We start from the raw sequence: 576,716 nt of genomic DNA, 5'->3' as shown, positions 1-576,716 counted from the left end.
TATGAACATTTCAGGTAGTTTCTCTAAGTTTGGGCTTCTTGCATTTCTTCTGAGCGAATTCAATTCTGCTTTGTTCAGGGCTGGGTGGTCCTGTGCCAGTGTCTCCCAAGTCATACAATCAGTTCTAAAGTTCTTAAGAGAAATCTTGAGAGCGTCCTTGTTTTGCTTTTTCTGATCACCTGGCAAGCACTTGCCATCTATGAGTTCTCCATTTTTTTTTTTTTTTTTTGCAAACATCCATTTAGCATTTGAACAATGTGGTCAGTCCAACAGAGTTGTGCTCTCTGCAGTAGAGTTGGAATGCCGGGCAGTTTCATTAGAGAAAGAACCCCAGTGTCTGGTATCTTATCCTATTGGGTGATCTTCTTCTTTTTTTTTTTTTTTTTGAGGCTGGGGTTAAGTGACTTGCCCAGGGTCACACAGCTAGGAAGTGTTAAGTGTCGGAGACCACATTTGAACTCGGGTCCTCCTGAATTCAGGGCTGGTGCTCTCCTAGCTGCCCCTGCCTACTGGGTGATCTAAAGATGAAATCCCCTTAGGTTTTTGTGAATTCTCAAAGTTTATAATTTCTTATGGAACAAGATTATTCCTTTAATTAACCAATGAATCAACAAATATTTATTACATGCCTATTATATGTTAGGTATGTGGGGATACAAAGACAAAACAAAACAGTCTTTATCCTCAAGATGCTTACTGTCTATCAAGGAAGAGAAAATGTGTAGATATAAATGCAAATTAATTGGGATAGAGAATAGGGCCTGTGCCTGTGATTTCATTAGTATAGGGACTTCCAGGTTTGGAAACTCCTTCCACCAATGCAGATCAGCATCTTCTCTGAAACTAATAGCTGGAGAGTTTCCTAGAACACCAAGAGGGTTAGTGGCTTACCCAGGGAGACCCAGACAGTAACCATGGAGGGAAGGGAAGAAAGAGGAAAGAGGAGGAAGAAAGGAGGGAAAAGAGGAAAGGGAGAGGGGGAGAGGAAGAGAGAAGAGAGAAGAGAAGAGAAAAGGGAAGGGAAAGGAAGGGAAGGGAAAGAAATGAGAGAGAGAGAGAGAAGAGAGATGGAAGGGGGGAGAGAGGGAGGGAGGGAAAGAGGGAAGGAAGAAAAGAAGAAAGGAGGGAGGAGGGAGAGAAAGTATTGGAAAGGTTATATAATCCATGCCTAAGAGTGGGGGAGGGAGAAAGAGTATTGGAAAGGTTATCTAATCCATGCCCGACTAAGAGGTTTAGTTTGGTAGGTAGGCAAACAGGAAATCTCTGCACCTTGTGTGATTAAAAATAGTTTTAAGTCAATGATTTTGGCAACATCTATATGAAAACCTGGAATGGAGAGTGTCTGGTATCAAGCAGATGAGCCAGAAGTCTGGTGTGATATTTTAGGGACATGAGATAGTGATGGACTGCGGTCAGGATCAGAAAAGGTTGTAGAAACGGATAGAAATGGAGTACGTGTACTTAGTCTTAAAGCAATTTTGTAATGAAGAACAGATTATAGGAATAGGAACTACAGATTCTTAGGATTAGAAGAAAGTATGTTGCTATCAGTCATTTTTCAATCACATCTGATTCTTCCTAACCCCAGTTAGAGTTTTCTTGGCAAAGATACTGGAATGGTTTGCCCTTTATTCCTTCAGATCATTTTATAGATGAGGAAACTGAAGTGACTTGCCTTGTGTCATCCAGCTATTATCTGTGGCTGTATTTGAACTCAGTTCTTCCTGACTTCAGAACTGGTGCTCTATCCACTCTGCAGCCTTGCTGCCCTTGGATGGAATTTCTACTCCAAAGCTATTATTCTTATGCCTGAAGAAACTGAGGACCAGAGAAGGAAGAACTATGCCTAAGGCACTCAGCTGGAACTTGAACTCAGGTGCCAGGCTCCTTCTCCCATCCCAGAGTGCCCTAATGATCCATACAAGCTCATTCTCCATGATGCTCCAGGCCAGTCACCATCCTGCCTTTACCTGAAGAATCCAGTGAGAAGAAGCCTCCCTATGTCCCAAGACAATCCATTCCAATCTGAAAAAGAATTCCATTGTTAGCAAGTTTGTTTCCCTTTGCAGACAGTCAGCTTAATTCTACTTTTCTTTGTCTTCCATCCATTATTTCTATATCTTCCCTTTGAAATCAAACCATGCAAGTCAAGTCCCCCTTCCATGTCACGACCCTTCAAATACTTCCCAGATTCGTGTTCTCTTCGCTAGGTTAAACAGTTACAATCCGTGCTCACAGAGCTAAAAGGATCCTTTGAGATCCTCTAATCCAATCCCCTCATTTCACAGATGCAGAACTGGATGTCCAGATCAAGTCTGGGTCCTACCAAAGTAGCCATCAGAGAAGGAGCTTGAACCTTCCCTGATCCTTGAGAGGTCATTCCTTTGCATGCATGCTCCATGGAAGGTTTTATAATTTGTCATTGTCCTTCCTTCATGCTTGGACTGACCCCAGCACTCCAGATGTGGCCAGGGCAGAAACGGCAGGATCCTCACCTGTACCAGCATCTCCCAGGCAACGAAGGCTGTAAAGACAAAATCCACCAGTCAGGAGGGATAATCTATGGGGGCTTATCATGTTTGGCCATAGTTCCCTGGGTTGGGCTATTCCTTAGAAGATGGTGGATTTATCAGGTTTGTTCAGTGGGCTGGGCTACTTCTCAGGAATCTGGGCTGGGCTGATCCTCACAATATATCCAGCTTAAGGAAAGCTGGGTTTGCTTCATACTTGGCTGGCTGATTCCCAATCTAGTCTCTTCTGGGAGCAAATCAAGACAGTTAGTAAAAGTTATTAACTGCCTCAGTTCCACAGTTCTGAAGACTTGAGTTACCATATCCTACCAACTTACTGACCAAATGTATTTCCAAATGGAGATAAGGAGGACCAAGTCCCCAAAAGTTAACCACCACTTGTATTCTTATACCAGTCATTGTTTTAGAGCAGTGGTCCTAAAAATTTTTAAACAGGGGGCCAGTTCCCTGTCCCTCAGACTGTGGGAGGGCCGGACTATAGTAAAAACAAAAGCTCGCACTCTGTCTCTGCCCCTCAGCCCATTTGCCATAACCTGGTGGGCCGCATAAACGTCCTCATCGGCGGCATCTATCCCTCGGGCTGTAGTTTGAACAAAGTAAACCTCTCGTTAAATGTCCATAAATGTAAATTGTAGTGCCTTGTTTTGTCCCCATATTGAATTTCAGCTAAGGAGCTGGCATTAGAGTCAGGTCTCCAACATAGCACTTACTGGTGTTGAGGCAAGTTTTGAACTGAAATCACTCTTTCAAAGTCCAGTGTTTCCATGATCCTAAACAACCTCTCTCTGTATCATTAAAAAAACATGCACTGAAGATAAATGATTCAGGGAATAAACTTGGGTTTTATGTATGATCCTCCAGCTGCAAATGCTCTTTTTCCTTGTTAGAAATGTGTTGGTTCATGATTTTAGTTAACTCTAGTGTTTTAAGTCTATGGCCTGAGTAATGAGCCACCTTAGCAGATCACTGTTGCTAAGGAGAGCTGGAGGCACTGCCAGGGACTCGCCATCTATCTGGATTATTTTGTAGAAGCCATAGTGCCCCACCTAGCCTCTCCTCCCCACAGATTTATAAGGAAAGAAAAACCTCAGGAAAGACATAGAGTTTCTAAGCCAGCAGGAAATGGGGCTTTTATAGCCTCTGAGGGTTGGCCCTAAGATGGGAATGGAAAGAGCAGTTTTTACTACACCTGCTTAATGCTTTAGAATTTACTGGGTTTTATGGACCTAACAAAGGGTGTGTTTTGAATTAGAATAATAGCTGACACTTTACCTAGCAGTTTAACATTATCAAGATGCTTCCTGTTTTATATATTATGTCACTTGAGCCTCACCACAAGCCTATGGGGGTAAGGTGGAGGTGTTATTAAACCCAATTTTAAAGATGGAGATATAAGCTGAAGTGATTTGCCCAGTCACACAGCTCATATACAGCAGAAGCAGAATTTGAATTTGGTTATTGACTCTAAGCTAGAGTTTCTTAATTTTGGGTCTATGGATTTTTGAAAATGTATTTTGAGGGGCAGCTAGTTGATGTAGTGGTTAGAACACCAGCCCTGAAGTCAGGAGGATCTGAGTTCAAATCTGGTCTCACTTCCTGGCTGTATGACCCTGGGCAAGTCACTTAACCCCAATTGTCTTAGCAAATATATATAATTGTATTTCAACATAACTGATTTCCTTTGCAATCCTTTAATTTGTGCATTTAAAAATATTCTCAGGAGTGCACAGGACAATCAAGGGGTCTATGACACAAAAATGGTTAAGAACCCATCCTCACTCCGGATCTCCGGCAGAACCTTACTAGCTGTGTGACTCTGGACAAATTCCTTAATTCTGTTTGCCTCAGTTTCCTCATCTATAAAGTAAATTGGAAAAAGAAATGGTAAACCACTCCAGTACTTTGTCAAGAAAACTCCAAATGCGGTCATCAAGAGTCACACACAACTGAACAATGACAACCTCTCTGAACCTTCAGAGAAAGGGAGCCCTGGGTTCTAGTTCCTCTGCTGACACAGTCAGGAAGATCTGATTTCTAATCTTGCCTCAGACAGTAGCTGTGTGTAATCCTGGGCAAATCAATTAAATTCTCCCACTCTCAGTTTCCTCATCTGTAAAATGGAGATAATAATAGCACCTACTGCACAGGATTGTTATAAGAATCAAATGAGATAATATATGTAAAGTGCTTTGCAGACCTTAAGATGCCATATAAATTTTAGCTGTTCTCTTCCCAGGCACCCCTTAATGCTTGCCAAAGGGACCTGGAGCTCCCTCTATACATAGTGTTATTCCTAGATTACCAAGACTGGCAATTATTGAGGTGCTAGCATAATGTCAGTCACATAGGATCATAGATAGAGAGTAAGAAGAAAAGATGGTATTTCTCTTGTTGGTTGAAAATAAACCCCAAACTTAAAAAAAAAAAAGATTTTTAGAAAGAATTTTATTGTCATTTAATGGTAGCAGAAAGAACCTCTCAAATCTCCATGACTTACATTATATAGAGTTCAAACAAGGGTACAAGCTGAGTAGTTTGCTTGAGATATCTATCAGCAGTTAAATATAAACATTCAATAAACCTTGGATGAAGTCAAAACAAAAGTGTTCTGGGTAGACCCGAAATCTGGGTAAGGTTCAAACTTCTTTGCAAAGACCTCCCTTGTAGGATCTTTGAGGTCAGCATGACCCACCCCTCACATTCTGGGTTAAATAATCCAGCCAAGTAAATTAGGTTCAAACAAAAGTAACAAATAAACAATAAAATATTCTCCCCACCACCAGTTCTCACAGTAATAACTAGAATGACCTGTCCTTACATGGGTAGATTGAGAGATGAGGAAGAGTATGTAAAATGTCATATTGTTGAGAGAAAAGGGAGAAACAGTAATACAATTTTGTTCCCTACTACCCTTTCCCTCATATCCTCTTGAAACTTAGACCTCCCTTTCTGTTCCATTCTATGTCACAACCACCATCCCTGCTGTGGAACAATTAAATGTAAATTGTAGACACAAATCCTTGACTGCCTTCCAGTTTAATGAAAGATAAAATGTCCCTGCAAACACACAATCTCTGCTAGAAAAACTGTTTTGTTTGGAACAGTAGATTTATGTGAGCATGACGCATTTTGTATAAGGAACTGCTCCCCTTTTAAGAAATCAATCTATTTGGTAAAAGAGGAGTTAAAGGAAAGAACAGATACAAATTCAAGCTGTGGAAAAAGTTAGCCTAATATCATAATCAATAATCTAAAAATGTAATAATAGGTCAAATGAATCCTCAGAAATAAAGACAAGGGTCATAGAAATGTGACTGAGTACCCAGAGACTACCTGGTGTGGTAGAAATAGCCATAATAGTATTCAGGGAATATGAATTTTCCCCTTCAATCTCTTACTCACATACAATTATAATTTGATTTTTTTTAAAGCATAAAATCTTTACTCAAACTCTTATAAAAAAACACCTTAAAAACTAAACAGTAGTATAATTAGAATGAAAATTAGGCAGAAAAATGAGCAGATATGTACAAAGTTTGATTTTTCATATTGCCTTCTATAATATTAAATATAATCCATTACACCAAAGTTAAGAGATGAATACGATGACCTTATCAGGGCCTTCCATTTAAATCTCCAATTATCCCTATTTTTACACCTTCTTTAGCTCCAGTTTCTTTTAAAATATAGCAGCTGCTTATAGAGATCATCCCAAATGGGATCAGGAATTTCTCCCCTCATTCTCCTTACTTTCTCATTTCGTGATAATGATACCTGGTCTGGACACTGCATATTTCTCCTAGAAAGTTCAGAATTGATTTACAGATTTCTTTTTCTTTATAACAACCACATGGAAGTAAAATAAGATGGGGTTTAATCTCTGCTTTACAGATGGAAAAATGGAACCCCCAAAATGAAGCAATTGGATTCTAAGATCACATGTACTTATACAAATGAATCCTCAGAAATAAAGACAAGGGTCATAGAAATGTGACTGAGTACCCAGAGACTACCTGGTGTGGTAGAAATAGCCATAATAGTATTCAGGAAATCTGGTTTCCAGTCCCAGTTCTGCTACTCATTCGGACAAATTGCTACTAATTGGGACAAATCCCTTCTTATCACTGGGCCCGTTCTTTTCTCAGTAAAATAAGGTGGGCTAGGCTAGCCAAAACCTACGAATTTAATTCTAACATTCTGTGTTTTAAATAACCAGGGCCAATGTTGGAAGGGAGAAGACTGTGGAGAAAGGAATATACTGATTTCAACTGGACAGATACCCTAGTGAGATCACAGCCCTGCTCACCTCATAGCCCAGTGCATCTTTGTCAAATACTAGAATGAAAGCCCAGTTCTGGTCACATCAGGGAAGTAGGGGTCATATAATTAATTAATTAATAGAATAAACTTTAGAAACCACCTAGTTCCACCCACTTATTTTACAGAAGAGGGAGTAAGGTCCAAGAAAGTCAGGTGATTTGTTCACTGTTGTTGCAGGTAGTAATTTCCGAGGCACAACGGAATCAAGGCTTTCCATGCTACCATATTGGATGAGACCAAGAGCTCATGGGGAACGCATGGGCTGGCCAAGAGAAGGAATTAGGTCTGATGCACAGTAACTGGCCAGAGAAATCAGCAGGCAGATCTGGCTGCTAGTAACTCCCAGGCTTGAAAAGTTGTGGGGAAACTCTGCTAGAAGGCTCATCCCACTACACCTGATGGAAGATGACTCACTGTGTTTCTCTGATAAGTGCTCTGATAAGTAGAACTATCACTAGATATTCAGGGCTTCCCCCTACAAAATCCTTACATTCTCAATAGGGCAGGTAACGGTCATAGCAATTGCCCCTTATTCCTTATATGAGCTGTTTAGCCTCCCTAAGCCGTAGTTTCCTGATATAAAGAATAAAAGAATTGGATTAATTGGCTTCTGTAGTGCTTTCTCAGTCCAGATCTAGGACCCCATGATCTTCAGGGGTTTCTGGTTTTTTCTGTTCCAAGTTATCATTCCCAGGTGATCTCCCTAAACTTCCCATTCATATCAGTAAATCAACAAGTATTTATTAAGTATCTACTATATATCAGGTGGGACAGCTAAGTGGCCCAGTAGATAGATATGGACTCAGGAAGATCTGAATTCAAATCCAGCTTCATATACTTGCTAGCTGTGTGACCCAGGGCAAGTCATTTACCTTTGCCTCAGTTTTCTCATCTGCAAAATGATCTGGAGAAGTAAATGGCAAACCACTCTGATAGATCTTCCAGGAAAACCCCAGATAGGGTCACAAAGAGTTAGACATGACTGACATGATTGAACACGTGTCAGGTACTGTGCTAGGCAACAGGAATACAAGTACAAAAAAATGCAGTAATTTTTTACTCCCAGTAAGCTGACATTCTGATGAGGGAAACTGCAAGCATGTATTAAAATGGCATAAATAGAGTTTGTTAAATATAAGATACTTTGGGAGGGAATGCACTAGGTGGGGGGGAAGGCTCCCAGAAAGGCTTCAAATACATACATATACATATATGTGTGCACATACATATAATGTGTGCATTTATGTATATGCTTATGTATGCATAAGTAGATAATAATTAAATTAAAGTAATTTGGGAAGGAATGCACTAGTTATGAGAGTGATGAGGAGTAAACTGAGGTCTAAACCGAGATGGGTCAGTTCCTATCTCTCTCCTTCCTTCCCCAAAGTAACCAAGGGCAGGTTCGGCAGCAAAGGAATTTGCTACTTACTGCTGTATGGAAACATAGTCTTTATTGATTAGAATGGAAACACCGGAGCCGGTGGGCAAAATGGCTGCATGGTACAAGGCCAATTTTGCAAAGAATAGATTTTTGAGGATTCTGTTTTATACAAGAGCACAATCATTCAGATGCAGTGATGTAAGGAGGTTCCTGATAGTGATGTACATAAGATAAGGATTCTCTTGTTATCTTTTGGGGACAGACAGAAGTCTCTTCCCAAAAAGGAATTTCCTGATGCCATTTGGTCTATCTGAGCAGATTAGAATGGGGGGCTGTAAAACCCCGGCCAGCTCAGATAGCCCAGACTAGTTTGACCAGATCTTGTATCAAAGGTCCAAGTCCCAAAGGAAGTTGGAGATCAAACAAGGAATACCAAGGGGCTACCACCCTCAACAAGAGGAATCTTTAAGAAAGGCTTTATAGAACTGACATATATATATGTATATGTATGTATATATATGTATATATATATATATATATATGTATATATACACATATATAATATTTGTGTGTATTATATATGTATATATGATATATAATATCGATGAATATGTGTATATAGATAGTAATTAAATTAAAAGAGTTTAGAAGGGAATGCACTAGTTGGGAGGTGGGGCTTCCAGAAAAGCTTTACTTTACTCCAGAACGTATGTATGTATGTGTGTTTAGATAGAGAAATAGTTAAATTAAGATATTTTGAGAGGGACTATACTAATGGGGGTAGGGATTTTGCAGAAAGGCTATATATATGTGTGTGTGTGTGTGTGTGTGTGTGTTTATAAATAGATAGTTAAATTAAGATAGTTTGGGAGGAAATGCACTAGTGGGAAGGATGGAAGGGACTTCCAGAAAGGCTTTACATACATACATACATGTATATTTACATATGTGTGTATGTATAAATAGTAATTAAATTAAGGTAGTTTGAGAGGGAATGTGGTAGTGGCGGGGGAGAGGGGCCCTCCAGAAAGGCTTTACTTTACTCCAGAGCCTGGACCAGAGGCTCCATCAGGGTCCCAGAACACAGCAGAAAGAGCAGAGCCAACAAAGAACATTTTGCAATATAACTTTCTGGAGCATTGAACCAAGCCAGTGGTAGAAGACCCTGATCCTCCTGGCTTTAGGGGCTGTTGCCTTTGTGAACAGCCAGGTCACACGTGTTTTAATGAAGGGGCAGAGCCTCTTTTCCAAATGTTTTCAGGGGCCCATTTGTTGTCAGGACTTTTTCCATTTATCAAATTTAGTCTACCTCTCCCCATATCTCCAAATCTAGTCTCCCTTCCATTCCACTCCCCTCCAGATATTTAAGACAGTACTTACACTCCCTTTCTTCTCTAGGTTAATTATCTACAGTATTTTATTCAGTTTTTTGGGGGGGACAATTGGGGTTCAGTAACTTGTCACACAGATGAGTGTTCGAGTCCTATTTGAAACCAGTCCTACTGACTCTAGGGCGCCAACTAGCAGCCCCTCCATCAACTTTTAAATAAAACCTCACCCACCTGTTCTTCCTTCCTTAGAGGGAACAAACAGACCCCGAGGGATACGAGTGATTAGCCTAAAGACCAGAACACAGAATCACAAAATTGGAGAGTTGGAAGGTCCCCAAGAGCTCACTCTGGATGAACTTAGTTAAAGGGGGAGTAGAGTCAGGGTCCTACAATCAATGGGAAGGAGGTGAGCTAAGGCTGTCAGCAGATCTCTCTAATCTTTCTTGTTGCTGTTTATTTATCTGATCTATGGCACCATGGGTGATGTGAGGCAGGGCAACATAGTCATTCTAGCTCATGGCACAGTGGAACGTTCTGCTGCCTCCCTGTGGCCGGCAGGAGCTCTAAAAAGCTGCTCTCCTAGAGTGGACAAGGCTTTTTTTTTTTTTTTTTTTTTTTTTTTAACTTGCTGAGTTGCTTTTTCTTTCTTCCTTCCTTCCTTTTTTTTTTTTTTTAAATTTTATAATTATAACATTTTCTTTGACTACATATGCATAGGTAATTTTTTTTTTTTACAACATTATCCCTTGTACTCCCTTTTGTTCCGAGTTTTTCCCCTCCTTCCCTCCACCCCTCCCCTAGATGGCAGGCATTCCCATACATATTAAATATCTTATAGTATATCCTAGGTGCAATATATATGTGCAGAACCGAATTTTGTTGTTGTTGTTGTTGCAAAGGCCTTCCTTCCTTTTTTCCTCTTTTTTTCCTTCTTCCTTCCTTTCTTCCTCTCACCCTCCTTTCCTCCCTCTCTTCCTCTTCCTTCCTTCTTTCCTTCCTTCCTTCCTCCCTCCCTTCTTTTCTTTCTTTCTTTCTTCCTTCTTTCCTTCCTCCCTTTCTTCTTTCTTCCTTCTTTCCTTTCTTCTTTCTTTTTCTTTTTTCTTCCTTCCTTCCTTCCTTCCTCTTCCTTCCTTCTTCCTTCCCTCCCTTCTTTTCTCTTTCTTTCCTTCTTCCTTCCACCCACCCTTCTTTCCTCCCTCCCTTCTTTCTTTCTTTTTCTTTCTTTCTTTCTTAATTTCTTTCTTCCTTCCTTCCTTCCTCTTTTCCTCCCTTCCTCTTCCTTCCTTCCTCCTGTTGGGGATGTGCAGGCTTTTGATGAGACAAGGTGCGGGTGAAGTAAAAGAATTTACTAAATTATAAGTAAAAGTAGAAGTAAAAGTTTATTATAAATCATCAAGAGATCTCAAATGGAGCAGAACTCTTTGATGGAATTAGAGTTCTGTCCATTCCGCCCACCCACCCACGTATATATGATTAGAGACAATCCCGAGCTATTGGGTTTGAATAGGCTTCAGTAAGACTATAGAAAGTTTGATTAGTGATAGTTCAAATTGTATAGAGCTTAAGTGGAGGTACTTAACGTGAATTCAGTTCTATTGAAAGTTAAGTAGGGGTACTTAGCTTTAGTGCAGCTCTATGGAAAACTTGGGTGATGTCAGCTGAACTCTATAGAAAGGTAAATTAGTGGTACTTAACAGGGGTGGGGTTGGGCTGGCTTCTAGGTCACGATAAGGTGGAAAGTGACTCTTTTTAGGGTCTCCAGCCTCAGTTTTCCTTGTCAGATTCCCTGTCACTCCCTCTTTTCTTTTCTCTTTCTTTCCTTCTTCCTTCCTTCCTCCCTTCCTTTCTCTTTCTTTTTCTTTCTTTCTTTTCTCTCCTTTCTCTCTCTTCTTTCTTTCTCCTTTCTCCAGACCCATAATTTCCTTGATTTAGGGAATTATCAATGAGAAACCCTCCATGCCAACACAGGTAGACCAACCCACACTCTGAATTTTGCAGCTTTAAAGAATACCCAGGACACTGAGAATTTAAGCAATTTAACTGGAACCCCTCAGCCAGGAGACATTGGAAACAAGGCTTTAATGCATTGTGCCAGCTGCCTCTCTGTTCTCACAGGATAATTAGTAAAGGATTGCGTGTAGCCTTAAATTCTGTTGAAAAAACACTAAGATAAGATCACTTGGTAAGGTTTTCCAGGAGCAGTTCAGCCTGGTAGGACAAGTGGCCAGATCTTACTGCAGGGCAGATCATTCCCAAACCTACTCTCCATGACACCTCACTCTTCTCTTCTCTGAAATGGGGAGAAAACTCTCTAACTCACCCAGGCTGCTTTGGCTCAGGGTGTGGCTCCTCAGGGCAGGAGACTATCAGGGGCAGTGCCTTAGCAGTGAGGTTGCCAAGCAATGAGGTCCTGAGGGCTGTAGTTTTCCCAGTGAAATTCTGTAACTTTCCATGCAACTTTATGGGGAGAACTTTGCTGTAACTTTCCATGAAACTGAACCAAGGCTGGGAGAGTTGACTGTGACTCAGCATGGGTGGTCCCCACAAACAAGGCTGTGGGGAGACAGAAACCCAAATGCTCTCCAGTGTCTTTGAGATGACCGGCCTGGAGCTGCCCAGCATGAAAGTAGGGCCCTGTCTATGGAGAGCAGAGGAAGGGCAGAAAGTGCGGCCACGTGCTGAACATGGTGGCTCCTATGCCGTGCCCAAGCCAAAGCTCCTGTGGTTAGAAACATTCACCCTCTGGATCAGGCAGGCTAGAGTGGGAAATGGCAGCTTCTCACCAAACAGGGCTCATCCAGCTCCTATCAGGGCTCTCCGAGGCTGTTCTGGTTTTAGGAGAAAGAAAGAAAGATAGAGGAGGGGAGGAAGGAAGGAAGGAAGGAAGGGAGGAAGATAGAGAGGAAAGAAAGAAAGAAAGAAAGAAAGAAAGAAAGAAAGAAAGAAAGAAAGAAAGAAAGAAAGAAAGAAAGAAAGAAAGAAAGAAAGAAAGAAAGAAAGAAAGAAAGAAAGAAAGAAAGGGAGGAAGGGAGGGAGGAGAGAGGAAGGGAGGGAGGAAAGAAGGAAGAAAGAAAGGAAGGGAGGGAGGAGAGAGGAAGGGAGGGAGGAAAGAAGGAAGAAAGAAAGGAAGAGAAAAGAAGGGATGGAGGAAAGAAAAGGGAGGGAGGAAGAAAGAAAGAAAGAAATTAAGAAAGAAAGAAAGAAAGAGAAAAGAAGGGAGGGAGGAAGGAAGGAAGAAGAAGGGAGGAAAGGAGGAGGGAAGGAAGGAAGGAAGGAAGGAAGGAAAGAAGGAAGAAGAAGGAGGAAGGGATAGAAGGAGGAAAGGAAGGAAGATAGAGAGAAAGAAAAAGAAAGGAAAGGAAGGAAGGAGAAGAGAGGGAAGGAAGAGAGGGAGTGAGGGAGGAAAGGAGGAAGGGAGAGAGAAAGGAAGGAAGGGAAGAAAGGAGGGAAGAAGGGAGGAAAGGAGAGAGTGAAGGGAAGAAAGGAGGGAGTGAAGGAAGGGAGGAAAAAAGGGAGGGAGGAAGGGAGGGAAGGAAGGGAGGGAAGGAAGGGAGAGAAGGATGGAAGGACAGAGGGAGGGAGGGAGGAAAGGAGAGAGGAAGGAAAAAATAGAAAGGAGGCAGAAAGAAAGACAAATAAACAAGAAAGCTCTGTGCTTTACAGCTTAGATTCCTTTCTTATACACTGATTGATTTGATTTCCACAATGACTGTGAGCTGAATAAAGAAGCTATTATTATTATTTTCATTTTTCAGATGAAGAAAGGAGGCTCAGACTTGCCCAGGATGACTTGCTCACTGTTACTCAGTCTGTCTGTGGCAGATCTAAATTTGACCCCAAGTCTACAGGCTCTAGGTCCAGTGATCTTTCCAATTGATTTCACTGAAATCAAATGAAATATCTCCCTGGGGGCCACATGGTTGTAGACCAGCTTTGGCAGGGACTCATTAGAGGACCTGGGTTTTGGTCCCTGTTTTTCCATGACTTGATAAGCTCATTAAGGGGTGGGACTAGATGTTCTTTGGAATTCTTCCAGTATTCTATGATTTTTAAATATGAGTCTCACAATCCTATCCCATCTGTTTCCATGGTGGAATCCATGGATTCATGGCGATCCATGGGAGCTCCAGTCTGCTTTCCATCTCCGAGTTGGAGATGAAAGATAATAATTATCTCAACCTTGGTGTGCGAATCTAAACTTGGCATCTTTAGCCATTGCTTATCCCTGACCACAGGTCCTCTGGCTCAGTCTCAGAGGAAAGGGGGCCTGCAATAGCCAATGGGAGCCAAGGCTGTAATTTCCTTGGAAATTTATGGGCCAAAAGTTTCCAAAGAGCCTCTAAATTATGGGGTGAGATCCCTCATACCTAGTTTGTTTGTTTTTTTAATTAAAAAAATTTTAATGAACAAAAATCAAATTTCTTCTTTCTTACATCTTCCTTTATTCCCATTGGGAAAAGAAAAAGAAAAATTGTAACAAAGATGTTGAATGAAATAAAATTCTTCCATTGACCATATGTCTCGTTTTACATCCTGCGACCATCTTCTCTGTCAGAGATAGGTAGCATGTTTTATTATTCTGGAATCATGATTGGTCACTGCATTGATCAGAGTTCTTATGTCTTCTAAAATTGTTTGCAGTGTTTGAATTGTTCTGGTTCTGCTCACTTTACCCTGCGTTAGTTCAGATAAGCCTCCTCAGGTTTCTCTGAAATCATCCATTTTGCCATTTATTTCTTAATGGATAGTCGCTTCTAAATAGATGGGTACCCTCTTAATTTTTCAAGTTTTTGCTACTGTAAAATAGTTTCTATAAATATTTTATACATACAAGTTATTTTCCTCTTTCTCTGATTTCTGGCATATAGGCCAGATCATTGCATTCCCAGGTAAGTAACTTGAGGGCATATTTCTCACCCCTATTCCAGACAGCCTTCTGAACAAGCTCCAGAAGCAGAGAAAAGCCAGAAGCTAGAAGTATTCCAGCCTTCCCCTTGGGTACAAATGTGTCCTTGCTCATTGGACTCCAAACCCTTCTGTAATGTTGCTACACATCCTTTTCCACAGGTATTCCTTAACTTAAGATTCTTTGATCCCTTTATTTTTTTTTTTTTTTTATTATTTAGCTGTTGTTTCACTCTGACTCTTTGTGACCCCATTTGGAATTTTCTTCGTAAAGATACTAGAGTAGTATGCCATTTCCTTCTCCAGCTTATTTTATAGATAAGGAAACAGAGGCAGATGGGGTTAAGTGACCTGTTTTAGGTCACATAGCTTGTAAGTGTCTGAGGCTGGATTTGAACTCAGGAAGATGTCTCTCTGATTCCAGGCCTGAGACTGGGCCCCCTAGTTGCCTATTTCCTTTATTTCAATTTTTGAAGATCTTAAGGAGACCTCGGGCTTTTTAGCTGTGAATTGTACCAACTACACTTATCCCTGAGGAGTAAATGTTCCAGCCTCATGACTTTCAAAGTGTTAACATGGAATAGCATTTTTAAAATGTATTGCTGTGAGGGAGCCTCATTAACTGCACATCTCCTCCTTTCTCCTTGGAGGAAGGTCTCTAGGTCTAATGGAGTTTCCCTTTATTCATTGGGTGTCCACTTGCTTGCACCTCCCTAGTATTGTTAAGACAATTGAGAGGTCCAGGGTGCCAAGGAAGGGCCCAAGACAAAGTTGAATGAAGTTTCAATGAAGCAACTTATTCTTGGGGCAGCTCAGATCCCATTTAAATGGGAAGTGTGGCTAGAAAGTCTTCAACTCTCAACAATGGAGGATTGACAGCAAATGGGGAGAGGAGGGAAGAACCTGGATAAGCAATTACTGGGGGTTATTTTCTACCTTTTGATTTTAAAAAATAGAGCAGAAACTTTTTAAACATTTAAAAATCACTAAATATTTCATGTGGCCCCAAACAATATCCTTCTGAAGAATGGATCCTGCACTAGTTCAGAAGTTTCCATGTTGGAAAGGCAATGGGGGTAGTAGAAGGAATATCACAGTGAAGTCAGGAAACCTGTTTTTCATCTCCTAGCTCTGGCTTATTAATCACTTAATCTGGTTGATACCTCGATCTGTAAAATGGGACTCCTAATACTTTCATTACCCATCCCACAGGGCTTTTGGAAAGAGAGCACCTCTTACCAAGAGAGAGTAAAACCTGTAATTCCTGCTAAGCTGAAAATATGGACTGAATCTGCTGTCCAAAGACCAGCCCAGTTAAGACTTCCAGAAAGTTAATGATAGTAGTAATAGTACTAATAGTAGTAGTCATAGTAATGGTAATAGTAGTAGTAGAAAGAAGAGGAAAAGGAGAAAGAGGAGAAGGAGGAAAAAAAGAAAAGAAGAAGAGAGGAAGAGAAGAAGAGAAAGAGGAGGAAAAGGAGGAGGAAAAGAAGAAAAGAAGAGAGGAAGAGAAGAAGAGAAAGAGGAGGAAAAGGAGGAGGAGGAGGAAAAGAAGAAAAGAAGAGAGGAAGAGAAGAAGAGAAAGAGGAGGAAAAGGAGGAGGAGGAGGAAAAGAAGAAAAGAAGAGAGGAAGAGAAGAAGAGAAAGAGGAGGAAAAGGAGGAGGAGGAGGAAAAGAAGAAAAGAAGAGAGGAAGAGAAGAAGAGAAAGAGGAGGAAAAGAAGAAAAGAAGAGAGGAAGAGAAGGAGGAAGAGGAGGAGGAGGAAGAGCTGGAATTTATTTAAATTTATTATTTAAAGTTTGCAAAGCTCTTTACAAATATTATCTCATTTTATCCTTGTGACATTTCAGGGAGGTAGGTGCTATTATTTACAGAGGAGAGCATATACAGAAGTTAAGTGGATTGCCCTGAATCACAGCTGGTAAGAGTATAGAGCCAAAGTTGAACTCTGATTTCCTGACTCCTGGTCCAGAGCTGTATCTGTTGCACCACCTAGCTACCTGAAGTTAGCCGCAAGGTGATCAACATCTGGGTCTCAATGAGTCATGAAACAAATTGCAGTGTTACTACTTAGCAGGCATTGCTAAAATCTTTTTTTTTTTTTTTTTCTAGAGCGCTTTTCAATTGAAAAATTTATATTTGGGTATAAAGTATTTTTATAAACCGTAAAGCAATGTATAAATCTTACTATCAACAAATCCCTTCATTTTCTCAGTCTCAGTTTTCTCACCTACAAAATGGGGATATTAATAGCACCCATTTCACAGAATAGGCAGTTAGGTAGTTCAGTGTATAGAGCACTGGCCTGGAGTCAGGAGGACTGAGTTCAAATCTGATCCCAGACACTTGCCAGCTGTGTGATCCTGGGTAATTCACTTAATCCTGTTTACCTCAGTTCCTCATCTGTCAAATGAGCTGGAGAAAGAAATGGCAAAAGACTCTGGCATCTTTGCCAAGAAAACCCCAAATGAGGTCGTGAAGAATTGGACTTGACTGAAAGCGATATTTATAAAGGATATTATAAGCCTTAAAGTGCTATATAAATGTGAGTTATTATTGGGCTTTTTCAGTTCTGACCTCCCATGAACCTTCCAGGCTTTTGGCGGCCATCCAGATTGGCAGGCTGCATGAGTGAGTGATGCAGCCTGAAGACTGTAGAGATCTGGTCTTGTCTGATGCCTCAGGAGTCGGGATGATGGTCAAAATCAGCTGGTGTGCCTGGAAGTCAGGTCCGCTGCTCCTTTGAGCCACTAAACCCAGGGAGAGACGAGGCAAGCTTTCCCTCCCCCAAAAGAGACGAGCTTTCAGCCCTGCCTTTCCCACAGCAATTATCATGCTCTAGCCCCCTGTGGTGGAAAGCTGGGAGCGGACAGAGTCCCTCTCTGGGGAGTTCCAGACATCCAGGGATGTTTGGTCTCTAAAGTTCCCTAACTAGGTCCCTGGGGTTATGAAAGAAAGTCATAGGAAAGAGCGGGTGGCAATTTTCTCCCTGAGAAAAGCTGAGTTGTCTCTTCCTCAGAGCCTGGGAGGAAATGAGCCATCCCCTTCTGCCCGATACCCCATCCTAAGGTTGCTCTGACTCTTCTGGAACAAGAGCTGTTATTGTTGGAGACCACTGGTTTTTGGGAGGTTGTAGTAGAGAATGGAGTGAGGGATAACTGGACCTGTGACATTACTGGACATTTATAAACGTGAGGCATTGTACTAAGCACTTCACAAATATGATCCATTTGATCCTTACAACAATACTATGAGATAGGGGCTATGATTACCCCCATTTCACAATTGAGGAAACTGAGGCAGACAAAAGTTAAATAATTTCTCCAAGATCACACAGCTAGTATCTGAGACTGTATTTGAACTCAGAGCTTCCTGACTTATTCTCCAAATATATTGTTCCCTTGCCCCTACCCATTGAGCCACTTCCTACCTACAATTGATTTTTTAAAAAAGAAAGAAAAAAGAGGAAAAAAAGAGGAAAGAAAGCAATTTAGCAAAACCAATAAATGTATCAAGTGTGTCTGACAATTCCACACCCATAATTCCCCCTCTTTCCTGTTCCCTTGAAGAAAAGATTTATTTCTTCAATTTTTCTGGGGTAATCTTTAACTCCATCATCCTGTGAGAGAATTCTAGATGGACAGAGTGCTGGATTTGTATCAGGAAGAGTCAAATTCAACTCTGACCTCCAACATTTATGAGTTATATGACCTTAGGCAAGTCATTTATCCTGCCAATCTCAGTTTCTTCACCTGTAAACTAGGGATAATAATAGTACTTACCTCCCAGAGTAGTTGTGAGGAGAAGATGACATAATATATGAGTAGTATTACATTAACATTGGCTAGGATCATTATTGTCTTGATCATCATTAGCTGTCGGTGAAGAAACCAAGGCTCATTGCATTTAAGTGTTTTCTCATCCCTAAAGCCCCAGTTTGTAGGCTCAAAGGACTATAAAAATTATACATATCCTTTGATCCAAGAATACTATTAGTAGGTCTGTGTCCCAAGAAAATAAAAAAAAAGGGAAAATCACTCATGTACAAAACCATTTATAGCAGCTCTTTTTGTGGTGGCAAAGAATTGGAAATTCTTTGGAGATGCCCATGAATTGAGGAATGACTGAATAAATTGTGACATATGATTGTGACGGAATATTATTGTGCTATAACAAATGACAAGGGAGATGGTTTCAGCAAAAACCTGGGAAAACTTAAATGAACTGATGCAGAGTAAAATCAGCAGAACCAGGAGAACACTATAAAGTAATAGCAACATCGTAGGATGATTAAAGGTCGCAACTTAGCTTCTCTGATCAAAACAAAAATCCCAAATAATTCCAAAGAACCCACAATGAAAATGCTGTCCACTTCCAGAAAGGACTGTTGAATTGAGTGCAGATTGAAGCAAACTTTTTTACTTTATTTTTCTTGCTTTTTTTTTTTTTTTTTTTTTTTTGCAACTTGGCTAATATGGACATGTATTTTGCATGACTTCATATGTATAACTAGCATCATATTGCTTACTTTTTTTTTTTGCTGATGCAATTGGGGTTAAGTGACTTGCTAGGGTCACACAGCTAGGAAGTGTTACGTGTCTAAGGCCAAATTTGAACTTAAGTCCTCCTGACTTTAGGGCTGGCACTATCCTTTGCACCACTTAGCTGCCCCTTACCTTCTTAATAAGGTAAGGGAGAAACTGGAGGGAGGGAGAGATTTTGAACCTCAGAATTTTTTTTAAATGGTAAAAGAAAATTTAAAAAAATAAAAGAAAATAATTTAAAATCTCCATTCATGTGATAATTTCAGAGGTCTTCTAGTCCACCCTACCTATGGGCCCAAATCCTGCTTTTTACCCACATTTGGAGCAGGTATCTGACCATTTAGTCTCTCTGATCAAGTCGTTGCCTACTAATTATCAGTTACTAGCTGTTACATTGACTTTTCCCTCTGATGGCCAGAGAGTTATGTGACTTGCCCAATCTCACTCAGAGAATGAGCATCACAGATAGAATTTGAACCTAGGTCTTCTGAGCCTAAGCCAGTGCTTATTCCAATGTACCATGCTGTCCCATAATGCAGTTAGAGGATTCTGCTTTGTCTAGAGCCTTTGGTGTCCAAGACTATCAAACAGGGAAGTCTTCATGGATTTCATTAGTCACAATACTCCACTTGGATAACAACTCCCTTGAAATGCATCATGTTTACATAGCCAGAGAGGCAGTTATGAATACCCAGAGACCCACAGCTCTGCAGAATTCAGGGAGGTCCAGAGAGCATCTAGGACACTCTGGGGTGGCCATGCCTGCAAAAGTCAGTGCTCTTCAGTTCAGAGACAACTACCTCCCACAGGGGAATCAGGAGTTTGCAGGCTGAAAGAACCCAGAGGGGGTTTGTGAGAGAGGCGCAGCAGGAGGAGAAGAAAGGGAGAAAGGGGAGGGATAAGCTGAGAGGGATGAGTGAGAATGACAAGCAAGGGATGTTTTTTGGATCTTCTTGTCCTCTGATCTCATATTGCACTGTGGACCCCTGTTTTGTCCTGTCTTAGCTTATTTGATGCTATCTGTGCTAGCCTAGCCCCTGGCCTAATGCATTCTACTTTATCCTACAGTATCCTACTCTATCCTATGCTACCCTACCCTACCCTATATTATCCTCCTCAATTCTATGTTATCCTATACTATCCTACTCTACCCTATATTATCCTACCCTACCCTACATTATCCTACTCTATTCTATGCTATCCTATGCTACTCTACCCTATCCTATATTATCTTACCCTATCCTATATTATCCTCCCCAATCCTATATTATCCTCCCCAATTCTATACTATCCTACCCTAGCCTATATTATCTTACCCTACCCTATATTATCCTCCTCAATTCTATGTTATCCCATACTATTCTACTCTACCCTATATTATCCTATCCTATTCTATGCTATCCTACTCTATCCTACGCTACCCTATGCTGTTCTATGTTATCCTATTATCCCATTCTCTCCTATCCTATTCTAAATCATGGTTGTGATATTGTACTGTATACTGGTTTCTGTTTCAAAAGCATCAAATGTATAACTATGTGTCAAACTCTAGGTACAGAATAAGATGTACATTTGTAGATATTGCCAATAAAAGACAAATTTATTTTGTTTGACTAAAATCACTTGTTATAAGGGACAGCTTTTATTGGAGGATGATAATGAATAGAAAAGAAAAAGAAAAATGAACACAATAAACAGATGAGAGTAAGACATTCAGAATGAAACACAGACAAGAGGGGTGTACAGTTTAGTTTAGCTTTAGATTAAGATTGATGTATACCTCTTTTAAAATAAAACTTAGGTTCCTGGTTTCACGTACAATCTTTTGTATGTTCATTTTCATCAATGACAGTGAAGTCATAATAATAACTTTAAAAAATTTTTTAGAAAGCAAGGTTTAAATCTCATTTCAAATATTTACTTACTATCTATGTGACTGTGGGCCAATGACTTAATCTTTCTGATTCTCAGTTTCCATATCTGTAAAATGAACAATCAGTTCCTCTCTCACAGAGTTTTGCCTGAGATGTTTGTCTTTACAAACCTTAAAGCACATTCTAAATTTTAACTATGATTGTTACTTTTTTTCACATCTATAACTTACCTTACAGGTTTGTCATGTGGCTCAGAAAAGATAATGTACATAACATCACAAATCTGGAAATACCATATAAAAGTTCATAATTCCATAATTACATCCTTTCTGCTAGACCATGAGATCTGTGAAAGCAGATGAACCCCTCTACTTTACCTCTGTCTATTCCCCAGAACCACCACCTCCAGCAAAGTATTCTGCACATAAAAGTTATTGTTGAATTAATAATGATAATAATGAAAGATCACATGGTATATAAGGGAGAGAGCTGCCCTAAGAGCCAGAGAGATGTGACTTCAAATATTACCTTTAACACATGATGGCTATAGTCTTCAACAAATCACTCAATAACTTTTTAGTGCTCTAGGTAACTTTCTCAGACTAAAAGTAGAAAAAAAGTTATGGATTTGCATTGGCAGAGAAGTTCCTACCATCCTTCCTTCATGAGTCCCTATTCCTAATAATAAACTATTTGTGTAATATGTTATGACTTATAAAATATTTTTCATAATAATCTTGAAAAGTAGGTAGTATAAGCAGCACTGTTTCTGGTAAAGAAACAGAGATATTAAGTGTTTTGCCCAAAATTATGAAGCTAAGGCTCCAAACTTGATTCTCCAGACTTCAGATCATGGATGGATGGATGGATGGACAAATGGATGAATGCATGTTTCTGTAAAAAATTTATCAAAAGAAGGTGATATTTATAGCAAAAGGAAAAAAGTATGTATTATATCTAGGAATCCTGTGAGATAAAACCCGGAGCTTATAGAACCTGAGATCACAGAATCAAAGTCTAATGGTTTCACTTTAAGATGAGGACATGAGACCAAGACAACTGGCAAATGACTTGCCTAGGAATGCACAGCTAAAATGAAATGTTATCGATGGGGTGGTTGGAGACAGTCTCCTGTGAATAAAGGAAAAATAAAAAATACCTTTCACAGAGATCTGGAAGATTAGAGGGAATAAGTGTGGTCTGAGTTCCTAATACCTTTTCAGTGTGTTTAGGTGAGGTTTTTTTTAGATTAAATTTGCATTTTTTTCAATTAACAAAAAACCCCTCCCTTTCAATGAAAAAGAAATTAATATAAACCCTTTGTAATAACTATGAATATTGTTCAGTAGTTTCAGTCATATCCAACTTCCCATGACCATTTTGACAATGATATTGGAATGCTTTACTGTTTTCTTCTCAGCTCATTTTACAACTGAGGCAAACAGGGTGAAATGATTTGACCAAGGTCATACTCAATAAATATCTGAAGTCAGATTTCAATTCAGGAAGATGAGTCTTCCTGACTTCAAGCCCAGTGCTCTATCCTCTGTACCACCTAGCTGCCTATAAATTATGCATAATCAAGCAAAATTAATTCCCCCATTGGCCATGTCCCAAAACTATATGGCTCAATGTGCATTCTAAATTTATCACCTCTCTTTTAGGTAGCATTTTCATCATGAGTCTTCTGGAATTGCGGTTGGTAATTGTATTGGCTAGACTGCTTTCAAAATTGTTTATCTTTTTGATGTCGTTATTAAATAAGTTGTCCTTGTTCTCATTTCATTCTGTATAAGTCCATACAAATCTTTCCAGTCTCTGAAACTTTTACTTTTGTTATTTCTGATATCACCATAGTATTTCATTACATCAACATATACCCATATACTCAACCATTCCCCAGGTGATGAGCACATTCATAGAATCTAATTCTTAGTCGCCACAAAAAAGAGCCACTCTAAATATTTTTGTACATATAGGCCTTTTTTGCTCTTTTATCTTTTTGTGGTATAGACATATTAGTATTATTACTGGGTTAAAGTAGATCACAGCTTAATAAATTTGGGTACATAATTTTCCAATTGCCTTTCAGAATGGCTAAACCAGTTTACAGCCCCATTCACAATTTAATGTTTATTTTTGTACTGCTTCTCTAGCATTTTCCATTTGTTGTCCATTATGCCAGTTTGATGGGTATGAGATAAAACCTCAGAGTTGTTTTAATATGCATTGCTCTATTGATATTTGAACAAATTTTTAATATGACTGTTTATAAGCATGACTTTTTTCTCTGAAAACTGACTATATCCTTTAACCACATCAATTGGGGAATGGCTTATATTCTTATAAATTAGAATCAGTCCCCGATATATTTTGGAAATGAGATCTTTATCAGAGAAACTCGATACAAAATGTTTTTTCAATTACCTTCTTCTCTTTTAATTTTAGCTGTTTTGATTTTGTTTGTGCAGGGAAAAAAACTTAAAATTTTATATAATCAAAATTGTTCATTTTATCTTCTATAATCTTCTCTATCCTTTATGAACTTTCCCCCTATCAACAGATTCAAAATTGAGAGAAATCATTCTTTCTCTCATGTTAATTAACAGTTATTGAATTGGGACTAAAGTTTTCCCCTTCCTATTTCCTCATTCAGAAATCATCACCTGTAGGTTATTTAGAGGGTCTTTGAAGTAATGAGATGAGATCTGGGGCAAAACCAGGAAAACTTAGATTATCAAAAGGCAAAGAAATTCTAGTTTAGGTGAATTGGTAGATTCCAGATCATTATGTTTTAGTCAGAAAGAGAAAATTTCCTCCTTTTTTCAGATTATCCCAGACTGGATGATATGGATAGAGATATATCTCTTTAACCTAGACTGAGTGATCAAAATCATGTCTCTCAGATTCTCATTAGAATAAGCCTATCTCTCATTATAATATTTATTCTCTTTCATTACTTGTTAACAATCAGAGCTGATTTCCACCCTCAGATGCATGCCCTTTTCCAAAGGCTTTATAAGTATCGAAGTCCTACAGGTTGTCTTTGCTACTGAGAGGAACAAATGAGCTCATTTTATTATTTGCTAGTTAACTGATTATTTGCTAATTAATCAATTATTTCTTAGTTAATAAAAATCAATTAAATTTACTCAGAAACTTTGTCTTTTGGAAATTTTCATTCATCACAAAAGGTATTTTCTCCTTTCTCCTCTATTTATAACATCCTTCATTTTAAAGTCCTGTACCCATTTTGAACTTGTATGAAATGCTAGACTGTATCTGATTTCTGTCAGATAGCTTTCCTGTTTTCTCAGTAGTTTTTAAAAAATAGTATCTTTTTACCTCCAAATAGTTTGAGTTTATCAAATATTAAGTTACTGTTCTCAGTTCTTCCTCCTCTAAATAATGTATAATTAATTAGTTCTACTAATCAACCTCTCTATTTCTTTGCCAGTACCAAATCGTATTGATGATTACTACCTTTTAATATGGGGCAACTAGATAGTGCAATAGATAGAATTCCCTGCTTAGGATTAGGAAGACTCATCTTTCTTATTTCAAATCTGGCCTCAGACATTTGCTAGCAAGTCATTTAATCCAGTTTGCCTCAGTTTCCTCATCTGTAAAATGAGCTGGAGAAGGAAATGGCAAACCCCAAGTGGGATCAAAAAGAGTTGAACACAACTATAAGACAACTGAATGAATAACAATAACAACATTTTATGGTATAGTTTGAGATCTCCCCCTTTCCAACTTTTTCACTATTTCCCTTGAAATTCTTGGCCCTTTGTTTCTCTTCACCCTGGAAGCTGCCTTTGCACTAAGCCCCCAGCAGTTTTCTTAACTCAGAAGATCCCTCTACTTCTGAGATCCCTTTCTTTGATCATTTCTTCTTAGAATCTCCTTGAAGGAAGGACCCCCCAGGTCACTCATGTTTGCTACTTCATTTTTCTCTATGTCCCACTCCTTATTCTTTAGGCTCTTCTCCCATATTTCCCACTCCTATCCCCTAACTTTTTAGCTTCCTTTTGTGTACTATCTTCTCTCATTAGACTATAAGTTCCTTGAGAGCAGGGACTCTTTTGCTTTTTGCTTCTATTTGTACCCCAAAAATCTTAATGCAGTAACTGGCATTTGGTAAATACTTAATAAATATTTGTTGGCTTGAATCTGGAAATACTTTGTATTTTTTTTTTTTCATTTTGGTCTAAAAAGTAATCCTTTGAGAGGTTAGTAAAATATTTGCTTTACTCCTGATTTTACTGGAAAGTCTTCCAATTTGTCTTCATTACACATAATGCTGGCTGCTGCTTTTAAATAAATAATAATTATGTTAAAGAAATACTCAGTTATTTCTGTTTTCTAATGGTTTTTCCCTTTAAAACAAAAGTGGGCATTGTATATTATCAAAAACTTTTTCTGCATCTGCTGCTATAACCTTATTATTTTAATTGTTGTTATTAATATGATAAATTATGTGTCTGCTTTTCCTAATATTGAACTAGCTCTCCATTCCTAATATAAATCCTGCTTGGTCATAGCATATAAACTTAGTGATATTTTGGTGTGGTCTTCTTGCTAACTTTATTAAATTTGTACATTCCTTAGGGATATTGATTTATAGTTTTTTTTCTCTGTTTTGACTCCCCCCGCTTTAGATATCAAAGAACAAGTTTATATCATAGAAGGAATTTAGTAGGATCTTTTCTTTTCCTATTTTTTTTTCAAAAAGCTTGTATAATATTGGAATTAATTTCTTTGAATTATTTGATATAATTTATTTGTCAAACCATCTGGTTCCAGGGGTTTTTCTTTAGTAGTTTATTTATGAATTGTTCAATGTCTTTTTCTGAGATTGGGTTATTTAACTTTTATTTCTTATTTTGGTAATCTGGTCATTTTACATTTTTCATAAATATTTATTCATTTCATTTAGACTTTTATTAATATATAAATGAGCAAAATATTATCAAATAATTTCTTTTCTTTCTTTGTTATAATGTTCCCCTTTTTCATTTTTAATATTGACATTTTGATTTACCTTTCTTTTTTAAAAAGTCAAATGAACTAATAGTTTATTTCTTTAAAAGATCAGTTTCTTGTTTTATTTATTAATTTAATAGGGTTGAATTTTGTTAGCAACTTCATTGAGTTTCAGTATTTCTAATTTGGGGGAATTTTAATTGAAGACAGTATAATTTATTGCTTTTCTAGATGTTTTGTTTGCCTGCTCTTTTGTTGTTCTGTTCTCTCTTTTACTGATGAAAATATTTAGAGAGATAAATTTCTCCTAAGAACTGCTTTGGCTGTATCTCAAAATTTTTGGGATTTTATCTTATTGCTATTATTATTTTTAATGAAATTATATATTCTTCCTATGATTTGTTTTTTGACCCACCCTTTCTTTAGGATTAAGTTACTTAATGTCCAGTTCATTTTTAATCCTTTCTTTGATTGAATATACTTGTATTTTACTGTGGCCCATAAAAGATGTGTTTAATATTTGTGTAACCTTTTCAGAGTGACCTTGCATTATTGGTCAAAAACAATAACAACAGGTCCTTGGGACATTCCAGTGTTTCTGTGAGACAGAAAAATTTCCTGATAATAACTTTATAGCTAGAAAAGTCCTTAGGGATCATCCAGCCCAACCTCACTTTGGAGATGAGGAAACTCAGACCACACAGATAGTTAATAAGGGGCAGAAGCAGGGCTCCCATTCAGACTCCCTCATTCCAAAGGCAGAACTCATTCCACTGTACTAGGTGTCCTTGGAACAACAGCTCACATTCATCAGGTGCCTTCCTTGCACCAACCCCATAAGTTGTTCAGTACAAGTATTATTATTGTTATTTTACATTTTAGGAAACTGAGGCCCAGATAGGTCAAATGATTTGCCCAAAGTCACACAGTCAATAAGTTTCAGAAGTAGGTTATGAAGCCAAGGAATCCTGTCAGTCAAGCAGATAGATGACTCCGCTCCCAGAATGGGAAGCTGATCCAGTCTCCTCCTCACTTGGACCAGGAACAAGGATCCCAGTCTCTGGACACTATACTCATAACACTGGAACTAATCATCAGTGAGGACTGAAACTTAGGAAAGAGGGACATGCTGCTCAGCTTTCCGGGGAAGGACATGGTGATCTCCAGGTTCCCTTCCATCGCCAAGATTCTGGAGTTCTGTGAAAGCTCAAAAACAGCAGCTAGATCTGAAATGAGAGGGACACAAGTGAGAGTTTTTGGCTTCTCTGGTGACAATCATGAGGGTCTTTTTGCTGTAGAAGTGAGAGGCTAAGACAAAGTTCTTACTGTTTCTGAGATCTCAAAGGACCATATCTTCCTCTGCAAATGCTTTTCCCACCAAGATTCTTGCTTTTTTAGAATCTATCCATTCTATCAAGGCCCATCTTCCAGGATGATCTCCCTAAGAAGATGACTCTTTGTCTCTCTCTTCCCTTCTTTCTCTCTCTACATCTCTCTGTCTCTCTCTTTCTCATTCTTTCTCTCCCTTTCTTTGTATGTGTGTCTTCCCCAACACCAATACCTATAGAATCCAAGGATCCAAACATTCCATTCTGAGTCCAGGCCTCGTGGATTCTATCATCTCTTCTCTGCCTAGTTCCTAGCTTCCACGCCTGACCCAAGCTGGCCATTTCTCTGGTTTTAAGAGAAGAAATAATTTCCCCAAGCCCTTCTCTCTTCTTAGTCTGACACCCCTCTCTCGGCTCTCTTGCCTCCTTGGGTAGCAAGGACCATTTGGTGACTGTCCTCTTATGCACCTCTTCTTCTCACCTACCTTTCCTTGTTTCCCCTCTGTCTCCTAGTCAGGGGGCGGGGTACTGATTTTCCTCACTATCTTAGCAGATATCACAACATTTAGTTCTCTGAACAAGTTCTTGTCTGTTAATTATCAGTGACTAATTGCTTTTCTGGCTTCCCTCTTTGAAGCCATCTCATCTGAACAGAAATAGCTTAACACAGCCAGGTGGTATCGTAGGTGAAAAGCCAACATTGAATGAGTGTGCGTGGGGCCCAGATGTCCCTGTATATACTGGGGGAAAGAGGGTGTGTGTGTGTGTGTGTGTTCATGTGTGTTCATGTGTGTGTGTGTGTGTGTGTGTGTGTGTGTGTGTGTGTGTGTGTGTGTGTTGAACAGCAGGGGGGACTCAGGATCCTAAGTAGGAATCAATAAAAAGCCAGGAACAAGGGCAATAAATACCTGGAATCTTTACCATTAGGGGAAGCTGAGGCAGTGAATTGCTCGTTTGGGAGAATTCTGAGGTGTAACAGGGCTAAAGCTGATCAGACCTGAATTATCTGGCACTATTATGGTGAATAACCAAGAAAGCTGCCAGATGCCTGAGGAATTGGTCCAGGTTGGAAAAACCAAGCATGTTAAAGTTCTGCGACGATTGATCTGTATTAGGATCAGGGCCAGGAATGACTGATGTATTTCCAGCTTAGGTAAAGAAAGAAGACCCAATCTCAAAAACAAACAGACCAAACCAATAAAAATAAATAGAGAAGGGGATGGTGAGGGGTAGATAGTGTTCTGGGATAAATGAAAAAACAGATGGAAAGGCTACTGTGGTTTGTTTTTTTCCTTCCTGTCTCTCCTACTCTGAATCATTTACTTAGAAGTCCTTGGTACTACTTCAGAGCTTGAACTAAAATATGTAATGACCAGTTTGTACTGGCTAAAAGCTATAACTCACTCTCTGATTTTTTAAAAATAATTTTTAAGGGGCAGCTAGGTGGCGCAGTGGATGGAGTACCAGCCCTGAAGTCAGGAGGACCTGAGTTCAAATCTGTTCTCAGACACTTAACACTTCCTAGCTGTGTGACCCTGGGCAAGTTACTTAACCCCAACTGCCTCAGCAAATAAATAAGTAAACAAGCAAATAAATAAATTTTATTTATACTTTTAAAAAATATCACCTTCATTTCTGAAAATAACCTTCCCCCCCGTGCCATACCTGGCAAGTCATCCCTTGGAACAAAGAATAAAAAAGAAAGGAAAAATTGAGCAAAAATCAATCAACACACCAACAGGGTCTGAGAGTATATGCAACATTCCATACCTGTTGTCCCCCACTCACGAAAAGAAGGATCTCTTCTTTTTTTCTTTTTAAATAGTATTTTATTTTTTTCCAATTACACATAAAGACAATTTTAACATTAATTTTTAAAACATGAGTTCCAAATTTTCTTCCCCCTTCCCTTATATCACCCTCCCTAAGATGACAAGAAATTTGATATAGTTTACACAGTGCAATCTTGTAAAAATTTATTTTTACATTAATCATGTTGTGAATTGATCAATGATGGACAGAATCAGCTATACCCAGAAAAGGAACACTGGGAAATGAGTGTAAACTGTTAGCATTTTTTTGTTTTTCTCCCCAAGTTATTTTTTACCTTCCAAATCCAATTCTTCCTTTGCAACAACAACAACAACAACAAAATTCGGTTCTGCACATATATATTGTACCTAGGATATACTATAAGATATTTAATATGTATGGGAATGCCTGCCATCTAGGGAAGGGGGTGGAGGAAAGGAAGGGAAAATTCAGAACAGAAGGGAGTACAAGGGATAATGTTGTAAAAAATGTCATAATTATAAAATTAATTTTAAAAAATCATGTTTTGAAAGAAGACCAAAAAAAAAAGACAAGAAAAAAAGTGAAAATAGTATGTTCAATCTGCATTCAGATTGCAGCAATTCTTTCTCTGGATAAGGACAGCAGTTTCCATTCATAGGGTCCTTTGAAATTGTATCAGAATTGGATCATTGTGTTGTTGAAAAGAGCCAAGTCAATCAGAGTTGATCATTGCACAGTGTTGTTACTGTACACAATGTCCTTCTGGTTCTGCTCACTTCACTTTCCATCAGTTCATGTAAGTTTTTTGAGGTTTTTTCTGAAATGCACCTGCTTGACATTTCTTAGACCACAATTTGTTTAGCCATTCCCCAGATGATGAGCATTTCTTTAATTTCTAATTCTTTGCCATAATAAAAAAGAGTTGGTATAAATATTTTTGCATATGTAAGTCCTTTTCCCTCTTATGTTCTCTTTACAGACCTACTAGTAATGTTTTGCTAGGTCAAGAAGTATGTGGTTTTATAGCCCTTTGCATATAGTTCCAAATTGTTCTCCAGTATGTTTGGATCAATTCACCTTCACCAACAGTGCATTAGTATCCCAGTTTTCTCAGATCCTCTCAAATATTTTTATGAGTTCCTTCTTAATTCATCAACATATAGCCCATACTTATTTACTTGTAATTTTTTTTGTTGTTGTTGCTCACAAAAAGGAAAATCAGGAAAGATTTGTCTTTGGGACAGAAACTCTAGAAACATGTTGAGTACATTCAACAAGAATTTATAATCAGGCACTATTAGGTATTGGAGTTACAAAACAAGAATAATACTATTCCTTCTCTCTTAGAGCTTCTATTCTTTGGATAGAGGAAGAAAGAGGGAAATGACAAAATGTACATAGATAATTTAATAAAGCTGTACAGAAAATAAGTACCAGGTAATTTGAAGAGATAGAGAGAACAGTGATGATTAAGGTAATCAGGGAGGGCTTCTTTTTTTGATATTTTATTTTTTATTAATTTTATAATTATAACTTTTTTTTGACAGTACATATGCATGGGTAATTTTTTTACAACATTATCCCTTGCACTCACTTCTGTTCCGAATTTTCCCCTTTTTCCCTCCACCCTCTCCCCTAGATGTCAAGTAGTCCCATAATGTTAAATATGTTACACTATATCCTAGATACAATGTATGTGTGCAGAACCGAATTTCTTGTTGCACGAGGAAGAATTGGATTCAGAAGGTAAAAGTAACCTGGGAAGAAAAACAAAAATGCAGTTTATATTCATTAAGGAGGACTTCTTATAGAGGAGACATTTAGATGAATCTTGATGGGATCAAGATTGCTGTTTCCCTGCTTGAAGTGCTCTCCCTCCTCATTCCAAAGAGTTAAGATATGTACAGGATTAAATGAAGATCATATAGAAAGGGAGGCATGAAGGTTAATTAGGAAGGACTAGAATGGCTTCTTTTAGATGGGGGGATTTTAGTTAGTGTTTGTAGGAATTCAAGGAAGCCAAGAGACTGAGGTGAGATAGGAGAGAGTTCTTGATAAAGGACTAAATTAGGGAAGCTTCACAAAATCAGTAGATGGATTGTTTTGTGTGAGAAAGCGACCAGTATCATATAACAAAGTATGTTGGTATGGGGGAGTGCAGAGGTAAAGTTGAAGAAGAATAGAAAGTTAAAAAGAGGCCAGTTATAAAGAGCTTTAAAAGCCAAGGGGAGCGTTTTTATTTGGACCTTGAGGTAATAGGGAGCCACTGGAGTGTGTGTGTGGAGTGACAAGGTCAGACAAATTCTCTCTCCCTTTGTCCATAAGATATCCAATAAGCTAGAAATTTGGGAAATACGCATCAAGTGAAGAATTGATGAATGATTTGTTTTATATGAATGTAATAGAGCATAAAGTATGTTTAGGGAAGACTGATACCTCTGCGATGAGAGCTGCTGAGCCCTTTTCAGGGCTGCTTTCCACTTTTGGTGTCCATCTAATCCACCTCTCACCTGTAGCTCCAAGAAACTGTAGCCTGCACAATGACCATACCCCAGGAAATCATTTCAGCAGATGGGCTAACTAGGTTGAGGGGAACCAAGGGATCTCAAACCCTATGGTGAGTTAGGGGGTGTCCACCTCAAGCATATGAAGACTTCCCGGTAGAATGGACAGATGAGAACAATTTGTCCCAATGACTATGAAGGCAGGTGAAACAGGTGCTGTGGAGTGTTTAGAATTTGGTTATTCATCAAAGATCACAAGGTCATCCATTGATCTTGAGTCATCCCCAGTCATCTTGATTCAGTCCTGCCATTGGACAGTGATGACTCTGGAAGAGACTTCACGCAACTCTGCCTCACTTAAATCCAATTTGCACATGAATCAAAAGACATCACCAATGTGCTATAAGAAATGATGAGCAGGCAGATTTCAGAAAAACCTGGAAAGACTTATATTAACTGATGCAAAGTGAAATGAGCAGAACCAGGAGAACACCATACACAGTAACAGCAATATTATGTGATCAACTATGACTTGTAGTTCTTCTCAGCAATACAATGATTCAAAGCAATTCCAAAAGACTTATAATGGAAAATTCTATCCATATCCAGAAAAAGAACTGATGGAGTCTGAATGCAGATCAAAGCATACTATTTTTACTTTCCTTGTTTTTTTTTTTTTCATGTTTTCCCCTTTTGTTCCGTTTCTTTTTTCAACAACATGACTAATATGGAAACATGTTTTACAAGATTTCATGCTCTCTTAGGGAAAATTTTAACCTCAAAATCTTACAGAAAAATCAATGTTGAAAATTGCCTTCACATGTAATTGGAAAAAATAAAATCATTTAAAAAGATATCCAAGAAGGAGATGAAATACAAGACTGGAGGTCAGGAAAGGTGAAATGTGAAAATAATTTGCATAAAGATGATTATTGAATCTATTGGAATTGATGAGATCACTAAATGAAATAATATATAGAGAGAAGTTCCAAAACAGTTTTGGGAGTATTTAGGGGTTTTTTAAAAAATATTTTTATCTTTATCTCACCTTTTCTGAATCTACTTCTTTTTTATGTATACATATTTATACAATTATCTTGCTGCACAAGAAAAATCAGATCAAAAAAGGAAAAAATGAGAAAGAAAACAAAGTACTAGCAAACAACAACAAGAAGAGTAAAAATACTGTGTTGTGATTCCAACTCAGTTCCCACAGGCCTCTCTCTGGTGTAGATGGCTCTCTTCATCACAAGATCATTTTACTGGTCTGAATCATCTCATTGTTGGAAAGAGTCACGTCCATCAGCATTGATCATCATATAATCTTACTGTTGTCATGTACAATGATCTCCTGGTTCTGCTCATTTCACTTAGCATCAGTTCATGTAAGTTTCTCCAAGACTCTCTAAAATCATCCAGCTGATATTCCTTATAGAACAATAATTGAATATATCTATTTCACAATGTCCTATTATCAGTCAGAGATGTGAGTCTGAAAACCAGGATAGAAGTTAAGCTTGGAAAGTTAGATATACAAATCATTATTTCTCTCTGTTTCTCTGAATTTCAATAGCAGTTTATCAGTACCATCTCCCAGCCATTTCAGTCTAATCCCAAACTCTCAGTTGCCCTGATAAATCGTATCATCCTTGATATTGAGTTCCCCACTCACCTGAACACTTTGAAAGAACTTCAGCTGTGGACAGCTCCTGTCAATAGTTATTCATGTTTCTCACATACAAAGCTGTTTTTGGGCAGCCACGTAGGCTCTGTCTCTAGTTTGGTGGCCTAGACATCTGGCCCCAATGTCATATAATCACAGTGGAGACCCAAGTCCCTGGGTCCCATTCACAGTGAGCCACTCAGTCCTTCCATTTTCTTCCCGCCCAGTTTCAGTAAGTTTTCCCACGAGTATCAAACAATTTTTTTTTTTTTTGGCTTTTCCCTCATCCCTGCTCTAAGCCCCATAAGTATTTAAATCACCACTAAAATGATGTGGAACAACTGATTTGTTTAAGAGCCATGAAGTCAAATGAAACTTCTAGTGGAAGGTGACTCATCAAAGCCACACACATTGTTCCTAGCACTTTGTGGGATATCTTCATGGGAATTCCATCTGGGAAATCTTTGCCATATCCAGCCCCAGAATGGTGCATCAGTGATTTATCATTTCCTGAAGAAAAAGGTACTTTTATAAAACACAACCATTTCTGGTGCAAAGTTACTTACTTCTTCTGTAAAATGGGGATAATAACACCTACTTCATGCAATTGTTGTGAAGATCAAATGAGATGAAACTTATGAAAAGCACTTAGCTTTTCTGGCACATAGTAGGTGATTTATAAATGCTTATCCCACATTCCTTCCCATATTTAAATATAATCTCTGAGTTCATTGCTCTTTCTACTACACCACAGAATAAAGGAGTATGAGCCAAAAATCCTAGGAAGTCTTTTGACTGATCCTCACTGACCTTGCCCCCTTAGGAAAGTAATTTTATCTTTCTGTGCCTCAGTTTCTTCTTCTGTAAAATGGAGACAATAATTGATCCACTATTTACTGGACAGAGTTCTGAGGATCAAATGGAGATGACAGCATCTTATAAACATTTCTTTTGATGGAGACATTATTTCATTGATTCAGGGAATTTCTAGTAGAGAAATTCTCTCTTCCAATGCACATTGACAATTATTTTTGCAATAGTCTAAAAATTCCCTGAGGGTGCTAAGAAGTCAAATGGTTTATCCAGAGTCACTTTGCCAGTATGTGTCAAGCAGAAATTGAACCAGGGTCATTGACTTCAAGGTCAGCACCTTAATCCACTAGTCGATGTAGTGCTGTCTCCATTTTTGTAAACATAAAGTACTCAACAAATGCATACTGCTATTAATATCATTGACTGAGATGATCACACTAGGGATAGCTAATTAGAGAAAGTCATACAATGAATTAACTCATCTTAGGACAAGAGAAAAGATCTTGTCAGGTTTTTACCTCATCTAACAAAAGAGTTTTAGAGTTCCCTTTTTCAGAATCTTAGAACAAGATTTTTAAAAATTAAGATTAAAGATATCACATTGCTTTAAGTATGATTTAACAAGACAACTGGAGGATCCTATGACCTCTCCAGGGTTGTTCTGCTTCCAAGAGTTCATGACCCACTGTGAGCCATGGCTTGTGATGTAAAATGACCAAGACTTTGCAAACTTTATTTCCATCAACCCAACTGGAAACCTGGATGATGCTCAGGTTTTTGCCGAAAACCAGATGCTGTAACCCGTGTCGGGTTTCCTAGATAAACAAATTGCAAAAATGTCCACCTACCCATGAAATGTTCTCCACAGAAGTGTAAAAATCAACTTTCCAGAAGAAACACAATGTAATAGTTGTTTCCTATGTGGCTGCCCACATGCTTCCTACCCCAGAAACCCTCTCCTAGGATTACAACACTGCTCAAGATATTAGCTTTACTCTCTATCTCTCTATATTTGCTCTCCAACCTGTAGCTTCCTCATTTGTAAAAAAAAAAAAAAAAAAATTATTATTGTATTTGCAATTATATTTTGAAAGCATTCTCCAAGATTACCCCCAGTGCATAGAATATAAATTCCAGCATATTTTACCAAATTATAAAGATCTTAAGTGTAGACTTCCATGATAGACTCAATCTTTGATGCCCAAGGAAATTTTTAAACTATAATAATTTTCAACACTTAGTCTAGAATAACTGTATACTAAATTACAAAGATATGATTTAATTATCTTTCTGCTACCTCTGGGTTACCACAGGCCATTTTCACAACTTACATTTGTCTTTACCTACGTTTAATTAATAGTCAGGTTATAAGTGGTCATTCTTTTAAAACACTAGAGCTCTCCCTAGCTAGGAAGTACCTCAGAGAAGATGTTATTCAGCAGTTCTCAAAGTGTGGTCCAAGGACCTCATTGAATCACTAAAGATTATTTCAGGGGGTCTATCAGGTCAAAATTATTTTCATAATAATACTAAGATGTTATTTGCTCTTAAATACTCCTCCCTTTTCCAATTACATATCTGTTTGAGGCCAAATTTTCTTCATATATTTTAACCAAAACAACATATTATGATGAATTGAATGCAGAAGCAGATAGGAGAATCCAGCTGTCTGCTATTAAGCCAGACATTAAAGAAATTAGAAAATATGTAAAACAATGGCACTTTTTTCAATTTGCTTTGGAAAATATCACTTTTATAAAAATGTTATTTAATTTAACATGTAATGGGTTTATTATTATTATTATTATCATATTAAATGAATTGTCTTTTAAACTGTCTTGATTTCTAATGTAGTAAATATTAATAAAACCCAAATAAACAAACATTCTTGGGGGCCCTCAACAATTTTTAAGAGTTAGAGGAATTCTGACAGAAAATTTTAGAATCACTAATCTAACTCTTTTTAAAAATATTTTATTTTTCTCTAATTACATGTAAAAACAATTTTTAACATTAAAATTTTTAAAATTTTGGGTCTCAGAATTTCTCCTTCCCTTCTTTACTTCCTCCCTCCTTAAGATGATAATCAATTTGACATCGATAATATATGTGCAATCATGTAAAACATATTTCCATATTAGCCATGTTGTAAAAAAAGAAACACACCAAAAATCAATTATGAAAAAATAAAGTTATAAATAATTACTATAATATATAATATAATCGATAATAACAATAAATAAATTAAAATAAATAATAAAAGATTAAGTAAAAATAGTATACTTAAATCTACATTCAGACTCTATCAGTTCTTTCTCTGGATATAGATAGCATTTTTTCACCATTAATTCTATAGGATTGTCTGGGACATAGATCTAGTGCAATGTCCCCACATATGGATCCTCTTGGCATAAAAGTCTCAGACAACTCAAATATATAGAATCACAAAATCTCAGAGTTGGAAGGGGTTTCCACAGTCAACTTCAAGCTCTATCTGAACTATTTTACCTAACAAATGCTGAAAGGCCATTTGTTGGGGATGTTGTCGAATTTGGGTTTAGATATACATCAGATGCTCTACAACCTCTTAAAGATTCTGTGATTGTTTAATGTTCCTTAAAATCTCCTCTTGCTCTGACTTTCTGTGATCTTCTTTTCCTTTCTCATTTTTTCCCCATAGATTTCTTAAGATCTACAACTGGAAGGGACATCAGAGATCATCCAGTCTAAGCTCCTCATTTTCTCTCCACTAAGTTTATTCTCCATCAAGGACACAGTTATGGCATGTTGCCCATAGCCTTGGTTAGAACTCAATCAGGAAAAAAAATCTGCTATAGAGAATAACATTACAAGATGGACTGCAGAGCAAACACTAATCTTGCCAGGAATCATTTATATTTCTATTGGAAAGGGAAGAAGGGTGTGTGTGTGTGTGTGTGTGTGTGTGTGTGTGTGTGTGTGTGTGTTTGTGTTTGTGTATAGAGTTCACATGGCCATGGACATTTCAGAAACTTCAATTCTCTGGCAACATTCCCTGTAAAATATTTCTACTTGGGGTTAAAAGAAAGGTCACTGTGTTGGAATGGGAGAAGGGACTTTTCAAGGTATTGAACTTGAAACATAAACATACAAGAGATAAATGAGCTTCCTCTTGCTTCTCTACACCACCTACTACTCTCTTGTTTGACCCTGAAGATTTCTGACCTGGGATGGCAATTCTTTCCCAAGAACAGTCACAGCTGCTCTAGACCTTATAGAGAACACAGAAAAGCTGCCCCTTGAGCTGACATACAGAAATTAATAATAAAATTAATGCAAAAGGACGGTCATCCTTCAGAATTCAAGGGAAAGAAGGGAAGTAAATGGCCTCTTAGCAAGAACACAGCACTCATACTTTAGAATTCAAGTCTTTAATCTGTGTTCTCACAAGCTCACAGTGTCCTTAGGAAAACTACATTCTTTCTCAAGGTTTTAATTCCTCATCTTTAAAATAGTCTCAATGATTTCTAAAAAACATTCCTCCTCAGACAATCCATGCTTCTCTAGCACACTGGGCATCTGTCTTTACCTAATGACAAGGGCATGGCCATAGGGAATTATGCATATGAAATTCTGTGTGTGTGTGTGTGTGTGTGTGTGTGTGTGTGTGTATGCGTGTGTGTGAGAGAGAGAGACAGAGACAGAGACAGAGACAGAGACAAAGACTAAATGAGCAAGACCTAGATACAGAAGAAATTAGTGATCAAGTTTTTTATAAACCGGGAGAACAAAACTAGTTAGCAACTATTATTTTTCTTATTTTTTAATTTTTATTTTTTATAAAACTGGAAAACAATTTGGTAGAAATTAGGTTTTTAAAAAATTTTCTACCACACCTCATTTCACTCCAAATGGATATGATCTAATTATTTTTAAAATGTCTTATTTTTTAAAAAATTAGATAAAAATAAAAAGATGTAGATGCAGTTATGATTAGGGGGAGAATTCATAATCAGACAAGGTAATTCCAAAAGACAAAACAGACAATATAAGTTACTTAAAGACTTTTGCACAAACAAAACCAATGGAACTACCTTAATTGATACTATAATATAGAAAAAAATCTTTGCTACCAATATCTTTGACATCTAAGTTTTACAGGGAAATTGGCACAAGATCAAAAATCATTCTCCAATAAATAAGTAGTGAAAGGATATGAATAAACAATTTTAAACATATGTGAAAAGCAATTTTATGAAAAAAAAATCTTAACTGGATATTGAGTGGGTTCCCATCAGTTGGGAAATGGCTGAATAAATGATGGTATATGAATGTAATGATGAGCAGGCTGATTTCAGAAAAGCCTGGAAAGACTGATGCTGAATGAAGTGAGCAGAATCAAGAGAAGAACATTGTACACAACAACAACAAGATTATGTAATGATCAACTGTGATGGACTTGGCTCTTTTCAACAATGAGATGATTCAAGACAATTCCGATAGACTTATGATGGCAACTTGTCATCTGTACCAGAGAGAGAACTATAGAGACTGAACGTGGATCAAAGCATAGTATTTTCACCTTTTTACTCTTGTTGTTTATTTCCTTATTTTTTTTCTTCTTCATGTTTTTCCCCCTTTTGATCTGATTATTCTTGCACAGCAAGAAGAACATGGAAATAAGTTTGGAAAAATTGCACATGTTTAACCTATATCGGATTGTTTCCTGTCTAGGGAAGGAAGGAAGGGAAGGAAAAAAATTTGGAACACAAGGTTTTGCAAAGATAAAATTTAAAACCTATCTTTGCATGTATTTGGAAAAATAAAAAGCTGTTAAAAGTTAAAAAGAAAAAAAGTAAAACAATTTATTTATAAGAATAAAAAAAATAGAAAACTATCCTAAATCACTAATAATTAGTGGAATTTAAATGAAAAGAATGATGAGATATCCCTTTACACTCATCAAATTAGCAAAGATGACAGAAATAGTTGGTGTTGTAAGATGTGTGGGATGATAACCATATTAATTCCCTGTTAGTGGAAGAATAAAATGGTCCAAACATTCTGGAAGCCAGTTTGGAATTGGACCAGAAACATTACTAAACTATTAAATGAATATTTCCATTAATGAGTATATATACCCCAAGGAGGTCAATGATTGAAAGAACCATCCCATGTGTATTCAAAATATTCATAGCATCCAATAAAACTGGAAACAAAGCATGGGCTCATCCATTGAGAACCAACTGAACAAACATTGAATCTTAAGAAATTATGAATGGAAACACTTGTATTAACTGGTTCAGAAGAAAATAAATAGGATCAACTGAAACATATACTCAGGGACTAAAATTAGGTAATTGAAAACAATGCTAGGAGACAATAGAAATCAGACCAAATATGATCTTTTTTCTTTGAGATTATGTTCCATGGGATTGCCAAGGTAAAGAAAGGGAAACATGCTCTGTAGAATCTGCATAGATTCTACCTCTTGGCTGCAAGCACAGCTCTTTCTCCCAGCAGAAAATTACAAAATTGAGACCTGCAGATTCCTTCCCAGATATAGTAGGATTCTTTTTCTCTCCTTTTCCACTATAAGGTGTAGAGAAATAAATCAATTGATCACTAACCATTTATAAGGCACTTATATTAGGTACTGAGTAGCCTAACCTTATGAACTGGGATTACTGAATTTATCTCATCCATCTAGCTGGCTGATTGAGTATTTGGGAAGTAACCTAAAATGGCAGAAGCCAAAGAAGTAAGTAGAAGTGGTGCTGAGATTCTGATATAGATATAATTATGAGATAAGAAAGTCAAGGGACCCCATCCCCTGGATTCTAACCCAAGGAGCTTCTGATGAACCTTTCATTAGCCCTTTTAAGCTAAATCTGCCTCCATCATGTATATATATTCAAAAGCACTGGCCTCCCAGTAGGGCTGTCCTTCTAATGTCTGCATTAGACATGTGTTACATTAGTCTAAGCTGTTTCTGTAATTCATAAGCAGTCATTTAGTCAACAAATGTATTCACTCATTCAGCAACTATTTATTAAGTCCCTTCTTGGTACCAGATGTTGTACTATCATTGTACAACCAAAACAATTCCCCACTTCAAAGAGTCTTCATTCTATTCAAGTCTTTCCTTTCCCAGACTTCCAGACTTCTCTCTGGACAAATTCAATGTCAGTTCTGCAAATGTCCTTTCTGAGCAGGCTCACCATACCCTACTAAGTGAGTGTTTAGTATATAAGTAACACCTCCATCCTTTCCTCCCTCCTAACTCCTCATCCATACTCGATGTATGTCCTCAGAGAGAGAAGCACTCCATGTACCTGGTGGGGTGTGGACAGAGTCACCTTCAAAGGCTTTCCCTCAGAAGTCTCACTCCCTATAAAAGAACTGGCCATCTCCCCACTTCCCTACATCTCCCTACATTTTCCCTACGGGCACTAGAGTAAGGGTTATTGAGCCAGAGCCAGGAAAAGGGAACCCAGCCCTTCCCTTTAGAAGCAAGACGTTCCCCAGAACTAAATCCATTCAGCATGGCTCCCGGGCAAGAGGAAGAAGGTGTATTGCCAGCCTTGGGCCAGCAAGAGTTTCTTAATGTTAGCATATCCATAAACACCTGCTGTTTCTCCCTTTGGAATGGCAATCCCTTAAGGGCTGGGACAGCTTTCACTTTTTCTTTGTATCATCATATAGAGTCTGAAACACAGTATTTAATAAATGCTACAAATTTACAAGGTTTCTTTTCACTCGAAAATCCTCTGAATACATGTTTCTTCTTCACTTCTCCAGAAGCTGGCAGACCTTCTGCCCCTTGGATGGAAAAGAGTGTAATGAAAGCTTTTAATGACCCTCATCTTTCCTTCTGGGCAAAGCTGAACCCTCAGGAGCTATGGGAATAGTCCTGCTCCAGGAACCTGCCTGCGATCCTCCCAACGAACACAGAGGGGAGCCAAAGCACACGACTTCTGAATCCAACAACCAGGCTGAAATCCTAGGCAAAACATTCTATTTCATGAGCTCCATCACTGCTCAAGGTCACCTTTGAACCCACCACCACTCTTTGTGGGAAGGGAAGGTTTTGGCCATTCTCAAGGAGGCCAGAATTAAAAGATTGTCTGCATCTTCTCCCGGGGATAAAGCTGGGCTTTCCTCAGAGCATTCTCAGCCCACAGGATTATAGATTTAGAAGCAGAAATCACTTAGTCTAATCCTTTCATTTTATAAGGAAGGTAATATGTGAGGCATAGAAAACTGAAGGTGTCCAAGCTCACCAATCTACCAGCTCAGAGCTGAAATTTGAACACAAAAAGGAATTTTTTTTTTGCTATATTGAATTTTTGCTCAATGATTATGTAATAAAGCAGTTTTGTGGGACTGGGCCAAGATGCCAATAACTGATCACTCATTTATTTGTTTGTCCATTTATTCATCTTTTAATAAATCGTTTCAGTTTGGGCAGGACCCCATACTATACACCGAGGGGATGCAGAAAAGAATACAACATCGTTCTACATTAATTATAAGTCCTAACTTGCATCTGATTGAGAGGGCAATGTACAAATAACTTATGAGAGAAAGCAAAATATGATCAGGGGTGAAAAGAATCCATTTTCAAAGAAAGGAAATAACATTTCTGGTTGAAAAGCTAGAAAGGCTTCATTAACGAGGGAGCGTTGGAATTGGGCCTTGAAGGATGAGAAATAATTTGGTAGGCAGAGATAGTGGAAGGGGAAACACTCCAGGAAGAGCTTAAACAACTGCACAGAAGTGGGAAATCACTGAGCATGCTCAGAGAAAAGAGAGCTGTCTGATTTGACTGGTGTACCAGTGTATGCAAGGCAGGGATCAGACAGGAAAGGCAGATTAGGGCCCCCTCTTAAAGGTCCTTGAACATCAGGCAAAGGGGTTGCTTTGATCCTGAAAAGAGATTAAAGAGAAGAGCTTGAATCCTTGGGTGATGGCAGCAGAAAGGACAGTGAAGATATATAGCCTAAATCCAACAATTACACACATAATTCATTCAACCCAGGTATTTCAGGTCAGTCAAAGCAGGACCCTAGGACTCGTCATGGAAACTTTTCCTGGGAGTTGAGGCCTGGAAACTGGCAGGTCCAACCTGCAGATGTGAGCTATTAGGCCTCCATGATGGACTTTATTTGAATTGGATGTCATTCTGTTGCTGTCCAGATCATGACTTGGCCAACAAGCCCAGAGCAGGTTTGTCCAGACTGAATGTTTGACCTGGGCTTCTGGGCCCCCTCTGCCCAGCAGGCCGGGCCAGCAGTGATCAGCTGCTGGGGAATGGCCAGTTTACCACTGACAGAGGGGAGGGCCCTCCTGGACAAAGACACAAGCTCTCCCAGGCCCTGACCTGCAGAATTGAGCTACATTCCCCAGAAATGAACTGGTATGTGCTTCCATTAAATTCTGCAGAGGGGCCAGAACTTAAATCACTTCCATTCCCTGGTCAAAGGCAAGTTAGTTTGCTACAGTCCCAAGTACTTTCTCTCCTGGAATGATGCTCGGGTCATTTTGGCCGGCCTGAGTAGTGTTTCCAGGAAGTAGGAGGATAGCAAGCAAAATCAAGAAGAATCCTTGGGCTGGAAGAAATTGTAACAATTGTCTGATCCAGACTCCTTATTTACAGAAAAAGAATTCAAACCTCAGAAAAGTGAACTAAGAATTAGAAGCAGAGTTGGGAGAGGAATCCAGACCCCTTGACTTCCAGGCTTGGCTCGTTCCACTAGAAGCAAATGTTGAGGTTGAGCTAACAATGAATGAAACATCTTTGTGGAAATGCTTCCCAGGTATTTGGAGTTTCAGAATTTCCACTTAATTGAAAGGATGGGAAAAGAAGAAACAGGGTAGCAAAAGGAAGGAAAGATGGATCTGCAGTTTGAGGACCTAGATTTGAAACTTCTGCACAGAAGGAAAGAGACAGAGAGACAGTGAGAGACACAGACACAGAAAGACAGACACACAGAGAGAAACAGAGACAGAGAGAGAGACAGAGATAGAGACAAATAGATATACACAGAGAGAGAGTGACAGAAAGATAGAGAAGGGCAGAGAGACAGAGGCAGAGACAGACAGAGAAGCAGAAAGAAACAGACAGGCAGACAGAAAAGAGACAAGAGAGATGGAGACATTTATGTCTCATCCAAAGGTTCCAATGTCTCAAGATGGGAATAGGGACATGATGGAGAATACCAGCTCCTCTCACATGTGCCTTTTCCTTTAGTAACCTGAAGTCGTGTTGGAACACTCATCTCTCTCAAAAGTGGAAGCCAAAAACACTCGAAGCAGCTGTTGAACAGGAAGAGACCTGAATCCAAAGAAGGTCCAAAGAAAACTGAAGAGCGCTATCCTTTCTCTTTTTTTCTTTCCTTTCTTTCTCTCATTCCCTTCATCTCTGTTCCTCTGCCTCTCTTTCTCTATGTGCCTTTCCCCTCCCCTCCTCTTTTCTTAAATTTAATTTAAAAAAAAACCATTACCCTACCTAGTCTACATTACCAACTTGTACCTTTATCCTACTCCCTTAGGATACTTTCACACTGTGCTCTAGGTCCTCAGAGGCAGAATGACATAATAGGAAAAGGGGCAGACTCAAGTCTGGAAGACCAGGATTCAGGTCCTGTCTCCACACATTAATTGTGGCTCTGGGTCAGTCCTGTAACCCCTCAGTGCTCCCACCCCCAACCTCCCAATTCTCTAAAGACTGAACGTAATGGAGGAATTGCTTCTAGTGGGTAGAAGAAACTTCCACACTGATGAAATCACTGTTCTGAACCTCTTCGCTACCCCCACCCCCGTATGGGTGTACACACATCCACAGTTGTACAAAAAGTACTTGTCCTGATATAATTGACCTGGAAGGGACTTTGAAGACTTTCCAAGTCTCATTTAATAGAGAAAGAAATCATGGTTCAGAAAATGGAAGGGACTGGTCCAAGGTCACTCAGAAAGTTAGCAGTAAATCTAGGACTAAAGCCCAGGCTTTCTGACTCTGGCCCTCACCCTTTTTATTACACAGCATTTTCTGTCTCTGTCTCTGTCTCTCTCTGTCTCTACTCTCACCCCAAGGAGACCTGTCCCTCTCAGATAAATAGCCTCATGAATAATTGCCCTATTCAAGAAACTGGTTATGAAATCCCAAATACATGTGATCCTCCAACATGCCCTTGGGAGAAATGCCTGCTGCTCTCCCTCCTGTCTTGCCAGTGTCAGAGCTGACCATGTGGCTGGGAAGCCATACCCAAACTGGCCTGCTTGTCCATCCCCACAATATGCCTGGAGCGAATGGTGTTCTCCAAGTGGCCCTTTGACCCCAGTGCTCCTCTCACCAAATAGAGTAGGGATGGGATGGAGGCCCTGGTGATGAAGCTGAGTTGCCCAGAAGATTTCACACCAGGGGGCTGACAGCCAGCTGAATTCCATCCCCATAAAAATGTACTTTTATAGCCAGAGCAGATTCAGCCCTCTGGACAAAGCCCATGGAAAAACAGGCCCAGGCAGCCAACTTTCCCTCCTGCCCTGGGGCTCACACTGGGAGAGCGCACCCCAGAAACAACTCGGCACTTTCATGTAGCTCTATGGCACTCCCTCCCTTGCCCTCCTGGAAGCAATCATTACCCCAGCATGGGGCAGCTAGTTCTGGGGCACTGGTGGACACTGGGGTGATTCCTCTGGCCTGAATCCTCCCCCTCTAGAGCCTCATTCTGGATACTCAGCTCTCCTCCCCCTTGTCACATTCTGTTTGTAGTCAAGCTTCTGGGACTCGACTGAGAGCCCATGGTAGGGCAAATGGTAAATCTACCCTCCTCCATCCCCACCCCCAAACCCAAACCCATCATCTTTGGCCAAGTTCAGCTACACAAATTCAAGGCTAGCAAATTCCTGAAGATGCCTTTTGTAGCATTTGGGGAAAACAAATGACATCAGAACAAACTCTTGGGCCTCCCAAGCAGGCCAAAGGGTGGCTTTCTGATAATGAATTTGTGTACAGTGAGCGAAGCTCCTATTGGATTTGGAATGAAGAAATTCTGCTTAGAGTGAAGTGGAACAAAAGTCTCAAGCTTTTTTTAACTCCAGGAAAACTGGGCAGCCACGGAGCACTTGCCCCACACCAAATGTAGTATTAAGGCAGGACTGTGCCTGGCAGAGATAGAGGGATCAGGAAAGAAAGGAAAGGCAAGAGGGGGAATCAAAAGACCAATGGGAACGATGGAAGAGACTTTATCGGTGTGGAGAACTCCCCTGGTCGGTGTCTTGTAGGTATATAACACATGTATGTTACTGTGCACTGTTGGAGGTGCTGACTGGAGATGGCTCCAGACCCTAATAGGATGATAGATTTTGAGTTAGAAGGAGCCCAAAAGGCTCTCTCATCCAAACTTTGGGGATTTTGGAGGCAACAAATGAAGATGGAGTCTAGAGAGATTTTGTGGCAGAATTACATGGGTAGTAGGCAAAAAGACAGGATTCAAACCCCATCCTCTGATTCTGGCAGTCTCTTTGGCTCCCAGATTCAGTTTATCTCTTGATATTCTCTGGTTGGGCTTGTGTAATTTTTTTTTTTTTTTTTTTAATTTTTTTTATTATATATATATATATATATTTTATAATATTATCCCTTGTATTCATTTTTCCAAATTACCCCCCCTCCCTTATTCCCTCCCCCCGACGACAGGCAATACCATACATTTTACATGTGTTACAATATAGTCTAAGTACAATACATGTGTGTGAATATCATTTTCTTGTTGCACAATAAACATTAGAATCCGAAGGTACATGCAACCTGGGCAGACAGATATTAGTGCTAACAATTTACATTCCCCTCCCAGTGTTTCTTCTCTGGGTGTATCTACCTCTGTCCATCATTGATCAACTGGAAGTGAGTTGGATCTTCTTTATGTTGAAGATTTCCACTTCCATCAGAATACATCCTCATACAGTATCGTTGTTGAAGTATACAGTGATCTTCTGGTTCTGCTCATTTCACTCAGCATCAGTTGATTTTTTTTTAAAGTAAATTCAGTGAAAAAAAAATAACCAATTCAATGGAAAAAATAATCATTGCTTAAAAATTAATCGTGGAAAAATATGGATTTTTTTGTTTGGGTTTTTTTGTTTTTGTTTTTGTTTTAGTGAACTTCAAGCCAACTTTGTACTTGGCATCCAGGAAAGTTGTGCAGTCATGGTAACCAGACCAAAGGTACAAGCCTGCTGTATCCTGTCCAGGTCAGACCATATCTGGAGCACTTTTCAGTTCTGGGTGCCATATTTTAGGAAAGAGACTGAAAAACAGAAGTTCATCCAGAGTCAGGCAACCAGGCAGATAAGAGAGCTGGCTGGTGCCAGATGGGCATCAGCTGAAGGAGCTGCTAAGTTTAACCCGGAGAAAAAAATGCTCGGAGTAAGGGAACACAATAACTCTCTTCAAGCTCTTGAAGTGTGTTATGTAGTAGAGGGATTAGCGTTATTCTATTTGGCCCCGGAGGATAGAGCAACGAATGGCAGATGCAGAAAGATAGATTTTTGTCTTACTATAAAGAAAACTTCTTAATAAGTACAGCTGCCCACAAGTGTAATGGACCAACTTGAGAGGTGATGGACTTTCCCTCATTTGGAGTTTTCAAGCATAAATTAGATAAACATTCATTTTAAAGGGTTTTTCTATATAGTTCCAGATAGCACTAGGTAGATTTTGAGTTCCTTTCCAACTCTAAGATTTTGCAACATATCTGTGACACTACATCCTATAATAATAATACAATGTACTGCAACTTACATTTCCATAGCACTTTGGATGAACAAAACACTTGCCTCATAGCCATTTGAGTCATGTGGATGACTCAATTCTTTCCTTTATTCTTTACTCCATTTTACAGATGAGGAAACTGAGGTCCTTTAATATAAAGTTACTTGTCTAAGTAAAGGCAGCTAGGATTTAGAAACTACTCTTCATTTGCCAAGTCTTCCTGCACTCCTCCCTCTCCACTGCTCAGTATTTTATACTTTTTAAAGTGCTTTTTTATACTTGTAAAGTGCTATTATCTCATTGGATCCTTGGACTTCTGGGTGGAGATGGGGCAAGACAATTTGCACTAGTGATTTTGTGACTCAAAATCAAACAGATTGTAGATAATGAGGTCAGGACAGAAAGCAAGCAGAAACCACAGGCAGAGGGACAAAGTCAAGATTCAGAAGTCCAGACCATGGAGCAATGTTGAAATCCACAGGACAAAGCCAGCAAGAGTGATCCAGAGTCAGGAAAAATCCAGGAAACCAGGTATCCAAACAGACTCAAGGTCACAGAAGAGGGTTATTTTCTGCTCTAATTCTCTTATTGTGGTGAACCTGCAGCTTTTTATCCCTAGTGTTTGGGATTAAACCCAATTATTTGATTTTCTAAAGAGTTTCAGTTGTGAACAATTCCAGCTTTCTCCCCCACATTCATTAGTCTTTCCCACACTGGAAAACCATTGTATCCTCATGGTGGGTGACCACCATTTTTCTCCTCAGGGATTAATTACCTCAGACCCTAGTGGTTTGGCCTAATTGCCCCCCCAAAAAAATCCCCACTATAACAAAATGGAAAAGAAGCTTTCCACGCTTACTTTAAAAGTTCCAATGACAAGAAATCCATTAATGGAAGAAGTCTGTTTCACTCTGACATAGCATTAAGCATTGGGAAGTTTTTCTTATGTTAGCCTTAAACTGGCCCCTTTGTAGCTTCCATCTATTGTTTCTGGTGTTGCCCTCTGGAACCAAACAGAAAATGCATTATCCCTCTTCCATGGATAACCCTTCAAATACTTGGAAACAGATACCCTATCCTTCCATTCCTGTTTCACATCTGCCAAATCTTCCCTACTTTAACCATTTCCAATTCCTTTAGTTTTTTGTTTGTTTGTTTGTTTTGTTTTTTTTTGTTTTGTTTTTGTGGTTCCTCAAACAAGACACTCCATTTTCCAACTGTGCATTTTCAATGGCTGTCTCCCTGGCTAGGAATTCTCAGCTTCCTATTTTCTGCCTCCGACCTTTTCTGGCTTCCTTCAAGTCTCAGCCACAACTTCACCTTTTGCTTTCCTTTCTTGGTTCTATTTACTCTTACTACTTTCCCTCTGAAATTATCTCCAATTTATCCTACTTATATGATATTTTCACATAAATGTTTACATATTGCATCCCTCATTAGATAGTGGATTTCTTGAGATCAGGAGCTGAGTTTGGGGGGAAGTGAGGTTGGTTTATTTGCTTTGTTTTTCCATGATTTAACAACTTCAAGTAGAGAATGAAAAAAAAAATTTCTAAAAGGACCATATGAATACCCAAAAGAAAGGAAGAAAAGGGTTTAAAATGAAATAAAATATCTTGAAGATGAATTGGAAGGAGAATAAAGAGTTTTGAAGAGAAATGGTAACTCTTCCTCAAGTACTAGGATCCTTTAAAAGTAGAATAGTCCAAACAAAAAAATTTTATTAAAGCTTTTTATTTATAAAACATATGCATGGGTAATTTTTCCAACATTGACCCTTGCAAAACCTTTTGTTCCAAATATTCCCCTCCTTCCTCCCACCACCTCCCCTAATTGGCAGTTAGTCCAATACATGTTAAATATGTCAAAATACATGTTAAATCCAATATATATATATATATATATATATATATATATATATATATATATACATATATATATATATATATATTTATACAGTTATCTTGCTGCACAAGAAAAATCAGATCAAGGAGGAAGAAAAAGAAAAACTGAGAAAGAAAACAAAATTCAAACAAATAGCAACAGAGAGAGTGAGAATGCTACATTGCGGTCCACACTCTGTTCCCACAGTCCTCTTTCTGGATGTAGATGGCTCTCTCTTCATCACTGAACAAGTAGAACTGGTTTGAATCATCTCAATATTACTGAGAGCCACGTCCATCAGAACTGATCATCGTATAGTCTTGTCCAAACAAAAATTAATAACCTTATGAGAGAGAAAGAAATATTAGTATAAAATTAAAAGATTTTTTAAAATAGAAGAAAATACATGAAAACATATCATGAACAACTTACTTGCAAGATAGTTCAAATAATTTAGGAGTCATTGTACTCTCTGAAAACTATAAGTAAAAAGACAAACCTTGGATACCATATATAGGGTCTGGAACTTCCCAATCAAGGGAACTTCAAGCTTCCTCTCCCTGACCTTCAACCAAAGGGTAAGCTAATTGAACCGAAGAAAGAGGCAGGGAACTCCATTATGATTATATGAGTAATTTAATAATCATGATGAGTTACTTACATAGGGCTGTCTGGGGGCAGCTGCCAAATAATTCAATGGATTTCAGCAGCAGACCCTCAAAAAGTCCCATAGTAATTATAGAAATTAAACAAAGCAAGGAGGAGGTACAAAGTGTCCTTACATATATCATTAGGGGTTTGTATTATGCTTAGTTCTAATTAATTCTAATTCATAATTCAATTAAGTAGTTCTAATTTGGGGTCTGAGTCTCAGGGCTCAGGCATCATACCAGCACTTTTGGGTGAGTGCCTAGACACCCAAGGTTATGTGGTGGACACAGTGAAGGTTATGTTCTTTTTGCGATGTCCTTGTTATTTCTTGCTATAGCTTGTAGCTGGTTACCATATCCTTGTTATGATTTTCAACCCAATAGGGACCCCACAAGGCCATATGCTGGTCAGTTTGAATCAATTCCCAGACATACACAAGGTTATTTGCTAGGCATCGTGTCTAAAAATAGCTTTCATCCTGCTTAGAATGGCTTTCACCCCAAGAGTGTGACTTTCATCTCAATATCACCTCAAATCCCCCCAAAATGGGATCCCACATCATATTTAAAGAAATCATTACTGAAAATTTCATAGTTATTAGAACCAGAAGGATTAGAAAGACTATATCAATCACCTCCTGGAAGGAATTCCAAAAAGTTTCTAGGAATGTTATAATAAAAATCCAAAGTTCTTTTGTCAAAGGATGTACAAACATCCAGAAATAAATTCAGATACCAGTCAGGATCACACAAGACCTGACACCTTCAACTATAAATGAGAGGAGATCTTAGAATACAATATTCCAAAAGGCAAAAGACATAGGTGAGCAATGAAGACTAACTCTGCAAAACCAAGTATAATACTAAATAGGGGGACATGAACCTTTAAAAGTAAAATAGAGAGTTCTCAAGCATTTTTAGCAATTTTTAAATACAAACAAGAAGAAGGGGTCAAAGGCATTCAGAAAGGAAAATAAATTTAAGCTATTGGAAAGAGCTGTATGATGATATAGTGTTATTAGATTTGGTGGGGTACCTTTAGAATTCTAACATCTTCAAAAAGTATTGGGAGAAGACCTGGGAGTAGATTGGTTCTATTTTAATGGTTTAAAAAGGGGGGAAAGAAGGAAAATAACAGAAAAAGAAAAGGGAGAAAAAATGGAATCTAAGGAACTCTAGATGCCTCTTAGACAGTTATGGAATGACTAAACAAATTGCAATAGATGAATATAATGGAATGTCATCGTACTATGAAAAAATACAAAGATAATTTGGGGGGGGATGCAATCAGGGTTAAATGAGTTGCCAAGTGGGAAGAAAGAAGAAGGAAGAAGGAAAAGAAGAAGAAGAAGAAGAAGAAGAAGAAGAAGAAGAAGAAGAAGAAGAAGAAGAAGAAGAAGAAGAAGAAGAAGAAGAAGAAGAAGAAGAAGAAGAAGAAGAAGAAGAAGAAGAAGAAGAAGAAGAAGAAGAAGAAGAAGAAGAAGAAGAGAAGAAAGAGAGAGCGAGGGAGGGAAAGAGGGAAGGAAGGAAAAAGAGAGGGAGGGAAGAAAGGAGGGAGAGAGAGAAATTTGAGGGTATGGTCACTGTGTGGATTCATTTTGCTTGGCTATCCATACTTGCTATATGGTTGGTTTCCCCTGTTTTCTCTTGGTATTTAATGGAGGGACATATGTAGAAAAAGTCAAGGAAGTAAGCAATTGCAATGCCAAAAAAAGAGGGCTTCTGAAACCCTTTTAAATGCATAGAAGGGAAAAGAAGAAAATTCAAAACACACAAGAAGCACAAACACACAAGACAATTTTGAAAGTAACATTTTTTTATCATGATCTTTTTTTAAAAAGCAAACAATCTGAAGTGTTAGTGGTTTATAGTTATTCTTTGTTGTGTTCTGCTATCATTTTTTGGTGTTTTAAGTTCAAACTAAAAAAAAAAAAAAAACTAAAAGCAAAACAAAGTAAAAAACCAACAATTGATTAGTATGATTGTCTTTACACAACCCTTCCAATGTTGACTATTCATATTTTATTATTTTTGCCAGTTTTCTGGGTGTGAGATAAAACTTTAGGATTGTATTGATTAGTACTTTTTATGATTAGTTATTTAGAGGATTCTTTCATATTTTTAAAATTCTTTGCAATTCTTTTGAGAGCTCTTTATTTACATTCTTTGACCGTGTATCTCTTAGAACAAAACTTTTCATCCCAATAAATAAAACATTAAAAAAATACAAGGAAAATTGGACCATGAGGTTTTGCAAGGGTCATTGTTGAGAAATCTGACTTAGAAATAATTCAGATAAAAAAATCAGATTGATCTAGTGGACCAAGTCTTTTTTGTATGTTTCGATTTGTTTTGTGTTATTTTGTTTGTCTGGACTTGAGATTCACCAGTGTGGGGATCTCCAGGCGTGGAAGCAAATCATCAACTCAACTCCAACTTAGCACTTTAGAGAGTTGTCTTAGCAAGGCCAGTCCTCTCTTCACTACTATATACTGACTCACCAGTGTTGAGATATGAATATTTATTCCAAGGGGGGACACAGTGCCCTGCATATTTGGAAGTTGGCAAATGTGCTGTTTTTCGTCATGCTGGATTGATTTCAAATAATTTATTGAAACTACATTTGCTTCTGTTTCCCTGCAGCCTTCCTGGGAAGTTCAAAGAAGGAAGGGAGGAGAAGTTGAAGAGAGAGGATGAGTTTGGATAAACGAATCCTTGCTTAAAGTCCTTTTTGTTTCTTGTAGGATGATTAGTACAAAATGCTCAAGTTTGCTTTTTCAACAGCTGATGTTTTTCCTTCATGTTAAGGTCTTAATACTGAGCACCAAAAGATCCAAGTGCCATGATGAAAAAAAGCCAGGCTCTCCTGGAGGATTTCTGGGATGTACATTTAAGTAATTTAATTGTTCATGGTCTTGGCAAATGTGATCATTTTCTGACAATATTTAGACTCTGATGTAAGTGTGAACCAGCAAATGACCTTTAAAGTAACAGCAAGAGCAAGATGTTGTGTTTAAAAGCTTCCAATTCTTCCTTGGAGCATTTGCAGACTTTTACCCTTTTCATCACTGGCTAAATGAGATTCCCCAAGAGTATTGCCCACTCATGGAACTTAACCCCAACTCTCCCAGTGGAGAGAGACCTCAAAAGCCATTGTGTCCGATTTATGTCTACATAAGAATATCCTTCACATCAGTGCCCATCAGTGGGAGAATGGCTGGATACGTTATGGTATATGAGTATTATGGAATATTATTGTGCTATAAGAAACCATCAGCAGGATGATTTCAGAGAAGCTTGGAGAGACTTACGTGAACAGATGCTAAGTGAAATGAGCAGAACCAGGAGATCATAATACATGGCAACAAGAAGATTATACGATGATCAATTCTGATGGATGTGGCTCTTTTCAACAATGAAATTATTGAGGCCAGTTCAATGGTCTTGTGAGAAAGAAAGTCATTTACACCCAGAGAGGACTATGGGAACTGAGGATGGATCACAACAGCATTTTCACTCTTTTTGTTATTCTTTGGTTGCATTTTGTTTTCTTTCTTTTTTTTTTTCCTTTTTGATCTGATTTTTCTTGTGCAGCAAGATAATTGTGGAGATATGTGGAGAAGAATTGAACATATTTAACGTATGTTGGATTACTTGCCATCTAGGAGAGGGAGTAGGGGAGAAGGGGAAAATTTGGAACTCAAAATTTTGCAAGGGTCAGTGTTGAAAAATTATCCATGTATATGTTTTGAAAATTTAAAAAAAGCTTTAATTTAAAAAAAGTCAAAAAAGTTTCCTTTACTCTCAAGAAGTGATCATCTCACCTTTGTTTCAAGATATCCAGTGAGGCAGAGCCCACTACTCCTGACCATGACAATCTCCCAGCTCAATGAGCATTTGTGATTCCTTATTCTTGTAGAACCAAATAAAAACTCTTCAGCTTGATATTTAAAGACTTTTATAAACTGATCCCTTCCAACACATTCTCTACATATTTTGCTGTTTCTCCAAAATCATGCTTTCCTTCTTCTATCCTGAAATGCTCTGCCCTCTCACCTTCTTTGGGCTTCCTTCAAAAGTCAACTCAAATGAAACCATTTTTAGGTCTTTTTCCAGTTTTCTCAGATGCTTGTGACTTTCCCTTATGGATTATCTTTCATCTATTTCACATATCTATTTAAGTGTGTATAATATTCATATTTATCTAGCTATTTATATGTTATTTCTCTCCACCCCCCTCATTAGAATGTAAGCTCTTTGTGAGCAGGAAGAATTTTTTGCCATTCCTTTGTATCTCCAGCCCTTAGCACAATGCCTGAGGGCACATAGCAACCATTTAATAAATGCTTATCAACTATGAATAAATGAATGAATGGATTACCTGGGTAGCTCATGCCACATGTGAATGACTTTAATTATTAGAAAGTTTTCTTATATAAAACCAAACCAAATCCAACTCACTGTAACTTCTCATTGCTTCTAGTCCTCCGAACAAGGAGTAAAAAGAAAAAAATCTAATCCATCTCCCATATTGATAATGGACTTTCAAATATTTGAAAACTGATGAGTATTTGCCCTAAATCTTCTCTTCACCTTGCTTTTAAATATCACCCAAACTACTTCCTTCAACCTGTGTACATATAGGATGATCTGGAGGTCCTTCCATACTCATTGCTTGCCCTTATGGATGTTCTATAGATTCACAAAGCAATAGACATGGGAAAGACCTCAGATATCCCCCAGTCCATGCTTCTTTTTGCAAAAATCAAAACTGAAGCTCAAGTAGGGAAAAAGGCTTTAAATGTCAAGCCAAGACTTGAATCCAGGTCATACATATAAAGATGAATAGGACCAAATTATTTATTACTCTCTTATGGAAATTCCCCCATCCCATATTACATCTAAATGACCCTGATTTTATGGGATTTAGAACTGAAAGGGACCTTAGAGGCCATTTAGTCTCACCTCCACAGAGAAGAAATAGAAGCTCAGAGAGATGAAGTGATTTCCAAAGTCACACAGCTACTAAGTAGCAGAAAATGGAATTTGAACTCCAATCCTCTAACTCCAGATTCAGCATGCTTTACAGTACAGTAATCTGTCTCCTCTAATCTTCAGCAATCATGCTTTCCAATACCAAATACTGCCTAGAAATAGCTCCTCAGAGTTTTTTAAAACAGACCCTAGAGTAATATATTTACTTCAATAAAACTGGAGTAAAGCCCCAACCAGATTAAAATATAATTGGGAAATATTTAACAAAATAAGTAAAAATACATTAGAACATAAATAATGTTAATATGTGGTTTTCTAAGTCAATATGCTGTCCACAGGGATCTTTATGTAAGACTTAGTACCCTTCCCTTTCTATCTGAGTTTTGACAGTTCTCTCAGAATACTTGTGGTGAGGATTTAGGCCAGTGGAATTCTTTTTCTTGGAGGCACAAATGGTGAGAATCAGGGAAAACATTTTAGAGCCAACATAAACAAGTCGACAGCCACTTGCCGTAGGACAATAAATAGAAAGCCACTCAGCTTATGTGCCCAAACCAACTATAACAGAATTCTTCCAATAGGTAGTTATTAAATGGTCGTCAGCTTTTGCTAACATTTCAGGTCCCTTATGCTACCAACTGCGCTGTTGACTGCAGTCTAGACACTTCATTCTTTGTGACTTTAAGTAAGGTATTTAGCTTTTCTCAGCCTTAATTTCTTCATCTGTATATGCAGAGATGGAACTGGGTGATTGCTAGGGTCCCTTATAGTCTTGTATCTTATGAATCATTCCTGCCCCTCTGCCCCATAGTAAACTTAAACATGGAATATTTATGAAATAAATATGAAATATCATTTGAGGTGTTCACTGATTTATAGAGGTATTTTCTATAACCCATAATTGTCCTCAGAGACTAAGAAGATGACAATATTCATTTTTCTTTGGGAGAAGCTTCAGCTTATTTCAAAAGAACTGGGTATAGTTATGTCTGTGACTCCTGCTCCAAAGAAGGCTAGGCTGACAGATTGCTTGAGTTGGGGCAAAAGTGGGCAAAAGCTAAAAAGTGGCTGTGGATATAGTGAGCCCCAGAGTAGAGGGTCTTAAGGAGGGAAGGACTGGCCCAGGCTGGGGAAATTCAGCAAGTTAAAATTTCTTTGCTGCTAATTATTGGGATCAGGTAAAAATGTGGGTCCATTGTGCTTCCAGCTGGGGACAAGATGGGGAGACCCAGTCTCAAAAAGCAAAGCAGCCAATCTTCAAAAGGATCATGATTTCGTCAGTTCTCTCTCTACTAATATGGACAAACCTCCTCCAAACCTTAGGAAAATGGTACATCAAGAGTTACTGAGGCTAAAAGATTTTGCCCTTTCTGTTAATGAGTTTCTCTGAAATTAGATCCGGCCCAGGCCAGACATATTATCCATTGCTGAGCCTGTAAATATATGTACATTTGGGATCTAGGGGCCCTAAGTTATAGGTGCCCTTTATGATATTGCAGAACATCTATAACTATAATTTGACAGATGGAATTTGAAGATGGGAGAGAGAAAAGAGAAATCTTCATAAAAAAGGATAGTACTTCCATATCTATGATTAGACATTCCCCTCCACTGTAGTGATAATGAAATGAGCATGGGGGGAAAAAAAACCACATAAAATAATGATTATGTGGTTATTAGATCCAAAGCATCATGCTACATACTTGAGACAGAAGTACAAAAGCATTCCAACGGAAGGACACAACATAGAGAAGTTTCAACGACAAGTCAGTTGGAATGACTTTATTGGTCCCTAAGGGGCAGTAGACCACTGTCTACTAATGTCTCTTCTTTACCATCATTTCCACTGAGGAAAAACATGTCCATTTTTGGTGCTGAACTATTAGACAATGCCTACCATCAATCAGTTTATTGTCACTACTTCCCTAGAGCTAGTTCAAGTATTTTCATTCCCATTTTGCAGAAAAGGGAAATGAGACTGAGGTAAATTCATGACCACAACAGTTAGTGAGTCTTAGAGCTTGGGGCTGAACCCAGGTCCTCTAACTTTTTCCATGAGAAAATATTTCCTAAACTAATCATCTTGTAATAAATAAGGACAAATCAAATAGTATAAGGACAAACTACCAAGAGAGTTTCCTAGAGTAGTGGTGACCATCCCTGATGGCCATTTATGGACTTGAAAAACCACAAATTTACATGACATATATAGTGTAGTGTTTTGGAAGGGCAGGTAAATGGCACAGTGGATAGAGTTCCAGGCAGGCCTAGAGATAGGGAAGATTCCTTTTCTTGAGTTCAAATCAAACTTCAGACACTAGCTGTGTGACCGTGAGCAAGTCACTTAACCCTATTTGCTCAGTTTCTTCATCTGTAAAATGTGCCAGAGAAGGAAATGATAAACCATATCAGGGTCTTTGCAAAGAGAACTCCAAATGGAGTGAGGAAGAGTTGGACACAACTGAACAACAGCAAAAATGTTGTACTGTATTTTTATTTGTTTTGCTAAGCATTTCTCAATTACATTTTAATCTGTTTCAACTGCAGTGAAGAGTTTTACAGATTCTGCAGCAATTTAACACCTCTAGAAAACCCTGAGAAGCAAAGTTTAACTTGGCCAGGGTCAAATCATCAATGTTAGCAATCATTTCCTAAACACTTATTGTGTGCCATGAACTGAACTAAGTTTAGGAGAATTTTAGAGAAATTTAAAAACACGTTCCCTGACCTCAAAGAGTTCACCTTCTTTGGTGGAGGAGACAAAAAAATTGTACATATAAAATATATACTCTGAAAAGGAAGAGAGGGAATGGGAAGACTGGGGAAGATTTCTTAAGGAAAAGGCAATTACTCCAGTATCTCTGCCAAGAAAATCCCAAATAGAGTTAGGAAGAATCCGACAAGACTGAAATGACTAAACAACTTATAGCATATGATCAGACTTTTATTTTAGAAAAATCAAAGATAGGACTTGATCCCAGATCTTTCTGGATTCAGGGTCTTAAACTCAAGGAAAGTAATGACAGTAATGAGTGTGACAAAAAATAAGTTATCAAGTCAATAAATAATAGAAAAATAGATTAATTTTCCAAAAAGGGAAGAAATTTTGAAGGATCAAAGGAGAGATCAACAAAAATCAGAAAAGGATCATTAAACTGACAAAATAAAACTGTTACTTAAATAGTGACAAAAATCAGCAAACAATAAGCTAAATTCATTTTTTACAGATAGAATAATCAAGTTACTCAGATAAAAATTACAGAAAAATACATATTAGAGAAAAACTTAGAAAATTAATAGAAGCTTATATGCCTGATTATATGAAAAAGGATGAATGCCTACAAAAATATTACAGAAAATAGAGAATATTAACAAGTGGATTTCATAAAGAAAAAATGGATGATAAATTAACTCCCAAAGGAAAAAAATTCCTAATCCAGACAGATTTATAAGTCAATTCTGTGAAATATTTATGTAACACTTAAGCCTAAAACTACACAAACTATTCTCAAATATGGAAAAAGAAGGTACTCTGTCATACTCTTTTATTGAATAAATATAACTTTTTATGAAATGAATCCTAGGATTATAGATTTAGAACTGGTTCATTTCCTTGAGCCAACTCATTTTAAGTAAATTAAATCCCACAAAGTTAGATCACTTGTCCAGAGTCTTTGAGACTATAAGTGACAAAAACCACATTCAAATACAGTTCTTCTGACTGTATAATCTAATGTTCTTTTTACTATACTAAGGCTATTCAATTATAACCTGAAACATTCTATAATTGTTGTTTGCTATTGTTGTTTATCCTTTATTCTCAGAGGAGACTTGTGACCTTAGAGAAAGGTAGGGTAAAGAGTCCTGTGCTTAGAATTAGCAGAGGGCTTCACTAGGATTTGAGTGTGTGGTCGAAGCAGGATGCTCTGGGAGAGTAACCAACAAATTGCCCCAAGGTCAAAGCCAGAAATCTATGAACAGATCCAAGGGGCTCCAGTAAAGAACAGAAATGTGGTATGGGTCCAGGAGCAACAAGTCCAAAGCCAGGACAGTGAAAGTCCAGGACAGGGTGTGTTTCAGGAAGGGAATTCACATTGAACGAGGTCAAAAAAACACCAATGGATAGGAGAGGTCATAGGGTAGATTTAGAACTGAAAGGGATCTTAGAGGTCATTGAATCTATCACATTCATTTAATAGTAGAGAAAATGAAAGAAAACAAAAGCTAAGGAATCTTCTGAGAGTCATACAATTAGCAAGTATCTCACGTGGGAATGGAACTCAGTTCTTTCTGATTTATGTCATTCAAAGAATCAGTGCAAGGGCTTTTTCTATAGCACATCCCCATTTTACAGAAAAGGGAACTGAGGCTCAGAAATTTTTCCGCATTTGTATCATCAACATGCATTACGAGGGAAATTAAACACAGATCTTCCTGTCCATTATGCCACACAGCCTTTTCAAAGTCAAAGCAGACAGTATATAACATTTCCAAGCAGTTGACACTTTCCTCTTCTTCCCAAGAACTTCCTAGGATCATAGATTTAGAGCTGGAAGGGATCTTAGATGCCATCTAGTCCCTTATCTTACAGGTGAGACACTTGAATCTCAGGGAGGTTAAAATGATGTGCCTAGGGGCACACAGTCAGTAATGGCTGAAGCAAGATTCTAACTCAGGCCTTTCTGATTTTAAGTCCATCCACAAAGCATGCTGCTTCTCTGACACCTCCATCAGTTAATGGTCCCTGGATGATGAGATACATTACATATTCCCCCTTCCTATCTCTCTTCCCTTCCTTTCTGTCTCTCTCTGTCTCTATGTCTCTATTTCTGTCTCTGTCTCTGTCTCTTTCTCTCTCTCCCTCCTTTCCTCCCTTCCTCCCCTTTCTGTATTAGAAGGGCACATTGTCTCCCTTAGAATCAGCACTTCATAAATCAGGGATTTGTGGTTTCATTGGTATGATCAGTACCTCTGTCATAGTAGAATGCAACCCTTCCCTCCTCACCTCAAAGGACAAATTTCATGAACTTCCATGTTAATGATAATAAGAATAGGAATCTATTACCTGCGTTGTGTTTGAAAATTAAGGCAAAATGCCCTTTGATCCAGCAATGTTTCTACTGTTATCTCTCAAAGAGATCTTAAAAGGGGGAAAGAGGCCTATATGAGCCAGAATGTTTGTGGCAGCCCTCTTTGTAGTGGCCAGAAACTGGAAACTGAATGGATGCCCATCAATTGGAGAATGGCTGAATAAACTGTGGTATATGAATGTTATGGAATATTATTGTTCTGTAAGAAATGACCAGCGGGATGATTTCAGAAAGGCCTGGAGAGACTTACAGGAACTGATGCTGAGTGAAATGAGCAGGATCAGGAGATCACTGTACACAGCAACAAGACTATACAATGATCAATTCTGATGGATGTGGCTCTCTTCAACAATGAGAGGATTCAAACCAGTTCCACTTGTTCAGTGATGGAGAGAGCCATCTACACCCAGAGAGAAAACTGTGGGAACAGAATGTGGGCCACAACATAGCATTCTTACCCTCTCTGTTGTTATTTGCTTGCATTTTGGTTTCTTTCTCAGTTTTTCTTTTTCTTCCTTCTTGATCTGATTTTTCTTGTGCAAGAAGATATCTGTATAAATATGTGTATATATATTTACATATTGTATATATATATGTGTATATATTTATATGTGTATATATATTGGATCTAATATGTATTTCAACATATGTAACATATATTGGACTACTGTCAGCTAGGGGAGGGGAGGGAGTGGGGGAAGGTGGTGTTAGGTTCTTACTAAGTGCTAATGAGATAATGAGATGATAAGTTCTTACTAAGTGCTAATCAGTATTTAACAACAGAATTTTACAGAGAGGAAAAGTTGGAACAGAAGGTTTTGCAAGGGTCAATGTTGGAAAAATTACCCATGCATATGCTTTGTAAATAAAAAAGCTTTAATAAAAAAAATTTTTTTAAATTAAGGAAAAATACTGCTAGGTCTATATCCCCAAGAGGTTTATTTTTTTTTTAATAGAAAGGGACCACTTGTACAAAAATATTTATAGCTGCTCTTTTTGTAGTAGGAAAGAATTAAACATTGAGGGGATGGCCATCAATTGGGGAAAGGCTGAACAAGTTGTGATATATGATTGTGATGGAATATTTGTTGTGCTTTAAGAAATGACAAGTAGACAGATTTCAGAAAAACACAAACTGATATAAAAGTGAAGTGAGCAGAACTAGGATGTTGTGCACAGGAATAGAAATATTGTATGATGAAATGTCTGTAAACTGTAAATGACTCAATTATTTTCAGCAACAAGATCCAAGACAATCTGATAGGACTCATGATGAAACATACTGTCTGCCTCGGGAGAAAGAACTAATATTATCTGAATATACTGAAATACATGAAACATTCTTCCTTCCTTCCTTCCTTTTTTCTTTCTTTCTTTCTTTCCTTTTTTTTTTCTTTCTTTTGTCTTCTTGTACAAAACAACTAATATGGAAATATTATACATGACTGCATATATATTATCTGTATCATATTGTTGACCTTTTCAAGGAAAAAGGAAGAGAGGGAAGGATAGAATTTGAAACTCAAAACTTTATTATCTTAATTTAATTTAATAATTGTTTTAATAAGTAATTGAGGAAAATTATATATATATATACATATATATATATATATATGTATATATATATATATATATATATATATAAAATGATACAAGATGACAGAGGAACTTCTCAAGCAACATAGGTTTCATCTTCTGACTGGAAGTCAAAATTGAATTTATATTATTTGGACCTCATCTTCTGAAACTCCCTTAACCACAATAAAGACATGTGATTAGAATCACAAGACAAAGGTTCTCTTTCAGGTGATAGGAACTGCTACCATGAGATTTTATTTTTAGGTAATCAACTTTCTCTGAAAAGTGGGTGATGGGTTCCAAAGGTGAAGGTAATTACAAGACAAACACGACCTTTACAGGATATGATGGTGGATGAAGTTTACTCAGAGAAGGAACGGAATATTAAATCCAGCTTGCGTAAGTCTTAGCAAAGTAGAATTAAAATCAATTTACAATTATATACCTGTAGATCAACCTTTTGACAGAGAGCTTCTTCAAACCTGGCTAAGCTTATCCTCAAATACTTCCTCATTGGACTCTACCGCAAAACCTTTTCATCTTGATAGAACCTAGAGAGCTTGAGCTTCCCTGCCATGGTCTTGGAAAACCCAGGAATTATATCTGCACCAGGATGAGATATGAGGAGACCAAAACATTGTACTTATCTAAGAACCTCATGATTATAAAACACTTTACATCCACCTTCTTTTGTGATCTTCACAACAATCTTGTGAGGGAGGAGATGCTAGTATTACTATGACCATTTGCAGAAAAGGAAGAGAATAATTGGCCCAAATAATAATGTGTTGGAGTTGGCACATGAATTCTGATGACTTTCACACTCTTATTATTCTCTCTATGTCTCTCTGTCTCTGAATCTCTCTCTCTCTCTCTCTCTCTCTCTCTCTCTCTCTCTCTCTCTCTCTCTCTCTCTCTCTCTCTCTCTCTCTCACTGTTTTCCCACTCAGGACTCAGTTGCTCCCAAAGTAGAGAGCAGAAAATAGGAGTGGAGACAAGCTATATAATGGGCAGCTAGGTGGTAAGGTAGAATCAGCAATTGTCATCTCCTTGAGTTCAGATCCAGCCTTGAACATGTGGTAGCTATGTGATGTTGAGCAAGTCACTTTACTCTGCCTGAGTTTCCTCATCCGTAAAATGAACTGGAGAAGGAAATAATAATCACTCCAATAATAATCACTTTGCCAAGAAAACCCCAAATGGGGTCAAAAAGAGTTGGACATAATGGAAAAACAATGGGGGGGGGTAGCTCTAGTCTCTACTTTAAATATTTTCTACTTGGAAGGAATTCATAAAATCTGAACTTGAAGGAACCTCATAGATCATCTGATCCAACCCAGATCCTTCCGATTCCAGGGCTGGTGCATTATCCATTGTGCCACCTAACTGTCCCTAATCCAATCCATACCTGAGCAGAAATCTCTTCAACAACATCCCTAACAAGTGGCTAACCAATCAGTGGAGTGAAGAAGAAAAAAAATGTTGGATTTGGTGCCAGAAGACATGAGTTCAAATCTTAGATTTACTACTTACTACCTATTTGAAATTATATAAGTCAGTTAACCTCCCTAAGCTCAGTTTCCTCATCTATAAAATGGCCTAATTTCTTGTTGTAATCAGTTCTTGGGCACAAAAATCATTCTTCCTCATTTTTTCAAAGAATTCAGTACTTGGCTCATAGGCTCGTTCTCCTTCCTCAAACTACACACGCACACACACACACACATATAATATATCAGTTTTAGATATTGAACTATATTATATGTACTATATTAAACTATATTTCTAACTTTAGATATTAACTTGTAATCTTTACATATTAAGTTTAGATATTAAACTATGTATGTAGATATTCCAGCTTCCCAGTTCTGACCCTATGACTTCTTGAAGGCCATCAGTCTCAAATGAAAAAGCATAGAAAGCATTTTGCAAATCTTAAAGCACTGTGTCATCATTAACGTATTATTTTGTCTGTCATGCTACCTTGTTGGTTTATGTTAAGATTTAAATCTACTAAAACTCATGGATATTTTCCTTTTTTCTTTTCTTTTAAATTTAATATTTTATTTTCCCAATTATATGTAAAAATAATTTTAACTTTTTTTTTCAAATTTTGGGTTCTAAATTTTCTCCCTCCATCTCCTCTCTCATTGAGAAGGCAAGCGATTTAGCCATGCAAAATGCATTTCCATGTAAGTCCCCATAGGTATTTTGATATGAACTATTGTCTAACCAAGTCTCCCCCATCCTATTGACCATTCTTAGCGCAAACCTTTCTTTATATCCCTTTATCTGTAATGCTTCTACTCCTCACACTTACATTAAATGACCTAGACTATTATTTCACTTGAAAAGACTGAAGCGAACTGATAGGAACTCTATCAGCATCTGTCTCCTCTTGCTCTAACCTTCTTAGCAGCAGCATCTGCTTTCTATTCTTTTCTATTCCATCAGAGAAGGACTATTCTGCTTCCCCTTCAAGTCATCCCTCCTCCTCATTTGTGTTTCAAGACCTTTTTCGATGAGATAAAAATTCTTCTCCCCCACCATCATTCCTTGTTTTCTTACCCCCATCCAATTCAGTTCTATGCTATTATAATCTATATCCTCTGTCTCCCTCATTTTAAAATTCAGACCTCTTGATTCAGACCATGTTGTTAATGACCTTTCCTTCGTCTTAAACCTCATTCTTTCGTGCTCTCTCCATCTTCTTTTATTCTTGGAAACTTGGTTTTCTCCAAGAGAGACTGCATCCCTGGTCACCTTCTCTGGCACTGAGAGTTGCTCTGATACTCCCTGTTTCATAGTTCAGAAGCAAAAGTAAACAAAATCTTTGCTGTGATCATTTCCAAACCTGCCTCCCCCACCAGCACTCAGCAATCTTGGAGTTTGACCCCATTTGTCTTTGTTACCAGGTCCAGATTTTTGCTGCAGTCATTTCTTGGACACAAGATCATCCTTCCTCATTTTTCAAAGAGTTCAGTACTTGGCTCATAGACTCATTCTCCTTCCCCAACTCACACTTCAATATCTGTATTATTCTGTATCTGTATCTGTAATATTCAATCTATTTGAATTTATTTTTATTTTTCATATTCATTATGATTTTTCATCCCTGAATTATTCCCTTTACTTCTGGTCCATCATCCTCGTTGTAGCTATATACTCTTGATTCTATTTTTGATCAATTACAGCATACCCTCAAGGCTCACCCTTCAGAGACCTGTTCACACTGACAGATGGGGTTCTCTCTCAGGGTCCTAGGTACCCTCAAAGCTCAAGGAGTAGCTTTGAGTGGTTATGTAGCTTCTGATTCCATCCTTCATGAACCCTCAATAGGTGTGCTCTCTAATACTGATCAATGCATTAATATCAAATAGCTTTTTTTGGTTGGTTGGTTGGTTTGTTTGTTTTGCTTAAGAGATATAGTGAAAAGAAGAGCTTCACAAACATCCATCAAACCAGGAGGCACATTGTCTCCTTACACACACACTTATACTCATATAAAATGTGCCTCAGGAGAGTGAGCTCAAACTTAAAAGTGGGATATGTGTAGGGACTAAGACGTTCTCAACTCCTGACTCTGGGCATCTCCAGCAAGTTCACTTTGGAGCATTGTGTTGGTAATAGATGAATTGTTCCCTTACTGATCCAGGCTAGTTCCTTGTAGGATACAAGAGTGGCTCAGCTGGCAAATCGATCCACCGCTGGGCTGGCTGCTAAACTGAATGCTGTGACTTTCATTATCATGCGATACTAACTCTGACTAATCAGGACTGAGATTGGCTTCCAAAAGTCCACCTGTTGGATTTGTAGCAGCCAGAGAAGCTTGTGTAAGTTCTTCTTAAGAGGAAAGACTTAGCTCTCATTGTTCAGTCCCCTTATTACAAACATACACACAATACTTGTTATACACAGTAGAAACCTTTGAATCTCTTGTCCCTTTGTCCTATTAGCCTCCATACCTTGAGAAACCCAACCGTTTGTTTTCTTTGACCCTTCTTTCATAATCCTAGACAAATCTGGAGGAAATCATTCAAAAATATTGATTGCATCAGCTACAAATTCTCATATCAAATCACATCTGGACCTACATTGCAACATGGAAATACTATTATGTTTCCCTGATTGACTCCCTTAATTTTTACCTGGACTTGCTTTTACTCTTTCCTCCCTACCCTTCCCCTCCCCTGCCCTCCCTTCTTCTTTCCTCTCCTCCCCTTTTTACTCCCTCTTCCCACCCCCCCACCCCACCCCACCCCCTCTTTCTCCTCCTATCTCAATAATTCCTTAAACTCAAAATTTCTATGCAGATGTTCTCCAGACTGAAATTGCTAAATATTTCCACTTGGGGGCGTCATCAACATCTCAAAGTCAACATTCAAAATGAGCTCATTCTCTTTTTTAAAAAATTGCTTTTTATTCTTCCAAATACATACAGATTGTGTCCAACATTTGCCTTCGCAACACCTTGTGTTTCAAATTTTTCTTCCCTTCTTTCTCCCTCCCCTCCCCTAGACAGGAATCCAATATAGGTTAAATATATGCAATGCTTTTAAACATATTTCCATATTTGTCATGCTGCACAAGAAAGATCAAAAGAAAAAAAAAATGAGAAAGAAAAAAAACAAACAAATAATAACAAAAAGTTGAAAATGTTATGTTTTGATCTTCATTCAGTCTCCATGGTTCTCTCCGGAATGTGGATGGCATTTTCCATCACAAGTCTATTGGAATTGTCTTGAATCAACTCATAATTGCAGTGTATAATGTTCTCTTGGTTCTACTTGCTTCATTTAGCATCAGTTCATGTAAGTCTTGCCAGGCTTTTTGAAATCAGCCTGCTCGTCATTTCATACAGAGCAATAATATTTCATTACATTCATACACAATAATCTATTCTACTATTCCCCAGTTGATGGGCATCCACTCAGTTTCCAGTTTCTGGCCACTACAAAGAGAGCTGCCATAAACATTCTTGCACATTTGGGTCCCCTTCCCTCCTTTATGATGCCTTTGGGATACAGATCCAGTAGAGACTCTGCTAGATCAAAGTTTGACAATTTAACAGCCCTTTGGACATAGTTTCAAATTGTTGAGCACATTCTCTTACCCACTCAAATTTTCCTATTTTTGTAAAAAAAATAAAAAAAAAATACTACCCTTCTCCCCGATTCATAACTTCAGACATGGCCTTGACTCTTCCTTCTCCCTGAACCTTCATATTAATTCAGTTCCCTAAAGAACTCTTCCATATATTCCATTTTCCTCACTCCCAAGATCACCATCCTATTTTAAACCATATCTTTCATCTTTTACCTGAGTTATTATTATTTAGTCATTTCCAACTCTTCATACTGTGTAGACCACACTGTCCATGGTTTTCTTGGCAAAGATACTGGAATGATTTGTCTTTTCCTTTTCCAGTAGGATTAAGGTAAACAGAGATTAAATGACTCGCACAGGGTCACATAGCTAATGAATGTCTGAGGCCATATTTGAACTCCAGGTTCAGTATTCTATCCACTAAGCCATCTAATCGCCTCCTCGGAGCCATTGTTACAGTCTCCTGATTCACATAGCTGCAAAAATAATTTACCTAAACACTACCAGCCATCTAGGGGAGGGGGTGGGGAGAAGGAGGGGAAAAGTTGGAACAGAAGGTTTTGCAAGGGTCAGTGCTAAAAAATTACCCATGCATATGTTTTGTAAATAAAAAGTTTTAATAAAATAATAATAATAATAATAATAATTTACCTAAATAAGAGATTATATGGAAACACTACAATAAGGATCAGGGATAGAATTTACTAGGAAAAAATAGAGCTAGTCATCATTAATTTTAGCAAAGTCAAACAAAGATTCATTCAAGAGAGAAATTTACATTAAATGTCAGCCTTATTGTTAGTTTTAGATGCATATTTATATGGGAATGCATATGTACATATATCTGAATATATGTGGATATGTATGCATGTAGGTCTATGTGTATATAGATATATGTATAAGTATATAGGTCTGTGGGTGAGTGTGAATATATATATGTGTGTGTATGTATATATAAATATATATGTGCTTAACTGTAGCATGCTTAGGGGATATGAGGTCATGAAAAAGTGAAAAAAAAAAGAATAAAATAAAAAATGTTCAGCAGAGAACAAAAGAATAACCTACAAGAAAGCAAAGATGGACTCTTATTGAACATAATTTCTTCTATTGTTATATATGCTTTCTTGAAATGGAATTTATTGTTATATATTTTGAATTCTCCCTGATATTATACTAGGCACATGACAATGTTTTGTTTTGGTTTTTGTTTTGTTTTTCTTTTCTGCCTTTATTTTTTCTATTCTGTTTTTTCTTAGTTTATATTCAGTTCAACAAATAATTTTTTTTAAGTAATAATCTTCTTAGGGCCTAGACCTGATTATGTGGCTCCTCTTATTCAAACTTCTGGCAAATAAATTCTTCTACCACTTCTTTCTGGCCTTTCTTCTCACTATTCCTCTTCATGTAATTTTTCTTCTAGCCAAACAGTTATACCCTGGACTTTGCTTTCCACTCCCCTCACCTCTGATTCCTTCCTCAAATTACCTTGCATTTACTCATCCACAGGTTGTATTCCCATGATAAAATGTTAGCTCCTTAAAGCCAGGGACTGTCTCTTTTTTGTATTTCTAATACCAGAGCCTACATCAGGATCCTACAGAAGTGGGCACTTAACTAAAATGTGACCAATTGGTTTGAAACCAATTCTTTCACTTAACCTAACCAAGAAAACAGTAGGTGGCAGCAATGTTTTAAAAACAAAACCATTTGGATTCCAATGAAAACAATCATATTATGGAATAATCTCATCTCAGAAGCTGGATGCAAGACCTTGGATGGTGGGCCAAGTTCATTAGTTGGGAGAGTTCATCATTGGAAGAGTCCCCAATGACCTAAAAATGAGTGAAGAGGGAAGGAATTTCATCCCTGCCCTTCCTAGCACCTTCATCGCATTCCATAAGATTGGATCACAAAATTTTAGAATCAGAAGTCCATAGGTCTGGAATAGAAAGGAACCTCAAAGGTCGTCAGGTTCAATCCCCTCATTTTACAGATAAGGAAACTGAGAAACTGAGTCCCTGATGTTTGCTAAGAATCATACAACTAAAGACTCAAAATTCTTACTTGGGGTTTCCTAATTCCAAATCCAAAGCCTTACTCGTTAAATGACAGGGTCCCTCCTGGCAAGGGACTTCTAGAGAAACTAGGCGATGTTTTCAGTGTGGAAAAATTGGACATCTAAGAGCTCAGTGTAGGTATGGAGATACAGTGAGAAGACAGGGTGAGAGAAGATCTAAAACCCATGTCCAAAATGCAACAAAGGACTCCATTGGGCATCAGAGTGTAGAATAATTCAGGTTAACGGGATGAGGGGCCCAGGTCCAGGGCCCCAGGCAAAAAAGACTTGGGGCATGATGGCAGCTGATGTTACACCCAAAGAACCTTTAGAAGGTCAGGACTCTGATTTAATCAACCAGCAGAAAAGCAATCACATGGCAGAAAGGGATTACCTGATAAGTGAGTCAAAAGGCAATCAGATTGCAAAAATGGATTACACTTGGAGAGAATACAGGCCTTTTAAACCAACAGGGCTGTGTCCAGTGCAAACAACTCCAATGTAATTTCCAGATGATGAGAAGAGATTTAGAAAGTGGTAAATAGAAGAAAATTAGATAGGTTAACTGCCTGGGAGAGAGGATTTGCTTGTATTTTAACAGACAGAAGAAAACAGATGAAGAAGGAAGTAGATGGATGGCAACAAGCACCTGGAGAGAGACAGAAAAAGAGAAAAACCTCAAAACAAAGAAGATCTAAGAAACATCTCACACCGAAAGAGCATGGTTAATAAAAAGACTGTTAAAGAACTTTAAAACCAGCAGGAATCATTGGACTTCCTAACACAAGATGAGACTAATGGACAATGAACTTATGGACATTTATAAATTTTCAATTTATGATTATTTGATCATGTTATTTGTTATATACTTCTAGCATGTATTATGTTACTATGTGCTTATGTAATTTATGTAATTATGTGTAATACCTCCCATATTGATGGATTTATGTTTCAAGGTCATGACTATCCTATATTCTAAATCAAAAGAAAGGGGGAGATGTTAGGATTACCAGGTGAGAACTCAGGTTGTCTGGATAGTGACAAGGTGAGAATTCAGGTTGTCTGGACAATTACAAGGTGAGAACTCAAGTTGACTTGACAGTTTTCTGGTTCAGACCTTTGGTTTGGGCCTTTAAAGGGAGTTTACACCTTAGGAATTCTAAGAGGAGCAAGTTCATTGGTTGGAGTGCTTCTTCCCAGAAGCCCTTGCATTATCCCACACCCATTCTCTGGGAGGATAAAAAGAGGCAACATTGAGCCTGGAGAGCAGTCTGGACTGGGGAAGGACAAGATCTGGAGGAGATTCAGAGCCAGGATTCAGGAAGAAGAAGAGGCTGGCTGGAGGCTCCAGAAGCCTCCCAAGAAACCTGCTCATAGAGGAAAAGATTATACAGAAAAGAAACCTCCTCCCAAAGAAGGATTACAACTGAGAGATGATCAGAACTTTACAGCTATCCAAAATGGTTGGATCAATTCACAACTTCACCAACAATTTATATTTCTGAGGGTAATTGTTTTAGGACACACACACACACACACACAAATACATGGTCTCAGATAAATCAGTTGGCATCTCCTTCCATTCTCTTTTTTTCCCTTCCCTTCTTTACAAAGATAGTGAAATTTGGACGTAGGACATTGTCAGATTTAAATGATACTTTGGTCCCTCTTCTTGAATGTTTGTCCCTGTCTATTTTATTCTTTGTTACATGGAATGACTGGGTGGTCAGGAGAGGGGAAGAAATATATTCAGATATAAAGGTAATATAAACATACTAATAAATAATTTTAACTTTTAAAAATCAGCTGCAGCCTTAATATTTATGTTGAAGTTTTTTGAGGAATAGGAGAAGGTAACAGGTTTTTTCCCCTTACTGAAGACATTAAAACCTTGAGAGGTAGACTCTGTTTCTTTGTTAATAAAATTCGGTTTAAGGACCATATGAAAAACCAACAACAACAACAAAGAGGCAACCAGAGGGCCAAGTGGACAGAGCACTGGTTGAACTCAGGGGGATCTGCATTCAAATTCGAACTCAGACCCTTAATACTTAGTAGCAAGTGCTACTAAGTCACTAAACCCCAACTGCCTCACCAAAATAAACAAACAAACAAAACCAACAACAAATAAGCAACAAAAAAGCTAAGCCTAAAAAATAATCTCTCCTAAAAAGTTACTGTCATAAGTGACCCATTATGCTTAATATCCGTGGCCCAACAAGAAAAGAATCATAAAATATTAGAAGGAAGATTCCATAGAAATCATCTGGAATCTAATCCTTTCATTTCTTCATTTTAATGGATGAGGAAACTAATATACAGAAAGGATATGTTTCTCGATCACAGTCAGTCTTACAATGGTTGAACTAGAATTGGAACCCAAGTGTCATTTGCAGAGCATCATTATATCCTGAGAAGTAGTTTGTGGTTGGGCTGGTCCCAGTTACCTTCTTTTTGTGGGCCAGCTGTCTCCACAGTGGGCCCAAAGTCATATGCCTATTTAAACAGTCAATCATTCAACAAGTATTTGATGTACCTACTAGTGTGGGACATTGGGGGATAAATTCAAAGAACAAAATAATCCCTATTCTCAAAGAAATTATATTCTGGTTTGGGGGTTTATTTTTATTTATTTATTTATTTATTATTATTATTATTGCTGAGGCAATTGGGGTTAAGTGACTTGCCCAGGATCACACAGCACACAGCTAGGAAGTGTTAAGTGTCTGAGACAAGAAATTATATTCTAATAGAGGAAACAACAATTATTCATGAAGTTTGTACACATGGGACATGCCAATTTTCCTCCTTTAAAAAAAAAGTATATAAACTGGATCCCAAAACCAGTTAACAAAACATGCTTAATTTTTCAAATCAAATAAAAGATTCTCTTTTGGTTCCTATTTTGTCAAACAATAGCTCTGCAATGATGTTAAGAAGACATAGAAATTCAAAGAAGTTACTTGATCTTCCACTTGGAGGAAAAGCCCATCTTTGTTAAAAAGGATTGGTTAGAAAAGAACTATGCATTGATTGGTTCAGGGGTAATTTTCTCCATTTTTCTCCAAGTTGCTTTGGAGAATGAAAGGGTGTAATACAATTGAATTTGCTCCAGGACCCAAAAATAACCCTCCTTTGAGGTAAACAAAGGCTAGTTCTGTAATTGGAGATTCCCGTCTCAGACCCAGAGACGTGCTCTTTCTCCTTCCTAGAGCAAGTGCCAAGGACCAAGGTCTTACATGATGAGAACTCTTCAAGCTAAAAGGGCCCTTTAAAAATATCTCGTGAGGAAAACATTCTAGAATTCCTCTGCATGCAATAAACAACATCTATTTGTGCAATTAGGGGCTGATGTTCCAGAGCTCTTATCAACATGTTATGTCCCCCACAACTCAAAAATGATGTGAAATCAGTCAGAGCAGAAAATTGACAGCACCAGGAAACTATTTGGATAAGTAACTGTCTGGAGTTACCATTATTGGCTCTAATTATGACCTAGCGGCTCTTGGGTCCTGAAGCAGCCAGAAAAGGAGCTGTTCCATGCCAAAGTATTCATTAGTATCCCCTTTTTGGTCATCTGTTTCTAAAGAAAAAAGTTTCTCTCTGGTCCCTCCTGGCAATTTTTCTAGGGAGTCTTATCAATGTCCCCAGATTTTTTTAGACATCTATCAGAAAATATGACTGTACAATTTCTATTTTCAATTAAGGAACATGTGGGAAGGAAGAAATCAGATTGCCCTTGTCTCTCATTCCCCATCTATGGGAGAAAGAAAAGTGTATTTTTCTTTTTTGGTTTCTTAATTAAGCATTTATTAAGGACTTTCTATGTGTGAGGGACTGTGCCTAAAAAACAAACAAACAAACAAACAAACAAACAAACAAACAAACCAGTTTAAAAGTTACTGGTATGGAGCAGCTAGGTGGCGCAGTGGAGAGAGTACTAGTTCTGAAGTCAGGGAGAACTGAGTTCAAATCTTACCTCAGACACTTAACACTTCCTAGCTGTGTGACCCTGGGCAAGTCACTTAATCCCAATTGCCCCAAAAAAGCTGCCAGTATTCATTACCATATGAAACAGGATCAAGTACAGCTGAGCTTTTCACCAATCACCTATCTTTAACCTAGTAAACCAGAAATCTTGATAAGGAATCTTGATATTCTGAGAGTACAAATAGGGAAAGAGGTATAGAATTTTATTCTTTCCAAATCTTTTTTTGTCTCTAAACATAACAGAGCAACAGACAGATCAGTACTCTCTTCTGGAAAGAAATATGAATTTAAAATGACTACAGACTTTTTGGAAGTTGCTCAGTGTATTCATAATTGTGTCTTTCCCCCAGCACATTGGGTGGACCCTTTGTGGTGAACTGATGAGACATGCATCATTGGAGAGAATGTCAGAACCCCTGAGATGACAGATCCACTGGATTCTTTTTCTATTGGTTATTCACTTATATGTGTACATGTTGCTTTCTACTAATAGAACACACAGTCTTTGTATTGCCACTTCCTGGTACAATGACTGGCTCATAGGAAGTACTTAATAAATGCCTAATGAATGAAAAACAAAACAACAACAAAAAAAGATGAATTGTTCCTTTATTGTTATTAGACTATAAGATATGATTTAAAAAGGAATTCAGAGAAATATGGGAAGATATAATATGAATTTCTTATAGAGGTATAGATTGGACTAAATGGTACCAATATACTCATCTTAGGCTAAAGAGCTGTTCCGATGATTCAGCAGGGGTTGAGGGTTATAGAATTAATAAAGAACAAATAGGAATAGAAAAGAGCATACAAGATGAATACAACAACATATGTAATAGAAAAAAAAAACCCAAAACAATGAAATCCTGGTTATGTAATTAATAATGAGCAAGCAAAGCCCCAGAGGATGTAAAAAAAAAAAAAAAAAAAAGGAACCTCTTTCTCTTATTTAGACAAAAAGGAAGGGGGAGGTATATAAAAGACATATGGTAAGTTGCTTGGTTTTTCTTTTCTTTTCTTTTCTTTTTTTTTTTTTTTTTTTGACTTTTCTTATTCATTGTCACAAAGCATGTAGCTAGGCAGTGGGAGAATGGGAATATATTTGGAAATAAAGATGATACTAAAAAATATCAAAAATTTTCATTACTTTTGTCCTTTCCTTGTGGCTGAGTCTGTCTGGATTATAGATATATGGAGCAATAGTAAGGAATGAAGCTGAATCCATTCAAGGTTAAATTAAACATTTTCAAAATAGTTTTTTTTTCTTTTTTCCTTCCTTCCCTATCTTTCTCTTTTCCTCCCTTCTTTTCTTCCTTCCTTTCCTTCTTCCCTCCTTTCCCTGACAGCTGCCTACAGTGGCTCAGATCATGGGCTGTTCCAAAGGAATCCCAAGGACGACAATCAAATCTCTTTCCGTTTTCAGGCAATATAATGCAGTTAGATAAAATGAGAAAATTAATCTTGTACAGCATCATATATTAAATATAAAAATGAAACCTATGTGGGTTTGTGTATATGAAATGTGGAAACTATGTTTATTAATCTGGACACTAGAAAAACAATGTGTCAATTGTTTATTTGAGTAAGATATTGCTCATTTACAAAGGGACTGGGCAGGCTCAAATGGCTCATATCCTACCTTTGTGTGGTTTTAACTCTTTGGATCTCAGTTTCTAGATCTGTAAAATAAGGGAGTTTGGATTAGATGGCTCCTATGGTGTCTTCTAAAAAGTTCTGAATATAATCTCATGAACATTTCCCCAATAATAATGGCTCTCACACAGAGCCCTAACTTGGAATTTTTGTACCCATCCCGACCTGGATAAATGGCATGACTCATGCCCTTATTTGGAAAGGGGAAGGAGTAAAACCATAGCTTATAGTGGGGGAGACAGATCTCGGGATAGCAGTGCAAGGGCACTGTTTGGGAGGCTGCTGAAGGAGCAGGTGGAGAGCAAAGCACAGTGAACCTGTAACTCAACCCAGTTTGCCAACAGGTATTTTCCTAATGAAAGAATTATTCTCACTAGGTATTAAGCTCTGTTATTTATACCTGCTGAAGAACTGTATGTGCTACTGGTGTCTTCCAAATTCAGTGCCCTGAGGCAAAGCTCTGGTTGCCTAACCATATTAAGGCTCTACCTATATATTCTTTGCCTCTGGAAAACCAACAAGATGCTTCTACAAGACCAGCAGGTGGAGACCAATTCCAGCTTAATCCATAGAAGAATTTTCTAACAACCAAAGTTGTCCCCAAATGGAATAGACTTACTTTGTAAAGTAATGAGCACCCTGTCTTTGCATGTGTACAGTAGAGGTTAGGTGAACACCTAATGGGGTGAACCTTAAGTTCAAGATAGGACCTGATCATTTCTGAGATATTTTCTAGTTCTGAGAATCTATGAATCTACCTCTATATGAGACACAAGGCTCTTCTTCCTCATCCCCTATCCCCAGATGATTTTCCCTCAGGTGTAGTTCAGGACTTAGAGACCTTGGACAAGTAGGTGTATGGTGTCCACCCTAGCCAACACTAGGAGCAGGGGGCAACTATGTCTTAGACAAGGATAACACTGAGAGAGAGGTCTCTCCCTCCCACATCAAGCCTGGAAGTTTTTGGTGTGTGTGCTAATTATATTTAGCCATCCAAAGCAAAGCAGGAGTTCAGTCAGGGTACTCAAATGAGGAAAATAAAATGACTCTTGATTTATGATGTCTGTTTCAAACGGGGACCATTGGTTTAAATGGTCTATATATAGGATAAACAGTTCGATACTTTGAGCTCATAGGCAATCCATACTCATTAGTAAATAAAGAGATGAAACAATAATTTCAAGTAGGCTTTCTCTAAGTCTCATAGAAAATCATAAAACATTTTCCAGAATCTTATGCAGGTAGCCTTGACATCACCAGGACCCTTTGGATATTTTTAATAGCTTTAGCTCCTGCCAATGAATTGGATGACAACAATGATATTGCCTCCCTTTGCCATTTGGGAGTTTTGAGTTGAGCCAGGTTGCTCATTTCTCAAAGATCATTTGATCACCTGCTTTAAGATTAAAGCCTAATAGGAGAGTACAAAATGAGCTAATCGCATATGTAATCCTTGTTTGGATCAATTTTAGAAAGAAAAAGACTTCAGAAATCACCTAGTCTAAACATTATTTTAAAGATGAGAAAAAGAAGACCCAAATATCGGTAGTAAAGTCACACAGGTGATAAGTGGCAGGACTAGAATACAACCAAGATGTGATTATAAACTCAGTATTAAACTTCAGCATACTATTATAGCCTACACAAAATTAATCATATTATATAATATAATAATTATATTATTATAATATTTAATATAATATTTAATTATATTTATTATATTATGTAATAATAAATATATAATATGATCAATATTATAAGCAATCAGTAATATGTTTTAATCTGTAAGTCCATCTGGTAGCCCCATTCATGTTAGTGATCCATTATTAGGACTTAAATGAGAACTGAATTAGTTAATTCTGCAAGCAATAAGTGATTTATTTGGGCTATTCTACTCCATTGAAGGAAAGATGCTTAACACACCAGGCAACAAGAGAAGGACAGCATTAAGGAAGGAATACAACCAGAGATCCTACCAGGCCAAGAACTTTAGGTCAAAGCAGGAAAGTGGCATTCTTTGAGAGGATGCTTTCAGGTCTTGTTTTTTTTTAGACACACCAGTGACCCCCTTTGGGGGGTTTTCTTGGCAAAGATACTGGAGTGGTTTGCATTTCCTTCTCTAGCTCATTTTATAGATGAGGAAACTGAGGCAAATGGGATTAGATGACAGCTAATAAGTGGTCTGAGGCTGGATTTAATTCCTGACTCCAAAGCAAACCACTAGAGCTCTACTAAATAAAAACAGCCTGGGCTCCTCTGATTCCAAAGCCAGCATTCGATACTCCCGACCTCTAGTTCTTTGATTAGATCTAGACTTTTAAGGACCCAATACACCATAGAAGTAGCATCTTCAACTCATGGGATCCATAAATAGCTAATAAATTAATTCAAGCAAGAGGAGCTGAAGCAAAACAAACAAACAAACAACAACAACAACAAAAAACCCCTACGTCTATTTCACCCCAGTGGAACAAGATCATATCTTCAGAACCGAAAGGGGTTCTTAAAAATAATTTTACAGATGAGGACTCAAAAGTCTCATGAAGATAATTGACTTGCCCAGGGTCACAAAGGTCACATGTGTCAAGAGTTGGGATCTTCCCATTTCAAATACAGAGCTGGTTCCCCTGTATCACATGCTCTAGACTCTTATTTCCTATCTCTTGTACCTACCCAACCAGGAATCTAATTAATTGTTCTTCATTTCCCCAGTTATCAATCTGAGCCAGAGGGTGAAAAAGACACTGGAAGAGAGACAGAGAAAATGGGGGAGGGAGGGATTGGGATCTTGGCCGGGGCGAAGGAAGTAACCCGACAGCAAGATCCAGGGGATGGAGCAGCGGCCAGAGAAACGTTTCTATTTTCGGAGCTCACCTTCCTTTATCCCTTATTGCTTACAGGTTATTTTTCTTTTCTTTTCCGACCTAGAAAAGTTTCTGAGGATTTTTTAAGACGAATTCGGCTTGGAGGGAAAGCTGTCAAGGTCGGTGGAGTAGATCTGGGCAGGGTCGCGGGGATGAGGAGGCTTTCCTTCTAGGGGACCAAGAAGAGAAGCTGGATACGAGCAGGAGACCCGGAGTCCCCCAGATCTGGGCTCCCCACCCACTTGCTCCACCACGAGCAGGGGCTGGAACTCGGTGACTTTCCCCTCCAAGCCTTCTTAAGTTTTCCCTCGGTCACACAATAGAGAACGGAAGCCCTGCTTCCATCCTGGAGACTCAGGCGGCACTTTGAAGTTAAATCCCGAAGGAAAATGAGAAGACGAAAAAGGGAACAGGGCGAGAGAGGGGAAGAGTAAGAGGAAAGAAAAAAGGAGAAAGAGGAGACGGAGCGGGGAGGAAGAGCAGGAGGAAGAGGAAGGAGCGGAGTAGACAGACAAAGAGAGAAGGCAGGGGATGAGGAAGCGCGGGGAGGCCAGGTGTTTGGGGAGGGGGGGGACGAGGGCCGCGCGCTGCTGCCAGGCACGTCCCATCCTGCCCCGTACCCTCCCTCCCCTGGCCGGCCGAAGCAGCTGCTCCGCACAGCGTGAGCGCGCTGAGTCACTGTCCCAGCGTCGGCAGCTTTGGGGCTTGGGGAAGCGGGCCTCGGTTGGCATCCGAGAACTTTTTTTGCCTCTTTTCTTTTCCTGGTTAAAATTGTGTGCAGACTCCCACGTACGAGGCTGGATCAAACCGCACGTACCGCATGACGGCTCGGGCTGAGGTGTCCCCCCAGCGGCCACCCGCAGGGGGAGCTGCGGACCCGTCCAAGCCAAGCCTGCGCCGGTCTTGGCTCCGGCGTGCTGGTGGGGGACGTTCCATCTTCTCCAGCTGCGTCTTTCCGGAGGTGCGCGAGCGGAACGCACAGATCCTGTGCTTTCGAACTTTTCCCGTGATCCCCGGGCCGGGAAAACCCCGAGCTTAGAGACCTTTGAAAACCTCCGCCCCCTTCCTCATTTCTCCCTGGCCTGGGAGGGCTAGGTCCCCCAATTCAGGGCTCCGTTGCGCAACGCTGAATAGGCTTCGCGTCTGACCTCTCCCTAGAGAGTTAGCGCGCGGCAGCCACCCCACCGGAGCAGTCCAAATTGTGACAGGGGGCCGTGACCTTGGGCGCCTCCAAGGCGCCCCGACCCAAATCATGAAACGAACACGTGCCGGAGAGTGGGGAGGGACAGGAGAGGACGCCCCGGATTGATCCTTGACCCTATGACCCTTTAAATCATTATCATTTCTGGGTTGAGAAAAATGAGGCCTATGGGGCAGTGTCGCTTGACCCTCGCAACAAATCAGGCCTCAAACCCGAGAAAGTGTACCCAAGGAGTGTACGAGGAAAAAGCTTTCTAATTGGTCAAGGGAAGTGGGATGTCGGGAAGGGGTTCTACACTTTTACCCCATCCACTACCACCCATTAGATTCCGATTCCCTCCAAAGACAACTGAGTCAAGAACCACGTACGTCAGTATTGCAGTTATTTATTAGTTTTGCTATTCACCACATCACCATCCCTTTTAAGAAAATATAATATACAGAGACATGGATTTTTCTTTCTCCACCTGGACGGAATGTCATACATTCACACTTTCTCAACACATTCACTCATTTCACACACACCCCCGACATGAGAGGGTTATATCAGGCTGTGACCAATCTGTGACATTCTCATATTAAAATTAACACGAGGGGAGGAAGATATATACTAATTTAAAATGCCCTTATACAATAATATATAACTTACAAAAATATCTCTGAATTTACAAAAAACCCAAAAACCTGACAGCAAGATAAATATCAGATAGTTACCTCTCCATGAAAACGCATTTTTAAAAGCCACCATTGCACTTTTCCTCTGATTATGAAAAGATCAAGTAGTTCCCAAATTCTCTCCCGGAGGGGAGAGGGGAGAAGAAGCCGGCCGACTCAGTGTGGGCCCCTTCGGTCAGTCCTTGTTCCCTAGATGTTCCGTTCTTCCCACGGCGCAAGTCCCGGGAATGTTTCTCCCAGTCCCGGGCTCTCTGAGTGATTCCTCAAGGTCCCCTGGACCCCGCCAGCTTGGATGCGGGTTAGGGTCCCGGTGAAGCAAAGGACGTCGGGACAAAAAGCGACCGCGGTCGGCTACCGCTTGGAGAAGGCACATCGCTCTCCAAGGAGAGGGATGCGGAAGATTGCGGGAGCTTCTCCAGTGGACTTTACGGCTCCTGCGCCCCCGTTCTCCATCCCGCAGCGCAGGCCTCCTCCGCGCACGCACCGAGGCCGGCCGGCCGGCGCCCATTGGGTGCAGTGCTGTGGTTTTGCCACCGCTACCGCCCCCTGCGTCCAGAGGAAGGCGGCCCCTGGAAGTGGCGCCGGGCGCAATCGGCTCGCAACCCAGGCTGGCTCACCGAGCGGCCCGAAGCGCGGCTTCTGCTATTGCTGCTGTAGCTGTCCTGAGGAAGAGGAAGAGGAGGAAGAGGAGGAGGAGAGTGTCCGCCGAAAGTCCTTAGCAATTGAGCGCCGACGCCGGCGCCCGTAGCCCTGGGGGCTGATTTTGTTGGGGGGCGCCGCATCGTCCTTATCTTTGTCCGTGAACTGGTAGATCTGATGCGCCAGGTTCTGCAGGGTGCACGTCCCAAAGCGGCAGCCGAGGCGCATACTCTGGAATTGCGGGAAGCCGTTCATGCTCTGCCGATAGCGCTTGACGCGGATGCGGGCTGCGTCCGGATTGCTGCGGGAAGCCAGAGAAGAGTGAGATCACCCGAAGGGCCCCTAGAAGCTGGCTACCAGCCTGCGCCGAGTTAGACTGAAACTAGAAAAGCCTGGGAGGAGGACGGGGACTCAAGATTGCTCCTTCGAAGCACCTTTCTTAGCCCAAGACCCTCCTCAACCCTGGACCTAAGTTGGGGAAGGGGAGCAGCTGCTTGAGAGAGGAAAGGGATTCCCCGGAGGGATTCACAAAGTTACCTGGGCTGTGGACTGCGGGAAGCACCCTTCACGTCCTGGTTCCGAATAAACGTCTGTACAGGACCAGTCTTCACTTCGGCTAGGCCGGCCAGGGCATTGCTCGGCACCCGCAGTTCTCTCTTTCCCCGGCTCAGAGCCCATTTATTCCATCTGGAAAGTAACCCACAGCGACGCCATTAGCACCCTGTGAGACGAATCTCCTCACCCTCACCCCTGACGAGTGGTAGCATCAACACCGTGCCCTTTTCTCTCGTACCCTGAGCTAACGGAGGCTCGCTCCCTCCCCCGGAGAAGGTCTTTTAGCTCCCGAACCCAACTACTGGGCAAGAGAACATTGTCGGGACTTACTTCTTTCGGAACTCGGAAGCCAAATCGAGCCGCGCAGTGTCCGCCCCAAGGAAGGCGAAGGAGCCCAGGTAAATTAGGGCGACTGACACCAGATGCATTCTGGCGGCGATCCCGTCACCCTGGATGGAAGAGACAACCGCGAAAATCACGTCTGGCTCTATTTCTGGCTCCGGCCCTAGCCCCTTCCCTGACCCCGCAGCAGCTCTAGTTCAGCGGCAGCTGGCCGAGCGCCGCAGACCAGTGGCCCCAGAAGTATCCTAACCAAGTCCCGTCCGAGTTTGCTCTATTTCTTATCGCACCGGGGCAGATAAAGGCGCCTACAGGCTTTGCATCAGTCAGTCTACTGAACTGACAGGCTGAGCAGGGAGGGGGGATGTCTCCTCACCCCGCCAGGCAGCACTCTCTGAGTCCAGAGCAGGGGACTCATTTGGAAACTTTTCTAGGCGCTTACTCTGAAGGGATGGAAGAGGACAACTTTCGCCTGGGGGGGATTTCGAACTCAGGGTAGCCCCGGAGTTCATTCTCCTGGCATGGCTCACTTGGACTAGGCGAAGATTCAATCTCTTCTTTCTCGCTCCCATCCTAACTTTATATTCTCTTCTCATTCTCTCTCTCTCTCTCTCTCTCTCTCTCTCTCTCTCTCTCTCTCTCTCTCTCTCTCTCTCTCTCTCTCTCTCTCTCTCTCTCTCTCTCTCTCTCTCTCTCTCTCTCTCTCTCTCTCTCTCTCTCTCCCTCCCTCCCTCTCTCTCTCTCTCTCACACACACACACACACACACACACACACACACACGAAAAATCAGTGCAGGAACCTGACTTTTCAGATCTTTGACTTCCGAGATAACTAAGCCCATTGTCCCCTACCCCACCCTCGGAGTTCGGAGGTCCACCTTTACCTGCAGCCGAAGGTAATCCAATGAAAGAGTCAAAGAGTCACACCCCCGGCGACAAAAATGCTATTGAGAGCGGGAGGTAGGAGGCGAAGAGAAGGCGCTGGAGCAGCAGGAAGTCTTTAGGTCCCCAGTTAAACCTCTGAAGTGTCCTGCGCTTGCCTCCTACTTTTATAGGATCTCAGCGGGGGCGGGGCTTGCTGGGGGTTCCACTGCGGCCGCCGCGGGCGCTGCTGCTGCTGCTGCTGCCGTAAGTGCTATCTTTTCCCTCTCTTCCTCTAGTGCCCTGCTTCGAGGGCGCCCACAACTCTTAGGTTTCCTGCCTCCGGGACCCCAGTGCAAGGCGAATGAGCTATCCTCTGGCCTAGGGGCCTAGGGTACAGCAGGGGGACGTCCACTAGATGGAATCACCATTGATGGCTGGGAGGACTGTGCGTGCCCACACTCTCCCCACCAAATCACCTCCTTTTGGAGCCCTTGTCTATGTTGCTATCCCGGCAAGATCCTATTCCCCATCCAAAGAGACTGACTAGCCCACAGGAGACGTGGGTTCAAGGTCACTGGGACTCTCTTTAGGTTTGCCTTTCCTCCCATCTGCAAGGCTCCTGCTCTAGGAAGTAGCAGTCTTAATGAAGCACCTGAACTCGGCCTAAAGCATGGTAATGAGTGGAGGGGGTGGAAGTGAGGGAGTTTTGCCAGACCCCATCTAACAAATGTCTGAGACCCCCGGAATTCTGGAAAAGACTAGATGGGTTTAGCAAAGGGCGCGAGATCTGGAAAGTTTGGGCAGGGTGGTTTTTTTTTGTTGTTGTTTTTTTTTAATTCTTTCTTTCTCCCTTCCTTCCTTCCTTCCCTTCTTTTTCTTCTTTTTTTCCTTTCTTTTTTCTTTCCTTCCTTCTTTCTTTCTTCTTTCCTTCTTCCCTCCTTCCTTTCTTTCTTCTCTCCTTCTTCCTTCCTTCTTTCTTTCCTTTCTTTCTTCCTTCTTTCCCTCCCTCGCTCCCTCCTTTCTTCTTTCCTTCCCTCCCTCCCTCCCTCCTTTCTTCTTCCTTCCTTCCTTCCCTCCCTCCCTCCCTCCCTCCCTCCTTCCTTCCTCCCTTTCTTTCTTTCTTTCTTTCTTTCTTTCTTTCTTTCTTTCTTTCTTTCTTTCTTTCTTTCTTTCTTTCTTTCTTTCTTTCTTTCTTTCTTTCTTTCTTTCTTTCTTTCTTTCTTTCTTTCTCTCTCTCTCTCTCTCTCTCTCTCTCTCTCTCTTTCTTTCTTTCTTTCTTCTTTCCTTCCTTCCTTCCTTCTTTCTTTCTTTCTTTCCTTCCTTCTTTCTTTCCTTCCTATCAACGGGGAGAGCTTGTTGAAATTTCATGTTTTATTCCAGTTATGTAAATCCAAGACTGAGAGAACACATTGCCTTTGTAGGTGTTAAATTTGTGGTGTTAGATTTCTCTGATTTTTGGATCTTTAGGAAGGAACTAGTTGGCCTCTGGCCAAGAAGCTCCGGACTACTGTTGGGACCCTAAAGGCTTCCCTGTAGGTAAAAGCTAGAAAGGCTGAGAAGCGAATACCCCCTTCCCGGGGCAAGGACTCTCCCTGGAGTCAGGAGGTGGGGCTGGATCTTTTTGGGGACACGAAGATAGTAGTGAGGGATTTGAGAAGTTTTGCAGACCACTGTAAGTCCTTATAAAACCTTTAAAGGTTGCCTCGTGATAATGAAAAACGGGCTTCCCTGTGACCTTAAACAAGTCATTCGCCTCTCTGAGCCCCCACTTTCAAGCTAGTCTAGAAAATGGTGGCGACATTAACACTGACATCCTCCTCTGGTCCGTGAACTCCAAAGAACCATTTCTATACCCGTCTATTCCCGCTTCAGCCCTTGGTTTAACTTCTATCTCCTCCTCCTCTGCAGGTGTTTTAGCATGAACAGGTGCCTCTGTGGTCCAGAGCTCGGGGAGCCCGGGCCACTCCCGACCCCTCGGGGAGACCGACCAGCCGGCTCGTGGCAGCCGCTTTTCAGACCTGCTTTCCGGTCCCTTGTTTCTAAGGACTGAATGGAAAGGCCGGCCGAGCCAGGTGGCGTCAGAGGAATCACCTAGGAATGAGTCACTTGTGCCCGGAGGAAGATTTGCGGTGACTGGGAAAACTGGGGCTGTCCCCCTCCCCCTCCCCCTCCCCCCCCACTCCTGCCCCCGATCGAGGCGCTGGGGCAGCCTCAGGATTCCCGCCGCTGCTACGGGAGGGAGGCTTCCCCGGCACCTGAGGCGAGAGCTCTCTGGGTTGTCGACTTGCTAACTCGTCCCGGGCTCAGAAACGCCTAGCTGCGCAAACTGACAACACTCACTGTTCAAATATTTATTGACCGCCTACTAAGTGTTAGGAGGCTTCGTCCCTTCAGCTTTTGTCCCTCTGCTCACATTCCTCCCTTTGAAAAATCTTTTCACTTTCTTTATCTAATATCTCTGTCTCTCTGTGTCTATCTGTCTCTCTCTCGATCTTTGTCTCTGTCTCTCTCCGTCTCGGTCTCGGCTTCTCTCACTGTCTCTGTCTCTGTCTCAGTCTCTCTTTCTCCGTCTCGGTCTCGGTTTCTCTCACTCTCTTTGTCTCTCTGTGTCTGTCTCTGTCTCTCTTGATCTTCGCCTCTGTCTCTCTTTCTCCGTCTCGGTCTCGGCTTCTCTCACTGTCTCTGTCTCTCTTGTCTGTCTCTCCCTTTCTCCCTCTTCTCTTTCTAATGACAAAACCCAGCGCTTAGCACAACTGGAACACAGAGTTTAAAATAAATGTTTATTGAATATAGAATTATATTATATTATATTAGAATTAGAGAATGCTGGAGCAGGAAACGATCTTAGAAATCAGCTAGTCTACCCCTCCCCCACCTATTTTCCGGAGGAGGAAACCGAAGCTCGGGGAGGTAAAGGTGCTGTGCGAGATTTCGGACCTAAGAATAGCGATTGACTCCAAATCTCTTTCATCCCCTGTTTGTTTTTTCTGCTTCCATCTCTGTTTGCCTCCCTGCTGCAGACCAGGTTACTTTCGTTTGACCCCTTCCGTCGTTCTTGTTTTGTCGTCACGTTTGGGAAAGGAAACTTTGCCTTACACAGTTAAGTCAAAGGACAACCTGGCTGCCCCATGGCAGCCCCATGTTCCGAGGAGGCTGCGCCTTTGCCTCGCTCGTGAGGAATCGGGAACGCGCACCTAGCAAAAGCCTGTCTCCCAATGCTCACTGCTCCCAGCAGCGGTCCATTGGCGGCTAAGGCCGTCCCACAGGGGAGGGGGCGAGAGCTCGCTGCTTTCCTGGAGTACCGTGGAGAAGGTTTGTGGTCCAAGGTAAGGTGAGCGCTCTCGAGATCACCAAAACCAGCTGGGCATCCTGGCTATCTCCTCACGTGTCAGTTTCCTCATCAATAAAATGGGGCTAACCGTGCTTGACCGGGTTGAGAGAAAGAGCTTTCTAATTAGACGAGTATAATGTTGTAAAGTGTTTTTTTCCGTCCCCAGCCGCAGACAGGGGAAGGGGTAGGGAGTGAGGAGGGGAAGAGAGACCTTTTAGGACAAGTTATGCTTTTAAGTGAGAGTTTCCTCTCCCTTTCCCGCCAGGAGAGAATCAGACGCCGGTTGAGGTTCAGGACAGGCACTCTCTTCCCGCCCCTCTCTCCAGCAGGGGGTCGCTAGTCCGGGAATGCTAAACAGCAAAACTGAAACTTGGCACCCCTCTTATCAGTCCAGGTGCACTTGGCTGCTCCTGGGTCGTTAGATCTGAAGCTAGGAAAACACTTCCCCCGCCCCGCCTGGCCCCAGTCCTTCCCCCGTGCTCTAATTCAGATGCTTTCCTGCTCCAAAGCGCGAAGCCACTCAGCCAGGTTTGTTTGCGGGAGCTCCCGCTGCCTTCTGGAGTGAGCGCGTGTTTGCCAAAACGCCCTGGAATTTACCTTGGCAATACAGGCGCACTATGTGGGAGCTATCCCTCCCTGGACAGTCAACAAGTTTAACCTCCGCATATCCCTCAGTTCTAGGAAATCTATGGTATACTTCTATGGTATACTTCCCCCCCCCCCCCATCCCATCTGAAATCATACTCGCTAATATTCAGATCCTTTCTTTCCCCCGTTCAGATCTCTGGATGTGAATTCACATTGAGCAGAAATGTTCTCTTGGTCACATCCCATCTGAAATAATACTTGGTATAATTCAGATTCCCTCTTTCCTCCATTCAGATCTCTCTGAGAGTGAATTCAGATTGAGCAGAACTTTTCTCTGACAAGTTTTCCAGGGCTTGGGCAGTGCAAAGAAGGAAGAAAGAGGTAAGAAGGAAAGAAAAGTTGAAATCCAAAGGCTGTTTTTCAGAGTCCTTTAAAGAGCAAGTCACTAGTTACATATCAGAGCATCAAGAAAATGTAAGAAGAAAGCCCAAGTAGGCCTTCCCCTCCCTCCATCTGCGGGGTGGGGATAGAAAAATATTGCTATTTAGATTATAAATCCCATGACAGCAGACCCCTGAATTTTATGTAAATGTTATTGTTGTCTCCTTTAATGCTCAGCAAAGGACTTCTTATTGGTAAGAATAATGCTTGTTGAATTGACTTATTCTAAGCAGCCAAGAAAAGAGTTATGGCAAGTAAGACCCCCAAATACTCAAGAGTTCAAATAACAAATCAGTGAAGATAAGTTGCAACAAGTATGTGTATTTAACCTCCCTACCCCACCCCCTTATTAAAAGGTGCTAAAATAAGTATTTTGCCTAGACCTGCTATTTCAAGTATTTCAGAAACACTAGGAATGGAAAGGCCCTACCGTAAGGGCAGATCAGAAACTCCTCAGATCTGTAACCTTAGAATTAGGGGCTAGTGTATGTGGCCAACATTATTTGAATCCAGGTATATATGAGAGCAGGCTGTCTACCACCATCCTAGGTTGCCATATCTATGCTTAAATCTAACCATAAATATATTGACATATATATATGTATATATATATATACATATATATGTAACATTATCTATATCTATTTATACCTCTTTCTATATGTATGTAGACATATATTTATACACACACACACACACGCATACTTGTGTAACTTTTACAAGTGCTATGAGTATTTAAACTATCCCTTTTTCCTCTGTCCTCAGATACACACACACACACAAAATCTGGCCTGCCCTTTTCCCTCTGGGAAAGTATGGAGAGTAGGTGAAGGGCAGAATAGCTATTTGCTTACACTTTTCCTAGTCTTCTCTGGATTTAAAATATATTCTTGGTCATGTCCTTTAGCTGTTTCCAACTAAATGTTGAGAACACACCCTGCAAAGAAAATTAAGCTAAAAAATCCAATGTTTGAACTATGTGTATGAGAAGCAGAGAATAGAACATTTGGTGCTTTTAAAAAGAAGCATTTGATATCTTGGCTTCCCTTTTTAATTTGCCATATGACTTGGGCAGGGTTTATACTAACTTTTAGGAGGCTATTTAAATGGTAGTATATTTAAAGTGTTATATTTAAAACTCTGACTGGCAGAATATGGTCAAGAATTGGATAGTGGATAGAGAGGATAGAGACCCCGGAACCAAAACAAATGAACACCTCTCTGCAATTTAAAGTTTTAGAGTAGTCCCGAGTACTGAGTTTACATAGTTCCCCTAAGGGCATGCTATAGAACTGTCTGTAGGTTGAGCGGAGTAGTTTTTCCTAGCTTGAATCTTCAAGACACAATAATGCACTTGCCAGAACCTTAAGGTAAAGAAAAACATTCCACTTTATAGTCCCCTAGTTATACCTCCTTCCTCAAAACCCATTGAGAAGTTTGTTTCCAAAGTCTGATTCATCCCATCAGTTTATCAGCATAGGGTGGTTCTCTAAAAGTCCTACGTAACACAAACAGAATCTCAGTTCTCTTAATCCAGGCACAATTTGTTTTATTTGCTTCTGACATATAGGATTACGGAGACTTGTTCATAATTAAACTAGATAAAAAGCCACCCTGAAAACTTAAAGGAGACATTGTAGTTTTTTAGGACAAGTACAAGCTTGGTTATTCTTGACATAACAGGCAGTCAACACGAACACATGAAACTCCTCAGTCAAACAGGGTAAACAAAGTGCAGCTGGGGTTATAATAAATGATGGAGGTCGATATAACCAAAATAGTTTATTGAAAGGAGGGAAAGCATAGGGTGTGTATCTCCTTTTAGGGAAAGCAACCTTCCTCCTTACATAGTGATATCATACTGGGCAGAATGATTTGATTGGGCTCAGTGCAGCTTTTCATGTTGATGTCCTGAATGTTTATATATATATATATATATATATATATATATATATATATATATATATATATATATATATATATATATATGTATGTATGTATATCTATCTATCTATCTATCTATCTATCTATCTATCTAGTATATATTTATGGAAATGTATAAGTATAGAGCAGCTAGGTAGCACAGTAGATAGAATTTCAGGCCTAGAATTAGGAAGACCTGAATTCTTATCTAGGCTTGACACCTACTGTGTCATCCTGCTCAAGTTACCTATTTCTTTCAGTTTCCTCATCTGTCAAATGGGGATAATAACAGCACTTACCTCCTAGATTTATTATGAGGATTAAATGAATATTTGTAAAGCGTTTAGCATCTACTTCCTAAGGTTGTTGTAAAGAGCAAATAAGATAATAATTGTAAAGTATTTAGCACAGTGCCTGACACAGAGTAAGCCCTAGATAAGTGTTATTATTATTATATTATTAATTATTATTATTATTATTACATAAATCTGATGCAGGACTGCAGTGACTTTTGCAAAGAGCAGATCTCAGCCAGTATCCTCTAACCAGTAAACCTCAGCTTACCAATTTGTTAAGCAGAAACAAACCACAGGAAGTACTTTGAATGATTTTTAGAGAACTAGACACTTTACCCACAAAAGGCTGCAGCTCTGCAGCAGTCAGAAGTTGGCCAGCCTCCCTCTTTTCTTTATCTCTTTGCCATTTCCGTCCTGAGACAAGGAAGGAGATGCTTTGGGTCCCAGAGACTGTGGCCTCTTTTATCCCCGGAGTTTCTTCCAGAGACTCTGGGGAAAACAAATCTGCATTTGTTCAGGCAGCTAGTGAAAGGTGGTGGTGTTTTTGTTGATCTCCGGGGATTTTCTGGCCTCTGGCCAACCGGACTAATCTGGCAGTGTAGTCAGGCTCTTATCAGCCCCAGCCTCCAGGCAGCTGTTGGCTGGGGAGCAAAGGGCGAAGCTACTTTATTTGTATATGAAATATTTGTATGTACTCAGAATGTGCCTTCATATTAAGTACATATATGTATGTTATGCATATATACTACATGTTAAAACCAGATTCTGCAAGTTGCCATATAGGTCTTGTCAGAGGACCTTGACTGGGGGAAAGGGGCCTTAAAAGCCATTATTTTATTTTTATTTTCTTTTTTTTATATTAGTTTTTATTTACCAGATATATGCATGGGTAATTTTACAGCACTGACAATTGCCAAACCTTTTGTTCTAATTTTTCCCCTACTCCCCTCCCCCCAGATGGCAGGTTGACCAATACATGTTAAATATGTTAAAGTATAAATTAAATATAATATATGTATACATGTCCAAACAGTTGTTTTGCTGTACAAAAAGAATTGGACTTTGAAATAGTGTACCATTAGCCTGCGAAGGAAATCCAAAATGCAGGCGGACAAAAATAGGGGTATTGGGAATTCTATGTAGTGATTCACAGTCATCTCCCAGAGTTCTTTTGCTGGATGTAGCTGGTTCAGTTCATTAAAAGCCAGTTATTTTAAAATGTTACTTTTGAATTCATAAAGCACCGGAATTAGAAATATTCAGGTTAAATGAAATGTTCTTTAGCATCCTTTACAAAGCTATTAAATACTAGATTTAGGGGCAGCTAGGTGGCGCAGTGGATAGAGCACCAGCCCTGAATTCAGGAGGACCCAAGTTCAAATCTGGTCTCAGACACTTCCTAGCAGTGTGACCCTGGGCAAGTCACTTAACCCCACCCTCAAAAACAAAACAAACAAACAAAAATACTAGATTTAGTAAGAGACATCACAGAGATCATGTAGAGTAACCTACCCAGTTAAAAACCACTCAGGAAGTTAAGTGGCTATGGAGTTTGTTTTATTTTTGTATTTTGCTTGGAGATCTCTATTCCAAGAGAACCTAAAGCTTTCATCCCATTTTGGGATAGCTTTAATTGCCGGGAAATTTTACACAAGTCTAAATCTGCATTTTCTACCTTTTACTCTTAGTTCAGAGAATATCACTTTCTTCAAATATTTATGTGGAAAACGACGCAGACATGTTCTGTAAGCATCAAAAGACTGAAGCTGAAGCTGAGAGTGGAAGTTACAAGGACGGGGTAGTGATGACGGTGGCAGAGTTCAATTCAGTTTATGGAATGAGGAAGAGAACGGTTGTGAGACACAGGAGGCACAGTTCGCCCACCGAGTCTGGAGAAGCAATCTCCTTCTGGTTGTAGAGAAGGACTCCGGCACTGAAGTGGATCTGGAGCAGATGAGCTATCTTTTAAGTCCCTTTCAAGTCTGCGGCAAAGGCTTTTAAAAAAGGCTTTCACTGATTGGGAATAAATTAAAACAAGTTGTCCCCCCGCACTCGACCAGCCCCAGTCTGACAATTGCAAACTCTAAGATGGCATGGTTTGGTGTAAATGTCCGAATAGTGGACCACACTGATCCAACTCGAGTTGCTGGTTGGCGATAAAGAGGAAAGGCAAAGTCTAGACTTCAGATTGTCCACGGGTTTTAAATCTGCAATCTGACGAAACCGTACCCCAGAGATTCTGATGACCCCTCCCCCCTTTTCCCAGGGATCCTGGATCCGCTGGAAGTGCCTGGAACAGTAAAACGGCCCGACAGCAGAGGCCACAGCCTGCGGACCGACGGTTCAATGAAGGGCAAACTGGGTGGGGGAAGGACTGAGCCGCCCGTCAGAGGTGGCCCGCGCTCGCCCCCCGGGGAGCAGGCTGGCACACAAATGCTGTGGGGCCCTGACACAGCGGGGGTGCGGCAGCCTGCGGGGCCTTTCCTGGCTCCCCAGGCCCGGGCAGGGCAAGCCCCTTCTCTGCTCGGAGGTTTCTGAAAGCCTGACCGCGCTACATCAACAGGAAACGAGCACTAAAAGCCGTGGCTGGGCAGCTTCCAAAACCCTGACCGCGGAGTCTTCGGGAGGCGCCCCCCAGCTCGCTCGGGTCCTGCTCTACAAGTGGGCGGCGGAGAGGAAAGGCCTGAGCAAGCCATAGCTGTGCTTCCAGGCCAGGCGCGGGCAGGGGAGGGGAGAGGAGAGCAGCGACGGGGGAGGAGCGCCCCCGGCGGGGGAGGGGTGGGGCCACCGGGGTATAGGCTGCGTAGCTCCAGGGAAGCTCTGGGAAGCGGGGAGGGGGGAGGAGCCGGGAGGAGGAGCGAGTCTCGCGCGGCGCGGCGGCCGGCGCAGGCGCAGAGTGCACCTCGGTTGTCAAACATGGCTGAAGTGCCGCCGCTGCCGCCGCTGCTACTACCGCCGGTAGAGGGAAAATGCTGAGCGTTCCCGGGCCGGGCGGGCGGCGGCGGCGGCGAGGGCGGCGACGGGGACTGGGTCCCGCTTCCCGGACGCGGGGGCGGCGGCGGCGATGGCGCGACTGGCGGACTACTTCATCGTGGTGGGCTATGACCACGAGAAGACAGGTAAGGGCGTGGGGCCGGCACGGGGCGGGCGGGCACCGCCCCCGGCCCCTCCCCGCCTCCTCCCCTCGGCCGCCGCCCCCGCCCCCGCCCCCGCCCCGGGCAGATCCCCGGTACACCGCGCCGGGCCCAACGGCCCTGCAGGGGCGCCTACCCGCGTCCCGCCGGGCCGGGCCGGGCGGGCGGGAGACCCGACCTCTCCGGCCCCGCATTTGAGCCTTACGCGAACGGGCCGGGTCCGGGCCGGGGCGCACTGCTGGCCGACCGGGCCGGGGGCTGCGCTGAGCATCTGGGGAGGGGCGGGAAAAGAGTACACAGCCTGCCCCGCCCTGGCGGGAGGGATGGAAAGAAGGATGGAAAACGGGGGTTAGGCCCGACCGGGTGCCAGCCCTTCGGGGGGACGGGGATGGGGCTGGGAATGGGGGGCTTCCCCGGCTCCTGAATGAGGCCTGGGAGCTTGTGGTGGGATGGGGGCGGGCCTCGAGGGAGCTTGTCCTCTCCTGGAAAAACCCCGTGGCCGAGGCCCGGGTGAGTGATGATGAATGATGTTGGAGAGCTGCCCTTTGCTCCCTGCAAGTTGTGCTGAGCCTCATCCTTCGCTCTTGGGGGCCGTGTGAAACCACTTGTGGGAGTCCCAGCATGGCCATTGGTTTAAAGGCTGGGCCCTGGAGATGGCCTTACCTAGAATGAGCTTCCCTGAGAAATGGCCCTGTCCAGTTTTCAGGAGGGGGGTGAGAGATTTCCAAAGTAAAACAATTGAATGTCACTTAAAAAAGACAGTTAAGTTGGACACTTGAACTTTTAAATGTATGCCTCCTTTGTCCTCACACTTTTTTCTTTGTAAAGAATACCTTCCTACACTTTTAGCTGAGTGATTTTTAAAATTACTTTTTTCATGATTTCACAATTTAGGAATTTTATAATAATTTTCTCATTGTTGTGCTTTTATGTCCATAAGAACACAGCAGTAACAAGTAGAACATGGAAAGCTCTTCTATTTTAGTATAATAAATATTAGAAAGAAAACTTAAAGATTTTATTTCCTCTAGCCTCATTTTACAGATGAGGAAACCAAATTGAAAAGAGTTTGTTACTTGACTTTTGGTCACCACCTCACAGGTTAGAACAGATGTCTATTTTAGGCTATTACTTTCCCTATTGAGATGTTTGTCTCTAGGTATAATTTCCTTGTTGGAGCTTTCCCATTTCTTCTTAGATGGTTGGATTTGGAGATTGAAAGAGTCCAAAGCCTCCCTTAGGTACTTTACCAGCTGTGTGACCCATTTCTCTCTCAGTCTAATCATTTGTAAAATGAGGATAATGGCACCTATCTCACAGGGCTGTTGGGAGGACCCACAGTATGTTAAGTACTTTGCAAACTTTAAACTTAGCATAGAGATGTTAGCTACTGTTAGCAACAGTAATAACTTTTCATCACTCCTGGTTATCCTGATCTTTATAAGAAGCAAAGAGAAAGACTTTCCTAATTTACAAATGGGAGAGGAGGAAGGGAATTTGCATTTATTAAGCAACTACTTACTATGTTGCTGGCTACTGTCAGCTTGATAGAGTGTGAGTGAGTATGGAAGTTCTGCAGTGATAGGATAACTCAAAAGTTTCATCAATTTTGTTTCCTTCTGTGTTTAGTTTTTAGCCACATTGTATCATCTTTCAGCAACTTATTACTTGGGTGATAATGAATCTCCATAGTGAGCAAAATACTTTTCCCCCCCTAGATTGGTCAACTAGATGTCTATATTTGACATTGTTTTTTCAGTAATACTTTTAACTTTTAGTAATATGTTATTTCAGAGGTTTTAAAAATGCACATTCTTGCAATGGAAATTGTGTCATTTGTTAAATCATTATGAAATTATGAATCTTTCAATAAATAAAAAGACCTCCCCTTCTCTTTTCTCAGACTTTGTTACTTAAATATTTAGAATTGCTAAACACAATTTAAAGACATGTTAATGATTATATATCAAGAGACCCTGATGCAGAAAGATTCTCATGTGTAATTGATTAGATTTTTCTAGAATTGTAATCTAAATTGTAAATCACAAATCCATTGTATCTTTTTTCTTCCATCTTAATTGTTTTTATATTGAAACTTGATACAACTTGAGTAAGATATGTATCCCTCTCTCTTTAAATGAAACTCAAGTTCTCCATTTCAAGGTTCAAAAGTTTTAACATTTTCTTCTGAACCTTAGAGAATCATAGATATAGATTATGCAGGTTGACTATCTGTTTTGTTTTGTTTTGTTTTTTGTGGCAGATAAGCGCCCTCCTGAAAAATCAGGATCTCTCCCAGATGGCAGATGTTGTTTTCTTGTTGAATAGTTTTATGAATTAGAATACACTTTTAGAATGACTTTATGTAATTTAAGGGCTACATATATTATTTCTTTTGTTTTTCATGATTTCCTCAAATATTAAAGCAACTGTAATTTTTATTAAAATTTTGTATTGTATTTTTGACATTTTCAGTTTTGATTGCTTTAAAATATTTGTCATTCTCTACCAAAGGATTCCCTCAATATAAAGAAGTTGGTATCATATATGGAAAAAGCATCAAAATTGATATGTTTAAATGTAATGCTTCATTCTTGGTTTTTTGTTCTCAAAAATATTTTTCAAATATTTGAATGAAGGTTAAGATGTGAATTTATGGTATTTGCAATAATGAGCTACCTTTTGTGGAGGATTTGCTTTCTGAATGATCATTTATACAAATACGTTTCATATATATATATTTTTGGTCATCCATTCATTTTTATTGTAAGAGTAATTTTCTCATAGTTACCTTGAATTTTATCCTAAGCAAATGGTGCCTGGCTTAGTTATTATTGGGTTATTACCTGTGAAAGAACATTCATAGGATTTTAGGTTTTAGAATTTAGTTTGAGTAAAGGTTATTCCTTCCACTAAAGTCCTATTCTGGCTCATAGACATCTTGGATTCAAAGACTGTATGGAAAGTCCTCTCCAAATAGCTTCAGGATCAGGTTAGGTTCAGGATGGTTATCACATGAAACTACTAAATCATGAGGGAGTTTTCGGTCTTCATTGGTAGGGTATGTTGTGAAAATCACAGAAATATCAAGGTTTAAGAAGGTGAAATAATACATGAAGAAGGATGAGTAACTATCACATAAGTTTATAGTATGGCAACAGTATTCAGATTTTTAAAAAGATCTAGTTTGACATTGACAGTTATGAAATAATTTTAAATATAATGCTTATAATTGCTGTATATCTCAATTTTCTATATATTTTTCAAATCTCCAATCAGTTGCTATTACCTTATGAAATCAGCATAATAATACCTCTCAGGGTTATTGTGAGACTCAAATGAGATAATAGAATGAAATCTTTTGTAAATTATATAGTGTTATTGTAAATTGTTGTTATTCTCAATAAAGTCTATACAGTGAAATTTGAGGTTCCAATCTGTTTTTATCTCAAAGTACTTGGGACTTCTTTCATTATTGTTCAATTATCAAATACTGAAAAGTAATATATGGTTCATTTGGGATATTATCACTTGTTATAGAACATAGGATAATTACATCTTTTTAAATATGAAAGCCAACTTGACAATGATGAGTAATTATCCACAAGGCCTGACAGATGTGACTCAGTCTAGTGGTATCTAATTTAAAAATAGAAACAGGTTCCTGTGGGCAATTTACTGACTTATAATACCACAAATATACGTTATCTATGTTGTGTTGTATTATTTATTTATTAGATATTTCCCAATTATATTTTAATCAAGTTCCCAGAATACCAACCACTTACTTGGCTACTTGTAACCTGCTTGACCAGAGTTTGACATCTCTGACGTAGACAATTGGAGGTGTCACTCATTGAAGTTGGGAATGGGTGTTGGTGATGTTTGGTGGGCAGGGCCTGGGGGTGCTAGTAGAGTTCAATTCTATACCTGGTAATTTTGAGGTAAGTGGAATAATTTGTTTGGAAATTTACTTTAGGATGTTTAGCAAGAACAGGTTAAGATTGGTGTTAAGAGAGTTTTGTAACATGTCAACAATTAAAACATTAAGTACAAAGTACTGCTAGGCTCAGTGGGAGGTAAACTGTTTAGACATTCTTGCCATCAGAGTTTAGACTAGAGTATTTTAAAATTACGGTTAGCTGGGATGTATAGCTTTAGAAGGATTGAGTTCTTAGATGAAAGAATCCTAACAAGATGTGGAAACAAAGATCTTGAGAAGTTAACTGCTTGCATGAGCTCACACAAGTAGTAAGTAGAAGAACCATAATTCACATCCTGGTCCTTTGATTCTGTTCTTTTTCAGTAATCCATATATAATCAAATGAAATGGACATTTATTAAGCTCCTCCTACACAACTATGTCAGGTAAAGATGGGGAGAAGAATGCTAATGATAAGAGATCAGAGACTTCATGGAAGAAGTGACATTTGAGTTTAATTTTAGTCTAAGTGGAAATTCAACAGGCAAAGAGGGGAAGAGAGATCAGAGACAATTTGAATAATGGTACCAAGAAAGGATAAAAAATACAGTTGTCTAATTTGACTAAAATAGAGAAAAAGCTTGGAGCAAAGAGATGTAAAATAAAGGTAGAAGTGTTAGGATTCTTACAAAGTACTTATGTACTTAGTTCACACCTTTAAAGGAGTTTACTCATTAGTCCACACATTAGACTCACACCTTCAGAGAGCATATAAAAGCCCACTCTCTGGGAGGAGGAGTGAAGATTCCATTCCAACTTCGACTTTCTTGCTGGCTGGAGACACTGGGACAAGAGCTCTTGGGAACCAAAGAGAGAGAGAGGTCTCTAAGAAAGCTAGCTGAGCCCCAAGTGAAGGAGACCAGGCTTGAAGGAGAAAATAAATGATCTGAAGATAAGATTTGGAAAGAGACAGTAAAGGACTTTAACTCCTGGCTGCATTTTGGGATTATTGAACTGAACTGAAAGGAAGGCTGCCTCCAGAATCTCCCCAAAGGATCTGCTCCCAGAGAAGGATTACAATCTAGAGAAAAAAAAAAATTACATTTTGGTGGGACAGATAAGATCCTGATTTCAGTGGAAAAGCCTCTCTGACCCAGAAATTAGGGTGAATAATAAGGAAACTTTGTTAAAGAGCTAAAGTAGAATTTCAGCGAAATGGGGCAAATTTTTAGAAAACAGCCTTCTGTTTCTGTTCAAGGAAAATGTATAGAGAGCATTGTCAAGGTTATGAAAAGCCAAGGATTGATTATAATTTTGGAGGAGATCACTGAACTTTTAAAAACTGTGCAGTTCATATGACCTTGTTTTTCTATGGAAAAAAGAATTGGATCTAGAAGAATGGAAATTAGTAGGAGAAAAATTTTGTCAATACTACAACAAAAATGAACCTGACTCAATTTCCAAAAATACAATTAATACATACAATGTAATTCAACTGGCTTTAGGAAATTATATGAGTTATAGAATAAGGAAAAAGAGGAAAGAGCAAGAGGGGGAGGTATCATCTAACTTAGGTGAAAAGGACAAAGAATCAGATAAGAATTCACAGCAGGAGAAATTAGATAATTTCCAATTCCCTGATGTACCTCCCTCAATTAACCCTTCATGTATGGAGGGAGAAGGAGGAGAAGAAGAAGCAGAATCCCCTGTTAAGCAGCCTATGACAAGGTTAGAAAAAGCATTGGTTAAGGCAAAAAATGAAGGACAGGATGTAAGTGATTTTATAGAAGCATACCCTGTGATTGAAGAGCTTGACTCTTCAGGTCAAAAAAGGAGAAGATATACTCCTTTTGAATTGGATAAAATTAAGGATTTGAAAAAAGGTTGCACTCTTTATGGGGCTACATCATCTTATGTTAAAATGTTACTAGCTAATTTGGCTTATGAAATCCTAACCCCGAGTTATTGGAATCCATAGCAAGGACATGTTTAGAACCTGGACAAAACTTGTGGCTTTCAGACTATCATGAAATATGTAGGATTCAAGTCAGATGCAACAAATAACTTTTGACCAACTAGCAGGTGAAGTTTAGTATGGAGAGAATTCAGAACAGATTTAGTATCCCATAACAGTGTATGTACAAATTTCTAAGGCTACAATAAAAGCTTGGGGTTCCCTCCCCGGGCAAAAAGATTGAGGGACAGTTTTCACAAAAATAGAGCAAGATCCCAATGAACCCTTTGCAGATTTTGTGGGATGTCTGCAAACTGCTGTCATGAGAACTATTGGAGAGAATGCAGCTACAGAAATAATGACCAGACATTTGGCTATGGAAAATACCAATGAGGTTTGCAGAAGAATTATATGGGGACTAAACAAAGATGCTCCTTTAGAGGAGATCATAAGATGCTGTGCTACAGTGGGCATAAATGCTTATTATACTCAGACTATGATGAACATGGAAAGACAGGGTCCCTCTTGGAAGAGGATTTCAAGAAAAACTCGTCAATGTTTTCAGTGTGGAAAAGTTGGACATCTAAGAGCCCAATGTAGATATGGAGATACAGTGAGAAGACCGAGTGAGAGAAGACCTAAAACCCCATGTCCAAAATGCCACAAGTGTTTCCACTGGGCCTCAGAATGTAGATTGACCCAGGGAAATGAGAGGTGGGGCCCAGCTCCAAGACCTCATTCAAAACATAGCTGGGGCATGATGGCAGTTGAGGTTACACACAGGGAGCCTTTAGAAGGTCAAGACTCTGATATTATCAATCAGCAGAAAAAGTAATCACATGGCAGAAAGATATTACCTGATCAGTCAGCCAAAAAGCAATCAGATAGTAGAAAGGGATTGCAATTGGGGAGAATACAGGTTTTTTTAAACCAATAGGGGAGTGTCCAGTGCAAACAGCTCCAATGTAATTGCCAGATGATGAGAAGAGATTTAGAAAGTGGTAAATATAAAAAAATTAGATAGGTGAACAGCCTGAGAGGGTTTGCTTGTATTTCTTCAGATGGAGAAGGAATCAGATGAGTGCCACCGAGGCGTATTTGCCTTGTCCATCAGAGAGAGACAGAAAAAGAGAAAAATCTGGGAACAAAGGAGAAGACCTAAGAACAAAATCTGCAGGAATCATTGGATTCCCTAACACAAGATGAGACTAATGTAAGAGTTTAAAACTTGCAGGAATTATTGGATTCCTGGCACATGAACTAATGGACAATGGATTCCTTTTGTACTATTTCTAGGACTTAGGGATATGTTCCTCATGTGTTATGTTACTATGTGCTTATGTAATTTATGTAATTATGTGTGATGCCTCCCATATTGATGGATTTATGTATAAGTATTTCAAGGTCATGACCATCTGTGTTCTAAATCAAAAGAAAAGAGGAGATGTTAGGATTCTTATAAGATACTTATGTACTTAGTTCACATCTTTAAAGGAGTTCGCTCATTGGTCCACACATTAGACTCACACCTTCAGAGAGCATATAAAAGCCCACTCTCTGGGAGGAGGAGTGAAGATTCCATTCCAACTTCGACTTTCTTGCTGGCTGGAGACACTGGGACAAGAGCTCTTGGGAACCAAAGAGAGAGAGAGGTCTCTAAGAAAGCTAGCTGAGCCCCAAGTGAAGGAGACCAGGCTTGAAGGAGAAAATAAATGATCTGAAGATAAGATTTGGAAAGAGACAGTAAAGGACTTTAACTCCTGGCTGCATTTTGGGATTATTGAACTGAACTGAAAGGAAGGCTGCCTCCAGAATCTCCCCAAAGGATCTGTTCCCAGAGAAGGATTACAATCTAGAGAAAAAGAACATAACAAGAAAGGTACAGTGTCCCTAGATTATGGGATGACCTCGAATGCCAGACAAAGCTTTCCACATGTTTAGCTGGCCTCTTCTTTTACTCCACTCCCTGAGAAAACTTTCCTTGCTCTCTACTTGTGTTCTTATTCCCATATCCTCCTGTCTCCCCCCCCCCCTCCCCCGGGAGTTTACTCTCTGAAAATTTTTTCCCTTTCTCAGCTTCCTCCTTATTGCTTAACAATATACCCAATAGCTCCCTCATCCTTAAAAATATTCATTGACTCTGCCATTCTCTTAAAATGTTGCACTCTCTTTTTTATTATTATTTTTGCTTTTTATTTAAAAGATATATGCATGGGTAATTTTTCAGCATTGACAATTGCAAAACCTTTTGCTCCAATTTTCCCCCTCCTTCCCCCTATCCCTTCCCCCAGATGGCAGGTTGACCAATACATGTTAAATATGTCAAAGTATAAGTTAAATACAATATATGTATACATGTCCAAACAGTGATTTTGCTGTACAAAAAGAATTGGACTTAGCCACAAACATTCATGTCCCTTTCCTTTCTTTAAGATCTCTTTGGGATATAAGCCCAGCAGTAGCACTGCCGGATCAAAGGGTATGCACAGTTGATAACTCTTTGAGCATAGTTCCAAATTGTTCTCCAGAATGGCTAGATGTATTCACAATTCTACCAACAATGTATCAGTGTTCCAGTTTTCCCACATCCCAATGTTGTACTCTCTTCACCCAAAAACTTCTAGAAAGCATGATGTGAGGCAGATAGGTCAAACATGCTACTGGGTGGCACAGGCTGCCTTAGCCACTTTATGGGACTTTGTGGGCTAAGTACAAAGCACAGAACAGATCTTAGTTCTTATGGTTACTGTTCAGGAGAGTGGTGTGTATGGTTGGAATCAGATTAAACTGAAATTGAGAAATATTTAATACAAAAAAACTAAAAAAAAAACAAAAAAAACAGTAAAGCATAAATAACCTTATACTTCAAACCCACGTCAATATGCAGCCACAGGGATCCTTTTATACAGATCAGTGGTTCTCATTTCTACTTGAATTTGACACCATTCGTTGATGGACTTTCACTGGCTCACTTCCTCTGCTTCCTCTCTCTGAACTCATTCTTATGGGGCTCCTGACTCTACCACTATAGAAACTGTTTTTTCTAAGGATCAGTAATTTCATAACTTACAAACCATAGGACCATAGGTTTAGGTCAGAAAAACTTTAAATAATTTGGTGTTCTTGTCTCTCCCCTCCTCCTATTTCTTCCCTACTTCTGCCCTATTTTTTTTTTAAGATATGAGGAAACTGAGGCAAAAAGAGGTTAGAAGTTAGGTGACTTGTTTAGGGTCAGAAATAGTGTGCTAAGGGAAGATTTGAATTGAGGTCCTTTTACCCTAAACCCAACATTCTACGACAGCATGGCAATTCAGTGACCTTTTCAGTTTTCTTCCTCTACATTTTTGATGGTTGAGGGAGGTAAACTGTTTAGACATTCCTGCCATCATAGAGTTTAGACTAGAGTATTATTAAAAAAAAAAAAAAAAAAAAAAAAAAAAAAGGATAGCTGGGATGGATAGCATTAGAATGATTGAGTTCTTAGACGAAAGAATCCTTACAAAGATTCTGAGAAGTTAACTGCTTTCATGAGCTCTAAAAAGAGCCATCATTCAGATCCTAATCCTTTGATTATGTTTCTTTTCTGTTCTTTATATATATAATCCATATATAATCTAATGAAATGTACATTTATTTCATAACTTGATCACCCCAATATGTGCTCCTTTTTTGGCTTCTGTGATATTGCTTTCTTGGGTCCCTACCTGATTATTAGTTTCCTTTGATGAATTTTCTGTTTCTACTTCCAAGTTTGGAATCAGCTTCAAAGCATGTCTCTCTTCTAGTTATTGCCTCGTAATCTATCCAAAAGCCTTTTCTCAGAGTTCTCTTCATTGTCTCACATCCAGTCCAAAGATATTCTGCCCTAGTCCTGAGTCAATTGCATGCTGTAATCTCTTAACTAGATGATCTGTCAGCACTTTGAACTAAACATACATTCATTTCCAAAATCTTCCCTTCCTACCAACATCCCTATTTTTGTTGAGGGTACCAGTTTTCTAGTTATCCATATTTTAAAAGTCCTAGTTAGCTGTGACTTATCTCTCTTCCATCCAGTAATTTGTCACATCCTGTTGATTCTATTAATCTCTTGCATTCCTCTCCTTTTCTGTGCTTAAATGGACATTAGCCTAGTTTAGGCCTTGTTATATCTCCTTTTGACTGTTATGGTAGCTTCCTAATTGTTCTCCCAGCTTCCCATCTCTCTCTGCTAACATCCTAGAAAGGTTTTCCCAATTTCTTTAAATTCTAGTCCCTTACCTATGTTGGTTATTTTCAGTTTTTCCTGTATGTATGTCACTTTTTTTGTACATAATTGTTTGCATGTTGTCTCCCCTTTAGATTCTAAGTTCCTTTCTGGCAGGGACTGTTTTTGCCATTCTTTATATTTTTGATGCTTTGTATTGTTCCTTTCCCAAAAATAAGCACTTAATTTTTAACTGCTTAATTTGTTCCTCACATTATCCCACTTTATTTTTCTGTTGCACAGATTGGGATCTCCTATTACCTCAAGGATAAATTTCAGATTAATTAAGGCCCTTCAATGTGGTTCCAGTGCACCCCGATTTTTTTTTATCATTACCTCTTCAGGCACAAAACTTAACATCCTATCCTCTGTTGACTGTAAAATGACAACAGGCTGTCCTCTATGCCTTTAATGTGCACCATTCCTTCCTCATTTCCACTTTTAGAATCTTTCTCTTTCTTCAAGACATACTGCAAGCCTTACTTTTTATATGAAATGTTTTTTAATTCACCTTAACTATCTGTCTGAGTGTCTAATCTCCTTGAGGTCTCCATATTAGAATGTAATTTCCTTGTAAAGAAATTCACTAGATTTGTATCTCCAGCCCCTAGCACTAGACCTACTCAGTAGATGCTTAATAAATATTTTTTGATTGATTCCCTGATTGATCTTCATGGAACATTTCAATCGTTTCCTCTTCCTTGAAGCCTTTCCTGACTGACTCCTCGAGTTTTTATTGTTTTTTGTCTCTTTACATAGTCTTTGGTGATCTTTCCTTTGGCCTCTACTCTTTGCCTTTTATTATGTTAGTTTGTGCATGGGTTGTAAATCTCAACAACATGACATTTTTTGAGTTAGGCACTGTTTCCCTAGTGCTTAGCACAGTGCTTTGTAAATAATAGGAGCTTAATAAATGTTTATTGATTTGAATTGGCAAACAAGAATCACTTTATTAGGCAAACAAGAATCACTGAAGATTTGTGAGCAGGGAAGAGATTTGACATATTTCTGTATAAGGCCACCTTCTCTTTGAAGAACCATATTGATCTTTTTGTTTTTTCATCAGTTATTTCTAGATATGAATCCTTGTCCTCATAAGTGCCCAGTGAGCACCCGTAAAAGAAAAACTGTGAGGTAAAACCAACCACCACAATGACTGACAGGCTGACATACAACTTTCTCTACTCAGTAGCTCCCATTGCTTCACTGAAAGCATATTGGTGCATTTCACCATCTGTTCTCTGTGGCCAAGAATGGTCAGTATAATCACAAAGAGCTTGGTTTTAGTGTTTCTTTCACATCCAGTTTTGTGGTCGCTATGTATATTGTTATCTTGCTTCTGCTCACTTCACTTGCTCTTAGTTCATTACAAATCTGAGGGAAAATATTCCAACAGGATGAATAATGGAGCTGGGGGGAGAAAGTGGAGATGGGTCAATGGAAGAGAAACAGATTTGGAGACAGAAACCCAGGTTTGGAACATCAGTTCTGTGGCTCACTGCAGTGTACTGATGAGCAAGGATCTTTATTCTTCTTAATTTTCTTTTCTACTTCTGCAAAATTCAGAGTTGAATGACATGATTTTTTTTAGGCCCCATTCCAATATCATTTCTTCTGAAGTCCAGTGTCCAGTACATGGTCATGGAAGACCTATATTAAGAGAATGGCAATGGCAATAAAAGATAGTTTCAGGTGAGAGACGTTGGGATAAAAAAAAAAATTGGTAACTTAATGGATATGAGAAGAGAAGGAGAAAGAAAAGTAAAAAATGGGAAATAAGGTGATGCTGGTACTATGGACAGAGACAAATATTGAAGTTGGAAGAGGAAAAGGTTTAGAAGGAAGGATATATTCATGTTAGATATGTTAAATTTGAGATACTTGTGAGCATCTAGATAGAACTATATTGTAGACAGTTGAAGAAATGCAGGTCTGAAGCTCAGAAGGAACATGAGAATATGTGTGCTTATGCATACATGTGCATGTTTATAGGTTGTTTACATACACATGCAAGAGCATTTAATGCCTACTTGAATTAATTATATACAAATGGTAGTTGAAGTGTTAAGTATGCATTACAATTTTTCTTAGCAAATATAGTACAAGAATAGGAGAATCAAGGACTTAACCTTAGGGAATATCCCTTAAGAGAAGAAGGGGTCAGAGAAAAAAACCAGAGAACATAGTAACACAGGAACTAAAGGAGAAAATAGTTGCAAGGAGGAGGAAGTGATTTTCAATGGCAAATGAAAGTTTTACTATTTCCAAAGAGAAACCATTTCAGAGATGAGGAACCTAATACTCAGAGAAATGAAGTGATTTTCTCGGTTATTCCCAATGGCTAGTTACAATGTAAAATTAGCCAAGAACCAAATTCCCTTGCTCTTTAGTCTATGTTTTTTAGAAGGACTTGCTCTTGCCTTCTGAGAATTCAGGAGCAGTTTTATTGAAATGATACCTGGACCAGCGGTCTTCTAACTTAAAAATTTCATACCTGCAGCAGCAAAGTTTTTGAGCCTTCATCCCCACTGCATCTTATTTACCTATTTACAAGTGACATACATATGCTATTGTACTAATAAGTTGTTTTTCATTTTCTAAGAGAACAGTGACATTATAGATGATATTTTGACTTGCATGTGAATTGGGTTTAAATGAGGCAGAGTTTCACAAAGTTGACACCCTCTTTCTCTTCCTGAGTCATTGAAGTCCAATGTCAGGACAACAGTCAAGACTGTGGGTTGGATTGCAATGCATGACTGTGGCAACTTTGATGCCTGACCAAGGTCTAAGCACTCTACAATATCAGTGTCATCACTTTCCTGTCTTTTGGGACAAATTGTTCTCATTGGCCCATTTTTCTGGGAAAGTCTTCACGTGCTTGGAGTAGATATCATGGATAGATCTGAGGTCTGTCAGATACCCTCAACATGGCTCAGCCTATCTGCTGAGATGGTTTACCGTGGACTCTGTGCATGCTACAATTTCTTGGAGCCACAGGTGAGGCTGTCAGAGAGACACCAAAAATAAATGAGCAGCCCTGAAAAGAGCTTGGCAAGCCCTCACACCAAAGATTTTCCTCCTGAATACCGCATACACATTATAATAATTTATGCATATTATGATAGGGTGGAGGGAGAGTATTGTCTTTGGAGGTTAGGATGAACCTCATATAGTTCTTCTCAGTGTATTATCAGGAAGGCCTATCCAACATGTTAGGTCTCTTAGAAAGTTGACTGGCTTATTTTTGGCATATACATTTCTTTGATAGTATCTTTTATCCTGCTTCTTACATGCACCTGCTTATGCTTATTCTACTTTTCTCTTTTGCCCTTTGAGTGTCTTGAAATTTTTATTCTTTTTATATGGTAGTATACTGTTATTACAATCATATAACATAAGCAGAAGAAAAAAAGATAAGGTTTTTGTTTTGGTGAGAGAAAGTTGATATTGTTGAAAGTATGGTTCAGTTTTTTTAAAATGTTATCCAATCTTTTATTCTTTCTAAAGGGGTCAATTTTTGTCCATTTATAGTGTCTGTTCAAAATATCAAATGACAATGTAGTTTAAAAAAACCCCCAACAATAACAATTCCTGCCCTTAAGGAGTTTGCATTCTAATGAAACATATATAAATCAGACATACAAAATAAACATGGAGTGAATGGAAGGTAATGTTAACTGGGATAATACAGAACAGAAAGGAGTCTTAAAAGGACTTATGGAGATTTCTTTTGATCTGAATCTTAAAAGAAGCCAGGGATTCTCACAGTTAAGAGAGAGAACATTCCAGGCATAAAGAGCAGACTTGCAAAAAAAAATCCAGAGGGATGTATAATAAACAGACAAGTAAGCCGAATGGTTAGGTGAGTGCATATATGGGAGAGAGTAATGTTTGGGTTTTTTGTGCTTGTACTCGTATAGATTTCCCAGGCTTTAAACTGGTTTTCTGAGCCAGTCATCTTGTCTGGATTCTGCTGCTTATCTGCCTTATTGTTTGTTCTTGTCCTACTATTTCCATACTTGAACAAGAATTAAAGTTGTATGTTCCCCTGCCACACTCCTGAATAACCACCCTTCCCTGTTCTGCTTTGTTCTGACCCCAACTTGTCCCAATCTTCATGTCTATATAAGACCCTTTTTTGGACTGATTTCTCAGTTTGCCTCTTCTGTCTGAACACTCTTACTTTCCAATTTTGGGGGGCCTACTTTTGCCTCTTGTACTTATATTTGATTGCAGATTAGAATCCTGAAGATATTGTCCAACACTATGATATTATATAGAAATATAAAAACCAATACTATATGTTTATAGTAGGGCCAGTTGAAATATATCACATTTTTCCTTCTATGATATTGAAAAGAATAGAAATTCTCTGGAACCCTTAATTCAGTTATAGTAAAAATTAAGACTTTATATGAGACAGCTTTGTTCTTCATAATAGTTGGAATATGTAATAATACTATTTCTGTTAATGAACATATAAATTAATTAAAATAAATGTTTTAAAAATTATTGGTTAAGGACTCTTGATATATTAGTTTTGATTCAACTTAATTCATATGAAAGTATGTTTTGAATTATTTAAAAAGTATATTTTGTTTTGATCATTTAACACACTGATATCCTTATTAAGTTACCTTCCTTTTAAAAAATCTTTTCATATAAAAACAATATTTTCACTTTTTAACAGAAAATAAGGATGTAACCTTTAGTATTAAATAATTTTTTTGATAGAATGCTGGTCCTAGAGTCAGGAAGACCTAAATTACTAGCTTTGTAAATCTGGATAAGTGTCTTAACCTCTGTCTGCCTCAGTTTCCTCCGTTGTAAATTGGGAGGTCATGATAGTACCTCCCTCAGTTGTTGTGAGGACTAAATGAGATAGTATTTGTAAAGTACATAGTAAATATTTGTATCTTCCCTTTCTCTCTTACCTTTAAAAATAATACTAGAAGTTTGTTTTATTTGTAAGTATTCCCTCTGCAGTCATGTTATCTGCCCTCTTAACTCATTGTTGTCCAGCCATATCTTGCTTGTTTTCATTTTTGAATTTGAGGTATTTCTATGTCAAATGTTTGTATGTTCAATCCCCTTTATCTGTTATGAATGAGATTAATATGGTCCCCACTCTTTCCACCCCTTCAGTTTCATGTTTGTACTCTTCTCAAATTCAAATTATAAGAAATAAGTCCCAAAGTTCCTTCCTCTTTTTTAATATTATTATATTCCTCTTCTTCCTTTCCCTTCTGTTTTTCTCTCTTAATACTTTCAAAACAGTACTAGTAAACTTCCAGAATCAGTTTTTTGTTATTTAATTCCTTTAGTTTACTTTTAACACATTAAGGATCTGAGGAGACACTTGTTTTTTCTCCACTTTTTAGAATGTTAGCACATTCTTCCAATTAATTTATCTTACTAAGTTTTTAGATTGATTTCTGTTTGTATTTCAATATCCCCTGGCTTTTCAAGATTACATATTTGAAGTCCATTTGAAATCCACAGCTTCCAAATGTTGATTTCATGCAGTAAGTTATCTCTTATGTTTTTTATATTGATTGATGGATTCATTTTTAGTAGAGCATATCTCAATGCTGTAACTAGATAGATGTTGGAAGATGCTATCTGATAGTGTGTTATCACTAACAGAAAGAGTCGCAAAACCTTACTTTTGAAAAGAAAGTCAGAGAGTATCCAGTCCAATCTTTTTCTTATTGGTAATCCCCTTGTAATCTCTCTAAAATGTTGGTCGTGCAGAATTTCTTTGAAGACTTTATGAGGGAACCCACTATTTCCCAAGGCATCTCATTCTACTTTTAGATAACTGTAATTGATAGGAAATTTTCCTTTTCTAAAGCCTTAAACTGTCCATCTGCAGTTTCTGTCCATTCTTCCTTCTGGGTTCTGGATTCAAAACAAAACCAGTTGAATGATTCTACCATATGATAATCCTTCATTTACTTGAAGACAGCTTTTACAACACCACTGAGCATTTTTTTTTTTTTTTTTTTTTTTTTTGGTTAAACATCTGTAGTTCCTTCAACCTTGTCTTTCACATTAGCAATAAGTTGCCACTGGATCAGATGGCACTGGAGAGAGAGTAGAGCTGATGACTTTGCACATCATCCCTTTCTTAAATCCAATTCACTTGTATGTCATGGCATCACCTCATTGATGTCACGATCCTTTTTGAGAGTGAAGGACAAATAATAACAGCAATGAACAGTAAATAGCATGATCACAAAGGCCGTCCTCTCTGGTATAATAATGGTAGCTTAAATTTTTGTGGTGCTTTAAGGTTTGCAGAGTGCTTTACATATGTTATCATATTTGTGCTAATTTTTATCAACCACATTTCTGCATCTGATTAATAAATCTGTTTGTGACCTCATCATTGATGTGTAGTTAATATAATTATGCTTGTCCATCCTATGTAACACTTGTCTTTGATCACATAGTATTCTTTATTAAAATTCTTTAAAAATTGAAATATTTATTATTAATAGCCACATATCTGTCTTGTATCTCATTTCACCTGAGAACATAGAATCTGCTATAATTTTAAACTTGAAGCTTAAGAATGCTCTAAGACCAGGGTGCATGCAGCTTCTTTTCTGGATATCATTCCTTGGAAAATAGACAAAGTGAGCCATACTGTTAAATAAGAATCCAATTCCTTTGTGTTAACAGGCACAAATAAGGACACATTTTCCTTGTGTTAATTAGTAGTGACTGAACCTATTGGAAGATGTACAACTGACACAAACTAGTCAAATTTCTGGGGTGATAGATTCTAATGAGAACTATAAATATGCCAGAATAATTAAGCTTGCAGGTTGAAACTTAGGGCTGCCCTATATTTCTTTGGTGCCACTATTAGTAACAGCATATTCAGATGAATGGATCAGATCTCACTCAGCATAGCAAAACTGTATTCCCAAAGTAATTGGGGAGCTCCAAACACTAACAGGGAGTTCTTTGGTTTGCACAACTCTGTATCTTATCTATGAAACTGCACAGAATTCTAGCTCTTCCATGGCCTATTTCATTGAAACTGAGTTGGGCAGATAATTCAGATCTCCAGCCTTGGTAGCATACTGCTGCTAATTATGAGTAACTACAGTTAATGGAGTCCTTTGGGCATAAGATAAGAATGCTTCCCTTTTGTCTGCCTAAATGCTTATTCTTCTGATATACTAGTTTGTTCCTTGTCTGTTCTCAGCCTTTCTACTTGCTAACTAACTTTATAGGTCATGATTGTATGGTTCAAAAAATTTTTTTTAAATCCCTTCATTTTTTCTTTTCAGTACTACGATTCAATTAAACAGATGTTTCTTAAGCAGTCTACCACTGCATTCAGGGTAGTCTCTAGTAGTCCTAATCTAAATCTTGCCACTGAACTCAGTGGCAAGCTCTAAAGGAGAAAGTAAGGGTGGTATCTTACTCCCTTCCTCCCTCAAATCCAATTTACTTGCATGTCATAGCTTCACCTTCCTGATGTCATGGTTCTCTTTGAGAAGAAAAGACAAACAACAAACTCTTTCTTAAGTACTTTCTTTGTATAGTGTGCTAGTTTTAGGCCTGCAAAAACAAAATAATTCTTGTTCCTCAGGAGCTTGTGCTCTAGTAGGAGATGATACCATGAACATATACAGACAAGGAAATGCTTAATACATCAAGGAGAAGAGAATTTATAACTGTTAATGATAATTTCATTATCAATGCAAACAGTGGAGTAACTGGAGATGAGGTGATGGTGGAAATTCTATTATGAATTTGCTTCTCCTCAAACAGGAAGACTAAGGAAATCTTGGCTAAAGGTGAACAATCCATCTTGGAATTTGTGAGAAAGGATAGGAAATATGGGCATGCATCCTAGAACTTGGGAGAAGAAGATATATCAGAGGATTCAGACTCTAAATTGTAAGATCCCATGGACTAAAATTCTCTAGGAAAAGTAGACTTCTACAGAATTAGGGATGGGGAGGAGTAAACATGTGCTTAAGAATGAACTTCTAAAGACATATCATTCTTATGAGAGGGAAGAAAAAGGAAATTGTTGAAGAGATTAATGTAGATGTATTGACCAGCCTATAGTTTATATATACTTGTATGATAAAATGGAAGGCATAGTGGGGGATTTCAAAAGTATGGATGGTATAATATGGATGCAAGGCAGTGTCAAGAATATTTAAGTTTAAAATAAGCTGAAGCTAGAAAATTTAGTCTATGTAATGATGATGATGAAAATAATAGCATTTATACAATGCCTGCCATGTGCCAGGCACAGTAAGAAAAAGTAAGGATAACAAAATATTTTTACAAAACCATTGTTAGGTTCTAACTAAGTGCTAATGAGATGAGATATTAGGTTTTTACTAAATGCTAATTCGGTATTTAACAATTTTCTAGTTCCGGCCTTTACTGGAAGTTTGACTTGTGAATTCCTGGGGAAGAGCTTGCATGCTTAGGAGGAGCAAGTTCATTGGTTGAAGTAATTTTCCCCAGAAGCCCTTGCATTATCCCACGCCCATTCTCTAGGAGGATAAAAGAGGGAAGCTCTGGAGGAAAAGAGAGCTTTTTCTAGACGAGACTTGAGGTGGCTCTCTACAGGAAGAAGAATCTGTCTGAGAGATTTGAGTTGACACAGCAGATCTCCTCCTAGAGAGTGATCAGCAGCTTCTGGAGACAACAGCGCGTTACAAACCATATTAAAGAAAACGGTAAATTCAGAATCTATCTGATTTCTGCTTGAGGTGAATGATGCTTGAGGTACAACAAAGGAAAAACATTTCTGCTCAAGCAAAATGAGCTTTGGACTAGAAAATGGGGTAAAAATGGCAAGTAGGAATTTGATGCCTAAAATAAATTAAGAAGTCTCTAGGTGCCTGTCACTAGATCCAGACAAACTACATCTCAGAGTATGGAGAGAACTGGGAAGGTTTCTGGGGCTATTCAAAGTGGGTCTGGATTTCAAGGTAGAAGACTTGGGTTCATGTCATAGTCTGCCACATACTATCTGTATGACATCGGGCAAATCACTTGATTTCTCTGAGCCTCAATTTTCTCAATTGTATAATAAAGGTTTTGGTGACCTCAAATATCCCTTTAAATTCTAAATTTATGATCCTCTAATCTGTGATCCTATGTCTACTACTAGTGACCTTTCAAAGACGAAGTAGAAGAAGTAGTACAGAACTGGAAAGAGGTGATTGTCCATCTTTTCAAGGAGGGAGAATGAAGTTGACAAATTTCAAAGGTCTGTGCTCTGGACTTTTGATTCCTGGAAAATTTTAGAAGCTGCTATGAAATAATTAGTGGACATCTAGAAAATAAAGCAGCCACTTCAAGAATCAAAAGAACTGGTCAACTTCATTCTCTCATGCAGTATATTCTTGGACAAGATAGAAAGATGTAAACTGGATGGCAGTACCATTGGGTGGATTTTGAACTTGATGAAGTCCCCTTAGTGGCAATTGGTCCATGGTTGACATTAGTGGTAGGACATGGTGAACCTATTTACTACAAGGATTGCTTCCCTCAATGATGCCCACAGGAACCATTCTTGAAGCCAGGAAAGTGGTTTGATGAATGCTGCTTTTCCCAGAGTTTTTGAGTGCTAGGCTATTTCCACGGGGGGTGAGGGGAAGTGGACTTGTCTCCTCCTGAGGAGGAGGACTTGCCTGCCACATGCTATCTTCTGGAGAGCCCACACAGTAGATGACAATTGGTTTGCAGCTGCTAGAGATGACTGGTTTCCTCTCCACATGCTTTAGGATGATGACTAGGAGCTAAGCTGGAAGCAGACTGAAGGGTGTTACCATTCTTAGGATTTTCAAACTTACCTGCCCAGCCTGTCAATTGGTCAGAGATTGGTGTGGGTAAATATGGTTATCAGAAAAGTCCTTTAAGAAACTCTAGGTCTGGGACTTTGTGCTGATAATTCTATTACCATAATCTAATTTCATCAGACTACGTTTGTGGTATTGTGTTCAATTCTGAGCTCCACATTTTAGTAAGAGTATCCATTTTAGAGAGTATCCAGAGGAGCTTGACAGGGATGGTGATTATGGGTCTTGTGATTGTCATTTGAGAATCACTTGAAGGAATTGAGGTTGTTTTGTCTGGAGACAATATGACTTTTGGTATTTGAAAGGCTCTCTGAAGGAAGATCATTGGATTTAATTTCTTTGGCCAAGCCAGGAGCAATAAATAGAAGGCGCAAAGAGTGATATTTTGGCTCAATGTCAGGATGAACCTGTTAATGAGGAATGCTGTCCAAAAGTGGGATAGATTGTTCTAAAGGTTGTGATCTTCCCACTTTGGAGGCCTTGACCTAGACAAGATGCCCACTATGGGTTAAATTAAATGACAACTGAAGTCCTTATGACTCAAATTCTTCTGTAATCCTTCTGTGGTGACAAATAGAACTAGGAATCATGAGTAGATGTTGCAAAGAAACTTGTTTAGGTTTGATGTAAGAATAGCTTAACAAATGGCAGGAATAGCTTCTAGAGGTAGTAGGTTCTTTTACTTTGAAGAGACTTCTTCAGGGAGAGACTGGGTTTCCATTTGTCAGATATGTTGTAGAGGGGATTCTTGAGGTATATACTAGCTAGACAACTTCTCGGCTCTCTTATAATTCTGATTGTTTGATTGTGTAATTCAGAATAAAAGGCCTTTCACAGAAAGGGACATTTAGCAAATGTCAGCATTGTTCCTTGGCTTAGCATACTTTTTTTTTTATGTTTTAAAAACAAAATATCTAAGGTAAAATGAGGGTTTGATTTTGGTTATATTGGTAAAATAAAGAAAAATAATTGGATGCTGTTCTGGAACTTCCAAGTTTCAAGTTAATTCCTCTTTTATGAAATATGCTCCAAATAAAACTCATTAAAAATATTAGATGGAAAACCTTTGGAGATTCAGATCTTGTATTTAATAAAACATTGAATTTTTTCAGTGGCGAACTTGATATTTTCTTTTAGGAGTTAGTAGCACCTGTTTAATTATACAAATAGGTCTTGCATTTTTCTTAGTTTAATAAAAATCTAGCATCATTTAAGAAAAAGAATCAAGTATCTGAACAAATGTAGAAAAAGGGGATAGGATGAAAATTAATTTGCAATGGAAAATTTGGAAATGCATTTGGGAACAGGGTGAGTTGTACTAATACTTGACATAATTGTCCCACACAAGCCTGGGGAATTTGAAAAGAATGCTGGATGTTTTCCTTTGAGACAGATGCTGTGCCAAATAATTATGTTCTTGCTTTCATACATCTTAGAAACCAAAACATATATAGTATTAATTATAGTAAATAAAGATGATAAAATACAAGAGGACAGAAACAAAGAAGAAATAAATATACATTTAGAGCTCTGAAAGTTGTGTTGTTGTTTTTTTTTTCTCAAAAAACCAGGATTCCAGAAAAACAAAAACAACATTTTTAATGATGTTGACAAAATTTTATGAAGGTTCAGTCTGGTCAGATATAAATCTAGAGATTTTTGGAGCTAAAAGTAACTTTAGAAGTGTTAACATAAATTGGTAGAGGAGTCATTTAAAGCCTAAAGAGGTGAAATGAGTTATTTAAGTTTATACAGTAAATTGTGACACCTTTTTTTTTTTTTTTTTTTTTTTTTTTTTTGGTGCACATGTGATTTCATTGATTTAGGAATTTTGAGTATGGAAACTACTCCCATTAATGCAGTTCAAGCATCTCATTTGTAACTCATTTTTTTTTTTTTTATTAGAAAGTTGTCTGGGACACTGGGAATTTATTTTCATCAAAGTTGCTTTTCTTTCTTTTTGAATTTTAATACAGAACATTTAACATTCATTAAAGTTGCTTTACTTTTGGATTTTCATACAGAATATTCAACATTCTTTAATTTAAATGATTAAGTATAAAGTAAGATGAGTTAAAACTTCTTATAGAACTTAAAAGCTCAAGATATTATATACATGCTATTCTACTTAAGTTAAAAATTGTTCAGTGAAAGGAGGTAGCGAATTCTTTTATAAATGATATACATAGAAAAGGTAGATGATGGCTTAGGAATCAGAGTCCTCATTATTAGGAGATAGAGTCCTCATTATTCATTTCATTTTACTTTCATATGTTGGTTAATTAGTTAATTTTTTACATAAATAAGAAACCTAAGTTCTTGAGACAAGAAAAACAGACTAGTGATAACCACTATTATTTCCATGTACATGACCTCTCAGCCCAAACTGTCAGAGAACTGATAAATATCTACTTGTAAAAAATGTTCAAAATCATTATTATAGAAAAGTACATAAAAACCATTGGGACAAACTGTAGATAGCAAACTGACAAAGACAGCTACAGATTCAGTGTTGGCATAGATATAGGAAATTGGCAAATAAGTTCACTGCTATTATATCTGTAAATTGGTTTGAACACCAAAAGTTTAAATGACTTGCCTTGGGCCACATATCTGGTGTGTATGTCACAGGTAAATTTAGAGTGTGGTGCATCTGACACCAGCACTGACTCCCCAACCCACTTCAGACGTTAAAACAATAGTAATAATAATGATACAATTTGGCTTGTCATACTTGTAGTTGGCATTTTCACTCACAGTATCTGGATGGTAGAGATTTTTTTGTTTTGTCTTTACTTTTAGCCTGAAGACTGTAGAGGCAATTAAGTTTGTCTTTTGCACTCTTGGAGAACATTCAAAGCTGAGTGAGGGTTTCCTGTCTTCTCTCAGAGGTTAAAGTAAAAAGATTGCAATGAAATGGGTCATTTTAATATCATATACATTTATAGTATATCCAGTCAATTTGGTAAAATGATGTGTGTGACAGCCACACTTTCAACAGTGTTAGTTGGCGATGGATAATGGTGGTGGTGGTGGGTTAGGTTGGCCTTTGCAAAAGGATTAGGAGTAATAGGAAAATGAGATTGTAACAGATTGGTCGACTGAGAGAGATAGAGTATCATGAGGAAGATGAAGAATAAATTTAATAGGAATGAAGCAGATGGAAAGATATCTGAGAAAGGAATTTCATAGTGATAAGTCATGTGAGATCATGACTATGACCATTCCTGTGTTTGATTTGAGATAGAGTGAAGGTGAAACTCAGGAGAATTGAGGAGTTTGAGCAGCTGAGCAGCCAAGATTTGAGGGGATGGGAGCATGCCCTCAAGTATGAAAGCAGCATGGTATAGTGAGTGGATCAGCAAGATCTCCTTGTCTTTCCAATTCACTTTTATGGCGCCGTCCAGGTAATATGTCTAAAGCACAGAGATGACCATTCCACTCTCTGACTTGACGTTTAAAGCCCCAAGCCTTTCCCATGGTCTGTAGCCAACCTACCATTTCACCTTTACTACATAGATTACTCTCCTTCAGGTTCTTTGTAGTATAGCCAATCTGGCCTTCTTGGCCCATCTATATGCCTTTGTATAGATTGCCATTCTGTGATTCCCACTTCATCTCTGCTTAGCATCCATAATTTCCTTCAAAATTCAGCTTAATTGCTACCTCTTATGTGAAGCCTTTTTTGTGATTTCCCTACTCTCCCAGTTGCTAATTTTTTTCTTTTTTTTTTTTTATTTAGAATTTTTTTCCCAGTATATATGCATGAGTAATTTTTTTTATAATATTATCCCTTGTATTCATTTTTCCAAATTATCCCCTCCCTCCCTCCACTCCCTCCCCCCCCCCACCCGATGACAGGCAATCCCATACATTTTACATGTGTTACAATATAACCTAGATACAATATATGTGTGTAAATACCATTTTCTTGTTGCACATTAAGTATTAGCTTCCGAAGGTATAAGTAACCTGGGTAGATAGACTGTAGTGCTAACGATTTACATTCACTTCCCAGTGTTCCATCTCTGGGTGTAGTTATTTCTGTCCATCATTGATCAACTGGAAGTGAGTTGGATCTTCTTTATGTTGAAGATATCCACTTCCATCAGAATATATCTTCATACAGCATTGAAGTGTACAGCGATCTTCTGGTTCTATTCATTTCACTCAGCATCAGTTGATGTAAGTCTCTCCAAGCCTCTCTGTATTCCTCCTGCTGGTCATTTCTTACAGAGCAATAATATTCCATAACCTTCATATACCATAATTTACCCAACCATTCTCCAATTGATGGACATCCATTCATCTTCCAGTTTCTAGCTACACCAGTTGCTAATTTTTCATCCATCCCTTTCAATATTTTCTATTTATTTTATATATAAATAAATACATATAGAATGTCTTCAAAGACTTAGGATAGTTTTAGGTTTTAGTAACTCTAAATTGTGTATAAGTATATATGTGTGTGTATATATACGCATTCAATTATACATACACATACACACAGTGTGTATATAAGCCTGAGAATTTGTGGACATACCCACAGACCTACACATAACATGAGAACAGGAATTGAGTTGAGAAGTTGAAGAGATTATGAGCTAGATACTTAACTCCTGGAGAAAGGAGAGATAGTGTCCTAGTGGATAGAAAACTTAGATACATGATAGCAGTCAGGATCTGGAAAGGTGATATTTATGGATGGAGGGAATCTATAGGAAAGTGAACTTTTTGAGATATGGTAGCACAGAGGAAGAGTGCTTACGCTTTCTCCTTGTTTAGTGTGTTGGGAGATAGTTCCTCTTGAGAGAAGGTGAGTGGTTTTAAGATTATGACCAGGGATATCACCCTGGATGAAAACAGGTTAAATGTAAGAAGTTGGAATTGAGCTACAAGTCTACTACAAAGGGCAGTTTGTTAACTATAGATGGAAGTTATGGAGAACAGACTAGAAGCAGGGAGGCAAGAAAGCTGAAAGCTGAGGTAGACTGCAGTGAAGGAGGTACAGAATGTATCTAATGCTCTAAATCTGTAATCCCATAATCCCAATTTTTTTTTTTTTTTTTTTTTTTTTGCTATTAGGAATTAATTTGATAAAACTCACATAATATTAAACAATTCCAGAAAACCTCAATACAGTGGGATTACTTTTATTTGCGCAAAGGTTTCATTTTAAGAGGTAATAATTAGAAAAAAAAATATTGGTGTTCATTAGTCTGCATGTTAGATCTAGATATCTTTTATTTTAGAAAAAATATATAACATTGTTCACGTCCAGATATCTAATGAAATTTAATTTTTTTGATATTTTAGAATCTTACAAAACTTGATATTTTAATTGACATGGCTCATTTTGATTTAGCAGTTTTACAAGTGTTGTATAACATAATTTTATTAAATTTAAAAATATTATTAAGATATGATTCATTCTTCAGGAAGTACAGAAGATGAGGAATTTTGTAGTGACTGTAAGGTCATCATCTATGATGTACTTCTGCATGTTTTTAGAAATTTTACCAGCTGTTTTCATCCAGAAATAACAAAGGGAAATTTTGTTCTTTGTTGAAGCAAATATATTATGAAGGGAAATCAGGGAATATTATTTAATCTTCAGTAAAGTGGTCTATGATAATTTGTATTCAGTCAGATACAATTATTTAGGTGAAATCCAATGAAAGGAATATATAGGTAATTGAATTAGTTTCTCTAGTATCTTATAGACTCCTTGAAAGCAGGGATTGTTGAATTTTTGTTTTTGTTTTCTTGAACACATAGCACAGTGCTTGGAACAGAATACCCCCCTAATAAGTGCTTGTTGAATGAAAGGGATCAGATTGTGGTATAGAATTTCTGTTGGAAAATTAATATCTCAACAAAGTATTTGGTAAGTGAATCTATTTTCTAATCATTGTCATCTTTATCTAATTTAGCACCAAATCAATAAAGGAGTAAGTAATTGGAAAATAATGTGATCTTATCTTGAATAATATCAGCTAACTAAGTCCTTGGACCTTTTTTCAAGTCTATTTTGACCTTGAAGTGTTGTGATTAAAAAAAAAATCATTGAGTGTGTGACATGAAGGAAGAAGTTATTTACATTTTACTTTACATTGAGCTGGTAGGTGGTGCAGTGAGTGATAGAACTGGAGTCAAAAAGACTTGAGTCACTTAACCTTTGTCTCTAGTTTCCTCATTTGTAAAATAGGGATAAGAAAAGCATCTATCTTTATAAGGTTATTTTGAGAACCAAATGAGATAATATTTAAAGGACTCTGCTAATCTTAAAGTGATACACACACACACACACACACACACACACACACACACACACACAGAGAGAGACTCTTGTTATTTATTTACTATTTTTTAAAAAAATCTACAAATTTGTAAATTCCAGGTATAAACTTTTGTTTAATAATTTTGCTTTAAATTTTTTTTTTTGCTATGAAAAATGGTATTTTTTTTAACTCAATTACCTTTTGAAATAATTTGGTAATAATAACATTAAAATATGTTCTCTTATACTCCCATGGCATCACACATATTTTCAAAGTTCTTTTAATGGAAAATTTTATAAATTTGATTGTGTTTTACTTTTTGGCTAGGACCTGCCTGTGTTCTTTCATAACTGTGAAATAGTTATTAGGTTAAATTCAATCAGAGGAAAATAAAGGTCATTGAGTTATATATTCACTAGTCTCCCTAATACATTGTAAGCTCCTTGAGGGCAAGGATTATTTTATTTTTTGTTTTTGTTTCCCTTTGATTTAGTTATCACCAGTTGTTTTAATCCAGAAATTATCCTGCGTGAAGGGAAATCAGAGAATATTATTTAATCTTTAATGAAATGGTCTGTGATCTAGGAATTTTTCATGAGGAAATGACCTTTGTTACTGAAGAGTAATCCTTGCTTTAAAACTTAATCTTAGATGTCTGCTTGGGGCACTAAGATGTTGAGAGTCATACTCATAGTCCCATAGCTGGTGTCAGTCAATCAGTAAACATTTATTAAGTGTCTGCTGTGTTCCAGGCACTGTGGTAAGCACTTGGGATATAAAAAGGGGCAAAAGGCAGTCCCTGACCTCAAGGAGCTGCACCTGACCAGTGTCTGACCTCTAAGCAGGCTCCCTATTGATTAAATCTCCTAAACTTCCTTTCTTTGCTAACAACTTGAAAGAATGTAGCTCCTCACTCAGATTTCTTAATACAGTTTATTATGAGATATGCATCATGTCCAAATATAACAGGTGCTACATTTTTTATGAGTATAGACCTATGTTTTTCCCTGACATTGCTTAAACTCTACTCAAACTTCTATATTATATTATTTCATTAAAAGAATTATCATGCATTAAAATGCACTAATACAATGTTTGGGGAGCTATGATTTGGTTCAAACATTCTAAAAATGATTTGGAATTATTCTATAAAAAGTGATTAAAGTAGTTAGTAAAATAAAGTAGTAGTAAAGTGCTTCTAAGCACTGGCCACAAGGAGGTCAAACACTGAAAGAGAGATACCCCATCTTCCAGGATATTTCCAGGAGTACTCTGGAATTGCATAGAACTGGAAACAGAGGACATGCCCTCAATTAGGCAATGTCTGTCCAACCATTTATTCCATAAGATAGGAATATTTTATAAGAAATAACAGATATGAAGACTTCAGAGGTACATGAAGACATTTACATGAACAGATATAGAGCCAAATAAGTAGAACTGGGAAAAGAATATACACAATAACTATATTAATGTCAGCAGAAGGAATAAAAAACCAAAGATGAACACTATGTAATGGCCCTGGAAAAGAGATGAAAAAATGGACCTTTTTTCCTTCCTTTGCAGAAGCAGGAGGATTTTGAGTAGGGAACATTGCATATTCATTTGAAGTAGTAGGAAAAAGAAGGGGAAGGGAATTTTATTTTTTGTTATTTATATAGTACCTGCTATGTCATTTGAGAAACTTTTGTTGAAGTCACTCCTTCATTTCATTTTAATTTTTTTTTAAAGTATAGCATCTCTTCTGCGCTATTTCCTCAATTCTGTTCAATGTCTGGATCCTGAGGTTGGGGATGGAAAGACAATTCCCCCTTCCCCCCAGTTTTCAGAGTGGGTCTGCAGAGTTAAAACTGTAACTCTTGATGGCTTTGTAAGGGCAGTAGGTACAAAATGCTTTTTTGATCCTTTTACTGCTCCTTCTCCCTAGCAAATCTGGGCACACTCTCCACCTCTATATACAGTGTCAAGGGTAAGAGTAGGCATGTCTTATGCTAATAGAGGGGCACACACTTAGACAACACATATAGACCAGGAAAACTCCTACCTCTGGCACCGAAGGTCTTTGATGTCTTTTCTTCTCTTGTGGAAGCATTATGTTGTTCCCCCTAGGTACAGTACAATTAGGATTCTACAGGCTGGTTCTTCTCCCTAGCTTGACTCCTGTTGGCCAGGGTCGACTCTTTTTCCAGAATACAGAGCTTATGTTCTCTAAAGCTATTTCTTGCATTGACTGCCTAGATAATATCTCTTGCTTTATAATTAAAAAAAATTAATGTTATATATTTTTTTCAATTATAAGTAAAGACAATTTTCAACATTTATTTTTGTAAAATTTTGAGTTTCAATTTTTTCTTTCTTCTTCCCTTACCTCCCTCTTCCCCAAGATACTCCAAACTGATAGAGGTTATACATATACAATCAAATTTTAACATTTCCATAAGTATCATGTTGGGAAAGAAAAATCAGAACAGAAAGGGAGAGCCACATATCTAAAACTTTTTAAGGGTTAATTCCTGCCCCAATCCTTTGCCCAATCAGTGGCTAAATTCCCTCCAATTCAATTAAACTTGACTGAAGACTTCTTTTTATACCTTATAAAGGTATATAGTATAAATAATTCTTTGTATTTTACAAAGATCTCAGACCTTATCTTTATTACCTGTACCTTACATTCCATATGCATTATTAACTAAACTGTGAGGAAATGAATTAATCAAGTATTTCTTGATCTACTTGGACCCTCCCTTTCTGTTTGTTAGAAGGGAGAGGTTGGAATGGTTGGGAAAGGGGGGAATGGAGTTAGAAATGAATTTGATTTAAAAGTAATAGATAACGTTATTTTTTAAAAGTTAAAACCATTAATTGTACTAAAATTTTCTCTTGATGTGGTATTGATCTCCATATCAGCTTCTAAAGCATATTATATAATCAAAGAAACATTTTTAACTATACCTAGTATTTCATCCACTTACAATGCAAAATACTAAGATTTTAATTTTTCAGTAACTTAAGTCTTCTGACATGAGTTGTTCTTTATTTTAACATTTTATTTATTTTAATTTTCCCCCAATTGCATATAAAAACAATTTTTGCCTTTTTAAAAAATTTTGTGTTGTTAGATACTTTATCATATTATATTGATTCATTTTCTTTAGAAAGTGGAAAATTCTGAATGTTGTTTGTGTCAGTTATACTAATGAAATTTATAATATTAATGTTTTCAGATTAAATTTTCTTCTTGGTGCCATAAATTTAAATTGAATTTTGGAGGTTTAATGTCACAGTTATGGCTGATGACAAACTGACTTACATTTCATTCTTTTCCTAAGTGTTTTCTCTGGGGTCATAAGGGCAAAATTTACTGATATTACACTCATCAGATATTAGAAATGAGAGAGATTATTTGATTCAATCCCTTTTTTTTAGAGATGTAGAAACTGAGGCTCAGAGAGGGGAATTTTATGGAAGTTCCCAAGTTCATAGAACTTTGATTTTGACCTAAGTTCTCTGAGTTCAATTCCAGGGTTCTTTTTTACTATTTTATGTTGCCACTATTGTGTAATCCCTTCACTTTATAGAGAAAGGATCTGAGGGCAGAGGGAAATTTACTTGCTGAATTAATCTTTTCCACTCCCATTCTCATCCTCCAAAAGCATTTCTTAGCTGCCTTTATGACATTTAGTATAAGAACAAAAATAAGATTATTTATTTCCCAAATGTATATATGATTGCAGATGAAGCAAGCAGCAGCTATGGCATTGTATGTCATGTATGGTGTGGTTGTAGTTATGGAAAAAAACTCTGAATTAGAAGTGTGGAAGTTTGGAATCTAAATCCAGCTCCACCATTTATGATATAATTTTGCATAGCTAACTACTATCTAATTTGATGAACTTTAGTCTGAAAGCTTTATCAGCTAAAGGCTTCAAGTTATATAAAATTAACTTTTTTTTTTTTTATTCTGCCTTAATTTTTTACATTGGAAAAAAATGGATGGATGGAGAATTTCAGTTTTTTAGACTATGATATTTAATTGGATGGGCAATTCCAGAGAGTTGATTTATAAGTACATGTATTTTAGACTGACACTGTGTGTAGTCAGTGAACTGACCCTGGAATTATAAGGAAAGAGAGTGGACAGGATTCTCTTTGAGAAATTGCTTAGAGTTTTTAATGACCTCAGACTTTTAATTGAAGCAGGCCCCCCTTTTTAGCATCAACATTTTTCTTGGTGAGGCACTCTGGCTTCGAATCATGGAATGATTATAGTCTCCAAGACACGGATGAGTTGTGATCTTCATGGTTGAAGAGACTTAATACAATTTGAAATTCTGACTAGCAAGTATAAAATAAGGGATAGCTGAACATTGTTCTGACATTTTGAGATATTTCCTACCTTTTATAAATTAGTATTTTCTTTAAGAACTGTGGAAAACTTTGCTTCCTCCCATAAAGATAAATTTAAGAGAGATGCTCCAGACTGGGGCTGGAGTTATTTGTGTTAAAATATCTTTGCAGTTAAAATACATCAGTATTTAGAAAATGTAAGAAAAGTCTATAGGAATTGCTTTTAAAATGCAAATATTGCAAATCTATTAAGGAGATATTGTAAAGGCATATGTTCTGTGCATTTTAGGGGAGGAATAGTGAACTAACCCAGAGCCTAGTGTAGACCAGTGATGCCCAAGTTTTGTTGTTTTGCGGAGCCTCCTTTCCTTCTTCTCCTACCAAAAAAGAGAACTTGAGAAAAGAAGAGAGAGAGGAATAAAAAAGGTTGGCTGAGGGCTAAGGGAAGGGGTCTTGAGTAGATCATATAGGACATAAATTTAGTGTTGGATAGGATGTGAACAAACTCATTTAATTGATGATGAAACTGAGGCTCAGAGTGGTAAAGGCTTTTCAGGTGATTGCTGTGTTTTAGGTACTGTAACTTGTGGGAGTTAACACAGGTAGTACAGAGTGGAGATTGGATATTGAGTCTTTATTTCAGTTCCAAATCTATTGTTCTGTCCATTAGTTCTAGTTCTTTTTAATGTTATATAAAGAATGCTTTTCCCTCTTCCATATGTGCTTGTTCTTTTGTTCAACAAGCATGTATTGAATTCTTCCTGTGTAAATGGTACAATTCTGATCACTGTGACAGGACAGCAAAGCAAAATCAAAGAATTTAGAACTGGAAAGGACCTTTATAGCTCATTTAGTTCAATCCCTCACTTTACAGATAAAAGAAATTTGCATCTAGAGAGTTTACAAAGTCCCTTAATTTCTTGTCAAGTACTTTTTCCTTTATGCTAATTTTTTTTGAGGATGAGGATTCCTTTTTTATCATAAACAAATTTCGTGGGCTTTCATGGAATATACTGTAGATTTGTATAGTTAATATCTCTTGACAAAATACGTGATGGCAAAAGTTGTTATGACTTTGGTAATATTTTGAAATTAATTTGCACTCTTAAATAGTGTTTATTTTCAAATTAGAGCATTTGTATAGATCTTACTCATTTCCCATGACCTCACTTTAGAGATGGTGATGCTTTTAATGTCTCCATAACCCACTTCCATGTTTATGCATTCTTAAATTCCCTCTTCTGATCACACACTGTTGCCATTCCACTTTTCTCTTTGCCTTGCCATCCCAAGCCATCACTGTAACATCCTCAGCCACTGTTTTTTGTCCTCATTCTAACTTTCAGTTTCTCAGAAGGTAGGACTTTAGCTGAGACAAGAAGGAAACTAAGGAGGCCAGGAAGTAGAGATGGAGAGGAAAAGAGTTCCAAGCACGAAGTCAGCTGCAGATGTGGTGGTGTGTTTGAGGAATGGTAAGCCTGGCGTCACTGGATATGGCTGAGTGGAATGCGTATTAAGATTGCGTATAAAAATTGTTATAAAGGGCTTTTAAGGTCAAGAGGTTTTTATATTCATTCCTGCAAGCAATAGGAAGCATTGAAATTGATACTGAATAAGGGTATTGGGGAGACATCATCAAATTTGGGCTTTGGGAAGTTGTTGGCTCAAATTAGGCAACTAGCCAATGATGTAATAGATTAGAATCAACATGACTATTTTAAACTTCAGATATTTTCTACCTTTGTAACCTTGTGCAATTCACTTAACTTTTATTTGCTTCAGTCCCCTTATCTGTAAAATAGAGGTAATAATAGCACTCTCTCCCTATAAGGATCAACTGAGACAATAATTGTAAAGCCTTTAGCATAGTGCCAAACACATAGGAGACAACTAATATACAAATATTAGCTATTATTGTTGTTGTGGTTGTCATCTCAATGGAGGATGGACTGAAATGGGGAGAGACTTAAATTAGGAAAACCAACCAGTGGGTTATTTCAGAAGACCAATAGTGAGGTAATGAAGGCTTGTACCAATGTGGTGGCAGTGTCAGAGGGGAGAAGGGAGCCATATATATGTTACAGTAGTGCACTAACATGACTTCACGCCTGATTGAATATGAGAGGTTAGAGAGAATGAGGGATTGAATGAGGGTTTCCACAAATATTCTTGCACATGCAGGTCCCTTTCCTATCTTTAAGATATAAGTCCAGTAGTAACACTGCTAGATCAAAGGGTATGAACAGTTTGATAACTTTTTGAACATAGTTCCAAATCATAAAACTAACATTTTTTTAGTATAATATTGAATAATAGTAGTGATAATGGGCAACCTCATTTTACCCCTGATCTTATTGGAAATGCTTCCAGTTTATTCCCATTATATATAATGCTTGTTGATGGTTTTAGATATATTTCATTATTTCTTTTTTATGCCATCACAATAAAGTCAAATTACATCTACACCCTTTAAATATACCCTAACAAAGATATAATTCTCAAAAGTTAGACATCTCCCATATAAGAATATAAACATTTTAACCTTTTTAAAAAACATAGGGTTTGTTCCTTCCATTTTTACCTTTTTATGCTTCTATTTAGTTCTATATTTGAAAATCAAATTTTCTGTTCAGTTCTGTTTTTTTAATCAAAAAGAAAAAATGAAAATCCCCAATTTCATTGAATGTCCATCTTTTTCCTTGAAAGATAATGTTTAATTTTGTTGAATAGTTGATTCTTGGCTGCAGTCCAAGTTCCTTTGCCTTCAGAAAATCATATTCCAGGCCCTTCGATCCTCTTTGAAGGGAGTGAAAGCTACTAGATCTTGGGTAATTCTGATTGTGACTCCTTGATGTTTGATTTTTTTTCTGGCTGCTTTTAGTGTTTTCTCCTTGATTTGATAATTCTGAAATTTAATTATGATATTCTTTGGAGTTTTCATTTTGGGATCTCTTTCAGGAGGTGCTCAGTACATTCTTTCATTAGTTATTTTATCCTCTGGTTCTAGAACATCAGGACAGTTTTCCTTGATGATTTTTGAAAGATGTTGTCTAGACTCTCCTTTTGATTGTGGTTTTCAGATAGTCAAGTTAAATTTTAGATAGTCTCTCCAATCTCATCATTTCTTACAGTACAATAATGTTCCTTTACATTCATATACCATAGCTTATTCAGCCATTCTCCAGCTGATGGTCAGTAGTGACACTACTGGATCAAAAAGCATGCTCTTTGGGCATAGTCCTAAATTGCTCTCCAGAATGGTTGGATCACTTCACAGTTGCATCAGTAATGCTTTAGTGTCTCAGTTTTTCCACATCCCTTTCAACATTTATCATTATTTTTTCCTGTCATTTTACATGCTTTCCTTTTTTCAGAATAATCTAATAATAGCCAAGAAACCTGGTGAATGATACGGATTATTGATTTGCCTCTGGAAGAGACCATTAGTTCAAGGAAGACTGTAATGTTCGGGCTAGCTTTCTGGAAGTCTTCTGCACGGGCCTTGGTCCTAGTAGAGAAGTGATGAAGGTAGGACAGCCACCACGAGACTGGTCAAAGATGAAATGTCTCATTTCCAGTCCTTCTCAGCCCTTATATACTTTAGTACAATTACATCATTACAGCATAATGAATATGTGTGAACTAGAAAACCATTACATCACCATACTAAGTATATATGTGAACTAGAGATCATCTCATCGATTCCACTGAGTTAATACCTTGTTTCAAGTATACTTCTCCAGAGTTCCAGCCCTCTACAGAAGACTATTTATTTAGTTCAGTCCCCTCATTTTGCAGATGAAGAACTGAGTCCTAGAGAGATTGTGTGACTTGCCTAAAGTCACACAACTTTATTACCATGTAAATGACATGGGATTAAAACTCAGATGCTTGGATTACAATCCTATGAGTGATTTGCCCCATAATCAGACGAATAAAAACATTCAATCTAGGCCTTCAAGTCCAAATTTTTTACTCTTATTTACCAGTGTTCTTACTGTATATCCTCATGGGTCAAGGGAACTAGTGTCAATGATTCCCTAAGATACTCAAGTAGAAAGTCAATTGCTATCATCCTTGGGCTAAAATGTTCATATATAATTTAGTAGCTTTTGGAGCAATTCCAAATTGCTTTCCAGAACATCTGTATCAGTTTACAACTTTATCATCATCATATCAATGTACCTCTTTTCCCACAGCCCTTTAGCATTTGCCATTTTCTTTTTCTGTCAACTTTGCCAATTTTATGGATGAGAGGTATTGTTTTTGTCCAGTTGTTTCAGTTGTGTGTGATTCTTTGTGATTCCATTTGAGGTTTTCTTGCCATTCCTTGACTTGCCATTTCCTTTTCTAGCTCCTTTTACAAATGAAGAAACTGAGACAAACAAGGTAAAAATGACTTGCCCAGGGTTACACAGCTAGTAAGCATCCAAAGTAAGATTTGAATTCAGGAAAAGGAGTCTTCTTGATTCTGACACAATCTGACACATAGCTGCTTCATTGAAACATCAGAGTGTACTATTTGTACTATATACAATTATGTGATTTAGAGCATTTTTTCCATAGTACTATTAGATAGCTTGGATTTATTCTCTTGAGAATTGCCTGTTGGTATCTTTTAACCAATTATCATTTGAGGAATAGTTTTTATTTTTATTGAATTGAATCAGTTTCTTACATAGATTGATAAGATTTTTATAGGAGTAACTTGTTTCAAAGATTATTCATCAGGTCACTTTCCCTTCTAATTTTAGCTGCATTGATTTTTATTTGTACCAAAGCTTTTTAATATTATATAATAAAATTGTCCATTTTATTTTTTTGTGATCTTATCTTTCCCTTATTTGATCATGACCTTTTACCTTATCTGTAGTTTGTAAAGGTAATTCCTTCCATGTTCTTCTATTTTTTTTGGGGGGGGGTATTTCTTTTTTTTTTTTTTTTTTAATAGCTTTTTATTTACCAGATATAAGCATGGGTAATTTTACAGCATTGACAATTGCCAAACCTTTTGTTCCAGTTTTTCCCCTCTTTCCCCCCACACCCTCCTCCAGATAGCAGATTGACCAATACATGTTAAATATATTAAAGTATAAGTTAAATACAATATATGTATACATGTCCAAACAGTTATTTTGCTGTACAAAAAGAATCGGACTTTGAGATAGTGTACAATTAGCCTGTGAAGGAAATAAAAAATGCAGGTGGACAAAAATAGAGGGATTGGGAATTCTATGTAGTGGTTCATAGGCATCTCCCAGAGTTCTTTCGCTGGGTGTAGCTGGTTCAATTCATTACTGCTCTATTGGAACTGATTTGGTTCATCTCATTGTTGAAGAGGGCCACGTCCATTGATCATCATATAGTATTGTTGTTGGTTCTTCTAATTTTTTATAGATTAAAGTTATGTATCTGTTTGGAATTTATCTTGTTATATAGTGTGAGATGTTATTCAAAATCTTATTTCTTTTAGATCGCTATTTAATTTTTTTGCCAGATGATGAGTCCTTCAGTAGCTGAAGTCTTTAGGTTTACTTAATATTAAGATGTTATTTCTGTTTTCTTCTATATGTTGGATAATCTAATCCGAACCACTGATTGATTTTATTCCTTTTTAATCAATCCCAACTAGAAATGTTTGCTCTTTATCCAGAGGGTTGAGGAGCTACTGAGGCTTCATCATAGAAGTAAAATGATTAGACCTGCATTTTGGGAATATTATTTTGCTAGTTTTGTGGAAACTGGATTGAAAAGGTAAAATGAATTAAAAGTCAATTGCAGTAGTCCAGAGAAAAGGTGATGAGATTCTGGATTCAAGTGATTAAAGAGTAGGTAAAGTGAAGGAGATGTGTGCAAAATATATTGAGGAGATGGAACTAACAAGATGAAGTTGAGAGACAGACAAACAGATTGTCTCTCTCTGTTTGTCAAAGATTATTACTACATTGAAACAGATACCTGGAAAGAATGGTGATACCTTCAATAGAAATTTAAGAGGAGAGAGCCTATAAAATATCTTGCATCTCTAAATCTAAAATCTTAACTTCTTAAAATGGAGATTATATCTGTGCTACCTCTTGTTACAGGATCAATGTGAAGAGTAGGTTAGAAAATGTACATAGAAGCAGTATAAGAACTATTATTGTTTGTCCTTCATTATCGAAAAGCACCAGTGATATCATGGGGTGTCTTGACTTTCACATGAATTGGATTTAAATGAGGTAGAGTTGCACAAAGTTGTCAACTTACTCTCCTAGAGTCATCAGAGTACAAGGACAAGACAAAAGTCAAGAAGACTGGCTATGACCCAGGAGCCAGTGGATAATCTTGGAAGTTTTCCATTCCTGAGGAGCTCTAAGGCTTCCACAGTGCCTGCTTCAGCTACTTTCATGGCTGTTGGAACAAATTGTTCTCATCCACCCATTCTTCCATGGAATTTGAGAACAGTAATCTTATGCAATGTGATGGAGATAGGTGCTATATTGTGTATGTGCCAAGTGGCATGCTTGGAATCGGCAATACTTTATATACTCTCTGCAGATCCTTATTAATTATGTGATCATGGCAAATTCACTTACCATCTCTCAGCCTCAGTTTTCTTATCTGAAAAAGAGGAATATACAATAGCATTTATCTCATAGCATTATGATGTAAATCAACTGGGGTAATACATGTAAAGGTTTTTTCAAATAGTAAAGTGCTTCAAACACTTAAATGTTTGCCATTATTAACTAGCAGTATTAAGGTAGCATCATTTATTTTTATTTTTGCATTCTAGTCAATTTGGAATTCTTATATGCAATTTATTTAGGAGAATAGCCATGGATTTTTCCTCTCTAGTGGCAAAATCGGGGCATTTCAATTTTTGGCTGATTAATGGCACATAAAAACCATTGACTTGGGGAAGGTTTTGGGTGTTCTGTGTTAGATTGGTGAATTTACTGGTTTTGTTTGTTACTTATCTTCCCACTTACTGTTATCATTTCTTGCAGTGAGAAAACTTGAGAAAAATCATGTAGTTTCATGTAAACCAATAGGAAAAGAAGAAAAGAGGAATGTTGGTTTCTTTTTAGTAAATCATCTTAGCTAAAAATCATAGAATCAGCTATTACTGGAAGAATTTTAGTTTTTGTTATTATACTTTAATTCCCTGCCTCTAATTCACACTCAGACATTCTGTTTATTTATTTTTTTCTTGATGCTTTTCTTTTATTCACTGAAGTTATCAGTAATATGTGCCATGTTTTTCATGTTGCTAGTTATATAAAAATATACAAAAAAGTTATTTACAACATCAAGTTAGAGTTTGCTGATTGGCTTTCATTTTGTATTACTTTGCATAGATGTTATAAAGAATTTAGGGTCTAACCTATCAAATATATAACTAATTTCATAGATGTCTAATTACAGGCAACTGTGTATCCCATATAAGGTTATTCAAACCAATGTAGGTTTTACAAAAATCATTTTAATATATAATTTAAACTTTCCATAAAGTGTAAATACCACTTTAACTTAATTTGACTAAGTGACCATTTTGTTGTTCATTTTGTTCGGTCATGTCCAACTCTTTGTGATCCTTATGACCTTCTCTCCTTTACTATCTCCCAAAATCTGTCCAAGCTCATGTTTATGGCTTCCATGACAGTATCCATCTCATTCTCCACCATCCCCTTCTTTTTTTTGCTGCCAGTCTTTCCTAACATCAGTACTGTCTTCTCATTATGTAGTCATAACATTTAAGTTTCAGTTTCAATAATTGCCTTTCCAATGAGTAGTTTGAGTTAATTTTTAAAAGTATTGTCTGATTTAAAAAAAAAAAAGTGTTATCTGATTGATCTCTTTGAGTTTAAGAGACTGTCAAAAGTCTTCTGCAGTACCACATTTCAAAAGCATTGATTGGCAGTGCTCAGCTTTCTTTTTATTTCAACTCTTACAGCTATACGATATTAATGGAGAAAACATAGCTGTGACTTTGGAACTTTGTTGGCCAGGTGATGTCTCTGCTTTTAGTATGCTGTCCAGATTTGCCATAGCTTTCCTTCCAAGGAGCAAGCATCTTTTAATTTCATGGCTGTATGTAGTCTATAGTGATTTTTGAGTCCAAGAATATAAAATCTGACACTGCTTCTATTTCTTCGCCAGGATGTAATGAGATCAGTTGCCATGATCTTAGTTTTTCTTTTTTCTTTTTTTTTTTTTTTTAATAAGCTTCAAATCAGCTTTTACACTTTTTCACCTTTAACAAGACACTTCTTAATTCTTCACTTTCTGTCATCAGAGTGGTATCGTCTGCATATCTAAGATTGTTGATATTTGTTCTGACTTAATTCTAGTTTTTGTTTTGTTTTGTTTTGTTTTGTTTTGTTTTGTTTTGTTTTGTTTTTTTACCCAGCCTGGTATTTTTCATGATGTGCTCTACATGCAAGTTAAATAAATACATAAATATGGTTTTGTTGTACTCTTTCCCCAATCTTAAATCAATCAGTTGTTCCATGTTTGATTCTAACTTTTGCTTCTTGATCTGCATACATGAGTCTCAGAAGACATATCATCTCTGAAGATTTGCCACATTTTGTTGTAATCCACACAAAAGCCTTAGTGTAGTTATTGAAGCAGAAATAGATGTTTCTTCCTTGCTTTATCCATAATCCCTTGAATGGTGGCAATTTGGTTTCTGGTTCCAAAGCCTCTTCTAAAACCAGGCTTCACTTCTAGTAATTCTTGGCTCACATATTGCTGAATCCTTGCTTGTAGTATCTTAATCCTTGCTGGTCTTGGAAATGAGTGCAATTTTTTGGTAATTTGAACATTTGTTGGCATTGCTTTTCTTTAGATTTGGGGTGTAAATTGATTTTTTTCTCCATACAGTAGCCACTATTGGGTTTTTTTGTTTTCTTTTTTCAAAATGTTCTGGCATATGGAGTGCAGTACTTTTAACAGCATCATCTTTAGGAGTTTAAATAGCTCAGATGGAATTCCATCCTGTCCCTTAGCTTTACTGTTAGTAATCCTTCCTAAGGCCCAATTGACTTCATTCTCCAGATATATAGCTTTAGATCAGTAACTCCACCATTGTGGTTATCGGGTATATGAAGATCTTTCCTGTATAGTGCATTCCTTCTATTTCTTAATCTGTTCTACTTATGTTAAGTAAGCCCCTCTCTTTTTTTTTCCTTTTATCACACGTACCCTTTTAAATTTTTATTTGTGTACTTTTCTTTTACTAGTATTTCATTTCCCCCCCCCCCAGTTACATGTGAAGAAAATTTTTAGCATTAATTTTTACAAGATTTTTAGTTTCATATTTTTCTCCATCCCTTCCCTCTTTCAAAGATGTTAGGCAATTTGATATAGTTTATACATGTTGTTATCATGTAAAATATTTCCATCTTAGTCACAGTTATGAGAGAAGAAACCGATCAAAAAGGAAGAAAAACCAATAGAAAGAATAAAGTGAAAATAATATGCTTTAAACTGCAGTCAGAATGCATCAATTTATCTGAGTATGGATAGCATTTTCCTTCATGAGTCATGTGTACTTATCTTGGATCACTGTGTTGCTGAGGAGCCAAGTCATTCATAGTTGATCATCACACAATGTTGTGTGCTATTGGAGAAATAAAATATATGTAGTTTTCCCCAAATTCTGAAAATACTACTTTGAAATGTCAGATTCAGTTAATCAACTTCTCTGTAGTAAGAGTTTCAACAAAATTTAAAAAGGCAAATTAAAGCTTAAATTTTGCTGTATGTTTCTAAGAGATTCTACTCTTAGATGTTAGCTGTTAGAACAGAAGGCCATTTAATCATGCTAGTAAAGAGTTAAATATTTCTTATGTAAAATTTAATATTCTACATTAATAATTTTTTGAAAAATGCAGTTTAGAAATTCCCATTACTGTTCTACAGCTGTTAGCTCTAATTTTCTTTCCTCTTTCATTGTTTTTTTTTTTTTTTTTTTTTTTTTGCATTATTTAACAAAACTTTCTTATCTCTCTTGCTATTCTTTGGAATTCTACATTCAGTTGAGTGTATCTTTCCTTCTAAAAGCAATGCCTCATGAGTCAGTCATTTTGCTTTCTTGCTCTTCTTTTTCTTTGGGATTTTTGGGACCCGATCCAGTTTACTTTAATTCATAAAGCTTACATTCCCTGTTTCTATGCAATATTGATCTTGCCAGCATTGGACTTCCCTTTTGTCACCAGATACATCTGTAGCTGATCATTCTTTTGGCTTTGATTTAGCTACTTTAATCTTTCTGGAATTTGTAGTTGTCCTTCCCCAGTAATGTAACCTCTAGTGTCCTATCTTTTATTATTTTAATAATAATTCTATTCATTGATTTTTCTTGGCAAACATATTGGAGTGTTTGCCATTTTCTTCTCCAGTGGGTTTCTCTTTTATCAGAACTCTTCATTATGGCCTGTCTGACCTGGGTAACCTTTATAATTTTATTGAGCTCCACTAGGATGAGACATTGATCCATGAGGGTGACTATTTATAGTAGTTATAGTATTGTTTCTTCTCTTACCAAACATCCTCTTTTTATGGCGTCAATAAATATATCAGGGCCATTCTATAATTATCTTATCTATTTAAGGTCTCTTTCTCACTTTAATCTTGCTTCCTTGATTATTCAGCTCACTGATCTATCTATACCTGCCCTAATTCTCCCCAGTCCTCCATATTTGTTTCAAAATCTACTTGGGTCCATGATCTACCACTTTCTCAGGTGCCAATTTGTTCAGGAGTACCAAGTTCTCCCTTCCAATGTAGGATCTGTAGACTTTTCAGGCACAGAGTCTCCCAGGGCACAACCACTGTAAAGTCTTCATCTGCCTTCACATGCCATTTCTCCACACATTGGAGCATTCAGCTTAAGTCCCTCCCATCACCAAAGTAAGTCCTTCTTGCTTTCATTCCCTTTTCAGTCCTCCTCTCCCATCTTTCTCACCCACTTCTCCTTAGGTTTTTCTTTCTTTCTTTCTTTCTTTCTTTCTTTCTTTCTTTCTTTCTTTCTTTCTTTCTTTCTTTCTTTCTTTCTTTCTTTCTTTCTTTCTTTCTTTCTTTCTTTCTTTCTTTCTTTCTTTCTTTCTTTCTTTCTTTCTTTCTTTCTTTCTTTCTTTCTTTCTTTCTTTCTTTCTTTCTTTCTTTCTTTCTTTCTTTCTTTCTTTCTTTCTTTCTTTCTTTCTTTCCTTTTCTTTCTTTCTTTCTTTCTTTCTTTCTTTCTTTCCTTCTTTCCTTCTTTCCTTCTTTCCTTCTCTTTCCTTCTTTCCTTCTTTCCTTCTTTCTTTCTTTCTTTCTTTCTTTCTTTCTTTCTTTCTTTCTTTCTTTCTTTCTTTCTTTCTTTCTTTCTTTCTTTCTTTCTTTCTTTCTTTCTTTCTTTCTTTCTTTCTTTCTTTCTTTCTTTCTTTCTTTCTTTCTTTCTTTCTTTCCTTCTTTCCTTCTTTCTTTCTTGCTTGCTTGCTTGCTTGCTTGCTTGCTTGCAGCAGAGGTCAGCTTCCTCTCATTGCCTGCCCTTGATTTGATTTTAGCCCATCACACACTCTCCTCCCACCCACTTTCATGTTTCCTAATATATTGTGATGTATTCTAATTAAAAAAAAAACCAAAAACCCTCTACCATTGATTCACCTGGAGAGGCAGGCAGGGTCCCTAAGTTCTGTTCATAATGCCCCTGTCCACTTCTTCACTGTTACCATTAGCAGACTTTTGCCTTTACCTCTATCTCTTCGTATACTTTTTTTCCCCCCCTGAGGCTGGGTTTAAGTGACCCCAGAGTCACACAGCTAGGAAGTATTAAGTGTCTGAGATTAGATTTGAACTCAGGTCCTCCTGAATTCAGGGCTGGTGCTCTATCCACTGCACCACCTAGCTGCCCCCTTTGTATACTTTTTGAAGTCTCATACTGGTCTCTCTTGTTACTCTGTTTACTGTCTCTGTCTTATGCAATCATTCATTCCTCCTATATTTCCATTGTTTATAGTGTTCAAAAGGGAAATCATTTCTTCAGTTCTGGTTTTCTTTATAAAAAATGTTTCAAATGTTTCTTTCTTATTGAACATTTGTTTTTTCATGAATCATTTGTACCAAAGAATAAAATAGGACAAATATTTAAGTGACCCATCTATCAAATCTGACAGTACATACAATGCCCCATGCCCATACTCCACCATCTCTATAAAGAAGGGAAAGACATGCCAATTGATTTATCTAAGACCCTGGATTTTTTTTCTCTAATGAACAGACAAGTCAACTTAGAAGATTATTATTCTTTTCATCAAAATAAAAGAATTTTTTTTCTTTATGAAATAATAGAAAATCATAGTGCCTTCTGAATGCTTCCTAAATCTACTTTGGATAACAGATTGATTGGTTTTTTGTGTTGTTGTTTTTTTAAACCTGTAAACATATAAACCATAAATTTTTACTAGATTAAGAAAATCTTAACATTCCTTATTTGATGTAAAGATGTATTTAATCAACTAATAAACATTTATTAAGCATATGTTATGTGCCAGGTATTGTGATAAGTTGGATACAAAAAGAGACAAAAGACTGCAGTGTGACTTTATATATCTGGAAGAAATCAGTAACAATGCTATGGATCAGCTGTATATTCGCTTTTTAAATTCTTATTTTCTGTCGATTTTCTCTTAATTTTGTCATTAATTTTGCCTTCTGCATTAATGAACATAAGAGTTTTTGCAGAGTTCTACATATTATAGCTATTTTTTAAATTTTAATGAACAAATCACAATTTCCTTAGTCTCTGAAATTTTAAAGTAAATTACTTTGCAGTTCTCTTTACTAAATATAAGCATGAAAAAAATTTCACATTCTGCAAACCTTTTGAAAAAAATAGAGATTATGCTGGAAAATGAGAGAGCCCTTATACTCCTACAGCAATTTTAAAAAAATAATTAATTTCCATAGAAATGAACAGTCTTCTTTCATTATTTTGCTAAATGGATGAAATATGAAAGTCTTTTATAAAACAATTTCCTACATTTTGTTTTAGTGAATGAATAGTTTTTATTTTTCTTATCCTCTAAACTGGGCTCCTAGTCTATATTCATTACAGTTGCTTATTTTACAAAGTTCTCAATTGATCAATAAAGTATCTGAATCTTGTATTACCTATCTTCCAAAAAAAAAAAAAAAAAGGAAAGAAAAAACGGAAGCAAAATGTTTGAAATTCCTTTTTGCTAAACATGTTTTATACATATTAAATCTTGTATAGGAATCTTATATTCTTATATATTTGTTGGAAACTTTTATAGACGACTAAGCAGTGCATTGGGTAAAATGCCAGGCCTGGAGTCAGAAAGGCTCATTTTCCTAAGTTCAAAACTGGCCTCAGACATTTAGTAGCTGTGTCATCCTTGGCAAACCACTTCTCCCTGTTTGCCTCATTTTCTTCAATTAAAAAATGAGTTGGAGAAGGAAATGGCAAACCACTGTAGTATCTTTGCTAAGAAAATCCCAAATGGAGTCATAAATAGTCAGAAATGAATGAACAACAACCATAGGTGACACAAAGCTGGTTTCTATAAACACAAAGCTGGGTGCTATAGCTATGCTAATAGATTGGATGAAAAAAAAGGGGGGAGGATTCAAAATGATACTGAGAGTTCTAATTATGATGGTCTGAATTTAAAAAAAATTTTGGGGGGGGAGCTAGGCAATTGGGGTTAAGTGACTTGTCCAGGGTCACACAGCTATTAAGTATCAAGTGTCTGAGGTCAGATTTGAACTCGGGGATTCCTGTCTCTAGGGCTTGTGCTGTGTCCTCTGCCTAGTTCTTCTGAACTAAATTTAATAGGGATAAATGTAAAGTCCTTCTCATGGATTAAGCACATATACATCATGCAGTAGGGAAGACAAAACCTAGTTTAATTTATTTCAACAAATGTTTATTAACAGCAGTTCACATGAAAAAAACTTGGAAGTTTTAGTTGATTGCAAGTTTATTGTAAGTCAAAAATGTGATATAATTGCCAAAAATACTACTGTGGTATTAGATTGCATTGATAGAAATTGTGTCCAGAACATATTCCTATTTATATTCCTCTGTCTTGTGCTCAGTTGTGGTACTTAAATTTAAAAGATCTTTGAACAATCTAGAATGTGGGCATGGGAAGACATCCCAGATAACGAAGGGGCAGATAATCATGACTTGAACATATATGACATTTAAAAAAATATTTGAAATACATATAAAATTAGGATTAATGGGTGAAAAGTGTAGAAAAGGCAAACCTGAAGTAAGGAAGAATTTTCTACTTTTTCTTTTTTCATTAAAAGCTTTTTACTTACAAAACATATGCATGGGTAATTTGTCAACATTGTCTCTTGCAAAACCTTCTGTTCCAAATTTTCTCCTCCTTCTTCCACTTCCTCCCCTAGATGGCCTGTAGTCCAATACATGTTAAATATGCTAGAATACATGTTAAATCCAATATATTATACATAGTTATACAGTTATCTTGCTGCACAAGAAGAATCGGATTAAGAAGAGGAAGAATTTTCTAACAATTACAACAGGCTTCTTTTTTTTTTTTTTTCCTCTTATGTTATTTTAAAATTTTAATTTAATTGTATTCTCAGTACTATATTCTCTCCTTTCTTCTTCCCCTTCCCCAACCCATTGAAAAGATAAGAAAAATAAAATCCATTTAAAATCTGTATAGTCAGACAAAACAAATTCCTGGAAATAGATTTCAATTTGCACTCTGAATCCACCAGTTCTCTGTCTGGAGGTGGTTAGGATATTTCATCATGAGTCCTTTGGGATTTTCATCATGAGTCTTTTGGAATCAGGTTTACTTTTAAGGTAGTGAGTTGCCTATTAGTAAAGTATTTAAGCAGAGAATGTGTGGCCCCTATTAGTTATATAGAGGATTTGTGGTTTGGGTGAGAGTTTAAACTAGTTGGCTTTCCAAGGATCTTACTAATCTGAGATTTTATGAGTATAATATTACTTGAAAGGTGTTGCTACTGATTAGTACCACCCTTTGATATGAGTGCCCATTGAGACTTCTATGTATTTATATAACTAATTATTTTTCTGACCTCTAAATTATATTACAAGCCAAATGGGTTGTTTTTAGGTTTTAATGTCAGTCTGCTATTTTGGGTATAGTCTCAAAAATGTGGCAGGTGGCCAGCAAATGCATAATTAAATTCCTTGTATTATTCAGTAATTTCTTGGCAGTATTAAATGTGAGCATTAAGTTTGCCAGATGTGTAAAACATTTTTTAAAAAGAAAGCTACTCTGGAAAGAGTTTATCATACATTCTTGGTTAACTTCTGTGATTGGGTCTAATGCCAAGAAAGATTTTCTGAATTTTCTGATTTTTTAAAATGCTGAATTATTCATATAATGTAGTTCTAGTAAACTTGGACATCCCATAACAACCTAACTAATACTTCTGTAGCTGCTTATCTCCCTAAATATTCAACATTCAATTCCTATTTATTAGAACCTACTATTTGTGAAGAACTGTGCTTGGCAAGAATTATATATATTTATATATATATATATATATAGTGACATTGTCATCAATCTGTTTATTGCACACAGATAGTGGTGATGTAAGTTATATTAAGAGTATAGATTGGTATATTCATTGGGGAGAAGATCATTTTTAGCTGAAGATATCAGGAAAGTTTTATGGATAACTTAAAAGAAAAAAAAAAAGAATTATCACGGAGACCATTTGTAAAGGCTTGGGGACAGAATAGAGCAAGATTAGATCAGGGAGTGATGGGTTGCCTAGGTTAGTTGGACCATTGAGACTTTGGAGAGAAATATTGTGAGACATGGCTGAAAGGCTAAAATAGAGTTGAATTGGAGGTCTTGAATGTCAAGCTGAAGAAAAATCTGTTCTTCATTCAGCAGATAGCAAGAAGCTGCTATGAATTTTTGAGCAGAGAAAAGTGGTCATCAATATGATTATTCTGGAAGTGGCATGAAATAATTCTATTTTCTAATTTTCTCGTATATGTCAGTGACTTTATTTCTTCTGTCTTATAATTTGGAGGGAGACTATAACAGAAAAGTGTTAGTATTTGGGCTCTGAAGACTTAGGCTTGAGTCTAGATGTTTTTATCCCCAAGATTCAGCTTCTTTCTGCTGAAATGAAACTCTTTTTTTCCTGTATTCTCATTCCTATTCACTTAAGCTCCTGCTTCATAATCCATAATTACCTTGGCTCTCCTATCACATCATACCATATGGAATTCCCATTCAACTGTTAACAAACTCTTCCTCAACTGACATTTTTTCATTGCATGTTTTTCTCATCTTCCAGTGATCTCAGAAATCTGATTCTTGCTGGAAGACACTGTATTTTAAAATATTTCCTTCCTAACTGTCCTTTTCAGTGCCTCTATATATATTGTACCAAAAGAAGAAGTAGGCATATTTGTTGCACCTCACTAATTCTAAATTATCCCTTTGCTAAAATAACTCAGCAGATTTTTCTCCTTGGAGTTTTACCACATGCTTCTATATTTGCCAGGCCAGACCCTTACTTCAGTTACTTTTTGGCCTCCAATTCTTCTCTCCTTTTCTTTCTTTCTTTCTTCTTTTTCTTTTTTTAATAGTATTTTATTTTTTCAAATATATGCACAAATTAGTTGCAAAACTTTATGTTGCAAATTTTTCTCCCTTCCTCCCTTCTCTCCCCTTCCCCAAGATAGGAAGCAATCTGATATGGCTTAAACATGTGTAGTTCTTCTAAACATATTACCATATTCTCATGCTATGCAAGAAAAATCTGATCAAAAAGGAAAAGACCCATAAGAAAGAAAAAAAACCAAAACAAGCAAACAACAATAACAAAAACAAAAAGGTGCAAATACTATGCTTTGATGTACATTCAGTTCCCATAGTTCTCTCTCTGGATGTGGATGGCATTTTCCATCCCACATCTATTGAATCACTGCCTAGTTGAAAAGAGCCAAATCCATCACAGTTGGTCATGATTAAATCTTGCTGTTGTTTTGTACATTGTTTTCCTGGTTCTGCTTACTTTACTGAACATCAGTTCATGTTAAGTCTCTTCACAGTTTTCTGAAATCAGCCTGTAATATTCTATTACATTCATAAACCATAATTTACTTAGTCATTCCTCAACTGATGGGCATCCAGTCAGTTTTCAGTTTCTTGCCTCTACAAAAAGGGCTTCTGCAAACATTTTTGCACATGTTGGCCTTTTCCCCTTTTTTTAATGATCTGTGGGATACAGATACAGTCCTCCTTTTTAAAAGAATATCTTATCTCTCCTAGTCTTCTCCACATGAATATTTACATCACTTCATTAGAATTTCAACCTACCGCCTGATATTCTTTCAAACCTTCCAGTTCATCAGTTCCATTAACTTCTATGACCTACATTTTTATTCTGCTTTAGCTACTCACAGGCATGGTTAGAATCTTATAACTTCATCATTATCCATCACTATACTTTCTCCATGATTTTCAAATATGAAATTATTTTCTCTGATCATAATCACCTATACTTATATAATTCTTCAAGTAGCATAGATCTCTGTACCTGGAATCAGGAAGACCTGAGTTAAAAATCCAGCTCCAAATACATACTAGCTATGTAACCCTCGGCTAGTCATTAAATCTCTGCCTTAGTTTCCTCAACTGTAAAATCGGGGAAATAATAATACCTCAATCCCAAGTTTGTTGTTTGTGTTTATGATTTCTTTCTCATTCTATGAGCTTTTTAAGGGTAGGGACTGGACTTTTTGGGTTTTGTTTAGTTTTTGTTTTTATGCCTTTGTTTTCTCACTGTTTAGCATAGTTTCTGCATATAGTAGGCACTTAATAAATGCTTGTTGACTGAATCTATCTTTTGCTGAATCATCATACTATCTCCCTAAAACATTTAATATCTAAAGATAGATGTTTCCCAAGGTAATTTTCTCCTCTGTACTGTCTCAAATATTCTTAACTCCCATGGATATAATTTTTTTTGAGATAATTGGGGTTAATTAAGTGACTTGTCCAGGGTTACATAGCTAGGAAATATTAAATGTCTGAGGCTGGATTTGAACTCAGGTCCTCCTGACTTCAGGGCCAGCACACTATCTGCAACACCATCTAGCTGCCCTCTCATGGATAAAATTGATTCTGTTTAAGTAGATGAGTCCCAGATCTGTATATTGAGCCCTAACATCCATTCTAGTCCTGCATCATAAACTGCTTGCTGGGGACTTTTTCTCAACTCAGAAGCTTCATCTCTTCTCTAAAGTGGCTTAATTTGCTCCCCTAATTGCCTCTAGGATAGAATTTTCCAAAATATGGAATGTGTTTCCAAAAGGGGAAAGGAAAAGGGAGATCAAGAAGAGCAATAACTAAAATTACAGGGTTGTTGTTTTTTTTTTTTTTTTAAGAACTACTGCATAAATTATATTTACCTTTTTCAGTGAAAACAAAATTTACAGCAAAATCAGCATTCCAACTAGCATGATAATTGCACTTAAGCTGAGATAGATAAATTTTAGGGTATTATGCATCTTTGTATACCCTAAAGAATTTAGGATAGTGGATAACATTCGTTCAACAAATACTACTTGATTGATTGATCAGGAATATTTCATCCTTATAAAAATATTCAGGAAAAAAGATTTATGGGAAATGCTTTTCAAACAGTGAATAAATTGCTTAATTGTTAAAATTTGCAATTATTTTTTTACTTTAAATCTTTATTGTTTGAGAATTTTTATAGATTTGCACTATAGATGTTAGTTTAAGGTTTTTAAAAAAATGCTTTTTAATAAAACAAGTAGTAAAAACACAAGCTTGCATTTAACAAGCATTTAACAAGGAAAAATAGTTACCATAGCTCAGACAGTGTTATCAATGGTTTGTAAGTAGAGAAACTGTTTATCATATTTCTCATTAATTTGGAATGTAAAATGCATTAACAGTTCACTTCTGGAATTTAAAGGTCATGAAAGAGATGGCATTTTGACCCAAAATGGGACAAAGATTTACACAAGAAAGTTGATGAAGGGACCGGGATTTAGGAACTGATGTTTTTGTAAACAGTACTTAAAGGGGAAGAATGATTTCTGCAGTGCAATTGCTGAGAAAAAAGTGATGGATTTCTTATGCCCTTTTATTTAAAGGGAGTATTCTTTTGTGTTGTGAGAACTAGCAGAGTATAGTGGATAGAAAGCCAGTCTAAAAGCCAGATAGACTTGGTTTAAGGTCCTACTTCTGACACATACTTTGGGATCTTGGGCAAGTCACTTCTTTCAGTGGTTGAGGTTGCTGATTAAGGCCTTAAATTATAGAGAAGGTAGAGGAGAAGAATTTAACTTTAAAAGGCCAAGGTCTCCCATTGCATCACAGGCCTTCTCCAGTTGTAGATCTATATCTTATCACTGGATCCAGATGGCTCTGGATGGGAAACTGAGGCAAGTGACCTTGCAATTCCCTCCCTCACTGAAAACCAATTCACTTGCATGTCATGGTATCACCTCCCTGATATCACTGTCCTCTTTGAGAATGAAGGACAAACAATAGCAGTTCCCTATATTTCATGAAATCACAGATCCATCCTTGTCCTTATCTGTTGTTAAAATTCTTTGACCCGTTCACTTAACATAAATATTGTTTTACTTGTTAATTATCTGCATATCCATTTGCCATTTAAAAATTTTTAAATCTTTTTGGGATTCTTCCTAACATTTACCCACATAGGAGTTGCCTTTCCTCTTAGTCAAGTAGTATTTGTTGAAAGTATGAAAATTAATTTGAAATCTTAATATTAAGCATTGGTAAAAAGAATCACATAATCTTAGGGAGAGAACAATTATGGCATTTCTAGATTTGGAGTCAGGAAAATATGGAATTAAAATCTGACTTTTATTCTTACTGGCTGTATCACCATGTGCAAATTGTGGTGTTTCCCTGAGCTTAGAAGACTTCTCGAAGCCTTCATTGCCTAAGCTGTGGATCTCAGTCTGTGTAGACAGTTTTCACACCAGTGAAATCATATGACAAAATAATGTATGATTGTCCCAGTAGGATACATTTTATGTTCTCTTTTTGTTGTCCCACTCCAGAACAGATAAAGAGATAGTTCTTAGCCACATCTCTTGTTCCTATGCTTTCCCTACTGCCATGGTGCCTTTTCTCTGGTAGTTCCCACAGTTACCTTCAATTTTCACCCTTTTCACTGTAGTCCATCTCACCAAGTTATTTTGCACAACCAAACTTTTTTGTAGTGTAGAGAAATTTGGAATATGTCCTGTTGATGCATACAGTGGAGGTAAATTACCTGCTTTTTAGTTTTATTGGTATAGGCTTGAAACACTAAACAGTATCTTTCAATCTTCTTACCACTTCCCATTCAGTTCATTATTCCTTTCTCTTGGCTCTAATCTTTGAAGTTAAGGATCTCTTATTTAGGCTACCTTCCACTTTTAGATCAAGCTGTTTCCTATGGTGCCCCCTTCCTCCCCTCTTTTTTGTTTCTGGAATAAGTACATATGGGTATGCCCCTTCTTGGGCCTCCATTAGATTTCAGATTGGTTATTGCCTTATAAGATAGACTTCTCAGTCTCCTTCCACAGCATCTTAATAGTGTCAAGTCTTCCTGGTTTTCTGTTAAGAATTCTGTTTTTTCTCTTTTTCCTGGCCTTTTAAAGTAGACTCTTCTAAAATATATCTCTTTTCCCCCCCTCCCCTGAGGCTGGGGTTAAGTGACTTGCCCAGGGTCACACAGTTAGGAAGTGTTAAGTGTCTGAGATCACATTTGAACTCAGGTCCTCCTGAATTCAAGGCTGGTGTTCTTTCCACTACGCCATCTAGCTGCCCCCTAAAATATATCTCATAAGGACTTGCATCTAAGAATCTGACAAAAGACAAGCATGCAAGGGATATGATCTGCATTGCTGAAGGAAGTACTCACATGGATAAAGACATGAATAATTTGCAGTTTTGAGCTTTATGTGTGTCTGTGAGTACATTTGTGATATAGAATACTAGGGCAGTTTTCCTTGATAATTTCTTGAAATATATGATGTTTAGGCTCTCTTTTCAGTAATTCATAAATTATTTCTTCTTGAACTTTTTTTGAGATCAGTTGTTTTTCCAGTGAGATATTTCATATTTGTTTCTATTTTTCATTCTTTTTACTTTGTTTTATTGCTTCTTGATGTATCACAGAATCATTAGCTTTGACTTGCCCAATTTTAATTTTTAAGGAATTATTTCTAAAGTAAACTTTTGTACTTTTCCCCTTCTCATTTGACCACTTTTGCTTTTTAAAGAGTTATTTTCTTCAGTGCATTTTTATACCTCTTTTTCCACTTGTCAATTCTGCTTTTTAAAGAGTTCTTCTCTTCAGTAGATTTTTGTGCCTTTTTTCCCATTACGCTTATTCTGTTTTTTAAGGCGTTATTTTCTTCAGTATTTTTTGTGCTTTCTTTACCAAACTATTTTTTTTTTCAGGATTTTCTTGGATCACTTTCATTTTTCTCTCTTACCCCTTTTATTTGATTTCTAAAAGACTTTTTGAGTTCTCTCTGGAATGCTTTTGGAGCCTGAGACCAGTTTTTAGACTAATTCACATTTTCTCATTGAGGTTTTGGATGTAGCAGTTTTTATTTTGTTGTTTTAATGACAATGCTAGCTTCTTGTTATCCCTTCTGTTTTCCCAGCATCCAGTATTTATTTTGTGATTTTAGAATTTTGTTGAGAATTAATGTCAACGTCATTAATTTGCAATTTTTGAAAATTGAGACATTTGTACAGATCTGTTTTCTTAATTCAAGGATTACCTATAATTACAAACTAATTATAGAGTTAAATGTTTTTTTCTATATTCTGTAAATAATCAAAGGAACCTATATAAGTGAGTTGTATAAAAGCATGCTTAATATTTACTGAATTGCTTGTTAAAAGTTAGTCATAAGTGGTTTGTTGAACTGGGTTTTTAAAAGTCATTTTGCTAGTTGGTATTTTATATTATAATTGCAAATTTGTCTTGCATTTCTTTATAGGGTCTGCAGAAGGAATGGGAAAAATAATCCAGAGATTTCCACAGAAGGATTGGGATGATACACCTTTTCCACAAGGAATTGAATTGGTAAGTTGTTGCTTTATCACATTTTGTTTCCATAAACCTAACTCTCTGTCATGACATGTAGTCTTAATTAATTTGATCCTTTAATTGTAACAAACTTCATAGTATTGTAATACTTCAAAAAATATAGTTTCATTGGTATGCATGTCCTTTCAATAGATAAAGATTGCAACATCTCCATAATGTGGTATATGCTCTTCATGAGTAATTGTATTTCTACATTTCAGTATTTACTGCTTACCTTCCTGTTGGAAAGTCTTTCCACACTTCAGGAGTTTTTTTAGTAGAACAATTCCTGGTTCCTATTGTAGCTTTTCCAGTTTCATAACTTGTCAAAATTTGTACTACTCTAGAAAAGTCTTTGAGAATCCTGTGTCATTTGCATATCAGAAAAAGCAATGGAAAAGACATTTGTTGAAGGCTACTTCTAGTAATAGCACTTTAAAAAACCCATATAATTTGATTCAGAGATTCTTCTTTTGCTGCTTTGTTCTTACCATGAATTTCCCTGTAGCAAATCATAAACATTAGAAATTGTTGAAAGAGAACAAATGCTTTAGAGAGAGGCTATTGTTTGTCCTTCATTCTCATAGAGGACTATGACATCAGGGAGGTAATACCATGCTGTGCAAATGAATTAGATTTCAATGAGGCAAGGCTGTGCAGAGTCACCTAACTCTTCTCCTGAGCCATCTAGGTCTAGTGGCAAGAGCTAAGCCTTGAAAGAAGGCATAGATGGTAGAAGAAATCCCTCTGTCCTTGGGTGGCAACCTAGGCTAAGGCATGGAGGCAGGAGCTGGAATGGGTGTCAGAAACAGAATGGGGAAGGCAAAAAGTAGAATAAAATTAGAAAGCTGGCTAGGACCTCATTGTGAAGGGTGTTCAGAGAAAGAGAGGGGGGGGGGGAGACAGAGACAGAGAGAGAGACAGACAGAGAGAGGGGGGGGGAGAGACAGAGACAGAGAGAGAGAAAGAGAGAGAGAGACAGAGAGAGAGAGAGAGAGAGAGAGAGAGAGAGAGAGAGAGAGAGAGAGAGAGAGAGAGAGAGATGTAGAGACACAGATGTAGATAGTTTATATTTAGTAGTATTAAGGATATACTGGAATTTCTTGCATAGTTGAGTGACAAGGTCAGAGATGGTTTAGGAATATTACTATTAGCTGAGTAAAAATATTCATATATAAGAGGTGAGAGACATGAGGCAGGAAAAGCAATTAGGGAGTTTTTATAGGAGGCAATAAGAATCTTTAACTGAGGCAGGGCTCATATGAGCGAAAATAAAGGGCTGTATGTAAGACATGTTATGGAGGTGGAAGTGACAAGATTTGGCAACATATTAGATATAGGGAATGGAGATGTTACTGTTGTCCAGTCAATCAGTCATATCTGATTCTTGGTGACCCATGAACCAACTAACTGCATATGGGTGTTTTTTTTTTTGGCCATTTCCTTTTCCTGTTGAGGGAGAGTGATCCATTAAATAGTTATAGAGTAGATCCATTGGGAAGCAATCAGAAGTCAAATTTATGTCATGTGATTAGTGGTTGAAGGAAAAGGAATAGTTAGCCAATAGAACAATAGATTTGGTGAGGATAGTATTTGGAGAATGATGGAAAATACCTGCCAAGTATTTGAAAAGTTCTAGATTGACTAGATGGACAACTTTAAAATTCTACGATTCTGAAAAGAAGGGATTTTTAGTCTTTCATATTCTAAATTTTAACTTTTTAATTTGCCATTTTCCCCCATAGTATGTCCTTTACCAAGAAATGGTGAACTTTTAATTTGGTTGGATTTTAAAAATAAAAATATGAAAATAAGCTTAACCTTATATAATGACTGCTCTTCCAATTTGAAGTTATTTTTATTTTTTGTATATTTTAGTCATATGAGGAAACCACAGACAGTCATACAAATAAATCTAAGTTAATTTTAGGGTGAACATTCAAAGAACAGTAGAATAATAGTATTGCACAGTCATTCTATGGCTTATAGTCTATTTCTGGACTATGGGAACAAATGTTTTCTGGGGCCAGGTCTTAAAGCATAAGCAAAATATTGATGTTTTACCATTAGTTAGAGTGTAGATGTCTTGAGCTCTGAGACATTTTCTAAATTGAGCAGTGGTTCTTAGTATTATGAGGAGAGGGAGGAGAGGAGATAATGAGGACATAATGAAAGAGAGGGTAAATAGCAGGTCTTTCTTGGACTACTTTGACTAGAATATATTGAATACCCTGGCTACTCAATGTTCCATGAAACTAGAGTTCCATGGGAAACTCGAGTTCCAGAGCAGACCAAAAGGTCCTTCTGCTTTCCATCATCATCATCCCTATTACATTAGAATATATCACACATTAATTTTAAATATTTGAAATTTTGTAATCTAGTTTATCAAAGATTCACTGTCTTCTTATATTTGTAGAATACTTTGCTAGGCATTAAGAGAGCTATGAAATCTGGATAAAATAGAATTCTTGTCCTTGTGGAACTCAGAGTTTGGTAGAATATGACACCAAATCACAATAGTTGACATTTCTGTAGGGCTGTAGTGTTTGCAAAGCTTTCTTTTTCTTTTTTTTCTTTTTTTTTAATTTTTAAACATTATCATTCAAAGTTCTGAGTTCCAAACTCTGTTCCTTTCTCCTTCCTTTCCTCCCTTTCCCCTTCCCTGAAATGGGAAGCACTCAGATATAGGTTATACATGTGCAGTTTTGTAAAGCATTTCCATATTTTACTATATTTTATACAAGAAGACTTGAATAAAAGACAATCTGTTTTTAATCAGTATCAGTTCTTTCTCTAGAGGCCGATATATGCTTCACCATTAGTCCTTTGGGATTGTCTTAGCCATTCTCAGCAATGTAATGCTCTAAGTCATTCAAAGTTCTTGTTTGAACAATATTGCTATTGTATATAGTGTTCTCCTGTTTGTGTTCACTTCCCTATACATCAGTTCACGTCAGACTTTGCAGGTTTTTCTGAAATCATCTTGCTTGTCATTTCTTATAGCATAATAATATTCCATCTCTACAATGTACTGCAGTTATTTAGCCATTTCCCAATTGATGGGCATCCCTTTGATTTCCAGTTCTTAGCCACAACAAAAAGAGCTTACTATATAATATTTTTGTACAAAATATTTTTCTTTTTTTTATGTCTTTGGAATATACATCTAACATGGTATTGCTGGATCAAAGGGTTTGCACAGTTATAGCCTTTTGGGCATAATTCCAAATTATTCTCCAGAATGGTTGGATCAACTTTTACAACTCCAATTGCGCATTAGTGTCCCAGTTTTTTCACATTCCCTCCAACATCCAACATTTTCCCTTTTTTGTCATATTAATCATTTTGATAAATGTGAGGTGGTATCTCAGAGTTGTTTTAATTTGCCTTTCTTTGATCAATAGTGATTTAGAGCGGTTTTTTCAATGACTATAGAGAGCTTTGATTTGTTTGCCTGAAAACTGCTTGATGGTATTCTTTGACCATTTATCAATTGGGGAATAAATTGTATTTTTATAAATTTGACTAAGTTCTCTATATATTTGGAAAATGAGGCTTTTAGCAAAGATACTTGTTGCAAATTCCTCTTCCTCCAATTTTCTGCTTTCTTCATAATTTTGGTTGTATTGATATTGTTTTTGCAAACTTAAAAATTTTTATATAATGAAAATGATCTACTTTATATTTTGTAATGTTATCTTTATCTTCTTTGGTTTTAAATTCTTCCCTTATCCATAAATCTGATTGAGAAACTCCTCCATGCTTTCTTAATTTGCTTATGGTATCACTAGTTATGTGCAAATCATGTATCCATTTTGATAATATAGTGTGAAATGTTGATCTATACCTAGCTTCTGTCATACTGTTCCAGTTTTCCCAGCAGTCTTTGTCAAATAATGAGGGTTTTTTGTTTGCATTTGTTTTTGTTTGTTCTATAAGCTTTGATCTTTGGGTTTATCATCTACTAGATTACTGTGATCATTTGCTATATTGTAATTTGTACCTAATATATTCCACTCCACCACTGTATTTTTTAGGTAGGATCAGGTTGTTTTGATAATTTCTATTTTATAATACATTTTGAGATCTGGAATGGCTAGATCACTTTCACATTTTTTCCATCAATGCTCTTGGTATCTTTGAGCTTTTGTTCTTCCAGATTAATTTTTATTAATATTTTCATAGCTATATAAAATGATTTTTGATAATTTGATTGGTATGACTGTGGAAAAGTAGATTAATTTAGATACAGTTGTCATTTTTATTATATTGGCTTGATCCACTCATGATAATATTTTTCTAATTGCTCAGATTTTACTTGCATGAAAAGTGTTTTATAGTTGTGTTCATATAATTACTGGGTTTGTCTTGGCAGGTAGATAGATGCCCAATTATTTTATATTGTCTGGGGTTATTTAAAATGGAATTTCTCTTTCTATCTTTCGCTGCTGGATTTTATTTTATTTTATTTTAATTTTATATTATAAAATTTTTTTGACAGTATATATGTATGAGTAATTTTTTTTTAATATTATCCCTTGTATTTATTTTTCCAAATTTTCCCCTCCCTCCTTCTACTCCCTCCTCTAGATGACAGGCAATCCCATACATTTTACATGTGTTACAGTATAACCTAGATACATTTTATGTGTGTAAATCCAATTTTCTTGTTGCACGTTAAGTATTAGATTCCGAAGGTATAAGACAGTAGTGCTAACAATTTACATTCACTTCCCAGTGTTCCTTCTCTGGGTGTAGTTGCTTCTGTCCATTATTGATCAGCTGGAAGTGAGTTGGATCTTCTTTATGTTGAAGATATCCACTTCCATCAGAATATATCCTCATACAGTATTGTTGAAGTGTACTGTGATCTTCTGGTTCTGTTCATTTCACTCAGTATCAGTTGATGTAAGTCTCTCCAAGCCTCTCTGTATTCCTCCTGCTGGTCATTTCTTACAGAGCAATAATATTCCATAACCTTCATATACCATAATTTACCCAACCATTCTCCAATTGATGGACATCCATTCATCTTCCAGTTTCTAGATACAACAAAAAGAGCTGCCACAAACATTTTGGCACATACAGGTCCCTTTCCCCTCTTTAGTATTTCTTTGGGATATAAGCCTAGTAGTAGCACTGCTGGGTCAAAGGGTATGCACAGTTTGATAACTTTTTGAGCATAGTTCCAAATTGCTCTCCAGAATGGCTGGATTCTTTCACACCTCCACCAACAATGCTCAGTGTCCCCGTTTTCCCACATCCCCTCCAACATTCATCATGATTTTTTCCTGTCATCTTAGCCAATCTAACAGGTGTGTAGTGGTATCTCAGAGTTGTCTTAATTTTTATTTCTCTGATCAGTAGTGATTTGGAACACTCTTTCGTATGAGTGGAAATAGTTTCAATTTCATCATCTGAGAATTGTCTGTTCATATCCTTTGACTATTTATCAATTGGAGAATGGTTTGATTTCTTATAAATTAGGGTCAGTTCTCTATCTATCTATCTATCTATCTATATGTATATTTTGGAAATGAGACCTTTATCAGAACCTTTAATTGTAAAAATATTTTCCCAATTTGTTACTTCCCTTCTAATCTTGTTTACGTTAGTATTGTTTGTACAGAAACTTTTTAGTTTGATGTAATCAAAATCTTCTATTTTGTGATCAATAACGATCTCTAGTTCTTCTCTAGTCATAAATTCCTTCCTCCTCCACAGGTCTGAGAGGTAGACTATTCTCTGTTCCTCTAATCTATTTATGATCTCTTTAAGCCTAAATTATGGACCCATTTTGATCTTATCTTGGTATATGGTGTTAAGTGTGGATCCATATCTAATTTCTGCCATACTAATTTCCAGTTTTCCCAACAGTTTTTTCCAAATAATGAATTTTTATCCCAAATGTTGGTATCTTTGGGTTTGTCAAAGACTAGATTGCTGTAGTTGTACCCTTTTTTGTCCTTTGTACCTAATCTGTTCGACTGGTGACTGCTGCTATATAATATAGCTTTAGATCAGGTACACCTAGACCTCCATCTGATTGTTTTTTCATTAGTTCCCTTGAAATTCTCGACCTTTTATTCTTCCATATGAATTTTGTTGTTATTTTTTCTAGGTCATTAAAATAGTTTCTTGGGAGTCTGATTGTTATAGCACTAAATAAATAGATTAGTTTGGGGAGTATTGTCATCTTTATTATATTCGCTCGGCCTATCCAAGAGCACTGAATGTCTTTCCAATTATTTAAATCTGACTTTATTTTTGTGGCAAGTGTTTCATAACTTTGCTCATATAATTCCTGATTTTCCTTTGGTAGATAGATTCCCAAATATTTTATACTGTCAACAATTACTTTGAATGGAATTTCTCTTTGTATCTCTTGCTGTTGGATTTTGTTGGTGATGTTTAAAAATGCTGAGGATTTATGTGGATTTATTTTGTATCCAGCAACTTTGCTAAAGTTGTGAATTATTTCTAATAACTTTTTATTAGAATCTCTGGGGTTTTCTAAGTATGCCATCATATCATCTGCAAAGAGTGACAGTTTGATTTCCTCTTTTCCTACTCTTATTCCTTTAATCTCTTTCTCTACTCTTATTGCTGAGGCTAGCTGCTGGACTTTATTGATAATGCCTAGAAATGCTGATGATTTTTGTGGGTTTATTTTATAATCTGCAACTTTACTAAAGGTAGTTTTTTAGTTGATTCTCTAGCATTTTCTAAGCATAACATCAATATCACCTGCAAAGAGAGATAGTTTTGTTTCCTCATTGCCTATAATATTAAATAATAAAGGTGATAATGGGCTTCCTTGTTTCATTCCTGATTGTGTTAGAAAGGTTTCTAGATTAGCCCCATTTCAAATAACTTTATTTTTTAATAATGGCTTTTCATTTTCAAAATACATACAAAGATAGTCCCCTAGACAGCAACTAATCCAATATATATTAAATATGTGCAATTCTTATATATATGTACATATATATATATCCAAAATTACCATACCACACAAGAAAAATCAGATCAAAAAGGAAAAAAAAAAAAGAGAAGAAACAAAATGCAAACAGAAACAACAGCAAAATAAGTGAAAATATTATGTTGTGATCCATATTCAGTCCCCATACTCCTCTATCTGGATGTCAGTGACTCTCTCCATCACAGGTCCACTGGAATTTCCTCATTATTGAAAAGAGCCATGTCCATCAGAGTTGATCATCACATAATCTTATTGATGTTATGTACAGTGTTCTTCTCAGTTCTACTCACTTCATGTAAATCTCTCCAGACCTTTGAAATCATCCTGCTGATTGTTTCTGATAGAACTGTAATATTTCATAATGTATATACATATACCATAATTTATCAGCCATTCCCCAACTAATGGGCACATCCACTCAGTTTACAATTCCTTGTCACTACGAAAAGGATTGCTACAAACATTTTTGCATATGTGTGTTCTTTTCCCGTTTTTGTGATCCCTTTGGGAAATAGACCCAGTAAAGACTCACTGCTAGATCAAAGAGTAGTTTGATAGTCCTTTGGGCAGAATTCCAAATTGCTCTCCAGAATAGTTGGATCAGTTCACAACTCCATCAACCATGTATTAGTGTCCCAGTTTCCCTACATTCCTTCCAACATTTATCATTATCTTTTCCTGTCATCTTAATCAGAGAGGTGTGTAGTGATATCTCAGAGTTGTTTTAATTTCTATTTCTCTAATCAGTAGTGATTTAGAGCATTTTTTCATGTGATTAGAAATGGCTTTAATTTCTTCATTTGAAAAATAGTCATAACATATAACTTGCTGATGGTTTAAGATAAATATTATTTATCATTGTAAGGTAAACTCCATTATTCCTTATATCCCCTCACGGTTTTTTTTTTTTTTTTTTTTTTTTTTTTTTTTTTTTTTTTTTTTGTTTTGTTTTGTTTTGTTTTGTTTTGTTTTTTGTTTTTAATAGGAATGGCTGCTATATTTTGTCAAAGGTTTTTTCTCCATCTGTTGAGATAATCATAGAATTTCTATTGGTTCTGCTGTTAATATAGCCCCTTATGCTGATGGGTTGATTAACTAACCTTGGATTCTTAGTATGAATTCCAGCTGGTCATAGTGTATGATCTTTGTGATATATTGCTGTAATCTCTTTGCTAGTATATAATTTAAAATATTTTTAAATCAGCTTTCATTAGGGAAACTTTTCTAAAAAAAATTTTTTTTTTCTATTTTGACTCTGCTTTAGGTATCAGCACCATATTTGTGTCAAAAAGGAATTTTTAGGACTCTTGCTTATTTTTCCAAATGGTTTATATAGTATTGGGATTAATTGTTCTTTAAATATTTAGTAGAATTTGCTTGTTAATACATTTAGGCCTGGGAATTATTTCTTAGGAAGTTCATTGGGATGGCTTGTTCAATTACTTTTTCTAAATTTGAGTTATTTAAGTATTTTATTTTTTCTTCTCGTAATCTGGATAATTTCTATTTTCACTGATATTCATCCATTTCATTAGATTGTCAAGTTTATTGGCATAAAATTAGGGAAAATAGCTCCTAACATTTGTCTTAAAATCTTTTATCCTTTTCATTTTTGATATGAGTAATTGTTTTTTTTTTTTTTTCTTTTCTTTTCTTTTTAAAATCAAATTAATCATGATTTATCCATATGGTTGTAAGGTCTTTATGTTCTAGTAAGGGAGAGTTTTTGTGTAGATGCCATGTAATGCTGAGAAAAAGGCATTTCTTTTTCTATTTCTATTTAGTTTTCTTCAGAGATTTATCATATCCAACTTTTTCAGCATTTTATTCACCTCCTTAACTTCTTTCTTATTTCCTTTTTGGTTAGATTTATCTTGTTCTGAGAGGGGAAAGTTGATGTACCCCACTAGTATAGTTTTATTATCTATTTTCCCTGTAATTTATTCAGTCTTAATTTCTTCTATTCAACTTCTTCAAAAATTTATATGCTATTCCATTTAGTGCACATATGTTTAGCATTGATATGATTTCATTGTCTTTGGTATTTTTCAGTAAGATATAGTTTCCTTCTTTATCTCTTTTAATTAGTTCTATTTTTACTTTTGCTTTGTCTGAGATCATGATTACTACCCATGTTTTCTTTGCTTCAGCTAAAGCATAATAAATTCTCTTTTAATCCCTCACTTATATCCTGTAGGTAATTTTCTCCTTCATCTGAAGGATTTTGTTAACAATATGTTGCAGGATTCTGGTTTTTAATTTATTCTACTATCCACTTTATGGGTGAGTGCATCCCATTCACATTTATAGTTATGATAACTGTTTTCCTCCATGCTATTTTTTGCTTATTTATCCCCTTCTGTCTCTTTCCACCAAACCTTTCCTCCTCACAAGTGTTTTACTTCTTCTACTTGATTTTCCAGTTGTTTGGAGGGCTTTAGAGGGTTTCTTCCTCTTTGTGCCATCTTGGCACCAGAAGTCCTGCAAAGCTCTTTTTCCCTAAGACTCTTATAGAGTTTAAAATGTGATCCCCATTTTATAGCTGCAGAATTTAAGGCTCTAGTATTGGAAAGGGTGGTCACAGGCATTATCTTCAGAGGAGAACCAAGTTTATGAGACTACAAAGATATTAAAGGAACGTTAGAGAAAGAGGTCTGTTACAAAGGTTAGTGTGTTAAAACAACAACAACAGACTGAAGATCCCACAAAGGACAATATATAAGATGGATAGAGTTGGATTGGGTTGACATGAAGGGACACAAGGAATGAGGGTAGTAGTAACCAAGGATGGCAGCTTTGATCGAGGCAGTCTTAAACTTAGAATCACAGAGATTGTCATGCTTTTTTTTTTTTTTTTTTTCCCCCCAGTAACAATGGTAAGACTGATTTGATTATTATTCCTTGAGCAAGATTCAGGATGTCAGAGATAGAGGTATGTAAGAATAAGTGATATTCTCTGCCCAGTTAGATTCCAGTGTCCCTGATGGGAGGAAGCTTAAATTGCCAGCTAGGAGAGTTGAGGTGAACTTTGTCTTGCCCTTCCAATTAGAAGTTTATATAGCTGTGACCCTGGGCAAATATCAGAGTTTTAGATGTGAAAGTTGTGACGTCTGGAGATCCTGAAAATTGTTGCTCCAGGTAATGAAAGGGAGGCAGAGTTAGGATAAATGGTAAGATATCTGTACTGGTTAGGTCATGGTGAATGGAATTTGGAAACATCTGAATGATCTAGCTCAAAGTTAGTCATTAATGAAAAAGTATCAACTTGGTCAAGGTCCTCTGTGCCAAGGTTCTATTCTTTGCCCTGTGTTGCTCAGTATTTTTTTTTTTTTAATCAGTGATTTGAATGAAAGCACAAAGGCACACTTGTCAGATTTGCAGCTGAGTTACTTATGTTTTCATAACAGGGTCATTTTTGATTCCTTCTTCTCTTTCCGCTTGTCTAAATTATTGTCATATCTTGTACCATGAAAACATTTCCTATCCCCTCTCCACTTACACAGCTATCTCTCTAGTTCATGCCCTTATCCCCTCCCACTATAACAATAACTTTCAAGTTGGTCTTCTTGCCTCAAGCTTCCCACTTCTCCAATCCCTCCTTTTCCCAGATACTAAAGTCATTCTATTCTATATACTCCAGTGACTCTTCATGATCTCCAGGATCTAATATAAAGACTTCTATTTGATTTAGAGCTTTTTATAACCAGAGTCCATCATTTTTTCCCCATCTTCTTAGGTGTCACTCTTCCACACACATTCCAACTATATTGTCTTCCTTCCTATTCTTTGGACACACCATTCCATCTCTGATTGCACTGGCTGTATCTCTTGCCTGAAATGCTCTCCTTTATCGCCTCCATCTTGTAATTCTCCTGATTTTCTTTAAGTCTCAGCTTAAATCTCATTTTCTGCAAGAGGACTTTCCCATTCTCAGCTATTAGTGTTTTACCTTCTGAAATAGTGTCCTATCTATTCTGCATGTGTTGTATGTACATAGTTATTTTCACTTTGTGTCCCCATTACAATGTGATTTCTTTGAAGGGAGGGGCCATTTTTGCCATTCTTTTGTGTTTCCATGGCCTACCACAATATCTGGAACAAGTAACAGTTTAATCAATGCTTTTTGATTGATTGGTTTCTTCATCTTGATGAAGAGTTTGGCTGAGATCATCTCTTAACATCTTTTCCAGTTCTAAATCTGTGATTATATTTGGATAGGAGGTTAGGCTTCTTATTTCCTATTTCAGTGAATGGGAGTAAGATTAAAAAGTGTGAGTTGAATTTAACTGTATTAGTTAGTTAATGGATGGCAGTTAAAGAGACAGATTTCATAGGATTACAAATTTAGGAACCTTAGTGGTTATCAAGTCCAGTCCCTCCGATTTACAGTGGAAGAAATTAATCCCTAGAAAGGGTAAGTAACTTGCCTTGAGTCACAAAACTGGGAAGCCAAATCTTCCTTATTCAAGTTTCCTGCCATGGCCACTTAGCCATGCTGCCTCTTATCTGTTCAGTATAGATATTTCTAACAATTAGAATTGCCAAAAAAATGTGGAGTGCCCCCAAAGTAGTAAATTTCTTATATTCTGAAATGCTTAGATGGAAGTTGGGAAAGGACTTGCCTTTTGGGGTATCACAGATCCCAGTTATTTACAGACCTTAAACAAATCTCTTTACCTTGCTAGGTCTGAGTTTTCTCATTTGCAAAATGAACTTGAACTAGATGACCTTTGAGGTTCCTCATTCTGTGATCTGATGAAGGAATTACTGCACTGGTTGCAAGATTAAACTAGATGATCTCCCAGGGATTTTCCAGATCTTTTTTGTATAACTGTACTTGATTATTTCTTTCTTTCTTTCTTTTTTTTTTTCTTAAAGTTCCTTTATTGAGACTAGATTTCCCTCAATTTGTGGCATAATTTTTGAGCAGGTCCTTACTTTTTTATGTAAGTAGATATTGAACTGTGAATAATTTTTAGACTCTCTTAAATCATTATTTATGATTTACAACTTCTATGAACAGTGAGGTAGAGAGCAGGAAATTCCCTTTATGTTTGTTGAGTATCATGTTGCAATAAGATGTGGGATACTAAGTAACACTGAAAATCAGATTTTGATGATCCTTAAAAAAATTCTTTTAAAAGTCATGAATTGCATGACTTAGCATTTTCAAATCCCAGATGAACATGTTTGGTATTTTATTTTGTCAAGCATGAAATTTTGGGCAGGAAATTCTTTGAATTACTTCTGAGACCCCAATCTATTGTTGGTTCTTACATAAATTTACTAGTTGTTAGATGTTATCAGATTTTAATAATTGTTTTTACAAATAAAATAACATTAGATAGCTAAAATTTTTGGTATATTTCTAATTGTTACAATCTACCTTTTTGATGCTTTGTCTTAGAAACTAGTGTTCCAACTACTAGTGTAGTATATAACAGCTACATGCAAAAGAGTGAATTGTTGCATCTATTTTTGTAGAAGATTGAAACAATAATTCATACTTCTTTAATGAATAACGTTTACAAACTTTTTTGAGACATTATAATGTTAAGTTGTACCCTTCTTTTAGTTGTTACCTGAGGGGGATGAAAGTTAAGTAACTTGAACTTTTCTACAATAGTAAATAATAGTGCAGTGTCAGATCTGGGACCCAAATCTTTTGGTTTAGTTTTTGGGTTCTCTCCTGGGTCTCTCTACTCCTCAGTATACTATGTTGTCTCCCAATACTAGGTAGCCTTAGTGGAAAAACCTTTGAAAAACCAAAGGTACCAGGGGCTACCTTATATAGGGGATAGCACTGACCACAGTATCTGAGGACTTGGGTTCAAACTTCAACTCTGACATTTACTATGTGTTTGATGTTGGAAGTCATTCTTTTCCCTTGACCTCAGTGCAGTCATTTATTGTAAAAATGAAAGGCCTGAATTAGATATTTTTTGTTGTATTATTGTATGGTTTTATGGGTAGCCTACAGGTGAGAAAGACGTGTTGTAGAATTTTAAGCTGAAAGTCATTCTCAAATGTACACATACATACATATGCATATACCCACACATTAGTATTTGTTTTCTTTTTCATTATGGACTCATTTCATTTTATCAGATTCTCATGTATTAGTCTCCAGATTCCTTTGAGTCTTGGCTGTGGTTGATTATATTTATTTCACAATGGAAAGCTACAGATAAAGTACAGATGAATTTTCTTAAGCATTGCTCAAAATGTTTTCCATATTTAAAGTTGAACTATATATAATTAGACTTACAACAGTGGTTCCTCAATTGTAATGTTCTATCATTTGATCTGTGCCAAATCTCATAGATGATGGTATGAATATAATTTTTCTTTTAAACTGAATCATTCATTTATTTTTGAGACCTTTCTTTGATATCTTGTTGAATGCATTGGTTTTCTTCTCATTATTTGTTATTTTGGGTAGTGCTGTAAGGGGTAACTAGTTTTAATCCCTCAAAGTAATATTTGTATTGGAAAAAAGTTGTAGAGCTATTGACTTAAAAATTACTTTACTATAGACATTTTCCTTCAGTATTGTTGTGATGTAAAAAATAGTTTGCAGTCTTATTAATATAAAATTCTTTGAACAGGTGATTTTTTAATTTGTATGGGTTTTTTTGAAACTATGATTTCATTTATAGAGAGACCTCCAGGGAGGAACTTCTTCTAACAATGTAAACTCATCCTTGCTTTGCAGACAGTTGTTTGAGAGTATTCTGAGATATTGCCTTTGTCTTGACTTATCTTGAAAGTCATATAGTTGTTATATTTTAGTAGCAGAACTTGACCACAAATCTTCCTAACAGCTCTCAATTCACCAGGATATGCTCCCTTTTAACCATCCTTTGAGTCAAACATGATCCTTGAGAAAAAAAAAATTGCCATTGTTTGTAATAGTGATCTAGTGATAAATTACCAAATTATGATGTTTCATCATTATGATTAATAAATTTTTTTTTAAAAGAACCTATATACATATGATACTGTGCTAAGCTTTGTACAGTCCCAGTTAAAAACATATTTACAAGATAGGTATTGCCATTCTGGATCAAATCTGTGATCCATGTGATCTCAGATAGGTTTACCCTTCTGGACATTAGCCTTAAAGGTTATAGTCATTATACATCCTAATTTTCCTCCATAGTCACTGCAACTCATCAAATTCTCCTATTCTCAGTCACACTATGTATTTTTAATGCAATTTGAGGTAAAAAGAGAGATTAGCCTTATTCCATTTCAAGTCAGTAGGCATTTACAAAATACAAAGATTTGAAAAATATATGCTCTGTCTTTAAAGGAAATTTACTTTTAATTTTTTTTTTATTAAAGCTTTTATTTACAAAGCATATGCATGGGTAATTTTTCCAACACTGACCTTTGCAAAAACTTTTGTTCCAAATTTTCCCCTCCTTCCCTCCCACCCCCTCTAGCTGGCAGGTAGTCCAATACATGTTAAATATGTTGAAATACATATTAGATTCAATATATGTATACAGTTATCTTGTTGCAGAAGAAAAAAATCAGATTTATACAGTTATCTTTTTGTACAAGAAAAATCATGAAGGAAAAAAAAGAAAACAAAATGCAAGCAATTAACAACAGAAAGAGTGAGAAAGCTATGCTGTGGTCTACACTCAGTTCCCACGGTTCTCTCTCTGGGTGTAGATGGCTCTCTTCATCATTGAACAAGTGGAATTAGTTTGAATCATATCATTGTTAAAGAGAGCCATGTCCATCAGAATCAATCGTCATATAGTCTTCTTGTTGCCATGTATAATGATCTCCTAGTGTGCTCACTTCACTTAGCACCAGTTCATGTAAGTCTCTCCAGGCCTTTCTGAAATCATCCTGCTGGTCATTTCTTAAAGAACAATAATATTCCATAGCATTCATATACCATAATTTATTTAGCCATTCTCCAATTGATGGGCATCCACTCAGGAAACTTACTTTTAAATTTTGTTGGGAGTGTAAGAATATATAGTATGTATACTGATAAATGTGACAGAAAGCAGTGTCTTAGGAATGCCTTAGGAGAAAACCAGATAAATTGCTCCAGGAATCCTGGAGGAAGGAACAAAACAAAACAAAACAAAGCAAGAGGGAATCTTGCTAAGGGAATCATGAAAAACTTCATGGGGGAAATGAGTTCTAAGTTTGACCCCAAGATCAGAGGTAGAATCTATGGATGGAAATTATAAGGAAATTATAATTATAAGGATTTAGATTTGTTATAAAGAGAAATTTCATCACAGAGCTGTCCCTAAAGTAGAGAAGGCTGTTTTAGGAGATGATAAATGTCCATTTGTTGGAGGCTATTAAATAGAGATTGGATAATTGCTTATTGAGGTTTTGTTTAAGGCATGTAAATATGTTCATACTGTTACGGATTTGGAGCTGGAAGTGAGCTTAAAATCAATCAATAAAGACATATTCTTAAGTACTAAGTTCCAGGTACTATGCTAAGTGCTAGTGCTCCAAAGATAAAGAAAAAACAGTCCCTGTCCTCCTAGACCTCATTATTATGACTGCCCTATTCTACTGGGAGAGGCAACATGTACACAAACAGCATATACCAGGTACACAAAGAGACCAGACCAGAGGGATTAAGGTAATTAGTCAGGGCTCCACAAGTCTTAAGTGGCAGATTTGAGAGCAGACTCAAGTTTTCTGACACCAAATAGGGTTAAGTACCCTTTCCATTGAACCATATTCTTTCCTGTATGTATTGGATTTAGATGATCATTGAGGTCTTTTCCAATACTTAATTTCTGTGATCTCAAACTTCCGTATTCTCCCATTCTATTACCACATTATTTATCATGGTTTGCACCCACAAAGTCATCATATACTTTGGAGGAGACAACATAGCTGATTATGGAGCCTTTCTACAACATGCCAGACAAGTAGTCTGTCTTTCTTGCCTTGAAGACCTCTAGTAATCTGAACTCCCAGACCTCATGAAGCAGCAAGTTTATATTTAGATAATTCTTGTTAGTGTGCTTGTCTTTATGCCAAATTTTAATCTTCCTCTTCAATTTTCATTCATTGCTCTTGGTTTTGCTCTCATGGGCCAAGTTGAGCTAATCAAATTTTATTCTAGCTTTATCAAAAACTTTGACGATAGCTATTATGTCTCCTCTAAGTCTTCTCTATTTCTGATTCTAGTTCTTTTGAAGCATTCCTGAGATGACAAAATCCTGGGGCCTTCAGTATCCTTATAATCTGATTCTGATAATTTTCTAGCTTATCAGTATCCTTCCTTAAACATGTCACCCAGAAATTACTCTGAACAAGGCAGGGGATAGTCAGACTCTCACCCCTCTAGTCTTAAAGACTAGGTCTCTTTTAATTCAGCCTAAGAGTTCACTAACTTTTTTTTGGCTTCCACATTACATTTTTGATCTTTAATGAACTCATGCTCCACCTCCCTCCCATCCCCATCTCCTAGTCTTTTCCAGATGAACTACTCTTTAACTATATCATTTCCACCTTGTGTTTGTAAAGAGAATTTTTGGAATCCAGATGTAAGACTTTACATTTATCCTTATTAAAAACAATATAATTTATAATTCAATTTAATTAACATTTATTAAGTGCCTACTATATTCAAGGCACTCAAAATATAAGGATAAAGATTAAATAGTCCATGTGTATTCTGCTAAGGAGAGGGATAGATTATGTAAACATAATGGGACCTGTGACAATGCAGTTCAATATTTTTTCCATTTTTTTCTCAATAGTATTTTTTTTCCAAATATATGGAAAGATAGTTTTCAACATTCATTTTTGTAAGACTTCCTGTTTCAAAATTTTCTCTGTCCTTCTCTTACCTACCCTCTCCCTAAGACAGCAAGCAATCTGATGTAGGTTAAATATGTGCAGTCCTTTTAAACTTATTTCCATGTTTGTCATGTTGTACAAGAAAAATCAGACCAAAAGGGGGAAAAAAAACAGGAAAAAAATGAACAAACAACAACAAAGGTGAAAATATTATGCTTTGAACTATATTCAGCTTTTATTGTTTTTTCTCTGGATGTGGATGGCATTTTTCATCCCAAGTCTATTGGAATTGCCTTGAATCATCATATAGTTGAGAAGAAAGGAGAATGAACATTAGCACCTAGGGAAATCAGGCCAGTCTTAAGAGAAGTGGTGGTATTGATTTGAGATTTGAAGGAAGACAAGGATTCTACAAGGTGGCTTTTAAGCAGGAAGTCCATTCCAGGTAGAAGAGAATGGGTCATGCCAGTGTACCGGGGAACATTCACTGTGGAGCTTGGGTCCCAGCTAGGTTCAGTTTGGATGGAATATAGACTTTGTAAAGGGAAACAATTGAAGATTGTCAATGTCACCATCACCAAACATTAATAAGCACATACTTTGTGCTAGGCACTGTGTGAAGCACTGGGCATACAAAGAAAGGCAATAATAATCCCTGCCCTCAAGGGGCTCACATTGTAATTGGGGAGACAACATGTATATACAAAATATATACAGAGGAAAGAGATGGTAATCTTTGAAACAAGGCAGTTGTATTTTTTTATTATAGCTTTTTGTTGATAGAACATATGCATGGGTAATTTTTCAGCATTATTCCTTTCAATCACTTCTGCTCCAACTTTTCCCTTCCTTCCCTCTACCCCCTCCTCTAGATGGCAGGCAATCTCATACATGTTAAACATATTAAAGTGTAAGGGTCCTTTAAATGGGTGGCGCCACAATGCAACAGGAGATTGAGTTGCCCAGAAGTAATCTCTGTGGATATTAGCACTGCCCTCTGGGTGGAATCCTGGCCATACTGAGATACCTTCCTAATGGGTGACTCTCTCGCTGATTGGCTATGTGTGTGACCTCACAGGTCCTTTATAAGCCCACTGCAGACAGCAGTGGCTCTCTTTAACCTGGCTCCCTAGCCTGGGGTAGCCTATCCAAGCAGAGGGATAGCCTTGAGAGGTAAGGATTTTGGTAGTGAGCACGTGGGTCTTCAGACCAGGTGTTCACTAGGGAACCAATAAGTCAGGTCATCAAGTCAGGGCATTATGTGAATAGGTATAATAAAGGCTTTTAAGATTACCCGTGGCTGTTCTTGAGCGTGCTACCAGTTATTAAACTATAGATTCAAGAGGTCTGAGAGGGAGCAACCTAGAGCTAATGTGTATGTATGACAGTATAGAGTATAAAATGCGACAACTAGAAGTTGAGTTAAAAATAGAACGACAAACAATTAAAAAAGAGTTGCTGGAATTGCAGGTTAAACTACAGGTTGAGATAGAGAAAGAAGAAAAAGCTAGGTTACTACACAAACCAGTGGCTGAAGCTAAGGAGGGAAATAAACGAACCACATGGACTTCAGTTGGAGAAATTCTTCTTAGCGTTTTTTGTTGGTTTACCTTGTGCATTATTGTTTTAAGGAATTTATTGATTACTCTTCCATTGAGAAGAAGTTTAGTTCTTATGTGCAAAGCTCAGGTTGTATTCTAAATCAGCCTTTGGGGAATTTTCCAATTCCTGACCCTCTTCCCTCAGCCCCACTTTCCTGGGCCAAGGGAGAAGGGGGAGGAGGAAAAGGAAGGGCGATATCATCAGCACTGCCCATTAATCCATTCAAAACTCCTGTATCTTCATTTCAAAAGACAGGAGTGGGCTTTATGGCCCAAGGCAAAAAGGAATTGTGGGGTATTGACTATAATCAGTCAAATACAGTTCCATTAATTTCTAAGAAACCTTACCGGGATAAAACCTTGCAGTTAGAGAGAGTGGAGTTTTATACTTGTAAAACTGCTAGGATCGTCTTTGGAGAGTTGAAACTCCTCTTTTCTTACCTCGTGGATTTTCTACTTCCACAGGTGGGCTTGATTTCCCAGCCCCCTACGAGTACTTATAAAACAGTGTTTATATTTAGAATGGTTTGGAAAATCACTGTTTTAATCACCAAAATAAATAGACAGTGTGTGATCTTTGACCCAGGAGGAAAAGTAATATCAGATTTATTGATTCACACTCCAATTCAGTATCAGAAACTCAAACTTTGATTTTAGGCAAAAGAATTCAGGGATATAGCCGAGTGTTCTTTTTTCATTAACTGTATGAGTAGCAGGCCACTGAAAAGGTATCAGCCCTTTTAAGAACTTCGAGAGCGAGTGAGAAAGCACTCAGATAAATATACCCTGCATGTCCATTTTCAGAATGGACCTTCAAGTCATTTATAATCAGGCTGCTAGAATCTTATATTTGCAAATTGTAATAACTAAAGAGGAAGCAGGCTACACAGCTTATCTTTCTTTCACTCTCCTATACTCCCTTAGGACAAACCCTTATGGTTTGAAATTTAATGTTTTAAGACCAATGGACATTATGGCTTCATTGCCATCTGGAGAAGCAGCTAGACATGTGATCAACCATTTTTCCACTGTAGAAATTTCACATGCATTTAAGACAGTTATGGATTGGCTTACAAATATTTTGCCTTTAGGTGTTTTTGCATTGAATTTGACTTTGCCCATTCCATTGGCATTTCTTAATAATCCTATTAGTAAAGTCATTACTGCACAGACTATATCCCCAAGATCTTCTCTTCTAAACAAGAGAAGGGAATTTTGGGATATGTACAAGATGTGGCAATACATATATGTGATTGCTTGCAATTTTTAAATTTTGATTTTACATTTTTAAACACTTTTGATTTTACATCTTCAAAGTATTTTGATTTTACATTACTAAGTTATTTTGGTTTTATATTTTTAAGTTATTTTGGTTTTACATTTTTAATCTATTTCAGTTTTATACTTTTAAATTATTTTGGTTTTACATTTTTAAATTCTTTGCATTTTACCTTAGTAATGCACTTCAGGCATACGTAGAAAGTGCAGCTAAGTGACAGACTGACTTTTGTCTGACTTTTGTTCATCTTTTTATCAAGAACTTTCTTTCTACTGCGATGTGGAAAGGCCCAAGTTGGGCCCCGGGTACATTCCTTCCTAGGTGCAGATCCAGCAGCAGAGTTCATCCCCACCAGAGACAACCTGGGGATACAAGAGATGGACCAGACAACAACCCAGAGGGACCAACCAGATGTCAGCAGCCCTCAAGATGCTGATGGCAGCAATGTCCCTCCTGACCGTGACACCAGAGACAGCAGACACAGTTCCAGTGTTGCAGCTGAAATGGACTGTTTTGGGTGATATGCAATATAAAGACTGTAAATGGACAATGGGCCTGCTTGCTCCTCTTGTGGCTACTTGCCATATGGTGGCCTGGGGAGAGGCTTTGCCCTATGCTTTCTATTGAAGGACTATGCTTTTAAATTAGTGGGTGAAAAACCAACACACCCACTTGCCATTGTTATTGAGACAATGTTTCTGGACATGACTTTGCTTATGTGCGCCTGTGAAACTAGAATTGCTCTAGGATTGTGAAAAGTGCAGTAGAGAATTGTGAGAAACTGGAATTGGTTTAGAATTGTGATAAATGTAACTAGAATTGTGACAGCCTACCTCACTGATATTTAATTGTTAACTAGAATTGTGATGTTTTACCTTGCTGACTTCCCACCTCAGTGTTGACATCCTACTTCATTGGCATCTAACCTCTTTGGCTTATTATCTTGAGTATGACTTTAATGAATGGGTTGAACACTTGGGCCACTGTTGAGCCTATTTCTCCTTGTCACACTTCTTTTTACTGATCTGCTGCTTTGTACCTCCTTGGGCCATAACACTGTCATCTCATGGATCAAGTGAACTATAGCTATTGCCTAAAAGTTTAGCTTGATGAGATGTGCGGTTCCCACAAAACAAGAGAAGGGAATTATCAGGATGCTGTTCCTGCAAAACAAGAGAAGGGAATTGTAAGGGCCCTTTAAATGGGTGGCGCCACAGCGCATCAGGAGATTGAGTGGCTCAGAAGTAATATCTGTGGATATAGGACTGCCCTCTGGGTGGGATCTTGGCCATATTGAGATAACTTCCTAATGGGTGATGGCTCTCTGTGTGTGTGACCTCACAGGCCCTTTATAAGCCCACTGCAGACAGCAGTCGCTCTCTTTAACCTGACTCCCTAGCCTGTGGTAGTCAAGCCAAGCAGAGGGACAGCCTTGAGAGGTAAGGAGTTTGGTAGTGAACACGTAGGTCTTCAGACCAGGTGTTCACTAGGGAACTAACAAGTCAGGGCATCAGTCAGGGCATTATGTGAGTAGGTATAATAAAGGCTTTTAAGATTACCTGTGGCTGTTCTTGAGCACGCTACCGGTTATTAAACTATAGATTCACGAGATCATGGCCAGAGACCTTTGAAGGCCTCAGAGGAGGCAAGCCGGGTAGAGTTGACACCGCAAAGGTCAGTGGTCAAAGGTACTCTGGTGGGCCTAGGGCAGACTGGTAATAGTAATTGTAACTGCCAGGAGGGCATGTTACATTAAAGTATATCTTAAATACAATATATGTGTACACATCCATACAGTTCTCTTGTTGCACAAGAAAAATCAGATTTAGAAAGGTAAAAATAACCTGGGAAGAAAAACAAAAGCAAACAGTCCACATTCATTTCCCAGTATTCTTTCTCTGGGTGTAGCTGGTTCTGTTCATCACTGATCAATTGGAACTGAATTGGGTGTTCTCATTGCTGAAAATACTCACTTCCATCAGAATTGATCCTCTATAGTATTGTTGTTAAAGTGTATAATGATCTCCTGGTTCTGTTCATTTAAGTTAGCATCAGTTCCTCAGTTCACTTAGTATGAGTTTCTCCTGACCCCTCTGTATTCACCCTGCTGGTCATTTCTTACAGAACAATAAAATTCTATAATATTCATATATCACAATTTACTCAACCATTCTCCAATTGATGGGCATCCATTCACTTTCCAGTTTCTTGCCACTACGAAAAGGACTGCCACAAACAGTTTTGCATATGTGGGTCCCTTTCTCTTCTTTAAAATCTCTTTGGGAATATAAGCCCAGTAGAAACACTGCTGGATCAAAAGGTATGCACAGTTTGATAACTTTTTGAGCATAGTTCCAAATTGTTCTCCAGAATGGTTGGATCTGTTCACAATTCCACCATCAGTGTTCCAGTTTTCCCCGCATCCCCTCCAACATTCATCATTATCTTTTCTTGTCATCTTAGCCAATCTGACAGGTGTGTAGTGCTATCTCAGGGTTGTCTTAATTTGCATTTCTCTGATCAGTAGTGATTTGGAACACTCTTTCATATGAGTAGAAATAGTTTCAATTTCATCATCTGAGAATTGTCTGTTCATATCCTTTGACCATTTATCAATTGGAGAATGGCTTGATTTCTTATACATTAAAGTCAATTCTCTGTGTATTTTGGAAATGAGGCCTTTATCAGAACCTTGAACTGTAAAAATCTTTTCCCAATTTATTGCAGGAAGGCACTACTGTTAAGAGAGACTGGGAAAAGCCTCCTATAGAAAGGAGGATTTGAATTGAGGTTTGAAGGAAGAGTCAGTGGGTGTAAGTGAGAAGGGAGAGCATTCAGATATAGGGGACAGAGACATTTAAAAGGGACAGAGTTGGGAGATGGAGTGTTCTGTGCAAGAAACAATGAAGGATCAGCAGGAAGTAAAATATAAGAAAATTGGAAAGGTTAGGAAGGGTCCAGAGCTTTAAATGCTAAAAAGAATCTTATATTTGATCATTGAGAGTGATTTCCGTTTATTTAGTGGATCAGACCTACACTCTAAGAAGATCATTTTGGCAGATAAGTGGAGAATGGACAGTTTATATTTTCTCTTAAAGGCAAGGACTGACATGGTCAGACTTCTTCTGCCTTAAGATAAACATTTTGGTAACTGTGTGGGTGATGCATTGGATTGGGAAGAGACTAGAAAGCAGGGAAACCAATAAACTTGTTTAAAAAGTTCACAGGTGAGGGTTCATGAAGACTTGAACTAGGGTGATGTCAATGTGAGTGTAAACCAGAGTTCATAACGGAGAGATAGGTGAAAGAATCTTTGAGATTTGATAACAGAATAGAAGTAGAAGTTGTTAAAAAGGAAAGGGCTAAGCCTGGCACAGACATTATGAATTTAGTTAACTGAGAAGGCAGTAGAGTCTTCAACAGGACAGGGATGATGGTAGTAAAATTAGGGGGAAAGATGAATGCTGGTTTGGACATGTTGAGTTTAAGATGTTAAAACATTTAGACATATATTTAGTGGGCAGTTGGTGATTTCAAATTGAAGTGCAGGAAGGAAATTAGAGCTGGTTATGTTGACTTGGACTCATCAATGTAGAAATTAATTGACTCTGTGGTTGCTGATGTGATCCCTATTATAAAGAATATAGAAAATGAAAGAGGAAGGACAGAAACAAACATTTATTAAACACTTACTTTGTACCAGGCATCTGTACTTAGTGCTTTACAATATGCTCTCATTTGATCCTCAAAACAATTCTGAGAGGGAATCACAATTTTTAGCCTCATTTTATATTTGACAAATCTGAGGTAGACAGAACTGTGATTTGCCTAGGGTCACTCAGATAGAAAGTGTCTGAACTCAGGTCTTTCTGGTTCACACACTATCTATTTAGTCACTTTGTTGTCTTTAAAGAGAGAAGGATTGAGTCTCAAACTACTCATAACTTCTTGAAATCTTGATTTATGTCTTCCTTTGCTGAACTAGGATAAATAGGTCTAAAGAGTCATTGTGCTGATCTCATTGCTGGATGCCTGTGAAACCTAGACAGCATACCAGTGCTATGCCAGGAAACTGAGTTGCTTCCATTTGAATTGTCTTAGGGAGATTCTGAAGATCACCTGGCAGGATGAGATACCACACACTGACGTCCTTTCTCAAACTAAACTGCCAGGCATTCCAACTCTACTGTAGAGAATACAGTGATGGCCACATTGTTTGAATGCCAAATGTGTGCTTGCCAAAAAATTATTTTATGGAAAACTCACACAGGGAGAGAGCTCACAAGGTGGTCAGAAAAAGATATACAAGGACACTCTCAAGGTCTCTTTAAAGAACTTTATAATCAACTTTATAATAACATGGGAGACACTGGTACAGCACTGCCCATCATGGTATACCCTTATCAGAGAAAGTACTGTGTTCTATGAGCAAAGCAGAATTGAATTACCCCAAGAGAAACATAAGATGCCCAAAATTAGAGAAGCTATCCCAAATGTTCATAGGAATTATTTGTGTCCGACCTGTAGCAGAGCATTCCAAGCTTATATTAGTCTGATCAACCATAGTCGGACACACTAACTTGACTCTAACATGGTGATGGTATTTTTGTCTCTTTGAGAATGAGAGACAACAACCAATCAAGGATAATATTTATTTGAAAACTTACTTCTATAGTGTTTTATAGTTTAACTTTTTCTTCTATTTTGGCATCTTCCTTAGGTCAGATTTTTGTATCTTATATTTTACCTATCCTCTAGCATTTAGTAGAGTTTCAGGCCCAGAGTGAGTAATCCATAAATTTGTTAGACAAGTAAAATTTGCTCCTAGTTTTTTTTTTTTTTTTTTTTTAGCATTTCTCTGATAATGTATGTATTGTTGTTAATTGTTTAAGTCTTCCATTATTAAAATGTAACCCATTTTGGAAGGCCAGGAATATATATATCATATAGATATATTGCACTTGGATATTCATTAAATATTAAAAACAACTTCTGATAATTTAAAGTTATTTTCTGAAAAATGTCTTTAAGGTCAGAAACAGCTGTGGAAATCACACTTTTCTTGCTTCACAATATGGTCGTTGTGGGTCTTCCAATTTTCATATACTTAGAAGATTAGCCAAAATAAGCATTCCTAGCTACTGTCAGAGTGGAGTAAATTTAGATATGGAATAAGTTATTTATAATATTTATATTTTCATAATCTTATAATTTACATCCACATATTTTAAATGGTTCATTAAAAAATATTTGCAGAATAGCTAAAACATAGTGTAAAGAAAACATCTGTATTTTATCTTTTCTAAAGTCAATACCCTATTAAAATTTTATAGCTATATGTAACTGTGAATATCTTCTAGCGGTGTGCTGAATTTGCTGTCAGGAAGGCCTAAGTTTAAGTCCTGCCAAAGATCCCTGCTGGCATTGTAAAACTAGGCAGTTCTTCTCTTTCTGGACTTGCCTTTTCCTTGGCTATCTCCCTATTAGAATGCTCTTTATTCTGGTTTCCATGCTGTCTAGATTCTTTGGGTTCCTTCAACTGGGCTGAAATTTGACTGCAAGAAACCTGTCTCAGTTCTTTCAAATGCTCATGCCTCTGCTCTGAGTACCTCCAATTTATCCCATTTATATCTTTCATGTCCATTTGTTTGAATGTTGTTTACTCTGTCACAGTGTGAGCTCCTTGATAATAGGGATTTCCTTTTTTTGTATCTCCAAACTCTTATGAAACATCTATTGTGCTTTTGCTTATTCTGGGTAAGCTAACTTCTCTCAGCCTCAGTTTCCTCATCTGTAAAATAAAATTAATAAAAACACATTATTCACTAGGTTTATTGTAAGAACCAATGGAATAATCTATGTAAAGTTATTTAAAACAATAAAGTACTACATGTTAGCCATTATTATTATGAAAATCACAAGGCTATTTGTATTTAAATAAAAGGAAAATTGATAGAATTGTTGAAGAATTCAACTTGGCAATAATTTATCCAGTACCCACTGGGCAGAAAGAACTGAGCTAGATGCTAGGAGCACTCCAAAATATAAATAACAAACATCTCTTACTCTTTTTGAGCTGATTTGTCTAGAAAAAAGATAACACATATGTGGATAATGACAGTAATATATATTTTGTTCACATCAGTAGTACAGCTATATTGCTTCTATAGGCAGATATCAGAAGTTTGCTAACTTGATCACAAATTTATGCTAATAAATTGTTTTACCTACAATATGTACTTACAGTGTAGTATGTACAGCATGTTTTGCCTACAGCATATGAAATTATATTTATGAGGGGTTGACTTAGAAGATATAGTAATAGTTAGGTAATTCTGAAGCTTTGATCCCAAGGAAGTGAAACAGCACAGTTTAGAGAAGTTTAAAGAATTACCATTTTAATTCTGAGGATTTTTTTCTTATATTTTTCTTTTTGCATCTGCATATTAATGAATGCATTCATTAATATAGGGAACTTTCAGTATGGAAAGTCCTTCCATTAATTCACATCAACTCTTCTATAGATGTTAGAGACAGCAGCATGAAGTGATGACAAGCTAAGTCAATAACTCCGTTACTTTATACCTAGCATATTTTTTTTAAATTATATTTGGGATACAAAGATTGCTAACATAATGGAACTCATATTTTATTAAAGAAATAGTATGCATACATATAAATATATACAAATAAATGCCAGGTAGTTTGAGAAAGAAAGCACTAATAGTTGGGGGACTTAGGAAAGGCTTTGGACAGATGGTAGTGGTGAAGAGGAAGTGCATTGGCAAGGGGATCAGCTTGTTCAAAGTCTTGAAGATAGGTGATGAAATGGTGTACTTAAGGAACAATAAGAAGGCCATCTGTTGGATCATGAAGAGGAGTGATGTGTTGTCATTCTAAATCAGAAAAAGGTTTAGATAGGTTGGAGTTAGGTTGTGAAAGACTTAAATTGCTAAACAGGGGAATTTGTTTTTTATCCTAGAATTGAGAGTGAAAAGCCAGTAGGCTTTTGCATAGGGGAATGATGTGGTCTTGAAATAATTAGGTGGAGATGTCAACACCTTGGGCTCTCTTTGTCTGTAACATGAGATATTTGCATACAATACTAGGAAAACCAATAATAATAATAACATATATATTATAATAACATACACTTATGTAATACTCTATGATTTACAGAGTTTTTAAATACAGTGTCTCATTTGATCTTCATAATCATTGAGGTAAGTTGTAGAGACACTCATTATATGTAGAGATATACATTTATGCTTCTCATGAGCATAAAGAGAAAATACAGGCAGAACATTTGAATGACTTATCCAAGAAATTATAACAAATGACAGCAAAAATTCATGAACTTAGGTTTTCTGACATAGTCCTCCTACCACAATACATTACAGCTTGGCTCTACCAGTGGGAAATTGGGAGGATTCTAATTATATCTTGGTTTGTGATTAAACATTTTCTGTCTTTTCTGATTCTTCCTTTTCCTTCTTAAAGTAAAATTTTGAGAATTCTTATAGGTTTGAATTTGAGAATAGTTGCCCTTTTTATAAATATAAATATAAATCTATTTCCTACTCACCATAATTCTTTACAATAATAATAATAAATACTTTGAAAAATAAGAAATCCCAAACCTTTCTCCCAGAAATATTTTTTCATAATTTAAAAGATTAAAATAGTTGTGATTTCATAAATTTTTTCTAGCATGTTAACTACATTTGTTTCTAGATTAAGATAAATATGATTTAGTAGTCTACAATTCAAAGATATAACTTGTTTGTTTATACATGGAAGCTATTTTCTGAAAATGTGCTGGTTGTGGAAGATAGGTTTTTCTGTTGCTAATTAAGGGGCAATTAAGGTTTCGTAATGTTTTTAGGTTGTATAGTATACTCACAAGGGTATTCTATATTGATTCCCTGTAAAATCTTTAATTAGTGTGATATTCAATCTAATCATTGAATTAGGACATCATAGTTATTACATGAATGTAATATATTCAAATCATTGTTTGCCTTGGATAATAGCACTGTATTTTAAAGACTTTTATGAGATTTGAACCATTTAAGAATAAAGTTTTTTCCTGCTTTTACCTCCTGTAAATGAATACTTTTTTTAATATTAAAAACTTAGCAACATGTTTAATGAAGTATGGTGGCCTCTAGTGGTGCATGTGTTGATATGAGAATCACTAATATCATCACTAGGCACCTAGTTCTTGAGTGAGAAAAATGTTGAGGAAAAGTTCTTTTTTTTTTTTTTTTTTTTTTCTGTGAATTTAAATTTAATCTGGAATTGGAAATCTTTTGAAGTCTTAATAGAAGTATTATGGTGGATTCTCAATGCTGCTAAATTTTCATTACATTGAATCACAGAATGTCATAGTTTGAAGGAACCTTAAACATTATTTAATCTGATCTGTGCCTGACCTAGAATGCCTTCTACAACATTTGCAAACAGTGATTATTTATTCTTGTTGACTTAAAGACCTTTTAATTGGTATGGATTTGTAGGTAATCCATTTCACTTTTAGATAACTCTTTTAGGAAGTTTGTTTATTTGCATTGTTTCAGTTTTCAACTTCCATCTCTTTTTGCCAGTTTTTCCTTCTTAGGCAAAACAGAGAACATTTATTATGTCTTCTATTTGAGAGCCCTTTAGTTACAATAGGGAGTTTTCATGTCATAGGATCATAGATAAGGGCTGAATGTGACCTCAGAGTTCATCTGCTCCAAGTCCCTAGATTCTTAGCTAGGAAGTTAAAATTCAGAAAGGTTTACTGATATCTCTGAGATCTCATGTGCAGAAAGTAGCAGAGCTGGGATTCCAGTCCACATCCTCCAAATTCAGTTTAGAACACCACAGTCTCCCCTCTCCTCCCCCAAGTCTGCTTATCTCCAGACTAAAGTTCTTCAGGTCTTCCACCTATCTTTATAAGTTATGGTGTTGAGGCCGTTTGCCATCTTAGGCATTCTTTGCTAGGTATTCTTCACTTACCAGGGTCCTTCTAAGATTTTTACACGTATAACTAAAGCTAATATTCCAATTATAATCTGACCAAAGTAAAAGAAGATGTGATAATCTCTTCTTTATTCCGGAGGAAGCTGTACTGTTCTGAATAGTCAAGGTTACATTTATTTTTACTTGCCACATCACTTTTAACTCATACTGATCTTGTAGTCCACTAAAAATCCCACATCTTTTCCATAGGACCTGCTTCCAAATATCCGCATCTTCCCACCTTGTATTTGTGAAGCTAATTTGTTTTAAGTAAGTTTAAGAATATTCATTATCCTTGTTAAATTTCATCTCAATAAATTTGGCTCAATGTTCTAATTTGCTAAGATTAGTCAATTACTATTTAGTAACATATATCAAACTGAAATTATTATCTTTTACCTAAATGCTTCTCCCTTCCAAACTTCCTTACTACTGTTGAGGGCACCATTAACTTCCCAGTCCTGAAAGCTCACAACTTTCAGGATTGTGAGGATCTTCCTTGACTCCTTAATATCTCTCACTCCTTATATATTCAGACTCTTGCCAAAGCCTGAAGATTTTACCTTTGTAACATCTCTCAAATACATCCCCTTCTCTTCTGTAATAATGTATTACCCTCGTATATATTTTCATCTTCTCACATTTGAGTTACTGCAATAGCTTGCTAGTTAATTTGCTTGTCATGAGTCTGGTTGACCTCTTCCCCTTCCCTTCAATCCATTCTTTCTCTGTTCAGCCACCAGTGATTTTTTTTTCTTTCTTTCTTTTTTTTTTGCTGAGGCAATTGGGGTTAAGTGACTTGCCCAGGATCACAGAGCCAGGAAGTGTTAAGTGTGTGAGGTCAGATTTGAACTCGGGTCCTCCTGACTTCAGGGTTGGTGCTTTATCCACTGTACCACCCAGCTGCCCCACACCATTGATTTTTCTAAATCAAAAGTCACTCTACTCTTTTAACTTAGTGTTTCCCTATCACAATCAAGATCAAATACAGAAAAAAAGGTTTTTCACAGTCTAGCATCCCCACTTATATTCCCACCCCTAACCTCCTTTGATCTAGGGTCATTTGGCCTTCTTTCTTTTCCTAGGACCAGATACTCTTTTTTATCTCTGGACATTTTCTCAGGTTGACCTCCATGCCTTCAATGCTCACCTTCTCATCTCTTCCTTCTGGCTTTCTTCAAGTCCCAGCTAAAATCCCACCTTCTACAGGAAGCTTTTCACAACTTTTTACCTCCAGTATCTTCTCTCTGTTTATTTTCTATTTATCCTGTATATAGTTTATATATATACATATATATATGTACATATATATATATATACATATATATATATGTATATGTTTGTGTGTTGTCTTCGCCATTAGATTGCGAGCTCCTCAAGGGCAGGACTATCTTTTACTTTTTTTTATATTTCAATATCTTAGCACAGTGCCTGGCATGTAGTAGATAATTTTAATAAATTACTTTTTAATAAATATTTTTATTTAATACTTTTTAATTTACTAACTAACTTGTAAAGTTAGTAGTATCTGAATTTGAACCCAGTTTTTTTGGCTCCCAGTGCAAGGTTCTTTCTATTATACAATAATACCTCCTCAGTCCCCAAATGCTAAATTAATAAATAATAGAATTTATAATAATTCATATCTAATATGTTGGTTAAAATTGGGAAGAATTTGTATATTACAGCTAGTTTTGAGTTCTGTTATTTGACATAAATTTTCTTTCTTTTTTTTAAATAATAGTTTTTTTTTATTTTCAATGTATATACAAAGATAGTTTTCAACATTTACTCTTGCAAAACCCTTCTAAATTTTTCTCCCTCCCTTCCTCCCATCCCCTCCCCTAGACAGCAAGTAATCTAATATATGACATAAATTTTCAGTCTAAAATCAAAATAATTTTTTAGAGAGATAGTTTTATGATTCAAAGAAAAATTTTGAAAAAAGGACTTTGAAATCCCTCCTCTGATACTTGCTCTGATTCTTGGCAAGTCCCTTAACTTCTTCATACTTCTGGCCACTCTCTGAAACATCTTTACTAAGTTACCATTTCATCATCTGTTGCTTTAGTGGAGGAAACGCCTATATTGCCAGCTATTTGTCTATTTTCAGTGACAACTTTTAGCATTGATTATAGGAACTATTACATAAATTTACGTATGTATATGAAATTAGTATATTTATATAGCTTACATTTTCACTGAATTATAAGGACTATGTCAATTTTTTCCTTACATTTTTTTTTTCTTTTTTTTCCCCCCCTTTTTTCTGAGGCTGGGGTTAAGTGACTTGTCCAAGGTCACACAGCTAGGAAGTGTTAAGTGTCTGAGATTACATTTGAACTCTGGTCTTCCTGAATTCAAGGCTGGTGCTCTATCCACTGCGCCACCTAGCTGCCCCCATTTTTTTTTTTTTTTTTTTTTTCCCACTAAGAAAAAAGTTTTTTGAACTCTTTATTTCCTGGTATGTATTATACCTGGAATTACCTGGCCACACTAAGAAAGCAGCTATAATTTCTGCAGGTCTTACCTTATTATTTGTGGTTAATTGGTTTGCAAATAAGCAACATAACCTGTTAACCTGTTACTGCTTGTCAAACAGTTTTGTGTTTGTTTGTTTGTTTTTTTAATTTAAGGAAGAATGTGAGTGGAGGTTAAGTAATTTTTATCATCTTTAAATATTTTTTATTTTTCTAAAGCATGCTGTAAAAGGAGACTGTGAACCCTTCCGGATACCATGTTGTATTAGCAAAAATGTCTTTAATATGAGATAGTGACAGGTTCTCATTTCTTGACCTAAATAATTTTAAATTCCATGTAAAACACATAATTTATGATAATTTTGTGTAACCCCCACGGAATATGTGGAACCATTTGAATTTGAGGCAGTTTGTCAGATTTGCACTTGTACTATGCAAGGAAAGTAAGAAAGGGTGGAGATATGAACAAGCATCTGTAATTTACTGTTGTATCAAGTGAGTACACGTACAAAAATGCCATTCTATTTCTAAACTAATCCTCAACCTGAGTAATTATTTCACTGATACAAGGTGCTTAGCTTTGAGCTTATAAGGAAAAGCATATTCTGTGTACTTTGTGACATTAAAGGCTGTTTTGTTGGTAATGAGAAAGTATGTATGAAAAGAGATTAGGATTTATCCTTAAGTAGGATTTTTAGCCATAGGCATGGTTTTCAGATTAACAGACTAATTAGCTTTTTAAAGGCTAAAAACTGACCAACAAGTTTGATTTGTCCTTTAAGCATCTCTGCTGTTGAATAATGACCCCTTGTTTATTTATTTGTTTGCTTACATATTTATATGTTATTATATATTTGATTTACAAAAATTAGTATTCCAAGATCAATAGGCAAATTTAAGGCTTTGTTACAGGCAGGTAATGGGAATTGATCTAAAGGCCATTTATTAGACTGGATTTATAAACATATAATCTAGTTGACTGTTAGAGTATCAGTTGTAGTCTTCAATTTTGCTTAATAATGAGATCAATTATATATTCTCAGATTGCTAGCTCTGTATCTTCTATCCCTGAGGCTTTGTATTTTTCTTTAAGTTATAGCAGCTGCAAAGTAAGTTTAGAAGTTGTGTCTTTCAAAGTAGCCTTAATAAGCTGTGTAGGGCACATGAAGAAGAAATTTCAAAATGTGAGATTTTACCTCATACTGTAAATTGGCGAATATAACAAATATGTTGGATTTTTTTTTTAATATATAGTGATATTGTAATATAGATGTTTAATTGTGAGGTGCTTTTGACCCCAAGGCTCTTGAATGATTTGATTTTAGAGCAAGCAGTCTCTTCCAAGTCTTACAAAGCTGGAAAGCTTTTGTTTTTAGATTTGGCAGTAGACTGTGTCATTATCATCTGGGAATCAACCTAGCTGAGTTTGGAGGTGTTCATCACCATACTGGTTGCAGGTGATTAATTTTTTGGCCATAATTCTTAAAGATACATACTTACTTGTAGAGTAATTTACTTTGGTGAGGAGAATGATCACAAATCAAGGATCCTTGAAATAGTGAAGTTTCTTAAACACTATAAGATTCAACAACTTAGTGTGGCTTTGTAATTCATAAAAATATTATTGAAGAATATATTATGTAAGAAAGTAAAATCTAGCAACCCCACCCCTCCACCAATGAGAACAGATTGTTCTTCAAAGCTAAATCTACAAGTAAACATGAGGGTAGCTACACTTATTTCTTTAGCCCAGGACATCAAATTAAATTAAGACCATAAGTCAATTTTCCTTTGCTCTCAAAGAATGTAGGACTAAAAGTATAATTTTAAAAGACAAACTTTTCACTATTAAAAATTTTATTTAGCTTGTGGAATGTTCTATAGAGATATTTGTGGCTTTAGTAAGTATGGAGCTAGTTACCTAATTACTTTCATTGATTTGAAAGGATGGAAAATATAATCCCAACTAGTCATATTTTGGAAATTGGAACATTTGTTGGAATAAGAACTAATGCTGTTGTTTGTCTTCAAAGTTTTTTAAATCTCAAGTGTGCTTCATTGATAGAGAGTAATATTCTGTGATGTAAATTATTGTCAACTAAGAAGTACTAAGAACCTATTCAAAAATTTCAGCAATTAAAAAAAATCATATTCACATTTATGGGCTTCTTTAAGATTTCTTTATAAAGAAATTTCTTTGCAATAATTCTGTCAAATTGTCAAAAGATATGATCCTTGTTTTATTGTCCTCCAGATTTTTGAAGACATCTTTCATTTCCTTCAGAAGTCATCATGATGATCACTAGCTTTTACTTAGCACATTTAGATTAGCACTTTCCAAATAGAATTTTTGATCCTCACAACAGTTCTTTTGAGGTAGGTCGTCCTTTTATTATCTTCATTTTACATATGAAGAAAATGACACAGGGAAGTTAGGTGACTTTCCCAGGGCCTCTGGAGGATGAAAAGTGGACTTTTCCTCTGGACTGAGAAAACTAAGGTTTGGGTTTAGCAAATTCTTAAGCTGTGCCTGGCAGTTGTCCAACACACAGGGCCCAGATGCGATTCCCTGAGATGTCCCACTCTCCACAAGGGTCTATGAGCAATCAAAGAAACATGGAAACAGTAAATGATTGCTCAATATTGGATCAATTTTTTGAAAAAGACATATAGATTGCTTGACATGTACAATTGGGGGAAAACTTCTGATATAAATCTTTGAATCTAACTAGTCAGCATTACATAGACTCTTAGTTAAAGGTCTCTAAACAGCAGGTAGGGATGATCCAGCTTCCCAGACACTTAAGGCTGGGTTCAAACAATGCCACAAGGTTTTCTCCCAATTCCCACAGTTGAATAGAGTTTTCTCCCCAGACAGAAATCAGACTAGACCCATGATTGGAAAGAGAGGGAATTGAGCTAACTCCAGAAATGAGTCACAAGATGGTTGTGGTTTACTCCATTTCCACAATTAACTACTTGTCTTATTTCCATTAACTCCCTCCATTTCCTCAGATCACACTGCTAAGTATGATAGGTAAATTTTAAAAATAGTTAATTTTTGAGGCTTCATTGTATCTTTTTGTATCTTTAATGTATGATTTTTTTTTTTTTTTTTTGCTTAACTCCAGAGTTAAAAACCACTTCTTGCTGAGTTGGTGTCTTAGAGATCTACTGAACTAGTACTCATTTTTCTGCAACTGCAAGTGACCCAGAATCCAAACTCAGGCTTTCTTGATTCCCTGCCTAGCACTCTATGCACTGTGTCATTTGGCTTATCTTCTTTTCTCCATTCTAAACATCCTTAGTTTCCTTAAACTAATCTTCATATGGCATCAGCCACTATCCAAAGTGCCTTCCTAGTCTTTGGAGCTCAACAAAGCTGGGGGCACAGTGGGTAAAAGCCCAGGAGCTGAATTCTGAATTCAAATCCCATCTCAGACACTTGATATTTACTATGTGACCTTTGGCAAACCACTGAACTTCTCCCAACCTGTTTCCTCTTATTTACAATGAGAAAAACAGGAGCACCAACCTCCCAGGGCTTTTGTGAGGATCAAATAAGATAACATATGTACAGCACTTGGCAGACCTTACAGTGCTCTATAAATGCTGTTCCTGTTGTTCTTGTTAGTATTTTTATTACTGGATTAGATGTGATCTTACCAGGATAGAGCAGAGTGGGACTACCTACTAATTCCTGAAAGCCAAACATCTAGGACTAATGGGCAAATTTTATTGATATTTTTGATTTTGTATTATCTACAGTTCAACATATACATATACATATATCTACACACACACACACACACACACACACACATATATATATACACAGACATATACACACACACACACACACACACATATATATGTGTATATCTATCTATCTATCTATCTATCTATCTATCTATCTATCTATCTATCTATCTATCTATATCCTTCTTTTTCCCTCCCAGAGATCCATCTTCTCTATCAAAAAATTTTAAAAGGGAGAAAAAATATTTTAGGAAAACTAAGTAATGTGTTAAAAACAACCATACCACTTTATATTATATGTAATTTTCCTGATCTCTGCAAAGATGGGAGAAATATTCCTCTATTCTTATGGTTATGTAGCTATACTGCCTTGGAATCATCCTCTGCTCATGACTTTTTTGCTTATACACTTATTCTGCAGGTTGCCAAACTTTGTCATTTCTGTTTCTACAACAGCTTTATCATACAATTTTCTTTCTGTGATCTAGCCACACTTCTCATTTCTGTTCCTCACAAATAACACTGTCTTCTGTGTCCATATTTTTGCTGTAGCCATTCCCCATGCAAGACATTCCTCCTCACCTCTGTCTTCTAAATTACCTCTTTTCCATCATCTTCAGCTAAAGAGCCACTTGAAGCCTTCCTGATCAACTGCCAAGGCCCTTTCTTCTAAACTCTCTTGGGTTTAGACTCTTTGTATTCATGTTCTTTATAATTATTTTGGCTGTACTTATATATGTACTTCCCTATTGCAATGTTAGCTCATGCAAAGGATGGATTATTTCATTTTTCTGTTTGTATCCCCAGTCCCTAGTAATAGTGCTTGGCACCAACAAGTACTGCCTTGTGGATAATTAATTGATTGTTCACTTACATAGTCATCACCTTAATTTAGATCCTCATCACCTTTTGTCTAAATTAAGGGCATGGCTATTTGGGTATATCAGTAGGGGTATATGTGTGTGTATACAAACATACACACGTACTTATATAATATCTTTATCTTCTCATCTTTTTTATAGATCATTAATATTCCATTATGTTAATCTATCACAACTTGTATAGCCATTCTCCAGTTGATGGGCATCTACTTTATTTTCAGTCCTTTGATACTACAAAAGGGACTGCTATAAATATTTGTGATTATATTTTGATTATATGGGGCTTTCCTTTTTATCATTGACCTTCTTGGGACAATATACCTGGCAGTGGAATCTCTGGATCCAGACATTTTAGTTGCTTTCTTTGTATCATTCTAAATTTCTTTCCAAAAGGATTGGACCAATTCACAGCACTATGCTCAGGTGTCTGTTTTCCCACAACTCCTTAACCTTTACTATTGCCATCTTTTATATATGTTTATCTTAAAGCATTTTTGGTTACCATACTACACTGTTAACTTATATTGATTTTATAGTCCACTAAAGCTCCCAGATATTTGTCAGATAAACTGTTGTCTTCCCTTGTTCCTTCTTATACTTGTATATTTGAGAAGTTTAATTTTTGTTACTCAGTTGTAAACCTTTATATCTAGCCCTATTTAAAAATCATTTATTTATTTATTAGGTCATATATTTTAGATTTTTGTTCATTTTTTACATATTTCCACATGAGTTATGTTGGTAGAGAAAAATTAGAATAAAAGGGGAAAATTATGAGAGAAATTAAAAACAAGGAGGAAAAAAAAGGTGAAAATAATATGCGCTGATTCCCATTCAATCTCCATAGTTCTCTCTCTGGATATAAATGGTGTTTTTCCATCCAAAGTTTATTGGAATTGCCTGGCTTATCGAAATGCTGAGAATCAAGTTTATTGTAGTTGTATTTCTTGCTTTATTAAATCTTACCTAAATAGATTCAACCAATGATCTAGCCTGTCAGGGTAGATTCTGCCTGTCCATCTTTTGTCATAAACAGATTTGGTAAATATGCCATCTATGTAATCTTTATCTATATCCTTGATAAAAATTTTAAATATCCCAAAGTACTAAAGCCCAGATCTCTGGGGCATTCCACTGGAGTTTTTCTTTCAAGTTGATAATGAAGCATGGGTCCTGACTTTAATTATTTCTAAATGTATCTTGTGGCATGATGATCCACTCCATATCTTCTCTGCATTTTCCAAAATTAGAGCTATCTTAAAGTGGAAGGGGTTGTCTTAGTAGGATGTTCCTCCACTTGTTAATCAATTTTATGGTATTTCCTAGTGGACATTATTTTTGTAATGAGTTGGACTAGAAAACTACTGTGGGGCCCTTGAATTCTCAAATTCTGTAATTCTATGATTCTTTATTTTCCCTAAGAGAAAAATGAAAGACTTTATGAAAATCTTTACTAAATCTAAATAAACAATATTTACAACATTCCGCTTATTTTCTAGTTTAGTCACCCTGTAAAAAAAAAAAAAAAAAAAAAAAGGAAATAGTTGCTAGATTTGCAGCTGGAAGGGAGTTTGGAAGCCATTTAGTCCAGCCCTTCTCATGGAGAAAAAGAAAGCCAGAGCGTCCATTAACTTACCTTGGAGTGCACAGATAGTAAGCTGCCCTGAAAGCCAGGCCCCTCTGCCTCCAGAAGCTGAGGTGCTCTCTGCTGCACCACGTGGTCACACAGAGTGGGGAGCATCTTAACGTCCTTGTTCTCTTCCTCCCATCTTTTATAGATGAAGGAGCTGAGACCCAGTGAGAGGGAGGGCACCCAGCCAAGGAGGAGCAGACCAGGATTGTAACACGTGTTCTGACGGGAGCTCTCCTAAACAGTTTTTTGTGTTTTTTTTTTTTTTAAATCAGATAATCTAGAATTTTGTCAGCAATTTAAGTCAAAACTTGCTGACTTAAAGTTTATTTGCAGACTCTTTTCTCTTTTTTGAAAATCAAAACCTCCATTTCTTTTCCCTTTCCTTGTGGTATCTTTGCTGTTCCTTCACAGGTTTTTAGAGATTATGAACAATGTCTCAAGACCTGAGGATATAGTTCATCTGGATCAGATGATTTGAACTTATCAATGACATTAGTGTCATCAAGTCCTGTCCTGTCCATCTCTCACAAACACTTCCTTCTCTCCTCTGACATTGCCACCAGTCTGAGGCATAATGTTATCATCTCCTACCTGATCTACTGCAGTTAGTTTTCTGGTTGATCCCCCAGCTTCATGTGTCTTCTCATAGAAATCTGTTTTCTTCTTAGCTATCACAATTGATCTTCCTAAACTGTATATATTAATATATTTCTCACAAGACATGTCATCTCCTTACTGGAGCCATTTTCTCTGACTATTCATTATGCCTCAGACTCTCCCTTCTTCTTAAAGGTCTTATGGGTTCCTTGGCTTCCATCAAGTCTCATCTAAAACCCTGCTTTTTGTGAGAAGCTTTTCCTAATGCGCTGTAATTCTGTTGATTATTTTCAACTTATCCTCTTACACGGCTTGTTTGTATATAATTGTCTCCTCCAATAAATTGTAAGTTCTTTGAAGGGAATAAACTATCTTTTGTTTTGTTTAGAATAGGGCCTGGAACACAGTAAGCACTATATAAGTTTCTAACTATTGTTCTTATTTTTATTTCACTGTGACGGTTAGAATTTGAACTCAGGTCCATCTTACTCTAGATTAATCACTTCCCATTGTGCTATACAGAAAGATGTTATTTGGCACATGGAATTTATTTCATGTTTCCAACAGATCACCAGAGAGGATAAAGTATGTGCTATAAAAGTTACTACCAAAGCAAATCTGGGAGAGTCAAGTGGGACTATTCTTTGCGTGAGATATCAATTCTTCAATAAATATGTCATTAGAGTTAATAAGTGTAGTCTCTGTTTATGAATGTAGGCTAGTGTACAGTGAATATGTATCATTAGATTCTTTGAAACTATGAAAATTAAGCATCACTTTCAGGCATATGCATATCAGAATTTTTGTTGATGACAAAGTACAAGTAGGCTCTTCAAATTGGATCCTTGATGATCTTTTGCATAGAAAAGTGGGAGGAGCCATTACATTTTCTATGAGTCTTTTTAGAATTCCTAGCTATTGTCTCCAAGATGATTTCATCCCAATTCCAGAAGGTTTAGCTCATCAGTGATTGTGAATTTGAATACATAATCTTTCTAATTCTCCTTCTAACCTTATTTGGTCTCCTGCCTTCCTGTTTCTTATTTGTGCTTGTTTTCAAGCACATTGTTTGCAAATAATTGCTTTATAATATTCAAAAACTTCCATCTTTATGGATATTCATTATTAAAATATTTCTCCCTATTTAGTTAGAAGTAATTTTATTTTCCTTTTCTGATGCTGAATATAATTAAAGAACATTTCTTCTTTTTATTTGTTTTTATTGATGCCTTTTGTATTTTACATCATCATGCTTTCCCTAGCATCCCTTCCCATATCTTTCCCAGAAGGCCATTCCATGTAGCAAGTGGCATTTTTGAAAATCAGAAAAAAGAAAAAGAAAAAATCTATACAAATAATCTCTAAATTGGATAGTCAGAAAATATCTGTGGACCTCTAATCTCCATGAAGGGTATAATTTGAGGTATCTTTGTATCTTTTCATGCAAGTCATACTTGATCTTTATAATTTTGTTATATTTATTTTTTATTTTTTTGTGTGTGGAAATCATTCCATGTATATTGTTGTAGTATCACGTTTGTTTTTCAGATTCTAATCTGCATCATTTCATGTAGATCTTTCTTGATTCTCTACGTTCATCACATTCATAATATCTTACAATACAGTAATATTCCATTACATTCATTTGTCAGTGGGTATCTACTTTGTTTTTTAGTTTTTTGCTTTTATAAAAGTATTGCTATAAATACTTTTGAGTATTTATTGATTGCTTCTTTACAATATAATCCTATCAATCAATAAATCAGTAAACATTTTAAGTACCTGTTATGTTTCAGGCACCAAGCACTAAGAATACAAAAAGAGGCAAAAGATAGTTCCTGACTCCAAAGAGCTCACAGTCTAATAAAGGAGAAAACTTACAAACAAATATATATGAAGCAATTTATCTACAGTGTAAACAGGAAATAATTAAAAGAGGAAAAGCACTGAAATTAAGAAAGTTTAAGGAAGTTTCCTGTAGAATATGGAGTTTTAATTGGGATTTAAAGGAATCTAAAGAGATCAGTACCCAGTAATGGAATCTCTGGTTTAAAAGTTTTAGACATTTTACTAAATTTATTTGCATAATTCCAAATTGCTTTCCAAACTATTTATACCAACTCCCAGTTTTATCAACAATGTATTAGTATGGGGGCAGCTAGGTGGCGCAGTGGATAGAGCACCAGCCTTGAATTCAGGAGGACCTGAGACACTTAACACTTCCTAGCTGTGTGACCCTGGGCAAGTCACTTAACCCCAGCCTCGGGGGGAAGGGGGGAATGTATTAGTATGTCTGGGATCCCAAAGCTCCTTCAGTATTGATTATTGCTATTTTTAGGGTCTTTGCCAGTTTTTAGGGGGCAAGGTGAAACTTCAGGATTGTTTTGATTTGCATTTCTCTTATTATTAATTGTTTGGACCATTTATATGGTTGTGAATACTTTGCATTTCTTCTTTTGAAAACTTTTCGTTCATATTCTTGAACCACTTATTTATTGAGGAATGGTTGTTATAGGTATATATGTATTTATTAATTGTTTATATAGGTATTACATACTAAAATCTTTTAAGGTTTTATATTCTTTTAAATATTCTTTTAAAAATATTTTTTCTATGCCCTATTCATAGATACTGTAACCTCAGTAATCATCAGTTTATTTATGATGGTAATTAAGTACATTTATTTAAAATAATGATTTTGATTCAGGCTAAAACTGGATATAGATAGTTGTGAAATCATTGGGAAGTGAAACATCTCCAGTGAATATTTGAGAAATACTTTTGCCTTCCTATTAGGAGAACTATCAAGATTTACAGGTCTTATAAATGCCAAAGTGAGGAATTTGTATTTTATCCTAAAGGTTAAAATAAGGATCCACAGTTAATTTGGAAGCAGAATGACATAATAAGATCTTTACTTAAATAAGATTTTGACAACTCTGTGAAGGATATATTAGAATTAGAAAAACCTGGAAGCAGTGAAACAGGAGGTTTTTGAAATAGTTGAGAGGGATGATGATATATGCCTGAACTAAGATGATAGTTGAGTGATTGCAAAGAACAGAAGCCAGAGATGTGGGGGATAGAGTTGATGTGATTTAGCAACTGCCTAAGTAGAATTGAAGGCTAGTAAGGATTTAAAGATAAATTTAAGATTATGATTCAGGATGATTGGGTCTAATGATGGTACTTTCAAAATTAATAAGGAATTTTAAGAAGATATGAGTTTAAGATGAGGGAAAGGAAGATAATGGATTCTATTTTGAACACATTTAGACAAATATGTTACGGTTTTCTAGAGAATTGGTTACTTACCCTCTTGATTTACATCTTTAACTAAGAGGTAAACATGAGTGGAAGTTAGACATAATTTAGAAAAACTAGGATCTATTTGATTATGAAATCTAATGAAATTGATTGCAGAAAGATTTGATGAGATTTGCTTATTTCCTATTCTTCCAAGCGTTGTCAATAATTGTTATCAAATATAGCAATTATAAGCAACTGCCTGGACTGCTGTCAGTTTCTGAATCTTGGAAGACAAATAATGAACATTTAAGTGACTATTCCTGCTCTACTTTTCAGTAATTGATATGTCTTTACAATGATACATAATAACTTCTAAAAATATCCTCAAAGATCTCCAAGTACTAATACCAAATTTTTGAAAACAGAAGTTTTTAGGAATTTGCACTGTGTGTAAAAAGAAAATGGAGATATTAAAATATGTCTGTCATCTTTTATCCTCACCACTTCTAGAACAGGAAAAGACAATTCTTCCCCATTTTGTAAGAGAGATATATGCATGGCCAAACCCATCACTCCTTCATTGGCTATAGGCTCCTCCTTTCCCCATCTTGATCTCTTGCTGGGCCAGTTCAGCTCTTCACTCTTTTCTTCTTTTAGTCTTTGCCACCTTGTCATATTATCAGTCTTCCTTTCTACCCTCTGTGTTGGATCACTTTTACCATAAAGGTAACCTTTGCTTCTACATAAGTACTGTTTAATGAAGGTAGAGAAAATTGGATTCACTACAAACTTATATTTCATACTTTTCAGCTGGGCCCTCACTGCCGTTAGGCAGTCCTTCTACACTTTACGCATCAACTCACTATCCCACTCTGCACAATGGCTCTTCTAGGTATTTTTGTCCCTTCTCAAACTTCCCTAAATCTCCAGCCCTCTCACCTGAAATCCTTGACTCATTTTGTAGAAAAAAGGTTATGACATAAACTGTGGATCTTCTCTCCTATTCCTCATCTCGCATCACTCATATTCCTTCAACTACTATCTCCTCCTTCACCTCTATCTTACATGAAGAGTTGATCTTACTTTTTATCAAGTCATAAACCCTCTACCTATACAAGGAGTCTCATTTTATTCCACCCTTTTGTCATCCCCACTGTATTATTTGTTTTCAATCTCTCCCTCTCCTCTCATGAGCTATCTACAAACATGCCCATGTGCAGGCCCTTATTACCTCACATTTGGCCTATTGCAGTATCATGCTTCTGCATGTCATAAGAATCTACCCATTCCAATCCATCCTTAGCTGTCAAAGTGATCTTTCTACAGTGCAGGTCTAATTTTGTCACTTCTCTACTCCATAATCTTCATTAGCTCCCTAACATCTCCAGGATCAAATATAAAATCATCTGTTTTGCCATTCAAAAAAATCTTCATTTCCATCCCCTGACCACCTCCCTTCTAGTTTTCTTATGCCCCTCCCCCCATTTACCCTTTAGTCAAGTAACCCTTGCCTTCTTGTTTCTCTCATTAGGTACTTAGCTCCTAACTGGGGCTGTTTTCAGTCCCTCATGTCGGGAAAACTCTACTTCCTCATCTTCATAGCTTCTTTAGCTTTTTTCAGGTACCTGCAAAGTTTCATATTCTAGAGGAAGTCTTTCCCAATCCCTCTTAATTCTACTATTTCCTCCTCCTAATTATCTCCAGTTTATCCTGCATATAATTTATATGTACGTAGTCGTTTTCACATTTTCTCTCCTATTAACCTATGAACCCCTTTATAGCAAGGGGTTTTTTGTCTTTTGTCTTTCTTTTTTTATCTGCAGCATTTGGCACAGTGCCTGGAACATAGTTGGAGCTTAATGAATGTCTACTGACTCAGTGACTGGAGATAGTTAGGGAAGACTTAAGGGTTAAGTTGAAGAACTTAGAGGACAAGGGCATACATTTGTATTCCCCAAGTACATTTGCCTCACTTAACAATATTTGAAGAAGAGATTGTGGTATACATGTCTTTGTATTGTCTATAATACTCAAGTGGGAGCCTTGTTCCTAATAAATATTTGCCCAGTGAGTTCATGAATGACTGTCCTGTCCTTATTTGTGGGTCAGCCTGTTAATTTTTTTCCCTAGTGCTGAGGAGAGCAGAAGAATCTTGTGTTGGAATGTGTAGATTTTATGAATCATGTTTAGTTGAAATGTGTAACTGAAACCACCTGCTCCAGAGAGAATAGCAGGAATTGAACACGCAAGCCTCTGCTAACCCGTAGGCAAATACTTGATTGTGAAAGTCATTCATGCTTTTGTTTGCTGAGAAAACCCAGATCTCATCATTAAATTACACTTTTCTGTTGTTGATGAAGATGCTTTTTTAAACAGTTTAAATTTAACTTATTAAACCTTATTCATAATTGTCCTTTTAGGTTATAATTAGATAAATAAGTGCTAATAGACACACACTACTTTTAACTGGCTATTTTATGTTAGGTGAGATTCACTTGCATAAATTGCAGAGGATTAAATGTTAGATTCCGAGTAACAAAGAACTGGGTAGAATTCTTGCCGTAGATATTTATTACCTTTATTACCCTGAATAAATTGTTTTATGATTCTTTCTCCTCAATTTCTTCATCTGTAAAGTGGAATTAATAGTAACACCTATCACACAGGACAATTATGAGGATCAAATGAAATAACACAAAGTGCTTTGTATACTCAAAGTGGTCTATAAATATAGACTGTTTTTATTGTAAAGATAGGTAAATGGAAATCAAGATCACTTTATATGTTGTATCTATATGTTTTTAAATATTTGCAACCTATTGGAAATCTAAAGAAAAGACTAAAATATTACTACTTATATATTTCTTAGTTTTGAAATTTTCATCATCATCAAAGCTAGCAAATATTTATTAATTAAGTCAGTAATGAGACATGTAAAAAACCAAATCTATCTAAAGATTTCGTATTGTGCAGATTAAATTACAGATAAATACCAGAAATTAAGTTTTGGATCTGTTTCCAGAAGATCAGAATTTAAATCCAAGGTTTGCCTGCTTATATTACTTTGAGCAAATCACTTAACTTGTCTGGGCCTTAATTTTATCATCTGTAAAATTAGGAAGCTGGATTAGATTAATTAGAAAGTCTTTTCCATCCTTAAATCTATGATCTGTGATTCAATTGTATGAAACATCTCCCAGCTATTAGATTTGTATCCTAGTCCCTGAAGAAAAAAGAAGAGTTTATTTTTCTCAAAGCTTCCAAGTTCTATTATACATAAAAGGAAACACACTTTCAGTTTGAAAGTTTAAAAGAACTTGTAAAGTTTAAAAAAAGTTGTAACTAACCTATTTTGGTTAATTTCTTAGCTATAAATGTAAATATCTCTAGATAAGGATATATAAATCAGTTATTAAAGATAACTTGTTAAAGTTATACAGTGTGTTAAATTAAGCATTTGTGGTGGTCTAAATACTGGGGATACCCAGTGCAGTTTGTGCCAAGAAGCTTGCATTTTAAAGAGGAAGACAACATATAAAAAAAGAGCTTGAAAGAAGGGGGACTTATGCTAGTTGTATGTTGCAAGGATCCTTAGAAAGATGACAAAATGATTCATTTGAAAGAATGAATTGGTTTGTAAAAGTTAAGATTTGGGGTAAATGTGTTCATCAGTGGATATTCATCTTAATGGATCTGTGGTCTCATCAGTATTGGCATTCCTATCCTTACCATCACTTTTGTATACTTTTGCTAATTTATAAAGTGTTTCACATACATGTTTTCATACACTACAAAATCTTATCGTCAGTTTTCACATGAGAATCCCAGGCTTACCATAGAATTTGAAAATGTCAGAAGCAGGATTTCAACCTGAATCTTTCTGACTTTTGAGTTTCATTCTCTACCCTCCATACCATTCTGAGATTACCTTATCTTGGCCTCTCTCTCGAAATCTAACCTTGCATCACCATCTACCTACTGGACAATTCCATTTGAGTATCTCCCAAAGCATATCACACTCAACTTGGTCCGAGCAGAATGCATAATCTTTCCTTTCCCCTAGCCACACTCCTATTTGTCCTTCTTCCTCATTATTCTCCCAGGGACCCAATTTTACAGTCTGTTTTATTCTCAATTCTTCCGTTGCTGTTGTATATCATTCCATTCATCTGCCAAATTTTGTCAATTTCAATATCTTTATTCCACATCTACCACCTCAATATAGTAGTAATAGCTGTATCATTAAGAAACACTCGTCCCCTAAATTTGCTGAAGTCTTTATCACTTCTCACTAGAATTAGTGAAATAGTCCTAATTGGTCTCTCTGCCTCCAATTTCTCCTCTCTCTAGACCATCCTCTGAATAGCTGCCAAATCCATATTTCTGTGACATATCTAAGCACATCATTATCCTGTTCAGTAAACTCTTATGGTACTTTGTTGCCTGTAGAGTCATATTCAAAATCCTTTATTTACTATATAATGGCCCTCACAATCTGTTTCCAGCCTACTTCTGCAAGCTTATTAGACTTCATTTTTCTTCATGTAATTTTTAATCTAATCAAAAATTTTTTGCTATTTATTCCACATATATGACAGTGCATCCCCCTTTGAACAGACTGTCCCTGTTTCCTGGAATGCCCTCTTTTCTCAACTCTGCCTTTCAGAATAACTAGCTTCCTTAAAAGCTCAGTTTAAATAATATCTTCTATTTGTGACCTTTTCTGATCCTCTGTTTCTCTTACCTTGCCTTCCCAGAATTACTATATACTTTACCCCTCCATGCCATGTTTTTTTGTTTTTTGTTTTTCCTCCAGATAACATAGAAGCTTCTTGATAAGAACAAAGACTATTTAGTTTTTCATATATGGGCCTAATTACATACTCAACCTTTCCTTATCATCCAAGGACTTGTCTATGGAGGTTCTGATAGTCTCTTTTTCAGATATATTACAAGATGATGCCATTTCTTAGAAGTTGGGAAATGTTAGGGAGAATGAGAGTCCTCATACTGGTGAAATCACTGTTTCTTGAAGTGGTACTATATTTTTTTCTTGTTTCCTGTCTTAGACAACATGAAATAGCAAATTAAATAAGCTACTGATAAAAAAATTCTGATTAATTGATTTCCATAATCTTAGAACAAGATTAAGTGTCATTCAAAGAGTTAAGGTCTTTATTAGTTTATTGTTTATTACTTTTGCTTTTATTATACTTTGTAATTGGATTATAAATCATTGGTAAATGTATTATCAATAACATTTAAACAAAAGACTTTGTTATTTTTATCAAATCTTATTGTATACAGAAATTAAGAAAATATTTTTTGTTTCTAAGACTGAACTGGTTGCTTGACTTGATTTTATTTATCACTTACTCTCTTCTCTCACTCCTTGCCAGATTTGATATCTAAAGACTTTGGGGGCAGTTTTTCCTTTAATAAGAATTCTATTTCATTCTTAAAAATATTTGGTCTCTGGAAATAATTATTTTAATGGATCAGTGATGAAAAGCCAAATGCCATTATAAAGAAATGTAATTTCAGTGCCATTTTGTATTCTTTTACTCAACTTGCAAAAAGAAAAATGAAAACCCTAAACTTTTTAGTCACTTAATATCTTTAGAGGACAAAGATGGTCAGAGCCACGCTTCAAAAACATATTGTCTGATATGTAATTTACTTAAGAGTTTCAAATTTTTTCACTGCTGAGCCAAAGTTCATTCTCATTCTCTCTCTCATCCCCTCCTTTCCCCCCTTCCTTCCCTTCTTTCTTTCTTTCTCTCCCTTTTTCCTTCTACCTCTCCCCCTCTGTCCCTTTTCTTCCTTCATCCCTTCCTTCATAATATTTTTCTTTTGGTCCTGTTAGTTCTATAACAAATAGAAAACTAAATGGCTTTATTTTGTGAAGCAATTGTGGGTAGAACCTCAGAGACTTCTAGCCTAGATTAAAATTAGGATTTGAATCAGTCTTAACTGTAAGTACAGTTATACTCCTGAACGAGCATGCTATGAAAAGAGTCACTATCCACTTCTGTATCATTGGAACACTTTGCTAGACTTCAGGTACTAATTTATTATTATTTTTATTTTTCATCATCATTATCTGTGATTGGAGTGCTATAGGTGAGGAACTTCCTTCATTACATTTTATACAATTTAAGAGTCTTACATTGTTGCCCAGGGCTCTGAGTTAGACTTTTGTTCAGATGAATGTAGCCAACTAGTGTTAGAGACAAGTCTTGAACCCAAGCATTCCAGACTGAGGCCAGCTCTCCAGTATGTTGCTATCTTTCCATGTTTAGTAAGTAACGCCTTTGTAAAATACAGCATGGGTGGTGATTGTCCTTCATTCTTGAAGAGAACCAAAACGATATCACTATGTCAGTGTTGAGTTACAGTGTGTCCAACTGGCTGATCAGACCAATAGGAACTTAGAAGGCTCTGCCACAGGTCATACACTAATAGTGCATATGAACATTTGGGATGGATTCTGTAACTTTGTGCTTCTCACATTTTGTCAGTTCTGCTTTGTTCATAGAGCACAGCTTCTTCTGGGTACTTCTGTGCCAATGTCTCCCATGTCATGTACTTGATTGTAAAGTTCTTAAGAGATACTTTGAAGAGTGTGACCTTGTACTACTTTTTTTTTTTTTTTTTTTGATCACCTTGTGAGTGCTTGTGAGTTCTCCATAAAATAAATTTTTTTTGCAAGCATACATTTTGCATCAGAACAATGTGGACAGCCTAACAGAGTTGTGCTGTAGAGTTGGAATACTTGGCAGTTTAGTTCAAGAAAGTATCTCAGTGACTTATCCTATCAGATGATCTTCAAAATCTTCCTAAGACAATTTAAATGGAAGTGATTCAGTTTCCTGGCACAGCGCTGGTATACTGTCCAGGTTTCACAGGCATCCAGCAATGAAGTCAGCACAACATCTCTGTAGATTTTCAGTCTGGTAGTCAAATATCTCTCCTATCACTTTCTCTGGGAGCCTTCCAAACACCAACGGAGCTCCGGAAATGTGTGTGTCAATTTCACTATCAGTGTGGACATCCCTGGAAAGTACACTGCCAAAGGTAAGAGAGCTTATCCACAGCATTCACAACTTTACCATTTACTGTAACTGATGGTTCCACATATGGAAGACATGGTGTTGGCTGTTTTCTTGGAGAACCTATGTTTTCTTGGTGTTAATTGTTAGGCCAAAATTAGCACAAGCAGCAGAGAATTGATCCATACTTTATATATACAGCATAGTGTAGAAACAAGGCCTTAAGAATTTATTAAATTATGTTGGGTAGGGAAGGGAAGAGAAGGAAAGGAATGTCAAACATAGGGAAAGAAGCTTTAAGTTCGGTTGTATCTTGTCACCTAGTATCTGTACTATGCTTTGAATTTCCTTTTTTGTTTTTTTGTTTGTTTTTTGCAAGTCATTTGGGGTTAAGTGACTTGCCCAGAGTCACACAGCTAGGAAGTGTTGAGTATCTGAGGCCAGATTTTAATTCAAGTCCTCCTAACTCAAGAACTAAAGGCTTTATTCTCTGCACCATCTAACTTCCCTGAAGCTCCTTTTTAAATAAATCTTGAATGATCTGGTAATTCCCACATTTCCCCTCCCCTCTTTAACATTAGGAATAAGTCCAGTTTAAGCTTTGAGGTTTCCTTCAACTCTTAGATTCTGTAATTCTGCAAAGTGTTTTTATAACTGTCAAAAAAATATTAAGTACAGAAAATAAGTTGCACCTTGTCTAAATGTCTAACTGGCAGTTACTTCACATGATTTGAGAATTGGAAGAGACCTCACCTACCAGCTACTTCAATTGATACGTAACAAAGAATACCTATTATAATGTTCTCAGTTATTGATCATCTAAACTCTGCTGAACAGCATCAGGAAGGGGAGGCTTTCACTCTTAGAGGTAGGCCAGTTTACTTTTGGATGGCTTTAATTCTTAGGAAGTCTTTCCCCAATATTAATGTTAAATGGATTTGTTTTTAACTTCTACCTATTGTTCTTGGGGTCTAAGAGAACAAGTCTGATAATCCCTTTTCCACATGATAATCATCAAATGCTTGAATACAATTATCATATCTTTTCTCCTACCCCATACTCCTCTGAGTGTTCTCTTCTCCAAGCTAAATATATCCAGTTTCTTTAGCCTAATGTCATAAGATTGAAGGCCCTTCATTATACTCCTTACCCTCTTTTGAACATGTTCCAGTTTATTAATGTCTTTCTTAAATTGTAGAGACCAAAACTGAATACCATACTGTAGGTGAGCTGTGATGAAAGGAGAGAGATGTCATGTTTCTTCCCAAGCTGATAAGTGATTAAAGGATATATACAGAAAAGTTTTCAGAAGAAGAAATCAAAGCTATCAATAGTCATATAAAAAAAGGCTTTAAATCACTATTGATTAGGGAAATAAAAATTTTGAGATACCACTTTACATCTACCAAACTGATTAATATGATAAATGTTGGAGGGAATGTGAAAAAATAAGGACCCTAATGAACTACAGTTAGTAGTAGGGCAACTAGATGGCAAATGGGTAGAATACTAGGCCTGGAGTGAGAAAGACTCATCTTCCTCAGTTCAAATCAGGCATAAAATACTAGCTGTGTGACTTTAGGAAAGTTATTTAACCCTATTTACCTAAGTTTCTTCATCTGTAAAATGAGCTGGAGAAGAAAATACCCCACTATCTTTGCCAAGAAAATCCCAAATGGAGTCGCAAAGAATCAGACAGGACTGAAAATGACTGAACAACAACAAAAACAAAAACAACAACAAATATATAGTTGGTGGAGTTTTGAACTGGTTCAACCATTTTAAAGAACAAAATATAAGTATGTTCAAAGAGGTACCAAGCAATGATTTGACCCAGAAATAACCCTACTGGGTAGATTTGTATTGTAAAAAGGTCAAAGAAAAGGAAAAAGGATCTATATGTTCAAAGATATTTATAGCAGTTCCTTTGTGATAACAAAGAATTTAGAAATTGAGGGGATGCTCATTAGATGAGGAAATGATTGAAGTATATGATTGTGACAGAATACTGTTGTTCACAAGATTATACAATGATCAGTTCTGATGTACCCGACTCTTTTAAACAATGAGATGATTCAGGCCAGTTTCAATGATCTTGTGATGAAGAGAGCTATCTGCACCCAGAGAGAGGATTATGGGGACTGAGTGTGGATCTCAACATAGCATTTTAACTTTTTGTTGTTTGCTTACATTTTCTTTTCTTTCTTTTATTTCTTTTCTTTTTTCTTTTTGATATGTGCAGCAAGATAGTTGTATAGATATGTATGCATATATTGGATTTGACATATTTTTACATGTTTAATATATATATTGGATTACTTCCCTTTTGGGAAAGGGGGTGAAAGGAAGGGGGGTAATTGGACCACAGCATTTAGCAAGGGTCAATGTTGAAAAATTGTGCGTGTATATGTTTTGAAAATAAAAAAGCTTTAATTAAAAAAAAGGATAAAAAGAAAAAGAAAATAGAATACTGTTCTTCTATAAAACAATGAGTAGCATGTATTTAGAAAAACCTGGGAGGATTTATATGAACTGATGAAAGGTAAAGTGAGCAAAACTGGAAAAACATTATACATAATAACTACAACATTGTGAAAGATTTAGCTACTCTGATCAATACAATGATCCTTGACAACTCCAAATGGTGTTTCCATGAAGAAAAATACTATCCATCTCCAGAGAGAAATCTAATGAAATATGAGTGCAAATAGTAGGCTTTAAAATGTTTAAATGAATTGAATTGCTTAGCCCAGGAAAGATTCCTCCCACAAATAATGAGGGTGATGATGGACAAGAGTTATTGACTCCCCTTTAACAAATTAGGACAGTTTTCTGAAGGAACTAATAATCACTTTAATTACTTCTGTTCATGGAAGTATCTGGAAAGAAGAATTTTTCTTCTTTTTTTATTGTTTTTTCTCTTTTCTGGTTATATATGTATGTTAATTTTTAAAAATGCATATTTCTTTATGAATCATATTGGGAGAAAAGGAGAATCCTAAAAGGGAATGTTCAAAGCAGGATTAAACATTTTAAAGTCTTGAAAATATGTAATGTTTTAACTCTCCTCTGACATACTTCCTACCTTTACAAGGAGGGGATTAGATAGTTGTGAGTATTGTTTAATCAGACAAACTGTTAAATTGAATTTCTACCTTTGCCTGAATTCTGTTTCTGTGTTTTGCATACTGTGAAATCTTCTTTGTTCACAAGTATTGTAAACTATAACTTTGAAAATAATTGTTTTAAAATTCCAAATTGTTTTCCAGAATGGTTAGATCATTTCATAACTTCATCAACACAGTATTTGTGTTTTTCTAACACTGGATAATGCCATCATTTATGAACCCCTTTGCTTTGATACATATGAAGTAAAATCTCTGAAATATAGTAGTTTGAAATTCTTCTTTGATTAGTAATTATGGCCATTTTTCATATTTGTTGATAGTTTGCATTTCTCCTTTTGAAAACTATAATTTAACACTCATCTTTTTCATTCTTAGTTTTTTATATAAAATTATTTTTAAGCTTTAATAAATTTATCTAGATTTGGAGTTAGGAAGGACAGTTTGCCTTTTTTATGCAGTATTTTTAGAGAAATGCTATTAAAATTATTTTCAAATAATAATAATCGTAATGGGACCAGAATCTGCAGAGCAAGGCTACTTTCTTGGAGAATCTTATAAATGTTTTAATAAGTAGGTTAGGATCTTGTTTAACTAGCATACTCATCAGGCATGAAACTCTTACTAAAGTAGCTTTTATAAGAGCTCATAAAAAGCTTCAATGTCCCAGAGACTAAATATTCCCTGTGTTAATACTATACTGTAGTTTGCTTAGTAAGCTTTTTAAAAAAAAATCTGTATATAACACAAAAGAAAAACCTTAGCTCAATAGCTTAAAATGATCACAAATTCCAAATTAATTTGGCTAAACATTTATCAAACTAGCATAAGTGCAAGGCACTCACCTATTATGAAATTTTTAAAAGAAAAAAAATGTGATCCTATATTTAAAAAGTAATAATTTTTTAAAATAATAAAAGCTTTTTTTTCAAAATACATGCAAAGATTGTTTTTAACATTTACCTTGTATTTCAGATTTTTCTCCTCTCCCTTTGATAGCAAGTAATCCAATATAATTCTTCTAAACTTATTTCCACATTTAGTATGATGCACAAGAAAAATCAGACCACAAGAGAAAAAATGAGAAAGAAAAAAAACCAAGCAAGCAAACAACAAAAAAGGTGAAAATACTATGTTGTGATCCATATTCAGTCCCCATAGTCTCCCAATACAGATGGCTCTGTGTACCATAAATCTATTGTAATTGCTCTGTCACCTCATTGTTAAAAAGAGCCAAGTGCATCACAGTTGATTATCACATAATCTTGTTGTTGCTGTGTACAGTGATCTCTTGATTCTACTCACTTCACTCAGCATCAGTTCATATAAGTTTCTCCAGGCCTCATCATGCTGGTTGTTTCTTACAGAACAACATTCCCTAACATTTTATACCATACCTTATTCAGCCATTCCTAAACTGATAGACATTCACCCAGTTTCCAGCTCCTTGCCACTACAAAAAGGACTGCTATAACATTTTTGTACATGTGGGTCCTTTTTCTTTTTCATGATCTCTTTGGGATCCAGTAGAGACACTGCTAGATTAAAGGTTATGCACAGAAAAACAATTATTCATGAATGTATTGGAATATCACTGTGCTGTAAGAAATGGCAAATAAGAGGAATGCAGAGACGTATGGGAAGACATACAAACTATCACAGTGAATATAACAATGGAAATGGAAAGAACAGCAACCACAAAACAATTGAAAGTGAATATTAACAGAATTACAAAGAACAAGCTTGATTCCAAAGAACTATCTAATCCCCTCCTTTGTAAAGGTAGGAAGTATGTCAGAGGAGAGTTAAAACATTACATATTTTCAAATTTTTTATTTTATTAATTGGTTTTGGTGATTTTTTTTGCCCCTCAATTAAAAAAAATTATATGGGAAGAAAAAAGGATAGGGATACTGGGAGAAATTTAGGCAATGTGATAATAATTGTCAGTAAAATTTATTTTAAAAACAATATTATGTTCAATAAATGGTGGGGGGGGAACTATTTTTTAAAATACTCTTTTTAGGAGGAGTAAGAAGGATTCCATTCCAGGATTCTAGGTCAGGTTGATAACAAAAAGTTCAGGAAGGAAACTTTTGGTACCAAATTAAGGAGTTTGATTGTTATTCAGGAAGAAATGGGAGAACCACAAATCTCTTTCTTAGCAAGAAGAATGATATAATCAGTACAATTCACTAAGAAGATTCCTCTACTAGGGATGTTAAATACAATTTAGAAGAAGAGAGAGAATGGATTCAAAATCAATTAGGAGATATATGTGACAATGAGAAGAATACCAAATCTTCCTACAAGGCTTTTACCTGTCTTTCAAATAAAATTCTTTAACGTCTTTAAGTCAAAAGCTGATTTTATATTTATATGCTTTATATGAAATAGAGAATTGATTTCAATTTTTATATTATATATACAATAGCAATTATAGAATAAATGTTTTCAATCATTACTAGATGCAATTATGTAATTATAGTAATATTATGTGGTAAATTGTTGTGTGATAAACCTAAATCATAAACAATTTTGTTATGTTATGTCTTTTGTAGTATTAGGGGAGGGAATTGGCAGGGATGGGATTTCATAGGTAGGGATATACATATTTTTAAGACAACTGTTTACTTCCTCTTATGATCCTTTTACTGTTATGAACCAGGAACTTGAAACAAGGATTCTTACAAGGTGTTAAGTCAGTGAAATTGATAAATATAGTGGTTATCTAGTTTAGCATGGTGATTAATAGTTCTCTAGTTCAGTACATGTACTTAGTACTTAATACAGTTCCACAAGATTCATACCTATGATGTAATTATAAGAGAGCATATAAACTGGGACAAACTCAGCCAGAGTCAGAGCCAGAGAAGACAAGCGGACTGGAGGCGGGAGCTCAAGCTCCAGGACATAACGAGAGACAGATTCATTCCATCATCCACCTTTGTGGTGGCTGGAAGCTGAAGCACAAGCCCTGAACTTAGGGAGATTCATTCATCCCATCTCACACCACTGTGGTGGCAGGGCTCTCTTCCTTAGCTTCTCCACTGAAACCAAGACTCTGGAAGACCTCTAAAAAAGCTAGCCTGGGTCTCAAGCAAGGAAACTAGATTATGAAGGAGATAATAAAGGATTTGGACTGTAACACTTGGCTATTCTTGTGGTGATTAATGTGCTGAAAGGAAGGCTGCTCCCAGATCTCCAGAAAACCAACAAGAACATTACATTTTACCTCTTCTTTATACTTTGAAATATTTGCGCTTGTAGATGGTTAAATTCACATTAAAAATTAATTAAAATAGTTCAGTGTAAGCAAGAGATTTCCTTGTACAACTAGCTCAATTTTTTATAGTAACCTTCCCTCTCTTCCTCTTTGACCTTAAGATGTAGCTAGAAAAGAGGAACATTTTGGATTTTTGTTTGTTTTTGCTCTAGCAGGTAACTAGCAATGGAAATCTTTTTAAAAAGCCACCTACTAAGAGCTATTGTTGACTTTAAATTTGAGGGCTCATTTTCACACCTCAGTGTTTCAAGTTGTAATCACTTCAAGTATAAGAAATAAAACTGTTTCTAATACTTTCTCTTTATTGAAATTCACCTGGAACAAAATATTTTAGGAATTAAGTTCTGTTATTAATTTTTATTGTGAAATAAAAATAGTTCTCCTTTCTGTTTACTCTTTTTTAGTTTCTTTTGCTGGATCTTCATCCACTTCTCATCTATTATTCATGCTTGTTTCCCAAAGTTTTGTCTTTGGCCATCTTTTATTCTCCTTTTATACTTTTTATCTCAATCATCTTATCAACACCCATGGATTCAATTAGCATCTCTAGGTTGATATTTCTCAAATTTATCTCCTCCTCTCCTCTCCTCCTCCTACCACCAGCCCGTGTTTACCCATATCATGACTCACATTTACTTGAAGGCAGCAAGCCTTCTGGTTGGTCTCCTTGGCTCAGACATTTGACTCTGTCAAATTGATCTTTCTAACTGTGTCTAACTGTGTCGCCTGTCCTATTCAGTAAATTTCAGTGATTCTGTATTGCTTCCACAATTAAATATAAAATGCTCTGTTTGGTTTTTAAAGCCCTTCATAATCTAGCCCTATTATTACTTTCTAGTCTTCTGTCTCCTTACTCCTGGACTCTATTCTCCAGTGATATGGCCTCCTTGCATTAGCCAATTATAGTTAATTCTGTTTTGCAAAATTTGATTGTGAAAAATGTAGCAATAATTGCTTGCATTTACATAACACTTTATGGTTAATGGTGTATTTTTCTCACAAAATTCCTGTGAGGAAAGTAATGCAAGAATATTAATTTTTACAAAATAAGAACATGAATCTGTGATTTCATCAGTTTAAGGAACTTTCCCTGCCAATTTAATTCCTTCTATTTTTCTTTTATAGTCTTAGGGATTTGTCTAAATCATTGGTAAATGGTCCCTATAGGATATACATTCACTTAGAAAATCACATATTAACATTATCTGTGTTCTATTATATTTTTACTTAGTTATTTCCTAATTACATTTATTTTTATTTTATAATTATAACTTTTTTTTTGACAGTACATATGCATGGGTAATTTTTCACAACATTATCCCTTGCACTCAGTTTTGTCCTGATTTTTCCCTTCCTTCCCTTTATCCTTTCCCCTAGATGGCAGGCAGTCCCATATATCTTAGATATGTTATAATATATCCTAGATACAATATATGTGTACAGAAACGAATTTCTTGTTGCACAGGAAGAATTGGATTCAGAAGGTAAAAATAACCTGGGAAGAAAAACAAAAATGCAAACAGTTTATACTCATTTCCCAGTATTCTTTCTCTGGGTGTAGCTGATTCTATCCACCATTGATCAATTGGAACTGAATTGGATCTTCTCTTTGTCGAAGATATCCACTTCCATCAGAATACAGCCTCATACAGTATTGTTGTTGAAGTATATAATGATCTCTTGGTTCTGTTCATTTCACTCAGCATAAGTTGATGTAAGTCTCTCCAAGCCTTTCTGTATTCCTCCTGCTGGTCGTTTCTTACAGAACAATAATATTCCATAACCTTCATATACCACAATTTACCCAACCATTCTCCAATTGATGGGCATCCATTCATTTTCCAGTTTCTAGCCACTACAAAAAGGGCTGCCACAAGCATTTTGGCACATACAGGTCCCTTTCCCGTCTTTAATATTTCCTTGGGATATAAGCCTAGTAGTAGCACTGGCAGTAGTATGCACAGTTTGATAACGTTTTCCCAATTACATTTTAATCTGCTTTGGGAGTACTGACATGCAAAAGATACCTTTGGTCCAGAGCACAGGGTTACAGAGCTAGAGGTATGAAGATGAATCCTAATCTTTCTGGTTTCAAGGTCAGTTTTATATCTACTATGCAATACTGATTTCCAGATTATCTACTTTTGATTATTTTGTTCTTTCTAGAATACCACATTGCTGCGTAGCATTCAATATTATTTTCTACATGTGTGTATATATATATGTGTGCTTATATTTGAATACATATTATACATATGTACATTTATTATTATCACTTGTTTTAATTCACTAAATTTTAGGTATTAATAAACTACCACCCAGAGAAGGGAACTGATTTCTCTATGGTCAATACGGTTAATCAGTAGGATGGATTCTGTTGAATTTCATTCTATTATAGTTCCATTACAACATTTTAAAATAACTTTATATATTTTTTCAAATTTATTCTTCTTTGATTTCTTCTCTCTCTCTTTTTTATCTCTTAGTGGGAGATTTGATTTGATAGAAAAAGGCAAAGATATTTTTGGAAAGGTGGATGAGAAACAGAGTTCTTTCATAGATACCCTAGTAACCCATATTTTTTTCCTGGCCACTTATTTGCCAAGTAAGACTGTTCCCCACTCCCCTTGGACATAAATTTTCTAATCATTTTTTAAAGCAGCAAATAATAAAAGCAGAATTATTTATTTCATTTTAGTTTACATATATGTATGTATAGTTTACATAAAAACATTTATTTTATTTTATTTTACTTTTTTAAAGAAGGAAGTGGAGGTGGAGAATGAAGGATTTGACCTGTAATCTTCTATAAAGGCTTAAAACCTTTGGGATGTCTAATGGCTTGATTTTTTACATTTTTGTCTTTGTTTTACTCTAATCCCTGTTGTAATCTGGAATGCAGCATGAGCTTCCGGGAAGAACAAAAGTGTTACTTTAAAAGTGCCTAAATAGGAATAGAGTCATCAGTCAGTGACTTAAGGAAAGTTGAATTCACTGTAGCAAGTTGTTGAAAGTTTCTGATGTCCTATCCTACAGTGAGACAAGCATTTGCCAGTTAGCTTTGGGGATTGTGGGAGAGGTGAAAGGAAAGGTGAATTCTGATAATGAATCCAGGCAGGAACTGAAGGAGGCTTTGTTTGTTTCTCTTACTTGTTTTGTAATGAGATCAGTTATTTCAATGAATAAGTAAGCTGGAGTGACATGAAGAATTGCACGTTGCTATTGAAATGCTGGATTATATGAAAAAATGACACCATTCTTTTCATTTATCATACATTTCAGAATAAGAAGACTTGACCAAAAGTGTCACATTCTTTTCAATATGTTATGTTAGTTTTTCAGAGAACATAAAATCCTAACTTTTCAGAAATCCCACAACTGCTATATAGTTGTAATCAGAAAAGTGGTCTGCATAAAGAATAGTAGTTTCCTTAAACTTAATCAATTCAGTAATCAATTGAGCATTAACTCTGGAATGGAAAATGGCAAGCCAATCCATTATCTATTATCTATAATCCATTATCTATGCAAAAAAAAAAAAAACACCCAACCGTCAAATGGAGTCTCAGAGAATTGAATATGACTGAAATGATTGAACCATAACATCATGCTAGAAGAGAGTAGAGGCCAATTAAGAGGCTATTGGCAATAGCCTGAGAGAAATAATGAGGGTTTTTATTAGGGGAATGGATTATAAATATAAAGGAATGAGAGAAATGATGAAGAGGCAGATTTGATAAGGCTAAGGAGCTGACCATGTGGGGAATGAGAAAATTAAGACATTAGAATGACTTCAAAGTTTTCAAACCCAAGCCACTTGAAAGGACTGTTGTTCTCTAAACAGAATTTCAGAATTTGAAGGGGAATAAGATGAGTTCTCTTGAGTTTGTTACCATACTCCAGATTCAAGAGATTTCAGCAGCAGGTAATTGGTGGTGTATGTCTAGATTTGAGGAGAGAGATTAGAGCTTGATATATAAATTTGGGATATGTAAATAAATATATATATATAATATATAACAGTATTATAATATGTAGTATATAATATATATGTACTATAATGTCGTATATATGATATCTCAATTTATATCTATAATATACATGCATTTATGTAGTGATAATTTAACCCATTGGAGTTGATATCACATAAATGAAGACAGAAAAAGAGGCAGAGACATACAGAGAGACATAGGTAGGAAAATTAAGTGAAAGATGAAGGAAATGGAAAACCATCCAGTACCTTTGCCAAGAAAACCCCTAATGAAGTCACAAAGTCAGACATGACTGAAATAACTAAACAATAGTCCCATAAAAGCCAAGGGAGGAAAGAACATCTAAGACAAAGACCAAAAGAGATTTGAGAAAAGACCATGCAATTTGTCACTTCAAAGATAATTGATAACTTTGGAGACAATTTTAGTTGAATGATTGTGTCAGAAGTTGAATGATTGTGTTAGAAGAAATTAGGAAGTGGGAAATGAGGAGATGAAAGTGATGGCACAGAAAGGTCTTTTTGTTTTGTTTTGTTTTATTTTATTTTATTCTTTTGGAATTTGATTGTAAAAAGTAGAATAGATATAAAATACTCGTTTAAAGGAGTTACAGTATCAAGTGAAGATTTTTTTAAGAATTAAGGCAACCCTTAAGCCTGTTTATAGGCAGCAGGGAAGGAACCAGTGGATAAAGAAAGATTATAGATGATACAGATGATAAAGGCATAGAGGAAGCGGTGGGATCAAGAATGTATCTAGAGGAACTGGCCTTGGCAAAGACAAGAACCATTGCTTCTTCACCAATGAGAAGATAAATATGGAAAGAATGAGATACAATTTAGTGGGGTTTTGAGTACAGGTTAAGAAGGAGCTCATGGTGGATAACCTCCTTTTCTCAGTAAGGCAGTTTCTTGGAATAGGGCCAGGGATTTGTTAGAGCCTTATTTCAAAAAAGAGAATAATTAATTCATTCCACCATAGAGGACAAAACACTTGCAAAAGAGCTTTACCAGATTTAGAGTGACTGGCTCTTATCATGAGGATTTTTTTGTGTATTCTTTTGTTACTCTTATTAGATGTTTATGGAATTCTGCTTTTAAAAGGTTTGGTAATCTATTTTACTGAAGAATGTAATTTTAATTCTGTGGTGGTGTCTCTCAGATTCTCCACTTTATTTTCTATTTTCTTTCCTAAGTTTGAAGAGGGAAGACCCAGATGTGTTTTGGTAAGAAAAAGTTCAATTTTGTCATGCATGGAATGTGACATTTTAGTCCATGGCTTGTTTCATTTATATTCTGTTTCTTGAAATTTGATACATAATTTTGTGGTGACTCAAATAAACTTTTGTGGTATACAAATTCAAATTTGAATTGAGATGAAAAATTTAATTTGTTTATTTTTTTTTGAAGAATGGTAGGTAGGTTTTGCCTTTTGCAAAATATCTGTGCCAGTGCAAAATAATTTTTGCCTTTTGTTTATTTGTATTTAAAATCTGACCATAGTTATTTGCCCTACTGTCTGAGAAGAAACTGTGAGAGAAAGCTGAAGAGTTGTTGGCATAACATCGGACTTTAGTGTTTAAGCCCATATGTGGGTAAAAAAAACTTATGCATTTCACAGCACAAAATAAATAAATAAATAACCCAAACCTAATTATTTAATAGCCTGCATCAAATGTTCTGATTTGCCATTTATTTCACATTCTTTCAATACTCCTTAATAGAAGCAGTGAGTATAAAATACATGTTGCCAGGAAAGGCCTATCTTATACCTGATTTAAATCCCTAGAAGTAGCATTTTATTATGCTAGTGTGCTCTTTAGTAATGATTAATTAGCTGCTATCAATCAAGGGGAACATTCTTTCTCTTGTACATGCTTGGTCTTTGGAAGAATGGCCTCAGATTTAAAGGACGAAGGGACTGAGTCCTACAGCTAGGGAGCACATGTGGCCAAAGGGAGTACCTTTAAACTTTTGGCCCAAGAAGTCTTTTTCTTCTTAAAATTGCTACCAAGTTCACTTCTGGATGTGGCAATGCCAAAGTATTAATTATTTGTTTGTTTAGCTGGGCTTGCTGTACTCTATGTCCTGGCTGTCAAATCATTTTACTGCTCAACTGGGTCAAACTAGTGTCATTGCTGGCGCCTCATGTCACCATCTGACTCTTTCAGTTTTTCAAATCCCACAAAATCATAATTTCATAAGTTTCGGTACTGGAAACGTCCTGGATGGTTGGGAGATGGGGCAGGTCCAGCCTCTGACTGACTGGGATTTGAATTGGAGATCTTTGACTAGAACCTTTTGTATGAATACTCATCATTGGCTCAACCAATTAACAGATTTATATTATTACATGGTAATATTCACAGGTACTTGCTCCTTCTCTAAAGAGGGAAATGCCCTCATGATTAGTCTCCCATTATATAGAGTTTTAGAATAAAGTTTTATACTTATAAAATATATTTGTATATATGTATTATATATAAATTCATATTTTGTAATTGATATATGCAGTGTTTTTACTCAATTAAAATGAAAGCCATTTTATATTAATGTGCATAATGAATACAAAAATAAGTTTTTAGAGATCTTATTAAGGCCATATTGAATATATATAATTTGCATGTGTACATTATATATATATACACACACATGCATGCATACATATCCACACACAGCTAGGAAAACATGGGAGGATTTAGTTAGTGTACATTTTCAATTTCTATTTTATTAAGGGCCCAACTTGAATATATATGAAGACCTTTCTTATTTTCCATCTGCTAGTGCCTTTTTCCTGTAAAATTACCTCATATTTGTTTTATATAAATTTTGTAAATATATCACTCATGTGTATTGTCTTCCTAGATAGAATATGATCTTCTGAAATGGGGGACTTCAGTGATAAAGATTGCAGCCCTTCTATGTGCTTTCATCCTGGATGACCAACATCATGTCCTCTCATAAGACCTCCATAGAACGTCTGTGTAGTGGGAGTAGAGCCTTCTTTCAGATTTCCTGACTTTTCCTAGGTACTCTAGGAACATGTGAATTGACCACAAATTATCCTTTGCTCTCACCATATAGGTGACCCCTCTTTCTCTATGGTCATGCATTCTTCTTTTTTTAATATTAATTATAGTTTTTATTTACCAATTATATGCATGGATAATTTTACAGTATTGACAATAGCCAAACCTTTTGTTCTAAAATTTTCCCTCCTCCCCCCATCCCAGATGGCAGGTTGACCAATACATGTTAAACATGTTAAAATATAAATTAAATACAATATATGTATACATGTCCAGTTATTTGTCCACAAAGAGGGCTGCCACAAACAGTTTTGCACATATGGGTCCCTTTCCCTTCTTTAAGATCTCTTTGGGATATAAGCCCAGTAGTAGCACTGCTGGATCAAAGGGTATGCACAGTTTGATAACTTTTTGGGCATAATTCCAAACTGTTCTCCAGAATGGTTGGATGTGTTCACAATTCCACCAACAATGTATCAGTGTCCCTGTTTTTTCACATCCCCTCCAACATTGCACATTATCTTTCCCTGTCATTCTAGCCAATCTGAAGGTGTGTAGTGGTATCTCAGAGTTGTCTTCATTTGCATTTCTCTGTGGTCATGCATTCTTCTTATGATATATCACTTCTCTGAGCAATTTTTAGAAACATGTTGTCTACTTACCATGCAAATTATTGACTCCAGTGTGACCTGGAATTTTTATTTTTCATAAAGTGTGATTGGTAGCCACATTGCATCACCAAAAGAATGCTTTATGGAAAGAATTTCCAAAGTCTGTAAAACTTTGTATACTCTTTCATCCAGCAATACCACTACTAAGTCAATATCCCAAGGAGATCAAAGATCTATATGTACAAAAATATTTGTAACACCTCTTTTTGTGCTGGGAAAGAATGGGAAAATGAGGGAACTACCTGCCCATTAATTGGAGGATGTTTGAACAAGTTGTTATATGATTATGATGGAATACTTTTAAAAACTTTTTTGCTGAGGCAATTGGGGTTAAGTGACTTGCCCAGGGTCACACAGCTAGGAAGTGTTAAGTGTTCTGAGATCAGATCTAAACTCAGGTCCTCCTGATGTCAAGGCTGGTGCTCCATCCACTGCACCACCTAACTGCCCCTATTTTTGTGCCATAAGAAATGACAAGTAGGATGGTTTAAAAAAAACCTAGAAAGAATTGTGAATTGATGCAAAGTGAAGTGAGCAGAACCAAGAGAACACTGTATACAACAACAATATTGTACGAAGATTGACTGGGACTTCAGCTATTCTCAGCAATACAATAATTTAAGACAGTTTCAAAGGACTAATGATGAAAAATGCTATCCACCTCCAGAGGGAGAACTGATGGAGTCTGAATGCAGCTTGAAGCCTACTGTTTTTTTAACAGGTTTTTTTTTTTTTGTCTGTTTTTTTTTTTTTTTTTTAATATGGAAATTTGTTTTGCATGACTGCAAATGTATAACTTACATCAGATTGTTTTTTGTCTTGGGGTAGAGTAAGAAAAGGAGGGGGGAAATTTGGTATTCAGAATTTAAAAACAAAACTCTAAATGTTAAAAATTGTTTTTTTCAGGTAATGAGAAATAAAAAATTCTTAAAAAAAAGAAATTATAAGGATAGTTTCAGAAAAATCTGGAAAGACATATGAATTAGTGCAAACTGAAGTGAGCAAAATTAAGACAATATTGTACAGAACAATAGCAATATGTGTATTGATGATCAATTGTGAAAGACTTAGTACTCTCATCAGTACAGTGATCCAAGATAATTCCAGAGGAACCATGATGAAAAAGGTTATCTGTCTCTGAGAGAACTGATGAACTTAGAGTGCAGGTTGAAGCACTTTTATTTCATTAACTTGATGTTCCTATTGTTGTTGTTCACAACATGGCTAATATGGAGATGTTTTCCATTACTTCACATGGGTAACTGATATATTGCTTGCTTTATCAATGAGTGAGAAATGGGAGGAAGGGGGAGAATTTAGGATTCAAAAAATTTTTGAAATGTTAAAAATAAATTTAAAAAATTACAATTAGATGGGTATTCTTCAGGGAGAAGAGTGCAAGTGAGAGAAATTATGTCATTAAAGGTACTTTGTTTTTCCCCCAAAGGCAGTTCATCCTCATCTTCCTCTTTTTTCAATTTTAAGTCTAGCTCATCATCCAGTTATACTTTTTTTTTTTTTTTTTTGTCCGAAATACCTGTCCAAAGGCTCCTGTTCCATGGGTTGTCTGAGGGAAGCATAGTATAGTGAAAAATAGGTTTGGTTTGAAGTCAGAAGTTGTGAGTTCAAATTCCAGCTCTATTTAACTTGGACAGGACTTATTTTTCATTTGTAAAATTAGAAGGTTGAATTCGATGGCCTTTAAGGTCCCTTCCATTCCTTAGTTCATGAATTGCATATCATAGTCACAATAATAGACATCACAGTTACCATTCAGGATTGGCTACAATTAGTGTTCCTGGGCTTGATGGGAGGAGCCTTGTGTGAAATAGACACCTTTGTGGATTGTGTAAACTTTAAAATATTATGTAAATGTTTTAAATAATTGTGTAGTTGTTAAATATATTATTTAATCTTCCTAACATCCTTATAAATAAAATTGCACCAGTAATTTTAGATCTTTTGTACAGATAAGAAAGTTGAGCTTCAATGTTAATAAATGGCAAAGATGGGACTTATCCCAGCTGTTCTAGTCTGTTCCAAGTCCAAGGTTTTTTCTCTTTGTACAATATGCTTGCTTTATGTTACTAATTAAATTAAATTTTGTTGTGACTCATTTATATATCTATAACAGTTCTATCTGCAAGATTTGTCAAAGCTCAAAATTGCAAAATATATTAATTAAAATTGCAATAAAAAGCAGTCCATAAAAATGTCAAAATAAGCTTTTAATTGGGGAGTGCAATCAATATGATTGAACATATGGAACAGGTTAAAAAGATTGAATTCTGAATTCTTTAGCTGGCTAAATCAGGACAAATTGCCCTTCCTTTAAAGAAAAATCATAATATATTTATAATTCAATAAGTATCTGCAGTGTCATGATAGTTTTTGAATAGTTGAAGAAAAAGTTGTGAGATTTCCTCCTTGCAGTTTTAATCTTGGCATGTTTGTCAGTGACTAGGATGAATGAGAAGGGAAATGTTGTTTTATTTTTTCCTACATCTGGAAGAGTGAACTCACATCTGGTTCACGGATTTCCTTCATGGAGATAATCCAAATTCAGTGTCAAGATTAGAGCAAACATTTATGGATGTTCAGAATTTTGTGTGGAATTTGAAATATTTTGTTTAGAAGCAATGGGCAAAACAATTGACTCAGATGTTTGTGTTCATATGTTCTAATTTTAGATATATTTCTCCATATTTAAAAGTAAAAAGTTTTGTACTTTATACCATACCAAGGGAATTATAAACACTTGCTGGACAAATCCTTTAGGTGCTTCTATCCCCAAAATTTCCCATGAAAGAAGCTATAAATTTACTTTATTTCCTTTCACTCTTCAAGTCGTTATCATTGTAAAAGTTCCCAAACTGTTCTTTTAAAAATGTACCACATCAAAGTATACTTCTAATACATAGTTTTTGGCAAGATGAATTATCTCAATATAATTATTAACTCTCTTCATAAACTACATTAATCATTTTAAGTTTTTTTGTAATCTAAACCTTTGTAAAATGATATTCACAAGTTTTGCATTTTAGACTGTCATTCATTATTCTGCATCTTTCCCATCATTATAATGACTAACAAATGTATTTGTGTCGGAAAGGAGTCCCTTGAGCAACTAAAGTAAAAACATATGTGTACCCAATCCCAGGAGTTTAAAAACTAAAAATAGCATTTTAAACTTTTTCTGAATTACTGGTTTTATAAAGTTAGGTTGCCAAACTAAATTTCTGGTCATGTGAAGTAAGCATGACATGGTGAGGTAAATGGGTGTGGATTTACAAATGTCCCACATTAGAAAAAAAGGCCAAATTTTTCAGACATTGTTATATTTTGGTTTCATTCTTAGTGTTTCACCATTATTTTCCTGTTGTCACATTATATTTTATTTTATATATAAAAACACACTTTGATACTTTCAATGATCTCTAATTTTCTTAATGTGGTCACTTGATTCATACCTTTTCATCGTTTGCAACCCTTATCAATATTTTTACACAATTTCTTTATGTTAGATCCACTTATTGAATACTAAGGTGCCTATGTAGTTCTTTTAATATGTTTATATTACCGGTATAACACTTGGATTTTCCATCTTTTGTTTCATTCTTGTCTTGTGCCTAGCTCACCTTCTTTTGTCATTATACATGTTCTTGTTGATATCTTTCATTCTACTTCTTGTTTGAAAATGTAGCATTGGTAATCTTTGATAGAATACTGTAGCTTCTATATCAAATAATTGAATTTTTCATTGCTGTTTGAGTTGTTTGTAGTTTTAATTCTTATGAATTTTGCAGTCACTTAGAATAATCTTTGGTCTTGTGTAAAATAAAATAATTCATATTATTTAGAGTTGGAAAGTATATTGAAGATTATTTAATTAATCTCCTTGTGGAAAAGGCCAAGATGGAGTAAATGACTTCTCTAAGACTATTCATTGCTAAGTAGCTGAGTCAGATTCAAACCCAAGTGTTATGTGTCTAAGCCAGTGTTCTTTCTTATCTTCCGTGTGAACTTTTATTACTCCCTATTAGACCACAGGTCTTGTAGCAACTTGACATTTAAAGCATAAATTTAGCTTTAAACTTTCTGTGGAGTCCTGTAGAAATTGTAGAAAATTATAGAGAAAAACATTTTACATGTATGTCAAGTATAAGGGTTCTGTCTGCTATTATTTTTCAACATGCTTCTACCATTTAGGTAATTTGGCAGTCCTCATAAAAATGGCACCCTTTAAGATGGGTAAGTGCTTTTATAGTATCTAGTAACAATCAGACAAGAACTTAACTTATGAATACCTTATAATGAAATAATCATTCCCTTACTCGCTGTGGAAATTATCCTACTATTTTATATTATGATATTTTAAGTTGCAGATGATAGTGAAAGGCATTTCTGTGACATGCCAAATGAGTTCATTTGAATGTAGTGAAGTGACTTGGGAAAGGTGCAGATTGTTTAATTAGTCCCAAATGGTATCCAGACTTGCAAAGAAACTAAATTTGATGAGAAATAATAAAAAGACTGTTAACTTTCAAAATTGAGAAAGAGAATCAAGTAAGGAGGGAAAGTCAGAACATGTAGAGAAAGTCATATTCTAAAGAGGTATGGTGACCAACAATAAGACAACACCTATGTGCTAGTTATGTAGGTTATGATAACTCATTAGAGCCAGAAACTGCTGACCATTTCACAGCCAAATCATAGCTAGGTTCTTCTATAATGTTCTCACATAGCTCCATCCTTGTGCTAAAAGGACAGTTTCATTTTGATTCTTCTATTGTAGTTCTATTGATGATTCTTTTTGAAAACCCATCTGCTATCTTAGGCAGCTAATGTGAGAATGTTTCATAGAATATCCTTTCTTGCTAGCTTTTTTCTTTGCCTTAGGTAGATATTGTGCATACTTTCTCCTTTTCCTTTGGTCTTTCATTGCTTGTTAATTCTCCTTCTCCCTCTCCCTCTTCTTCCTCTCCCTCTTCCCTTTCCTCTCCTTTTCCTTCTTACTCTTCCTCCCCTTTCCCTTCTTCATCTTCCTCCTCCTTCCCCCTCCCCTCCATCTGACTCTGTCTCTGCCTGTCTCTCTGTCTCTCTCCCTCCCTCCCTCCCCCCCCATCCCACACACATATTCTTTATAACTCCTGTGTCCCTTCCTTTTCTCTTCCAACTCTCGATAATGGTCAAGAACACCCCTAATTCCCTCTTTTCATTTCATCTGATAGCTAAAAAACACCATAAAATACTAATCAAAGTGGATTCATTTAATACTACTACTTCTATCAAAACAACTGGGAGATATATACACATATATTTTTATGTGTTTTATATATATACATATATATACATGCATGTGTACATACCTATATAATGGTTACATTCTGATATTGGCAGATATGCAAATTTACAATAGCTTTACATATAAGCAGCCCTATTATCTTTGCCTGCAATAGAATTATCAACCTTTATAGACTTGAATAAAATTATAATATCAAAAGTTGTGAGCTTTTGTTGTCTCTGTGTTGGAAACAAGTAGAATCAATTAGCCTATCAATTCTGGATTTATCTCCTTATATTCCCCAAATGAACCTTCTATTTTAGCCAGAATGGAATAAATTCATACTGTCTTATTCATGTGTCATGTTGACCTGTCTTCTTACCTTTCATTGTTCCTGACCTTCTCCTAATTGATAGATTCTTCCCTTCCCCTCTACTTGTCTGAATCCTATCCATCCTTAACAGACAAGCTGAAATCTTAGCTTAATATAAAACCTTCCCTGACCACTCTGATGATCTCTTCTTTCTGGAATAGGGGACTTATATTAAAACTAAGAAAGCCCCTCAGAGAGGCTTATAATTCTTGTACCTTCAAAACTTCAGATGGTTGTTATGATGCACTTTGCTAGAAAAGCAAGTAAATGTGGAAGCAATTGTGCACTGCAGTCCTGTATTGATGCCTTCCTTATCATGTGTAGCAGACTGCTTTAAAGATAAATAAGTGATGACCATGACCTTTTGAATGGAGTCTACCTTACACTGAATTTTTCTTTATAGTGAATAGTTTTTAGCAATGTATTCTGCATGAAAAATTCCTAGAACTCATTGACTGTGATCCTTTGATCATTTTTAACATGAAGAAGTTAGACTAGACCAGGTCCTTTCCAAATCTGTGATCCTTAGTCCAAATGCTTATGTGATAGATGAGAAAATTGAAATCCCAGAGAGGGGAAGTGAGTTGATCAGGATCCCACAACAACCACATATCATTATTTAAGTTGTGGGGAATATGTGCTTGTGTGGTGCTTCATGTGAGTTTTTTTTTTGTTTTTTGTTTTTTTTTGTTATTGTTTGTTCTTACCCTTTTTCTTATCTATTTATTTTATTTCCTTAAAGGAAGGAAAGGGGTTTGCTAAGACATCTCATTTGGCTTCCTTTTTCACAGGAAGAAGTGTCTATCTATCCATGTACCTTCAAGTCAGTATAGCCAGAACTAAGTCAGGATGTTAGCTGCCTCTATTAATACAGGATAAAGGCATTTCTACTAGCCAGAGTCACATAGTACAAACAGTTGTTTCTGGATCATTTAAAAGACTAAACTAAGCACCAGAAGTAAGTGTTTTTAAAATTCCCAAATGTCTGAGTCATATCCTGTGATATATATTTGAAGTAGAAAGAATTGCCTCCTATGAATATGTGACAATCAAATAACTTTTATGAGATTATAAGTTTAACTGTAAGAGATAACATTAAGTGATCTACTGAATATTAAAATCAAGTGAAGCAAAAACCAGGAAGACCCGTGCTTACTTAGGGTATTCTCCACTGTCATAGAGGGTTATCTAAACAAAGTTCAAATAAAAGAGAGATTGTCATGGCATGAGGTCATTCCAATGTTCATATTCATAAATGATATCTTGTTCATTTCATTTAGCTACAGAGTATCAAAATTATCCTCAAGTGAAAGCTGCGATAATTTTAGCATTACCCATAGTAATAAACCTAAATGGATAAAAAGCATTGTCTAACTTATATACTTTAGTGGGCAGCCCATACACTGAGAAGAGCACTTGTTTTTGTTGAGAGTTCAGATTATTAGTAAAGCACTGACTCAAAAACTTGCAGCTAAGTTGAAGTAGAAATGAAAAGGGTGATATCTACATGAGTAGGAATAAAGGGAAAAAATGGAAGATTTATTTTGGAGAGCAAATTTGTTTGACAGTTTTATTCAATATGGGAATAAAGTAGAGGGAAGAAGCAAGAATGATACTGAAATTGTTAACATCAGTTACTAGAAGTTGGTGGTGCTTTTGATAGAAACAAAAGTTGGAAAGATGAATGAGTGTTGAGGAAATAGAATTACTTCTGCTTTGGTTATACTGAGTTTCAAATGACAGTGGAACCACATAGAAGCAAAGATGTTCAGCAGGCAGTAGATAATATATGATTAGAATTTGGGAAAGAGATTAGGACTGGGTGTATATGGGAGTTACTGCCTAGAAGTGATAATTAGATCCATGAGAGCTGATAAAATTACCTAGAACATGGAAAGGGGAGGAAAAGAGAAGAATCATGCATAATTAGGGTGGAATTCCATTCCAGTGACACTGAGATGGGTTAGAGCGGTGTATTGATACCGCCCCAAAAGCATAGATACATCAGGGATAGAGTTATGTGGGCCTCCTTGCTCCCACTGTCCCATCTAACAGCATGGTGTGGATAAGGGCCTATCTAGATGAGGAGTGAGATATGCCTTCTGGTGAAAAACACAGTCTTGGGTGAGGGTCTGAGTTTATATAAAATTTTAGATAAGGTTGCTACAGAAGCTGTCACATTATCAGTTATACTGGGTTGATGGGATACAACATGGACTAGTGTCAAAAGGAGATTTCTAAATATGAAGCAGAAAGGCATACTAGGATAAAGAAGGTAGACTTATTAACTGTTGTTCATTAGCAAGCTTGGTAGGGATTTTCAGCTTCCATTTCTATTTTTGGGTTTTTTTTGGGGGGGGGGAGTTTGGATTTCATATCAGAGTATTTCTTTCTCTCTTTTTTTTTTATTGTACCTTTTTATTCACAAGACATATGCATGGATAATTTTTTAGCACTAACCCTTGCAAAACCTTCTGTTCCAACTTTTCCCCTTTTTCCCTCTATCACCTCCCCATATGGCAGGTAGGCCAATACATGCTTAATATGTTAAAGTATATGTTAAATACAATGTGTGTGTGTGTGTGTGTGTGTGTATAAAATATATCCATATAGTTATTTTGCTGCACAAGAAGAATTGGACTTTGAAATAATGTAAAATTAACCTGAGAAGGAAATCAAAAATGCATCAGCTTCCAATTTTAACTGGAATTGGGTGCAGTGTAAGTCATAAGTGTTTCAGAGTTATGTAACAGGAGACAGACCTAGATATGTGCAATTATAGACTCTGGATTTTTCAATCTACCTCTTGGACTCATCGTTTTGGCCTGTCTTAGCATAAACTTAATTTCTACCAATTGTACATCAAATGGCTGAGATAGTGTCTCTTGGATACATTTTAGGACACATCAGACAAGCATTAATACTATGGCAATATGAGGATTAGGACAGCTGATTGTAGAAAGCCTTGGAACTATCTTCCTCAAAACATTCCCAAACTGGAAAGGAGTTAAGGATAATTTCCATGATGTTAACTAGAATTATGGTAGCTGAAAATGAGAGATTATGAATTCTTCTCATATATATATGAATAGAAAGGTCTTGTGGATTCCAGTGTGTCATCAATAAGCACAAGCTATGCTCCTTCACCATAATTAGATATATTATCTGTTGTCATTATGCTGATGTCTAAAAGAAGATTACAAGTATATTTAGATAGTGATCATTTTATGATGTTCTACCAAAAATTTGTTTCTCAAGTTTAGGAATTTAAATCCCTATTAAGTACTAAATGCTAGAAGGCAATGGTCATTTCTAGATATAATTCTTTTTGTCTTGGATTCTTTCCAAAATTGAAAGTAAACTGGTAAAAAACATTAAATTATCCCAGCTCTTTCAATCTTTGTTCTGTCTTAGATATCTGGGTCTTTAGCTTCAATCTTTGTTCTGTCTTAGATATCTGGGTTTTTAGCATTTCTGTGTTCTCTCACATACTAATTCTGTCATGAATTCCATCCATGTACTCTTACTTTGAGAATTCACTTTTTGTTGCTACTCTGAATTTTCAAGCATTGATTAGTATACTAATTTTGACTGGGTCAGGTACTTCCAAATCATCACAAAATTACTGTATATAATCTATGCCAATTTTATTTTCATTTTGAGCATCTTTTAACAGAAATGTTATCTCTTTGTATCTATTGTGTAGCTCTTCTAACTTCTTTTTGTCTAGTGATCCTTTAACATTAATATAACATTCAGGATTTTGGAGAAAGTTGTCTATTGCAGCATTTTCTGAGTCAGATAACACAACTGTTTTTTCACTAGATTGTGTGAAGATTATAAACTGACAAAGATTATCTTTCTGCAGTGATTTCAGTTTGTTCGAGTTGGCCTACTCCATGCCTCTCCTCTCCTTTACCTCTTCTCCACTGCCTCTGTCTCTTAAGCCATATGGCATTAAATGCAATCTTTTAAATGTGAATTTTTTTTCACATAAATTTTATTTTCATCCCTTGCATAATATTGTCTCTCTTTAAGTGTTTGGCCCTGTTAGGCCTCACACTTATTTATGATTGGTAAAATCTTTATCCTAATATGAGACTTTCTGGGAACTTTTCATGGTTAAGGATTCTCTATTCTATAGGATAACAAGGTAAACAATGTGATGAGCTTCTTGTTACATTCTCTTTACTCTTCTTTACTTAGAGGCTAATACATAGTGGATACAGCCTGACCTCAAGCTCCATTCTTGGTCCTCCATCCAGCATTCCAAGTCTAATTTTATCTATCTTCCATAATGTGTCCATGCAGTAATTATTTAATTTTAATTATCTTCCTTAATCCTTTAATAATCATTCTTGTTTTCATCTCTTCTCTGGGCTTGTTAGACCAGGTTTTTGCAAACTCACTATTACTAAGAACTCGTATTTTTGGATCATTGTATTATTTTCCTTCAAATCTCAGGCCACCACTCCTGATTACAAGAGTTGGTCTCTGCTCCCAAGGAGCTTACATTCTTTTGGAGGAAGATAACCTGCATTCTTGATTATTCCTTGATGTCCTTGTGGGTTTCAGTTCTTTAATTTAAATTTCATTTCTCCAATTTAGATTTTATAACTGTGGAAAATCAAATGCTCAACCATTTCTCATCATTTTCCCTTTTTTTCTTTTTTAATAATTTTATTTCCACATCCTTTTCTAACCTCTCAAGTTTGGTTAACATTTTTCTTACATCCCACTTCATAAAAATAGATTAACTCCTGCACAGATTTCCTTTTACAGAATGGACAATTATTTCCTGAATTCTCTGCTAATTCTTCTGATAGGGTTGTATTAGGAGTGAAACTTCCAATTGTGACATGTTCTTTCTCTTTCTGCCAAAAACCTTTCTTAGAGACATTCTACTTTCCCATGCCATTCTGCGGGTAGCTAACTACTTTACTATTCCCTTCACTGCCTCTCTGGTGTAATTTATCCAATAATAGTTACTCATCAGAGTAGGAATGACCCAAATCCAGAACTAACTAGATTTCAAGCTTTGAATTCATCAGTTATTCTCCTTGACTTAATTCTTCCTGAGTCAGTCTTACTTTCTTCATTGAATGCCAAGGCATTATATTATTTCTCAAGGCTAAAATGCGTCCCTTATCCCTTGTCCACCCATTCTCTCTTTTTCAGATTTATGACTTCTTCAAAATCTAGCTCAAGACCCATCAAACTCTCTCTGGGAATTCTCCCGTTGGAACTTTCCTGTCTCACCCTATTTAGTACTTAATTATTTTTTGATGTATGCCAAACTTTTGAGAGCAGGAAATTTTATCTGCATGGCTCCCAAATACCCACAGCATATATTACAGAACTGGATACATCTATAGTTTAAAATACACCCTAGAAATATTCTGGACCAAATCCTTTTCACTATTTCCCAGATAAGAAAAAGAAGGCCTGTAGAAAGTAGGTGACTTGGCCAAGATCACACAGGTAATAACTCACATAGTGTGTATTTTAACCTCCTTTCTCTAGTTTCAAAACCAGCACTCTTTCTTTCTTTCTCTCTCCCGGCTCTGCATTGAATGGATGGCAGCTGCAGCACAGCCTCAAAGCTGCTCTCATGGAACAGGATGCTTTGGAGAGGAGGTAGCCCCATATTATCTTTTCTTAAATTTTTTTTTTATTTTCTCCCTACCAACTTCCCCAACCATTGAAATAAAAAAGAAAAGAGAAAGCCTTATAACAAATATGTATAATTAAGTAAAAAAAAATTCCTTTATTTACCAAAGCCCCAAAATATATTTTTTATTCTGCAGGTAATTCATTTCTCTGTCAGGAGGACAACACTCTTTATCATTGGTCTTCGAGAATTACAGTTCTGCTAAAATAAACTTCCTGAAGCATACATTGCTGTCCCCTTATGTACCCAGAACCTAGCATTATACCATCCACTTAATAATATTTGTTGAATGAATTTTTGTTGTGATTTAAATATCATTTTATTTTTTGGTTCCTAGTCATTAACTGTAAAGATTATAGAACCCTAATCTTATCTATTGTGTTTGCTTTTCTACCCAATTCTGTGTTATTTGCGAATTTTATAAGCATGCCATTTATGTCCTTATCCAAATCATTGACTCAGATCCCTGTACTATTTCAATGTGTTCCTCCTTCCAAGTCAATATCAAACCATTAAGTGTAGTCACTTTAAGTCGTCCAGCAAGTCAATCAGATCTGAATCTCTGTAATTGTACTATAATTTAGAAACATCCCTGAATCTTGTCCACAATAACAACATGACTTAGTCAGATACTGTGTTTAAATTTAAACAAACTACAACGTGAGCACTGGCCTTAGACTAACTGTCCTTGTAAATAAAGAAAGTTTAGCCTGTTGTGTCCTTTTTTGATGAAACCTTATTAACTCATTTGTTATTTCGAGTTTGATTTATAAAATTAATCATCTGTTCAATACAAAACTTTCAAAATTCATAGTAACAATAATTCCAATTATTATAGTGCTTCAAATTTTACAAATTACTTTCTTTAAAACAACCATGTAAGTTCGACAGTATAAATATTGTCACCATTTTCATTCAGTTGAAGATACAGAATATAAGAATATATAAGTAATTTATACACAAACAGCTAATGAATGTCAGAGCAAGGATATATTTACTTACTAAGTTACATTCAATAACAGATGAGCAAAATATATGTTTATCTTTTAAATTTAATAATAATAGACATAAATACATTAAAATTATGGTTTTGAGGAAGGTTATTTAATATTTCACATGAATATGTCTTATCAATTATTGTAGATAAATTCCCAGAGAACAAAACCTGCGTATGTCTTATAGTTAGCTGTTCTAATTCCTTTGGCCCTCAGAATTGCACCTTTGCACATAATAACTTTTCGGTAAGTACTTATTGAATAAATGAAAATTTCAGTAGGGAGTTGAATAGAAGAAAGGAAGCCTTATTTTTTTTTTGGAAAATACTTTTTTCTTCTGGTAATGTATTTAAATATACATTTTATAGTAAAATATTTGGAAAGACACAAGGAGAAATATTAGAATGATGATGGAGTTAGAAGTTGGAGACAGAAAACTTTTATCTATATAGTGGCAATTATAAAAGAATTACCCATACTTGTCTAACTGTGTATATGTATCTATATAGAAAGATAATCTATATCTATATCTATATTATATGAAGAGACAGATAGAGTGAGTAAACTTTAAAGCTTTCTACTTCAAATAAGAGCCTTGGCAAAGGATATAGGAAGATCCTGGCCAATGCCCCTTCTGTTAAATCAGATAAACTTCATTTCATTATTGCTCTCTTTGACAGAATCCATGATTATAGATGTATAAGGTAAACATTTACCATGAAATTTAATAAAACTATGAGGATGTATTACTTATTTTTAGGAAAGTTATTAATGAAACCAGTCATTTTTGATGACAGCATATGAAATATTTTTATTTTTTCTTCATGCATTATGAGTCCTTACAATAATAGTATTTTTCTTATCAATTTCCCTTAGTTGTGGGATTAATTTTCAAAGCTGCAAAAGACAGGAGATGCCCTGAAAGTTCACAGAAATGCCATTTTGTATAAAAACTGCCTTGGAATATATTGTCTTACTGTCAACTTTCATCCATGAAAATCATAAGAATGATTTCTAAACTAATTTAACTTTGAACAAAACTTTTAAGATTCTTTGTTCTTGGCACTACTGTATGTACTGTCACTGCTTAAAAATAGTGTTTAAGTACATTTCTTGAGACCATTACTTAGGATGTGGATGGTGGGATAGGCTCCATGTATAAGAATTTATTGATTACTCAGGGTTTTACTTAATTTGGGGATTTTCTAGCCTTCCATAGTCTCTTCCTACTACCTTTCATTATTTATTAAAATTTTTTCTAGATGACTGATAGGTCAGAGAAATTCAATTTAGTAACTATTTTTAAGCATTTATCATGCATCAGTCATTGTGTTAGGGTAGTAGGGCATTCAGAGTTAAATTAGAAATAGCTCTTGCCATCAAGGAGTTCATATGCAATATAATATCAGAGAGAAGACATGTGTACAAATTACTGTAATTTAAAATAGATTACAAGTATAAAGAAAAGGTGTAATTTAAAGAAGCACTTGGGGCTCTAAGGTGGATGCTTTTGGTTTATGGATATGTAGAACAGAGAAAGCTATTTAGAGAAAGTAGCATTTAAGTTGAACTTTGAAGGTTAGATTGAAGTTGGGATATGTACAAACAAGGAAGTATGAAGGAATGAACACAGAGAAGAGTGAGCAGTAGAAGAAATGAGATAAGGCAAGGTTGAAGCTGAATTATAGAGGCTTCTAATGTAAGAAATTAGGAATTTATTTGGAGCCAGTGAGGAGCCAGTTTTTGAGCAGGGGAATGACATGAGGAAAGATCATCCTAAAAATTTATCTGTTGGATCTCTGGATAAATTTCTGATCAAACAAGAAATAGAATATCATAGGAAGCATATGACTTGATCAAATGAAATTAAAAGGGGCAACTAGGTGACACAGTGAATAGAGTGGTAGTTCTGGAGTCAGGAAGAACTAAGTTCAAATTTGACTGTAGATATTAGCTAAGTCACTTACTCCTTGTCTTATTTTTTTCTATGTAAAATGAACTAAAGAAGGAAATGGCAAACCATTCCAGTATCTTTACGAAGAGAACCCCAAGTGGGGTCATGACGAATCAGAGAGGAAGGAAATGAACAACAACAAAAATTTAAAAGTTTTTACACAAACAAAACCAATTCAGCCAAAATTAGAAGGAAAACAGAAAATTGAGGGGAAAAAAGATTTAATAGCAAGTTTCTCCTATAAAAGCCTTGTTTCTCAAATATGGGAAACTGGACTCCCTTGCTAGTAAGATAAAATATAAAATTTTTAGCCTGCTGTTTAAGGCCCTTCACTCTCTGGTTCCTACCTTATTTCATCCTGCTACCTTCCAGAAATTCTACATTCTGACCAAATTGAATAATTGGTTGTTCCTGGAATGCAATACTCCTCTCCTTTCTCCATGTTATTTACAGAATATGTCACCCTATTCACTTGAAGTGCTTCCCTACTCCTCCCTTCTTTAAAAGTTCCTTGTTTTCCTTTTTGTTTCAGCTCAGGAAACACATTTTTTTTGGGTTGAATTTTTCCCCTTTTCTACAGTTACTACTATTTTGGGGTACTGTTTTTATTGGTATATATGTGAAATCTTTTCTCTGCCCTGACCTGGTAGAATGGAAGCTGCCTGAGAGCAGAGACTGTTTAGTTCAGTCTTTCTATCTCCAACATCAAGTACATAGTGTATACTTAATAAATGTTGAATTGAACTTAAAAATGTCTCCTTTTATAAGTAATGAGTAAAGAGGTAGAGGTCTCTCTCTATCTTTCTCTTTTCCTCATTTCCTCCTTTGGAAAGTTAATTTGTTTATAATTCAGCACCCTGTTCTACATGAAGATGTAGAAGAATGAGAGAGAATGCAGATTTAGAGGTAGGAGGGACTTCAAAGGTCATCCAATCCAGCAGTTTCAGTCCCAAATGATGAAATGATGTACCTTCAGACACTAAATGGCAAGGCTGGGATCTGAAGTTGTATCTTCTGATTCTACAAGCTCACACAGCCTCTCCAAACACTAGAGATACACAAGAGTGATGGAAAAGACTGGTCTGTTTGGGATAGGAAACAAGCATTGGTAAGGAATGTTTGGTCAAGTGAGGAAGGTTTATATTTTGTTGGCAATATAAATGATAAATTTTCCATGTGAAAAGTGAATGCACAATATGAGACTTATTCTTTTGTTGCTGACCACATCCCTCCATTCAGAAAACCAAGGCATTTCAGAACAGATGCTCGATGGCTGAGTGTCCAAGACATTTCGTATTCTCAGCCACAAGTGTTGGCCAAATATTGTTCTTGGAAGGAAGAAATTTTTTTAAGGGTAACATGGCTTCCTGCTAAGTGTCTCACAGAGAGCTGACGAATAGCTACACATTTTATTCTCATCATAATTTTACTTTATTTGAATGAAACATAAGTTGTAATAAATAACTTGGTGTTTCCCTTGTTTTTTAAATGTCTGCTGTTCTTTTTGAAGATCTTCAGTGTGTTTTTATGAAACTGGTTGCTGGTTAAGTGGGTTTTCATTATTCTGTTTGTGTTGGAAGCATAATCATGCAGAAGAAGGCTATAGGCTATTTTCAGATCAAGTGAGTTTTTATTTTTAAATAGGAATTTGTACCAATAGTGTTGTCATTTATAGCCATGCTATTAGGTATGGCCCTTGTAGTAGGTAAATCAAATTGAGTCAGCAATCTTATATTAAGCATCTTCTCAGTACTAGCTAAATCCTGGAGATAAAAAGAAAGGCAGAAGCAGGAGCAACAACAAAAATAACAGAAACAATCCCTGGTCTCTGGGGGTTCACAATTTAATACTGGAAGCAACATGCAAATTCTGGGTAATTTGGACCTAATCTAAGAGGGCAGACACTACATTTAAGAATGACTAAGAAAAGTTTCTTGTAGAAAGGGGGATTTTACCCAAGTCTTACAGAAAGCCAGGGAAATCAAGAAGTAGAGGAGAGGAAGAAGACCATTTCAGAACATGAGACAGCCAGCCAGAGAAAATGTATGGAGTCAGAAAATGGAGCAGATTGTAAGAGGAACTTTAAGGAGATCTGGATATAAGGAGTGCATGGAGGGGAGTGAGGTGTGAGAAAACTGGAAAGATAGGAAGGACCCAGGTTATCAAAGGCTTTGAAAACTGGAGGGTTTTATATTTGATCTTAGAAATAACAGGAAGCCATTAGATTTAATTGAGGGGAAGTAACATGGTCACATGTGTTAGAAAGATGGATTTCAAAGCTAAGTGAAAATAGACTGAAGTAGAAAGAGACTTGAATCAGAGAGAACTTCTCAGCATGAGATGATGAGGAAGTATATGAAATATTAGCTGTTCAGACAAATTTAAGGATGATATGTAGATAAAAACTTCAAACACAACAAAAAGATCATTAGGTGTATTGTTACTATAGGGAAACTGACAAGAAGGACAGCCAACTAGTTATTCCTGGATTCGTTTCCTATAGCCATCCTATCCATTCACTGGGCCACGTAGCTGCCTCCAAAATAAAGTTGTCTTAGGGATTTAGACAACTACAAAATAAATAATCCACATATAGATCATTGAAGGTATTTGTCTGTTGATTAGTGTTCCTATAAATTGACCTATTTTAAGGAATTTTCCTGCTGGAGGAAAAATGTATCATGGGGAGAAGTCTGGTAGAATTTAATTTGAGTAATTTATTATATATCTTATGCCAATCAGTTAGCATTTATTACTAGACTCTTTTGTGATTTGCACCTGATCTGTGTAGGATCTTGGAACCATGATTTTTATTTACATAAAGCAATTGAAAGGCAATATAATGATAAAGCTTAATAATACAGTTTCAAACTATTTGATACATGTAATAAGTTCTGTGAATCACCTGAAGGAAAAAAAAAAGAGAAATGATTGTTCCCTCTGCCCCACTGAATCTTCTAACTCCTAAGGAAGATAATTTTACAGTTTGCCTTATAAAGTTCAGAGGATTTCTCCTCTAAACCTTTACCTTATTCTTTACTTCTAAGAACCTTCCTCTTAACTTGACTCATAAATGAACACAGCCTTTATTCAAACTGTGACAAATACTTTTATAATGAAGCCTGTATTTTTGTCATTGGCTATATAAAAATGTGTGTGTGTGTGTGTGTGTGTGTGTGTGTGTGTGTGTGTGTGTGTGTATCTTATTTTAGATCTCTTCCTGAAATGTATGTAAATCAATCAAACAAACTGACACAGGAGTTGTCAATATTTGCTTCAGGCATGTAAATTAAACGTATACTTATTAAGTTCCATTTGTATGCCTAACCTCTACTATGCTAAGAGGAATAGGAAGCTGTAGTCACATCTCAAACTTCACACATGTATGGAAGGGTTTTTTTATTTGTTTTTATTTGTTTGACATTGGCTGCCTCCTTGTCACTGGCCAATCAATGCCTTTTTTTTTTTTTTTCTTTTTTTCTTTTTCTTTTTCTGTTCCATTCTCTCCTTTGCTGACAGGTATGCTTTCTGATTCTGCATAGGGGATATTACTTTTGAATCAGAAGAAGCTGGCTTTCAATCCTGGCTCTGCCATTAATTTGGTGATTGACTTTAGACATGACCATTTGCTCTGTGCTTCATTTTTCATGTGGGTAAAATTGGAAACATGCTTAGGTGACTCCTGAAGTCCCTTCCAATTCTGATAATCTCAGATTCTGAATCTCTTCATATTTACTTGAGAATTACAGTGGATAACTGCACTTTTGCCATTTACTCAACGTTCATTGAGGCATAAATTTAGAGATGATAATGGCTAAATATTGAATTTTATGTCCCTCTACCTTACTGGATTGCACACTTCATAAGAATGGGAACTATTCTCCAGTCCCTCTCTTTGTGAAATAATTTAATTTGACGGACATTTAAATTAAGTTCCTACTAAATACCCCAATATACTTCTATTTTCACAGTCATGATTTTCTTCTCAAGTCTTTCTTTCTGGCTGGGAAGGTTTAAAAAAAAAAATAAACCCTCAAACTTCAATTCTAAGTTTGGTGATGAAAAAATATTGGTTTGTTTTATGAAATGTTATTTTTAAACGGAAAGAACAATAGGAAAAATAACCCAAAGTGATAAATCTATAAAATACTTAGGTTTTCTTAACAACAGAATAGTACTTATTAGAGACATTATTAAATAATTATTAAAGTTATTAAAGTACAGCTGATTTACCTGTGAAATACATCTTATAATACTAAGAATTTAGGAAGTAATGTTAAAGATGATTTAGTTAAACTCCTTTCATATCGAGAGTAATAAATTGAGGTCCAGAGAAACCTAGAGGGATTTGTCCAAGGTCACACAAGTTGTTAAAGTAAAAGGTGGAAAGAGGCTGCAGGGAAATACTACTCCCCCCCACTATCTCAATTTCATTCTTTTGTATTTACATAGTGACCTTCATCCAAGCATCATAAAACTCTTTACAAATATGGCCATAGTTTTCTTCTCAAGTGGCATGTAAGGTAAAGGGCAAGTATTTTAGATTTGAGTAACTGATTGCTTATGACATTTTCAATGTTACTGTGGTAGCATAGCCAGGAATGTAATAAGGGCCTTTCAGTTCCACTTAGTTATGTTGTCTACAAGTACTTGAATTTTAAAATAAGGCTGATTAATTTTAAGTGGTTGAAAATTAGTGTTCCTAGGAAAATTACACATTTTTATATTTCCCAGCCATAGTATAATAAAAATAATGATAATCTGCCTTAAACTTAATTTAATTAAAGAATAAAGAGTAATTTTGATTTAAAACCTTTGATTGCCAAACATATTTTAAAAATACAATACTTTTATGTGGAATATTGTAATTTGTGTTTTTGATTTTTAAAAGTTTTTATTCCCATATAGTACTTTAGGAAAATACTAAGTGTTACTATCTTTTGGTGTGTTGATCAGTTTAAATTATTTGGAATAATTGGATGTTTGGAGAAATTTTGTGATGGTTATGCAGTTTAATACAGAAATGGTTCTCTACTGCAAAATAGCCTAAAGATTGACTGGAGGCAACTTTAAATAAAGGTAAAATTAATTTGTTCAGATATCTGGTTCTGATCTTAAAAGAGATATTTTTCCTCTCCAATTTTACATGACTGTTTTGGTTGGGACATTTTGTTCAACTATGTAATACTGCTACTTAAATCCAGTATCAGATAACAGTAATTTCTTCTCTCTTCTACACTCCTTCTCCCTTCCCCCTTTTTTGTGGTCTTTGCTTTGTTCTGTGTGCCAGGAATTCGCATCCTCTTCTGACCTTATTCAACTGTTTTGTTAAATCTCAAAACAACTATATGAAGATGTGTCGGATTTTTTACTTCATCTTAAGAATTTGCCAGTATGGAACATGCTTCCTATAATATGTATTATATGTTTTACCTATTTGTTCACATATGATGGTGTAACTCTTCATGTTTATTAATCTTGAACTAATTTTTTTTAATTAAAGCTTTTTATTTACAAAACATATGCATGGGTAATTTTTTCAACATTGACTCTTGCAAAACCTTTTTTTCCCCAAATTTTCCCCTCCTTCTCTCCACTCCCTTCCCTAGTTGACAGGTAGTCCAATATATGTTGAAGCAGTTTTGAACTTAATTTTTATAATGTTCTTATTTTACTTTAACTATATTTTGAAAGGCTTTCAGAATTACTTTATTTTCAATATTTTGTAGCAGTTCTTTTTATGGTGGCAAAGAATTGGAAATTGAGGGAATGCCCATCACTTGGGGAATGGCTAAACAAGGTGCGGTGTATGAATGTAATGGAATATTATTGTGCTATAAGAAATAATGAGTAGACAGATTTGGAAAAAAAAACTGCAAAAATTTTCATGAACTGATGCAAAATAAAGTGAACAGAACCAGGAGAACATTGTCAATAGTACTAAGCAGTATTGTACAATGATCAACTCTGAATGACTTCTCAGCAATGAAATAGTCCAATACAATTCCAAAGGACTCATGATGAAAAATACTATCCACTTCCAGAGAAAGAATTTTTGGAATCTGAATGCAGATCAAAGTATAATATTTTTCACTATTTTTAAATGTTTTTTTTTTCTTTTTGGTTTGTTTCTTCATGCACCATATGATTAACATGTAAGTATATTATACATGATTGTATTTATATAAACTGTATAAAATTGCTGACCACCTTGGGGAAGAGGGAAAAAATTTAGAATTCAAATATTTTTAAATGAATGTTAAAAAATTATATTTACCTGTACAAATAATACTAATGCAAACAAGATTAGAAGGAAAGTAACAAATTGGGAAACTATTTTTAAAAACAAAGGTTCTGACAAAGGTCTCATTTCCAAAATATATAGAGAACTGACCCTAATTTATAAGAAACCAAACCATTCTCCAATTGATAAATGGTCAAAGGATATAAACAGACAATTCTCAGATGAAGAAATTGAAACTATTTCCACTCACATTAAAGAGTGTTCCAAATCACTACTGATCAGAGAAATGCAAATTAAGACCACTCTGAGATACCACTACACACCTGTCAGATTGGCTAAGATGACAGGAACAAATAATGATGAATGTTGGAGGGGATGTGGGAAAACTGGGACACTGATACATTGTTGGTGGAGTTGTGAAAGAATCCAGCCATTCTGGAGAGCAATCTGGAATTATGCCCAAAAAGTTATCAAACTGTGCATACCCTTTGACCCAGCAGCGCTACTACTGGGCTTATATCCCAAAGAAATACTAAAGAGGGGAAAGGCACCTGTATGTGCCAAAATGTTTGTGGCAGCTCTTTTTGTTGTAGCTAGAAACTGGAAGATGAATGGATGTCCATCAGTTGGAGAATGGTTGGGTAAATTATGGTATATGAAGGTTATGGAATATTATTGCTCGGTAAGAAATGACCAGCAGGAGGAATACAGAGAGGCCTGGAGAGACTTAAATCAACTGATGCTGAGTGAAATGAGCAGAACCAGAAGATCACTATACACTTCAACAACAATACTGTATGAGGATGTATTCTGATGGAAGTGGAAATCTTCAACATAAAGAAGAGCCAGCTCACTTCCAGTTGATCAATGATGGACAGAGGTAGATACACCCAGAGAAGAAACACTGGGAAGTGAATGTAAATTGTTAGCACTAATATCTGTCTGCCCAGGTTACATGTACCTTCGGAATCTAAAGTTTATTGTGCAACAAGAAAATGGTATTTACACACATGTATTGTATCTAGGTTATATTGTAACACATGTAAAATGTATGGGATTGCCTGTCATCGGGGGGAGGGAGTAGAGGGAGGGGGGGATAATTTGGAAAAATGAATACAAGGGATAATATTATAAAAAAATATATAATAAAAAAAATAAAAAAAATATTAAAAAATATATTTACATGGAATTGGAGGGACATACTAGGTATAAAAAAGAAGTACTTTATTTGCAAGACTCTATGACACAGTTTCTGATATATTATCCACCATTTTCTGGCCTCATCTTCATCTTGATTTGTTATAGTCTTTCTTTCATAAAGGCCCAACTCAGGTGTCATAACCTACAGGAAGCTTCCCTGCATTGTATCCCATGATTATTCTAGGCAAAAGTGATGCTTCCCTTTTCTCACTCCCTCCTGTCCCTCCTCTCTCTCCCTCTCTTTCTCATTCTTCTTCTTTCATTCCTTCCTCTCTTTCTCTCTCTCCTCATATTTTCCATAGCCCTTTGCCTGGACCTGCCATTTTATATTTCACTAATTGTTTTTTGTATTATAGTTATTTGCATATCATATTTGTCTTTGCATATCACATTGTCTTTGCAACCCACAGTGTGTAGAACAGTACATTTTCCAGAGCACCAGAGGTCTCCAAATTTATAATAGGCACTAAATAAATGTTTAGTGAATTAAAATAAGTTCTCTACTCTCCTCTCCCTTTGGATATTTTAATATCACTGGATTGCCAAGAGACTGGCTGCATTCCAGAACTGCTTTATCAAACATCCTGTCTTGCCATTTTGAGTTAAACGTGACATTAACGTGATGCAACTGATTAAAAAAGCTAGATATCATTGCTATGGAGGTACACTGCTCACATTCTTTAGGAAGCCTAGCTACAGACTTCTGGAAAATATTGGCAGACAGATAACCCTGGCATTGGGTAGTCTGGAATAGAGGGAGTCCTTGAGGAAAGGCTTAGGACAGTTTGAAAGGAAGAGTTGTAAATGGTCCCAGATTTCCAAAAAAAAAATAAAAAAAAAAAAGCTACAATAGTCACAAGATAAATAAAGGCTTTATGTGTATGTAATTTAGAAAGGTCTGTTGGTTTTCATAAACACATATGTAAACAACTAGTGCTGTCACTTACCGGTAACCCATATCAGTAGTGGTTCTAGTATTTGTATAAGAAATTTCAGCACTTAAATAAGTGTAAAAAAAAAAATAGTGCATGAGTACTTGAAGATTTTTTTATTTTAAGTTTAGCATACTTTCCATCTTAATACTAAGCTTTTGTTATTTCTCCTGCTGTCTTGTTCTAATCATTTTCAGTAGAATTCAGATAGAAACAATCCTGGGGCAAAGCACAATCATGCTATTACTCTTTTATAGTTGAAATTCTATGAACAATAATTCACAAGAGGATAAACTGACTGCTTTTTAAATTAAAGTATTAGAATATTGGTTTATCTTCTTTAGAAAAATTAAAAGCATCTGTGGGACAGCTTCCATTATTATTATGAATATTAATAGTATAATTTAGCTTTTGTCTGTAGGGGAATAAAGACACAAATCTTGCAAGATGAGAAAGTGTACATTGGGTATGCAGCAATGCAAGAGGAGTACTTGTGTAGATGAGATTACAGCTTCTTTGAAAGAATGTTTTTGGTTATTAGGGTTTGTGTGACCTTCTTGAGGTTTCAGTTTCCTCATCCGTAAAAGAAATAGTTGGACTAGAAAATTTAGCTGTTCATTTATAAAGTGCTTTATAGTTAGAAGCTCTTTCTGGGTTATAAGGCCCTTTTTGTTCTACCCCCTTTTTATTAATGTAGAACCTTGGGACACATCTCCCTCTGATGGTCACAGACGGAAGTAGGATGCTTCAGAGCATTCTATTAACTTCTTAGCAAAATCTTTGGCAAAAAAAGCATCTAAACCCAACACTTGTTCTTTTCAGAATCCTTCTGTGATGGTGATAGGTTATAAAAAGTACACAGATACTAGGTCTAGTCTGGAGAGAGAAGGAAAAGGTGTTGGATAGTTATTCTTCAAGAAGGGATACGAGGTCATCTAATAATATCCATTGTGAAGCAATGATCACATTGATCCAACGAGTCTATTCTAGTTCTAGAAGAAACCCAAATCTCTCCCAGGAAACTTCAGAGGTACTCTTGATATGTAAACATATTTTTAAAATCTCTTTGTCAGATTTTCATATTTGTGAACAATATAAATTTTTTTTTACACTTATTTCCAGTTATACTATAAAACATTTGCTTCACCAGGGATAGATTTTAAGATAACTAGTAGAATTAGAATTTTTAAACACTTCACAAATGCTTTAGGATTATCATAATTTTTAGTGCAAATATGTTAAGCTGAATGTGTTTATTTAATTACATAAAATTGGAAGAACCACCTCTTGGCTTTCTTCCGAGGGTTAGGAGAGAAGCAAAACTCCCTAAAACCCTGAGAGAATTGACAACTTTCTCTGGCCCAAATTCTTTCTTGCTTCAATAATTGTATCACCTTTTTACAAACCACAAAAATTACCCAGTTATCACCTATCAAATATGGAAATTCCCTGAAATGAAAATACTAAGTTATTTGTTCATTCATTAAGTATATATTAAATGCCACTTTATTGCCTTTAAGACAGGGCTAGATGAGACTTGGGAATATAGTGTTTATGATTCTGTTTTTACAATCTGGGAGTTTATAATCTAGAATAATATAGATAGAATAAGATAATCAAATGCACCGATAGAAGGTTTATTTCTTATTATAGATGAGAAAATAAGCTTAGAGCACTGAGAAAATCAGCTTAGAGCTGATTATAATATTCTTGAAACTGAATCTTCTTTTCATTGTACTATCATTGTGTAGTTATACTTAAATTACACTCGATTATGTGCATTAAAACATTGAACAACAGAGCTTATACGTGTCTAAAATCATCTGGAAATTACAGTACTTTGAGAAACAGTGATTTGTTTTTTGTTTTTTTATTTTTTAATTAATTTTATAATTATAACTTTTTTTTGACAGTACATGTGCATGGGTAATTTTTTTACAACATTATCCCTTGTACTCACTTCTGTTCCAAATTTTCCCCTCCTTCCCTCCACCCCCTCCCCTAGATGTCAGGCATTCCCATACATATTAAATATGTTATAGTATATCCTAGATGCAATATATGTGTGCAGAACCGAATTTCTTGTTACACAGGAAGAATTGGATTCAGAAGGTAAAAATAACTGGGAAGAAAAACAAAAATGCAAACAGTTTACACTCATTTCCCAGTGTTCCTTCTCTGGGTATAGCTGATTCCATCCATCATTGATCAACTGGAAGTGAATTAGATCTTCTCTATGTTGAAGATATCCACTTCCATCAGAATACATCCTCATACAGTATTGTTGTTGAAGTGTATAATGATCTCCTGGTTCTGCTCATTTCACTCAGCATCAGTTCATGTAAGTCTCTCCAAGCCTCTCTGTATTCATCCTGCTGGTCATTTCTTACAGAACAATAATATTCCATAATATTCATATACCATAATTTACCCAACCATTCTCCAATTATGGGCATCCATTCATCTTCCAGTTTCTAGCCACTACAAAAAGGGCTGCCACAAACATTTTGGCACATACAGGTCCCTTTCCCTTCTTTAGAATTTCTTGGGGATATAAGCCCAGTAGTAGCACTGCTGGGTCAAAGGGTATGCACAGTTTGATAACTTTTTGGGCATAATTCCAGATTGCTCTCCAGAATGGTTGGATTCTTTCACAACTCCACCAACAGTGCATGAGTGTCCCAGTTTTCCCACAACCCCTCCAACATTCATCATTATTTTTTCCTGTCATCTTAGCCAATCTGACAGGTGTGTAGTGGTATCTCAGAGTTGTCTTAATTTGCATTTCTCTGATCAGTAGTGATTTGGATTGATTTGAGTGGATATAATTTCAATTTCATCATCTGAAAATTGTCTGTTCATATCCTTTGACCATTTATCAATTGGAGAATGGCTTGATTTCTTATAAATTAGGGTCAGTTCTCTATATATTTTGGAGATGAGGCCTTTATCAGAACCTTTAACTGTAAAAGTATTTTCCCAATTTGTTACTTCCCTTCTAATCTTGTTTGCATTAGTATTGTTTGTACAGAAACTTTTTAGTTTGATGTAATCAAAATTTTCTATTTTGTGATCAGTAACGATCTCTAGATCTTCTTTGGTTACAAATTCCTTCCTCCTCCACAGGTCTGAGAGGTAGACTATCCTATGTTCTTCTTATTTGTTATCTTATTCTTTATGCCTAAATCATGGACCCATTTTGATCTTATCTTGGTATGTGGTGTTAAGGGTGAGTCCATGACTGATTTCTGTCATACTAATTTACAGTACTAATTTCCAGTTTTCCCAGCAGTTTTTGTCAAATAATGAATTCTTATCCTAAAAATTGGGATCTTTGGGCTTGTCAAACACTAGATTGCTATAGTTATTCACCGTTTTGTCTTGTGAACCTAACCTATTCCACTGATCAACTAGTCTATTTCTTAGCTAATACCAAATGGTTTTGGGGACTGCTGCTGTATAATATAGTTTTAGATCAGGTACACCTAGACCACCTTCATTTGATTTTTTTTTTCATTAATTCCCTTGAAATTCTCGACCTTTCATTCTTCCATATGAATTTTGTTGTTATTTTTTCTAGGTCATTAAAATAGTTTCTTGGGAGTCTGATTGGCATAGCACTAAATAAATAGATTAGTTTAGGCAGAATTGTTATCTTTATTATATTTGCTGGGCCTATCCAAGAGCACTTAATATTTTTCCAATTATTTGAATCTGACTTTATTTTTGTGGCAAGTGTTTTGTAATTTTGCTCATATAATTCCTGACTTTCCTTTGGTAGATAGACATTCATTTGCTCTATTCTCCCTTTGAGATGTGATGGATTGTTTTTTGTTATTTAGTTGCAGTTACTATGAGAGTATTTCTGAGTCATTCATCACATAAATACTGTAAATAATAGTAATTTTTATAGAGGGAACTGAAAAATGATTGGAATATATTTTAAAGGACTGCAAGATTCTCTGAAGCCAAAAGAAAGAAAATGACTGAGAATTGTCATTTTGTAAGTGAAGGGAAGACCAATTGATCATGAGCTTGGCAAAGAGACATGTTATATAGCAGCTTAAACTACTATAGAACACTAGACTACTGGACCTTCTCCAAAAATAGAGAAAGAGATAGACATAAATAGATAGATAGATAGATAGATAGATAGATAATTTATTAGGTACTTACTATCTGCTAGGCACTATTCTATATGGTGGGGATATAAAAAACAAGAAACTGTAAAGGGCTAGAACTGAGCAATGCACTTGGATAATGGAGATTTGGTGTGGAGATTGCTAGATCTAATCCCCTGAAGGCGACCTCAAGAGACCAAGAATAAAGACTTTTGGTGATCCTGACTCCAGCTGATTTCTGGGAAGACAGAGTTCCAGCATTTGGCGCCAAATGTTTACAATTTGGAATAACAAGAGAAGAAGCTAGGAGCATAGTAAAAGCCTGTACAGCTTGTCTTCCTTTCCATGCTCCTACACTCCCTCCAGGGAAGAACCCTCATGGTTTGAGACCTAATGAAATTTGGCAAATGGATGTGACCCATTATAAATCTTTTGGTTCTCTATCTTTTATCCACTTTGTGGTAGACACCTTTTCAGGATTCACTTTTGCAATGCCAGCAGCAAAAGAGACAGCCCGAGTGGTCACTGAATTCCTTATACAAGCATTTGCAATTATGGGTGTACCACAAGCAATAAAAACAGACAATGGACCTGCATATATGTCTAAACATTTTGCACACTTTTGTGCACAGTATAAGATTTTACACACCACTAGCATACCTTTTAATCCACAAGGTCAGGCAATAGTAGAGAGAAGAAACAGAGATATTAAGACACTCCTCCAAAAACAAAAGAAAGGGGGAGCCACGGGTAACCCTAGAGAACTTCTACATTTAGTTCTCTATACCATTAATTTTCTAATTTTTGACAAAGATGCATTGGCTCCGGCAGACAGGTTTTATAACCCACCGGAAGGGCAGTGTCCAGTGCAAGCAGCTCTACTGTCTTTAAATAATTGCCAGGTGATGTGGAGAGACCCAGAAAGTGGTGAATGGAAGGGACCAGATAGGTTAACTGCTTGGGGGAGAGGGTTTGCTTGTATCTCCATAGATGGAGAAGGAATCAGATGGGTGCCAACGAGTCGTATTTGCCTTGTCCATCAGAGAGAGATGGAGCAGATCCTTGAAACGAAGGAGAAGACCCAAGAAACATCAGGTGGTTCCGTTGCTGACTGTGCCCACCACTGAAAGAACCTGGCAGTTATGGCGTTTGACTCATGGACATCAAAAATTGTTGGACTTGAAAACTCTCAGGAATCATTGGATTCTCTGAGATATGATAAGACTATTGTAGGACTTCAAAACCTGTAGGGATCATTGGATTCCCTAACACGTGAAGTAATGGACAATAGATTGGTTTTGGACTATCTCTTGGTTGCTGAAGGAGGCATTATATGTGACTGATGTTTACATACTCTCCTTCTAGGACTTCTGGAAATCTTTTACAAAACCGTGTTGGTTTATATTGTTTGTTATATCACTACTTGCATGTACAATTCATGTTTGTTACACCTTATTGAGCCTGCACTGACTGTGGGGAGAGTCATCACTAATAGCCCCTGCGTTATTGCTATGTGCTTGTGTAATAACTCCCATGCTGATGGGTTTGTGCATACTTGTCTCTAATAAGACCTGCTGGAACTCTGTCTTCCCAGAAATCAGCCGGAGTCAGGATCACTAAACGTCTTTATTCTTGATCTTTTACGGTCAAGGTCAGGGGGTTAGGTCTAACAGTCTCACACACACCTTCCTCCCTCAAACGCCCAGAGAGACTGACTCAGCGTCAGCATCTCAATTCCTCTTCCTCCTCCTCCCACACACATCACTTCCCCCTCTTTGTCCCACCAATCAAGTCAGCACAGAACAGCTGGGGAGGGTCAACCTCCAAACAAGTTAATAGGGAACCGTCCAATTGGCAATTAGTCTCACATGCTTCATTATCCAAGTGCATTGCTCAGTTCTAGCCCTTTACAAAGACCCTTTAATCCAGAAACCTGCTAGCAATCCCCACTTCCCTTTGGTGCTTTTTCATCTCCCCTCCTGAGAAGTCAGGGGGGGGGTGTGATTATCTCCTTTTTAGTGCTTTCATCTCCCCTCCTGAGAAGTCAGGGGGGGTGTGATCACCTCCTTTTTGGGGTTCTCAACTCCCTGAAGTCAGAGATAGCATGACCACCTGTTCTAAAACAAAAGAAAGCAGGAAATGTAGAGGGCTAGAACTGAGCAAATACACTTGGATAATGGAGCATGTGAGACTAATTGCCAATTGGACGGTTCTCTATTAACATGATTGAAGGTTGACCCTCCCCAGCTGTTCTGTGCTGACTTGATTGGTGGGACAAAGAGGGGGAGTGATGTGTGGGGATGGAGTAAGAAGAGGAAATTGAGGCATTCTCTTGTGGTTGTTGAGAGAGGAAGGTGGTGTGGAGATTACTAGATCTAATCCCCTGACAGCGACTCAAGAAACCAAGAATAAAGACTTTTGGTGATCCTGACTCCGGCTGATTTCTGGGAAGACAGAGTTCCAGCAAACAACTGTCCCTACTCTTAAGAAGCTTGTATTTTAGTTGGGGAGTATAAAACTTAAAAGGAAGCTGAAGAATGATTGTTGGGGAATTGAAGGAGTAAAGATAAAGCAGTCAATGAAGGACGTAGGACAGATTGTAGAGGAAATTTAAAGTCAAGTGATCAACATGAGTAGGGTTCCTCACAATATAGTGGTTCCAGGTAATAGAATCAGTATGTCAGTGAGTAGATCTGAGAAAGGAAAAGGAGTACAGAGTAAGAAAGGGGCAAAGCTACTGAGATGGAAAAGAGTGGAAAATGAGCTAAAAGAGAAGAGCAGCAAATCATTTATTCAGTTATAATTTTATCCTCTAAAAAATGAAGGAACCAAAAAAGGAGAAATTCTGTTCGGGATTGATTCTCACTAATGGGGAAGAACCAGTTAAGGGGATAGAAATGATGGGACGTTGTGAGAGGGAAGGGACCATTTCATCTTAGAGTTTATGATAAAGGAGAAGAAATGTGAACATAGTCTAACTTGAACCTTACATTTTTGGAAATCAAAAAAACATAAGATAAAATGGTTTCGGGGAAGTCAGCTCCTCACAACAAATGGGAGATGATAAAAAATGAAAATCTGAAGAATTAAAAGGGAAACAATTCCAATGAAGATAAAGTGAAATTTCTCAGAAGAAACTGGAGAGATAACCAGCCAACTTAGATTTTAAAATAAATGTACATAAAAAGAAAAATACCAAATAACCAGAGGATGAATGTAAAAACATGGCATCACTCTATAAAAATGTCACGATTACTAAAGTTTAGGATTAGTTGGATCTAATGAGGGAAGCTAATGGCAGTAAAAATGTTTTGATTTTTTTTTTTTTTTAAACAATATTCAATACAGGAGGGAAGGAAGATCAACAAAGGGATTAGATTTTTGCTTTGGGTGGTAAATGACTGACTGGAGGAGTAAGTAGAACTTCTCAATTCTTATTTTGTTTCTGTTTTTTTCTGTAAAGGAGAGTGACCTTTACAGTGGAAATGACAGAACAAAAATGAAATGAACACCCAGATAAGAGGAAATCTTTTTACATTTTTCCCCCCCCTGAGGCTGGGGTTAAGTGACTTGCCTAGGGTCACACAGCTATCTTTTTACATTTGATGAAGTCAAGTTACATGGCCCAGGTAAATGACATTCTTAGGTAGTGAAAGAACTGACATGTATGAGTGCTAACACTCAGCTGGTGACATTGAAAGATATTGGAAAACAGGAGACTGATCAAAAGATTGGAAACAAGAAGAAAGATGGCCAACTAGAGGCCAGTGAGTTTTGTTTCACTTCCTGGAGAATATTTCTAGAGTGGATTGTTAAAGAGTTGGTTCTCAAGCATTTAAAAAGAGTGATTACAAAGAGCCACAGTGGCTTTGAGAGGAATGGACTATTTATTTGACAGGATTTCTAAATGAGTAGATGAAAGGAATGCTGTGGATTTAGTTTATCTAGATTTTAATAAAACTTTGGATAAAGCATTTATACTTTTAGAAAAGATAGAGAGATGTGGATGAGATGATAATGTGATCCAATAGGATGCAGAAGTCAGAAAGCTTATTGTGTTTCAGTCATTATTCTAAGCACAGAGAATATAAATACATAAGAAAGACAAATCCCAACTGGGAAAGTAGCTCATAAAAGGAAGATGAAAAGCAGGGAGAGGGAAAAGGTTTCTGCTTATGGGGCATGCTTCCCTTGTGGTTGTAGCTATGGTTGTTTGTAGTGAATTGGATTTGAGTGAAGGAGGGCTGTGCAAGGTCACCTGCCTCATTTTCCCCTCCAGAGCCATCTGGGTCCAATGGCAAGACATAGATCAGGATTACTGGAGAGGCCCTGGATGCAGTGGGAGACCTGGGAATTTGTGGTGCAGATCAGAGTGTAAAAAACAGCTGGGAGGAATGAAGGATGGTCATCCTGATCTTTTCCACAAAGAAGTTCTGGGAAGAACTGCCCAATGTGAAGAGGGGATCACAAGGGTACGAGGATCTTCTAGCATGAAAATGGAACTGAGGCATCATGGTCAAGTCCAGAGAATCAGATGTGTAGAGTGGAGAAAAGTGAAGAACTGATTGAATGATTGGTCTCAAAAAGTGAGAGTGTTAACTCAGAGTTAATAACAAAGGTTACTAACAACTCTTTGTAACAAGAGATTTCCAGCAGAATATCCTAAGTACCCCTTTTTGGCCCTGTACTATTTAACATTTTTATCAGTGACTTAGATAAAGGTATAGAGAATGTGCTTATCACATTTGCAGGTGACATCACATTATGAGGATTGGCTAACATACTGTTAGGAAAAAGGGCTTTGAGTCAAATCTAATAAGACTAATAATAGGTGTAAATATCAAGTCTTGGATATTTAAAAAAAACTTTCATGATTAAAAGTTATACAGCAAATTATACAGCAGTTCTGAGAAAATTGGGGGGGGTTATGTTTACAAAATACACATATGTGCCATATATTTATACATGTATATATTATATATGTATATGTCAGAAACGACAATCATATATGTATGCTAGTGCTTTCTTCATTAAGGTATGTGTACACACACACACACATGAGAGAAACTCAAAACAGATACAAGGTAAACTTGATCAAAGTTATTTACGTGTGTGTGTGTGTGTGTGTGTGTGTATGTGTACATGCATGAGACAGAGGGAGAGAGGGAGGGAAGAAAGGGAGAGAGAGAGAGAGCACAAGAGCACATTGAGGTAATCTTGATGGAGAAAACGCATTAGTAGTTGGGAGGACCAAGTAGGGCCTCTCACAAAAAGGATGCTTTTGCTGAATTTTGAAGGAAACTAGAGATACTGAGGTGAGGATGAAAGGACCAGAGCAGAGTTCCAGAGGTAGGAGACAGAACATCATTTGTCAGAAACAGTCAACTGCCACTATGACAGTACCAGAAAGAACATGCAGAGAAGGAAAATGTAAGAAGACTAGAAAGGTGAGAAATCTGCACACTGTGAAAAGCTTTAAATGCCAAAAAGAATACTTTATATTTTGTTCTAGAATCTTTTGAAATCCCTAGAGTAATTTAAAAAACAAAAAGTCAGGCCTGAACTTTTGGACAATCACTTTAGGAGTATGTTGAGGATGATTTGGACCAGGGAGTATGATAGAAACCAAATATTAAGATGGTTGCAGTAGACCAGGCAAGAAATGGTGATGACCCAAACTAGGATGATGAACAGCATGAGCAGAGAAAAGAGGACAAATCCAAGAAATATCATAGAAACTACAAGGTATTACATTTGAGTGGCCATGTAGAGTGATGTGTCAGAGATGAATGATACTGATGATGAGTGAACCTGGTGATTAGAATTGCTGGTTTTATTATTAGTAATGGGAATATTCAGAAAGAGAGAAGAATTCTGTTTTGGATATTAAAGTGAAGAGAATACCTTCCACAGAGAGAAGGAGGAAGCTACAAATCAAAAAATTAGACAATTTTTGAAGGTTAAAAAGGAACTTTGATCCAGATTCATAGTCTCAGAAAAGAGCCTGAGTAAAACAACTGGCTTAGCTTGTCCTGTGTACCCTTATTATCTGGTTGTAGGGGCAAAATTCAATACAGAAAAATGCTAGGACTTTGTAATAATTTATGCAATGTCCATGTGGAACCCAATATCTTGTAATAATTGTTTTCTGCCTTATGGAGGAAATTGCATCACTTCATTCACTGAGTCTTCTGATTTTGTCTGCTGGAGTTTGTGTTACCCAAGTGCTTCATTCTCCATTAAGCTAATGCACTGACCATTGTGACCCCTTTCCTTATTGTTTCAAGTATAGATTGTAAGGAATATTTTAACTGCAGGTGGTTGAAAGTTTTTCTCTTCACTCTTCTCCTCCACCCTTCAGTGTGCTTCTTGTTCAGCTTCCTGATGCTTTGAAAAGTGGATGTTAATGTTCATGCTCACAAAAGAAAAATACTTTTTAAAATTGATGATGGGGTAGGGGAAGAAATCAGTTGGGTAAATTAAACACATTTCTGCATCCTACCTAAAGTAAATGACAAAATACTACTTATTTACTAGTACTTTAACCAGGTAAGAATGTGGAAAACATTCTCCATCTAATCAAATCAGGTAAAAGTGTAATTCTGCCTAAATGTGAAAAGTTCTTGTATACATACACTGTTCTCTGAATTTCATGGAAACTCCTTGTGGGAAGGCACTGTATCAGTTTTGTCTTAGTATCCCCAGTTCCTAGAACAGTGCTTGACAAGTAGTAGGAATTGAATAAGTGATTATCAAGTGACTAATTGAATATTGTAAAGCAGATTCTACCTCTTGATCCTTTCTCCCATGTATCTCATCCCCCTGCTCCCCATATACATAGCATACTCTTTTTTTTTTTAAAGGCAACACTACTCTAGAAATGCTTGAGAAACTACAAATGATGCTATTGCAGAGATATATCCAACTGAGCATTGTTTTGCAATTAGAACATGTTGTTCTGTTTGCAATTGCTTTTTCAAGCAATAGTGAGACAAGCAGATAGCAATCTCCTGTTACTGCTCTAACAATAATATTTAGCAGCCAGTGGATATTCTGCAAGTGTATTTCTCAGAAAAGCTGTGTAAAGTAAACAAACACTAAATACTCTGAATGACTGATAAATGATAGAATGAAAAGACAGTCAGCTGCCCATATCAGAGTAGAACATTGTTTATATATCATGGTAAATAATACTCCTCTTGTTTAGACAGGTCTTATCAAAGACAGTGTTAACATTTCATACCAAACATTTTTATAAAGCTCACGAGAACTAAAACTAACAAATTTTGAACAAGGCTGCCTCTAATCATATTTCATCAGTTTGTATTCGTTGTATATTTTGACCTATTTCCAGATCAGAAGTTATTATACTATTTCAAAGGAGGAGATATCATAATTTATATAGTTTTTAAACTAACCAACATTTATACTAATAACGGTATTTGTGGAATAGAGATTAAGTTAATTTTGCCATTTAATTCTCAGTAAGAAAGAATGCCTTGATGTCACTTTATATAAATACTTTTGTCTTTTTAACTCATTTTCCCACATAGAAAAGAGTTTGAAACAATGGATATTTTTCTTTGGAGGCTTGTTAGTAGTGTGCACACCCATACTAGAAGGTGAAACCTGATTAAAAACTTTTGAACTGATGTAGACTAGGCATTGCTCTATTAAATGATCATTCGGGAAGAAGACTTTTTCACTTCACTTCTGCAGAACTCTGTACTTTGGTGTTATGAGAATTTCAAAGATGGGTAAGTCACAGTCTGTGCCCTCAGAGAGCTTACCCTGTGCCATGTACAAAGACAGACCAATATTTATCTCTACTCGTTGGAAGCTTAGTTTAGAAAATAAAACTAATATAGGTGAGACAGTGTGGTATAGTGGAAAAACACTGAAATAGAACTTGGGAGATGGGGATATGAGGTCCAACTCAACCACTGTCTCTGTGACCTTGGGTCTTAAGAGATCATCTAATCTACCTCACTCATAAAGTAGATTAGATGATCTCTTAAGATGTTCTAGCCCCATACCCTAAGAGATTTTTGATGTTGTCAGCACATTATTTCCTACAATGAGAATGAGAATATGTATTTAGTTATTCATTGTTTCATTCCTTTATCAGATATTTATTAATAACCTCTATACCAAGGGATTATATCCTGTGTTGTAAGAGCATACTGTATAGTGTATAAGGTCTTTACTTCTAAAGAACTTCCAAGAAAATAGGAGAAAGAAGACATGGATAAATAACTACAATCTATTGACAGTGAAAACCTATTTTATTTTTTCAAATAAATCAGCTTAGATAAGAGGTATATACTTTTTTTTTTAAAGTATCCCTGAGCACTGATGAATGGATTTAGACTATATGTTTTAGTTGCTTTTAATATGGTTATCTCATTTAGGTAACATTTTTTCTTATGAAAAGCATATAATTCAAGCCTATTTATAATCTATTTCTACTGAGAAGTTGTTCCTTGTCTTCTGAATAGTTAGAAATCTTTCCTTAAGGGACTATATATCTTATAAATAGTGCTCTCCTTGCAGCAGAGATACATCAGAATTCATATATAGAGAATCTTCAAATTCTTTGCTTTTGTAATGGCAACCAGCCAATTCTCAAGTCAGTAAATACAAGACTTTCTTCTTCCTTTGGGTTGTATTGGAGCAGTTTACAAAGATTCAATAGTTGAATTGTTGACCTGCCTGCTATAATTATTTATTAAAATATTCATTATGAGCTAGAGGTAAGAACAATGTAAAAATATGAGAACTTTAGCTATTTTGCATGTGTAAAAAATTCTAGTAGAGTGGGATGGGAATTAAAAGTGGAAAAGCCCCAATTTAGAGAATTCCGAATTGTCTTTGTCCAGGAAGTTAGTAAAATTCCCATGTTTAAAATTTATCAGAAGGAAAGGTCACACAAGGTCATGAAAGAAAACCCACCTTACTTCCCATGTGCAAATATTGATTTTGAACATAGTCTTCAGAAAAGGGAATTTTTATGACTAACCGGAATTTTTTATTTTTTAAGTATTTTCAGTAACTACTTCCTGAAGTTAATATTCAGGTATATTTTGTTTTCCTGAAATTTGCTAAGTTTTGAGAAGTGAGCAGGTTTGGGATACCTAGAAGAACTAAAAATGACTTTACAAGTGATCATATCTTTGGTTTCACATGAAGCATACAAAACTTCATATGTATTTCCCCCTTCACTTAGAAATTGTTTACATGTTAGAATTGTTTTCATTAAGAATGTCTGCTTTTGGGCAGCTCCGTGGTGCAGTAAATAGATCATCAGCCCTGAAGTCAGGAGGACCCAAGTTCAAATGTGGTCTCAGACACTTAATACTTCCTAGCTGTGTGACTCTGGGAAAGTCTCTTAACCCCAAGTGCCTCAGGGGAAAAAAAGAATGTTTGCTTAATAAATTTGTTATAAAATGATGCAGTGATGCAGAGAGTCTTGTAAAATTATGTTTGGCAGTTCTTACCATGCATTTATATCTACCTTAGTTGTAGGTTGATTTCAAAAGGAGCCCTGAAGAAAGTCTGTTGAACTCTCCTAAATATGTCTATGATATAATCATTATACTCTATATTGTAAATAGTTTTGCTCTTCTGACAGATAATTTCAAAAAAAGAACTAATCTGAGACTAAGGCTTTCTTGTCAAGAATAAAAATAAATCCTTGATTAAAATGCTATTATTTGCCAGAAAAATACTGGGTTTTAGTTTTTACTGAAAGGTTATTTTACTGTGAGATATACAAAATTAGAAAACCAAGATATACTGCATGTGTTTTCTTATTTTGAGAGGATAGTTAGTTTAGTTTATCATGCCACTTCCTTTAGATGATTTAGAGTGTGTGTGGGGGAACTTAGAAATCACCTGACCAGTTCTCTCATAGCTAAGGAAACTGAGAATCAGACCCAGACAAATTTTTAAGTAGCATAGCTGAGATTCGCTGAATCTAAATTCAGTGCTCTTTCAAGTACACCATGATATTTTCTTTTGAAAATTACTTTTCAATTATTTGAAAATATATTTTTACTTTTCCATTCCAGTTTCCCCTTTTCCCCCATCCAAAATCTAAACCAAAAATGTCTATATGTGAGGAATTGAACATGTTTTGACAGCATTCCAAACATAAATGACTTATATTATTATTTATTATTATTTTGTATTATCTGTACTTAGTCCCCTTTTTTGGGGAACCAGGTAATAATAGATTGACTAAATAGAATAATATAGAGTAGTACAAATACTGTCAGATTTACTGGAAATATTGATTTTTTTGCAGAACTCTTCCCCCCCCCCCCCTTTTATTCCTTGTTAAGGAATAGCCTTCGGAGGGTTTGAGAGGAGGAAGGATATATATTCACAAATGAAGATGACATAAAAACAAAAGATATCAGTGCATATTTTTAAAAACAAAGCTTTTTGGAATTTGGGCAGGATTTAAAATCAAACTCCCTGGCCTTTCTTTAGTTTGCAGACTTAAGCCCATAAATATAAGGAGGGAAGGAGTCATTAAGAGGCCATTAAGTATAGATCTCTCAGGATGGTTAGGAGGGAAGGAATCACTAAGAGGCCATTGAGAATAGATCTCTCAGGGAGGTTACATGGCTTGTTCAAGATAATCCAGGTAGCAAATATCAGCAGATGAATTTGAGTCCAGGACCTATGATTCCAGAAGCAGTGCTCTTTCTACTCCGTATTGTGTCTCATTCTCTCTACTTTTTTTTTGAGAAAGAGAAATCATTAAGACTAGATTTGCCCTATCACAGTTCTTTGGCTCTCTCTCCTATTCACCATGTTTTCTCAAAAATTACTGTTAATGCAGCAATTATATCTTCCCCTTCTTTCAGTGTTTAGTTCATTGGGCCAGGTGACTAGAATTCATCTCTGTCTTACTTATTATGGGCATCAAATTCCTACTAGCCATTTTTATTCTCTCCTTTTCAGCCCAAAGATAATTTGACTTGACAGAAGACCCAGAAGCAAACAAGAGCTGAGCAGCAATTTCTCCTCTATGCTATTCCTTAACATCCTGCTTGCCCTGAGCAGCAGCTTGTCCTTTCTTATTATCTTATAGTCTGATGATGGGAGAGAACTTCTAGAGCTCTTTCTTCCATCAGTGAGGTTTGGCTATTAGAATTTCCTTTGTATACATTGTCCTTGGATTTGACTGGCACTTTCTTTTTTATTTTTTATTTATTTTTATTAAAGCTTTTTATTTACAAAACATATGCATGGGTAATTTTTCAGTATTGACCCTTGCAAAATCTTCTGTTCCAAATTTTCCTCTCCTTACCCTCACTCCCTCCCCTAGATAGCAGGTATGTTAAAGTATATATTAAATACAATCTATATACATATTTATACAGTTGCTGCACAAGAAAAATCAGATCAAGGAGGAAAAAAGAAAAGCCTAAGAAAGAAAACAAAATACAAGCAAACAACAACAGAAAGAGTGAAAATGCTATGTTGTGGTCCATACTCAGTTCCCTCAGTCCTCACTGAACAAGTGGAACTGGTTTGAATCATCTCATTGTTGAAGAGAGCCACGTCCTTCAGGATTGATTGTTGTATAGTCGTCTTGTTGTTATACACGGTGATCTCCTGGTTCTGCTCATTTCACTGAGCATCAGTTCATGTCTCTCCAGGCCTCTCTGAAATCATCCTGCTGATTGTTTCTTACAGAACAGTAATATTCCATAACACTCATATACCACACCTTATTCAACCATTCTCCAATTGATGGGCATCCATTCAGTTTCCAGTTTTTTGCCACTACAAAAAGGGCTGCCACAAACATTTTTCCACATGTGGGTCCCTTTCCCCCCTTTAAAAATCTCTTTGGGATATAAGTCCAGTAGAAACACTGCTGGATCAAAGGGTATGCAGTTTGGTAACTTTTTGAACATAGTTCCATTCTCCAGAATGGTGGGATTCGTTCACAATTCCATCAACAATGTATCATTGTTCCAGTTTTCCAACATTTGTCTAAATGGCACTTTTTGAGATGCAGTTTGATGGAATTGAAATACTAGACTTCAAGAATTGTTTTAGCACTTTCATTTATTTCCTAGGTGATCTTGAGTTCTATGAGCATAAGTTTTCTCCTCTATAAAAACAGTAATAAATCATTGATAACAAAATGTTGAAAGGGCTTTTAAACACATCTGCAATCTACAATTCCTGCTTCATTCTGTAGTCTATTACTTTATACCATCTTGTTCATACCATTTCCCATGTCTGAAGAAGATGTTCTCATGTCCCTTCCCATGTCCCTCAATATGCATTTTGTAGATATTATTCTCCTCCTTCTATATTCAGCTCAGGTGCTTCCTGAACTTCACCCTATTTTCTCTGATCCCAGAGCAGCTAGAAGTGATTCCTCCTTCCCATGAGTATTAGCTTACTTAGGACTTAAAGTACAGTATAATATTAGGAGCTGCAGCTCCTTCTGAAAGTTCCTACGATGTCTGGTACCATCAAATGATATAACATGAGAAGCAAAGATAACTTTATTAATAGAAAGAACACTAAAGAAGACATGTTGCCATCTTCATGCTGTTGCCCCTGAAGGATCCTGGACCTTCCTATCTAAGATGGTTTCTGGTTTCACTAATAGAAAGAATGTTATTCTGCGTGTGATTTAGTTACTTTTTCAGTTGTTCTAGTCTTGTCTCATGCTTTGTGATCGTATTTGTGACCTCTTAGCAAAGACACAGGAATAGTTTGCCATCTTCTCCAGTTCATTTTATAGATAAGGAAACTGAGGCAAACAGGGTGAAATGACACAGCTAGTGAGTATCTGACTTGAACTTAGGAATAAGTTTTTCTGACCCCAGGCCCAGTCTTTTGTCTACTGCTCCACCTAGCCACCCTATTTAATTACAACAGAATATAAAGTTTTTGGTTATTGGACAAAGATTTCACATTGAGAATCAACATTTAAAGTAATCTTTTTAGTTAAAAAGTATATAGATATAGATATAGATAGTTAAAAAGTAAAAGTTTTTTGTGACATACATTGATACTGTCTTTCCTCGCTGCTCATTTTTACTAAGGAATCCCAAAGGAACAATGCAGACATTTCTGGCATATTTTATAGGCTTCTGGAGCAAAAGACTGTCAACTAGTGAGCACATTGCTAACTATGACCCTCTTTGTTCTTAGATAGACTGGTCCTTGGGTAGCAGATAACCTATTGCTGGCACCTCATCAAAGCTTTTCTAACTCAGAAAGACTGAACTTTGCTGATTTCAGTCAACTAACAAGCATTTAATAAGTCCTTACTATGTGACTGGCATGAGTGATACAAAGAAAAAAATGGAACAATACTTACCCTTCAGGATCTTACATCCCAGAGTCACTATTATCATAATGAAAGTATTTCTCCTTTTTTATTTGCAAAAATTTTATTTTTCCTTGATGTGTATAAGGTCTCAAGTATGAAGATGACTGACAAGTTTTAGTTTTCTGCTATTATATGAGAACATATTTACATACAAACAATACAAAAATCTCACAAATTAACTAGATGCACAAATTTACAATTAGGGAAATAGATTTTTTTCCAGCTCAAGATTTAGTAACTTATCCCCATTACGTTGAAGGAAAATAGCAAGTTGAAGAAAAACAAAAACAAAAACACTGGCCTCTATGGCTTTGTATTTTAAAATGTCCCTATGACAATTTGTCACATTCATTCATGAGTTCTTATTGGTCTCAGTAAAGAAAATCTGGAATAATTGGTTCTTACCATTCTGAAAATATGAACTTTTGATTCTCTGCACAGAGCTGATGCTCTATATAATAAATTGAATAGCTAGTAAGTCTTAATCATATTATATTGCCAGGTCAATTCTTTACAGAGAAATTAATCCTTAACATTATTGTCACTTGAAAGAACTTATATCAGTATTTAGATCAAAGATATGTACAAGTTATGTTAAAATGTATATCAAGGGAACATTTAATTTGAATATAGGGTTAAGTCATTATTGGTTTAAAAATCTAAGAAGGGATGATTGTTTAGTATTAAATACAAATTTCATCAAAGACAAAGGTTTGTTTTTGTTTTTGTTTTTTCCCAAAGTCTTATTCCAATTTTATGAGTTTTATGTGAAGTCTATAGTTGCCATGGCAAATTTATTATTTGCTACACATCTGCTATCAGTTCAGTTAGGATCATTTGTAGCAGACATTTTCCTAGAGAAAAACATAATACTTTATGCATGAAAGCAATCTTTTTTTGTACTATCCATGACATATTTTTTGGATAATAAGGTACCCCATCAAAATATTACTGTTCTTAATGACAATGAAGGGTGTGAGATCGTTTTGACTGTCTAGTTTTCACCATTTTATATCCTGCACCTGTAATAGCATATTTCTTCCTGTTTGCCAATAAAGTCATTAGGGAGGGAAAAAATCATGTTTTTATCCTGTTTGCTCAATCCTTATCATTCTATTAACAATATTTCAGTGACTCTTCTCTTTTACCAGCTGTTTAAACATTCCTTCGTAACCCTAGCATGATCAAGAATTGTAATGTCCATCCCTTCTTCAAATATCTTACCCTTGACACATCTTTTAGGGGAAAAAATGTATCTAATTGCTGAAATAGCTTGATTGTCTAATATTGCGATACTGTAGAATTTAAAGACTTGGTCCTATGGTAAGTTAGTTTTATGAGGGTATTTTTTGTAATGATAAATTGGATCTTCTGTAGCTAAAGAAATTGTTTTGTCACTGAATAATCCTACAAGGGCCTTCAGAGAGATAATAACATAATAACTAAAAACATGGAAAGGGCCTTGGCACAAGTCAAATCTGTGAGCATAGTAAAATGTAGGGGAAGAACCCTCATAGAGAGGTTGGCCACAGTACTGTGAGATACAGTGAGATTATAAACTAAAACTTCCATTCAGAGGAAATTGAGGAAGTTATACTATTCAATTATCTGTCCCTGTCATTTACTTTTGTAAACTGTTTTAGGTCAATAAATTTGAAGAGATATAGAGGTTAAATAAATTTAGATCTTTCTAAAAATTATTTTTGAAACAAAGCTCTGCTGCATAATGGAAAATCTTGAAATGGAAAATATGAAAAGTTTGAATTTTTCTAGGAAAAATTCTAAATTATGTCACATAATTGTTCAAGAAATTCCTCTTGATTCATTCTTGCCAAAGATTTTTTTGAACCACTTCTTTTGTATTCTGGATAAGACAAAAATATATCAAGTAAGATAAAGAGGCATGATCTCTGATGGATAATATTCTGGTATTGGAGGCAGGATTTTTAACCATTTTTTAACCATTAAAACAAGGAATTTTGACAAACTTAAAAAATTTTAACTTGCAAATTCTTTCATTTTTATTTTAAAACTTATGAAATTCAGAAGTGAGGAAATGAGTGAAGCTCTTGGGAAACTAAATGTGGATATGATATAGAAGGAAGATTGTAGAATGTTAGATATTTGTCATTAACTTGTGAGATTATTTTATTTGGCTTTCTCTTGAAATTAGAGATGTAAGACATTTCACTTTTTTTCAGTTTTATTATTATGAAGCAGTATTGATGCTTATAAATAGTGCTGAAGTACTAGCTCTGTCCTATGTGAAGTTATTTTATGATATCCATTAAATATACCTCCCATAGAATAAAATCATATTTAGTTTTCCTCTTTTTAAAAAGTCAACAATTTTTGTGTAACTTGAACAGTTTTAACATATAGCCTATATGAACTCCAGTAAAAATTTGAGAATCAATTGGGGAAAAAAATGAGTTGGCAACATGTCATTGTGATTCAGAGTGTATCATGGAGCTCCATGAATCTATTACTATCTCAGTGATCAACTTACCCAAGGGCCTATTAGCCTCCGAGACATTTTATACTATTTAAGCTCAAATAAAACTAATTAATATCAAGTAATTAATTACTTTACAGGGAAGTCACCTCTTCTTTGTAGAGTATGGTTTTGCTTGTATCAGGATTCCTGGAAAACTGAATGAGTAATTAGAAGTTTAGTGAACATAGCAAAGGGAATAAGATGGTGTAAAAAGCTACCCTGATGAATTCTCTCTCATTGATCACATTTTAGTATTCTAGAACTCTTCAAACTGGTTCAAATATATGCTGTGCTATAACATTAGAACTCTTTGGAAGAGGGAAAATATGTGCAGCATACCCATACAAATGTGGGGCCAGGGGAGAAAGACCATAGACTTCATTCATAATCTAGAGTTGTAGAGGCAGAAGGAGAGAAGAAACATATTCTTTCTGTTCTTCTTTTCTTCCTCCCTTCTCTTTACTTTCCTTTTCCCTGTTCTTTGCTTTCTGTCCCTCTTCTCCCTGGTTACCTCTATTTAGGATGGACCTTTAGGATTTCATCACCATAAATAGGTCTTGGGCAGAGAGGTGTTGCTGTGTGGATAGATTGCCAGACCTGGAAACAGGAAGATTCATTTTTCTGAGATCAAATCTAATGTCAGATAACTTCCTAGTAGTGTGTCTCTGAGAATGTCATTTAAACCCTATTTGCCTCAGTTCCTCAACTGTAAAATGAATTGGAGAAGGAAATCGCCAATTACTCCAGTATAATTGTCAAGAAAATCCCAAATGGGGTCATGGACAATCAGTGGACTGAACTAATAGGGAGTTCCTGGTAAAGGGTGTTTTCTCTACTGATGCAAATCAGCCTCTGTTCTCTCCTCCTAAGAGTCTTAGAGAGATCCTAGGGTACTGAACAGTTAGCTATTTGGCTTTCTCAGGTTCTATGTGGAATAGTTAGGATTTGAATCCAGATCTTCTTCACTTTGAACCAGGTCTCTAGGAGACTAGGTGGTGCAGCAGATTGAGTACAGACCCTGGAATTAGGAGAACCTGAATTCAAATCCAGTCTCAGATAGTATCTGTGTGATCCTGAGCAATCTGTGAAATGGGAATCTTAATAGTATCTATTTCAGAATGAAATAAGCTACTATTTGTAAAGTTCTTATCATAGTACCTGGGATATATGAGCTTCTTAATAAATATTTTTTTCCCTTCCACAATTTCCCTATCCGATGTACCATGTTGTCTCACTCTGTATTTAAACTAATCTAGTAATATGGCCCTTTGGGCTTGAAATATATTGATCAAATCTATAAACTGAAGGAAAGAGAGGAAGGGAACAGAATCACCCAAAGTTAAAAAGCTTTGGGGGCAAGAGGAACTGGTAATGAAACAAGAAAATTTTTATATTAAAAAACATAATATGAAGGAGTATAGCCTAAGCGCCTAGGTGGCCCAATGGATAAAGCACTGAGTCTGGAGTCAGGAAGACATGAATTCAAATCCAGTTTCCTTTAGGAGCTGGGTTGACCACTTCTCTTGGCCCCAGTTTCCTCATCTGTAAAATGTACATAATAATAGCAAAAGCCTCCTTGAGTTGTGAGGCTTAAATGAAGTAATATTTGTAAGATACTTAACAAAGTGACTGGCACATAGGAAGTGCTATGTAAATGCTAATTATTGCTATTATTCTTTTTGGTTGAAAAAGTATTGGATTTGAAATCAGAAGACCTGGATTCAAACTTAATTTTGCTGTTTACTCCAAATTTGTCTGTAGGCAAGTTAGCCTTTCAGAGCTTCAGTTTCGTCATCTATAAAATGAAATCATTGTATTAGATGGAATTCTAACTAACATATTTTGATCCTAATTCATATAAAAGCCAAAATAACCCTGTGACTCAAAACTCACAAGCTTCTGGTCTGGACCCATGTGCTTTCTGATCTACTAATAATGACTCAGCGCACATCATGTCAAGGCTTTGGCTAGCCCTTGGATTGGGAAACTCACTAGCTAAAAGGCAGTTTTTTCCCATTATTTCCATTCTAATTGTTAACAAGTTTTTTCCATATACCATGGTTGAATTTGGTCCTATACCTTCTAATCATCATCCCCATCTCTTCCTTCTGGACCAGGTAGAACAATGAAAGAAGCTTCATATTCAAAATCAAAGAATTTGGGTTCCAGTCCTGGCCCTGCAGCCAGGATTTTTTTTTTTTTTTTTTTTTTTAAACAAGGCTATGGGATGAATTGACCTATGAGACCCATCATCTTTAAATCAAGGATTCTATAGGCTTGACTTCACATGAGAACGTGTCTTTGGCCTCCCTTTCCCACAATTTTCTTCTCCAAGCTAAATATCCCATTTTTTAAAAAAAACTGATCTTCATTGACACGAAATTAGGTCTCTGCCAACTTGATTGTCCTTTCTTTGGGTGTTCTGAACTATTACTATTATGAAAGTTTTTCAGGATTTGGAGACAGCAGTCTCATATTTCCCTTTTATCAACTGTTTTCTATTCTGAATATTCTCTAACAGATACAAGTATTTGTTTCCATATCCCTTTCTCTTCTAGTTGTCTTTATTTTGATGACCACTTAAATAAATATAGTCTCTAGATTCTCACAGTAGATTGAGTTATTAGCATAGAGTAAGGAATGATGTCTAGGATCTGCATACTTTATTTCTATAAAATAGAAAATTCTTCTGCAGCCTAAAATCATTTTAAATGTTCTGGAAACTAGATCATTGACTCAAATGATGATTTAATGGGCTCAAGCTTGTTGTCACCTAAATCACTTTTAAAAAAATATATGAGTTATTACCAAACTATTTTCCCCATTTTCTACTTCCTTAATTGATTTTTGAACCTAAAAACAGGATTTTACATTTATTGATATTTAGATTTTCAAACTGGACGCTATTTGGAGACTTCCTTTATTCATCTTTTTGGATTGTTTGTCATATTGCCTAGCCTGTGGCAGCAGCTTTATAAACTTTATTAACTTTGACTTGCATGAAGCTGTCAGGGTGGAATTGTGCTCTGTTGTTTACAGATATTTTCTAGGGTTTTCTTTTTTTTTTCTGATGTGATTAATTCTGGGAGAATTTCTGAGACATCAGGCAGAAAGAAGCCCAACGAGTTTATCCTACCATGGGGGCCTCCAAAATAGGGCTTTTCTAGATCTGAAAGCATATAAATGCTTTCTCCCAAATAGAAAGCTTTTTAAAAATTATTTTTGGACAGAACTCTTTAAAAATATGCATCCGTATTTTAAATAGGAAATAGTTATTGTCTATTGACTTACACTTTAAAATTAAGAAAAATTAAGGTAGATGATTAGGACTGTTTTACTAATTTATTGAGTTACCTGCAAAAAGTGTTGTATTAGTTGGCTATAATTTTTCATTTCATAACTTTAGCACATTGTATAACTCTCCCCCCCAAAAAAGTGGCAGGATTTTTATTTTGTAAAGAAGTGGAATGTGCTAGTAGCAGCTTATACTGGTTTTAGAAATAGTCAGGCTTTCACCTTTGTTCTTTCTGTGTAAGTTAATACTAAATACAAGTGAAGAGAAGTGCAAATGAGAAAGAAGGTGTGATCAGGAATCCCAATAAAGAGAAATACCTAGGGCATGAGATATTGCTGAGTTGTGTGGAAAGTGTTTTGTAAACTTTATAACCCTTTATAAATGTGAACTATTATTAGTGGGAATAGAAAGTAACTCTTGTTAGTCATAAATAGATAAGAGGAACAGAGAATAGTCTACCTCTCAGACCTGTGGAGGAGGAAGGAATTTATGACCAAAGGAGAACTAGAGATCATTATTGATCACAAAATATAAGAATTTAATTACATCAAATTAAAAAGCTTTTGTACAAACAAAACTAATGCAAACAAGATTAGAAGGGAAGTAACAAATTGGGAAAATATTTTTACAATTAAAGGTTCTGATAAAGGCCTCATTTCCAAAATATATAGAGAACTGACCCTAATTTATAAGAAATCAAACCATTCTCCAATTGATAAATGGTCAAAGGATATGAACAGACAATTCTCAGATGATGAAATTGAAATTATTTCCACTCATATGAAAGAGTGTTCCAAATCACTACTGATCAGAGAAATGCAAATTAAGACAACTCTGAGATACCACTACACACCTGTCAGATTGGCTAAGATGACAGGAACAAATAATGCAGAATGTTGGAGGGGATGTGGGAAAACTAGGACACTGATGCATTGTTGGTGGAGTTGTGAAAGAATCCAGCCATTCTGGAGAGCAATCTGGAACTATGCCCCAAAAGTTATCAAACTGTGCATACCCTTTGACCCAGCAGTGCTACTACTGGGCTTATATCCCAAAGAAATACTAAAGAGCTGAAAGGGACCTGTATGTGCCAAAATGTTTGTGGCAGCTCTTTTTCTAGTGGCTAGAAACTGGAAGATGAATGGATGTCCATCAATTTAATTATGGTATATGAAGGTTATGGAATATTATTGCTCTGTAAGAAATGACCAGCAGGAGGAATACAGAGAGGCTTGGAGAGACTTACATCAACTGATGCTGAGTGAAATGAGCAGAACCAGAAGATCACTATACACTTCAACAACAATACTGTATGAAGATGTATTCTGATGGAAGTGGATATCTTCAACATAAAGAAGATCCAACTCACTTCCAGTTGATCAATGATGGACAGAAACAGCTACACCCAGAGAAGGAACACTGGGAATTGAGTGTAAACTGTTTGCACTATTGTCTTTCTATCCAGGTTACTTATACCTTTGGAATCCAATTCTTAACGTGCAACAAGAAAATTGGATTTACCCACATATATTGTATCTAGGTTATACTGCAACACATTTAATATGTATGGGATTGCCTGTCATCTGGGGGGGGGGCGGGGAAAATTTGGAGAAATGAATGCAAGGGATAATGTTGTAAAAAAAAAAAAAGATTACTCATGCATATGTACTGTCAAAAAATTATAATTATAAAATTAATGAAAAAATAAAAAAATTTTAAAAAAGAAAGTAACTCGTGTTAAGGTACAGTTGTATAAATAAGATCAGAAAATGAGACAATACTACAGAATTATTTCCAGTTCTTATTTTCTGTCACATATATTTTGAGAAACTTTGCTAGATTGTTCTTTTATTTATGTTGAGCTGAAAATTAAGTTCGTGAGCCTCTGAGTGAACAATCATTTTTTTTTTCAACTTGATAGCCTTTGCTATTTTTATTAATTACTCAAGAATAATCTTCATCCTCAAACCACCCAGTTCTATCCTTTTTTCTTCATTTTCTAAAAACAAAAATCTCTTTCTTTTTTGCCTTCCCTTATAATGGTATCCGTAGAAAATTCAGGCCATCCTTATAAAACAATATTCATGTCAATGAAAATGCCAGATTTTATGAGGTTCTAAATGAAATTTGACTTATTTTATGTTGTAAGAGATAAATATGGGTTAAATGGATAGTAAAGCCTAGGTCATTAATAAATAACTCAGTTAAAGAAAATTATATATAGACACATGCATGTGTGTGCTTGTATATGTACATGTAGACATATGTATATATATATTTTTTTATATGTAAGTTATACATTAGCATATAACTTGTATATATCATATGTAGGCATATATTTAGCAATATATGTATTAAGCTATTATGTTTAAAATTGCATTAAAATTTGGAATACCCTGTATTCCTTTTTAATAATTATATAGTGTTGATTTTTCATTATTTTTTCAAAATTAAATTATAAACTCTTCTTTTCTTTTTCCCAATTAGTTTTGTCAGCCTGGAGGATGGCAACTGTCTAGAGAGAGGAAGCAGCCAACGTTCTTCGTGGTTGTCCTGACAGATATTGACTCAGATCGGCATTATTGCTCATGTCTAACTTTCTATGAGGCAGACATTAACCTCCAGGTAAAATACCTTAATAGCAGAAATTCAATTCAATTTAATTGAATTAAAACAAACATTTATTTAATAGCTACTACATCAAAGACATTATGAACACAAAGATGAAAAACAACAGTATCTGTCCTCTAGGAATTTACAGTAAAGTATGGAAGGATGGTGAGTTATATACATAAGAAAATATGATGCAAATTAGATTATACTGAATGAAGCATTTTTGTTGTTGTTCAGCATGGACTTTGTTGACATAGTATTCTTGGCAAAGATCCCAGAGTGGTTTGGAATTGAGACAAACAGGGGGTAAGTGACTTTCTATCACAACTAGTAAGTATCTGAGGCTGGATTTGAACTCGGTTATTTCTGACTCCAGACCTGTTCCTCTCTTTACTACCTAGCTGTCTATCCTGAACAAATAGAAAAAAATTAAATAAATGTTACCACAGATTCAAGGGAATATGACCACTTGTGGTTTAGTGGATTAAAGCATCTTGAATTTTATTTGGGAAGCAACTAACTGTTTGGTGGCAGTGTAAGATTGGTCCAAGAAAATTTTCATGTATTTTTACCAGGGATAGGGAGAGGGGAGGGAAAAGAAATGCAATTAAATCTAAGATTTTTGTAGCATTTTCTTATGATTTCCCTAAGATATATTTAGTGAAATAGTGGTTTTAGTTTTTAAGAGGCTAATCTTCAAAAGTAGTGTTATTTTGTATTTAGAAGAAATAGAGACATGTAAAACAGTTACTTTCCATTGTTAAATGGTTCTCTTTGAAAATCTTAATGAAAATTGGTGATTATATTGAATAAAGTGGATATAAATAGTAAGAAAAAATATTTTTATTGCTAAAAACTTGTAATTTTATCTTGGACTCCTTTTTCTTAGGGAAATTTCAAGGAGCACAAAATTTCCTAGTGGTTTGAACAGAGAAAAGCATATATTCTCCTTTAGACCCTTTCCTCTGATAGCAATTTATCATATTAGAATATATAAAATATATATACACATATATATGTATATACGTTCTAAATTCTCTAATAAGAGAAATGAAAATCTTTAAGGTTTCACTTCATATTTGATAAAATTGGCAAAGATGACAAAAGATGGGAATAGTAAAATATTGGAGAGGTAATGGTAGATATGTATTGGTCCAACCATTCTGGAAACCATTTTTGAACTATGCAGTGAGAGTGGTCGAAATTTCCCTACCCTTTAATCCAAAGATTCTACTTATGGGACTATCCACCCAAGGTGGTTATAACATAAAGAAAAACACAGCATATACTCTGCAAAACTCTTTTTATAGTGACATAAGACTGCAGAAAATAAACACCCAGCAAGCAGAGATGGAATAAATCATAAATGCTATGTTTATCTAATATAAGAAATGATCAGTATAATAAAGAAAAACTTGGAATATATATATATTTACAGAAAGCAGAACCAAGGGAATCCATTTACATATAATGATAGTAACATTAAAAATATGTTTAAAGAACTACAATAACAAAGCAGTTGAAATTGAATGACTAAACTGAGAGGGAATTTCAGCCAACCAGAACTGCAGGTGCTGGATTAGGTGACATATAGCCCAAACAGAGCCATGGAGATGAGACATTCATGAAAGTATTTCCACGTTTTTCTGATAGTATCTTACTTATCATTTCTTAAAGCACAATAATATCTATCACAATCATATATAACTGCTTGTTTGGCCATTCCCCAATTGATGGACATCCCTTCATTTTCCAGTTCTTTGCCACAACTAAAAGAGCTGCTATAAATATTTTTGTACATATAAGTCCTTTTCCTTTTTGTTTTTTGTCTCTGCCACCTAGTAGCGGTATTGCTTGGTCAAAGAATATGCATCATTAAATAGTCTTTTGGACCTAGTTCCAAATTGCTCTCCAGAATGGTTGAATCAATATACAACTTCACCAGTAGTACATTAGTGTTTTAATTTTCTCACATTTTCTCCAACATTTGTCATTTTCTCCTTCTGTTAGTCTGACAGCTGTGAGGCAGTAATTTTTAGTTTTTTGAATTTGCATTTCTCTCATCAATAGTGATTTTCATATGACTATAAATAGCTTTGATTACTTTGTCTGAAAACTGCTTCTCTGACTATAAATTGAGGAATGGCTTTCATTTCTATAAATTTGACTGTATAGTTGAGAAATGAAGTTTTTTATCAAAGAAACTATAAATTTTTTTTTTACAGTAATGTATTTCCCTTCATCCTAATTTTACCCATTTATCCTACCTTATCCTTCCTTTTACATTGTACATTCTTAAAAGTATTTTGCTTCTGACTTTTGCCTCTCCCAATTGTCCTCCCTTTTATTAGCTTCCCTACCTCCTTCATTTATGCCCCTCCCTTCCTCCTTTCTTGTATGGTAAGATAGATTTTACACCCAACTGAGTATGTATATTATTCCATCTTTGAATCAATTCCAATAATGAGAATAAGGTTCACATACTCCTTTCCCTGCTTCTCCCGTTTCTCCCTCCATTGTAAAATATTTTAGCCTTCTTTTATATGGCAATATAGTAGCTCAAAAATTTACAACCCTAATTTCCAAAGTATCTACCTTGTCTTCACCCTCTGGCATTATGATGTTTCTAGTTTATTATGACTGAAGAGACTATTGGAAAATTGTCATTTTCTTATGTAGAGAGACAAAAATCATTTCTCACTAACACCATTCTTAGAGATATTCATTTTTATTATATGGAATAATTTATCTCATTCCATCTCTCTCTTTTCTCTTCTCCCAGGGCATTCTTTTTTTCTTATCCCTTGATTTTTTTTTTTTTTTTAAAGATAATCATAGCATTACATTCAACTCACAATTCTGCTTTCTGTCTCTATATACTCCTAACTGTCCTAATAATGAGAAAGAGTTTGGGAGTTATAAATATCATTTTCTGTTGAGACCCTGGATATCTTAGAATAAGCCGAAGTCAGGATAAGCAAAAGTCTTAATTCTTGGTCTTTTGGGGTCGCCCTCAGGGGATTAGATACAGGAATCTTCACACCTCCTTCCTCTCTCTCCACCTCCAAAGAATGATCCCATCTGTCCTACTCCACCCTCTCATCTGTCTCTTTTCCTTCTTTGTCCACACCCATCTGCTTGATAATTTCTTTTAGGCTCCTTTTTTTGATCATGACTTTAAAGTAGTCCAATAATCTCTTGAATTTACTTTCCAAATCTCTTTCAGTTCTTTCCCCAGTGAGATATTTTACATGTACTTCTATTTTTAAATCTTTTGATTTTGATTGCCTTGATGTCTCATTAGCTTCTATTTGCTTATTTCTAACTTTAAGAAATTATTTTTTTCAGTGAGCTTCTGTATCTTCTTTTCCTTTTTGTTGATTCTACTTTTTTAAGGAGTTTTTCTCTTCATTGAATTTTTATATATCTTTTTCCATTTAGCCAATTCAAATTATTCTTTTCTTCATTGAATTTTGGTGCCTCATTTTATCATTTGCCTCTTTACCATTCTCTTTTTTAAGATGTTATTTTCTTCAGTATTTTTTTGGAAGGGGAGTGTCTCCTTTACCAAGCTATTGACACTTTTTACATCATTTTCTTATCTCACTCCCATTTCTCTTCCCAGTTTTTCCTCTACCGTTCTTCCTTGATTTTTAAAAATCCTTTTTGAGTTTTTCCATGACCTGAGACCCATTCATATTTTTCTTGGGGGCTCTGTATTCAGGAATTTTGATTTTGTTGTCTTTTTCTACGTGTGTATTTTGATTTTCCTTGTCATCATAGTATCTTTATACAGTCAGAATTTGTTTCAGTTTTTTGCTCATTTTCCATCCTATTTCTTGATTTTAATTTTATGCTGAAGTGGGGAAATTTTCAAATGGAGGGGAACTGTCCCATGATTGAGGGTTTTTTGGTGCAGCTTTTTTCATAGGTAATTCTGGGACCTGTAAGTTTTTGGCTCTTTCAGGGTAGTATGATCTAGAGAGAAATGCATTTACTACTCTTGACATATGTCTGTGAGTAACCAGAAGCACTCTTTTTTGCTCTGTTCCTGTAAAGAGAGTCCCTGCTCTAGCATGTCCACAATCTAGTGATACTTTTCATTCTAGAATTGCCACCTAGAACGCAACACAGACTGAGTATGGGCAAAGCAATAGAGTCCTACCCCCAATGCCAGCAAAGAGAGCCCTGTAATCTCCTTCTGACCAGTGGTTCTGCTGACCGTCCCCCTTACCATCTGAGGGCTAAGAATTCTGAAATTCAAAGTGGCCAACTGGAAAAGAAAGAATAAAAAAGCTCACTGAAGAAAATAACTCCTTATAAGTAAGAAGTGATCAAGGTTTGTAAACTGTCACTGCTGCCACTGATTTAGTTACCCTGAGGCCTATTCCTGGTTTGCGGGGGAGTGGGGGGGGGGCAATCTGCACCAGTGTGACCTTTCCCAGATATCACACCTCTCTTACCCTGGTGCAAGAGCCCTTTTTTGTTGACCTTTGAAGTTGTCTTGGTCGGGAAAATTGTTTCACTCTGTTTTTTGGGGAGATCTGCTGATATGGAGATGGTGGGAGGTAAGCTCAGACAAGTCCCTTCTTTTACTCCACTTCCTTGGCTCTGCCTTGTCAGTGTTCCATGCTTCAGTGCATAAGTGATCTAGGGATTTGAAGAAACAGTTCTCAAAAGAATATTTGCAAACTATTAGTAATCATAAAAAAGGTTGCTTTGAAGCCCTAATAACAAGAAAAATAAAAATCAACCAACTACAAAATTTTACCTCAAACTAATAAAGATGACAAAATATGAGAATAATGAATTTTGGAAAGATTGTGGAAAGACAGGTACACATAGACTATTGGTGGAGCTGTGCTTTGGTCCAGCCATTTCTTTCCTTTTATTTATTTTTTTATTTTTTTTTATTTTATTTTTTTTATTTTGCCTTTAAAAATGTTTTTATAATAGCTTTTTATTTTTAAAATACATGCAAAGATAGCTTTCAACATTCATCCTTGCAAAACCTTGTGTTCCAAATTTTTCTCCTTTCTTTCCCCTTACCTCCACCCCTAGACAGCAAGTAATCCAAAATAGGTTAAACAGGTTAAATATTCTCAACCTATTTCCACATTTATCATGCTTCACAAGAAAAATCAGGTCAAAAAAGAAAAAAAAAATAAGAAAAAAAGTAAGCAAATAATAAAAAAGATGAAAATACTATGGTGTGATCAACACTCAGTCTCCACAACCCTCTCTCGAGGTACAAATGGGTATCTCGATCACAAGTTTATTGAAATTGGCCTGAATCCCTTCATTGTTAAAAAGAGACAAGTCCATCAGAATTGATCATCAATCACATAATCTTCTTGTTGCTATGTACAGTATTCTCTTGGTTCTACTCACTTCACTCAGAATGAGTTCATATTAATATCTCCAGCCTTTTTTGCAATCCCAGCCGTTTCTAGAAAGCAATTTGGAAGGATCCTAAGAAAGTGATTAAAAGGATCATATTCTTGGACCCAGAGATATCACTGCTACGCATATGCCCCAAGAAGATCAGGGAGAGAAAAGTCCCAAACTTTTTTGGGGACACTTTTTGCTGAGGCAATTGAGGTTAAGTGACTTGCTCAAGGTCACATAGCCAGGAAGTGTTAAGTGTCTGAGTCCAGATTTGAATTCATTACCTACACTTTTGTAGCAGAAAAGAACTAGAAACAAATTAGATGTTAGTCACTTAAAGAATATCTGAATTAATTATTGTACATGAATATAATGCTGTGCTGTGACAAAAATGAATATGAAAAAGTCAGAAAAACATGACAGTATATGAATTTTTGCAAACCAAGTCAAAAAGCATGTGGTGAGGTTTAAAAAAGTCACACTTGGCAAATCACCTGTTCAAGATATTGAGAAAAACTGCAACTGGAAAAGCCATAGGAAAACTTGAGTTCGATACAGGAGTCCTGAGGTGTATTAGAGACAGTGTGCCCCCAAGAGACTGAAGTCAGGAACTTTGGGGTTCCAGACTTTGACTAATATCTCTGTAGGAGAGGTAGAGAAGAAAAGTTAGCAGCAAGGAAAATTATATTTGTCAGCATTTAGTTCCCAGAAATACAAAGAAGTTGATATTTCTCTAAGAAATGTACATTGTTAAAGAAGCATATACAATATAGTAGACATATATAATTCTCTTTTCCCCCTTTTCCCCCCTGAGACTGGGGTTAAGTGACTTGCCCAGGGTCACACAGCTAGGAAATGTTAAATGTCTGAGACCAGATGTGAACTCGGGTCCTCCTGAATTCAGGGCTGGTGCTCTATCCACTGTGCCACCTAGCTGCCCCCGACATATATAATTCTCAGTTCAGCATCACTTTAAATCTAATTTTGTGCTTGATATACTGTTTGATGAATTTTATGAGTGCTTTCTTGCTTCATGTACATGACTGCAATTAGGTTTATGGTAAATCTCAATCTCCAGCAATAATTCCTATTGCAATATTTTATTAGATGCCTCTCAAAACACTTGGGAACTCTTCATGATTAACAGTCATAAGTTGAGGCTAAATTACCTTCCTTTTTTCATAAATACTAAACAGAGAATAAGTAGCTTCCTCTGGATATTTGTACAGAGTTTAAGAGCTCCTTGAATTCTGTAGCCTAGGTTTGGGGAATGTTTCTCTAACTATTGTCTTTGTGATACTTAATAAAATAGTTTTGAAATACTTTTGTAAAAGCTTTTAAAAAAAGAAGAAGCTATATGAGAGGGCAACTCTTTGCTTGTTGTGCAATTTTGAGACCAGAACTGTGACACACTAAAGATAACATCATACATTCTCAATGTGTGTTTTCCCCAACGGTTTCTTTTTTCTCTCTTTCTATGTTATAAGGGTTGACTCTCTGTAAGATGGAGAAAGTATATTATGAAATGTAATATAAATGTAATGTATGATGTAAAAGTAAAAGATATCAATAAACTTTTTTAAAGGCAGACCATAAAAAAATTAAAGTCTGCTTACATTTGATTGGGTTTTTGTTTTTTGTTTTTCTCACATAACAGTGGTGTTTAAGTGTAAATTTGGGAATTAAAGATCCAACTTCTCTATTAAATATTATTAGGCATCGGATAGCCAGAATTTCCAAGCAATTAGATGATTGGGAGTGGGGAAGCAAATGTCCAGGCACCTGGTCTAAAATATGGAACAAACAGTTGATAAGCTAATAATAAACATGAACCAGATGATCTCTGTGGTCCTTGCTATTCTGCAATTTCATGATTCTTCAGTTCTAATTTAGAATTCAGAGAGATTCCCTCATAGATCATTTTGGTTTTAAGATATTTTTCTGGCATGAACCATTTATCTGTGTCCTTAAAAATCTGTTTTTCTTTTATTTTTGGACAATCTAATGAGCTCAAAAATAGATACTTGAATTCCCATTAAGTTTGAATTACTTCATACCATGTATTCTATGACACACTAGTTGGAAGCCTAAAGAAGGACCACCTAGGGACAGATATAATCCAAAATAGAGTTGCGCAACTTTAAGAAGATATATTGTCTTTTTAATATACAGTTATACTTTCAGTAATCACAAAAAATACTTTGGCATTAAATGTGTCAGTAACATTTCCAGAATGATCTATCTAGGAAATCTGATCCCATGTTTTCTTTAGTAATTAATAAGAGATGCTATTTGTTATACAAAAAAGTTATAGCTTATAAAAAAGAACTTATTGGTGTTTCAGTTACTTTAAAATCTTGTCTTAAAAATTTTTTTAATACTTGTTGCAAAACCTAGACCTGATTGTGCAGTTGATATTTTAAGGTCTTAGCCTAAAATATAGTAATATTTTAAAATTTTAGATAATGTGTCAGTATGACTGTTTTCTCCTAAAAGGAAATTAAGTACTCTTCACAGATTGAGCAATTTGAGCCAAGAAATTTAACATTAGAAATGTAACATAGATTTTGGGAAAATATTACAGAGTGCTCAGATAGGACCATATGGCCTAAAATTCAATAGGTCATATCAGCATAAATGAGATGTTCTCAGCAATGGTGTTCTGAAGATACCAAAAATACTTCCAGTGAGAAGAAAAAGAAGAATTTGCCTAAAGAGCATGGATATGTAGGAAATATGTCTATCAAATTGTAGCTTTTAAATATATGTATTGAAGATGAATTGGAGCAATGACAGATAATGAAGAATGAATGCAAAAGTGTTTGCACAATCTTGAGAGCATAGTGACTGTTATATTTAAGATAAAAGAGTATAAACTGAAACTGATCTGATCAGGAAATTATGCACCACGAAAAAAAAATTGTTTTGTTCTAAGCTATTTCAAGAAGAGTAGTATTTTTTTGTTGTTAAAAAAATAAATATTTTATAGTCAATACTCATAAAATCACAGGACTTCATTGTTGGAAAGAACCTCAGAATCGACTTAGTTTGATGTTTACTGGAGCAGGAATCCCCCCAAATACCTATTTTTTCCAGTTCTAATTTTTTTATTAAAGTTTTTTCTTTTCTTTTTTTTTTAATTTTAAGGTAATAATCTTTATTAATTGATAAAAGAGTTCAAAAGACAATGAACTTTTGATTTTTCATTAATTTGCTTCTCAACATATGGATTTAAAAGTCATTTAAAAAAATTTATTAAAGCTTTTTATTTTTCAAAACATGTGTGGACAATTCTTCAACATTAGCCCTTGCAAAATCCTGTGTTCCAATTTCCCCTTTTCCCCCATGCCCTCCCCTAGATGGCAAGTAATCTAATATATGTTAAACATGGTAGAAATATATATATGAAATCCAATATATGTATACATATTTATACAAGTATCATGCCGCATAAGAAAAGAAAGGCAAACACCAACAAAAAGAGTGAAAATGCTACATTGTGGTCCACACTCAGTTCCCACAGTCCTTTCTCTGGGTGTAGAGGGCTCTCTTCATCACAAGATAATTGGAACTGGTCTGAATCATCTCACTGTTGAGAAGAATCACTTCCATCAGAATTGATTATCATATAGTCTTGTTGTTGCCATATACAATGATCTCCTAGTTCTTCTCATTTCACTTAGCATCAGTTAATGTAAGCCTCTCCATGCCTCTCTGAAATCACACTACTGATACTTTGTTACAGAACAATGATATTTCATAACATTCATTTACCATAATTTATTCAGCCATTCCACAAATGATGGGCACTCAGTTTCCAGTTTCTTGCCACTACAAAAAGGGCTATCACAAACATTTTTGCAATGTGGGTCCCTTTCCCTCCTTTAAGATCTCTTTGTTATATATGCCCAGTAGAGACACTGCTGGATCAAAGGATATACATAGTTTGATAGCCCTTTGGGCATAGTTCAAAATTGTTCTCCAGATTGGTTAGATCAATTCACAACTCTATCAACAATGCACCAGTGTCCCACTTTTCCCACATCCCCTCTAATATTCTTCATTATCTTTTCCTGCCATCTTAGCCAATTTGAGAAGTATATAGTGGTACCTCAGAGTTGTCTTAACTTGCAATTCTCTGATCAATAGTGATTTAGAACATCTTTTCATATGGCTAGACATGGTTTTAATTTCTTTATCTGAAAATTATCTCTTCATATCCTTTGACTATTTATCAATTGGAGAATGGCTTGAATTCTTTTTTTTTTTTTTTTTTTTTTTTTTTGAGGTTGGGGTTAAGTGACTTGCCCAGGGTCACACAGCTAGGAAGTGTTAAGTGTTGAGACTAGATTTGAACTCGGGTCCTCCTGAATTCAAGGCTGGTGCTCTATCCACTGCGCCACCTAGCTGCCCCCTTTGAATTCTTATAAATTTGAGTCAAATCTCTTTTAGAAATGAGGCTTTTATAAAAATCTTTAAATGTAAAAATGTTTTCCTAGTTTATTGCTTCCTTTCTAATCTTATCTGCATTAGTTTTGTTTGTATAAAAAAATTTTAACTTAATATAATCAAAATTGTCTATTTTGTGTTTAATAATGAACTTTAGTTTTTCTTTGGCCACATATTTCTTCTTTCTCCACAGATCTGAGAGATAAACTATCCTTTGTTCTTCTAATATGCTTATAATATCACTCCTTATGTCTAAATCATGAACCTATTTCGACCTTATCTTGGTATATGCTGTTAGGTGTGGGTCAGTGCCTAGTTTCTGCCATACTAGTTTCGAATTTTCTCAGCAGTTTTTGTCAGATAGTGAGGTCTTTGGATTTGTCAAATACTAGATTACTATAGTCATTGGCTATTTTGTCCTGTGAACCTAACCTATTCCACTAATCAACTACTCTATTTCTTAGCCAATGCCAAATGGTTTTGATGACCACTAATTTATAATACTTTTAGGTTTGATACAGCCAGGCCAACTTCAGTTGCATTTTTTCATTAGTTCCCTTGAAATTCTTGACCTTTTGCTCTTCTAGGTGAACTTTGTTGTTATTTTTTCTAGATCTCTAAAATAATTCCTTGGGAGTTTAATTGCTATGGCACTGAATAGATTAATTTAGGTAGTATTGTCATTTTTACTATATTCACTTAGTGAGCACTTGATATTTTTCCAATTGATTAGATCTGGCTTTATTTGTGTGGAAAGTGTTTTGTAGTTGTATTCATATAGTTCCTGACTTTGCCTTAGCAGGTAGACTCCCAAATATTTTATATTATAGACAATTATTTTAAATAGAATTTCTCTTTATATCTCTTGCTGTTGGACTTTGTTGGTAATATATAAAAATGCTGATGATTATGTAGTTTTATTTTGTATCCTGCAACTTTGCTAAAGAGAATTGTTTCTAGCAGTTTTTTAGTTGCTTCTCTAGGGTTCTCTAAGTATCATCTGCAAAGAGTGATAATTTGGTTTCCTCATTACCTACTCTAAGTCCTTTAATGTCTTTTTCTTCTCTTATTGCCAAAGCTAACATTTCTAATACAATATCGAATAGTAATGGTAATAATGGGCAACTTTGTTTCATCTCTGATTTCTGAATGGTTCTAGTTTGTCCCCATTATATGTAATGCTTTCTGATGACTTTAAATAGATGCTACTGATCATTTTAAGGAAAACTCCATTTATTCCTATACTCTCTAGTGTTTTTAATAGGAATGGGTATTGGATACTTTTTCTGTATCTGTTGAAATAATCATATGATTTTTGTTAGTTTGGTTATTGATATAGTCAATTATGCTAATATTTTTCTAAATATTTCCTAATGTTCTTGGTATAAATCCTACTTGGTAGTGTAATATCCTAGGGATCTTTTTCTGTAATCTTTTTTGCTAATATTTTATTAATGATTTTTGTACCAATATTCATTAGGGAAATCGGTGTATAATTTTCTTTTTCTGTTTTCATCTAAGTGGTTTAAGTATCAGCACCATATCTATGTTATAAAAGGAATTTGTAGGACTTCTTCTTTCTCTATTTTTTTCAAATAGTTTACATAGTGTTAGAATTAATTGTTCTTTAAATGTTTGGTAGAATTCACATGTAAATCCATCTGGCCTTGGAGATTTTTTCTTAGAGAGTTGATTAATAGTTTGCTCTATTTCTTTCTTTTTTTTTTTAATGGGACTACTTAAGTAATTTATTTCTTCTGTTAATCTGGGCAATCTATTTTTGTAAATATTCTTCCATTTCACTTAGATTATCAAATTTATTGATATACAGTTGGGCAAAATAACTAATTATTTCCTCTTCATTAATGAAAAGTTCTCTCTTTTCATTTTTGAGACTAACAGTTTGATTTTCTACTTTCCTTCTTCTAATCAAATTAACTAAAGGTTCACCTATTTTGTTGGTTTTTTCATAAAACCAACTCTTAGCTTTGTTTATTAGTTCAATAGTTTTCTTACTTTCAGTTTTATTAATCTACCCTTTTATTTTCAGAATTTCAAATTTGTATTTAATTGGGGGTTTTTAATTTGTTCTTTTTTTTTCTAGCTTTTTTAGTTACAAGTCCAATTCATTGACTTCCTCTTTCTCTGTTTTATGCAAGTAAGCATCTAGAGATATAAAATTTCCACTAATAACCTCTTTGGGTGTATCCCACAAATTTTGGTATGTTGTTTAATTGTTGTCTTTCTCTTGGATGAAATTATTGATTGTATCTATGACTCATTCTTTAGGATTAAATTATTTAGTTTCCATTTAACTTTTGGTCTGTCTTTAAGTAGAATGTAGTTTCCTCCCTTAGCACTTTTAATTAGACCTATTTTTGCCTTTGCTTGATCTGAGATCAGGATTGCTACCCCTACTTTTTTTTTTTTTTTCTCCTTAGCTGAAGCATGATAGATTCTGCTCCAGCCTTTTAAAACCTTTACTCTAAATATATCACTCTGCTTTAAATGACTTTTTTAAACAACAAATTGTAGGATTCTGGCTTTTATTGCACTCTGCTATCTGCTTCCATTTTATGGGAGAGTTCATCCCATTCACATTCACAAGTAAAATTAGTAACTCTCTATTTCCTGCCATCTTGTTTATCTTCAGTTACATTTTTCTCTTCCCTTTTCCCCTTTCCCTCCTCCCCAGTATTTTGTCACTGATCACTCCCTCCCTCAAACAGCCCCTCCCTTTTGCAGCCCCTCCTCCTTTCTTATACCTTTCACCTTCTCCTTCTATTTTCCCTTCCATTAGCCTCTCCTCTTCCTTTCCCCCCTTCCCCTCCTACTATGCTTATCCTCCTCCCCTCTTTCCCTCAATTGCAATAGGTCTTTTTTGCCTCCTCATGAGATGGGATTTACCCAATTTTAACTCCATTTTCCTTTCCTGCCAGTAGGATCCCATTTCTTCTTCTAGTTTCTTTTTTTTAAATCATCATAATAAAATCATATTATATCTATACCTTCTAAGTATACCCATAACAGAGATACATATCTCAAGAGTCAAACTTATCATCTTCCCACATAGGAATATAAACTTTTTAACTTTTAAAAGAAAGTTTTTTTTTTTTTCTTTCCTTTTTACCTTTTTATACTTGAGTTCTGCATTTGAAGATCAAATTTTCTATTCAGCTCTGGTCTTTTCATCAGAAATAGATGAAACTCACCTGTTTTATTGAATATCCATCATTTTCTGATATTCACACACATGTATTGTACCTAGACTATATTGTAACACATGTAAAATGTATGGTATTGCCTGTCGTCGGGGGGAGGGAATAGAGGGAGGGGGGGCAATTTGGAAAAATGAATACAAGGGATAATATTATAAAATATATATATAATAATAAAAAAAAAAAAAAAAAAAAAAGAATATCCATCATTTTCCTTGAAAGATGTTGCTCAATTTTGCTGGATAGTTGAGTTTTGGCTGAAATCCAAGTTCCTTTCCCTTTAGGAATATTGGATTTCATGCCCTTCGATCTTTTAAGGTGGAAGCTGGTAGATCCTGGGGAATCCTTTTTATGGCTCTTCAATATTTGAATTGTTTCCTCCTGGCTGCTTGCAGTATTTTCTCTTGATTTGATAATTCTGAAATTTCACTATGATGTTCCTTGGAGTTTTCATTTTGGGGTCTCTTTCAGGAGGTGATTGATAAATTCTTTCAATGGCTATATTACCCTCTGGTTTTAGGACATCTGGACAGTTTTCCTAGATGATGTCCTGAAAGATTATGTCTAGGCTCTTTTTTTAACAACATGGTTTTCAGAAAGTCCAATAATCCTTAGACTGCCTCTTCTAGATCTATTTTACAGGTCAGTTGTTTTTCCAATGAGGCATTTTACATTTTCTTCTATTTTTTTCATGCTTTTAGTTTTGTTTGACTGATTCTTGAAGTCTCATTGAGTCTTTTACTTCCATTTGTTCAGTTCTAATTTTTGGTGAATTATTTTTTTCAGTTAGTTTTTTTTATCTCTTTTTTGCATTTGTCCAATTGAGGTGTTTTTTTCATTGCATTTTTTTTTTCCATTTTACAAATTCTGTTTTGCAACAAATTGGTTTCTTTTTTGTATCTATTTTGTAAGGAGTTATATGCTTTTTCCATTTCATCAAATCTATTTTGCAAGGAGTTAGTTGCCTTTTCCATTTCATGAAATTTATTTTTTAAGAAGTTTTCTTCAGATAATTTCTGTTTTTTCTTTTCCATACCCTCTTGCAAATATCTCATTTCCTTTCCCCATTTTTCTTTCAACTTTCTTTTAAGATCTTTTTTTTTTAATTCTTCCAAGAGAGCTTTGTGAAATATCACCCTATGGGGCTTCATCTAGAGCTGATTTGCATTTAGGATCCTCAGGGTATGAGGTCTATTCTTCTCTTTCTTCATTGTCTATTGTCAGAGTTCTTTTTGCTTTTTTACTTATTTTTTTTAAAGGTTGAAGTTTAAAAGTTGAAGTTTAAGGAAAAGGGGTGATAGCTGCTTTATTTTGCCCTTGGGCTGGTTTTGCTAGCTGACTTCCAGTGCTGGGTGGGTGTGACTAGCTCCTGTAGTCTGAGTTTCAGGGGCTCACAATTTGTCTTTTGTATTTGTTGTGGGTGTCTTACAGTTAATCTGCTTAATCACTGGCTTGCAACTAGGACTGAGTAGCCAAAGAGCCTCGAAGGAGATTCCCACTGTGTGGATGCAGCTCCCCACCTCAACTGTCCTCCCCAGTATTTCCCAGCACCCTCTACTCTCCTCAGATTGGTGAAGTTCCTCTCCATTTTGTGGGCTCACTTCAGGTTTTGACCCTTTTGGGAATTGTGTTTCCACATTAGAACAAAAGCTCCTTGAGGGCAAAACTCTCGTTCTTTTGCTTTGGATAGACATTTTATCTATTAGTACCTTTTATTTTGAACAAAGACTGAAGGGAAACAGTGGATAAGTCCAGGGTTGAACAGATCCTATTTAATTATTGGTTTGCTTTCACACTTGGGTTTTAGAATTTGCATTCAAGAAACCAACCTTTTCTGAAGTCATCAGGAGTGAAGCACATCATGAATGGAGAGAACCATTTTGTAATTTAGATCTGATAGCTAGACTCTTTACACAAGGCTTTTTCTTATCTTTAAGATGGAGTTGGTATACTCTGGAGGTTGAAGCTAGCAGTAGAATGATTGAGGGTTACAATACTGTTTTGGAAATGCTGTCTATCACATGGTTTGAGGTATTATGGACTATCTTTATTTATAGATGTAGAATGACTGCTAAGGATTACATAAATACAACTACAGTTAACTTGGCATTGGCATGCTAGTTCTTAAAAGAGAAATGATACGTTATATACAGAAGCACTCCAGAAAATATAAATCATGACTATATGTTTGAAAAACAATTTACAAATAAAATGCCAATTTACTGATAAAATGCCATTCAGTTTTGAATAATTAATTCATTTTAAAGAAACTTTTGTCACATGATTTTATTCAGTGTGACTTGGTATATTTTTTAATTAAAATGTCATATCTAGTTAGAAAGATTTATTAAATAAAAATGCTAGAATCCTGCAAAGATAGTTTTATTACAAACTTTCTGACTCATTCATCTTATAAAAAAAAATTGCTCCATTTTCTTAATTCAGATATCTACTTAAGAACGATTAGTTCAGCTCCAAAAAAATTTTCTCAAATACCTCAATATAGAAAGGAGAGGGGGGGGTTGGGTTAACAGTGGGATTTTAAAAAACAGTGAAATTCCAAGCATGTTCTATCAAATTGACAGTGTTTTCAATGTGAAATTGTAATAGCCATCATGTTTTTTGTCCAAGGAACAGCTTTAGTTTGAAAGTACCAGAAAGCTGCCTAATAAGTAATGAATTCTTGGCTGTAGCAACTCATGGAGACTCCCTATTAAGTCATAGATGGATCACAATTGGAATTAGATATTCAGACCGATTATATTATGGATTTCCAAAAGATTGAAGACCAGTTTAAACCTATGCCTTCATGTTAAAAAATCCATCAGTTAATCATTGTTTCAACCTTATCTTACATTATAAAATATAAGGAGCAACTAAACTATTCAACCAAAATAATCTACTGAAATAAATCTTTTCTATTCTTGACTATGATTATCTACTAGATAGTCATAAATTGTTTTAGAAATTTATTCCTATAAGTATAACTTAAAAACACATAGAAATATCCTAAGAACTTGCTTTTAGAGTTAACTTTTGGTTCTGAGTGCAGCAGCTTAGCAACCTATTTCTACAATTCTTGAATAAGAGCCTTGCAAATACTGTAAAAGTGGCAGAATAATATCATAGAATGTTAGGACTGAAAGAGGATATTAAAAGTAGTTTATTCCAACCCCATCATTTTACAGAATTTAAGATGTATTTTTAGGTCTGTTGCATTCTGAACTAGGTTAAGTTCAGAGCACTGATGTCTGTCTGAATGCTAGCTAGTCCAAAATATTCATTTGTCACATATTCCACATATTTGTTTTTCTTAATAAAAATATTTTATTAAGTGAGAGTTGATGTGAATAATAAATGTCTTTGGAAAGACAAAGAAACATTGAGGGAGAGAGGGAGGAAAGAGTATGTGGATTTACAGCTGACTTTCACATCTAGTGATAATTTTATTTCCAGCACTGGAAAATTATGATTTTCAATTATTGAAGCTTTTTTTTCATGTAAGTATTGATAGCTTGGATTTCTTCCTTTGAAAATTGTTTATTCATGTCTTTTGTCCATTTATCAATTTGATAATGTCTTTTATTCTTTTTTAAACTTTAGCATTTTATTTTTTTAATTTTATATAATTTTAAACAAATTTTAATAATAGTTTTTTATTTTCAAAATACATGCAAAGATAGTTTCCAACATTCACCCTTTCTAAATCTTGTGTTGCAAATTTTTCTTCCTCCCTTCCCCCATACCTCTCCCTTGGGCAGCAAGTAATCCAATATAAGTTAAACATTAACATTCATTTTTAATTAAAATTTTGAGTTCCAAATTTTTCCCCTCTCTCCCTCCTTGTTAAGATGGTAAGCAATTTGATGTAGGTTATATGTGCAATCATGTATAACATTTCTGTATGGATAAATATAGCAAAAGAAAAAACTTGAATAAAGTGAAAATAAGTATACTTCAGTCTGCATTCAGATTCCATCAGTTTTTTCTTTTGAGTGTTGATAGTATTTTCCATCATGAGTCTGTTCTTCTGGGTCTACTAACTTTATTTTGCATCAGTTCATATAAGTCTTTCTAGGTTTTTCTGAATTCAGCCTATTCATCATTTCTTATAGCACAATTGTATTCTATTACACAAATTGATCACCCAAAGGATGTTTTTTTTCTTATAAATTCTTATTTGTTCTTTTAATAATCTTGAAAATTAGATCAATGAAACTTATTGCGAAGACTTTTTTTTGGCTTAGTTAATAGTTTTCCTTTTAATTTTAGCTGCATTGGTTTTGTTTGCATAAGACTTAATTTCATGTAATCAAATGCTCATATTATCTTCTATGATTTTTCTATTCCTTTCGGGGAATTATTATACCAGTTCACTCTTTCCCTTTCCAACTTGGAAAATTCGTGATTTTTTCCTCCAATTAGAAATAATTTTACCTGATGTTGTATAATTTCCTTTTAACTAATTTGCTTTATTTCATTAATATTTTAACATATAAAAGTCTCAGTTGGGTTTTAGGCATAAGCTAAAGCTATCTGGCTCCAGTTTGTTAGGCAGTTATCCTATCTTGCTTAATAAATCAACATGTTTGGACGATCAAATCTTTCTTTTCTCCATCATTTTAAGCGTTTATTAAGGACCTACCTTGTGCTATGCACTGGGAATCTAAAGACAAAATAAAAACTGATATCTAACTCGTTCTTTAGGCAATTCCCTCCTTTGCTTTCTTATCATGGTTGTTATTATTTTGCTTCTATCTTTGAAATTTCATTTAAGAGCTCCTCATCCTCCTTAGCCAGCTTCTTCAACAAAATACTAGTCCATAAGACTAGTCTTTTCTCTGAACACTGTTATCTATTCTCTTAATGTAGCAGTTTATGTCAGACTTTCCATAGTTTTCCTATCTTGTACCATCATGAATTCCTTGATAGAGTAATCATTTGCCTCTAAGGTTATTGTCATTTTTTAGCAAGTCTATTTTATTGTCAGAATCAGACATAGGATAGCAGTTCCCCTGATTTTAGAAGGATGAACTTATCATTAAGACAAGACACCCATTTATCATCAGGGATAGTGTACTCACATATGCCTAGTTTAAACCCTCAAATCACTTTCCAAAATGCTTCTATAATACATTTATGATGTTTCCCAAATTATTCTTCTCATTTTTTATCCTCTCTGGATGGTCTGCAGTATATCTCTACAAGTTTCACTTCTGTTTCTGCCTCCCCTAAACTTCACCCAAATACATATAAACAGGAAAACAATATGCACAAATATAAAAACACTACTACAGTTTCATCAATATTAAAATGAAGCCAGATTCTATTTAATTATCATGACCCTTGTTACTCTCAGAGATGAGAAAAATATATCCTTCTCTTTTCTTTGGACAGTTCTTGGGGATTGTGACTGCAGAATGATATATAAAATAACAGTCATAGTTCTTGTTTCAGATCATTTTGCTTCACTCTTGTTCTTTGTTAGCAGAGAAAGCTCCCTAGATGAATAGGTAGTGGTGTATGTCTAAAAATGACAAGAATAGGAAAAATAAAAGTCATCAATAAAACTTTAATTAAAAGTAAAATGAAGATATTTCTATATGTTTGTAAGTTATACTTACAGGAGTAAATTTATGGAATATATCACAAATGACGACTATATAGTAGATAATCATAGCCAAGTGTAGAATAGATTTACTTCATCAGTAGATCACTGTGGTTGACTAATTTAATTACTCCTTATATTTTATAATGTAAGATAAGGTCAAAACAATTAATGATTAACTGATGGATTTAAGCTGGTTAGTACTAGATGATCTCACAGGTTCAGAGTAGCTCTAATACTATGAGTCTGTGAAAACTAAGACTACTCTTTGAACTTAAATGGAGATAATTCAGGAAACTGTTACTAATGTGTGATCCAATGAAATTTTATATTTTCAGTGACCTACAAAAAATATAACCCATGGGAATATGAAGAAAAAGTTTTGTCACATCCTTGGCTTATTTTTCCAGTCTTTTTCTCTTGAGTTTTTCTGACATGTTTTAGCTCCCTAAAACATATGTAAAATAAGTTTTTAGGGAATGTAAGCATTAGAAAACTCAGCTCAAGATAATTCTAAAAAAAAAAGAAAAAAAGAAAAAAGAAAAAAAAGAGATAATTCTAATATTTCCAAAGCAGGAGAAGATATTATGTCAGAGGTGTGAGATGTACCAACAGGATGCCTGTGGCCCACAATACTCACAACTACTGTCTCAATTTTAAAGTTTAATTGGGAAGTATTTAACAAAATACATAAAAATACAGTAAATCATGGATAATGTTAATAATTGGTTTTTTAAATCAGTTATGTACTCATAAGGATCCTTATATATATTTTAGTGGCTCCCATTTCTATGTGAATTTGACACTATGCTTTACATGATCATTTGGGCATTTATAGAAATAATGAATTATTGCCAAAGTATCCTAATGCCTTTTCACAGACCAAACCCATGTTACATCATGAGCTGCAGTGTGTCTTTTTGTCATAAAGTACATTTTGCTTGGAAACAGAGAATGGGAATTTATCTTTAAACTTGGAACATCTTATTCTCCTGGGGTGAATATTCTGAATTAAGAATAAAAACATCCCATGATTCACAACAGACCTACAAAATGAGAATCAACATCTGTAATAAGAAGTGATAAAGATAAAAATGGAAATTTTTTTCTCTTTACTGGTTTATAGGAGTGGGTATTTTCTATTTCCTGTTGATTGTACCATTAAGTGTGTATTTCATGGAAGATTTCCCAAACATAATTTTGAATGTTTTATTTGCATTGTTATTAAAATAGGTTAATTTTCATTCATTTTAAATTATCTGTTTGGACTAATTTCTAATAGTACTCCTGGGTATTTTTCACAATGTGGCTATCTTTATCTTTTCCAGGAATTTCCATCATTCCTTTGTCATTTTGAATTCATTAATAATCATTTGAAGCATATGATTCATTTTTTTGTCGCTACTTATTGGTAATTAATGTTCTTCAGATGTTGTTATTTCCAGGGATTCTAAAAGTCAGCCTAATTTCTACATATGCTTTGTAATGAAATTAAAATCCTAGAAATAGTTTTCTATACTGTACCTCATCTTGAAAATTAAATGTGAATTAATATTTGTTTTAGAAGTCTGTTTCTTATTTATTCATCAAGAATTTCTTAGGATAATAGAATTAAGAGCTGGAAGGAAGTTCAGATGTCTTTTCCAGTCTCATCACTGAACAGAGAAGTAAACTAAGGCCCAGAAAGATTCAGTGACTGACTCAAGGTCACTGTGATAGTAAGCAGCAGAACTGGCTTTTAGAGACTAACTCCAGTGTTATTTGTACATAGTAAGTGAGCCATTGTAAAGGTCCAAGCTCTCATCACCTCTTAACTGCACTACTGTGTAAACTACATAGGCATGCACAACATAACATAACATACATAATCAAGCAAAATAAATTCCCACATTTGAACATTCCCTTTGTCCAGTAATGTCTTCCTTATTCTGAATCTTGAGTCCATCATTTCTGTTAGAAAGTAGGTAGTGTGTTTCATTGTCAATTCTTTGAAATTGTTTTTGGTCATGCCCTCATCAGAGTTCTTAAGTCCATTGAAATTGTTTGTCTTTACAGTATTTTATTGTTTTATAAATTATTCTCTTGCTTCTCATTCCTCATTGTTGTGTACAGTTATTCTAAGATTCCTCTGTAACTGCCCTTTTTATTATTCTTTCTACATCATGATGTTTCATTTCATTTATAATCATTGTTTGCTTAGCTATTCCCAGTGCCTATTAGCTTCCAGTATGTTGCTACTACAGAAAGTGTTACTGTAGTTATCTTTGTGCATGTGAGTCCTTTTCCACTTTATTTGATCTTTTTGCAGCACACCTGGGTCAGAATGTCTATATAGTTTAGTATTTTGGACATAGTTCTGAGTTACTTTCAAGAATGGTTGGAGCAATGCACACAGTTCCACCAACAGCAAATGAATGTGCTTATTTTTCCCTCAACTCTTCTAACCTTAGTCATTTTCCTATTTTGCCATCTTTAGCAATTGAGTTAATATGTGGGGAAATTTCAGTTACTTTAATTTGCATTTTCTAGTTATTAGCATTTTGTTACTTTTTTTTCATATACCTATTCACATCCTTTGATCATTTAGTATTTGAGGAATAGCTTTTATTCTTATGAATTTACATCAGTTGCTTATACCTATTAATACCATTCTGTTGTTATTTTTATATGTCTTGGAAATTAAACCTTTATCAGATAAATTTTGTTTTGTTTTGTTTATGTGGAAAAAATTAGTTTTATGTAAATAAAATTGTCTCTTTAGTTTCTGTAATTTCTCTATCCTTTTTTTGGTCATGAACTCTTCCCCTATTTATAAATTGGAAAGTTAAATTCTTCCTTAATCTTCTAATTTCTTTATGGTGTGACCTTTAATATGTAAGTTATAAATTCATTTGGAATTTATGTATAGTATAAAGCATTTATCTAAATCTGATTTCTTCTGCTTTCTAATTTCCCCCATAATTTTTGTTAAATAGGGATTCATTACCCCATTTGGTCATTTCCTCAGAAGGCAGATGGTAGTATGTTCCCCCTTTTAGGAGATGTCCATTCAGGGTTGGATGACCAGTTTTTGGATATGTCATAGTCAGGAGTTTTATCAGATATATGTTGTACTAGATGGTTTTGGAGACCCATTCAGTTCTCAAATCCTGTGATTCTGCAGCTACTTACCTTCTAGGTAAGGATAAAGAACAGGAGTCCTTTTTGTATTGGCTGGAGTGATCCAATGAGCATCTAGTGATTGTCCACCTATCCTCTAAGTTTCAATATACCCTTGCCTCAGGAACTATTTATTGCCACAGCTCAGGAATCCATGAAGGCAAGGCAGGAGTTGGGGGGGGGGGGGGAAGAAAGTAGCTTTTGTTGTTCACTTTTAATTTTCTATGGAATTACTTTTTTGGGTTTTTCATTATTTCCTTTTGATTTCAGTTCTCTTTCTTCATTTGACACGTTATTTTTTAAAGGTTTGGAGGTAGAAGTGTGGAGAACTGGTGTTGGCCACTTTCTGATCTCAAGAACCGTAATCCTTAACCAAATATAACTCCCCTCCTGTGCTTTAATTCACATCACTGTGCAAATGATCTGTATATTCTTTTAACTCTGTTCTACTTACTAATAAGTCTAGACCAACACAGGCTGGATTTCTTATTAGAGTAAGAGTAGCTAAGAGGGACAGTGGATAAATGAGCTTTGGACTCAGGAAGACCTGAATTCAAATAGAGCCTCAGATTCTTAACTAGCTGTGAGTGGCCTTGGCCAAGAGATTTAGCCTCTTCTCAATCTCAGTTTCCTTATCTGTAAAATGGGGATAATAAATTTTCTAACTAATAATAAGGTTGTTGTGAGAATCAGCTGAGATAATATATGTACAGTGACTTGCAAACCAAAGTGCTATGTAAATGCTATTTGATGATAGCATCATGATCACCAGTGTTCATTCTGCCCTTATTTAGACGAATGAAGAGAGAAATTGTCACTGCTCTGTATTCCAGGTTCTGTCCACTCTCTCCCAACAAATACTTGTAAATAGTGGGACCACAATATTCCTCCTGGAACAGAATGAAATAATAACTGAGAAAATTCTCAGAAATAATATAGACAGCGACACAACTGTTACTGGCACTGCAAGCTTTTGATGAGCAAGGGCTCTCTTTTTAATTTAACATTTGCATAGTGTCTAATACAGGTTATTAAGAACTTAACATTAAGAACTTGATAAACATTAGTTGACTTTATAAATCACATGTTCTCTGTCGGTTTTATTTTTTTTTAATTGTTTAGCAATATGTGCCAGAGTTTATTGGACAATAGAGAAGCTTAGAATGGGCCCAACCCAAAGAATATCTGTTGTCCTTTAATCACTTGTGCTCCATAGTTTGTGTTTGCCTTTGCCCGTATCAAATAAGCAGTGGCACACATGCCTTCCACACTAATCTAATAGTTCTGCTTGGAGCTTCTGAGAGAGACAGATGAAAATGCTGTGTAGTCACATCCATAAGAAAGAGGAGACCAGAAATCCAGAGAAATTAGTTTCTCATTTGTCCTGTTCTGTTTCTAAGAATAATGACTTTTCAAGTAATAGTGCTTGTTTTAATTTCCTGGCCTATTCAACTCTAATCCTCTAATCTTATAAGAGTGACTGTTTTAAATAAATACTATAAAACATATAGCAAATCTTATCTTTCAAATAGAGTTTCTATTTAGATAATGATGTCTAGTAGGTGTTGTTTTTTTTTCCCACCTTCAAACCTTAACCATGTTTGGTTAAATAGAATTTGAAGGGTTTTTTTTTTAATGAAGAACGAAATTAAGTATCTTCTATTTTGACATTTTTAATGAGCTATGATCTTAACCTGGCATGACTTTCTATTATGTCCTCTAATCAGAGTAGATGACTGATGACCTTGACAAGCTGCTTTTGCTAGAAAAATTCATCAGATCTCGCAGTTATCCCTGGATAATGAGCTTCTCTGCACTTAGCTTACGATGATCCTTGGAATAGTCTAAATTTGACAACACAGAGTCATCATCAAACTTCTGTAGGTCATAGATTTAAAGTTAGAAGGAACCTAAGAAGTGAAAAAAGCTAAGCCCTGTTTAAAAGTTGAGAAAATGGCAAAGTAGGGAGAAATGACTGTTTTGGCCAAGATACCAATACAAATATTAAGTGTCGGGGATTCTACGACTACAGTTAGTCTTTAAAAATAAAAAAATAAAAATAAAAAATAAAAATTGTATCAGGATGCCTTTCTTAAAGTAACATTCTCCCTGGCTTCCACTTTAAAATTGCCTTTATCTAGTTAGGAGGTGCAGGTTTAAATCTTCTGATGAGCTAGAACCAAGGACAGTACTTCTTCTGTTTATTAATTGTTCTGTCTCTGTTTTTTAGGGAACAAAACAAGAAGATGTTGAAGGTGAAGAGGAGGTGACTGGTTTAATTCAGCCTGCAGAAGTATTTGCTCCCAAAAGCTTGGTGTTGGTGTCCAGATTAGATTATCCAGAAATTTTTAGGGTAAAGAACTTCACAGCTGTCACACATGATCTGTGCTACTTTGCAAATCTGTTGATGTTGATGACAACTTTATTAAATTTTAAATGTCTCAATGTGCTTTAAGAATTTCCCTATAACAGGAAATTAACCCAAAATGAATAGAATCCTTGTTTGATGGATGAAAAACTTGATAAATTAATGTGAATATTCTAAACCTCTGAGAACCTAATTTCTAATCTTTGATCTGCTCTAAATATATGACATATAATTTTTATCATAAAGAAATATTTACTTTTTAATTTATTCCAAACAAACTTGACTTTTGGAAAAATGTAATGAAAGTGAAGATGAGCTCTCAAGTATAAATCAAGGAACTATGGTGACTTTGACTTCTCCCAGCAGCAAGTACAGCTTGAGGCTTAGGGTTGAAAGAGTTTTCTTTCCTTAAACACTGAGTATTTTCACAAAAGCAATTATTTTTGTTTGCAAATATTCATAATTAAATAATGATGGCATGATACATGGCTTAGGGCAATAATTCACATACCACAGAAACTAAATGACAAGAAAAACTAAGAAATACTGATTTGTCAGGATTGCAAAATTGTGTCAAATATAGGTGAAAATTTAAACAAAGGAAAACAACAAAATCTATAAACATTTATTTTTTTTAAAAGTTGGAAAAAAAATTCTCATATTTTGTCACCATTTCTGTCTGTCATTGCAATTCTATCCCAGCTTTTAGGGAAAGTTTTTTTCTTATCCTACATGAAACACTACAATGACTTGCTTCTTTTCCTTGGAAAGGGAAGATTGGGATTATGATTTCATTGATAATTGGAAATTCCTGGTAAGGAAACTCTCTTTTCAGAGAAAGGTCTGCAAATGCTCTTTAACTTACAGACTCAGAGAGTTATCCTTGTCTAAGGTCACATAGTCATTGGTCTGAAGCAGGTTTTGTGCTCAGGGCTTGCTTCTTTGTATAAATGCTAATGTATTTGGCTTAAATAATGACTATAGATTAAATAATATTGTGGAATAAATTTGTGAAATCTACAAAATGTAAAACTAAAAGAAATTTTAAAATGTTTGCTTTTAAAAACTTGGGAATTTTTGAGGTTTGTTTAACAAAACAGTAATTTTTCTCCAGGTTTAATGGAAAAATTAAAAGTAAGCAGAAAAATCTCTTTTGCAAAGGTTCTGTTGTAGAGGGAGATTTCATAAAAGATATGATATTTCCTTCTTGAAATTTATTATGTATTCATAGTAATATATCCTCATTAGACTCAAGGAAAAACTTGAATTTTTCACATATGATAGAGAAGTAGTTCTTGTGCTTTAGTGTTCATTATCTGCCCTCATTTTATTTGTAGGCTTGCCTGGGCCTGATCTACACTGTGCATGTGGATAGTCTGAATTTCTCCTTGGAAAGTCTTATTGCAAACCTCTGTGCATGCCTTGTCCCAGCAGCTGGGGGTTCACAGGTAAATGCAAGAAAAAGGGAGTTGGAGAATGGATTATTTTTACAGTTAATTTGATTTATGAAGAAAGCAAAACATAAATTCTTGTAATATTTTTCTTCTAAAAGAGGGGGGATGATGCTTCAGTTAAGTACTGTCCCCATGGCCTGCCTTACAAAAAGACCAAAAATTCCATGTGTTACTTAGGTCATAAGATTAATCTTGGTGATGGATTTCCTTTATAAAAACGGCATAATTGCTAAAAATATATTTTTTGTGATTTGAACTCTATCAAAATTTTTATTTGAAATATGCACATATACATAATTCTAGTAAAGCTATATATTTAAAAAGCTGGATTCTCCAAATTTTTCCATCCATTTTACTTTTCCTAACTTCATCTTTAGCTTATAGTTCTAATTAGACTTTTAATAATTTTTATAAAAATAAGATATTATAACCATAATGCTTTATTATGTGATTACTTAATATTTTCAAAAATTCTCTCTTTTCTATCACTATCTTATATATAACTAGGGCTATTGAATTTAAAAAGGAAAGATGCAAGAGCATAGGAAGGAAGGAAAAATATAACTAAGTCATAACTGCAAATCAAATAAACTTAGTCATAAAAGAGAAAAGGATAACCGAATTTATTAGAAAACAATCCCATGGTATGTCATTTACAGTCAAGGCATTTAAAACATAGAGATTTACAAAGATAAAATGAGGAGCTATAGCAAAATCTTATATTTCTGCTGAACTTAAAAAAAAAAAGCAAGGATAGCGATCATGATCTTAAATAATGCTACAGTAAATATGGAAAAAATTAAGAAGAGGTAACCACGGAATTCAAACCAAATTATACTAAAAGATGGTGATTGTCTGATGATTACTGAATGGGAATAGAAAAGAATTTATGTATTCCTCAGCAGAATGTATCACCTTTACAATTTAGAATATTTATTATATATTGGGGCATAAAGATTCTACCAATAAATGTAAAAAAGCAGAAATACTAAACATTATTTATAGATCATACCACAATAAGAATTACATTCAATTAAATGTCAAAAAAATAATTTTTAAAGTTATTGGAGACTAAATAGCATAATTCTAACAAAACAATGGGTCAAAAAAAACACAATTGTAGAATCAATAGAAAATTCATCTTAGCAAAAATTAGGGCATATACAAAAATCTTATGAGATGCAGCCAAAGTAGTTCTGAGAAGAAAATTTAAATCTCTAAATTCTTTCATCAACAAAAGAAAGAAGAAATCAGTAAGCTGAGCAAAAAACTTGAAAAAAATAAAAATACTTTGAACAAATCATAAATTGCCAACAAAATAACAAAGTAGAAATTCTGGAAATTGAAGAGATTTATAAAATTGAAAACAAAAAGATAATTAAGTTGATAAATTAAACTGGGAACTTATTTTTTAAAGTAATAAAATAATTAGTTGCCTTGATTTGAAAAGAGAAAGGAAAAAGTTTTATACATAATTTAAAACTGAAAAAAAATTTTCAATTGAAGAGGAAGTAAAGGAAATTGTCAGAAATTCTTTTGTATATTTACATCCTATTAGTCAGTCAAAAAACATTTACTAATTTTCTAGAGCATGCCAGGCACTGTATTACGTGCTGAGGATATAAAGAAAAACAGAAAGAGAAAAAATGAACTCCTGTTTTCAAGGAGCTCACAGCCTTAATGAGGGAGACAACATGCAAAATGACTGTGCAGATGTAGGATAAACTGGGGGTAGTTTCAGAGGAAAGGTATTCAAATTAAGGAGAACTGGGTAAGACTTCTTGCTGGAGGTGAGGCTTTATCTGAAACTTTAAGGAGCCAGGAGGCAGACAAGGGGGATAACCAGTAACATGCTTAGTGTTCAAAGAGCAGCAGGGAGGCCGGTGTTCTAGGATTACATAGTAGTACGTGGTATGGAGTTGCGTCTAAGAAGACTAGAAAAGTAGGAGGGGGGCCAGGTTTTAAAGGGCTTTAAGAAGATTTTATATTTTCTTGTGAATATAATAGGGAGCCCTTGGAGTTTGGGGTTGCTTTTTTTTTTTTTTTTTTTTTTTTTTTATAGGCAGTGTTTATTTTTTTCCTGAACTGTTGTTGAAGGATTTTAAAGAACATTCTTGGGACAGCTAGGTGGTGCATTGGATAGAGCACCAGCCCTGAAGTCAGGAGGACCTGAGTTCAAATCTAGTCTCACACATTTAATACTTTCTAGGTATGTGACCCTGGGCAAGTCACTTAACTTCAATGGCTTCAGCAAGAAAGGAAGGAAGGAAGGAAGGAAAGAAAGAAGGAAGGAAGGAAGAAAAAAGGAAGGAAACTTTTAAAATTACTTTCTTTTCTCTTAAAATACCATATGAATATACAGAAATAAGGAATTTTTTTAAATAAAGAGATGATATTATTTCAATTCTTTAAGCATTAAATATGTTAATTTTCTACTAAGTTCTTTTTGCTTTCTCCTGCTTTTATATACTGAATCTTAGTCATTCAACTGTGAATCCTGGGAGAGCAGGGATTGTTTCATCTCTGTTGTTATATCCTAAACTTGAAGCTTAGTGACTGGCACATACATTTTAAAAATGCTTGCTGATAGATTTAGGAGCATTGCCTTTGCTGATTTAGTTTAAGCAGCTTAATGAGTAGTCTAGCATAAGATAGAGCAGTTCCAGAGACCTATTCCCCATTTTTTCCTAGAAGAGTATTTCCCAAAGTTTTGACATATGTATACCCCCTTCTATAATTTTCATAACTCTGAGTACCCCTCGTCAAAAAAAAATGGATGTATTTTAATAACAATCAAAATATATTTATTTTTTTATTTTTTGGTACATACACAAAATAATAATAAATGAAAAATAAAATTATTCATAATAAAATATAAATCCATGCCAGAAGGTTTGTTGCATGTGGAAGAAGAGCAGTTGTTGGAATTGGCTTCAGATGGATTCTTGAAAAATAAACATAAGGAGTGTACTTTAATATCATTCTGGTTACAAATGCAATATGTGTATCCTGTTTTAACAGAAAAAGTTCTGAAATATATCTTGCCTTTTCCAACTTCATATTTATGTGAAATTGCCTTTTCAGTATTTGTAGACATTAAGTCGAAAAAAAGAAACAGACTATTGGACGTGGAGCCGCATCTCAGATTAAAATTAACAACCAGGGAACCAAATTATGACGATCTGTTATCTCAGCACAAACAATTTCATCCTTCTATATAAAAATAATCAAAATCAGTGGGACTTACTAAAGCACATAACAAATCTTTCCTATAAGAAAAATCGCACATAAGCTAAAAATACACAGGCGCCTGGAGAAGCCACTAACTATTAACAAAGTAAGTTGTCTCTGTAACGAAGTGTGGTATATTCACACTGTGTCACACCGGACCATCCCACGCCTCACAAGATTATCTTGACTCATGAGAACGTAGAATTAGGTGCAGCTAAGCACGTTGCAGTACATATCCCCACCAAACTCTGGTTCAACGTGTACCCCCACCAAACTTTTCCTGTACCCCTGGGGGTACCTGTACCACACTTTGGGAAACACTGGTCTAGAGAGTTATTTTAGTTTCTACAAAACAGCTTGAATTAAAATTCTAAAAGAACAATGAAACTATATTCTTAAAGTTGAAAAGTAAAACCTTAAATATGATAGACCATGTGTTTGCAGATATTTTCTTCTATTTACTCTAGATAAAAGGAGTATTTTTTTCCACAGAAGCTATTTTCCTTGGGAGCAGGAGACAGACAGCTGATACAGACTCCTTTACATGACAGTCTTCCTGTCACAGGCACCAGTGTGGCTCTCCTGTTCCAACAACTGGGTATGTCTATTTGGGGTTCTTTAATGGTCTCTTAAGGAAGATGATGAAAAGCTTTTCATTTTTAGGTCAGGTCACCTATTATAAATCCTATAAAGCTTTTACCATATAGATTTTTTTTTCAATATATTTTAGTCCTAGTTTAATCTGTTTTTCTCCTTTCAGAGTTTTATTGATGTTCAATTATATAGTATGTTAGTTCTGTCATTCATTCATAAAGCAAATAAAGTTAAAGGTATCCTAATTTATATTGTGCTATATATATTGTGCTTAAAATTTTTTTTTGTAGGAGGCAGCAAACTTTATTTTTCCTTTTTCTCAGAAACCAAGCCAGCAAGCTTCAGAAAGCTACTGCATGCCATAACCTCTTCTGTTTCCAACAACTGCAGCTACTTTAACAACCAAAGGAACTATATAGCCCACAATCTTTCCCAATTGTGAGGTTTCTTAGAAAAGCCAGAATTTGAATTTATTCTTACAGATAATATATAGTCTAGCCTACAATCCTGGTACCTCAGTTTGTACTATTGGACGTGGAGCCGCATCTCAGATTAAAATTAACAACCAGGGAACCAAATTATGACGATCTGTTATCTCAGCACAAACAATTTCATCCTTCTATATAAAAATAATCAAAATCAGTGGGACTTACTAAAGCACATAACAAATCTTTCCTATAAGAAAAATCGCACATAAGCTAAAAATACACAGGCGCCTGGAGAAGCCACTAACTATTAACAAAGTAAGTTGTCTCTGTAACGAAGTGTGGTATATTCACACTGTGTCACACCGGACCATCCCACGCCTCACAAGATTATCTTGACTCATGAGAACGTAGAATTAGGTGCAGCTAAGCACGTTGCAGTACATATCCCCACCAAACTCTGGTTCAACGTGTACCCCCACCAAACTTTTCCTGTACCCCTGGGGGTACCTGTACCACACTTTGGGAAACACTGGTCTAGAGAGTTATTTTAGTTTCTACAAAACAGCTTGAATTAAATTAAAATTCTAAAAGAACAATGACTAAGCTAACTTGAATATTGATAGGAAAGGTAAAGGGAGATCCTGATGCCTCTCAGATCAGATGTGTGTTCCTCTCCTCAGCATTAACAGTTCTTCCCAACTCCACACTGCATCCCCCTTCTCCCCCACTCTCCCATATAGCCAAACCATCCCTGGCTGTTCCTCACACACCGTATTCCTTCTTTTGTAGATGGCCTCTGTCCTCACTGCCCCCTCTTAGAATCCCTAGCTTCTGTCACAGTTCAGGTCAAGTGCCATCTCCTCCATTCCTGCTCTTCCCCTTCAATACCACTACTGGCTTCTCTGCAAAATCTCCTTGTATTTATTTTGCATGTCCATAGTGTCCCTACCAACTCAGTTTGCTCATTTGTAAAATGAGAGGATTGGACAAGATGACTTTTGAGTTTCTTCCCTGTCCCAGATCTATATATATAAACTTCTGTATGGAACCTCCTGTGAGTGTAAGCAGCAAGGACTGATCTATGTTGGACTTTGTATTTTTATTTGGCAAATAGTAGGTGCTTAATAAATAAAGGCTTATTAGTGGTCATATTGTGAGGGGCCTTGAAGGCCAGGACAGAACTGATTAGATTTTATTTCCATAGATCCTTATTAGATTAATTGTTAGATAATAGATCATCAAAGAGATAAGCGATAGTAGCTTGATTTTTATTTTCTACTTCTCAGTGGGAAGTTTTTGCAAGTTCTTGAGCAGGATGAAATCATAGAGGGTTTTATGTAATAGTCCTGGTAAAAGTTGTTGAGATCTTGGACTTTTTCTACCTGTTCGTTTCAAGCGAATTGGCTGCAGTTTGTTGATTTCAACTTGTCAGTATTAACAGTGTAGAACCAAGTGAAAAATATGTTTTTTCTGGTTATATCTTTGTAATTTTAAGTCTTCTATCAACAGCAAAGAAAAGGAGACATGTTTTGTGTCTGAAAATGGAAGTTGATGGAAATTGATGCATGTGCTAATTTTTCTGTCAGAAAGAACAGTCTATTCCTGCACCAGCCAGAAATTGTTTGTAGCAATGTTTTAAAATATGCCCCAGATGGCAAAGGCATAAATAGTAGAATTTTATGTAAAGGACAGGAGTTTTAAAAATATGTGCTGAACGTTAGTCTTGATCTTGGCTCACTGAGTTCAAAAAGAAACAAAAACAGCTTATTTTTGAGCATCTTGGAAATAGGTAGCATTAAATAGGTAGCATTTAGCATCATTTGATGTCACATTGGATCATATTTCTCCTTTAAAAGTCTTGATATGTTACTTTTGAATTGAATATTCTATACTTGAAAACAAGTGCTCAGATAAGATCTTATCTTCAACAGTTTAAAAAATGTCAAAGTCTGTTCTTTATCTTGCATTATCTTTTTTTATTAATTGGGAGAATAGGCTTGTGGCTCACCAAAATACACTAGCTTGCCAAGGAAACATGTGCCTCGCTAGGACCAATAATTTTTGATTTAATAATGAAATCCATTTCTGAAAATCTAGTTTATATTTTCAAAGACATTAGTTTTCTTTCCAATCTTGTGGAGTGGCTCATATGTATCTACAAGTTGGAAAAAAAAATTTTGATTTAAATTGCACATGAATCTGTTTTTTTATTCAGAAAACTTATCATAATTGAATTGTTTTATTTCTTTGACTAATATTGAATAAATGAAGCCACAAGAAATTGTCTTGATTCATTAAAAAAATATCATGGAAGAAAATGAAACTGTGTTGCCAAAAAATATTTTTGTCCATGATAGTAAATTTTGAAAAACATTTATTCTAAATTACAATAATTTTAAGTTGTTTTTATTTAAAAACAATAAAAATTTTATTAGTTCATTTAAAGCTAATTAAATTATCTTATTAAAAATTTTTTTGTATCTTGCACTTTAAAAATTAAAAGTTATTAATGTATTTTTGCATTGTGATTACCACAAAACAGCCGCATGCCCTGTGTTGTTCTCACCAACAAGCAAACAAAAACTGTTATGTTTAACCCATCAAATACAGCAATTAGTACTGATAGCACATATAACATTCTATATCTTTAGGGCAGCACTACCCAACAGAGAGGAAGAAAAATTTTCAGCCTTATACATCTGGAATTAGACATTCTATTTTTTCACACTTCTGTTTTCTATTGAATAGTAATATATTCATTGTGTATATGATTTTCCTCAATTTGAATAAATAAGAAAAAGTTAATTATCTAAAATTTAAAACTGCTGACAAGTTGTCAGTTATCAGCTTCCAGGCTCACTCTTTCCTCCAAGATTACTGGCATCCAATAGCAAAACAAAGGTCAAAATAACTGGTGGTGGCCCGGGAGACATTGGGTAACCTTGACCTTTCTAAATTAAGGTCTTTCCAGTTTGCCTAAAGCCATTGAGGAGACAAAAGATTTACCCTTCCCAATTATCAGTCTGTGAGTTGAAGATCACCAGAGTTTCTGGACTGTTACTATTTGAACTTATTTTAACCCATCAAAACCTAAACTGTGGGTCATAGATGTTTGGGCCAGGCAACTTGAGAGCAGAAATTGTCTTTTTTTTTTCAGATTGGTATTCCCAGCACTTCTTGCATCATAGTATCTACCACCTAGTAAGCATTTGCTAAAGAGTTATTGGCTAAGCTTTTGGACAGGTTGCAAATTATAACTTTATGTACTTATGTACTTCATTGATGATAATTTCTTTTTTTTTTAAATTTTTTTTATAATATTATCCCTTGTATTCATTTTTCCAAATTATTCCCCCTCCCCCGATGACAGGCAATCCCATACATTTTACATGTGTTACAATATAACCTAGATACAATACATGTGTGTAAATACCATTTTCTTGTTGCACAATAAGCATTAGATTCCGAAGGTACAAGTAAACTGGGCAGACAGACAGTAGTGCTAACAATTTACATTCACTTCCCAGTGTTCCTTCTCTGGGTGTAGTTATTTCTGTCCATCATTGATCAACTGGAAGTGAGTTGGATCTTCTTTATGTTGAAGATTTCCACTTCCATCAGAATACATCTTCATACAGCATTGTTGTTGAAGTGTACAGCGATCTTCTGGTTCTGCTCATTTCACTCAGCATCAGTTGATGTAAGTCTCTCCAAGCCTCTCTGTATTCTTCCTGCTGGTCATTTCTTACAGAGCAATAATATTCCATAACCTTCATATACCATAATTTACCCAACCATTCTCCAACTGATGGACATCCATTCAACTTCCAGTTTCTAGCTACAATAAAAAGAGCTGCCACAAACATTTTGGCACATACAGGTGCCTTTCCCCTCTTTAGTATTTCTTTGGGATATAAGCCCAGTAGTAGCGCTGCTGGGTCAAAGGGTATGCACAGTTTGATAACTTTTGGGCATAGTTCCAAATTGCTCTCCAGAATGGCTGGATTCTTTCGCAACTCCACCAGCAATGTATTAGTGTCCCAATTTTCCCACATCCCCTCCAACATTCATCATTATTTGTTCCTGTCATCTTAGCCAATCTGACAGGTGTGTAGTGGTATCTCAGAGTTGTCTTAATTTGCATTTCTCTGATCAGTAGTGATTTGGAACACTCTTTCATGTGAGTGGAAATAGTTTCAATTTCATCATCTGAGAATTGTCTGTTCATATCCTTTGACCATTTATCAATTGGAGAATGGTTTGGTTTCTTATAAAGTAGGGTCAGTTCTCTATATATTTTGGAAATGAGACCTTTGTCAGAACCTTTACTTTTAAAAATATTTTCCCAATTTGTTACTTTCCTTCTAATCTTGTTTGCATTAGTATTGTCTGTACAGAAACTTTTTAGTTTGATGTAATCAAAATCTTCTATTTTGTGATCAATAATGATCTCTAGTTCTTCCCTGGTCATAAATTCCTTCCTCCTCCACAGGTCTGAGAGGTAGACTATTCTCTGTTCCTCTAATCTATTTATGATCTCATTCTTTATGCCTAAATCATAGACCCATTTTGATCTTATCTTGGTATATGGTGTTAAGTGTGGATCCATATCTAATTTCTGCCATACTAATTTGCAGTTTTCCCAACAGTTTTTTCCAAATAACGAATTTTTATCCCTAATGTTGGTATCTTTGGGTTTGTCAAAGATTAGATTGTTATAGATGTACCCTTTTTTGTCCTTTGTATCTAATCTGTTCCACTGATCTACCATTCTATTTCTTAGCCAATACCAAATAGTTTTGGTGACTGCTGCTATATAATATAGCTTTAGATCAGGTACACTTAGACCACCTTCCTCTGAGTTTTTTTTTCATTAGTTCCCTTGCAATTCTCGACCTTTTATTCTTCCATATGAATTTTGTTGTTATTTTTTCTAGGTCATTAAAATAGTTTCTTGGGAGTCTGATTGGTATAGCACTAAATAAATAGATTAGTTTGGGGAGTATTGTCATCTTTATTATATTTGCTTGGCCTATCCAAGAGCACTGAATGTCTTTCCAATTATTTAAATCTGATTTTATTTTTGTGGCAAGTGTTTTGTAATTTTTCTCATATAATTCCTGACTTTTCTTTGGTAGATGGATTCCCAAATACTTTATACTCTCAACATTTGTTTGGAATGGAATTTCTCTTTGTATCTCTTGCTGTTGCATTTTGTTGGTGATATATAAAAATGCCGAGGATTTATGTGGATTTATTTTGTATCCTGCCACTTTGCTGAAATTCTGAATTATTTCTAATAGCTTTTTAGCAGAGTCTTTGGGGTTCTCTAAGTATACCATCATCTGCAAAGAGTGATAGTTTGATTTCCTCATTTCCTACTCTAATTCCTTGAATCGCTTTCTCAGCTCTTATTGCCGAGGCTAGCGTTTCTAGTACTATATTGAATAGTAATGGTGATAGTGGGCAACCTTGTTTCACTCCTGATCTTACTGGGAAAGGTTGCAGTTTATTTCTATTCATTGATGATAATTTCTAGAAATAAAAGTTAGTCTATCAGACTTAACTAAGGTTAATAGAAGTATGTAGTTTGAAAAGAGCTTAGACCACAACATAAAAGAGTTTGAGCTACTTGAAACAAGTTAGTTACTCAAAAGGATCTGATCTCATCAGTTTGAGAGTTCCATCCATTTTTGCCTTTTCCCACCCATTCATGACAGACTATCCTGTATTCCTCTTGCTTTAGTCTTTCTAAAAAGTTCTCCATTGGAGATTAACTGGTGTGAGGGAGGCTTTTCCTCAATATTGCCAAGGTACCAGTGATAAATTCTGCTTATAAAACTGTCACCCCTGATTCTTGCCACATGGTTATTTTCTATTCCTGTCATATAATTCCTTATTTCTTTGCATTCTATATGATACTCTACTTGGATGTATTAGATCAGTAAAAGAGCTTTGCAATTTTCCAAAGCAGTCTGACCCAATCTCATTCCCTGTTCAACTCCAAGCACAGCTCATTGTCCACCTGTATTTTTTGTCCCAGATATACATGCTGCTGAACAAACCATAGAATATCTATGCAAATGGAAGTTGAATTCTGAGCAATGCATTTCTTCATCCACTTGATCTTTATTATGTGGATGGATAACCCAAACTTTGGGGAGCTTTATGCAGTCAGCACAATAACATCAGCCAACAGCAGTGTCTTGGGGAACCTCAGCATCTGTAGATCTAACTGGATTTGGATAACCTCTAATACCTTCAGTGAATATATAGTTCCCTGTTTTATGCCTGCCTTGGTGTTTATTGTCAGACATCCATTGAATATGATTATTTACATTGTTAATTACTCCAAAGAATCTTGAATAATCTTGAGGTGTGGATGGAAGACATTATAAAAGAATTTACAAGTTATTACTTGGTTCTATCAAATGAATTACTTTTCTTAATTACCAATAAACAATAAGCACAATGAGTTTTTATATTCTCTACATTTCTCAATTAATTATAAGGTGTTAAAGATGTATAAAGAAATAATCATTGTTGAATGTTACTTTGTGAGACCCTATTTATTTCCAACTAATACTCTCAGCAAAGACATCTTCAACTTATGTGTAGATGAATCTGCCATAATTTGTATAGCTGAAAAGTTGGTAATTATATGCTTTTGGCCAATTTACTTAATATTAAGATCTTAAGATTTTTTCCATACCTTTGCTATTTTCCCCCTTCTTCACTGTGTTTATAATTATATTATATTAGAGGTAGAACCCAGATGAAAAAGTGACAGGAAACAGTAAAATTAGCTCTCCTCCAAAAACTCTTCTAAACAATTCTAGAAAATGAACAAAATGAACTCTTTCCCCTCTTTTTTAAATTAAAGCTGTTTATTTTCAAAACACATACATAGTTTTCAACATTCACCCTGCAAAACCTTGTGTTCCAAATTTTTTCCCTCCCTTCTTCCCATCCCCCTCCTAGATGCCAAGTAATCCAGTATATGTCAAACATGTGCAGTTCTTCTATACATATTTTCAAAATAATCATGTTGCACAATAAAAATTGGATTAAAAAGGGAAAAAATGAGAGGAAAAAAAAGTGAGCAAACAACAACAAATGTAAAAATACTATGTTGTGATCTACATTCAGTCTCCACAGTCTTCTCTCTGGGTGCAGATGTCTCTTTCCATCACAAGCTCATTGGAACTGGCTTGAATCAGCTCATTATTGGTAAGAGCCACATCCATCAGAATTGATCATTGCATAATTTTGTTGTTGCTGTATATAATGTTCTCCTCATCAGAATGAATCCTAATGGGGAAATCTGGAGAAAATCAAAGTGAGTCATTTATCTAGCTCAATTAAAGATAGGGAGATAGGTGGTGATCTATAGATACTAGGGTGGGGATTGGACCTGGACTGCAAATGTAAGCCCTCCAGCCCCTAGGGAAAGTCTGTTCATTGCATGAAATGGAGGCCTAGATCTATATATAAGCACTCTCCATCTCATACAGCAGTGCATGAGCAATAGGTATAAACTGGCAATTTTGTTGCCCAATTCCCAATTTTGGGTCACGGATCCAGAGAGCAACAAAAAGATGACTGCACAGGGATGTCATTTGAACATCAGGGATGGCATGGGGTAGGGAGGCCCTGGACAATGGGACAATGTTTTAGGAAAGGAGAAAGTTTAGAAGTCAGCAGCAGAGACAGGACTCAGGCCCCAGATACAGGGTGTCATTTTCAACATCTAGCCTAGTCTGCAAAAGAATAACCAGGTCAGAAATTCCAGACCAAAGGGGAGCCTACAATTCCTGCCACTCTAAACAAACACAGCTTTTCAACAGCTGTGAAGGGCCAAGACCAATAGTAATCTACTACTAGTCATAAAGAACTCAGAATTCAAACTAGTTGTAGGGGTGGGAGAGTAGCAATTAGCTCTGCGTTAGAACATACCATTTTAGGAGCACAGAAAGTTTAAATGACCCTAGATTGCCCTGAAATCTTGGAATGATACAACACTCGGTACCCCAAGAAACCATTCACAGAACTAGCTCAGACCTTTTATCCCTAAATGACACAGATCTCAACCCAAATAACAAGGTCCATAGTAAGGAAGTAGGCTGGAAGAAGTTAGAAATCTACCATAAAGAACTAGTATGATGACAGGGAAGCTCAAGACACAAATCCAGAAGAGAATGACTCTAAAACACATGTAAACAAAAACTCAGAGAAAAAAATGCAGTTTGCCCATAATCTCAACTAGAATTACTAGAAGAAATAAAACAATAATTTTTTGAAGTAAAAAATTATAAATGGCATAAGAATTTGAAGAAAAATGGAAAAGAAATAAGAACAAGTGAACAACAAATGAAAGCAAGATTTGGAAAGAAAATTAACAGCAATGATAAAAAGCACAAAATTTTGCCCAACCAACAAAATTCCCTGAAAATTATAGTGAATGCAAAAGGAACTAATGATTCCATGGAGCGACAAAAAATATTTTTAAAAAAGTCAAAAGTCATTAAATCATCTCCAAAGAGTGATAGTTTTATTTCCTCTTTGCCTGTTCTAATTCCTTTAATTTCTTTTTCTTTTCTTATTGCTAAAGCCACCATTTCTAGTACAATGTTGAGTAATAATGGTGATAATAGGCATCCTGTTTTACCCCTGATCTTATTGGGAATGTGTCTAGCTTCTTCCCATTACAAATGTGCTTGCTAGTGATTTTAGATAGATGCTGCTTATATTTTAAGGAAAAGTCCCTTTATTCCTGTGCTCTCTAGTGGTTTTGTTTTTTTTTTTTTTTTTAATAGGAATGGGTGATATACTTTGTCAGAAGCTTTTTCTGCATTTATATAGACTCTCATATGATTTCTGTTCGTTTTGTTATTGATAGTCAATTATGGCCAGTCTTGCATTCCTGGTATAAATCACACTTGGTCGTAGTGTATTATCTTGCTGATTAATTGTTGTAATCTCTTTGCTAATATTTTATTTAAAAATTTTATATCAATATTCATTAGAAAATTTTGGTCTGTGATTTTTTTCTCTGTTTTGGCTGTTTGGTTTAGGCATCAGTTCCATATTTGAGTCATCGGAGGAATTTGGCAGTACTCCTTTATTATTTTTTCAAACATTTTACATAATATTGGAATGAATTGTTCTTTAAAAGTTTGGTAGAATTCACTTGCAGATCCATCATACCCTGGAATTTTTTTCTTAGAATGTTCTTTGATAGCTTGTTCAATTTCTTTTTCTAAAATGGGGCTATTTAGGTAATTTATTTTCTCTTCTGTTAATCTCAATTTATATTTTTGTAGATATTCATCCATTTTGATTAGATTGTAAGATTTGTTGGCATACAGTTGGGCAAAATGGCTTCTAATTATTTTCTTAACTTCTTTGGTAGTAACTTTTTGAAGCTGGTAATTTGGTTTTTTTTTCCTTTCCTTTTTCTAATCAAATTAAGTTTATATCTATTTTGTTGTTTTTTTCATAACTCCAATTCTTAGTTTTATTCATTAGTTCAACAATTTTCTTAGTTTCAACTTACTAATCTCTCCTTTGAGTTTCAGAATTTCTAATTTAATATTTAATTGGGGTTTTAAATTTCTTTTTCTAGCTGTTTTAGTTATATGACAAATTCATTGACTTCTTTGTTTTATTCATATAACTATTTAGAGATATAAAATTTCCTCTAAGAACTGCTTTGGCTGCATCCTATAGTTTTTGGTATGTTGGTATGTTTGAGATGATCATTATTGTCATTCTCTTATATGAAATCGTTGATTATTTTCATGATTTGTTGTTTGATCCACTCTTCTTTAGAATTATATTATTAAATTTCCAATTTTTAAAAATTCTATTTTCCCCTGGTCATTTGTTGAATGTAACTTTTATTGAATTGTGGTCTGAAAAGGAAGCATTTACTTTTTCTGCTTTTCTACAACATATTGTAGGTTTCTGTTTTTAATCCATTCTATTATCCACTTCTGTGTTATAGGAGAGTTCATCCCATTCATGTTCACAGTTATGATTACCAGCAATATATTTCCTTCCAACCTATTCTGTCCACTGTATATACTTTTGTTCTCTTTCCATTTTGTCCCTTCTTAGTAGTGTTTTGTTTCTATCTTGTCCTTAATCTGCTCTCATTTCTAAAACCCTATCCCTTCTCTTATCCCTTTCTCTGGTCTTCCTTGTATCCAACCCCTCCTTTTTCTTTCCCCTTTCATCTCCTACTTCCTTTCAGGGTGAGATAAATTTCTATATCCAACTGAGTGAATATGTTATTACCTCTTTGAGCCCAAACTGATGGGATTAAGCTTCAGACAATGCTAATCCTTCTCCCTATTTTTCCTCTATTTTAAAGGGTGTGTGTGTGTGTGTGTGTGTGTGTGTGTGTGTGTGTGTGTGTGTACACACCTCTTCTCCCTTTCCCTCCCTGTTTATCTTCTCTTAAGTTCTGTGCTAAATTTTCTGTGGAGTTTTGGTATTTTCAGTAGAAATGATTGAAAATCTCTTATTTCATTGAAGGTCTATCTGCTCCTTTCAAAGACGATGTTCAGTCTAGCTAAGTAGTTGATTCTTGGTTGTAATTCCAAGTCCTTTATCTTCCAGAATGTGATATTCCAGGCCCTCCCAAACTTTACTGTAGAAGTTGCCAGATTCTGGACAATTCTGACTATTGCTTCTTGATATTTGAACTGTTTTTGTCTGGGAGTTTGTAGTATTTTTTTCCTTGAAGTTATAGTTTTGGAATTCTGCAATAATGTTCCTTGAGGTTTTCCTTTTGGGATCTCTTTCTGTAAATGATTGATGAATTCTTTCAATGACTATTTCACCCTCTGGTTACAGTATATCAGGGCAGTTTTCCTTGATGATTTCTTAAAGAATGCTATCGAGACTCTATTTTACAAAGGGGCAGGGGGAAGGGGGTCACAGCCTTCAGGTACACTAATAGCTTTAAAATTGTCACTTCTGGATCTATTTTCCAGGTTAGCATTTTTCCAATGAGGTATTTTATATTTTCTTTTATTTTTTCATTTTTTGAAAAATTTGATTCTTGTTGTCTCACAGTCATTAGCTTCCATTTGCCCAGTTCTAGCTTTTAATGTGTGATTTTCTTTAGTTAGCTTTTGTGTCTCTTTTCTCATTTGATCAATTCTACTTTTCTTTTCTTTTTTTTTTTTTTTTTTCTTCCTGAAGCTGGGGTTAAGTGACTTGCCCAGGGTCACACATCTAGGAAGTGTTAAGTGTCTGAGACCAGATTTGAACTTGGGTCCTCCTGAATTCAAGGCTGGTGCTCTATCCACTGCGCCACCTAGCTGCCCCAATTCTTTTTTTTTTTTTTTTTTTTTTAATTTTTATAATTATAACATTTTCTTTGACAGTACATATTCATATGTAATTTTTTTTTTTTACAACATTATCCGTTGTACTCCCTTCTGTTCCAAATTTTTCCCCTCCTTCCCTCCGCCCCCTCCCTTAGATGGCAGGCATTCCCATACATATTAAATATTTTATAGTATATCCTAAGTACAATATATATGTGCAGAACCGAATTTTGTTGTTATTGTTGTTGTTGTAAAGGAAGAATTGTATTCGGAAGCTAAAAATAATCTGGGAAGAAAAACAAAACAGTGCTCACAGTTTATAGTTATTTCCCAATGTTCCTTTTCTGGATGTAGCTGATTCTGTCCCATCATGGATCAATTGGAATTGGATTAGCTCTTCTCTATGTTGAAGATCTCCACTTCCATCAGAATACATCCTCATACAGTATCATTGTTGAAGTGTATAATATTCTTCTGGTTCTGTTCATTTCCCTCAGCATCAGTTCATGTAAGTCTCTCCAAGCCTCTCTGTATTCCTCCTGTTGGTCATTTCTTACAGAACAATAATATTCCATAACATTCATATGCCATAATTTACCCAACCATTCTCCAACTGATGGACATCCATTCATTTTCTAGTTTCTAGCCACTACAAAAAGGGCTGCCACAAACATTTTGGCACATACAGGTCCCTTTCCCTTCTTTAGAATTTCTTTGGGATATAAGCCCAGTAGTAGCACTGCTGGATCAAAGGGTATGCACAGTTTGATAACTTTTTGGGCATAGTTCCAAATTGCTCTCCAGAATGGCTGGATTCTTTCACAACTCCACCAACAATGTATCAGTGTCCCAGGTTTCCCACATCTCCTCCAACATTCATCATTATTTGTTCCTGTCATCTTAGCCAATCTGACAGGTGTGTAGTGGTATCTCAGAGTTGTCTTAATTTGCATTTCTCTGATCAGTAGTGATTTGGAACTCTCTTTCATATGAGTGGAAATAGTTGTTGTGTTGATGGCTTGCTCAGAGCAGGGGGTAGCCCCTCCTGCTCTTCCCAGGCCACAGCCTCTTTTCTGAGCTGGCAGTTTGCCTTCTGGGTTGGACCTGGAGGCTGCCCTCCTGCTCTACTCTGCTCTGCTGCTGGGCCAGGCCCCAGGGCCTCTGCTTCGATCTTCTGTGATTAAGATCCTCTCACTGGCTGCCCTAGACCAACCAGAGCTGGTCTGAGCACCCCTTCTCCTCAGGGAGACTGACCTTTTCTCTAAATCCTTCCGGGCTGTCTTGACCTGGAGACTGGTTTCATTTGTCAGACTCTGTTCAGAGGATTTTTGAGGGAAACTGGGAAAGCTCAAGCAGCTTCCTGGCTTCACTCCACCATCTTGATCATTTTTATTTTTATTCTATTTTTTCTTTCTTCTTTTTTCATCCTTAATGTACTTAGGATAACTTTTTTGAAAGATTATTAGCAATTTTCTAAAAATTGATTTTATTCTTCACTTCTTTTCTCCAATTTATAAAAAATAAGTATAAGATTTTACAAATGAGTTTATGTTTTACCCAGATTATTGATGAAGATATTTTGAAGACTCTCTTGGCTTCTTTATTAAGACAATTTAAATAGGTTAAACTTCTAAATGAATTATTATAGTCAGTACCAATGTCACTTTTCTTACCTGTTTCCCATTTTTTCATATTCAGTTATTTGTTTTAATAGTTCAGCATTAAGTCATTTCAATTATATACCATATCTTTTTTCACTTTCGAGTGAATTCTCTGTCTTTATTTTATTTCTTCAGGAAAAAAGCCTAATACTCTTTTAATTTTAATGTTAATTTCAATTTTTTTATTTAAATTTTTTATTAAAGCTTTTTATTTTAAAAACATATGCATTGGTAATTTTTCAGCATTGATCCTTGCAAAACCTTCTGTTCCAAATTTTCCCTTTTTTCCCTTTACTCCCTCCCCTAGATGGTAGATAGTCCAATACATATTAAATATATTAAAATAAATGTTAAATCTAATGTGTGTATATATATATACATATATATATACATACATATATATATATGCATGCATATAGTTATACAGGTATTTTGAAAAAGTCTAATATTTAATAAAAGGTGGAAAGACTTGTTATTTTCTATTCTTACATATATTTTTGCATCTTGTTATAACTTACAATGTAACTGTGAATTAGGTATTTTTCAAAATGAATGATGAGAAAGATTCATCACATTTTAAAAGAGAGATTTGTCTTCCTTCTTGCCACCTCCCCTAACTCTAATTTCTATTTTTCTTTTCTCTTTTTAGTATACTCCCCTTTTAATTGACACTGATTAATCTAGATTCCAGTTAAAGAATTTTTAGTGAAAATCTTAGTGGAAGTTCCATTTTTCTATAGTGAACCTAACTGATATGAGTGACTTCTGGCTACTGCTGAAACTATATCAAGAGTTTTAGCTAGAATTGATGCAAATAGGATTCAAAATAAATGAGCCTGAAAAAAAATGTTTACTTGCCTTTTTTATACAAACAGTTTCCTATTGCTGAAGGTGATGAAATCGCCTCTAAATAACCACCTATTGAAGAAAATCAGGCTTCCTTTAGTGTTTAGCTAGATTTAATTCATTTTAATTGTGATATACCTATTGTCACACAAGTAGTAACTTAGTGGAATTATACTTCATTTCTGAGCACAAGCAAGACAAAGACAGAAACAAAATAATCCCTATCCTTAATAAAAATAATTCTAGTAGGTAACATTTATGTAGCATTTATTACATGCCAGGCATCTTGTTAAGTTCTTTACAAATATCGCTGGTAACTGACAGCAACCATAAAAGGTAGATAGTGTTATTGTTCTTATTTTATAGCTGAGAAAGTTGAGGCAAAATATAAATGGATTTGCTCAGGTAGGAAGTATCTGATGCTGCATTGGAATTCAGGTCTTCCTGACTCCTGGCCCTGTATTCTGTTGTGCCACCTAATTCCCCAAAGAAGCTTCTCTTCTTTTTTATTAATTTTTATAATTATAACATTTACTTTGACAGTACATATGCATAGGTAAAAAAAAAATTTTTTTTTACAACATTATCCGTTGTACTCCCTTCTGTTCCAAATTTTTCCCCTCCTTCCCTCCACCCCCTCCCCTAGATGGCAGGCATTCCCATACATATTAAATATCTTATAGTATATCGTAGGTACAATATATATGTGCAGAACCGAATTTTGTTGTTGTTGTTGTTGCAAAGGAAGGATTGTATTCGCAAGGTAAAAATAATCTGGGAAGAAAAACAAAACAAAACTAACCAAACAAACAAACAAACAATAAAAAAAAAAACAATGCTCACAGTTTACACTCATTTCCCAGTGTTCCTTTTCTGGATGTAGCTGATTCTGTCCCATCATGGATCAATTGGAATTGGATTAGCTCTTCTCTATGTTGAAGATATCCACTTCCATCAGAATACATCCTCATACAGTATCATTGTTGAAGTGTATAATGATCCTCTAGTTCTGCTCGTTTCACTCAGTATCAGTTGATGTAAGTCTCTCCAAGCCTCTCTGTATTCCTCCTGTTGGTCATTTCTTACAGAGCAATAACATTCCATAACCTTCATATACCATAATTTACCCAACCATTCTCCAATTGATGGACATCCATTCATCTTCCAGCTTCTAGCCACTATGAAAAGGGCTGCCACATTTTGGCACATACAGGTCCCTTTCTCTTCTTTAGTATTTCCTTGGGATATAAGCCCAGTAGTAGCACTACTAGATCAAAGGGTATGCACAGTTTGATAACTTTTTGGGCATAGTTCCAAATTGCTCTCCAGAATGGTTGGATTCTTTCACAACTCCACCAACAATGCATTAGTGTCCCAATTTTCCCACATCCCCTCCAACATTCATCATTATTTGTTCCTGTCATCTTAGCCAATCTGACAGGTGTGTAGTGGTATCTCAGAGTTGTCTTAATTTGCATTTCTCTGATCAATAGTGATTTGGAACACTTTCATATGAGTGGAAATAGTTTTAATTTCGTCATCTGAAAATTGTCTGTTCATATCCTTTTACCATTTATCAATTGGAGAATGGCTTGATTTCTTATAAATTAAAGTCTATTCTCTGTATATTTTGGAGATGAGGCCTTTATCTGTAAAAACGTTTTCCCAATTTGTTACTTCCCTTCTAATCTTGTTTGCATTAGTTTTGTTTGTGCAGAAACTTTTTAATTTAGTGTAATCAAAATTTTCTATTTTGTGATCAATAATGGTCTCTAGTTCTCCCTTGGATACAAACTCCTTCCTCCTCCACAAGTCCGAGAGGTAAACCATCCCATGTTCCTCCAATTTATTTATGATTTCATTCTTTATGAATCTTGGACCCATTTTGATCTTATCTTAGTATGTGGTGTTAAATGTGGGTCCATGCCTAGTTTCTGTCATACTAATTTCCAGTTTTCCCAGCAGTTTTTGTCAAGTAGTGAATTCTTATCCCAAAATTTGGGATCTTTGGGTTTGTCAAACACTAGATTGCTATTTTTATTCACTATCTTGCCCTGTGAACCTAACCTATGCCACTGATCAGCTAGTCTATTTCTTAGCCAATACCAAATGGTTTTGGTGACTGTTGCATAATATAGTTCTAGATCAGGAACAGCTACACCACCTTCAATTAATTTTTTTTTTATTACTTCCCTGAAATTCTCGACCTTTTGTTGTTCCATATGAATTCTGTTGTTATTTTTTTCTAGGTCATTAAAATAGTTTCTTGGGAGTCTGATTGGCATAGCACTAAATAAATAGATTAGTTTAGGCAGTATTGTCATCTTAATTATATTCGCTAGGCCTATCCAAGAGCATTGAATGTCTTTCCAATTATTTAAATCTGACTTTATTTTTGTGGCAAGTGTTTCATAATTTTGCTCATATAATTCCTGACTTTCCTTTGGTAGATATATTCCCAAATATTTTATACTATTGACCATTATTTTGAATGGAATTTCTCTTTGTATCTCTTGCTGTTGGATTGTGTTGGTAATGTATAAAAATGCTGAGGATTTATGTGGATTTATTTTGTATCCTGCAACTTTACTAAAATTCTGAATTATTTCTAATAGCTTTTTAGCAGAGTCTTTGGGGTTCTCTAAGTATACCATCATGTCATCTGCAAAGAGTGATAATTTGATTTCCTCATTTCCTACTCTAATTCCTTGAATCTCTTTCTTGGCTCTTATTGCCGAGGCTAGAGTTTCTAGTACTATATTGAATAGTAATGGTGATAGTGGGCAACCTTGTTTCACTCCTGATCTTACTGGGAAAAGTTCTCGTTTATCACCATTACATATGATGTTTACTGAAGGTTTTAAATATATGCTCGTTATTATTTTAAGGAATAGTCCATTTATTCCTGTACACTCAAGCGTTTTTAGTAGGAATGGATGTTGGATTTTATCAAATGCTTTTTCTGCATCTATTGAGATGATCATATGGTTTTTATTAATTTGATTATTAATATGGTCAATTATACTAATAGTTTTCCTAATATTAAACCAGCCCTGCATTCCTGGTATAAATCCCACTTGGTCATAGTGTATTATCTGGGGATGATTTTCTGAAGTCTTTTTGCTAATAGCTTATTTAAGATTTTAGCATCAATATTCATTAAGGAAATTGGTCTACAGTTTTCTTTCTCAGTTTTTGATCTACCTGGTTTAGGTATCAGTACCATATCTGTGTCATAAAAGGAATTTGGTAGGACTCCTTCAATCCCTATTTTTTCAAATAGTTTATATAGCATTAGAGTTAGTTGTTCTTTAAATGTTTGGTAGAATTCACATGTAAATCCATCTGGTCCTCGGGATTTTTTCCTGGGGAGTTGGTTAATAGCTTGTTCTATTTCTTTTTCTGAGATGGGACTATTTAGACTACTTACTTCTTCCTCTGTTAATCTGGGCAAGCTATATTTTTGAAGATATTCTTCCATTTCATTTAAGTTATTGAATGTATTGGCATAAAGTTGAGCAAAGTAGCTCCTAACTATTGTTCTAATTTCCTCTTCATTAGTGGTGAGTTCTCCCTTTTCATTTTCAAGACTAACAATTTGCTTTTTCTCTTTCCTTTTTTAAATCAGGTTTACTAAGGGTTTGTCTATTTTGTTGGTTTTTTCATAGAACCAACTCTTAGTTTTATTAATTAATTCAATGGTTTTTTTACTTTCCATTTTATTAATCTCACCTTTTATTTTTTGAATTTCAAGTTTTGTGTTTGTCTGGGGGTTTTTAATTTGTTCCTTTTCTAGCAATTTTAGTTGTAAGCCCAATTCGTTGGCCCTCTCTTTCTCTATTTTATGCAAGTAGGCCTGTAGAGATATAAAACTTCCCCTTATTACCGCTTTGGCTGTATCCTACACATTTTGGTATGATGTCTCATTATTGTCATTTTCTTGGGTGAAGTTATTAATTATGTCTATGATTTGCTGTTTCACCCATTCATTCTTTAGTATAAGATTATTTAGTTTCCAATTATTTTTTGGTCTATTTTCCCCTGGCTTTTTATTAAATGTAATTTTGATTGCATTGTGGTCTGAAAAGGATGCATTTACTATTTCTGCCTTACTGCATTTGATTTTGAGGTTTATGTGCCCTAGTATATGATCAATTTTTGTATAGGTTCCATGAACTGCTTTCGCCAAAGATCCATCATATCAAACTTGTCTAGTATTCTATTTACCTCTTTGACTTTTCTTATTTATTTTGTGGTTTGATTTATCTAATTCTGAGAGTGCAAGGTTGAGATCTCCCACTATTATAGTTTTTGCTGTCTATTTCTTCTTGCAGTTGTCTTAATTTCTCTTTTAAGAATTTAGATGCTGCACCACTTGGTGCATATATGTTTAATATTGATACTGCTTCATTATTGATGCTGCCCTTTAGCAGGATATAATGCCCTTCCTTATCTCTTTTAATTAGATCAATTTTTGTTTTTGCTTGATCTGAGATGAGGATGGCTATCCCTGCTTTTTTGGCTTTGCCTGAAGCATAGTAGATTCTGCTCCACCCTTTTACTTTTAGTTTGAATGTATCACCCTGTTTCAGGTGTTTCCTGTAAACAACATATAGTAGGATTCTGACTTTTAATCCAGTCTGCTAACTGCTTCCTCTTTATGGGGGAGTTTACCCCATTCACATTTATGGTTAGAATGGCTAATTCTATATTGCTTGCCATCCTATTAACCCCTGCTTATGCTTTTCCCCGTTCCTTCCCTTTTACCCCCCTACCCAGTATTAAACTTGTGAACACCACTTGCTTTTCACAGCCCTCCCTTTTTAGTATCCTTCCCCCACCTTAAAATTCCTCCCCTTATTTTATCCCTTTTCCTCACAATTTCTGTATTCCCTTCCCCTTAGCTTATTCCTTCCCTCTCACTTTTCAATGAAGTGGAAGAAGTTTCACCATAAATCGAATATGTCTATTGATACACACTATGTTCATCTCCCTCCTTTCTTTCTCTCAGATATAATAGGTTACCTTTGCCTCTTCATGAGATGTAGTACCACCACTTTACACTTTTTTATGATATAATTTCCTTTCCACCTCTAGTTTCTAGGACAAATTATACATGTGTTCTTTACATATCTTTATGGCAGAAATATAGTTCTCAAGATTTCTTTTTACCTTTTTAGAAATCTCTTGAGTTCTGTATTTGAAGATCAAACATTTTATGTAGGTGTGGTTTTTTCATTAAGAATAGATGGAATTCATTTATTTCGTTAAATGTCCATCTTCTTCCCTGGAAAACAATGCTCATTTTTGCTGGATAAGTTATTCTTGGCTGCAAACCAAGTTCCTTAGTCTTTTGGAATATCATGTTCCAGGCCCTTCGTTCTTTTAAGGTGGACGCTGCTAGATCCAGGGTTATCCTTATTGTGGCTTCTCCATATCTGAATTGCTTTTTTCTAGCAGCTTCCAATATTTTTTCCTTTGTCTGATGGTTCTTGAACTTGGCCACTATATTTCTTGGCGTTTTGATTTTAGGGTCCCTTTCAGTAGGTGATCGATGAATTTTTTCAATGTCTATTTTACCCTCTGTTTTCAAAACGTCTGGGCAGTTCTCTTTGGTAATTTCCTCAAAAATAGTGTCCAAGCTCTTTTTTTCCTCACATTTTTTCAGGGAGTCCGATTATTCTCAAATTGTCTCTCCTGCATCTGTTTTCCAGGTCTGTTGTCTTTCTAATAAGGTACTTGACATTCTTTTCAATTGTTTCATTTCTCTGGTTTTTCTTGACTACCTCTTGATTTCTCCTTGAGTCATTCATTTCTACTTGTTCCAGTCTAATTTTCAATGATGTATTTTCTTCACTCACTTTTTTTATATCTTTTTGTAATTGTCCAATTGTGTTTTTAAGTGAGTTTTTTTCTTCTATGGAATTTTTTTCATTTTATCCATTTTATTTTTTAGAGAGCTGATTTCTTTATCCAGCTCATTAATCCTGTTTTCCTTGGAGTTGTTTACCTTTTCCAGCTCACTAATCCTGTTTTCCTTGGAGTTGTTTACCTTTTCCAGCTCACTAATACTGTTTTCCTTGGAGTTGTTTACCTTTTACAGCTCACTAATCCTGTTTTCCTTGGAGTTTGTTTACCTTTTCCAATTCACTAATATTGTTTCTCAATTTGTTTTCTTTATCCACTGTCTTTAAATGTGTAGAATGACTTCTCCAGGCTCTCTTGCCAAGCTTCCCATTTCTCGGTCTAGCTCTCTTGTGAGAGGCTTTTTGATTTCCTCTATGAGATTATTTTGTATTGAGGAGCAGCTCATATCCCCCTTAGGGGATTCCTCTGGGGACAGTCTGCTTTTAGTGACCTCAGCATTTGAAGTCTGCTCTCTCTCCATACAGAAGCTGTCAATGGTTAGAGCTCTTTTGAATTTTTTGTTCATTTTGTCAGCAAATCGAAGAAAACAAATTGACAAGAGAAACAATTGGTCTGTTTTTGGGGGGATGGGGCTGGATGGTGTTAATGGGCTTCCTCTACAGTCGGGGGTAAGGCAGCAGCGAGCCACTAACAGGACAGGGATGGTTGAGCTGAGTCTGCACTCTGAGGCTCTGAGCACGTGCTGAGTCACTCCAGGTGGGGGTTGGGGGTGGCCAGTTCGGAGAGACGAATATCCACACTGGGGTGAAAGTCTTTTTGCAGAAACGGCAGAGATTGTACCCCTCCCCCCTCCAGTCTGAGCTGTGTGAGCTGTCTGTCTTGCTCCGGCTGCCTGCCCTCAGTCTGTGCCCAGTCTGATTGACCCTCCCCCGAGCAAACACAGACCTTTTCTGGTGAATTTCAAGGATGTCTTCTCTTGGTGATTATTTGTGGGTTTCTTTTCCGGTCAAGCATTAAGTCTGAGGCTTGTCATGAAGTAAGTCCTGAGAGAAAACACAGAGCTCAAGCAGCTGTCTGCCTCCACGCCGCCATCTTGGCCGGAAGTCCCCAGAAGCTTCTCTTCTACTGAGGAAATAAACAGGTGTTTCTAAATCAGTAATGCAAAGTATAGAGAGCCACTTGAAGAGGCAACTATGTATCAAAACAAGTCTTGTTTGGGAAATATTTGAGTTGAGTCTTTGAGGAAATGAAGCATTCCATGAAGTGGAAGTGAGAAGAAAGGAGGTCCCAGAATACTAGGTAGAACAAAGAATGTGCCTAGAAGAATAATGCAGACTGGAAAGGTAGCCTCTGCTCAAGATTTTTTTTGACCAGAGGGACATGATAAGAGTATAGAACACTAGCCATAATTCTGACTAAACAGAGAAGCATAATTAGTGTGATTCATAGTCTACTATAATGAGCAAGGCTATGTTTGAATTGGTAGAAAATTTTTGAACAGTACATGAATTGAACTTTTAAAAATAGTTCTATTTTAGTTTCTATTTACATTTTAATGACAAATTATAACTAAGTAAAATATTTTGATTTGGTTTTTTATTTTACAGTCACTGATTATCACTAGAAAATCAAGTTACTACATTATGTACACCTTTAATGTCAAATTGTTCAAGTCTCAACTTAATTTTTTTCTTAAACTATGAAAGTTTATATTCTTATCAGGGAAAATAGAGCATATTTTTATGTAAAAAATTTCTTTTTGTCACTTTCCACAAGGCATATTAGACTTACCCTCAAAAAAAACTTCTGGAAGACTGGAAATAATTATGTTCTTAAGCATGAATTTGATCTAGACTTTATCAGCCATGCTTTTTCATAACTGTTTTTCCTGTGCATCTCAGTAAAACAGCTGATGGAAAGTGGGAAAAACATATCCATTCCCAGAGGGAGTGGATCCGGATGACAATTGTTTGAAGTTGAGAAGACCTTGAATCTTGGAAAGTAGTGACCAATAACAGGAAGCAAATAAACAAAATTGAGACATAAATGAGAATCCTTCTGTCTTAAAGCCAGAAAGCCTTTTATCTAATACTTATAGTTCCGCACTAAAAGAAAAAGCCAAACAAACAATAAAAAGTAGAATTCTATAGTTCTTCCTCTCTGATTTTTGAGTAAATCTATTCTGGAAGGATGAGTGTGAGTGCCATATTAAATTTAGCTTAAATTTTAAAATTTAAGCATCCTAATATCATTTTAATTGAAGAAAAGAAAGGGGAAAGTAACAAACTCACAAAAAACACCATAGTATCACTATCAATTTACATGTTTCTTAAGGTAGTGGATGGTACCTATTACTTTGTTAAAGCAGATTTAGAAAACATGTGCTACCTTTGCCTTCTTGAGATGTGGGGAGCATTTTCATTTTCAGTTTTCTAGTATAGGAATTTCTTGCATAATGTCATTCTAACAATTTTATTTGACAATAACACCACTAATTCATTATAACTAAATCTCACTGCAGCATTACAAAACCCTTTCATAATGTCTTTTAGTCATCTACCCATTTAGAATATTGTTCTAAGATAGCACATGACAGCTCTTTAAATATTTGAATATAGAAATTCTCCTATAAATTTTCTATAGCTTAACATTTCCAGTCTCTTCAATACATATTTGGTAGTTATAAAAATGTTTAAAATTATTCTGGGTTTCTCCTGAGGATAGAAGTTACAATGAGGCAGATTTTGGGTCATATACACAAGCACTCTCTAACACTAGAAACTGGCAAGCAATGGATTTATTGTTGCTTTTGTTGTTGTTGTTATATTATTATTAATTAATTGTTTTACATAATAGGTAGAGCAGTTAATATTTCCACTAGTAATGTATGTCAATCTGACTATATAGCTAGCAGTCTTCTAGTATTATCTTTTCAAAGTCTTTGTTCTCCATTTTCCAGTTTCATGTGAGTTAGACAGTGCTTCACTTATTTTAATATGCCTTTTTCTTATTATTAGAGATTTTGACTTTCCACAAGATTGTTTATCATTTGTATTTCTTCTTTGGAACACTATTTGGTAAAATTCTTTAACCATTTATCAACTGAAGAATGGCTCTTAGTCTTACATATTTGTATAAATTCTGTATAGATTTCTGCTTTCAAACTCATAGTAGAGATATTTAACCCAAATAATTTCCTATTGGTAAACTTTTTTGTTGTTGCAGCATTCACTTTGTACATGTAATAATTTTATTTGTAATAAAATTTAAAAATTTTCCCTGTCATATTCTCTTGGTAGATTATGAATTCATCTATGAAACATAATTGTGGAATATATATGTATATGTATGTACAGAACATACATATCCAGATAGTATATAAATACTTATATTTCTATACAGAAAAATATATTCCTATGCAGAGTAAAAGAGATATATGAAAGATGTTGTTCTTTAATTGTTTTGGAATTTATTGTGTCACGTTCATTTCTAAAACAAGTTTCTGCCCTATTCCTTTTCATATTTCTCAGCAATTTTTCACATGGAGAGCCTCTCTTCTAGTTGTTTGTCTTTTTGGATTCATTTAACCTGGAGTATTTAACTTTGTTACCTTTTAGATCTTGATTATCCATTCATCTACTTCTCTATTTGTTTCTAGTTTCAACAATTACTTTTGTATAACATAATCTAAAAAGTGTTAATTCTTGACCTTCTTTATTCTCACCTTTTTTGTTTTCTTCCTTGAAATCTTAGTTTATTTTCTCATAATATGAATTTTGTATTATTTTAGTACATTTTATAAAGTATTCCCTTGGTCACTGAATTGGTAAAGTGCTCTAAATGCAAATTCATTTAAATACTATTGTCTTTCTTGTCACATTATTGTTACAAGTTATGATCATGGAATATTTCTCAAACTATTTAGTAAGATTTTATTTCTATAGTGTGTTTTGTAATTTTTATTTAATAATTCTCATATATGTCCCATTAGAATAACTTTCAGATATTTTATTCATTCTTATGGTTATTTTAATGGAATTTTTCTTTCTATACAGTTTGCCTAGTTTTTTAGTAATATATAGAACTTCTGTTAATTTTGTAGTTTCATTTTATATAATCTTACTGTTCTCCTTATTGATTCCACTAGGTTAATTTAATAGATTTTGGAGTTCAAAGACACCATAAAGATTATCTATAATCCCTTTACTTTACAGAAACCTCGAACTTTAGGGATTAATTAAATTGACCAAGGTCACATAGACATGAGTGTCAGATCTGAGATTCAAACCCATAACTTCATATTTTAAGTCTTCCATTATTTTCTTAATTATATGATGCCTCTACCAGAATCTTATGCAATAAAACAAATATTTAGGATGGAAAATTCAATTTCCATAGATTTCCAGCTTCCTTCATGACTTTATCCTTTATATCATTTATAAAATATGTGAAATATTATTTGATTAGAAATATCAAGGATTTGTAGCCTTGTTTAGGTTATTTATATGTCACTAAATTGTGGGCTTCGTTTGGTCAAGGATTTATACCAAGAGTGTTTTAGCATATTACTTAATAGAACATTAGACATAGAGGCTAGAAGGCCTAAGTTCAAATTCAGCCTCAGAATTCAAATTCAGCTGTGTGAACCTAACAAGACACTTATGATCTTTTTCTTCAGTTTTCTCAACTGTAAAATGGGAATAATAATAGTACCTACTTCCCAGGGTTATTATGAGGATCAAATGAGATTATAAATATAAAATACTTCAACACAGTGTTGGACACATAAAACCTATACATAAATGTGTCATATCATTATTATTATTTATAAATATTGTAAATATTTATAGGCTAATTGATTAATCACAAATTTTGAAAATGAAAAATAAAGCAGGAGATTGATCAAAAAGCCATATTACTAAAAGTAGTAATGGTTTGTCTGATCAAGATCTGTGCTCCATTTTTCCACCGAGTTTTTGTTGTTGTTTTTCAAATGTATATAAAAAGATGTTTTAAACCTAAGGGCTGCATACTCTGTGAAGAAGAAAGAACCCAAACATACCAAATATTATCTTTCATCCATTTAGCTTTAAGAACATGATAAACCACCTTAGTAAGTTTGGACCTAATACTAATTTTTTTTAAATTGGCAAATATAATCCTAAATTGTTTTAGAAGGTACAGTTCCAAAGTTTGACTCTCAAGTGTAATATAAACACATTAAAATCTTTCTTCACATATTTTAATTTGACCCTTCTTGGAATGCAGGTTCTTAGAGCAGTGCTAGGATGATCATATGAAATAACCTGAACATCAGCAACTTGTTCTTTTGTTTTGTTTGTTTGGGATTGTTTTGTGTGTTTGTTTAAAGCCCTTATTACACTAGATCTAGAGTTCAGTACCTGGGGGAAAACTTTATGACCCATAGACAGGAAACTGATAAGGCTGTTGTGGCTTTCCTATTCTTGAACAGTTTTCTTTCCTGTGTGTGGTATCAGGATAATAGCATTATTTCAGCTCTTGGGTGTTTTCTTCTTTCTAAGGATTGCTGTGATAGTGAATTGTTTTTCCATTTTTAAACATTCTGCCCCTGTCAGTGGTCATTACAAGGACTTTTCCATTAGTCTCTTTTACCTCTCTTTCTCTCTCTCCTCTTTCTCCTCTCTCCTCTCTTTAACAAAAGTCCCTATGTGAATTTTAGTGGAATTGCTTGGGATTTGAATGTTATACAGAGCGATCATTCAGTGTTTATATTTTCTTCATTTTAGCCATTGAACTTTATGTGACTCAGTTATTATACAATATATTTCATGCCAAAGTATTAGCAAGTCTTAGAAGTGAATGGAACCTTAGAGATCATTTAAATTGCTTATTTTACCCAAGTATAGAAGGGTACTATAGCTGGCAGAGAGAGACCAGAGCCAGAACCAAACCAAACTACCTCCTTTTCTCAGATCACATTAAATTTAGAGTTGAATTTGGTATCTAGATAATTTTTTTAAAATGTCCCATTTGTTTTACCTTAACCTTTTCATGGAAAACTCTTTTTGGTTCCATATAATTAGCTGTTCAAAACAAATTTTCATTTGAACATGTAAATTTTTAGTATGTTAGAAAAAGAATCATTTCATTCACATCCATCCTTATCTGTTTCCATTGGTCCTTCTTCCTGTTCCTACCAATTAAAATTATGTAATGACTTTTGAAGTGGGATTAGCTTTTGCAGAAGAAATGAAAAGATTCTGTGTTCCTGAAAGTAAAGTTTGAAAATACACAAGAGGAAAGAACCAAGGATTCTGACAATTGTTTTCTTAAGTAGCATCTTTTAAAGAGAACATTCTGTTTCTTGAATCAGAATGCTGAGCAGCCTACAACAGTAGGTTTATGGCCATGCAAAAGTCCTGGGATTAGGACCTCTTAAATTGTCTTTCTGTTGAGGAATGAATGCTTGTAGCTGTTTTTCATCAACTCATAAAACATCAAAATCTGGTGCTTATGGGCACAAATGTGTGGTTGTTAATGTCCCTTTCTCCATTTTTCCTACAATGTTGCTGTCATTAATCTTGTTTTCCATGCAACTGTAATAAAAAAGTAAAGTAACCCTTTTCACTTTTATAATACAAACAGTAAAGATAATTGGAGAATTTGAAGAACATAATCAGGGCCTTTAAAAAATCAGAACATATTTTGTGTCTCAGAAGAAGGAAATATGAAATTTAATTTTCTAGTACAACCATATCCATGGTTATTTTCTTAATAGTTTCAAATTCCCTTCCTTTGAGGTCTGAAGCAAGCTTTAACTATGGCATCCGTTTTTGCTGGAACACTCCAATTTGGAAATTACTTAGAGGTCATGCTAAGGCAGGGGATTTTTAGGGGATCCCAGTCTAATTCAATTTCTCTAAGGACATAATGAAGAGGAATGGATGCTGCAGAAGGTATGAGCTGAATCTTGAAGAAAGACAAGATTATAGGGAGAAGTTAAGAGGGAGACTATTTCAGGAATGGGAGACAACATCTGTTCACCAGTGGTATAACTTGTGTATTTTCCAACTCTACCATCATCACCATTGCCTCTCTGGAAGACAACATTTCCATATTCCTTGCTGCAGACACTATCTCTGTTGCTGTTACAGTTTCTTTAGCTTCATTGTTTCTTTAGTCATTGCCTTTGACTCAGAACATCATCCAAAAAAAAATTCAATATTTAGGATCAAAGGATCATAAAGCTAGAACTGGAAAGGACTTCACAATCCAGCACCTTCATTTTACTGTTTCAGAGTGGCAGGGAAGGTTAAATGAGGGGAGTAGCATCTGAATTGGCCTTCAAAGAAAAGAAGTATAGATGGTGTGGAGGGAGACCATTCTAGGTAAAGTGTGTGCCAAAGACATATAATATATGATCAAAATAGGGGGCAATGCTTTCTAGTTTAAGGTAAGGATAAACCTGATTATGGAGGGACTTATAGGATAGTATCAGAAGACTGAGAAGGAATAATATTCACTTACTTACTTGACCCTAACCCTCAAATTCCATTTTAAAAATAGAACAAACTGGATATATAGGAACCTCCCTCTAAGGATTCATTAGCTAAAGTATCCTGTGCTGAGTCAAAACTTGAAATAACTTTCTAAACTGTTTTCTTGCTCCCAATATTATCTTAATTGCTTATTAATGTGTTTTGACATTTAAGAAGCATCCCAAATATGCTTTCATTTCAGCATCAGTTAAACACTTCAATGTTATAGTTGCAAACGACTAGCAAGGAGAGTTGTTTTCTTTAATAATGAACTTATTATGGAATATGACCATTACAGATCATGATATTCAAGTTGCATTTTTACAAGTGCAGGATTTTTTTAAATGAAGATATACCTTTTTTTTTTTTCAAATTTTCCTTTTTTTTGACATTTGTTTTTTAAAATATTCCTTTTCTTTTCCTACCCAACATTGCATCCTTTCTAACAAAGGTTTGTTGTTTTGTTTTGTGTTTTTTTTTTAAAAAGGGAAAAAATAGTTCTGTCAAACTAAGTAACTCTTTGTCTGACCATGTAATTCCATACCCATAGTAATAAAAGGCAGGAGTTACATTTTCTCAACTCATTTCCACTTATATAGTCTGAGGTTTTTATTATTTTTATTTATATTGTTTTAGTCTTTGTCAATATTGTTTTCTTGGTTCTATTTTATTCAAAATCACTTCCCATAATTCTTCCTATGCTTTCCTAAATTCTTCCTAATCATTTCTTATGGCACAGTAATTTTCCATTTCATTCATGTACCATATCTTGCCGATTCTTCCAATCAAAGGGAACTACTTTTGTTTATAATTCTTTACTACTACAAAAAGATACGGTTATAAATACTGAAATATATGTAGAACCTTTCTACCTTTGACCTTTTTTGCATATATGCCTAGCACTGAGATTTCTACAGATAATCATTTAGCATAATTCTGAATTGCTCTTTAGCGGGGTTAAACCAATTTACAGTTGTTTTTACATATAATTGGAAAAAAAACCAAAATATTAAATATTCCAAAAAATTAAAGTGTTGATGATATAGTGGTGAGTATAGTTGCCTTCCAAAAAATTTTGAGTAAGACTTCTTCAATAAGATGTCTGATTAAATATTTTCTCTAATCTTCTGAACCTCTCAAACCTCTCTAATATAGAAGTTATGCTACAATAAAGCAGTTCAGCCGTCTCTACTGTCTAAGATATAAAAACCCAAATATGATAAAAATTTTATGAACTAACAGCAGAAAAGGCCAAAATTTCCTAAGTCCTAATGCATTGACGTCACACAACACTCTCTCCCACATCACCCTAGATGCTCCAGGCAGCAGGGTTGCACAAGTCAACCCACAATCTTAAAAAAATAATTTATCTCCACATCTTAATCTCCTTCCCCTCCTCCTAATGCAATGGCGATCCAAAATTAAAAACAGCAGAAATTTTCTCAGGTCTCAGTAGCCATGAGGCAACATCCTATGCCATGAGAAAACTCTTTATGGCAGTAGGAAAACAGGGAATAACACAGCTCATATGTCTTAACTGATAGAACTCAACTGTACACTCTGAAACCCTCTCTCTTTCTTCTAATTTTATAAAAATCCAAACTTCAGAGAGCAAAAATCAGGTTGTGGTAACAACTTTGTAAGATTCTGTGCTAGTGGGTTAGAGACTTGAGAAACAGAAAAAATGGGACAGGACACATAAAAAGCACTATACATCACTCCTACAGGGCCCAGAGTCAAGCTGGGCCAGTTCTGTCCTCCCGGAAGTCACATGGAATAGAGACTTAAGTAAGGTTGATGAAATATAAATTACCTAGCATAGGGAGAGGTTGAAATGCTTTGATATCCAATCATAAAGGAAACTACCTTCAGAAGGGAGGGACAGAAACTGAACAATGGAGGGAGAATAAGAGGAGGAGAGACTGAGGTTACCAAATATTTCAGAATGGAAAAACTCAGAAACTTTGAGTATCATCCAGTAGGAAGGAATATTAACAACAGGGAAAAGTTTGGCTTCTAGATCTAGTGAGTGAGTTTAGACTTCTCTGAGTAACTATTATATATAACTATATATAACAAATTTAAATGATTCAAAATTTGATGAGTTTGAGGATTCTTTGGATGTTCTGGAGATAATGGAACCACAACACAATGTTCTTGAATGGTTTAAAACAGAAACAAATATTGTGATAGTATAATCTGTGGTCTTCATATAAGTAATTATCAGAATAGAAAAATTTGAATCCACAATGGAGCCTCACAAAGAGGACTAATAAAAAGAGGATAAATGATTATAAATGTAAAGAAAAAAATTAAAACATTCAAAGAAAGTATTTTCTCTGTACAAGCAAAACACAGTGATCTCAAAGACAAAATACAAGAGACAATTAAAAGATTATAGATCTCCCAGAATCCAAGTTTAAAAACCTGAACACTATAAGAGAAGAAATAGTACAAGAAAACTTCCCAGAAATTCTGAACACAGAGAAAACAAATTATCAATTGAAAAAAACATAGATCACATATGGGGAGGAAAAAACCTGGCCACAAATTCCAAGATGCATAGTGTTTAAATTTAATAATTCCATTAAGAAACAACAAATTCTGTAATTGACAAAGAGGATGACCTTGAAATATAAAGGAGAAAAAAAAATCAAATCACAAAGACTATTCTGTCCCTATCATAAAATGTAAGCAGGAATGTCATAATATGTTGCTAAGCTCAGTGGAGCTCAAGATATACTTCATATATATAGCTCACATAAATTATTAAAGGAAGGCCTCTTTTTTTAAGTAATTGATGGGAACACTGGAAAACTTTTTTTTAAATTAAAACTTTTTGTTTTTCAAAACATATGCGTGGATAATTCTTCAGCATTAACCCTTGCAAAATCTTGTTTTCCAATTTTTCCCCCTTTCCCTATGCCCTCCCCTAGATGGTAAATAGTCAGTATATGGTAAATATGGTAGAAATATACTAAATCTAATATATGCATACATATTTACATATCGTACTGCACAAGAAAAATCAAATCAAGCTAGTAAAGGAAGGAAGGAAGGAAGGAAGGAAGGAAGGAAGGAAGGAAGGAAGGAAGGAAGGAAGGAAGGAAGGAAGGAAAGAAGGAAGGAAGGAAGGAAGGAAGGAAAGAAAGAAAGAAAGAAAGAAAGAAAGAAAGAAAGAAAGAAAGAAAGAAAGAAAGAAAGAAAGAAAGAAAGAAAGAAAGAAAGAAAGAAAGAAAGAAAGAAAGAAAGAAAGAAAGAAAGAAAGAAAGAAAGGAAGAAGAAGCAACAAAATAAAATTCAAGCAAACAACTACAGAAAGTGAGAATCCTGTGTTGTGTTCCACATTCAGTTTGTACAGCCCTCTCTCTGGGTGTAGATGGCTCTCTTCATCACTGAACAATTGGAACTGATTTGAATCATATCAATGTTGAAGAGAATCACATCCATCAGAAGTGATTGGTGTATAGTCTTGTTGTTGCTGTGTATAATGATCTCCTGATTCTGCTCATTTCACTCAGCATCAATTCATGTAAGTCTTTACGAGTCTCTCTGAAATCATCCTGTTGCTCATTTCTTACAGAACAAATAATATTCCATAACATTCATATACCATAATGTGTTCAGCCCTTCTCCAATTGATGGACATCCATTCAGTTTACTGGAAAACAGTTTTGCAAAAATAAGAATAAATTCAAAATGGATATATAGCTGGATGTAAAAGCTTACATCTTAGAATTAGAAGAAAATAACATCAGGCACCTTTCACAGTTTTGGCTTAGGAAGGAAGATTGTCATTCTTAATTAAAGAAGGGAGAGAGGAGGTGATAAAAAGATTAAACTGATCATTCTGATTACATAAGACTAAAAGATTCTGTCCAAGTAAAATAATTCAAGAAAATTAACAGAGAACAAGAGGTAGTGAGATCCAGTAGAATACTGGCTCTAGAGCCAGAGTCTGGGCTCAGATTCTGCCTCTGATGTTTAAATCCCTATATGATCAAGGACAAGTTGTTCAGGACATCAGCTTCCTCGTTTATAAAAAAGGTCAAGCTAGAACGCTTCTGAGGTCCCTTCTATGAATCTCTGAATAATAGAACTGGAAAAATATTTGCACCAAATATCATTGATGTAAGTCTAATATCCAAAATAAGGAATTGACACAAAAATATAAAGCTCTTAGCTTTAGATGTATAGCTATATTTTAATAATAGCTTTAGAGTTATTATTAAGTAGATAAGTGGTCAGAGGGATAATTAATAAAAACTTTATAGGAAATTTGCAAACTAGAAAATATGCTCCTGCTTACTAATTTTGAACTCTAATTCTACGATGTTGGCAGAAATGCTTTTTGTGCATGTGTCTGTACTACAAATCTGAGCCTAACTTTAATTAGAAATGATTGCTATTCAATCATGAAAAGACATTTGAAACATTCTTAGAAGAAAACCAGGTCTAGAGACACTATATACTTTTCAAACAGCTGAAATACAAGAAATATAAAAAATATAGTAACAAAGACAACAACAAAACAGCAATAGAAGGGTCGTCCCTTTCTAAATGTACTTAGGGAAACAAGGGTGAAAGCAGAAGTCAAATAAAAATGGTAATAAAAAAAAAAACAAGCCTGAAATGTCATGTACTAAATCTCACAACCCTTCATCTAAAAGTGAATCAATGTTTATTTGTTTCTTCTTGTTTTTTGTTGAAGTAAATTATAAAATGAAAGAAGAAATAAAAAGAGTAATCAGAATGTATTATATATAACTATATGCTAACAAAACCGAGAACACACACACACACACACACACACACACACACACACACACACACAAAATACCTCCAAAAATATAAAATACCTAAACTGACAGAAAACTGAATCAAGATCTTGAATTAACTAATCTCAGAAAAGGGAATAAACCTAGCTGTGAAAAAACTATCAAAGGAAGAGAAAACTCTTTAAGTACTAATGAGTTCACAGAAGAATAGTGCCAAATTTAAAAAATAAATATTTATGCTATACTGTTGTGTCCTGTTTTCTAGAGCCCCCAAGTTGGGGTGATTAAAACATACCTTCCTACTGGAGAAGTGATGAGGCGGGACTCCCGAGGATGGTGGAAATATGGGAGTCCGTTTATTTCAAGGACTTTCCCCTTTTTATAATGTAACAAAAAACTACACTGTGCATGTGGGACCACATAAACAACTTGGTATTGTACATAGTTTGCCACCTGGTATCACTATGCTTCAATCACAACACAGGTTGTCACCACCCCCTGACTTCTCAGGAGACCCTTTGGGGAGATGGGGACCTGAACCAGACATTGTCATCAGGGTCCTCCTGGGCCGAAGGGTCTTATACCTTACCCACAGTTTCCCCACTGACTGTGGCCCTCTACACTGTACAGATATTATTTTTTCTCATTTTAAAAATATTTTCCCAGTTATATTCAAAACAATTTTTTTACATTTTTTAAAATTTTAAAACTTTGAGTTCTAAATTCTCTCCCTTATCCCTATATTCAAATCCCATTAAGAAAGTACGCGTGAAATTATGCAAAACATTCCATAAGTCATGTTGTGAAAGCATAGGTCTTCCCCTTTAAAAAAAAAAATCCTCATGAAAAATACAGTAAGAGACAGAGAGAGAATGAGAATGCTTTGATCTATATTCAAACACAATTAGTTCTTTTTCTGGATATGGATAGGATTTTTCATCATAACTCCTTCAGTGTAGTTGTGGATCATTGTATTGCTAAGAATAGCAGTCTTTCATAACTGATCATGCACAGTATAGCTGTTTCTTTGTTCACAAAACAATTCACTTTTCTTGAGTTCATGGAGAATTTTCCAGGTTTTACTGAGAGCATCCTGCTCATCATTTCTCACAGAACAATAATGTATCATAATCACATACCATAATTTATTCAGCCATTCCCCAATTAATAAATCATGTTAGGTCAAAGGATATATATGAATTTATAGCCCTTTAGGATATTTCATATCTTTTGATCATTTAACAATTAGATCATAGCACTTATGTTTTTTATAAATTTGACTCAGTTTTCTATATGTTTGAGAAATGAGGCCTTGTCAGAGAAACTTGCTTCAAAATTCTTTTTACAATTACTATTGCTAACTGTTTATTCTATTCTTTCTCTCTTTTCACCCAGATCTTCCTCAAAAATGTTTTGCTACTGGCTTTTCCCTCCTTCAGTGTGTTCTCTTCTGTCACCCTTTTCTCTTCCCATAGCCCTTTTCCCTCATACTTTCCTATAGTGTAAGATAGATTTTTATACCCATATTGAATGCGTATGTTATTTCTTCTTTGAGCCAATTCTGATAAGAGTATAGTTCACTCTCTTACCCTCTCCTCTCTTCTGACCCTTCACTATAAAAGCTTTTTCTTGCCTCTTTTTATGACAGATAATTAACACCATCTTACTTCTCCATTTCCCTCTCTCCCATCCCTCTTTCACTTCTTAATTTTATTTTTTAGATGTTATCCTTTTGTACTCAACTCACACCTATGCCCTCTGTCTATATATACTACTTCCAACTGCCATAATAATGAGAAAGTTCTAATGAGTTAAAGAATTATTCTCCCATGTAGGAAGGTAAACAAATAAAGCTTATAACTGCTTTATGACATTACTTTCCTGATTATCCTCTTGTGCTTCTTCTGAGTTCTATATTTGAAAATCACATTTTCTATTTAGCTCTGATCTTTTCATCATGAATACTTGAAAACTCTCTATTTCATTGAATTTCTACCTTTTTTCCTAAAGGATTATACTCAGTTTTGCTGGATAGGTGATTCTTGGTTGTAATCCTAGCTTAACTACTTTTAGGAATATATTCTAAATCCTCCAGTCTTTTTAATGTAAAAACTGCTAAATTTTGTGTTATCCTGACCATGGCTCCACTACAATTGAATTAATTTTTCTGGATGTTGGCGATATTTTCTCCTTGACTTGAAAGTCCTTGAATTTGACTGTATTCCTGGGAATTTTCATTTCGGAATCACTCAGGAGGTAATCAGTAAATTCTTTCAATTTTTATTTTACCCACTGGTTCCCGAATATCAGGAGCTTTCCTTGATAATTTCTTGAAACTTGATATCCAGGTTCTTTTTTTGATTATGACTTTCAGGTAGACTAATACTTTTATAATTATCTCTCCTGGATCTATTTTCCAGGTCAGTTGTTTTCCTAATGAGATATTTCACATTTTTTCTACTTTTTCATCTTTTTGGTTTTGCTTTATTATATCATGATTTCTCATACAATCATTAGCTTCCATTTGCTTGATTCTAATTTTTAAGCAATTATTTTCTTCATTAAGCTTTTGTACCTCCTGTACCTCCTTTCCCATTTAACCATTTTTACTTTTTAAAGCATTCTTCTTCCCATTACCTTTTCGTATTTCTTTATGCATCACTGGCAGTTCTCTTCCCGATTTTTCCTTTTATCTATTTACTTGATTTTCATAATCCCTTTTGTGCTCTTTCATGACCTGAGGATAATTTTTATTTTTCTTGGAGTCTTTTGATGTAGGAATTTTGACTTTATTATTTTCTTAGTATGTATTTTGCTCTTCCTTGTCACCATACTAACTTTCTATAGTCAGGATCTTTTTCTGTTGCCTGCTCATTTTCCTAGCCTGTTATTTGGCTTTTAACACTTTGTTTAAAGTAAGGCTCTTTCTAGGAAGGAGGGTGCACTGTCCCAGGAGTTTTGTGCAACTATTTTCAGAGATCCTTTTATAGACCTGACCACAAGCTCTCTTCTGTGCTCTGCAACTATTAGGAGTGCCCCCTCCCCTCTATGGAGGGAATTTAGTGTAAGATTTAGTGTGCTAAAGCAACAAAGTCCTGTTTTGCTGACACTGGGGCGGGGGCTAGGGCTGTACTGGTATGGCCTTTGTTGAAATTGTGCACTGGACTCCCACCCTATTGTCACAGACTTTTTCTGCTGACCTTCCAAGTCATCTTTTGTGTTTCTGGGCTGAGAGGTGTGGAAGCCACCAGGACTGCCATTGATTCAGAGGTTCATAGGCCCATTCCTACTTATGTTGTCATCAGCTAGAAAATTATTCTGCTCCATCTTTTTGTATGTTTTGACACTAAAATTTGTTTAGAGTCATTATTTAAAGGAGTTTGGAGTGATTAGTAGGAGCACAGTGAGAACATGGTGAGTTTCTGCCTTTATTGCATCACCTTGGCTCTACCTCCCCTAGATAATTCTTAAAAATAAGAAAGGAAGGAACTTCCTAGAATCCTTTTATAAGACAAATATAGTCTTAATACCTAAACCAAGTAAGGACAAAACACAAAAGGAAAACTATAGACTAATATCATTAATGAATATCAATTCAGAAAATTTAAATTAAATCCTATATTTTAAATAAAATCCAGTGATTTATCCAAGAAATTATTCATTATGACTAAGTTAAATTTATACCACAGATGCAAGGATGACTCAATAGTAGAAAAATAATCAACATAATTAATCATTTTTAAAACCAAAATACCCATACTCGCATGGTTATCTCCATAAATACAGAAAAAGAAACTTCTTTAATGATGTACAACATTCATTAATGCTTAAAAAAAAATATTGTCAGAAAGGAACAATTTAAATAGCTGGATTGCTGAAGCAGTATTAAGCTTATGCTGCGCTGTACCAGTGTAATGAAAATGACAATATTACCAAAGTGAATTTACAATTTTAATACCATATCGATCATATTTTCAATAAGATATTTTATAGAAGTTGACCAAATAATAATAAAATTCATTTGGAAAAATAAAGGATGTAGACTATCAAGTACATTGATGAAAAAAGGTAGAGATAAAGAGAATAGCACTTCTAGTCCTCAAGCTATGTTATAAAATAGCAATCATTTAAATAATTGGAAAGACATTCAGTGCTCTTGGATAAGCCGAGCGAATATAATAAAGATGACAATACTCCCCAAACTAATCTATCTATTTAGTGCTATACCAATCAGACTCCCAAGAAACTATTTTAATGACCTAGAAAAAATAACAACAAAATTCATATGGAAGAATAAAAGGTCGAGAATTGCAAGGGAACTAATGAAAAAAAACTCAGAGGAAGGTGGTCTAAGTGTACCTGATCTAAAGCTATATTATATAGCAGCAGTCACCAAAACCATTTGGTATTGGCTAAGAAAATAGACTGGTAGATCAGTGGAACAGATTAGATACAAAGGATAAAAAAGGGTGCATCTATAGCAATCTAATCTTTGACAAATCCAAAGATACCAACATTAGGGATAAAAATTCATTATTTGGAAAAAACTGTTGGGAAAACTGGAAATTAGTATGGCAGAAATTAGATATGGATCCACACAACACCATATACCAAGATAAGATCAAAATGGGTCCATGACTTAGGCATAAAGAATGAGATAATAAATAGATTAGAGGAACAGAGGATAATCTACCTCTCAGACTTGTGGAGGAGGAAGGAATTTATGACCAGAGGAGAACTAGAGATCATTATTGATCACAAAATAGAAGATTTTGATTACATCAAACTAAAAAGTTTCTGTACAAACAATACTAACGTAAACAAGATTAGAAGGGAAGTAACACATTGGGAAAATATTTTTAAAGTTAAAGGTTCTGACAAAGGTCTCATTTCCAAAATATATAGAGAACTGACCCTACTTTATAAGAAACCAAACCATTCTCCAATTGATAAATGGTCAAAGGATATGAACAGACAATTCTCAGATGATGAAATTGAAATTATTTCCATTCATATGAAAGAGTGTTCCAAATCACTACTGATCAGAGAAATGCAAATTAAGACAACTCTGAGATACCACTACACACCTGTCAGATTGGCTAAGATGACAGGAACAAATAATGATGAATGTTGGAGGGGATGTGGGAAAGCTGGGACACTGATACATTGTTGGTGGAGTTGTGAAAGAATCCAGCCATTCTGGAGAGCAATTTGGAACTATGCCCAAAAAGTTATCAAACTGTGCATACCCTTTGATCCAGCAGTGCTACTACTGGGCTTATATCCCAAAGAAATACTAAAGAAGGGAAAGGTACCTGTATGTGCCAAAATGTTTGTGGCAGCTCTTTTTGTTGTAGCTAGAAACTGGAAGATGAATGGATGTCCATCAGTTGGAGAATGGTTGGGTAAATTATGGTATATGAAGGTTATGGAATATTATTGCTCTGTAAGAAATGACCAGCAGGAGGAATACAGAGAGGCCTGGAGAGACTTAAATCAACTGATGCTGAGTGAAATGAGCAGAACCAGAAGATCACTGTACACTTCAACAACAATACTGTATGAGGATGTATTCTGATGGAAGTGGAAATCTTCAACATAAAGAAGAACCAACTCACTTCCAGTTGATCAATGATGGACAGAAATAACTACACCCAGAGAAGGAACACTGGGAAGTGAATGTAAATTGTTAGCACTACTGTCTGTCTGCCCAGTTTACTTGTACCTTCGGAATCTAATACTTTTTTTTTTCTTTTTTTTCTTTTTTTTTTTTAGCATTCAATAAATATTTATTGATTAATTGACTTTTTTTTTCTTAGAAAGTTTTATATATATATATATTTTTATAATATTATCCCTTGTATTCATTTTTCCAAATTACCCCCCCTCCCTCTATTCCCTCCCCCCGATGACAGGCAATCCCATACATTTTACATGTGTTACAATATAGTCTAGGTACAATACATGTGTGTGAGTATCATTTTCTTGTTGCACAATAAACATTAGAATCCGAAGGTACATGCAACCTGGGCAGACAGATATTAGTGCTAACAATTTACATTCACTTCCCAGTGTTTCTTCTCTGGGTGTAGCTACCTCTGTCCATCATTGATCAACTGGAAGTGAGTTGGATCTTCTTTATGTTGAAGATTTCCACTTCCATCAGAATACATCCTCATACAGTATTGTTGTTGAAGTGTACAGTGATCTTCTGGTTCTGCTCATTTCACTCAGCATCAGTTGATTTAAGTCTCTCCAGGCCTCTCTGTATTCCTCCTGCTGGTCATTTCTTACAGAGCAATAATATTCCATAACCTTCATATACCACAATTTACCCAACCATTCTCCAACTGATGGACATCCATTCATCTTCCAGTTTCTAGCTACAACAAAAAGAGCTGCCACAAACATTTTGGCACATACAGGTACCTTTCCCTTCTTTAGTATTTCTTTGGGATATAAGCCCAGTAGTAGCACTGCTGGATCAAAGGGTATGCACAGTTTGATAACTTTTTGGGCATAGTTCCAAATTGCTCTCCAGAATGGCTGGATTCTTTCACAACTCCACCAACAATGTATCAGTGTCCCAGCTTTCCCACATCCCCTCCAACATTTATCATTATTGGTTCCTGTCATCTTAGCCAATCTGACAGGTGTGTAGTGGTATCTCAGAGTGGTCTTAATTTGCATTTCTCTGATCAGTAGTGATTTGGAACACTCTTTCATGTGAGTGGATATAGTTTCAATTTCTTCCTCTGAGAATTGTCTGTTCATATCCTTTGACCATTTATCAATTGGAGAATGGTTCGGTTTCTTATAAATTATGGTCAGTTCTCTATATATTTTGGAAATGAGACCTTTGTCAGAACCTTTGTTTTTAAAAATATTTTCCCAATTTGTTACTTCCCTTCTAATCTTGTTTGCATTAGTATTATTTGTACAGAAACTTTTTAGTTTGATGTAATCAAAATCTTCTATTTTGTGATCAATAATGATCTCTAGTTCTCCTCTGGTCATAAATTCCTTCCTCCTCCACAAGTCTGAGAGGTAGACTATCCTCTGTTCCTCTAATCTATTTATTATCTCCCTCTTTATGCCTAAATCATGGATCCATTTTGATCTTATCTTGGTATATGGTGTTAAGTGTGGATCCATATCTAATTTCTGCCATACTAATTTCCAGTTTTCCCAACAGTTTTTTCCGAATAATGAATTTTTATCCCTAATGTTGGAATCTTTGGGTTTGTCAAAGATTAGATTGCTATAGATGTACCCTTTTTTGTCCTTTGTATCTAATCTGTTCCACTGATCTACCGGTCTATTTCTTAGCCAATATACCAAATGGTTTTGGTGACTGCTGCTATATAATATAGCTTTAGATCAGGTACACTTAGACCACCTTCCTCTGAGTTTTTTTTCATTAGTTCCCTTGCAATTCTCGACCTTTTATTCTTCCATATGAATTTTGTTGTTATTTTTTCTAGGTCATTGAAATAGTTTCTTGGGAGTCTGATTGGTATAGCACTAAATAAATAGATTAGTTTGGGGAGTATTGTCATCTTTATTATATTCGCTCGGCCTATCCAAGAGCACTGAATGTCTTTCCAATTATTTAAATCTGATTTTATTTTTATGGCAAGTGTTTTGTAATTTTTCTCATATAATTCCTGACTTTTCTTTGGTAGATGGATTCCCAAATATTTTATACTCTCAACATTTGTTTGGAATGGAATTTCTCTTTGTATCTCTTGCTGTTGCATTTTGTTAGTGATATATAAAAATGCCGAGGATTTATGTGGATTTATTTTGTATCCTGCCACTTTGCTGAAATTTTGAATTATTTCTAGTAGCTTTTTAGCAGAGTCTTTGGGGTTCTCTAAGTATACCATCATGTCATCTGCAAAAAGTGATAGTTTAATTTCCTCATTTCCTACTCTTAATTCCTTGAATCTCTTTCTCGGCTCTTATTGCCGAGGCTAGCGTTTCTAGTACTATATTGAATAGTAATGGTGATAGTGGGCAACCTTGTTTCACTCCTGATCTTACTGGGAAAGGTTGCAGTTTATTTCTATTGCATATTATGCTTACTGAAGGTCTTAAATATATGCTCCTGATTATTCTAAGGAATAGTCCATTTATTCCTATACTCTCAAGAGTTTTTAGTAGGAATGGATGTTGGATTTTGTCAAATGCTTTTTCTGCATCTATTGAGATGATCATATGGTTCTTATTAATTTGATTATTAATATGGTCAATTATATTAATAGTTTTCCTAATATTAAACCAGCCCTGCATTCCTGGAATAAATCCTACTTGATCATAGTGTATTATCTTGGAGATGATTTTCTGAAGTCTTTTTGCTAATATCTTATTTAAGATTTTAGCATCAATATTCATTAAGGAGATTGGTCTATAATTTTCTTTCTCAGTTTTCGATCTACCTGGTTTAGGTATCAGTACCATGTCTGTGTCATAAAAGGAGTTTGGTAGGACTCCTTCATCCCCTATTTTTTTCAAATAATTTATATAACATTGGGGCTAATTGTTCTTTAAATGTTTGGTAGAATTCACATGTGAATCCATCTGGCCCTGGGGATTTTTTCCTGGGGAGTTGATTAATAGCTTGTTCTATTTCTTTTTCTGAAATGGGACTATTTAAGCAATTTATCTCCTCCTCTGTTAATCTAGGGAGCCTATATTTTTGGAGGAAGTCATCCATTTCACTTAAGTTATCAAATTTATTGGCATAAAGTTGGGCAAAGTAACTCCTTATTATTTCTCTAATTTCCTCTTCATTGGTGGAAAGATCCCCCTTTTCATTTGTAAGACTATCAATTTGATTTTCCTCTTTCTTTTTTTTGATCAAATTTACCAAAGGTTTATCTATTTTATTGGCTTTTTCATAAAACCAACTCTTGGTTTTATTTATTAATTCAATAATTTTTTTACTTTCAATTTTATTGATTTCTCCTTTTAATTTTTGTATTTCAAGTTTAATTTTTGGTTGGGGGTCGGAATCTAATACTTAATGTGCAACAAGAAAATGGTATTTACACACATATATTGTATCTAGGTTTTACTGTAACACATGTAAAATGTATGGGATTGCCTGTCATCGGGGGGGAGGGAATGGAGGGAGGGGGGGATAATTTGGAAAAATGAATACAAGGGATAATATTATAAAAAAAATTACTCATGCATATATACTGTGAAAAAAAATTCCAAATTAAAAAAAAAATTAGAATTAGGTAAACAAAAGCTAATGAACTCTTACGAAATAAATAATAAAATGAAATCAAAAATATGAAGAAAAATAAATAAAATAAAATAGCAATCATCATGGCAGCTCAGCAGAACAGAGTAGACAAGGAGGCCTCAAAAACAATAGAACTCACCTTCACAGAAAACATAAATTATTTAGAGAAAGAACTCTAATTAATGAAACCTGTTGGAGAAATTGGAAAGTAGCCTGGCAGAAATTAAGCTTAAACCCAATATTTTATACAATCTTCCAGTATACTTTCTAAATGGACATATTCAAGATCAAGATTATATTATTAAATATTCAAGATTATATTATTAAAGATGAGAGGAGAATCTGATTTTATGCTACTCACTGATAGGGGATATATTTTAATCAAAGATTAAGGGCAATTACAAAAGATAAAATAGATAACTGAAGAGATAAAGGTAATGTTTCTACAATATGAAGGGAAGTGATCAAATAAGGAAAAAAAAATCTTTTTATCAGTTTTCTCAAATAAAGCTGTAGATATATGACTAATCAAAATTCCCCCATAGATAAATGTTCAAAGGAAGAAAGTGTTTTTCTCCTAGCATGAGAATAAGTATTATAGGAGTCATGGACTGAAGTCAGAGGTCCAGAATTCATGAAAGTCCTTTCTCTGAAGTATACCATCTGTGTGGGCAAGTCATTTAAACTTCCTAGGCCTTAGTTGTTTATCATTAAGAAGTTAGACAAGATACCATGTGAGTCCTTTCTAGATCTAGATTTATAATCTGAAGAGATATAAAGTATTTTGAGAATTTTTCCAAATGGGGAAAAGCTTGGTGAATAAAGGAATATTTGAGCTGGGCTTTGGGATAGGGATTAGGTATATGGAGGAAGAGATTAAAGGCAGAATGCCGTTGCTGGCGGAGGAGACAACCTAAACAAAGTCAGGAATGAAATGTTCAATTGTTCATGTTCAAATTTGGTTGGAACATTAAAGAGCATAAAAGAGAATGATAGTAGATGAGGCTGGAAATGTAGGGACCAAAATATATGAAGCTTTGAATACCACCATAACTAATCTTAATTTTGTTCTATTTTGCTCAGAGTAGGTGGTATAGGAGATAGCTAGCACCAGACCTAGTCAGGAGGACCTGAACTCAAATATAGCCTTTGATATTTATAAGCTACAAGGCTCTCATTCCTTAAGTTCCACCTGCTTCAGTTTTTAAAAATGGTATCAAATGAGTATCATGGTAGCCCTTATCCTTCAAGGTTGTTAGGATCAAAGGAGATAATTTTTAAAGCATTTAGCACAGAGCCTAGCAAATAGTAGACACTTAATAAATTAATCTTTCCTTCTTCCTTCCTTCCTTCCTTCCTTCCTTCCTTCCTTCCTTCCTTCCTTCCTTCCTTCCTTCCTTCCTTCCTTCCTTCCTTCCTTCCTTCCTTCCTTCCTTCCTTCCTTCCTTCCTTCCTTCCTTCCTTCCTTCCTTCCTTCCTTCCTTCCTTCCTTCCTTCCTTCCTTCCTTCCTTCCTTCCTTCCTTCCTTCCTTCCTTCCTTCCTTCCTTCCTCCCTCCCTCCCTCCCTCCCTCCCTCCCTTCCTTCCCTCCCTCCCTCCCTCCCTCCCTTCCTTCCCTCCCTCCTTTCTTTCCTCACTTCCTCCTTCCCTCCCTCCCTCCTTTCTTTCCTCACTTCCTCCCCTCCCTCCCTTCCTCCCTCCCTCCCTTCCTCTCAAGGCTGCTTCTTTCTGTGGTTCATTTTGGCCTACAACTACTTTGTGGGCCTGCTGTGTTTGGCTCAGAATATTCTTTTTCTTAAAATTATTTATCAGCTAGTTCATTTGTTCACTTATTTATGTTTTACACTCCCAACTGGTTACAAAAGTAAATAAGTTTTAATGAAAATGCTTCAGTTTTTCAAAGGACTAATTTATCTTTGTAGTTATTAAGACCATTTCTGAGTCTTATCTCGTTTGTGACTGCTACTACCGCATATGTTTCCAAAAAAAAACCTCACTTTATTTTGCCTCATTTAATCCACTAATAGCTCTGGCTAAAAAACATCATTATTTCCCTGTACCTTTTTTTTTTTTCTTTTTTTACCACCATTATTTCTACTCAACACATAGCTTCAATTATAGAAAGTAAGTTCAACCATAATAGACAATATCCAGACTATAATAAAACAAGGAGTATTATACTGAATTTAAAGATCTAGATAACAATTTGAAAAAACAGCTAATTCATTGGCTTTCTGCTTCCTTGAGCTGCACCACATAATTTCTTCCAGTCATTTCAAAAGTACTGATTTTTCCTTCTTGTCACTTTAATATCTTTCTTCTCTGTAGGCAGTATTTCTGAGGTATGTACATGCATATGGTAAAATTATGTTCTTGTCTTTTCAGGAATCCAAAATGTCCTCAGCCTCTTTTGTGCCGTACTCACAGAGAACAAGGTTCTCTTTCATTCAACCAGTTTCCAGAGACTTAGTGATGCTTGCAGAGCACTTGAGTCTTTAATGTTTCCTCTTAAATATAGGTGAGCTTTTTATTAACTGGCCTCAATATTTATTCTCAATTTATGTACTCTTAAAGTTTATTAAATTAAATAATATATGTGTGTTTGAGCTACTTACATATGTCTCACTGAAGGTTATACGATAAACTGACTCCTAATTTTGAAGACTGTTACTGATAAAATTCTAGGCCACATTGAGGGAATTATAAAGAAAAAATGTATACAAAATGAAAACAAGAAAATATACTTAATGTGATTTTTAAAAATTACTCCTAGTTATCCTTATATCCCTATTCTTCCGGCTCAATTATTGGAAGTTCTAAGTTCACCAACGCCTTTCATTATTGGAGTTCATTCTGTTTTTCGTACGGAAGTCCATGAACTGGTAAGCATTCATATTTATGATTGCTATCATTTAAAAACATTATACCATATCTCTTTATTTCTAGTGATACCTTTAGTGTTAAAATATGTTTGTTAATTTAATTATCAATAAAAAAAAGCAACAATAAGAAAGAGTGATAGGATCCTTTTGAACTTATAAGTGCCTGTTTTGCTTTATATATCTAGAACTAGTGCTCCTGGAAATGTCTATTCGTTTAAATAATTTTTGTTTCATAGAATATTAAGTTTCTATTATTCTTCAATGGTATAAAAATTGATATCTATTATCTATTTCACAGTCAAACAATAATCATATCCTCCGTCAAACTGATTAAACAAAATGAATTTGAAGTTTCTTCGCTAATGTCTTCGCTAATGTTATTAACACATTGTCGATTCTAAAAGTTACTTTTGCCAATGAGCATAGGAAATACTTTTCATTCTTTTATCTGCCCACCTGAGATGAGATGCCTGCCTGTGTTCATGTCAAGTCATTATTACTAGTAAATAATTATTTGATTGAAATTTGCAAGTGATATTAACAGAGATGGTATAACTAACAAATAACAGAGAGAGAGAGAGAGAGAGAGTAGTTCAACTCAGTTTCAGCTTTGGTTCATTTTTGTTTCTTCCAGTTAGACGTCATCATTGCCGATTTGGATGGAGGCACTATTAAAATCCCTGAATGTATTCACCTCTCCCCGCTCCCAGAACCACTGTTACATCAGACACAAATGGCCCTTTCTTTGGTATGTCATATTTGTAATGGTGACTTTATTTAAAATATCAGTGCAGAAATCAAATGGTTGAAAATGTAAGGGTATTAAACACCTATTTAGTTGAACACTATGGTTTCTAGGTTCTGAATCGCTATGTAACATGACATGTCCCCGTGGATGAAGCTAGAATTGCTCTCTGGGAGACTTGGGCACAAATCTAGCCGCAGACCCTTACTGTCATCCCAGGCCAGCCTTGTCACCTTCCCCCAGTCACATTATCACTGTGAGGAGCAAGTCAAATGATGTCCTCATTCCTCCCCCGGCACATCCAGTCAGCTGCCAATTCTTGTCATTTCAAGCTTCCCAACTTTTTCTGTGCCTGGAAGTTTCCTCTCTTCACATAGCCAACCCTCTTGTTCTGGGCACCTTTCCCCAGATTCATGCAGGGGCTGTCTACTTTGGCTTCCTTCCTCAGGTCTCTCTCATCTCCAGCTAATTTTCCACACAGGGGCCTAGAGCACAAGGCCCACCACGTCCTTCCTGGGCCCTGGGAACTCCATTGGCTCCAGGTCTTGAAGGCTCTTCACCACCTGGATCCCATGAGGCTTCTAACCTGATTCCACATACTACCACATACTACACTCCACTGTAGTGCAATCATACTTTATTTGCTCAAAGTTGTTCTTCAAATAATATATAAAATATAAAGTTCTCTTGGTTCTGCTCATTTTGCTCTTCATTAAGTCACGCAGCTCCTCTTTCCAAAATCACTGAATTCATCATTTCTTATAGCACAGTAGTACTCCATCACAAGGCTGCACCTCAACTTATTCAGCCACTCCCCAGTTGAGGGGTGTCCCCACAAGTCTAGGTCTTTGCCACCACAAAGAGAGCTGCTATACATTGTAGAATCTACAGGTTCTTTTCCTTTTTCCCTAGTTATCTTTGGAAATAGACCAGGTACTGGTATTTCTGGGTCTAACGATATGGGTTGTTTGATAATTCCTTGAGAATAATTCTAGATTGCTCTCCAAAACATTTGGGGACACCCTAGCTTGAGTATGCAATTACCCCACCTGGAAAATAGGTTTCCACCATTGTCATCTTTGCTGACTAGCCTGTTAGATGTCAATCTGAGTTTCTGAGACAGGGGATTATTGTGCCCAAAAGGGCAAAGATTTTGTGTGTATCAAAGTGACTCAGCTCAACTAGCACAGAAAAAATTTTTCCAGAGTATTGGGACAATTTGTTTATTAAAATATTTATTTTTTAGATTTTGCACCCAGATCTGGAAGTAGCAGATTATGCATTTCCTCCGCCACGGACAGCTTTGTCACACTCCAAAATGCTAGTAAGTTTATAAGAATTATTTTTTATTTTCTTTATAATAAGTTTTTAAAAGGCATACTGGGGTTTGAGGAAAAATATTTAAGGAAATGGTATCTCAGCTCCCTTAATTTCAACCAGATGAGCATCCAAGTCTTCTTTCAGCAGTCAGCTAAAAGAGAAAGCACTAGCCTGGAAATCAAAAGCCTGACAATAGGAACAAGGGGAGGGCTGTGTTTGGGGGCATGCTATTTTTAAGTTTAATTGTTTTATCTAGATAAATATCTAAGATCAATGTAGCTTTAACATTTCCATAATTATTGCACATGTATAATTCTATCAGATTGTTTACTGCCTCAGGAAGAGGGGGGTTAGGGAGAGAGGGATAGAATTTGAACCTTAAAATTTTAAGTACAATTGTTAAGGTTGTTTTTATATACAATTAAGGGAAAATAACATATTGTTTTAAAAAATCCCATGATCATGAAAATCAATTTACACCCCCCCCCCAAAAAAAAATCACTCTATCAATATAGGAAAAGCTAATCTTTTCACAGAGGAACTCTGATAGAATCTCTTCATTTTTTTGATCTAATGTATCTTTGGATTATACTTAATTTAGGAGTGATAATTTTTAGTGTGGTTATTGAATATAGTTGGAAGGAAGAGGGGGTTTTCCTTTAGGCCACAGGCAAACGAAAGAATTCTGGAGCATTTATTTAATGGAGATAAAATCACTGGGTGTAAGGTACAGAGAACCAGAATAGAAGGAGAGCCCAATTCTCTGGACAGAAAGTTGCCATCTTAGAAGTACTGAGCAAAGATGAAACAACTTCTCAGAGCTGTTACATGGGGTTCCTTACATGGGTGACAGGGAAGAAAAAATGATTCTCAGTTCCCTTCCTACTCACTGATTCTTTGGCTCTTGTTGTTGTTCTTGTTTCAGAAAAGCTTAATATCTTTCGCATCTTATTTTCAGGATAAAGAAGTGCGGGCAGTTTTCCTTAGATTATTTGCACAGCTTTTCCAAGGTTATAGATCTTGCCTACAGCTTATCAGAATCCATGCAGAGCCAGTCATACACTTCCATAAGGTAACCAACATTAATAAAACTTTCAGCCTGTGAAAGGAAAGGAATGTGCTCCCCCTTTTAGAAGTAACACCAGGGGATAAGTAAAATGTGAAGTCACAGAAGAAATAGGCAGTACAATGTAATGAGAAGGGTATCTGACCACAAATTAGTGGACTTTAGATCTCTTAGTTCTGCCATTGGCTGACCTCTCTCTGGACTTCAGTTTCCTCTTCTATAGAACAATAGAGTTGGATGATGGCACGTGGGAAATGATTTCATTTGACCCTTACTCCATTCCAATCAGTATTAATCAGTTCAATGCAGTTTTATAATAAATAATGATTATTAGTGATATGCTCATCTAGAAACAGACACTAAGTTAGTCATTTAATAGTCAGTATAAGAATAAACATGTACTAATACATATTCCATATACATCATATAAGGATAATTAGATAAGGTAGATTCTTATAGCAACCAATTATATTAGGCCTCAAACTTTTATCCAAAGTTCACCACTTATTTACTTCCTTCATTAAGCATTCTTGGGCAACCACAAGAAAGCTGAGAAAGTTTTTTTTTTTTTTTTTTTTTTTTTGCTCAAATTCCAGGCCTGGCATGAGTGGTGTGATGTGGAAAGCCCCCGATTTGTACCTCTTATGACCACTTAGTTACTGAGATGACTCTTGCCTGGCCTGTCTTGTAACCACCCAGATGCTAATGCATTATTTCTGGTCCTCCTGAAGGATCAAAATCAAGACTCTCAGGGAGAGTCTATATTTTGCCCCATATATTGCATGTTTGGGTATCAAGCTTTTTAAAATAAGGCCCTCAGAGCATGAGGAAGATCTGAGATCCACTTAATTAGAGGGAGCCTTGAACCCTTTAATCAAATACTAATGGTGTGGAGCTCTACCTCAGTGGTCCTTTTTGCAAATTGGACAATTTTGAATCCCATAGCTGTTAATTAATAAGAAAAATGTTCATTGACATTTACATAGCCCTTGTCATTTATAAAGCATTTATTTACTTTATCCCTTTTAAATCCCTTTTGTCCCAGGGAATGTCACAAGTATCCTCATCTACCTTAGTGGTGATTTCTGCAGCCCCAGTGAGCTCTGACATGTTGTCATTCTGAGCCTTAGGGTTCTCAAAACTTACGAGATCTCCAAAATGGATACTTACTTCCTTTTCAGGGATGTTATCAGATCTGCTTTTTTAATAAGCATGTTTCTATTTTTTATCACATCATGCACTTTTTTCATTTGTCATTTTTTTCAAATAATCATAGCTCACATTTCTGTAGCATTTTAGTATCACTAAGATGTTTTCCTCTTAAGATCACTGTGACCTTGAGCAATGCTACAAAATCCATCACACTTTTTTCCTTGTTGGATCTTTACAACAAACCTGCCAGAGAATGGCTCAGATGACTAAATGAAGCATTCATTAAACATTTGCCATGTGGGAATTACTGTGCTAAGTGCTGGGTATACAAATAGCAAATCAAAACAATCCCTTCTCTCAAGGAGCTTACATTCTACTAGAAGAGACATTTATGAAGGTTGCAGGGGCAGGTCAGATGGAAAGGTCTCAACAGAGCAAAACAGATAGTAAAGTCTCTTTCATGTCATTTCCACTGTTAAAATCATTTCTTTTTTTGATGATGAACAGTTTGACAGTGCCAAAGATTTTGGTGGCAAGAACTTTCTTTTCAAGGTCTTCAGTAACTAATGCTGCAGTCCCTTCAGGAGCAGTGGCTGTGCTGCATCTCTCATGGGCTGCCACTCAAGATGATGATTGATGGTACCAGGTTAAAACCTTGTGTTCTCCAGGCTTTGGGATGAATCCCATGGAATCTTCATGGAATGAAGGGACATGATGGTCAGGATGGTGATGGTTATTTGATTCAGTGATACCTGCCTCCTGTGTCTCCCTCCTGGCTACTCTAGCTAGTTTGGGTGTTCTGTCCTGGGATGACTGTGTCTTAGAAAAGGACTTGTCTATAATCACTTAGCTAGTAAATCACCATGTCAGATTCTTCTGAGTCCAGTGTTGTGCCACAATACCATGCTGCCTCTAAAAGAGCATTTTTAGGATCAAAACATAACATGTAGCACCTTATCATATACTCTTTAAAATAGTGGTGCTTTCTCATGAATTAGAGAAATCTGGCGGGTTTGTTCTTTTATATTTACATTTTCTCCATATGTACCTTAAGAAGTTATTAATTGGTCTCTCCTTTTCCTATTTTCTATTCTACAGACAGCTTTCTTGGGACAGCGTGGTTTGGTTGAAAATGATTTCCTCATTAAGGTGCTTAATGGAATGGCATTTGCAGGCTTTGTATCAGACAGAGGGCCTCCATACAGATCCTGTGATCTCTTTGATGAGGTATGAATTATCTAGAGAAGAACTTCTTACTTAACCTGAGATCCACTGATTTTCTGAGAGGTCTATGAATAAATTTGAGGGAGTACATAAACTTAGACAGAAAAGAAACATTATTTTCACTAATCTATTTAAAAAAACATTATTCTAATAAGAACTTCATAGGTTCAGAGGACTTTTAAAGAAGTCTATGATATAAAAAGGTTGAGTGAATTGTGTGTATGACAAAGTGAATATAAAGCTGTTTCAGTCAAGAAACCCTGGGTTAAAACTCCAACTTGACATCTACTGCTAGTTGTATGACTGTCACCTAATATCTCTTCTGACTGTAAGTTGCAAAGCAGCTGCAATATGCATTGATAGAAGTAATTTTCTACTCCAATATAATCACAGGTAGTTTTCTACTCCAATGTAATCACAGGTATAGACAGGATTAAAGTATTTTAATTTAATTTAATAATAATTTAAATTATATTCCATTTTATTATCTGGAGAGATTACATGAATATTTAGTAGTGAAGTATGTATTAGAAGCAATAAACATCTTATTGGAACTAATGGGTTTTTATGAAAATAAATTAATTTTAAAATGTATTTGATGTAACTTTGCTTTAAATCTTAGAGCAATTTCAATACAGTCATAATAAAATTATAATCTTCCAGCCTTTATAGCACAATATATTGAGCTCTTTCTTATCAAGCTCAGCCTTCTGAGAGCTACATGGATGTCCTAAATGAAGGGATAGATCCTCTCTCAGGTTCCAAGTTTACCTCTTTAAAGGATAATATGTGACATATGCAGTATATCATCATAACACTGTTTGACATCAGGATCCCCAGTATATTAGGAAATCCAGAACACAGCGTCTAAGAGGTTTTTGGGGGAATTATAAAAATGACAATCACAACTTTAGAATTGGAGGAAAGCTTAGAAGCCTCTCCATCCTTGAAAGACTCTCAGCTATTAGGCACGTGACAAACAGCCATCCCATATACCCTTGGAGAGCCAAGAAAAAAAGTCCCCCGCCTCCTGAGGCAGCTCTCTTATTTGTGTGGGAGTTCTTAGGGTTCAGTAGTGATTCTTATTTTTCTCCCATGACTTTCACTCATCCTATTCCATTTCCTCTGACCCTTACTGCCAGTGTCTGTGGGCACTTGTTTCCTCCCTGATAAAACAACAGGGTCAGACAAGGACCTTGTGAGAAACCTGATGTAATCCTAATTCTAACCTCGCTGCCACAGCTGCTATAACTCTCCCCAAGGCTTCTCCACTCTAAACAGCCCCAGTTTCTTTAATCTCTCATATGATGTAGACTCCAGACACATGATTGAAATTCTCTAGCTTATCAGTGGACTCATACAGGATGAGAAAACATAGAGGGTTTTGGTCAGTTCCATCTGATGACTTTTATTTGAGATGGGCAGAAGCTCCAAGGCAGACACTATACCAATGATTTATCTTACATATTCCTCCAGTATCTAGATCATTGCCTTGTCCCCCAGAATGATGTGTTCATTGTGCTGACTGAAAACCAGTCTTCCCAATTGACATGTGTTCACCAGGCCCAAATCAAAATGATGGAGTGCTTTACTCTTCTGTTCCCTTTTGAGATGAATGCTGCTTAGGCTGCTGGCAAGACCATCACAGCAGGGATTGGCAGCTCACAATATGTATGCCTTAGGTAGCATGTGAGACGGACTGAAATCTTTGCACACCTCTGTTTGTGTGTTTCTGACTGCAGCGTGGGGGCGGGGAGGCATGGGGAGGGACCTGCCCAGTCTCCTCAGCAAGATGATCAGCTACTCTTATAAGGGGAGGTCTATAGTTTCAGTTGTGTGTGTGTGTGTGTGTGTGTGTGTGTGTGTGTGTGTGTGTGTGTGTCCAGTCCATATCTGTTGCATATCTGTTCTCCCCTTAAAGAGCTTTCATCTGGTAGAAAGGAAATGAGACGTATAAATATGATATCAAAATTGCACAAGTGCTAAAGTTGCACGAAGGTTCCTAGGAGGGAAGAATTGTTTCTTGCTGAGGAGATAGAAAGCATGCCTCTTAACAATTTCTAAAGTAAGTACACATTTAATTGTGAATTGAATGGCTGTAGTTCAGAGGAGAAGAGGCCAGAATTACAAGATGATGTACTTTTTTTCTGGAATGAAACTTCATGTATTGGTGAAATGTTTAGACCTCCTCAATTCTAAATGTTACCAATTTTATCAGTTTGAGGATCATCAGGGCTCCTGTGGGCCCCAGAAACATTTTTAACGGGAAGTTTTATCCTACATCATTAGAGAATGGTCATGGCACTCCTATGCCATGAACCTGAAGCCTGAACAATAGCCATTATCCTAAGGGGGGGGGGGGGTTGTTGATTCTTAGCATGATAGTTTTATGTTTATATTTAAATTTGTAAATAATATGAGATTCTTGTACATTTTAATAATGTAGCAGTTAATTGATGTGGTTTGAAATTCACCAACGGGCTTTTGTTTCCTCAGTTGGTAGCCTTTGAAGTGGAGCGAATTAAAGTCGAAGAAAGTAACCCTTTGAAAATGATAAAGCACATCAGAGAACTTGCAGAGCAGCTCTTCAAAAATGTAAGTTACATTCGTGTCAATTTAGTCAAGTCAGGAATGTTAACGGTACCAAATGAGGTGATTTATTGTCTACAAAATTGAAAAGCAGCCTCCTTCTGGTGATAATCTTTTTGCTCTGGTTTAAAGCTGTGGGACTATAAATTGCATGGTTTTACAGATGGTACTCTACAACCTACGTTGAAATAGCTCACATTTTTTAGACTCATTTTCTTGTCAATCACAACATTATGAAAACCCCTGGTTAAAACCTTTAGTTTGGCCTTTGTCTTTTGGGAACTAAAGTGAATTTGCAAATGTTTTCAGTTTTCCTAAAAGAGTATTGAATATATACATCACATATATATCAAACTCATTTTGGAGCCAGAACCACATTACTGTAGACTTTTGTTGTTGTTATTGTTGCTATTTTTGTTACTTCTTCCAATCAGTCTGTCTACTAAAAAATATCTAGATCTTAGGTTTTTTGGATACTAGTTTTAGTGTTGTTCCTTGATTAGGGGGAGTACTATGTAAAATATAGGGTTTTCAGTGTAACAGATTTAGTGAAATAGTTTGATCTAAAGGTCTTATCTGAATTTCAAAGATACTTATTGTAATATTCTTCTCTAAAATGTAATATTCTCTGGGAGCAGATTTCTTGGGATACTTCTGGAGACAGCCTTAGTTTCAGTTCAATGATCACAAGTGCAGCCAGGTATTAAAGTCCAATTCCTTTATTGTCTCCTTCAAAGTCTTGTCTCCTTCCTGGGGCCTGGTTAGCTTTCTCAGAGGCCTATTTCTCTCCTTGGTTCCGAGAGCTCCTGCCGCTAATCCTTTGCCTCTGCCAGCTTCTGCCTCCAGCTCCCTCCGAATGTCTCTGAATCCAAAGGTTTGTAATTCAGTCTCTATCCAGCACAAAGGTGGAAGATGGAATGAATCTGTCTCCTCTTCTGAGAGCTTCTAGAAGGCTTCTCCCTTCTGGCCCTGAGACCTCCTCCTTATGTGCCCCACACTGAGGATATACCAATCATATCACTAGGAAACCATTATTTGTTGTAGAATTAAACTAAACTACATTTAACCACTGTCTCCTCAATTCCACTTAGTAGTTTATTTCAAGTTCTGGCCCATAACATCTCCTTGTTAGGGTCAGATCCAATCATACTGAACCATACTAAATTAGATAATTATTGTCTCTATCAATTCCACTGACTTAGCACCTTGTAAGAATCCTAAAACATATGACATTAAGAAATATATAAATGATGGAATTACATTCTCAGAAATTTAGTGTCAACATGGTGAAAATCAGTGAATTGATTGCTGTTTAAGGTTCTAGTATAAGTTTGTGCTTGGGTTTTTATAATAAAGATATAGGATAAAATATGAATAAGAGAAAAGAGAGGAGTGGGAAAGTTTCTTGATCTGTCTTAATCAGACATCCAGGCAGGGTTAGTCATAAGCCAAACTTACAACAGAAGGAATCATGGCTATCAGCAGGACTCAAATTATAGGTAATTAATGCAGGTGTAGAAGAGCCTATTTAATTTTTAAAATTTATTCTTTTAAAAAAATACATGTAAAATGTTTGTTGATATTTTATTTTTATTTCACCTACAATTCCCAATGTATATATCTCTAAATTCTCTCTTTCTCCCCTTGAGATATAAGCAGGGAAAAAAAGTTGAAACTAAACAGATGGGTAGAGCTCAGATTGTATATTAGAGACAACCAATTAGCTGAACTCTCCCAAGATAACCCTCCAAATAACTTTAAAATAGCACCTCAAATCAAATTTTTCAGTGGCAGGGCCAACAAAGGTTAGGGTGAAGCACTTATTTCTAGCCCAAGGAAACTTGATGTTGGCAGGAGCAGGGCAGAGCCAAGAGGGCATTGTAAAGACAAGGACTTCCCTGACTCTTCTCATATTCCCTTCTAAACCACATTAAAACAACACCTCAAAATAAATTCTGAAGTGAGAAAACCAATAAAAAGATAAGGTGAAATAATTTTCCAGCCCAAAGTAACCTAGAAGGTTGTCAAGAATAATCGGTGGTAGCTTCCAGAGCTCTCAGATGGTAATAGGATCAGAAAATGGATCTGAAGGAGATTATAGGAGACTCTCTAGGGTTCTAGGCTCTATTTTATTACCTATATGTGGTTCTGGATCACAGTCCCAGGGTTAGGTGGAGGACCAGAAACAGCAGAGACCACAGCCACATTTCCTGGGTAGAAAAGAATGCTTGTGGTTCCTCACAGATCACAGTATAGGTCAGGGTAGTGTTGTCCACACTTCTGAGATTATACCACCTTGAAAGAACTGAAATTTATAGACCTCAGTCCTAACTCTGAATACAGCAGCATGAAAATCTAATGCCTGAGACAGTATCCCTTCCACCCTGGGAATGCAGCCCAACTTTAAGATAAAGTTAAAATTCAAGATAAAGGCAGGAAAAATGAGCAAATATCACAAAAGAACCTGACCTTTCAAAGATACCATAGTGACTTATAAGATCAAATCACAAACTTAGAAAAAGATAATGAGACCAAAGCAGCTATACACAGAGGTTCAAAGAAAAGTTGTGAATTGATCTTAGGCCCTGGAAGACCTCAAAAAGTATCTTTAAAATCAAGTAAGGAAAGAGAAGGAAAAACAGAGACAAGAAATTTAAGTGATACAAGAGTCAGTATTTAGAGAAAATTGTGTATCTCTAAGTACTTAGATTAATAAAATAAAGATCAGGTCACTGAATTGGGCATGCAACCTAAAAAAACTAAAAAAAGAACAAATTAAAAATTCTCAGTTAAATACCAAATTGGAAATCATGAAAATCAAAGGAAAGATTTATAAAACTGAAAGTAAGAAAATCATTGAACTAATAAATAAAATTAGGAATTAATTTTATGGAGGAAAAAAATAGACTAGACAAACCATTGGTTAATTTGATTAAAAAGAGAGAAGAAAACTAAAAAAGTTTGACAAGGGTGAACTCATGACCAATGAAAAGGAAATTAAAGCAGTTTTAAGTACTATTTGCCCAATTATATGTCAATATATCTAATAGTCTCAGTGAAATATGATGAAAAATTTACAATGAACTAAGGTACTCCCAAAGGACTAATGATGAAGAATATTAAAAAATATATACTACTTTTTTTTTTACCTTCTTTCATTCTTTTTCTTTTATTCAAGTCTTGCACAAAATGACTAATATGGAAATGTTTTACATAATTGTACATATATAACCTGTATTTGCTTACTGTCTAAGGGTGGGGGAGGTGAGAGAGGGATGGAATTTGGGACTCAAAACTAAAAAAAATAGTTTAACAAGTAAATAAAACAAAATTAAAAATATGGAATATCTCATCAAAAAAAAAAAACTGACCTGGAAAATAGGTAAAAAAAAATAACTTGGGAGTCACTGGATTACCTGAAAATCATAACTAAAGATCTTAGATGTCATGTTTTGAGAAATTATCAAGGAAAACTTCCCTGATATCTTAGGTCCAGATGGTAAAATAGAAATTGAAAGAATCCACTTATCACCTCATAATTCCAAAATTTAAACCTCTTGGAGAATTATAGCCAAATTTCAGAACTCCCAAGTTTAAGAAGAAAATATTTTAAGTAGTTGGAAAGAAAGGATTCAAATTTTATGGAGCCATAGTCAGGCTAATCTATCAACAGCTTGCTTCCCTCTAATAGGATCATAGGGCTTGGAATATGACATTCCTGAAGGCAAAGGAACTAGGATTACAACCAAGGAATACCTACTCAACAAAATTTAAGAATGATCCTTCAGGAGCCCCCCCCCCAAAAAAAAAAGATATTTAATAAAATAAAGAACTATCTAGCATTCCTAATGAAAAAGCCAAAGCTGAATAGAAAATCTGACATCAAAACATAATTATCAAGAGGATCAAAAAAAGTAAAAGACTCAATCAAATTAATCTATTTACATCCCTCTTTGGGAAGATAATATATGTAACTCCTAAGAATTTTCTCATCATTAGGATAGTTAAGGGAAGTTTATATAGAGGGCATGGATATGAATTGATAATGATAAAAAAAAATTAAGTATTGAGAAAGGGATACACTTGAAGAAGGGGGAAGTTTTCTCACATAAAAGAGACATACAAGAAAAAGTTTTTTATAATGGAAGGGGAAATGAGAGAAGTGACAGATAATGCTTTAACCTCATACTCTTTGGAATTGGTTCTTAAAGTTTGGGATGAATATACATATGCACTTATTCATGTGTAGATATGTAACTTAGGCAATAGGGAAGTAAGTGGAGAAAGTGGGAAAAGAAAAGAGCAGGAGGATAAAGGGGAAAGTGAGAATTAAGGGAAGCAGTGATTAGAAACAATATAGACTTTTAAGAAGGAACAGAAAAAAAAAGAAGAAATAGAATGGAGAAAAATACACAGTAATCATAACTATGTGTGAAGATGAGCTCACTCATAAAATGGAAGCAGACAGAAGAATTCTGGAATTCTGGAAGAAACTGGAATCCAAAAGTATGTTGTTTACAAAGGACACATGAAACAGAAAGATAGAGTTGAAATGTGGGTCTAGAGCAGAATCTAATACTCTTTAGTGGACGTTAAAAATAAGGTAAGGATAGCAATCAGATAAAGCAAAAACAAAAGTGAGTCTAATTAAAAGAGATAAGGAATGAATTAATATACAAAATTTTACAGCAAGATTCTTTGATAAAAGCTTATTTCTCAAACAAATACGAAATATAGAACTGAATCAGATTTTTAAAAATAAGAACCATTCCCTGATTGATAATTGGTCAAAAAATATAAATAGTTTCAGGAAAAGAATTCAGAGCTATCTATATCTGTATATATGCCCTAAATCACTACTGATTAGAGAAATTCAAATTAAAATAACTCTGAGGTACCACCTCATATCAGAAATGACAAATGTTGGAAGGACAATAGATATACTAATGAATTGTTGGTAGAGTAGTGAATCAGTCCAACCACTCTGTTCATATCTTTTGACTACTTAGCAATACCACTACTAGGTCTACACTAACTCTAGATCAAAAAAAAAAAAAAAAAGAAAAAAGAAAAAGGAAAAGGAAAAGCACCTATAAGTACTAAAATATTTATAAACAGCTCTTTTGGTGGCAAAGAATTTGAAATCAAGGTAGTGCTCCTCAAATATTTTTCTGATGGTAGAGCATGGTGGTTGTTTAAGTTTATGTTAACACAATGTTAACACTACCCCTTTCATATATAGTACCATCTTGTGTGTGTATTTTAATATTTTTCTGATTACTTTTTCCTTTTTGTATTACTATTACAACTCATACATCCCCCACATGCATTCCCCCAGCTCAATATTTGAGCACTTAGTAATTGAAAGCTTTATTAGAGGCCTCCTCTTATTGGCTTGAAATCTTATTATAGTTGTCAAGCTAAATTGGACGAAGTCATTGATATTAAGATGTGTAAATTTCCAGATTTATTGGTCTTGAGTTTGTTATTTAAAAACAGAAAAAAAAAAAAAAAAACAAGTCTTTCAAAGAGGAAAAAGTATTAAGTGCTTTTAATTTCTTAAAAGGACAAATACAATCTTTTTTGGGGGGGGCACTGAAGCAATTGGGGTTGTGACTTGCCCAGGGTCACACAGCTAGGAAGTATCTGAGATCAGATTTGAACTCAGGTGCTTCTGACTTCAGAGCTGGTTTTCTATCCACTGCACTACCTAGCTGCCTCTGACAAATGCAGTCTGTTCAGTCATGACAGTTCATGAATTCTGATAAAATCAGTTGTCATTTCATTATACAGTTCTGTCTTTTCAGATGAGAAAAACTGATAGAAGCACATATAGAAAATTACCCTTAGCATTCTTGTGTTCTTAAAACAGAGCTTCTTAAGTTTTTCCTCTTTGTGTTGAGAAATTTTTATGCAATCTCAGATATATAAGTACATAAAATAGGTATATAAGTCAAATATTCACTGATAATAAATCATAATTTCGCAGCCCTCATATTCTGTTATGCAATCTCATATAGGGTCATGACCAACAATTTAAGAAGCTTTGTTATAAAAGATTCATTTCTTTTTTTTTTTTTTTACATTGGCTCTATTTGGCTCAGAGGGATTCTTAGTTGTCTGCTATCTGTATATTATTAGGTCTTTCAACAAAGAAGCAATATTTTCTTATCCCCAAGGATTAATTTTTTAAAATATCACTTATATTGCATTAGTAACATCTTGAATATGTTTCTCAGTAAGTTCATGAAAGGATATCTTTTTTGACCACATTCTAGCTGTATTTTTTTTTCTTAAATGATTTTCTGACTTCCAAGAATAACCAACAATAACAAGATAAACTTCTGATTTTCCCCTTTGCTGTAAAAATTTTTTAAATCCTACTAAAAGAAAATTTGTAATTGTGCTTATTGAATATAGTTGGCATTCATTATAGAATAACTATGTTCAGTGAATTGTTATACTTAACAATTTTTCATTTCCTATGTCCAAAACAAAACCATTATAGGGAGCAAGCATACCATTTTTTTTTTATTATATATATATATATATATATATATTTTATAATATTATCCCTTGTATTCATTTTTCCAATTTACCCCCCCTCCCTCTACTCCCTCCCCCCGACGACAGGCAATACCATACATTTTACATGTGTTACAATATAGTCTAGGTACAATACATGTGTGCGAATATCATTTTCTTGTTGCACAATAAACATTAGAATCCGAAGGTACATGCAACCTGGGCAGACAGATATTAGTGCTAACACTTTTCATTCCCCTCCCAGTGTTTCTTCTCTGGGTGCAGCTACCTCTGTCCATCATTGATCAACTGGAAGTGAGTTGGATCTTCTTTATGTTAAAGATTTCCACTTCCATCAGAATACATCCTCATACAGTATTGTTGTTGAAGTGTACAGTGATCTTCTGGTTCTGCTCATTTCACTCAGCATCAGTTGATTTAAGTCTCTCCAGGCCTCTCTATGTTCCTCCTGCTGGTCATTTCTTACCGAGCAATAATATTCCATAACCTTCATATACCACAATTTACCCAACCATTCTCCAACTGATGGACATCCATTCATCCTCCAGTTTCTAGCTACAACAAAAAGAGCTGCCACAAACATTTTGGCACATATATGTCTCTTTCCGCTCTTTAGTATTTCTTTGGGATATAATCCCAGTAGTAGCGCTGCTGGGTCAAAGGGTATGCACAGTTTGATAACTTTTTGGGCATAATTCCAGATAAGCATACCATTTTTAAAAAATAAGATTTCAGGAAGTTTAGGTAGAATTATTTTGTTTGTTTTTACTTTTTGGTAAATGTTTATGAATTTTGAAAGATGATAGCCTCAGATCAAAATAAAGATTAGGAATTAAAACAAGTATTTAACTAAGGGAAGGTCACCTGTAGAAATGATGATTGTCTTCCTTTAATTCTGATGAGACAAAAGACAAGGGGAAAGTTAAGGAAGAAGGCAGGTGAATCAGTGAAAGGAGTTGGGACTGAAAGTGGAATTTTCCGTAACAGTTTTTTGACTCAGAAGAAATAAATTTAAGTCTTCAGAAAAAGTGCAATGCCATTCTACCTCCTTTTATCCTACTTTGTTCCTTGACTTTGAGGAAATGTTAAAGGAAGGTTTTTATCCTAGGATCTACTTGACTTTTTATGTCTATATTAATATTCAATATAATTATTTTTCTTTATAATCCAATGGATTTTATTTCATGCATTTAAAAACTCTTCTCTTAGGTGGTATCCACAGTTTCATCAGACCACCAAGGGGTCCATGACACAAAACAAATTAGGAACCCCTGGGCTAAAGAAGATTAGAGCACATTAATTCATTGTCTTCTAGAGAAAGCCTGACCATTGTCACTCTCCATAAAGCAAACATATAGAAGAGATTAACTTAAATTTCACAGAGGGGAAAGAGAGGTTTGTTAAATGGAAGAACCTCCTGGTTTTCTAAGAAGGTTATTAATACAGGGGAGCAGAGGTTTTGGAGTCACAGCATTAGAGGTGGAAAGGATCTTACATGTCCAGTCCAATACCCCCCTCCCATCTCATCCCCAAAACACACACATGAATTTTACAGAGAACACTGCCATCCAGAAAGGAGAAGACTCTACAATAAAAGCCTGGTCATCTGGGTCTTCTGCCTCAGTTTACTCCTCTTTCCATTCAGTTCCCTGTCCATATTGTGCCCTCTCAGTACTGAGTCCCTCAGTTTTGTCCTGGTCCCTCCTCTCTCTCCACACTACTTCACTTGGGGATCTCACCGTGGGTTTAATTAACATCTCTATGCTGATGCCTTTCCTGCCCCCATCTCTTTGCTGACCTCCAGTCTCCTTTTAGGCATCTCAAACTGGATAAGCAATAGATAGCTTAAATTTATCATGTCCAAAACAGACTTTATTATCTTTTCCCTAAGCCCTTAATATTAATAAATGTTTAATAATTTGCTGTTGTTTTTCATTTTAGAAATTCTGCAGTTATAATACAGAGAAATATGTCTCTTAAAAAAAGGTGACTGAACCAGATGACTGTTTGGAGTTCATTCAGTTCAGTTCTGGGTTTAATGAGCCCTTGCTAGAGGAAAAGTCCTCATTGAAAGAATCTAGGAGCAGTGACACTCCACGAGTCTCTGAACTAAACACTGTACTTATTGGATGGAAAGTACAAAAGATAATGATAAAGTGACTTAGATTGGGTCATACAGTGAATTAGCAGCAGTGAAAGCAAATGAACCCAAATGGTTTCATTAACTTCTCAGTTATTTAATAATCTTATAAAATTTTCTTTTTGCTAAGTAAAGAACTAGCCATTTAATTTGAATGAGCATTTCCCAGTTATTGCAGTATCATTATGAACCAGTGATTCTGTTCAGATGTTTATAAATTTTTAGCTCAAAGCCTGGCAACTTCATCTTTACCACCATTCCTCTTCCCCCTTGCTTTTTAATTTCCTCAGATTTCATTTTAGTCTTTCTCATCTGTTTTTAGAGCTCCTTTTTAGGACTGGTCATATTTAGGGCTTCTTGACCACATATATTCAACACAATGGGACACTTATTGCATAGAAATAAAATATCTCGACATAATGTAAAGACTTATATAAAGGATTTGAATAAGCTATAGCTGAGAGTATGCAGGTAATCAACTTCATGTGTTCTATTTGGGAAAACCATAATGCTTTTTCTTAATTCTATTCACTTTAGAATTCCATCCTAATTTGTTTCACATCTGGAACTGAACACTTTCATTCTGTAGTTTATGTAATTTAAATCTGACTGATTCAAAATGTAAAGAAGGGGAAAATGACAGAATTTGGGCTGTCTTATATAAATAACATGTGATCTTTAGCCTTCTTTCATCCTACAACAACAACAACAACAAAATACCAAGTAGATGTTTAATACATAAGGCAGGATTGTTAATATATTAGGTGGAAAATTCTATTCTTATTACATTTTTCAAGGAAGTTAACTTAAATGCCAGACAAATTGAATTTATACCACTGACATTTATGCCTTCGGTTTCTATTATGAGGTAAATGGAAAATGCTGCTCTTGGGCTGCTTTTTTTTTCTTTTAAAATTCCATTCAGAAAAGTTTTATTAAGTGTTAGGCATAGTGGTGGCACTGGGAATACAAAGAAAAAAATTAGAGCTTTTGTTCTGTTGGGTTCTTCACTGCTTTCTTGAGGAGTTACTGTCATGATATTCTAGGATCTCAGAGAAGTCTTAGGCTGAGAACCTATAGGTTTTCAGTGCTCCAGTATTGTGATTAAGGACAAAGTCTGATCATTGTTTTCTTGATCTGAATTTTGCAAATCTCTACTTGGGTTTGAATCATTACAATACCCCTTATTGAAAGGAACAGTACAGTCTCAGTGCCTTTTCTTTTATTCAGTCACTATCAGCCAGTTGGGAAGTTCTGCTGGTCAGAGTTGAGTTTGATCTGGGATTGCTGCCCTGGTTATTTACCTACAGACTTCATCCCTTTTCTCATTCATATACTACAATAATGTTTCATTATATTCATATATCATGATTTGTTTCTCCATCCCCCAGTTGGTGAATACATCTTTTTATTTCCAGTTCTTTCCTTCTACAAAAAGAATTACTATAAATATATTTGTACATTTATGTCTTTCTCTTCTTTCTTTGTTGCCCATCTAGGCCTAATAGTGATATTACTGGGTCAAAGGATATGCACAGTTTAGTAACATTTAGGGCAGAGTTCCATATTGCTTTCCAGAATAGCTGTTTTAGTTCACAGCTCCACCAGCAGTGATTAATGTGTCAGATTTTCCCTAAGCTCCTCAAACTGTTATTTTCCTTTCTTGGGTATGGGGGGAGGTAAAAAGGGGGTTAGGTTTTTTGTTTTAGAGGGGAGGGTTGTCACTTTGATCAGTGTAAGGTGCAGCCTGAGAGTTGTTTTAATGTGCATTTTTCTAATTATTAGTGACTTGGAACATTTTTCTAGATGGATCTTGAGAGACTGGATTTCTTACTCTAAAAACTGCCTGCTGATATTCTTTGACTATCAATTGGAGAATAGCTCTTATTCTTCTAATTTTGAATTAGTTCCTCATATATCTTGGAAATGAGATCTTTATCAAAGAAACCTGCTACAAAGATTTTTTTTTTTTAATTTTTCATTTGGCTGGCTTTGTTTTGTTTATAGAATACCTTTTTAATTTGTCTTATTAAAAATTGTCCATTTTATCATGTATGCTGAAAAGTGCTGAGCACATGGCAAGTTTATAATTGAAGTATAAAGTGCCCTTTAAAGTCAGAGAGGAAAAGACAGTGGAATAAAGTCAAAAGGAAAGCTTATTTCTAGCTCTTGGGGTGGGGAATCACAAGTCCAGGGAAGAGGTGGCATTTTAGTTGGGTCAAGAAAGAAAGGTAAGATTTCAACAAGGAGAGTCAGAAGAGAGATTCTGTTGTAGACCAGGCACTTATGATATAAGCCAAAACAACAGAAAACAGCAAATGCTGCACTTTGGTTGGACCGTAAGGAATATGAAGAGGAATAAGAGACGGGACCAAGAAGATGTATGTAGTCACACATGACGTAGAATGCCTTGCTCAAATGCCAGGCTAACGAGTATCAACTACATGCAGAAGACGGTAGAAAGGGACAGCTTCTGAGTAGAGGAATCCCATAGTCAGTTCTTTGTCCAAGGAAGATTCATATCAGAATCATCTTGAGGAGGGAGATGGACTCAAGGCTATCCCAATAATTCAGATAAATAATGTAATGAGATAACAACAGAATTGGGAAAGAAGAGCTAGAGTACAGTAATGCAGTGGAGGTAGAATCTTGGCAGAGATTTGAGTATGGGAAATGAGAAAGTGAAACCAGAGAAATATAGCAATGATATTCATAACATTAGAAACTAAGTGAATGATAATCCACTGACACAATAAAAATAAATCAAAAGGAAAAGCAACTTTAGACCTAGCAAAAATGAAGAAAAGAGGGAGATAATTTTATTTTTGAAGATGTTTAATTTGCAATGCCAGCACAGGCGTCCAAATGGATATGCTGAGGAGGCCTTTGGAAATATGTTTTTAATTGTTTATTTTCATGCCTTCTAGATGACATATGACATTTGACAATTTTGTGGTATCTACTACAAAATTTTTAAAATTAAATTTCAAAGCTGATTAAGTTTTTTCTTTTATAATCATTTGCTATAACTAGAACTCAATTGCAGCTCAATCCCCAAATCACCCTAAATTTTAAAAATCACTACTATGTTATGCTGGTTGTAGGTGAATATCTAGACAATAGTATGAGAATTTTGTATGTATTATTTTTAAAGTGTGGGCCATATGATAAGATTATGGATTATCTTCAACCTGGAAAATGTTGCTTAACACAGGTCCTCCCTTTGGGAGAGAAAAATGACTATTTCCCATTAGCCTTCTCTCTTCTCTCTATTCTCTGGTAGTAAATGTCCATTCTGGTCCATTCATTCATTAAATATTTGCTGAAAACTTGCGATATGTAGTGCCATGTGAGAAATTTTAAAATGTATAAAATACAGACCCTGAAATAATTTAAATGGTTTTCAACTTGAGTTGGAGGAGAATAGGAACAGTCAGTTGGTCAGTCAAAAGGCATTTATTAAATGTTTACCGTGTGTCTGGTACTGTGCTAAGAATTGCTGGGGATATGAGCAAAGTAAAAATAAACCACCAATAGCAACAAAAGCCCCAACTTTCCTAGAGCTCATATTCTAATGAAAGAGACAGCATATAAATAACTGGGTTACTCATGACACAAGTAGATACACACACCACACATATGTGAAAGAGATAGATTTTCAGTTAGAATATCATACCATTGCTTTTGAACTGGAAGCATCCTTAAAAGTTTCCATTTTGTCTCTCCCATCAGATGGTGAGCTCAATCCTGGCACATTAGGAACACTTAATATTTATTGAATTGGCCCTTATTTTATAGCTGCCCAAACCTCACAGGCAACATGTGTCAGATGTGGAACTTTGGCCCAGGTGCCTGACTATACAAGTAGCATCTTTTCCTTTGTACCCTGCAACAGCTAAGGATTTAAAAGGTCTGCGGTCAAATTGGAAATTGAATTTAACAGTTACTTATTAAGTTCTCTTCCCACCCCACCCCCCACCCCCGTGTCCAAGGCACTGTGCTAGGTGCTAGGGGTACAAAGACAAAAACAAATCAGTCCCTCTCTTCAAGAAGATTACACTCTACTGAGGAGGCAAAGTAATGCCAAGTATCTTTCATGAGGTGGAGAGTACTAATTACTAGAGGATCTAGAAAGTCCTCATCCAGTAGGGGAGTTCCTGTGCCTTAAGGTAAGCTAAAGATTTTGTTTGGTAGAGGTGAGGAGGGCATGTCTCTTATCAGACACATAGGCAAGAGATAAGAGGTCTCCTCTGAGGAACTGCTAGAAGCAAGGGAGCTTGGATAGAACAGTGCCTGAAGCACAGTCATCAAGCAAGGCAAGAAAGACCAATGGGGCCGAGAAATGGGCCAAGGCAGGGTGTTAAAAGCCAAGCTGTACCCCGAGGTAGGGAACCAGGGACAGTTTTTTGAGTGGAGTGATGTTGTGGTCCAATCTACATTTTAGGAATATCTATTTGGCTGCTGTGCAAATAAAAGAAAGAAAGAAATGTAGAGGGAAGAGCCTGAAGACTGGGCGACCAGTTAGGAGGTTGTTTCTGCAGTCCGGAAGGGGAGATAGTGAAGTCATGCTAGGAGATAGAAGGGAAGAGAGGCAGGATACAGAGAAGCAGAATTAACAGGGTTTGGCAACTGGTTGGATATGAGAATTGAGGGAGAATTTACGAATTAAGAATGCTCCCAAGGTTGCAACATTGGTTTCTGAGAGTTTGGTGGTGACAGCAATGGAAATATGAAAGTTTAGAGTAGATAAGGTTCGAGGAAAATAAGTTCTGTTTTGAATGTGATAAATTTGACCAAAACATGCAATTTTGTCCTTTCCTATGGGATATGCCAAGGTTCTGAGATGCAGTCAGTCCCTAAGCGAGTCTTCCCTAAGTACTCCTGCCCTGGTGCTGAGAGCTAGAGCAGTGGCTCCCTGAAGGGTCCTCACACCTGGCTGCGTGTCTCGGGTCAGGGTTTATTAATACCCTAGGCCTCTCTTCCAGCAACACAAAACTGATTCAGCCAAAAAGTTGTGGTGAGAGGGCAGGAAGGGCGAGATGTCTTTAGTCCAGACAGTCCGCATCCGCGCTTGGGTATAGGCTGAAGTTTTTATCATGCGGCCTCGACTAATCGCATTACTCCAGAGGTCTTCTGTGGGGAGAGTGGGATTCACAGTCCGTCTGGAAGCCTTGCCAGTAGGCGCCCACTTCTACTAAAAATCACCATCAGCAGGTACATGCAAAGGTAGGCCCATGGAACTAGGTAGCATAGTAGATATGGAGCTTAAGGCCTCAGGCACCCACCTGCTGTAGGAGCCCAGGCAAGCCACTCAACCTCTCTCAGCCTCAGTTTCCTCCATTTAAAAAAATGGGTGTATGTGGGGGAATAAGAACACAAAGTTGTTTTGAAAATCATATAAGATAAAGCACTTTGTAAAGCTTAAATCTGTTGTCATAAAAAGGCTTTGTGGAAATGAATCTCTTCACAAAAGGTTGGAGAGTATTACTTCATATGGAGATATAGGCAGTTTGTGGTAAGGCCACAATACTAGCACATATCAAACAACAGCTTTGAGAAACATAAGGATCATAGAAACCTCTAGGACCTTCAAAGCCAGTGGCTTTTTTTCCCCAGGCTTCCATCCTCCTGATCCCTGCAGCCTTGGACACTGAGAGCCACACCTTCCTTCTAGGTCCTCCCTCTTTCTTTAGCTTTGTTAAAAAGCCTTGGACAGTTTCCTGCTAGCTTTGACTTCCTTCTTGTTCCTTTTCCTCCTTCCAGCCTCTTATGGGAATCTAGCCCCTGCTCAGCCCTTTCCTCTCCTTACCTTCTCATGGACATCTCCTTCAGTTCCTCGCTGTGCTTTAATGCTATCCTTTGCGAGGTGGCCCTCAGATCTGGGTTGCTGGCTCTGATTTTTTGCCCATACTCTAGTATCCAGCTCTCTTGTAGTCCTTTCACCTGAGTGAAACATTTCAAATGTATCCAAAAAACCATTATTTTCCTTTCTAAATCCTTTTGATTTCTACTTATGGCAATCCTGTTTTGTCTCAAAATTTTAGTATTGCCTTTATCTCCTTCCTTGCTATTCCCATTGATTGACCATTGACAAGTTTTCTCTTTGCCAGATCTACCAATACCTTCTTTTATTGCTATTTGCTTTGCCTCTCCTCTCTCCTCGCTCCACAGTGAGGAGCATTGTAATGTATTGCTCACCTTATGCCATGCAGAATGCTTTCATGGACCTACATGACCAAAATACAAAGTACAGCTCCATAGTTTGGAATATGGGGATCTCAGCAGATTTACTTTTTTAGTTTTATCGTCAACTCTTTCTCTACATCATCTTCATCATCATTGTCATGGGTAACACTAACCCCCTGCTTTAAATATGTCATCTCCTTTGCCTGGGAGGCAGGGCTTGTGATTATGGCTATTTTCCAGCTGGGGAAACACAGAAAGGTCACTACAATTAGTGAGTACATGGAGCAGCATTTGAACTCCACTATACCATCTCTAAATGAACCCTCCATTGCGCTCAAACCAAAAACTTCATATTATATTATACCCTGTTGGTTTACACCTTCACTTGCAGCTACCTACAAAGTCTTTCCCTCTCTAACCCTTCCCAGCCTTTCTCCTTCTCAGGTCCCACGGGCATGCTGTAATGTTTCTCTATTGTACAACTGCCCAAGTATTAACATGAGGAAGATTTAGGGAGAAACAAATTCCTGTTTGTAAGTCTTAGGGAAGGTTTTAATTGATTTTGAGCTCAATGTGAATCATCATTGTGAAGTGCCAGCCCCCCTCCACCCCTCAAAAAAAGTAAATGTAATCTGATTACATATTTACTTGACTAGGATTGGTGATTTCATCAAAGTGGATTTTCCCACTAGTGCAGATCTCAGTCCCTCTCTCCTTCCTTCATAGGTTTTTATAGTTGAAGAAAAAATAATTGACTTATGACAAACTTTGTGGTAAAAAACCTCTCTGAGCTTAGCTAGCTTCATCCTTGCATGGCAGACATATAATCCATGGTCAGGCCCATCACTGAAGAGTTATAGTTCTGTCCTGTCTATTAGACATTACACAGCACTGCCATGACCTTTGAGAACTCAGGTTCACATTCACACAATGATGAGGCATTTTAGTAGTAGAACTTGGAAGAAGAATGAATGAACCAGAAATAGAAGCATGGTGTCCAGAATAAAGAAAGTCTGGTATCTTAGAACTCATTCTGCATTGAGAGACTAGAGACCTGGTCCTCTAGTCCTAGGACCACAGGCAAGTCCTTTAACCAGCTGTGGGACATTAGTTTGAATTCAGAGAACCGTGTTCAAACCTTGATTGTTGCTTATTCACTGTGGTCTTGGATGAGTCATTTCATTTTCTAGACCTTGATTACTTTATGCAGTGGAAGAGTTGGAACAAATAAATTTCTAAGGTGACTACCAGTTCTAAATATTGTGGAACTGTGATACAACTTTGGCTTCCTCAAATGAGGAGTTAATAATTGGCTACCTCACAAGGCTGTTACAAGGAAACGGTAAAGCAAAATATAAAAAGGTATCATATTACTAAAGTCCTACCATATTCTGTACTAGAATTATTATACCTAGAATTTTATATTTAGTTCTTGCCACAGTTTAAGAAAGTTAACTGGGAGACAAGGATGAACATGATTTCAAAGAGACTTAAAATTGTGTCTTATGAATGTAGTGTTTTCTCTGGAAAGAAAAACCTCAGCGTTACTCTCACTGATAGGCCTTGGAGGACTCAATTGCATTACCAAAGGCTACTCTGGTAACATACTCCCAAGACTATATATGTGGCGAGTTTATCTTTGGCAGTCAGTAGACAGTCAATAATTCTTCTTTATTAATAACCAACAGGTATATGGCACGTAATATGTACCAAGCACTGTAGTAAGTACTTTACAAATAATATTTTATTTGATCCTCACAATGACCTTGTGAGGTAGGTGTTATATTTTCCCCATTTTACTTTTGAGGAAACTGAGGCAAACAACTAAGATACTTCTTCAGAGTTCACAGCTTAAATAGCTGAGGCTGGTCTTCCTGACAATAGGCCCAGCTCTCTTATCCACTGTGTGACCTAGTCTAAAGCAAAGGCATTTGTGAAGATGGTGTCGTAGGAAGAATAACTACAAAACACTTATAAACTTGGGACAAAATATTCTACAAACACACAAAATGCTCATGGAAAGAGTTGTAAAAACTTAGAGCACACTGGTTGCGAGGCACACACGTGGGAAACATATATATCTGGCCAAATGTCTGAGAGGGATAAGGTTCGTATGGCCCAGACAAGTCAGATCACCACCTGTCCTCCTCTCCCCAGTACAAGAGCCTCTGAGCCCCAAAACTCCAGGAATATCACTGCTCCCCCCATGGCCATCAACCAGGGAGACTTGAATCTTCATCGTCTCATCGAATTCCTAAAGAAGCTCCAGTCAGACAATAACATATTGATAGGTACTGTGCTCATAACTGGAGATAAAAAAAAGTAAAAACCAAAAAGATCTCTGCTGCAAGTAGCTCACAGTCTTAAATGACCTGCAAACAATTATGTACAACCAATATATACTCTCAGAGAGAAGGACTGCTTTTAAGGAAAACTGGAGAATATGGTATGTTAGCTGAGACGTACAGGAAGCCAAAGATCAGAGTCCCAGGCCGGAAGGACAGCCAGTGAAAATGCCCCAAGTCCGGAAGTGGGGATCATGTTTGAGGAGCAGTGCGGAGACCGGGGTCCCTGGGTCTGCTACATCTTTATATCTACACACGACAAGCAGCAAAGGCTCTGTAGAGGACTCAGTAAATATTTAGGAAACCACAGCCATGGCTCTGGCTGTCCCTTTGGTGCCATGTGCTCGCTATCAAACTCTCCCTGTGGACTTAGAGAGCTCTGCAGCTCTGCTCTTGTCCTGCCTGGCCCCCATGAGTCAGCCCTGAGGGACATTGGACAGCAGCTGTTCCAGTCCCTGATAGCCTTAGTGCCTCAAACAGCTTTGCTTACAAGTGGGAAGGGAGCACGCCCTTCTTGTTCTCTCCCTGGGGGGTGAGGCACAGAGCTGCTTTGGGAAGGAAGAAAGTTGTCCAAGTTGTATCCTGAGGGTTAGGTCTAGGGGAGGGGACTGTCCCCTTCACCGGTGGGCCTTGGAACGTCTATGAGGCCAGCTCCGTTATCTCTCCTAACGGCGTTACCTTTAAAAAACTCTTCTTTAAGGAGTTTGGCAGCTTCTAGCACTAATGCCCATCATATTGGGCTGCCCCTCAGTCGGGGCTTAATGCATCTGAGCTTAATGCATACATTGGTCCTTCCTGTGCCAGCTCTTTGTGTGTTTGCCTCTTGTGAATTTCTAGTTGGGTTTTTGGGTTGGAGTTTTTTGTAATTCCTTATTTCAGCCATAGGTCTGCGGACACACTCTCACCTAGTCTGCTTCCCAGAATCCACCTGTCTCCGTTCTGAAGAATAAATGCCTTTTGTGACTGCAGAGTTAAGTAGAGGGAAGCTCCTCTTCCTCCCCATCACTGCCTTGTTCTCAGAGCTACCGAACGTTCCTTCTGGAGCACCCAGAGGAGCGTGTAAGCCCTTATGACAGGCCAGGATTAGGACTGAAAGAATAAAGATATTGGAACAGCAGCTTTCTCCAGCAATTGAGTCCGGGCCTTTTGAGGAATCTGCCAAAATTTCTCCAGCTGTGTAAACTTCTTTGTCGTTTCTTTGTATTTAAATTCCTTTCTCATTCAAGGAAGAAATTAAGTTCCCTTCTCTTCAGTGAGAGGAATGTTTTTCTTAATGAAAAATAAAAATCAGCCAATGTGCAGCTGATGATAATACCACCACTACACAATGAGGCTTCCCGATTTAGGAAGGTTTAGAACAGTTTTCACATGTATTATCTCATTTAATACTCGTAATCTGTGAAGACAGCTTGTTTAGTCAGAAAACAAGCATCTATTAAGCACTTCTGTGTGTCAGCCTAAGTCCTGGGAGTACTTCTGCAAGCAAAAGGAGAGGCAGGGCCTGCCTGTGGGGGCTTCCAGGCCCTCAGCACAGGGAAAGCACTGCCGAGGGAGCGGAAGGGGAAGGAGTACGGAGGGCCCGGCGTCCCCAGAATGGAGGCCTTGGGAGGACGCAGCGGGAGAAGAAGAAGATGCGGAGGAGAGAGAGGAAGGCGTCAGGAGAGCCAGGGCCTGCCTCAGAAGTGAGAGGGCCAGGGCCCCCCAGGCTGCCCTGCCCAGGGCAGATCCCCGGGCCTGTCTCCCATCCTCGGAATGTGGCTGTGACTCCTGCTGGGGAAGCCCAAGGCCCGGCACCCTCCCGCTCCGGGGGGTGGCCCCATGTCACTTGTTTGTGAGTTGGGGGCCAGGTGAGCCGCCCTCACAAAGTTGTCGTTCGTTCTTCTTCCCAGTAGAGGGCAGCAGCACAAGGGCCAGGACATCACAAGAGCACTGGTTTGGGAGGCTTCCTGTCATTTCTTAAACCCAAAGGAATGGATTGGGACCCAGCAAGAGACCTCTCCAGACTTCGCTCTAGGACGCCCGCCTGCACGGTGCAAATTCAGCAGGAATCCCGACTGGAGTCAGAGGCCTGGGTTCGGATCCTGCCTCCCGGACGCTGACTCCCCGGCCTCACTTCCTGCTCCCTGGGATGAGGAGGTTGCCCGAAGAGCCCCTAAGCTCCTCCTGGGCTCTCCGTACCGTGGCCGGGACTCAGCCTGGCCGGAAAGCACCCTGGCGCTGGCTCTTCAGACTTGGGAGGGCACTGAGGCTTACCCGGGAGTGCGGGCGGCTGGGGGTCAAAGCTGCTCCGCCACGATGGGGAGCTCCTGCTGGGAGCGCTGAGCCCCTTCCCCAAATTACCCTATGTCCTCTCCCCCTCCTCCCCGCCTGGCCATTCCCACTCTCCTCGGAGTGTCCAGTCAGACTTGCTTTGCCGCCTCCTTCCCAGCGAGCCCCGTCTGGAGCACCCCACAGTGCAGGCTTAGGTTCTGGTCAGTGGCGGCCACAGGCCTCCTCATCTCAGCTGGGCCATGTTCTCGCCCGGCCTCCTCCCCCACTCCCATCAGAGTCACTTTGCTGAAGCCCAGCTTTGACCCATCACCCCCACTGGAAAGCATTCACTGGCTCCCTGTGGCCCACTGGATACGGGCGGCTTCTCTCCCTGCTGCTGAGGGCCCCTCCTCACTCCATCTGCGCCCCCCCTCCCGCCAGCTCACCATGTCCCTGACCTACCCCCCTTGCTTCTCCCGAGGCTGTCTGTGCCAGGCCCTGCTCTGGGACTGTGGTTCAGAGCCAGCAGTAATCCCAGCTTTTCCGGGGAGGACATGGTAGGAGCACCTCCAGTCAGTCAGTCAGTGCTCCCCCAGGCCGTGCCCAGCCCCCAGAGGCACAGAGAGTCGGAAGACATTCCTTGTCCTCCAGGAGGCACAAGTGTCTCCTCGTTTTGTCCTCACAACGCTTGGTAGCCTGGCACAGAGACCCGAGGAGGTGTGTGTGACAGGCCCAGGGCCACCTGTACCAAGGCAGGAAACGCACCGCTCTGCCCGGAATGCCGGCCCGAAGGGAGCCGGGAGCCAGACAGCAGAGCCAGGCCGCGCTGTCTGTACCTTGTCTTTTGGGTAATGGGAAAGTCATGTGTGGTCGTGAAAGGGCCAGTTCTCTTTTGGGGGGAAATAGTCGTTCAGTGGTTGTACAGCAAATGAGTTGCAAAGGGAAGAGACTGGAGGCAAAGAGACCAGTGTTGCAGTGGTTCAGGGAATAGAGCATGAGGACCTGAACTTGAGTATAAGCCATGGAAACAGTCAGGAGGGGCTAGTGTGAGAATGGGGCACTGAGGAGAGGCAGGAATGCAGAACGATTCCCAGGCTGGGAGTTATAAGTGTCTAGAATGAAGATGGAGCAGCCTTCCGCCGCAAACAGAGAACTGCAAAGGGAGAGCTGGTCTTGGGCAGAAACCCGAACTCTGTTTCACTCACTGTCAGGTTTAAGTCATTCCACAAGCATTCTTTGTCCCAGAGACTGTGCTAAGCACTGAGATACAAAAAGGAAATGCAAAGCCCCTGCCTTCAAGGAGCCCGTGTTCTAGTAAGGGAAACAACACACAATCAGCTTTGGACCCAAGAGGCATAGGTACAGGGCAAGGCCCAGCCTTGGATTTAAACTGAGAACCCGGGGTGAAGTGAGGAGGCAGAGCATCCTAGCCTTGGGGGACGGCCAGTGGGAAGACACAGCCCGAAGATGGGGCAGATGGGGATCGGATTGTATTCACTTTAACCTTGTTCTTGCAGAGTGCTATCCATGGGAGTTGCTATTATGAACTGCTAAATTGAAGTCAGCAGTCAAGTAAAGACTCTCACTCTGTGCAGAAGACAGCAGTGAGGCACCTTAAGGGTAGACAAAGAACAAAGATGTAGACCCTGCCTTGAAGGAGGCATTCACAATGAATATTCTTGTCATGAAAGATTGCCCTGAAAGAAGTTCCTGGACTTGTAATCCCTATTTTTATTTTTAGTTTCTTTCCTCCTTCTTGCTCTTCATTTTCTCCTTCAACTTGTTCCCTAAATTCCTCTTATATTCGTGTTTTTTCTTGACATATTTTTTCTTAAATTTACTCTTTTGCAGGAAAATCCAAATCCTCACATGGCATTCCAGAAAGTTCCACGCCCCACAGAAGGTTCTCACTTGCGAGTTCACATACTTCCTTTCCCGAAGATTAATGAGTCCAGGGTTCAGGAGCTGATACAGGAAGGTCTTGCGAAGAACCAGCTCGCACCTCCGACTTCTCGAGTGGAGAAGAAATGTGTCGTGCCGGCAGGTCCACCTGTCGGTATGTGTGTGGGGCTCTTTTTTGACTGTTGTTCATATGTCACGTTCATTGGCTAGAGTTCTTTAGAAGGATTCAGAGCTCTAACTCTCCACTGTTTATATTTTTGAGGGTTAAGAAAGGCCAATTTTGGAATTTTTAGTCGATTACATTTTTTACCGGATTTGTTGTGTAATTATGGTTAGTTTGATTCTTTTTTTATAACTGCCTTGGGGCAGGTAGGAGGGAAATTTTTTCCCAGTTGAATTTGGTTGGACAGTAGCCTTCATTTATTTCCTTTTTTTGTAATCTAGTTCTCTTCAGAATGCCCATTTGCTTCATCAGCATAATTTAGGCCAAATTCTTTCCTCAGATTCATGCGGAAGGTCCCACTGGACTCAGTGGGAGCTGCACGTGTGCATCCAAGAATCTAGCCCCAGCAGCCCTTCCTGTAAGGCAAAAACAAAAGTTGGCAAAGCCTGCGTCCTACTTGTTATTCCATTACACATGAAAACTTGAAAATGCTTCATTGTACACAGTTGATATTTCATAGACTTGCAGAACTGCCTACACTACCCAAAGCAGATTTTAATCTTTAAAGCTTTAGAGGCTAATTAGTTTTAATCTGTTCACTGAGAATTTCAAAGGAAGAAAAAACCCCACAGATGAAGATGAATGAAACCGAAATTCTAGTAGAGTGGAAGAACCCTGAATTAGGGATTCAGAAGGAACAGATGTGGTCCTTGACTCATCACTGTGGCACAAAGAAAAGCCTGGTCACTGGGAACACTGGCCTGACTTGTTCTTCACGAATCCATGCTGGCTTCTAATGATCAGCGCTTCCCTTTCCAAGTACTCACAAACTATCCCTTTAATCATCTCTTTTGGAATTTTTGTCAGGAATTACAAAGAAGCTCACTAGACCATGCAAACCTCATTTTAAAAACTGTAATATTTGTTCATTTCTAATCCTTTAGGTCCTTGTTCAAACTCTGTGGTTTTTCAAAGGTCAGTGACAGCAACCCAGAAATTTTGCTAGCAGCTAATTTTTGATAACTTGGATGTATTTTCAGTGGACTCATTTCATCATTTACCTGGGATTTCAATTCTTTGTTCACTGTTTCTTTTCTACATCTACTGACAGTCTGAAGATCTTTACTCTTAGAAAAAAAACAGTAGCAAAATGGGAATTGAATAATTCTACCTCCTTGTTAGGCTGTGCCCCTTTTTGTATTCAACTTCAATTGCATATCCTTGTTTCCCATCTTTTGCAGATCTTTTAAAAATCTAACTTGATCATCAAATTTCCTATTTATTCACATTTATTATTTTTTCATCTTCCCCTTTTTTTGTCACATTAGAACTGGTTGTTTATCTAAAGAATTTTGTCCTAGACAGCATCCTATCCCTTAATTTCAGGACATGGAATCCTTTTTAGCTTTTTTTCTAAACTATTAAATTCCCTCACTATTCATTTCTTTTCTTTCATGATTTCAAAGTAAGATGGTCATGGCTTTCTGAAATTTTGGCCATTTCTATTTCATTTGAATTCAATTTAAGTAGCATTTATTAGGTACTATTTATTAAGGACAAGCACAGGTACAAATACAAACCAAACTAAAATAATTTACATTTTACTAGGCAGGTACAACACATACTTAGAAAAGTAAATAAAAATTAATTTGAGGAGAGACATTTGTAATATTAGAAAAAGTTTCCCAGTACCTAAGCTGAGATTTAAAGGAAATCAGGTATTCTAAAGAATAATTCTAGTTTGGCTAGAATATACAGTCCAAAAAACAATAACAACAACAGAATTAAATAGATTAAGTCTACAAAGATAAATTGGGGCCAAATTGGTGAGGCTTTAAATGCAAGGATAAAATTCATTATACTAGTGAGCAGACAGTGATTTAATCCTACACAAATAATGATTTCCTAGTGATATAATGATTGGTTGTACTCAGTGTACAGCATATAAACATGAAGCTCTCAGGGCCAAGTATACTAGAAGCTCTCGAAGGCTGAGACAGATTCATTCCATCATCCACCTTTGTGGTAGCTGAGGCTGAAGCACAAACCCTTAACATTCGGAGGAAGTTAGAGGCAGGAGCTCTAGCTTTTGGAACTAAGGAAAGAGATAGGTCTCTAAGGAAGCTAACCGGGCCCCAGAAAAGGAGACAAGACTGAAAGAGATAATAAAGGATTTGGACTTTAACTTCTGGCTACTCGTGTGGTGATTACTGAATTGAAACGAAGGCTGTCTCCAGAGACCCCAAGAAAAACTCAATAGAGAACATTACAATTTAGAGAGAATATTAAGAAGCCTAAAGAAAAGGAATCAAATTTGTAAGAAGGATAAATTTAGAGAGGAAATAACCACCTCTCTTTTAGAAAAGGGACCATCAGGAGAGAGATATCTGTATCCAAAGAGAAGATCATGGGGACTGAATGTGGATCACAACATAGTATTTTCAAGTTTTCTTGTTTTCTTTCTCATTTTTCCCCTTTTTGATCTGATTTTTCTTGTGTAGTATCATAAATGTGGAAATATGTATAGAAGAATTGCACATGTGTGGGTTACTTACTGTCTAGAAGACAGATTGGGGGCAATAGAGGGAGAATTGTTTGAATACAAGGTTTTCCAAAATAAATGTTGAAAATTATCTTTGCATACATGAATAAAATAACTAGTATTAAAGGGGGAGGTGGACATCAAACCTTTCCTGGAGTACATCCAGAGACTGTGAACATACTACCTGGTAGTCTGTTCCATTTTGTTACAGCTTCAATCAGTTCTTCTGCCTTCTTTAATTTTTATCCATTGATTCTAGTTTTTTGTCTCTGGAACTAAATAAAACAAGTGTAATCTATCTTTCATAGTAGTTCTTCATATATTTAGGGACAGTCATATATCCCTGCAATAGAAAATAGAATGTCAAATTCAGCAAGTGCTTGGAATAAATTTAATCAACAAACATTTAAACAGTTATTATATTAAGGCACTGTACTGAGCACTGTATATACAAACCAAAATCAAAAACAGTCCCTCTCCTCAAGTAGTTTACATTCTAATATGGGATGCAACATAAATATCAATGGGTAAATACAAGTTACATACTAAAGAAATAAAAGCTATCAAGTCTATCGTGCCAATTCTCCTTCTTGATCCCTCCATGCCTTTTTAACTTCTAAAAATATCATCAAGGAAAGTTATCAATGTTCTACTTTTGTAAAAACAATAAATCTAACAGATTTTTAAATAATTATAATTCCCCATGTGACTTATATCTCTATAATATTATTATGATTTGCTTCAGGAGCTTATCAATCAAACTCCCCTATTGGGGTTAATATATTAGTATAACAATATTCCTTCTGTTCCTCACTCCATCTTTCCTTTGGCCCAATCATAGATTTCTCTACAAAGACTATATCTTCTTTACATTTAATGTTTATCCTACAGCTATTTCATCTAATCTGTTTCTTTTAAATTACTACACTTCTATTACTGTATTCATGTTATGAATCACTTCCCCACCAAATAATAAATATGAAGTTGGGCTACCTCTTTTTATTCAGCTCAATTAGTTCACCTAGTTTATTACCCATATTCTGTGTATAGACATCTGAAACTATGAGTATTATTAATTCTTCCTTGAATCATTAAATTAATAGACATTTTACTAAACTTCTTTATACAGTATGTTAGTGTCTACAAACAAAAATATTTCAGATATAAGATTATTCCTTTGTGGAGTATAGTAGTGAGGATAAGATACAAATATAGATTCCTCTAATTTACAGTTTTAAGTAATAAAGACATTAGTAGTTGAAAAATAAAGTGTGTGAAATATTATTACTACAGTGAGATCAAGGAAGGCTATATGGAAAAATGGCCTTTGAGTCGGTCTTTAAATTTTAGGTAAGAATTTTAACAATCAACAGAGATGAGGCATGACCCAGGTATATAAAATAGCCAGGACCCCATGTGAGGTTATTCTGGCAACAATATGAATGATGTATTAGAAAGAGAGGAATGGAGGTCAAACAACAGTGGGAGATGGCAGTAATCCAGGTGATTACTTTAAGTAAACTGTACTGGGGTAACAGAAATGAAATAGAAAAGAGAACAGTTGCAAGAGAGGTATTATAGAGGTGGAAAAGAAAGAGAAAGAAAAGGAAAACGAGAGAAACAGAGCCAGAAAGCAGAGAAGAAAGATGGAGACTGAGAGGGGAGACTCAGAGGAAAGAAAGGGGAGAAGGGGAGAGAGAAATCATATATAACCCTGTCTAAAAATATTTCAAACTTGGATAAATGTTGGTACCACAAATAAACTAAGTGAAATCAGAAGGAGCAAGATTTTAGGTAAAAATAATAAACTTAGTTTGGGCTATGTTGATTTTAAAGTGCCAGTGGGGCACATAACCATAGTGTGTGGCTTAGGAGAGAGCAGGACAAGAAATAGAGATTTAATAGTCATCTACAGTTCTTTGTTATTGCCCTCTGTGAATGACTTGACATATTCACTACTATTTTTCTAGAGCATTATGCCATTCTCTAATGTGTCTGGTTTAACAGGTGTACACAAATATTTCCCTTACCCTCCATTGTTAGTTTAAAACCTCACCTGAGCCTTTTTAGACAATCCTTTTCCCTCAATTAATTAGATGGTCCTAACTTAGTAGATTTTATTATCTGAAGTTTAAAAATGTATAAATGTAAATATAAAAAATTTCCTAGAAGTATACTTCCTTTAGGAAATGTAGAATAATTTAATTTAAATTTAATGGGATTTACATTACATTACATTTGCATTAATGGATTCTTGTAAAATTGGAAAATAAATGATATGAGACTCATTTTTCTTAAGGCTTTCCAATGTACATCAGACTTGGAAGAGCATCAACGTGTAACATTTCTGCCTTGCCTAAGAGCCAAATTGCCTATAGAAAGCTAGTGTGTGAGATCTATAGCACTAATCCTGGGCCATGTCAAGAACAACTAGAAGAGTGACACAGAGCAGTTCAATGGGAAATGACAATGGACTAGCATCTCAGAAGACTTCAAGTAATATTTTCTTTGTCTGTATGCCATCAGAAGGTAATTGATTGATTTTTGTGTTTCTTCACTAGTTTCAATCATGGATAAAGTGACCACAGTCTTCAACAGTGCTCAAAGACTGGAAGTTGTTAGAAACTGCATCTCCTTTATATTTGAAAATAAAGTTTTAGAAACTGAAAAGGTAATTTTAAAAGTTTATTTAAAAGTTTGCTTGCTTCCTTACTAAATTTACTTATGTTAAGTTACCAATTTCCACAAACCCTATCCATTTTTCTTTTGTCATATTTATGACCTGTTTGGTAATTTGAAATGAATATGATTATGTGTCCAAATTAAAACTACAGAAGACATTATTGCTGCCAATTAAGTTCCAAGTGCAAACTTTCCGTTTTGTTTGGCCTGGAAAAGCCTGGCAATGCAATATATTTTTTGGTGGATATTTCAGAAATTTGTTTCAAAGTTTTGGCATAATTGTCCCTATTGTGAAGGATGTTCCTAGAAGTGTATTTTAGTTACCTAAAACTTCTTTAATTATCAAAACTGATTTTCTTTTAGCCATTTAGTATAAAATATTTATTAAAATATACTTAGTTCTTTCCTGCTTCATTAAACAGAGGATGCAAAATCCATTTTTAAATGTTTAATCTTATCTAAATGATTCAAGATCATTATGAGAATTGTGTTATACTAATATAACACTTTGAGCCTTTTCAGACCTGTTAAGATTTGTTGGGGATAGATGTCCTTTTCTGTCTCTCTCTATTGGGTGGCCCAAAGCTGCTGTGAGAAAGTCACACAACCCAGCCAAATAAATCAATTATGGATTCATATTATTCCATTGCATTGGGCCATGGGTACTGCCTGCAGTCCTTTTGTTGTTCTTTGATTTGACTTTATCCCATTCCCCTTAGTAGTTGTTCATGATCTTCTCTTTGTGCTTCAATTCCACCCATCTCAGCACATATAACCTACTAATTAGAAAACTGAGACCATCTATCAGAGTTCCTTTTCCTATTCTGTATCTCAAAACTCCTGTATAATTCACTTATTATTTGTTTCTTTATGTCAGTCTTTGAGGAGATCCCCTTGACTATATCAAAGGTGCCCTTTCTACTTCGGTCTGCTATACCATTTGCCACACCTGTCATTCCTTCTCTCTTATCTTCAGTCTCTCCTTTTCTATTAGGTCATTTTCTTATACCTACAAATATATCCAAGTCCATCCCATCCTTAAACAATAAACAACCAAGCAAATAACCTTCCTATCATTCCCTCAAACTGCCATATTATCCCCTTTTTGTTTCTGTCCTTCCTTTCTTTGTCAAGACTCCTAGAAAAATAATTTCTGCCTCTGTTTCATCAACCACTCACTCTCAACCCTTCATTTAATCTGACTTCTGACTTCACTACTCTGCTATAGCTTTCATATTTTAAAGTGACTTCTTGACATTTAACTCTGATGACCTTTGCTAAGCTCTAATCCTCATTTACTATTTATTTTGCTTTTAACACTGTTGAACACTCCAATCCCTTTCCTCATGTTTTCCCTACCTTGGCTTCCATGACATTGCTCACGTGATTTTCTCCTCTTACTTTACTTGTACTTCTTCACTTTTAAATGTCCTCTTCTGATCATCGTCACTCAGGTAGTCTCCCTAAAAGAAGATTCAGTGATTTTTTTCTCTCTCTCAACAACCTCATCAGCAGACTTCAATTCAATTATTATTTCCATGCAGGTATCTCCTACAAATCTCTTGTTTGTCCCGTAGGCCTCTCTAACTCAACATATCCAAACAGAATTCATTATCTTTCCCCCAATTGACCCTCTTTAAAACATTCTAAAGTACCTCGGTAGTACAATGGATAATTGTATCCTGGATAAATGTACTGGTCCTGGAGTTAAGAAGACAAATTCAAATATCACTTACAGCTAGGTGACTTTGGGCCAGTTATTTAACCCCTGTTTTCCTCAGTTTCCTCAACTGTAAAATGAGTACTGTAATAGTACCTATCTCCTTCAGTTGTGGTGAGGATCAAGTGCTTAGAACAGTACCTATGGCATAGTAGGTGCTATGTAAATGTAGCTATTATTATTACCATTAAACATTCCCTATTGATGTTAAATGGCCACCATTCTCCCAGCCACCCAAATTCACAGCTTCAGTCATTCTTATCTCATCTTTCTCTATTTGTCATATCTTACTCTTTCTCTCCACTTATATTGTGTTCATCCTAATTTAGGCTCTTATCTCCTTTTGTTCAGACCACTGTTGGTCACCTTCCATCTAGTTTTCTCACTTTACAATCTAGTCTCCACATAGCTGCCTCAAACATCCTTTATATAGCCAAGTTCTGACCTTGAAAGCCACCTGTGACTTCCCATTGCCTTTAGAGTAAAACATATACTTCTTATTCTGATATTTAGGGCTTTCCATAATCTGACTGTTGTGTATTTTTCCTGCTATGTTTCCTTTTTATGAATTCTATTCTAGCCAATTTAGGCTACTAATTTTTCAACAAACTCGACACTCTGTATCTCTATCCTCTCTTCATTCACATTGGTTATCCCCAAAACCTGGAATGCATTACGCCATTATCTCAGTTTCTCAGACTCCATGGCTTCTTTTGTGACCCAGCTCTTGTCCTACCTAAAGCCAGTACTGGCTCGCCTTTAATTATGTTCATTTGTATACATATTCTATCTATGCGTGCACACATACAAACAAACACACCCCTGGTAAACTATAAACTCCTTGATTGTCCCAGGACACTGTTTGGGGTCGCTTATTTGTTTGTTTCTTTCTTGTAACTTAATGTTTTTTGCATGGTAAGTGTTTAATAAATATTGAATTATTCAATTCAATTATTATTTTAAAATGATCTCCCATGGGCTGTAATTCAAATTCTTATTTCAATAGAATTAGGGTTTTTTTCATATGAGTAAAGTGTAATTTTCTTGTTCTTAGACCCTTCCTGCTGCATTGAGAGCTCTCAAAGGAAAGGCAGCACGGCAGTGTCTTACCTATGAATTGGGTTTGCATGTACAGCAGAACCGGGCCATACTAGATCATCAGCAGTTTGACTACATTGTAAGGATGATGAACTGTACTCTACAGGTAATTTATGTGGTTTTTTTCTCCCCAAACCCTTCCCCCTTTTTGGAATAATATTATCTGACATTTAAACTATCTGTAAATTCTTAGACTTTCCAGAGCCAAAATAGTAAAGAGCCAACATCTGCACCACTTCTGCCAAATATACTTATTCAGTGTTTGGCAGGAATACTAAATTTCCTTTCCATCCATGCTGGATATTGGATTATTCTATTAATTCTACAAACAATGTCTGTGAATATGAAAAGTTATCTTATAAATATATAGTGCATATTACTTTGTAGTATTGCTTATTCACTCTGTTTTTAAGTCTTAGCATGGTGGCAGAATAAAAGGGTAAGAAATAGCGTAGAAGTAAAAATAAATGCATTTTCTGACACCTATTAGCTTAGGTACTAGCTACTCAAGGATCCTACATGTTCTCATAGATAGAACTAGCCAGGAACAGTTTTAATCCCCTGAGTTTACAGTCTTGTATAGACACACGACATTATTCCAGCTGTTTTTGCTATTCAGATAATCAAGTGTGTCCCTGTTTATGAAATGAAAAGGATATGTATATATTCCAGTATTTTTTAATCTTCTCAATATTATAAAGCCAGTAGTACATTTAGGATAATGAAATGCATTTAGATCAGAGGATAGTGGTGTATTAGAACTACGAGAGCAAGATCACCCCAGTAAAACTGAGGGAGAATTGCCTGTTGAATCCTCATCCAGTCCAGGGTGGGCAAAAGTGCTGGAATGCAGCAGAATCTGGAGTAGGCAAGTGAGGTGAGGTGGAAAACACTGCACAAAGTAGCCCCAGAACAACTGAAAAGGACCTCTTTGGAATCAACTCTGCCTGAAGCCCCGCTATAGCCATCAAGGATGCAGGGCTGGGAAGGAGGAGGAGAAAGCACAGCCCCAGTTTAATGACCAGAAAGACCCATTCCAGAGCAGCAGCCCAGCAATAGGGAAGCCCTGTAACAAGAGGGAATCCCTCACCAGAGCCTAACATCAGAATAGCCCCCAAGGCCCTGGCCAAACATGCCCAGTCATGGCCAGACTCAGAACAAGGTATATTTTCCTCTCATTTTCGAGAATACCAGGGCTGAGCTTCACCAGAGCATCTCTACCTTCTCCTCCTTACCCTCTTCTCCCCAGCCTAAATACTGAGACTACTAAGATGATCAAACAAAAGAAAATAACAAATACTATGACCAAATTGAATTTAGAAATGTCCTGGGAAGTAAATCTGGAATACAACCTTCCCACAGCAATTCTATGTAAAACATCAGAGGGAAAAAAAATATCCTGGCCACAAAGATTATAAGAGTAGAAGAAATAAAACAAGAAATACAAAATGGAATAACAAAGGAGGATAGAATGGCAAGGAGAATTGACACCTTAGAACAGATGATGGAAGATCTCATCCGAAAAATGAAAACCCTGAAAATTTGAGTGGATTCAACAGAAACCAATGATTCAATGCAACAGTAAGTTATTTTAAAACAAAATCAAAAGTCTGAGAAAAACAGAAAAATTTTAAAATTTAGCAAAAAAAACTGACCTAAGAAACAGATCAAGGAGAAATCTTAAGAATTATCATACTATCTGAAAATCATGATTTTGAAAAATATCTGTATACCATTGTCTCAAGATGAAAGCTACTAAAATTCTTAAAACCAGATGGCAGAGTGAAAATAGAAAGAATCCACGATTATCTGTTGAAAAGTATTCCAAGATAAAAACTTCAAGAAATGTTATAGCCCAAATCCAGAGATTTCAGGTCAAAGAAAAAAGTTACACTGTCAAAAAAGGAAAATTCAAGTTGCAAGAAGCCTTAGCATGGATCACATATTTCTTTGCAACTACTACTTTAAAGGAGAAGAAAGCTTGGAATATGATATGGCAATAGATGGAGACTTAAAGCCAAGAATAACCTATCTAGAAAAATTAAATATAATTCTCTGAGGGAAATAGACTTTTAATGAAATGTTTCCAAACATTCCCAAAGAAAAGGCCAAGCCTGAATAAACATTTTGGAAAAATGCAGGAGCCAAGAGAAACATTGGAAGGTACATATATTTGTTGAAATGGATGGAAAATCCAGTAAAGGTTTCGGAAATAAATTTCTTAAAAGAACCCTAATGTCTTCAAGGGTCATAAAGAAAAGTTAGTAAGATAGCAGGCTACTGGCAGGGCATAGAAGAGAGTTGTGTTGTTCAGAAGGTTGAAAACCAAAAAAAGAGAAAGAGGGATGGGGACTACACGAAATTTCAATAAGTGAGAGAAAGAATAAATCAATGAATGAGCACCTGACTTTAAAAAAAAAAAATTAACTATAACCCTTTAACTAAGCAACAAAAATGGCATTCTGGAAATTAAAGAAGAAATTAATAAAATTGACAGGCAAAAAAAAGACCAAAACAAAACATCAAATTTATAAAGGAACTGATTTTTGAAGAAAGTAATGAAATAGATTTTAGAATTAGTTAATTTGATTATAAAAAGAAAATAATTTTTCATATTAAAATGAGTAATAGGAGTTCACAGGAATGAAGAAGAAAACTATCTTAAATGATTTTGCTCAGCTATATGCAAAAACAATAATTTAAATGACAAGTACAAATACTTATACAAATACAAAATATCCAAATTAAAAATAAAAAGAATAGAATATTTAAATAGTAATGTCAGCCAAAAAAATTAAACATACCTTAAGTGAACTCAAAATAAAAAAAAAAAAGAAACCTCAGGAAAAAAAATTGATTTGCAAATAAATTCTATTAAACATTCAAAGAACAATTCCCATATTGTATAAACTATGTACAAAAATAGGAAAAGATGTGCCTTTCCAGTCTCTTTTTATGATGCAGATGTTATCTTATTATCTAAACCTGGGAAAAACAAAGCATAGGGGAAAAAAATGGATCATTTTCCTCAATGCACATTGAGGCAAAATAAATGAATAAATAAGTAAATAAAATATTAGCAAATAGGCCATATTACATATTAGAAAGATTATCCATTATGACCAGGTTAGATTTATACTTGGAATGCAGGATTCATTTAACACAAGCAAAGCTATTTAGGAAATCATATTAAAATATAAAAAATTAAAGCCATGTGATTATATCAGTAAATGCTGAAGAGACTTGTGATAAAAATCCATTAAATCTCTGTTAAAAGTGCTTGAGGGGCAGGTAGGTGGTGCAGTAGATAGAGCACTGGCCCTGAATTCAGGAGGACCCGAGTTCAAATCTGGTCTCAGACACTTATTAGTTGTATGACCCTGGGCAAGTCACTTAACCCCAATTGCCTCAGCAAAAAAAAAATAAATAAATAAATAAATAGAAAGTGCTTGAAAAATATAAGAACAAATAGATTTTTCCTTATTATAGTAAATAAAATCTATGTAAAACCAAGAGAAAATGTTATATACAATAAGAAAAGTAAGCAGCTTTACCAGTAGAATGAAAGAAAGAAAGACTTTTATCACTAACACTATTTAATTTGATTTTAAAAAAAGGAAATTGAAGCAATAGGACAAGGAAGAAAAATTGAGGGAATAAACATAGATAAGAAGAAATCAGTTGTCACCTTTTGCAGATAATATAATGATTTATTTTAAAAGCTCTAAAGTCAATTAAAAATAAATTGAAATAACAAAATCAACAAAGTTGAAGGTTATAAATTAAATCTATGTAAATTATCAGTATCAGGAATAGCTAGACAGAAATTCCATTTCAAAATGATAATAGAAGTATAAAATATTTGAAAGTATATCCCCAAAGGCACAAAACATTTGGATGTGTATCAACAAGATAAAACCAAAAACTATGAGTCAATAAGGCCAGACTTTGATAATTGGCAAAATATCAATTATTTGTTAATTAATAGCTATATTTGATTACTTAGAATGAACTGACAAAATAAAAATGATAAAATTGTCCAAATTTATTCATTTTAGCTCTGTACCAAAATTACCAAAGGATTACTTTGTAAAACTAGAAAAAAAATATATCAAAATTTACCTGGAGGAAAACAAGATAAAAAAGGGGGAAGCAACAGAGTCTATCAGTACCAGATCTCAAATCAGTCTACAGAGTAGTAATCATTAAAATTATTTGGTTCTGGTTAAAAATCAGATTGCTTAGTTGAACTGATTGGCTGGCTGGTATTCTTTGTACTTACTCAGAGGACCAAAATGATATCGATACATTAGGGTCAAAGTAGAGTGTCTCACTGAAAGACCAATATGAGGTTGAAAGACTCTACTGCAGGTCAGGCACAAATAGCCAGATGAACTTTTGGGATAGAGATTTCTCCAAACTTGTGCATCTCACATTTCCTTTGAGCTACTGCAATTCTGCTTTGCTCATAGACCACAGTGCCTTCTTAGATGTGGGCATGTCATCCAGATGATCTTGTTCCAGTGCCTCCTGTGTCTCACAATTGATACGAGAAACCTTGAGTGTCATTTCTTCTGACCTTCTTGTGAGCATTTGCTTTGTGTGAGTTCCTAAAAGAATCTTTTAAGCACATATGTGTTTGGCGTTTGAGCAAAGTGGCCAACCCATTGCACTTGCACTCTCTGCAGTCAAGTTCGGATGCTTGAGATCAGCTCAAGAAAGGACTTCAGTGACTGGTACCTCATCCTGACAGGTGACCTCAGAGCCTTCCCAAGACAATTCAAATGAAAACAGTTCAATTTTCTGGGATGATGCTGGTATGCTGTTCAGGTTTCATAGGCACAAAACAATGAATTCAGCACAATGACTCTGCAGATTTATAGCTTGATAGGTGATAGCTCGAACAGTGAGCTAGCTCCAGCAGTGCACGTGTCAATCTCATCATCTGTGTATACATCCCTGGAAAGTAAACTGCCAAGGTAAGTGAACTTATCAACAACATTCAAAATTTCTCCATTTGCTATATAGCCAATGGTTTCACATATGCATGATGTGGTCTTGGTTGGTGAAAAATTTGTATTTTCATGGTGTTAATTGTTGGGCCAAAATTAGCACAAGTGGCAGAAAACAAAGAGCAAAGAATCAGTCCATGTTATCTAGAAAGAACTGTAATATCCAAAGGCAGTATTCAAAAGAAGAAATCTAAGCTACAAAGAGCCATATGGAAAAAATGCTCTAAGTCGCTTAATAATGAAATGAAAATTAAAACAACTTTGCAATTCCACCTCACATCCATCAAACTGGCAAATATAATAAAATGGGAGAATGACAAATGTCAGGAATATAACATTGTGGACTGTGAGAAATCAAGAACATTTCAAAAATTTTGATGGACATTTGGTCTAGCTATTCTTAAAAGCAGTTTAGAACTGTGCTCCCAAGTTACTAAACTGTACATACCTTTTGATCTAGCCAGCACTGTTACTAGAACTTGGCCCAAAGAGATTAAAGAAAGAGGTTAATACTTAGGTGTGCAGAAATTGTTAGCAGATCTTTTTGTATTAGCCAAAGACCAGAAAGTAAGGGACTGCTTCCTGATGGCACGTGGTTAAGCAAATTATGATATATGGCTATATTTTTGTGCTGTAAGAAATGACAAAATAGACATTTTCAGAGGAAGCTGGAAAACATTCTTAAAATGATGCCCAGAGAAATGAGCAGACCTAGGAGAACAGTCCAATTATGCATTGTGCAGTGTTATGCAGAAACATGAAACAAAGCAAAAAGCACTTTATTAAGTGCTTACTATGTGCCTGGCCATAATAGTAAGTGGTACAGATAACAAATACAAACAAAGAAGCAATCCTTGCCTTCAAGAAGTTTACGGAGGAGGGGCAGCTAGGTGGCCCAGTGGATAGAGCACTTGAATTCAGGAGGACCTGAGTTCAAATCTGGTCTCAGACACTTAACACTTCCTGGCTGTGTGACCCTGGGCAAGTCACTTAACCCCAGCCTCAGAAAAAAAAAGAACCTAAGTATAAGACCTTGGGTTCAAAAAAAAAAAAAAAAAAAAGTTTATGGAGGAAAACAACACCCAAAAGGAGCTGAAAAGTAGTAAGGAAAGGCAATCCTACCCAACATGGAAGTATGGTATCCAAGTCTAGTATGTCAGAAGTACTTCTAGAAAAGGAATGAAGGTTGGTCAGCCTGGTCCCACAAGGAATTCACCAGTAGGACAAGGGAACCGGCATAACAGAGGCATGTTTGAGGATAAGATCTCAGGGACCAAGTGATATTCCATCATAAGACTGAAAATGAGACATGATGTTGTCATCTAGAAAATTAGAAGCACAGCCAGGAGGAGAAAAACAGTTTTAAAGAGACCTGATCAATGCAGTTATAAACCACCAGGACTAAAGATGAAACATTATCACCCAACTCTTTCCACAGAGATGATAGCCTTGAAATGCAGAACTAGACATAAATTTTGGACATGGACAATATAGGTATTTGTTAGAGTGGGTAATAAAGAGTTGAAAATTAAATAACTAATTTTTTGAAATTGAAATGCATTTGAACCAGAATCCATGAACCAACCCTGCAAGTCAGTTCTCTGATAAATTCTGTGCAAAGAAATCATAGAATAATAGATTTGAAGTTAAAAGAAGCCTCAGAAAGAAGACCTATTATAATTGAGGGAAAAAATGGTGAGGGATGAGCATTGTATGAATCTTCACTCTCATCAAATTTGACTTAAAAAGAGAATATCAGACATATTTGGTTTCGCAGAGAAACTGGTCTCACTTTATAGGGAAATAAGAGGGCAACGGGGAAAAGAAAAGGGAAGACTAATGGAAGGGAACATAGAAGTAAAAGGAAAAAGTGTAAGAAAGGGGGAGGACTGTTTGAGGGAGGTGGTGGTCAGTAGCAAAATACTGAGAAGGAGAGAAAGGGGGAAAGGAAAAAGAGAAATAAAAGGAGCCTCAGAATTCATCTGGTCCAATCTCTGGACACTGGATTCTAGGAAAGGGGAGTGTCCAGAGTCAAAAGAGGCACAAATTTAGCCTCTTTACACACCACACAATGAAAATGTACTTTCCACCAGCACCTTTAGGTTGAGGATTACCAAGAAGTCTTAAACTGCAGGGAGGTGAAATAGGTGCAGTGGAGTGCTTGGTCAGACATGAAAGACAATGAGTTCATCCATTGCGTTTTGAGTTGTCTTGATTCTCCCACCACTGGAAACTGATGACTAGAAAAGACAGTGAGATTTTGTGCAATTCTGTCTCACTTAAATCCAATTTGTGTATAAATCAAAAGACAAAATATATATCTGCATTTTGTGTGTGTATGTGTGTGTGTGTGTGTTTGTGTGTAAGACTCAGCAAGGCTGCGAATATTTATCATGTGGAAGCCAAAAAAGAAAATCATTTTTATTCAACTTTGCCATATGTTTTTGTACTTATATTTGAGTATGTATATGTATGATAATACAAACTAAATCTAGCTAAATACAGAAAAGCCCAGCCTCCTTGGATGTGAAATCTCTGCTCATGGCAGCTCATAAAACAAAGAAAATTGAAAAATGGTCCTGTGTTTTACATGGCCTTCCTTCCTTTGAGCAGGAATGGAGCAGAGAGGTAGAAAGTGAGTAGGGTAAGGAAGTGTCCTTAAGGAAAGAATTCAATAAAATATTCCAAACAAAATTAACACACATTTTTATATTCATTGTACTTCAAAGCAATGGTTAACATAGTAAAAGACAGCAAAATATGTTGGAATTTATGAATATATTGCAGGAGTAAGAAATGAAAGGGGTCAAAGACTTAAAAGTTTACAAGAGGCCTCAAGCCTGTGCAACATTAATACATTTGTTGATGAAAGATTCAGGAGATACATTAAGCACCAAATAACATCATGCAAAAATTAAATTGTTTATATTTTATTAAATATGAAACAACAGGTAATTAATGTGGAAATAGTTTACCATGCTTGTGTGTAGACAGATAACTAACTTCTTAGAATAGAGATTAAAACCAATGCCAAACTAAAACAAAAATAAAATTTAGAAGATAATTGCATCCAATTAAAACAGTCCCTTTCTGATCTATTTAAAGATCTGTTGGCATCAAAAAAGTGAGAAATAAGTAAAAGGATAGAAATCGACACTGCTTATCTGTATTTGCCAAAGAAGATTAACAGTTGCCAGGAGAACAAACAAGCTTAGGAAACCAGCCTTAACCAGGAAATACTACATCTCCTGACTAAGAGGAAAGATGAGGCAGCTCAAGGGAATACCACTTAAAACCATAAACTCATTTGTAAAAATCTTATAGAGAACAATGGCAGAATTTTACCAGCAGTTTAACCTCCTACAATAACAAAAACAGAGAGAAAGCAAATTTAACAAAAGCTAGAAAGAGACTCAGCTAAGCAAAATGACCCCAAGGTATTTTAGTGATTTTTGAAACTATTTTAATAATTTAACTGGAAGAAAGATAGCATTGAAATAAAAAGAGGAAAAGCTCTGGGAAGACTTTTACAACAGACTTTTTAACCACAAATGATAGTGAAACCCCACAATCTCTAGAGCCTTGACTCTATAGCCTCATATGCTATATGGAGACAAGAAAATGCCACTAAAGAAAATAAAACTCTTCCAAAATAAAATGGGTTCCATTGGGAGATGCTGAGTTCCCTTTCACTGAATGGCTTTTTGTCAGGCTATGCTGTACTGTTGAGAAGACCCATTTTCTGACATGAGCCTTTTTAACTCTGAAATTATGTGGTTCTGTGAAAGGTGGAAAGAGCAGCTAACTTAGACCAAGTATGCAAAACAAGCCCAGGAGGGGGACAGAGAGTGCTAAGGAGGAATTCCAGTACCAAGATGGCAGACAAGAAGTAGCCAGCTAGAGAGCGTCAGTAGTTCCCATGTCTTTAGGAGAACACTAGGTTTTAGTGGGACCAAAATATGGAAGAAATAAGAAAGAAAGAGATTTAGAACAAAGGCACATTAAGAATGAAGGAGGTTCCCAGAGGAATGAAACTAGAACTAGGGAGGACCTGGGCTGTGCTTTCTAGATAGGCAAAAATAAAAAGATAAAGCCCGAGGAAGGGGGGAGGGAGTGGCAAAGATTTAGAGGCTTAGAGGAGGAGGAGGTAAACATTTGAGTGGCAGGTATCAAGAAGAGAAGAACCAAGTTGGTCCTAAAGTTCTCATTAGAACAGGGTGCCAGTTGTCTTTGTAGATCCTGACTGTGGTATTGCCCAGTGAATGCTCTAGTTGTGACTGGAGGCTGGGAGTTATTTATTGGGAGGAATCACCATCAATTGTTATAATCAGCAACAAGCAGCTATTGAGCACTTACTCTATAGTGCTCAACCTGACTGAGGGAGTAGTAATGAGGGAGTAAGGGAGGCAGGAATGAAGTGGGAAGAGACATGCTTTGGCCAAAAAGGAGGCTGTCTGCTGGTCCCAAGAGCCAGCATGGTGTGGGATTTCAGATCGGGGCACTGAGGGAGCAGCGTTCCCCTGGAGGGGTGGCACCCTGGCTCACGGGAGAACGGTGTGCCCCGACTGCTGTTGAGGTAGCAATAATAGAAATACACCCTCTCCCATGATGGTATTTGGGGAAAAGTCTCGGGGTCTCTCTCTCCTCACTGTCACTTCCTCCACTTCTGTGGAGGCAAAAAAAGGTGGCAGAGAGTCAGTGAGTGGCTCTCCAGGGGTCGAAGAATACTACACAAAGGGCACTGGAGTGAAGGGCATGGGGGGCATAAATAGGCTGAGAAATATTATATCAAATAATATTTTTAAAAACAGCTGAAAACTGTCATCAAAGAAATGTATACAACCAAGAAAAAGTGTAAGGACTTATGAGCTTCATCAGCATATACACAACTGTTAAGAAGTCTAAAAACAGACAGGAAGCACGCAGAGGGGAGGATTCACGGGAGGTCCCAGGCAAGATTCTCTCAGGAGGACCTGCTCTGTGCAGACACAGGCTAAGGACGTCACAAAAGTTGTGTCACTTGATCCTCTCAACATCCCTGCCAGAGAGCTGCTGCTAGTACTCCATTTTCTACTTGAAGAAAGTGAGTTAGAGGGAAAATGACCCTGGGGTTGACCGCTGGTGGGAGTAATCCTGAACTCCTGCCTCTACCCTGCCGCGTCTAGTCCATTGCCAAGGACTGTCTGATTCATTCTGTAACCTAAGTTCCCATCCCCTCCTCCGAAGCTTTCAGCACCCTAGTGCTTGCCCTCCTCACCCAGGCCGGGACACCGTGGGAGCTTCCGCTGGGCTGCCGGCCTGCAGACTCCCCAAACCCACCAACCTCTATTCAGTTACCACAGAGGCTTTCCTAAAATGCACCCCCAACCCAGGAGTCTCCCTGTCACTGCCAGGATCAAGTACAAAATGCTGCATTTAGCATCAAAGCCTTTCATACTGTACCCCTTACTCCCTACCACACACTCTGCCACAAACCAGGCCCTCTGTCTCTTGGCTCCAGGCATTTTCTCTTTTATGTCTGGAATGTTCTCCCTTCCTCATCTATGCTTCCTTGAAGGCCCAAGTCAAATCTCCTTTTTTATTGGAAGCCTTTCTGAAGCCCTCTTAAATAATAGCATTTTCCCTTTGTTAATTATATCCTAGTTATCCTATATACACACATATGGGGGGGGAGAGAGAGAGAGATAACTTGCTTTGTATATTTTTGTTTCCTTATTGTTTCTCCTGCTAATTATGAGCTCCTTGAGGGCAAGGATTATCTTTTGCTTCTTTTTGTATCCCCAGAATTTAGCATAGTGCCTGAAACTTAGTGGACATTTAATAAATATTGATTGTCTGATTACGTGCTGGAGGCCAAATTTGAACGCAGTGCTCCAGTTAGTGCATCGCTAACTGTATTAATGAATTGTATTCTGCATCACAGGAGATAGTCCTGATTCATGAAATTATTGAATGTATAACAATCTCAAAATTGTTTTTGAATAAAATATTCAAAAGCTTGATTCAAGAAGTATTAGGAAGCTACTTTTATCTTTCTTCACCTGTCTTTATGACATAAGTTAAAGCAAAATCCATTTATAATCATTTCTTAATGCAAAGAAGGTAAATATTAGTGCCTTTAAAAGTATTCCTAAGGCTATATAAAAAGTAATGATTTTTGCTGAGATACTAACAAATAAATAATTATGTAGGTCAATTTCGTAGCTCCTAATAAAATAGAAGATAAGACTTTTATGAATAACAAAATCTTTACATTTTCCTCATGCCTTTCACCAATATCTATTCAAATTGTTGCCTCATTTTATGCTTGGAGGATATTAACAAAGTGATATCTTAGATTTTATCATCTTCTCTCAAAGAAGCCTGATGCGTTGATCATTTAGCTTTGAGCCATATATTTGTAAGTTAAATGATGATGGGGCATGATTTACCATGTAATAAATATTTTACTTATTAGCTTAAATAATTAGCCATTTGGCCTGGGGATGATCACTTACCTTCTCTTAGTCTATTTTTCTTATATGTAAAAAACAAGTGAATTAAGCAGATATCCTTTCTTACGCTAACATTTTGTGATCAAGGGCATGCTCTGTTCTTGAATTGGCCCTGGTAAACATTTTTATCAGTTACTACAGCCCAGTAGTATCAGGCATACCCGTAAATTTTACAAATGATAAAAAGCTAAAAATGATTGTATATGACAGAATTGGATTCCCAAATTTTTGTCAACAGTTGAAGACAAAGGGCTGAATCTAACAAGATGAAATTTTTTAAGCATAAATGTAAAGTCATTGGCTTAGATTTAAAAACTCAACTGCCCCTAAAGGATAAGATAGACATTTCTTCAGAGAAAAACGACAACCTCAGAATTTTAGTTGTCCACCAGCTTCAGATGAATCAGATGACATATGGTTGCCAGAAAAGCTCAAGAGGGCTTGAACTGCATTTAGAAAATATGATCTGTAGAATTAGGGACCATGTGCCTTCAATGATAGGTGACACATTATAAGAGGACTGTTGGCAAACTGGAGCCTCTGCAGAGGAGGGGAAAGGATCATGTCATGGGAGGAAAAGTGAAAGAACCTGGCGTGTTTAGCCTGAAGAAAAGACTGAGAGAGGAACATGACATCTGGAAGAGCAATTAGATTGATTCACTTAGTTCTACTGGGAATAAGCTACAGAGTCACATATCTTGGCTCTTTTGAACAAAAACTTCCTAATCACTAGAGCTGAACATAAGAATGGACTCCCTGCAGTAAGGAGGGACTTGCTTGACATTGCAAACATTGGAGCAGATCCCGGATGACTGAGAATTAAGTCTATCACAGAAAGGGCAATGAATTGGACGAGATCAAGAGTTTTTATTTTTTGTTGTTGTTGTTGGGGACGCTTTTGATGACCTTGAGACCTATTTTCACAATATTCTTTATTTTTAAAAAATGTTCATAGTTGAAGGAAAGGCTAGTTATCCTTTAGAGGTTAGTAAAAAGACCTCAGAAATCTATACATAGGACCTCAGGTGGGAGGGGGGTCCATGGATTCCAGGTTGAAAACCCTCAAGTTTGTATTCTAGGTTCAGGGTTGGTCCAGTTCAGAAATTTAATTAAATATAAACGGTTGTAGTGGTGAATAATAATTGTCCTGTTTCTAGTTCAATATCTGTTTTATATAGTAACTAAAACATAATATACAAGAGCTCCAGAAGATAATTTTTAAAGTTTTGTCTAATTGCAAATCCATTTAGGTCCTAAGTTTTTGTTGCTTTGGCATGTCCTTATTGTGCTTCATTAAAAAGAAAGAAATGTGATCTTGGTTGCTTTCAGATGTATCTCAGTTGAGAGATTTGTAGGGTCAGAGTACTGAATTATTCCTATAAATATAAATAAACTACACCCTACTCTTCATCTAGTAGTTGAGATTATACAGAGATCTTCTTCAGTTACAGTGGACCCAGAGGTGATATTCTGGGGTTTAATGTGTTATTTATTGGCACCTTGGGATTTTTTAATATTTATGTTCTTATTACAACAATGTACTTTGTAGGGTTTGACTTGACATTCTGAACATTTTTTTACAGAAGCATACAATTTCATGGCAGAAAGGCCAAACATCTGCAGTGGTGTTTTAGAAAAGAAACATGAATCAGATGAACCAGTTTTTAGATAGTGATTCAAAAACTTCAGTGATTTTTGCTTTCCGTGACCTAGAAATATTCTGCTTTTCCTGCTCTCTGAGGAAAACTAAATAGGATATGATTATTGCCCAAGGATCATTTTATGACAAGTTAATAAAAAGAATTGATTCGCAAAGAATATGAGTTTTTCTAACACATCCTTGTCATTCAAAAGAATCAGTTCCATTTTGTGGAAACTGTAAACCTATGTGCAATAATTTTTTTTTAATTGCTAATATCTTTTTGAAGCTAAACTAATGAAAAAACAGTCTTATAAAATAAAACAGTTAGTTAGTACCCTCTTTCCATTTTAGCAAGCATAAAGTGAAGCCTTTTTATTGTCAAGATTCTGAGTTATTTTGACTACAAAGTATAATTTAAAGGCCAATACATAGTAAAATGTTGGTATTAGTGCTTATGGACTCTTAACTGATGGCATAGTGTTTGCTCAGTATGTAACTAAGAATTGTTTTTAATACCATTTTTGCATTTTTTTCTTTTTTTTTTAAATATCACTGTCCCTTTGAATGAATCCTCCATTGACCATCTCACCACTAGTTAAAAAAAAAAAAGGAAGAGTCAAGCAAAACAAGCAGCTTTTACTGTTTCTAAATTGTGTGCTGCATTCCACATTGCTGGCCCACTTCTTGGCCAGGTGCTTCAAAGTAAGTCTTCTGAAGTTATGATTGATAACTGCATTCACCCAAGATATGCAGTCTTCCGATGCTGTTTTCTTTGCCATTGCTGGTGTCTTCATGGGAATTATTCTCCTAATTTGAGTTACCTTACGCTTCATCAGTTCTTGCCAATCTTCTTAGTTTTTTTTCCCCTGAATTCTTCATATTCATTACTTTTTAATGGTACAGTAACATTCCATCTTACCAATATACTTACATTTGTTCAGCAGTTCCCAATCAACAGGCTCTCACTTAGTTTCCAGCCCTTTGCAATTAAAAAACATGCTATTATAAATGTTTGTATACAGATTTGTCCCTCCTGTTCTATATCCTTTAGATCTACTCTTGGTAATATCACTACTGGGCCAAAAGATATGTCCAATGTAGTAACTTTGGTGTCATTCCAAATTGTTTTCTGGAATAGTTGGAATAGTTCATGGCTCTGCCATCTGTGCATAGTAGGACTCAATTCCCATAGGCCCTAAAATATTTACTGGGGATGGATTTCCCCCACTTTTCCAGTCTCATATGTGTGTGAGATGAAACCTCAGTTATTGTCATTTGCATTTTTAGTTTTATTAGTGATTTGGAGTATTTAAAATTGTTTTCTTGTTTATCTTATTTAAAAAAAGACTTTTTATTTTCAAAGATAAGATTGATCTGCATGTTTCTCATGCTTTTAGTGTAAATGAGGATTTGTTTTTGTTTGATTCAAACATATGGAGTATTTTAAGTTTAAGTTACCGTTAACTGTATGGCCATCAGTTAAATATGATCCACAAAGAATTCCTGTGCTAAAGGGGAGGTAGGATCTCAAAGGTCCACAAAAGCTTCATAGTTCTTTGATTCTCTGATTTACTTGTTCCATTTTCGTTTCACTGCTTTTGTAGTTACTTCATTTTTTAAGTCTTCATTCATTCTTTGAGTAGTCATTGGAGTTTTTAATCACCAGAATGAGACTATAACAATTGATAAGCATGTATTAAATATTATTGCTTATTAAATCAATCAGCAAGCCCTTCTTAAATGCCTACTATGTGGTAGGCACTGTGTTCGTCCCTGGGGATACAAATGCAATCATTACTCTCCAGGAGCTTGCATTCTGACATGGGAGATGGCAAGTACAGAGGAACACAAAGGGAGCAAACACAATACATGCACAAGGCACAGGTTAAATATAAGTTGTTTAAGAGGGAGGGCACTAGCACCTGGGAGGGGCGTCTGAGCTCCATCTTGAAAAAGAGGGGTTCTTGGAGAGGGGAGTGCAGAGCAAGGGCATCCTGATACAGGAGAGCCAGAGCAGAGGGATGGGGATGGAGCACATGCGTTACAAACAGAAGACCAGTTTAGGATTCCCAAGTGCAAGAAGGCAGCAGCCTCTGATGCGCCCAGAAAGAGCAGTGGAGGCCGGGCCATGAAAGGCTCTGGGAGCCAAACCAAGGAGTCTCTGTTTCACACCAAGGACAACAGTAAGCCTTTGGAGTTTTTTGATAGAAAAGTGGCAACCATGAAATACCTGGTATAAAAATAGTTCTTCTCCTTACAAAATGTAATATAACATGCCTGCTTATATAGTCGTGTCCATACACACACACACACACACACACACATATCATGTCCTTATATAGTCTGTCCTTATATGGACATGTCCTTCTGCAGATATGCTGCATAAGTAATAAACATCTCATTTATTTGAGGCAGTACTTGTTGGCTCAGTGACTGTGGGCATCACTTAAACTCCTGTTTTGCTTCAGTTTCCTAAATCATAGAATGAGAATAATAATAGTACCTGCCTTAAAAGTTGTTGTTGATGCCTGTTGAGATATTTTTCATTAAAACACTTAGCAAAAAAAGGTGCCAAATAAATAAATGTTTATTCTCTTCCTTCCCCTCTTTCTTATAAGCAGTGATTGGGACTTCTATGGTTAGCCATTTGAAAGGATATGAACAAAGAACAAGTTAGGTTTGGCAGAAATGAGGTACCTAGTGAGGAGATGAGAAGGTTTAGAATTAAGGAATTCTCAGACTACGGCCTGTGGGCCAGATGTGCCCACTGAGGACATTTATACGCCCGCAGGGTTATGGCAAATGGGCTGAGAGGCAGAGACAGAGTGAGAAATTTTGTTTTTACTATAGTCTGGCCCTCCCACAGGCTGAGGGACAGTGAACTGGCCACTATTTAAAAAGTTTGAGGACCACTGGATGGTCTGAAGCTTGAAAGGCACAAAGGAAGTTGCTAAAACAAGGTGAGTGTGGTAGAAGGAGCCCTGGAGACAGTGAGCAATTTATTTCCCTTCTCTGTGCTCCCATTTCAAGAGTTTGCTGGAGCCAGTTGAACAATCTCCCAGAGTCAGCTATGAAATTTGCAGTATAAGCATTTACAACACAAAACCAGCAAACACTACAAATCAGGGTTTGATTTATTGTTTTGTTGATTGTTTAGATCAGGAATAGACAGATACAGCCCGTGGGCCAAAACAAGTCTGCTTGTTTTAGTATGGCCTACAAACTAAGAATGGATTTTACATTTTAAAATAAAGTTTTATTATATTAAAAAAAATACAAAAAACATTCTTAGATTTGGCCCCAGTCTGGAGTTTAAAAGAGAATAGTAGAGAAAATGCTAATAAAGAAACTTGAACTTAAAAGTGTATCCTGTATACTTTTTTTTTTCTCCAAACAGCCACTCATTAAAAATTTACCAACACATCCCTAGACCAAATTTCATTCATGGAAGTAGAATAATAATATTTATACTCCTACCAAACCATTGTATCATGAGTTGTTGTGAGTATCAAATAAATATTAAAGGGCTTTGTAAGCTTTGTAAAGTACAATTCCAACATAGACTATTCAGATTTATTAGCGTCAGCATGGAATATCACTTTTATCATCCTAGATAGCATTTAGGACAGTGTCATCATGGAAACTTTTATACATATGCCTTGTTCACTTTCTTGCTATTTTGTTCATCTTGCTTCTTAGCATGTTTTCTTACTAATATTCCTTGGCTTCAGAATCACTTCTTAAGTTTGACTTTGTCTTCCTAGTTATTTTATTTCATCTCTAAGGCCTCCTGTAGGTCTTGATCTTATAATCTTATGTATTTAGGAATAAATGTAGCCTAAGCTGTCTAATGTTGTACTTATACTCCTACTGAAAATCACATAACTCCATTGTTCCATTATTTCTCTAAGTACCAAAGAGCCAACACAACTCTCAAAATTATGCCTTCTCAGAGGTAGAAGAGCAGCAATATAATATAAGACTGAATGTTGGTCAAAACCATAAAATTAACATTTAGGAATGATGTTCTTTAAATAAATAAAAATAACTTGCTAATGTTTGTGTGTATTTAAAAGTCTTGGCTTTCTTGGAAATAAAGAAGTTCTGATTGTAATCTGAATAATAGGTTAGGAGAAAGGGAAAACTAGTACTTGGAAACCCTCCACCGTGCCCTTCACAACAAAGGCATATCACAGTCAAAGAGTTTGTAAAACATTCCAGGAATGCTGACTTAACCAGTGTGAAGGCAAACAGATTGAGCCACTCGGGGAGTGGAGGCTGTGGGCATTGCCAGGAACTTAGCTATCAGCAGAATGTACGCAACAGTATAATAATAGCTCATGTTTTTCTTATAGTTTAAAGTTTACTGAGTATTTTCCTCAATACAGCTTTGCTAGGTAGGTAGAGGACATGTTATTCTCCCCAACTTTTCTGATGAGGAAACAGTAATAAAAGAAGGTAAGCGATTCCCTTTCATCTAAATGACGCATGCATTTCATTAGATTCTAAAGCTTCAGGACTTGTACCTGCTGTTTCATTTCATTTATTTTCTTAGCAAACACTTGACAGCCATCTCCCATATAGAAAACCCCATGCTCAGCACTGTGCACAGTTCTTCTGGACATCCTCCACCCCTGTGCTCTGGGCCAGTGCTACTGGGGCGTACAAGAGGTCCTTGGTTTGATGACATGAAAGAACTCACTTCTAGATAGGGAAATCAGCAAAGGCAGAAAGGAGACAGTCTTGGCCACCAGCCTTGAAAGGTAAAAGGTCTTCCAAGTTTACAGAATTGTTTCCAGGTCTTTATAACGTGTAGGAGATTTGGAAGCAGATATTTTGGTCTGTTGAGAGAACTTTTTGTATTGACTTTTTAAACAATCCTTTTATATCCACTATCTTCATCAAAGGGTCCTTCTCTTCAAATGAACATGTTCTTTCTTGTTCATTTTTGTGATTAGATTAGAATGGTGTTCTAAGACACCTTAGCAGTGCAAAAATTTACACACAAAGAGTTTTTCCACTATTATCTACACATACTTTACTTCAGTTTCTCAAATGAGAAGGAATACCATTTACCTCCAGAGACTTTTTTTTTTTTTTTTTTTTTTTTTTTTTTTTTTTTTTTTGCACTAAGGCAGTTAGGGGTTAAGTTATAAGGGTAAATGACTTGCCCAGGGTCACACAGCCAGGAAGTTTTAAGTGTCTGAGAGCAGGTTTGAACTCGGGTTCACCTGACTTCAGTGTTCACCTATCCACTGAGGCACCTACAGAGACTTTGAACTAAGAATTATTTTGGAGTATGTCTTCTAGCCTCTCCTCTCCTACTCAAAACCCACTAGAGCAGAACTTATGACATCTTGCTATTGATTTATTTATTTTTTATTTACACTAGCTATTGATTTATCATGTCATGTCAGTAATGAAATACAAACCAGTTTTTAAATACCAGAAGTGGAAATCAGATTGTAAATTCCCTGTTATTCTTTCAGCAAACACTGTTCCTATGTTTTAGCATTCCACAATCAGAACAAAATCTCAGAATCTCAGTTGCAAGGGACCTCAGAAGCCAATCAGTCTTGCCATACTTGAAGAATTCTCTCTATATAATTGATTTGATGACCACAAGAGTTCATTTTAAACCAGTAAAGCCAGAATGGGAGAGCCTGAAAATAAATCATTCAACCTTTGTTTGAAGAACTCTAGTGAGAGGGAAACCCACTGTTTTCTAGAGCATCCCATTATACTTTTAGATACCTATAATTTTAAAGAAATTTTTCATTATCTCAGACTTCAATCTGTTTTTCTTAAATTATTTCCTAGTCCTCATAATTCTGCTTCTGAGACGCATACCAACTCATCTAATACCACTTTCACATTACTGTTTCCTGAAGTATGAGAGGATCAAAATTCAAATCTATACTTGCATCTATACTTCTCTCAAGGTTTGACTCTATCCGGTATTAACAATCCCTCAATTTCCCAAACTTAGTTCTTCCACAAAATTAGGAAAACAAAATGAAGGTACTTTCCACATTGTATCCTTCTACATAGGCCCAGAGCCAATTCGGGAAAACACCAGCTGTAAGCTCCAGATAATTCAGCAATTTCAGTTAGTGCAAAACAGAAAAACAATTGGATAAGGACCAAACTTTGCTTCTCACATTATGCTTCTAGAAAAGTGGCCTCCAGAGTTATTTTAGCATATGAACCCACAGGATATCCTTGAAGAAATACCCATGGCAGTGGAAATTCTTTTAATGTACAGTCCGCTTCATATAAAAGTGACAATATGAGTACAGTATCAGTATAAACTCATTATTTACAATTTAAGGTCAAAAGTTTAGGCTTTTAGGTTAGGTGCTAAAATACATCTAGAAAGAGAAGTGTTTGAGATAATAAAAGTGAGCGAATATGTAGATTAGGACATAGATTAATTTTCCTAATGATATCCAGTGATTAGGATTGGGAATGAATTCGTTAAGAGCCATCTAAAAATAAAAAGCAATTATTTTTTCTTTATAAAAATAAAAACAGCAATATTGTTTTTTAAATTAAAAACTGAACATAAAATAGCATTCATCAAAACAAATAGTAAAATATAAATATATGTTCCATGTTATGAGCAGTTCTCTTTTACGCCACCCCCACACTCCAAACACCACTCCATAGACATTTACAGAAGAACTCGGTGCTTTTTAGGAACCAGTATAGGGATCACTAAAAAAAAGTTATTCTGAACTAATTAAATATTGATAAGTTTCTAATTTAATGTGGAAATGCTATAGGCATTGTTTCTTTGGACTTCAGAAACCTGATTATGCTTGTGGCATTTAATATTACAAAGTTGGGACTGTTCGGTGGATTTTTAAATGGTTGAATAATTATGGCATTAGAGTGTTTGTTAATGACTTGCTATCAAACTGGATAGAAATCTCTATTGTGATGCTGTAAGAATCTTTATAATCAGCCCCATAAGACAACAGAAAAGATTGAGTCAGGAAGGGACCAAATGAAACCTGGCAAAGGCTATGTGAGGTTTGGTTTTTGTAGTTTATATTAGCTTTTCACCCAACCCAGACCTTTCCTCTTCATTTGCCATTCCCTTGTCCACCAAATTCCTATCATCTCCTGTATGCTTAAAGATGGGGCCTAATAGATTTGTCCTTCACCCTGTCTGTTTTTGTAATTTTTATCAAAAACAGAGTGAAATACAAGAAGGTTGAACAAAAACTGAATGGGATAATATTAATGATGTAATGCCATGCATGACAAAAATGTTGAGTAAAAATAAGCAAGATGAATTTCAATGAACATAAAATTCTTTTTTGGTTCAAAAATCAATTGTAAAAATATAGAAGGAGAGAGAATAGTCTTGGCAACAGATCTTTAAAACAGGTCTAGAAAAATATCTAGAGAGTATATTCAACCATGAAATAGCTATGAGCCAACCATTTAATGCAACTGCTTAAAAGGGAAAAAAAAATTAACCATATCAGGCCATACCAATAAGACACAATGTCCCTATCACACATAATGTCCATTTGTTTTCTGTTTTTGAAACTGATCAAACATCATTTATTTTTTAAAAAATATTTTAATAGTTGTTATTTACAAGATATATGCATGGGTAATTTTACAATATTGACAATTGCCAAACCTTTCATTCTAATTTTTCCCCTTCTTCCCCCCCCCCCCGAGATGGCAGATCGACCAATACATGTTAAATATGTTAGAGTATAAATTAAATACAATATATGTATACATGTCCAAACAGTTATTTTTCTGTACAAAAAGAATCGGACTTTGAGATAGTGTACAATTAGCCTGTGAAGGAAATCCAAAATGCAGACGGAAAAAATTAGAGGGATTGGGAATTCTATGTAATGGTTCATAGTCATCTCCCAGAGTTCTCAAACATCATTTAAAGTATGGTATCCAAGCACTATGTATTCATTTTATTTCATTTTATTCATTTTTGGCACCAGGACCATTTTTGATACATTAATATTTTTTTAGCATCCTAACACACTAGTCCCCCCTTCTCCTCTCATTCCCATCTCTTTGCCAAAGAGGGAAAATAGTTGTCATCATCTTTTCTTTAAGACCAAAGTTGCTCGTTGCATTTAACCTGAGTTCATATGCCTTTAGTGTTGCTTTTATTCACATTATTGTAGTATTTGCACATATTATTTTCTTTGTTCTACACTATTCATTTTGTATCAAGTTGGTAGAGATAATGCCCATGTTTTTCTTAATTCCTCATATTTGTAATTTCTTACAGTGCAATAATGTTCTGTTATATTCATTTACTCTGATTTGTCCAATTATTCTCCAACTGATAGACATTCCCTTTGGTTCTAGGTTTTTGCTACCACAAAAGGTACAGGGATTAATGTTTTGTAACCAAAATGCTCAGGACACTTGAAGCCATGTCATTAGTAGAGTGTTCAAGGAACTAGAACTATTTAGCTTGAGCATGGGAGCATGCCTTTCTTTAAATATTTAACTGGAGAGCATATTTGTTATATTTCATATAAAAAAAGAGAACTGAAATCAATGGATAGAAAGTAAGTTTTTATTGTAAAGGAGCTTTCCAGCAGTGGAATGGATCACTCTAGAGGGTTATCAACTTAAAGATATTCCACCACAGTCTGCTTGATTACCAGGCAGAAATTTTATAAGAAAGATTTCTCTCTAACCATGACAGCTAACGATCATCAGACTAACAGCTAAACTATTAATATCTCAACATTCCATCTCAAAAATGTGTGTGTGTGTGTGTGTGTGTGAAGGGAGAGACAGAAACAGAAAAGGAGAAAAGGAACATATGTATTATTGGGTTCTGTTTTCTATTCTTTTCTAATGTACTCTTTTTATCATGGGTCAATTTACCCATTAAACATTCAAGGTTGTAATTAAGTTTCCTTTTTTCCCCACTATCAAATCCTGTTTCATTTCTTTAAAAGAAAAAAAGTACCATCCAAAACTCTTTTTGCCTGAAATAAATATTCTGACTCCAGTCTCCTCCCTCAAAAACATTCCTCCACCCTCCCTGCCCAATTCTTATCCACATCTTAGATTCTGCTTTTGCTAATACAGTCTCTTCTATGCTTCATTTGCCTTACTCATAGTTGTTAACATTGGTAATCAAGTGAGTGATGATGTTACTGGGAAATACATAAATAAAGTGATGTGTATTTTAAATTTAGTTGAGTTTAATTTTGCACATGCAGGCAAAAATATGCTATGGATAATTATAGAAATATATGTGAGATTAAGGGGAAAAAACAGGTCAGGCTTCAAGAGAAATATGTGGCAGTCATCTATGTGTAGGTGGTAGTTGAAATAGTATGTGAAGAGAGAGAACCAAAGAGATACCTTTGAAGAATAGTCACATTTTTCATCAACAGAACTTGGTTCAGTTTTCCTTTTCACCCATCACTGGCCATTATCCTCAGTGATTTTTATTTTTCACATGATAGTTTCTAATAATCTGATCATGCAATTCTTCAGCTTCCTCCTTTCCACTCAAGTCCTTTTCCACTTAAATTCAATCACATTCAAATACGATCAAAGCTATCACTTCATCATATCTCAGGATTGTACCATCTCTAAGATTCTCAACTTTGAAATTTTACTCTCCAACTAAAACTTCCTATGCCACTCTCTCACTGACACAAACCTGCTTTTTATCATGAAGAGTTTTGGGGGCATACCATTATAGTCTCTATGCTATGGTTTCGCTTAAAATTCTAATGCCAGCATTTATTAGTGAAATTGGGATGTAGTTCTTCCTCTGCTTTGTCCTTCCTTGGTTTGAATATCTGAGCCCTAAGTTATCTCAGAAACATTATCTAAATCCTATTCTGACCTTCCTCTTCCCAAGGTCTAAGTACTGACTGATTGGGGAAGGGAATAAGTATCTGTATGGTGCCTATTATGTGCTTGGCACTGTGCGGGAGTGCTTTGTGCATATTATCTTATTTGATTCTCTTATCAGCATACAGGAGAGGTGCTATTATTGTTCCCATTTTACAGTTGGAAAACTGAAGCAAACAGTTGTGACTTCCACAAATGTGAACTCCGGTCTTCCTGACCCCCTCATTCTATTTTGCCACCTACTGTACCTTCTTATTACTTCTAATTACAAGGCATTTAGTGTACCTTGGATTAAGTAGAGGATTAAGTGGGTGTCTAAAGGACAATACTGCTAGAATTCACTAGAGGAATTTCATTTTCATGGCCCCATTCTCATCCCCAACCAAAACCTTTTCCATGACACGTGTTTTAAATATTTTTCATTCTTGGGTGAAAGAAGTATTATTTATTTCTAATACAATAATGAGCTTTTTTATTAAAGCTTTTTATTTTTCAAAGCATATGCATGGACAATTCTTCGACATTAGCCCTTGTAAAATCTTGTGTTCCAATTGCCCCCCTTCCCGCATGCCCTTCCCTATATGGCAAGTAGTCTGATATATGTTAAACTTGGTAGAAATATATGTTAAATCCAATATATGTATACATATTTATACAATTCTTGTTGGGCCTTTTTTTTTTTTTTAAACATTTTTTGATTTTATCTTATCTGCCAGGAGGTTTGAGTATTTTTTCTTATGGATCCTCTTCTTATTTCTGTGTGGAAAAGCAGAACAACAAAATTGCTAACCTGTTAGTTCACTTTTTCCTTACATTACATGTAAGACAGACTCCTGGACTGGAAGACTGACTACGTGTGTGACCTTTGGTTAACTTACGTCTCTTTGGCCTCAGTTTCCTCATCTGTGAAATGAGATTAGCTAATTTCTGAGGCTCCTTCCAGCTTTCTAGATCTTATTTGTTTAAGCCCATCTTGAGCCCATTTATTCCTTCAGACATCCCATTCATCATGTACAGCTTCTTGTTTAGTGTGGCCATTTAGACAAATATCTCCACAGATATTTTGGCCGTGGTTGTAAATTCCAGAAGGTATTTGTATGTAGTTTACAGAACACAGTGCTAGGCTCAATATGTGCATTGGGAAAGAGTATCCTCAAAATAGCATTACTTCATTTCTAAAAAAGATATGTCCCTGTAGACCACAGCAGTGATCAGACTCTTGGCTGAACATTTTCTGATGCATTATTGATAGAAAACTCATTTTTAAAAATGCAAAACCTGATCTGAAACAGACACTCACTAAAATCAAAACTGATAAGGCCAAAGCTGCATTCCACCACTGGAGAATCTTTAAATGATTTAAATCCAGTGGAAGAATTTTTGGCAGTTCTGAGGTGGACTTTAAGAGGAGATGGGACTGTGAAAAAACACAGCTGGAATATTTATAGTCTTGAAATTTAATTCTTAAAACATAGGAGTGTGTTGGAAGCTGTTTACTGTTGTGAAATTTGGATCTGTCAAGAGTTGTTTTGACCATATAACCTTAAAGAATGAAGAGTTATGTAAAAGGGGATGGTCTTTTTGGCTTTAATAAGCAGATACAGGTTGCAGAGACCTTCAAGGTTTCCTAGCTAGATTCTACTCTCTGTGAGCTTCTCCCACTATTTTGGTGTCAGGCTTAAAGCTGCCAAAGTTGGGACTTAAGTGGTCTCCTTGGCAAAAAGTCCCTTAAGCTAACTGGTTTTCCCTTCTCTTTGAAAAATTCCATCTTAATTTCTGACATAAAATTCTTAACTGATGTGTAACCAAAATGAGGCAAAGCTAGGCCAAACTGTGAGGAAAGCATAGGATCTGAATCACCCAAAGGGTTACCATTTGGACTGAATTGTAGGCTAAGTCATAAAGGCCTTCCTTTCTTCTTTTCCTTCCATCCCCCCTTCTTTTCTCCTACCCATGCTTCCTCCTTCCTCTCTTCCACCCACCCTTCCTTCTTTTCTTACATTCTTCCTTTTTTCCATCCTTCTTCTTCCTTTCAACTTTTTGGGGCCTTAATTTTTTTTTCCACAAGAAACTGTTGGTTGTGTGTTTTTAATTCTCTACTTCAGTGACACTGATAGAGGAAAACAAGTTTCCTCTTCATACATGTGCATACAAATACACATAAACACACAAGTTATTATAGGAAGACTGTTTACTGTGTGTCAAAAAAAAAATCTGGTTCTAGTCCTAATTTCATCATTTTCTATAAAATATTAAAATGCCAGCTCTTTGGGAGCAGGGACTGTTTCAGTCTTTGTCATTATATTTCCAGCATCCAGAACCCTGGTCCATAGTAGGTTTCTTAGTAATTAATTATATTTGGACATCCTTTCTGGGCTTTATATTTTGTTTTAAAACAAAGGTTAAGATTAAAAGCTTTTGGAAATTATTTTCAGAGTTGACATTTTCCTTATTTCTCTTATTTAATGAGGTAGCATTGTGGGGATAAGGAGAGAAAGTGCTAGTTGTAGAGATAGGAAGGTATGGATTCAGCCCCTTCCCCTGCTCCTGGCTTCTTATACTCAAAGTTCCAAGAGCCTTTGAAATCACTGAGGATGCTCCCTCCTTGTACAAGAGGAAATCGAACCCAGAGGAGTTGCAACCTTGCCTAAGGTCCCAGCTCTCTGAGGGGGGTAGCTGTGGGACCCATTCCCAGGATGCTTGTGAGAACCCTGTGAGAAATAATGGTGTAAAAGGCTGTGTACATTTTAAATGACTCTCGCAGCTGCTCCTGTCCTGCAACTATGACACAGTGAGGTTGTTTAAAAGGAGGCAACATAAAAGGGTGCCAACAGAAAACATCTCTCCCCTCGGGATCAAAACCCCAGGAAATGGAGCGCCAGGCACGTGGCACAACAGGCAGGAGATCAAAGAAGAATTAGCTGGAACTTCAAAGGGCCCACATCAGTGGAGATGTCCATCTTCTACCCTCTGGCCTGGTTATTAAACTTCACTAAGTGCTTTGTAAAGTATATCTAATCCTGCCTTGGCTCCATTTTTTTTTTCCACTAATGAAATTTGTCCCTCCTTTTCCCCCCCCTTTCTTTGTGAACTTTTCTGATCACTCTATTGATTGACTAGGGCTGATTTGGGCTCCCTTGTTTCTCTATTATTTGCACATATTGCTACTGAGTTACCATTGAAAAATTAAGGAGAACAAAGTAAATGTGTACATCAGTAGAAGTCAATAGTTGACCTCCAAGTTGTCCTGTTCTGGGGAGGGATTGCTATGAAATTTAATTGGACATGAGGACTGAGAGCGAGTGGGGAGTCAAGGATGTAAGCCTGAGGTACTGAGAGAATGGGGATACCTTCAACAGTAATAGGAAGTGGGAAAAGATGACGAGTTAAGTTTTTAATATATTGAGTCTAAGATTTCTATTGGATATCCAGTTTGAGAGGTCTGAAAAGTTGAAGATACAAGATTAAACGTTGGCAGAGAGTTTGAAGCAGAATCATTAGACTTGAGATTCATCAACATAGAGATGTTAGTTTAATCCATGTGAACTAATGATATTACCAAGTGAAGTAATATAAGATAGAATCCTATGGGATAGCTGTGCTTAGAAAGCAGGGCTGGAGAAGGGTCCAGAAAAAGGAAACCAAGAGCAAGTGGTAAGAGGAAAGCCAGGAGACATGGAAAAACCTAAGAGAGTATCAAGGAGAAGAGGGTGGTCATCAGTGAAAAAGCTGCAGAGATGTTGAAGAGAATGAAGACACCATTAGATTGCATAGTTTTAGTGAAAAGATAAGATTGGAAGCTGGATTATAAGGAGTTAAGGGGAGAGTGACAGAAGAGAAAAGGGAGGCACCTGGTATAGATAGCCTTTTCCAGTCATTTAATCTCACATAGGGCAGAAGAAACCTGTGATGATAGTTAACAGGAATGGAAGGATCAAGTGAAGGATTTTTCAGGATGAGGGAAACAAAAACACGTTTGTAGGCAATGGGAAATGAACCCATAGACAGAGTGATTGAAAATAAGTTATAAATAGCAATAGCAATATTGTATGATCAACTGTGAATGAGGAAATTTTCTCAGCAATACAATGATGCATAACAATTCTGAAGGACTTAAGTTGAAGATAGCACTATAGTGTCTGAATGTAGACTTTTAAAAACTTTTTAAAACTTTGTTATCTTGGATTTTTGGTCTGCTTTTTCTTTTACATGTGTTCTGTGACTGCACATGTATTATCTATAATTGCTTACCTTCTCAATTAGGGAGGAGGAGAAGAGAATATGGAGTTCAAAATTGTAAAAAATAAATGTTTAAAAAATTTACGTGTAATTGAGAAAAAATTTAATGTAGAAAAGAAAAAAGAAAATAAAGTGATAAAGTAACAACAACAGAGGAGGCAGTGGAGTAGAATGGGATCACTTGAGCAGGTAAACAGGTTCACCTCAAGATAGGAATGAAGGAGGAGTGGCAGAAAACTTGAATAATGTGAGATGAGGAGAAAGAGAGAAGTAGCTCATAGTGAATAACCTTAATTTTTCCTGTAAAACATGAGGTAATAGATTCTCAGTTGAGAGAATGGGAGAAGGGTGAAAAGGTTTGGAAGAGCCCCTGGAGAGTAGGATGGTGAGCTAGCAGCAGTGAGGCCCAAGTTGAAGCTTACAACATAAATTTGTAGTGGGCTCCGAACAGTTGTGTGGCTTCGTTTACCTACATTCAGTCACACGTGTACAGAGAGTGAGTAGTAGGAGAGATGCCATGCTGAGTTTAGCAGAGTGTGGTCACTGATGTGACAAGCAAAAAGGCTAGGGACTCGAGAAGACAGCAACGTCGAGTGAGATCGCGTGCCAAGGAGTCAAGATGGGGAGAAGAGGAGAGAGTCTGGTACAGAGAGATGGCCGGGGAGAGAATGGAGGGGCGAGGGATTGGAGGTCATGGGGCAGACAGAGTACGGTTTGGTATGGGAAGGCAGAGGAAGAGGGGGAAACAGATAGATGATGTTCACTAAGGGAGTGTCAGAATGCTTGGTCATGAAGCTAGTACACCTGTGGTGATGGCAAGACCAAGGGTAGGACCACCTTGGTGGGTGGCTCTTGGAGTGCATCAAGGGAAGTAAATGGGTTGAGGAAGAGTCCGTGTGTCCAATGGCTTTCCCTTCTAGTACGAAGGCAGAAGTTGGGGAGGAAAGAAAAAGTTGTGACTCATGTACCAAGCTCATTGAGGAAGAAAAGGGAGTGATGTGGGGGATCTGTAGACAAGTTATCAGGATTTTGATTGGGGGGTAGATATGAAGACATAGACTTCCAAGGAGCGAGGTTATGAGAAGTGGAGAGAGAATCAGGAAATGTCAGTGGGGGGGGAGCAAGGAGTATTCCATTTCTGTTCCTCAACCAGTGAGCTGAAGGAAATGAGTGAGGGTGCCGCCAGAACTAGAAAGCGTAGCCAGAGAGCTGTGTCATCAGGTTTCAGTAATATCTGGCAGATAGAACAAGTGGGAAAGGAATAGGTGGGTTTAGCTACACTCAATTCCTAGCATTCCAATTCTTAGAGTTCTGAGGGAAAGAAGGAGTAGCTAGGAATTATTGGAGCTAGTAGAAGGACCACAATCATGAAAGTGGTCTTAAAGCTATAATGAAACAGACCCAAGGAAGCCTTCAGACTAAAAGACTTACTAGACGGGTAGCCTTTATTTGCCCTCATCTAAGTAGAGAGGCTTTTCTCTTCCAGAGAGGGGGCCTTCCCCTGTGGCATATGTGCTTCTCCATAGAGAGTATAAAAAACACTGTATTGTTATATAGGTAGCTTGCAAGATAAATTTTATACAGGTTTATGATTTCAAGCATATTACTCACTTCAACTTGTTTAACATGATACTCAGGTTAATGAAGTCCTGAGGCTTTTTCAGCATCTTATTCAAAGTTTCACTTCTTGGCTAGTTATCTAACAAACCTTATAAACATGATTTTAGGCTCCTCATTTTCTTATTTTCTACTCAGCAATTTTTTTCCTTCAGTCTTCCAGCATTTTTTTCCTTTGCCACCATTTTCCCCTAAAACAAAAGGAAAGCAAAATATTTATAATAAATATGTAGATATTCAATCAAAACAAATTTCCACATTCTCATATAGACTAATGTCTGAAAACGCTTCTCATCCCTTGTCCAAGCCAACAGCTACTTCTCTTTGCTCCCTTGGATGCTGAAGAAGCTAGTTTTGTGTTTGCTGATATTTTATTTTGTATTGTTTTTTCTTTCTTTCTTTTTTTTTTTTTTTTTTTTTTTTTTTTTTTTGGTAAGGCAATTGGGCTAAGTGATTTGCCCAAGATCACACAGCTTGTAAGTGATCAGTGTTAGAAGCTGGATTTGAACTCATATCTTCCGGACTCCAGGGCCAGGATTCTGTGCACTGTGCCATCTAGCTGCCCTCTCTTGTGTTATGTTTTAACAAATGTAAGGTCCATCGATGAGCTGTTTGTGAGCTTGTGTGTAACCACCTGAATACTCACTGGTTATCTTCCCTGACTTCCTCCCCATCCAGATCTTCCTACACTAGATGGGATCTCCTTGGAGCAGCACTCTCTATGACTTCAATGAACTTCCATAAGTCTTTCCCTATTGAGTTTCTCCTCGTCAGGTTTCTGGTGCCATTACTAGGTTCATAAGATTTGTGAGCACTTTTATCCCAGTTCTCTCATTTCTCACTTTCCAGATGAGGAAATTGAGACACAAAGTAACTTCCTAATGTCACACAGCTGGGCAGGCCATGGAAAACTGAGAGAAACATGGGGCACTTCAGAGGTTACCTGGTGAGCTTCTTGGATAAAGTCTTTTTTGAATGGGCCTTGAAGGAAAGGATGGACTTCAGCCAACAGGGACTGGGCAGGGATAGGAGAGTGAACAATCTATTCCAGGCATGCGTGAAGGGATGGAGGTGGAAGTCAGGGCAAGAACGGGGCTGGAGGGTAACTATGCAAGTAGAACTAGAATTAGGAAAATCAGTGAAGAGGTTATTACAGTAGTCTGGGCAAGAAAAGATGAGAGACTGGACAAGCATGGTTGGAATGTGAATTAAAAAGAGGTATCCAGATATAAGGGAAATTGTGGAGAGAAATTCATAGAACTTGGCAGCTCATTAGTTGTGAAGTGAAGTAAAGGGAGAAGTCCAAGATGACTCCACAGTTATGAGTCTCCGTGACTGGGAAAAGGGTGGTGCCATTGACAAAAATATGATTATTTCTTTTAAGGGTTTTAAAATTATTTTCCTTCCATTCATACAGCTCATCCCATAGCCTAATCCCAGTTTTCTGTCTAATCTTCTCTGCCCCCTTTTGACTTTGCTTTAAAAGCTCCTGTAATTCTCCTCCATTCCTTATGTTGTTTCTACCTCCAGCCTTCTGTCCACGGTACAACCCTCCCAGGAAGACGTATTCAACCCAAGCATAAGTCTCTGACCTACTTGTTCTTCCACAAATAGCAACAGACATAAAACTCACATTTACAGCATGGAAATTTATCACCAGTGAAAGGATACCTTTTTCATCCAAAAATATTCAAGGAGGAAGTTGTGTTTGGGTCATATTTTACTCCTTTTGGACAGAGGCTATTTCAGAACTTAGAAAGCAGTGTGACCTTTATGATAAGCTATATAGCATGAGTTTCTCAGCACAAGAATATTTAACATCTTGGAGTTAAATGGCGCAGTGACCTCAAGTCAGGAAGACCTGAATTCAGATCCAGCCCCAAGCACTTATAGTTGTGGGACAATGGACAAGTCACTTAGTCTTTGTTTACCTCAGTTTCCTTATCTGTAAAATGATAGCACCTATCTCCTAAGGTTATTGTAAGGATCAAATGAGATAATAGTTATAGAGTGTACAACACAGACCCTGGCACATAGTAAGTGCTATATAAATGTTATCTATTATCATTATGATTATTAGAAGGTATCAAATCAGATATCTTATTTTCCCTATCTATAAAACAGAGAATTGGACATACATTTACACTGATACACTGTGAATATGAGACTAATATTTCATCATGTCAGTTTATCATGTTGCCTATAACTAACAAATTTTCTCTTTACTGATATCTTTTATTTTTCTATCAGTAACATTTCCCATTTCCCCTATAACAAAGACTAGAAAAGAGGGGGGAAGTTTACCAAAGCTATCTACATAGCGGCCAAATGTGGCATTTTATCTGCAGTGTTCCATATGCCTGGCCTCCTACTTCTGCAAGGGAAGCAGGGAATTATATCTACATATTTCTTTTTTAGGGCCGAGCTCGGTCATGATAGGTTTGCAGGATTTAGTTTCAGTTATTTTGTGGTGGTTCTTTCCATTTGTGTTCTTATAGACATTATATGTATTGTTTTCTTGATTTTGCTACTCTCATTTTGTATCATTTCATATAAGCCTCCCCTTACTTTTCTATGTGAGGATGAGGTCAGAGCTACCCTATCATCTAGTTTTGATAACTTTATTAGGTGAAAATGCTTTTCGATCAATTAACAAATCCAAAAACCTTAGAGTAAATATGAAAAGTCTTTGAAATGAAATGACTAAGACAGGAAATCTGTTCTAATAGACTGATGAAATTTGGTAATATCTAGGGACCGAGGGTCCGCTATAATTTATCACATGAGTTGAGTAGGGATAGAGTTCTAAAAGTTGAAACATGTGGTTTTCCAATACATGGCTAAGGAGGGTCTGAAGGGTGGGGAGAGGGAAGCCTTGGCTTTCACCTTAAGCTTAGCCTTGACTAGTCTCTTCTCCACCCCTATACTCATCCCTATACTCGAAGGAGACTCAGTTTCATCAGATCCAGAGGATGTTGGATTTCCCATCAGTGTCCTAAATGCCATTCCCGGATCAGCTGGCAACAGTGTCTATATCAGTTGCCAAAGACAAACTCAAAACCATTTCACCATTCTTTACAGAGAACTTCTTGAGCATCCGTGAATGGGACAAAAGTTCTTCAAGAAACCATGAGTTATGGTGATCCCTTTAGCACATGGGCTTCAGAAGGTTAAGCTACTCTGTGTCCATGTGGGATGTTGTGTCACATGTTCGGGGGAATGTTTTGGACCAACTGTGCTTATTATCTTTGCAATTATCCCCTACACACACACACACCCCAACCCACTTGAAACCGCCTAAGGGATTCTGAACTGATCATCTTGGAGGAAAGCATGCAGTAGGAGCTAGAGCCACTGTGTTATAGAGTTACTCCTGACCTTTCAAAGGTTATCGCTAAAGCCTAAGGAGGGAAAGTAAACAAGTTAAGGAGACCCAGTGTGTCCATGGAAGTGAGAAGTGGGAAGTGGGAAGTCAGTAAGGATCCCCAAGAGCTGACATGTCTTACATTTATTTCATAGTGTTTATTGTTTGTTATGTCATAGTAATGTTCCATCATGCACTTCAACTTGTTTGGACTTCCTGAAAAAAGATGGTAACTAGCTCATTTTTGAAGGAATCATTGTAAAAGAGACAGAAAAAATTTATGGATCTGTCAGAAAATAAGTAATTTATGTTAATATTCATCTTGAATAAATGCTAATTAAAAATGCCCTCTTTCCCCTCATCTGCCTTCATCCCCCACCAAGGAATTTCTGATGTGGATCAAGACACAGGATAGGATAAAAAGGGAACAGGAATAGCCTCTGACTCGGGTACTCCACTGATGCAGGGTGGTGGATCTAGAAGAGACAACTTGTATCTGCTTCATAGCAAAGTTTTAGGCATATTCTGGAAATTTTGTTCAAAAGGGTTCTCTCAATTTGGAGAAGATAAAGTTGAGCAGGTAGAATTATCTATTGTGGTTACTTTAAATTTTTGTTAGCTCTAATAAGCCACTCAGTATTTTGATCAAGACTGTAATTGAGTGACATTATAAGTATACTCATTACTTAGTGTCATACCTTCTGTAAAATGACATTTGTCAAAATTTAACTTTGTCCATAAAATTCAGATTTATGGTATATTATTCATAAGCAACATAAATTACTTAATATGAATGAAATAAATCTACACTCATTCTTTATTTTCTTCCCTTTCTCCCTCAAAAAAGAACTCTAAAAATTTAGTCCTATAAATTGAATTCTCTCTTCAGGTAAGCCACTCCCCTGTCTGGCCTGGTATTTTCATTTGTTAAAGGAATGGAGGGGAGCAGGTACCCTCTCCAGGGCCGCCTTCTAGCTCCAATATTTTGGTGCTTAAGAATGTAGGACATGAAGAAGTGTAGGACAAAAAGAAAAACCTCAAATTGAGCAAGATTATAATTATCCAGTGACCTGAATAAACATGAATGAAAAAAATGTAAATGATGCATTTTTTTTAAGATTTAAAAAACATAGTGCAGATAATTTCTACACATGAATAAATTCCTACTATAAGTGACTTTCATATTGATTTCTTCCAGTACACATGAACATTTGAAATATGGGTGCCAAGGAATATTAGGGTCAGAATACATTTGGATCTGAGTTTCATAAATATATTACAGAGATGCTATTTTGGACATTTGGACAGATTCTTTATGTGTTTTCCCCAATCTGTTTGGACAGTTTCCTTGAATATTTTTCTGAAACTTAGCAGGAATTAATGATAAGGCAGTTTCATTTAAATGTCCCAAATGGCCCATTTTTTGGTCATTCCTGAGATATGAGTTTATTCTGGGATCACAAGTTGAGATCATGATTTGGAATACAGCTAGTATAAAGGACAACATAGTTGTATTTATTTCCAAAGTATTTTTGGCAGATAAAATAAATTGTAGTTAAAGTGTAGTGAATCGTTAAATTCTTTAAATGAATATACAGTCTCCCTCTCTACCTCATACCCCCCATCACAACACACACAATGAACTTGAATGTTAAATTTTAGATGGTTGATTTTTTGTTTTGTTTTTTAGATAAAATTCTCCCATATATTAAGTTTAAAAATCTCATTCATTTGAGTCTGACCTAGGTGACATGGTTAACACAGATTTTTTGAAAAGTAACCTTTTTTTTAAGATCATGTTTCCATTATCACATTTCATTAATATTCTTGACATTTTTTTCAAGAGATAGAAAAGCTTCTTTTAATATCGGTTTTGGTATTAACAAAAAAATGTTTATACTATCTTAATAATATAATTACTCTATAGTCTACCACCAAATTGATGCTGTATTCAAAGAAAACAGACTTGATATTAGGAATCATAATCTTAGAGCTCGTCACAAAGGTCTAGTCAAATAATGTCGTTGTTTGATCATTTCAGTCATATCTATCTTACTTTTCATGCCCATTTAGGGTTTTCTTGGCAGAGATACTGGAGTGGTTTGTCACTTCCTTCTCTAGCTCATTTTATTGAAGAGAAAACTGAGTTAGGTGACTTGCCCAGGGTCGCCCAGCTAGTACCTGCCTGAGGCTGGATTTGAACTCAGGTTTTCCTGATTCCAGGCCCAGTGCTCTGTCCCCTATACCATCTAACTGCCCATTTGGAAATTAAGTAGCCCAAATTGAACAGGGATTAAGTGACTTACTCTTAGTCACAGGCTGGCAATGTTAGAGATAGGATTCAGACCCACATCTTTCCAATCCCTTTCCATTGTTCCATATTGCATCTGTGAACATGGGAGAGTGACCAGAGGTCTTCCCCACAAACACCCATCTCTTAGAACTCCAGAAGAGCCAGAATTAGAACTGGAGAGGCTTCTATCATGATCTTGTCCTTTTAGAGTTCAGTTAGTCCAATTCTTTCTTGATATAGGAATTCTTTTTATAACATCCCAAAATGTGATCATAAAGGCTCAGCTGTAACATGACCTATGATTCAGAGAACCCACTCATTCCTCAGCAGCCCATGATTGAACTGCTCTAATTGTTAGGAAGTTCTTTATTATGTAAACTAGAAATCTACTCCTGGTGCTGCCCCTTGGGCCTTTTTCAGCATAACAGTCTTTAAGGTGTTAAAAGATAATAATCTTAACTCATTCTGTCCCCACTTAAATCTTTTTTTCTCCAGACTAAACTTGATAAGTTCTCTGTACATAAAAGAAGCAGTGATGGATCTATCCCCTCACTATCCTGGAATCTGCCAACATAAATGATTCCTAGAACTGAAAACAATGCTAAAGGTGTTAATATTGTAGCATGGGATTTTCTAGTCTTAAAATACTTCTAAAAACTTCTTTTTGAGTTAGTATATAAAATTCACAAAGTACAAACGGCAGTAGATAAATACACCATGGCATTTGGTTATAATCCTTTGGCATACAATTTCAGAAACCTACTCTGAGCTAGGAGTCTTTTTTTTTTTTTTGGGGGGGGGGGAGAAGACACCAAAGTTAGTTAAAGTGAATCCTTACTATCTTGAAGATGAAGGATGAAAACAGCAGTTTTCTAAATCTAGAATGTGGTGAGGGAGAAAATGAGGAAAGCAAGCTGATTTGGGTGAAGAGTTCCTGTTAGAGTAGATAAAATTAGATTGGTGGAGGTTAAATACATGAAAACCCACACTGTCCTTGTCTTTGTGATCTTTTTTGTTGTCATTTTTGTGGCTGTAGAATGAATTTGTTGATACTATTAAACTTAAATATATAGTTGCAATCAGTATGCGTATCATTCTTTGAATCCTGCTTTCTTCATTCTACGTGATTTCAAAAAAGTTTTCCCATATTCACTTAAATTGTTTTATGCATCAGTTGTTATAACAATAATCCATTCCATTCATGTACTTTCACTTGTTTAGCTATTCCCTAATAAGTGGGTGCTTGCTATTACACTGCTACTAGTAATTCTTTTTAGAGAAGATTTTTTTTCCTATTTTTTCCTCTTAGTAGCTTATTTAGCTATCATCCCATTAGTGAACATTTTTAACAGTAAGTAAATATTGCTTTCTAAAAAAGATTGGACCAGCAGTGTAATAATATGCCTGTTTATTCACAGCTGAACCAACATTTATTTAATTTTTTCATCTTTTGTTGTCACCTTGTTATTATCTTTTATCTTTGCCAGTTTGATGGTTGTCAGGTGGTGGTTGTTTTAATTTGCATATTGGTATTTATTAAAGAATCTGAATGTTTTTATGGTTATTGGATCATTTTTATTTCTTTTGGAAACTTCTTATTCTTTGCTACTTATCCATTGTCTACTGATGTGGCAGTTTTTGAGCACAGAAGTGATATGATCAAAGAAGTTTAGAAAATGCTGTTCTAATCGAGAAGGTGCCACTAACTTAGGCTTCCTAAACAAAGGAAACTTCTCCCTCTTTCCACTCTTCCAACCTAGTTTTTATATAATAGAAGTTTACTCTCCAAAATAATTTTTAGACTCAGATACTATTTTGAAACAATGGAAATTTTCTGTTTAACAAAAATATGAAAGAACTTGTTTGAAAATTTTTTGAAATTGTCAGTGCTTGTGGCATTTTCTTGGAAAGAGTCATGGGAAAGAGAAACATTAGAAGTGACTTCTCAGAGGTATTTGGGTTCATAGGATGAAGTAATTGTGGAGAGTTGGAAATTAAGATTACTATGCTCACTCTGCAATCATAGAAAAATTAAAGACAAGCTGCATGGCAGAGTTCAGGAGAAAACATATACATGAGTTTTCAAGTCTTTGCAAGTTTGTAAATTGCCTGGTATGTACGTGGTGGCGGCGATGCTATTACGTAGCAGAAGGACAGGGAAATTGAGGGTGTATATTTAGGGACTGATTCTCCAATAGATAACTGGGCAGGAATGTGAATGCTCTATTGCTAGTCCTGACATTATTTTTTAGACTTTTTCCATTGTTTCTTAACCTAACTTAACCAGAATGTTGGTAATGTGGTTTACAAAGTATTTTGTATTTATATTTTGCAATCAGTGTCTAACTGGAGAACAGGTTTTAGACATGCACCACAGGGTATAAACACTAAGAATAAATAAGTCCTGCTTGTCTAAATGCTTTATGATGGTTGATCCCTTACTAACTGGTCACGTATTTAAATCTTCTCTTGTTTAATTTTTTAAATTTGTGAAATATTTTTGGAAATTATTGTGTGAGGCTTTGCATCCCAGCTGGTGTCATTTAAGACTTGGACAGAGTCGCTGCGAACGCAGTCCCACTGTGAAATGAAAGTCTGGAGGCATATTGGCATCCTAACCATTTCCTTGGGAGAAGATTACAGCCTGAATATGTTGAACTTTATTGCCATGGGCCTCATGACGGTCTTCAGAAACATGCATGGCATTCCTGTTAAAGAATCTCAGATGTTCAGAAACAAAGGAGATTGTCTTGGTGTGTGCAGCAGGGTCCCGAAGAGGAAAGAGGGGAGAAAAGGGGGCCGGGGGCTCGAGGGGAGGAAATCGTATTATTGGCTCACTCCAGGTCATTAGACATGGGGAAATAATGGAAGGATGTGCAACTCTGGCACGGGAGCTTCCTAAACGTCTCGGAGACCTTTTAATTGGAAAAGCAGAGTGAGCTGCAGACCATGGCCGCGCTGCCTGTTTGTCCACACGAAGCATTCCAACAGCATCACTGCAATTTCAGGTGGCTATTTTGAGACTATGGTAAATGAAGCTAGCATCATTCATACTCCTAGTGATAATCGTTCTCCCAATATGTGCTACAATATAGGAATTAACCCATTGCTTCTACCCATGTTCCAGTTTGCCCAATATAAATTCCAAGGTTCCTGAGGGCAGGGAGCAAATTTTATCCACCTCAGTAGCTCCAAGTTCACAATACTTGGCACATTATTTTAGTTGATTGTGATTTAATCAGCATAAAGAACTCTTAATTTTATTTTATTTTTCTTTTTTCCCCTGAGGCTGGGGTTAAGTGACTTGCCCAGGGTCACACAGCTAGGAAGTGATAAGTGTCTGAGACCAGATTTGAACTCGGGTCCTCCTGAATTCAAGGCTGGTGCTCTATCCACTGCGCCACCTAGCTGCCCCTAAGAACTCTTGATTTTAGAAATATCCTTCACCCAACCAGATTCACACCTTCTCTTAGATATTTTAGATATTTACCTGCAGCACTAAAAGGACAGGCCCAGGATTACATATCTAGTATAAGTCAGAGTCAAGTCTTGAATTGAGGTCTTTCCATCTTCAAAGCTTGTCCTTTTCTACTGCACCACAATTAAATGTCACATAAGAAGTCCTTAATAAATCTTTGTTCAGTTGAATTGAATAATCAGTCTTTGATAGAGACATCTCAAAAGAAAGAAGAATATAGCAAAGACATTGGAAATGTCATATTTAAGAGTCATTAAAGCCAGAGCCAAAATGACAGAGTGATAAGAAGCAGTACAATTATGCTCTGCTCCTCAAAATTCTTCTAACAGATGGAGAAAATATACTAGACTAAATCTTGAAAGAGAAATACAGAAAAAGTCACAGTGAGTCATTTGTCCAGCTCAAGGAGGCATAGGGAGGAGACTGAGGGCTGCAGATGCTAAAATGAGGGTCAATCCTAGAATAAAGCATATGTGAGCAATCTAGTGTCCAACCCAAACCCGGAACATACAGAGCTCGAACCAGGGAAGAAGCAATCAGACTTTACTCTGGATCAGAGCACTTTAGTAGCACCAGAAGCTTTCAGGTCTCCAGCCTGTCCTTGATATCCTAGAATAAAACAACATTCAGTATGCCAAAAAGAAAAAAGAAAAAAAGAAAGAAAAGAAAAGAGAAAAAAGCAACAGAGCCAATCCCTCAAGAGATAGCCATGACACCAAATCTAAGGTCAGGAAGTAAACTGAAAGAATGGGCAAACAACAAAGAACCCTTTCATAATGAGCAAATTTAGGGGTAGGCATGCTAAAGACAGAAACACAGAAGGGAATGAATACAAAACATCTATAATAACATTGTTTCAGAGAAAAATACACCGTGGGCTCATACTCAACCAGCATTTCTGAAAGAGATAAAATGTGAGTTTTTAAAAGTATAAAAAATATTTTTATAAATGAAATTAGTACTTGGTAAAGAAATAAAAACCATGGAAGAATTGGAAAGAGAATTAACAGCTTGGTACAAGAAGTACAAAACCAACCTAAATTACCTTACCTGAAAATTAGGGTGGGCCAAGTAGAAGCTATTGAGTCCATATTAAATAAAACTGCCCAGATGTTGTAGAGCCAGAGGACAAAGTGGAACAAGAAAGAAGGTACTGTCACCTCCTAAAAGAAATTCCAAAACGAAAACTATTGGGAACATCATAGCCAAAATTTGAAGCAGTATGGATCACAACCCGTTTAGCAGCCAAATTGGATTTAGTATCCACGTTAAAGAAGCAGAGAACCTGGCATTTGATGTTCCAGAAGGCAAAGCATATGAGCTTACCAATAAGTTTAATTTACCTCCAAAACTGAGTAAAAATGGTACAGGCTCTTTAATTAAATTGATGATGAAAAGTCCAGAGCTTTGGAGAAACTAAAGTTCAAACAGGAATGAAGAAAAGCATAAAAAGACAAAATGAATGAATAGTAACAAAGGACTAAACAAGGATTACATCAAAATATAGGGCGATGATAAATGTGTCCTCTCTGAACCTTATCCTTATCAGGTCCATAAGAGTAGTTTTATTGTGTCTTGATGATCTTGAGAAGAATTGAAAAGCAAGAAAAGGAGCACACTTGGGGAGAGGAGAATGTTAGGGAAAATTATCTCACATAATTGGGGGCACAAGTAGAAGTCTATACACACAAGGAGAAGGTGGTGAGGGCAACTAATATTTAAACCTTACCCTCATCTGAACTGGTCAAAAGAAGGAAGAATACACGCGCGATTGCACGCGTGCGCGCACACACACACACACACACACACACACACACACACACAAGTTGAGCGCAAAAAGACTTTTCAATCAAAGAAGAAAGGGGAGGAGGTAGGAGGAGCGATTAGAGGGAGGATAGATTAAGGGAAAGATTGTCCTAGAAAAACAAAATCTAAGGATGTACTAAAATATTTATGATTGTTTTTGAGGTAGGGGAGAATGGGAATCTGAGGGAGTATCCATAAATTGGGGATTGGATGAATGAATTATGGCATATAAATGTGATAGAATACTATTTTGCTGAACTCATATCAAGGGAATGGACAATCAGGATTCCAGAGTAGTGATACTAACACATGCTATCCATCTCCTGAATGAGTGGTGAAACACTCAGAATGCAGTACAAAAACATTTTTTTTAAAATATGGTCAGCATGGAAATTTATTTTAATTGACTGTTTATAATCAATCTTGCTTTTCTTATATTCTCTATTTGGTGGGGAGGGAAAAGAAAAAGGCAGAATTGGGGAGGAGGGGGAGAAGGCAGATGTTAGCTGATTTTTTCTTAAGACAATAACCTCCATTTTTGTGGCATCTCCCTGACCAACTATGTCTCAGTTCTTTTTTCCAAGTTGCATTGTGCACTTCCTTTATCATGCCTCCAGAGTTACTTACACACACACACACATACATACATACATACTTATTGTTTTCCTCTGTTAGAATGTAAGCAACTTGAGAACAGGGATTGTCTTTCTGTTTGTATTTGAGCTCACTACAATGCCTGGCACATTGTAAGCACTTAAATGTTTGTTGACTTATTGTTGATATGAATTATCCCTGAGAAATCTCAAATTTTAGCTTTGGCATCCATAAATTTATCTAAAACTTTAACAATTCTAGGAGTAAAAAGAAAATCTTTAGGTTGGCTCCTGTTGTGGGAAATATTAATACCTCTTCTTGATTTTGAACTTTTCTATAATCCCTAATAGTACTCCTTAATTTTGGCAATTTGAAATTTTATAGCAAGTCTATGTTCATCTTTTCTCTACCATTTTTTTTTCATATCGATCGTCTTCCCTCTCAACATTCTTCCCAAATTGAGTCCTCATGATACTTTTTTTCCCTTAAACTATCACACACACCCCTTTTTTTAATTTAGTTAGACTTTTTTCTAGTTCCAATATATCAGTTTTGGAGGTAAAACTATGAGAATATTATGTGAGCTTCCAAGAATATTATGTGAATAATCCATGACTATTTATAGATTGTGAGATTATTTTCTAAAGCTTTTGTCACCCTTCTTGATGATGTCATTTATAAGATGTGGATGACTTTTTTTTTTTTTTTTTTTTTTTTTGGTTCCAGACATCTGATGTCTTCAGGGAATAATCCTCAAACAGGCACACATTAAGCACTTAGCCAGGCTCTGGGCGAGGGGTATCAAAAGAAGAATTTTGTGTTAGCCTTCAAAGGAAGTACGTTGGATCAAGGAACATAGCATGTACTCATTAGTGTAGATGTAGCAAATACAAGGCTATTTCAAGGGGACAGCTATGAACTATGGTTGGTGACTGAAAGATCTCTTCCTGGATCAACACTGTTATCTCAGGGTTTATATAGTCCATTCAGCAGAGTTTGGATTATTTATTCCTCCCAGATCTTGGCCACGTAGAAATTCTTTTCCCATTCTTTATGGCCTCCCAAAATCTTTCTGTAGTTTTGTTTCCTTCAGCTTGCCTTCTCATACCTTAAAAAGCTGAAGGGTCATTTGCAAAGCTGAAGATTTTATTGTTTGTTGGTCATATAAAAATATCTCTAAGCAATTTGGGATCAAAAATTGAGTTCTCCTTGCCCCCATACTGTGTGTTAACTCACTTTTTAAAATAGTCTTTGGTGTGGAACATTCTTAGATCTTTTTTGAACATCTACATAGATTGTGTTCATGAGTCTCCTTTCACTCACATAAATATTTGTCCTTCAGAGATCTCTAACCTAAACTGGTTTTTTATGTAGAAGCTTCCATACCTAGTAATTGTTTGAGTGGTGGAGGATCCTTGCCCATTGTTATGGACCCCATCAATTTGCCCACTGCCACAGTTGAAACTCATTGTCCTCTAATCTCTAATCTTTTCTTGATTTAAGAGTGGGTACCACATAAATATTTCTCAGATGAAAGAACTGAGGGCCAGAAAGGATAAATAACTTGCAGAAGGTCACAGAAAGTAAACAGAAAGGCCAAGATTTCAACCCAGACATTCCCAATTTCGAATCCAGTTCTCTTTCTAATAGTTCTTTACATATACATAAAATTTCATTTGGATTTTCATAGTAACCCTATGAGGTGTGTACACTGTTATGATTCCTACTTTATACTTGAGGAAACTGAGATTTTGCTCAAATTATGCGCTCAAGGTCAGCTAGTAAGGTCTGAGTCAGGATTCTAACTCAGGTCTATCTTATGCTTCTCCCTGTGAATTTTGTTATATATACAACTTCAGCTATATCATTTCAGCCTTTGTGATGATAATGTCATAGATTTTAGCCAATAGTTTTACAAAATAAATATTGTATTTCTTTTGAACTCTCAAATACCATTCGAATCTGGCAAAGTGTCACTATTTACTTTGTTAAACCTTCATCATCCTATGCATTTACCGTTATTTGAAATTATACCTCTAGTTATCAAAGGATTTTCTCCAACATCTTCAGTAAAGATACTGAAAGTTGAAGAACCCATTCAGTCTGCCTAGTCTCTTCTTTTCTCCTTGAGCAGGTCCTTCTGCACTATCTGCAGTCATCAGGAGATTCCATTCATTCTTTAACTGGTTTCATCCTTTTGATATAGTTAAATGTACATATAAGAGATCATCCAGTCAGATGCCATGATTTCCTTTCTTTTTTCCATTATTACCAGATCAAAACATTACTCAAGTTTATTTCAGGTGTAACATTATCTTCTTTAAAATGCCAAGTTTAACTCTTAAGTTCATCAAGTAAACTTAGCCACTTAAGTATTTTTTAAAAGTTTATTTCTCCCCTCCCCAAATATACAAGACTCTCATTTTTTAGAGAAAGAAACTCAGATCAAAAGATGAAAAGTAATTTGCCAATGGTACATGGACCCAGAACTCAGGTTCCCTGACTTTTAACCCAATGTTCTTTCCTATTATACCATGCTAAATTCTTTTGAAATCCTTTCAAATGCACATTTTAGCAAAGTGTGGGATCTTCTCAGATAAATTATATAGATCTTAAAATTATTTTGAAGTTAGCAAGTTCAACAACAGTCAACTCCATATTGAGTTTATCCTTTGGAAATATTCTTATTAATGGGCATATTTAAAAGAATATGCTTCTATAAAAATTACTGCTATTTACTAATATTGTATTTGCTATTTATTGATAAAACAATCCTTTATGTCTTTAGATATAATATTTTCTAGAATTTTTTTCAAATGTTTTATAAAACTTAATGATAAATAGGTCAGGACATCTTTGAAGAGCTCTCCTTTTTCTCCTCTTCCTTATTTCCCATGAGTTGTACATATTCCTCAAATAAATCCTTCCTCATCTTTGTCACACAGAGATGTCCTTTTTCCTTGCCTTCTCCATATACAAGTGATCATCTCCAGGAGACTGCTGATTCTATCATGCCCATTTTCTCACTAATCTTTGGTTTTTCCCCTATCTACTGGTTGTTTCCCTATGGTCTAGAAACATTTATCTTCCAATTTTTTTAAAAGTCTCACTCAATCAACCTTTCCCACTAGCTATCATCCTATATCTCTCCTTCCTTTCTTGGGTAATCTCTTTCAGGAAACTATGTGTATATATAATCTCTACCTCTAGTTTCCCCTCCACTTACTCTTTTCTAATCCTCCTGTAGTCTGGCTTCTTACCTTGTCATTCAACTGAAACTGCTCTCTGTGAAGTTACCAATGATGTCTTAATTTCCAGATCTAATGACCTTTCCACAATTCTTGTCCTTCTTGATCTCTCTGCAACTTTTTGCAATGTCAGTCAACCTCTCCCCCTTAACTTTTTCTTTTCTCTAGTTTTTTTGTGACATTGCTGTCTCCTACCAATTTTCCTCCTAAGAATCTAAAAGACTTTTTAGTCTCCTTTGCTGGGTCTTTCTCTAGGTCACATCCAGTTACCATAGGTGCCTCTAAGGGTCTGTCCTTAGCTCTCTTCTCTTCCCTCTATAGCCAGAATTATCTAACGTTTTGTGTAAAAGGCCATGTAAAAATATTTTGGGCTTTACAACAAAAGAAAATCAATTTCTATAAAATTTTTCATAGAATTCAAAATATAATGATTATAATGGGATCAAGTTTTTGTAATACAGGTCTACTAGTGAAAATGATGGAATTCTTTTAGAGGGAATAACATTTCTCTTAATGGAGTTAGTGTTAGTGTTCCCTATTACCAAAATCAGTTACAAATGTTCATCTGTGAATGCTGACAGGTAATGAGGTTTTACATATGTCATCTTTGAAAATTGCTTTTCACACAGATAGATAGTGCCAAATACTGACATCATTTCATAAACATGATTTTAATTGGATACATTCATCACTTAGGAGACATTTATAAGAATTTTGTTAAATATTTCTTAGTTTTTGCTTTTTTAGCATGTCATTACATTTCAGATTAATCATTTCCATTTGAAGAGTAGGTGGAAGTTCCTCAATTGCAGTTAAGTAGATTTTGAAATATGAAAATTTCTTTTGCACTTGACTCAAGATCTGAAAAAAATGCTGTTAGAACTTGGGGAAAATATATGTTATAAATTTATGTGGAAATGAAGATATTGCTTCTTTTAACTTTTGTCAGAAGGAAATACATAAATGTGACGTTTGTGTCATCAAATTGACTTTATTACAATATAAGTTTTACATGTGAGCAATATTTTGCCTCATAATTTTAGTCTGAATTCATTAAGGATCATTTTCAGGATTGGAGACAAAGCAGACAAAACTATTCAGTGTTTGATAATAAACGCTGAGAGCAGTTTTGCTCATTCAGAAAAATTTCAATCTCAAGCCAGAGGTCAAAAATCATAGTAAAACTTTCTTTTTCTTTTTTCTTTTCTGTTTGGACATGACATATATGCACTTATAATAAAAACAAAAACTAAAATACAATATTACAATACAGCAGTATAAATGACACCTGAAATGCTTTCACGTAATGATTATATCACTGCAATTGATAGTGGGCAAGCCACTGGATTCCTCTACTCCTTGTAATGCAAAAACAACTATAGACAATACAGAAACAAATGTGCAGCTGGGTGCCAGCACGACTTTATGTCACTGAAATTAGAATTTCATATGATGTTATGAGTCACAGAATATTATTCTTTTAACTTTTTTCAACCATTTCAAAATGTAAATTCTTCTTAGCTCATGGGCTATAGATAGACAAGAGCAGGCCAGACTTGGCCATGGGCCGCGGTTTGCCAACCTCTGTTTTGTGGTTCAGAGTCTAAATTTTCTTGCTTGGTGATCTCATTAACTCCTGAAAGTGACATGTCACCTCAATATAGATAATTCTTGGATCTCTTTGTCCGGCCCTAACCTCTCTCCTGACTTCCAATCTCAAACTCAGCTTATCCAAAATTAAACTCATTTTCTTTCAAATAAATCCTCCCATCTTCTCAATTTCCCTCTTTCTGTTGAGGGTTCCACCCTCTCCCAGTCTTCGGTTGGTCTCCATCCTCCAAAGCATTCATCCCAAAACTTAGGTCTGACATCTCACTCTCCTCTTCATAAAAGTGTCTAAGCTCTGTATTGCCTCCAGGAGCAAAGCTCTCTACAGACTGATCCCTTCCTCCCTTCCTTTATTCCCCTTTGTGCACTTGACCAAATAGAAAGCCAGCTTTCTTGTTCTTCCCACGTGTCACTCCCCCAGCGCCTTTCTTTCTCATTGCCCCATGCTTGGAATTATCTTCTAACTCACCTCCACCTCCAGTTTTCTGAAAGATTCTGCTTATATTCTACTGTCTTCAAGAAGATTTTATACCTAGTACAGATGTCCCCTTGTCTCCTTTCTACACGCACCTTCCCCCCACCACTCACATGCCCTAATGCTTTCTCTACAATTGCCCATCAGTTAACATTTTCTATATCTTATATTTATATGATGGTATTGTTATCTATTGATTGTATTTTATTCTTATTTCTCTTGTTAAAATGTGATTTCCTTGAGCATAGGGACTGATTATGTCTTTTAAATTCCAGGCCAAAGTGCAGTCTGCCCCATAGTAAGCACTTAATATGTTTTTTGTTAATGATAATGAAGGTGATTTCGTCAAAAGTTTTTTCTCACATATGATTAAAACAAACCAGAAGGTTTCCTAGGAAATCTATCTTTTAAACTTTATGAAAAGAAATTGTTTAATGATTAGATGAATTTGACATATTTATAATTAAAATAAAAAAAAATTAGTAAGCCCTTTATGTGAACTTTTCCCTTAGGATTGTGAGAGGACATGACCTACCCATTGTACCACTAGATAACTCACTATCGGACTTTGGATGATTCATTTGAATTCTGGGATCTTCAGTTGACTCGTCTTTCTAGATCTCCAAAATCCCATTCAACTGTGCCAACCTAGTGGTCCTAACTGACTGTCAGAGTTAGTGATTTTCTATTTTGTTTGCTTAAAATTACTCAGCTCCCAGGAATATTATGGAAAAAGAAAAATGCCTCTTTCCCCAAAGTCAAAGCAATTCCCTGGGCTTGTGCTTTGGTATTTGTGATAACTGTCCTAGCTGGAAATGACTTCAAAATAAAAGAGGAGAATTCAGAAAGAAGCATTCATTTATTTCAGCCAGAAATGTGGAAAAACATAAAGTGCACAATCCCTAAAAGAGACCAAATCTTAACCTGAGGACTCTTTTGTATTTCTTTTGAAATGTCTTCAGTTCTTTGTGTGTCTTTTATGAATCAGTTTCCAATCTTACATGATATTTTTGAGTGCCTCCATTGCATTAAAAGCAGCTAAAAGAAATCCCCTTGGCTCTAGTAGTTGGCTAATCAGGAAAAAAAAAAATTCTACTCTTCAAGTAGTCAAATTGTATTCAGCATCTTTCACTTTTTAAAAAAATTTTAATAGCTTTTTATTTTCAAAATACATGCAAAGATAGTTTTCAACATTCACCCTTGCAAAAACTTGTGTTCCTAATTTTTTTCCCCTTCCCTTCTCTCTATCCCCTCCCCTGGACAGCAATAATCTAATATATGTTAGACATATACAAATTCTTATATATATATATATATATATATATATATATGTATTTCCACAATTATCATGCTGCCCAAGAAAAATCAAATCAAAAGGGGAAAGAATGAGAAAGAAAACGAGAAGCAAGCAAACAACAAAAAAGGTGAAAATACTATGTGTGGGCCACATTCCCACCCTCCTCTTTCTGGATGCAGATGGTTCTATCACAAGTCTATTAGGCCTGAATCACCTCAATGTTAAAAAGAGCCACATCCATCAGAATTGATGATCACATAATCTTATTGTTGCTGTGTACAATGTTCTACTCACTTTGATGAGAGTTTAGTAAGGGGTACCTAGATGAAATTAGGGTTGAGGTCTAGTGGCAGGTTCCGGGTACAGGGAGTCAAATAGAGATCTCCTGCAACCCCTTTGGATTCGGTGCAAGGATACAGAGTTAAATGAGGTCTAGTAACAGCGCAGAGTTCTCTGTAAAGGAATTTACAGACCCGAAAACCTAGATTGATAAAAGAGGTTTATTTTGGGGTTTGGAAGTAAGGGTAAAGGTAAAAAGAAGCCAGGGCCAGGGCTGGCACTGAGCGGGCAGGAACCCTTGACATGGCCGGTGTAAGGACGCCATGTTTGGGGCTCCTGCAGAGTGGACTCCAATTTCCCTCTTTTATAATAGGGGGCTTTTGGTGAAGGGACCCATGGTTGGAGTCCCATGTTGGCTCCTGGCTGGTTTCGGCCAAGGTTAGAATTTGAATAGAATTCAATGGGTTTTTAGATAAGGAACTTTTTGTGCTGGGGGTTGGGGGTTGGGGAAACCTGAGCAGATCTTTAGAATGGGGGATGGAACAGCCCAAGTTAGCTCAAATCCAGTGGGGATTGGGAGAGCCCAGACATCTCCCATTGGGATTCATGGGGGCTGGGAATTAGAAAGGAATCTTCACATCAACTTCACTCAGCATCAGTTCCTGTCAGTCTCTCCAGGCCTTTCTGAAATCATCCTGCTGTCATTTCTTACAGAACAATAATATTCCATAATATTCATATACCATAACTTATTCAGCCATTCTCCAACTGATGGGCATCCGCTCACTTTCCAGTTTCTTGCCACTATGAAAAGAGCTGCTACAAATATTTTGCACATGTGGGACCCTTTCCCTTTTTTATGATCTCTGGGATATAAGCCCAGTAGAAACACTGTTGGATCAAAGAATATGCACAATTTGATAGCTCTTTAGGCATAGTTCCAAATTGCTCTCCAGAATGGTTGGATCAGTTTACAACTCCACCAACAATGTTTTAGTGTCCCACATAGTTTCCTACATCCCCTCCATCATTTATCATTAGCTTTCCCTGTCATTTTAGCCAATCTGAGAGGTGTATAGTATATCTCAAAGTTAACTTAATTTTTATTTCTCTGATCAATAGTGATTTAGAACATTTTTTCATATGAATTGAAATGGTTTTAATTTCTTCATCTGAAAATTCTCTCCTTGTGTCATTTAACCATTTATCAATTGGAGAATGGTTTGTATTCTTATAAATTTGAGTCAATTGTTTGTATGTTTTTGAAACAAGGCCATTATCAGAACCCTTGTATATAAAATTTTTTTCCAGTTTTCTGCTTCCCTTCTAATCTCTTCTAGTCTGCATTGGTTTTGTTTGTACAAAAACTCCTTAATTTAATAAAATCAAAATTATATATTGTGTATTTCATATTGATTCTTCTTTGGCCATAAATTCTATTAAAATTTGTAAAGTACAGGCTAGCTCCCTGGAGGGCTCCAGGGTCAGCCAGAGTCAGGATGAAGTAAAGTCCTTCGTCTTTAGGAGGACAAGTGAAAGATGTAAGCAAGCTGCCATGAGGCTTGCCAAAGATCTCTCCTCAATTCTGGAGTCTGGAATCTCCACCTTTCTCCTCCTCCTCCTGCCACAAAATGGCTCTCCCCTCTCTCACCCCACCCCCTAATCCTTGCCTACAATTATCTTAACACCAAACATTCAGCCAGCATCAATTGTGAGAAGAGCCATTTATCCAAACATATGCTAATAGAGTCATTGTCTCATCCTGGAATAGGTACTTAAGCCTTAAGTACTTGATTATCTGATTCAAGTACACCTATTCAGAGTTTCATCCCTCTACAAATATTCTTGATTTTTCCAAATGAATTTTGTTATTTTTTCTAGCTCTGCAAAGTAATGTCTTAGTGGTTTGATTGACATGGCACTGAATAAGTAGATTAATTTAAATAAAATTGTCGTTTTTATTATATTAGCTCAGCTTAGCCATGTGTGCTTGATATTTTTCCATTTGTTTAGATCTGATTCTATTTGCATGGAAAGTTTATAATTGTGGTCATATAGTTCCTGACTATGTTTTGGCAGGTAAATAACCCTAATATTTTAATATTACCTACAGTTATTTTAAATGGAATTTCTTTTTATGTCTCTTACTGGGACTTTGTGCTTACATATAGAAATGCTGATGATTTATGTGGATTTATTTTGTATCCTGCAACTTTTTAAAAATTGTTAATTGTTTCTAGTAGTTTTTTAGTTGATTCTCTAGGATTCTCTAAGCATCATTTCATCTGGAATGAGTGATAATTTTGTTTTCTCATTACCTACTCTAATTCCTTTCATTTCTTTTTCTTCTCTTATTGATAAAGCTAACAATTCTAGTATCATATTGAATAATAGCGGTGATAATGGGCAGCCTTGTTTCACCCCTGATCTTATTGGGCATGCTTCTAGTTTGTCCCTATATGATACTTGCTGATAGTTTTAAATAAATGCTATTGATACTTTTAAGGAAATCTGCATTTATTCCTACACTGTCTAATATTTTTATTAGGAATGAGTGTTGGATTTTGTCAAATTATTTTTCTGCATTTATTGAAATAATCATATAATTTCTGTTAGTTTGGCTATTGATATAGTCAATTATGCTAATACTTTTCCTAATAGAGAACCAGCCTTGCATTCCTGGTATAAATCCCACTTGGTCATAGTGTATTATCCTGGATATGACTTGCTGTAATCTTTTTGCTAATATTTTATTTAAGATTTTTACATCAATATTCATTAGGAAAATTGGTCTATAATTTTCTTTCTCTGTTTTGATCCTACCTGGTTTAGGTATCTGTTTCATAAAAGGAATTGGTAGACTCCTTCTTTTCCAATTTTTCCAAATAGTTTGCATAATATTATAATCAATTGTTCTTTAAATGTTTGGTAGAATTCACTTGTGAATCCATCTGGCCATGGAAGTTTTTTCTTAAGGAATCTAATTAACCTAAATAATTAATAGTTGTTCAATTTCTTTTTTTCTAAAATTGGACTATTTAAGTCATTTATTTCCTGTTAATCTGGGGAAATCTATATTTTTGCAAGTATTCATTCATTTCACTTAAATTATTAGAATTATTGGCATACAGTTGGGCAAAATAACTCCTAATTATTGCTTTGATTTCTTCATTGGTGGAAAGTTATCCATTTCATTTTTGATACTAGCAATTTGATTTTCTTCTTTCCTTTTTCTAATCAAATTAATTAAAGGTTTATCTGTCTTGTTGGGGTTTTTTTCATAAAGCCAACTCTTAGTTTTGTTTAGTAATTCAATAGTTTCCTTACTTTCAATTTTATTACTCTTCTCTTTTGTTTTCAGAATTTCAAATTTGGTATTTAGTTGGGAGTTTTTAATTTGTTCTTTTTCTAGCTTTTAATTGCATGCCCAATTCATTGATCTTTTCTTTCTCTATTTTATTCAAGTGAACATCTAGAAATGTAAAATTTCCCCTAAGAACTGCTTTGGCTGCATCCCATAAATTTAAGTATGTTGTCTCATTATTGTCATTTTCTTAGATGAAATTATCAATTATGTCTATGATTTGTTGTTTAACTATTTTGTAGTGTCATCAAGCTATTGAAACCTTTCACAGAGTAAAGCTAGAGTTCTTAGAGTTGTCTTCACTTTTCCTTTCACTATAATTTCCAATTCTGAGGTGGTGTTAGACATTTTCTTTCTCATCCCTTTAAACTTCTGGCCTAAACTAAGCACAGCTACCAGTAGATTGTAGATTGATTAGAGATGTATTTGGAAGGGGAGAGATGCACACTGGAACATGTGGTTGCCCTTCTCTAGCTGTCTAAAAACATTCCCCTTATTTACCTTAACTACTCTACTGGAAGAACTTATACAAAATAGGAGGATGGGGCCCTAACTCCATTAGCCACAGTTATTTGGCAAGATTAATTGCCAAGCTTGATCTTTTTGTTTTGTTTTGTTTTAATGTATGTGTCCATGTTTTCCCTAACTTTGCATTATTTGCAAAACTGGAGAATTCAATTTTTCATACAAAGATAAAGTGAATTCTACATAAAACCCAAGAGATTATAATTTTGCTTCTGTATATAATCCACCACTCCTATGAAAAGATATTATGTTTTCCAGACTGTTTTCAAAAAAATATATTTCCTTTTTCTAGTATGAAGGCAGTCTGTGTCTTTATGAATTACATTTATCAGTTGAAATTTTCTTCTAACTATAGCATTTTTCTAGCCAAAAGCTAATGGAAACTAAATGGAGACCTTGTAATATACTTAAAAAAACAAACAAACCAACTAACAATCCCTTAGATGTGGAGTCAGGAGAAGTATGAGTTTGAGTCCTATGCCTCATATAAATTATGTGACCTTAGTATGTTATACCCAGTTAACAAGTAGCCAGGCTTTGTTTGGATCCAGGACATCTGACTTCAACTTAAGCACTATCTCTACTAGACTGCTTAATAAAAACCTATAGACCTTTTCTAACAGGGCTGTTTTGGGAGTCAAGTAAGAGAGATCAAAGGAGAAATAAAATAATTTTGCAAACCTTAAAAATGCTACATAAAATGTATGTTATTACCCTGAAAAACATTGCAAAAAAGCAAAACTTTGGAATTTAGAAAAGTATGGAATTTTGACAAGACGTGAGAACCTATACGGGTTCATTAGTGAGAACAGTTACATGTGAGAACTGTCATCTGCCATCCATATCCTCCAGAATTATCTAATATATATCCAGCCATGACCTGAAGTATGAAGCTTTTGAATGACATTTTTAACAAGTATTAGTCCAACCTCCATGACAAAGGAACTCATTTCCATTTAAGCTGCACTTTTAATTTTTGCTCTTTATATTGGTCTGAGATCAGTCTCTTGATAACTTTCTCTTACTAACCCTGACTCCTTTCAGAAGCTACACAAAGTTGAATCCCTTTTCCAGATTACAGCTTCTATCTACATAGTGGAAAAGACAAACGTCATACAGTCAGATCTCACGAAGCTGCATTGTCATTAGTCTAATCCCTTCCTTTTAAAGGACTTGTCCAAAATCACATGAATAGCAACCCAGGTCTTTTGATTTCAAATACAGTGAGAGTTTTCCTGCTATTATACCATAATGGTACACCTGGTCTCCCGTGAGCTTGCTTTTCCCCATCAAGTTAAATGCCCAAATAAGTTCCTTCCTCCCAAAACATCATACATAACTGACCCAATAGCAAAGAATGTGAGAAAGGGAAGAAATTGCCTAGGTGCACAGTCTCAATGGTACTCATTCTACCTTACCCCCAGAGGGCCTTCTTTTAGATTTCAGTTAACTCTTTGTCCCAACTCCAGAATCTGTAAAGGACACCCATTTCAGAGGTCCTCTAGCATATAGTATTAGCTTTTTTCAAAAGCTCATATGAAATAAAATATATAATTTACAAATAAAAAGTTTTAACAAAAATAATTTCATTCATTTATTGTGAATATCTTAGGAACAACACATAAAACTTTTTTCCATGTTCTTCCAATTGCTATAAACAGAGGTGTGTTTTTGTTCTTGTTTTTTTAGTTCTGGTTTTGATTTTTTGCTATTAGAACTTATCTTTTCTTTTGCTGTTAAATTGATCCACCTTACATGAATCACTTCCAGTCATCAGCCTGCTTTTCTAAAATGTAATTAGGCACTGGCATTGAGAAAACTGTTATTTGCAATATGATAGGAGTTCAATTCAATTCAGTTCTGAGGATTTATTGCTTAACCTACTATACTCACTAGGATTACAGAAGTATGCAGTGCAGTAACTGCCTTCAGGGAGTGCTTTGTATCTTTTGGAGATAGATGAACTCTTATACTTGGGAAGTAAAACAGTAATAAAGAAGTTTGCAATAAATTGAAAGGATGAATTGAGATTGTAGAGAAGAAAGACCCCATGGGTCAGAATTATAGAAAGATAGCTGCAATTCCTTTGTACCTATTCCTGTTTCCATTATGGGAACCACCATGCTCCTAGAGTGGGTGACTCCCTGAGTCATCACAGTGTCATCCTTGACTTCTCACCACCAATATCAAATCTGTTACCAAGTTTTGTTCTGCCTTCACCAAATCTATCCCATTTGTCTCTTATTGCTACTCCACAGCCCCTACTTTAGTGCAGGTCTTTTATGTCCATAATTGTTTGCACGTTATTTCCCCCATTACAACTCCTTGAAATTCTCCTTGAAGGCAATTTTTACTGTCTTCATATCCCCTGCACGTAGGACATTGCCTAGCACATAATAAGTGTTTAATAAAAGGTCGTTCATTGATTGACTAATATCAGTTCCTTGAGAGCAAGTATTGTTTCACTTTCAATTTTTTTATCCCCAGCATCTACTCTAGCATTACTTAATAAATCTTTGTTGAAGGAAATGAGGAAGGAAGGGGAAAGAAGGAGAGAGACTTATACTGCTTGTCACCAAGAACGAGGAATCTGGGGAGACAGAGAGTTGTCTAAGGGAGTTGGAAAAGTGGTGGACGTGAGACCAGTGTGTCATTCCTGAGAGAGGATCAGATGTGGCCCTAACCCTGCCCCCATTCCCCTTGGATCTCTGACCCCTCTGATCTGTGACTACATCTGTCACAAAAGTTGCATGCTGTACAGTTCTCATGGGCTCTTTCAGCTGGTCCTTTGAATCTCTCTTCTACTAAATTTGCTTTTCCTCTATGCCTATAGGAAAGAAGTTCAGGGAATCTAGAATTCGGTTCAGCCAACACTTCCTAAGTACCTACCACTATACATACAAGGCACTTACTAAGTATTGGGGAGACAAAGTAAAAAATAAATAATGTTTTTGTCCTCAGTTAAAATGGACAGAGACTGAATGGATAATGAATGGACAAGTACCAAAATTAGTTCCTAGAACTCACCCTAAAATTAGGACAGTAGAAGAGGGGGAATAACCACAATTGATGACTCAGAATTGATCTTTCCGGTGGATATGTACATAATTATGTTTCTTTCTCTTTGTTTTGTTTAAGGACTGTTCAACCTTAGAAGAATATAATATTGCAGCAGCATTACTGCCTTTGACAAGTGCTTTCTATAGGGTAAGTTTGAATGAGATTAAAATATGTTAATTCTGATTTGCTTAAACATATTGCTCTCACTTAATTGAAATTCAATTTAATAAACATTTCCTAAACCCTAACAAGACCCTCTGCCATGATGGGAATTCGAAGATTACAAAAATCAAAATGTTCCTTATTATCAAGGATACTTTTATTCAATTTAAAATGGGTGTCCTAAATCAATGAAAAAGAAAGGAGTCAAATCCTTTTTTTTTTTTTTTTATTTCACAGATATATTTATTTTTTTTTCACTCTAAGCAGAGGAAAAAGGAAAATTATGCAAACCTAACTTATCTTTGAATTATAAATGCATATTCGTTCTGAAGAATGCTTTAAAAAAAAAAAAAAACCTCACTTTATATATTTAGCCTTAAATAAACCTCTGTGCTTGTTAATTTTTTAAAAGGTCAGTTATTTAACTTTCCTTCTTATCTTTAATCTACAATGAATTTTCCAATGGAAACATTGACACAGTGTGGCATATTCATAAAAATACAATAAGATTTCTCTTTAATATCAGACTTATTTGTCATCAGGGTTTGTTTTTTTTTTTCATTTTTTGTTTTCAATCATCATTTATTGGAATCGCACTGAAACCGAACAACTTTCAGGTTTCTAACTTTTTGGAATTTGTTTCTAGAGCGTGATGTAAATGTCAGTTCAGATAAATTCTCCCACATAAAAATCTGAAACTTATACAAATATTGAGAATTGCTTTCACCTGTCTTATTGCCACAAAGAGAGAAGCTACCTGCTAGCAATTCTGTCAACAGCTCAATCTGTGTGATAGTGCTATTGTCATGGAAGCTCCCAAGACTTTTGTCAAGATCGCTACCTCTGTTAGAGAGAATGTGGCCACTTTATGCATTCACTCCTTATTCTTGGGAGAGTTTAAGTAGGTACAGTTCTGGTTAAACCTGAGTATATCATTTATCTACATCTGATCTTTACCGATTAAAGCTTGACCTCAGGTGCAAGTATGCAAGAATTTCCACTTGTGACACTATCTACCTAGTCCTTTCTTTGCTCAGATCTTGGGAATGTGTTCAATTAACTACTGAATTATTGGTGTTTCCTGAATGGAGATTTTGCTTTTGGGCTTGTTTTTTTACTTTTAATTTCATTTTTACATAGTAAATAGTTCATATTCATTTCTATGTTTGTGTTTTTAGCTGCACAGTTTCACTGACAAGCAGAATCTCAGATCTTGCATGCTTTTGACAAGACAATTTTTTTTTCCATTTTCTACATTTCTGGAATCAAATTCTTTCAAAGCTACTAGCCCTCAATAATCAATGTGTTTTAATATGGTTTTTTGCATACTTTTGCCTTTTTAGTGAACAATGATATTTGACAAAGTGAGAAACATTTCATGCTGTATCTGTGGATAACATGAAGGCATCCTTGCCAAACATTGGTAAAGTTAGATAGTAATAATGTTGCCAAAAAAAAAAAAGAATAGTCATTCAGATATTTCTATAAATACATGGAAGAAAATAGAAATTTAGAATAGCAGGACAGCTTTGAAAGTTACTTGTTAATTTGTTATATACAATTAAAGAAAAACTTTGTATGCTAAAGATTGTAGTTTTCCATATAATTTTCTTTTTTTTTTCTAGTCTGCTTTGTATATGAAAATATTCTTCTTTTGGTATTGGTTAAATTTAGAATTTTAAGAAATAGTATAGTTTAGCGGAATTAGAACTGAACAAATGGCTAGGTTCAAAAACAGTCCTTGTTGGTTCATTGTTTACTTGGAAGGAGATCTCTCAGAGGAGTGCCCCAGAGTTTTGTGCCTAGCCCTGTACCACTTTTATCAGTAACTTGCATATGGTCTTGATGGTGTGATTATTATAGTTTTAGATAAACCAAAGACAAGGGAATTAGTCAATACAGATTGACAGAGCTAAGATCCAAAAGGAACTTGACAAAGTAAAATATTGTATTGGCTCCAATAACATGACTTTTAATAATTTAATAATTGTTTTCCCTTGAATTTAAGAAAATCAGTTTCACAAGTCCAAAGTAAATGAATTATAGTTTGAAGTTCTTCTTTAAAAAAATAAAAATAAAAATATTTAAATGAATATTAAGCTAAATATTATTCATATCCTCCTCATTTCTAGTGGCTTCCCTCTGTTGACAACGTCCAATTTATCCTCTCCACAGTTTGTTTCCAAAAACTTGGTTGCATGTTGTCTTATGGTGGAGATAAGAAGGATCAGAAAAGGCTTCCTGTAGAGTGTGGGATTTTAGTTGGTTTGAAGGAAGCCAGGAAGTAGAGGAAGCTGAAAAGAATTTAGGTATGGGGGACAGCCAGAGAAAATTCTCGGAATTGGGAGGTGTAATATTTTGTTAAAGAAAAAAACAGAAACCAGTGTTACTGGAGAACAGAAGGCTTAGAGGAGTACAAGGTACAAGAAGACTGGCAAGGTGAAAAAAGATCGGAGCCTTTGGAGTTTACTCCAAAGTAGAAGGGTGACATGATTAGGCAAGAGTTTTAGAAATATCACCTTGTTGGGTGAACGAAGGAGAGACTGGAACGGAGAGAAACTCGTAGCAAGGAAACCAACATGCTATGCCAGTGGTCAGCAAGTAAACATTAAGTGCCCACTGTGTGCCAGGCACTGCGTAAGAACATCCGATGCAAAAGGAGGCAAAAGGTAGTCTCTGCCTTCCAAGAGCTCCCAGTCTCATGGGGAAGACAACAAGCAAACAGTCATCCAAACAAGTTAAGTTTATAAGAAAAGTGGGAAATCATTACAAAAAGGAAGCCATTAGAATTAATAGGCTGGGAAATACTAATTGCCGAAGATGGGATTTTAGTGGAGTCTTGAAAGAAGCCAGGGAAGTCAGTAGGTAGAGCTGAGGAAGCAGAAGATTCTGGTATGGAAAACAGAAAATGCCCATGGCCCAGGGATGGAACATCTAGTGTAGGGGTTCTCAAACTACGGCCCGCTGAGGACGTTTATGGGGCCTACTGGGTTATGGCAAATGGGCTGAGAGGCAGAGACTATAGTCTGGCCCTCCAACAGTCTGAGGGACAGTGAACTGGCCCCTATTTAAAAAGTTTGAGGACCACTAGTTCATAAACCAGGAAGCCGGTGTCCTTGGCTGGAAGGGAGATGGAGGGCATGAGAAGATTGAAAAGGTAGGGAGCCAGGCTATGAGGGACTCTGAACAACAGAGTATAAGGCAATAAGCAGACACACAAGTTGATTAAATAAAAGTATGACATGGTTAGAGCCGAATTTTTGGAAAATCACTTGGTGACTGAATGAAGGATGGATTGAAATGGGGAGACTTGAGGCAGCCAGGTCCACAAGCAGCCTATATAACAGTAACCCAGGGATGAGGGGGTGAGGGCCTGTATCAGGCAGGGACAGGGTAGGCAAAGCAGGGGTCATATCCAGCAGGGGTCGCAAAGATGAAATAGACTGACCTTAGTCACCATTTTGGATGTTGGGGGAGAGGCTGAGAAATAGTAGAGTCAAGGATAACACATAGACTTCGAGCCTGGGGGACTAGGAGGGTGGTGGTGCCCTCTATGTAAAAGAGAAATTAGGAGGGGTAGGTAGTTTTAAGGGAAAGATTTCGGACATGTTGAGTTTAAAATGTTTACTCTTCAAAGATGTGGATGAGGATACAGCAGAAGACGCTGAAAAGGAGAAGCAAGAGAATAGTGTTCCTGAATCTAGGAGAAGGCAGCGATCAGCAGGGTCACAGACTACAGAGGGAGAATAAGGGTTGAGAAAAGGCCTTTGGAACTGACTGGCAACTTTGAAGAGAACAGTTTCAGGGGAATGAATGATGAGGCCAGAAGCTGGATTCTGAGGGGGTGAGAAGAGAAAAGAAGGAAAGAGGAGTTGATCATAAAAGAAAATAGGATGGTTTAATATGGGGTTGGAGGGATCAAGTGAGGGGTTTTTAAGGTTGAAACAAATTGATAAAATTTTCAGATGTGAACATGTAAGACAAAGAAAGATGGAAAATAAAAAGAAATAGACAAAGAGTGGTGCAGTAAAGTTGATGGAGGCGGCGATCTATAGGGGAGATGAGATGGAACAGGATCACTTGGGCAGATGATGGGGGGTGGGAGAGACCTTGGTTGCAGCGAGCTGTCGTCTCCAGAAGCTGCCGGATCGCTCTCTGGGAAGAGATCTGCTGTGTCTACTCAAATCTCTCAGACAGATTCTTCTTCTTGTAGCAAACCGTTGTCTCCAGGCAGTTGCTGTTAACTCTTGTCCAGAGAAGTGACTTCCCTTCCTGCAGAGAGCCCCATCAGGCCTGATGTAATGCAGAGACTTCTCTCATCTCTGGAGTGGTGTCCTCTTTTATCCTCCCAGAGAATGGGCGTGGGATAATGCAAGGGCTTCTGGGAAGAAGTACTCCAACCAATGAGCTTGCTCCTTCTAGGATTCCTAAGGTGTAAACTCCCTTTACAGGTCTGAGCCAGAGAACTGTCAAGTCAACCTGAGTTCTCACCTTGTAATTGTCCAGACAACCTGAGTTCTCACCTAGTAATCCTAACATCTCCCCCTTTCTTTTGATTTAGAACATAAGAGAGTCATGACCTTGAAACATAAATCCATCAATATGGGAAGCATTACACATAATTACATAGATTACATAAGCACATAGTAACATAGTAACATAATACATGCTAGAAGTATATGACAAATAACATAATCAAATAATCATAAATTGAGAATTTATAAATGTCCATAAGTCCATTGTCCATTAGTCTCATCTTGTGTTAGGAAATCCAATGATTCCTGCTGGTTTTAAAGTTCTTTAACAGTCTTTTTATTAGCCATGCTCTTTCGGTGTCAGATGTTTCTTAGATCTTCTCCTTTATTTTGAGGTCTTTCTCTTTTTCTGTCTCTCTCTGATGGACAAGGCGAATACGACTCGTTGGCACCCATCTGATTCCTTCTCCTGCTGAAGAAATACAAGCAAACCCTCTCCCCCAGGCAGTTAACCTATCTGGTCCCTTCCATTCACCACTTTCTGGATCTCTCCACATCACCTGGCGATTATCTAAGGACAGTGGAGCTGCTCGCACTGGACACTGCCCTTCTGGTGGGTTATAAAACCTGTCTGCCGGAGCCAGTGCATCTTTGTCAAAAATTAGAAAATTAATGGTATAGAGAACTAAATTTAGAAGTTCTCTAGGGTTACCTGTGGCTCCCCCTTTCTTTTGTTTTTGGAGGAGTGTCTTAATATCTCTGTTTCTTCTCTCTACTATTGCCTGCCCTTGAGGATTAAAGGGTATGCCCGTGGTATGTAAAATCTTATACTGTGCACAAAAGTGTGTAAAATGTTTGGACATATATGTAGGTCCATTGTCAGTTTTTATTGCTTGTGGCACACCCATAATTGCAAATGCTTGTATAAGGAATTCAGTGACCACTCGGGCTGTCTCTTTTGCTGCTGGCATGCAAATGTGAATCCTGAAAAGGTGTCTACCACGACATGGATAAAAGATAGACGACCAAAAGATTTATAATGGGTCACATCCATTTGCCAGATTTCATTGGGTCTCAAACCACGAGGATTCTTCCCTGGAGGGAGTGTAGGAGTGTGGAAAGGAAGACAAGCTGTACAGCTTTTTTACTATGCTCCTAGCTTCCTCTCTTGTGATTCCAAATTGTAAACGTAAAGCTCGAGCAGCCTGATGATATTTAGAATGAGATTCTTGTACTTCCTGAAATAGACTACTGGCTAACATGGTTAGAAGGCTATCTGCCTTTGAATTTCCATCAAAAATGGGACCTGGAAGTCCACTATGTGAGTGGACATGCAAGATATAAATCTTGCCTGGATGTTTTCTCACTTGCTCTTGAAGTTCCTTAAAGAGCTGATAAATATTGGAAGCTGCAAATTTTATTTGGGCTCTGGCGATTCTTTGTACTACACCTACAGAATAAGCTGAATCAGTAATTATATTTACGTCTCCTGGGTAATAAGTAAGAGCTAGCATGATAGCAAATAATTCATTCTGTTGAGTGGACTGAAAAGGAGTCCTGACTACTCTCTTTATGGTTAAATCATGAGAGTATACAGCACAAATATTTTCTTTGGAGGCTTCTGTAAAGATTGTTGGTCCTTTAAGAGGAACCTTAGAAACCTTTTCTTCAAAGATCCATCGCCAATTATGTAGTAGCCGGGTTATCTTTAATGGAGATCCATGTGCAAAATTTGGAGCGGTGGCCAATAAAATTTGCCATTCTGGGATGGTCTCACAGCATACATTCATTTGTGCGTTAGTATAGAATGTGTATATTTTTTCAGGACTTATTCCAGATAATTGTGTTACTCTCTTAATAGCCTTTAATAAAATCCTAGCCACAAGCACTGGGTAAGGTGTAAGGCTTTGTTCTGGTTGTTCTGGGAGGTTCACCCACTCAATCACTCTGTCTCCTTGATGAAGGACTGCTGTGGGTGCCTCTTTTGTAGCAAAAACTGATATTTCCAAGGGTTTTTGAGTGACTCTTTCAACCACATTGGATAAAGCCAGTTCAACTTCTCTCAAAGCCTCTTGTGCTTCTTTTGTAATGTGCTTATTTTGATGGATTTATGTTCTAAATCAAAAGAAAGGGGAACATTACTATTTTAATATAAACTAAAAGAGATGAAGGAAAACACCTCTTTTCTTTAATTCAAGAATACAGTAGGGTCAACTTTGAAGAATTCCAAAGTTCATCTAATACAGATGAAAACACCCAGAAATGATCATAGAAATAGCTAGAATGTTTTACTGACTGCAGAGACCAGTATTGTGCAGACCTAGGCTCTTAACCAAAAGAGGTCACTTATTTAAATTTTAATCTCACAAAACGTTTGAGGTTTGGGGTTGAGAGGTCAACACGGTGAGCATTGTAGACTAGGACCATTCAGCTTACAGTGTATGGCTGACAGCACCTGAAGTAAATTATGTGTCATCTAGGAGATAGTGTTTTAGTAGTTGTGATTTAATGGGAGATTAAAGATAGGAGAGGAGAGTTTCTCATTTACTTTAAAGCAGGGGGGCAGGGGGGGTTAGCTTGTTTATGTTATTAGCCCTATAGCAGTCTGGTGAAATTTATGGACCCCTTCTCAGAATAACGTTTCTTTGCCTACATTCACAATTGAAGGAAATGCTAAATTTTAGCTAATGGAAATAAAAGTATATTTTTCCCATCCAAATTCACAGATACCCTCCCTTCCACTTCTTGTGGTTACAAGATCCCCATGAAGGTCTGTGGACCCCAAGTCAAGATTTTATGGCTAAGAAATGTAAATTTTAAGTCTCTTTAAGAAATTTCCTGCTTGATAAATTTCAGAACTTTGACTTTACACCATCATAACAAAAAGCCAATTAGCAATTGTCTCCTTTTCCCAATGAAATTCCAGGCTTGACTCCCTCTAATTCAAAAAGCAAAAGCCCAAAGGAGGCCAGCTTAAAAGGTTTCTTAAAGAAGATTGGTTGAACCAACATTTGAGAAAATAATTTGCTTTAACTGTAGTTTGCCAACTCTATGCCCACACAGCAGAAAATCGAAACTGGCCATAAACCCGTAGTGCTGGGCTTCTGCAGCTGCCTGTGGCCTGTCCTCCCAGGGAAGAGTCAGTATCATCATATCTGTTCCTCTGCTCTCCATCTCAGAGTCTCAGGTTTAATGGTGTGGACAAGGCTCCAGGGCCTGAGGCAGGTGCAGAATCCTGCCCGGAGAATCTGCTTACAGCCCGGGTGTGGAGACCCCGCAGGGCGCCTGGGGACAAGGGTGATGCAGGAGCCCTTCTGTGCCATCAGTGAGGGCAGACTGTGCGAGGGGGGATGCGGGAGAAGAGGCAAAGAGGAGGCCTGGAGGAGCCAGACGGGGCATCAGCCCGCGCCCCCAATGGCCTCCCCGGCTCTGGGCCCTTGACGGCCTTGTAGAGGCCCAGGAGGGTGAAGCCCCAGGCTCACAGCATCAAAGGTCAGGATCTCTGACCCCAGAGCCCTGGGGTTCCTCCCTGGAGGTGGCTCAGGGGACTGGAGCTGGAGGCCCTCAAGAGTAGATTCCCATACCCCCCTCCCAGGTGAGCCCCAGGGAAGCATCTAGAGAGTGATCTCCTGTAGTACTTGCATCTCAGGTTAGTGCCGTCAGTCTGCCTCTGGCAGGTGAGGAACGGCGGCTGAGCAAGGGGCCTCTGCTGGGGTCACCCCGACCCTGGCACCGGAGCGCTAGCCACTGAGCCGCCCCGCTGCAGCCTCCTCGCCCCACAGTCACAACCATGCTGGTGTTTCACGTGTTCTGTCACTACAAGCGCCGTGGGTGTTTGTCTACTTGAGTTTTCTGCCAACCAAAGGGAGTGGGTAGCACAGATGGGGGTTCATTCTCCAGATGGGAAACTGAGGCTGACGCCCCCGAGCGTTCCATGGCGGAGAAGGGCAGCAGAAGTGACTCTTGAACTTGAGCTCATGTCTCTCGGGCCCAGCGCTTTCTTGGCTGCGTCGAACGGGTCAGTCCCGGCAGGAGAGCGCCGCACAAACATAAAAATAAGTGAAACACTAAAAAAAGTCTCCCATTCTGTTTTTAAAATGTAAAAGAAAAGAAAATGTTCTTAAAAATAGACAAAGAATTTTGTTTTTTCCAGATCTAACACTGTATAAATTACACTTCCTATGACAGGTCCCAGAGGATAAATATTTCTGGCAAAAAGACTGAAACATCTTTATTTATTATCTTCTCTAAAATTCTAAATAAGTTAATCTGTTCAGCAGAGGAACTTTTCTGAGAGTGAAAAAAGACCCAGAACACTACTGCTGGGTCATGTCCAGCTCTGGACTTGGAGAGTTAATAAAATGTTTATTAAAATAGATATTCCAACAAAATCCAAGTCTCAGGGGTGGTTCAAGAATTAGTGTCCTCTTCTCTGAATTCTCTCATCTTTCTTCTTTTATTTTTCTTTTCTTTTCTCACTCCCATCCCCTCTGCGCCTTTTACACCATCCTCTTCTTCCTTGAGAATATTCCCACAGAAATCCGTCACAGATTGCTGTGTCCTTAGATTTTCTTCATTTACTTCTCTGGGAAACCCTGTTTCTGTGACCCTGAAAAACTGGGAATTATCCATAGTAGCTATAGAGAATGCTAGGTCTAGAAACCACCTTGGAAACCATCTAGTCCAAGATGCTCATTTTTCAAAAAAAGAAACTGAGGCCCCGGAGAGAAAGAGAGTTTTTTGGTCACACAACTAATTTTTATATTTTATTAAGAATTTTCATTCACTGTTTAAACTATTGTTTCAACCTGACCTTTAGAGGGGTGCATTCAGACTGAAGTGGAGCTGGCAGAGCTTTTTTGTAGATGTTTTTCAGTCAACATTTATTTGTGCAGTATCATATCTTCCTCAGCTTAAACATTGCCCCGTATTAAAGCTAATTGTTGTGGAGGTCAGAGCATTTTTTTCACATTTGGATAAATCTAACAGAAATGTAAAAGAGAAAGTAATTGAGGATTTGAATAACATTTTTTAAAAGATGAATATGATAGACCTATGACAATTTCCAAATCAGGATCATAAAAAGTATACATGGTTCTAGCTTTAAATGTTATCTTTATGTAAAAAAAAGTTCATATTATAAGGCTTAAAAATTCACAAATGTAGCAAAGTGTAATATTAAAGACATCCTTCATTGGCTTCAACGCAGTAAATAATGTACAGTGTATATGTGTGTATATCCTACATATACGTGCATATTATATAAATTCTTTGTAAAAAACACATACTAATAAGGGGAATTTAAAGAAAGTTTCCACTTTTTATGGAATCTGAAATACGGTCCTTTGAACTAAATTCAGTGACAGGAAAACTTAATACCTTCTTTTTTCTGGACATTTTGCTTCTGTCCCATATTGACCCATAGTTGAGTTTGTGGTCCACAAAAATGTCCAGGGACTTTTCGTGTGAATTGCTATTGAGCCATCCTCTTCTGTTCTTCCACTGTTGATTATTTTTAACTACAATGTGGATATTAAATTTTGTCCTGGGAGATTTGAGCCAGTTTTCCAATCTGTAAATCTCTTTTTAGATCTCTAGTCTCTTCTGTAATATATTGATTGCTTAAAAATCTTATTTATATCAGCTTCAGAATTACTCAGGTCCACTGGTTATAACCCACTATAACCTTTCTAGTAGACTTAGGCACTGGTCTCCTGCCTTTTTCTTTCCTTCCCATCCCTGCGTGACTTCATTGTCTCAGTTGATGAAACACCAGACACTCTGGTATCAGATCCTCAGCCCCCTTAGTTCTTCTCCCTAAATTATTTTCACCTCCACTTTCTGGGAGGCACCAACCTAATCATTCCCTGGATCTCACGACAAGTCATCCTCTGCCATCGATATCCCAAATTCAGGGCTGTCTCTATCTGAGGAGAGTCTTCTTATCACTGCTTCCCTCTCTTACCTGCTACTGAACAAACTTCTCCAATTTTCAGTAAGACTCTCAATGGCGGGATGCCAGGTTACATCTGTGCCCTCCAGCCTGGGGAAGTCCACCAGGTCATCCTTGAGTTAAGGGAGAGTGGAGAGAACATCAGGGCTCCTCTCCTCATCCTCACCCCCACACACGCCCTCCACTGCCTCTGCCAGAGTGCCCCACTACTGCAGGCTGCTGCATGTTTCCCCTAGACCCCCAGAGCACCATTGACCTTCTTCTGCAAAAACTACTCTCCCATCATCGGCAGCTCAGGTGTGCTTCACCGCTCCTTGAAGTGACTCTGCACAGTGAATCCCTGCCTTTGACTGTTTGATTCAGTAGATATCCAGGGCTGGTTCACTTAGATCACACCTGATTGATTGATTGTTTCAATCAGCAGGTTTTCTGTAATGCCCGAGAGGGGGTTAGGTAACAGCAATCTGACCCATCGTGATAGTCTTCAAACTTTTTTTTAACATGCACAACTCTGCGAAGGTCCGGACTAGCTCCTCTGAAGGGCTCAGAATCAGCCCTCGTCAGGATAAGCAAAAGTCTGTGCCCCATGTTGGGCGCCAAATTGGAAAGTTCTATCGTCTCTCAATTGTAATCCTTCTCTGGGAGGAGGTTTCTTTTCTGCATAATCTTTTCTTCTGTGTTCAGGTTTCTTGGGAGGCTTCTGGAGCCTCCAGCCAGAGCGAAGGTAGAATCGCGAATCCTCTTCTTCCTGAATCCTGGCTCTGAATCTACTCGAGCTTCCCTGAAGTTCTCCCAGGAAATCTTCTCTTTCCCCAATCCAGACTCCTCCTCCAGGTCGCCGTCCCAATTCTGGCCCAGAGTAGACCCACTCTAGGCTCAATGTTATCTTCTTTTATCCTCCCAGAGAATGGGCTTTTGAGAACTCAAGGGCTTGTGGGAAAATTACTTCAACCAATGAACTTGCTCCTTTTAAAGGTTGTGTAAACTCCTTTTCATATGTAAATTCCTCCTCAGAAGTTCAAAAGGATAAACTCCCCTTAAAGGCCGTAACCTAATGTGTGAACTAGAGAATTGTTAAGTACCCACTTAGTACTTAGTAAGAACCTAGCACAACTCCTAGGTGAGGTCAACTTCTAGATGTGTGTTTGACCTTAAATTCTATCTTTTTTGTTTCTCAAAAGATTCTTAGTCTCAAAGATCCCATAATATGCCTTGTGAATCTTTTTCCTTTCCCCAGATTGAGATGCCTACAACAGAAAATCTGCACATAAAATTTTTAAATGTCAGCAATCACTTTCATCCCAAAGAACAAGATATAATGGTTTTTAAAAGACTTTATAGGCAAATGCATTAATTTTTTTTCCCTGAGGCAATTGGGGGTAAGTGACTGTCACACAGCTAGGAAGTATTAAGTGTCTGAGACCAGATTTGAACTAGGCTCCTCCTGAATTCAGGGCTGGGGCTCTATCCACTGCACCACCTAGCTGCTCCCACATTAAATTATTAACAATTATTACATGATCAGTTGGCATGGACTAGGAGCCATTTTTATGTTTTCTGTGATTAATAAATTTGCTTTGTAAGTCAAATATATAAGTAATATAATAGTGGAGAAAATTTATCCTACTAAAGACTTGATCATATTTTGTGTCTTGATCATAAATTTACCCATGTGTTTATTAAGGCAGGCTTAACAGGACTTGAACTTCCAAATGCTTTGCTATTGATTGCTTTCAGCAATGCACATTTGAGGATTAGTAGATTCTTAGTTGGAAGGGATGTCAGAGATCGTCTAATCCAAACCTCTGATTTCATAGGTAGGAAATCTGAGGTGCAAAAAGGTTAAGTGACTTACCTGAAATAGAGTGCAAGAGGTAGCCAGAGAAGAACTATTAAGAGTGAGCCCAGAATAAAAGTCAAGGAACTGACAAAATACAAGTCATAGATTTTGAACAGAAATAGACCTTAGACATCATTTTGACATTCAAATTTAGAATATGTTCATTTGGATTCTACAAAGTGATGTGCACTAAATAGGTATAAGTTTTTGTTGCATGTGACACCTCAATATCACATTCTAACTTCAACTTAGAGTGTAATACCGGGACTGTTGTGTATCCTGACACCCACCAACCCCACAGTTTGGCTTTTGGTGTTAGTTACATAGTAATGGAAAAAAGTGAAAATAATATGTAGGAGCCACTAGTATTGGCCCCTTCCCTTTTATACACACCCCACTGTATCCCAGGAGCAAAGATTGAAAAATTCCTGTTTCTCCTTAAAATAGATGGCCCAAGCACCAAAGGTGATATAGCCTTAAAGGAGACCTGAAAAACATGGCATCTTCACATAAATTGTCCATGGTACTAGGACATGAAAACATCACAAACAAAAGTAAAAAGCAGAAATATTAAGTGCATCTCTTAATGCATAATGCAATAAAAATTATATTCAACAAAAAGCCTTTGAAGTAAAGATTAAAAATTAATTGGAGAATAACTTAAGAATAAGTTTATCAAAGGACAGCTCATAGAAACAACAAATACTCTCATCAAAGAAAATAACAGCAATGTGACAACATCTCAAAATTTTGGGAATACAACCTAGGTAATACTTAGGAAGAAAATTTTATACATACATTTATCAGTAAAAGAGAAAAAGAGCAGATCAATGAACTAGGCATACAACCAAAAATTTTTTAAACATTTTTTAAAAATTGAAAATTCAGTTAAAGTAGCAAGGAAGAAATTACCTGTCATATCTACAGATGGGGAAGAGATCATGACCAAGCAAATGATTAGAGGTTCGCAGGAAGTAAAATGGACAGTTTTGATTATATAAACTTAAGTTTTTGTACAAACAAAGCCAATTCAGCTAAAATTGGAAGCAAAGCAGGTAAGTAGAATAAAGATGCCATTTTCCCCCATAAGCCTGGTTCCTGTTTGTTTAAGAAAGATTCCTAAAAGAAATAAACCTCTAACAAACAGTAGCCTGCCCTTGAGGAGAGGTAGAATCATAGCTCATCGATTTAGTGAAAGAAGGTTCTTTTAGGGGCTATCTAGTTTAAGGCTTCATTTTACCATGAAACAGCCTAAAGCCCAGAGACGTGAGGCTATTTGCCTAATTAGAATCACACAGTAAGTGGCTGAGGCTGATTTTGAAATCATGTCCCCCTGATCCTAAATCTGTTATTCTTTTTCTAAACTCTATACCACCCCTAAGAAAACCTTAAAAAGTTAAAAACAAAGATACTGTGACAAAAGGTAGTATGTTGTATGTGATGTATTGACTCTCCATCAAAATATGTCTTGGGAAAGTGAGATTTTGATGAGCCTCAAGGCTATACTGAGGATTTAAGAGCTCATCTGTCAGGCCACAAAAAGCCATCTTGGGTCTAAAATGGGAATTAGCTTGATGAAAGGCATGCCTTATAATCTAACCACAGTATGTGGAATGGGTTGAATTTAAGAAAAATCAGAATCAAAGAAACCACTTAAGAAGATAGTATGACACATGTAGAGGTGTGCTAGTACTAGCTCATACTTAAATTTTCAATGTAAGCATTCACACCTCTGAAAACAGCAAAGTCATGAATCACGGTTTATTGTTCTGTTGATTGTCAAGACTTAACAAAATGCGGGGGGGAAATGGTTACTATACTCATTAAATTTAAAAGTCCCATATACATTTTTTTCTCAGAGAGAGCTGGTTGTTAAATATTTACCAGCATCCCATATGGAGATGTATAAAAAATAAAACACCATTTATGGAAATATTCTTCAGAGTTTTCATTCTAGATTGTTTTCCAAGTTAATGATTATACCCGGGTTATGCAATTGTATAGCTTTTATAAGCCAAGATGGTGTGTCATTTTAACTTGCTTTTCCTAAAACAACTTGAAGTTTACTTTCCGTGGCCCCATTCCACTGCCTGTGAACTTTGTATACAACCCAGGTTTTTGTATAAAACAAGTATGACGGTGCAGATTCCCAAATCTTGGGTTAAAAGGTTCCAATTTTCTGCACATTTCAACTCCAGCAGGATTACTAAGTCATGACAAATGCTTGCTTCTCTTAGGCAAACATGGAGATCTGAACTCTAAGTGCCCTGATTCCAGTTTTGCTTTCTCATTAGTTCTGATTATTAAGGAGACACACTTGTGTGGAAACCAAAGCTTTGTCTTCTTCCTGAGTCACTAATTTCACAATTGCATGTTCAATGACACAAGCCAGGCTCGAGTAAAGAGTTTTATGTTCCAAGCAGAGCTGTGGGTTTGCTTGATCATTTTCCATTAAAAAACAAACCTATTATAGGTTAGGGGGAAAAAAATGGAGTTTGGTCCAGAGACACAATCTGTTATCTTTTCCATCAAGGAAGCTAATTGAAGCTGACATGACTTCTGGGAAATGCATTGCAGCTGACATCTGGGCATGATGCTCGCCAAAGGGTTGTCATAAGAAATCAGGTTATCCAGAAATGGAATTTGAAGCCTTTAGGAAGACCAAGTAGGAAAGACAGTCTGTACAACATCAGCCCACTTAACATGAATATCCTTTCAGGCTTTACATAGTGACATGATCTACATATTGTGTATCACTATTGAAAATCTTAATTGCCCGAATGTTTTTATCCTTTCAAGTCTGTTCCTCCCTTTTAAAAATAGTCCTTTGGTAGCCAAGGACCCAGTAGAATTTTGTTATTGTTCATTCTTGTTCTTCATGATCCCGTCTGGGATTTTCTTGGCAGAGATACTGGTATGTTTTGCCATTTCCTTCTCCAACTCGTTTTAAAGATGAGGAAACCAAGGCAAACAAGGTGAAGTGACTTGCCCAGGGTCACACAGCTAATATGTGTCTGAGGCCAGATTTGGACCAAAGAAGCTGAGCCTTCCTGACTCCAGGAGCAGCACTCTAACCCCAGGGCCACCTCGATGTCCAGAGAACAAAAAAAAAAAAAAAAACTAACTACTATTCTGTCTCTTCCCTCCTCTTTCTTTTTTCTTCCCTTCTCTTTACCCACTGCCTGCCCCAGATCCCCTGATTGTCATCTTTGTGGCTTTTGTTTCCTTTATCATAGTATAAATCCCTTGGATTCACAAGTTATGTTTTAAACATTTTTACTCCCTGTCATTTACTCTGCAACTTATAACTAACCTCCTTCCCAATATTTGCAAATCTCTTCTTTAAATCTTCAACCAATGGACCACTGGGTTGAACACTCTCAGTACGGTGGACCCTACTATTTAACCCATTCCATTTGGGGGCAGATGTAATAGGAAACCCTTCCTTAAAGTGAGCTGAAATCTGTTAAGTTGAACTGGGCTTCTCTCTAGTTTTGGTCCTAGTTCTATCCTGAAACCAAGAACACTGCATCTCATCTTTCTTCCTTGTAACTTTTAAGTACTTTGACAGCTAATATGTCCCTCTAAATCCCTCGCTTCTTTTTTCAACGTTGAACATATCTAATTCTTTCAACCAATCCTTATATAGTATGATCTCCAGCATCTCCTCCATCCTGGTAACCCCACCCTCTGAATGTGCTCCAACTTGTCGGTGCTCCTCCTAAGATGTGTCATGCGCTCTCCAGATGTGCACTTGCATTCTTGGCGGCTCTGTCACACAATTGATTCACATGGAACTCACAGACAATAAATACTTATTAGTTGATGCAGCAGTAACTGAATTTATCCACAGCTAGCACTGTTGTGCACATAACCTTTTACCCTGACTGTCTACCTGTCTCTGATCTATCATTGCACCTTATATTGTCCCTCAGCTGAGAATTGGCAAAAGTATACATTTGGCCCAATTATTTTCTTTCTCTCTGAACTTTTCAAATTGTTCTTTTGGGTTTTGATAGAAAGGAGAAAATCTACCCAAAATTATTTTGAGAGCAGTTTAAGATCCAATGCAAAACCAAAAAGGTATTGTTGTTGCTGTTGTTATTATTCCCTTATCATTTCATTGAAGAAACATTTACTGGGCACCTACTATAATAATACCCTGTGCTTAAGTACTATAGGAGGATAGGAGTAGGAAAAGAATAAGATGCAACCTCTGCCCTTGAATAGTTCATTGTCTCATTGGGGCTATTAGGGTTACACTGATAATTTTACTGCAGAGGAGAATGTAATAAGCGCATAAGAGTTTAAAAGTGCTATTGATGGAAAGATCCTATCCTGATGGGGTATAGTCAAAGAGAATTTAATAAAAGAGGTGATATTTAAGCTCAGTTGGAGGGATGAGTAGGATTTCAACAGATAAGGTGAAGAAAAGGGAATTCAGGTATAGGGAACAGTAAGCATGAGCAGAACTACAGAGGCAAGAATACAGGGGATATCTAGCTCAGGAATTCTTCAACTTTTTCACTTGTGAGCCTTTTCACCTGAGACATTTTTACACAATCTTGGATATATAATTATGTAAAATAGGTATGCAAATCAAATATTTGTTGATAATAAATAATAATCTTGTGACTCCCACATTCAATTACAAGACCCTAGATGGAATCACGATCCACAGTTTAAGAATTCCTGGTCTGGAGAACATTGAATTGTCTGCATTAGCTGAAATGTAGTGTAACTGTAGGAGATTAAGGGAATCAGACTAGATGGGGAGGTTAAAGGGTCTTGACTGCCATCCTAATTTCAGTGTTTTGCAGGATTGGAGGGGGTAGTGAAAGTTGAGTAGAGAAATGATTAAATTTGTATTTTAGATTAACTTGGCAAAGTACCAGGTTGGATTGGAAGCAGAGAAAGTAGAAGTGGGGAGTCCCTTAGGAAACCAAATAAACAAGGAAAAAACTGAATGTTGTACCTTAAAGTTACCTCAGACTCCACATCTCATTTACAATTCTTGCTGTTGGTCACAGAAGTGTCCAAAGCAAGCACTCTTTCCACCAGGATTTAGAACCTGGAGCACTTAGAGGTGAAAAATCATTCCATTAAAGTGCTCCCCCAAAATCTGTATCCTTATTTCAGTTGGCTTAGGCTAGACTGTGCCTTTCCCTACTGCCTTTTCTTTGCTGTTGTTTAAAAAAAAATAAATGAATTCAACAGAGACAAGTTTCAAAACCATCTTTTGTAGGTTTCCTTGTTCTCTTGCTGATTACAAGCACGAATAATGTGAACTGAAGTTTTTGCAAAATGTGTTGGCATTTCATTTTGTTTGGAAGTCTTTAAAATCTATATGTATATGTTATTGGACTACTTGCCATCTAGGGGAAGGCATGGGGGAAGGGAGGGAAAATTGGAACACAAGCTTTTGCAAGGACTAATGATAAAGGATTGTCCATGCATATATTTTGAAAAATAAAAAGCTTTAATAAAAAAAAAACTAGATGGAAAAAATATGTATATATATTTACTTTCCATTGGGACTCCTAATTACCCAGCCCTGCCTGTCCTAAGCATAGAAATTAGAAAGGATTTGTGCAGTCTAGTAACAGTGCCTAGGTCAGGGCCAAACTCAAAGTAGGCCCTCTCATAAACACAGGAACCTAGAAAGAAGGACACGCAGTCTGTAGCTATTTTTAAGGCTACAGGAAGATCGGCCAAAGAATGAAAGGGAGGATCTGATTAACCACTTCCCTGAAAGAAATCTGTAGACACAGCATCCCCCAGCAGCCAGCATCTTGACCCTGAGTCAGCATTATTGGAATTTTTGAGGACTCACTGGATCCATGCAGGAGAGCCATTAAGGAGTTACTAAGCTAAGGACAGACTCCTTAGAGCACAGAGTCAGCTAGGCTGTGCTATAAATAATGCCTCCAGTGAGTCAGCACATTCGTTTAAATATCAGAATACAAACATGCTGTCCCTGACCCCAAAAGTTTTTGTACTCCCAACTTCTGGTGAAGCTTCTGCACTTTCCAGCTTCCCCTAATGATCAGGCTGGAGGTCTTGGGAACCATCAGAAGATCGAGGGAAGGAGGGAGGGCCCCAGGAAAGGGGGACCTGAGATCACAAAGGAAAAAAGAGGTCATTTTGAGGAGAGCTGGGAGGGGAATCTTTGAACCTGATCTCACTGACAAAGACCTCGTATTTTATCTGTATGTTGTCTATGTGTGTGTGTGTGTGTGTGTGTGTGTGTGTGTGTATATATATATATATATATATATATATATATATATATATATATATATATATATATATATATATATATATATATATATATATATATATATATATATATATACACACACACACACACACATATGAACATGTTGTGTGAAAATCACTCTATAACTCGTAACCATTCCCCAGTGAATAAATGGTAAAAGATGTGAACAGTTCTCCAAAGAAGAGTTTCAAACTCTTATCAAAGATTGCTCCAAATCACTCATTTGATGAGCTCCAAATCATGCTGAAAGAAATGTAAATGAAAACACTAAGAAATCTCACATATTTGACAAAATAGTAGTGACAAAAGATGGAGTCACTCAATATTAGAGGAGAAGTAAAATAATACAACTATTCTAAAAAAAATTATGAAATTTTGCTTTAAAAATAATATTTTTGTGCTCCGGCCCATGCATTCCACTGCTAGGCACATATATCCTTCCTAGCAGGGTTGAGGGCAAATAAAACCTGAGTTGAAATTGAAATCAGAGCAGAAAAATGAAAATTGAAAAATGTAGTTCTGAAATGACTGTTTTTCTTAAGAGTCATCTGTGTTTATAGAAGACGTCTACAAGCTTTCCCTGCCTCAGACATAATTCTGCCAACAATATTTTTTTTCAGTTTTAGTTTTTAGGGGGAAATGAACAGATGGAAACTAAAGAAAAAAAAATGATAGTCAAAAAATGTAATAGCATTGTGGCTTCCTCCTTCATCCCTTAAAAAGATGCTTTTTTTCCTATTGTTTAGTTGCTAAATTCCATTAAAATCAAGGACAATTATGACAGCCATATTTGTGGTTTGGTTTGGTTTTTCAATTCTCTTTACCTCATGTGAATTTTTTAGTGCAATAGAAACATTTTCCAAGTTCCCTTTGCAGGGTGCTTCATTCAGTTCCTTCTAGCTTTATACAGATGAGCCCAGTGGTCTGACTCCTAAAACTTCTGCTCACTTCGTGAGTGGCAGCAGTGGCTCCACCTTTATTAAGTCTTGAAACATCCCCTGCGGAGTTGGCCCTATCCCTGTTATAGACCCTGAAGCAGTCACCCTTTGGGGGAGGAGGGAAACAAGGAAACTTTTCCTTTCTTTTCATTGTTTCATCTTTTGACTCTGATAAAGAGAACATTAGTCACCTCTTTGTTATCTTATGTTACCTGATAGTCAAGACAACTAAAGAATTGAAAATTACTGTGACACTTTAACAGAAGCTTCTAAGCCTTTTAGAAGTAATTACTTCAGTATTCCAGAGTGTTGTTTTTTTAATTTGAAAATATGTATAGCAGATAACTACCTATCTTTCTTTTCCCTTAACTCTAGTTACTCCACTTTTTAAAAAATTATTTAGAAATTATAGATGGAGCCTACTTTTTAGGGAAGAAGTGGTCTCTCCTAAACAATCTGCTCCTAAAAAGGCCACGAAAACTGCCCCATGTGCCAAAAGTCCCATATCGGGTGAGCCCGTTTGCCTTTCCATCACTCAGCACTTTGGTTTATCGCCCTGGGGATGGTCACAGCTTCCACAATGCCTGGTGAGTGCTAGTGAACACAAACCTCAGGCCTCTGTTAAGCTAGACTGCCCTGAAAAGGTTGTCTAGTTTAAATAATAACACATTTATGCTAAACAGTTCATTTTTTTCACTTTTCTGTGAGGTAAGTGATGAAAATATTATTCCCATTTTTATAGATGGAGAAATCAAGGCTCACCCAGAGAGGAAGTAACTCAGCTATTGGGTGTCCACCATTTTTTTTTTTTTTTTTGGTTTTTTTTTTTTATTGGTTGGGTATAGTGTCAAGAATCCTAAGTCTGTGTTCCTAGGCTTGGCAGCTGGCACAGACACTGACCAGGCAACCCTGGCTGGGTCATTTCATTTCTCTGACCCTCAGTTTTATTCTCTATAAAATGGGATTAATCATTATCCATCTCACATGATTATTAGAAGGAAAATGCTTTCTAAATTTTGAAACGCTATATAAATGTGAATTATAATTTAAACTGGGAAACTTTTCAGGCTGGTCTATTCCATATATAGTTGATCATCACATAAACATGTATTGGCCTACTTTCTTTCCTTAATAAATATAAAATAATCATATTTCTATCTCCTTTTGATTAATGAAGATCCCATAGGTCCTCAATCATGAGTATTCTTGTTGCTAGGCTTGAACATAGAAAATATATAGCACACCGGTGAATTTGGTGACTTGTCATTAAACTCAGAATTTACTCTGGGGGAAAAATGTTTTAAGCAAATCTCTGACTCTGGCTTATAATGAGCACCAGGAAATGGATGTAGGAGTTAGAAGGCCCAGTCAAGGACTGCTTATTTTGTTAGGACAAAAACTCTTGTACAACAAAAGAATTGGAATGCCCTGCCCCTGGATTATTTTAAGGAGATTTGACCTACTACACTAATTCATTGCTAACTTTTAGCCACTCTCTTATTTCCTACTTTGTTTTCTCATTTGTAAAATGAGAAATCTAAAGGAGAGAACTTCCCTTATGTGGCAGGGAAAGAGCAGTGGTGGAATGCTGAAAAAAAAAAAAAAGTTTAAAACAATCCTGACTGATGCCTTCCTTCTCTAACTTCTTTTGCACTTATTTATCTCCATGTTAGCGCTTTATTGTAATATAAACGGTCCTCAAGTTGGAAAACCCATTTATAAGTGGGTTTTGGAACTTGGGTTGGTTTTTCCCAGGGAACAACATTAGAGATGGTGGTTAGATTCCCAAACCAACCCACAAAAACATAAATAGTTAGTTGAAGTATAGGAGACTATTTCAAATATATCTATCATTTATATTGGAAAATGCATGCCACGTGCCAACTTGGGATGCCTTATGAGGAGGGACTCCCTGTGTGGGTTCCCACAGGCATGTGGGGAATTACACGGGGCCTGTTTAGGGAAATTGGGGGAAAGCTAAATGAAGTAACTTGTTGAGTTTCAACATTTGTACAAAGAGAACTGAAATGAAAGTACAATCAGATGATGTGCAAAATCAGAAATTCCAAAAAAGCAGATAAAGGGAATATTTTGTTGGGCAAATGCTGTTTATCTGTAGGCGTTGATGACCGTCACTGGGTATATACATTATTTCTAGCAGGTTTAAGGACCTGCTAGTTGGATCAATTGAAATCAATTCAAATGAGAAAATTGAAAAATGTTCTAAAGTAATAGAATAAAGGATAGCTTAGACATGGGAAGAAGAGTTTTAGAGGTGAACTAACCTGTGGCCTATTTGTATGCACCAGAGAGAGAGTATCTTTCAGGCAAGATATTCATTATGGCCTATTGTCTCAATGTCTCTGTCCACCCAGTTTAGCATTTTATTTTAACAGTGTGACTGTGTTTATAAATAATGTATTACATGTGATTCTGTCTTCATCGTGTGTGTGTGTGTGTGTGTGTGTGTGTGTGTGTGTGTGTGTGTGGATGGGTGGGTGTGTGGGTGTGTGGGTGTGGGTGTATTCATGGATGTGTGTGTTATCTTCCCACTCAAATTGTATGATCCTTGTGGGCAGGACCATATCTTAAAGTTTCTTTGGTATCCATAGTTCTCATAATGCTAAGGACATGAGGGAATCTCAAGGAGCAGTGGACTAATTTTAATTACCATTGGAATTTTAATATTAGAATTAAACCGTAACTTATGCATTGTTGCTATATGCTGTTTTAGAGATGATTTTAAAGAATTGTTATTTAAAGGTTGACATTTTCTTTCTACTTTACCCTCTGTGCCTTAGATATCTATGTATGTGGCTGAAAAAAATTCTCTACTCAGTGGCTAACCCTCTGGGGTTAAGCTTCTGTTCACTTTGCCAGACTGATCTTCAAAAAGGGCCTGAAGGTGAGCCCTTTCTGGCTTGGTGTAAGACCTGCCTGAGTTTGTATCTCTCTGGAGCAATTTTGAAGAACGCAAGGTGCATTCACAAGGCATCAAAGGAGAAGAATAGTTAGATGTAGGAATAACCAGCACATAGTAATTCCAAGAAGACAATAGTACAAACAACTAATGGACTTAGAAAAACAGCAAGGGGAAGTTAATTTCTAGGGCAGTAAAATTAGGTCTTTTCTTGAAACTCTCTGCCTGTCCCAACTCCAGGCCTACCACTTCCAGAAATAATGTGAACCTTATTTCCTCTAAATATTTGCAAAGGCTATTTAGGAAGCACTGAGAATTTATGATATTCTCAGAATTGCAAATACTGCCCAACTATATACGGGGAATTAGAGGATTGTATAGCCACATCAAAAAGGGCAGAAAAGAACTTCAGTCGCCCTCTGGTCAAAGCCATTCATTTTTGACAAAAGGAAATCAAAACCCAGAGAGAAGTGGTGTTATTCACCCTGCTTCATCAGCCTGAAGGTCCCAAGAGCTCCCTTCCAGCTCTGAGGCTATTATTATTTTAGTAGAAAGTCAACAACTACATATTCCTTCATCTCTTCATGATGAGGACAAAAGAAATGGTTCCACAAAATGAGGGGGTTCAGGTGGGCCTGAAGAATCCCAGATGCCAGGCCAAGTGCAACATCCCAGGATGCAGTGGTTCTGTTTCTTGACAGAAAAGCCATCTTCTGCAGCCTGCCTTATGAGGGCTTGCAGAGCTCGAGTGTTTCCAAAAGAAAGATTTAAAAAAACTTTTAAATAACTACTTAAATGATCGGAAATGAAGGATGATAGGCAAAGTCATAAAGTTCAAAAAAAGCAGATAAAGGGGACATTCTGTAGTGGAAACGCTGATCATCTACAGGCTTTGTTTGACAAGTGTTGTATTCAGGAGATTCATGGCTACAAAGACCCAGCATATAGAGTCAATCTTTGTATCCCCCATCCCGGACCTTCCTTAAGAGTAATTGATTGCAGCTGGCTCGTCCAAATCTCTGGGCTAGAGTTCTGTTTCTCCGAGAGAGGAAAGGAGGGCCTGGGTCCTGTTAGATAAGCTCCATGTGCCTAGAGCATGCTTGCCTACAAGCCTGTTGGAAAGGTTTCTTTATTTGAATGGCTGTTCCACACTGACCTTCCTCAGCCTTCACTTGGCTTGCTTTTCCTTCCGAAGTTTTTATGCCCAATTGTATTTGTTTAACCAGCTCCTGTACATTAAGTCCAGTCCTGATGCTGTGGTAAGTAAACCATTCTGTGTTCTCTTTAAAAGCCCTAGATAGGAAGGAAGAGGCACTGCTCAATAGTGAGCCTTTAGGCGCTCATAAATCACGTGCAGACTTATTCGGTGTTGGGAAGGGAGGTCACATTCCATAGTTATTCTTTCAGTACTGCATTACAGAATTCCACGCAAAAGCATTACCTGCTTCTCTAGTAAAGCTTCTTAACCTGTGGATCGCAACCCCACATGGAGCCGTGTAACTGAATGTGGGAGTCTTGAAACTATGATTTATTACCCATAAATGTGTGACTTGGTTACCTGTTTTATATACCTCTGATTTCAGGGCCACATAAAAATTTCTTGGGTGAAAAGGTATTGTGAGTGAAAAAAGTTTAAGCCTTGTCCCATGGGATACACACACATGAAACACAGGGTAAATTTTCAGTCTCCAAATAGAGCGGAAAATACCTGTGGGCATTATTTGCCATAGGTGGAGAAAATCTTAGATACTCCGAGGATGTAGAATTAAAGGACCTTAATTTTACACATAAAGGAACTGAGGAACAAAAAAGTAAGTAATTTGCCCTTACTTAGCAAGTTATAGGTGGAAGACTTGAATCCAGGACATCTGACTCCGAGTATTCTTTCCACTCTACAGATATTGTGTCAGAGCAATATAAGGAGATAAATCAAGTTTGGAGCATTCAGGAATTTTGTTTCTCTAACTAACAATGCTTTTAGGCTCTAATGCCAGCCTCATTCACCACCATTTTCACTATTAATTAAAAGTACAGCACCTGTGAAAGGAAGAGCTTGAGTTTTAAGGCCTAAAAATTGTCTTTATTTGGATTCAGAAATATATTCTTTGTGTGAAACTTTTGGGGTTTTTTCTTAAGAAATTGTGTTTAAAATGTATTTGTAAAAGGGCTTAATTTTATATTCTGAAGAAAAAAGGCAGTCTTGTGATAGAAAATTGGATTGTGGCCTATTGCCGCCGCCCTCTGCTGGTGGGGAGAGAGGGCAGAGCAGAGCACACTTGCCCTTAAAGCAGGGCCATGAGACAGGAGTGCCTGGAGAGAGAATACACTTTTGGAGGTGTTTTCAGAAAGTTATTTCATGGTTGTGGTTCGCAGTCAGAAGCCGTACCTGCCGCCAGATGTGTGTATTGCACATTCTTCAGATGAGCCCGCTCTTTATAACTGTATTCCATCCAATGAGTGTGTGGCTCTAGGCACAGATGGAAAGTATTGCCTTTGAGGTTATCACTCACAAGACTGAAGAGATGTAATCACAGGGTGGTGATCCAAGCAGTCACTCCTTGCGCAGCCCTTCTGTCTAGAGCTAGAGAAGTTGTTGGAAGAAAATATTGTCCGTAAAAGGCACTAGATCAGGAGACAAAGAACCAGTGTTCGGATCCCGTCTCTGCTACCTTCGGCCCCCTGTGGGAGCGAGGACAAGTCACAGAGATCACCTGATCTACCTGAAAAAGTGTCTCCTCTACAGCACCTAGGCTAGACCTCGTAAAGGGCAACCCACAGGAAAGGGAGGATATTCAGGAGAAATGTTGAAGGAAAGCCAGCATTTCCAATGCATGACTTCACAAAAAATTCTGGGAAGCAGATTAGATCCTATTTTATTACAGTAAAGAGACTTGGGACTAGCTGTGCATTTGTAGGGAGTTGAGTTTCTTGTTTTCATTTTGTTTTACATCTTAATGATTCTGATAACATCTGCCTCTAGAATTGGCTGCTTGGTTAGGTTTTTTTTTTTTTTTTTGGTTTTGTTTTTGTTTTGTTTTTTTTCTTGGGGAGAGAGGGATCTAGACTTGTGATATTATCAGTGGAAGGAATTCCTAATGAATTCCTTCCTCTGTCCTAGTAGACTGTCACCTTGTCTGCAGCCTGCAGTCTGAGTGACTGCCAGGCCCTGGGGAGGTGAGTGACTTGCTCAGGATAAATCCGAGGAAGGATTCTTGCAGAGCAGCGAGTTGATGCTCTCCCTGTTACACCATGTCACCTCTCCTGGGATCAAAGAAGCTGGTAATTGGAAAAGACACCTTAGTTCAAGAAAAGAAACAAAATAATCTGCTTTTGGAGAATGTTTTCTTGGTTGCTACCATCATAGAAGGGATCATCATAAGAACCATTTTTTTTCAGAAGTAGAGCGACAGCATCAACAGAGACCTTGTTCAAATCCTGCCTGTGGGAAAGTTACAACCTTCCGAGTTTTTTTCATTTGTAACACAAGGAAAATAAATGCATGTTCTCAGCTTACAGGATAGTTGTAAGGATCAAATTTGATAGTACAAGTAAAGGATTTTGTAAACTATAAAACACTAGCATATAAACATCAGTTATAGGGTAAATAAAGAGCAAACATTTATTAAATACCCACTAAGTGCCAGATACTGTGGTTGAGCACTGGGGATAAATAAGAAAAGGAAAGATAGTCCCTGTCCTCCAGAAGCTTACAATTTAATAGAGGGAGACAATCCACCAAAGGTGAGGGAACATGTAGAAAAGTCAGAGAAATTCAGAATTAATGAGTGAAGCCAGGTAGAAAATGAGAAGCTATCCGAGAACCTTAGTTAATACTATTGTGAGTATTACTAGTCTTATATTTGTATAATTTCATGAGGATCCCAATTCAAAAGTATCCAGAATCATGGATTCAGTCCTGGAAAGCACTTCAAAGTTCCTGTAGCCAAATTCCCTCATTTCACAGAAGAGTGGACTTGACCACAATCCCCCAGGTAGAACGAAGCCAAACTGCATGTTGAACCTTGCTCCTCTGGCTCTAAAACCAGAGCTCCTTCCAGCTCTCTCTAGTGATCTTGAATCCAATGGCCTCATTTATGGTTAAGAAAACTAAGACTCAAAGACTGTCACGGATCTTCCCTAGACTCAGTGAACTCATGCATATTAAGCACTTTACAAAATTCAGTGTCTGTTATTGTCATTAATAATGTCTTCGCCATCTTTATTATTTACTACAAATAGTAATGCTCCGTCAGTGGGCTTCTCCAGGTGAGTGTCTTTGAGTTGCAAAAAGGACTGGTAGACAGCACAAAAGCAGCACTCATCTTTAAATTGGTTGGAAAGGCCCGGTGGTATTTTGTTGGAAGCTACAACCTCCAAGCTGATGGGCCAAGCCCAGCACTGAGACCAGATGTGCACAGCACTCCTGCAGGAACAACATTTCCTTCTATTTTCCTTCTATGGTTCTCATTAGTGGACTACTATTTCCTATATTATTTATAATTGGCTTGATTGGCACTAAAACATTATCTAAAAAATCTGGTGACGAGGGGAATTTGGGCAAGTTAACTAGAAATGATTCCAGAGGCATATTCTGTCCTAATAAAACTATTCTCTCACTGAGACAAATGATAAAGGAGAGAACACCATGGAGAGCATTGTCAGTATCGGAGAGAATCCAAAGGTCCAGGAAATAATGGTGTTTACCAACTTAGACTCAGAAAAGATCAGTCTGTCAAGGAACCAAAAGATGGTTAAAGTATAAATAGGAATTACCCTAAATGCCTGTGTACACCAAGTCAGGGAAATAGAGAGACCAAACAATCCATAGAATTGATAAAGAAGACGTAAGTAAACTAACAAAATTCACTGACATTCAACCTTGTATAACATTTCCCTTTCATTATTGGCTTTGCAGAATGTAATCAATAATTAACACAACCATAAAAATCTTACTCAGATGTTAAATATCAAATGTGGTAACACATAAAGGTCAAGAAGTCACACACATGTCTGAAGACTATGTTGACCTAAAGAAAAATATATGAACATGATATGGCATTTTTAAAAAGCCTGAAGGAGCCTGAGAGAAGTGGGAGCATCACTTCTATCAGTTCCTCACTCGAACCACCCCATGACTCCTGTCTTCCTTTGACATCGACCCTATTCCTCCTGCTCAGCTCCCTGGGCCTCCTGCAGAGGCTGGAACCCTGCAGTATTTAGGATCGAATCTGCCAGATGGAATAGTTGGACAGTAGATTCCAGGATCAAATATAAGATCCCCTTTTTGGCTTTCATACCCTGGCCTCTTCTTCCTAACTTTCAGCCTCTTACATTTTATACCCCACACATTTACATTCCACCTCATCTTTCAACTCCATGCTTTTTCACTGGCTGTCCCTCGTACGTGGAATGCTTTTCCTCCTCAGTTCCACAACCTGACTTCCTTTAAAATTCAGCTAAAATTCTACCTTCTTGCAAGAAGCCTTCGTTTCCCCCCGTTCTCTTAATACTCATGCCTTACCAGAAATTTACCCAGTAAGTATCTTGTTTGTTCTAGTTGTTGCCATGCTTCCTTCCTCATTAGACTATAAGCTCATTGAAGACAGGAACCATGTTTTTGCCTTTCTTAGAATCCCCAGGAATAAACCCTATCACCAGACACATACTAAATGCTTAATGAGTAGTTGTTGATTTACTGATTGACTGACCAGGGAAATCAATGGTTCACCCAAGATCAAATAATTAGTAATTATTTAAGGTGACATCTGAGCTAAAACTCTTGACTCCATAATTCTTATTCTCTCCCTTTCCCCTTGCTTTACCTCTAAAAAATTAACAATGACATTAGTTAACATTAACAGAAGTTGCTTTTTGAGCTTCACTCTTAAAACAAATTTCAAACATACAATATTCTACATTTTTCTAGCTAAAAAAAAAAGTCTTCCTGTAATTATGTTGCACTCATTTTTCATGAGAATTTAGCAAAAATTAATATTCAAACTGCCTTTAAGCTTCAACCCGTCATAAGGTCAAGCAGCAACCCAAGGTCACCTTATGAAGATCTGGGCAGTCATAAACAAGTCAGAGGATGTCAGCCTCAAAAGGTTTAAATCAGAATTCAAGTTTAGGAAAGAAAATTCTAAAAGACAAAAAAATAGTTCTTCATGGAGCTATAGTACCACAAGATCCACAAGGGAGTTAAGAGAGACAAAGGGGAGTAAGAAGGAGAGGAGAGGAGGTGAGAGAGTGAAAATAAGAGAAGTGGAAGGAGGATAAGGTGCCTTTTCCATACTGGGCTTCAGTCCCGAGGAAGTATCTTTAAACTAAAGCATTTTAGAATCCTTGTAGAGAATATGTGAGATGACAGCTCAGGATGAGGAAACTGGATATCTTTCTGGTTTCCCCCCCCAAAAAAAAAACCTTTAGTGTGACATCAGCATTTTGTTTTAAATACTTAGTTACAGAGAAATGACATATAGAGTGGCTTAAATAGCCTGTCTCCAATAAGTGGAGACCCTCCTCTGTCACAAAATGACTGTAATCTTGGGCAAACTCTCTAAGACTACCATCTAAGTTGTAGAATAATCCCTAATGCATTCTGGGAGTTTTATAAACCAATGAAATCGTAGAACTGAATCAAAACACCCCATCAAATCCAAATAACAAACTCACTGATAGCCACTCCCAAAGCCCACAAACACATACACACACACACACTGCATTTTAAAACATGTAATGAGCAAGTTTCGCATTTTCTGCTAGTTTAGTCCTGTCTTTAGCTCAGATAAGCCAATCCCTGGCATAGTGCTTTCTACATTTTAGGCAACAAACATTTGGGTTCAGTTGGGTTCAGTTCACGTGTATGCAAAAACAGTATTGTGGACTGCTGTGAAACATTCTTTGGGTAAACTTTGACAGAGATGGTTCTTTGGGTGACTTGTCTCATTGTCTCATTTCTATATTGATGGTTGTTTTTTATGTGTTCTCACAGAAACTTGCTCCTGGAGTCAGTCAGTTTGCTTATACCTGTGTGCAGGACCACCCTATATGGACTAATCAACAATTTTGGGAGACAACATTTTACAATAATGTGCAAAATCAAGTTCGCTCCTTGTACCTCTCAGCCAAGGAAGACAATCATTCAACATACTTGAAGCAAAAGGTGAGAAAATAGGAAATGTCTTTGTGAACTAGAAATCAGATTGTAAGAAGAAGAGAATTTTAAATGTATAATCATGATTTCCAAAACAAAACAAAACCCTCGGTTGCTTTTGGGGGTTTTTGCTGCTTGTTTATTGGGTTAATTTCTGACATGATATTTATTTGTATTAGCATCTTTGAATGGTCTATAAGCATGGATTTTTACAAATGAGAACCTATTGGGACTCATTTGTGGAACAGAGATTGGAAAAAAATCCTCATGCTTTTTATGTTTATGCTTTTATGAAGTTCATCTTAAAGTACCCGACAGACTGTTGACAGGGCACAGCAGGCTTGCTGGCATAATGCTGGTAGCATTGCAGATCGGTTCCACCTTCGGAGAGCTTAGTCTGGCTGCGGGTAACGAGAACTACACAACGGGGTGCCCTTTGACTTGGAAATTCCACCCGGGGACAGATATCCCAAGGATACAGATCCCAGGGGGAGAAAAGTGATTTGTACAAAGACAGTTTCTAGAAGTGCTATTTATAGTCTTGAAAAATTGGAAGGGGAAGCATCTGAACAAATGAAGGCGCAGGAAGAACACTCGGGAGCTGGTGACTAAAGGACGTGACTTTGTCCAGCCCTCGGAAGGTCTGTTCAGTGACACAGAAAGAAGAGAGGCATCACGGCCCATGCAGAACTCTATGTTTGGGCCCCAGTCTTCCTCAGCCCTGCTCTCTTGTGGCTCCTCTCAGTTTTCTAAGGCACCATCTGCCCTTCAAAAGAATTACTTTGAGTCTATAGCTCAGCTAGCAAGTGACACAGGAGTGGTTTCCAATTCTGTGAGCTGGTGTCTTCACCAGCAGAGCATATGGGAAGGCCTATCGTCTCCCCAACTTACTGTCTTCTGCCTCTCATGGTTTCTTTCTTCCTCATTTCGCTGCCTGGAATCCTTCCTCCCATCCCCCCCGCCCCCTCCATTAAAATCCAACTCATCATTCTTTCCCCAGCTCACATATTGCTTCCTTTATAAAACTGTCTTTAATTCCCCAGCCAGAAGTTCTGTTTCCCTCATCTGTACTACAATAACTATATTTGTACCTCTGTTAAGCACCTATGACATAACACCTTGTGACATGATTTTTCATGTACAGCTGAATTATATTATAATTAAATCCTATCTAGTAAATTTCTTGCTGTTATAACTAACTGAAAGAGTTCCCTTATATAGATTTATGAAGACAGAGATTGTATCTTTTCTTTTACCAAATCAGCAATCATTTATTAGCATTCATTATGCTAAATGCCAGAGCCGTTAAACTAGGTTTGTGGTGATGCAGCTTATTTCATTTCTGTCCTTTAACTGACCTTGTGGTCCTATTTGTATAAAAAAGGAGATAATTTTAAAGAGGCAACCTTTTGGCACTGAATTTAGTTCAAAGAATCATTGCCTTTATGTATTGCAGTTTGCTGGATGGATCACCTTGGGCAACTATCACACCCTAGAGATTTAAATACTGCCTTTTTTTTTTTTTATCAGAAATGTGCATTGCAGTCATTCTTCCCTCACCAGAGTCCACTTGATACACTGTTGTGACACTAACCCTTTACAAGTTTATTCACTGGAAATTCCCATTTGGGGCACATACATCTAGTATGAAAATGGTGATTATGTGCCTTCTCATTTAATCAGCTGGTAAAGGCTTAATTATAATCATCTCTCTCATATCTCATAATGTACATGATTATTGTGTGATAAGTGAAACATGCTTTGATGCATTTCTTTTAGAATGTCTGATTTGGTAAAGAATTGGCTTTCAGTAAGCATGCATCTTTCTTCATAGACTTAAAGATAAATGTGTCATTGCTTTTGAAACCAAAGTACACTACTGAATTCTAAGTCCTTTTTAGCATGTAGTTAAATTGAACTTTTTTCAAAGTCATTTGTGGATCAAACACTAAAGTTTGTCTTTGTGTCCTATTTATTTTAAGTGCTTAAATGGAAACCAATTCTTACTCATATACCACTGCGCCCAAAAAATACATTCTGATGTAATTTAATTTAGTTCTAATAAGATCTACATGCTCAACTATATGGGGTACCCTTTTTAAAAAAAAAAATCACTTTAGTACTATTATACATTTAATTGCATAATCCTCACTTCCAAGAAAATATAGGTATTTTCTATCCCTGCCATTCATAGTAACAAAAAAAAGTGTTAGAAAATCAACATTGTTTTAAGGGACAACAGGTTACTTCATATATTATCATCCATATATTGGAATTGATATAGTTCATAGATATAGGAAAATAAAGTGGAAACCACTTGGTCTGTTAATTGACCTGATTCCACTGTACTCTTCATAAAGTGTCATTAAATTTCTGGGAATTAAAAAGATTATTAACTCTCCATTTTTATTTTTTACACAACAGATTATAGTTTTTCAAATATTAAGCTGTTGAAACATATTCCTCTCTTTTAACAACCTCTTTCTCACTCTTTGAACTATGTAAAATAATTACTATTTTACTCTTCAATCTAATTACTTTGTTTCCTAGGAGAAAATTCCAAAAAGCACAGACCAGGAGAAGACTGCAATGGACCTGGCCGCAGAGCAGCTGCGGTTGTGGCCCACATTGAGCAAAGAGATGCAACAAGAGCTGGTGCAAAAGGAGGAAAGTACAGTCTTCAGTCAGGCAATCCATTTTGCAAACCTCATGGTCAACCTTCTGGTACCACTGGACACAAGTAAAAACAAACTTCTGAGGACATCTGCCACTGGAGACTGGGAGAGTGGAAGCAACAGCATCGTCACAAACAGGTTTGGGAAAAAGAGAGAGGATGTAGATTTTATTTGATGATCTTAAGCTAATAAAATTTTATTAAAGAGAATGTACAAAAGTGGGGACAATTTTTCTATAAAATGTCAAGTCTTGACCTCTTGGTGTCAGTTTGAAATGCTCATTTATCCAGCATAAAACAGCTTTACTTTATCCTGTTATTTTCTTATAAATACTAATATCTCCTTTCACTGCCAAACTCCATGATTTATATCTGTTGTGTCTACTTCTAATCCATCCTTCCCATTGATCTGTCTTCCTTTTGCTCATTTCTATGGTGAAATTGCTCCTTTCCAAGATCCCCACCAGCCTCCTTTTCAACAATTCCATTGGCTTTGTTTCAAGTCATTTTTGACCATTATGCAACACTAGATTCCTCTGATTGTGTATTTTCTATCTAGAATCAGGAACCAATCAAAGTTTATTAAGTCCCTACTATGTGCTAAGCACTGAAATAAAAATAGGTAAAAAGAACAAGTTTACAATCTAATGGGGAAGACAGTATAGAAAATGAAGCTGAAAAGGGGAGGGGGAAGGAAGAAGGAAAGGAACTCAAGATGATAACATGATAGAAAAGTCAGTCAGAGAAGTCCCAAAATAGAATGAACAGGTGAGAAATGGGACAGCTGAGCTGAGCTTTTTCCTTAAATGAATGTTTGGAATCTTGGTCTAATCTTCCACTAAGAGAAGTAGGAGGAAGTGATGAGGTGGAGTCCCAAAACCAAAGGCTGATGAGGTTATCCTGATAATGAGCTTCCTGAAACACAATGAAGTCAGAGAAGTTCCAAAGTGGTGTGGCTAGGTGAAAATTAGGTGTTCCCTCCTTCTTTGGATTCTCCAATTCTACTTAGTCCTGGTGCTTCTCTTGCCTTTCCAGTTTTGCCTCTGCCAACTTTTTTGTCTAGCTTGTTTTTCTTCTCTCCCAAGTGGATGTCTTCCAGTCCTTTTTCCTTCTAGTATTTTCTCTTACTGAACTCATTCACTCTCACAAGTACATCTCTGTCTTAAATTTTCCAACATCCTTTCCTATTGGTAATCTATAATCATTCTGCTGTCATCTTGGGCTGGAAACCTTGGATTCATCCTCTGCTCTTTTCTTTGCTGACATTTTTTAGGGAGGTGACCATCACATCCTTAAAATCTTCTCATTCAAAATCCCAAATTGTAGCCACCTTTATTCCATGCCCTTGTATTGCTACAATGGATTGTTTCCTCACTGGTATCCCTAATTCTAGTCCTTTCCCCTCTATTTAGTTCTTTACAGAATGTTATTTTTAATATGTTACCCAGCTCAAAACCATCAAAGTGACTCCATATTATCTATTTTATCAAATCTAAACTCTGCTATATGTTCAAGACCCTACGTAATCATGTCCCACCCTAAATATCTCACCTTCTTTCCTAGCACCCTGTTATGCTAATGTCCCCTTTGTCCCTACAAATGCAGTGCTTTGTTTGTGAGGTGTCTTCCCACATGTTTTCCCTCTGGCCTCTGTCCATATCCTGCCAGCGAGTCAAAAATTGGTTACGCTTCTCCACTATTTCAACCCAAGGGATCTCCCCTTTTTCCACACACCAATTACCTTCGGAATTAATACCATAGTCTTTAGCATTTAATTATTCTATAATTGTTTCTTGTAGCAATGGCTGCAGCAGAGAGTTGGTCAGGTGGAAGAGAACTCCAATACTCATGTCTCCAGCATGCTTTTCCATCTTTATATGTTGCCCAAGCTAGTCTACCTTCTTTCCTTGATCTCGCCCAGATCTTCATTGGCCCTTGCTATCCATAGGCAGATCTCCTGAAGAAGGGGTCATAATTTCCCAACTTCATCTCTTTTCTGTAGATCAAAGGTTCATAATCTTAAATCTGTGGATACATTTTAGAGGGTTCATGAGCTTAGACAGGAGAAAAAATTTATACCTTTTATCTTCACTAACCTCTTAACTGAAATTTAGCATTTCCTTGAATTGTTTTAAAACCTTTATTTGTAAAAGGATCCACAGATTTCAGCAGATTGCTGGGAGGTCTAGGACACCAAAAAATAAAGGAGTTCCTGCTATCAATACTGAGATCTGTGTACACATATTTCTTATTTATTTTTTCCTCTGGATTTTTCTGGTAGTAATTACAGAGAAACAGACAGTGTTTTTAAATAAACAAATGAGGAAAACTATAAAAAGTCTCCAAAACAGACTTAATAGCCTAATTTTCAATGTACATACAAGTGAAGCTGGTTCTTGATCCTTAAAAGCATTCGTATTCATTTTTCTCATTCTGTTAGGTATTTTCTACTAGATAGATAAACATTTGTTAATCAGACAAATGCCAGGTTTTTGTGGCAATGTTAAAAAATATATATACAAGATTGCAGCTGTGAAGAAGATGTGTCTATATTTATGAAGATAGTTTTTGAATTTTACATTATTTTGTTAAAATTAGGCACTAGCAATGTAGCAAACATTACAGAAGAGAGGAAAGTGCCCTTCTCTTAAGATACGGATGTTAATATTTGACAAGTGGGCCCATCAGATTTATCTGGGTTAATCAGGGGGATAGATGAACCAAGAGTGGCTCCTCTGTATTGATCAAGTATTAACAAGCATTTCTGTCGCCGTCATTCCCTCCCAGTATTGCAGGAAGTGTTGCCGAGAGCTATGACACCGAGAGTGGCTTTGAGGACTCAGAGAACAGTGATGTCGCCAACTCCGTCGTGCGTTTCATTACCCGGTTTATTGATAAAGTTTGCACCGAGAGTGGAGTTACTCAGGATCACATCAAGAGCCTTCACTGCATGATACCAGGTAATGCATGCACTTTAGACTTCTGCATTTGGGGGGAGATTGTTTCTTTGTTGTAGCTGCTTTGGGTCAGTCCAAGACTTATGAGTCTTAGATCTGGAATGAGAGGCCACTGTAGAATTGCCCCTCAGTTTGTAGATGACAGACCTTCCTAAAAGTCAAGTGACTCACACAGGTGAGTAAGGAAGCAAGCTGGGAGCCAGCCTCAGTTTCTCTGGCTGCAGGGCCAAGGCTTTTAGCTGCTCTGGTAAATGCCCAAATAATCCCTCAACCAAATACTGACTTTGCTCTGCTCTGTGCCTGGCACTGGGCCATGTCCTGGGGTACAAAGCCTAAAAAGCCGTCCTTGCCCCCCAACATGTTACTATTCTTTGGGGGGAACAAGTATAAAGAGATCAGTACAAAATATATCCAAAGTCAATACTAGATGACATGGGATGGGTAAGCAGAAAAGAGGGAAGAAGGAAGCTCCAATTAGGTGAACATACCAAGAGAGTCCTCTAAGAAAGGGCTTCTGAACTGAACTTTGAGGAAATTGGTGGATTCTAATCAGTGTTGTCTTTCTATGATTTATGTACAAGATTTCTGAACTCATTTGTGCACTTCTTCCCCACTTTACCCTAAATACTCTGAATCCTTCTAGGAATTGTAGCAATGCACATCGAGACCCTGGAGGCTGTTCATCGAGAGAGTAGAAGGCTCCCCCCAATACAGAAGGTAATATTACAAAGGGTGTGCTCTCTCTGTAAGAAAAGAGCAACAGGAGATAATTGTACCTGGAGGGGTCATTCAGCTTCATTTCTAGGGATGACTTGCTCTGGCTCTTTGCTTGGCTCCTGACCACCAGACCACACTCAGGGACTGAACCAGAGGGCCTAGACCAGGGCAGCGAGTTGGTGGGCACTAGCAAAGCAAATGGTTCTTTTGGAACGCTTGAACCCTTCATGCTGGCAGAATGCAGGACGGGGGCCAAAGACACCCATCTTCTTGCAGTTTGGTCAATGTACTGATCAGAGTAAGCAGTTCCCTGCTGTTGGGATGACCAGTTCCCACACTCTGCCCATTCCAAGAGTCCCTGACCCAGAGCAACAAGGTTATCATTCTACCTCACGGGTCAAAAGTCAAACATTAAAAAAGAGCCTTATGTGTTTATCTTTTCAGTGCCTTGTTCACATCCTTGTAGTGTGTACTGAGACTCTCCAGGCTTGCATTCCCAACACCTCCCCCATCCTGGCCAATCTTGCAAAAACCACTAATTCCTGTTTAAGATCCCTCTTTCCTGTTCCTTCAATCTAATCCTCTTGCCTCATCATTTGAGGTATCATAGCAAAAAGTCGAGTAGATTGAGTGTCAGGCCTAAAGTAAGGCTCATCTTCATGATGAGCCTCAGATACTTAGTAACTAGCTGTGTGGTCCTGGAAAAGTCATTTCATCCCATTTGACTCAGTTTCCTCATCTGTAAAATGAGCTGGAGAAGGAAATGGGGAACTCCAGTGACTTTGTCAAGAAAACTCTACATGGCTCACAAAAATTCAGAGCTGAAGACTGAAGAGCAAAAACAGCAGCAACTCTTAAGAGAAGCTTTATTATATATGTGCACTAATTTTAAAAATCATCTTGTTTCTTGAGTATTTAAAAACATAATTTGATTATGGATGTTAATTTTTTCCCCTTTAGCCTAAGATTCTAAGACCCACCCTGCTTCCAGGAGAAGAAATTATTTGTGAAGGCCTCCGTGTGCTGCTCGATCCTGATGGAAGAGAAGAAGCTACAGGAGGACTTCTTGGAGGCCCCCACATCCTCCCTGCAGAAGGAGCGTTGTTTCTTACCACATACAGAATTCTGTTTAAAGGAACCCCTCACGATCAGCTAGGTATGACTCACAAAATCCAAAAAATCCATTGTCAGTAAAAGGCTCATACAGATCTTTGATTCCAGGCCAGAGTGGTTAAAGCAGTTAGTTGTGGGGGGAGTGGTTATTAGCTGTTATTTCAGAGCAAGAGTTGGTGCTTTGTAAAGTCAGATATTTCCCAATATGCTTTGTCCTGCAACAGCTAAGAACTGATTGGACAGTCTTTATCATTTGAGGAGTCTTGGGTACCTTCCTAACAATATGACAAGCATTTCTGTTCAAATGATCATTCTATTTGCTTAATGAATTACTTCAGGTCTAGCAAGACGTGCAGATGGACCAGGCAGCCAGCCACCTACTTGGTGTGATTAACTAGGTGCCAAAAACACCTCATTTCCTAGAATGCTTCCATTCTAGCCATGAATGAAGCTGGAAATACCCACTATCCATCATATTACTGACCTGCCAGCTCTGAAATTGGTATCTTAGCCAAAAGGAGTATTTTACTCAATTTTGTGCTATAATGCCACACTATTGCAAGGAAAGTAATGAGAAAGAGTCTTTTTTTCTTTCAAGTTCTACCTGATTTTTTATTTCTCATTTTTTAACTTCCTTTCTTTCAGGTATATTGAATTAGCTTGTAAGTTCTTTACCAATACTTAGGGAACAAAAAACTAATAATTGGTGAACAATGAACAAACATTTAAGCCTCTGCTGTATAGCACTTTACAGTATACAAAGCACTTTTTATACTTTATCTCATTTCATCCCCACCACATCCTTGTAAGAATGGCACCATGAGTATTTTTCTGATTTTACCTAGGAGGAAACTCAAAGGAATCAGGAAGGTTTGAATAACTTGACCAAAGTCACACAGTTCAACAAGGCTCTTCTCACTGCATCGTGGGTACTTTGGTCAATAGTGTCAGTCCTGGGAACAGCTGGCTAATGGAACAGTGGGCGCAGAGTTTATGCTGCATTTGTTATTATTTCATACCGCAGGGAATTAATTATTGAGAGGATCAAATGAGGTAACAGATATAAAGCGGTTTTAAGCATAAAGCACTTGGAAAATGAGTATCATTGTGATAATTCTACTGTTGGATGAATTGCCTTTGCAGTTCTCCATTAGTAAATCTCCATATTCTCTCTCTGGTCTCTAGTATCCATGGGTATACTGCCCTTTGCAAATGTACTTGATAATTCCAAGCCTTGCTTGTTAGGATGTACACCTAGAGATATTTGTACCCACAGTGCAGGATAGCTGGGACCATTTGTCCTCCTCCAGCCCATTTCTCTTGTTCTCGGTAATGTTAGAGAAACAGCTCAATTTAGGTTTGTCATCTGCAATTACCAAATAAATTTGTCTGCTTTACCTAGACAGGGATTGGACCTTTAACCCTAACCTCATGAGCATCCTCCTTAGCTACTGTTGACTCAGATGATCTACTATCAGTCTGAACACGAAAATATAAAAGAATCTTTTAGGCAAAGTGATGGTTTGTGTTTAAACTTTGCAGCCCCAACATTCTCAATCCCACCATTTTATTCTATGATGCCTTCTTCAAGGGAGAAGAAAATGTTGGAGGACTTCTTGCATCACATTTCTTTCTAGTTTTTGTTGCTCCCGAGTTACTTTTAACCTGGATATTCTCAGTTTCCATTTTGTACAATTAGGAGATTGGAGTAGATGGTCAATATCTCTTCTAGCTCTGTTATTTCACCTTCAGTGAAAGTGTCATTTTGTATTCAGACCTTTTAACAAATAATATTCTTTATTAAAGGGTGTTTTTAAAAATGGTTATAACACTGGGTAGAGAGACTAGAGTTATTATGTAGTAGGTTATATACATGACAGAAATAAAATAAAATTTTATCTAAACCTTTTTAGGCATTAGAGTTACCTCAGCATGAACAGAATGTAGACAAAAGGCAGAAGCCTTTCAAGCTGCTTTCCTGACACAAATTTGTGTAAATGATTTTTATTCCTGAGAGTACATTTAAGTTTTGTCTTTTCCTTTATGGGACCAGTGGGCTCCAAAACTTTTTTTAGGAATTTATTAGTAGTTTTTGCTAGTACTTGAGTCGTATTATACTAAGGGTTAAGAGATCTTTGATTTTCAGGAATATGAGATTTTTTACAGGGGACATGGAATAATCATTTCGTATTTGCTCATAACTAAGCTTGAACATTTTCTCTTTTTCAGTTTCTTTTTCCTCTTGTTCCCACTTTTTAGAAATATTATTTCATTTTTGCCTTTGTAACCTCAGAGCCTAGCCCAGAGCCTGGCATTATAAGTATTTAATAAATGGTTCATATTGATTAGTTCATTGTAAAGAGTGTTTACTTCCTTGAAAGGAGATTAGTTAGAAAAAAATCTTAATGATCTTTGTGACCATGGACAAATATAAACAAAGGTGTTTTATTTTTTCAGTTCTAAAACCTGAGTCCTTTATAAATCAGGAAAGTTACAGTCTCTCATACAATTTTGGATTCTCCAGAAATTTAAGTACTTAAGATGAAGTCATCTTCCTAGAAGGAGTTTCTAAGGAGTCAAATAGGACCAAGAAGTCTTAAAGGGAAAAAAAGAAGCTATTGAGTACAATTATCAAAAGCTTCAGAAATTTAAAAAGTTGTGCACACATTATGAAATCCTTGCTACAGATGTTTATATGGACTTTTGGTATTTACCATTTGGTACTTCATTTACATTGTTTCATTTGACTCTCCTAACAGACCTATGAGAGAAACAACCAGGTCCTCATTTTACAGATGAGGAAAACTAAAGTTCAAGTGAAGAAGGGGTTTACTTGCTTGCCCATGGGAAGGCAGTAAATGAAAAGACTAGGTTCCTAGACCTTCTTCTAATCTAATCTAAATGCAGTTTCATAGGAATAAAAGTAAAGACTTATAGTTGGATGTTCTAGACAACTTTCTAAGACTATGAGTTGAAGAGAAATTGCCAATCTGCCTTGATAGAGGGAATGTCCTCACCTAGGAGCTTCCCGTACCAATGAAATCAATCTCTGTCCCTATGCCTGGCTTGTTTTACGGTTGAGTAATGATGAAATGGAGAAGTACAAAATAGTGTGGTGGGAGAAGGTGTCCTATTCAGTAAGCAGTTCATCTGAAAAAGAAATCAGGTCCCTACTGGAACATGAGCTCCCTAGGAGTCAACAGCAGGATAGGGCAGCCAAGAAAGGAAATGCCAGGAAGGGAGTGCAGCTGGTTAAGAAGATTCTAAGGATGGGATTCCGATTTCTAAAGCACAGATGAAAGCAGAGGAAAATAGGCATGGCAGGCACCTAACGGAGGCGGACAAGTATGTATTTTTCTGGAGTTTTGTAAATCTAATGAAAAGGACTCAGTGATGGGGAACAGCTACAAGAAGAGACAGGTTCTGCCCTCCAGGAGCTCATCTTCTCAGAGAGAGCCTTGCAGAAGGGCTCAGTAACAGTGCACTGGCAAGGCCCAAGGACAAAAGGGACATAATGAATTCAGGTCACCAAGCCCAGACGAACCATGTTTAGGTTTCCTGAAGTACTGACAGAACCACTTTCAGTGACCTTTGAAAGATTGTAGGATAGTAGACAGAGCACTAGATTTAGCCTGGAGAAAGCCCAGGTTAAAATTTCATCTTAGACATTTACAAGCCTTATAACCCTGAACAAACCAGAACTTCTCTCAAGCCTCAGTTTTCTCACCTGTTAAGTGAGGATAATAATAGTACCTCCCTCATAGCGTTATTGTGCAGATCAAATAAGATGACCCATGTAAAGTTGGTCAGTTTGCATTAAGCACCTACTATGTGCCAGGCACTGTGCTAAGTGCTGGGAATACAAAAAAACAACAACAAAAAAAAAAAAAAAAAACAGAAAAGATATTCCCTGATGTCAAGGAGCTCGTGGTCCAATGGGAAAGACAACATGCAAACCATCATATATGGCCAAGTTATGTACATTAAAGATGGCCAACAGAAGGAGAGAGCTAGCATCCGGGGAGGTGCAGAAAGTGGGATTTTAGCTAGAACTTGAAAGAACTGAGGAGGCCGACGTGAGGAGGGAGAGCACCGCGGGCCTGGAGGACAGCGTATAAACGCCCTTTGAATAATGGGAAGGGAGCCAGCGTCCCTGGACCCGGGTGTGTAGGGGTGAGGGAGTGATGTGCAGGAAAGGCAGAAGAAGTGGGGGAGTCCCGAAGAACCTCGGAAGCCAGACAGAGGCGTCACTTGAATAGGAGGGCAGCACTGACTCGGATTTTTGTGTGGGGATGGACTGTGGTAGGAGAGACTCGAGACAGGAGGACGGGTCAGCAGGACACTGCAGCAGGCGGAGGGGAGGAGGGGTGTGGGCGAGGGACGGAAGGTAAACCTCAGCCGTGGGTGTGCGGGCCAGGGAGAAGTCACGGCTGATGCGGGGGGACTCGGAGTACGAGGAACCTTCAGGCCTCAGGGTCCGGGAGTAAAGGAAATGACTTGCACTTCGTACTCATGTTTGAGATGTGCAATAGACAAGTGGAGATGCAAGGGCATGGTTTGAATCCCCAGACCGCGGATATCAAATCTAACAAGTCACTCGGGGCCCCGGCGGGCCTCAGTCCAGGACTTGTGTCCTGCGCTCAGCCAGGGCCAGGGCGGCTACACGGCTGCCCTCCACATGCTGCAGGGCCTCGCTCCTGCACGGTTGTGAGTAGCCCGTAAGGTAAAGTAAGCTGAACAAGAATCCCCGCCTCCCAGTTCTACTGGAGGAGCTGCCCCCACGATTTGTGGCTTCTCGGGCCTTCCGGCCGTACTTCCTCTGAGCTCATTTCATTCTACTGTTCAAACTCCCAGAGACCCAAGATCTGGAACTAGGGCCGGGCAGAGGAGGCCACGGGCCGGCCCCGCGGCCCCGCCCTCGCCCCAGCTTCATTCAGAGCTGGCGGCCATTTTGGTCCTGAGCTCGTGGTCCTGCTTGACAGGGCTCGGAAAACGCCAGGCCCTCCGGACCCGGGAGTTCTGGGCCTGTTCTGTGGCTCGGCTCCTTCAAGGCTTCTGAGAAAGCCTAGAGACCCCTTCTCACAGTAAAGTAGTAGAGAGACGCAGCGTTTCAGGAAGAAGTCCGGGAAAAGAGCGGAGTGAAGGACCCCATTGTACACACATGACCGCTAGGGCCTTCTCGATCATTGGGCAAAGCCCCTGCGGCGCGTGGCGCCAGTGCCCAGCTTGCAGAGTTGGGGGCAGGGAAGGAGGGAAGCTGAGGGAAGGCGAGCGGCTGAAGGTTTGTTGACCCGAGGGTCCGAGGTGGGAGTTGAAGGGCAGAGAAGGGCAGAGGCGCGGGCTGGCCTCCAGGGGGCGCAGAGGAGCCGAGCGGCCATCTGAGAGAGGCTCCTGTCCCTGCCCTCCCCGGGGGGCCTCACGAAAGTGACCTCTCCCCGAGCTAACCACAGTCTGTGTTCTGTCCCAGTGGGCGAGCAGGTGGTGGTGCGCAGCTTCCCCGTGGCGTCCATCACCAAAGAGAAGAAGATCGCCGTCCCCAGCCAGCTGCAGCAGAGCACGCAGGAGGGCATGCAGATCGCCTCGGCCTCCTTCCAGGTACTGCGGGGGCAGGGGGAGGGGCGGCGGTGTCTCAGCCGATCTCACCCGCTCCCAGACAACCGGAGCCTCCCTGCACGAGGGGCAGTAACCCGGGAGCCCTGAGACTTGGGAAGCGCCTCGCCAGTCCGATTCCCTTTTGTTCTCCCAGCGGCCTCGGGAGGTGGGTGCTGTTACTCCCACTTTACGGATGAGGAAGCTGCGGCAGAGCCTGGGGGCTTGCCCAGCGTCACCCGCCAGTAAGCCTCTGAGATGGGATCTGGGCCCAGATTTAAGCGGAGGCGGGAGTTCTTTCCAGGCCCGGTAGGCCCCCAAGTGCGGGCAAGAGGTGGGGGAGGGGTGAAGTCTCAGTATGGAGCCTATGCGGAGGCAGGGCTAAAAAATAGAGGGGTCCGGACCGGGACAAGCCTCGAGTCCTCCGGGCAGAGGGAGCCGGGGAAGGTTAAGAATATTCCCCCAGAAGCTGGCTGAGGGAGATGTTGGAGAAGGCCGTAGCAGGAGATGGGTCAGAGCCTCGGACCCCGAGAAGCCCGCGGCAGGGAGAGCAGGTCGGACCTACTCAGAGCCACGCCCCACGCCCAGTAGCCTCGCAGAGCTTGCCTCGGAGCCCTTGCGCAGACTCTGCGGGCCGATCCTGCTCTGAGGAGAAGCCTGCGGTTTCAGCTGGGGAGACTGTGCAGAGGAGGCCGCTTTCCTCATGAGAGGCCTCGTCTCCTCCGGCCTCGCCCTGGGGGCTTGCAAGTTTCCGGGACCTCCAGGCTGCCTGGTTTGGTCAGTGAGTCCCAGGATGCTAAAGTGGAAATGGGGCCTTGGGAACAGTCTCCTTCCAGAGGCCTTGACTCTGGCCACGTGGTACCTTCCCCCGCCCCCGGCCCCGCCTCTTTCCCAGTTCTTTTCCGGTGTCCTCCTCACCCCTCTGCTCCCGCCGCTCCCCGAGGGCTCTTCCCGGGCCCTCTTGTGGCTCTAGTTCAGTTCTCTGTACCACGTCCTCGTCATCGTTTTGGATGATGGAGATGAAACCCCGCCTGCTCTGCAGCTCTTGTCTCTTCTGAGCCCAGTTCTGCCTCACTCACGGCCCTGGAATCCCACCCGTCTTCCCCTTAGGCATCTCTAATCAATCAGGTTGAATATCGGATCTTCTCCCCTCATCTGCAGCTCCTTCCTGACTTCTCCTTCTGTCAGGGACCCTGGTTTGCCACTCCCTGCGGTTTCACACCCTCCCTTCCACACATCCGCGGGTGAAAGGTTCTTTCCATTTCTGGCATCCCGCCTTTTCACCACTCCTGTCCCACCGCGCTAATGGAGGCCGGGGGACGCGCCTCGGGCCTCTGCGGATCGGGCCCTGTCTCTGGTCTCCCATCTCTGGTACAGTTTACACGGCTGCCAAAGGAATATTCCAAAAGCTTTTCCAAGAGGAACCTGTGAGTCATCTATTAATTTAGCTTCAATTTCCTTTTGTCTCCTGGCTTCACTTATAGGAGGAATGTCAAGAATGGTAGGATTTCTTGCTGCTCAAACATGGCCTCTCTCCCGTCAGTGAGCGAGGCTCCCCCCGGCGGAGCGTTTCCCGCCCTCTCATTGTCCCAGTAGAAGCAGAGTGGAACTCTGCAGGACGGGAGACCCGCCTGTGTCTCTTGTTTTTCATGGGTTACATGATCAAAGAACTAATCATACAGTGGCAGCCCTCTGGTAATGTCTTACTTGTGGACTCTGTGAGAGCCTTAGGGCTTCCTTAGGCCGGTCCTTAGAAACAGACGCGCCCCCCCCCTTGGGACGATGCTGTAAAGCCCTGTAGCCTTTCAGGTCCCCCCAGAGCCGGTGCTTCCCTGGCAGGGCCTTCCAGAATCCAAGGTCACCCCTCCCAGCCCAGGTGCTGCTCCGAATTGTTCCCAGATGATCCAAAGTCATTTAAAAGTGTTACTGATTCATAGTAACTTCCCCTTGTGTATTTTCTTAATCAGCAAATGCTAATATGTAAATGCTGAAAAAAACAAACAAACAAACAAAAAACCTCCTACCTTAAGAAGGGATTATGATGTTCAGAAACAGCTGGATGCTACTGGACTTAGGTAGTCTCTAAAATCCAGCTCCAGATGCTGGGCTGTGAGTACCCAAGGCAGGTACTAACTTGTTCCATCTGGTTAGCGACAAAGCCAGCCCGTCACCGCTCTCCTGACTCCGGGTCTCGGGAGCAGACGTTATACATGTTATAGCAGGCTTTCACATCACACTCTCTGGCCAGGGACCCCTGAATGCCCAGGAGACGGACCCTCCTAAAGGCGTTGGTAAAGTGGCGAGGTCACCGTTCAGCAGCCAACCTCACTTGGCTTTCCCATTTCTCGAGGGCTGGGAATCTGCTCTTCCCGTACACTTTTGGATGCCTCAAGACTGAACTGTGTCGGTAAAAGATATTTTCCCGCTGCCAGGGTTAGCTGCCTTAGCTGTCAGGCTTCTTCTGATGGCTCAGACTGTCGGCTGTCCCCCAGCGAACATCATATGGGTCTTCCACGTGACTGTGAGGTTCGGCCAGTGTCTTATGGGCCATGTGCCCAAGTGAAGAGAGTCATTGACTCCTGGCACGGCATGGAATGCATCTCCTGGCTGCTAGGTGCCGTAGTAGACAGAACCCTGGTCTTGGACTTGAAGCTCAAGTTTGACTTCTTCCTCAGCTACTTCCCAGCTGTCTGGCCCTGGGCAAGGCACTTAACATCTCTGAACATGAGTCTCCTCATCTGTAGAAGGGAACAATAATGACCCTAGCTTCTCTCTCTCAGAGTTCTGTGAAAATCAAATGCAATAATGTATACAAAATATTTTGCAAATCTTAATGTGCTATATACCTATCAATTGATATTAATTTGTAGATTCCATTTCCTAGTGCAGTGAACACAGTGAACGTGAGTATGACTGAATTATAAAGTGACAGTGGTAAGTTAACACTTCACCCAATAAAATGATAATAATAATAATAATAACTAATTTTACATAATTTTTAAGATTTGCAAAATATTTTCACAAGTTATCTTATTCAATCCTCAGAATATGCTTCCATGGTAGATTGTAGATGATCATTCCCATTTTACATGCGAAGAAACTACAGCTTGAGGGGCTAAGCGGTTTGCATATGATAACAGTGTTGGATGCAAGATGGCAGTCCTGGCCCCGAGCCTGCTGCTGGCCCCTGGTGCCCTCTGTTTTCCCTTGATACAGACATGGCGTTCAAGAGATGAGGTGTTTCAGGGGGGCGGGGCCCAGCCTCCCCCAGCCTCACGCTGGTCCAGTAACCAGCCCTAATGTGTGTGGTCTCTCCGGTCTGCAGTTGATCCAGGTGGCCTTCGACGAGGAAGTGAGTCTGGAGGCGGTGGAGGTCTTTAAGAAGCAGCTGATGAAGGCCCGCTACCCCCCATCCATTTTTAACACCTTTGCCTTCGCTGCCGGCCAGGCTGCCCCACAGGCCCTCTTACCCAAGCAGAAAGAGAAGAACACGTCTTTTCGGTAAGAAGAAAGAGGAGTGAGTAACTCCCTTCTGCACAGTCAGGCTTGATTGTGGGGGGATCGCTGGGCATTTAATTTTGAAATTAGATAAGATTACACTAAGTTTGAGAAGTGCAATTTCTAATTCTGAGTAGCTAAGTGATCAGTGTCATCAAAAGAATATTCCTGCTCTTGGCCAAACTCTCTATAATGTGTACTGGAGTCAGGGTGAGGGGGAAAGCTTTATAAACATGGAGAAAAGTTCTGTGTCCCCTGGAGTCTGCAAACAAGACGGGTAGAATGTTTATAGTTTCCATTCATATAGACCATTATAATCCACAACTAAACTCCTAAAAAAACTCAGCCATCTTGGGCTTTCCATTATCAATTCTGCCAGTTAGAGACCATGAATACCAGACACCACAGGAGGAAAAGTACAAATATTTTAGGTAGCTATAAGCATACCATTACAGAATATCTGTGCTAAATATCTGAGCTCAAATCAGCTCCTCTAGGACAAAACCCTCATTTTTCAAATGAGGTTCTTTATAAAAGACCTGTCCAAAGATAAACGAGCCATTTAGCGGCTGACATAGTGCTAGAGCCCAGAACTCCCAATTCCCAGGCCTGCGCTCCTGTCATTCTGCCAGACAGACCCTAGAGCCATCTTATTCTCCAAGATGCTGAGATTTTATATGGTTCTCTAGGAGAATGGTGGGAAATGAGGAGAAAGAGAACAGGGCTTGATTGTGGAGAATCCTGGACGCAAGGTGGGGAAGTTTTGACTTGATAAGTAAGCAAAAAAAAAGGATGCTTAAATATTTTAAATGAAAGAGTAAGCCCTATATAATGAAAGTGATGGTTGAATGAAAGCCAATCCAGCTACCATGTACATGGTGGTTTAGAGCCCACCTTCTTAAACTGTGGGTCATGACCCCATGTGGAATCTCATAACTGAATGTGAGGATCATGAAATTATGATTTATTATCAGTAATGTTTGATTTGTATACCTGTTCTGTATACCTGGGGTCTTGTAAAAATTTCTTGGGCAAAAAAGGGTCAAAAAAGGGTAAGAAGTCCTGGTTTAAGAATGTGAAACCAGGTCAGGATAGCCCATCAAGAAGTTATTGCAGTGGTGTCATTACAAGGTGAGAAGGGCCTGGGTCAAGCTGGCAGCAGGTGGGATAAAGGAAATGTTTGTGACTATTAGAATTCAAATATTTCTTTCAAATTTAATGAGTACTTGGTTTGATTTTTGATCTCTAGCACTTTTTCAAAAACAATTGTGAAAGGAGCGAAACGAGCAGGGAAGATGACCATCGGTCGCCAGTATTTATTGAAGAGGAGAACAGGAACAATCATGGAAGAGCGGGGAAATCGTCCCGGATGGAATGAAGAGGATGACATCTCTGGTATATATGCATTCTATTTCAAAATTAAATTATATTTTCCTGTGTAGGAGACAAGGATCATAGAGTCTAGACTCTGGAAAAGGCCCTACAGGTTGTCTAGTTGAGTCACTCCTTTCAGATCTAAGAAAAATGAGGCTTAATGAGATTAAAATTATTTGCTCAAGATGGCACAGAAAATTGTTGGCAATGCCAAGGCTCACACCCTGACATAGAATTGAGCAGCCCTCCAGCCATGACTTTCTAAGACCCAGATTTCCTAGACAGAATGTTGGCTGTCAACCAGAGCTAGACTTTCCCCGTTCTCCATTGATCAGATAGATTTTGTTCATTAGACTCTGTGTCTCACTTTTGTAGAGCTGCTTTGCTAGTCTGTCCACATCAAGCTTCAGGGTTCACAAACCGCATTAGGGGAAATGAAGTATCCGTGTGTGCATGTATACATGCACCCAGAGAGGGCAGATAATGTGCTCAACTCTGCCAGAGCATTCTCCGAGTTCTAGGCCCTCATTGATGAAGGGAGGCCATTCTCCCAGGTTGGCTAAAGCAAACAGTATCCAACAGGGGCTTCATTACATGCTGGACAGGTCCTAAGTATCTTGAGTTCTTGTAGGTGCTGCCAGTACAAGCCAAGGCTGGTCAGACTCCTTGCTCAAAGTTTCTCCCCATCTATTCTCCACTCAGCCACCAAAGGAGGGGGCTGACAGCCCCTCATTCAGTGAGTGCCCATGGCTCCCCACTGTGTCCTCCCTACCCTTACAGCTCTCACCTCTTTCATGGATGCTGAGATCTGGTGGCACCGGCTCCTTGCTGTTCCAGGCACTTTCTTGTCTCCTCCCTCCTTGTCTCTGTTTCCTGACTTCAGGTCTCAGCTAAAATTCTCCCTTTGGCAAGAAATCCTGGCTGGTGCTTCTTAACGCTAGCATCTTCTCTCCAAAATGACTTATGTATTCTGTCCTGTCAGCTATCTTACCAGTGTAGAGTTGCTTGGAAGTTTTCTCCCCCATTAGAATGGAAGCTTCTTGATGGCAAGGATTATTTTTGGTTTTTGAATCCCCGTGCCTAGCAAAACAAAGACACATAGGAGGCATTCGATTAATACTTGCTGATCTAGTGCCTTCGAGTTCCCACGTAGCCAGAGTATTGGCCTAATATTGAATTGTTTGCCTGTTGACCAAAGACCAGATGAGACAAATGTAGAGTGCCTCATCACTAGAAGTTTGCCCGCTAAGAGACCAGTCTTTTATTGGCATTCTAATGAGCATGCATCCCTTATGCACTTACCAGAAAATAATGGATCCTTGAAGTATTACTGTTAGCAGAACAGATGGCCGTTTCACCAACACACAGAGATAACTGATGTGAGAAGTTTTAGAAGAGCAGAATAGAAAGCAGTGACAAATTTTAAACAAAGTCTATCTGGGAACAGTAGCCTAGGGAAACAGTTAAGAAGTATAAGTCCAACTGAAAACTTCTCCCTACTCCTGCCTCCAAGATCAGTGAAACCACGGAGGTAGGCTTCTGAAATCTGCTGCTGGAGGGAATTCTTCCAGATAGGCCCTGAAGAACATCAGCTATTAGAAACAGACCAAGATGGAAGGGCAGGCCAGGGAGAAACCACCTTTAGCTACTTTATTTTACAGATGAGAAAACTAAGATTCCAAAGTTTCATTCATTCAAAAAAAAAAAAAAAAAAAAAACTCAGAGGAAAAATTCTTACGGTTTGTGGCCTGAGGTAATAGCAGATGTATGTAAACAAAAAGTTATTACATAGTTTTTCTTTAAGAATTTACTTTTTTATATATTGATGAAAATGAATAGAATTATTTAGAACCTTACCCTAATTTAAGAAATGTTGGAACTATGAGCATCAGAAAATTAAGCTTCCAGACCTACTTAAGCTAACTTGCTATGAGATCTTGAGTAAGTACCTTCCTCTATTCGAGCCTCTATTTTATCATCTTTCAATTGAGGGGTAAAATGGGTGTTAAGGGCCCTTCCAGTTTTGATAGTTTGATTCTGTACTTAGCTATAACCTCTTTTAAATCATCTAGTTCAGTAGCTAATTGATTTCAAGGAATATCATTTGGGGGGGGAAAAAAATCCTTCTAGAGAAAGCATGCAGGCATAGAATGTTCAGTGTTCCCAAACGAAAGTAGTCTTAACTACCATTGTAAATATTCTGTTAAGTTCTTACTGGGAAGATTCTTTTAAAAAAAAAAAAAAAAAAAAAAAGCAAAATGGTAAAACAGCAATAATAATAATTTGAATTTGTAACTCCTGGCCCAGAACTTCAGTTCCAGATTTACATGAACCAGGTTCACTCTTGGGCCCTTCCCACATATAATAAATTTCTTTGGTTCAAGATTTCCCTTAGAAACATTAGAAATTGGATCATGAACACTGGGTTTGTAATCAAAGGTTTGAAGTTCACATCCTTGAATAGTGACCTTGAGTAGTGAAATCAATTTACCACTCAAAGTATATCAGGTCTGAGTTTATATAGTAATTTTGCTGGAGTTGAAGGTTAGTAGTGTGAAACTCTGGTAAGTTATTTTGTTTTTTGTTTTTTAACCTCAGCCTCACATCCCATCACAATCTGTAGAAAAGGCCTACCTGGCCTTCATAAATAAACGTAATTAAAATAGGAGTGCTTAGCTATCAAGCCAAATTGGAACTACAGTAAGAATTTGTTTAAATGGGTGAAATGGTAATAAAATTAGCTTTTGGCATTAATTTTTCTAAACATCCCCATCATTTCTGAAAGAAAATACTTTTTCTAATTGTGTCTGAATATGATGATTTTCTATAAAGAATTACATTAAGATCAACTGTGTTGGACTTGGCTCTTTTCAACAATGGGGTGATTAAAGTCAGTTCCAATAGACTTGTAATAAAGATAGCCATATGCACCTAGAGAGAGACTTTGGGGACTGAAAATGGATTACAGCATAATATTTTTACCCTTTTTGTTGTTGTTTGCTTGCTTTTTTTTCTCATTTTTTTCTTTTGGTCTGATTTTACTTATTCAGCATGATAAATGTGCTTATGATTAGAAATATTGTTAGAAGAATTTCACATTTAACCTAAAAAAAAAAAAAAAAGTTACATCAACCAAAAAATGCTACCTGAACTTGTGGTGTTTTGACCATCTTTAACACTCATTCCCCTTTGAATTAAACTCCTTTATAATAAATGAAAATGTCTCCCAGAAGTTTTTAGAAGCTATTTTTAAAAAACTTCCTTCTTTCTTTAAAATGTTTTTGTTATTAAAGTTTCAGATGACAATGAACTACCCACAAGTACAACCCTGAAGGCTTCTGAAAAATCAACAATGGAACAATTAGTGGAACGAGCCTGTTTCAGAGACTATCAGCGTTTAGGTCTGGGGACCATAAGTGGCAATTCTTCCCGCTCCAAAACTGAGTATTTTAGAGTTACTGCTTCAAACCGGATGTATTCTCTCTGTCGCAGGTGAGTACAAGGGTGGCTTGGGGTCTCATACAAAACAGAGAGAGCCATACCTTGAGATGGTTGTCACACACATGTTCCATTTCAGTATCCATGAACTTTGAAATTCATTATCTGTGGTCATCCCACCTCTCTTTCTGCCTTAAAAGCCCAAACTCTGTTTTTCGTTTTCAATGTGTCCTACAGTCCTTCCACCATTTTGATCCACCATTTCATCTCTGTACTGTTTTCTTGAGTCCTTTGCCCTCTTTTTATATTTCCCTGCCAAGCCCCATACTTGTGTTATACCCTACTAACTGCTTATTGAATCAACTGCAAATTTATGTGATAGAACTTTACTTGAGACCCTCACTGTTGCAAAGCAACCCTTTTACACCTCCTTTAGGCTCATCATCCCACTCAACACATGTTGAGTAACTTTTCCAAACCTTTTCATCATTGTTCATACCTCCTCATGGATTTCCCTCCTTCCACTTTCTTAGTTGAGAATCTTGCCTCATATTTCACTGAAAAAAAAAAGAGCATATATGTGTATGTATGCTCACAGACACATACTCACACCCATTTATAGGTTCAACAATAGGGTATCAGTGTGCCTGTTTTACTATAGCCCCCCCTGCCATTTATCTTTTTTTATGTCAACTTTGTTAACATGATAGCTGTTGTGTGGAATCTCAGAAGAGCTTAAATTTATATTTTATTAGTAGTGATCTAGAGCATTTTTTTGTTATATGGTTTTAGCTCCTTAAGAATCTTAGACCTCTTGGCCAAAACCAATGAAACTCCAAAGTGTACCCTGAATCAGAAATGTTTAAATAAAAATAAAATACAACAATGTTAATACATTATTGTAGAGATTGGTTTCTATTTGTGTTTTATATCTCTACCTTAGACCACTTAAATGTCAGTTGGGTAATGTCTCTTATTCTTATAATTTGAATCAGTTCCTTATATGTCTTAGCAATGAAACTGGTATCTGAGCAACTTGCTGCTAAGATTTTGTAATGTTCGGACTAGCTTTCTGGAAAACTTCAGGATCAGCCCAAGTCCTTTGTCTTACTGGAGGAGTGAAGGAGGCAGGTCAAAGACACTATAAGTCTGATAAAAGATGGAATGAATCATTTCCAGTCCTTCTCAGCCCTTATATACCCTGTTACAATTACATCATTACAGCATACTGAATATGTGTGAACCAGAGAACCACATTACATTACCATGCTATGTACTAAGTATATGTATACTAAAGAACCATCATCTCATCAATTCCATTGAGTTAACATGTTGTTTCAAGTATACTTCTCCAGAGTTCCAGCCCTCTACAGATTTTACTCCTAGTTAATTGCTTCCCTTTAATCTTAGCTTTTTTTAAGGTATATATGTGCAAAAGCTTTTATATTTCATGTGATCAAGATTATCCATTTCATCTTCTATATTCCTTTCTATTTCTCATATGATCATGAACTTTTCTCTTACCCATAGATCTTCTAGGTAATTTATTTTCTACATTTGTCTAACTTGTTTGTGATGTGATCTATTTTGTATCTAGGTTCAACATCTATTGGGAACATAATTTTGTATAACGTATTAAAAGTTGATCTAAATCCAGTTTCTTTCATATTGCTACCCAATTTCCCCAGCAGTTTTTATCAAATATTGAGTCTTTAACATAGTAGCTGAGGTCCTTTTTATTGAATACTATTTGTAGGGCATTAGAAACATTTCCTTCTGTGTGTTACATACCTAATCTGTCTCATTGGCCAATCTTTCCATTTTTTAATCAATACCAAATTGTTTCAGTAATTACTGGTCTCCTTTGTTACACTTATTTATTTTGAGATTCTCAATCTTTTTTCCTTCATGTAAATTTTATTAATTTTTTCTAGTTCTATAAAGTAATCCTTTGGCAACTTGGTTAGCAGATAAATAAATTAATTTAGGTGGTATTTTTATCCTACTCATGAACAATTAGTATTTTTCCCATCATGTATACCTGTATGTCTGTAAGCAATTGTTTGTTGTAGTTGTGTTTACATAGTTCTATCATTAGTCTTGGAAGGTAGACTCAGATATTATTTTATATCAGGGGTTCTCAAATTACGGCCCACGGGCCAGATGCAGCCTGATGAGGATGTTTATGCAGCTCGCTGGGTTATGGCAAAATGGGCTGAGGGGCGGAGACAGAGTGTGAGCTTTTGTTTTTACTATAGTCCGGCCTTCCAACAGTCTGAAGGACAGTGAACTGTCCCCCTATTTAAAAAGTTTGAAGACCACTGTTTTATATTTTCTGTAGTTATTTTAAAGGAATCTCTCCTTTTCTTGCTGGGTTTAATTGGCATTTAGTTTACTAAATACATTAATTGTATCAGGTCATTTTAGTTGACTTTTAAGAGTTCTTTAAGTGCACCATCACATCACATGCCCAAAATGACAATTTTGCTTCTTTTTTAATCTATAGTTTTCCCTCGATTTCTTTTTTTTTTTTTTAATCTTATTTCTGTTGCAATCATTTCTAATATTGTGTCTATTAGAACGGAATGTGGTGAGTGATTAAGCCAGGCTTAGGAATTTGGGGTGTGGTTTCTGCTGGAGATAAAAGTGAGGTGCCACTGGTTCTGTGTGTCTAACCTCTTCTCTTGTACTACGGCACAAGTAATGACACCTGTGCCAACCCCGTCCGAGCAGCCAGGCCCTGGCAGCTACTGGACTGTGGAGCAGCTGTGTGCTGTGAAACCCATGGCAAGCTGTGTGTCCTCCAGATGGGGAGTCTTCAGTGCCACAGTTCCTGATATGTGAAGTTTCCATAAGACACCGCTTTTTCCCTTCTCTTGTCTCTTTTGGGGCTGTCCAGATAAAATTTACACCAAGTAAAGACAAAGGTTGAGGGGGTCTATCATAGAAAATAATGAACCTGCATGCAGAACAAAGCTGCTCTGTGGGATTACTGGAGTTGATTAAGTGGGCCTGCCCACTGTTGAGCCCCTGCATGACCTCCAGAAGCAGAGGGAGAGGAAGGGGAGCACAGAACTAAGGGCTCCAGTAAAAAGAAAAAGAGGTCATATTTGTGATGTGAAAGTAATACAAGTGGAGGAGAGGAGGGGGAGGGAGTGTTCTCCCATCATAATTAGCTCACAAAGGAAATAACATGCATACTTAAAGAGGGTATAGCAATCTACCTTACCATGCAGGAGAGGAGCTAGATTGGGGAGGGGTGACAAAGGAGAGGGCATATGGGGGAGGGAATGGTCAGTAGTAAAACACTTTTGAGGAGGGACAGGGTGACAGGAGAGAGAGAGAGAACAAATGGTGGGGAATACAGTTAGCAATAGCAATTGTAAAAAAAAATTTTGAAGTAAGTTTCTCTGATAGAATATTATTATTCTCTGGGAAATGATAAGCAGGATGCTCTCAGAAAGAAAAATAAACACCTGGAAAGTCTAACATGAACTCAAGCAAAGTGAAATGTACTGTAAGCAAAGAAATAGCAGTGTTCTGAGATGAGCAGCTGTGAGTGACTTAACTATTCTCAGCAGTACACTGATCCACAACTACTCTGAAGGGCTTATGATGAAAAATCCTATCCATACACAGAAGAAGAATTGATCAAGTCTGAATATAAATTGAAGCATTCTCTATTTCTCTTGCTATCTCTCTATTTTTAACTTAAATGTTTCTTGAGAGTTTTTATTTTCATTAGGTAGGAGATCTCTTTTTTCTTTTACAATTTGACTTTTATGGAAATGTTTTGCATAACTTCACATGTGGTTTCTTAATTGTGGGTGAGAATAAGCGATAGAATCTAGAACTCAAAATCTTAAAAACATGTTACAAAAGTGTTTTAAATATAACTGGGGAAAATAATTTAAGATTAAAAAAATTAAATAATACAAGTACTTGGGAAGTAAATTGATTATCATAATAGCTTAGGTGATAGACTCAGTTGGAAGGAATCTGAAAGATCATCTTATCTAACCTAGAGAATTTATAATTTTTTTTAAATTTTTTAAATTTAAAACTTTAAATTGAAAATAGAAAAAAAAATAATTGTCATGTGCACAACAGAACATGAGAGGATTCAAAACATGTAACAATAAATTTCCATTTCAAGAAAGCATATGTAATAATAGAACACATCGTATATAAAATTGTCCATCTTTGCTTTCTTGTACATTTTCTTTCCTTCTGTGCTGAGCATTTTTTTACTTTATTCTTTTTTTCTCCTTTCTTTTTCTCCCAGTAAACACTGTGAAGTATTCTACATTCACCTAGAGGTGCAATTTTTTTTTGGGGGGTGGGGGGTTGTTGTAGTTGTTGTTTTGTTTTGGGTTTTTTTTTTTGGTGGAGGAAATCTGGAGCACTTGGAATTTTCTGATCATCTTCCCAGAATTCTCTCTCTAGCATCTTTCTACTTCATAAGAAAGATTCTTCCCCCAACAATGTGTTAGAGGAAAGATAAGAGATGGAATATTGCCTTCATTAGGCAATGAGTTAGGGAGTAGGGAGAAAGATTTCACAGCTTAGAATGGATTAAAAACCAGAATCCAACAGTATGTTGTTTACAAGAAACATACTTGAAGCAGAAAAACGCGCGCGCGCACACACACACACACACACAGGTTTTAAAGTAAGGGCCTAGAGCAAAATCTATTATTCTTTAGCTGAAGTTAAAAAAGCAAAAGTACCAATTTGATCCCAGACAAAGCAAAAGCAAAAATTGATCTAATTAAAAGAGTTAAGCAGAAAAACTATGTCGTGCTAAAAGGTACCATTGACAATGAAATAATATCAATATTAAACATATGCATGTATACACACCAAGTGGTACAATACATTTAAATTTTTCAAGGATAAGTTAAATGAGTTATAAAAGGAAATAAAGAGTAAAATTATACTATTAGAGACCCCAATTTCCTCTTCTCAAAACTAGGTAAATCTAACCACAAAGTAAACAAGAAATAAGTTAAGGAAGTAAATAAGATTTTTTTTAAGTTAGTATAATAGACCTCTGAAGAAACCTGAATGGAAATAGAAAAGAATACGCCTTTTTCTCAGTGACACTTGGCACTGATACAGAAATTTTAGGGCATAAAAACCTCACAACAAATGAAGAAAAGTAGAAATATTAAATACATCATTTTCAGATCATAATACAATAAAAATTACATTCAGTGAAGGGCCATGGAAAAATAGATTAAAATTAATTGAAAATTAAATCTAATCCCCCAAAATAAAGAAAGAACAAATTATAGAAATAGTAAATAATTTCACTGAGGAGAGTGACAACAAAGAGATAAAATACCAAAATTCACAGGATGCAGCTAAAGCAGGACTTGAGGGAAATTTATATCTCTTAAATGCTTTTATCATTAAAATTGAGAAAGAGTGGATCAATGAATTGGACAGGCAGATTTAAAAAAAAAAAAAAAAAACCCTAGAAAAAGACAAGCTTAAAATCCCTAGTAAACACTCAATTGGAAAACTTGAAAAAAAAAAAAAAGTTAATAAAATTGAAAGAAAACTATTGAAATACTAAAGTCAGAGCTGATTCTTTTAGGGGTGGGGGAGACAATAAAATACATAAACCATTGGTTAATTTTGTTTTTAAAAAGAACAAACCTAAGTTATCAGTATCAAAAATGAAAAGGGTGAATTCACCACCAGTGAAGAGGAAATTATTAGGAAATATTTTGCTCAGTTATATATAAATAAATATGGCAATATAAGTGAAATGGATGAATATTTATAAAAATATAAAAAAAGAGCAATTCCAATATTATAAACTATTTGGGAAAGTGGGTAAAAAAAAAAAAGGAGCCCTATCAAATTCCTTTGTGACACAAATTTGATGCTAATACCTAAATCAGGAAGAGCAGAAAACAGAAAGAAAATTATAAACCAATTTGCCTGATGAATATTGATGCAAAAAATAAGTAAAATACTATCAAGGAGTTTACAACATATCACAAAGATCATCCACTATGACCAGGTGGGATTTATACCAGGAATTCAAGGCTGGATCAGTATTAGGAAGACATAACAGTAATAAAATCAACAAAAATCATATATTTATTTCAAAAGATGAAGAAAAGCTTTTGACAAATTTTCTTACCAAATCCCCAGAATTAATCAAAATCATATACCACAGCATTTTCAGCCATTCCTCAATTTCTTGTTCTTTGCCGCCACAAAAAAAAAAAAACAAACTGCTATACAAGTATTTTTGTCAAAATGGGTATATGATTTAGAATAAAGAATACTACTATAGGCATATTAGGGGAGCATGAAATAATTTAAATGTTAGATCCATGAATAAGGGAAGAACTTATTACTAAAAAACAGATAAAGAACATTAAAATGTGTAAAAGAGATGATTTTGATCACATTAAATTGTAAAAGTTTAGCACAAACAAAACCAATGTGGCCAATATTTGAAGGAAAGTAGAACACAAGGAGGGAGGAATAGAATTAGAAAAAAATAAAATGTTTAAAAGGAAAAAAAAAGATTTCACTGTTTGATAAGGAAAAAGAGAAGATGGGATGGTCCACTAAAATAGAGTCAATGAGAAGCAAGATGGAAGCAAAATGAGTTGAAATTTCTTAATGGAACAAAGGGAACAAAATTGACTATATTCCATTGTCCCCATAGCTGCCAAAATCTCAACTTAGTTAAGTTTCTTGGCTGCTGTTTGAAGCTCCTCTCTTCATCTCCTTCCATTCCACTTAAGGACTGACTGTGTTAAATTTTGTTGTTTTTATTATTCCACATCTGTAATTTAGTTTTCTAGGAAGCTTCAAGAAAGGAAGCTTCCTCTTTCCATGCATTTTGGGAGTTCTCTTTTACAGTCTTAAGGAGTTGCACAGGTCCCTGAGTGACCTGACCATAATCACAGCCTATAGAGACACAAAAATAAATAAGATAAAAGTTTAACCCTCATGGAAAGTATAGTTAGCAAAAAAGGCATGAATGCAAATGACTGTGATATAAAATAGATAATGATAATTGTATGAAAATAGAACAAAAATCCAATGGAGAGGAAAAACATTCCCTTCTGGGAAGGAAGGTAGAGCAGACCCTCTTTCATGGAGGAGATGATAAAGAATAGGATGTTAATAGTGTAGAATCATGAAAAGAGTCCCATATATGCAGTCAGAGAACCTGGATTCAAATCCTGGCTCTTTCACCATCTACTTATGTGACCTGCACTAAGCCCTTCATCCTCCATAGTACTCACTTTTCTACCTACAAAATGAGGGAGCTAGCATGGTTATAGGTAGCCCTTCCAGCTCTTAAGTCCATGATCTTTTGGTTTATATGTAATATAGGATTATATTCATACTTTTTTTTTTTAATTTGGAATTGGATTCTTCCATAGTTAATCTGAATAAGTGAGATTTTACTTATTCTGGAGAATAAGGCTACCTATGATACCAAACCTTCAAAGTGCTTGAGGAACATGAACTCTTGAGCTTGGAAAATAGTTTTTGTATCTTCCCTTGTTAAAAGAGGAAACCAGCATATCCATTTAGGAGCCTCCCTCATCAGCTTCAGAGCTGAGCCTCCCAGTGACTGGAATATGGCGGGCAGTGGTTTGTGGACAGTCTCCTCGGGATTGTGTTTCTAAATGGACTTGTAGAGGGAAGTATATCAAATCCTTTGAAACTTGCCCATCTTTTTACACTCAATGCACTGCAAAAATAAGATGCTCATCTGTTTTTCTCCTTTTCTTGCAACAAATCCTGAAATTTTCAGCTAATTTGTTTTTAAAATAAATACCAGTATACAGTGTTAATAAAATAGTTAAACACACTTTGACATTTGGACATATTGTCCTAGTACCAGCACTGATTTGTTTTTCGTTTTTAATCCTTTAGCCATCTCAGGCAATCATATATCCTGATGCTAAAGTCTTTGTTTTGTTTTCAGTGATCCAGTGAGCTGTTGGCACTGTGACATGTCATTCTCATAAACCGGACGCCAAATCATTAATCTTTACGATCTTTATTTCAAGTTGAGGAAAAGCAGAGCTAAATTAAGAACACGGTACAAGGGGAAAAAACAGGTTCAAACTACAGACTTTTCACCCATCACCTTTGCTTTCAGAGTCCTCCAAAAACAGGACTTGTGCCACTAAAAACTTGTGCAATTGTCATTGAAAGTGTCCTGTAAAAAAAAAAAAAAAAAAAAAAAAAAAAGTTTCTCATTTCAAAATTCATTATAGAAATAAATGAAGAGAACAAATAAATTGTTGATATAAGCCAGTCTACTCCACCAAGGGATCACACATTTTGCTATTTGAATTGTGGTCCTCTCTTAAAATAAGATTTTCTAGAGCTTTGAACAAGAATTTTGATATTTATTTTCTCTCTCTCTCTCTCTCTCTCTCTCTCTCTCTCTCTCTCTCTCTCTCTCTCTCTCTCTCTCTCTTCCCTTTCCCTCTCTCTTTCTTGTCTCTACCTCTCTCATCTCTGTCTGTCTCTCTCTCTCTTACATTCCTTCATCCCTCCCTCTACTTTTCCTCCCTTTCCCTTATCCTCCTCTTTTTTCCTTCCCTCTTCTCTCCTGCTCTCATTCCTTCTCCATTTCTCTCTCACCCTCCTTCCTTTTTTCCCCACCTTCCTTTACTCCCTAACTATGGAACTAAAGTTACCCAGGGCTTTTAGTGGTACCTCAAGCTGTCCAGGACAGTAGCTTACCAAGAGTGGCTCGCTGCTATCGACAAAACCGCCTGCCTGTTGTCTGCTGGAAGAACACCAAAACGAGTACCCTGCTGCTTCGAGCTGGTGGATTCCATGGAAAAGGAGTTGTTGGGCTTTTCAAATCCCCAAACCCTCATTCTACAGGTGAGTACTCAGTATAGCCCATACAGGCTGAATGTGTTCATTTTCCTTACCAGGAAAAGCCATGATTAGTACACCACTGTTATAGTCCCAGCTCTTCCATTAATTTTCTGCTGGCATGGCCCAATCATTTTCCCTCTTTGTAACTATATCCATAAGGGTCCTTATATCTCCAAATATAATCCTAACCTATGTCTAAGTTTTCCTTATTTTCTCTCATGTTCTCAAGAATAAACACCATTTACTTCTTTTACTTTTATGTCATACTCTCATTTAATTGAGAAAAACCCTTTCCAACTTTACTGGTTAATCATAATATAAGCCAAAACTATGCTAACCTTGACTGTTGGTGGTCCATTTTTATTTTGATCCAGTTCTTAAAAATTCTAGTCAGTATTTGAATCTTAAAAGAATTTCTCACAAAATTTCTTTTAAAAATACCTGATAGAGTATCAGGAAAAACTACTGAACTCCTCCAAATAGCTACTTCAAAAAGACCTAGAAAATGCACATACCAACTCGTGTTTGGGAATACAGGGAAAAATAACAGTATTTGAGATTTCTAGTTTGAGCAAATTGATCTGTGGGTCTTGAGGAGGAAAATCTGACAAAGGCATGCTATGTGGAGAATTTCAGAAAGCTGAAACCGTGCACCAGGACAGTCATGTCCCAGGCTCCTTTAGGAGGATTCTGTCTTTCTTTAGGATGCAGGAACAGGTGCCTGCTGGAAGTTCTGTCATTTACTACCCAATTTCAAGTCACAGATCTAGAACAGACTGAGGTAGGGGACCTACACCTAACCTTAATGGCCTGGGGTGAAGAACAGGTATGGGTCCAAGTCTGTATGCTGAGTGAAGTACAAGTTCAGAAGTAAAGTGTGTCTGGGTGGCTCAGACCCAGGAGTACAGCAATCTCATTTCCAACCCCCAGCCCACTCTGAAACCTTCAGGGGAATACAGGGTAGGAGTACTGGAACAAGGCAGCCTACATTTCTATACTTCTGAACTCGCAGAGCTTTCCAAGTATGTGAAAGTGGCTGAGTCTAACAGCAATCTGACTGGAACTTCCAACCTGGGGCAACCCACAGAAGTGTGGTGCATTCCCAAACTCAGATCAGGAATTTGTAGATCTCAAACCAGGAAGATAGTGATCAGATTTTTCCCTAAATCATGTTACTTGAGTTTTCTTTAGATTCATTGGCCAACTAGTACCAGTAATCCAGCATAATACTGATGTGAAATTTTTCAGTTTATTCATTCAAAATGAAATATACTTTACCAGCAGTTGATGGACGTATGAGATTCCGATAATTCATGCAATCATTGTTTACCAAAGCAAAAAAGAGACATGCTTCTTACAAAGCAGGTTGGTCACTTAGAAAGGAAAGATGTACTTGTTACAAGAAAAGATGCTTATCACTAGTTACAAAAGACATATATCCTTATTATGCATAGCCATTTACACTAGATCAAATAGAATCACATCCCTTGTGAGACAATGTAAAGAAAAGGAACAGACTTTTGACAAAATTCTTTTTCAATGAAAAAGTCTCTTTTGTAGCAATTGGAGCTTTAAAGGAGATATTAAAGGAAATCAACATATTGCAAGCTGCTCCTATGATACAATCCTGAATATAGAAAAATGAAGTTAGTTATGTCAGCTCTTAAACGACCACACTTAACTATTAAAAATCCACTTTTAATAATCACAAGAATTTGGGAACATTAAAAGCTTAATGATCCAAAGCCTGGCCTGTTCCTGAGACTGAAATAACACATTAAATACCCCAAGAAAGCAGCAAAAGGTGAAAAGGGAAGATAAATCAGCCCAGATGTTCCCTTCACAAATGCAAAGAACAAAGTTCTAACGTAGAGTTAGAAGAAGAGAATGATTCCAAAAGGTCTGCAAGCAGTTTCAAAGAAATTCAACTTGGACACAAGTTTCAGTAGAATTCATAGGAAAAAAAAGAAGAAGAAACAGCTTAAAACAAAATGAAAGTCAAAAAAAGAACCATTAATTACTAATTGATTTTTAAAATCAAATATGAACACTAGAGAAAAAATTGGAAAAAAAGTTATCTTCCCCCCCCCCCCCAGGCTGGGATTAAGTGACTTGCCCAGGGTCACACAGCTAGGAAGTGTTGAGTGTCTGAGACCACATTTGAACTCAGATCCTCCTGAATTCAAGGCTGGTGCTCTATCTACTGTGCCACCTAGCTGCCCCAAAAAGTTATCTTAAGCAAGTAATTTAACTTCTATAATCTTCATTTTAGGTATTATCAGAAAACTGAGGAAGGGAGAGAAAGATTTGGAAAAGAAAGTAATGGCTTAAAACAAGAAGTACAAAATCTTACCCAAGAAATAAACTCCCAGAAGTTGAAAATGGACCAAATAAAAGCTAATGATTTCGAGACAATAAGAAATACTCAAAATCAAAAGATTGAAAAGTGTAGGGGGAAAAATGTAAGGGGAAAAATAGCCTACAAAACAGATGAATGGGGGAGAGGAGAGATTAAGAATTAGTTGACTATCTGAAAACAATGACCAAAAATAGATCTTAAGACACCAAATTTCAAAAATCATAAAATTCCCTAATTCTCTTTAAACCAGAGAGTAAATAGAGAAAAAAACAGATTATTTTGGATCACTATCAATAACCTCCAGAAAGAAACTATGAAAAGAAAACACCCAGGAATATTGTTGCCAACTACAGAGTTTTCAAGCCAAAGAAAATTATATTACAAGGAGCCATTAAAAAAAAAAAAAATCAAGTACCAGGGAGCCATAGGATCACACAAGATTTAGCAGCCATCACATAAAGAAACAGAGAACTTGGAATATGGTATTCCAGAAGGCAAAAGATGTAGGCTGAAACCAAGAGTAATTTGCCCAGAAGAAATGAGTATAATTCCTACAAGAGTAAAATCTTTAATGAAATATAGAACTTTTAAGGATTCTTAATGAAAAGACCAGAGTTGTTTAGAAACTTTGAAATAAAACTTGAAAATCAAGAGAGGTAATCGTGAGAGAAAAGTCATAAAAGGCTGAATAAGGATAAATTATTTGCATTAGATTAATGGGATAGAAATTGTAATCCAAAAATATTTTGTCTCCAAAAAAAAAAAAAAATTGAAATTGAAAGAAGTATCTATTAGCCATCTAAATTAAATGAATGAATATTTATAAAAATATGAATTGCCCAGATTAGCAGGTTTAAAAACTAAAGGAATCCAATACCAGAGAAAGAAATTAAACAAAGTATAAATGAAATTCTAAGGAAAAATATCCCAGGACCAAATGGATTTACAAGTAAATTTTATCAGATATTTTAAGAACTAAATACAATATTTCACAAACTATTCAAATAGCTAGGAAAGAGGCCTTACCAAATTCCTTCTGTGACAAAAATGTGATCTTTGTATTTAAAGAGAGAAAGTCAGAAAAGCGAAAGTAAACATTATAGAGATAGCCCTAGTAAATATTCTTCAAAATTTTTTAAATTACTAATAAGGAAACTATAGTCACATATCATAGAGTTTATGTACTGTAATACAATCAGATTATATCAGGAATAAGGAGATGGTTTAATATAAGAAAAACTATAAACATAATTGACCATATTAATAACAAGAATGACAAATGTTACATGATCAGTAGATACAGGAAAAGATTTTTATAAAATACAATACTTATTCCTGTTTAAAAAAAAAACACTAGGAAACATAGGAATAAATGGAAATTTCATTAATGTGATAAGTATTTATCAAAAAGATCGAGGCATCATTATCTGTAATGAGGATAAAATAGAATCCTTTTCCATCAGCTCAGTGGTAAAATAAGGATGTCCATGATCATTATTGGTCTTTAGAATAGTGCTAGAAAGGCTAGCTGTAAGACCAAAAAAAGAAAAAAGAAGAAGAAATTTCAAGAATAAGCATAGGCAAAGAAAAAAAGAAAATATTTTCAGAAGACTCAGTGGCTTACTTGGAGAACCCTAAAGAGACAATTTTAAAAGCTAATCAGTCAAAACAGTTAAATGTTTTATCAAAGGTGCAAGACATAAAATAAACCCCCATAAACTATTAGCATTTCATGTTAACAAAATCCAGCAGAAAAAAAAAATAGAAATTCCATTTAAAGTAATTACAAACAGTATAAAATACTTGGGACTTTCTGCCAAGACACATGCAAAAATACACATAGGAAGATGACAGAGTAGGTCAGAAATTTTTTGGCTCACAAAAATTCCTCTACAAAAAAGAACATCACCTCCAAACAACAGAAATAAACACAGGCTAAAAAGTAGTGGCCCTCCTAAAACCATTTGAGAAGACCCCCAGAAAGATCCAACCTTCTGGGGCTTGAATGAAGTGCAGATTCTCCCGGGGCCAATTGCAAAATCATCAAACAAGCAGCCCTTGGGGCATTTTGCCAACAGTGTGGAATCTGCCCACTGGGCAGGAGAAGATTGCAGGACCATACCTTTGCTGGCTGGATCCCAGGACCTGCTCTACACTAATGAGGGGCAAGGGACAGGGAATTTGTTAGCAGGAGGCACTGGCAGGAGAGCAGATCCTTGCTTCCAGTTTCTGGGCAGAGAGGACAGCTGTAATTTGCAGCCATCAGAGGGAATGCAGAGGGAGCGAGATCATTGGTTGGGGGCCTTAATCATGGCTTCGGAGTGGAAAGAAGAGCCCAAGGTTGGGCCTTAAGACTATCCTCAGAAGATAATAGTAAGAAGGACCTGAGACCTAGGGTCATTCTCCATACCTTGGGACTACAACTTGATTATCCGCATAGCTCTTCATAGCTTCTTAGAAATAAGTAAATAAAAATGAGTAAGCAAAGGAGAAAGAACCCAACCATCAATGGTAACTTTATAGGGATCAAGAATATGTTCATACCCAGAGGAAGATAAAAAGCGAAACAAAAAAGCCCCTAACACAGAGTTCTTGCAAGAAAAAAGACTTTAAAAATCAAAAATGGGAAATCGGGAAGAATAAGTGCAATCCAAGAAAAATATGCAAAAAGTCAACCAAATTAAAATAGAGAATTAAAAACTTAAGAAAATAATTCCTGAAAAACTGGAATTGGGCAAAAGGAAGCTAATGATGTTCTAAGATACCAAGAAATCAAAATAAAACCAAAAGAATGAAAAAAATAGAAGAGAAAGTAAAACATCTTATCAAAGAAACAACTAATCTGGCAAACAGTTTGAGAAGAAATAATTTAAGAATAGTCAGACTACCTGAGAAATACAATAAAAAAACAAAAGCTTGATTGAGGAAAATTGCCCTGACGTTCCAGAACAAGAAGGCAAAATAGAAATAGAAAAAATTCACTACCTGAAAGAGATCCCAGGAGGAAAACTTAAAGGAATATCATAGCCAAGTTTCAAAACTTCAAGTTTAAGAAGAAAACATTGGAAGCAACAACGACCAAAAAAAATTTAAATCTTATGGAGCTAAAATAAAGGAATATACCACTCCTTGCAGCTATTCTGTTGAAGGAGGATAATTCTTGGAATACTATATTCCATAGCTCAAAAGAGCTGGGGTCAACATTAAATATAATCCTGAATGGGGGAGGAGAGAATGGACATTTAACAAACTGAAAGACTTGAGGTTTTTGTGATAAAACCCTTATAGGAAAGTTAACATCTAGAAGAACTATAAGATAAACATTAAAAAACAAATGCTAGGGACTCTATAAGATCAAATTGTTTATTTCTTGTAAGTGTAAAAATATAAGTTCTTTTATAACTGTCATTTATATTTGGGTAGTTTAAAAGAAAGGCTTGGGCTGAACTGAGTATGAAGAGGTGATTGTAAATAAACTAAGCAGAGATAAAGCAATTCATACAAATGAGGCATAAAAGGAAAACATTTATAAAGAAGCAACTAGTAAAGGGAGGTTGGGTAGTGCTGAAATCTTACTCTCATTGAACATGGGTTTAAAGAAGGGGTTGGGACACATAGAGAAGTCTTCTAAATTAAAAAAAAAAAAAAAGAGGGCAAGAGGATAAGGTGAGATGAGAGGATAAGGGAGGGACTTTTTAAATAGGTTAAGGAATAGGAGGGCAAGATAGTGGTAGAAGTAAAGCAGAGAGTGAAGAAGAATAGGCTAAGTAGGATAAGAAGAACAGAATAGTGAGGAAAAATAGGAAGGAGGAAAATACATAAGTAATAACTTAGAATATGAATGGAACAAATTTACCCATAAAATGGAAATGGATAGCACATTAAAAATTGGAATTTAAAAATATGTTGCTTTTAGGAAACATTATAAAAATGAAATACACCCAAAAATGGACAGGAGTAGGATTTATTATATTAAAAAAGCAAAGCTACAATCATGATCTCAAAGTTAAAATTAAAATATTTTATTCTATCAAAATTAAAAAGAGAAAAACTACACTGTGTGTCAGCAAGATTATTCAATATTGTTTTAGACCATTTAAAAGAGGTTCATAGGGACTGAAGTCATATTGGTGTATCTAATCAATGTCATTTTAGCTCAAAAGCCTTTATTCAAACTTCTGGCAAATAAATTCTTCTACCACTTCTTTCTGGCCTTTCTTCACACTGTTCCTCTTCATGTAATTTTTCTTCTAGTTATGCCCTGGACTTTGCTTTCCATAAGGGTCTATTATTATTTTCTATTCTGTTTTTTCTTAGTTTATATTCAGTTCAAAAAATAATTTTAAAAATAATAATAATCTTCCTAGGGCCTAGACCTGATCATGTGGCTCCTCTGCTCAAAATGACCTTTTCAAGACCTAAACACCTAAACACTATTTGCCATCTAGGGGAGGGGGAGGGGGAAGGAGGGTAAAAGTTGGAACAGAAGGTTTTGCAAGGGTCAATCCTGAAAAATTACCCATGAAGATGTTTTATAAATAAAAAGCTATAATAAAATAATAATAATAATTTACCTAAATAAGAGATTATATGGAAACATTATAATAAGGATCAGGGATAGAATTTACTAGAAAAAAATAGAGCTAGTCATCATTAATTTTAGGCAAAGTCAAACAAATATTCATTCAAGAGAGAAATTTACATTAAATGTCAGCCATATTGTTAGTTTTAGATGCATATTTATATGGATAAATGCACATGCATATACTATTAATTATTCTAACCATTCTGGAAAGCATTTTGCAATAATGCCTTTTGACCCAAAAATACCATTATCATGTCTTTGTGGTCCCAAAGAAATCAAAGAAAGAGGAAAAAGACTTATGTACAAAAATATTTATAGCAACTTTTTTTAGTGGTGAAAAAAAAGGACCCTAAAGAGGTTCCCATCAAATGTTTAATAGCTAAAAAATATATATGTAACATATGTATGGTACATAAATGTAATAGAATACTAATGTAATAGAATGCTATAAGGAATGGTGATGGAAAAACCTGTGTAGACTTATTTGAATTGATGGAGAAAGAAGTGAGCAGAACTAGGAGAACAGTTAAACAATACCATCAGTGTTGTACAAACAACCAACTTTGAAAGACTTGGGAACTCTGATCAGAAAATGACTAACCACAATTACAGTGGACTCATGATGAAGCTCAGCTCCTGGAGTCAAGTATTTGACACTTTTTTTTTTTTTAACATGGCCAGTGCAAGAACTTTTGTTATACATGTTTGCATCAGGAACTTTGCTTTTCTTGCTTTCTTGGTGGTGGTAGGCATTATGAGAGAGAAAGGAAGATCTTTGTTTTCAAAAAAAATTTTATTTTGAATTTTAAAAAATAATGTGAGTACCCTTCACCAGTTTCCATCCAGATGAACAAATGAAGGATGAGATACTTTCTCTAAATCAGGATTTCTTAATCTGGCATTCATGAATTTGTTTTTAAAATACTTTACTAATATATTTCCATTTTCTTCTTGTAGTTTCCTTGTAGTCTTATCTATCCTTGTTTGTGCATTTAAGAAAAATTATTTTGAGAAGGGATCAATTCATGGACTTCACCAAAGTGGTCCACGACAAGCAAGGCTGAGAAGCTCTATTCAACTTTTTTTACGCCAAAGAAAGAATGAAGCAATTTGTGGGCACCAATTCTCTCTACAGCCATCTCCTTGCTAGCTAACCTACCTTTAGTTTTCTAGCATCCTTCTGTATTCTTTCTAAGGTCAGCTGCCTCCTTCTGTCTAATTTGGCTCGGTGAAAGCAAAGACATCCTCTGCTCCTGGTGTAGAATATTTTAAGACCACGTGTATTGAAGTCTGAACATTTTTGTAATTTTAGGTAATTGACTTCTCTGAATTGCTGCCCCTGTGGAATTCTCCCAAGCTGCATTGTAGTTATAACAGCAAATAAGTATGTCCGAGTTACATAACAGCCCTGAGTCATTCCAGAACTCCTGGTGATACTTTCTTTAAGCTTATGATGTTAGTATTTTTTGCATAAGCTTTTAAATTAAGTAGTGTCTATTTTATCCAAATGCTTTTCACTTTTAAATGGAAAAAACTAAACTTTTTTGTGTTTGTTTTCTTTCTTAGTTTTTTAAAAGGCAGGTGAAAATTATAGACAGAGGCTAAATTTGTGGTCAGTAGATAAAAGAAAAGCCCCAACACTTCAGATCAGATAAAACAAAGCGTTTCCCTGTGGGTGAGCTCTGTTTTCCCCTCTGCCCTTAGAGAAATATGAGCGCTAATATTTGCTGAGGGCAGCAGCTCTTCCTTAGCCACAGAGCCCAGGGGAGGGATAGGAATCTTCAATGAGCAGCTTTTCTTCTCAGCTTGAAAAGAGATTGGGCATTGGAAACTGGAATTCTTGACCATCTTCTGTAACAAACAGGGAAACTGCAGCGAGGCCTGAGAAGTCCCCTGCCCACCTTGCGCACCCCTTGGGCCTGGTCACTCTTCCTCCAGGCTCCTTCCCACTCCACGAATGCTCAGTCTGACCCCACTGCGGGTGCCTGGTGTTCAGCAATGGTTGGTTCTTGCAGCACTAGGGGAGCAGCAGCTGCATGACCAGAAAGGGGCCAGTTGTCCGGTCGGCTCACAGGCTCACGTGGCCAAGTTGCTTCAGAATGCCAGAGCCTGCGTGAGACAGCCATATTAGACCCAGGTGTCCTCACTGAGGAGACTCTCGTTGCGAATAGATTGTATTTTGTTTGAAATGGGGCTACTTCAAGTAGTATGAGGTTCAGTGTGTTTAATCTGTGATATGAAGTTGAGTTTGACATGAGTGTGAATAAGCAGCCAACAAATACTTTGTGGTATCCTCCCCTTTGACCTTTTATTCCATCTCTCTCTCTCTCTAGCTCCCACCTCCTCTTTGGAAACTTCTAGTAGTATCGAACAGGAGAAATACCTGCAAGCCTTGCTGAATGCGATTTCAGTTCATCAGAAGCTCAGCGGCAGTAACACCTTGACTGTCAGGCCCGCACTGGCTCTGTCCCCAGGTAAGATCTCTTAGAACCGGCCCTGCCTGAAGGAGGAGCACACAGGACTGCTGAATCACTCGCCTGTTAGTTTTTTTTAGTAAATTGTGCTACTCCTGTCAACAAGGGGGCCCTGGGAGATTGCTTAGAAACAAAGTTTGTTATCTGTTCTGGTTGGGAGTGACCAGATGTAACTAATTTTTAGAAGTTGGAATGAGGAGGGAAAGAGTAGGAAAGTGGGACAAGATTCATTTAGTTTCACGTAAGAACCTTTTTCAACTGAAATTTTATAAAGTGAGTCCAACTCTCAGATTGTGGATGATGCTACAGAAATTATAGGGGAATATGTGTCCATTTTATCCTCTATGTAGTTTCAACTCTCCTAAATTACTGCACTGTCTTACTACCTCTATTTTAGATAAAGTTTTGCAGTTCAGTGTGTTTCAGCTAGATCTGGATGAAGCCATTGAGACTTGCATTCATATTCTGTTTCAGTTATCATGTGATGAAACTCGATAGGGTTCATGTAAAGGTAACCCTGATGTATTAGACACAGGCGCATGTGACTTGAAAAGTTGGTCTACTTGGCAGAATCACCTGTTTGAATCAGCCCAGCAGAAGATGGCTTTCCTTGTAAAGTAACACCATCTAGAAAGCATGCTTGCTTTGCTGCATTCATCATTGAATTCTCTGACTGCATCAGCCAGACCTAACCCTCCATAATCTTGCAAATGTGTACATTATCTCTGAGAGAGTCATCATATCTGCTTGCTATCTCTAATACAGCTTTGGGTGCTTAAAAAGTACAATATTTGGCAGCAATTGGACATGTTATACGTGAAGAGAACAATATGTCATTTGAGTTATGTTAACTTGAACAATGTGATAGTTTTTATTCTTCTTTTTGGCTGACTTTAGGCCCTGAGCGAAAGACTTCAGGAGTGTCCACTGTGCTCAAGCAGGTAGTGCCAGGACATTTGGATGTAAATCCATCCAATAGCTTTACCCGAGGAGGTTAGTAAGATTAATTTTATAACTGAGCACTGATATAATTAAAAACAGAATGGCCCTTAAAAGTGAAAGTAGAAATCTTAAACTCATAGTTAATTGTTTAAGTCTCCATGGAGCACCTTATTTCTGCTAAATTTCCATGTTTTATAGTTATTTTTCTTTGTAGATAATTGCTTGATGAATTAATAAAATGTTAAGAGACAAGCTGAAATGCAAAACCAAATGGTATCATAATCTGAGGCCTGCCTATATATATTTTTAATTAAGTTGGGTTTTTTTGGTTTTTTGTTTTTAACTTAAGGACATTTAGAAAATCTATGAGGGGAGGAGATCATTTTAGGAAATGGCTAAATGACCTAATTTGAAGAATGACTCAACTTAAGAGCTCCCTAGTGGTCCCAATTTTCAGTCACTAGGACAGCCAGGCCCAGCCTGTAGCTAAGCAGAAACCACAGACATTGGACCTTGTTACCTCTGAGCTTCTGATTTGGAGGGTTAGGTGTCATTATAAAAGTAAAGTTTGCATGCTGGGTTCTTTGCTAAATGCCTCCTTCCTCATAAAGAGCAGCTGACGTTAGGAGGAAGGAAGAGAGCAGTTTAGAAAAGAAAAGTTAGTCCTGAGGGTCCCAGGGGCACCAGTGTGTGCTTCCCCAAGAGAAGGGAGAAAAGCTCCATTTTTTTCTCTTGGTGAATCAAGGAAACAAGCTCCTCACCCAAGCTTCTCCCTTCTGCCTCCTACCACATACGTACAACTCCTCTGAGCCTGGAATTGTTTCCCATTTTCTTCTTCTTTCTTCCCTTAGTTCAGATCATGAAGAAGTGACTTAAATAGGGCTCTGTGTATCAATGAACACAGACCTACTGCCCAAGATTTTGGCTAAATTGAATTATTAATCTGTTTGATAATTCTCTCATGGCCTTCCAGTCCCTTTCTAGTGTTACAAAAGTCATCAAACATCATTAGGAACCAACTGGCTTCTGGGATAAACTATTGACCAGGCCATTTGGCCAGGCTCACTACAGCCAGTCACCAGCCCAGGGTCAAGCCCTCAGAAGCACTTTTTCTATTCCATTGCTACTGTGCTCTAACTGTGATTTTTGTGCTTCATAGAGACCTCCCCATGGCCAAAATCCCACATTCAAATATGGTCACTTGTTATAAAATCCATTTTCTATCAGAAATGCAGAAAAATCATCTCTTAATTCTGCCTCTTACTTTGGTGCAAATAGGTGTTTGAAGAAAAATATCAAATATGGGGCCTCCCCAGAGCACTTGTAGATATAATGACAGGGTCATGTTTTATGCTGCTGACATAAATGCCTCTGTATTTATGACAGAGAGATGCAGCTTATGAGTAAAGGCATTTATTTTTAAAGCAGAAGCTCTTGTTGTTGTCATTGTCGTTATTGTTGTTGTGCTTTTTAACCAACATGTCTTTGGTTATACCAAGTGGTTCCTGAATCTTCTATGGTTTTTTCATCCCAATTTGCCTGCTGCACAGGTCTGGTTTATTCCGGCCTCCTTAAGTAGTCACCATGCTCTCTGACATTTCCCCATCAGCCCAGGAAGCTATAAAAAGATGTGGTTATTTTATTGAGGAAATGTGCTTCTGGCTGAATGGAGCTCCCAAGAGTCTGGTTCCTTTTGGTATAATTCAATAATGGCGCCTCTCAGTTGCACTGCCCATTTTAAGTTTCATGGAATATTTATGAAATTTGGTACCTTTGAAAAAACAGGTACTGAAATTTCATTGCACAGGAGTGTGGTTCATCTTTTGGTGTGGGATGAGTTGAATCTTGTACTTTTTTACTATGTCTCATAACATTTTCTCTTCGGTGTTAAATTCCTGGGAAAATTAGTAACCAGTTTTTCTTTCTCACTCTGCTGTGACTTTTGCTTCCCTGCCTATCCCATGCCTTCTCCCTCCTTTAATTCTACCTGCCAGTGTCTGGGCACAGAGATAAATGTTTCATTCAGACAAACCCCAAATCAACAGCTAAGGAAAGAGTCTATAATCAAGGTACAGTTCTCTGTGTTCTGAACCATCCATCACTGTTCACCATGTTCATACTTAGCTTGTTTTCATATGTCCACAGGGATACTTCTATTTTTATTTCACCATTTGATTCATTGTGCATTGACTTACATCCCTTTTGTCTCACACATATAAAGGCAGCATGACATACTGGAAAGAAGACCAACAAAGGAGTCAGAAAGCTGTGGATTCTAGGCCCAGCTCTGGCATCTTCTGGCTATGATCCCCAGGTGCCTCTCCAAAGCCATGTGGTGGAAAGCAGTTTCCATTGTTCATTGGCAGAGCACGTTTTCTCACCATTAGATCCCTACACCACTGAAATTATAGATCAGGTCCAAAAGCATTTTCACCCGTGTTCTAAATTTATCAGCTCCACCATTCTGTTTTCTCCACTAGTATGGCACCTAAAGCAGACTTAGTGCACCCTGTTTGAGGACACCTTTTTTGGTGGGGCAGAATTTAACTAGAAAGCCTTTTTCTGAGAGTTGAGGGGGCTTCTCAAGTCCCAGAACATCCTCACAGGCAGAGAGGTATGCAAGGGGTTATCAGGTTGGCCTCTGGTTATGTAGAAAGGCAGCCCTGTGGGGTGCCTGTCAGAGAGGACCCTTTCAAGAATGTAAGGAACACTTGAAGTGGCCAAGAATCCCTGTCACCCCATCACTGATAGAAACATTGCTGTCTCTGTGTGCCCAGCAAATATGGCTGTTGCTTTGGATATGCTGATTACATATGAAATAAACCCTATCTCCACTGCCCCATGATGTGAGATGAGATGCAGCGTGACTCAGTTGTCCATGACACCTAAGCAAGCAAATGACAAATTATCTTTTTTCATTCAATATGCAATATTCTTGCCTAAAGAAATTCCCAATGACAAATGATTTAATGAAGATAAAATTAAGACCTAGGTGGCTTTCTTCAGCTATTAAGAGTGAGCATTCTTTTATTATATATTTGCATTTGACCTTCCTTTTGTATTTGTCTTCTTCCCCGGCTTCAACAAAATGTGGAATTTTGAGCCATCGTTGCTTACTAGACTTAAAGAAATTTCAGGTTAAAAGAAAATAAGAGAATTTTTTCATCTTCAGAATCTCAGACTCTCCATGACCTCTCTGTGATTGATTCAAGGGGATTGATTTCCAATCCAGCAAGGTCTTTGTACCTTTCTTTAAAATCAGGAATTCCAAGTGTGGCAGGAAGAATGTTAGTGACATCAGTCCCAGAAAGTATGGAAGGGAAAGTTTTCAGAGCATCATCTTACTTCTACCTCCACTTTTCCCCAGTCTCCAGACTGAATACGATGCCCAGGAATCTCTATACTGGTGATGCATAAGCTAGCCTTTCTTCCCACAAGCTTTTTATCAGCCTCCAATTCCCAGACAGACATTTGTATAATTCTATAGAACAAGCCAAATCTTTGTTCTTTCTGTTCTCATGATAAGCCAACTGCTCTTGGAGCTCCAGGGAAGCTGTCACTCAGCTTTCAGAAGGAGTTAAATCAAACTCTTCAGCTAAAAACTTTCCCAAGCTAGAGTCTTAAAGTTTCTAGAATCCATGCTCCTGTAGAATGCCAGAAATAGTACTGCTGAGTGACACACCTATTGGATGCATCCAAGGAACCTACACAGAAGCTTCTTGTGTTGTTAACGATAAGGATTCCTGGCTGAACTGCACTGAGGTTTTCAAAGCCCTCTGACATAACTCTGGAAGGTAGGCAGTTCAAGTCCTAGTGTCTCCAGTTGTAAATAGGGAAACTGAGGTTCAAAAAGGGGAAATAACTGGCTTAAAAGCGCATGATTCATGATTAGGATAGGAACTCATCCAGCAAAATAACTTTTATCTATTTCTTCCCAAGTACTGTAGTTCATTTTGGAAAACTTTGGTTTTAAGAATATGTTAATCCTGTTTGGGATTCTAGTCTCATTAAGCTAGACAAAATTCATGTTGGTCTCTTCATAAATATGTACAAAGTGCATGCTTTTGGTTCCATAGTCAACATGATTTCCAGATAAGATAATTGCATTTATCCAGCCAGTTTTGTAATGTTTGTGCCTCTTGCAAAGGTGTCTGGGCAAGCCTTCGCTCCAGCAATCGCTTTATCAACTCTCCAGCATCCTTCATCGATGTTGGCGCCCGGCTGGCAGGCAAAGATCATGCGACATCCTTCAGCAACAATGCCTACTTACAGAGTCAGCTCCTGAAGCGCCAAGCTGCCCTGTACATATTTGGCGAAAAATCACAGCTAAGGGTAACTAACATTCTCTTTATCACTCAGGAAAGTGAGGACAGCTCTTGGGGCTACTTCTAACTCAGATGCCATTCTTTGTGAGCCTGTATTTCTAATCCAGCTTCCCTGTGTGACCTGGGGTGCTCTGCACGTAGTGAGCCCTACCTAGTGACTCAAACCCTGGTGAAACCCTGAAACAGCCAGCCCCCTTCTCAAATAATGGGTACCACTGGCTTAACATAACAAATAACTGTGTCTGCGCATTGTGAAGAAAGCAGGGCAAGAGTTGTTATCCCATTTTACAGATGAGAAAACCGAGCATCAGAAAGGTAAAGTGAAAGAGCCCAATGACACTATTAGGCATAACATATTGGACTAGGACTTCTACATATCCATGATTCTTTTGGACCCCAGTAGGACCTAAGTTTGTCAAAGAATGACTGAGCTAGAATGATATCATGAGATCAAGACAATTCCAATTATCATTTGATAGGGAACATGTCTTACCTTGAAGTCTCTGCTCCAGGGAAGCAGGGTTCTGATTCTAAGCTTATACATGTAGAATCTGCACTGAGACTTTGAAATCCAGCCATAGCAGTGACTGTGCGAGGAACAGGACTGGGTACCCTGTGTTAGTGAGGTAGCCTTCCTGAATGGGCAGGCCCAACACTCCAAAGAATTTGGGTATGCTTATACTAACCTTCTGTTATCCAGCGTATGTTTACTGAGTAGGTGATGCATGGCAATTCAATAGCAGAAGCAAAAAACCAACTCATGTTGCACCACCCACCTATCTCTAGTTGTTCTGGGCCTTAGTCTCCTAGGGCAGGTTATGGCTAGTGCATTCATGCACCTGCCTGAATACTCCTACACACTATTCATCTCATTGCTTTAGAGTCACAAAAATACTTCAGGTATTAAAGTATGTTGTGTATGTGTATATATTTACATATCCGTGAGCCTTGGAAATAAACATGTACCCACAATCCAAAGAATTCAGGCTAGACCTAAAGAAAGCAGTCCATGAAGGCAAAATAATGTCACTATTCTAAACATACTTTTTTAAAAATCATTTTTGGTTTGGTTTGGTTTCTGTGAGAATCTGTTATTTGTAAGGAGACATCTAGCAGATAGATAGCTGTGTCCTTAGACCCTTGGGACAAAAAGAGGAGGAAAAAGATTTTTTTTTTCCTGATAAAGTTCTTTGAAAACCCTTTGCAAATGGGGCAAGCCAATAGATAGCTTGCTGGCCTTGTGAGTCAGGAGGACCCAAGTTTAAATCTGGCCTCAAACAGCCATGTTTCTTTGGACAAGTGACTTGACCCCAATTGCCTTACCAAAAAAACCATAAAAACCCTTTGCGAAGCTAGTGTGTTTTATGTATTCAGGGATATGCATGTTCTCTTCTCCTTCATCCAGGGCTCAGAGCCAATCCTGCCTTTGTTGTGCTGTTATTCTCTGGCAGTCACCAGGAATCCTCCCTAAAAGAGAAATGTCCTCCATCAGCAGTAGGTTCCTTCTCTTGAGTTAAATTCCCCCTCACTTGGGGAGTCCCCAAGAAATTTTTAGTCTGAGGTCTTAAGGAAAATTGTCTCCAAGTAGCCACCTATTAGTTGAGACAGACTTGGGACACCAGGTATTACACAGAGCAGAGAGCCAGAGCAGAGGCACCTGCTGACCCCCTTTCCCTGCCTCCCTGGGGCCCTTTTGCTTCCCTGGAGCTTCATCCACATAACAGACGAGAAGCAAGGCAGGCAAGTGAGATGCCAAAAGCAGTACATTCTCATCAGTGGGCCCCATCAGTGATAGAGGTTGCGGACAAGAGGTTTTCCCATTGAAGTCCAGCCCTAATGTGTCTAAGAAAGAGCCTAACTTCATCAATATGATTCAGCTGCCATAGGCCCCAGCAGAGTATCACTTGTTCTCTTGGAAAGGAGCCCCATCACTTAGACTATCCTCAGTGGCAGCTGCCGAGCCCACTGCCCAATGTCAGTCTCACTATTCATCCCAGACAGTTACACTTCAACACATGAAGCCCTCTCCATCGGCAGCACTCCCAGGAGAAGAATGGCATTCCTCCCAAACATGCCCTGCTGCCCTTCTGTGAATGTGGCAGCCTGCAGAGTGCCCTGTAGGGCCCAACACCAGGCTGACATTCGTACACAACTTGGGAAACAGGATGTTGAAGTTAAATTTGAATTTTTTTTTTTTTTTTTAGCTCCAAAGAGACCAAAATAAAACACTTATCCTAGAAAACTACCTATGACCTTATTAGTAGTTTTCATCTAAGAGTAGTAAATGAGTCCTTGTAAAATGATGGTGGAGACGTTTTAAAATTAAAATATCTCCTGGCAGATGGGATTGGGAGGCTTCTAGGACAAAGTACTCAATCTTAAAGTTGAAACTAATTTCCAATTGTGAAATAACATTCTAAATAGGACATCCATCAGTTCAGTATTTCTCTGTAATAATTTTAGTGAATGGTGATTTGTATAGGATCATAGATCAAAAATTGTAAGGAGCTATCTAGATGAGGAAAAACTGAGTACAGAGGCAGGAGGTGACTTGTCTGCCAGCTCACACAGGTAATTAAGTCTCGTAAATGGGGTAATCCAAAGAATCCCTTAGCACAAAATGAAACAAAATGTTTCAGATGGAATGAGTATCTTTAAAAGGCAACTTCCTTTGTTAAATGTTTTATAACCTACAATGGGGGATCCAGGACTGAAAGATAGATCCTTCACTAGCCACACCCTACCTATTAGCTGGCATTTAGCTGCCACATAGGACAGAGAGAACAAGCCAAGACAGGAGACCAGAAGATCAAGGTTCACATGGCCAAGGGCATTAGGCAGGTGACTTCACCCCGATGGACCTTGGCTTCCACTTTCATAAAATAATAATAATATGTGCACATCTTATTGTGAGAATGTGAGCTATCATTATTGTTATTATTTTCTTCTCCCTAAATGTGCATTGCAGGAGCAGTGTAATTTTTTATGAAATATTTTATGATACAACACTCTCCCCAGCTTGAAGAGGTGCAATATTATATCCTACCTTAGAATTAACCTAAGGGTGCTTTGGACATTCTGGGCTAACGCTCCCAGATTATTGGTGTAGCACAACCATCTAAAGGATTCCTTCCTATTATATCACCTTCTCCCTCTAATTGACCCATTTTAAACTTCTAACAGATTAAACCTAGCCAACTGAAAATAGACTTAAAGACTAGATAAGTTATGAACTCAGCTAATATTTCAGTTTTCTTCCATATCCTTAAGGCAGTTAGATAGTCCAATAAATAAAGGGCTGGGCCTGCAATCAAGAAGACCTGAGTTCAGATCTGTCTTCAGACACTTACTGGGCAAGATGCTAGGCAAGTCACGTCACCCTGTTTGCCTCAGTTTCCTCATCTGTAAAATAAGTTGGAAAAGATAAAGACAAACTGTCTGTGTCAAGAAAACCCCAAATGGGATCACACAGAATTAGACACGAGTGAAACAAGAATCTCACATTGAGAGCAGTTTTTCATGTTTGAGTGACACAGGTGACATAGGGAGGAGGGGGTCACCTCAACCCGTACAGGCTTTGGAACACCTTGTATTTGTAGGACTTGAAGGACCTGTACGGCAGTTGGAATCGGCCATACCAGTTCCCATTTCTTCTGAGGCACATCCACATGCTTAGGACTGGGGTTTGAGACAGAATGCTAATAATATTGTTGACGTTCATGAAATAGTATCAGCATTGCTACGCAGTTTGCAGAATTTCTTCTGAATAACTTTTGACATTTTTGTTCACAGGGTTTCAAATTAGAATTTACTTTAAACTGTGAGTTTGTTCCTGTTGAATTCAATGACATCCGGCAAGTGAAAGCCAGCTTTAAAAAGCTGATGAGGGCTTGCGTCCCCAGCTCTATTCCTACTGATTCTGAAGTGACATTCCTCAAGGCACTTGGAGACTCCGAATGGTTCCCACAGGTAATTAATTGGTGGAAGGGGTTCCTTCTGAATCCCCTCAGATGTCCAAATCCTTTGTGTCTAAGAGGATGAGGATCAGCATTAGGAAGGACTGGATCCTGAGCTTCCAGGTAAGCTAGTTAGGTGACATCAATCTTTGAAAACATTCACAGTTTACAAGTTAGTGTTGAGTACCTTTGTGGTAATCCCAAAGAAAAGACAAAATTTGACCAAGAGATGGATGCACCCCTCTTCTAACCCTGTGGCCTAAGTTATATTTCTGTCCTCTTATGCTGCTAAAGAAAAAAGGTTAAAATCATTTTGACAGCAAGAAAATAAGGGAAATCTGAATGAAATCCAATTCAACAAAAATGTATTAAGCCCCTACTATGGGTGAACATTGAAGATATTAGAATAAAAATGATACAATTTATACACTTATTCTTATGAGATATACAATATATACATGTGTGAGAAAGTAGAATGTAATTTGAGGGGAAAGAGGGCTTTAACAACTAGGGAAGATTAAAAAAAGATTGTGGGTACAAAATGGAGGTGAGGAAGAAATACGTTCCAGTCATGAAGGATGGCTTATGCAAGTAACATAAGTAGGAGATGGATTATTAAGTTCTGAAAACGGCTAGTGGTCCAACTCAGCTGGAATATCTAGTGTGTGAAAGGGAAAATTATGGCCTAAGGCTGGAAAAGTAGTCTGGAGTCAGATTGTAAAAACTGTCCCTTTAAATTTTTCTTGAGAAGAAAGGTTTTTGAGAAATGGTGTGGTAAGATCTGTGCTTTGGGAAGATTCTATTGGTGGTTGGGTAGGTTAGAAAGGAGAACATCTGGAAGCAGGGAAACCCAAGAAGGAAGCTCTTAGGAGGATCTAGGTGAGAGGTAATAAGAGCCTGAACTAGAGCAGTGGTCACATGAGTGAAGATTGTGGAGACAGAATCAACAAGAATGGCTTGTCCAATCAGTTGATTGGATAGAATGGAGGACGAGAGGGAAAAATCAAGAATTACAAACTGACTTGACCCCTGGTGAAGCCCTTGATAGGAAGGGAAGACTGCAAAGGGAAAAGTTTTATGTTGGACATGCTGATTTTAAGATACCTGGGGGACATTAAAGTGAAGATGTCCAGCAGGGAGTTGGCTAGCAAGGAGGAATCTGAGTTAAGAAAAGGAATTAGTGATACAGATATGTACGTCTCTATGCACAGATAAACAGGTTTCAGAGGCATCTATGAAAATGTTCATTACAGGCATGATTGTGGCTGAGCTCACCAGAGAACGTAAGAGTAGGAATGGAAGCTATGAGGGGAGGGGAGGGAAGAGAGTTTTCTGAGACACGCATTCTTCTCGGAGAGCCCTGGCTTCTGACTCATGAGTACCATGTGGGGCTGAGGAGGGCTCAGCACAGAGGTGATTGAGCCTGAAAGTCATTGAGTGTGGTGGGTCACAAATTGTGATGTTGGAGAGCAGCCTTGACAGTATGTGATATTCATGTTTCAAGCTGATGAATTAATGAGCTATGAGGGAAAAGAGGCAGTGAAAATAGACTGCTCTTTTCAGGAGATAAGGCACTGAGGGACATCTTGTGGGCGTGGCAGGATCAGATAAAGGTCTTTTGCTTGGTTGGGTTTTTGGAGGCAATAGGGGTTAGGTGACTTGCGCAGGGTCACATAGCTGGTAGATGTTTAAGACCAGTTTTAAACTCCAGTCCCCTTGACTCTAGGACTGATGTCTTATTCACTGCACCCCCTAGCTACCTCTTGTTTGTTTTACCAATAGAAGAGACCTTTAGAGGACATTATGCTCTGCCCCATGCTTGACCACTGGAGTTTACAAACTAACTCCCTTAACAGTTTACAGTTTACTTGGACTGATGTCCACAGCTGCCCTGCATTCTCTACTCCAAGGTTTCTATAAGATCTTCCCCCAGCTTCCCTAGAGTGCTGAACCTGATTCAGTCCTGCTCCTGCCGCCATTCCCAGCCCCCAGCACAGCACCATCACTGTGCCCTACTGCCCAATTCAGTTACCCTCAAATGCCTTCCTGCACACAGTTCCTGCCCCATGGTTTCTCCTCTCCAGCTCAGATTTAGACTAAGTCTCTGTCTGTCCTTCATCAGCCTCTATCTCTTGTGTCCTATGGAATATTCATTTGATTGTAAGAAAACTTCATTCTTTAACATGCATTACAAGCACTGCCTTCATCTCCTGGCTTTAACAGAAACCTGGCCTTGTCCTAATGGCAATACCATCCTTAAAACTAACTCCAGGAGAGGCAGCTCCTGCTCTCCTGCCTCTCAGGGAGGAGAAAAGCAGTCCTCATGCCCCTGGCTCTCCACCACCGGCTCTAGAGCACTAGAATCACTCAACATTCAACTGGTTAGATTTCCCTTAACACATATATCTTTTTCTACCCATACCACTCCTTCATTCCTATTGAGCTTTATTATCACCTCTACTTCCTTGACCATTGAGTTATTCTCCAAGTCTTTAGGCCTTTTCTAGGTTGACTTGGCTTCCTCCTCAACTAAGATCCCTTGGTCCTTTCGGTGATGTTCCCACTAGAATCCCTCATGTATAAGCCAATTCTAACAGTTCAGCATGCCACAAACATTTCTAGCACTTTTTTCCTTCATCTTCTGCCTTTACTCACATTATCTAGATTTTATGTGTCCTTCCACCCTTCTGTATTCATTGAGGTCCCACCTGTTGTACAGGGCCCAGACCAACTGTTGTAGAAAGCTTTCCTTGTTCTTCCTGCTGGAGAGTTGTCCTCCTTTCCTTTGGCCAGCCCTGCTACTTTATTTGTACTTCTTTTATAAAATAATCATGTTCTTTATATTCATATGCAAACACACACCTAGTTTGCTAGGTGTAGTGCCTTGATACATTTGAACACATAATGTTTGTTGAGTAAACAAATGAATGGCTGAATGTATAATAAGTGATAGATTTCCACAAATAAGTCTCTACTTGTGTTAAGTGAGAATATAAGTATGATAGAAGTTTAGAAAAGAGAGAGATGGGAATGAACTTGATTAGTCAGAGATTTCATGGCTAACTGATGGCGCAGTCTCCTTTACATATCAGTTACCCATATCACATCCCTAAGTTTGCATGTGCCCCCCAAGGACCATGATGCCAGTCTTGGCAGAAAGTTGACTTTCCTTATAAGCGTGTTGAATTTATAATGTATACATGCGAGTTTAAATACCTTTTAAGTTGTTGTAAATATGAGATTGAAATATAAAATTGGACATCACCAGCATAAAGGTATAGTTGAAAATGTGAAAAAAGATAAATTCTTTGAGCACAAGAATGTAGAGCAAAAAGGACTGAAAAGAGAGCCTTGTATACACATTTACATTCGGGGCAGGAAAAAAAAGATGAATAACAAAGATGAAGAGAAGGAGTGATCAGAGAGGAAGAAGGAAAACCAGGAGAGAGCAATGTTATGGAAGCTTAAAATAAAAGGGTATTTCCAGAAAGGGGGTAGAGAAGAAAATCAGTACTAGCAAATATTGAAAAGGGCCAAGGATGTTAAAGATAGAGAAAAACCCTTTGCATATGGCAGTAAAATTGTTCTTATTGATGTCAGATTCTATGAGTTAAGACAGGGACATGGAAGGACTATGAAAACAGAAGGTATAGTCCACTCATTAAGAAAAAAGAAATTGTGGTAGGAAAGAGAGAAGGGTGATAATTAATGAATTCAAGGAAAGTCCTAGCACTAGTTTTCTTTTTGTCCAAAACTATGATTTTCATCATTAGATGATATGGATCATAAGCTAAATGAAAGGAAACCAAAATAAGATTCATCTATTCTATGATGTTCAAAAAAGATTTTTTTAGATTACATTATGTCTGACAATTAATTACTTAACTCTTCATTCAAAATACTTTTTGTTGTTCCTAAATAGCCCTTCTCCTGGGCAAGAGAAATAACAAGAGAAAAAAATTCTATCTAAGTTGGAGGAGAACTGATTATGTTCATGTGTAGAGCTGGCCCTTGGAAACTTTAGGAAATAGATTTTCTTTTCAATATCCTCTACCTCTCCCTTCAGAATTCTTTTTTTTCCTGGCTCCTCCTTCCACCTTGGCCCCTTCCCCTTACATATGCACTCAAATATCATATCCAACCAGGCTACCCCAAAATTGGGATATCACCCAAGACCTCTTTCCCAAGCTCTGTGCTTTAACCTTCATATTTATCTTGGCATCCTATTCAACAGTCTCTGGTACCTTCAGTCCCCAGCTCTTTAGAAAAGTTATGTTCCCTCAATACATAACTCCTCAGCAAATCATAGTATGAATAACAAATAACAGATTCGTGGGCTGTATTCAGACGAAATTTAACAGAGAACTCATGGACATGGAGTGCCTAGTCCAAAAGAATTATGGTCATTGCGGCAAGCAAAAGATTAGCTGGCATGTTGGGTAGATAGATGTTCAGGTGTAGGAGGGCATTTTTCCCCATTCTCTGCTTAGAAGTGACAACAGAAAATACTTATATGAATTGATACAAAATGAAGTAAACAGAACCAGGAAAACATTATACACAATAACAGCAATATTGCTTGGTGAAGAATTGTGAATGACTCAGCTATTCTCAATACAGTGACCCCCCAAAAAAAATCCCAAAGGACTAATGATAAAGCACACTGTCTGCCTCCAGATAAAGAACAAATATTGTTTGAAGACAGATTGAAGCATTCTATTTTTCACTTTCTTTTATTCTAGTCTTCTTGTATAAAATAATTAATATGGAAATGTTTTACATGATTGTACATGTGTAGCCTATATTTGATGACTTACCATCTCAGGGAGGAGGGAGGGAAGGGAGAGAGAAATGGAGGAAGGGATAGAATTTAGAACTCAGAGCTTTAAAAATGTTTTTAAATTGTTTTAACATGTAATTGGTAGAAAAATTTTTAAAAAGCAACAACAGCCTTGTTTTTGGGGCCACTCCTACTTATTAGAATATGCACACGTGGACATCCCCTCACTGCACTGCCAAGAAAAAGTGATGAAGGCCTCTAAAATGTTGGATGAAATTCTGTGTCAAATTTATGGGAGGACCGAGGCAAAAGTCATACTGGATGGGCCAGCACAGAGCAATTATAGTCATTGGAGTGAATCTTTAGATCAGTGGGATCATAGATCACAGATCAAGGTTTTTTAAATGTCTCCTTGGCTCTGGCCAGCCCAGGCATATTCACTGTAAAACCTACCTACTGAGCTCAAGTCATCAGTTTATTAAGAGGGCTTTGAGTCAGTTAGCTTAGTATAATCACCAAGAACAAATGGAGAAAGCTTTTGATTACATAATAATTTTCATGATCAACAAAATATTTTCAGCAATACTCAGCTAAAATGATGGGAAGCATTTTTAAAAGCATAATCATCTAGCATGTGCAAGACAGGCTTCTTAAATGCAAAGATCATCTCAAAGCTTGCTTTAAAATTCTAGCAGCAGAGTCCTTGGGGGCATATCCAAACTTAGGGGTGTGCTATGGGTAACTGAACAAGAAGTTGTATGTGGTCAAATTCCCTCATTTGGAAATTTTAAAAGCAGACATTCAAACAAAATGTATTTCATCTTGATTTTGCTGAAATAATGCAGTGTACAGACACTCCTGGGGTCGCGTCCTCCAGATGGCTTAGCCATGTTCATGGCACAATAACATGTCACATTCCAGGTTGACACAAAGTCTGTGTCCACAGTTGCTATTGCCATAGTGCTCTGTTAAATCGCGCTCTCATTGCCATCCATCTCTCAGCTCCACAGGATACTGCTGCTGGCTGTGGTTGTAGCTGAAGTGCTGGAGAGTGGCTCCTCCGTCCTGATTTGTTTGGAAGATGGCTGGGATATCACCACCCAAGTAAACTCCTTGCATGAATTTTATCCTGTTTTTAACTTTGTATTTATGTGTCAGCTTAATTTGTTAATTGTCAAGTAAAGAAATCCTGTTTTGAATATGTTTTTTCCATGCAAATATTCAGGCTGTGGAGTTTCAACACAATTAAACAGCAGCATCTTGAGGGCAAAGAGAGGGCTTCCAAACCCAGAGAGCTGGACTCAAGGACAGCTTCCTCACAGTGTGGCCCGTATGGGCAGAGGAAGTGTGCTCCTCATGGAGTTCCCTCTGCCAGCCAAGTCCCTATCCCTTACTTATTAGTTAAGCCCTGGTAAAAACAAATGATTTTACCATAAGCCAATTTGTTAATAATAGGTGAAGTTATTCAGAAATGGTTCAAATTTTGTGTTTCTTGGAAAAGAACATTGTAGTCAAATTTGATCTTGAGTTTTTACAACTTACTAGAAAAATGAATAAATGAATTTGTTGCAGAGAACTTGATCTGCTAGTGGCAATGATTTCGCAGCTTGTTTATTTTACTTTGTAATAGCCCTTCTGTCACAAGGGCTATTATATTTGTATCTGTCAGATTTGTGGAGCTCAGGAACCTTTTTCAGGCTCGCTGCTAATCCCTGTCCTTTACTGTCCTAGGTGTCCTCCCTCGCCCAGCTGCTCAGTGATCCATTTTATAGGACTCTGGGAGGTTTCCGGATGCTGGTGGAGAAAGAGTGGCTCTCCTTCGGCCATAAATTCAGTCAGAGGAGCAACTTGACCTTCAACTGTCAGGGCAGTGGCTTTGCTCCCATCTTCTTGCAGTTCTTGGACTGTGTGCACCAGGTAACCATGGTACAGCCGAACTTGTTGGGTCTTCAAGGGAAGGGAAAGGAAGAAGAAGGGAAGAAGCACTTGCTATGTGCCAGGTGCTGTGCTAAGCACTTTGCAAGTATTATCTCCTTTGATCCTCACAAGGATCCCATGATAGAGGTGCTATCATTATCCCCATTCTGTAGTTGAGGAAAGGGAGGTGGACAGAGTTTAAGTGACTTGCCTAGGGTCACACAGCTAATAAATATTGAAAGCCGGATTTGAACTCAGATCTTCCTGACTCTAGACCTAGTGCTTTATCCACTGCTGCAAGTAACTGCCTCAATTTATCAACTTAATGAAACTGTTGAACTTGTTTAAGAAAGTTATGAGCTGACAGTGACTAGTCATAATTAAAATGAGCCTCTGACATCTCTGATGTCTCTATCAGTAAGAAAAATGAAAATGTTTCCATGTCACAGAACAGGCACTTGGCCTTCAGAACAAGATTGATTGCCATAAAACTATTTGAACAGGCTTTTAAAAGAAAATGTCTATTGAGTAATTCTAACTGATTGTAAGCAGCATCTGCTACAGTTGGTTACCCCCCTCCCCCCCAAAAAACAAACAATCCATAGGGAACATCCATTTTCTGTCAAAGGAAATCCCAGTCTTCCTGAAAGTAGCTTTTTTTTTTCTTTTTCTTTTTCTTTTTTTTTTTTTTTTTTGCCAGGAGATAAAGATCAGAACTGTTTTCTGTAAAATCATCTTTGTTGAACTCTCAGGGAAACAATGAACATCTTAATCCTCAAGCCCACAATAGTGTCTTACACTGGAAAGAGCCCTAGACTATGATTCAGGAAACCTGGGTTAAGTACAGAACTAGACACTAATAGGCTGTGTGAACTTAAGCAAGTCATTTCCCCTCCTCCTTTTCACTTTTCCTCTTCTGTAAAATAAGTGTTAGTCTAATTTATACACACAAAGAAGTTAGAACTGAAAGGTTCTTTGAAGATCATTTAGACCAACTATCTTATTTTACATGTGTGGAAATTGAGGAGAGGAGATGTTCCTGGCCCAAGGGCCCAGAGGAAATAGATGGCAGCTAGGATTCAGCCCTGAGTCTTCTGATGCAGGATCCAATGCTCTTTTCCACTCTGCTGGGAGAGCTGAATCCAGATATTGCTAAGCATGCAAAGAAAAGGGCTGGTTTAAGAAAGAACTGAAAACTGCAAAATTCTGTAAGCTAAACAATGGAAAATGGCCCAGATTCCAAGCCTGATTCAAAAAACGTGAGACTACGATACAAAAGTAATTGTCACCATATATTCCAACATATTTGTCTCCTAAGTACATTAAGAGACAAGTACATTGAGAACCCTGGATGCCCTTTTAAAATGTTATCAAAAAGGGAGGAGGGGGAAATATGTGGCCAGTGCATTTAAAAGTAATCTGACACACCAAAGGCTAGTTTTTAAAAAATGATAGCATATAAATTACAATGAAATAATCTTTACATCGTATGATATGGAATCCCAGAGGTGTAGACAGCAATCATATTAGGATTTGAGTTTTGAAGATGGATCTGGCCTAATCCCCTTAAAATACAGATAAGGAACTGAAATTCTGAGAAGACCTTGGGTCTGTACCTCCCCCTAAGATCATCTAACTGGTATATAGCAAACCCTCAATCTAGTATTGTGTCTTCTACACTCTGCTCTCTCTTTATGTGTTTTGTCGTTGTTATTTCAGTACTTCAGCACTAAAACACTAATTGATGGATCCCTTTAATGATGCAACTCCCAATTCATCTATACCATATCACCTTGTCTTTTTCTTGTCCACATTCTCCCAAACATCACAGACACGGAATCCACCTTGTTTGCTAAAGGTCTTCTTTAGGGTCTTTTTACTATTATGTGAGTACCAAAGTCTTTTTCTTTCTAATGATTTTTCTTGTTCTGTAGCTAGATCACGCCCTTGTTTCACCAGAGATCTTTGTTGATATCTTTTATGCTACTTCTTACATATAATTTGTCATTTCTGACTTGTTATGGATCATTTATATTTACTACACACATGGGGGAGATTTACAATTTTGATTGGTTAGAAATGGTGATATCCCTTATTCCCAGTTATGTAGCATTATCAGAAAAACACTGGTATTGAAAAAAAGGGTCTCTCAGAAAAACTCAATCCAGTCTGCTTCCTTTCTGCTTTCCAATTCTGTGAACATTATTTGCAGTGTATTTCCAAGCTATGTGTACTCTTAGACCAGTACAGAGAGGTCTCCACCCTCCTTGCAAGTCATAGTCTGAACGACAGGTATCCTTTGTCCGCTTGGTTTTTCATGTGTAGATTGTTACCATTTTTATGAGTATTTGTGAATTTAATTCTTAATGATTTATATATTAAGCCAAGTTAGCAAGCATTAATTAAGCTATTATTTTGTACCAAGCACTATGCTAAGTGCTAGCAATACAAAGAAAGGCAAAAAAAAAAAAAAAAAGCCCTTACCCTAGGGGCTCACATTCTGATGGGGAAAACAGAATATAAGAGGAAGCTGAAAGGTGAAAGAGTTAGGATGGAAAGAATATCTGGGCAGGAGAAGAGCCCGAGAGGAAGGCAGAGACAAGATGGTGGAGTGAAGTCAGGAAGCTGCTTGAGCTTTCCCAGCTCAATCCTCTGAGCAGAGTCTGACAAATGAAACCAGTCTCCAGGTCAAGACAGCCCGAAAAAAGATCAGTCTCCCTGAGGAGAAGGGGTGCTCAGACCAGCTCTGGTCGGTCTAGGGCAGCCAGTGAGAGGATCTTAATCACAGAAGATCGCAGCAGAGGCCCTGGGGCCTGGCCCAGCAGCAGAGCAGAGCAGGAATGCAGCCTCCAGGTCCAACCCAGAAGGCAAACTGCCAGCTTGGAAACGAGGCTGTGGCCTGGGAAGAGCAGGAGGGGCTAGCCACCAATACAAGGGGGCGCTGTGCTCAAAGCCCAGGCTCAGAGCTGCACAAGCAGCTTGGGATGGTGCACCCCTACCCCAGCAGCAGAGCTCAGCCATTAAAGTCACAGAATGGGGGGGAGGGGAAGGAAGAAAATGAGCAAGAAACAGACAAGAACCGTAACCACAGAAAACCACAAAACTTTGTGGTGACAAGGAAGACCAAAACACCCACTCAGGGGAAGATACAGTGTCCACATGGGAAATCTCAAGACAACACGCATTGGTCTCGAGCCCAAAGAGGCTCCATATATAAGCACTCATAGAGAGTTTTAAAAGGCAGATAAGAGAGGAAGAAGAAAATTTGGGAAAAGAAACGACAGATATACAAGAGAGATTCAACAGCTTGGAAAAGAAGGAAAAAAAATTGGCTGAAGAAAATAATTCCTTAAAAAATACAGTTGGCCAATTGCAAAAAAACAAAACAAAACAAAACACACTAAAGAAAACACCACCTTGAAACGTGGAATTAATCAAATGAAAAAAAGATACAAAAGTTAACTGAAGAAAATCACAATGTCCTTAAAAGAATGGGCTTCAGATATGGAAATATCTGTGTCTCCCCAGTTTTAATAATTAACTTAATATGAGAGAGAGTTCTCTCAAGATAAAATCATGAGTTCTATTTTAAGCATGTTGAGTTTGAGATAACAATAGTAATTCAGTTTAAAATATCCAATAAGAAGTTTGTTATGCATAACTAGAGCTCAGGTTCAAGATTGATACTAAATATAATGATCTGTGAATCATGAGCATTAAGATAATTGAAGCCATATGAGCTGATGAAGTCATTAAGAAAGAAATTTAGTTAGAAATACATATAAACTATAAAACTATGATGAGTGAAATAAAGACCCAAATAATTGGAGTAACATTCTGTGTTTGTGAATAGATCGGTTTACTATAATAAAAATGACAATACTCACTAAATTAATTTATATATTTAATGCAAGACTAATAAAAATGCCAAAATTTTTCCTCATTAAACCAAATAAAGTCAAAGTTATATGGAAAAATAAAGGATAAGAATTTCAAAGGACTGATTAAAATGGTCTAACTCAGACAATATAAATATATTACAAAATTTTCATGAATCTATATAGGAGGGTCTGTTCTAGGCCTTGATGCCCAAAATTAGTACAATATATCATCTGCACACAAGAGCATATAGAAAACTTGACTCCCTCTGTGGGCATGATGCTGAATATTCTTGATGAGAGAAGCAAACATCTCTTACCATTCATGTTAAGTAAGGCATAATCCAGAGCTGTTTGGACGCTACAGATGTTTCCCACTATTGGTTCTACTAAGTTAATATAATACTTTATAGTTACTAAGTGCTTTAAATACATTTATTCATTTGTGCCTCATGACAGCCCTAAGGAGCTCACCTTTTAAATATTTTTTTGTTCTCACTTTTCAGATGGCAAAATTGTGACCTAGAGAGACCAGATGACTTGCTCTAAAGCCCATAACTAAGAGATGGCAGTTATATTGATATAGAAAAATCCATATTAAGAGAGTATTTTTGTTAGGTGTGACTGGGATGAAAGACAAGGTTTTTTCATGTATTGCATATTAATGGCTCACCAAACATAAAGAATAGTGATAGCTGCCTTTTCACAGGATTAAAGACTTTTCCGCATAATCTCAAGTCTCATGAAATCCTCTTTTTTTGACTCAGTAACTCCTGTAAGCATAACTTCAGCAAGAGCAAGCAGTGACAGAGTGGGCAGGCCTCCTTAGTCAGAGCATTCAGAATGTGCTTTTGTTGTTTGCTAGCCACCCCCAGAATGTTGTGGGACTTTCAGATGGCTGCGTGTTTTATGTTGGAGTGGAGTGGTGGACACTCAGGAGGACTGTCGGTGACAAGTGTCCAAGGAGGCGTTCCGTCGTCTCCTGTAGGCTGATCTGAGGAGCAGGAAGAGTGCCTCGTTGGGCCCCCTTTCAGATGACCTTCAGGGAGGCGTCACAGTCCTAGGCCGTCTGCTGCCAGAAGTGGCTGTGTGAAAGAAACCATGACCCATGAAACATCTCCCTTTGACTGTTTTCTTCCCCGGTTAACTCTTTGGGACTCACATACGGAAGCCTCAGAGCAATCCAGTGAAGTACTACTTGAGCTTATCCACGAATTCAAATCAAATTACAAAGAAAATACACAAGGCTCTGCCTCCTAAATTAGAACTGCCTCATGGCATAAAAAGCCATTGTTGATGCCAATAGCTCCAGGTGTCAGCTGAATTACAAATGCTAAATCACTGTTTCATAATAGCAACATCTGGCAAGTTTCTCCTCCAAATGACAGTTTGGCTAAAGTGATGTCATTACAGGAAGCTTCGTTTGCTTTCAACAATGGAGCTCAAATCAAAAGAACAATCGCCCAACCACCAAGAGCCAATCAGTACAGTAGCTCACTTTCCAAATATATGCCAGCAAAAGGCCTACCTTATCAGCGAATCTGTTTTCTCTGAGCATATCTCCCTTGGAATTCTGACAGATGCTTCCAGGATAAATCTGGAGAAAGCCATAACGATGGTACATTTTTCATTCTAAACTCTGATGGAACTGACTCACCAGGGTGTCTATAGAAATAGTTACCAAATGCCAGCAGTCTAATTAAGGCCGTTCAAAAAAGTGAGGATGTAATCCGCTCCATTCAAGATTTGATTTCATGAGGTGTCAGCTAAGCTAGAAGATGGGAGTGCAGATTTGGGCTCCTCTGAGAGACTGCCAGATGGGACATAAGGAGTGGAAGCGGAGCGAACACTAATCCTGCGTCTCAGTTTTCAGCCATCAACCTATGCAAACATGGCTAATCCAGACTGAGCTTCCGAACAGAGCACCTTCCTTTACTTGGTCAAAGGAATACAAACTGTAGCAGTTTCATGTCTTCCTGGTCCACATTTGGAGTCCCAGAATGGCCTAGCTTCAAAGAAGCTCTCTAGTACAGTCCCCTGCATGGCCACGGCCCATAGCTGGGAAGATGCACAGCTGCTCAGTATTAGCCTTGGGGTTCAGACCCATGACGTCTAGTTCCAAGTCTGTGGCTCCTTCTACTGGGCCACATTATTCCTCTACACTGAATTGTCATCTTTTCTGAAATGATCTGTAGCTTGAAGTCTGTGCTTGTAATAGCATGATAGATCCCCAGGGTGAGAATTCCATTTTAATTTGATGGGCTTCATTAGTTGTCCATATCTCCATCATCTTGGCCTCTCATTTTAGGAAAGTACTTAATGATATAATAGTCCATCAGAAATGATGTAAAAACACAGTTCCCCCAAATCCACTTTACTATATTTATTAAAGAACTGAGATATTGTTTTCCTTCTGTATTAGGAGACAGTATTGAAATGCTTTCACACTCCAGTTCTGACAATTTTCTTTGAAGCCACATAGAGCCATCTTTGAATTTAACAAAGCCTGGTTCTTGTAAGTGATGAGGTTTAGAATTGGGGTACCTAAATGAAATTAAGGTTTAATTGAGGTCTAGTGGCAGATCGGGGTACAAGTTGTCAAATAGAGCTTCCCTGCAACCCCCTTGGAATCGGCACAAGGATACAGAGTTAAATGAGGTCTAGTAGTGGTGCAGAGTTCCCTGTAAAGGAATTTACAGACCCGAAAATCTAGATTGATAAAAGAGGTTTATTTTGGGGTTTGGAAGTAAAGTTAAAAGGTAAAGGTAGAGATAAAAGGGCACCAGAAATAGGATTCCAGTGGGCAGAGAGTCTTTGGTGCCAGGCATGGTGATGGCATGTTTAGACCCTCTGCCAAGAGAGGGCTCTAGTCTCGCTCTTTTATAATAGAGGGTTTGTGGGTAGAGTCCCAGGTTGGCTCCTGGCTGGGTTTCAGCCAGGGTTAGAATTTGAATTTAATTCAATGGGTTTCAGAACTGAGCCGTCTCCACCCAGATAACAAAGATAAAACTTTTTGTGCTTGGGATGGAGTCCCTTCACTGAGGCAGAGTAGAAGGAGGTTTTCTCCTTTAAGGATTTTTCAGAGTTTTAGGGTTTCCTCTTCATAAGGACATATTTGATTTAGAACAAATGGAGAAAAAGCATTTTGTTTATAGTAAGAATTTCAAAGCCTGATTTCTGATGGCTGTCAGCTACTGGCTTGTTCACACCAGTGAAGTACAGAATATTGGTGTTTCCACCAGCGGGAATCTGCGGGAAACCCACCAGCTAGTTGGGACAATGACTTCCTTCCAAAAAGCAGGTAAATTTTTTCTGAGTGCAATGCCTGTGGCCCCTGGCTAGCCAGGCTCTTTGGAATCCAGGGTAATTGCTGAAGGACCACACAGGACATTGAGCTCGCTGCTGTCCTGGGAATGCAGAAGTACAGGCTCAGACATTAGAGAATCAGATCTGGAGCTTCTGTCTTGGATGCCCAGGCCTGAATATCAGTATGTCTTGGGATTTTGGAATGAGATTCTATGTCTTATGGAGGCAGCCTGTCAACCTGAATGTCAGTGAGGAAAGGAGAACCTAAAGACGATGCTGATTACAGTCATGTGATAAGAACTGCTTGTCAGTTATGCCAAATACTTTGCAGCAGAACAATTTGCATATTATTAAATCATGCCAAGTTAATTTGAGTGAGTTTTATAGGATTAGAACACTAAGTTCTGTTCATGTGTGACCAGTCTTCATAGTTTGTTGCTTCTCAAGCATGTCCATAGTATCAGAATCTGGTCTAATCCAGAGATCATTGTGTACAATCCCTTCTTTTAACAGAGAAAGTTAAGGCCCAGAAAGGTCAAGTGATTTGCATAGAGCAGCTTTGTGGCAGAGCTGGAACCAGATTTCTGGATCTTCTAACTCCCAAATCAAGGATTTTTTTTTCCGTTGATTCTACTAATAATTAATAACTTAACTAACAGGGAGTTACAGCCTTGTTTCTTCAGTCACCTTATCCTGTCTGTGCACATGGGGCATCTGGGCAGCTAAAAAAAATGGTGTCTGACTGTCCAGGTGTGCAGTTAATCTAGGGTTTGATAGGCTAGGGGTCTGACTGCTCTCTTATTGCTGCTTCCTGAACTCCATGTTTTTCCTAGATAAATTATGAGCATTTTAATAGGAATCCAGATAACAAACACACTAAGAACATGTTGAATGCTCCTTTCTTCATTTGGGGAATTAAGATTCAGCTATGTAAATTATGGCAAACAATGCAGAACAGCATATAGGACTTAGAATTCCTGCTTCCTTTTGGAGTAATTAACATACTATAAAGTGCCAAGTTTACCTTGGCTTACAAAATACAATTGAATATATTTGATGCAAGATGCATTTTGGAGATGGTCAACTTAAAGAACAAAGCTGACTTTTACAAATGCTTTTTGAAAATTCCAACTGCAGTGCTAATTTGAAACAGCTTTTTAATAGAGTAAAATTATGATTGGAACTTTATTCATCTAGCCAAAGATGTCCTAGTTTCCAACAAAAATATTTTGGCTTAAGCAAAATAAAGTTAGAGTTGTATGTTCTCTCACCCTCTTCCTGTCCTTTTCTCTTTCCCTCCCTCTCTTCATCCTTCTCCCTCTCTTCTTTTCTCTCTCTCTCTCTCTCTCTCTCTCTCTCTCTCTCTCTCTCTCTCTCTCTCTCTTTCACTCTCTCTCTCTCTTTCTCCCTTTCTCTCTTTTTCTTTCTCTTCCTCTCCTTTCTCTCTCCTCTCTTTCTCTGTCTTTCTTTCTTTCTCTCTTTCCCTCCCTCTCTCCCTCTCCCCTTAGACTTGGAAAGATTAGAGAATATATCATCTCTATAGTCAGATAGATCATTTGAATCCTTGAAACTAACCTATCTTCTGCTAATGCCAAATTGCCTTCCAAATATAACTTTAAATGTTTAATCTTTGCAAATCCCAGAACCCTTAGCAAAATCCCCTTATTGACTATTCTGAAATTCTCTGTCTTTCTCCAGTCCCCACTACCACTCCTACGTCCTCAGTCTTGGCAGATAATCTTGTCTTTTACAGGAAAAAAAAAAAAAAAAATTAAGGCCAGCTGTGATTTGTTTCACGTTCTCCTCTCTCCACTTCATCTATCTCTGCCTTTATCTCTTTCTTCCTTTCCTCTTCTTTTTCAAGACTAGCCATTTTCCAATTGCCTTTGACCGTCTCCCCTCCCATCTCTTCTAGGACTTTGTTTCTCTAATTCTCTTTTCCTTTCTTCTCTTTTTTATCTTCAGTCTATTTGTTGCCTTCTTCCTCTTTACATTCAGTCATGCTCAAGTCTCCCCATCTTGAAAAAGCCAACATCTGATCCTGCCAGACTGCTCCCAGAAAGTGCCCCTTTTGAAAAGACATCTCTCTCTGTTTGACAGATTGCATTCCTAAAATTCCTATCCTTTGGCCCATAGTCAGCCCTCACAAGCAGCAGAGAAGGTGTAGCTTATGAAAAATAAAAATACTGAATTGGAAGTTAGGAGCTCTGGTTTCAAATCCCATTTTGGCCACTAACTAATTATGAACAAGTCAGTTCTCTCAGAATCTCAATTTCTTCCTTTGTAAAAGCAGGGAGTTGAAAGGTATTTCTAAAGTCCTTTCCAGCATTAATATTTGACAGCCTTTTTAGATATTTGATGAAATTTGTCATGTCTCTTGGTGATCTGGATCTCTTAAAATCCTCCACCCTGCAGGATAGATATGGGTGTTCACACTGCTTGGATGAGCCAGTCATCATCAACAAAATTTCTTTTGCTTAAGATAAAAGACCTCCAGGCCTCGCCATTTTCTATATGACTGTACCTTCCAGTCCCTTGAGTACTACCATCCTACTTAGCACTGTTCCCTGAGGACCCCTAAGTCTTTACATCACCTCACTAATGCACCTTTAAGATTCAGAGACTTTGCTATCTATCCTGAAGATATCTCCTAAACTTGTTGTCTCCATTAAGAGTATACAGCTCCTCTTGATCAATGACTCTTACTTTTCTGTTTATATCTACCATGTTTGGCATATTCTAAATGCTTAATAAATGCTTCTTTATTAATCACTCATTCTAAGATAAATATTCCTGGTTCCCTGACCCCTCACCATAGTTTAAATCCTCTGTTTAATTCAGCAGCATTTGAGTATAGAAATTTATCTTATCAATTGGAAAGAAAGGTAATAGAAGAAAGGGAAGGGAGGACAGATTGGGGCAAGTAGTGGTCAAAAGTAAAATGATTTTGAAGAGGGACAACATAAAAGAAAAGAGAAGAGGATAAATAAGGGGAAAATAGGAAGAGAAAAAATACACAGTAATCACAACTATGAATGTAAATGGGATGAATTCACCCATAAAACAGAAACATTGATTACAAGAAACATACCTGAAGCAGAAAGACACAGAATAAAGGTACGGAACTGAAGCAGAATTTATTATGCTTCAGCTGAAGTTAAAAAAAAAAAAAGCAAGGATAGCAGTCATGATCTCAGATAAATCAAAAACAAGAATATATCTAATTAAAAGAGATAAGGAACGAAACTACGTCTTGCTAAAAGGTGCCACAGACAATGAAGTAATATCATTATTAAACATATATGTGTGTCAAAATGGTATAATATCCAAATTTTTAAAGGAGAAGTTAAATGAGTATAATAAAACTGTACTGAGGGGAGCCTCAACTTTCCCCTCTCAGAGCTAGATAAATCTAAACACAAAATAAACAAGGAAGTTAAGGAAGTGAATAGAATTTTACATACATTAGATATAATAGCCTTCTTGGAAAAAAAATTTGAATGACAAAGAAAGGAATATATCTTTTTCTCAGTAACACATGGCACCTACACAAAAAGTGACCATTTTCTTGTTAAGGACAGAGCAATTAATTTCATTACAAACAGTGACCAATCCTGAATTCCTGATATAAATCCCACCTGGTTATAGTATATGAATGATATATTGCTGTAATCTCCTTGCTAGTCTTTTATTGAAAATTATTTTATTGCTATTCATTAGGGAAATTGGCTTATAATTTTCTTTCTCTGTTTTTACTATTTTATTGATATAAGCATTTGAAGATATAAATTTTCTTCTAAAAAGTCTGGTATGTTGTCTCATTGTTATTCTTTTTAATGAAGTTATTGATTGTTTTCATATTTTCTTTAGAATTACTCTTTCTTTAACATTAGATTGTTTAGTTTCCATTTAATTTTTAATTTATGTTTCAAAAGCTCTTTATTGAATGATCTGAAAAGAATTATTTAATATTTCTGTTTTTCTGCATTTGATTGTGAGGTTTTAATGCATTAAGACAGAGACAATTTTTGTGTAGATGTGTTTAGTATTAATATTACTTCATTGTCTTTTCAACCTTTTAGCAAGCTTTTTCCTGCTTATCTCTCTTGTGCTTGACCTGGGACTGTAACCCAGAAGTGACCATGGACAATGCAGAAGAGTCCTGTCCACTGGGCACAGTATGCATGGCTCTGCACTCTCCATGCCTTTACTCCACCTTCTTAACTCTGCCTCCCTCCAGTTATTTTAAGAAGTCTCTCAAATCTTTCTATCTTTCATGAAGTCTTCTTTGAATTTATTTCACATAATTGTGAGAATCAGAAGTAATAATGTCATTGGAAACCACTTTTTTTTCATCTGTAAAGCTTAGAAAAATGTAAGGTTCCATTATCAGCAGAGTCTACTGTGATTTTCTCTATGTTAAAATCATAGGCCATCAGAACTATAGGGTATCTTAGAAATTTTTAATCCATCTACGGCATTTTTTAGTGAAAGAAATCAAATCCTTAAACATTTGTTACCTGTGTGCACCCATAGCTATATGTGCCACTTGTCACATTCCACCTGATAGTCTAGTTATTTGTTTACATATCCTATTTCCTATATTAACTCCTAAAGGAGAAATTTATTACAATGCTTAGTACATAGGAGATGATCAGTAAATATTTACTTAAAGATTAAATAAATTTAGATGATTAAGTTCATGTGGAGACACACTTGTGTGCTAGTGGTATGAACATATCCCAGTCAATGATATCTCAGTTTCTCCTTTGAGATCTTCCATTAAATGAGGTGACAACTTTTGTTTTATCACATGGATCTCTCTTCTCTTTGTTGGTTCTAGGTTCACAACCAGTATCCTACAGAATTTGAATTCAATCAGTATTACCTAAAATTCCTGGCTTTCCACTATGTCTCCAATCGTTTTAAGACCTTTCTTCTGAACTCGGACCATGAGCGATTAGAGCATGGTATGTATCTGTGTCTCATTCTTGCACCTCTGTATTTTTCTTGTGACAAAGGCCAAGAGATTTGTGTAGTGTGGCAGTTTGCCCTAAACTAGCCTTGTAAATGTGGATTTTGAGCTCTAAATAGTTCTTCTTCAAGGCAAATATTTCATTCTTGAGAAGAGGATAGAACTATTTAATGCTAACAAATACAAAGTAAGATTATTTTGCACTTCATTATATCATCTAATTGCATGTAACTGTTCACCACTGTACCTCAAGCTAACTGATCTGTGTTAAGAATATCTCTTATCATTTTTTACCATGGGGAGGAAAGAAAATAAATTGTCACTGGATGATTTTTTAAATTTTATTTTAAAGTAAAGATTTTTGTAATTCATATTGTAATTCTTTGAAATTATGGTTTCATGTGGCTGCTATTACTCAGGATCTAATTATGCTGAAAAATATGTTTTTTATATATTAACAGTTTCCAGATATTCATACTTGGGAGGCTTTTGTAGGATGGAATAAGAAAACATTTATTGGTAGCATTGACTTAACTTGAGCTTGAGTTTGACCAAAGATCTACGTCATTGCCTCTTACCTTTCTACAGGACTCAGCTTCTATGAGAAGGCTTTCCTGGTCCCCCTCAGTGCTAGCAGTACCTTCTCTCTGAGGTTACCCCTGACCTGTGGTCTTAACCAAAATATTTACAGTAATTACAGCCCCCTTTATGCCATTAGAAATAATTTCATGAATAGCTCTGACCAAAATATAATCACCCCTGCTTGGTGGCGACATTCTAGTGGCGAGTCTCTCCATTTCAGGTGACTGCAAAACAGACTAATCCTGGTTCTCAAGGTCACTTCCATGTCACATGGCACACTAGGAGAGGACAATAGTAGAAGAATCAATGGCATAAATTTAGATTAATTGCTTAATGTGTTAATGAGTGCCATCTTTTTGTTTTGTTTTGTTTTGTTTTGCTTTTTATATTTATTTATGTATTTATTTGTTTTGCAAAATTTTTATACATAGGTAATTTTTCAGCATTGACAATTGCAAAACCTTTTGTTCCAAGTTTTCCCCTCCTTCCCCCCACCCCTTCCCCCAGATGGCAGGTTGACCAATACATATTAAATATGTGAAAGTATAAGTATACATATCCATACATTTATTTTGCTGTACAAAAAGAATTGGACTTTGAAACCGTATACAGTTAGCCTGTGAAGGAAATCAAAAATGCAGGTGGACAAAATTAGAGGGATTGGGAATTCTATGTAGCGGTCCATAGTCATCTCCCAGAGTTCTTTCGCTGGGTGTAGCTGGTTCAGTTCATTACTGCTCCATTGGAACTGATTTGGTTCATCTCATTGTTGGAGAGAGCCACGTCCATCAGAATTGATCATCATATAGTATTGTTGTTGAAGTGTATAATGATCTCCTGGTCCTGCTCATTTCACTCAGCATCAGTTCATGTAAGTGTCTCCAGGCCTCTCTGAAATCATCCTGCTGGCCATTTCTTACAGAACAATAAATAATACTCCATAACATTCACTTACCACAATTTATTCATCCATTCTCCAATTGATGGGTATCCACTCACTTTCCAATTTCTGTCCAGTGAGTGCCATCCTTTAAAAAAATATTTTTCCCAAATATGTGTAAGGATAATTTCTAACATTATTTTTTTTTTAATTTTGAGTTCCAAATTCTCTTTCTCCCTCTTCCTGAAACTATAGCCAATTTAGTATAAGTTACACATGTATAGTCATTAAAAAAATATTAGTCATAATGTAAAAGAAGAACAAACCCAGAAAAAAAAGTTTTGTCACCAGAAGATAAATGGTCCATCCCAAAGATCCCCACTCCATGTGTCTGTCTACCTTAAATTTTCACTGTCATCTAAAAGAATGATCATCCTGAACATGGTCTGAAAGCCTCATTTAGCATTCCCAAGTATAGCATATATTGTGATGAGCCTGAATAAAGCTGCTTTCAGCACACAAACTCCTTGCCTTTCCAAGAGGAATCTGAGCAGTTGTTTAAACTAGCTAAACTGGCCGCTTGTTTTGACAGCCTCCCCTTGTCTTCCCTCCCAGCCCCTGGATCACTTAGACCCTGTAGGTAATGCCAGCAAAAAAAAAGCAGCACGACCAGTTACCCAGTGGACAGGGTAGGAATCCACTTCCAGTCCTCCTGGCGAAATGGGGGCTACCAGGGTACATGCTATGCTCTGCAAATGAATCCTGAGACCCTCCGGGTCTCACCCTCTGCCCTTCCTCATCCCTCAGCCCTTTCATCGAACCTCCTCAGGCATCCTGAGGATTCCAGCCCCTTGCCCCCTGCTGCAGAACCCTTAGGATTTGCGGGTCTTTCTAGCACCTTTTATAGACTGTTTTTTTTTTTTGTTTGTTTGTTTGTTTGTTTGTTTGTTTGTTTGTTTGTTTTTTCAATTAGAAAGGGAACTACATGAGCAGAAATCATCTAAGATTTTCTGTTTATATCTCCAGACCTTAGCACAGAGTTTGAGGTAATGCTTAATGAATATTTTTTCTTCCATTCATTCTGTCATCATGAAGACAGGGCACAGTTCACATCAAGCATATTGTGAGTGGTGAAGCCATTTGTGAAAACTTGTCATCACCATTTAAAAATTAAAAAACATTTGTCATTTAAGACCATTCTGAAGGTAAACTTAAAAATTGCTTAGTACAAGCTGAGGAAATAACCCCAGAGAGTAAAACTAACTTGCCCAGGTAAACACACAGAGCTGGTGTGTGTAATGTGCTAGAGACAAGAACCTATATTTCTTTTTTTATGTTTCTTTTTTTCCATCTCTGTTACTTCCCACTGTGTCACCCTAGAAGCTGAGTCCTCCCCTATAAGAAATAAAAAAAATTAGTCAAGCAAAATAAGCCATTGCATTGGCCATGTCTGAAAACATGTCTCATTTCATACTGCTAGTCCATGATCTCTCTGCCACGAGGCAGTTGATGTGCTTAACCGTCAACAGTCTTTTGAAATCTTGATTCATTGTAGTCACAGTTTTGAAATCTTTACATTTTCCCTTATGTGATTGAAATCATCCTGAACTCATTGTTCTCATGGTTCTACCTATTTAACTTGTCTTAGAATTTTTAACTCCCATTAAATTGCTCTTTTCCCTTATCACTACCTCTCTCAGTCCTGTTTGTAAAGAGTTTAGAGAATAATTATGTTTTAGGAACACAATATATTTGACTATTGTCAAGAATGTAATAGAATATGGAAATAAGTTGTACATGTTTGCACATTTGTAATGTATATCAAGTTGTTTACCATCTTAGGGAGGAGAGAGGGTAAAGAGGAAGGGAGAAGAATTTGGAACTCAACATTTTATTTTAAAATGAATATTAAAAATTTGTCTTTACATGTATTTAAAAATAATAAAATACTATTTTTAAAAAGAATAAAAGACTCAGAAATCCCATTCATATAATTATGTATTAGAATATTAAAGACTTGATCATGCACTAGCATATATCAAACCCTACATACCCACATACTTTAAGTATTACTAAAGGTGTTAGTAACGTAAAAGAATGTGTGATCCAGCTGTCATTTTTGTTTCAAGTTTCCTGACTTTCATTTCGCTTACCAACTACTACCAGCAAATATCATGTCCTGAAGGGGGAGAAGCTTATGTTAGGGAATGAGGCAGGATATTGTAACTTCAAATCCAGCTTCAACACTTTTCCCCCAAAAAATGATCACAGTCAATTTGGATTAATGATATCCCACGTGCAATATGACATGGTGGGCAGGAACATTCCCTGATTCTCTCCCTTCTTTAAGGCTAACTGAATTAAGTTCATTCCTTATGGCTAAATGAGGTGCTGTCAATTATAATGTATTTGGTGTAGCTTTCAGATAGTCAAGCAGAGTGGGAATTTTAAAATAAGCTTCAGCCACTCCTTTCTGATAAATGATTAAATCTTTTTGTTGACTAGAGTCATTGGAACATGAGCAAGAAGTTCCTCCAAGATGAGGCACCATTCTTAATTATCAAGAAACCAAAATATCTGAAGAAAAATTTTTTGATCCCAATCCAGGCCACCCCAAAGTATCCAAAATTCTTATAGAATTATTCATTAGGATATATAAAAGAGCTGCGCGGAGCATGCTTCCAAGTAGGTCTTTATCACCTTTCTTTAAGTTTGGTGCTTCAGGATTGAAACCACACCTATTTTCTATCATCTGAAGTCACCATGGTCATTATTTAAGGCACATTATATAAATGGCTAAACAATTAAGAAAATTCCTTAAAATGATTTTGTGTCTAACAAGTACAGACTAGGGGAAAATCTCTAATTATGTAGGGTGCAGCATATGATTGCACATTATTCCGATATTCAACAAAGGGAAAAGAGTAGAGTTTGCATATTTTAGACCAGTGAGCTGACTTCAATTCCTGTCAAACGTGAAAGATATTGTATTAGAAGAGGAGCGAAGATCTAGAAAAGGAAGCAGGGCTCACAGTCTACATGGCTCTCTGAATCACAGGTCATGCCTCATTTCCTTTTGGGTTTTTTTTTTTTTTTGGTTGTTTGGACAAGACTACTGGACTGAGAGATGAGGCAACTACTGTAAATACAATTTAATTTGCCTAGAAATTAGCAAAGCATTTGACAAAAGGTTTCATGGTAGTGAACAAGACAGAATAAAATAGAGCAGACAGTAACATCATTTAGTAGACGTAGAACTGGTGGAATGGCTAGACTCAAAGAGCAGTCATTAAGGATCTGATTATCAACTTGGAAAGAGATCTCTCATAAAGTGCTTCAGGAGCCTAGGCTCAGCCCAGATCAGTGACATGAATAGAAGCAGAGACAGCATGTTCATCAAATTTGGAAATAGCCTAAAGGATAACTAACACATTAGATAACAACCAGGATCCAAAAAGATTTTTGTAAGCTAGAATATAGACCCGATTCAAAATAAGGTGAAATATAAGAAGTGAATAAAGAATTGAATGAAAAAGCATTTTAAAAAACTAGATGGGATGGAGTAAGAGCCAGTATTTTTGCCCAGCTCACCTAATATGCATTCTCTACAACAACCTAAAAAGCACAGTAGACTGAATTATGATCAGGAAAGGCAAGAAAAAGCCAGAATAAGACATTTTTCCAGGCTCTAGCAGTTTTGAGAAGTTAGTTTTACAGACACTGCCAGGAAAAGTAGCAGTGGGGAACATTCTAGCATACATGGAAAGTGGTAAGAGGGCTGAGACTGAACACTTTAGGGATAAGCATGTGGGCAGAGGAAGACCTCAGAGGAACCATTAAGCAGCTATGGGAGCAGGAACAAGTGCTGTCTGGCAATCTTGTTACCCATTATCTAGTTCTGGGTCACATTTCCAGAGTAAAAGATGCATTTTGCAAGCTAGAGGGGCTCAGTCCATGTATGGAACATGGAACAAGTTCCAAAAACTTAGCAATATAGCTCTGAGCCCAAGAGCAAAGAGGAGACTTATTTTAACATTTAGCCTTACACATAGGCCTGCAATGGAATAACTAGGCCAAGAAACAAAGACAAAGGGGAATCAAGCAATTCAGTCTCTCAGGCCCTATAAAGCCTCCCAGTGGGTTAACAGTGACTGAGTCCAGCAGCTAGCTACTGGAATTCAACTACACACAAGCCAACAGGCCCAAACCTGGGTCAGGAAATCACATTTTGAAGTTAGTTCCTTACATGTTATGAATCAATAGAGCAAAAAATGTGACAAGAAATGAGGAAAGTGAAAAGAGAATTACCGCTTTGCAAAATAGATCCAGAACATTGCCCCCCCCCAAAAAAAAATCCTTAAAAATTAGAATTGGATAAATGGAAGAGAATGACTCCATGAGACATCAAGAAATAATAAAACAAAGTCAAAAATTAGAAGAAAAGGAAGAGGAAGAAGGAGAAAGGGGAAGGGGAAAGATATGAAGTTATAACAAATAACATTATTCCAATAGATTTAGAAAAGACTTTTGAGAAAATGGATCCTATTAAAAATCCTGGAAATAAACAAAACTTTCATCAAAATGATAATATCTATTTAAAACAAAGAATAACATTATTTATAAAAGAGAGAAACTAGAACTCTTCCCAATAAGATCAGGGGCAAAGCAAGGATATCCATCCTACTATTACTATTCAATATTATATCAGAAATGCTAGATAAGAATAAAACTGAAGGAATAAGCATGTGAAAATAAAAAATAAAAGGACTACTTTTTGCAGATAATATGGGTTATTTTGACAACACTAGAGAATAACTTAAAAAATTTTAAACAATAACTTTATCAAAAATTGCAGTATATATAAGACAAACCCATAAAAATATCAACATTTCTGTATATTACTAGAAAATCCATCAGGAAAAGGGAGAATGAGAAATTTTATGTAAAATAACTACAGATACAGTATGAATAATTATAAAACACTCATCACACAAATAAAGATAGATTTAAATAACAGTAAATATTAGCTCATGAGTAGGTAGAATCAATACAATTTTTAAAAAAACAGTGCTATTTAAATTGATTTATTCAATATCATGCTAATTAAACTACCAAATAATTATTTTATTAAGCTAGAAAAAATAACATTCATTTGGAGAAACAAAAAGTCAAGAATATCAAGGGAATTAATGAAAAAAATGGGAAGGAAAGAGGCATAATATTATCAGATCTCATACTATACTACAAAGTTGTAATTATCAAAACAGTTTGGTACTAGGTAAGAAATAGAGCTATTAGAACAGTTTAGGTACAGAGCATTCAAAAACAAATGAGCATAATAACCTAGCCTTTCTTTGATAAACCAAAGATTTCAACTGTTGGCACATAAAGTCATGCTTTGACACAAACTATTAGGAAACCTGAGAAATAATCTAGATAAAAGTAGGCAAATATTATCTCACATTGTATACAAACATAAGTTCAAAATGGGCACTTAATTTATACATAAAAGGTGCTATCATAAGCAAATTAGTGGAGCAAAGGAGAAATTACCTGTCAGATTGATGGACATAGGAAGATTTCATGACCAAAAGAGAGAGGTTCACAGAAAGTAAAATGAATAATTTTGATTGCACAAAATTAAAAAGATTTTGCACAAACCAACACAGCTAAAGTTAAAAGAAAAGCAGGAGACTGGGGAGAAATCTTTGCAATAAGTTTCTTTGATTAAAATATTAAAATATAACACAATCAAATTTACAGGAATGATTACCCAATTAATAGATAGTGAAGAGATTTGAATAAAGCAATTTTCAGAGGAAGAAATCAAAACTATCACTAGCAATAAGAAAAGCATGCTCTAAATCAATAATAACTAGAGAAAACAATTCTGGGGTACCCTCTCTCATTAGGTTGGCTAAAATGACAAAAAAAGGAAATGACAAATGCTGGAGAGGATGTGGGAAAGTAGTCCTTGTGAATGGAGTTGTGAACTCCATCCAACTATTCTGGAAAGCTCTTTGAAAATGTACCCAAAAGTTTCTAGAGAACTGCTAGACTCTGAATACAGATAAAATCATATGTTCCTTCTTTTTGTCTTTTTTTCTTTTCAATTTTTTAAAAAATATGGCTAATGCATACATTTGTTTTGCATGACAATACATATTTGGTATTATTTTTCTTGTCTTTTCATTATCTGGGGGAGAGAAAGGAAAAAGAATTTGGAATTGGAAAAAAAAAAGTCAGAAAAAGCATATGCCATTCATTGTGTCAAATGCTAGAGATAGAGATACAAATGAGCAGTGCATTCTTTTTTTTTTCCTCTTTTTTTTTTTCCTGAAGCAATTGGGGTTAAGTGACTTGTCCAGGGTCACATGGCTAGGAAGTGTTAAGTGTCAGAGGGAAGATTTGAACCCAAGTTCCTCTGACTTCAGGGCTGGTGCTCTATCCACTGCGCCCCCTGGCTGCCCCCCAGCAGTGCATTCTTTTGGAGGAAAACAAAGCATGACAGAGAGGAGGATTATATATAAGATTAATTCAGAAAGTGGCACAATAACTCACTAAGTTAGAAACTTATAATCTATAAGAGCTCAGAGCCCTAAGGGCATAGTCAAAATTTGGGAAAGAAGGGGATGAGAAGGATGGCTAAAGTACAGGCAGCAGAATTTGGAAACGGCCAAGAAATCTGATAGGAACAAATGGGTACCACATTTTAGGAAGGGCATTGATAATTTGGAGAGTATCCAATAGAGAGTCAATAGCATGATAGAAGGCCTTGAATTAAAGTCATATTAGGATTAGTTGAAGGATGGGGACGTTCAACCTGGAGGAGAAAAGATGTCATAATTATCTTCAAATATTTGAAAGGATAGATAACATGGAGAAGCTGAATCAAGTTCATTCTTCATGATTCCAGAAAGCAGAATTAGAAACACTAAGTAAAGGGTTCAAGGAATATACTTTCAAACTTCATTTTAAGGAAAAACTTTATTAGAATTAGCTGTTTTAGGGAAGTGAGAATATCCCTGCTCCAAACAAGGATTAGATGACCACTTATTGGAAACATTGTGGAGAGAATTCTTGTTCAGAGTGACTTAGACTAGTGAAGCTCTCAGGACCCTTCTGGCTCTGAGACTTTGAGTTTCTATGACTGAATAAACATTTATTTAAAGCTTTCTTTGTGCCAAGCATGGTGCTAAATGCTAGGGATACAAATACAATAATTCTTCTCCCAAAGGAGTTTATGTTCCAATGAGAAAGAGAGGGATGATGACCCATGAGACTTTGGTCTGGAAGTTATAGGGATCATCAGAAAGATCCCAGATGAGTAAATTGATGGACTTTATCTAGGATCTGATCATGGTTCCCGGAGTGGGGGTTTAAGGATGTGGATGATCTGTATATGCACATGTGGTTATAACACAGGGTGATTGGAGAGACTGTGGGGAAGCTGACCAGAGAGGAAGTAGTAAAGTGAAGCAAGCTTGGGTCATGGTCTTGGACAAGCAGTTACCAGTCAGCGCATTGAGCCAGCGCATTGTATGTTAAGAACTGGAAGGATCCTTAGTGGTCAATGAGTCCTACCATCCTATTAAAAAAAAAAAAATTCCCTTAATCTACTTTCTCTGCCTCCACCACCATTGGAAGATAAAAAGAAAAACCATATTATAAATCATTTGTAGTTGAGCAAAACAAATCCCCAAATTGTCTGTAATTAAAAAATACTGATTGCATCTGTGCCCTAAGCTACCTCCTTGTTGAGAGGTCCCATGATTCATCCTCTGTCCTCTGGAATCCTAATTGATCATTTTGTAGATTGGTATTCTTAACTCTTTCAGAGTTGTCTTTGCAATCACTCCCCCTTATTCTACAATTGAGGAAATTGAGTCCAGAAGAGGTAAATGACTTGCCCAAGTCACATAAGTAGTGAGAGACGGGTCAAATCCTCTTTCTCTGAATTCAGTGTTCTTTCCATCAAACTTCTTATAATTTTTTCATTCCTATCAATCTACTAAAACTGTTATTTTCATTTCTATAAAATTTCCTTGGTTTTAAGACTTGTGGGCATTTGCCGGCACTTAGCAGCTGGCTGGCACATAGATTTTTTACTGATTGAGTCCCTTTTCTTATCTCATATTTTTATCCCTAAACTTCATTTGGTCTAACTATTATCTTTATGATGTTTTTAAGGAACACTGTTTGAAGATAAAGGAGAGAAGCATGCCAAAAGGGGAATTTGCATTTGGGAATGTATTGAGAGGATGCACAAGAGGAGTCCCATTTTTTTTAATTACTTATATGCACCAGTGGAAACAGAGGTACTCAGAGAAATCATTCTTGTTTGATTTTTTTTGTTACCTTGGAGTTAATGTTTTGCTGAGTTGAAAGTAATACAAACTGAAAATAATCTATTTAGCTGTTCATAAAAGTTATACACCAAAGGCATCTTGGGATGGTTTGGGGCAGGGGATAAGGAGACTGTTTTGTCAGGAAAAGAACTTTTCCGATTTAGAAACAGAAAACAAAAAGGAATAATACCACATTTGGTCCTATTGGGCTTTTTAATCAGTCATCCAAAAGAAGACTTGCTCGAGATAGAGAAACTTGGGGAAGATCTTGAGAAGATACACGTGTGAGATAAAAAGGGACAGCTGAGTTTCAGTGTTTCTAAATGCAAAGTAAAGCAGTAAGGGGAAAATAAACCAAACTCCTCTACTTTAAGATAGTATCTGAACTCTCCAAAAGGACCTAGTAGTCCTAACCATTGCAGACAAGGTTTTAGTATTAAATGCACATGGCCAGCCAGATGTTGGGCTTTTATCAAGCAGAGCAACCCTACACTAGTGCAGAATCATGATCTGTCCCTATCTGGAGTTCTAAGGGAAGTCCTGGTAGTCTCTCCTCAAGAAAGAACATAAACTAGAGAAGGTTCAGGGAAGGACAAGCTGCCTTAATAAGGGGCAGGGGTGGGAGGAGAAGAGCAGATCGTCCTTTATGCAGACAGACTCAGAAGATGAGAGGATTTATCCTAGAAGGAGGAATTCTGGGCAGGTTAGGATTGAAGTCTGAAAACTTGCAAACATCCATGACGTATTCCTTCTGGACTGGCTCCCTCAGCCCCAGAATACTGTCACTGGAAGCATATGAAGCTTGAAAAAGTCAAGATCAGATTAGGAGGAAGAGGCAGTTTGCATGGGTGGAAGTAAAGTGGCCCAATTCATCAGCTTTAGTTCAGGATGAAAGTCTAAATCGACTATGAAGAGAGTTCAGTGCAGTCATACAACAGCAGGGCTGTAATGGCTTATTACAGCAACAAGCACAGTTGGAACATAGACCTAGCCCATGAGGCTGTCATGGAAGACAGAACTCCAGGTCAGAAAAATAGTTCTCAATACTCAGAAATGATGTGCAAGGGAAAAAACAGATGAAGGTCTCACTCCTTCCTCTGGCTCGACTCCTGGGCAGTTGTTAATGTGTGCTTTTAGATAAATTGCTTAGGAAAGTCAGGTTGCTGGGATTGGTGTTGGGGGCATTTCCGCCCAAGATGGTGGGCACAATGTTCTGGGTTAATTCCGGGACTTTCGAAAGAACAAAAGCCCCCATGTGGGTATGGAGAGGGTGGGCTCCCATGACAGTGAAAACTGCTCAGCCTCCCAGAGGAGGGCGTGAATTGTAATGTTCCATTCCAACAGGTATTGAAGCCCAACATAAACATCTCCAGCCTCAAGAAGTGGGATTACTACATGGAAGAAACACTGTCCACGGGGCCTTCTTATGACTGGACAATGCTCCCGACAAAGTCCATGCCTTATGAAGAAGCCGATCAAGCGGATGGGCCCGAGTCACAGAGCAAGAGGAGAATAGTGTGGCCCTGCTATGATGACGTCAGCAGGGTGCAGCCCGACGCCATCACCAGCCTCTTCAACGTAAGCGAGCCTCTCCCAAAGCACCGGCTCTGAAGCTGCTCAGATCAGAAGTCAGGGCCTGGAGCCAGCAAGAGCCGGGGGCTCGGGAGAGCTTTTTCTGTGCCCCAGGAAGTCGGTGCTCTTGCCCCTGGACCTGGGTTTCTGTTGTTCTCATAAGCAGATGTGCATATCGCTCTTGTTACTCAATGACAGTGTTATAGCAGGGCCACAAAGTATACCAAGAAAGCCAGTTTTGTTTAGAAACATTGTTGTGGGGAAAAAGTGGAGCTGATGTCACTGCTAGAATAATAATGGTCTCTGTTAAAATTGGCGATCTGGCTACATAGCTGGGACCCAGCAAAGCCAATTCTGTAGCATAATTCTGTGAAATATGCAAGAGTCATTGTAAATACCCCCCAATAAGAACCTCCCTTACTTTGTAAGGAGAAAGGATTTTGTCTATGATCATCTACTAGCTAGCTGCCTTCCAGTGGAAGAATATTCCCAGATAAACTCAATTTCTGCCAAGAAACATTTGGAAATAGAGTAAATCCCAGGCATATAACTGCCTGCCGCTGCGGGTGCTGTGCCTGCATGAACTCTAGACCATTAAGGACTTATTCCCTCATACCTCTGTAGCTGTTGCTCATCCATGTTTCCCACACTAGGCCTTTATCCTGGAGGATTTGTTTTGCCAATTGTAGTAGGGATGCTCTAAGAGTCAGATCCCCAAACTCCACAATAGTTTGGGAGAAGTTTTTTCATCTTTTATTATCTAAGCCCTTTAGCTCATTAAAAGGCTTTGTTTTCCATTGTTAAATATCAATTTATATATATAAGCATAAGGAAGTCTCACTTTCTAGACCAGTGAAACCTTGGCTTTGGGGGCCAAGCAAAAACTCTGTTTCATTTCCTTCCCTGGTTGCTGTTTAGAAATAATACAGATATTGGGTTCTAATGCCAGAGCCCTAGGTGTAAATATGATACAACTAATGAATCAGTTAGCCTGAAACATTGACATCCCCCCAAACTCCTTTTCCTTTACTATAGGAAATTGAAAGGTTAGAACACAGATTGAACCAAACCCCAGAAAGATGGCAGCAGCTGTGGGAAAGAGTGAGCGTGAATCTTAAGGAGGATACAAGACAAGACCAAGTAAGTGGGTCCAAGCAAGTACCTTGTTTATATATCTTCTGGACCATCATTTTTTAAATCTCTACATGTAGGATTTTTGAAAGTGAGGCAGCCTGAACTCTGGACTCCATCCCAGAGATGTCTCCAGAACTGATCTCATTAACTTTCCAAAAAAACCTGCCTTCTTCCTCACCTTCCTGTTATTGTCAAGGCTATTATTATTGTGGACCCAGGCTCCCAATCTAGGTGTCATCCTCAACTCATCATGCACAGTACCTGTTATTAGTCAGTTGCCAAGTCCTATCATTTCTTCATTTCTGCCTTCCTCTTTCCCTCCCTCTCTGTCCCTCCCTCTCTCTCTCTCTCTCTCTCTCTCTCTCTCTCTCTCTCTCTCTCTCTCTCTCTCTCTCTCTCTCTCTCTCTCTCTTTCTCTCTCTCTCTCTCTCTCTCACACATACACACACACACACACACACACACACACACACACACACTCACTTCCTTTTCTCCTCAGACCCTGCCACATCCGGGCCCAGGATCTCACATCTGGGCTCTAACAGCCTGCTGGACTGTCTAATGTACAAACTTTAAAATGCTATATAAATGTCCATCTTTGTTGTTATCAAATAATATTAAATAAGCATTAAATAAAGAAAAAGGTTTTAGGCAGAGCAATGCGAAATAATGTCGAATGTTGATTCCACAGTCAGAAGATCAGAGTTAAGAATCTCGCCTCGACCAGATAGATTGGTCCTGAGGTCTTGTCTGCCACTAAATCTTCAATCTGGAGAGAGGTATAAAAAAGACAAAACAGGAGGCTTTTTGATTTTATGAAAGAAATGGGTACAATCTCATTGTCTTGCATAGACTAGGTATTTAAGATTCACTTGTTAAATGAATAGAATTATTTCCATTTAGATTGCAAAAATTTCTAATGCAACTGAGTAATGCTGCCTGATTATGGGATATATATCTGTAGACTCAAGTTTTCTGGTATACTGTTGACTTTTAGAAATGATTTTCCTAGTTTTCTGTTCGAGATGGCCTCAGAAATGTGTTTTGTGTTGTCAGCCCCGGAGACACCCTTCTAGCTCCTCAGGAATTGTCACCACCAACTTACACTCCTATCAGAAGAGATCTCTGCTTCATTTGCCTGACAGTGGCCTGGGAGAAGAACAGAATGCCAGCATCTCCCCATCCAATGGGGTGGACCGAAGGGCAGCCACACTCTACAGCCAGTTTACTTCCAAGAATGATGAGAACAGGTGACATGGAGGGCCCTTTCCGGTTTTCCTGCCACTTAGAGTCTGTGTGTTGGGTGATCATCAACATAGGCTAGGAGAAAGGTTGTCTCTGGGTCCCGTTTCTTCATTCATATCGATGACTAACTGGATTTGTCTTTCTTTGAGGGGCTGCCTCCTATTTGCCAGGACAAGTTCTAGGATGCATTTCTCTTTTACTGAATATCTAATTAACTTTTGTATAGCTAAAGATTTAATGTACTTCCGTGGATCTGTGCTCTCATGAGTGTGGGTTCTCCCTCCAATGGAATAGGTCATCACTCGCCCATCCTACCTTCTCCTGCTCTCTTCCTCTTTTCCATGTTCTCTGTAACTCCTCCCCAGGCGCCTGCTCAGCATCTAAGGTGACCTTCCTCTTGTCTCAGCATCCTAGAAGTACCAGTGCAGCCCTGAGACTATCCCTCCATGGTCCCTTATTTGTCCTACCAGGACTGGTCAAAATTTAATGATATCCTTGAGGCTACCACATCCCATATATGTTGTCTCCATAGAGGTCCTCTATAATGAGTAACTGTGAATCTTATTTACGAGGCTCTTCAATGTTCTAGGGCTTGATGCTATCAGCACAATGTCATCTACAAAGAAGAGCATCTACAGAGTGTTTCCAAGGATAGGGAATCAATCTCTCTTCCATTTGTAGTCTCCCCTGGATATTCTCTATGACACTGGGAAATTCCTTGGGTGAACACAGAGGCCCCAGTTTTAGCATTAATGAGTTGTCAGAGTCCCTTCTCCTGTCAGACCCATCAAGGAATTTCATGTCATCATAATGTTTGCATCAAAGGAGAGCCTTTACAATTACATTTTTCCTCTACCAAAATAAATCCTGTAAAAAAGAAAAAAGAAAATTCACTGTAGAATTTTATTTTGTGACAGTTGGATAAAAGTATTAATGAGGTCGAGGTAACAATATCTAGTTTGAAATAAACATGTGACAATGCACAATGACCATTCTCTTTACTAAAAGGAAGATTTATTTAGAAGAGTCTAACAGATAAAAATAAAAGATAAAATAGGCATCAGGAGTGGCAAATATGAAAAAGACCTGGGAGAACTTATAGTTAGAAAGGGAAAAAACAAATTCCCCTAGAGAATTCACAATTAACCATGAGAAAGGAAGTACTCCATGAGGTGGGAGAAAGCCACTGACTGGCAGCTTAACCGACCAGAGTTAGCTAGAGAAAGGAGAAAAGCACCATGAGAAAGAAGGCACTATGAGGGAGAGAGAAAGTCCACCTCAATGAGGGCTTAATCCTGAAGAGAACTTAGCAAAGATCTTCATCATAAGCAAATCTTTTATAGAAGAAATTTACCCTGAGGGGTTTCTCTGGGAGACCAGAGAAGTAAAGGCCGGAACTCTGAGGGAAGGGTCAGGAGCCGCATAGAGTGTGGCTAGAGATAGGTAATATCTCCGAAGGTTGTTGGAAGATACCCAGAGGTATCTGGGTCCCAGCCTTCCAAGGCTGGGGGTTGGATGCTGCGGGCTGCTGAAGAGTTCCTTCCTTAGAGATTCTGGGAATTATCTGAGAATAGAATTATCTGATGAGAGCTTCTTCCTGATGGGAAGAAAGTAAGACCCATCAGTATGGTTTGTTATGGAATTTTTCATGCATAAGATTGCATGTTTCTTTGGCATGGTTTTTATTACAGATGTGCTTCTTCTCTGTGTAGACAATTCTAATTTAGACAGTTTCACAAAGATGAAAAAGGAGGTGTACAGGCTGGTAATTGTTTATGTCCTCTTTCTATCCTTTTTTTCTATAGTTGATTTTTTTCTAATCATTTAGTGTATTTCCTCTTTTAATTACCTGGAGATTCAATCTCTCTGCCTTCAGAGCTGTGCTTCTTTTATTATAGTCCTCTTCTTTATGTTATACCAGGTCTAATTCAACTTGTCTTCTTTGGTGCTATTTCTGTTTAATAAAGCAAGGACTATGATATTAGAAGTAGTTGTCAGAGTCTAAATGTGGTGCTTCCGCTGCCACTGATGGAGGAATAGATCTTTTCCAATTTTGCCTTTTCATTATCTCCTTCCAGTTTCATTTTTAAATGCCTTTGGCGTCATCTGTATTCACTGGACCTGAGGACAGCCATTCTGCAAACATACTTTTTCCTAAAGTTACTTCTCTTTTATGAAGTGCTTTTTGCTGACAGTCTTCTGCTATGCGCATACTTCAGATCTAAAATGGGGCAGATGAGCTTCTGTTCCAAGCCTGTGTTGAAATCTCTCTGTCTTGCAAAGAGATCAGATGCTCTGCCTGAGCCTGACCTGGGGTTTGGGGCCTCTTCTTGATGATTGTTTTACATGGTTAATCCAGTTCCCTTAGTTAAAAAAAAAAATTTATTATTAATTGTAAGCCAGATCTTTTCATTTTATCCCATTTATTTGGTCTTGTGATCTCTTCTTTAAAATGTTCATGACTATCTGACTTATTCACAGACAGATGATTTGGAAGTTCTTCCCACATTGGTACCCAGTCAGTTTCTGTCAGAATGTGACACATTTCATTTTTGTAATGTTATGCAGTGTTTTCCATGTCTGACTTTTATATAACAGAAAGGATTCATGAGATACAGTTGTGAGGTGTCTGTGGAGTCTACGAAACTTTGGCCTTTTTTTTTGGTTTCTTTTTCCTGACCTATTTTTTGCCATCATCTTTCTCTCTTCCTACCTTTATGTTTAGCCCTATTATAAAGTAAATGTTGGTTTAATTGGAAGTGCTTATCAAATCCATTTTAAAATTTGGAGTCAAAAGATCCTAGTGCAATCACTTACTGACTGTGTGACACAGAGAGGTCCCTCTTCCTCTTTGTACCTCAGTTTCCTCTTCTCTAAAACATGAGACTGGATGTACCCGGAGTCAAAATCAGCCAAATAAAGCAGAAGCCAGAGCAGAGCAGTCCCTGCACCCGGGGTCTCCGGGGAGGGAGGGAGGCCCAGATGCAGTCGAGGCCTTTCAGCTCATCTCCCCAACGTCTGTCCTGCAGGTCCTTTGAAGGGACGCTCTACAAACGGGGAGCTCTGCTGAAAGGCTGGAAACCTCGCTGGTTTGTGCTGGACGTGACAAAGCATCAGGTAACCCTTTGGGAGGGAGAATGGCCACTGCTCAAGCTCTGAGCGGCCCTGATAGTTTCTGGAGTGACCGGATGACATGTGGCCCTGCTGCCAGGCCCTCAATGCTTGCACATGTACAGGCCCATTCTATCCCTTTGTTCCGTAGTCCCAGAACCTCTGCTTGTATCAGTAATGACTGATGTCATAAGGGTGCCAGGTCTGGTCCCGTCCTTGGAGGGAAGGCCAGAGATGAGCTCCCAGCTCTCCTCAAAGAGCAGCCCTTCTGTAGGGCTTGGGAAGGTTGGCAGTACTGACCCCACCACCCCTGGTGCAGCTGCCAGAGGGGAGAGGGGTCCCCTCGTGGGCTCCAAGCCCCGCCCCCCCAGCCCTGCTCTGTCCCAAGACTGTGGGGATCCCATGATGAGGAGGACCCTAGAGGGACAGAGTCTGAAAGGGGAGGGTGGGCTTCAGCGGGGGGGGGGGGGGGGTGTCCCCTAGCACAGGAGTCCGGCAGTGAAGGGTCCGCAGGGAGGCAGTCAAACTTAGAGAGTTGTGGCTCATGTGACTGTCACTGCTTGTTGCACCTGATGTCCATTTGGCACTAGTGCCCTGGCAGCTGTCCTGGGTGACAGGGTGGGCAGTGGGGTAAAGTGGAGGGTTCTAGAGGGGGAAGGTCATCCCCGAGCTGAATGCAAGTGACGTGTCAGCAGCCTTGCAGCCCTGGATCCTTTGTCTTAGAGAAGCTTGGATCAGCACCTGAGCTTATAGCATGAGGGCATACCCTCTGCCCTGGCAGGGGGGGGTAGGGCAGCTACTCCTGCCTCACCCAGCAGCCCTGAGCACCACAAGAGTGCCCTCCCCGGGGCTTCCTGTCCACATCTCTAAAACTGAAGCGCTTCTTTACAGTCCAGTGGGAACCACAGGGCCCTCCCTCCGCTGTGTGTGAGTGTGCCAGTGTTCCACACAGGGAAGTGTCTCCATCTCCCGGGGATGCTGGGCCCTCTGCCAGGGCCACGTTGAGGCCGCCTCTCCCTTTCCTCCAAAAGCTTGGCAAGGCTCATGCTCCTGGCAGAGGAACGTGGAGAATGGGGGTGCAGATGTGAGGTCCCCATGGCCCGGCCCCCTGGGGTCTGCAGAGCAGAAGAAAGCCCCAGCAGCCTCCAGCCCCGGGAGGAGACTCCGCCATGCTGTAACCATAAGGAACAATCACATCAAATGAGACTGACACATTTTCTGCCAATTGTTTTAAGTTCTTGACAACCCAAGAACACAGTCTTTTCATCAGCCCCGTGATCCCAAGCCAGAAAAGGGGCCACAGGAGACAGGAAATTCTGGGCCCAGCACAGGAGGAGAAGCCCAGGCAGAGGGCCCAGTAGCATGTGCAGAGTCATCCATTGCCTGTCCGAACAAGGAGGGTCCTCAGAGGCCATCCAGACAAGAACCTCCCCGGGACCCCCCAGGGCTCCTCGGCCTGTGTCCAGGCTGCGAGTCAGGCCCGACCCCTGGCAGAGGTTTAAACAGAAAGTTGTGCGTCCCAATGCTGATTTAGACCCTTGATGTCCTTGGACTCCAGATACGTGGTCCTGGGCCCCTTGGAGGGTTGGAGTCTCTGGGGATGTGGGAGATCGCCTCAGAGGTGCCTCGGTGGCTCTCAGCCAGTGGTCTCCCACAGAAACAAGGAGGGAAGAGGCTTCCGGAGACGTCTAGTCCGGGCCCCTCCCTTTCCAGACTAGGGAGCTCAAGGGCTGAGCCCAGGGTTGGGCTGGCAGCAAGTACAGGAAGGGCTGGTACTGAGCTCGTCTGGCCGCCAGAACCGCTGCTCCTTCCGCTGTTGCATGCTGCCTTAGGATCGCGGCTTCTTGACTCTGACCCTCCAGCTTTCTCCCCGTGTATCTGATCCCCTCCCCTGTTTCCTGTGTGCTCTAGCTGAGGTACTATGATTCCGGAGAGGACACGAGCTGTAAAGGGCACATTGACTTGGCTGAAGTTGAAACCATCATTCCAGCAACCCCCACTCTGGGCGCCCCAAAGCACGCCAGCGACAAAGCCTTTTTTGATGTAAGTAGGCCGCGCTTCTCCCTGTTCCTTAGAAGCTAGAAAACATGGGCCCGGGAGGGCATGTTGCCTGCCTGCTCTCGGTCACGTTCAGCATGGGGCCACCCGAGGTGCGGCCCGGGAGAAATATTTAGAAAGGCAGGTAGTTAACAAGCTCGTCTGGACCCAGAGTCTGGGAGAGCCAGATCCCCTCCTCTTGGTCCTGACTGCTACCAGTGTCATAGGAACAAAATGGATTTAATGCCATTGGGGTGAAAGGTCAGTAATTCTATAACAAAACCCATGTAACATAAGGCCAAGGATTTCTGATCTCCTGGACTGTTGTGAAAGGTGGAGCTGCTCCGACCTGAGCCAGGAGAGTGCTCCAGCCGCCCTCTGCCCCTTGGCTTTCTGATGGTCAGAGCAGGTGGCATGTGATTAGCAAGCAAGAGCAGGTACGCTTTAAACAAGATCTGTGTGGCTGGGAAGTAGTTGAGCTTCAGCTCAAGTTCCCTGAGCCCTTTTTCTTTTGGGAAGACACATTTTCCTGCTCCACGTGGACAGCATCTTCCCCAGACTGTTTCATTTAGGTTTATTTCCCACTTTTCTTTTACTCCATCGGTTCAAATGAGAGTTCTTTAACCATGGCATTCCCACCCTCCATGGACAAAATGAAATCTACAGATCTCTCTGAAATCACTTGTCATCCTGTCAGTTTATCCCACAGGACGACGGTTGGTCTTTATTTCCTTTGTCTGGTGTCCAGGCTTAGTTGCCTCTGTGCAGTAATTCCACTAGGAGACCGTGGCAGGCTTTCCCAACCTGCCATTCCCTAAGCACCGGTGAACCTCTTGGGAGGGCCCAGACCCTTGCAGGCACACAAGACTGGTCAGTGTAGTTGTGCTCCTCGGGCCTTTCCCTTCGGCCCCTTCTCCTGCTCTGACCAAGCAGCCATTTTCTGAAATCTGTCCCCCCGGGACAGTCTTGTGTCCTGACCCTCGGAGCACTACAGAAAGCAGAGAAGCCATATTGGAGGCGCTGAGGGTGTGAGAGGGAGAGCCGTAGGGAGGGAGTGTTGGCCGAGCCCGAGCGGCCTGGACAGCTGAGGGAGTGGGAGCAGAGCAGGCTTTGAGGCCCTGAGTTTGACTCCTGCCCATCTCTGGTTTGTTCTGTTCTGCAGCTGAAGACCAGCAAGCGTGTGTATAACTTCTGTGCCCAGGACTCACAAAGTGCCCAGCAGTGGATGGATCGCATCCAGAGCTGTATCTCCGACGCCTGACCGGAGCTCCCTCCGGCACACGGAGCGAGAGGGAGGCCTCGGGCTGCACCAGGAGCAAAGGTTACGGGAGAGACGGGACCCTGGGGCCAAGGAAGCAGCTCTCTCTTCCCTAAAAACAGAAGCGGCTTTGAGCCGGCCTCCCTGACTGGGTAACTCTCTAGTCTAACTCACTTCCCCAGGAACTGTTTGGTTTGCAGGGGCAGCTGCTTCCCCAGTTGTGTTTGTCACGTGGAGCCTCCGCATGAAGGCAGCCGGGGCCTGCTTGGGTTTGCACTAAGCTGCACTGACGGGGCCATGTCACAGAGAAGGCCGACACCGTGATAACAGTCTGAGGCCAGCCCGGGGCAGCCGACAGCCCGCTGTCCCCATTTTAAAAACTGCTAGCCTGGGTTGGTGATTACTTGGCAGCACCACTGGTTTCACACACAAAAACAGAAAACCTCTGGTGTCATCCATTCACTACTGAAGCAGGACCTGCCAGCAGACCTGATGCAGACACTCCACGGGCTCCCTGCCATGGCCCGCTGCCGCTCTGCCAGGTGTGGGCCGTTCCCAGTCCATGCTGAGGTCCAGCCTTGGTGGGACTGAAGGAAGAGACAAACCAGGTGCCCTGCCAAGGGATTCGCCCACTAGGGAAATGGGAGAAAGTTAGTCTTGAAATGTTTAGACACTAAAAAAAAATAGCCTTCCCAAGGCTGAAAAAATGCTCATTGTGTGCTCTTCTGCTCAACCTCAACTTGTATTCACAAAATAACACAATGATAAATGACTAAACAATAAAACAGGATGGTCGCTGAAATCCTCCCGGTGCGGCCATGTGGGCAGGCAAGAGTGTGCCGCCGTGTTCCACCGTGTGCCAGAGGCAAAGGCCCAAGAGGTTCATCACGGGCTGGAGGTGGGACTGGATACTGAAGGCAATGGCTCTTGCACATGTATCGTAAGAACAGTTTTAGATTTTTACATTTGAAAACATTGTGTGTATTAAACTAAAAGCTACAGAGCAGACACCATTCCTCTTTATCAGCAGGGAGCTAGAGCATTGTGTCTTGTTTGGAAATGTTAATATGTGAAATATCAGACTAATATTTCAAAGAATATGTATATATGATTTAGAATGGTCTGACTTTTCAGACATCCTGCTTGTAATTTAATATAAAACTAACCAGACTGATTCACTCATAGGATTTTGGTTATTCAGTGGGTCCTTTTTCTAAGAAAAACCACTCTCTTTGGGGGCTGAAAAGTAAGAGTAAAATGTCCAATCTCAAACTGTATACATACTAGGAAAAAAAAAGAAAGATTTGTCTTAATATATAAGGATTTGGGGGGGGGGGGAAGACAATAGGAATGAAGGACTTTTTTATCATTTTCAATTTATACACTTCCACCTGTGAAAATGGCCTTTGCACATAATTTGTATTTTCTTTGTATATGAAGTACTTTTTTATGTACTTTGTAAGATATGGACCCATCATTTCATAGGTTGAAACTGTGCACAGCACCCTTTGGTAATGAGGTTATTTTAACAATTTTATGTAGGTGTGAGATGACTTTATAACCATCTTGTAATAAACATACTTCTTAAAAAAGCACAATCCCTCCTTCCTGGGGAACCCAAGCCTGGCCCAAGGCACTCTCTGTGTTTTATGTGCCTAGAGTAAAGGGATTAGGAGGGTTAGGAGTCACATGTGGGGCTAAATTTGCCTTTCAAACAAAACCAAACCAGGGAGAACCTCCTGCCTGATGAGACTGTTTTCCCAGCAACCCATGTGGGACGCTGGCTCCCCGGACACATCCAGCTGGCAGCCCCGCCGGCCCCTCTGCACGGCCGATCTTGCTGCTTTTCCCCAACTTCTCTATTTCTGTTGCTGTCATCACATGCTTCCAGTTATCCTGATTCAGGACCTCACAGCCATCTGTGACTTCTTCTCACCAGCCCCCCTCCCCCTTTTCTGTTCCTGAAGCTCCCTACTCCCTAGTCCAGTTTGTCATAATTTCTTACCTAGATCACTAATTCCATTAACCATCATTAAATGTTCATTACGATGTGCAAGACATGACATGAGGCAAGGGGGAAGCAGGTAGAGCTTACAACAGATATGGGCATAAATACAGCTTGTGCATCATGGAACATAATGTAATCTGGGCAGAAGAAAAACACAAACTGCAAACACAAAACATGAGAGATTGGAAGGAGGAAAGACATTTACAATGTGCCCAGCTCAGAGGAGAGGAAAGGAAAGGGAGGTTCCTAGGCTTTGGAGCTGGAGGGGACCTTAGAGATCACCTAAAGAACCCTCTGGTCTTCAAGGTGAGCGAGCCAAAGTTAGGTCCAAGGCTGCACAATCAACAAATAGCGAAGCTAAACTTCAAAACACCTGCAGTGACTTAAAATCGGCTGCTTTCTGCGCTGGGCTACCCTTCCCCGCCTCTCTTGAGCTGGTTCTTCAACAGTGGACAGAATTTCAAGAAGGAGAGATAAAGGAAGGGCCTTCCAGGTGTTAGCAAAAGCCCTGAACATGCTGGATGTGTACAAGGGACGCCCCCCTCAAGGCTGTTCTCTTCTCTCCCCAGTCCACCCGTACATACAGAATAATCTTCCTGGTTCTAATAGTCTAAGCTCTCTTGCTCAAAAACTTTCAGCACCTTGTCAAGGAAAGGCTGAAGTCAAAATTCCTGAGCTTGGATCCAAGGCCCTCTGGACCTCATCTCCAACAGTGTCTGGGATCTCTGAGCTTCTAGGGCTCCGGGGCCATGTAGCCCAGCCTCTACCTCGCCAGGCAGGACCCCCTCTCCAGCACATCCAACAAGCCTTTACACAGAGCGCTCCCCAAGGAGATCTGCCACCTCTGGGAGAGCACTCGCCGTCATCCTTCTGTCAAGCCCTTCAAATGCTGGAAAATAACAATCGCGCCTCTGCCGTAATTCTTCTCTTCTCACAGTTAAACATCTCCAGGCTTTCCGTCAGTCTTCATAGGATAGGATGATAGCCTCTACCACAGAAAGGGACTGGTCACTGGAGCAATCGTGAGAGGAGTCAAGGAGAGCTGGAAACTGAGTCACATGCTCCCAAGGTCTTGGGAGATAAAATGACAGAGTTCCAAGAAAATATAGGGAGCAACACATGGACTAAAATTCCACAAGAATTTTCAAGAAAAGGGCAGCTGGGTGATTCAGTGGAGAGCGTGCCGGCCCCAGAGTCAAAAGGACCTGAGGTTAAATCTGGTATCAGACGCTTAACACTTAGCTGTGTGACTCTGGGCAAGTCACTTACCCCCAATTACCTCGCAAAAAAAAAAAAAAAAAAAAAAAAACTCTCAAGAATGTGATTCTGAAAACACAAAAGGCTTCCATGAAGAGGAAAAGAGAGTTATTAAAAGGTAAAGAGAGAGAGTGCGCAAGAGAGCGAGAGAGTACATGCACTCGTGCACACACACACACATGCTGCATGCACAAGCACAAGAATTTGTCAACTGCCTGCAAGCCCTGTGAATATAAGTACAAACAACCAAACCGACCCCTGCCTTCAAGGAACTTATTTTATAATAGAAAATGACAAAATATAAAGGAGTTAGAAATCTGGGAGGGTCTAAAAGGAACAATTATAAAAACAAAGGGAACTGCCTAACCAATTTAGATTTTTCAAAAACATGTATAAAACATGGAAGCAAGATGAATTAGTTGAAGTCATTTACCCAGGTAACAATATTCTGAGGTTTAAAAGATACTGGAAAATAGGAAGCAATAATAGCAGAGAATCAACTATCAATATCCCTACTTTCAAGAAAAGAGAGGGAAGCCTGCGAACTCTAAACTGAGGAGTTGGCCTTTTCTTCAAGACAAAATTAGGTGTAAGCTGAATAATTTGGGAGATACAGAACTGATTGAATTGCTGGACTCCAGAATATTTTAGGGTCACCTTGGAAAATGGCAGTGTACATGGTAGATAGCGTGCTGGCTTTGGAGTGGAGAAGCCCTGAATTCGGATTCCCCGTCTGGCAGCAGGCGTGTAAACCTGTGCTTCAGGGAACTCCATAGGACTTGTCTACCAACTTGTAGACGGGCTTCAATTTGGGATAAAGGTTCCAATGTGGAGTTCCCTCCACTTTGAGTTGCCTACACTGATTAGATCATAGCTCCTTCTTGTTTTTTCCCATCAACTTGGAAGATTCCTCCTCCAGTGAAATGAACAAGGATATGTGACTGACCCTGTTCTGCTAGGCAGCTAAGTGGTAAAATAGATAAGAATACTGAATTTGATATCAGGAAGACTGAATTTGAATTCATGAGTTGCCTCAGCCAACTATTGGCTGTGAGACCCTGGACAAGTCACCTAAGTTTCCCCCTTCTGTATAATGGAGATAATAATAGCACCCGTCTCCCAAGGGTGCTGTGAGGATAAAATGAGTTAACATGTACCATACTTGGCAAACCTTAAAATGCTCCATAAACACTAGTTATTAATTGTTACCATTAATATTGTTATTGATGATATGGAACTCTGATGAAATTAGTAACTAGTATAAATCAGAGAAGGATTTATTGGCAGCCGTGACAGGATCCCAAAAGACCTCATGAGGCTGGATCGGCCTAATCTAATGGGGCCTGGTCTAGAAAGGCCGAATATAGAGTCTCATACCAAGTTCAGAAAATGTTCTTTCTGGTAGAAAATGTGGGAGGCATGATTGCACACTAATTGGGAAAAGATCTGGGAAGCTCTGTATGAGTCAACATTGTGGTATTGTGCCCTAGGAAGCTAAAGTAACCTTAGGCTGCATTAAGAGGGATGGTGTCCGAGGAGAGAGAGGTCATAATTCCATTTGGCACTGGCTTAAAATATAAATCTACAGGGAAGGAAGAGGTGGGGAAGGGGCTCGTTTGAAGAAAGATGTGGAGGGAGACCAACGAGCGTCCAGAGGAGGGCAGTCAGAAAAGTGCAGTCTCAAGGTCTGAGGGGAAGGAAGTGGGAATGTTTAGCTTGGAGAACTAAGTGAAGACTTAGGAAAGACATGATAACTTTCTAGAGTTATTAAAAGGTCCATCTCCTGGAAGAGGAATGAGGCTTGTTCTTGGCCCCGGAATACATCTAAAAGCAAGAGATTATTAGTCAGGGAGCCAGTGGAGTGACATAAAGACAGATATTAGGTTCAGGAATTAGAGCTACTCTGGAAGTAATGGGTTCCCCTTCTTGAAACTTATTAAGCAAAAGCACAGCCCCTTGCAGGTGTGCTGCAGCCTGCGTGGGGTTCTGGAAAGCCTGTGGCTGACATCCTTTGTTTTGCTGAGACAACTGGCCAGGAGTTCAACCATGGGAGGCAAGCTCATTCTCCAGCTCCCACATGGCCTCCCACCCTCTCGCTTGTCTCTCTAAGGCTGCCCTTCCAGGGGGGAATGTTAGTTATCCTGGCAGCGTTCTGTCCTGAAGAACTCCAGCTGCTGGAGCTTCCTACTTTGTTCTGGTTCAGTCCAGTTCACTTGGAACTGTCAGATTTTGACTTCTTGGTGGCCTTTGGACTTTCCATTCGTTTTCAAAGTAAAGTCAGAGGAGAGATGGAGCCAAGATGGTGGAGAAAAGGCAGAGGCTCACCAAGCTCTCCCCAGACATCCTCAAACACCTAAAATAATGGCACAGAACAATTACAAAAGGACAGAGGGAAGTAATTTCCAGCTCAAGACAGCTTGAAAGGTCGGCAAGAAAGGTCTGTCAGCCCTAGGTGAGAGCAGAACGTGGTCCAGCTCGGCCTGGGCCCGCAGACAAGGAGCAGGCCATGGGAGAAACAGTGCTGGCTGCAATAGCCACGGCTTCTGGAGCTCTCAGCCCACAGATGGTCAGAGGAAGACGTCAGGGATCTCGTTACTGGCATGGGGGCAGGACTCATCCTGAGACCCGAGTCACGGTCCCACATGGCAGTCCTAGGGGGAGGAGCGGCAGTAGCCCAGCAAAGCTTATAACCACAATGCGATAGGAACCCTCACACTTCCAGAGCACAAAAGAGCGCTTCTGTTCACGCACAGATCAGGAGTAGTAAACATACCTCTCTTTAGATCATATTACCGTGGAAGCACTGAAAATTTACAGATCCCTAGAAGTGTCTCTGAAAACAGCTGCACATCACCTCTGAAGCTCGGGACAACACGTCTTCCACTCTGAAAGCATTATTGCACTTTGACAAAGAGTTAAAAGTAAAGAAATAGATTGGGGAAATCACAAAGAGAAAAATATTCTGACACAGAAAATTACTATGATGACAAGGAAGATCAAAACATACATTCAGAAAATGATAACAAAGTTAAAGTTCTAATATCTGAAGTCTCCAAGAAAAAATATGAATTGGTCTCAACATAGAAGAACTCATAAAGGATTTTGAAAATCAAATGGAAAAAGAAATTAAAGTGATGCAACAAAAATTATGAAAAACAAGTCAACATCTTGGTAAAGAAGACACAAAAAAATACTGAAGAAAAAAATAACACTTTAAAAAACAGAATAAGTCAAATAATAAATAGATGCAAAAAGTCAATGAGAAGAAAGCCTTTAAAAAGCAGAATGGAAAAAGAGGCACAGAAGAAAAAACTCCTTAAAAAAGTAGAATTGGCCAAGTGGAAAAAGCTCAATGAAAAAAAAAAAAATCCTTAAAAAGTAGAATTGAGCATATGGAAGCTAACTATAAGACATCAAGAAACAGTAAAACAAAACCAAATAAAATGAAAAAAAAAAATAGAAGACACTATGAAATATTTCATTGGAAATATAGCGGACCTAAATAATAGTTCCAGGAGAGATAATTTTTAAATTACTGGATTACCTGCAAAGCATGATATGAAAAAGAACCTAGAAATAATCTTTCAAGAAATTATCAAGGAAACTGCACTGATAGAAATTGAATCTACCAGTTGCCTGCTGAAAGAGATTCCAAAATGAAAATTCCCAGAGATATTATAACCAAATTCCAGAGCTCACAGGTCAAGGAGAGAATATTAGCAGATATTAACAAAAATTAGCAAAACAGCCAAAAGAAAACATTTCAAGTATCATGAAGCCACAGTTAAAATACAGCAAGATTTACCATTTTCTGAAGGGCAGAAGAGCTAGGATTATAACCAAGAATCATGAACTGAGTATAATCCTTCAGGGAGAAAATTGGACATTGAATAAGATAGAGTACTTTTGAGCATTCTTGATAAAAAGAAGTAACTGAATAGAAAATTTGATTTTCAAACACAAGACTCAAAAGAAACATTGAAAAGATAACCATGAAAGGGCATAAAGGACTTAATAAGATTAAAGTGATTACATTCCTTCATTATTAGTGCAGTTAGGAGTATGTATAGATGGAGGGCACAGGTGTGAGTTGAATACAAAGGGATAACATCTGTCTAAAAAAAAAGTTAAGGGGTAAGAAAGAGGAATGCACTGGGAAAAAGGAAAAGGGAGGAGTAGAATGTATACATTATCTCACATAAAGGAGTCAAGAAAAGCTTTTACTGTGGAAGGGAAAATGGGGGATCTTGGAGGTGGGGGGAGTGAGTGAACCTTACTCTCACCAGAATTGGTTCAAAGAGGGAATAATATACTCAATTGGGTATAGAACTTTACATGAAAGTAGGACGAGAAGAGGAGAGGTGATGGAAAGGAGGAAAGATTTGGAGAGAATGTAGTCAGAAGAGGGACAGAGTGAAAGGAGAGAGAATGGAATAAATAGAGTGGAGGAAAATACATTAATAAATATAACTGTGAAAACATTTTTTGGTGCAAGTTTCTCTGATAAATGCCTCAGTTCTCATGGAGAGAACTGAATCAAATTAGGAGCCAATCCCCAAATGATGAATAATCAAGAGACATAAGGTTTTCAAATGAAGTAATCAAAGCTATCTCCAGTCATATGAAAAGGTGTTTTAAATCACTATGAGGAACTACCTCCTATCTATTAGGTTGACTAATAGAACAGAAAAAGAGAATGACAAATGTTGGAGGGGATGTGGGGAAAAGGAGACATTAATGCAGTATCGGTAGAGTTGTGAGCTGAGTCAACCAGTATTTAGAGCAGTTTGGAACTATGCCCAAATTTAGAACCATGTGTGCACTTTGTCTATAATGCCATTACTAAGTCTGTATCCAAAAAGAACTTTTTTTTTTTTTTTAAAGGGAGAGAGGGCGAGAATCTATGTTATGGAAATATTTATAACAGCTCTTTTCTGGTAGCAGGGATTTGAAATTGAGAGGATGCCCATCAACTGGGGAATGACTGAACAAGTTGTGCTTTGTGATTGTGATGGAATGCTATTGTACTTAGGAGAAAAGATGAGCAGAATACTCTCAGAAAAACCTGGAAAGACTTCCATGAGCTGATGCAAAGGGAAATGTAGAATGTACAAAGTACCAGCAGTATTGTAAGATGATGAGCTGTGAATGACTTAGCTATTCTCAGCAATGCAATGACCCAATACGACTCTGAAGGACCTATGATGAAAAATGCTATCCAGTTAAAGTTCTGATGGTGTCTGAATGCAGATGGAAGCTTTTTTTTTTTTTTTTACTTAATTTTTCTTGAGCTATTTTTTTTGGTTTATGTTTTCTTTCAAAACACGACTAATATGGAAATATGTTTTGATTAACTGTACATGTATAACCTGTATCAAATTGCTTGCCTTCTCAATGAGGAGCATGGGGAGGGAGGAAGAGAATTTGGAACGCTAAATTTTAAAAATGAATGTTAAAGATTGTTTTTACAAGTAATTGGGGAAAATAAAATACTAAGAATTCTATAAGATTTAACAAAAAAAAAAAAAAAAAAAACAACAACAACAACAACAACCACCACCACAACAGAGCAAAACTCTCTGTAATGAGGTAAATATATGAACCGGAAGGAATGAAGGAGTCCCTTGTTCTTCCATATCCATATATACCCATGCAGCACAAACTCCTGGGTCCTGCTCAGCCTCCTGAAGCATGTCCTGTCTGCTCCCCTTTCTCATCGATTTACCTCAGAAGCCCCATCCCAGGGCAGGCATTGGGGAACTAAGGGCAGGTAGGGATTTTGTCTGACCACTAAGGTCAGAAGAAATGTAGCTAGAGATGATCCAGCCCACACCCTCATTACTCAGGAAAAGGACAGGGACTTGACCACGATCAGGGGCCTGGCCAGAGTGAGAGCTGCCCTGCAGGACTCTGCACTTGGCCACGAGTCTTGGAAGTGTGGAAGATACTGATAGTAAGCATAAATGCTGGTCAAGCAGTGTTTATCCAATAAGTACTCATGAAGTGTCTTCTGGGTACCAGACATGGCTCTGCTCACTGAGGGCGCAAACAGCCCCTGCTCTAAGGGGCTTCCTCTCCACTCCAGCGACAGTACCTGGGATATAAATTTCCCCTCAATAAGAGAAGACTTTGGGAGAATGGGGACCAATATAAAAAGAAAAATCCCAAATTTTCTGTCATAAAAAAAAAAAGAGCTAAGAATCCATAATTCCCTGCCTGGCAGCCTAAACACACCATTCACTGTTTGAAATGCAGCTGCAACCCTTTTTCTGCCTCTTCTTGGCCATGCCCTTTGGTTTAGAGAAGAGCGTGACCAGGAGGGCAAAAGCCCCATGGCTGCTCCCTGCCCAGCGCCCGTCCTCCTCCCACTGCTGGGCCAGCCAAGCAGGGCAGACACTACCGGCCTCCTGGGGAGAAGACAGGGCTCCGCTGGCGAGCAGAAGAAAGTTGGCAAGTGTTTTAGTCTAGTGTCTTAACACTTCACTCATCTCTGTCCCAGCCAAGAGTGGTAATGGGGCATCTGGCAAGCCCGCTGGGAGAGGAAACCTTTTCTGCAACCGTTCCGGGATTATAGCCATTCAGCCGAGCTTGGCCCTCTCCCAAAGTGAGCCACCGGAGCCATGTTCCTCTCCTCCTATGCAGGATGCAGGGCCCAGGAAAATGTCAGTTAGACCCCCTGAATGGTCCTGCTCTATTCCATTCACTTGAGAGTCAGCTCTAACATCACTGACTAGAACTGCCCCAATTCAATACAATACAAGCATTTACTTGGCAGCTTCAATAAGCAAAGCCCTTTTTTTTAGTACTGGGAATACACAACTGAGGCAACTCAAGCCATCCTTCATGGAGCTTCCAGTCTTGCATGGAATGGGTGGGGGGGAGAGAAAGAGAGAGAGGGAGGGGAGGAAGGGAGGGAAGGAGGGAGAGAGAAGAGAGAGATGGAGAGGGAGAGAGAAGAGAGAGACGGAGAGGGAGAGAGGGAAAGGAGAGACAGAGAAAGAGACAGGGAGAGAGAGAAATTAGAAGGGAGGAAAAGAAAAAGAAGGAAATGAAAAAAAAAAATCAAGAATTGATAATTTAAAAAGATCACTGAAATGTAGGTCTTTTAGTCCAGACTGTGATTTCACTGTTGTGAGGGAATTCTCAGTGTGAAAACTTCTTCTACCTGGGAAAACTGGCAACTTATGGGTAATCTAAATATGATAGTAACCTACGAAGTAGACCAGCAGAGATGGATGAAAGATTTACAAGGGAAAGGACCGTTTCTAATTGGAGAAAACAGAATAGACTGATTGGAAAAAGTAGTGACTTCTCTTCAGGCAGGGATATGGAAGGAGGTCCTGCCAGGTCTGGGGGATAGCGACGACGGGTAGGGACAGATAGGTAAGAATATTATGTTTGTAAAAGCAAAAAAATTGGGACCAGACTGCAGAGGGTCTTGAATGCCAGACTAAGGACTTTATAGCCATTATGTAAAAAATCTACATTTTGGGGAATAAAAATACAGTGATTCCACTTTGCAACTTTCCCAATCACAGCTTGTATATGTCACAGGTCAGCACAAGAAATAGGAATCTTCAGAAGCCATAGACAATTCACAAAAGTCAGCAGAAAAAGTTTAAGAACTGAGAAATGCATAAAATATATGTAATTGTATAAAATTAATGTGTTGTATCTTTTGATGTCACAATAATTCAGATTTTCACATCTCCCAGATCATGAGATCGATCACTGCACCCCTAACCACAATATGGAAGGGATAACTATAGTATAGCAAATTCTGTTCATCAGCTTTAAAAGAACACACAGCTCATAAAAAGTTTACAAAAAACTAAGAAAAAAATGCTCTGTGGGCGCTATAACCAGGGCTACTGAAGACATGTCATGATTGAAATATGCATCTTCGGAACAATTAGCTTGAAAAGAGTTATAGACCATGAGGAGAGCTGAATTCTAGTCCCCACTCTCTTGCCTTTGTTATAAGCATGTATCCTCCAGTGATTTAATTTCTCTTGTTTCCTTGGAGAGCATTGGGTTCAGTTTGGGGGCATCATATTTCATAAGTACAATTATCAGAGCATGTTGAGTAGAGAGGGCAACCAGGACAGTAAGGAGACCATGCAAGACAAGGATCATCAGAAATGTGGGAGGAAATATGGGATTGGGGGCTGCCGTGCAGAAAAGGCATCAGATGCGGGGGAGTGCTGGTGTCAGTTTGAACTAGCTTTTGGGAACAAACTGCCAGATTTTCAGAATGAGTATTTACACATTGGAAATCAGGCTTGATTTGTTCTTTTACTGACTTCCAGACTTCAAAATGAAGAAGAAAAAGTAATATCCATTAACCTGAAAAGTTTGCCAAGTGTATATTTTCCTAGATTATTTGTTAAAATATTTATCATCATACCCCTGAAGATGCATTCTACGTGGCCCCAATGAGCTAAATGAAGATCAGTAAGTGGAAACTCAATGGCTCCTATTGTCTCACATTTAAAATTCTCCAGAATCCAGTATCACTACTGCCCTATTCATGACCATACCTTCTGGCTAATCTGGTAGCTCTCTGCCCCCAACCAAACACTTCACACATTCTCCTGCCTCCATACTCAAAAAGTGTCCTCTCCATGCTGAATTAATTGCTACCCAGCTTATAAATAAAACTTAGTTCATATTCTTCCTCTTTTAGGAAGCCTTCCCTCATCCCTGATCAATAAGGACTTTTCCCCTTCCCCAACCTGATCTCTAATTTGTCATATGATCCTGTGTATGACTAGTTTTCTTTGTTTCTATATTTCTATATATTTCTTTTTTAACACTCTGCTAGACTGGAATTTCATGAGTCAGTCAACAAGCATTCATTAAGTGCCTACTATGTGCCAGGAACTATGCTAAGTATGAGGAATACAAAGAAAGGGGGGGGGGGAAAGGTCCCTACTCCCAAAAGAACTCATATTCTAATGAGGGTGGGAAGCACTGCTTATCTAGCTTTGGCATTTCCTATAGTGCCTAACACTGAGCAGATGATGACTGATAAATCATTGCAGGGAGATTAAAAGGGAGGCTTAGTATAAGAAGGAACTTTGCAATGATCAACAGTGAAACTCTTGTTTTGCAAAGAAGTGAGGTCCCGGTCACTAGAAGTGATCAGTGACATTGTAGGGAAGATTCCTACACTGGACAGGATAGATGGTTGGCTGAGGTGACAGGCCTCTTAAGGGATCTCCCAAAACTGCCATTAAATATGACTCAGTGTGAATAAATCACATGATATAGAAGCCAAAGAAGCAATTCATTAATGGGTCTAAGTTAAAAAGAAAATGTGAGTGAACAGCCCTAGAGTTCTGAACCAATGAAGTAAGACCACCAGCAAGAAAGAAAGTGCAAGACCAGCCGAATGGGAGAAGAAGCGTGGTCTGAAACCAACACAAGGATTTTTAAAAGCAAGAAAGGCAAGTAATGGGCAACCCGAGAAGCTGAGGGACTTTGAGGGGCTTCTCTCAGCATATTCATGGGCTTGGGAAGAGAAGTGGGACTGAAAAAATTTGGTGGTGAGGGGAGAACATGGGGCAGAGGAAGGGCTACTGCCGGGGAGAACACCAGAATACAAGACCATGATCAGTGCTAAGATTGGGCTTGACTTCAGAGCCCTAGCAACGGTAAAATGAGTCTCTCCTTTCCAAAGAGTGAGATGAACCACATTCTGTCAGACACATCCAATGCATTGGTTGGGATTTTTAATGGCTTCATTGTTACCAGAAGGAGCTCTATTATATTAGGGGAATAAAAGTAATGCATACAAATTTTAAGCCTTTTTTAAGAAAAGAAAATATTAGGAAGGGAAATGATGGTGTTAGTCATTCTCCAGGAAAAGGAATTTACCTCTAGAGAGGCCCCAGGTACAGTGGGAAGATGCAGGACATGGAGTGAAGCAGTCAAGGCTGGTTTCCCTGCTCCTCCTTTGGTAATCCTGTGTAGACAAGTCACTTAACCTTCCTAAGGCTCAATGTCCTCATCTGTAAATTGGGAGTAAAAATTAGAAATCACTTGATTGCCCACAGGGAGATGAAGGTTTGGCCACAGTCATTCCCAAAGGCCATCTAGTTAAGCATCAAGAAGTCACAATCTGCATAGATGGAGCCAGGGAAATTTCAGGTCTCTGAAATACTAAAATGTGAATAATTACATCTAGAGTCCCATCAGTGACTTCAGACATCATAGAAATTATTTCTCTCTGAATATGTTACAATCCCACCATTATTGGGTGAAAAAGATAGATCAATGGAATCAAAGAAACTGATAAGAACCAAATGTAAATGAGAAGTTCCTAAAGTCAACATTCTAAAAAAAATTGAAAAAGATACTATTTTAAACTTTAAATGATTAGGCCAGTTGGAGAGCTGGATGATGAAAAAGTTTCCATATCAATTAGTATCATTAATCATCTCTGTCCCCGGGGAGTGGAGGAGACAGTGACAGAATGTCGGCCATAACGATGTACACGGCCTCTGTTCCCCAAGTCACTCATCTTAACTGTGGCGGCCTGACGGGAGCCCCCAAAGCTGGCTAATTAATTGGACTCTGATGCTATCAGTAATTGGGTTAACGCTCCACCAGAATGAGGCAACTTCTCTGACGAATCCATGCATTGTGAATGGTAGCATTCTCCCTACCGATCTAGAGTCATCTACAGGCAGCGTGCAGAAATGCCCTGGGTTTGGCTTAAGTCCTGAGTTACCTCAGAAAGCGCTGAGCGCTGCCCTGAGCATCCTGGCACTGAGACCGAGAGCCAGCCCCTCTCCTCTGGGGACTGGCACCTCCAGAAGGATACATCGGTACAAATCTGCCCTCGCTGGGGGGAACTTCAGGACAGATGTCGCTGACCACAGAAACGGAGAAAACCACAAATACGCGTGAGATGGACTGAAGATAAAAATGCTTTTATTATGTGCCAGTGTGACGACATATCAAAATTGGAAACAGATTTTACCAGCTGTAGGCAAGGATTCCATGCTGCTTCTTGACGACAACGTCTTTAATTCCAAGTTATACAACCATAAATTAGAGATCGATGCAAGGCAATACTAAGAAATAACTTCATTCCCAAACCCAGATTACATGAAATAAGAGCAGAAATTGAGATGTAACTTCGGCCTAAAGAGACAAAAGCTAATGAACCTAATACCACTTTCTGCCTACTCTTGAATCAGATGGCAAAAATCCAATGTCACAAATGATTTTGGAAAGGAGATGAACCAGATGCAACTCTAGAAAGAACCTTTAGTCCCTTTGTGTACAGATTAAGAAACAGAAGTGCAAAGAGGTTAAATTCCTTGCCCAGTATCACAAACGTGATTCAGAACAGAATTGGGATTTGAACCCAGGATCTCTGGCTTCAAAATCAGCATTCTTTCCCCTTTTTCACAATGCCCAACAACCCTGCAAGGCCCCCCTGTTCCCAGCTCTTCCTTCGCTCCCAAGCCCCACTCTGTTCATGGCCAGAGGCAGCCAAGCCGCAGTCTCCCAGGGCTCCAGCCACCCACCTGGGGAGGCCAGAAGCCACAGGCTCCTCCTAGCATCCTTCTCTTCCCCAGCCCCCCCATCCCATGTGGGTGTGGGAACAGAACAGCACTTCCGCTCCCCGACCAGCCAAAGTGAATCCATCTGGTCCCCTTCCTCCCCTGTGGGCGTGAGCCGCCCCTTGGGACCCATGGTCAGAGTGACAGAATTTGCTTCAGGGTCTTTGTAACCGGAGCTCTGGGAGGGGGACAGGACCACTGCATCTTCCTCCTGCATCTCCCTGTGCACCCCGAGAGCTGCTCTCCAGGAAAGGGAGGAGGGACCTATGACTTCTTTGCTGAGTCCCTGGTGACAAGACCAATATGTTTCCATGTGGGAGCATGAAGGAAGCTGGATCCCACAGAATCTCAATAAGATGGGACCTCAACCACTTAATCCAACCCAAATCCGTCAAAACCAGACGGCCATCCAACTTAGGCTTCAAATCCCACTGCAAGGTGTTACCCGTATGCCCCGACGTTCCACACTGGGCAGCTTCTCCTGAGATCAAGTCTCCATTTGCATTTGTCTAACTCCCTGTGCCCCCAGTTCTGCCAGGGCGGTCAAAGAGACCCGACCTTCTGCTTTCTCGGCAGGATAAGCCTTCCAATGCTTGAAGAGTATCCTGCACTCTCCTACCCAGCAGGCTCTACTTTCCGTCTTCTCTTGGCTAAATCTCCAGTTTCACTCTTGGGACAGCCTAACTATGAGAGAGGAAACCAGCCCATTCAGCACCTTCTCTGGGTGCCAGCTAAAGCCTGCAATTCTGCCATTAAAGCTTCTAGAGCTTCAAACTTAGAGTTAGAAAGACCCAAGTTCAAATTCTGTCTTGAGAACTTTTCCTTACCTGTAAAATGGGATTAGTTAAAAATGGCCGTGAGGGTCAAATGAGATGACTTGTATAAAGCTCTTTACAAACCATTAAATGTCCCATAAATGCTAGTTAGTATCATCATCATCATTGGTCAAGATTTATCCCAGGAAAGTTCACGTTGTGATTGTCCTTAGTCACTGCTATAGGTAAAGTGAATAAAGGAGAGAGGGATTGGGACATCGAGCTTCGGGTGCAGAAGTTAGGGTCAGGAAGAGTATTCCCACTAAAGGGGAGACAGCATGATGTCAGACTGACCCTGCTGCCCTTCTTCTCTATCTGCTGCTCTCTGCTAATCCCAGTTTTGGCCAAAACTCGGTGTTCTGTGAGGCAGAAGACTCCAGGATGTCCCAGAAATCAAGGCTGTGAATTGTCACCCAAATGAGAATAAAAGGAGAATCGGGTCTGAAGGGGAAATCAGGGTGATAGAAGGGACTCTTAACAGGTCAGAGAAAGGGAGAGACAGCAGCTTGGAAAGTTTCATGAAGGGATTAGCATTTTAGCTGGGTCTTAAAGAATAAGGAGTAAACTCAGTTTCTTCCTATGCAAGAAAAACTAAAAGGGGGCAGGAGCTGTCCACAGCTGAACTTCATGCAGAAGATCAGGAAGAGGGAAGGAGAACCCCAAATATCAGGGCTCAAAGAGCAAAAAGATGATTCATTATTTGTTTTTTGTTTTTGTTTTTTAAATTGGGAAAGCTGGGGAGCAAGTCTGGCAGAAATTGGGCAATCTCTCACACCATTTGCCAATATAAGATCAAAATGGATACATGGCCTAGATATAAAGAGAAAGATTACAAGAAAATTTGAAGATGGAACATAATACTTATCAGACTAATGGGTGGAAGAATAATTTATGAATAAAGAACTGTGAGGTATAAAACGGATGGTTTCAAGTATATTAAATTTAAAATGTTTTGTACAAATGAAACAAATATAACAGATCAGAAGAAAAGCAGAAAATTGGGATGGGAGGGAGGGAATTTTAGACAGTTCCTCAGATAAAGGTCTTATGTCTCAAACATATAAAAAATTTTGTCACATCGCTAAGAATATGAGTCATTTCCCAATTGGAAATTGGGTTCATATCAAAGGATATGAACAGGCAGTTTTCAATGAAGACATCAAAATAATTTATAGTCATGTAAAAAAATCTTCTAAGTCATTATTAATTAGAAAAATGCAAATTAAAACAACCATGAGATGCCATTTTACACCTATCAGATTGGCTAAGATTGTTGAAAGGAAACGTATTGGAGGGGATGTGGAGAAATTGGGACTCTAATTCACTGTTGGTGGAACTGTGAACCAATCCAATCATTTGGAGAGCAATCTAAAATTATGACCAAAGAGTTTCCTAACTCTTTGACTCAGCAAGACCACAACTAGATCTGTTTCCAAAAATAGTTAGGGGAAAAGGAAAAGAACTTCTATGTTCTGAAATATTTATAGCACTTCTCTTTGTGGTGGCAAAGAGCTGGAAATTGCAGAGATGTTCCTCAATTGGGAAGTAGCTGAACAAATTGCGGTATAGGATCGTGATGGAATACACTGTGTTATAAAAAAATGGTGAACTCGATGATCTTAGGAAAACATGAAGAGTCTTGCACAAAATAATGAAGAGTGAAATGAGAAGAACCAAGAGAACATTTTGTATAGTAACAATAATGTCATTTAACTTTGAGCAACTAAGTAAGTCATTTTAACTATTATAAATACCCAGATAAACTATAAACAACCTATATGGGAAGATGCTATTTACATCCAGAGAAAGAACTGAGAAATAGGAGTGTGTATAGAATGATTTTACATATCTATATCCATATTTGTGTTTAGTGGTTTCCATCTCTAGGGCAGAAAAGGGGATAGGGAAAAAGAAAAAAGGAAAAGTTACCCAGTCACTTTGTTATATATTTAAAAGAAATAGCAAGTTGCACATATAAATTTGCAGATTCATGTACAATCAGATTTTTTTTAAATTCTACTATCATATGGAAATGCTTGTTTTATTTCTTAAGTTCAAAATATTTTTAAATGGAAAAGATACAATCATTACTCCAAAGTAAGTCAAATAAGGAAATACCTCCTATGTATTTCCTATGAACTCTATGAGGTAGGTACCATTTTTAACCTCCTATTTTACAGCTAACAAACTCAAATCTGATTGGAAAGCAGCATTCCTTAGGTAACCCTGGATCACCTTACCCATTTCAAATCTCCTTTAGTCACTTACTTAAAATGTCAGTGGTTCTAAGTTAAGATTGAACTATCAATGACTATTCTTTGAGTCAACTATTTCTAGACCTAATATTAACATCCTTGTCTCAAGATCAGCATGAGACATTTTATCAAGTGCTTTGCTAAAATTTAGGTAGAATTACATTTCCCTGTGTGTGTGTGTATATGTATATGAATTACAAAAATATATAACATGCATTTGCACATATATATCCATGTATACTTACTTATACATGTTTATACATATATGTGTCGACATGCACCTACAGATACTGACACCTAGAGAAAGATGAGTACCAAGCCGATGATTTCACTGATTTGGCAATAGGGGGCCATAATCCCTATATATGGATCCTTGTGGACTGTATAGTGATTTAGTTTTTAAAATGAAATATGATCTATTTGGGTATTTTTTATGTATTTTGTTAATAAATTTTTATTTCCCAATTTCAATCTGGTTTGGGCCCATTCTGGTCTGCATGTGTTTGACTGAATCATGGTCTGAGAGGCAAATGAGTGACTTACCCAGAATCACTGATCCCCAGTATGTTTCAGAGACAGAACATGAACCTAGGTGTTTCTGGCTTCAAAACAAGTTCTCTATCCAATATGCTATATCATCATCCCAAGATAGTGATTGTTTATTACATTAATGAAAGCCCTCAAATCTTTAGCTCATTTAAAACTTACATACAAAATGGAAAAAGAAAAAGAAAATATTGCCAGAGAGAATTCAAAATATAAAGAAATAAATTTCCACTTCAAGAAAACCTATGTAATAAATACTAATGTATTCAGAGCTGGCCATCTTTTCTTTGCTTCCTTGTAGGTTTTCTTTTATTCTCTGCCATGTACTTTTTCCCTCTGAGGCAATTGAAATTAAGTGACTTGCCCAGGATCACACAGCCAGGAAATGTTAAAGGGTCCTCCTGAATTCAGGGCTGGTGCTCTAACCACTTCACCACCTTGCTGCCCTTCTGTCATGTTCTTTTTACTTAATTCTTTTCCCCCATCTCCCCCCCCAAGAAGGCTACAATGAAGCATGTATATACACACATGCATACATATAGAGAGAGATATCTATAATCATACATATTTACATATACACACATACCATATACCATAATTTATTTAGCGCCTCGATTGATGGGTCTCCCCTTAGTAATTTGTCACTACAAAAAAGAATGACTAAAATCACTTTTTGCACATATGGCTCCTTTCCCTCTCTTTTTCTTCTTCTTGGTCTATAGTCATAGTGAGAGAATGCACTTCTACGTGGCAGAGGTTAAAGGGTGCACGATGAAGGCACAGGTCGGCGCCCGAGTTCCAAAGAGCTTTCCGAGAGTGACTTTGTCCAGGTATGGCTCCCACAACTGTGGCTCTCTTGCCTCCGCCCTTCCAACATTTGTGATTTTCCTTTCTTTGTCAGGTTTACTCCTGTGATGGATGTAAGGCAGAAGGAAAGTATATTTTTTTCAATTCCTTTTCAGGGTAACACTAGGTCATTATGTCATAAAATTCAGTGTCAGTCTTTTTCATTTATGTTACTGATGTCATTGTGTAATATTCTTTTCGTAACTTTATTTATTTCACTCTGCATAAGTTTATATGTCTTACTGTGATTCCATGAATTCTTCACATTTATCACTTATCTTAAAATAATCTATTACATCCTTGGACCACAAATTTACTTAGCTTTTTAACATAATCACAGATTGCTTTCCAGAATGGTTGGCTAATTTACAACTCCACCAACAGCATGTTAGTTTCTCTCCCTTCCCATAACATGGCTAACATTGACTATTTCCTCTTTTTTTGCCACTTTTGCCAATTTTGTGGATGTGATAAAACCTCAGTAGGATTTTGTTGTGCATGTTTATAGTGATCTTAGATTGTTGATAATTTGCACATCTTTCGAGAATTATTTGTTCATATCCTCGAGCTCTGATCCATTGGAGGAAATGACTCTTGGACATAACCTCTTCTTGATGAAGCCATGCTGACTCTATAATTCTATTTCCTTTTCTAGTTTTTCACTAACAATCTCTGCTAATGATTTCTTGATTTTTGCCAGGAAGTCAAGCTCATTGCCTATAATTTGTAAGCTGGTATTATTCTCTTCCCTTTTTTTGGAACTTGGAACAATACTTGCCCTTCTTATTCCTGTCAGGTGCACTTCTCTCAGTTTGCAAAATATTTATTGTTACAATGATGTGGCCATCACATCAATCATGGTTCAGGTGATTTGAATTCACCAAAGAGCAGCCAAGTGTTCTCAAATTAGTTCCTGATTTATATGGAATATCCCCTCCCAATTAGCTGTTTTTGTTCTGTTCTTTCTAGGCTAACAGTCATTCTCATTAGCAGAGAAAGCAAAAACAAAATAAAAATTGAAAAACAAAACAAAATTAAAACAATAATAAAATAAACTTTTGCACATATCTTTTTGATATCTAAACTGGTCAATAACTTCTCCTTAGGGTCACATGATTCTCTTCAGACAAGTGTCATTTTTTTTTCTCTCTTTAGAATTCTTGCCCTAGGTGACTTAGATTTTTATTGTTAGAGTCACCTCTCTCCCCTTCCCACCCGGTCCTAAGTTTACTTCCACTTGTCCATGGGATAATATTGATTCTTCTAAACTTTTTGAAATATGTTCCCCCCAGATCTGCAATAGTGGATTTGGTTCTGGGCTCTGTGTTTTAGGGCGAACATTAATAAAGCTATCCAAAGGAGGACAACCAGAATAGTTAGGGTTGTAGGCTTATTCTGTATAAGGATTGATTGAGGGAATATTTGGACCGGAGAAGAGATTATTTTGAGGACATGAGAGCTACCTAGAAGCTAGAACTACAAAGACAAAATTGAAGTAAACACTGACCTAAAGAAACTTACATTCTATAAGAGGAGTTACAATATGCATAAACAATAGACCCGAAATACCTACCGAGTAAACACAAAGTATTTAGGAGGGAGGGTACCAGCAGCTGGGGGAGCAGGACAAATTTCTTGAAGGAGGTGGTACTGGGGCTGAGCTTTGAAGGAGACTCGAAGGAGGCTCTGCAAAGAGGCAGAGGTGGACTAATTATTCAGAATAAGACACACATTTCTAGACATGACCCATATGGGAATTAATGTGCATATTTGCTGAAAGGGTTTTGTTTTTCTTCTTTTCCTGCCGGTGGGGAAAGGAGGAGTGAAGGGCAAAAAAAATGCTAGTTAATTGAAAAATAAAATTTAATTTTAAAAAAGAGGCAGAAATGAAGAGGGAGTACATTCCAGCCTGCGCAAAGTCTCAAGGGTAAAAGATGGAGCATCCTATTGAGAAATAGCAAGAAGACTGGGTTGGCTGGGTCAAAGAATGCTTTAAGGGATATGACTTATTATAAGATTAGAAAGATTGAAGCTACGTTGTAAAGGGTTTTAAATGGAAGAAAGAATTTGCATTTGATCCCAGGGATAAGACAGAGTTAAATGGAGTTCAATGAACAGGAGGAGGAACTTCCCTTTTGGCAGGATGGTTAGAAATGGGATCAATTAAAAAAATATTGCAATAAGCTAGGGAGGAGGGAATAAGGACGTGAATTAGAGTGACTGCAGAGAAAGGGAAGAATGGAAGAGATGGAGAGTAGAAACCCCCAAATCTGAAACCAGTAGCTAGGAAGGGCGAGAGCTGGGAGCTTGGGTGAGGGATGATGGTGCCCAGGGCAGAAACTGGGAAGTTCAGAAGAAGTGTTTGGAGGGAAAGTTAATGATTTCACTTTGGATAAGCTTTAGTCTGAGCTGCCTCTTCGACACCCAGTTTGTAATATTCAAATGGAAACTGATGATGTGAGAAACTAACTAGTTGTTATTTGTCCTTCATTCTTGAAAAGGACCACGACTTCAGGGAATGATTCCATGACATGCAAGTGAATTAGATTTAAGGGAGGAAGGGCTGTGCAAGGTCACCTGCCTCCCTTCCCCTCAGAGCTATCTGGGTCCTGTGGCCAGAGAGAGAGCTCCGGACACCTGGAGATGGACTGATGGGAGACCTTGGTCTTTTTAAACTGAGTGAGGTCTTTGACACAATCCATAATTCAGGCTGGGTGAGAAAGATTTGACTCTTACTGGTCCAAAAAAGGGGGAAAAAGAAAAGGAATTGATCCGGAACGGGAAGACCCTCTGGGTTTCTGGCCAAAACAGAACGCAAATTGCTATTTGCCTTAGCTCTGAAGCAATGGCGCCACAACAAAGGCCAAGTGGGCTTGGCCTGTGACTGGTTGTTTGCTCTGACGGGGCTTGATGTGGCAGGGTTCGCTCTTTGGGCAGCTCCTGAGGTCTGGAGCAGCCTGCCAGGGCGCCAAAAGGAGCGGCTCGGCCAGCTTGGCTCATGCGGCAGGACACTCAGGACCGGCTCGGTGTGCCAGGGCCGGAGGGATGCTAGACATCGCCGGGGGCGACTGCAGCGTCAGAGATGGCGTCATTCCCAGCCTTCTCCTCTCCTCTCGGGGCCCCGAGGAATGAGACGGAAGGGACAGGGCTGGCTCCCACCGCAGGAAGGTCGGCGCTTTAGACTCTGAACTCGCAGGGAAGGCGCTGCCCTCCATCAGCGGAGAAGGTCCCTTCCCCCGGTTCACCATCATAGTCTGGTACCCAGCTCCAGCCCCTTGGAGCAAAGACACCTTTTTGCCCATCGAGTAAATTCTCTGGGAAGGTACTGAGGGGAAAAGAAAAAAAGAAGATTCGAGAACTGAGTGGGAGGGGCGAAAGCTATAGGAGAGGTTTTGATTTGGGAGGATTTGAATTTGGATCGAAAGCTCCGGGAGAAGGGACGGTCCGGGCTCGTTTGGTAATGGACTGGTAGCCAGCTCCACTAGGACATGCTTAGTTGAGTGGAAGATACAACTTGGTCTTAGATTGCCTCCTGGCGGCACGCACGAGTATAACACCGGGAGAGAGAGATTCTCCAGGAAAAATAGCGGTCTCCCCACGCAGGAAGCGCAGATAAGTAAGACAGGCTGGGTTTAAGGGGGAAACCCCTATTCGAACTCCCCAGAAGGGCAAGGGACTGACTCTGAAGGCAAAACAATTTCCTCCCCCAAAGGTTTTCAAGGAAAGGCTGTTTGCCAAGCAGTCACAGAGAATTCTGTTCCGTGAGGCTACCGGGACCCGACCCGCCACTCCGTTTTCCACGACCCTCGAGCTGAGAGTGGATCTTACATTTTAGAATAAAGTTTTATTTATCATTTATTATATTAAATATCATATTTGTTATATTTACTTAGCGGCTCAAGGGCAATACAAGAAGGACTACTGGCCAGGGGGCTTCAGGTCCCTGCCCCCCGCAGTTAGAGGACAGACCTCTAGACTTAAAGGATCTTGATTCCAACACTGAGAACCTGTACCCATTTTAGAGAAGAGGAGACCAAGGACTTGTCCAGAACTACACAACTAATGACTATGACAGCTCAAGCTTAGAACCACATCCCCGATGACTTTAAATCCGGGTCTCTTCTCCATAACAGGCGAAGAGGAGAGCGTACAGTGGATAAAATGCCGGACGTTCTGAGTTCAAATCTGTGTAACCCCCAGGCAAGTTTGCCTCAGTTGCCTTAACTGTAAAACGGGGATAATGATAGACTCTACCTGACAGAGTTTTTGTGAGGATCAACTGAGTAGTCATTATAGGTGCTATTGAATCGTTTTCAGTCATGTTTAATTCCTTGTGACCCCACTGGGGTGTTAATGGCTAAGATACAAAAGTGGTTCGCCATTTCCTTCCCCAATTCATTTTACAAATGAGGATCCTGGAGGCAGGCAGAATTAAGTGATTTGTCCACGGTTACACAGGCTAGGAAGCCTCGGAGGTCTTCCTGATTCCACTCCAGCACCTGTCCCTTCCTTGTGCCCTGTGGCCAACACTGGCCTGGAACTCAGGAGACCAGAGTTTGAGTCACGGGAGAAAGATTGCTGGCTCTGGACCCTCAGAGTCGGGGGCACTTGGGCTTAAATGCCATTGCTAACCCTTACTGCCCACTGTTCCCCTTCGTTTCCTGGTCAGTAGAGAGCCCCAGTGGCCTCCACAGGCCCTCGGACATCCCAAGGTCTAAGACTGTAAACTCACAGCAAGGTAAAATTCAGCCCTGCTGAGGCGAAGTGACAACGGCCCCAGCCCACAAAACTGGACTCGACCCCGTCCCAGTCAAGCTCAAGGAAGATTTGTTGCAGGGCTGGCGAGGTCATAGAGTCATTTGCAGGACTCGATGTGTTGAGAGAAGAAGCAAACAGCCCGACCACCTGGCGTCCAGCTGCGTTGGCTGCCCCTGTCCCTTTTCTGGACTGTCCGAGGGGAAGGGCAGGAAAATGACAGGAAAGAAGGAAAAAGAGTAGACAAGAGGGAGGTGATTGATTGAAAGACAGCCGTGCTCTGAGCCCCCCTGATCCCTCCTGGGTGGACCCTGAGACAGTTGAACTAATAATTCACTTGCCCCCCTGCAGAGATGGATGTCTAGGGAGAAGACTTTTGTGAACCTTGGAAATGAACTGGGTCAGAGGTTAAGATGTGGTTGGAGGGGCTGTTGGGAAAACCAGTAATGGATAAGAAATCTCCTTTTCCCAGTCCCCTCCCCACCTTGGGAAAGGAGATTTTGCTAAGTTTTTATTACCAAAGGTCCGTACATCTTAAAACCCATCCCTTAAAATCCTGGCTCTGCCATGTCTTATTTCTCCCTTAATTCTACTCCTTCCAACCCTGGATCCCTGTCAGCAAGAGTCTCTATATCGAGGTTGCGAAGAACAGCCTGTACACTGTGAATTTAGAATCTCACCTTGCTCAAAATAGCCTTAGGAAAACTGCACATAAATTCAAGGAACTCCTCAAGTCCTCACCCCTTCAAAACCAGAGCCTGTGAGCTTCCCCCATCCTATGTTTCCATGTTACCAAGCCAACCAATGTTATTTATTATATATTACAAATATAAAATATTTATTATTTGTTGTTCAGGCACGTCAGCCTCTCCATGATCCCTTTTGGGGTTTTCTTGACAAAAATGCCAGAGTAATCTGCCATTTCCTTCTCTGGCTCATTTTCCAGATAAGGAAACTGAGGCAAGCAGACTTAAGTAATTTGCCCAGGGTCCCACAGCTAGTAAGTGATTTGAACTTGGGTCTTCCTGACGTTGTGCCATCTAGCTGTCCCAGAATATTCATTTTATATAATGATATATGATTCTTTTGTTTCATTCAATCAAATAGAATTTTGTTAGGTACACAAGAAGGAAAAAAATCCTTTCTTCTCCTCCATGGTAAACGTAGAGATACAGTCTCTCAGAGAGTAAGTTCCCACTGGCATGAAGGGAGAGGGGAAACATGAGAAGTCTGGATAGCTTATTTTAATGGGGTCCTAATCCCCACTAGAATCCCTCTCTGTCTATCAAGCTGCTGCTTTCTGCTTCCTCAAAGAGCTGCTGACGTCATGTGCTGGTTTGTTGATGTCCTGTGCTGTCTCTCATCCTTTTAATTTAAATAGGTCCTGGCAAAAGGGATCTGGAATACAGGTATTGGAAGGAGAGAAAAGGAAAAGGGTGGCTCACCATCAGTGTGGGAGAAATTCATTTGGAACGTGAAGACCTGCCATGAGCTAGCTAGGAGACCTCATCTGTAAGATGAGAGAGTGACAGGGGGAGAGGGAAAGGACAAAGTGCCTTCCACACCACATGATCCCCCAGGGCCGGACAATAAGAGATCTTCAACGTGCCTGGGACCGGGTCTGCCCTTTGCCGAGGGGCTGATTCTTGGGCAGCTTGGCCAGACCCCTAGACTTCTCTCTAACCCCACCAGAAAGACCAGCTTTCCCGGGGGCCAGGTTTGGGGAATCGGGGGAGATCAGCATCCAGCTTTGGCTGGAGATCCTGCAGCCTCCCCTGTATCCCTGAGCAGGCAGGTGTCTGGGGCCCAGAGCCAGGGCTGGGTGCTTCCAGGAACTGTTGCGGTTCAAGCAGGATGCAGACCATCAGGGGGCCGGGGCCAGGTGCTGCCTGTTCAGAGCAGGTCCAAGGTCCGGCTGAGCTCCCTGGATGATACAGAGGAGAAAAAGGAAAACAATGATAGCAATCTAAAGCCTTAGAAGAAACACCGTGGGACTGGGCCAAGCTTCCTAGAAATGAGGGTTTGGGCCCTTTGGAGTCAGGTTCCTTGATTACAGTCCTACCCACCCACACCCACCCCCCAACCCCCCTGGGGCCCTTTCTCTCACTCTGGTGGAGTGTTTGTGATGAGTTGCCTTGCAGAAAAAACAAACACCCTACCCCCTGAGGTGTGGCAACCAGCCCAGTCATCCAGGAATGGGGGCTGAGCCCATCTTAGGAAAGTCGTCACAATCTCTCCTATCCTTGAGGGTACACAGGGGGGCCAGGGGCAAGAGCCCACCGGACTAACAAGGCAAGGAGAATGTTGCTCTGCAGGCCCTCCCCAGGGCCCCTTCCTGATGACAGGAAAGCAGCTGGCAAGCCTCCAGCTCCTTCATGTGGTTGGCATTCGTGAGTCTCTTCTGTCCCAGATGAGGGACAAAAAGTGTTAATGAGCTTTCTTATTATTAAGCAGCAACACACAAGAAAGAAAACTCTCTCCTCCACCATAAGAACACAGTCTCCTAAAGATTAAGCTCCCACTGGTCCCAGCTCTCTGAATGCCAGGAGAAGAGAAAGAACCTTGTTCATGGAGGGTTGGATCCCAGTTCTTGGAAACTGACTTGCTGTTTCACTCTGACTTCTTAAAAGCCTTGGTTCCCTCATCTGAATTAAAAAAAAAAAAATTACCTTTGTCCTTCTTTCTTCATATGGGTCATTCTGCAGAAATCCCTTTGAAGACCTTAAAGCAGCACTTCTTAACATGGAGTCTCTTTGGATCTCTGGAGAGATTTCAGGGAGCCCATGAACTTGGAAGGGGGAGGGGGAAATTACTTCTTTATTTTAATATAATTGTTTTCCTTTGTAAGCTTCTGCATTTTATTTCATACATTTAAAAATATAATTCTGAGAAAGAGTCCATGGGTTTCACCTGACTGCCTAAGTGGTACATGATCAAAAGAAAGAAAAAGTTAAGATTCCTGCCCTAAAGAGCTAGAAAAAGGTATTGAAAGTAACACAATATGGGAGCTAGAACACTAGACTTGGAGACTGGACTTGGGTTCCAACCCTACCTCTGACATTTGTAATAGAAAGCAAATCATTTAGGTTTTTTGAGCCTCAGTTTCCTCATTTACAAAGTGGGGCAAGAAATTTTCAGTCCTTTTTTGGGAGGAAGCAATTGGGGTTAAGTGACTTGCTTGCTTAGGGTTGTACAGCTAGTAGGTATCTGAGGCTAGATTTGAACTCAGAACCCCATGACTCCAGAGCCAATGCTCTATCCATTCATCCACCTAGCTGCCTCTTTTTTCTTTTTTCTTTTTTTTTTTTTAATTTAGGAGCATAAGTGCTTACAAAAGTATTAAGCTTTTTTATTATTAAACTGCAACATGCATGATTTAATACAACATTTTAAAATCAAGTGAAAAGTGATAAATTGAACAATAAAACTTAAAATATTTTCTATTGGAAGCACATGAGGATGGAAAAGAGGCTTAGTTACCATCTTACCACAACTGTGTCCTCACTAGGTGGTGATGAGGCTTTCATGGGATAAAAGTACTGTGGGTCTTCCTTATGATTACTTGTCTTCCCTCTAGCAGCCTCCGCCCTGGGGGCCAGCTACAAACACAGAGGGTTCAATGGAGGTGAGTGAAAAGGGCATTTCAGGAGATGAAGGATGAGAGAAGCAGCAGAAGCAGACCACAGCCTCCGCCTGCATCCGCCTGCATGTCTTGGCTCCCTCCATAACAGTATTCCCAATGCCAGCAATACACAATATTAAGAACATGCAAGATTCCTTGAGAGTTCAATCAGGGGAGAAATCAGGGCAACAACCAGCACCTCCTTCCACCCCCGTCAGATGTGGAGCAACGCCTCAAACCAAAGAGTGCACCGTTGTCCTGAAGATTATGTATAGTTCAAATGGAAGGATTCCCTTCAGTGGACGTGTCTTCTAGAAGCTCCTATCTGCAAGTGATATTGGGCCAAAAACAATGATCCTTGGAATACTGCAGGGCTACTCAAGGCAATCTAGGGCTATTCAAAAAATGGAATACAGAAGGGGAAAAAAGAGGCAAAATGTATGTTGATTGGATGATGACATGCAGTTAATGAGTTAGGCCATCATTCCATTCATCTTAATTTGTCACCACCCACAGTCACTTATTGGTGATCTCAGCAGCTCTCACAGATTCAATTACCATCTTTATGCAGATAATTCTCAAATCTATCCATCCTGCTTCAGTTTCTCTGCTAACCTCCTGTCTTCCATTTCCAACTGCCTTTCAGACATCTGAAATTGGATATCCAGTAGACATCTTAAACACAACATGACCCAAACTGAATTTGTGATCTTTGCCCCTAAATGCTATGCTCTTCCAACTCCCCTATTACTGTACAGGGCATCAACATCCTCCCCTAAACTCTTCTCTCCCTTCCCTCCCTCCCCTCCTCCATCTGTCTGTCACTCCCTGTGTATGTCTGTCTCTCTCCCCCTCTCCCTCTATTCTTCTCTGTGTCCTTCTCTCCCTCTTTCCCTCCATACACAAGCTATTGAAGCCTCTCTCATATATGCTCCCTCCCTCCCGAGGGCAGACCCTCATCCCTCACACCTGGATGACAGCAATAACCTTTTCATGGGTCTGTTTGCCTCAAGTCTCTCCCACTCCAATCACTCCTCCACTCAGTCACCCAAATGATTTTGCTAAAACGCAGCTCCAACTGTGTCGCACTCCCTTGCCTTCAATAAAGTCCAGTGGCTCTTTGTCATCTCCAGATCAAATACAAAATGCTCTGACATTCAAAGTCCTGCATGACCTAGTCCCCTCCACCCTCTCAAGCCTGTTTCCCATTCAGAATCCAGTGTCAGCTCTGAGGAAGATGATGTTCAAAACGTTGGAAAGAAAGCACCTCCACATTGTCCAGTGGAGGACCGTTTGTGCTCTCTGTTCCAGTATCACTGACCTCCTGGCTGTTCCACGGTCAATACACTCCATCTCTCAGCTCTGGGCATTCTCTGCTGTCCCCCATTTCTGGAATGCATTTCTTCCTCCGCTGTGACTAATGATGTCCCTGATTTCATTCAAGTCCCAACTAAAACCTTGCCTTCTGCAAGAAGCTTTCCCAACTCTAAATTCTAGTGCCTTTCTTCCAGCCATTATTTTCTGTTTATCCTATCACTTATTTGTACAGATTAATTTGCTTGTTGTATCCCCCATTATATTGTAAGCTCCTTGCGGTTAAGGAAGGTCTTTTACCTCTTTGTATTGCCATGGAATAGACTGACAGTAAGAGTGGGCTGATCACATTGCTTCTTTTTACTTATTTATTTTTATTATTATTATTATTATTATTATTTTTTTTTGCTGAGGCAATTGGGGTTAAGTGACTTGCCCAGGGTCTCACAGCTAGGAAGTATTTAATCAGATTTGAACTCAGGTCCTCCTGACTTCAGGGCCAGCACTCTATCCACTACACCACCCAGCTGCTTCTTTTGCTCAAATCTTCATTGGTCCCTTCATGCCTTCAGAATAAAGTTCAAACTCTTTTCCTCTGTTAAAAGCCTGACATCACCCCTTTCCCTTTATTTCACATTAGTCCCCTCTACACACTGAAAACTGAATATCACACGGTCCAAAACACACACTAATCTCCTGCCTCAGTGTGTTTGCCAGGAAAGCTCCAGAATCAGAATTTCAGATGGGACTGAGGGATGGGACTTTAAAGACCATGTTGTAGGAATCCATCCTCCTCTAGTCTTCAGTGATAGAGATCCCCCTACCTCCCAAGGCATCTGAAGGGATCTTTTAATGGGAAAATATAGGTCATAAAGTCTCTGAAGTTAACAAACGATGAATAAAGTCATTGTAAGTTAATGGCATCTCAATAATACTTTAGCAGGTCAACAATATATGTGCCCACACATGAGACAGCTTGACATAGTGAATAAAATCACAGGATTGTAGATCTAAAGGATGTCTGGTCCAATCCTTCTTTCTACAAAAGAGGAAACCGATCTTCCTGATTACAAATCCAGCACCAACCTGTTGCACCACCTAGCTAATACTAGATCAAAAGAGATCTGATTTTTTTAGACTCACTAGATAAAGACCACTTACACTCTGTACTTCAATGGATTCAAAAGAATTCTCTATTAAGTCCCAGAGGAGCTATTATTTCAGGAAAGAATTCCTTGCATCAATTCTTCTTCATTCTTTTTCTGGTAAGATCTAAAACTACCCTTCCTCATCCCTCACCACTCACCCCTCACCAAATGCTCCATTCCACATAAAGTCTTCTAGAATTGCAAAGGTAGTGGCTGTTTTTTAAATCAATTTTATTTTTTTCCACATCCAAATTTTCTTTCGGTTTCATTGCCAAGATGTTATCTATGAAAAAAAGAAAAATTGGTTTGTTTTTCTTGCTTTCTCAATGTGTGGGGGAAGGGGAAGTGGGAGGAAGAGAATTCAGAATGGAAAATAAGATAAAATTGAAAGAGAGAGATTCAATTATATGCAGGTACAAGAGAGAAAAAAGAGAATTAATATCTATTTCAGGGTGAGTACTGGTTACGTGTGTCAGAGATCATTTTCTAGATTGCTCTCCAGAAGTGTTAAAATAAGCAGAGCTGTCAAGATATTTTCTTTCAGTCATTGAACACAATTATGTTCATGGCAACAATGGATCTGTTTGCAAGTGTAATAAAAACTTACCCCAAAAAATGCAAAAAAAGGAAAGAGCAATAAGCAAAATAAATACATTCTAAGAAAAAATAGCAAACGTTCACATTTTAAGATTCAAGTTAGAAAACCCCAGCTTAGGAGTATTCCTAGCTTTGAAATTTTCTGCTCAAGATGACAACTGAAGAGTTAGTGTGGAGCAGAGGATGAAGGGGATGCCAGGGGAACAAAGAGATTTGGATTCAGGTCTGCTTCTGGCCCATAGCAGGTGATACCCTGAGCCATCTACTTTAAACTCTCGATGCCCCCAAGCAAGTCTTTTAAGACTACAAATCACAGAGGAGTCGCTTGACCTTAGTCCAGTGTCTGGCACCTAGGAGACACTTAATAAATGGTTATTGATTTGTTGACTTGACATCATCTGCATCAGGGGAGGGAGTTTCCCCACTGGGAGTTCCCCACACTAATGAAATCACAGGTCAAGACCCAAAAAATTAATTACCGATGACATTTATAGATCTCCTGAAGTTTTTCGAATGCTTTAAATCCAGGATTCCATTTGATCCTCACAGCAACCTGATGAGCTATGTACTGCACAAGAATGATTATTCCCGTGGTACAGATGAGACCAGAGAGGTTGAATAAGTTGACACCCAAGATCACACAGCCAGGAGGGGTCAGAGAAACAATTCAAATCCAGGTCTGTCTGATAGTCCTTTATCATGTCGAGCATGCTGCCTCGGGTGCCTTATGGGGGTAATGATCCCACCTCCATCATCTCTGTCCACATCAGGACATGGTCCCACCTTCTGCAGGACCAATAGCGGGGGCTCCTGCCATAGCTACCCTCGGCATCCCTCTCTGCCTCGCCCCCACCCAGCCCTGGGGAGCCCCTGAAACCCTGGGACAGCCCCATTTGGACCTCCACCTCCATCATCTTGAATCAATCGACAAGCAGTTTCTTGAGCCCACTGATGATTGGACTGAGGGCCACAAAGAAAGACACAAACTCTATCCTAGTCCACAGGGAGGTCACAATCTAGGGGTACAGGACAGCCAGACCAAAGCAATGATGGAAATGGAGAAGGAGGAGGATTACCTTGGAAAACCACTAGCAGGGATGGGGAGAAGCCAGGTCAGGGGACCGGGAAAGGCCTCAAGGGAAAGGTGGTATTTGATCTGGGACCTGAAGCACACCAGCCAAAGCAGGAGGCAGAGGAAACATTGCACTCCCCCTGGAAGTCATGGTAGGAAGAGATTGAAAATGTGAAGGAAAGAGAGCAAAAAGGCCAGTGTTGCTATTTTGTAGGTGCAGAGAGAGAAGTAAGGGGTTAGGAAGATCCAGGGACAGACTGAGGGGCTTCAGTGGCCAAAAAGAGAACTGTATATTTGGAGGCGAGAGGGAGCCTTGGGGTCCAACGCTTCATGACCCCGTTTTGGGTTTTCTTGGCAGAGATACCAGAGCAGTTTGCCATCTCGGAGCCTGACTGGAGGCGATCTCATTCCTGAGGATACAATAAGGGGAGCTTTGTTCTGGGAGGTTCCAGTCAGTGCCTGGAAGAGACAGAAACACAGCCCAATAATGCAGGTTCTAGAGCATGGGGCACAACCCTTCTCAGTCCGTATAATAAAGCCAAGGGGCTTTCCCGGGACTTCCCCATTCCATCTGAAAGGAAATCAGTTTCAGAGTTTACCATTTACACCATGCTCAGTGTGGAAAGCCTTTCCCCCATAGGTTTACAAATTCCTGGAGGGAAGGGCTTGGGGAAATAAGTTACTCAGGAGAGCCAAGTTTCCAAGAACTGAGGGTCAACCCTCTTAAGTGAAATGGTTTTTGTTGGGTTTTCCAAAGCGATTCAGGATGCAAATGTGGAGAGAATATCCCAGAAGCCCAGATGCCATGGTCACTTTAGAGCTACAACTCCTAGAGGCTGGAGATCCCTGTGTGGTCTACGCCCTGTAGTGGGCTGATAGGAAACCTTTGTTAGGATTCTTGGGAGCTCTCAGCTTCCAGAAATGGGAACCCTAGAGGCGAAAGTGAATTTGGAGTCTACTCTATAAGAACATGCCCTTTACATGAATCTTTCTGAAAAGAATCCCCACATCCCTACTCTTTCCCACAGCCTCCATTATTGTGAGGGGCAATAATCCCAGAATACCCTCAGGCCTATCCAAGTGAGATGGACTCTTGGCTCCTGCAACCAACTGGACCACTCTGATGTGTATATATATATATATATATATATATATATATATATATATATATATATATATATATGTGTGTGTGTGTGTGTGTGTGTGTGTGTGTGTGTGTATTTTTTTTAATTTTGCTGAGGTTGGGGTTAAGTGACTTGCCCAGGGTCACACAGCCAGGAAGTGTTAAGTGTCTGAGACAGATTTGAGCTCAGGTCCTCCTGACTTCAGGGCTGGTGCTCTATCCCTAATTTGTTTTTCAAACAGTTTTTTAGTCTCTTCTCTAATGTCAGGGACTATTAGCAACCACACCCACGTTTACTTTCCTCCTAATTGGGCTTGATTTTTATCTTTATATTGGATTACTTGCCATCTAGGGGAAGGGAGGGGAAATTGGAGCACGAGGTTTTGCAAGCATCCATGGGGAAAATTTATCCTTGCATATGTTTTGCAAATTAAAAGTTTCAATTAAAAAAAAAATGTTTTTAAAAGTCTTAAGGGTTCTTTGAGTACAAAAACCAAATGGCCAAGATGGTCAAAATCCTGAATAAAATAAAGGTGATGTGAACCCTGAGTGGGACCTCTCTTCTCTAAGAAAAATACTTGAGGGATTTACTCAAAAGCATCCATTTTGACTGCTGGGAGACTTTGTTTTCTGCCTGGGCCTCAGCTCTCTCCTAAGGGCAAGATCCGCTCATAGAGTCACAGGACGGCAGCATGTGGTCAGCCGAAGACGGTGGTTCTCTGGGCCGCCTTAATCTGGACGGAGTTTATAGAATATCTAGCTTCACTCTCTGCCCCCAAGCAGCGAGTGATTAACGGCAGGCCCCGGATCGCCGCTTGTCCCTGTGGTAGCCTTGGAAGTGAGAATGCAGTCAGTGTTTCCTTGCCTGTTTTCCTCCCCCCAGGTTCCCCCGGGGCCCCCGCTTCCCCCCCTCCACAATCCCAGGAACTGCGAGTGGCCGCGGGGGGCTGAGAGGCCGAAAGGAATGTCAGCCATGCCTGGAATCCGGCTCTCCGCAGGCCTGCTTTCCCAGAGAGCCCCCCATCTCGGCCCGGGCCCCTTGGGCCTGTGCTCTGACAGGAAATGAATGGGAAGGGTTCAGAGGCGGGTCAGGCCCGCTCCCCCACTGCCAGCTGCTCTGCTGACCCTCGCAGTGTGTTTTCAGAAACCCGATCCCCTTGCTTATTATGAAACCCTTTTTTCTGGGTCCTCTGAGAAGTCCCCGGCAGAGCCGGCCCCGCCCCGCCGGGAGCCCCTCCTCTGCTGCACCCCCCTGCTCCACATTCCACAGGGCTGACCTCAGACGCAGACACATGGACATCGGGCCGGGCCTGGGGCCTACCTGGCTCGTGTCTGGGGAAGCTCAGGGCCTCCGGGGCCGGCTAGGCCCACAAGCCCCAAGCTTCCTGGGGGGGAGGGCCTATGTCTGCCCCCAGACCCACAGGGTGGGGCCCCCAACCTCCCGGCCTCCAGCTGTCTGGAGTCCTCCGAGGCCCCAAGCCTCTGGCCAGCTGGGCACCGGATCCACGGGTCTCCCGTGGCCCCAAGGAGAGGCGGGACAGGGAGTAAACGGAGCCCAGGCCTTACACCATGTGGTCAGTTTGGAACCTCTCCTGAAAATGGTGTGATGGAAAAATGACAAATTTGGGAGCCAAATGACCTGGACAGAATCCTGTTCTACTTCCTAATTACTATGTTCAAGTTCTTGAATCTCTTTGGGACTCAGTTTCCTTCATCTATCAAAGAACTGAAAGAAATGATCCATGAGATCCTTGTTAGCTCTAAATTACACAATCCTATCCTCTCTCCCAGCTGGAAGGGCCTTCGGGGTCAACTTGGAACTGGAAGAGCTCCCCTATCGGTCAGATTCTGGCTCTCCTAAGTCCGGTCAGCGCTAGCCTGGGGGCCAGAATGGGGGCTGAGCCCATAAAGTCTCACCCCGCCTACCTCCCACTCAGAAACTCCCCGGAGCCCCTGGGAGTCCCAGGCACCCTCAGAATTCCCCCTGGCCAAAGACAACAAGCCCAGAAAACAGCCCCCAAAGGAGCCAGAGTCCCCCTGAGTCAGAGCCCTGGGCACCGGCCCCCATAACCCAAGAGCCCCTCTCCCCCCAGAAGGGGAGACCTGGAAAAGGAGAATTTGGAGATTAAGAACAGAGAGGACATTCTGGACTTAATTATTCCTCTATTCTGGCTTTGTTAATCAAATCAGAAACCAGCTGGCCCCCTTATCAACCTGCAGGGACAGCAGACATGCCATCCAGGGGCCCATCGAGGGTGATGGAGCCGCCTCTGTCCTGAAGTCAGCACATTGCCTCCAGCCCGCCAGCTGGACCATGTCCTCCTCTGCTGCCCACCTCTTGACCTTCAGCTCCAGCAGCCTCCTCACCAGACCCAGAGCTGCCTGGCTCCAGAATCCAGGCCCCCAGGCCTGGCTAATCCTGCCCTAGGAGTCCCAAAGCTGGAGCCAGCCCACTTAGCCCACTCTCCAGTAACTGGCCCCAGACCCCAAGTCCAGGCCATGCTCCAGCTTCCTCTCCCACGCAGTCATCCATCCCCCATCAACCTGGCACTGGGCACGTACTCCACGGGGCCACCCCCACCCTGCTTTGGGGACAGTGATCAAACCCCTGCTACCATTGCTTCTGGAAAGGACATGATTCACCATCTCTACAGCTCCCCTTCCTTAACCACACTCTCCCAGATGTATGGCCTCCCTCTAATAAACTCTTTTTTTTTTAATATGTATTTTGATAAATGTATTTCAACATAATTGGTTTGCTTTGTAATCTTATGTATTTTATCATATGCATTTAAAAACATTACTCTGAGAAGTCCACGAGCTTTCCCAGACCACCCAAGGTCCACGGTCTTCTCCAGACCACCCAAAAAAAGGTGAAGAGCCTTTGCCCTGTCAGAATATAAATTTCTTGCGGCTAGAGACGACTATCTTATCTCTCTTTTTATATTTGGATTTCCAAAAAAAAAAACTGCTGGACCTAGCACATAAACAAATGCTTAAGAAAGGCTTTTTCTATTCATTCATTCACCCAGAGCTAGAAGTGACCAACTGTCCCATTTAACAGATGAGGAAACTGAGATCTGGGTGACAACATTCAAACTCAGTCCCCTGATGAATCCAAGCTCATTCAGTCAGCAAGCATTTACTAGCCCTTCGTGTGTGCTAAGGACTAAGAGAGATAAAAGCGACACAGTATTTTGGCTCCCCCTCCCCCTCCCCCTTTTGCTGTGGGTAAGAACAAGGACCAGCCCCGATCATTGGATTTTTTTTTTTAAGTTGTCAGGATCAATGCACATCTGGAAGATCCTTGGGCTCCCCGTGGAACAGCCACCTCCTGGGACACCTGTGCCTAGGACCTCCTGAAGAACCCCCAGCCACCACACCAGCTTTGGACCAGCCGCAATCCTTAATTGTGGGCTTTCCCTAACCTTGTGGGAAGGTGGGGAACCACAGCCCAGGCCCTGGAGTGGGAATTGTGGGCCAGAGGAATAAAGGAGGCTTTTAGGTTTTCACCTTGTGATTAATTTAACCCTTCTCTGCCCCCTGGAGCCCTCCTACCCTGCTTTCAAACAAGTACTTATTTAATGCCTTTGATGTAAGTATGGGTGTGTCTGTGTGTGTGTGTATGTGTGTGTGTGTGTGTGTGTGTGTGTGTGTGTGTGTGTGTGTGTGTGTGTGTGTGTTTAGGAACTCGTTTTCTTGGGATTGGATTGGAAACAGACCCAAAAGAAAGAGTGTGACCAACCCAAAAGGATCATGGGCAAAAATAGTCAAGAGAGCTTAGGGGTGAGAAAGAGGAGAAGAAGGAAGCCCCCAGCAGTGGGTCTGCTGGTGAGAGGAGACCGTATCCCTACAGGCTGTGGAGCAAAGAAGGGATTAATGTCCCTTGGAGCCGGCCCCAAGCAGGGCCATGGAAAAGATCTAGCCCAAGAGGGTCTGATCTTGGAAATCAGGGTTGCCCACACCAAGCCCCGGTGTCAAATTAGCTCCAGAAACATGATAATTTTAGCACGGAGAAGGAGAGGGGAGAAGGGCACACCTGGAGCCCAGCCAGCAGCATCTCTTGTTTTTCAGGGGGTGGAGCACATAGGGACAAAACTCAGATCCTTAGGGTCTTCAGGTTCTAATGTGACCTTTGCCACTGGCCGGTGATGAATGGGCCCCTCCCCAACTCCATGGACTGTAATTATACCCCTGGGTTCCAAAGACCAATTACTTTGACTCTTTCAAGAGTTTCAGAGCCTAGGCTAAGAGGCTACTGGCTAACCAAGGGATAAAAGCCACTGCCTGAAAAGTCCCAGCCCAAGTCCCCCCAGAAGACTTCATGGATAAGCTGAGCACTGTAACTTCTCTGGGCTCCCAAGCTCCTTCTTTGAAATTCCATTGTCAAATCAGTCTCGCATTTAGAACAGAGCATGTTAAGAATCGGCTACAGAAAGGTTAGAGCATGACTGAGAAGGGCGGGATTTGCTGGTGCTTCCAGTGGTGGAGACTCAAGGGGAACCCTTTTCCTCATCCCACTCTCCATTGGATAGAGCTTTGGGCTTGGAATCAATACTAGGTGCCTAATAAATGCTTGTTTCTTTCTCTCTCCTCTTCTCTACCCTATTATAAGGAAACGGCAGAAGCGGTCCACGGGGGGCTCAGGAAACCTCTGGGTCGAGGGTCCCCTGATCAATTTTATTCCATAGCCTTAAGCTAGGAACCTCTCCACCGAAGCAATGGATTGTGGGCCTAAGGGGAGGAAGTGCCCCCACCCAGAGCTGGTTGTGAAACTTTGACAATCACACAAGACCAGACCGGCCGTCTTCCTTGTTTACCATGGAAGTCACTCAAGGCAAACACCAGGCGGAAGAGACCGTGTCTCTGAACAGAAAGAGAGTAAAGAGCCACAGCCTCTTCCTAGCACTGTTGGCTCAACTGAAGAGAAAAATGTGTGACGCCTGGGGGGAGAGAGAGACTTACAGGCAGAGAGGTAGAGAGAGAGAAGAGAAGCAGAGAAAGACAGAGACAGAGCCAGAGAGAGAGAGGGAGGGACAGACAGACAAACACAGAAAGACACTGAGAAACAGAAATAGAAAGATACAGAGACAAAGACAGTCAGAAAGAGACAAAGGCAGAAAGCAAGAATGACAGAGAGATAGAGGGACAGAGAAAGAGACAGAGGGATAGATAGAGACAGAGGCAGAGAGACAGAGAGAAAGAGACACAGACACAGAGACAGAAATAGAGAGATACACACACACAGAGACAGTCAAAGAGGCACAGAAAGAGAGAGACAGAGAGACAGAGATAAAGGCAGATAGAGAAAGAGACAGAGACAAAGAGAGCAAGAACAACTGACTTGGGCATGGCTGCCCAGGAGGACTCAGGGTGTCGGCTTCTCTGCCCAGACTCCTCCAAACATGGGCCTGGGGGCAGGAGTTAGACAGGGTTGGGAAAGAGAAGGGGGTGCTGCTTGGTGAGGAACAGGGAACCCCTGAAGGATGGAGGCCAGACAGGCTCTATTGCTCTTAGCCCAGCAGGGCTTCCCAGGATGGTGACCAATTTTGTGGTTTTCCTCCATAACTCCTCCTCCTCGAGACCCCCAGGGAGCTCTGACTTCCTGCCCTTGGCCTCCCTGACATCCTGGAAGGATCATTCCTGGTGCCCCCACTTCCTATCTCACTCTTCTTTCATCCGCTGTAGGCTGGCTTCCAGCTTCTTTGTTCAACTGAAACTTCTCCCTCCAAATGGCCTTTTCCCAGTCTCCATCCTTCTCCACTTCTCTTCACCATTTGCATTGCTGACCACAGCCTTGGACACTCTCACTTCTCTGAGTCTATAGACAACACTCCATCCTGGTCCTCTAATTTTTCCTAGACCCC

General features: G+C 37.3%; 2 protein-coding genes, 1 long non-coding RNA gene and 1 pseudogene across 7 annotated transcripts; 1 reads left to right on the top strand and 3 right to left on the bottom strand.

Moving 5' to 3' along the window:
• Nucleotides 1-78,173: 78,173 nt before the first annotated feature.
• Nucleotides 78,174-81,048, bottom strand: ADM (adrenomedullin). Its single transcript, XM_074273455.1, has 4 exons — nt 80,897-81,048; nt 80,003-80,121; nt 79,655-79,804; nt 78,174-79,418 (listed from the first exon to the last, which is right to left on the bottom strand). Exons 2-4 carry the CDS (start codon nt 80,098-80,100, stop codon nt 79,121-79,123), a joined length of 546 nt encoding a protein of 181 aa, XP_074129556.1. The 5' UTR covers nt 80,101-80,121; nt 80,897-81,048; the 3' UTR covers nt 78,174-79,120.
• Nucleotides 81,049-90,370: 9,322 nt separating this feature from the next.
• Nucleotides 90,371-539,216, top strand: SBF2 (SET binding factor 2). Of its 4 annotated transcripts, XM_074273451.1 has the most exons (42): nt 90,371-90,574; nt 143,230-143,315; nt 254,169-254,306; nt 278,347-278,469; nt 279,822-279,932; nt 283,662-283,767; nt 327,844-327,976; nt 328,232-328,340; nt 328,975-329,088; nt 330,332-330,409; nt 331,364-331,477; nt 333,722-333,850; nt 336,344-336,442; nt 357,755-357,959; nt 363,072-363,181; nt 365,967-366,116; nt 420,363-420,431; nt 449,844-450,014; nt 452,556-452,818; nt 455,467-455,639; nt 456,280-456,353; nt 457,314-457,509; nt 462,934-463,061; nt 466,381-466,556; nt 467,803-467,948; nt 471,221-471,419; nt 480,058-480,254; nt 489,529-489,669; nt 490,567-490,662; nt 492,606-492,680; nt 494,759-494,943; nt 498,729-498,905; nt 504,675-504,776; nt 505,404-505,589; nt 517,617-517,743; nt 527,401-527,528; nt 528,903-529,136; nt 530,166-530,270; nt 531,321-531,514; nt 534,539-534,626; nt 536,532-536,663; nt 537,820-539,216. In XM_074273451.1, the coding sequence occupies exons 1-42, from the start codon at nt 90,520-90,522 to the stop codon at nt 537,916-537,918; spliced, it is 5,721 nt and encodes a 1,906-aa protein (XP_074129552.1). In that variant the 5' UTR covers nt 90,371-90,519; the 3' UTR covers nt 537,919-539,216. The 4 variants fall into 4 exon arrangements, with proteins under 4 accessions (XP_074129552.1, XP_074129554.1, XP_074129553.1 ...); XM_074273453.1 differs by lacking the exon at nt 490,567-490,662; XM_074273452.1 differs by lacking the exon at nt 492,606-492,680.
• LOC141546234 (DCN1-like protein 1 pseudogene) lies at nt 214,462-215,707 on the bottom strand (annotated as a pseudogene).
• On the bottom strand, nt 467,821-495,574 carry LOC141545990 (uncharacterized). Of its 2 annotated transcripts, none has more exons than XR_012483204.1 (3): nt 495,430-495,574; nt 471,865-471,922; nt 467,821-469,007 (listed from the first exon to the last, which is right to left on the bottom strand). It is a non-coding gene; the product is annotated as an uncharacterized LOC141545990 (long non-coding RNA). The 2 variants fall into 2 exon arrangements; XR_012483205.1 differs by lacking the exon at nt 467,821-469,007 and adding an exon at nt 470,927-471,031.
• Nucleotides 539,217-576,716: the final 37,500 nt, after the last annotated feature.

This window comes from Sminthopsis crassicaudata, chromosome 6, assembly GCF_048593235.1.
Source record: "Sminthopsis crassicaudata isolate SCR6 chromosome 6, ASM4859323v1, whole genome shotgun sequence".
NCBI classification, from domain to species: Eukaryota; Metazoa; Chordata; class Mammalia; order Dasyuromorphia; family Dasyuridae; genus Sminthopsis; species Sminthopsis crassicaudata.
This window is presented reverse-complemented; position numbering and strand designations above follow the sequence as displayed.

Bases quoted from the DNA above. Each gene is read 5' to 3' on its own strand.
- SBF2 (XM_074273451.1), top strand. From the start codon at position 90,520: ATGGCGCGACTGGCGGACTACTTCATCGTGGTGGGCTATGACCACGAG. The intron at 455,640-456,279 runs GTAATGCATGCA...GAATCCTTCTAG, and splicing joins CCTTCACTGCATGATACCAG to GAATTGTAGCAATGCACATC. The intron at 490,663-492,605 runs GTTAGTAAGATT...TCTACCTGCCAG, and splicing joins CAATAGCTTTACCCGAGGAG to TGTCTGGGCACAGAGATAAA.
- ADM (XM_074273455.1), bottom strand. From the start codon at position 80,100: ATGCATCTGGTGTCAGTCGCCCTAATTTACCTGGGCTCCTTCGCCTTC. The intron at 79,805-80,002 runs GTAAGTCCCGAC...GTTACTTTCCAG, and splicing joins GCTTCCGAGTTCCGAAAGAA to ATGGAATAAATGGGCTCTGA. The intron at 79,419-79,654 runs GTAACTTTGTGA...GGCTTCCCGCAG, and splicing joins TCCCGCAGTCCACAGCCCAG to CAATCCGGACGCAGCCCGCA.